General features: G+C 42.8%; 5 protein-coding genes and 2 long non-coding RNA genes across 19 annotated transcripts; 3 read left to right on the top strand and 4 right to left on the bottom strand.

Annotated features, from left to right (window-relative positions):
* Positions 1 to 174,310: 174,310 nt before the first annotated feature.
* Positions 174,311 to 450,799, bottom strand: FAM107B (family with sequence similarity 107 member B). Its single transcript, XM_033209559.1, is given in 6 exon segments — positions 174,311 to 177,084; positions 177,660 to 177,810; positions 186,738 to 186,921; positions 331,994 to 332,051; positions 450,387 to 450,769; positions 450,772 to 450,799. Coding segments are annotated over 6 exon segments (921 nt in total). The 3' UTR covers positions 174,311 to 176,967.
* On the bottom strand, positions 294,226 to 297,851 carry LOC117082661. The gene is made up of 3 exons (XR_004436723.1): positions 297,728 to 297,851; positions 296,912 to 297,059; positions 294,226 to 294,282 (listed from the first exon to the last, which is right to left on the bottom strand). It is a non-coding gene; the product is annotated as an uncharacterized LOC117082661 (long non-coding RNA).
* Positions 450,800 to 492,224: 41,425 nt separating the features above from the next.
* On the bottom strand, positions 492,225 to 510,504 carry CDNF (cerebral dopamine neurotrophic factor). The gene is made up of 4 exons (XM_033209891.1): positions 510,254 to 510,504; positions 500,576 to 500,703; positions 498,472 to 498,613; positions 492,225 to 493,115 (listed from the first exon to the last, which is right to left on the bottom strand). The coding sequence occupies exons 1-4, from the start codon at positions 510,366 to 510,368 to the stop codon at positions 492,937 to 492,939; spliced, it is 564 nt and encodes a 187-aa protein (XP_033065782.1). The 5' UTR covers positions 510,369 to 510,504; the 3' UTR covers positions 492,225 to 492,936.
* Positions 510,505 to 510,683: 179 nt separating this feature from the next.
* On the top strand, positions 510,684 to 542,555 carry HSPA14 (heat shock protein family A (Hsp70) member 14). Of its 2 annotated transcripts, XM_033209888.1 has the most exons (15): positions 510,684 to 510,877; positions 512,290 to 512,370; positions 512,448 to 512,530; positions 520,881 to 520,929; positions 521,059 to 521,164; positions 521,977 to 522,067; positions 523,465 to 523,569; positions 524,627 to 524,788; positions 526,360 to 526,515; positions 528,074 to 528,176; positions 535,988 to 536,200; positions 536,645 to 536,818; positions 539,458 to 539,528; positions 540,410 to 540,476; positions 542,433 to 542,555. In XM_033209888.1, the coding sequence occupies exons 1-15, from the start codon at positions 510,821 to 510,823 to the stop codon at positions 542,460 to 542,462; spliced, it is 1,548 nt and encodes a 515-aa protein (XP_033065779.1). In that variant the 5' UTR covers positions 510,684 to 510,820; the 3' UTR covers positions 542,463 to 542,555. The 2 variants fall into 2 exon arrangements, with proteins under 2 accessions (XP_033065779.1, XP_033065780.1); XM_033209889.1 differs by lacking the exon at positions 542,433 to 542,555 and having other exon boundaries at positions 540,410 to 540,721.
* LOC117082839 lies at positions 510,738 to 520,898 on the top strand. 3 transcript variants are annotated; one of them, XR_004436794.1, is made up of 5 exons: positions 510,738 to 510,877; positions 512,290 to 512,370; positions 512,448 to 512,530; positions 515,755 to 516,732; positions 520,881 to 520,898. XR_004436794.1 is itself a non-coding variant. In XM_033209890.1 (4 exons), the coding sequence occupies exons 3-4, from the start codon at positions 514,671 to 514,673 to the stop codon at positions 516,276 to 516,278; spliced, it is 1,086 nt and encodes a 361-aa protein (XP_033065781.1). In that variant the 5' UTR covers positions 512,314 to 512,370; positions 512,448 to 512,530; positions 514,520 to 514,670; the 3' UTR covers positions 516,279 to 517,692. The 3 variants fall into 3 exon arrangements, 1 of the variants encoding a protein (XP_033065781.1); XR_004436793.1 differs by lacking the exon at positions 510,738 to 510,877 and adding an exon at positions 514,520 to 515,232 and having other exon boundaries at positions 512,314 to 512,370; positions 520,881 to 520,896; XM_033209890.1 differs by lacking the exons at positions 510,738 to 510,877; positions 520,881 to 520,898 and adding an exon at positions 514,520 to 515,232 and having other exon boundaries at positions 512,314 to 512,370; positions 515,755 to 517,692.
* Positions 542,556 to 547,871: 5,316 nt separating the features above from the next.
* SUV39H2 (suppressor of variegation 3-9 homolog 2) lies at positions 547,872 to 573,506 on the top strand. Of its 10 annotated transcripts, none has more exons than XM_033209578.1 (6): positions 547,873 to 548,029; positions 550,583 to 550,728; positions 565,505 to 566,176; positions 568,512 to 568,658; positions 570,095 to 570,224; positions 571,609 to 573,506. In XM_033209578.1, the coding sequence occupies exons 1-6, from the start codon at positions 547,999 to 548,001 to the stop codon at positions 571,713 to 571,715; spliced, it is 1,233 nt and encodes a 410-aa protein (XP_033065469.1). In that variant the 5' UTR covers positions 547,873 to 547,998; the 3' UTR covers positions 571,716 to 573,506. The 10 variants fall into 10 exon arrangements, with proteins under 10 accessions (XP_033065468.1, XP_033065469.1, XP_033065473.1 ...); XM_033209583.1 differs by having other exon boundaries at positions 547,976 to 548,070; XM_033209576.1 differs by lacking the exon at positions 547,873 to 548,029 and adding an exon at positions 548,216 to 548,601.
* LOC117082674 lies at positions 560,462 to 568,223 on the bottom strand. The gene is made up of 2 exons (XR_004436728.1): positions 568,169 to 568,223; positions 560,462 to 563,131 (listed from the first exon to the last, which is right to left on the bottom strand). It is a non-coding gene; the product is annotated as an uncharacterized LOC117082674 (long non-coding RNA).
* Positions 573,507 to 576,716: the final 3,210 nt, after the last annotated feature.

Here is a 576,716-nt window from a genome sequence, read left to right as displayed (position 1 = left end):
GCTCAATAAATAATTGTACTGACTGAAAGCACACCGATGTTTTCATCGGGTTGTGGATGAGCTGCTCTGAAATATCTAAATTCACAGTGATTTCTATCTGTGATATTAAGTAGACCTTTTTATATATTGATGAAGAATATTTTTATGCCTAATTTTCATGAGTGAGGTTAGGAATAGGTGCCGAATTTCACTAAACAATCAACAGGCAGATGTCATTTTATGTACCATGGCATCCTACAGAGGGGTAAATAGGTCACTAAAGAGCTTCTTCCTTCACTCATTACATAAAGTGTGTCTCCAGGGATATACCTAAAAATACTGGATGTATTATTCAGCTGGGCTTATTTCCTTCTCATGGTTACAGGCCAACAGTTGATACACCAGAGAGCAAGAAGAGGACATTCTAATGATTTAGCCAACATGAAAATTAAGCAAGATGAGAAGATGCCTTGCTGACATGTTTCCAGTTGACCCCTATGGACATGTTCCATCTATTCGTGTCTATAGCATTGATGAATGGTTGTGTCTGGATTCACTGATGGAAGTTCTAATTATCAACAACGACTTTTACGCAGACAATGTTTCGTTGTCATATTATATAGCCTAGAGTTGTCATCTCTTTCAACCTCTTTGATGACCTGATTGTTTCACTAACATTTGGAAGTTTCTCCATTCCCTATCTTCTTACAAATAATAAGCACACAGGTAAGAAAAGTAAAAGGTAAAATTATTCATTTGGGTTTTAATTCTAACATGTATCTGTGATTCTAGCATGGAGAACATACAAATATTTTAGTAAATAAATTACATTAACATTTGTCTTTCAGTGGTAAAAGTCTGCGGTTTACTATAAGATTCTGAAGACTTAGAATTTTTGTATTATTTTTATACTTTCAATATTCAAAAGCCAATTGAAATTTTAACCATCAGAAATTCAAATATTTTGCGAATTTTAGGTAGTTTGGATTCATTTCATGTCAATACAGTCTTTCACTATCCAAAGTTAACATTATGACCATAATTTGTTTCAAGTTAAAGCTGTGTTCACAATAGGTAGCCTGCAAACAAACTTCTTTATCATCTTTTAAGTATCCAATGGAAATTTGCCATTTAAAGAAAGGTTAAGCCTGGCAAACACTACCTCAGCTGGGTGTGATCAAGGTCAAACCAAAGCAATAAGTCACATTGGCATTACATAGCTTTAATACAATGTGATGAAAATGGCACTCCACCTCTGTGATCTTCCTCCCCAGAACCCACAACCTCAGTCTAAGAATGAAAAGAGCATCAGGCAAATCCCAGTTGAGGGACATTCTACAAAACACTGGGCAGTATTCCTCAAAGCTGCCAAGGTCATCAAACACAAAGAAAGCCTGAGAAAGTGTCACAGCCAAGAGGAAACTAAGGAGACACGACGACTAAATGTAAGAAGGTATCCTGGACAGGACCCCAGAACAGAAAAAAGACATTAGGAAAAGAGTATGGACTTCAGTTAATAATTACACATTAATATTGCTTCATTAATTGTGATGACCATTCCTGAAGCTGTAAGACATTAAATATAAAGGAAACTATATGTAGAGTACATGGGAGCTCTCTATACCATCTTTGTAATTTTTCTGTAAATTTAACATTGCTCTAAAATAAAAAGCTTATTTAAAAAACTAGAGTTGGTAGGCTGGGCGCAGTGGCTCATGCCTGTAATCCCAGCACTTTGGGAGGCTGAGACCTCATGAGGTCAGGAGATCGAGACCATCCTGGCTAACATGATGAAACCCCGTCTCTACTAAAAAATACAAAAAGTTAGCCAGGCTTGGTGGCGGGCTCCTGTAGTCCCAGCTACTCAGGAGGCTGAGGCAGGAGAATGGTGTGAACTCGGGAGGTGGAGCTTGCAGTGAACTGAGACGGCACCACTGCACTCCAGCCTGGGTGACAGAGTGAGACTCTGTCTCAAAACAAAAAACAAAAAACAAAAAAAACTAGAGTTGTTAACACGGCTGAAATTTGGCCAACGTTTTTAATTATTCTGGTGATTGGTTTTCATAACTGATGATGAAAATAGTTTGAAACCTGTATGTGAATATTTGAATATGACATCTTATAGGTAAATAAAAATACTCATTTCAGGTAAATGACAATATGCATTCAGGTGACTTTTCCTTCAATTTTGTAGGGATTTCGCGGTAATCTTTGGCTTGAATTAGCTAGATGATTGTCTCAATATTCCATGCTGCTTATATTTTGAAAATAATCTATCTTTATAAAAACTTGAACAAAGAGACAGTAAATCAAAAAAAGTAAGAGAGCAACATTGGTTTTAACTGACAAGTGGAATAAATAAAGAACAGATATGAATCCTACTCAAACGAAAAACGAACGCTATGATAAATATTTTTGAAAACTGATAATCTCCTTTATAACATATACAACCACTGGATTTTTTTCTCTTCATAAATACTGACTTTTGTGCACTATGTTTATTTAAGGCAATTGTATCTCTACAAACAGAAAACTGTGAAGTATATCCACTGGTATCAAACCAAAAATCACCATAGAAAGCAGGGGTCACCAGCCAAATCATCACAAAGATCAGAGAGCTCTGGGCCTATTTACTGACCAGAAACAGAGCACCAGCCAGAAGGAAAATGTCCTGCACCTGAGAATTGATGATAAATCCATCTTCATCCCACAGGAGCTAATGCAGTTGGGCCCAATCAGAGCAACAAGCTGAACACACATGACCTTATACATGAAGTCAGCCTTTTTCCTCATCACCCTAGCTAGTGTCAAGGCAGAAAGGTCAAGCAAAGACCTGGGAGCAAAGAAATTTTGGGGTGTCAATCTCAGCATTGCTATGAACTTGAGAGAACAAATTCTCAAACTGTGACTCTTCATAACTATCCTGCAGGGTGTATAGAACCTCAAGGAACATTGTTATTTGTCTGTTTTCGCGCCGCTGATAAAGACATACCCAAGACCAGACAATTTACAAAAGAAAGAGACTGAATGGACTTACAGCTCCATGTGGCTGGAGAGGCTTCGCAATCACAGTGGAAGGTGAAAGGCACGTCTCACATGGTGGCAGACAAGAGAAGAGGGCTTGTGCAGGGAAACTCCCCCTTATAAAACCATCAGATCTCGTGAGACTTATTCACTATCATGAGAACCGCATGGGAAAGACTTGCCCGCATGATTCAATTACCTCCCACTGGGCCCCTCCCACAACATCTGGGAATTCAAGATGAGACTTGGGTGAAGACGTAACCAAACCATAATAAGCATCAATACCACACTCCCTAGCAAGTTGTTTTAATATAAAAGACAATTCAGGGGAAGGAACAAACCTTGGGAGTTATTTCCAGAGGTCTAGCTTCTATGACTATGAGCAAATTCATCACTGACTTGCTATGTTTTAAAGCATTTTTATATTTTCAATGTGTACAATATTGACTGGGATTGGAGGCTCATGCCTGCAATCTCAGCACTTTGAGAGTCCAAGGCAGGTGGATCACTTGAGCCCAGGAGTTCAAGATAAGCCTGGTAAACATAGTGAGACCATGTCTATACCAAAAATAAAATTAGCCAGATGTGGTGGTGCACAGTTGGTTCCAGCTACTTGGGGGCCTGAGGTGGGAGATCACTGGTTTGTGAGTTCCAGGCTGCAGTGAGCTGTAATCGTGCCATTGCACTCAAGTTTGGGCAAAAGAGTGAGATCCTGTCTCGAAATATATGTGTGTGTGTACACATATATGTATATGATGTGTGTGCATACACCCATATACATGTACACATATACACATATATGTACATACACATATACATATATACACACATATATACACACAATATTTACTAATGTAAAAAAGAATAATATTAGCATTTCATAGGGATATCCTAAATGTGATATTTCTACTAAAGTCCTCAGGAAGACATTTACTTACAAATATTAAAAATATTGAAGGAGAAACTGTCAATAAATCCACCATATGCGATATAGGAAAATTTTCCATTCCAGATTATTTTTAAACACAGAAGCATCCAAGTCACATGGTTTAAATACTGAGGGTTTTGGGGATAGGGTGGGAATTAACCTAAAAATATAAATAATCCAAGAGAAAAAAAGTGTGTAACATAGCTTTCCCCATTCTCTCCTAAATATTATGACACTATCTCATGAAATAGTTGCCATAAGTGTTTTATTTCCACTTTTGTCACTTGTACTTTCATCTCCATTACTTCTCATCTTAGTAAGGATTTCTTCCAGGGCTGCCCATGGGCAGGCCTAGTGTTAGCATAGAATTTAAATGTTGTGTTTCTGCTTGAGAAATAGTCTAACCAGCCGCTGGCAGCCAGCACCTCACTCCATCTCTTAGTTTTCAAGACGAGGGGCCTAGGAGACCTTGAGCCTGTCCCAAGGCAAGAACAAAAGAGAGTTGAAGAAATAACTGCTAGAATAAGGGCTAAAACAGAATTTATTACAGAATGGCCAAAGATAAATCCTCCCTCTCCCCTCATTAGGTTTCCCAAAAGAAAACACAAATGCAGCCTAATTAGACCCTGAAAAAAAAAAAAAAAAGCAGAGAATGCTTGACATAAAATAATTAATGCCAAACGCCACAAAGGTCAATGACTTAGATGGTAACATTCAGGTTCCTCCATTGGTTTACTGTGAAACAGTCTTAACCACATGGTTATGTTAAATATTCATGTTCCTATAAACCATGTGTTAATATACAACAAGAGAAAATACACAAATGCTGGAAGTTCTACTTTAATTACCAGGGTTTTGCCCATTTAGTTTATAGCTGCTGTTGGGGATATGTATTGAGTACGTGGATAGAATGCGATTAAGATAAAGACTAATTTTACATAATATCTAAGTACTCCTCTCATTTTTCCACCAAAGTGGCCAAACACATCTCATTATGTCCCAATTATCTGCTTATAAAGGCTCTATAAAGGCTTTCCCAGGCTCATACACTTGCTAAACAGTTTTATAAACAAGATTAGCCCTCCTTTTAGAATCTGCAAAGTGACAGCTTCTCCAAGTCTCAAAAGTCCATTCCAAGAACTTCATTTCCATACTGGGTCATGCAACTGCTTCTTCCCAGGAACACTATGGTTATTCTGTATGGGAGAGAGCTGAAGAACTCGGGGCAGGGGCCACTGCCTGTCAGGGGGTGTGCTGGCTCCTTGCCCAGGACAAATCCTTTGTGACAGCCTCTAATGGGAGGCAGGAGGCAGGGCTGCCAGCAGGGAGATGCATCCACAATGGTTTCCTGCATTTAAACTTTGGAAAAACAGGGGACTAATAGCCTCTATCAGAAAGGGGAAAAAAAGGATGCTGAGTCCTCAGTCCTGGCCAGGAGTGTGGAAATTCGAGCAGCACCCCTTTTGCTGCCGCAGCAACCACTACTATGCATCTGACCCCTTCCTTCTAGCCTCAGTTTCCAAATCCAATACCTTACCCCAAATATAGAAACAAACACTGGCCCAAAGGCCTAGAATTTAAAACCCACTGATGTCCTGGTAGACATTTGGCAATAAATTATTATTAGAAATGCAATGTAATGGATTTTTAAAAATTTGTTCCATTCCCCTCCACTTTTTTTGTATGGGCTCCTGCACCTACAGGGTAATTTTAAGAGCATATGCGGTAGACAGAAGATGAAATTAGTTGGAATATCTGTAAATGGGATTGGATTAAATGCACTAAAATGAAGCTGTCTGTGAGGTTGCTCAGCTTTCTCAAGCTTGCAGCTGGTCAGTCCATTGATGTCTTAGATGGCGTATTAGTCAGGGTTCTCTAGAGGGACAGAACTAATAGGACAGATGTATATACATAAAGGGGAATTTATTAGGGAATATTGACGCATATGATTGCAAAGTGAGCTCCCACAATAGGTCATCTGCAAGCTGAGGAGCAAGGAAGCTAGTCCAAGTCCTAAAACTTCAAAGTAGGGAAGCCAACAGTGCAGACTTCAGTCTGTGGTCAAAGGGCCACAAGTTCCAAAGTTGAAGAATTCGGAGTCTGATGTTCAAGGGCAGGAAGCATCCAGCACAGGAGAAAGATGGAGGCTGGAAGACTCACCCAGCCCAGTTTTTCCACGTTCCTCTGTCTGCTTTTATCCTGGCCACACTGGCAGCTGGTTAGATGGTGGCCACTGAGATTGAAGGTGGACCTGCCTCTCCCAGTCCACTGACTCAAATGTTAATCTCCTTTGGCAACACCCTGACAGACACTTTGCATCCTTCAATCCAATCAAGTTGACACTCGATATTAACCATCACAGATGGGGAGAATGAGTCTAAGAGGAAGGGCAACAGGGTGTCCTCAAGGTAAATTCAAAAAGGTCCTTAAAGAAAGAAAGAGGGCCCCTAGAGCAAGAGAGGCAGTGGAGCAAACTGCCAGTTGAACAAATTAGACTGCCTGCTTGTACCCCACTTCTGGACTCTGACACTCAAAACACAGAAGTTCCCCCAAAAAAATCTGAGTAGGTCTGCTTTAAAACACCAGGGCGTGTGCTTACAACCGGCTGATATTCCATTTGTGATTTGGTAAATAGGGTGTGATAATTGGTTTTCTATGTCAACTTGACTGGCCTAAGGGATGCCCAGATAGCTGGTAAAACATTAATTCTGGGTGTTTCTGGAAGAGATCAGCATTTGACTCAGGAGGCTGAGCAGAGATCCACCGTCACCAAGGAGGGTAGGCATTATCTAATCTGTTGAGGGTCAGAACACAGCAAAAAAATTGAAGGAGAGGCAAGTTCTCTCTACTTGACCTGGGACTTCCCCTGGACATCTGAGCTTCCGATTCTCAGACATTAGTGAAGTGGTGTCATGGTCTAGAGTAATACCCAAGTTTCGTTGTCTGGTCCCAAGGAAATTGAGTAGGTGTACACAAGAATTGGGTTTAGGAGTGGAGGTTTAATAAGCAAAAGAAAGAGAAGGGAAAACAGCTCTCTCTCTTTCAAGAGAGAAGGGCACCCAAGCGGAACTTCCAGGCCACCCCAGGGTGCACTGGATTTTATAGACTGGCTTCAGGAGGCAGTGTCTGATTTACATAGGACCCACACATTGGCTGGAGCTTCCCCAAGCTCCCTCCTTCACCTCTTACATCACCTAGCCTATGTTGCTGTGCATAGTTACTTATTAACCTGCCTGTGGAGGCCGGGCGCGGTGGCTCAAGCCTGTAATCCCAGCACTTTGGGAGGCCGAGACGGGCGGATCACGAGGTCAGGAGATCGAGACCATCCTGGCTAACACAGTGAAACCCCGTCTCTACTAAAAATACAAAAAACCAGCCGGGCGAGGTGGCGGCGCCTATAGTCCCAGCTACTCGGGAGGCTGAGGCAGGAGAATGGCGGGAACCCGGGAGGCGGAGCTTGCAGTGAGCTGAGATCCGGCCACTGCACTCCAGTCCGGGCGACAGAGCGAGACTCCGCTTCAAAAAAAAAAAAAAAAAAAAAAAAAAAAAAAAAAAAAATACAAAAAAAAACTAGTCGGGCGACGTGGCGGGCGCCTGTAGTCCCAGCTACTCGGGAGGCTGAGGCAGGAGAATGGCGTGAACCCGGGAGGCGGAGCTTGCAGTGAGCTGAGGTCCAGCCACTGCACTCCAGCCTGGGCAGCAGAGCGAGACTCCGTCTCAAAAAAAAAAAAAAAAAAAACCTGCCTGTGGAGCCCACCACTTTGCATATGCTTTAGCAGAATCAAGCTTTCTGTATCTTTATATTCCTTCAGTGCCCTGAAGATGTTGATTTCAACAAAGGTTTGCCAAGTTAACAAACACGTGCATAAAATGGACAGACACTACTTGGGAAGTTGAGGCGGGAGGATCACTGGACTCCAGGAGTTCAAGGCTACAGTGAGCTAGGATCATACCTCTGCACTCCAGCCTGAGTGACAGAGCGAGATCTGTCTCTTAAAAAACAAAAGGACAGACAATGCATAACCCAAAAGAATGAAAAGAATGATCTTTAATGGGATTTCAATTTCAATGACACCTGAGTGCTGTAAAGAAGGACTTTTTATTTGTTTGAACATAGAAGTATTTTCTTGTGGATCTCATCAGTTTCTGCAGACATGCATAAATTTTTAACATTCTTTGAAAGGGACTTGAGGGACATAAACAACAAAAATACTGAAATCACTCTTTGCTTTCTGGGGTATAAAACATAAACAGAACTGATTTTCTCTGTTCTTCTTTTATGTTGAAATTTGACATTTTATGATCCATAATCACAAATCACAGTACAGTGTAATTTGTCTTATTCTACCACTAACTTGAATTGCCAGCAATGCAAGAAATTTCCCAACCATCCGGCCTACCAGAATAATTATAAACTTTTATGACATGGCCGGGTGCAGTGGCTCACACTTGTAATCCCAGCACTTTGGGAGGCTGAGGCGGGCAGATCACAAGGTCAGGAGATCGAGACCATCCTGGCTAACACGGTGAAACCCCATCTCTACTAAAAAAAAAAAAAAAAAAAAAAAATACAAAAATATTAGCCAGGCCTGGTGGCACATGCCTGTAGTCCAGCTACTCGGGAGGCTGAGGCAGGAGATGGCGTGAACCCGGGAGGCGGAGCTTGCAGTGAGCTGAGGTCCAGCCACTGCACTCAGCCTGGGCAGCAGAGCGAGACTCCGTCTCAAAAAAAAAAAAAAAAAAACCTGCCTGTGGAGCCCACCACTTTGCATATGCTTAGCAGAATCAAGCTTTCTGTATCTTTATATTCCCTTCAGTGCCCTGAAGATGTTGATTTCAACAAAGGTTTGCCAAGTTAACAAACACGTGCATAAAATGGACAGACACTACTTGGGAAGTTGAGGCGGGAGGATCACTGGACTCCAGGAGTTCAAGGCTACAGTGAGCTAGGATCATACCTCTGCACTCCAGCCTGAGTGACAGAGCGAGATCCTGTCTCTTAAAAAACAAAAGGACAGACAATGCATAACCCAAAAGAATGAAAAGAATGATCTTAATGGGATTTCAATTTCAATGACACCTGAGTGCTGTAAAGAAGGACTTTTTATTTGTTTGAACATAGAAGTATTTTCTTGTGGATCTCATCAGTTTCTGCAGACATGCATAAATTTTTAACATTCTTTGAAAGGGACTTAGGGACATAAACAACAAAAATACTGAAATCACTCTTTGCTTTCTGGGGTATAAAACATAAACAGAACTGATTTTCTCTGTTCTTCTTTTATGTTGAAATTTGACATTTTATGATCCATAATCACAAATCACAGTACAGTGTAATTTGTCTTATTCTACCACTAACTTGAATTGCCAGCAATGCAAGAAATTTCCCAACCATCCGGCCTACCAGAATAATTATAAACTTTTATGACATGGCCGGGTGCAGTGGCTCACACTTGTAATCCCAGCACTTTGGGAGGCTGAGGCGGGCAGATCACAAGGTCAGGAGATCGAGACCATCCTGGCTAACACGGTGAAACCCCATCTCTACTAAAAAAAAAAAAAAAAAAAAAAAAATACAAAAATATTAGCCAGGCCTGGTGGCACATGCCTGTAGTCCCAGCTACTTTGGAGGCTGAGGCAAGAGAATGGTGTGAACCCGGGAGGTGGAGCTTACAGTGAGCCGAGATGGCGCCACTGTACTCCAGCCTGGGTGACAGAGCGAGACTCCATCTCGAAATAAATAAATAAATACATAAATAATAAAAAATAAAATAAAAAACTTTTATGACAGAAAATTCTTTCTAGATCAACTTGTCCCTTCATGATTGCTTCGTCAATAGATAGTCTTAATCTGTTACCATTACATTGTTATAGATGACTTCATATCCTTATTCTAAAAAAAAAAAATAGAGAAAATTATTCCTGTTTGTCCAAAACTTTATAAATGCAAATTGGCACATTAAGTACAGAGATTTTTTATTTTCTTGAGAAGGCTCCTTCTGCTTTACATACACATGGGATCTCATTCATAATTAGGTTTTAGCACATGAACAAATTTTCTCCTTATGTAAACAAAGTTAACAGATGATAGATAGATCAGACAGGTAGAGGAACAAACACACATGTGTGGAAGAGAGCATTAACATGAATTTTGATTCAGTGTATATTCATTATATCAAGGCAAAATTCCAATCAATCTAGGAAAATGCCTTACAGGTGGTAAGATATAACTTAGGCATGAAAAAAATGGAAGGCAAAAGGCTGACCAGATGGAAGTTATCCAGGCAAAAAGAAAGGCTTTCTTGAAGGGTCAAGGAGGGAAGAGTGATGAGCTCTGAAGCCAGGTGAGTGAGTGATGACACGGGTACCACGAGGGAAAGCAAGCCAAACAGTTTTAGTCTTAATCATTTTAACTCAATTATGTTTATTAAAATCATTAAAGATTCATGCCAGTAGGTAATGATTCAATTACTATAGACATTATGTCATTCATTTTGCTAGCACTTTCAGTAGAAACAATGTTTATATATCATGACATATGTGCAATTATGGACAAATATAATTTATTCACATACAAAAAATCCTTATAGCTTAGTAGTAAATTATATTCATGATTTAGCTATCATAATCATGAATGTAACCGTACACACACACACACACACACACACACAGAGAAAGACAGGAGAGGACTGTGGGGAGATCCCACAGACACCCATGTGGGTAGGTTGAGATCCCTTCTGTCAAAAGATACAGAAAGTCATGTTACAGGTAATTCATAAGAAATTGACTATGTTTTGGTTTTGTTTGGTTGGATTCCTATACTGAAGTTTCCTCACAACAGCATGATGTATTTTCCCAACACTTCACCCTTTAAGAAGACAGTCCAAAGCCTTTGAGCCTTAGAAATCAGGACTTATCTTGTCTGAAAGGAATGAACAGATTCTGTTTTCAAAAGTGTAGGCTACCCAGGGGAGAGAAGAGACTTGCTGAAAAAGAGGAGAGCTCTGAGAATTGGAAGACGGGAAACTGGCCCAGCCCAGGAGATGGTAGGAATTCCTCAAGACACAGAGGAGGGAAAGGGGTAGTGCAGTCCACAAGTGCTAGGGACTTGCCCTCTGTCTCCACAAGACTGCCTGGAGATGGGATGGCAAGGGGGCTGGACCCTAAACCCAAAGCACTATGAGCTGCAGCAAGGGTCCCCTATTGCCTGGTCCAGGCAAGATCTCAGTGAGGAGATTCCTGCAACCAGTGCAGCTGTCTAGAGATCAGGACAGCAAGGGCTCCACGTGCCAGATACAGCCATGGCAACACTGGTGTACCTGTCAGGGTGCTTTGACTGTAAGCAAATAATGCTGGCCACCAAAAGAGGGTAAATAAGGAGTATTTCACAGAATCAAGGAGAAAACTGGCCTCAGAAAAAGAAATAATAAGAGCAGTTCAGGAGATCTAGATAACCGGCCATCTCCACTCTCCTGGGGACTCCACTGTGACAATGCATTGGGTTCCACCCGTTTTCTGTCCAGATGTCAAGAACACAGCTCCAGTTCAAACTCCCAGAAAACTGAGCATGATTGGCTTGGCTGGGTTGGTCACCCACCTATTGGTCCAGTAGGGCAGGAGATTTAATCGACAATCTCACTGAGCTATATACAACTGCGGAGGACTTATTTCCCAAATGAACACGAGGAGCTGCTGGCTAAAGGAAGGGAGCATGCTGGCAAAAATGAAACCAATTTTTCCCATACTCACACAAGATCCAGGATTTTTATATAACCCATTGTCAAATAGGAGAGCCTCCTGAGGATAGCTATTTGTGATCTATGATAATATTGGCACCCTGAGCCAGTTTTATCCTGATTTCATAAAACAATGAGGCATTTCTTGTGCTTGGGCATAGTGGGGAAAATTCATTCCTACTGTAGCTGCTAGTGATGTTTGTTTCTTCACATCCACTTTCTACCCTTCATTGATACCCAGAGGCTGACCTGTGGGGCATACACACAGGTTCCCTGGTCCTCTGTTTTCTGACTCGGTTGGCGTCTTTAGGGGAGGTAACAGCTTCATCTTATTGAAGAGGACTTCAGTGCCTCTTGTTGGTATCCCTAACCTCCCCCCCCCACCACCCCACTTTATAAAAAGTCCCTCTGGGAGTTTAACTTGGTCGTACTCCCTTACTACAAAACCCTAGTGCAGTAGCCTCCCTTGAATAGTCCTTTCCAGATTGAACAGGTGTCATGAAAAGTTTTAAGAGTTACGGCACCTGCGATTTGGACAGATCAGATTCATCGCTGGATTCCCAGCCCACTCTTCCAGAACCCCAAATATGCACCTTCGAAGACTTTGGTGAACTCCTGGCCAATTGACTGGAAATCCGTTTTTGAGTCCGACTGCTGAGCCAGTACTCTCGATGGCAGCCCACTGAAGTACAAGAGTCCCATCATAAAACACCTGACAGCTCACACTATTCACCAAATATCCTCTACTATCAAGTCCCAACAGATGGGCTGCCTGATCCGTAATGAATGAACCACAATTGAATGAGAAAATGGACTTACATTGTTCAAAGTAAAGAAGACTGTCTCTTCTTGAATGAGAAGGAGGACTGGGGATGAAAAAAGACTATCTTTTTGACCTAACTCTAGTCAGGCTCCTCTAAGCCCTCAGGGACCCTGAACTGGGACTCTGTCCTTGTCCTGTTTTGTCCAGGTTTAGCAAGAATCCTGCTGTATTTGTTTAGCAAAAATCTCCATAGTTGATATCTGATCAATTGCTCAGCCCCCACCCTCAATATTGGATCACACTGGCCCGTCTTCAGCAAGAATCCTGTTGAGTGGATTTAGGAAGAATCCCCTATTCTTGACTGACCCCATCCTGCTCCTTGGCTGGAAATATCCAGTTGTCCTTGACATATTTGGAGTTGAGTTTGATTTTCTACCTACTACAAAATGTCATTGTAGTAGACCCTCTTGACTTGAATAAAATCTTCCTTGCCATCTTAAAAATAAGTAAGTCCTTTTGATTAACACTCTGTAATTACTCCATCGGAGTATTCCACCTATTTCTTGCCAGGACCCTGACTGATACAGTAAAGAGCAAATTCAGGTCGAGTCATCAGAAAACTAACGACCAGTGTGACTCAACCAATCACACCCTGTTGTCCAAGTATATGCCCCTCCCTCCTTCTCCCAAGATTAAATATGATCTGGGCAGCTATGAATCTGTGTTTAGCAAACAGCTCAGGAAGGCCAGGGAGCAGCTTTCACTGCAGCTTGTCCTCAGGAGAGCCTGGAGCCAAGAGTCACAGGAGTCCCTAAAACTCCCCAGTTCCTTACATCAAAGCAATGAAAATGCAGGGTGAGCTCAGCTCACCTGACACCCCAAAAAGAGCAAGATGGCTGCTGGGTTTGGGCACCACTGCACCTTCATGCTCTTCCCCACCACATCACATGGGGCCAACGCTAGAGCCCACTCTCACCCCCCTGGCTGCCAAGGGCTATGTCAGGGCCACCTTGGAAGGTTTGTGCCCAGTTGCAATAGTGGAAGAGGGTGGTGAGGCCACACACATTACCTATGTGAGAGTCTGTGCTATTGCCAATTAGCAGCATATGTTGTTGACCCTCTTTCAAAGTATGCAACGGTCAGTGGCATCAGGAGAGAGAAGGTGGAGCCAATCAGAGGTAGATTCAGACGCAGAATATCATGCAGTGTTATTGTTAGACAGCACTGCAGCCTGTCCCAGGAATAGAACCGTGAGAACAAAAGCCATCGTAGAGGGATGTGGTGCTTAGAGGTTTAAAAAATCGCCTTTTCCCTCTAATATACTGGGAAGACAGATGCAACAGCTGTCTGGTAGCTTCTCCCACAGGTTGGAAAAAATAGCTGCTATAAATTGCCACAGCCTTTTAAGTCAGAGCTCTAATGTAACCTTTATAGCCTTCACAAAGAAAAGAGCATGAAAGAGTTAAATCTCAAACTCCAAAACTGCTAAACAAAGAGAGAGAGAGGCAGAACTTAACAGTATGCCAAAAGTAGAAACTACGGAGAACTCTAAAGAAATGAGGGTGTCTAAATTCGCCTGGAGGGTTTTCTCCTCTAGACAAAGGCCAGGGCAGGAGAGAAATGTCCTTCCACCTCTGGCAGATGCTAAGGCTGGCAGACTTGACATCCAATCCTGCTTCTCTGTGTGCCTTGCTCTGTTGCAGAGACTCAAATGTCAAAAACGACTTCATTCCTCAGACTCCCCTGCATCTAGAGTCCTGCATGTGATGTAGGTTCAACCAGTTCAGTGCATCCATGACAGACATAAACGCAGTGCTAGTTACAAGGAGAGATGGGAGGTGGGCAGCACCCACGGTGCTGGCTCAGACCATGGCAGAGGCAGGATGGCTCTACAGTCAGGAGTTTCCCGGATTGTGGTTATCCTGTGGCAGAAGCAGCGATGTCTTCAGTCTCCCAGGATTTACATGTATGTGGAAGGGTGGGGCATGGTGGGTAGTGTATCAGGCTCAGGTGCAGAAAACAAACTTTTCTAACTAGTTTCAGCAGAAAGAGATTTGACATCAGATTATAAGTGGCTCACAAAAAATATTCGGGAGGAGCAGAGGAGCAAATCCCAGGTCGAGTTGTCAGGACATTTTCCTGAGTCATGAAACCACACATTGTGATAAATGACATGGAAAATATAGCACGGGACCTAAAGAGAAATAAGAGACAAGAAAAGACCCAAGAGCTCCACCTCACATAGTCCTTGCATTGGTTTCTCATGGTTGCAGTAATGAAGTACTACAGACAGCAGTTTAAAAAAAAACAGGTATGTGGCCGGGCGCGGTGGCTCACGCCTGCAATCCCAGCACTTTGGGAGGCCGAGGCGGGCGGATCACGAGCTCAGGAGATTGAGACCATCCTGGCTAACACGGTGAAACCCTGTCTCTACTAAAAATATTAAAAAATTAGTCAGGCATGGTGGCACGTGCCTGTAGTCTCAGCTATTCAGGAGACTGAGGGAAGAGAATCGCTTGAACCCGGGAGGGAGAGGTTGCAGTGAGCTGAGATCATGCCGCTACACTCCAGCCTGGGCAACAGAGCGAGACTCTGTCTCAAAAAAAAAAAAAAAAAATACAAAAAATTAGCTGGGTGTGGTGGTGCTTGCCTGTAATACCAGCTGCTGCAGAAGCTGAGGCAGGAGAATTGCTTGAACCTGGGAGGCAGAGGATGCGGTGAGCTGAGATTGTGCCACTGCACTCCAGCCTGGGTGACAGAGTAAGATTCCATTAAAAACAAACAAACAAACAAAACAGCTGGGCACAGTGGCTCACGCCTATAATCCCAGCACTTTGGGAGGCTGAGGTGGGAGGATTACAAGGTCAGGAGATCGAGACTATCCTGGCCAACATGGTGAAACCCCGTCTGTACTAAAAATATGAAAATTAGCCAGGCGTGGTGGCATGTGCCTGTAATCCCAGTTATTCAGGAGGCTGAGGCGGGAGAATCACTTGAATCCGGGAGGCGGAGGTTGCAGTGAGCCAAGATCGCACCACTGCACTCCAGCCCAGGCAACAGAGACTCCATTCCACCCAATCCCCCCCCCCCAAAAAAATTAATGTCACAAAAGATAAAGAAAGGTTATGGAAATGTCCTGTTGATAGACGGAAGGAGGCTTGACAATACCTTACCCTAGAGCAGCTGCTATACTGGAGGGAGAACGCGTAAGTTATAAACAATATTTTGGGATAATTAAGACTGTTGAAATACCAGTGATAGAACAGACACAATACTGGGTTAATGTTAAATTTACTGAGGTTAATTATACCATTTTGTAGAGAATCTGTTTATTCTTAGCAAACACACACTGTAGCATTTGAGGATAAACAACCATGATATATGCAATCTACTCCCAGATGATTCAGGAAAAAATAATATTAGGAATATAGAAAAACAGAGAAAGTGATTAAAAAAAAACAAAAAAAGCACGTGCAAAGAAAATGTCAACAAACAACAGTGAATCTGAGTCAAGTATATACAGGTGTTCCCTTTACTTTTCCTTGCATCTGTTCTTCAAGTTTGAGTTTCCAAATAAAAGATTTTTTAAGTTCCAATTGAGTTCAGCAAACAAATACGCACAGAGAACTTACTATGCACCAAGCCTTGTGGACACAAGTGTGACAAAGACCTGACCTCTGTCTTTTAGGAGCCCTGGTCTAGTGTAGAAGGAGGAACAGCCCCTAAATTAGGACAATTTGTTGCATTCATTTCCTCCAGGACTAAAATTTCTTTTGGACCCATAGGAATGAATAATTACCTCTCCCACTTTATGAACTCCTTCCGCTCACTGGTCTAACTGCCCATCCAGTGATTCTTCAGCACTTTATTCTTTGTGACAACAAAATATCCCATATGCCACCATCCCATGTACACCACACAGCCTGGGCTCTGCACAAAGGGGCCAAGTATGGAGTGCTGGTTTGAGATCCACAGTCCATATACCCTCTGTTGCCTCTTTCCCTTCTAGGCTACCTGAAAACCAGAACTGAAAGCCATAGGGGAGAAGTGATTCACCCTAGAGTGTCACGGGCCTCCAGAGGCTGAGTTGCCTACAGGAAAGCCGGTCTGCCCCAGGAAGGCTGACCACCTCATTTGGGTCACTGGGCTAGTTTTTTGGCAGAACTTTGCTTGCCCTCAAATTCTAATTGCAAAAGAACTGCTTTGAGCTCCCACTCAAGTCATCTGCATCCACGAGAGGAGCCACCCTTCTGGGCCAAACTAATTGGATTTGTCTTTATTGCAGTCATTATTAAGGGCTATTGGAAGCTACATAAGTCAACATGTTCCAACTTGCTATATCCACCTCCAGCTCAGAGCAGGTGTTTCAAAAAGCAACTGTCTGAAATTATGCGCAATGAATGAATGAATCCTTTCTCTCTGCAACACAGTTGCTGTGGACTAAGGCAGTGAGTGATAGGACCAGACTTACAACCTGAAATACACGATTTTCAAAAAAAAAAAAAAACTTTTAAAATGGGATTCACCATAACCATGCTGTTGGCACTGAGCTTCCCATTGCGATTCAAGTTGTACTTTACTTTTCAAACAGCATGCTTATTCTGAAAGGAGAGTCTGACCTATTTTACAGGAGAGGTGGGCCACTGCACCAGCTACCTTGCTTGTAGTCAGGTTCGAAGCCATCTGGATCTCATGGGGTTTCATCAATACTGGCACAACAGTATCTTACTTCTTTTTTTTTTTTTCTGAAGAATTTCACTTTCTGTACCACCTGCATTTGGTACAATACACTGTGACTCTCCACTAAAATGTCAAACTATTTCAGACTCCTATTTATTCACTGTCTTAGTCCATTTTGTGCCGGTATTACAGAATACCTGAAACTGGGTAATTTATAGAGAACAGAGATTGATTTATTTCCTACAGTCCTGGAGTCTCGTCAAGGGGCTGGCATCTGGTAAGAACCTTCTTGCTACATCAACTCATGGCAGAAGGTGGAAGGGCAAGAGGGCACATATGCCCAAGAAAATGTGTGTACACACAAGACAGTGGGAGAGAGAAAGAGAGACAGACAACTAGAGAGAGGAAAAGGGGGCCAAGCTCATCCTTTTATCAGGAACGCATTCCCATGATCTACTATGACAACGGCATTAATCCATCATAAGTGCAGAGCCCTCATGACCTAATCCCCTCTTAAAAGTCCCACCTCTCAATGCCATTGCATTGAGGATTAAGTTTCCAACACATAAACTTTGGGAACTCCATACAAACCATAGGTGCTCCCACCCAATCTTGGCTCTTCGATGTCAAGGTATGTTGGTTGTGAAGGGAATATAAATGCACTCATAGTATGAACACAGGAAAACATGTCTCTCTTTTCAATCCAAGTCTTACTGGAATTGTGTCAAGCTTCTTGTGGTCAGAGATGAGGACTTCTTATTAATTTGTCATTCTTCTGCTCCCAGAAGCCCAAATAACAGTGAAATGTTAAGAACCTAGACAGCTTCCAAGAAATGCCCACTGACTGTCTTGCTCTCAGCAATGGCTGGTTTCTCTGCTGGTCTTCAGCTGGGTCCCACCCAGTTTGGGAGATGCCAGAAGCATGGCTGCAGAAAAGCAATCTCCCTCCACAGTGACTGTCACACTGCTGCTGCTGTCACCATTTATATTTGTATCACCACCATCACGGCTGGGGAGCTGACATGCCAGATGATGTTAGAGCACTTCACAAACATGCCCCATTTACACCTTCGGGTATGCAGACACATTCCCAAACATTTTTTAATCTCAGTATGAAAACCTGAAGATTTTCCTTCATAGAAATTAAAACTCACAATTTTTTAAACAGTTACTTATTCATTTAACATAACAAAACCTTACATTATCCAAATAACTATAATTTTTAATCCAAGCACACTTCAGTGAAAAGGGTGGCATGGTTTTACATTTTTGCAAAAACTCTTAAACGTCTGGCTGAAAAGAAAACAGCTGGCATTCTCATATCTGCTTCCACATTCAATCAGTTGAGTTATCGCACATCATGTAGCCTCTGGAAAATTCCACCATACGCTTGTGGGAGAATGAGAATGACGAGAATGACAAAGGAAAATATGCCTTGTATGATTGTCCAGAATAGTTCTGGCCTTTCAGATCTCCTAAGAATAGCCAGTATAGGGTGGTAGTTATGACTAAAGCACAGTGGTTGATTTCTGGCTCCGATATCTCACTGCCCTGGCTCGAAATGTACCATTCACTAGCTATGTACCTCTTCCTGTCTGCCTCAGTTTCTCCATTCATTCTTTCAATCAGAAAATGTGTATTGAGCACCCATTGTGGGTCCCATCTAGTTCTAGGTGCTGGGAATATACCATTGAGTGTTTCTGTCTCTGCAAAATTCCTGTGTTGAGGTTTCAACTCCCAATGTAATGGTATTTGGAGCTGGGCCTTTGAGAGATATTTAGGTCATGAAGGTAGAGCCCTCACAAATGGGATTAGTCCCTTAAAAATTGGACTTCAGAGAGCGTTCTTGCTGTCCTTCCACCAAGTGAAGATACAGGAAGATGATCAACTGCCCTCTCCAGAACCCAACCATGCTGGCACCCTGATCTTAGACTTCCAGTCTCTAGAACCATGAAAAATAAATCCACCCAGTCTACAGTACTTTATTATAGCAGCCTAAATGGGCTACAGCACTGAGCAAAGCAGACAGCCCTTGTTCTGAGGGAGCTGATATTCTAGAGGAGTGATAACAAAAGTTCCTAAATCATGGCAAAGACTCACCAGGGAGTTCACCTAAAGTGCTTTCTATATAATCATGCTAGCTATCATGACTATACCTATTTTATAGATGAAGAAATTCAGACAGAGAAGTTAAACAACATGTCCAGGGTCACAGCAATACAAAGCGACAGCCAGGATTTGAACCCAAGTCTTAGCCACAAGACCTACTACCGGTTTCCAGTCCCTGATCCTCTTGGCTTTCATGAGGTGCAAATGTGAGGACAAGACAATGTGGCTAAGGAAGGATGATCTTTGCAAGAGCACCCTCATAGAATGGCAGATGGCTGGCGCCTTCTCGAACGAAACTAAGAGAACATGACGAATGCATCAATGTTACATTGTAAGATCCACTCTCCCCCAAAAGCTGCGATGCACCCAAATCTTAGGATACTCAAACTGCAAAAGATCTTAGACATAATCACACCGCATCCAAATGTAACAGATGAGTCAGAGGAGGCTCCAACCAAGATACTTTCAAACAATTAGATGTGCAGGCTTTCCACGTATTTGCTTTTCCCGCAAAACCCAGTAGCTACTCAAGGGGCTACCAAGATCCCAGCTGGGGCTACAGAAGCTAAGGCAGGGCCCAGCAGACAGCATGCATCTCACAGTCTGACGTCATAACAGATTGGAAGCCCCTACCTCTCTGTAGCAGCCAAGGTTGGCCCCTCGTGCTCTCTTAAAACATTCTCACCCTCCCTTCTGGTAGCTTCCCTCCCACCTTTCTGCTCTTTCTTTTCAACGTCCTCTTCATGGACACTTACATGAAGTATTCATGTGTCATTTTAAAGTTTTTCATAGAGACAGGGCCTCACTCTGTCACCCAGGCTGGAGCGCAGTGCTTTAATCACTGCTCACTGCAACCTTGACCTCCCAGGTTCAAGTGATCCTTACACCTCAGCCTCCTGAGCAGCTGGGACTATAAGTGGCACATGCCACCATGCCTGGCTAATGTTTTTATTTTTTGTAGAGAGAGGATCTCACTATGTTTCCCAAACTGATCTCAAACTCCTGGGCTCAAATCATCCTCCTGCCTCTGTCTCCAAAAATGCTAGTATTACAGGCACGAGCCACTGTGCCCGGCCCACACAGAGCTTTCACATTATATCTGATGACTCCAAGTCTCTCTCTGCAGCCTCAACCTCTCCATGCGCTTGAGGTTTGAGTAGTCAACAGGTGACACATATTTCCCCTTGGGTGCCCCACAGGCATCTGGTGATAGCCAAGGTCCCTCATAAATCACTCAGGTGTCAAGGCCAGAGAAATGTCACCTCCTCAATATCATTCAAATCTGTCCAGATGCCTGAAACTACCCTCCAGTTTGGGGCTTCTCCGCTCACATGAACTATCATGATTGCCTTCTAACTGCACCCCCTGACCAATCGCTCTTTGTTGTATGAACACCTAACAACAGCCTCCTATATGCCAGGCATGAGGCTCAGGGCACAAAAGTATCTAATCTTGTCTCCTTTAAATTCACCATTCACACCGTAAGCAGAGGTTTCTGGTCTCAGCCCTTTTCTACTTAGGGAGTACAGGAAACCGGCTCGGTGTGTGGGTTGTCGATACAGACCTGGGTCAGCATTCTGCTTGTTCTATTTGCCACCTGTATAACTTGGAGAACGTTGGTTTCTTGGTACTTTGGTTTTCTCCCTTGTAAAATGGAGAACAGTAATTCCTAACTATAAGGTTATTTCCAAAATTCAGTAGGTCTGTGAAGCATCCAGTGCACTGGATAGCACATAGCAAGTTCTCATTAAGCGGTAATTACTGATGACTATGTAAAGCGCTTACAGAGCGTGCCAACATCAACAGAAAGTCTTTGGTGTGCCCCACAGTGGCATCCAAGGCTGCTGCTGCTGTGCTCTGAGCCTCAGTGCCTCGCTCCCATCCCCTGTTAATCGTAGTTCCCGCTCAACTCCACGGCACTGCCTCGGCAGTCTCTCCTCCTGGAACACGCTCACCTCTTCTTTGTCATCCATTGGCTGTCTCCCAGGAAGCCTCCTCCAATGCCCCAGGTGGGCCAGACGCTGCTCCCTGGCAATGTTGAGCCTGCACACGAGGTACAGCTTCAACAAACGAGGTCAAAGACAAAAGGCCAGCACACCTAAGCTTTCACGTTGCTACACAGCTGCTGCCCAGGCCCATTGTGTGCCCCCATCCTAGCCACTCTGGGCTTCTTTTCCCCACGAGGTCTATTCAGCTGGAGTGGGCTGGATACTGGGAGGAAGAGGACTGCCCTGGTAACAATTCTGGCGCCCTGGTAGGCAAATGCCTAGTGCCCCACGGCTCCCGAGGACATGACCACCTGCTGCCAGCCAGGGCTGCTCCAGTGTCACCTCTACCTGTCTCCTCATGGGAATGACAGTCTCCACAGAACAGCGTACAGGCTGATATATGTCTGGGTTGCCATTGCCTAGTGCTCCAGGGCTCATCATTAAGTCATCAAAGCTTTCTCTGCCAAAACTCATATACCTAAATGCTGAAATATTTTCTGCTTTAACAACTCCAGTAAACAGCTGATTTTCCCCAGAGTGGACATTCAGCCAATAATATGCCCCACAGCCTAGCTGATCAGCTGTCCCGGGGCACACTGTCACCTGCAGAGGCCCACGTTCACAACCAGGGTTGCTGCCAACAATCACTACCATCGCCATCTATACCTCTCCACTAATGGCTCTATCCAGTCACTGCTTGTCACCCTGAATTTGCCTGTTCGCTTTCCACTGACACACCATTCTACAGGAGGGGCCAAGATGAGGAGGGTGTTTAATGCATCTTTATACCCCCAGCGCCAAGCCCAGCCTGGCACATCGCAGCACCAGGTGAAACGCTGAGTTCTCTGCAGATTGGCCCAGTTCTCCTCCCGACCTCAGGAAGCAGAGAGTTGGCTATAGAGATTCCAGAGGCAGATTAGGAAATGCCACTCAGAGCTGAGGGGGTCAGATGGAGCTGCCAATTACCCCAGCTTCTCTTCTGATACTTTCTAAAGACAGAAGACCCTGCTAGAGAGGCCGACAGCCACCTCCGGTCAAAGGAGTCTTCAGGAGGTACCATTCACACAGCCAGACTATGGACTGAACGGACCTGGCACCGTATCACTAATCCTAAATAGAAATAAAAGCCATCATCTGGCTGGCACGGTGGCTCACGCCTGTAATCCCAGTACTTTGGGAGACCAAGGTGGGAAGATCGCTTGAGGTCAGGAGTTCAAGACCAGCCTGGCAAACATGGTGAAATCCCATCTCTACTAAAACCACAAATAAATTAGCCAGGTATGGTAGTGTGCGCCTGTAATCCCAGCAACTCAGGAGGCTGAGGCAGGAGAACTGCCTGAACTGGAGACATGGAGGTTGCAGTGAGCTGAGATCGCGCCACTGCACTCCAGCCTGGGCAACAGAGCAAGATTCCATCTCAAAAAAAAGAAAGAAAAGCCATCATCTGTCACTGAACATCCTGTATCCCATCCAATTTAAATAATACTGGCTCCAGGCTTGTTGGCGTACTCCATTTGAATAGCTCAGCCTACTATTTTAGTTGTAGATAGAGATATCTGCTGTTTTCAAATTAGCCTCCAGCACTCATCATTAAGTCATCAAGTCTTTCCCTGCCAAAACTCATATGCCCAAATGCTGAAATATTTCCTGTTTTATTATCTCCACTAAACAGCTGATGTTCCCCAGAGTCAACGTTCAGCTGATGATGTGCCCCATGGCCTAGCTGATCCGCTGTCCCAGGGCGCACTGTCACCTGCAGAGGCCCACGTTCCCACCTATGTCAACAACTGCTGTTCCCTATGGGCAATCTGCATCTGGCAAAAGAATACTTGGGGAGAGTGTAATAGACACGTTGTTTGCTGTTCACTTGGCCTTTGCTGTAACACAGCAGGGAGGAAAGGCTTTGGCTCCAGAAATCCCAGGGTTCAACTCCCAGCCCTATTATTTACCATCTGTGTGACCTCAGGCAAGTTGCTTAACCTCTCTGAACTTGTTTTCTCTTCTGCAAAACCTGGGCTAATCATACCCACTTCACCGAGTTTGGGGTGTGAATACTGAAGGAGTTAATATGTACTAAGTGCTTGGTGTCTAATCAGCCTTAGATAAATGCCAGCTCCCTTTCCACTCCTTTCTCTTTCCACTAGAGTGGTATTCATCGGTGTTTCATGTTTCATGAACAAATGAGAAGATTAGAACTGGAAGAAAACTTACCTGAGTTTCTGGTGTTAGCTGCTCAGTTTACAGGTGATAAAGACGAGGCCTAAAGACCAAATCCCTCCTAAAAAACATAAGAACTTGTGGCTGTGCAAACTCTCCCCTTCTTTCCTGCCTAAATTGTCACCTTGCTCCTCAGTAGGGTTGAAAACTCTTCACATCCGCCAGAAAGAAGCTCTGCTTGAGGCTTCAGCACTGACACAGTTGCAAAAGCTGTGGACTGCACAATTAAGGAACTGCATTCACACAATGACGGGAATGGTATCCCCAAATTTTGAACCACAGATCCTCGGATGTCCTACAAAGCAAGGGACACCTCTTCTCCTCTGAGATGGAGCCAACCAAAGGCATAGCACCTCACACCTGGTTGCTGGTGTGGAGTTTGTAGAGCTCAAGAGGGCTAACTGAGACCTTGGCCTCAGAGAACGAAGTGGAAACTCTGGTTTCTGACAGCTCCTCAGCTTGGAAAAGGGACCAGATTATAAATACTCAGGTGGTACACAGTCCCGAAAACTCTGTGGGGGCTATGGCACTCTACGTCAGGAATGGCCCCAATTTGCTCCCACCTCCTGGCATCCATGCCTGCAGCTGTCCCCTCCCACGCTGACTCTGGGCTTGGCCTGTGACTTTCTTGGGTTGATAGGACAGTGGACAAACGTGATGGAAGTGGGGACTTGAAGAGCACTTGCAACTCACAGCTTGCCCTGTCTTGGCACTCTTGGACTCTGCAGCCAGCGCATCAGCTGGCCCCAGCCAGGCTGCTAGAGGACAAAGGGCCCTGTGGAAAGGGCCTCCAGCCATCCAGCATCCAAGATAAGGCCCTGACAAGCCAGCCCTCCCCATCTGGCCTCCAACTGACCAGACACACGAGCCAGCCCAGCTGAGATCTGCAGAGCCCAGCCAAGACCAGAATTGCCCAGCCATGCCCAGCCCAAATTGCCAATGTACAAAATGACTAAGTGTTCAGCGGGTTTGTTACACAGCAAAGACAAACTGATAGAGGCTTTGCAGGGGAGTCTTGAGATTCATAAAAGAAGAAAGAAAGAAACGATAGGACCCATAATCTATTTGCATAGAAAGACTGTGTGCACAGGAAGAAACACATGGATTAAAGCTAACAGTCGAATGAGGGCTAAGTACCCAGAGAAGCCCTCATGGAGGAGAAACCATAGTTGTCCTTGAAGGATGCCACTTATTCCCTCCAGCACACATTTATCACTTTTTTTTTTTTTTTTTTTTTTGAGACTGAGTCTTGCTCAATTGCCAGGCTAGAGTGCAGTGGCGTGATCTCAGCCCACTGCAGCCTCTGAGTCCATGGTTCAAGCGATTCTCCTGCCTCAGCCTCCCCAGCAGCTGGGATTACAGGCATGCACCACCACACCCAGCTAATTTTTGTATGTTTAGTAGAGACGGAGTTTCACCACGTTGGCCAGGATGGTCTCAATCTCCTGACCTCATGATCCACTCACCTCAGCTTCCCAAAGTGCTGGGATGATCATGTTTATCACATAGTACTGGGCGCTATGCCGAGCGCCTACCTCAGGTACAGCACCTCACCTGCAGTCTCATGTCCTATGTGAGGGCGCGGTTGTCATGCGCATGTGCAGACGAGGTTCTTGCCCAAATTCACACAGAAACAAAGTGGCAGTCCAGGAATTTGAATCCAGACTGTCTCACTCCACAACTCAACATCTTTATTACATCGTTTTGCCAAGTTCAGGGGTAACTGATGCAATATCCAACATGTATCTTCTGTTAGAGTCGTTCTTGAGCCCTGCACGTTAGCTCTGAGACATATCCACATGGAGCAGCCATACAATTCCATACTGAAATATTTTATTCTCACCTCATTCTTTTTCTTTTTTTTTTTTTTTTTTTTTTTTTTTGAGATAGGGTCTCACTCTGTCACCCAGGCTGGAGTGCAGTGGCGGCGCGATTCACAGCTCACTGCAGCCTCAACTTCCCCAGTCTCAGGCAATCCTCTCACCCTCAGCCTCCTGAGTAGCTGGGACTACAGGTGCACAGCACCTTGCCTAGCTAATTTTTTTTTTTTTTTGGTAGAGATGGGGTTTCACCATGTTGTCCAGGCTGGTCTCAAACTCCTAGGCTCAAGCAGTCTGCCCATCTCAGCCTCCCAAAGTGCTGGGATTACAGGTATGAGCCGCTGCACCAGGCCTCATTTCATTTTTTTTTTTTTAACCTAAGAGAGTAAATGACTAAAGTGACAATTTTCCACATTTATTGTACCAATCTTGGGTGGAGGTAACTTGGTGTCTGATGATGATGGCAACCAGTGGAGAAAGGACCTTGCTGGCTCTCCACTAATGCTTGACATCCAGTGGGGTCAGATAGGAAGGGAGTAGATTGTAACAGAAACACAAGGGGTAAGGCCAAACATTCCAACGGCTGCCTATTACCAGGTAGATGAAACCAGGAAAAGGGAATAACACCAAGATCTTGCCTTTATAAATCTCGCAATAACCAACACCATCTTTTCACATGTATTATGTTTAATCTGGGAATGTCAGTAGATCTGGTTCTACTTAAATTTATGTTTTGTGGGAGTTACAATTTCACTTGTTTGTATGTATAAATAGAGAGGAAATTACTTACAAGGTTCTGGGCAGGGATTATTATGATGTTGATAAGACCGTGTTAGCATTCTCAAAATGCTAACTGTGCTTAGAAATTCTCAAAAATGGAAGACACATATAGACCCTACATTGAACAGTAGTTAATATTTATTGCACGGTTACTAAGCACCAGACACTGTGTTCATTGCTTTCCATGCTCTATATCAGTTGATACTCTCAACAAGGCTGTGAAGAAAGGGCTATTAGTGTTTCCATTTTAAGGATGAGGAAATTGAGACTTATCAGGAATAACTAATTTATCTGAGGTCACACAGCTGGTAAGTGAAAGAGACAAAATTCAATCCTGGCAATTTGGTATTAGAGCCCTTGCTTTGAGCCACTCTGCCATTCTGTCTCAATTTAAACCCATGATATCAAGCTCAAAGGAGATGACTTTTCAGGGATTCAAAATATATGTAACAAACAGAAAGAATAAGATATTCACTCAAAAACATTGTACAGACCAAAAATATTTATGGACAAACTCAAGATTCCTAGCTTGAGATAGAGCTATTAAAGGAAAGTTGGATAAACTAGAAACATAACCCTAAGCCACTTAGGATAATAAATAGGGGAAATTCAAAATACAGGCTAGTTAGTATTTAATTTAACTGCCAAGAACAAAAGAACCCTCGTTGTGACTTACAGTAGGTAAGAAATTTATTTCTCTCTTATGTAAACGTAGGCACTTAGGTCTTATTGCTCTTCCCACCTCTACAAGTGTCTTTGATCTGGTTCAAGAGGGCTGCTGTAGCTCCAGCCATTATATCTGTATTCCAGCTAGCAGGAGAGGGGAAAGGAAGAGACAGACACACCCTCTCCCTGAAGGATGCTTCCTGAAAACTGTACACATCATTTCCATTTACAGCCCATTGGCCAGGATTTCATCACATGGGCCACACCCATTTGCAAGGGAGGCAGAGATATGTGGCTTTTATTCTAAGAGGCCATATACAGAGCAAAACAGAGAGATTGGGTAGAGAGAATGGATATTGGTAGCACAATGAGCAGCATGTCACAGACTAACAAGACTTTACAGTCAGGTTACTTCTCTTCTGTCTTTGAAAACGTCAACACCCATCCCCTCCATTTCAACCATGTTTAACTACTTGCATTTACCTAAGCACACTAGACCCTGCTCACACTAGGGGCCTTTTCTCTCTGCCTGGTTGAGCTTCTCTGCCTCCTTTCTCTTCTCCAGCTTCTTCCCTCCTACCTCTTTGACAAGCCCCATTCTCCTGTGGATTGCTCTGATGACCCTCTTCTCCCCTTTCCCCAGCAGCTGCCTCTTCTCTGAGATTCACAGCCTCTGTGCTTCCCTCTTATGTGGCTCTCAATACATCATCACCAGCTGCTATGGTTGGAATGAGTCCCCCAAAATTCATGTGTTGGGAACTTAATCTCCAATGCAACAGTGTTGGAACATGGGGCCTTTGTGGAGGTGTTTAGGTCATGAGGGCTCTGCTTTCATGAATGGATTAATGCCACTACAAAAAAAAAGCCCAATATTTATTGCACAGTTACTCAACACCAGACCCTGTGCTAATTGCTTTCCATGCACTATATCAGTTGATACTCTCAAAAGGCTGTGAAGAAAGGGCTATTAGAGGGGAAACAGAAGGAACTCATCCTTCTTGTCCTTCCACCTTCCACCATGTGAGGACATAGTGCTCCTGTCCTCCAAAGGATCCAGCGACAAGATGTCATCTTAAAAACAGAGACTGGACCCTTACCAGACACCAAACATGCTGTTGCCTTGATCTTGGAATTCCCAGCCTCCAGAACCGTGAGAAATAGATTTCTATTCTTAGTAAATTACCTAGTCTCAGGTTTTCTGTGATAGTGGCAAAAAAATGAACTAACACACCAATGATTTGCTCACTGGTCTCCTCCACTAGGCTGCAAGCACATTTGGGTAGGTCCTGGGTCTCTATCTCTCCCTCTGCAGCCCCTTCTCAGCTCCTACCTAACACAGGGAGGTGCTGAAAAATTCCCTGATTCTCAAAACTCTTTTCACCACTGTCAGAAGGCAAGCTGTGATCATTGAGGTCTAGACATAGTTGAGTACGTCTTTCCATTTTGTAAAATAAAAAAAAAAGTGCTGGGAGAATACATTCACATGACTAATACCAAAACTCTAATAAATGAATACACAGAGGGCCTTGCACCCATGTTTTCATCCACTCCATTTCTGTTTCCCAAAGGAACTATTTTTATTAGTTTTTTTTTTACCTTCCAGTGTTTCTTTATACATATGCAAGCAAATATGAATATATGCATATTTTCCTCTATTTCTGCTTCTTGCTTTTTTCCCACTGAACATATCCTAGCAATCTTACTACGTCAGTAAAAAGAGACTGTTCCGATGCCTTTTTCCAGGGGCGTAGTTTGCCGTTTCGCAAATGGGGCCACTGATTTTCTTAACTAGTCCTTTGTCATTACCAACAATGATGCAGATGACATCCCATATGTATGAAAGTGAATCTGTAAAATAAACTCTGAAAGTGGGATTTCTGCATGAAAGTGTAAACAACTTTGTCATTTGGGTAGCTATTGTGGCATGGCATTCCTAAACTTAAAAAAAGAAAAATGAAAAAAGTACTAAATCCGAAGAAAGTTCTTTGGTGAGCATTGGAAAAATAATTTTCTCTAAGGTAATAGGCCATGAGATAGGGAAAATTACCTCGTTGTCATTGGGATGTTTTCTCACATCCACAGCAGGTTAGAGTGGGCACCAGGTATGAGAAATCACTCTGGCTTTGCTCCTTTCTACAAACACAGGGCATCTCGACCCAGTGATTTCCTTGGCATTTATGAAATGGCCATTTCTACCCGGGGTTTGTGCTGCTACAAAGCTTGTAATGGATCTAGAGGCAAAATGACAAATTTTCCACATTGGGGCACTTTCCTGGAAGCATGCAATTCAGGTTCACGTCCCACTCTGGGAGCTTTGGAAACACTGCAACATATCAAATTGCTGGGCCATCTGTGGTTTCCTGTTCACGGGCAGGGAGAGGGGACAGACAGAAGCTGCCTCTCTGAATCTCAGCAAATGTGCTGGGCTGAGGCCACAGACCAGGGCTCCAGGACCCTTCTGTGCCCAACAGATGCCATTTGTGAGTTCAGAGCTTCTGCCACCTGTCTGAACAGGCACCAAAACCAGCAGCTGAAACGTCCTCCTTTCCACAAAAGCCAGTGCTTATATATTTAGCAGTTTATCCATAGTCACACCGAAACTAGAGCTGTGAAGGACTAGAAAGAGCTAAGGAGAGTCAGTGCCTCCAACCTGCTGCAAACAAGCCTGAAGCACCATCGTCCCTCTGCATGAGGCAGTGAGGTCCCTGCAAGTCACGGCTGCTGCATGAGTGCACACAGGGTGGAGAGGTAGTCTGGCCCATGACCCAGGGCCTGGTACAGCAGGGTGAGTAGTGGGTGACCCCTCCCATGGACTTGCAGGTGGTTCTGGAGTCAGATGCATCTTAAGGAGGCAGAGCAATTTGGGGCAAAATAGGGAATAGACAAAGTTATGAAGATGGCAGCACTTCTTGGCTTCGGGTCCTTGAGTCCGAATCCTCCTTTGCATGTTTCCCTTTGCTGCATCCTCACTGTCATTGTCACCTGAATTATGGCCACAGGCTCCCCGCTGACCCTACCATTTTCCCGCACCCTTCCTGCGCCATCCTAAACCCAGTGGCTACAGTAATAAACAGTCTCAGTTTAATCTATGTGGATACTCTGCTCAAAGCCTGTAACAGCCCCTGTTCCATTCAGAGCATGGTCTGACCTCCCTGGGCCCTCTGGCCTCCTCCGCTGTCACTCTCCCTAGGCCCTGCGCCCCCACCACGCCAGCCCTTCGCTGCTCCTCCATCGCTGCTCCTCCGTCACCGTCAGAGACCCATCTCCGGGTTTCTGCGCTCCCTGTGCCTGGGACTGGGACAACTCCCAGCCTTCTAATCACACAGCTCTCCTCTTTCAGGTCTTCGCCTCTCCCTGGCCATCTGCACTTTCCTGTCCATGTGCTGGAATAGTGACAGACAGAAGCTGCCTTTCTGGACCTCCGCAAATGTGCTGGGGCAAGGCCATGGACTAGGGCACCAGGATCCTTCTGTGCTCCCAACAGATGCCTTTCATGAGCTCAGTGTCTCTGCCACCTGTCTGAGCAGGCACCTAAATTAGTAGCTCAAACCGCCTCCACCACACAAAAGCCAGTCTGTGCATTCTGTTCAGACAGCGGCTCTTTCCCGACCATCCTTCTTTAAAAAGACACCACTAATCCCCCTCTCATTGGAAACCTTTACCTCCCTCTGTTTTTTCTCCAAAATTCTCAGCACAATCTACATAAACTGTTCATTTTATATATTTATGTCTTTATCATCCCCTCCCCACGCTATACTAGAAGGTCCGTGGGGGCACGGACTAGCATCTGTTTTGATTACCACCATATCCCCCACATCTAAAGCAGTGCCAGGGCACACAGTAGGCCCCTGAATATCTGCTGAATGAATGAACACAGAAATGAGGAAGGTATTTCCTGCAAGCAACCTCATCTCAATCGTCACAGAAGAAGCTGTCGCTGTCTAGAGACCCACGCACAAGAAGGTGCTATCACTGCCCCACTCCCGTCCGTCCCTGCTACCACCAAGGGTGCCTTGCCATTGCTGCATTTTAAATGAGAAAAACCAGTATCTAACATGAAGGGAAGGAGCTCTATCGTGGATGTTTTAGGCCGGGGTGGGTGGGGGAGATCATTTTGAGCAGAGAACTTTCCTGGGTGTCCAGGGGCCCACCTCCGTCATCTGCCCCAGCCTCTGGCAGTAACAGTGTGAAAGCTCTCACAGGCTCTGTTGCGTGCCAGCATAGAGGTCATGGAGCTGCATCACAAACCTGGAGGTAAACTTGTCGCCTGGGTGTGACCAGAGCACCTGGCCACTACAGCTCAACTGGTGACAAATAAATAGCACGCCATTGTTCCTCTTCCACCAAAGCCATGCTTTCCTGGTTAGTTTGTATTTGACATCAAGGCCAAATGACAATTTTTTTTTTTTTTTTTTTTTTTTTTTTTGAGACGGAGTTTCGCTCTGTCGCCCAGGCTGGAGTGCAGTGGCCGGATCTCAGCTCACTGCAAGCTCCGCCTCCCGGGTTTACGCCATTCTCCTGCCTCAGCCTCCCGAGTAGCTGGGACTACAGGCGCCCGCCACCTCGCCCGGCTAGTTTTTTGTATTTTTTAGTAGAGACGGGGTTTCACCGTGTTAGCCAGGATGGTCTCGATCTCCTGACCTCGTGATCCACCCGTCTCGGCCTCCCAAAGTGCTGGGATTACAGGCTTGAGCCACCGCGCCCGGCCCTTTTTTTTTTTTTCAAACTGGGTCTCACTCTGTCACCCAGGCTGGAATGCAGTGGCGCAACCTCAGCTCACTGCAGCCTTGACTTTCCCTGCTCACACGATCCTCCCACTTCAACCTCCCAAGTAGCTGGGGCTACAGGCGCATTCCACCACGCCATCTAATTCTTGTAATTTTTTTTTTTTTTTGGTAGCAATAGGGTTTCACCATGTTGCCCAGGCTGATCGCAAACTCCTGGGCTCAAGCAATCTGCCGGCCTCAGCTTTCCAAAGTTCTGGGATTACAGGTGTGAGCCATGCAGCCTTGGCCTCAACAGTCATTTTCAAATTATTTAACTTCTCTAGTGACCTACTGGTTGATCCTTTTATTTGATCATGCTTTTTCATATAAATATATATATGAAATATTTATGTATGCATACATATATTATATAATACATATTAATATATGTATATATGTATGTTATATAATATACATATGCACAGATATGTATGTATATATAGATGGTCTATATTTCTATATACACACATATACACGTATATAGAGTCTATATGTACACACTTTATTAGATACTTTTGACGGTAACCACTATGTGGTCTTTCTAGAAAGTGATAGGCTATAGAGTAATAAACTGTCTCTCTAGTCTTAGGTATAATTTATCGGCAGGGCATGTTGTCATAGTAAAAGGAAGACAGTAAGAAGATGACAATGGCCGTGAGCACTACTGTGAGGCCACACGGTGGTGCTGGTAAAGGAAGTCCCAATAAGCAGTTCAGGGTCTGCAGGTGGAGCACGACAAGCCGGGACTGCAGGTCCTGAGTCCTCATGACTTCCTCCCATGGTAGCTGTGAGGCTTAGGGAGGTCATGCCGCTCTCCGAGCACCCAAATTCTTGGCTGGTAATACTAGTGTTATGCTAGAGGCAGTCTGATGTCTTTCAAAATGCACAGGTCTCATCAGGACCAAAGCAGATGATCTCTCAGGCAATGTAGGAACTTGGAAAGAGGCAATTAAAAGACGGCATATGTAACAAACCTGCACATTGTGCGCATGTGTCCTAGAACATAAAGTATAATAAAAATCAATCAATCAATCAATCAAGACAACTCTAAGGCAGGGTGCGGTGGCTCACACCTGTAATCCCAGCACTTTGGGGGGCCAAGGCAGGTGGATCGCCTGAGGTCAGGAGTTGGAGATGAGCCTGACCAACATGGTAAAACCCCATTTCTACTAAACATGCAAAAAAAAACCAAAAAATAGCCAGGCATGGTGGTAGGCATCTGTAATCCCAGCTACTACGGAAGCTGAGGCAGGAGACTCACTTGAACCAGGAGGTGGAGGTTGCAGTAGCTGAGATCGTGCCACTGCACTCCAGCCTGGGCAACAGAGTGAGACTCCATCTCATAAATAAATAAATAATAACTCTACGAACCCTGATGGTACTCCAAATCAAAGTTCCTGAAGCCTGGAACACCAGAGCTTCCATATAAGCTTTCCATGGTTTGAACCAAATTAATAGTCAGATCTGAAGTGTCATTTAGATGAACCTGGCAGCAGCTCTCTGGGAACCCCCTCTGAAGTCAGATTCCATTGTCTGCTCTGAAACTTCTTTCAAGAAAGGAAATTGACAGTAAAACCCCCTATCCACTTCCTGATGATATAGACAAACTAGCCAGGCTCAGGTTTTACTGCAGTCATTGCTATTGAATCATTTACATCTTCTCAGTGGCCCAGGGAGATTAGAGTGCCATCATTAATTTGAAATGTAATGAAAGTTCTAGATTGAGCCATTTCCTGCATTCTTAAAACAAGGAATGTCTATATCTAACCTTCTACTTCCCAAGGTCGACATCACCAACTCTCTCTGGGTTATGTCCAGTGATCAGTCTCCGTCCCCCTCCTCTTCCTAGTGACCTATCCTTTGTCACTTGCATCTGCTCCCATCATTATAGAGTTTGAGAACCACAGCCCTTCCCTCTTTGGGCTTCTGTCATCAGCGAGGCCCTGGCTGTCCCACCAAGTATTTCCCTAGAGGTCATTCTTGAAACCACCTTTGCAAAGTTATGACTGAGACAGTGAAAGACATATAACAAATGACTCCATCTTCCTTCTAACCTCCAAGCTGTCCTTGTTCATTCCTGGGTGTAGGCTGAACTAACTTTGGGAGAAACTTTATAACTTATAGTTTAAAACAAAGATGATAGCAGTCCTTTCCCAAAGCAGACCTCCTTCTTGCCTGCAGACTAGATTGCCTTTGTAGGACTAACATTAGCCACAAGATTAGAAATTATGGTTTAGGAGTCATGCAGCTGGAGGTACAAGATTTAACCCTCCATAAACTGCTCCTAAGGATCAGTGCTCGAGATATTTTGCAGACCCCGCACTTGAGAGATCAGCTGGCACCACCTAGATCAATAAACTGGCTCATCTGATCTTGTGGTCCCCACCCAGGAACTGACTCAGCACAAGAAAACAGTTCCAACTCCATATGATTTCATCTCTGACCAGTCAGCACTCCTTCTGGCTCACTGGTTTCTCCCCATCCACCAAGTTATCCTTAAAAACTCTGCTCCCCAGATGCTCAAGGAAATTGATTTGAGTAATAATAAAACTACAGTCAGTCTCCTGCACAGCTGGCTCTGCATGAATTGCTCTTTCTCTACTGCAGCTCCCCTGTCTTGATGAACCAGCTCTGAACCCACTGGGCAGTTACATTCTTGGCTGCTTGCATGGGCTTTCTTGGGATTTCATTTCCTTCTTCCTCTCCAACTCTGCCACGAGCCTGAGCCTGGGCTTTCGAAATTGCCTCCTAACTGGTCTTCCTGCCTCTGGTACCTCATCTACATACATCTAGAATGATCTTCCTGTAGGACAAATGGGATCACTTCAATCAACTTAGTTCACTTTAATGCTTATTGAGCAAGGTCTGGTGGATACAAAAAGGAGAACCAGAGTGGCTGTGGTGGCTCATGCATGTAATCCCAGCACTTTGGGAGGCCAAGGTGGATAGATCACGTGAGGTCGGGAGTTTGAGACCAGCCTGACCAGCATGGAGAAACCCTGTCTCTACTAAAAATACAAAATTAGCCAGGTATGGTGGCACATCCCTGTAATCCCTGCTACTCAGGAGGCTGAGAGAGAAGAATCACTTGAATCCAGGAGGAAGAGGTTGTGGTGAGCCAAGATCGTGCCATTGCACTCCAGCCTGGACAACAACAGCGAAATTCCGTCTCAAAAAAAAAAAAAACATGAAAGGTTGGGGAGGGGAACCAGAGACATCCCTATTGTGATGGTTAATTTGAGAGTCAACCTGATTGGACTGAAGGATACAAAGTATTGTTCCTGGGTGTGTCTGAGAGGGTGTTGCCAAAGGAGGTTCATATTTGAGTCAGGGGCTGGGAAACGCAGACCCACCCTCAATCCAGGTGGGCACCATCTAATCAGCCGCCAGCACAGCTAGGATACAAGCAGGCAGAGGAATGTAGAAGGTCTAGACTGGCTGAGGCTTCCAGACTTCATCTTTCTCCCGTGCTGGATGCTTCCTGCCCTCGAATATTGAACTCCAAGTTCTTCAGCTTTTGGACTCTTGGGCTTACACCAGTGGTTTGCCAGGGGTTCTCGGGCCTTTGGCCACAGACTGAAGGCTGCACTGTCGGCTTCCCTACTTTTGAGATTTTGGGACTCGGACTGGCTTCCTTGCTCCTCAGCTTGCAGATGGCCTACGGTGAGACTTCACCTTGTGATCGTGTGAGTCAATACTCCTCAATAAACTCTCTTTCGTATATGCATTTATACTATTAGTCCTGTCCCTCTAGAGAATCCTAATACACCTGTCTTCAAAAAAAGCAGATCTAGAAGTTTGATGACTCCCCACAATTGCAGACTCTTCGTTCTGCAAACATGCTCTTTCACCGGCTGCCCCTGCTTGTTTCTCCAGCTTGTTTCCAGTCATTTTCTCATGTGCATTCTCCACTCTAGCCATGCCTGCTACCCGGACCACTGGAGTATTCCGAACTTCTTCCCGCTCGCTTTCTGTGTTTCCTTAACGTCTCAATCCAAACTTCTTCTCCTGGCTGCATTGAATTCTTAGTCTGGAATAAGCTACATTCCTTCTCTGATGTACAGTTGTCCTGGACAAAATGCTATTAAAGTTTTTTTTTTAATTTGCTTTAATTTTGCATTTTACTTAAATTGTTTATTTTCTTGCCTGTCTCTCCCACTAGGTTATGCTGTTATAGGGCATGTCAATGTCAGAGGCATTTTAACAAGAGCAACTTCATCTTGAATAGGGGCTGGGTAAGGTAAGGCTGAGACCTGCTGGTCTGCATTCCCAGGCGTTAGGCATTCTAAGTCACAGAATGAGATAGGAGGTCAGCACAAGATACAGGTCATAAAAACCTTGCTAATAAAACAGGTTGCAGTAAAGAAGTAAACCAATCCCACCAAAACCAAGATGGCAACAAGAGTGACCTGGTCATCCTCACTGCTCATTATATGCTAATTATAATGCATTAGCATACTAAAAGACACTCCCACCAGCTCCATGACAGTTTACAGACACCATGGCAACAGTGAGGAAGTTCCCCTATCTAGTCTTAAAAGGGGAGGAAACCTCAGCTCTAGAAATTGCCCATGCCTTTCTGGAAAACTCATGAATAATCCACCCCCTGTTTAGCATAACATCAAGAAATAACTATAAGTGTCCTCAGTCCAGCAGCCCAAGCTGCTGCTCTGCCTATGGAGTAGCCATTTCTAACTCTTTACTTTGTTAACTTGTTTTCACTTTACTTTAAGGACTCGCTCCAAATTCTTTCTTGCACCAGATCCAAGAACCCTCTCTTGGGGTCTGGATTAGGACCCCTTTCCAGTAACATTAATATTTTATTCATTTTCTACCCATAGCCTTGCACAGTGTCTGGCACAAGTAGGCAATCAATAAAACTTTTGTTCAATAAATAAGAACTCTGTGACATGAGCTCATTATTTGTTCCCTTGTGTAGATGAGGTAGACCCGCAGCCAGGTTTGACTTCTTGCACTGTTACCAAGCAATCGAAGGGCTCATTTCCTGACGTGCATAGAAGCCAGTACCACAGCACCAGCTTTTGAGAAAAGAAAAGCTTTATTGGAAGTTGACTAGAAAAGAGACCAAAGGAAATGCTCAAATCTGTCTCCCTGAGCTTGGGGCTGTGGGGTTTTATAAGCATAGGGTAATAAGGCAAGATCTGATGGGGTCTTGCAATGACATGATGCTGGGAGGCATGATCTGATTGGATCCTGCCATGGAGTGACACCAGAGCTCAATCTGATTGGATCTTGGATCCTGTCATGTGGTGTCCGCTTCTGAATTCAGTCCTGCTCCTCTGCCAAAGCACTTAGGTTCCGCCTGTGGGTGGATGCTTGGTCCATAGGCACATGCACAGGGTATGTGACCTTGAACCTGGGGGCAGCCCATGGCAACTGAAAAACAACTGGCAACTTTGTTACATAAAAGCCGAGGCAGATTGGTCTGGTACAGTTACAGCATTACTTAAAGCATGTGTCCAAGCATGCACGGTTCTGGGTCCCTGTTCAGTGACAGATGACACTATCATTCCAGCAGCCCCTTCATTTCCTTCCTCCTGTGTCTTCCCAATAAAAGACACTGTGTATTCATTCTAGGCCCATCCATCAATTCTAATGCAAGTTAATCTTCTCATTGCAGTGTGATCTTAATTCTAAGAAAAGCATCTGTATTCTACATACAAACAGGCCCCCCACCTGCTCCGCACCTGCAAAAACTATCCCAATGTCATCACAGGTATCAGAGGAGGTGGGCTTTGCCCTGAGCATAGCACAAAGAACCTCTTCTATCATCTCCCCAGCCTCCATCTCCTCCTTCCCACAAGTCCTTGAACCCAAGTCCAGCCAGGTCCCTGGCCACCACTTTACCCGCAGAAGATGAGCGTGACACCAGCCACCAGGTCCCAATTTAGAAGGAGAAAGGAAAGGAGTGGAACTGCTCTGCATACAAAAGTAGGGCACATTTGAGATTCCTTTGTGGAGAGAAACAAGAAGCAGAAAAATGGGGGAGAGGAGGAGAGCTGAGAGAAGGTCACAGGGAGGAGAGAGAAGCTTGAGAGAATTGTGGTAGGTAAGACATGGACGATGAACAATTGGGAATGATGCAGGAAACGCTTTTGAAAGACAGTCATCTTGCTCTCCCAGCCTTATGCCCTAGTTAGCGCTGTACTCGAATTCCATGCCCTGCCTGCAAACACTCCAGCAAGGGGAGCAATGCAGCAGCCCAACGCTAGTGCTCCTTATGGGGATGAGCAGACACTGGGACCACCGCTTGGCAACCTTGGCAGGGAAGGAAGACAGCGGCCCCAGGAGCAAGGGCCAGGAGCAGCTGTATTCTGTAAACCTGTACAAAACTGCCTTTATGGTTGAACAAGAAGGCCTTGAGAAACCGTATTCTCAAAAATTACAGACCTCCTGACAGTTTACTCTTCAAAATCCTATCAGTAAGAAGGGAAGATCCCATTCCTGCCTGAAAGATCTGGGGTCTCTTTGACACAGAGAAGCAGCCTAGACTTCCAAGGCAGGTGCAGTGCTTCAGATAAGGGGTTTGGGGGCACAACATTCTACATTTCTCTTAACCCTGTAGTTTCCAAGGAAACGGAACCCTGAGTCAGCTTCCCAGCTCAGCCTGATGTTAATTACACACAGCCCTACTTTGCACTCATCAAAACCCTGCTTCATTTGAATTTTAGCTAAATCCCATCATTTCCCCAAATCCTAAAATAACCTCCTGCTTGCTTTGTTTGAAAAGGTCCTCTATGGCTTTCTGGGGGCACTTGCCCTTTTTGCAACATGGTATTAATAATAAACTTTGGCTGGGTACAGTGGTTCACACCTGTAATCCCAGCATTTTGGGAGGCGGAGGTGGGTGGATCACCTGAGATCAGGAGTTTGAGACCAGCCTGGCAGACATGGTGAAACCCCATCTCTACTAAAAAAATAAAATAAAATAAATTAGCTGGGCGTGGTGGTGCACACCTGTAATTCGAGCTACTCGGAAGGCTGATGCATGGGAATCACTTGAACCTGGGAGGCAGAGGTTTCAGTAAGCCAAGGTCGCACTGCTGCACTCCAGCCTGGGCGACAGAGCGAGATTCCATCTTAATAATAATACTAATAAATTTCGTTCTGGAAAGGGCATGTTTACTTCTGGTCTCTATGATTTCAGATGGGCCAGGGAATGTCTGTCATCCCTGAACTTGTGAGACACTGTGGAAGGTGAGACACGATCCCCTAAACTGTAAGAGTTAGAGATCTCTGTGCAATGTGGAGATTTGAAAAATATTAATAATGCAAAGGCGTGTAGCACAGTAGGAAAGTGGGAAACAACCAGGAGTTTCGGAGTGAGAAAGTCCCAGGTAAAATTCCAGCTCCCTGACTTACTAGTGGGGTGTTACCCAACCTGTCTACGCTTCTGTCATCTTTATCCTGGGCTGTTGCCAGGATTCGATGAGATAATGTGTGTTAAATGCCTTTCACTGTGCCTGTCACATATTAACCACTCCACGTTGTTAATTATTACTATTTGTAAAATATGAATGGAGATGAATAAGGAATGGAAAGAATTGTGAAAACATTAAGAGACAAACATCAGTTTTGCTGATGTTGTAGGACTGAGTGATTTTCTTTTGTATCCTACAATATTGCTTTCCTTTCCTCCTTGTATTTCCTTTTTCTTCTGGGCATGCAGCAAGACCACAAGCCTGCTGCTTCTCCCAGTTTCCCTGTCTTGGGTAAATGGCAACTCCATTCTTCCAGGTCCTCAGGTGAAATAACCTGGAGTCAACCTTGATCCCTTATCTCCTGCCTCCCATCCAAAATATGGTAAACGCTGTTGGCTCTTCCTTCAACATATCTCCAAAATTCTACCCCCTGTCACCACCTTCAATGCTACATCCTCAAACCAAGCTTCACCTTGGTTATTGAAACTGCAGCCTAATGAGGCTTCTCGATTCCACTATTACTGCGTTATGTTCACCCTCCACTCAGCAGCAGGAGGATCCTTCCAATATGTAAACACCCTTCTAGGCTTAGTATCCTCTAGTGACTCCCACTAAATCCTTACAATAGTTTATGAGGTCTTACACAATCTGGCCCTGATCACCTGTCTGAACTTATTTCTCCCATCTCCTCTTTTTTATGATCCTACACCAGCCATACCTGCCTCTTGGCTATTCCGGAAATGCCAGAATTCTCTCGCCTCAGGGCTTTTGCATCTGCTTGCTGTTCTCTCTGCCTGGAGCACTCTTCCTCCAGATTTCCACGTGGCTTCTTCCCTCACTTGCTTCAAGCCTATGCTCAAGTATCCCCTTGTTGGAGATAATTCCCTGACCACTATGCATGAACGCATGCGCACACACACACACATATACACACACAGAGTAATTCCCCCCATAGCATCCATCGGCCAAGGACATACAACACATTTACTTTTCTCTCTGTTTCTTTCTTATCCCTGCCACCAGAAAAAAAAGGTTCCACTTGATCAGGAACTTACTCTGTTTGGTTCACTGCTTTGTATCCAGCACATGAAACAGAGTGGCATGAAGTAGATGTTCAATTAAGATATATTTAATGAACTGAATGAAGTCACACGTTTTGAGGAGTGCTAATTCTCATGCACCCCTGAGTAAGAGAAACAATCTCATGTTTCCTTTTGATCACATGAAAGAAACAACAGAAAAACAATAAGTGGTTTCCCCAGCTGTAACAGTGCCAGGGACTGATCACCTGCTGCTTCTGTTTAGAAAAGCAGTGGCATTTGAAGAATTCTTGGAGGTTATGAGCTCACTGTCTGTATTCTGACACATACACCCCCACACACCCTTGCACACTGCAGTACAGAAGGAAACCCTACAGAGAGAGGTAGGCAGTCTATGTCCAGGCTGTAGTAACAGTGGCTGCAATCACTGCTATGTTACAGATCCTAAATTAGCTTGTTTCATGATCCCACAGAGTGACACTGATTGTTTTCACGCAGTGTTTCTCAAAGAGTGGGCCAGAGCAGCAGCAGCAGCACCTGGGAACTTGCTGGAAATTTGAATTCTTCAACCCACCCCAGACTCACTGAATAGAAGCTTTGGAGGGTTCAGCCCAGCGTTCTGTGTTTTAATGGGCCCTTTGGGTATCCTGATGCAGTGAAGTTTGAGAACTTCTGCTTCAGTGGACAAACAAGAATGTCTAGGAGGAAGAAAAAGTATCCAAAAAACTGACAAAAATTTTTAAATGCCATGTTAAGGCTGGGTGCAGTGGCTCATGCCTGTAATCCCAGTACTTTGGGAGGTGGAGGCAAGAGGATTGCCTGAGCCCAGGAGTTTGAGACCAGCCTAGGCAACATAGGGAGAGTCTATCTCTACAAAACAATTAAAATGTTAGCCAGGCATGGTGGCATGTGCCTGTAGTCCCAGCTACTTGGGAGGCTGAGGTGGGAGGATCACTTGAGACCAGGAGATGGAGGCTGCAGCGAGTCGTGATCCTGTCACAACACTCTAGTCTAGGTAACAGAGCAAGACCCTGTCTCCAAAAATAAAAATAAAAAATAAAAAGGCCATGTTAATCCTAATCCTGAGTTCCAGCTTTACTTATCCAGCTGTATGAAACTGAAATAAGAACATCAGGGTGAGGGAACTGGCTCTCTCGGGAGAGGGGAAATCCTATTTCTTCTTCATCACTGACCACTTGCTTCAATCTGGCTATTCCTGTCAGGCTGGCGTGAAATGAATTAGCAATGTCACTAGCTTCCCAAGGAGCAGGTGTCTCCGCCATGCCTCTGGCAACCAGCATCACGACTTTCACTAATTGCTCTGCCCTTTTCAGGCCCTTTGAGGATCACAGGGACTAAGTGGGCCCTGGAGATGGAGTGACCCTTTATCTGCTCCGACCTGCCTTTAATCCCAACCACATGCCCCCAGCCCAGTGGAGCCCCAGAGCACGGGAGATACGGGGCACCACAGTAGCAATGTAGAAGCATGAGTCATTGCTGAAGCTTGTGGGAGGAAAACTAGAATTCAGGCCTTCTGCTCTAATTACACTTGATTTTTGCCCATTGTGAACAAGGACTCTTATGGTTGATGGTATCCTCAGCATCTACCCACTCTGCTGCGGGATCCAGTAGCTGGTATTGCTGGAGAAATTCACACAGAAGGGGAATCACTTCTTCTTAAAATGAAAATTTGGGCCAGGCGCAGTGTCTCATGCCTGTAATGACGGCATTTTGGGAGGCCAAGGCGGGCAGATCATGAGGTCAGGAGATCGAGACCATCCTGGCTAATATGGTGAAACCCCATCTCTGCTAAAAATAAAAAAAATTAGCCAGGGCCGGGCGCGGTGGCTCAAGCCTGTAATCCCAGCACTTTGGGAGGCCGAGACGGGCGGATCACGAGGTCAGGAGATCGAGACCATCCTGGCTAACACGGTGAAACCCCGTCTCTACTAAAAAATACAAAAAACTAGCCGGGCGAGGTGGCGGGCGCCTGTAGTCCCAGCTACTCGGGAGGCTGAGGCAGGAGAAGAATGGCATGAACCCGGGAGGCGGAGCTTGCAGTGAGCTGAGATCCGGCCACAGTACTCCAGCCCGGGCGACAGAGCGAGACTCCACCTCAAAAAAAAAAAAAATTAGCCAGGTGTGGTGGCAGGCACCTGTAGTCTTGTGAGGCTGAGGCAGGAAAATGGTGTGAACCCGGGAGGCAGAGCTTGCAGTGAGCTGAGATTGCAGCACTGCACTCCAGCCTGGGTGACAGAGTGAGACTCCGTCTCAAAAAAAAAAAAAAAAAAAAAATACAAAATACAAAAATTAGCCGGGTATGGTAATGCACATCTGTAATTCCAGCCACTGGGGAGGCTGAGACATAAGAATTGTTTGAACCCAGGAGGCAGAAGTTGCAGTGAACCAAGACAGTGCCACTGTACTCTAGCATGAGCAAAAGAGTGAGACTCTGTCTCAAAAAAAAAAAAAAGAAAGAAAGAAAGAAAACAAACTTAGTTCATGTCACTCCTCTGTTTGAATGACATCTACATTGATTGACAATGCCTTTCCATTGAACTCAGAATAAAATCTCAAACCCCTTAATAACAACAACCACAAAATTTTAAATTATGGGCAAAAGACTTGAATAGACATTTCTCCCAAGAAGACACACAATTACCCATTAAGCACATGGAGAGAGGCTCAATATCACTAACCATTAGAGAAATGCAAATCAAAACGACAATGAGATGGGACTTCACATCCACTGGGATGCTATACACACACATTCAGAATATTATGAGTGTTGGCAAAGATATGGAGAAGTTGGAAGACTTGTGAAAAGCTAGTGGAAATGTAAAATGGTGCAGTCACTGTGAAAAACTGCATAGCAGCTCCTCAAAAACCAAAACATAGAATTACCATAGGATCCAGCAATTCCATTCCTGGATATAGTCTTAAATTGAAAGCAAGGACTCAAACAGGTATTTGTACACCCATGTTCATTGCAGCATTATTCACAATAGCCAAGAGGTGGAAACAACTAAAATGTCTATCAGTGGATGAATCAACAAAATGTCATATAGCCACACAATGGAGTATTATTCAGCCTAAAAAAGAAAAGAAATTCTAACACATGCTACAACAGGGATGCATGTTGAAGACATTACGCTAAGTGAAATAAGCCAGACATAAAAGGACAAATATTGTATGATTCCTCTTTTGAGGTTCGTAGAGTAGCCAAATTCAGAGAAACAGAAAGTAGAATAGAGGTTACCAGGGGCTGCAGGGAGAGAGGAATGGGGAGCTGGTGTTTTAATGGGTACAGAGTTGCAGTATGAGATGATGAAAAAGTTACAGAGATAGACAGTGGTGATGGTTGCACTATAATGTGAATGTACTTAGTGCCACTTAAACATAATTAAGATGGTAACTTTGGTATTACGTATATTTTTCAACAACAAGACATTTTCAAATCCCAAACCCTTCTCCTATATGGCCTCTTCTCGTTTGTCCACCGCTCTCTGACATTTCTTGATCTCTTGCGTCTGTGCTTCCGATGTCCTGTTTTCACTTCAGTTCCTCAAAAAAGCCACACTTGTCCTCAACTGTGGCTTGCACGTATCACGTCCTCTGTGGGGAACAGTTTGCACGTATCACGTCCTCTGTGAGGAACATTTTTTCTCTCTATTCTTTACAGTGATAAATCCTTTTAATCCTTTGTATGTGTGGCAGGGACTAGCTAGATGCTCACACCAAGATGTCTCCTCTGCCACCTGGGCATGCCTATCTCCCAGGGCATACCTGTTCTTCCTGGGCTACACCTGACTTACCAGCCTCCCTTGCAGTTAGGTGTGTCAAGTGATGGTGAGAAAGAAAATCACCAGCATCACTTGCAGGCTTTCTACCCGCTCTGGAGAAAGCCCTGATGCAGAAGAACATGGAGCTTATGGAAGGGAAGTATTAAAAACTGAAGAGCCACAGATAGGTGGGGCCAGGGTCCCTGAATCACCACACAGAAGAGAGACACCTGCTGATCAAGCCATGTTCATTTTGGATTGTATGTGGGTGGGAAGAAAACCACTTGTCTTTGAGCCATGATACATTTGAGAGTGTTTCTATTATGCTTAAAACAGCTAGTCTTACTATAATATGAACCCCAAACAGGGGCCTTCTCTGTCCACCAATGTCAAATATCTTACCCCTGTCCAGCATTCTTTGCCCCATTATGTTGTTTCTTGTCCTAGTTTCAGAGTTTGTAACTTGTTTATTCATTTTAATACATTGATTTTGAGATGTTTTCCCCTCTAGATGGCAACCTTCTTTGATACACAAACTGTATATCTTGTTTGACACTGTATTTCCCTAACATGCCTAACACGAGCTCAATAAACGTTTATTGCATGAAGGAATCAAGATCTGCATTTCAGTCTGGTCGCCAGTGGTGCTTGTCCATTCTGTTAGACTCTCCGACTCTCCTCTGCACTCCTGCCATTTCATATAATGTGCCTTTAGTCACAGTTCCTTCATTGATGGCCTCAGAGCTATTTGAAACCTGTGCACACTCTGGTTACACCTTTTAACACAGTATTTGGTGATTCTGCAATGAATGCCGAATGCTGGTCTGTCCCCCACAGACTGACTCTCTCTAAGGTGTATTGGCATTCCTAGTGTCTAACAGGTAGTAGGCTGGCAAATGAATCGATGAGCTGGTGAATTAATGAATTTGTCTGAAGAAGTTGAGACTGATCCTATCTCAATTCAGAGGCAGAGCACAGAATGCAGTATCGTCAGAGACTGACATGTTCCTCGTCTAGACAAGTGCTGTGAGTCCTGCACACAGTCTGGTTGGGAAAGAGCCCTGGCTGGACTGCAGAAGCTGTGAACTCAGAGCCTGCCCTGTGCCCAGCTCACTGTGCACTCTGGCAAGCCATTCTCTTTCCCTGACTCAATTATCTTATCCATAAAACGTGGGATTTGGGCTAAACAATGCCGAAACTGTGTTAACCTTACAGTGACATTATTTAAACCCAGGCAGCCAAACAGAAATTAGAGAACAATGCTTTATATCTGTGTTGTCTAATTCAGAAGCCACGAATCACATGTGGCTACCTAGCACTTGAAATGTGGCCCATCCAAATTCAGATGTGTTGTAAGTACAAAATGCACACTGGATTTCAGAGACTTAGTATAAAAAATGTACATTTCTCATTAATAATTTTTTTACTGATTTCATGTTGAAATAATATTTTGGACATATTAGGTTAAATGAAACACTTTATTAGTCATTTTGCCTATTTCTGTTTACTTTTCTTCAATGTGACTACTAGAAATTTTAAAATTACACATGTGAGTTGCATTTTGGACAGCACCACTCTATGCCATTATTAGTACTGAAATTTAGCTACATACTTCAGACTATAATGCATAAATCATTGATTCTAATTCCTTTCCTGAGTTATCCAAACTCATTGTCAAATGAATCCAAAAAAGGTTTACTAAAGTTGATCTAGCTACAATGAAACCACTATGAATGGATGCCCACGTAGACATTATTTTCATAACCACTGGGTTTTAGGTTAAAAGTATTTCCAAGAAAGAAAACAATTCCAACATTGGAAAATGATAAGGCTAAAAAAACTCAGTAGAGACCAGAAAGACATAAAAAGAAAGGGGCCAGGCGCGGTGGCTCACGCCTGTAATCCCAGCACTTTGGAAGGCCAAGGCAAGCGGATCACAAGTCAGGAGATGGAGACCATCCTGACCAACATGGTGAAACTCTGTCTCTACTAAAAATACAAAAATTATCTGGGCATGGTGGTGCATGCCTGTAATCCCAGCTACTTGGGAGGCTGAGGCAGGAGAATCACTTGAACCAGGAAGACGGAGGTTGCAGTGAGCTGAGATTGCACCTCTGTACTCCAGCACTCCAGTCTGGCAACAGAGCGAGACTCTGTCTCAAAAAAAAAAAAAAAAAAAAAGAGGGAGGATATCTTTTCTATCACAGATACTGGGTAGCCCTACATGCTCCTCTAAGCCTCAGATAGAATATCTGTGCTATGGGGAAAGCAAAAAGCATATATTTTCTTTGTTTCGTTCATTTTGTTGTTTTAAATTTTGTTTATTTTTTTGAGATGGAGTCTCAGTCTGTCACCCAGGCTGGAATGCAGTGGAGGTATCTTGGCTCACTGCCACCTCTACCTCCCACGTTCAAGTGATTCTCGTGCCTCAGCCTCCTGAGTAGCTGGGATTACAGGAGCCTGCCAGCAGGCCTGGCTAATTTTTCCATTTTTAGTAGAGATAAGATTTCACCATGTTGGCCAGGCTGGTCTCAAACTACTGACCTCAAGTGATCCACCTGCCTCGGCTGTGGAGGAAAAATATTAGATTTGAACTCAATCGAACATGAACACAAACAATGGTCACCGCGTCCCGGAACAGGTTCTTATGAGCCCCTGGGGGCTTTCATCCAGCGCTGCTTCAGAAAAATCTCTATTTCAATCTGTTTCTACATATTAGTTATTGAAAAACAATAGACACTCACAAGAGTAAGCTGACCTCTTTGTGTTCCTTGAGCCCAGTCATGAAGAGCCCTGGTGACTGGACCTCACGCCAAACAACTCGCTACAAAAGACCTGGGGTCCCAGACTGGGCCGAAGCTTCATGAGCCCTCTCCCGATCTGTGCACAGGTGAGTGGCCAACGCTGGAGCCCGGGCCGTTGCTTCCCGGTCTGCTGGTGAATCCTCCATAGTCTGGTGAGTGCAAATATCTTTTCCCTTCTCCCCTTCCCGTTGCAATTTGCTTATTATATCATTTGCTTATTATATCATTTGTTTATTATATCGTTTGCTTATTATATCTGCATTGCCATTTACATGGATAAAGGTTGTTCACCCTTAAAGGTATTGTATGTGTGTCTTCTCTCGTGTGTTTCCCACACAGAGCATCGGCCTCCCAAAGTACTGGGATTACAGGCATGAGTCACTGCTCCCGGCCTGTTTCATTCATTTCAGAAATGACCAAATTGTAAGCTGAGATGGAGGTTGGGGTCTGGTAGATTTGTAGAAAGGAGAAAGAGTGATAAGAAGTGTGGGTAAAAATAAGTGTCCATATGAGAAGTGAGAAATTTGAGGGAAGCAGAGAGAAACCAGGGAGAGAAACCAGGAGAGAGACCACAGAGATCGCTTGCAGGGTCAGCAGCATCAACATCACTTGGGAGCTTGATGGAAATGCAGATTCTGGGGCCCATCCCAAAGGGTTAATGTGGTGGCACTCAGCTGCTATCCAGGACTTTTTCCTGTTCATGGAGTCTTGGAAAAATACTCCTCTAGGGCTGGGGTTTCCAAGGTGTAGATCTCAAAGCTTTTCTTGAGAAATCCTGAAAGAAGCCAGTTATCATCCACACCTCTACATCAACGTCCCACCCTCCATAGGTCACCTGGAATTATTAGACTGGTGCAAACGTAATTGTGGCTTTTGCATTGTTGGTTATCTTATACATCATTTTAATGGGCATTCCTTGCTTTATGTTTTCTGGCTAATGACTTATTACTTGCTGTTTATTTTATGTTTATTTTAGACTATGGAAATGATGTTAGACAAAAAGCAAATTCAAGTGCTTTTCTTATCCGAGTTCAAAATGGGTCGTAAGCAGCGGCAACAACTTGCGACATCAACAATGCATTTGGCCCATGGTACTAACAAACATACAGTGCAGTGGTGGTTCAAGAAGTTTTGCAAAGAAGACGAGAGCCTTGAAGATGAGGAGTGTAGTGGCTGGCCATCGGAAGTTGACAAAGACCAACGGAGAGCAATCGTGGAAGCTGATCCTCTTACAACTACATGAGAAGTTGCTGATAACTCAATGACAACAATTCCACAGTCATTCAGCATTTGAAGCAAACTGGAAAGGTGAAAAAGCTCAGGAAGTGGGTGCCTCAGGAGCTGAGCAAAAATCAAACAAGTCATTGTTTCAAAGTGTCATCTTTTCTTATTCTACGCAACAACAAGGAGACATTTCTTGATCAGATTGTGACAGGCAAGAAAAGTGGATCTTATATGACAACCAGTGACAAGCAGCTCAGTGGTTGAGCCAAGAAGAAGCTGCAGGCCAGGCGCGGTGGCTCAAGCCTGTAATCCCAGCACTTTGGGAGGCCGAGACGGGCAGATCACGAGGTCAGGAGATCAAGACCATCCTGGCTAACACGGTGAAACCCCGTCTCTACTAAAAAGTACAAAAAACTAGCCGGGTGAGGTGGCGGGCGCCTGTAGTCCCAGCTACTCGGGAGGCTGAGGCAGGAGAATGGCGTGAACCCAGGAGGCGGAGCTTGCAGTGAGCTGAGATCCGGCCACTGCACTCCAGCTTGGGCGACAGAGCGAGACTCCGTCTCAAAAAAAAAAAAAAAAAAAAAAGAAGAAGCTGCAAAGCACTTCCCAAAGCCAAGCTGGCACCAAAAAAAGGTCCTGGCCACTGCTGTTTGGTGGTCTACTGCTGACCTGATCCACTACAGCTTTCTGAGTCCCAGTGAAACCATTATATCTGAGAAGGATGCTCAGCAAATCAATGAGATGCACAGAAAACCACAATGCCTGCAGCCAGCATCAGTCAGCAGAAATGGCCCAATTCTTCCCCAGGACAACGCCCGACCACAGGGCCTACAACCAATGCTTCAAAAGTTGAACCAATTGGACTACAAAGTTTTGCCCCATCTGCCATATTCACGTGACCTCTCACCCACCAACTACCACCTCTTCAGGCACCTTGACAACTTTCTGCAGGGAAAACGCTTCCACAACCAGCAGAATGCAGAAAATGCTTTCCAAGAGTTCATCAAATCCCAAAGCATGGAATAAACAAACTTATTTTTCATTGGCAAAAATTTGTTGAATGTAATGGTCCCTATTTTTATTAATAAAGATGTTTGTGAACCTAGTTATAATGATTTAAAATTCATGGTTCAAAACCACGATTACCTTTCCACCAACATGGGGGGACGGTCCTCTACTTTGGCCTCATGGCCTTATTGTCAGCAAAGTGTTCCTCCCACCAAACTACGCATCCTACTCCCTCACCAGCAACTTCACCACCCTTGTAGAAAAGGTTCATCTGCAGAATTATGAATCTGGTACTTTCCAAATGAATTACACAGACACTGGAAACAGATTAGGAGAGAACTCATCTCTAGATGTTTTGTGGTTCCTTGATTTCAATGATCAAAGCACTGAAACAGAAAGGAATAACCACACCCAGGCAAATTTGTTTTGAAAAGCCACAAGAGTAGTTGTTGTTGTTGTTGTTGTTGTTGCTGCCTTAATTCTCAATCATGCCCTTAATGAAAGTAGAATCTAAACATAAGGGAGGAATAACGCCTTTAGGCTGAAAGTCACCTCCTCCAGGAAGCCCTCCATCTCAATCAGTTTCCCAGTTTTAATCTTTCTTTTGTATTTTTAGTTGAGACGGGGTTTCATCCGTGTTAGCCAGGATAGTCTTGATCTCCTGACCTCGTGATCTGCCTGCCTTTGGCCTCCCAAAGTGCTGGGATTACAGGCGTGAGCCCCTGCGCCCGGCCCTTAATCTTTCATTACACCTTCCTTTATAACACTTATTGCAACTGGAAAATATGTGTATACATATAGTTGTTAGCATAATTTCAGTTCTTTCACTCAACCGTATGGTCTGTGGAGGCAAAAACCTTTTCTGTCTTTTTCACCTCTGTATCCTTGGGACCTGCCAGCGTGCGGGTGCCTATTGGACACTTAGGAAATATTTGCTGGAGGGATAAGTGTCCAAGAATTACTTTGTAATTATGAAATAACGGAGACTCTGTACTTCCATTTCTTTCTGAAAAGAAAACTGGGTCTGTAGAAGGGTTGTGGCCAAGAGCAGCAAACAGGCCAACAAAGTGGTCAGGACCCTGAGAGCTTTGGGCTCATTTTGTCCATGACAGCTCTCAACATGGCTCAAAAAGCCCGAGGGCCAGCACTCACCTGGTATGAAAGGGAAGGAAAGTGATTCTGAGGGACGAAACCTTCTAGATGTGGCTAACCCATAACCAACAAGGAGATGAGAAAATACTATAGAAGTTGAATTTAAAAAAAAAAATGGCTGGTGTTTATAGTGAGATTTTCCAAAGACAAATCTCACTATAAACACCGGCCATTTTTTTTTTTTAATTCCTGAACTAGGTCTAACCTGGATCAATTCCTAAATGTGTCTCTTAAGTATTTATTTGATCTCGTTTCCACAGTTGAGTGGACAACTCTTGCCCATCACTCTTCCTTCTACACAGTGTTGCTAATGATTCCTCCTACTCCACTTCTTCTAGAACCTTCTCAAGAGATGATGCCAGAGGAGGGGGCCTAAGAAGACACATGGCAGGAAGTCCCCAGCGAACCATTTATCTATTTTCTCCACAGATCTACAATCCCAAATTGTTCAGTTGGAAACACTAGTAGGTTACGTCGCTTGCCCTAAATAAGCTTTGCAGAAATGAACAGATGGAGGAAAATTTCAAAGCAGCATGTGGGCGTTTCAGGCCCAAATCCCATTAACAGATAACAGGATTTATAACAGCAGTTCCCACGCAAAGCTTTGGAAATTTTGAATTTGTGTGTAATAGATTGGGCTCCCTCTCCCCTAAATTATCGTTCCCACGCAAAGCTTTGGAAATTTTGAATTTGTGTGTAATAGATTGGGCTCCCTCTCCCCTAAATTATCTGCACGTTGTACCTGCATCTGGGCCAAGCCCCTTTCTCCAAGCTAAGGCACCCACATTGTCAGCTAAGAAGTATGTGTGGTGGCTGGGCGTGGTGGCTCACGCCTGTAATCCCAGCACTTTGGGAGGCTGAGGCAGGCTGATCACTTGAGGTCAGGAGTTCGAGACCAGCCTGACCAACACGGTGAAACCCCATCTCTACTAAAAATACAAAAATTAGCCAGGTGTGGTGGTGAACATCTGCAATCCTAGCTACTCAGGAGGCTGAGGCAGGAGAATCACTTGAACCTGGGAGGTGGAGGTTGCAGTGAACTGAGATTGTGCAACTTTACTCTAGCCTGGGCAACAGAGTGAGATTCTGCCTCTTACAAAAAAAAAATTAAAAAAAAAAAAAAGTATGTGTATTGCGAATAGCAGGAATGGGGCACAGGCCCATAGGTGAGCAGCACCAAGTGGTCTTGCTTATATTGCTTCTTAATTATCTCCTTCTTCTGCAGAAGAGTTGCGACAAGTTCTGGAGGGGTGGTGGCAGGGTTGTGGCAATCTGGAATTTTGTTTCAAAGGAAAGACAACTAGAAGATTGGTTGCTGTCAGGAACCCAAAGCACATGACTGCCAAAACAAGAGCAAGAGCACCTAGACCCAAGTTAATGTCAGCATATTGGGGTGCACCTCCTGGTACTATCACAAAGGTATTGACACAGTGACTGAAACACGGGGATCCCTCAGAAGCAGCCTGGAAAGAATTTCTCATAGCTACTCAGAAGCAGATGTAAGAAACCCCAAGTATTCCTCAATGGGATGGGGAAGATTTGTGGGCTGAACTCCCAGAGGGAGCTGTTGACTGGATGCCATTGCTAGTGAGATCCGTAGTTGCTTTATGTTGCCCTTGAGTCTGATAGGGGCGTGAAAACCCGAATTACCCTATTAGGACTAGAGTAGAAAGGAAGGTTCTTAATAAGGTCATTGACTACCCTGAAACTGTTTTAATACTTAAAGCTAAAAATCCATAAACAGCAGTGGCTCAAGGTTGAAGAAAGTCTGTAAGTATTGCCCCCTCCAGCAACCGACCTGGGTGCAGGTCTCTTGTTTTCATGCATGTCCCATTGAATCACTGTCCTCCAGAAATGCAGGGACACATGAAACAGCTTTATGACCAATTCAAGTGGCCACAGAATACAGTATCAGTGAGTTGGGGTCCCAGGCACATCTTATAACCTAGTCAAAATAGCATCCACACTATACACTGATATGCAAATACTTCCAACCTATTTCTGCTTTGACTTCTGCAAGGAAGCCTTTCTGACTTCCCTGGCTCCCTCTTAAATGTGCCCATGACATCCAGTTCTTCTTTACTGCATTTCCCCTGCCTGTCATTAGGCATTTAATGAGTTTCCGTTACATGCTTAATATCTGTCTTTTTTGCTAGACTGTGAGAGTGGAAAACATGTCTATTTGCCTCACCATTTTAATCCCAGAGCTTAGAAAGTATATGTTAACTAACTCCCCACTAATGGCCTAGAATAGTTCAGGCATTATTTAATAAACAAAGAACTGAGTGAATAAATGACTGAATCGGTTCATCAACAGCATTCAATAAGGTGGGGGGGATTTTACAATTTTACAACATTCCTTCAAGTAGGGGAGCATACTGCATGAAGAGGAATAACACCAAGCGCTAGTCATATACCATAAGATCAAAATCACTATTAAGAGGACTTGGTTGGGCTGAATGGGGACATTGACCTTCAAAAGATTCAATGAGAATTCTTGGTTGAAGGAGATAAGCCAAAACCTCAACTTCAATGCTTGTCAAATGCATATTTCTCCAATCTGGTATATTTTCAGCTGCCCAGGCAAGCAAGGAGTATCTTGATATATTTGCTTTGCTAAACCGGATTCCCTAAGAAAATTATGATATCATTTATAGCGACGATCACTTGTGGGTAAGCGGATAGGCATTATTGGAGAACTCAGAGTGTACACTCAAAATCACGTACATGACACTGAATCCTAGAGGAGTCTTCGCTCACTTTACCCGCTTCTCTTGAACATGTACATGTACACTATTGACTAGACTATATTTACGCCAACAATCTAGAACATGGTAGCCCTAAGTGTGTCAGGTGATTCTAGAGAATGCCCTATATTCATTACATAACTTTGGCTGCCTACTTTTATTTATGTAAAATAAAGCAGACTCCTAGTTGAATACAGATGGACGAATGGCCCACCGCATATATTACTCTTATTGAGTTCAGTGAGGCTTCTGTGTCTGATTTAAGAGGGACTATATGCATTTTCTCAGTCCTTCACATCTGATCAACAGCAGTCATAAGACCAGGCATCAAAGTCCTGGGTTTTGGAAGTATAGCACGCTCATGAAAGCTGAAGAACGAAGGTTGGCAGACCTCATTTTAGACTATGTGAGCTTTCTGGTTGTGATGGTTAATTTTTTGTGTCAACTTGACTGGGCTAAGGGGTACCCAGATAGCTGGTAAAGTTATTATTATTTCTGCATGTGTGTTTTCGGAAGAGGTTAACATTTGAATTGGGCAGGCTGAGCAAAGATCACCTCACCAATGTGACAAGCATCCTCCAATCTACTGAGGCCAGAAGAGAATTTTAAAAATGGAGGAAGGACAAATTTGCTTTTTTTTTTTTTTTTTTTTTTTTTTTTTTTTAAGAGGTGAGGCCTTGCTTCGTTACCCAGGCAGGCTGGTCTGGAATCACTGGCCTCAAGTGTTCCTCCTGCCTCAGCTTCCCAAAGTGCTGGGATTACAAGTGTGAGCCACTGTGCCAAGTCACCTCTTCTCGAGCTGAATGACACATGCATCTTCTCTTGCCTGCACACATTAGAGCTCCTGGTTCTTGGGCCTTTGGACTCTGAGATATAATGTGAGTGGCCTCCCAATTTCTTAGGTCTTTGGACTCAGACTGACAGTTGCACCATTGACTGCCCTGGTTCTCAAGTCTTCAGACTCGGTCTGAATCACCCCATTGTCTCCTCCAGGTGTTCAGTTTGAAGACGCCGTATTGTGGGACTTTGTGGCCTCCATTATTATGTGAAGGAACTCCCATAATCAATCAATCAGTCCATCAATCTCCTTCTCCCCTGCCCCTTTTCCCCACACCCAAAAGTGTCTTCCTTTGGCGGAAGGTTGTTGTACAATTGTATTCTATTGATCACCAAATATGAGTACTGCTTAATTTAACTTTTCCTTTTTTTTTTTTTTTTTTTTTGAGGTTAGGAAGTGCTTAGTCCTGCACTTTGAGTTTTTGTGTTTGTTTTTTCTGAGATGGAGTCTCACTATGTTGTCCAGGCTGGAGTGCAGCAGTGAGATCTCAGCTCACCGCAACCTCTGCCTCCCAGGTTCAAGCCATTCTTATGCCTCAGCCTCCTGAATAGCTGGGATTACAGGCATGTGTCACCACACCTGGATAAGTTTTGTATTTTTAGCAGAAATAAAGTTTCACCATGTTGGCCAGGCTGGCCTCAAACTCCTGACCTCAAGTGATCTACCCACCTTTGCCTCCCAAAGTGTTAGGATCAGAGCATGAGCTACTGCACCCAACCACTTTGAGTTCTTGAACTCGTTTTACAAACAAAGTTTACTTCGAGATTTGATCCTATCAAAGCCATTATTACCTTGTTTTTTCTAGTTTTTACTAAGACTATCACAATATGATTCTAACTTTATCATTTTTTATTTTTACAGGGGTCAACCAATCTTAATTTGGGATAATAAAGGAAACACAGGAATATTTATACTCCAAGGGCTATAGGACTATTTATGGCTCTTATTTTTAATATAGGTACAATATTGTATTTTTAATGACTTAACCCTCTTAGCATGACTTTGTGGAAAGCTCTTGTATTTTCAAATGGTGTCATGAGAGCTGAGACAAGGGACCATGGACTATGAAATGCTTTGTTGGAGCGGGAGGAGTAGGGAGAGGGAGAATATATAAAAATGTATTAGGCTATGCATTTAACATGCAGGAAAAGTTCTATAAGACAGGCCTCTGGACCTTACTCAATGCACTGCTGTGCTGTAAGTTACAAGCTGGGTTGTTCCCTGTCTTTCTCTATGAGAGCAGAATTCTAAGCATGCCTTTGTTCCTATCACTAATAGGTTGGTGCCATTACTTCTAGTGGCAAAAACTGCAATTACTTTTGCACGAATCTAATATCATCTACGATGTCTTGATTTTCCATCATTCTGTTCCTTAACAGTGCCAGGCCTAGGAAAATGGGTACAGTGATCCCCCCTTTCTTTACTCTCCTCTTTCTGACAGCCCCTCTCCTGATTTATCCCACCACTCAGTTGTTCAGTGCCTTATTCTTTCACTTTTTTTTTCTTTTTTTTATTTGAGACTGAGTCTCGCTCTGTCGCCTAGGCTGGAGTGCAATGGCATGATCTCGGCTCACTGCAACCTCTGCCTCCTGGGTTCAAGCAATTCTCCCTATCTCAGCCTCCCTAGTAGCTGCGTTTTTGGGTACCTGTCATCACGCCTGGCTAATTTTTGTATTTTCAGTAGTGTTGGAGTTTTACTGTGTTGGCCAGGCTGGTCTCGAACTCCTGACCTCAGGTGATCCACCCACCTCGGCCTCCCAAAGTGCTGGGATTACAGGCATGTACCCAGCCCTTTCTTTCACTTTTTGAGCTCTCCAACAAAATCTAACCTCAGGAAGTGACCTGATAAACTCATGCACATTTAGGCATTCATGTCCAAAAAGAGACAAATTGGCGATCCCTTCCAGGAAAACTTGGCTTGCCAATAAAACACGCTTAAGTCAGAAGAATTATTTTCTGTTGGCAAAACTTCAGGACTCATTGACCTGGTGGCCATGAGTGGAATCACACTTCAGGAAGCCCCATATTCTACCACCTTTCTGTTGCATGCCTGGTATCCATTTCCCCCACCACTCCAGGTCAGTTGTATTAGTTGTTTCTGCTTTGAAATTCCCTCTCTTGATCCACAGCACACCAACTTCTGGTATCATAAGAAGAATAGGGTGTAAAACTCAGCTCCAAACATTTCTTGGACTCTAATTACAGTACAATCAGTCCCAGAACTGAGGGTATCCAGGGTCCATCTAATTCCAGAAAGGAGTTAAAGGTATGGGTCTGGGGGGAATTGTGACTGTTAAAAGCAAAGCATCAAAAGCTCACAAAACGTGATTGTCATCTTAAAGGTTAGGGACCAAATAAATGAAGACATCTCATGGGGTGTTGTAATCCCCAGCAATATGACAGTGGTAAAAAAAAAAAAAAAAAATGGCAACTACTAACCACATGCAGCGTGGTTTAAATCTGACTCATCTGCTAGGCATCCCATCCTAATCAAAAGCTATTCAGGGGCTGGAAGGCAACCGCCAAGCTCCAGCAGCAACGTGCCAGGGCCCACAGCTGCACGGCTGAAAATGTCATGCCAGGGGTTGGCTGCCTCCCTTGCCCTGAGGACTGCATCCCGCCAGCTGAGTGGGGGCTGGCAGAGCTGCCCAGCCAGCTGTGTCTCGTGTTGCAGTTGTCCATGGGCTTCACCTTCCTTTTTCCTTGAACCGTGGAGTTTGGGGGAAAAAAATCTGCGAAGTCAAACAATGAAGAGGCCAGGGAACTGAACACCATTTCCTGCCCAAACCAAATAACGTCCTCTCCTGCAGGGACTCTAGCAAATCTTGTGGTTCATTTTTCTCAAGGTGTGCAACTTTTCTCTATCTACGGCATGAAATCAAGGTTGCTTTGTTTATGAGTACTTGGAAGCAGGTACTATAAGGAAGAGAAAATCAGTAGTGAAACAAAGGGAGTATATTTAATGTTTAAAATTTTCAAGCAAACCATCTTTGAGGACCATTGCATTCCGTAACAACATGGGAATTCAAAGTGGCCCCTAGCCTGTACATGTGTACAATTTCATAATTAGGAAAGGGGGTTTCTGAAGAAAGCATCAATGATGTAGTGAGCACCTAAGCATGCCCAAGAGACCAGTGCAGGTCTTACATCTGTAAACAGAGACTTGGGGTACCCTGAGATTTACTCAAAATCACAGAGTTAATCACTTATATCACTAGGTTTATAACCTAGGTTCTCTTACTCTCTTTTCAGGATTTTCTACCATATCATGTTGGCTTTTCCAATGATTTTTAGATCTGGCAAAAAGGAAAAGAAATACAAAAACAAACAAACAAACAAAAAAAATCTAACGCATAGTATTACATAAAACGTGCCTCGTGGTCTCAGAAAGACATACTTCACTTGTTCTCACTTATTTGTGGAAGCTAAAAATTAAAACAGTTGAACTCACGGAGATAGAGAGAATGATGGTTACCAGCGGCTGAGGTGGTTAGTGAGGTGGTGGGGTAGTAGGTGGAGCATGGTTAATAGGTACAAATAAATAGTTAGAAATAATGAGTAATATCTAGTATTTGATAGAACAATAGGGTAACTATAGTCAATAAGAATTTAATTGTACTTTTTTTTTTTTTGAGACGGAGTCTCGCTCTATTGACAAGATGGAGTGCAGTGGTGCAGTCTCAGCTCACTGAAACCTCTGCCTCCTGGGTTCAAGTGATTCTCGTACCTCAACCTCCTGAGTAGCTGGGACTACAGGTGCCTGCCTCCATGCCTGGCTCATTTTTTTGTATTTTTAGTAAAGACAGGGTTTCACCATGTTGGCCAGGATGGTCTTGATCTCGTGACCCTGTGATCCACCCACCTCAGCCTCCCAAAGTGCTGGGATAACAGGCATCAGCCACCACACCCAGCCAATTGTACATTTTTAAATAGCTGAAAGAGTATAATTGAATTGTTTGTAATACAAAGGATAAATGCCTGAGGATCTCCATTTACCCTGGTGTGATTTTTATGCATTGTATGACTGTACCCAAATATCTCAGGTATAACAGAAACATATACACTATGTACCCACAAAATTAAAAGTAAAAATATTGAAAAATAAAATATGCTCCATGAACAGTATGGTTAATAAAAGCCAAAGGAAGTCACTAGAAAACAAAAAGTTGGTGAAAGCCTAAAATGGTGGGAGATGAATTTAAAGAGGATATAGGACATAACTTGTAGCTTGAGAATGTACGAACTAAGTAGAGTGGGCGAGAAGAAGTAGATTATTCAAGTATATAAGAATATGATTACAGTGGTTTTGAGGGGGAAAGAAATGGTTTGGGTCATTCTGGCTGTAAAGGACAACTTGTAGGAGAATAATGTGAGAAAGCTAACAGGAAGTCAGATAACAGAGGCTAAGAATGTAGATTTCACCTTGTAGAAAATGGGAAGTCACAAAGAGTTTTGTATGGGAGAAATGCATAGCAACTTTCTAGTAGGGAGTGGATACTCATGTCCATAATTCCAGCACTTTGGGAGGCCAAGGCAGGAGGATCACTTGAGCCCAGAAGTTTGAGAATAGCCTGGGCAACATAGTGAGATCCCAACTCTACAAAAATCAGTTGGCGTGGTAGCACATGCCTATAGTCCTAACTACTTCGAAGGCTGAGATGGGAGGATCGCTTCTGCTGGGAAAGTTGAAATCCATTGAAAGCTTCATTCTTCTGCTCTAGAAACTCCATGATTCTATGGCCTATAAAACAAAATTGGGTAGAGAAAAGAACTAGAGGTGTGGCTAGCACCTGGACATTCCCTCCTTAAATGTAGCACAAGGTGATGAGGTTGTGAGCTAAGGTGGAGATGGTAGAAAGGAAAGGAAGGGATGAGTGACAAAGTGCATTGAGAAAGGACAGTCATCAGGGTTTGGTAAGGCTAAACATGGATCATATCCATCAGTTGGCGTGGTTGATATTAATATTGCCCTCATTCCAGTCTCTGCCTTGCCACTAATTATCTAGTGTGACTTTAAGAAAAGGTTTTATCAGTCATCAGTGATCATTGATATTCATGCCTTTTTAAAATTCCATTAAATTTCCTAGGAGCAACATTTCTTCACCCACAACATCTTCACTTAGCTAAACATGAAATTGTCTTGGTTGAAATGAGAAAATTAAACTTATCATTAATAACTATTAGCATCCATATTTGGAGGCGCTCTATTACATTTCACAATCTAATCAATTGCTATCTTCCTCTCTTCAGTCCATCAGCGTCTCCTGGTCCCTCCTTTCTCACCAGCCTCAACTCCATGGCTGATCACCTGAGCTTCTCTGCAGTCTTGCACACAATTCTCTTGCACCCAGTTCCCCCTGTCCACTTACCTACCAAGCCCTCATTCTTACATTAGTACTACGTTCTGCCTTCTCTGCTTCTGAACACAAAAGAAACCTCATAACAGGGAATATTGCTTAGTGTGTCTACAGAGTCCTAGTCTACATCTGAAAAGGATTCTTACTCTTTTATTCACTGCCGGCCAGCACACTTTTCCATCAACGACAATTCCAAATTATCTCTCTCCCACTAACAAACTTGACAATGTCCACTACTATCCTCCTCCTGAAACTGTCCATTTCCATTTCTGTGATGCAGCCTCTCCTAGTTCTGCCAGACTCTTCTCTCCTTCATCTATGGCTCCTCTGTCTGCACTAGCTCCAAATGTTGGTGTTTCGTCCTCAACTCTTTACCCTTGTCTTGAAAAAGCTCATAATCCCATTGTTTTAAATACCACTAATATATTGTATTGGGTAGAACAGTGTCCCCTCCCAAAAATCTGTGTCCTTCCTGGAGCCTCAGAACGTGAACTGATTCATAAATGGGGTCTCTCTAGGTATAATTCATCATGGTGAGGTCATGTGGAATAGGATGGGCCCTAAACAAGTATGACTAGAGTCTCCATGAGAGGAGGAGAGACACAGGGACAGACATGGGGAGAACGCCTTGTGAAGACAGCGGCAGAGATGGGAGTGACAGGTCCACAAGCCAATGGACTCCAGGAATTGTGAGCAGCCATCAGAAGCCAGGATGGAAACATGGAGCAGATTCTCCCTAGAGCTTCCAGTAGGAACCAACCCTGATGACACCTTGATTTCAGACATCTGGCCTCCAGAAACAGTGAGAGAATGAATTTCTGTTGTTTTAAGTCACCCAGTCTATGGTTCTCCGTAATAGCAGCCACTGGAAACCAATACACGTGCTGATGACTTGCAAATAGATACCACCAGCTTTGCCTCCTCCCCAAGCCCTAAACTCATGTTTCCAAGTCCTGTTTCCACCTGGCCTCTCTTCCTAGACTTCCTGACTGTCAACCACAGCAGAAATCATGCTCTTCCCTTCAAATTCCGCTCCTCCCTGTACTTACCACCACTCTTCTATGCCGGAGATATAGAAGGCATTTTTCGGTCTCTCCCTCTCTCTCACAATACCCAGTAACTAAGTCCAGGTCTTGATCCTCTGTTGACTGAGTTTCTGCAAAATCTTCCTTCACTGATCTCCTGCTCGACTTCTACCCTCCAGTCTCTCCTACACAGCCAAGAGTGTGTCTTCTAGAAGACAAATCTCCCTATAAATGCTTAAAATACTTACAAACACTAAAAGGTTTTCTATCCATTAAAAGCCATGCTCTATGCTTAGCATGGTGTACAGGGCTCCCAGAATCTTCCCTGTCTAGCTCTGTGGACTCATCACACATTCCCTCCTCCCTCTCCACGCTCGGAAAATCCTGTGTTGCCTCCAGGACCCCACATTTGTTGATTGCCCCTGTGCCTGTGCTCCTGTGGCCAGTCTTCTTTTCCTCTTCCTATCGCCTCCTTCCATGTGTGACCTGACTCTTTTTTCAGATCTGACTCGCTGTCACCTCCCTCGGGAAGCCTGTCCTGATACACCACTCACCCTCTCTTTCCCTGAACCCCAACCCTAAGCACACTGCATGCTTCCTCTCTGCACTTGTAATCCTTTGAGAATAGCTCAAGTTTTGTGCTCACCATATTGTATTGTAATCTTTTTTATATTTTACTTTAAGTAAAATAAGAAATGTACTTAACTTCTGGGATACGTGTGCAGTACATGCAGGTTTGTTATGTAGGTATACATGTGCCACGTTGGTTTGCTGCACCTATCAACCGATCATGCATTAGGTATTTGTCCTAATGCTCTCCCTGCCCTTGCCCTCCACCCTCAACAGGCCCTGGTGTGTGAGATTCCCGTCCCTGTATTCATGTGTTCTCATTTTTCAACTCCCACTTATGAGTGAGAACATGCAGTGTTTGGTTTTCTGTTCCTGTATTAGTTTGCTGAGAATGATGGTTTCTAGCTTCATCCATGTCCCTGCAAAGGACATGAACTTATTCTTTTCATGGCTGCGTAGTATTCCATGGTGTATATGTGCCACATTTTCTTTATCCAGTCTGCCATTGATGGGCATTTGGGTTGGTTTCAAGTCTTTGATTGACATATGTGTTCTTCCCTAGACTACTGGCTTTATCAGGACAGGACAAATATCCTGGCATGTAGTATATGGTAGCACCAGGGACACCAGAGGCTCTTGATCAGTGTTTGTTGAATGAGTGAATGAATGGAGAATGAATGAATGAGGGTCTACCTTCTTTACCAGTCACAATCCATGTTTCTTTATGATCAGTTGAATGATAACTCCAGTCTCATTTCTCTATTTCTACCACTGGTTCCCCTCTCAGTACCAGAGAATATGGCCGCGTAGGACAAAGTTCAACCAAAGCCAGATCAATGGCTTTAATTCCTTCTACTCCTTCTACTTTTGTTCGATTTCCAACACCCACCTCTCATCTCCATAATGACCAGCTGAGATGTGTTAAACGGTGGCCCCGAGAAAGGTTTGTCCATGCCTTGGAACTGTGAATGTGACCTCATTTGGAAAAAACATCTTTGCAGATATAACTAAGTGAAGGACCGCAGGATAAGATCAGAGATGAAATCCTGCATTATCTGGGTGGGTCCTAAATCTAGTGATAAGTGTCCTCATAAGAGAGACACAGGGGACAGACACACGGAGAAGTGGGGAAGGCCATGTGGAGATAGGGGCAGAGGGTGAGGTGATGAGGGAAAAAGGCAGGAAGCTGGAGGAGGCAAAGAACCATCCTCCTCTTGACACTTTGGAGGGAGCACGGCCCAGGTGATACCTTGACTTTGGACTTCTTGCCTCCCAAGCTGTGCAAGAATAGATATCTATGGTTGAAACCCACCAATTTGGGGGTAATTTGTTACAACAGGCCTAAAAGATAAATACCCTGCTCTCTTAGAACTGCATGTCATTGCCTGCAAGAGACCACCACTAAGGATCCAGGTAATCCCTGAATGTCTCTATTCCTGGAAAAACTATTCTGAGCAAACACTGGGTCAATAATAAAAATAGGTCATTTTTACTAGTACAGCAACAAAAATAGTTTAGGTGTACTGAGCTCCTACCAAGTGCCAGGTAGAGTCCTAATCATTTCACATCTAGTAACTCATTTAATCCTCCTGACAACCCTAAGAGAGAGTTACTGTTATTATCTCCATTTTTCAAACAAGCAAACTGAGCTCGGAGTGGTTTTCTCACTTTCCCAGGCTCTCACAGAAATGAGCAGCAGGTACCACTCAGCCACGTCTTTGTGTAAAGCACAGTGAAGTGCAGAAGAGTGAGTACCCGCTCTGAGCCTGAGGGCCTGGTGCTAGCTCCAGATGTCCTTGGGCAGGTTGCCTGACCTCTCTGAGCTGGACTGAAGCTCTGGCTCATCTCCCCAGTTCTGACATTCTGGAGTCTCTCAAATCTGTCCTAGCTCTAAACTGTCATGATTTGCAAACCAGGTTTGTCCTATTCACAGTGATTGTCTTTTACATTTGCACAGCGCTCTCCTGCCAGTATCTAGACACCTGGTCTGCTTTGCCATTCAGTCAGGGAAAATAACCAGAAGTACAACAGAATCAGCAGATTCCCCGAGCCATACTGAGGGGTGGTGAGGAATGTGCCTCATATTTTAAAATGTCCTCTTCCTCCTGCAGCCAGGCCTCACTGACGAAGCAGGCCCCAGGGCTGCCAGGGAACCAACCTGCCTCTCGTTTTTATATTTAAATTTAATTTAACCGTAGTGTTACCCTACATGTCAACAGTTCAGGACAAATTGATGGATTCCAGCTTAACTATTTAGCTGTGCCAGTGGTAATGTGTGCAACCACGCATTAAATTAAAAATGACACTTGGAAATATGTATATCCTGGACCTCAGTTCTGTGCACCAAATAGGAAAAAGATTTAAAATGCTGTCTAGTGGAGGATTACCACTGAAGAAGCATGAATGTCATTACCGCAGGCTGCACAGAACACATTTGCAAAGCTCCTTTTAAAAGCTCTCTGATGGTAGCAACCTGGTTATCTGGCTGGATAAACATGACATTTCCTTTCCATAATAGAAACCTCAGTTGCTGCCAAAGCAAAGATGTTGTCAGGGTCCTCAATCTCCTCACACCCACCTTGATTCCTGGGCACCCTTGCTCAGCTTATGTGTCACCCATGCCAGCTGTCCTCTCCTACCAAGACGACAGTCCTACCCTTCACACAGATGTTCATGAACTTATCCACAGACAAATCACTAGAAAATTATAATCATTATCATTTATTATGTACCTCCTATGTGCCAGCCATATTGCCAGACACTTCTTACAGTATCTCATTTAACAGTCCTATGAAGTCACTGTTATTACTTCATTTTGGCATATACAGAAATTGACGCTCACAGAGGAAGTATGTTTTTCAAGATCGCACAGTGATGAAGGGCAGAGCCACGGCCTGTCTAATTCCAAAGCTTGGTCTCTTTAACCACAGGTAGCAGTGCTACTGGAACCATCCCTCCTAAAAATGCCCAGTTAACTGAGTTTCTGTTCATATTCTGCATTCATCCATGAAATCAAATGAGCCTAAGGTTCATCCTAGGTAAGAACTGCAAACTAAATGCCTTTGCTTAGAATTCTCCTACTCCCCTTGCTGTGTGCTATCCCTCTGCAGGCAGGCAAGTCCCTCTACTACGAACTCCTTATGGGCAGGGATCAGGCTTATTTATCTCATATACCCAACACTCTGCCCCGTGCCCAGCCTAGAGCAGGTACACATGGGCATTTGTCCAGGTGCAGCAAACTGGGTGCTGGGAACAAGATGGGAGAAAAGATGTAGGGTGCCAGTGAGGTCCAGGAAGAGCATGGGGAGAGGACGTGCCCACTGGAGAAATGCAGTCGTCAGGAATGTAATGGTGGGAGAGGAAAAGCTCATCACCCTCGTTCTCACGCTAACAGAAAGGCATTTTCCCCAGGAGTCAAGCCATCGTTATCATGCAAATAGCAGACTTCAAATTCTTTCATCTTCCTGAAATGAAACTTCAGATCATTTGACTCTGAATCACAAGAGAAAGCCTAACAGCAAATTTTCTCCACACTAAGTACAAATTTGGGTAAATAAGAAAGCAGAACGGAATGCAGGGAAAGAAGATAAAGACAAATGATCTAAAACCAAACTGCGGTCGTCTGGCGGGTGATTGCACAGCCTGGCACTGTCTTTCTGTTTCTCCACGTAGACAGGCACTACCATCGTGACCGCAAAATGCAAATCAACCTTATTGTTTCATAAAAAAGTCCAATCATATAACCCAATTAAGTCCACTGTTCCTGAAACAATTGGATCTTCTAGGAAATGAACACAGATCAAGTTGAAGACATTTTCCTATTCACCCAACTCCAGTTCTGCTCATTTGTCTCCTGTTTTCCATGCTCTATCCCACTTCCATCTCCTAATGATAGGCTAGCAATTTCTTTTCTAAAAAGAGCCTCAATGGCCACCCAGTTTTGCATTTATTCAGCACATTCCCCACTGAGAAATGTCCATTAGCAGGAGTTTTACCATGACCTAACCTTGCAGAGTTCTGGGTCGAGTTGGCACGGGCTGGGGAGAGGATGGGAGCAGGAGGCAGCTGAAATTAACCTGATTTCAGCAGTTGGCTCCTGAGTGTGCTTGCGTCTGTTGTCTTAATGGACTGGAAGAGATGCCAGGTTGTCTGCCAGAACCTACCGTCAAGGTCAAGGGACACAGGCAGGCAGCCGGAGGGAGCCTGCAGCCTGGGCGCTTGGCGGCAGCTACTCTTGGACGGTCACCTCGCACTGCCAGGTTGGTCTACCTGGAAACCTTCGGTTTCTCCTGTTGTTGTTGTTTTGAGACAGAGTCTCACTTTGTCACCCAGGTCAGAGTGCAATGGCGTAATCTCGGCCCACTTCAACCTCCACTTCCAGGGTTCAAGTTATTCTCATGCCTCAGCCTCCTCAGTAGCTGTTTTATTATTTTCTAAAACACAACAAGCTATTATTTGCTGAGTACAAACTGCCTTCCAAGCTGTATGGTAAACAGCTTGAATAGCCTAGTTACTGTCCCCACATCACAGATGAGAACACTGAAGTAAACAGAGGCCATGGACTCGGGCCAGAAGACGCCTTACAGAGTTGGAAGCGGGGAACAGGGCTGAAATTCAAACCCAGGCCATTTGGTTCCACATTCTATCCTTGCCAGTTTCTGTAAGGGGACGGGTTCTACCCCTAGGAACCAGATAAAGTGATGGCATCTCTAGAGAGGAATGTGCTTTTCTGAGGCTCATTCTGCTCTATTTCCATCCTTTTCCAATATTAAAATCCCTTTGTGCTTTTTCTTTTTTCTTATTTTGTATTTTTCTTTGAGATGGAGTCTCGCTCTGTTGCCCAGGCTGGAGTGCAATGACGCAATCTTAGCTCACTGCAACCTCCACTTCCCGGGTTCAAGTGACTCTCCTGCCTCAGCCTCCCGAGTAGCTGGGATTACAGGTACCCACCACCATGCCCGGCTAATTTTTGTATTTTTAGTAGAGACGGGGTTTCTGCCATGTTGGCCAGGCTGGTCTTGAACTCCTGACCCCAGGTGATCTGCCTGTCTCAGCCTCCCAAAGGCTAGGATGACAGACATGAGCCACCGCGCCCAGCCTCCTTTGTGCTTTTCAAAACAGTATCATGATAATCACTATACCTTCAGTCCACATTGAATAAGGCAAGAGGCTACTGTGAATTTAATGATGTTTGTAAACAAATGTGTATCTTATTCACGACAATCAAATCCACAAACATTTCATACGTGGGTAAGTCATGTTATCCAGGCAATGCACACACCTCAAAGCACATGGGCGTTCTTGGATTCCATGAATCAATTTAGAAATCCACAGCCAGCATTGATTTCTGACTCTGCTCCCTGTCTCATGGGTGGGTGCCCAAATTAGATGATGTAAAGACCGATAAGAATTCCTGCTTAAAAATAACAGCACACCAATGATAACAAAAGAAATACATCTGAATGCTTCAATAAAGCGGGAATCTAAGGAGATATTGAACTTACTGTCAATGTTCTTTTATTCTTAGGGTCTGACATGAACTCAGCCTGCAGAAGGATTAAAGGTTGTTCGCCTAGGAAAGGAATGATCCTTGTAAAGGGAGCTTCCAGAGCCTTGAAGAAAGAGCCTGATTGAAATGAATTTCTTGTCACATGAGGACAAAATGTCCAGGACTGCCCACTCACTGCCTGGGGTCTCACCAGGGTTGTGTGTTGTATTATTGTATTTTGCCAGAATGCCAGGGTCTTATCTCTCCTGTTTGCTTATGCTACCACACAGCAAAAAAACACAACCAGGCAATCTGTCCCTTCCTTTGGATCTGATCAGCCATGGATCAGCTCTAACAAATAAAGCAAGGGAACTTCTTTCAAATTGCTATTTACTCTCTCAATGGAGTTGTCAGAGGCATGTGAACCAGAGCAACTCCATCTTGAATAGGAGCTGAGCAAAATGAGGCTGAAATCTACTGGGCTGCATTCCCAGACAGTTAAGTCGTTTTAAGTCACAGGAGGAGTTAGGTGGTCGGCACAAGATACAGGTCATAAAGACCTTGCTGATCAAATAGGTTGCAGTAAAGAAGCCAGATCAAATCTACCAAAACCAAGACGGCGATGAGAGTGACCTCTGGTTGTCCTCTCGGCTACATTCCCACCGGCACCAAGACATTTTACAGATGCCATGGCAACGTCAGAAGTTACCCCATGTGGTCTAAAAAGGGGAGGCATGAATAATCCACCCGTTGTTTAGCATATAATCCAGAAAGCAGCATAAAAATGGGCAAATAGTGGGCTGTTCTGTCTATGGAGTAGCCACTCTTTAATCCTTTCCTTTCCTAATAAACTTGCTTTCACTTTATGGACTCACCCTAAATTTTTTTCTTGTACAAGATCCAAGAAACCTCTCATGGGGTCTGGATCAGGACCGCTTTTCTGTAACAGTGACCTAACTTTCTGAGTTTCTAGGTCTCAGATGGCTGCAGGAAAACTAGGCAATCTACCATCACAATGCTGCCTGACCACAAAGACAAAACAAGATCTGGTGTCCTTACCACTATCAAATAGTTTCACTTCTCTTACTCTTAAGATGAATTTTGAATAATTCCTGGCATCAAAGGAATAACCACCCTCCCAGAATTACAGGGAGGCTCTCAATGCTGGCTGTGTGTTTATTCTGAAATCAATATGGGAAAGACAATTCATTCTGAATGTATTGGATTAGAGGCCTAGACTTTAAATCCATATCACTGCCATTGCCATTTATCCCAGGCAGAGGAAGCTAGCAAAGGATGACTTGTGTGTATGGTGTGAGAGGTGTCCCTGTGGAATCCCATCGATTCTTGCATCTCTGGTTGGATAGGGTTTACTCCACAGGGCCTGACACTCTAGTTCACACATCACAGTGCTCACTCGAACAACTTTTTCTGAGGTGTAGGCATCTAGGAGAGAATTTCTGACTCCAGCCCGTCTCACCTCCATTTCTTACTCAGCCAAAGTGCAACTCAGATTCTGAGCTCTGCCTCAGCCAGGGAACCAGAGTCCCCATCAATTTGTGATTTGCCAAGGAATTCATTTGCAACAGGAACTGAAAGACCATGGTACAGTAGGACCAGGGGAAGGACATTGATTCTTGTTGATTCTTAAGTGGGGTTTTGTGGTTTTTATCTTTCAACAGATGGGGTCTTGCTCTGTTGGCCAGGCTGGAGCACAGCAGCATGATCATAGCCTACCACAGTCTCAAATTCCTGGACTCATGTAATCTTCCCACCTCAGTCTCCCAAGTAGCTGGGATTATGGTGCATGCCACCATGCCCAGCTAATTTTTAATTTTTTTAATTTTCTGTAGAGAAGAGGTTGAATGAAGCGGTCTGTGTTGCTCAGGCTGGTCTTGAATTCCTGGGCTCAAGTGATCCTCCTGCCTCAGCTTCCTAAATTGCTGGGACTATAGGCGTGAACCACTGTGCTCAGCTTCCAAAGGGGTTTTATAACAGCCTTGACTTGCCCATCTTCAAAATTATCTGTGAGGCGAATCACATTTTGATTGCATTTTTTCACTTAGGAAGGTCTGACATAGGGATCTTAAGCTGTGTGAGGTCAAAGAAGTCAGTCAGCAAAGCCATACGACTGGCATTCCATTACTCACCTTTTCTACGAACATCACTGGGGCACAAGGAAAAGACTTGTCATCAGGCCCCTAAATTGAATGAACAAAGAAATTGACACGAAACCAAAAGGGTTTTCAGAAAGCAAGGAAAGCAGTGGCTCACATCTGTAATCCCAGCACTTTGAGAGACTAAGGCAGGTGGATCACTTGAAGTCAGGAGTTCGAGAACAGCCTGGCCAATGTGGTGAAACCTCGTTCTCTACTAAAAATACAAAAAGTATCCAGGTGTGGTGGTGATCGCCTGTAATCCCAGGCACTTCAGGAGGCTGAGGCAGGAGAGTTGCTTGAACCCAAGAGGCAGAGGTTGGAGTGAGCTGAGATCTTGCTACTGCACTCCAGCCTGGGTGACAGAGTGAGGCTCTATCTGAGGAAAGAAAAAGAAAAAGAAGTTGGAGAGGAAGAGAAAGAGAGAGACAGAGAAGAAAAGAAAAGGGAAGAAAACAAAGAAGGAAGGAAGGGAGGAAGGGAGGAAAGGAGGAAGGGAGGAAAGAGAGGAAAGGGAGGAAGGGAGGGGGGAGGAAGGGAGGGGGGAGGAAGGGAGGAAGGGAGGAGGGGAGGAAGGGGAGGAAGGGAGGAAAGGAGGAAGGGAGGAAGGGAGGAAGGGAGGAAGGGGAGGAAGGGAGGAAGGGAGGAAAGAGAGGAAAGGGAGGAAGGGAGGAAGGGAGGAAGGGAGGAAGGGAGGAAGGGGAGTTTGTAGTGGTAGGTATCACACTGTGGTTTTAATTTGCATCTTACTCGTAATGAATGATGTTGCATGACTTTTCATGTGCTAGTTTGCCATCTGTATATCTTCTTTGGTGAAGTGTCTGTTCAACTCTTCTGTGAAGGGAAGGGAGGGGAGGGAAGGGAAGGGAAGGAAGGAAGGGAAAAAAGCGAGAAAGGGAGGAAGGGAGGAAGGGAGGAAGGGAGGAGGGGAGGAAGGGGAGGAAGGGAGGAGGGGAGGAGGGGAGGAAGGGGAGGAAGGGAGGAGGGGAGGAAGGGGGAGGAAGGGGAGGAAAGGGAGGAAGGGAAGCAAGGGGAGGAAAGGGAGGAAAGGGAGGAAAGAGAGGAAAGGGAGGAAAGGGAGGAAAGGGAGGAAGGGGAGTTTGTAGTGGTAGGTATCACACTGTGGTTTTAATTTGCATCTTACTCGTAATGAATGATGTTGCATGACTTTTCATGTGCTAGTTTGCCATCTGTATATCTTCTTTGGTGAAGTGTCTGTTCAACTCTTCTGTGAAGGGAAGGGAGGGGAAGGGAAGGGAAGGGAAGGGAAAAAAAGCGAGAAAGGGAGGAAGGGAGGAAGGGAGGAAGGGAGGAGGGGAGGAGGGGAGGAGGGGAGGAGGGGAGGAGGGGAGGAAGGGAGGAGGGGAGGAAGGGAGGAAGGGAGGAAGGGAGGAGGGGAGGAAGGGAGGAAGGGAGGAGGGGAGGAGGGGAGGAAGGGAGGAAGGGAGGGGGGAGGAAGGAAGGAGAAAGGGACATAAAGAGAGAAAGAAAAGAAAAGGAAGGAAGGAAGGGAGGAAAAGGGAAGGGAAAGGAAGGGAAAGGAAGGGAGGAAAGGGCTCAGAACATAGGTGAGCCTGACTTTGGATATTGGATATGAGATCCTAGCTGTCAGCACGTGGTCAACTGTGCAACCACCTAAGTATCAGTTTCCTTGGCTGTCAATGGGATTAAATAGCAGTCACATTATATAGGTGTTATGAGGATTAGTGAAGATAACATATGTAAAGCTTGGAACAAACAGGTTTTTGTCCTCCAACATGGATTTAGCTCAGGGTGGAGTTAGTCTCACACACATTGCTTTACAGTCCTTATATAACCCTGAGCCTCACTGTGTGGTTGTGGATCAGGGTCACAGCAAAAGAAAAAAAATCCAGATGGAAATTTCAATCACAGCTTCTCACTCAAATGTTTAAGGCAGGTCAGAAACTACATCCATGTTACTGGTATTAAGATCTCCTCTCCTGGCTGGGTGCAGTGGCTCATGCTTGTAATCCCAGGACTCTGGGAGGCTGAGGCGGGTGGATCACCTGAGGTCAGGAGTTCGAGACCAGCCTGACCAACATGGTGAAACCCTGTCTCTACCAAATATACAAAAAAAAAAAAAATTATCTGGGTGTGGCTTCCTGGCACGTGCCTGTAATCCCAGCTACTCAGGAGGCTGAGGCTGGAGAATCACTTGAACCCAGGAGGCGGAGGTTGCAATGAGCCAAGATAGCTCCACTGCATTCCAGCCTGGATGACAGAGCAAGACTCTGTCTCCAAAAAAAAAAAAAAAAGATATCCTTTCCTTTCTATTTATCTGGTCCCGCCATCTCTCAATCTCCTGGGATTTGTTCTTCTATTGCTCAAATCAAATGCCTCATCCACTCCATCCTGATCGCATCTCTGCCCCCAGTTCCTTTGCTTCTCCATGCAACACGCTACATACACCTTAGCACATTGCCTCAACTCTACCTCCAAGAAATATATATTTATTTATATTTTTACAAGAATCTGATCATGTAGTATATTCCTTTTTTCTTCCAATAAAGCAGGGTTGGAGATGATGCCAAGACAAAGGGAATTAGGGAGCTGTGAATTCCCACACATAAATAATTTTTATACCATATCATAGAATTAAAACACAAGGTTCTTTATTTCCTCAAGTAGTATCTTGGTATATATAGTTTTGAAATTTCCCACGAGTTTAAATAAAACATTTTATATGGTCCATAAATTGTGATATTAGCCCGTGGATGGCATGGGAAATGCTATAATTTTTTCCTGGCCAAAAAAAATTATTACTAGCATCATTGCCAACTCAGTACATTTTATAACCCTCTGTGGATTTTTTTTCATTCCAATACTTATTTATATTTTAACAGTCATTTGACCAAAGACTCCGTTTTTTATAAACTTAACTGAAAACATATTTTTCACTCTTGACATAGCCACATTGAATTCTAAAGTGGAGCCTATTTCCACACACTACTGTAAAATGAGAATATTTACTATTCAATATACTTACTTTGTAGGGAACAAGCTTGAAGACTAAGAAAGTCATAGGAAATTTAGATTTGTTCATTATAAATGCTAATTGATGGGACAGATGACAATAGACCGTCTTTGGTGTGTCTAAGTAACATAGAAGAAATAGCTCAATAAAAACCAACACCCTACCACTATTTTTAAATTATGAAACTAAATGGAAGAAATGCCTTGATCTGAATTTCCTGGAGCCCAGTCACTCTGATTTGGCTTCTTGATCCTTCTGTTTCAGGGTGTGGGTCATTTCCTAGATTTCTGCCCTCACATCACCCCTGTGAATGCTGGCCAGCCCGTGACTCACCCTGACTGTGGCCTTCAATCTGTCTGACCTTCAATGGGTGACTGTCTTCTTTGTTAGCCTCTTTAGTTCTTGTCCTTTCCAATGGCCCCTACCTCCTGCCCTTGTTACTATGAGAATTAAGCTAAAATGGAGGCTAAAAGCGAAGATAAAACACTAGTTACTGCTTCACCTAGAACTCTTTGCTTATATCACCAGAGACTTAGAGGAGAGGTGCCCAGGCAGAAAACCCATTCATCTGAACACCTGTGACAAGAAACAAGAAAGTGGCTGCTTGTGATGAAGACAAAGATCACACCAAGTTGGGGAATATGTCACTGCCAAAATTTCTGGCATCTACCAGGAGGATGGAGTTGTCCAAATTAAAAATCAGAACAATTGAAAATGGAAAGCCTCAATCTTGGGCTTTACCCCAACTTTGCCCTTGACTTGTGGCGTAACTTTACAGGGAACACCTTATCCCTCACTGAATTAGATTGGTAAGTCCTAGTGCACTGTGTTATTCTCATTTATAGTTGGTAAATGAGAAGTCCCAATGCATTGTATTATTCTCATTTCTTTTCCCATCATTTGGCCAAAAATGGTACAACCATCCCACCTTCAGTAGGAAGACTGTTAGAAGTGACTAGAAATCAGGACAGCCTCCTGACTAGCAATAGTAATTACATGAAGCAGAATCACACAGTCACTAATTGGTGTCACTGGAAATAAAACCATGAAAACCGACCACCACCCATGAGTCTGTCTGAGTCATGGCACTATGGACAATTCCATATTCTTGTTTACTTGAATTTTTCTAATTTTTTTTCTACAGAAACCTATGTGACTTGATTAGTAAGAAAACTGTAAATAATTCTATGATAGTTTTTGTTCCTTATTTTTTGGATGAATTTGTGATTTTTTAATCACTCTTCTATTCTAAACCATATACTATTTTATGTAAAGTAGTAACATCGTTGTTCCAACTATGGATAGATGACCTGTGAAGGGCTACTTAATCTTCAGAAATCCAGTAGGTGTGTTACCGTGTAACTCAGAAATACAATTATGATTTTTAATAAGAGTCTTTGGAGGGCCTTCTTGTTTGCTACAATTAAAGGCTTGTGTTGTGTAAGTTCCATTTATGGCAATGATTCTCCCTTGTCAGCAATTCAGGCGTCAAGCAGGGAGCTGAGATGTAATGGTTTCCTTCAGATTTCTCCTAAATGACCTGATTTACTCAAAGAATGAAAATATCTGAGAATCCTTCCTTTTCCATTGAAAAGCTTTCAGTTAGAAGGTTTTTAAAAAAATAATTTCATTGTTTAAAAAATCATCATTGTAATTAAAACAAATATTTACAAATCAAAAGGAGTCTACGATGAGACAGTTGTCTTAGATTTTATTAGACAATGTACACATTGACCCAAAAGTATCACCACAAATCAAATTTTATAGTGACAATGAACTGAAAAAGCTGCTGACCTTACTGCTGTTGACCTTACTACAGATTTCTGTGAGTTTTAGCTGTAACATGCAGATTTAGAGGACTATGTGCAACTCTGCTCACAACAGCCAAGACGTGGAAACAGCTAAGCGTCAGTTTATGCGCGTGCACACACACACACAGAATATTATTCAGCCTTTAAAAAGAAGGAAATCCTCTCATTTGCAACAACCTGGATGGCCCTGGAAGATATTATACTAAGTGAAATAAGCCAGGCACAGAAAGACAAATACTGCATGACCTCACTTATACGTGGAATTTTAAAAAGTGAAACTTGTAGAAGAAGAGAGCAGATTGGTGGTTACCAGCAGCTCAGGATTTGGAAAATGGGGAGAAGTTGGTCAAAGGACACAACATTTCTATTCTAAGAAGAAGAAGTTTTGGATACCTAAGGTACAGTATGCTGACTATGGTTCATAATACCGGGTTGTATACTTGAGATTTGTTCAAACAGAAGATCTTAAATGTTCCAGAAAGAAAGAAAGAAAGAAGAAAGGGAGGGAAGGAAGGCAGGAAGATCTGTTACTTGATAGCACAACATGGTGACTATAGTCAGTAATAACTGGTGCATTTTTAAATAACTAAAAGAGTATAACTAGATTGCTTATAACACAAAGGTTATTGCTTGAGGGGACAGATTCCCCATTTACCCTGATGTGATTATTACACATTGTGTGCGCCTGTATCAATGTATCTCAACTACCTCATCAACATATGTATCTACTATGTACCCACAAAAATAAAAATTACAAATTGAAAGAATGAAAAAGAAAAAAAGAAAAGAGAAAGAGAAAAAGAAAGAGAGAGAGAAAGGAAGAGAGAGAGAGAGAGAAAGGAAGGAAGGAAGGAAGACTATGTTAGGTGATGGATAAGTTAATTAGCTGGTTTGTGGTAACCATTTCACAATGTATATGTATATGAAATCATCACATTGTACATCTTGAATATATACAATTTTTGTCATTTATACCTTAGTCAAGCTAGGAAACAGATTAGGGCACTGTGGAAGCTGCTGCCCGCCTAAGACTCTGCACTGGGGATCATAACAACACAGCAGATTCTCAATTAATATCTTCAATAGGTTCTTGGAAACTACAACTTTAAGCAAAATGATGTAAAATGAAACCAATTTTTTTCCTCTATCAACAAAACAATGTTGAAGGAAACAGCATTATTCCAGGACCAGCCATACACCGTTTGACTTCAAGTCACAGTTTCAAAGAATCTACCGAGAATGTTAAATGAGGACCTATTGTACACATCTCACAGGGTCACAGGGAGGATTAATTGCAAAATTATACACATAAGAGCCTAGAAAAATGATCGCTATGCCCTACAAACGCTATATGAGTAATAGTCACTGTCCTCTTGGGATCACAAAGCTCTGTGAATCTATGTCCTCATATCCTCAACATCCTCTTCTCACCCTCCCAGCTCAGGCTTAAACCCTAGAAATATGTGTTACAGTGAAGCCGGATAACTCCAACCTCAGAATTCTGTGGCCTTAGGCTTACTCATCCATCCTAAAATCTGTTAGGGTAATCTGGTCCAAGTTTGAACCACAGTCTTATTGCTTTATATTGCAAGCCTAGTATATCTGTAAAATGAGCAGTCCCTGGCCTGCAAGAGTGCTTTAAGGCTCCAAGTCAATTTGTGTAAGGATAATAGTGTAAAATTTGGTACATCACTGGCGCTCCATGCATGGTAGATAATAGCATTTTTTGTTTGTTTGTTTGTTTTTGTTTGTTTTGAGAAGGAGCCTCACTCTCTTACCAGGTTGGAGTGCAGTGGCACGATCTCAGCTCTCTACAACCTCCGCCTCTCGGGTTCAAGTGATTCTTCTGCCTCAGCCTCCCAAGTAGGGACTATAGGCACACATCACCACGCCCAGTTAAACACCCAGTTAATTTTTGTGTTTTTAGTAGAGGCAGGGTTTCATCATGTTGGCCAAGATGGTCTCGATTTCTTGACCTTGTGATCTGCCCACCTTGGCCTCCCAAAGTGCTGGAATTACAGGCATAAGCCAACGTGCCTAGCCAATAATAGCATTGTTATTACGATTTCTAAAAGCTAAAGAAGGCACTGAGTTAATTGGGGGTTCTTTTGTTTCCAGGATTTCCTGCCCTTGATATAGCCACGGAGAGAAAGTGAGAAAAGGGCTCTGAAAACCTTCCAGTTCTTCCCTAGAGGAAATAGCCAGCAAGGATGTCAGAGGTGTCTGAACCAAAGCAATTCCATCTTGAATAGGAGCTGGGTAAAACAAGGCTCGAACCTACTGGGCTGCATTCCCAGGTGTTTAAGGCATTCTAAGTCACGGGATAAGATAGGAGGTCAGCACAAAATACAGGTCATAAAGACCTTGCTGATCAAACAGGTTGCAGTAAGGAAGCCAGCCCAAATCCACCAAAACCAAGATGGTGACAAGAGTGACCTCTGGTCATCCTCACCACTACACTCCCACCAGCGCCATGACAGTTTACAAATGCCATGACAATGTCAAGAAGTTACCCTATATGGCCTAAAAAGAGAGGAATGAATCATCTACGCCTTGTTTAGCATATCATCAAAAAATAACCATAAAAATGGGCAACCAGCAGCCCCCAGGGCTGCTCGGTCTGTGGAGTAGCCATTCTTTTATTTCTCTACTTTCTTAATAAACTTGCTTTCACTTTACTCTGTCAACTTGCCCTGAATTCCTTCTTGTGTAAGATCCAAGAAGCCTCTCTTGGGGTCTGGATGGGGACCCCTTTCCAGTAAGAAGGACTCCCCACAGAAACAGCTAACACTGTAGGAATGTGAGGCATATATGGTGATGTCAGCTCTCTTGTCTGAGTCCTGGCAGGTTGAGAGACAGGAATGCCCCTGGGGAAGGAGCAACTCGCTACATGTGACCTTTTCACTGTAGTGGGGGAATTGAGACAAATCCCAGTTAGAGGCTGTGATGTGTGTATTACTATGCATTCCCAGATCTCAAAGCTACCACTACAAGCTAAATCCCAGACTTGGAGTCTAGCAAAATCAACTGTACCCACTGAGGTGCCCCTGGGAAGTTACTTTATATGCAATGGTCAGCCTACTTTGTCTCGGCTTCATCGGACTTAATTATTTGATTTACGAATGGTCAATGTTATTGACCATCCAGCCGCCCATAAACTCTTCCACTTAATAAAACAGTGGCCTATTAGCCCACACGTTCAATAAACAAGCATCGAAGGGAAGCAGAATCCATGGGGACAGCCAACAAGAGGCAGCCAGGCTCTCCTGGCTCTGTAAGGAACCTCCCAAAGAGGGTAAGATTTCACTTTAAATCTGTAGATGCCTTGTTGGATTTTTCATAAAGTAATTACTGGAGTCACTGAACCATAACTTAGTTCTTCTAAATAGCGGTGAATATTTGAAAGCTTCAGGGACACTGCTGGAAACTTTACCAAGTATACACATACCTAGGTAAGAAGAGCCTATTCATCCCATAGACGACACAGCATCCCAGCCATACTCCAAATATGATACATGTCAACAAAAAGAGTCAAACTCTATAAAATATTTGAAGAGATTTATTCTGAGCCAAAAATGAGTGACCATGGCCCATGACACAGTCCCCAGGAGGTCCTGAGAACATGCTCCCAAGGTGGTTGGGGTGCAGCTGGGCTTTATACATTTTAGGGAGGCATGAGAGATCAAAGACTTCTGAGAAATACACTGGTTTGGTCAAGAAAGGCTGGACAATTCAAAGTGGGAAGCTTCCAGGTTATAGGTAAATTTAAACATTTCCTGGTTGACAATTGGTTAAGTTTGTCTAAAGACCTGGGATCAATAGAAAGGAAATGTTCGAGTTAAGATAAAAGATTGTGGAGGTTCTTTTGAAGTCTCATAGTGGCTGCCCTTAGAGAAAAAACAAGACAAATGTTTTCCTTTCAGACCTTCAAAAGGTGGTAGACACTCAGTTAATCTCTTCAGGATTGGGAGGGCCTGCAAAAAAAAGATCTAGCTGTGTTAACAGAGATTCTTTACAGATGCAAATTTCTCCCCACAAAGGACGGCTTCGCAGGGCCATTTCAAAATATGGCAAAGAAACATGTTTTGGGGTAAAATATTTTGATTTTCTTCTGTGTCATATATTGTTATGCCAGAGTCAGATTGGAAAGTAAATCAATGATACATACAAAACACACCTGATGAGAATTTATGGTTTGTAGGGCATGACTCCCCAGACCCCTCAGATAATTGGGCAAGATAAGAAAAAAATCAGAGCTTAGTTCTCACAAAACAATTAATTAATTCCTGTGCTGCTGCATTTGCTATTCCCATTAAAAAGAACATGGTTGGAAGGGACGCCTTTTGCAAGGCAATAATATTCAGTCCATAGTAAGGAAACTAGGGGTTAAGATGGTCACCCCATTATGAGCACAAGGTCTCTGTGTGTCTACTTTCTTTCAAGATTTGCTGGATCTCACGTCTGACAAAAAGATACAACCCTGGACCATCATCATTCCTTTAGTCTGGCAGGTTTTTGCATGCTCATCCCTTTCACTATAATCGAACTGTTACCTAGGAGTTCTCATTTTGAGCACATACGGCCAAGATCAGAGTTTAATACTTGTCTCTTGCTGTCTCTAAACAGATTGTGAGTTCGGTCTTGCAATATAAGAGCACATTAAGAATTCCAAGACACTTACATTCCTCACTGCACTGGAAGTGATGCTTGAGACTTGCTTTACAAATCCTACAACAGGCAAGCAGAAATCCCATTCTACGTCACTCTGCACATGGTTCTGAAGAAAGCTCTCTACAAATGGCACCCTGAGAATGTTAGAGGTGTGTGAACCAGAGCGACTCCATCTTGAATAGGGGCTGGGTAAAACAAAGCTGAGACCTACTGGGCTACGTTACCAGATGGTTAAGGCCTTCTAAGTCACAGGATGAGAGAGGAGGTTAGCACAAGATACAGGTCATAAAGACCTTGCTAATAAAACAGGTTGCAGTAAAGAAGCCAGCCCAAATCCACCAAAACCAAGATGGTGATGAGAGTGATTTCTGGTTGTTCTAACTGCTACACTCCCACCAGCGCTGCCATGCCAGTTTACAGATGACATAGTAATGTCAGGAAGTTACCCTAGATGATCTAATAAGGAAAGACATGAATAGCATATAATCAAGAAATAACCATAAAAACGGGCAACCAGCAGCCCTCAAGGCTACTCTGTCTATGGAGTAGCCATTCTTTTATTCCTTTACTTTCCTAATAAACTTCCTTTCACTTTAATCTATGAATTTGCTCTGAATTCTTTCTAGCACGAGATCCAAGAACCTTCTCTTGGGGTCTGGATTGGGACCCCTTTCCAGTAACAAAAGCATTCTATTAAACTATGTTAACCACCCATGTCGGTAAGTACTAGCTTTATTCCTTAATTTATTCAAATCTCTCATTTAAGCCCCTGTGTCAACACAGGTACATATGAGGGTTGGAAGAATCTGGAAGGAAACAGTTATTAGCAAACAAATCCTGGAGTGGGCCAGGCCATGGTTGCTCCAGAGTTTGTGTGGCCCCAACCCAGGGCTGAACTGATCTTTAAATGTTATAATCACCTAGGAGAATTTGATGATCTGTAAGACATCATATAGACATATAAGAGACATATAAGACATACAAGAGAACTGAGGACTTCTGAGAATGTTTTTTTCCATTTTGCTAAATATTTTTAAAATAAGTTTATTATTTATGAATTCAATACTCTTGGGTCAATAATATTCACTGTTTGCCATGGATTATCATTTAAACACATAAATAACTTGTACCTTAATTTGGTTTGCCTGGTATTGCATAGTTGTTATTCATGGAAAAACTGAGAAAAAATTACAACGCATGCCCACTCAAATGTAAAACTTTTGTAACAAGGAGAGGAAGTGGAAGCCATCTTATGGATTTGTGAATGGCGACATCTATATACTTCCATGTTATGAAAAGAAAGATTATTAAAATTGCTAGAAAGTATATTTTTATATTTAGCTATGCAACTCTTCAATTTATTAAAACATAAATGAAATCTCAGGCAACTGGAAGGTTGCTGCATTTCACTTTTGAAAGAAAAAGGCAAATGAAAACAAAGCAATCTTATGTCAAGGATTGGTATTATAACACTTATTGTAACATCCAGAAGTATAGGTAGATAATACACTCTGCATACATGGAACTGCCAGCTATATAAGATGGTCTTCAAATATTAAATAATGACTGACACAGACCCTTTCAGATTCCCAGGAGTTCCATTAATTTGTTGACACCCTGTCAGAGCATTAATTAGTCAAGGTATCGATACCAATGAATGCCATCAGTACATGTGTGCCTCAGGTATGACCCGCCGAGCTCTACAGATCAATCTGGAAAGGAATAATTCTGCATGTATTTCGTTCAATAGATGCCATACGCTATCATCAAAAGCTGTGGAAGAAGATGTTTGTCTATAGCCAATAAAAATCAATCAACCAAAAGGCAGAAATTCATCAATGTATATAAAGTAGGTGAAATTGTAATAAAGAACCAGATACTTACGTAAGTCTCATGGTATTGCCCAACAAATTACTTATTCACTCCAAAAGGAGCAATGATAACTTTATAATGGAGAGAGCTGGTAGACATCATCTTAACCATGTGAGCAAAGCTACAGTCACCAATACTGGGACAAACAGACACATCCTCCCTATTACGATGCACAAAGAAGGACACAATATCCACGTGTTCTCTTCCTACCAAAAATACAGAACCTAAATCTACTTAAGAGGATATATCAGACAAGACAAATAGGCATTCCACAAAATAAATGGCCTCTACTTTTCAAAAATGTCAAGATCAAGATGAAGACAGGCTGAAAAACAGTTCTAGATTAAAGGAAAACAGGCTGTGACAAGCAAAGACAATATGTGGTCTTGGATCAGATCATGGACTGAAGAAAAACATGCCTATAAAGAACATTATTGTCACCACTGGAAAAATTGAGTATGGTTGGATTGTGGATTAAGTAATAGTACTGTATTGTGTCAATGTTAAATTTCCTGATTTTTTTTATCATGATAGCATGATTGTATAAGAGAACATTCATGTTTTATAAAAAATATATACTGAAGTATTTAGTGATAAAGAGGCATGATATCTCCAGTTATCTCATATAACTCAGAAAAAAATTAAATGCATATGCACATAAGTATGTATGTGTGAGCATACACAGACACATACACACATAGAGTAGGCTAAAATGTAAACAATTGGTGATTCTGGGTAAAGGGTATCCAGGAGTTCCTTGTACCAATCTTAACACTTTTCTGTAAGCTTAAAATGTTATTAAAATAATATCAAGAAAAAATCATTCCTGGAAAAATTTAATCCACAAATATTTATTTGTATCACAGTGTGTCAGCTGGGTAGAATTTTATAATTTCTCTAGTCTGCTCTATCTCTTTCAAAGGATACTGGCTGCCATCTTACTATATTTGGACATAATCACTTGAGTTGCTACTCTTAGCCAAGTCAATGAGGGTATAGCCTTGAAAGGGTGCTTTGCTTGGAGGTCTCATCAAAAACCTCAAGAAACATGAAGAAGTAAACAGTTTACTGGGAGGGAAGGACCAATAACTATTCCAGAAAGGTTATAGAACATGAAACATTTTGTTGTTTGAATTGTATGTCCTATTTCAATACATTTGAAAAATTCCCTCCAAAAAAATGCAGCACATGTTTTAATAATGTGCATCCATGAGCTGCCATCACATCATCATTGATTTAAAAAATCAGACTAGTTTAAAGCAAGATAGTTCAATGGTAGCATTAATTTTTTTCAGATATGTATATTTTTGCAGATGCAAACAGAGAGAAATGCTTTTCCCAGCGTCAACAAGAGCAAAGCTAAAGTTCTCACCTTCAGATTTGTCCACTCCTTTATTCAGTGAGCATGTTATGATCATCTGCTGCAGGCTCAGCAGACAGGGAAAAAAAAATCACACCAGGAAAAAATTATTCAAGCCCTTCTACGTGCCACTACTTGGCCTGGAACATCCAGTAAATGGTTCTCAAAAAGGCATGTGAAATCCACACGCACAGATCAAACTCTTGATTGATTCCCACAGCCTTCTCCCAAACCTGCTCCTCCTTCTGTCTTTCCCATCTCAGAAAATGGTGACTTCATTTTTCTAGTTGTTTAGGCCCCAAACTCTGCAGTCTTCCCTCCATTCTTTATCACACACCCAGCATCTATTTTGAGAGCAAATTGTCCATTCTACCTTCAACATATGTCCCAAATCTGACCATTTCTTACCACCCCTACTTCTAACTCTCAGAACTAAGCACCATTCAATCTTACCTGGATTATCAAAATCACCTCTGCCTGGTCTCCCAGCTGTGACCGTCCACCCCACGCCTTTGCTCACACAGAGGCTAGAAAGATTTGTTTTCAACGGGAGGTCAGTGCATTAGTGCGCTAGGGATGCCCTCACAAAGTACTACAGTCTGGGTGGCTTAAACAACAGAAATTTATTTTCTCACAGCTCTGGAGGCTGGAAGTCCAACATCAAGGTGTTGACAAAGTTGATTCCATTCTGAAGTTTCTCTGCCTGGGTGTGTAGATGGCCACCTTCTCCCTGAGTCTTCACCTGATGTTTCCTCTGTGTGTGCATACCTATGTATCCTAATCTCCTCCTATTACAAGGACACCAGTCTTATCGGATTACAGTCCACCCATAGGACTCTATTTTACCTAAATTACCCCTTTAAATGCTGTATCTCCAAATATAGTCACATTCCAAAGTACTGGGGGATAGGACCTCAGCATATAAACTTTGGGGAGATACAGTTAACTCTATAATAGACCACACACTTCTCTTGACAGCTTTCAGTGGTTCCTCTTAACACTCAGAAAAAAAGCCAAAGTTCCTAGAGTGACCTACTAGGTCCAACCTAATCTAATCTCCAAGACCACTCTGACCTGTATCCCATTACTCTCCCCCTTGCTCCCACAACTCCATCTACGCTTGTCTCTTTACTTTCCCAAAATTGTGTGATGCACGTCCCAGGCCAAGGTTTTTGCACTGCTGGCTCCTTTTGCCCGGATCCCTCTTTTTCCTAGATATTCACATGATTTCGACTTCATTTTCTCTTGGTCTCAGCACATATTATGGTAAGGCTCTCTCCAGTCACTCTCTATATAAGAGCAAACAAGCCCCAATGCTTCTGAGACAGCCAGGTGGGAAGGGTTCCCTGGCAGAATCTCTGACCAACCTGCGTCCTGGGGTGGAGCCTTTGGAAGTTCTTTTGCAGCGGGAGGAGCTCGACCCCTCCTCTTCCTGGGTGGTACCTGGAATTCAGTCTATGAGGCAGGAAATGCATTAGCAGGACTCTGGCTTTGTGGAGCGTCCATGTTTCCCTTCGTTCCCTTTTTGCCCAATAAATTCCATTTTTTTCTCACCCTTCAAAGCATCTGCAAGCCTAATCTTTCATGGCCATGTGACAAGAACCCAGCTCTTAACTGAACTAAGGAAAAAGTCATAACACTCCCTACCCGTTTCCTAGTATATACTTTTCCATGGCACTTAACACCATCTGACATTATATACATTTGCTCATTTACTTCCTTATAATCTCCTTTCCCTACTCAAATGAAATTTTCTTATGGCCGAAAAATCGGTCTATTTTGCTGACCACTTTATCCCCAGCACTTAGAACTCTGCTTGGCTCAGAGTAGGCACTTGGTCAACATTTATTATGAAACTAAATCAATGTGTTTATTTGATTGGCTTGAACTCCAGGCTTTGGGATAAATACAAAAATAAGTAGCATATTTCTGCCTTCAAGTAGAGGAGGTTTTTTTTGTCCCAAGTATTAGTTACCATGGTTTTCTCCTTTTAAAGAAATGCCAAGAAATATTGGAGAAAAACAAAATTTTCTTTAGTTCTGCAAGGTGACCAAAGAATATTTTCTAGGCTATTAATTCCCTCAAGATATGGAACAAGTTCTATGACAGCATGTACTTCTTTCTTTAAGAAAACTTTTTAGCCAGGTGCGGTGGCTCATGCCTGTAATCCCAGCACTTTGAGAGGCCAAGGTGGGTGGATCACCTGAGGCCAGGAGTTCAAGACCAACCTGACCAACATGGAGAAATCCCATCTCTACTAAAAATACAAAATTAGACAGGCATGGTGGCACACGCCTATAATCCCAGCTACTTGGGAGGCTGAGGCAGGAGAATCACTTGAACCTGGGAGGTAGAGGTTGCAGTGAGCCAAGATCACACCACTGCACTCCAGCCTGGGCAACAAGCGAAACTCCATCTCAAAAAAAAAAAAAAAAAAAAAACCAACAACAACAAAAACTTTTTAAACATAATATTTAAGTTTTTTTTAAAATAAAGTACACATATACATAGAGTCAAATAATTTCACAATGTTGTTACTACAACAGCAGTCCCTTACCACCCTCCCCACACCATCTATGTAGCGTCTCAGAGGCAGCCATTTTGAACTCCTTCAGCTGATTGGCATTGACCGCATTTCATTAACTCAACAATGCCTGTAATTCTATGACGCAACAAATGCTGCCAGTTAAACTATGGTACACCATGAGTTGAGACATATCCTGATTATGGAGATGTTGAAATGTTAAAAAAAAAAAAAAATGTGTCTCAGAATTGATGAAACGTGGTATTTTCATTTCTTCAAATAACAGACAGCACGTACTTCTTTATTATAAAGTTTGTGAGCCATAGAGAAGACATTTTAAAAACAATTATGCCTGGTAAGTGGTATAATTCTCCCTCTCGACAGAACTAAATCGACCACAAAGTATGTCACTGCTCTGAGGGTATTTTTAGGTCTCCTTTTTTAGACTATAAATATACACAACTCAAATGGCCTCCGCCCACTCCTGTTAATTCTGCCTGGATAATTTCTATTTACACCACTGGTTCCAAAGTTTTCATCTCTCAAAAGAGACCTCTGTGGGCCCAGAGGGAATAGATTGAAAGACCCTAATAGGTTATATCACTTCATTTAATGGTATTTAGTGACAGCAAGGACTGAAAGCCTGAATTGGAAAGGAAACCCTTAATTCTACCCCTAATTATCATGATTAAGTAGATGCTCTGACATTTGATTTTCTTCTTTTACTTGGAACTCTTGCTGTCTTTCACCATCCACAGTCAGCGAGCTCGAAAGGCTTTCTGCTGTAATGAGCTGAACTCTTGGCCTGACAAAAGCCATTCTCTCAGCCACACATTCTACTTGCAGCCAAAGGAATCCAGGCAGGATTCCCCCCAGCACATCAGGCCACTGAAGCCCCTCCACCCCCAGCTTTGGCCCAGCATGTTTCCACTACAATGAAGCCTCTTACTTGCATATCTGCATAGCTAACTCCATTCTCAAGACCCAGCTCGAGCATCACCTTCAAAGTCTTCTTTCTTTTTGACTCCTTTTATCTGTGAGTTGCTACTTTCCCGAGGTTCCTATACCACTTAGCTAATACCTAAATATTAGTGTTGATTGCTCTATTAGTCAGTTTAGGTTTTGCTACAGTAAGAATCAACACTCCAAATCTTAATTATTGTGTAAACAAAGGCTTGTTTCTATTTCAAGTGAAGCCGGCTCAGGTAATGGTGATCCTCTGGGACACCATCCTCCATGCAGACACTGAGATTCAGCCTGGTAAGTTGTAGCCTGGACCAATGGGAATGTGGGGCCCATTCACTCAGAACAGCAGCGGAGGAGAGTGCTGGCCTAGAATTTACACCGTCACTTCCATGCACAGTTCATTGGCCAGAAATAGTCACTTTGGTCGTGCCTAACTGCAAGGGGAAATCTGCGCTCAGGAAATAGCTTAAGATATGAGTGAGCATTACAAATCTGACTATAACGAATTTCAATGTACCCAGTCAAAGGCAGTGTCTCTGAAGAGAGGGTGTGAGCATCTTAATCAGTGGAATATGGCTATATTCATCTCACTGCTGTATCCCTGGTTCCAGAAACAATGCCTTGAACTGAAAACATAGCCAGTAAATATTGCATGGATGAATTAATGGTTTAGGCTAATTGAGATCAGCTGCCTGGGACTGACGGAGAGCTTAGCTTCTCCAAAAGTATATGGCTGCCCAATAACAGAAAGAAATCAAGGTTTGTTGGAAAAATAAAGCAGATAAAATTGCTGCTGAGGAAGTACTGGTGTTGGCTGCAGCACTTCAGAGACCTGTTGACTGAGTGAAGGGATGGATCAGTGGATGGGTGGATGGGGGCTGTGGGGGATGGTAGATACATTATTTCCCTGTCCCTATTGCCACTGTTCCTGCTTTTGCACAGACCACCATCATTATCACTTGATTATTAAAATGGCTCTACATGCATATCAACGTCTACCACTGTTTTTCTCCTTCTCAATATACTGTCTACATTGATGTGAAAATCCCTCCTAAAACTCAGATTGAATCATGGCATCAGCCTCTTTTCTTTTAAAAAGTTATCCCATAATTTAAAAAAAAACCCAAATCCTTCATATGATATTCAAGACCTTTCACAATTTGATTAGAAGTGTGTGCACCTCTACCTTCCTCCACCTACATGGTCTTTCCACACACACCCAATTAGCTTTAGCGACACTGTACAATTAAAGAGCGTGTGTCTCCTCACTTGTGGTCCCCTGCTTAGTCTTTCCTTTTTGTTTCTATCAGACATCTAGGTCAACTACTGCTTCCTCCCTGAAGCCTTCCTAGAACTCTTCAGACAGAATTTATCACTCCCTTTTGTAGTTCTCCAATTATACTTACTGTATACTTCTGAAAAAAAACCACAAAAAACAAACAAACAAAAAACCTCTTCACTTAGAATAATCTGCTTTGTATTTGTATTTAAACTATTAGAGCTGGGAAAAGGATTCTCTAGGTTTGCGTATGTATCTGTTGTATTGTGGTTTTGTCAGAGGCATTTGAACCAGAGCAACTCCATCTCGAATCGGGGCCGGGTAAAATGAGGCTGAGACCTGCTGGGCTGCATTCCCAGATGGTTAAGGCATTCTAAGTTACAGGATGAGTTAGGAAGTCAGCACAAGATACAGGTCATAAAGACCTTGCTGATAAAAACAGGTATCAGTAAAGCAGCTGGCCAAAACCTGCCAAAACCAAGATGGCCAGAAGAGTGTCCTCTGGTCGTCCTCACTGCTACACTCCCACCAGCGCCATGACAGTTTACAAATGCCATGGCAACATCAAGAAGTCACACTATATGGTCTAGAAAGGAGAGGCATGAATAATCCACCCCTTGTTTAGTATATAATCAAGAAATAACTTTAAAAATGGGCAACCAGCGCCTTGGGGCTGCTCTGCCTATGCAGTAGCCGTTCTTTTGTTCCTTTGTTTTCCTAATTAGCTTGCTTTCACTTTACTCTCTGGACTTGCCCTGAATTATTTCTAGCATGAGATCCAAGAACCCTCTCTTGGGGTCTGGATCCAGACCTCTTTCCTGTAACAGTTTATTGAGACCGACAGCCATATTTGACTCTCTTGGTTAGAATAATGCATTGCATATTATAAGCAGTCATTCATGCTTTCATTCAACAAATGCTATAGAGTGCCAAATACGTGCCAGACTATGACAAGACCATTAACATTCATAGAAATGAATTAAATCCTAAGTAGACTTTCTTTCACCCAGAGCCCTTTATCATTTTCACAGAGTACATAGTGCCAAGTGATGGTTAATTCATTCATTAAGCTGGTTTCCAATTTAGTGTGAACTTCATTATCTTGTCCAAATGCCTATAGCACTCTTGATACACAGTCTTAGAACAAAACAGAGACCCTCACTGTGAAATACTTCCCAGATAATATCTCATATTCATTTCCCAAGAGATTAGGTTGCCACTCTCTGAATTTTATGGAACTTTTTATTGGCCCACCTGACCTTTTGGAGACATACTTGTATTGGTGACAAGATGCAGAAGCTGGGCAACCTGTGTTTATTGCTGCTTATATCCCATTACTCAACACGAAATGTTTGTGATGTTTGAAAGATGATCCTTAATATTTTCAATGCTCACATAAAACTGTTCTTGTGTACACTGGGGCTTCCTTTTACTTCTTTGTAAGGCACTGATAGAGAAAAATGTAAATGTTTTCAAACAGCTCCTATTTTCTTCACAGAGCAGAGGTTGGACATCAAAATGAACACTGCATTTCCTTTCTATGGTTTTAATAGCACAGAGCTAACACTCCACAGTAAGCCATCATTCCTATTTCAGATCCAGCCCCCTGAACTCCCATTAAAGCTAATGGAGACAATTATGTCCACAAACCAAAGAGAAAAGAAACCCCTTCATTTGTAAATTAGCCCAATTCCAGTAGATTTTCTATGTCAAACCAGGAAAGAATAACATGAAAACATGTCAGTCATGAGTCCTTCTATTGAATTGTCTGAAATAAGTGTTGATCTGGGAAGCTTACCATTGATTCTCTCTCAGAAGAAAAAGAACAGCAAACTCCAGCAGCGACTTGGGACACGGGTCTGCAAGCTCTCCCTATTTTCTTCCTAAATCTTTCTGGTAATGCTAAATGGCCAGTTTGGTGATTGCTTTTGCTGCCCCCATAAATTCTTGTAGACCAAGTCCCACTTTCCAGAAGCCATTCCTTATGGAGATAGATTGGCTTTCTATCCTTTATGCCCATTGTTTATTAAAATGAATGAGAGTAGACATCTCTTTAAGATGGTAAAATACTGAAAGGTACTTTTCTCCTTTCTATGAATGGCATCTAAGAACAACTGCATCTAAGTTTGGTTCTCATTTAAGAAAGTCGTATGTTGACCTCCTATGATAGGACTGAAATCTCCAAAAGCACGGGCCCAGAGGAGTATTTGGAATTTACAGTTATCTTAGGAATTTCTTCCTTTCTGGGGGAAGACACTCAGCAAGCATCCTATTGTCATTGAGATGTGGGGACTGCAGAGAAGCTTCGGACACAACAGCCAAGATTCACCTCCTACTTCTCCCTTAGGAGAAAACCTGTGTATTTCAAAAATGAAATGAAGTGTGGAGACTTATTTCCACCTACAGAAGCTGTCATCCATGCAGCATTCCCCTGTGACATTCCATCTTCATCTTCTTGCAACCTTCTTTGACTATTCTCCTCTTGCACCACAGTCACTAATAATATAACTCACAACAAGAACATGCATTCTTTTCAGTCTGGGCACTTTGCCTTCACCAGGGACATGCTGCTCCTGGTTAATAATTGCACTATAGCTAAGGCTGCTTGGTCCTGACAGCCAGAGATCCCAGCAGGTTAAGAGAGGAACAGTTACCTTCCCTTGTTCTCATTAATTCTGTCTACATTCAAAGTCAAAAAAATTATTTCAAAAAAAGTCAAAAAAATTATTTCAAAAAAAGACTTCAAAAAAATTATTTCAAACCCAATATTAAAGCTATAGAAAGAAAATATACATGGATATTTACAAGATATTTTACAAAGATACACGATTAGGACAAAATTGAAGGAAATTAAGACTTTCAAAATGTTAAAAAGGATGGTTGCAGCATTATTGACAATAATGAGAAATTATTTCTGCTGTATTCACTACTGAGTAGCCAGGGCCTGTGTAGTTTATTATAGAGCAATCATTAAATACTTGTTAAGTTGATGAATGGTAAATAAGTTATTAGACTTTCCTAGTTTAAAACTTCAATTCCTTTTAGACCAGAAATATAATTATCCAGTGATGCTACCTGTCAGAACTGAACAATACCTGCAGGTATTGGGTAGAGTAGGGACAACTCCATGGGATACTGCAGGTATTGATGTGGGTGGTGGTTGCATGAAAACACACACAAACACACACACACACACTCACTCATGTACTCATCCAGATGAACATTTATGATTAGTGCATTTTATCTATTTTATTGTTTCTATGATATCCTCAATTTTTAAGAAAGTAGATAGCTATGGTATGATGCTTCTAATCTATGCAAAAATCTGTTTTGTTCTCCACTGAAAAGGCTCTTTCTCTACTTTTGCTTTTTGGGGATCCTTTATTCCTGGGTCTATTTGTCTGATATTTGATCAGTATATAGCTATTGGCCCTATTTTCCATTAGCTCTTTCTTAAATGACTTATAGTGACAGATAACTGTCTGAATTCATTTTGCTTTTCTGAAAAACAAAACCCACAAAACTTGAAACCATAAAAGAAAAACCTAAAAAAAAAAAAACAAATACACAAATTGTCAAACACATTTGGGCACACTAGAATACGATTTTACAAAAATAATGGAAAGTTGATCACTATTCACCGTTCTTAGAATCCTAAGACTTCTAATTAAGGAAGCACCAAAAATAACATGGAAACTACCTCTCTAGTTTGCAATGATTGGGCCTCTCTTGCCAAGCAACTTTCTACTCCACTTAGAGAGCACCTAACAACTTCAGATCACAGTCACCAGTGAATGTGCTATTATGAATGGAGACCCCCTTACCATGTGACTTTGAACTGGCCCTATAGCCCCTTTATCCAGGCTTCAATCTCCCCAAAACACAAATGGCTGCAATTAGATCTAAGGTCAATGCTATCTTTCTCTGTTTCAATAAAAGATGAGTTTTAGTTATATTAGCAGTATTTCTGAAGGCTTCAATTTGATTGAATAACTAGATATTGCACCACTATTTACAACAGCCAAAATATGGAATACAATCCAAGTGCCCATCAATGGATGAACAAGATGAATAAAACGTGGAATACTGTTCAGCCATAAAAAAAATGAAATCCTGCCATTTGCCGCAGCATGGATGAAACTGGAGGTCATTAAGTGAAATGAGCCACGCACAGATAGACAAATATCCCATGTTCTCACTCAGCAGTGGGAGCAAAAAAGTGGATTTCATCAATATACAAAGTAGATTGGTGGTTACCAGAGGCGAGGAAGGGGTGGGGAAAGGAGATGATGAAGAGAAGTTGGTTAATAGGTACAAGTACATCATTGGGTAGAAGAAATAAGACCTAAGGTTAGATAGATCAGTATGGTGACTATAGTTTACAATATGCTATTATATATTTCTAAATAGCTGGAAGATAAGAATTCAAATAGTTGGCTGGGCACGGTAGCTCATGCCTGTAATCCCAGCACTTTGGGAGGCCGAGGCAGGCGAATCATGAGGTCAGGAGATCGAGACCATCCTGGCTACCACGGTGAAACCCCGTCTCTACTAAAAATACAAAAAATTAGCAGGGCATGGTGGCGGGTGCCTGTAGTCCCAGCTATTTGGGAGGCTGAGGCAGGAGAATGGCATGAACCCGGGAGGTGGAGCTTGCAGTGAGCCGAGATCACACCACTGCACTCCAGCCTTGGCGACAAAGTGAGACTCTGTCTCAAAAAAAAAAAAAAAAAAAAAAGAATTCAAATAGTTCTAGCATGAAGAAAAGACAAATATTTGAGGTGACAGGTATCCCAGGTACACTGATCTGATCCTTACAAATTATATGAATGTATTAAATTATCACATGAAATTATATACATCTTCTATGCATCGGTTTATAAAAAGAATAATTATAATTTATTTTCTTTCACTGTCTACACAAAAATAATTTAGGTTTTATTTCCCAAGTCAACAATGCAAATGATTGCTGTCTCATGTAAGAAAGGTTTAACAAATACTACTTAGAGGCAAGGAATCTGATTCTTTGTTACATGGCACCAAACTAAGTATACTTCACTATCTCTCCATAAATATTAATTAATGACTTTGTAGTTATTAAAATTATTATTTTCAGTGCCCCAGAGTTAACACACTACTACTAAGTAAGCAACTCATCTCCATTTTAGAAGTCTGGACTATCTTTAGAATTTTCCTAGAGTTTATAATCAGACCACCCTTGATATTATAAGTATTAATATTTTGACCAAACTGGGTGAAAACCAGGAAAAGTCAAAAATAAAGGTTAAAACTCAGCTTTGTACTTGTTCTAGGAACATAAAAGGCCAGAAATGAATAAGGCACATCACATTAAGCTTCTCTGCACTTCTGTACTAATCTGCTGGCAGGATTAGTTTGGTTGTTTAAAAGGAATAATGAGCTCAACATATTGTCTTAACCTTAAGCTGGAATTTCTTAGTATTGATTTAGTGTCACCATGAACTAAGTGGACTTGTGCTGCTAAGCTGAAGATATCTATTATTTCTTCATCATCACCATCCCTTGTTCAAGAATCTGCCTCACCCACAGCTCAGAAGGGGCAACCCTAGCTATGACAGCTGCTAGCATTGGGGAAGGTGGCACCCAATCTAAACCAGACCATGAGATCCTCCCACACAGGAATTTGAAAGTGAGACACAAACTGTGAATTCATCAGATGGTGTTGAATTGAAAGCAGGGCCACATAAAGTCAGGTGCCACTTGGCATGTAAAAACCCAACACAAGGTAAAGTCATGGTGATCAGGAACCAGGAAGCTGGCTGAGAAAGCCAGTAACTGAGTGGGAAATATCACAGATCATAGTGTAAAGATTTACCTCAAAAAGAACAGGTTAGAGATAACGCATACCTTATGGTGTCCTGGTCACGGTGATACACTGCTATATTCCTGGCCATTGGGTTTGTGTGTGTGTTAGTACATTTAAAAGTGACACGTAATAATTTTATGTATTTATGGAATATAATGTGATGTATCAATGCATATCTGCATTGCATAGTGAATGCTACTGAGTTTTAAAAGATTACCTGTAGTCTTAATCTCCACTTAGCTGTGTCATTATAAAAGTGATAAATATGAGTATTTATAGCCTCATCCTGTCTCTCACACTCATTCACATTCACGTTTACACACACTCATATAATTGGTACATATAGCCAGTACAGAATTAAAGAAGGCAGAATGATTAGACTTGATGTGTATTAGAAAAGAACACTACTCAAGATGGGAGCCTACGCTGGAGAAATATACCCAGGACAGACTGTTTGGGGAGAAGTTTGAGATCTTTTGACAGAATAAAATAAGACTAAAGGCAGTTAGGATAATGAATGAGACATTAGAAAAGAGTTTTAAAAGTTTTTACCATTTGTTTCAATGGAATTCTTTTTTGGAACTCTTCAGGTTGTTTTGGTAAAGATTTTATTTTCCAAAGTCTTCTTAGGAAACCGTCTTGCGTTTCTTTCTTAATGAGAGCATGTGCTGAGACTGGACAGAAGGCGACCCAGTGTTATTTGGGTTATGGCAAACCCCAATCTCTTTCAGAGATGAGTGTTTCTCAACAGAATTCTAATAGCATTTTTGATGGGACAATTCTTCATTGTGTAGGACCATCCATTAGCTTGCAGAACGTTAGCATCACTAGCCCCTGGGCACTAAATGACAGAGCACTTCTCAGTCACTGTGACACCCAAACACATTCTGCACCCATTTCCACATGCCCCCAGGGTAGGAGAATACTGCCTGTGGTGGAACACCACTGATCCAGACGTTAATAAATTGGTTTCCATTCATTGCAATGAAACAATTCCTGATGAACACAGTGGCTCATAAATAAGGATATCAGAATCATTTTAATTCTTCCCTAAAGCACTCAACTCAAAGATACATGGGATCCTAGATAGCAAACATGATGCTATTTGCTTCATGATGCACAAGGATTGCAAACGCAGCATAAGGTATTATCTTCCTAGTCTAACACAAAATTCTGAAACTGAAAGTGGGCAATGACAACTAATGTCAATGGGAAGAGAGCAGAGTAGGCCTTTCCCAAAACAAACATGGCGGACACCAAGGAGAAAATGGGTCTCAGCCTGGAGATGAGGCTAAGAAAGTTCATGACCTCAGAAAGACAAAATTAGAGTAAATCCATATGCTATTGTTTAGATGTTTGTCCCATCAAAATTTGTGCAGAAATTTGATCCCCGGTCTTGGAGGGAGGGGCCTAATGGGAAGTGCTTGGGTCATAGGGATGGATTCCTTATGAATAGATTAATGCCTTCCCTCTAGGGGACACTCATTTCTGCAACAACTGGTTATTATAAACAGCCTGGTGCCTCTCTCTCTCTCTCTTGCTTCCTCTCTCACTATGTGATATCTGCACACGTTGGCTCCCCTTCCCCTTCCACCACAAGTGGTGACAGCCTGAGGATCTCACTAGAAGCAGATGCTGGGACCATGCTTCCTGTAGAGCCTGCAGGACCAGGAGCCAGATAAACCCCTTCTCTTTATGAATTACCCAGCTGCAGGTATTTCCTTATAGCAACAAAAAATGGACTAAAACAACATACTTTTGTATCAAATCCCGTAGTACTGAGGCTAAAAGCATGAATGGAAGTTAACAATTTGAGCACACCTTGTACTAGGCACTAGTTAGAAAATGCTACCATTCTTAGACAAATAAAGGCAAGTACTGCTTCATAAGATGAGGTTCTTAAAAACTGTAGTTCAGCAAAAGTGCATTTTAAAAATAAGATTTGTGCACTTGTTTCTCCCTCTACCCTCTAGAGTGTTCTTCTCCAAGATAATCAATCACATGAGCCACTTGCCCACCATTTTCATGGCGGTGTGAAAATATCAGCTTCTCAGTGAGGTCACCTGACCATCCAGTTTGAAACAGCAAACCTCCACTCTGAGCTCATCACTGTCTGTTTCTCTTCTATGTTCTTTTCCACAGTTCTTCTCACCATTCAATATATTGTGCATTCGCTTTTTTTTTTTTTTTTTAATCTAGGTGGAAGGCAGTCCCTTCACTGGATATAAAGAATTTTTTAAAATCTAGGTTGAAGGCAGTATCCCTTCATTGTGATGGAAGGAATTTAAAACTTCCTAGTTGGGAAGACAAATGAAAAGGCTAGTAATGAGGTTAAAGTCAAGGCTGTAAAAGAAACCTACCACCACGACCACATAAATGGCAAAATAATGTGTGTGTGTTGCCTCAGACACCACAGTGACTATCTTTGTATGAAGTATAAAGCAGATCAATTCAGACAAAAATGAAAATGTACCAGAAAAAAAATAATTTGGACCCTGTTGAAAAATGAAATCTATTTCAAAAGCTTCAATCCTCTCTTTACTGCATTTGTCTGTAAGTGACTATGAATTTAAGAAGTTGTGTTTCGTTGTTAATTGCAATATTTTTCAAAGCTATTATTCTCTAGGTCTGGAGACCACACTTGACCTAGGCTTGGTGGTCTGCTACAGAGGGAGATTTCTTTTTTGAAGGTTTTTTATTTTTATTTTTTTTTTGTTTGGGGTTGAGGGGAATGAGGGCAAAGGGGGATTAAAATAGGTGGCAAATCATAGCTTTCATCCTTAGTGAAAAGTCATGGCTTCTAGAAATGTCTACTATCTGATAGTCATTCGACAAATGTCTGTTAAGCACCCATATATGCCAGGCACTGTTCTAGACCCTTGGGATACATCAACAATCAAAACAGAGAAGCAGCCGGTCCTCCTGCAGCTTCCTTTCTGAGAAAATTCTAAAATATGACTTTAGATGCTCTTCGATTATTTGACCTATCTATTTTTGTTTAGCAGAAAATTTTGTGACAGTATTGAGGGTTAGGAAAGAGTTTTCAGGCCAGGTGCGGTGGCTCACACCTGTAATCCCAGCACTTCGGGAGACTGAAGCGGGGAGATTACCTGAGGTCAGGAGTTCAAGACCAGCCTGGCCAACATGGCAAAACCCTATTTGTACTAAAAATACAAAAAAAAAAAAAAAATTAGCCAGGAGTGGTGGTGCATGCCTGTGATCCCAACTACTTGGGAGGCTGAGGCAGGAGAATCGCTTGAACCCAGGAAGTGGAGGTTGCAGTGAGCAGAAATCAGGCCATTGCACTCTAGCCTGGGCAACAGCAAGACTCTGTCTCAGAAAACAAAAAAAAAGAAAGAAAGAAAAGAAAAGAGTTTTCAAAAATTTTCTGGGGCTCCCTTAGAAACCATCACTAAAAATTTCATCTTTGCTTCTGCTTACGGCATTGAAAGCTGTTTGTTCATATCAGAAATACATATGCAGAGTTTTCTGTGGTAAAGAATTGTGCTAAGAAGCAGGAGGGGATATAAACATATGTAAGACACGTCTGTCAACTTACCCTTTGATGGGTTCCACCCATACCACGGTTTCAAAGGAAAATACTATCATCTCTGTGTTGCAATGTCCAGGCAACATCATTCTGCTCATGGTACCTCCAGTAAATACAGAACAGAGCTGGGACTCTACCTTTCACTCAGTTAAAGCCCCTTGTGGTTCAAATGTTTATACCACAAAAACCAACAAAGGAACCAAAGGCCAAACAGGAGTGGATGGGGCAGAAGGGTCTTCCAGTCCTGGGTCTGAGGATCAATGTTCTAAAGGGATAAAAAGCCACTCAATGTCACCAGAGGCAGAAACAGGATGCACGCTGCCTGTCATCTGATGATCAGAGACCATACATGATTCTCTCTGTTCAGATCCATCGCTGAGGTTTTTATGACAGAAGGCTATCTTAAAGGATTGCTTTATCTCGATTTGCACACACTGCAAGTCAACCAGAGTTAGAGGGAGCTGCCATGTTTGTGCTGGAAGTGGTAGAGCTGGGCTGCAGGCAGGTGGAGATGGGGGAGGTAGGAGAGCAGATGTCTATCGATTTGATGTTTTAGCTAATTGACCTACAGTTTGGGACTCAGGATGTGGTCAAGTGTTGTCAAGGCATGTTCAGCCACAAGACCACATTTTGAATCCCAAACCACATTCTACAACCTTTTTCACGTATTTGGTGTAATCCTCCATTTTCTATTTTTAAGTTTGACAAAAAGGAGTCAAGAAAATATAAATGCATTTTGAGAGCTTTTTAGACCTCCAAGGGTCTTGAAGAATAATATTTTGAGGAGTTAGGTACAAATAATTCAGAAACATATGGATAGAATTTACTTCTATATATCCGAATTTAACACAAAGTAAGGAGAAATATTAGGCTCTACTCTGCTTGGTAGGGGTCCAGCATTTGCAAGAAGGGCAGCCACATGAACCATTCTGGGCTGCTTCCTGTCCTGCCTTTGTACGCATCTCTCTCCTCTCTCTTCTTCTCTTCCTTTCAAGTTGCCTGAACAGGTACTAGACTTCAGGTATATCGTAAGGAATAACAGCCGGTAGCTTAAGGGACCCCAACATCCATTTCCCGGCAAGCATCAAGATTCCCCAGAGATGCTATCATGTTCAGCAAATATGCACCAACAGCACAAATCCATGCTGTGCTCTCAGCCACATCGACACAGGCTTTTCTAGCATTCCACCCAATTCCAGCTTTCCGCTTGTCTGAGAAATGGATGGCGGTTGGGGTGTGACAGGAGTGGCTTCATAACTTGAGGAACTCAGTTCAAAATGAAAATGTGGGCCCCGTGTCCAATAAGTATTAAGAATGTTAGGAGGGCAACAGCAGAGCGCTCCAAGAAGGCTGGGGAGTTTGGCCCAGGAAGCCGGCACTGCCTGGTGATGCCTTAAAGGATTTTTTCCCCTTTAACATTTCTTGTTTCTTTCTTTCTTTCTTTCTCTTTCAAATCTATTTCAAAAGCTTCAATCTTCTCCTTACTGCATTTGTCTATAAGTGACTATGAATTTAAGAAGTTGTGTTTCATTGTTAATTGCAATATTTTTCAAAGCTATTATTCTGTAGGTGTGGGGACCACACTTGACCTAGGTTTGTGGTCTTTCTCTCTTTCTCTCTCTTTCTTTCTCTTTCTTTTATTTTGAGATGGAGTCTCACTCTGTTGCCCAGGCTGGAGTGCAGTGGTGCAATTTCAACTCACTGCAACCTCTGCCTCCCTGGTTCAAGTGATTCTCCTGCCTCAGTGGCCTGAGTAGCTGGGATTACAGGCGTCTGCCACCACCACCTGGCTAATTTTTGTATTTTTAGTAGAAACAGGGTTTCACCATGTTACTTACGCTGGTCTTCAACTCCTGACCTCAAGTGATCCTCCCGCCTCGGCCTCCCAGAGTACTGGAATTACAGGCGTGAGCCACCGCACCCAGCCTCCCTTTAACATTTCTTTTGGCAAATAAAAACAAGATGATGGCAGAATAATAAAAGTAAACACAGATTTAAAATGTAGTATGGCCCGAGACTGTAATGGAAGGATTTGGATTTCCCAAGCACTGCTAACTAAAATCAAGAGACGGGACCAGATATCAGCAAACATTTCAAAAGGAATCACCATATGGTGAAAAGAGCTGAAGCTGTAGACGGAACCAGCTGAGTTCTAATTAGCAAAGAGGTAAGCAACTCAGAAGACTGGTGAGGCTACAGTTCTTGAGGCCATTGTGCTCTTTCTTTTTTTTTTTTTTTTTTTTCCAATAGAGACTCTAAGGAAAGCCATTAATGCAAAGAAAGGAATTATCTTTAAACCTGATGGTGCTGTGTTGCATTAGGTTGATACAAAAGTAATTGCAGTTTTTGCTATTAAAAGTAATAATAATATGGCCTGTAGCCCCAGCACTTTGGGAGGCCAAGGTGGGCCGATCACCTAAGGTCAGGAGTTTGAGACCAATCTCATGCTTGACTATGAGCCAGGATTGTGCCACTGCACTCCAGCCTGGGTGACAGAGTGAGACTCCATCTCAAAAAAAAAAAAAAAAAAAAAGGGTTATAATAATAACACCAAGGAAAGTTTTAAAAGAAATATTGAATCACTTCTGGGATGTTTAATATGTAGGCAAGTCTTTGTTTTTGCAATTTTTTATTTTTTACTTTTCTGAGACAAAGTCTTATTCTGTCACCCAGGCTGGAGCACAGCGGCCTTATCTCAGTTCACTGCAACCTCCACCTCCTGGGTTCAAGTGATTCTCCTGCCTCAGTCTCCCAAGTAGCTGGGATTACAGGCGTGCACCACCACCATGCCTGGCTTTTTTTTTTTTTTTTGTATTTTTAGTAGAGACGGGTTTCACCATGTTGGCCAGGCTGGTCTCTAACTCTTGGCCTCAAGTGATCCATCGGCCTCAGCCTCCCAAAGTGCTGAGATTACAGACATGAGCCACCACGCCTGAATGCTTTTGCAATTTTTTATGTTACCATATGCTTTACTCAATGTTGCCTCAATAGAGATCTCTACTTCTTCCCTCACAGTTGCCAGAGATGAATAAATGTGCAAAGCAACAACTCCTGCACTCTGAAGTCAACCTTACAACAACCTCTTTCAAGATGAGTCTTGAGAATGAGATCACTGAATCTAAATGTAGGTATTGCCCATAACATATGTTTCTAGAAATTTTGTACATGGCCTGCTCTTATGTATTTATTTTTAAAAGAAGTATTTTTTCTGTTGATAAAAATTTGAGCGATGATATAGAAGTATGTGGAGCACAAAACTGAAATCCCTTGGTTATTTCCATCCCTTTTGTGAGAAGCCTGTTAATATCCTTTGAAATTCTTCTACAAGCTTTGTCATATTATATTATAAAGAGCACTTTATAAGTTCAGTATTTTTTACAGTTTCTCATTCATCTTTTTTTTGTTTGCCCGTGGGGTCAATGAAGACTTGCTTTTAGAAAAAACAGGGAGACCAAAACAGTGTGGGTCACATTCTTTTCACAGAGTTCACTCTCATTTTTTAAAAAGAATTGATTCTATTTTTTAGCTGGTCAGCATAAAGTGCTTTATTAAGCATTCACTTGTACCATGTACTTTATCTTATTTATTTAAGATGGATGAATCTGTTCCATGCACACATTTAAAAATTATCAAAAAAGCAACACCCAGTGCTTCATCTATTACAGACAATAAGTGTTAATTCAATAAACAAACTAGAGATTCTTCAGTATGCCGAAGACTTAGCTTTAGATGAACTATTAATTTAATTGCATTCAGCAAACATCTATTAAGCATCTGCTGGTGATACCTTTACTGAGCAAGCTACTTCCTGTAGATCGAAGGATGAGCAGGACTAGGTTCTGACCCGGGGCACGTCTGCTCCATCTGACTTCTTATAAGTGGTAAAATGCACAAATACTACAGGCTACACGAAGTATTACGACGAAAGAAGTCTTTCCTGGCAAAGTGGACCACGTGACTTAATAAGTCTTTCATTTCAAATCTATGTCATCTCATAAATAGTAGAGCAATGTGTGACAACACAAAGACTTTACTCCCTTCGTAGAGCCCACTAGGGGGCACTTCCCAGAAGACTGGAAAGTATTTTTCAAACAACAGAACTCACGCTTCTCAGATTGAGTTAGCACAGGGCATCTGAGGACACATTTATTTTCCCTGACTTTCTCTTCTGGAGCTTTTTCAATTCCTTGCAAATTTTCAAGATTTGGTAGTTGGTGACTGATGCCAGAGCAAGAGCAATGAATCAGGCGGGTGTGACGGCAAGGACCGCTGGGACAGTCTACGGAGACAAATCATCCTAAGCAAGCCAAGCTGAGGAAAGTGAGTTTGTATATAAATTCCTACGGAGCCGGGCACAGTGGCTCACACCTGTAATCCCAGCACTTTGGGAGACCGAGGTGGGTGGATCGCTTGAGGTCAGGGGTTCGGGAATTCCTGCAGAGAAAAAAATGAAATTGGAAAGAAAAGTTCTGTCTGAGCTGATCCTCATTTCTTTATATTTTAATAAGTCGAGGTGACACGAATGGAAGAGACTTCCTTTCTCACCACTGAATCTATTGTATTTGAAGGTTTGTTTGCACAGCTGGAAATATGCATGGCTGTATGTGTGCATGTGTGTATCTGTCTTCAGGAAAGGGTGATGATGAGAAGTTAGGGTGAGAGAGGCGGCACCACACGGTCCTGTGGAAGCAAGGTAGAAGAGATGGGGATGTCCACAGGAAGCCAGGCTGCAGATTGCTTCACCCCTAGGTACTACTCTTTCCTGCTCAAGCTGTCTGAGGCCTCCTTTGGCCTTGCCTTTGCTGTGCTGGGCAGGGCAGCCCCGGGGCAGACACTGGTCTGGGGAGGATTGAGTAGAGTGAATGGAGCAGAAGTCACTTGACTCTACTCCTTCTTCCCAGGTATTCCCCCATTTTTCCTCAGGCCACTGAAGCCTCCTGACTACCTAGATTTAACCAGACACATATCATCAACCTTACCCTTCCATTAAGCACCAGCCTTCCCCAGACTACCTCTAAGACACTTCCAGATACTATAGGTTAATGCAAAGGTAATTGCGGCTCTTGCCATTGAAAGTAATGGCACCTTTACACCAACCTAATAGAGAAGCCAGCTTAGGCTAGTGTCATCAAAAACGGAAGAAAGGAGAATTTATTAGAAGACTACAGGTGTGGCCGGGCACAGTGGCTCACGCCTGTAATCCCAGCACTTTGGGAGGCCGAGGCGGGCGGATCACGAGGTCAGGAGATTGAGACTATCCTGGCTAACATAGTGAAACCCCGTCTCTACTAAATGTACAAAAAATTAGCTGGGCATGGTGGCGGGTGCCTGTAGTCCCAGCTACTCAGGAGGCTGAGGCAGGAGAATGGCGTGAACCCGGGAAGTGGGTTTTGAGACTCCGTCTCAAAAAAGAAAAAAAAAAAAAAGAAGACTGCAGGTGTATCTCATGGGACAGGAATGTATTCACTCATTCATTCACTCACAAAAATAAGTACTCAGTAACTAATACGTGCCAGGTAGAGAGACAGATGCTGTGGATTCATTAGTGAAAGAGACAGACATGCTCTCTGCTTCTACCTTGGTAAAGAGACAGACAGTAAACAAATCATCATACAAATATGCATATCATTATAAATTGTGTTGCGTGCTCTGGGGAAAAGCCATAGGATGTCTTAGAAAATATAACAGGGGGACCTAACTCAGGTGTAGATTGTTGGTTCAGGGAAGACTTTGCTGAGGAGTGGTAGGTGGCTTCAGGGATGAATTCTGCCAAGCAATTAAGAGAGCAATTTTACCGCCAGGTGTGGTGGTTCATGCCTGTAATCCCAGCACTTTGGGAGGCCAAGGCAGGCAGATCACTTGAGATTAGGAATTCAAGACCACCCAGCCCAACATGGCAAAACTCCATCTCTACTATAAAATACAAAAATTAGCCAGGCGTGGTGGTGCATGCCTGTAGTCCCAGGCACTCAGGAGGCTGAGGCAGGAGAATTGCTTGAACCAGGGAGGTGAAGATTTCAGTGAGAATCGCTTGAACCTGGGAGAAGGAGATTGAGATAGCACCACTGCACTCCAGCCTGGGTGACAGAGCGAGACTCTGTCTCAAAAAAAAAAAAAAAAAAAGAAGAAGAAAAACAAAACAAAAAACAGAAATTGCACCAGTTCTACATACACACTTTGAGAAAATAGGAGATCACTTCTCAACTAGTTTTATGAGGTCAGCATTACCATGATACCAAAACTATGTAAAACATTACAAGACAAGACAAGTAGAGAGCTCATGAACATATGTGGTAGGTAGAATAAACGTCCCCGCCCCCCCCCCCCACAATATGTCTGCATTCTAATTGGCGGAACCTGTAAATGTTACCTTACACCTTATATTGCAGATGCGAGTAAAGTAAGGATTTTGAGGTGGGTTATCCAGTTACAACTGATGAAACCACAACAGTTCTTATAAGAGGGGAGCAGGAGGAGTTGGAATTAGAAGATAAGGCAATGTGATGGCAAAAGCAGAGATTAGAGGGACATGCTTTGAGGATGGAGGAAGGGGCCACAAGACTTGAAAAAGTAAAGGAAATATTCTCCCCTGAGCTCCAGAAGAACCAGCCTGGTCAATACTTTGACTTTATCCCACTGAAATGGCATTTGGACTTCTGACCTCCAGAACTATATGAGAAAAAAAATTGTTTTGTTTCAAGCCACTCAATGCACTATGCTAACTTGTTACAGGAGCAGCAGAAAAGCAATGCAGTACAATTGTATGAGTCTGTAACAACATTTTAGCCAATGATGTCAAGCAATTTATAAAAATTATAATATATCATCAATAAGTGAGGTTTCCTCAAGAATTAAAGATTGGTTTAACATTTTTGAAAAACAAAATCAATGTAATTGACTATATTAACAAATTTATAAAGAAAAGCTTTTTGATCATCTCAAATAGATACAGAATAAGCATTTGACAAAATTTAGCACCTGTTCATGGGAAGAAAACAAACCTCTGCCAAATGGGAAAAGAAGGAGATCTCTTCACCTTAATAAAATACATCTACTAAAAATCTACAGCTAACATTATAGCTCATTATAAAAGAAGGAATGTGTTTTAGAAATAACATAAGAATGTCTATTCTCACCACTTCTGTTCAATATTGTACCTAGCCAGAGTAACAAAACAAGAAAAAAAATCAATAGAATTGAAGGAAAGAAAGCTCTTCTTTTCAAAAATGGTACGATCTAATTCTAAAAAATCATTTTTAAAGAAGGCTACTAGAACAAATAAGGGAGTTTATAGCAATGCCACAAGATACAAGATCAACATAGAAAAATTCATTGCGCTTCTATATAGTAGCAATAAAGAATTGAAAATTGGGAAGTGAATTATACTAACATCTGAAACATTCTGCTGAGAAAAAAAAAGAAAACATAAATAAATGGAGAGATGTATCATTCCATGGATGGAAAGACAATATGGTCATAATCCTAGCAGGTATTTTTGGTTGAAATTTTCAAGCTAATTCTGAAAGTTACATGGAAATGTGGAGATCTACTATAGCTAAAATAACTTTGAAAAGAAAAAAATGTGGGAGGGCTTAATATGATTTCAAAACTTACTATAAGACTCTGATAATTAAATTTTCTGTTCATTCAAAGAGCATATATGTATTTATCAATAAAACAATAGAAATAGACCCATGCATATATGATCAATTAATTTTCAACAAAGAAACTGAAGTCATTCAATGGGGAAAAGATGTCCTTTTCAACAAACGGAGCTCAAACAATTGGATATTCATATGAGGAAAAAATGAATGTCAACCTCATACCCTATTACAAAATAATTCAAGATGGATCTCATATATATACACACACACATATATGTATGAGATATACATGTATGTATATATACATATATTATATATAGTATATGACATCATAAATATATATTAATATATATAATATGTCTTACATATAGAAATACATATTATATATATTCCATATATATATATATCAGAGCACAGAAACATAAACTTTCAAAGGGAAATTTGATAATTTGATTTGATAAATCAAAAGATTTTATTTTGTCCTTGGAAAACATTGTTGGAAAATAAGGGCCAGGTGCAGTAGCTCATGCCTGTAATCCCAGCACACTAGAAAGCCAAGATGGGAGGATCCCTTGAGGTCAGGAGTTTGAGATCAGCCTGGGCAATACAGTGAGATCATGTCTCTACAGAAAAACTTTAAAAAGAAAAAATTATTCAGTTTCTGCACCAGAGGGCAAAAAAAGAGAGAGGGAAAAGAAAAAAAGAAAAAAATAACCAAGCATGGTGGTGCATGCCTACAGTCCGAGCTACTCAGGAGACTGAGGTGAGAGGATTTCTTGAGCCCAGGAAGCCAAGGCTGTAGTGAGCTGTGATTGCACTGCTGCACTCCAGCCTGGGGTGACAGAGAAAAACCCTGTCTCTAAAATAAATACAAATAGGCAAGTCATGTATTTTGAGAAAATATTTACAAAACATATATGGGATTAAAGACTTTTAGCAGAATATATATGAATATTTACAATTTATTAAGAAAAAAGAAAAGCAACTGGTAAAAACCCAAATGGCAAAAGATGTAAACAAACACCTTACAACTATAAGAATGGCCAGCACAGCCTATGAAAAATATTCAACATTAGCAGCCATCAAGAAAATGCAAATTAAAACTGTAAAAAGATACAACATACCACTAGAATCACAAAAATTGAAAAGATAGAAAATACTTTTATTGGCGAGGATGAAAAGAAACTGGATTCCTCATTCTTTGCTATACATTACATAACTGCTTTGTAGAACATGTTAACAATTTTTTTTTCTTTGAGATGGAGTCTTGTTTTGTTGCCCAGGCTGGAGTACAGTGGCACCATCTCGGCTCACTGCGACTTCCAACTTCAAGTGATTCTCCTGCCTCAGCCTCCCAAGTAGCTGGGATTACAGGTACGTACCACCATGCCCAGCTAATTTTTGTATTTTTAGTAGAGATAGGGTTTCACTGTGTTGGCCAGGATGGTCTCAATCTCCCGACCTTGTGATCCACCTGCCTCGGCCTCCCAAAGTGCTAGAATTATAGGCGTGAGCCACCGCGCCTGGCCTGTTGACAATTTTTAAAGTTAAATATATTCTTATTTTATAATCAGAAATTCCCCCTTGTTCTAGCAGCCTTTTAAAATTCTAAAATCTGATTTTTTAGAATTAGATCATGCCATTTTGTGAAAAGAAGAGCTTTCTTTCTTTTTCCCCAATTGTATTTCTTTTTTTTCTTGTTTTATTACCCTGGCTAGATACAATATTGAATAGAGGTGGTAAGAATAGACATTCTTTTGTTATTTCTAAAACACATTCCGTCTTTTATAATGAGCTATAAGTGAATGGATTTTATTATATGTAAATTATGGCTCCAAAAAGCTGATTATTTATGTATAAATATGTGTGTGTGTGTATGTGTGTGTGTAAAGAACACATACCAAATAAAGCAAAAGGATATACATTAGATACTTAGGGAAGATTGCCTACTGGAAACAGAGGAACATTGTATTGAGAAATGGAAGTAAAAGGACAAAAGAGATAAGAAGACATTTTCCTAGAAATGAAAACACAAATGAGTAATAGCTGAGGATGAAGAGATATTCAGTTTCAATCGTGAGACACAATATGCTAACACCACAACATGAGAGAGACAAAACTTTTTAAAATTAAAAAAAATACTAAGTGTTGGTGAGGTTGTGGCTTAAGGGGAGCTCTTAAACACTAAATTTACCTAAAATTGATGCTATATGGCCACATAAAGTTGTAGATGCACATCTTCATGACTCTGCAATTCCACTCTCAGAGAACACAATCAAGAAAATCTTGCACTAGAGTGCCAGGGAGCATGCTCAAGAATATTCATGACCACATTATTTAAAATGCCAAAAAAAAAAAAAAAAAAAAAAAAACCACACACACACACAATACAGCCACAACCAGAATGAAAACAGGTAAACATATGGCCCAATAAGTCTATGGACAGAACAATTAAAAGTCACTAATTACAATTACATACACTAATAGATTTTATTAAGAATACATTTCTGAAACATGATTTTTGTTTTGTTTTGTTTTGTTTTGAGACGGAGTCTTGCTCTGTCACCCAGGCTGGAGTGCAGTGGTGCAATCTCGGCTCTCTGCAAGCTCCACCTCTAGGGTTTAAGCAATTCTCCTGCCTCAGCCTCCCGAGTAGCTGGGACTACAGGTGCAAACCACCACAACCGGCTAATTTATGTATTTTTAGTAGAGACGGGGTTTCATTATATTGGCTAGGATGGTCTGGATCTCTTGACCTTGTGATCCACCCACCTCAGCCTCCCAAAGTGCTGGGATTACAGATGTGACCCACTGCACCTGACCAAAACATGAAAATTTTTTTAAGTCACAGAATAAGAGCAGTATACTATGAATATAAGCATCAAAAATACACAAAAACTAAACTAAGGATTTATACTTATATATTAAAACTATATTAAAAAGCAAGGGAATGATGAGCACAAAAATTAGAATATGGTTTTTCTCTGGGGATAAAGGAAGAGAGTATGAACATAAAGTACTAGCAATATTCTTAAACTGAATAGTAAGTATATGACTGTCAATCATTCTTCATACCTTAAATATAAATATATAATATAAATCTTTTTAACACACAAATTAGGTCATAATCATTTTAAAATTAAGAAAGAAAAATGCAAAAAATGAAGAAATAAATAGCCAGGGAATTTAGGTACATGCATCAAAAATTTTACTTCTGTGAAAAATATACCAGCAAACGTTGTGTTATAAAGTGACAAGGGGCTTGGGGGCTTTTTCTGGGCACTACTTTTAATTTCTTATTGTATCAACCTTTGCTTTAGGGCTACTGGCCACAGTCAAGAAGAAAGCCCAGTATTTCCCCTTGTGGACATTTTATTTTAATCAAAGTATATATTTTAGGCCTTCTTACAAGAGCGGACACGGTTTGGGCACCCCTTTGGGTTGGAAAGGCAGTTCATTTCTCAGTGGTAAACAAATTTGTCAGGCAATCTGGCAGCACAAAATGTCAACGTGCCCGTGTGGAAAGGAAGAGGGAGAGAGGAGGCTGCTGCAATATTTATTCCATGATGCCGTTTAATTATTGATATGTGGGAGACCCAGATGTACACGGGCTTTTTAAAAATAATGTGACTGTGCTAGAGAAAAATGTGTTTTTGGAGCTAGGCTATTACTATGCAGAAATCAGCCATTTAGAAGCGTCTTGCTTCTTTCTTCCAAAAACTAAACACTGTTTTGTCCGTTGTTACTGTAACTGTGAGAAAGAAGAAATGAGTATATAATAACTTGTTAATAAAATTATTCTGAATACATAGACAGCTAGGCAAGCTGTTAACTATTGTTACCCTTCTTCCCCAGATAAAATACAGGAGGCAGTAATAAGGAATTGATTTGCCACAGGTTAGACTTTGAACTGGGGTTAGAAAATCACATTGACCTCCCACCTAATCAGAGGCTGATTCCATAGGACAGTGGGTTTTTAACTGTTTTAACCATAAAACTCGTTGCACAATAAAGTCTCACAAATTGTTAACTAATAAAACGATTAGAAGTTGAATAACTCTGCCCTGAACATAAGGATCTGGGGACAGTCAGCTCAGCCCCTTGCCTGGCAAGGGGGTAAAGATGGCCACATCTACAGCCCTGGCAGCCCGAAGACCACTCCTGACCTTGAAGCTACCGAAGGTCAGAAGGAGGGAGCCAGGAGCTTTCCAAGTAATCAGTCTGGACCCCAAATGGTGCAGTCTTTTGTTGGCCCCCAAAAGGAAGTCACTTTCTCCAAGGCCAGTTGGCAATGCCCAGGTGGCTGAGTCAGGGAGAGTCAAGGGTCCTCAGCAGCTAGAACAGCACCTGCCACCCAGTAGGCACTCAGGGACCATCTATCGTGAATAAGCAAATGAAACAGGGCATACACATTGAAGGAACAATGTTGGCTGACTCCATCACGCATTATGGCATCCGAGCCCGAGGCCCTCTTGTGCCAGTCTGTCCTGTTACTGCTGAAAGAAGGAACATCAGAACTCGATGCCCCAGCCGTCTCTCTCACACTGTGGTGTTGAAGCAGGTGTCCTGCATTTGTCCCCACCGTGGTCTGCTGCAAGCGACACCTTCAGAGAGGTTCGAGGCCACCACAGCAGCAGGGTCTGGCTGGGCAAGCCCCTGCCCACAGCCATCCTCAACAGGTCCCTGGTCCCTGTGCTTGGGCCATGGTGCCATGTTGCAGGTGCTCCTGAGGGCCCTCTCTGACAGCCACCCTCCCTGCCCTTCCCCGTGAGGACAGTGGAGATGCTCACTGTCTTGTATCGCCATTTGTCACCCACTTTCTCCTGTGCATTTGGCTTTTAGTGACAGGTCTAGAAGCAAGACAGGGAAGGGGATCAGGGAGGCCTGGGGTTCCCTACTGGGCTTCCCGTTCTCTGCAAAGGAAATAGGATGTGAGCTGAGCACAGAATGGGGATGTGCGACAGAAGCTGGCTTTAAAGCTACGAACAGTTAGCTACAAAGAAATCCAGTCGCAGCCAGGGCGGGAGAGGGGAAGGACAGTGAGAGAAAGCAGCACCTGCAAGGAGGGAGGAGAAGGAGGGAGGAAGAAAGGAGAGGGGAGGAGCAGGAAGGGCAGGGGAGGCGGCTTTCTCCTTTTGATGGCTGAGAGCCCTCTGGGCGGTGGTGCAAATGCTGGGATGTGAAAGGATCATGACACCAGCTTTTAACTCAGCCCCAGCTGTGGGAGCTGCCTCGCTCAGGAAGTCCATGTTTCTCTTCTGCCTTTAAACTCTCCACATTTGTTGGTTACCTTCACCTTCCATCCTGACATGCCACCTCCAACATGCACATACACATGCATATACATAAAATCACACACACATACACACGTGCACGCAATAGATACATGCACACGTATACCCATGTGGGCACATATACACCCATGTGGGCACATATACACCCATGTGGGCACATATACACCCATATACATACAGAACCACATATACACACATGCACACAATAGACACAAGCACACACATACACATGTGGGCACACATTCAACCATGTACACTACACATACACATGTACACACAATACATGCATGCACATGTGGGCACCCATAAAACCATGTACACACACCACACATACACATATGCACACAAGACACATGCACATTCATAGACATGTGGGCACACATACAACCACATACACAACCACACATACACACACAGACAAGATACACATGCACATACAAGTGTTCACACACACAATTACATGCAACCACACATACACATGTGCACACAATACACATGTACATGCATGCACACACCTACACACATGCACACACATAAACATGCACACCGTTGCATACAACATACTCATGCATGCATGCACATGCATACACACGTGCACACTCATACATGTGCGCACACAATATACACATATAAATGCATGAGCACACACATAAACACACAAATACATACACACACTTGTACACAATATACACATGTACATGCATGCACAAGCAAATACAAATATGTACACGCACATGCACACACAGGTAAAACATGTGAATGCACGTTCATGCACAGATACACACACACACATAACACATGCACAGTACACACACATGCAGACATACATGAATACACACACATTTACATCCACATATACATAGGCACAAACACATACATATACACACACCATGACATTTAATGATCAAATGGTCACACTTCACTCCAGTAAAGGAATAGAAAAGAAAGTCGAATTCAGAGGTGTTTCTGGATTTGACATTCTGACCACGTGAACAGAAACCGGTCCCTCTGATTCAGCTGAGGCCTCCCTGGAAGAGCTGTGTGGAAATTCTTCAGAAAGGAATGAGACTTTCCACTCTCCAGCAAGCAGAGCCACTCTCCTGCCTGGCAGGACGAGCGGTGCTTCTCCCTCAGTCAGGGCTGGCCCCGCCCACTATGCAGAAGGATCACAGAGGTCCTCAGGCTCTGCTGGCACTGTCAGGGTCACAAGTCAAGGGCCTGTCAAAGTCTGTTCCTTGAATGCCTTTCCAGGCTGAGAGAGGGCAGCTGGCAGGGTCCCAGGCCAGCCTGGCATTTAAAAATACAGTCCACTTTTGGTTATCTGCAGTACTTATGGTCTACAAAGTCACCGCAACTGCTGAATTAGTAAAGAATGAATCCCTGCTTCTAGACCAGGCATGCAGATGCTGCATGTTGACCACTTGCAATTCTAAAGGAAACTGATGCCAGGGGATGCTGCCCGAGGCCTCACAGGGAGTTGGTGGCTCTGCTGGGACAAACACGAGGCCCCTGGCTTCCAGCTCAGGTACCTCTACTCTACTGAGTTACTTTCTGTGTCATGAGGCGAGAGGAAAATGAACTTCAAATCAAGGCACTGAGTTCCCCTATCTGGGCTCTGCCGCATCCTCTGCTGGGTGACTTTGACAAAGCCTTTGCTTTGTAAATCACTCATCTATGAAAGGTCAAAGTTTCAGGCTGGGGCCTCCTGGGAAAGATGGCCACAGTGACTTCAGAATCAGTGGAAGTCCTCCCGCCACTATGTTTGCCAATGAGCTGGAGAGGCAACCTGAAGAGGAGGCACCCGTGTGTCCAGGACTTTCCAAATTACTCCCACTATGAATGAAGGTCCACGTCTAGAGAGCCTCCCTCTGTTTTTGCCTCCTTCACAATAGAGATGCTCTTTGGATATACACAGCCAACAAGCATATGGAAAAAATGTTCAACATCACTGATCATTAGAGAAATACAAACCAAAACCACAATAAGACACCATCTCACACCAGTCAGAATGGCAATTATCAAAAAGTCAAAAAATAACAGATGTTGGGAAGGTTGTGGAGAAAGGACAGTCTCTTCAATAAATGATGCTGGGAAAACTGGATATTCACGTACAGAAGAATGAAAGTAAATCCCTATCTCTCAACATATACAAGCATCAAATCAAAATGGACTAATGACTTAAATGCAAGACCAAAAACTACAAAATGACTAGAAGAAAACAGAAGAAAAAGCTTTTTGACTTCAGCCTTGGCAATAATTTTTTTGGATATGGCACCAAAAACACTGGCAACAAAAGTACAAATAGAGAACTGAGGCTACATCAAATGAGAAAACTTCTACACGGCAAAGGAAACTATCAACAGAGTGAAAAGGCAACCTAGAGAATGGGAGAGAATATTTGCAAACCACATATCTGATAAGGGGTTGATATGGTCTGGCTGTATCCCCATCAAAATCTTCACGTGAATTGCATCTCCCCAAATTCCCACGTTATGAGAGGGACTCACGGGGAGGTAACTGAATCATAACGGCCGGCATTTCCTGTGCTATTCTTGTGAGAGTGGATAAGTCTCACGAGATCTGATGGGTTTATCAGAGGTTTCTGCTTTTGCCTCCTCGCCTCCTCTTTCTCTCTTGCTGCCACCATGTTAAGAAGTGCCCTCTGCCTTCGGCCATGATTCTGAGGCCTCCCCATCCATGTGGAACTGTAAGTCCAAATAAACCTCTTTTTCTTCCCAGTCTCAGGTGTGTCTTTATCAGCATTGTGAAAACAGATTAATATAGGGTTAATATTTAAAATATAAGACTCCCTGGAAGAGCTGCATGGAAATTCTTACACAACTCAGTTGCAAAAATTTCTCATACAACTCAATGGCAAAACAAAACCAAAAACCAAAAAACCCTACAAATAGCCAAATGAAAAAACGCATGAAGTTCCTCTAAAAACTAAAAAACGAGTTACCATATGATCCAGCAATCCCACTACTAAGTACACCCCCAAAAGAAAGGAAATCAATATATAAAAGAGATCTCTGCACTCCCACGTTTGTTGCAGCTCTGTGGACCATCACCAAGATTTGGAAGCAACTGTTATTGATTCATCTATTAACCATGAATAAATAAACTCTACACAATGGAGTACTATTCAACCATAAAAAAGAAGAATGAGATTCAGTCATTTGCAACAACATGAACGGAACCAGAGGTCATCATGTTAAGTGAAATAGGCCTGGCACAGAAAGACAAACATCACATGTTCTCACTTATTTGTGGAATTTAAAAATCAAAACAACTGAACACATGGAGCTAGAGAGTAGAAGGATGGTTACCAGGGGCTGGGAAGGGTAACGAGGATGGGGGAGGTGGGGATGGTTAAGGGTACAAAAAAAATAGAATCAATAAGACCTGTTGTTTGATAGCACAACAGGGTAACTACAGTCAATAATAAGTTAATTGTACATTTTATTAAAATAACTAAGAGCATAATTGGATTGTCTGTAATAAACAAAGGATAAATGCTTGAGGGAATGAATGCCTACCCTCCATGACATGATTCTTATGCACTGAATGCCTGTATCAAAACGTCTCACACACCCCATAAATATATACTCGTACTATGCAGCCACAAAAATTAAAGATTAGAACTTTTTAAAAACGCCCATCAATGATAGACTGGTTAAAGAAAATGTAGCACATATACATTGTGGAATACTATGCAGCCATAAAAATTAATGAATTCACGTCCTTTGCAAGGACACAGATGAAGCTGGAAACCATCATTCTCAGCAAACTAACACAGGAACAGAAAACCAAATATCACATGTTCTCACTCCTAAGTGGGAGCTGAACAGTGAGAACACATGGACATGGAGGGGAACAACACACAGCGGGGGTGGGGGTGGGGCAAGGCGAGGGGGAGCATGAGGACAAATACCTAATACATGCAGGGCTTAAAACCTAGATGACAGGTCGATGGGTGCAGCAAACCACTATGGCATATGTATACCTACGTATCAAACCTGCATGTTCTGCACATGTATCCCAGAACTTAAAGTAAAATAAAATTTTTTTAAAAAAGAAGAAAAGTGGGAAAAAAAAATGAGTAAAAGACCAGACATTTCTGAAAAGGAGGAAAATAAATGGCCAAGAGAGTAGCTTCATTTTTGCAAGGGCTTCTTCCTTCTCACAGATAACAGATTACCTCTTCCATTTCGGAGGTGCAGCTGAAAGAGAAGTAAGGACGTCCTTCTTTCGTGGGCTGGGATCCAGTGACTGTTCATGGAAACACGTGGGTGGCAGATAGGCGCCACTGCAGAGCACAGAGGGGCCAATGCACCCCAGTCCCACAAGGAGAGAGCAGACTGCAGCCATTAGCTGGCCAAGGACCTGGGGGCGTGATTGTGACAAATCATCCCACGAGATTCACTCGAAAAATACTTCCTTAAGTTTCCAATCCACAGGTGTTTAACGAAGGAGTCCTTGTTTCACGCCCGACCCCGTGCCTGGCCTATCATGGGCAGGTGACAACCATTTGTTAAATAAGCATAATAAAAGATAGGAATTCTGTCACCAGCTTTCCTGAGAAACAGTAGCCTTGGGAAATGTATGGTCATTAGCTCCAAACTGAATCCCAAAGGAGAGTGGATGCATCCAAGGATAAAGCCACAGTTGATTTGAAAACTCCCTGTCTGGGTCTGAAATCCCACCCCTCCCTACTTAGGATGCTGTAAATGTCTCAGCTCGATAAGCAGCAGCTGGGGAGAGGGGAACCTGGAAGCCCTAACCCACCTGTGCCTGGAAGGTAAGCTACCCAAAGGATACTTGCTTTTAAAATTACATTTTAATCCTCCTTGCATAGTTAATTGAGAGCCAATTATTTCTCTGTCCAGAGGAGTGAATGCATTCTCTGAAACCCTACAGAGGAAAAGTGTTCATGTCATGCCCTTTCATTTCCAACAAAAGATAATTTGCACATGCTCTTTCCACAGGAGCATGTTATTTCAACTAAAATCAGCTTCCTTTAAAAATATCAAAACAGGAAAATGAAAGGAAAAAATTAATGAGACATTCAGGAAAAAAAAAAAACCATCACCCAGAAAATGTACCAATCCATGTCAAAATGACCATATCCATGCAAACTCTCCACAGAGGACCATTACCGTATTCCCCTCGCCCATCACTCTTACGTCTTAGAAGACTTAATAAAAATCACTCATCAGACGCTCGTAGTAATCACCACGGGCTGAGTTTACATCCACATTTGAGTCTCAGATGGGAAACAGTCCTGTAAGCCTACAGCGGCATGTTGGTTTATTTATGGCGCCGGGCTTCTTAATGGAATGGATTATTTCCTTGGCGTGACTATGATCAGCTGCCTCTGGCACCGCATTTATTCAGTCCACACAGCCTGACTAGGAAAGAGACTCTCCTAGAGACTACATTTCCTCCCCGCTTCAATATCCGAATTATTAAAAGAAAATTGCTGACTTTGTGGGTGTAAAGAGTTGGCTTAAGTGAAAAATGAATATGGGATATCAAAAGTCAGCTTTCATGAAACTATAACACGAAAGCAAAATGACATCCTTTCTCCCTGCTGCAGAAGGCAAAAAGTAAGAATCGGCACATCAGCATCCTCAGAGCAAGACGTAACTCTAATGCTGCCACCGACATGGTGAGACGGGTTTGCCCCTTTCAAAGCCTTCTGCAGCTCCACTTCCAAAACCTGGCCCAAGCCGCCATCTCTCTCACCTGGGCTGCTAGACAGGCCTTTCACGAACCTCCCCTCCCCTGCAGGCCAGAGCTAGTAAGGTGCTCACCTCACATGCAAAATATAAAAGGTTTCAAAACCACTCTGCAATCAAGGTAAATAATATTTTAATGCAATAGGTTTTTTTTAAATCTAAGCACAAATATATCCATGATACACAAAACAAAAATTTTACGTAAAGACAGACACAACAGTGCCATGCCAAGTTACAATGTCTCCAGAGGCTAAAGGAAAACTGTGCACATCTATATACAGGATTTTTTTTTTTTTTTGAGACAGTGTCTTGCTGTGTCCCCCAGGCTGGAGTACAGTGGCATGATCTCAGCTCACTGCAACCTCCACCTCCCAGGTTCAAGCAATTCTCCCACCTTATCATTCCAAGTAGCTGGAATTACAGGCTTGCGCCACCACACCTGGCTAATTTTAGTATTTTTAGTGGAGATGGGGTTTTGGCCAGGCTGGTCTTGAACTCCTGGTCTCAGGTAATTCACCTCCCTTGGCCTCCCAAAGTGCTGGATTACAGGCGTGAATCACTGTGCCCACCCTATATACAGGTTTTTAACATATATTTTAAAAGTTTTTTTATAACATTAAAAATAGTTCAAAATATTGAAACAATTGAACAGTCAATGTATTAAAAATCACAATGTTATTTTAAGTGTGAATATTTTATTGATACCCCCAAAAGAATTTGCTATAATTTTACTTTCCTGGATATAATGAAAGCAAACACATTAATAATATACTCAAAATCTACTTCTTTGCTTATCTTCTTTTTAATTGAAAGTTGTAAGTTGTAATGCAGAATACCAAGTAATTGAAAGTGTGTTTGATGGATGTTAAACTTGAGAAGAGAAATGGATACTGTACCTGAGTATTTTGATGTAATTACATGAGTTTTAATACACCTACTTTCCCATTTCCCCAAATTGTTCAATTACTTTAATGTTCTAAAAAATAATAACCATTAAAAAATATATAAAAACAAGTATAACAGGGCACCCATCTTCCTTCGTGTGTCAGGCCTCAGTGTGACTCAGTACAGCACTGTCAGATCTTGTTTTTATTTAAAATTTTGATATTTGGCTCATCAGGAATTTTTTATTGTATTAATGTTATTTCTAAAATTTTGCATTAAAATATTATCAATGTTGATGACCCATCTTTTTGCGTTGCCTTGAGTTTTTCAGCAGCTTTATCCTGATTCTGGCCTTCCTCCCACTCTGACTCTACTCGCTAAAGTGCAGAAGATGGGTTCTCTCCGGACTAAATAAGCTCGCAGCAATCCTGCACTTAAAACCCTCCAGGGGTGTCCTGTGCACTTGCAATGCAATCCAGACTTAGGGTCCTGGTAAGTAAGTCCTGTGTGAGCCAGCTCCTGGCTCTCTCTCCAACTCCATTTCTTCTCTCTCACTGTAGTCCAGACACACAACTTCCAGTTCTCTGCCTCCACTCCTGGGAGACTTCTGCCTCAGTTCCATGGCTGGCTCCTTCTCATCCTTTTAATCCCACTATAAACATCCCCTTCCACAGAGACCTCCTGCACCCACCTTGTCTACAGTTAAGCCCCTGTGGTTGAGAGAGGAGACCACTCCTCATATTGTCTTATACTTGATTTCTTGTTTGCTGAAAAGGTATAAGTTAAAAGAATAGGCAGAAGTGAAATTCACAGTCCGACAGCCCAGTGCCACATTTCAGACCTGGTCGTTAAAAGTCAACCCCCTGCCCTCACCGCTTGTGGTATCTGTAGATTCTAGACATTGTTGAGGAAGCATTGTGAAACTAACTCCCTGTTCTGTTCTGTTTCGTTCTGATTTCTGGTGCATGCAGCCCCCAGTCACGTACCCCTCACTTGCTCAATTGATCACAACCCCCACTTCATGCAGCCCCTTTAAATTTGTGAGCCCTTAAAAGGGACAGGAATGACTTATTCAGGAAGCTCGGGTTCTAGCACACGAGTCTGCTGATGCTCCAGGCTGAATAAAGCTCTTTCCTTCCTCAATCCGGTATCTGAAGGATTTTGTCTACAACTCCTCCTGCCACATGATGATTATTAACTTTGTACATCAACGTGGCTAAGCTGTGGCACCCAGGTTTCAGTCACATGCCAGTCAAGATGTTGCTATGAAGGTATTTTTTAGATGTGAAGAATACAATCAGTGAACCTTGAGTAAAGCAGAAAAATCACCCTGTAAATGTGGGTGGGCCTCGTCTAATCAGCTGAAGACCTTCTAACAAAGTCTGAGTTTTCCAGAAAAACAATAAATTCTGCCACAAGACTGTAGCATCCAATCCTGCCTGAGTTTCTGCTGGTCTGCCCTGCAGATTTTGGACTTGCTAGTTCCCAGAGTCATATAACCCCATTCCTTAAAATAAGTCACTCTCTCTTCCTCTCCCACCTCTCCCTCTTTATTTTAACCTTCTTTGTTCCTTCACAGAACCTAAAAGTAATGCCATTAAATGTAATGGCAAAAACTACAATTACTTTTGCACCAACCTAATACATAGGATGTAGTTCAGGTATTCAGTGGTTTTAGCTGGGGGGTGTGGGTTAGTTTCATGGCTGTTTTAATGTTGTATATCTGTGGCACTGTTACCTGGGTTGCCTCAGAGGCCAGCATTTTCCATGCTTCTGAGCCAGGTTCTGTGCCAGGAGCTGGGGTTCAGAGATGGACAGGACAAACACAGTTTCTGGCTAGTATCTTCTCCAGCCAGCAGTCACACAGAGCCCATCGAAACACTATTGGGTCCCATTGTTCCCTTGCCCTGACACCCTCCAATGGTGTTTCCCTTTGGAGCAGTAAGACTCAAATTCCTTACAACGGCCCTCAAGGCACCACACTCTACCATCTGTGATTTGGTTTGATTGTGTCCCCACCCAAATCTCATCTTGAATTGTAGCTCCCACAATTCCCATGTGTCGTGGGAGGGTCCCTGTGGGAGGCAATTGAATCACAGGGGTGGGTCTTTCCTGTGCTGTTCTCATGATAGTAAGTCTCATGAGATCTGATGGTTGTATATGGGGAAGTTTCCCTGCAAATGCTCTCTCTGTCTTTGCCTGCTGCCATCCATGTAAGATGTGAGTTGCTCCTCCTTGTCTCCCACCAGAATTGTGAAGCCTCCCCAGCCATATGGAACTGTAAGTCCATTAAATCTCTTTTCTTCCCTGTATTGGGTATGTCTTTACCGGCAGCATGAAAACAGACTAATACCATCTGACTCCCTTAAGCTTGTCCTCTCCCTCCCCTCATCTTGCTCCAAGCCTACCAGCTACCCTTCAGGACCTCTCCAAGCATGCCCCTGCCTCAGGCCTCACCTGGAACACTCTCCCTGCTGACACACCTGCACTGCCTTCCTCACTTCCACCCAGTCTTTGTTCATATGTGGCTGTATCAGAGAGCTCTTCCCTAACCACCCATACAAAATGCCAATCCGCCATTGCTCCCTCTCTCCATAAGCCTACCATGTATTTAAAGAGCATTGACCACCTTCCTTCACATGCATCTTTTTGGCCAGTCTCTCCTACTTAAAGCTAAATTCCATGAAGTGGGGAGTGGTTTGCCTATTTCTGCATCTCCAGCATGCAGCTCTGTGCCTGACACATTGTAGGTGCTCAGTGGATGTTTGTTGAATGAAGAAAGGAAAATTGGTCCCAGTACCTGGTGTGAGGCTGTGCCTGACTTCCAGACAGATAGTGGAAGCTGGGGAGTAGATAGAAGATGACATTGGCAGTGTACCTGTCCTGGGAACAGATTATACTTAGGTCAACTAACAATTAGAGAACAAGATGCAAACCACCAAGACATGGAAGCAGTACTGAAGTCCCAGGCCTGGATGCAGAGGAACAGGCACTGAGGCAGCACTGGAAAACCTCCCCAGTGGTCTCTATTTCCATCACCGTGTCATTAAGGCTGGCTCCACCCTGCACAGTGTACCCCACGCTGAAAACTACCCCCCAGTCTGGCACACAGGCAAGCAAGCACTCGCCAGTCCACACAGGGAGCAAAGTGTGGGCTGGAGCAATATAATCCTTCAAACCTCCTCTTACCACACTTCCCCAGTCATGGCTAAGCCTCTCCATCCACGCTCTATACTCTCATGTTTCACTTGGTCATTTCTAGCTGAATATATATCATCTTTAAAAAAAAGAAAAATATGCAATTGCACTTTTTTTTTGAGGCAGGTTCTGGCTCTGTTGCCCAGGCTGGAGTGCAGTGGTTCTATTATAGCTCACTATATTCTTGAACTCCTGGGCTCAAGCAATCCTCCTGTCTCAGTCTCCCAAGTAGCTGAGACTACAGGTGCACACCATTATATTAAGCCAATTTTTTATTTTTATTTTTGTAGAGATGGGGCCTCCCTGTTTCCCAGGCTGGTCTCAAACTTCTGGCCTCAAGTGATCCTCATTCCTCAATTTTCCAAAGCCCTGGGATTACAGGCATGCGCCACTGCATCCAGCCCCACTCTAACTTTTATTTTCTTCCTTTCATTTCCATTGACGTTTTTGTCAACCTGATATTTTATCAAACACAAGTGAAAAAAGAAGTCAGGCTAGATAGCCTAAATTCAAATACAGTTCTGCCCTCTAGGGCCCTAACATTTGGGAATTCATGGCTAAGATATCACCAGTGTGGTTTTCTGGGACTTGCTCTGTGCTGCCCCCAGGAACAAAAAGCAACAATGAAACTTGAGCTCCCATGGTTCCTTGACAGAGCACGTCTCCGTCAGTGTGAAGGTCAGACTTGGCTGGTGTACAGGAAAATAAAGCAGTGGTATTTTAAGGATCTGAAACAAATCAGAACTGAGATCAGCCAGGGTTGTAACTGGCTTTGGTGATTTGGACTTCACCCTTTCTGCTTTGTGTTATCTTAGGTTATTACCTGCTATTCTTCCCTTAATAAATATGAGACCAGAGAAGAACTCAGCCAGAATTTTTCTCCACCACTTAAAGCAGATCTGGCAAAGACAGATGCATCAAGATACTGCCATCGAGAATTGCATGGCACTGGGGTTGATTTTAAGGCATAAAATAAATAAAAGTTGAAGGCCGGGCATGGTGGCTCACGCCTGTACTCCCAGCACTTTGGGAGGCTGAGGTGGATGAATAACCTCAGATCAGGAGTTCGAGACCAGCCTGGCCAACATGCCAAAACCCCATCTCTACTAAAACTACAAAAACGAGCCGGGTGTGGTGGTGGGCGTCTGTAATCCCAGCTACTCAGGAGGCTGAGGCAGGAGAATTGCTTGAACCCAGGAGGTGGAGGTTGCAGTGAGCCAAGGTCACGCAATTGCACTCCAGCCTGGGCAACAAGAGTGAAACTCTGTCTCAAAAAAAAAAGAAAAAGAAAAAAGAGACAAACAAATAAAAGGTTAAAGACTATGAGTGGTTCAAGAAGTAGCAACATCAGCAGAAAGGAATTTTGTGTTTGTTAAAGCAACATAAGAGATGAAAGGAAGGAGCAGTGGATCATGTCATTACTTTAGACACACACCTGCAATAAAACTCTGAACAGTTGGATCAGTGGTCACCTGATGAAATCCAGTTTCAAGCAAGTGGTAGAAACAGATCCAGAGTTCAGTGGGTTAGGAGGAAATGGGTGTTCAGAAATCGAGAGGAGTACCCACAGGTTTGTTGCCTCTAGATAGGATATAAAAGCTCACGTTGGATCAACACACCTCCTAAAGTGACTGGGGGAAAATAGATATGTCAAAATATCACTTATTTTTAAAAGACCTTGGATTTCTGTGGATGCAAAGAGGTCTAAAGAAACTAAATGTTGGGCCCTTCCTGGGTGACCAGAGACCAGCAGCTACTTTCCTCCGTGGGGCATCTGCTAAGTCTAGAAATAGGCAGATAGAGGATCCGGCAGGCCAGAGTTAAAAACTTTGTTGGCAAATGGAGAAAACAGAGGAGCTCTGCATAGCCCCCAGGAAGTGGAAAGATCGATTGGAATCTGTAGGAAAGCTAATTCTCTCCACTCACTGTTCTCCCCCATGGGATGTTTTGTGGATTACACAGCAGCAGCAATCGTAGCTGCGTGTTAGGGTGTGAACTAGGCTAGAAAACAAAAAGATCTCCACAGCTTCACTGTGCCTAGATGAGAATCCTGCTAAAGGAAAGGACCTGGAATTCAAACAGCATATACTCCACTCAAGATGTTTGGGAAACAGACTCAGAGGTAAATTAAATCTAGCTAAAGCTGCAACCCAGTCCTGACCCAGTTCAGTTCTTAGATAGACTTCACAGAAAAAAGAATCAATACACTTGAAGAAGACAGGTCAACAGAAATTGTCAGAAGTAAAACACAGAGATGAGACCAAAAACATGAAAGAGATAGAAAGGAGTAAGAGAGACGTGTGGGATTAACATCAACAGGTCTAAGATACGTGTAATTGGCATCCCAGAAGGAGCGAGACAATAGGAAATAATAAATGCTGAAAGAGGTAATGGCTTAGAAGTTTCCCAAACTGGTGAAATACATAAGGCAACAGATTCAAGAAGCTCAGATGATCCCAACCAAGATAAATACAAAGAAAACCATATCAAAGCACACTGTAGTCAAACTGATGAAAGCCAGTGATAAAAAGACAGAACGCGTCGATTCATTGTTTTAAAAGTGTATTATTGAAAGGAAAGTGAAGCAAAGGGGTGGAGTTTATTTAAAAACATTGTTTTAGTTTTTTCTTTAAGACAGGGGAAATACTGAGTGGGTATATAAGCAAAGGGAAAGAAGAAAGTAGAAGAGGAAATACTTAAGCAGTATGGTATGGAAGTTAGGATCTGTGGGGTTGGAGTGTTGTATTAGTCTGTTTGCAAACTGCTAATAAAGACATACCTGAGACTGGGTAATCTATAAAGAAAAATAGGCTTGATGGACTCACAGCTTCAAGTGGCTGGGGAGACCTCACAATCATGGCAGCAGGCAAAGGGGGAGCAAAGTCATGTCTCACGTGGCAGCAGGCAAGAGAGAGAACATGTGCAGAGGAACGCTCCTTTATAAAACTATCAGATCTCATGGGACTTACTCACTATCTTGAGAACAGCACGGGAAAGACCTGCCCTCATGATTCAATTACTTCCTACCAGGTCCCTCCCATGACACGTGAGAATTATGGGAGCTACAATTTGAGATTTGGGTGGAGACACAGCCAATGTCTCCACCCAAAGTGGGTATGAATCTCTACTCTGACTTATCACTAACTATGTAACCCTAGGCAGATAACACCAACTCTAACAATCTGTTTTATTAATTTTAAATGGGGCTGGTGATGATAGTAACTACGTCTTACGGGTGTTGTGATGCTTAATTTAAATAATTCATATATTGTGATTGTAGAGCATCTAGTTCATAGAAGGTATATCAGTCCGTTCTCACGCTGCTATAAAGAAATATCTGAGACTGGGTAATTTATAAAGAAAAGAGGTCTAATTGGCTCATGGTTCTGCAGGCTGTGCAGGAAGCATAACAGCTTCTGCTTCTGGGGAGGCCTCAGAAAACTTACAACTATGGTGGAAGGTGAAGGGGAAGCAGGCACATCTTACATGGCCAAAGCAGGAGCAAAAGAGAAAGGGATGGGGGAGGTACTGCCTACTTTTAAACAACCAGATCTTGCCATAACTCACTCACTATTAGAAGAATGGCACAATGAAGATGGTGCTAAACCATTCAAGAAGCATCCACCCCCATGATCAAATCAGTTCCTGCTACACCCCACCTCCAACACTGGGGATTACAATTTGACATGAGATTTGGGTGGAAACACAGATCCAAACCATGTCAGAAGGTATTCAGTAAGTGTTAGCCAGTAGTGCTGCTAGTAAAAGTAGCACTTACCTAAGTACAAGTTGGCAAGCTGCAGGAGAGGAGAAGGGGAAGCATTAACAAAGGAAGGTCTTAAAGGAGGCAGTAAAAGATAGAGGAATACCATGGATGAAGAAACCAATCTTAAAAAGGTACTAATATTAACACAAAATCATGGCAAACGAAGTAATTCAGACCAACTTTCTCAATGAAGACACCTAGAAAATCTGAACAAAATATGAAACTCTTTGCAACAGAGAGACGAGCAAGATAGTGAAGAATTTACTGGGCAAGGATATACAGAGATCAGGGGAAGTCAGCTGGTAATTAGGCCTGATTTCCCCTAAAAGTGTTCGCCGATTTCTAAAGCCAGCTAAGAGACTGACTACTGCTTCTGACAGAGCAATAGGTTTAGAGTCCAGAGTTAAGAAGGGGGAAGTCCTGTGAATGCTCCTTTCTTTGAGAGTGGACATTAAAGTGCTGCATCCTAGGAGTAAAGTAATGGGAGACATATCTAGATACTGCCACTTGGCTGAACAATTTTTTTTTGTTTTGAAATGTAATTTCACTCTTGTTGCCCAGGTTGAAGTGCAATGGTGTGATCTCGGCTCACCGCAACCTCCACCTTCCAGGTTCAAGCGATTCTCCTGCCTCAGCCTCCTGAGTAGCTGGGATTACAGGCATGCACTACCATGTCTGGCTAATTTTTTTCTATTTTTAGTAGAGGCGTGGTTTCTCCATGTTGGTCAGGCTGGTCTGGAACTCCCAACTTCAGGTGATCTGCCTGCCTCCGCCTGCCAAAGTGGGCTGAATGACCTTAATCCCTAAAATTGTTACTGAGGAAATCTCTGATGGTTAGTGCCACCCATACTACTGGCAGAGGAAAATAAAATCATCCTAGGCCTCATATTATGTCTACAATTTTTTTTTTTTTTTTGAGACAGAGTTTCACTCTTGTCGCCCAGGCTGGAGTGCAATGGCCCAATCTCAGCTCACTGCAACCTCCGCTTCCCGGGGTCAAGTGATTTTCCTACCTCAGCCTCTCAAGTAGCTGGGATTACAGGTGCACACCACCATGCCCAGCTAATTTTTGTATTTTTATTAGTGACAGTGTTTCACCATGTTGGCCAGAATGGTCTCAATCTCTTGATCTTGTGATCCAACCTCCTCAGCCTCTCAAAGTGCTTGGATTGCAGGTGTGAGTCACGGTGCCCAGCCTACAAATGATTCTGTAAATGCACAATCAAAAATAACCAGCGCACGTGAATATATAAGGCAACATAATGAAAATGAGCAGAAATAACAGTCAAGAGAAACAGACCTGCAGGATTCCAGATATTGTATTACGAAACACAGACTTTGTGGTTACCAGGCTCAAGGAGATCAACCAAATTGAGAATTTCAACAGAAAACTTGAAAACAAGAAAATGAAGTAACTGTCAACCATAATGAAAGTATGCATCAATAATTAATGTGAGATAGATAGAGATATTTTTAAACAGGCAAAAGCAGAGAATTTATCACTGGCAACTTTCTCTACAAGAAACACAAAGACAAAATCTTTTTCAGACCGGAGGCCCACTGAAAATGGAAAGTATTTAGGCAAATACTAATAACTTTTTTTTGAGACAGGGTCTTGCTCTGTTGCCCAGGCTAGAGTGCAGTGGCACCATCACAGCTCACTGTAGCCTCAACTCCTGGGTTCAATTGATCCTCCTACCTCAGCCTCCTGAGTAGCTGGGACTAGAGGCACAAAAAACCACACTCAGCTAATTTTTGTATTTTTTCATAGAAACAGGGTTTTGCCACGTTACCCAGGCCAGTCTTGAACTCCTGGGCTCAAGCGATCCACCTACCTCAGCCTCCCAAAGGGCGGGGATTACAGACGTAAACCACTGCCTACAGCCATGAAAAAGTTTTGACTACTTAAAACAAAAGAAAAGGTGTTGTAGTACGTAAGATAGAGAATTCAAATACTCAGAAATGGATGGAACATGAGTTGGAAAGTGGTTAAACTTAGAAAAGTGCTATAAGGACCTTGCATTATACAAAAAGAGCTGAAAGTAGCAGTTGTAAATTAGACTTTGAAAAGTCAGGGGTTATGATGTAAAATTGAAGAAAACAATTGAAAGTACGATTTTTTTAAAAGTCAGCATTTAGGCCAGGCGCAGTGGCTCACGCCTGTAATCCCAGCACTTTGGGAGGCCGAGGCGGGTAGATCATTGCAAGTCAGGAGTTCGAGAACAGCCTGGCCAACATGGTGAAACTCCGTCTCTACTAAAAATACAAAAAAAAATTAGCTGGGCATGGTGGTGCACATCTGTAAACCCAGCTACTCAGGAGGCTGAGGCAGGAGAATTGCTCGAACCTGGGAGGTGAAAGTTGCAGTGAGCCAAGATCATGCCACTGCACTCCAGCCTGGGTGACAGAGTGAGACTCTATCTCAAAAATTAATAGTAATAAAACAAAAATAAGTAAAACTAAAATGAACCTCCAAATAATATTTAGTGACATTGAGGAAACGCTATGGTAATAACAGTAAGTGAAAAGGGCCAGAAATAAACATTGTTAGGAGAGTATCACCAAACTGAGTTTTTAAAGTCCACATTCACAGAGAAGACATCTTATAAACAAAATGTAACTGTCATGCCTGGGGAGAAAATTACAAGTGATTTTTATTTTCTTCTCCTTATTTTTACTGATTTTGTATCAAAGTGTATATCACTTTATAATCAGAAAAAAGTTCTTAGCAATAAACCGATTGTTTTTCTTTAAAAGTAAAAGAAATTATGATACCTCTTTCTCTTAGACAAAAGAAAACTCAGGATGTGTGAAAATAGATCTTTCCCATGTTGTTTTTTTATGTCTCTTTGAATAAATGAGGATATCTGCTATACAGTTTTTACCCAACTAGCTCTACTTATGTCTATGTATAGCCACACGATTTAGCACATTCATTGATTCAAAGTCTCAAATCCCTTTTCTTTCTACTTTTTTTTTTTTCTTATACATGAACACAGGAAAAATAAAATATGTACTGGGACATTGGGATTCTGGGTGCTTTAAAAAAAATCCCTGTTACTGCTATTATAACATGGTTCATGTGATTTTTTTTTTTAAGCTTGGCTTGGTTTAGCCGGCTCCATGGTAACTTCTGGAAAGGTTAAGTGCAGTCTTCCCTAACCACCTATCAATCATCCTCCCGGAGTGAGATCTTGGAGCTTGGAAGCATTACTCATGATGACCAGCCATCTGTGACCTGGACTGATGTCCTTCATGGCTTATGAAAGCCAATGGTGTGACATGAAGTCATCCTGGAAGAAGACAGAGGGAGTGCTGAAGTCCTGGAACAATGCCCAAACTCTAGAAGGAAATAGGCATCCGTTTAGTTTGATGCTAATGTCTTCTCCATTTTCAATCTGTTTTGAGTTTATTTCCAGGGAGGGCTACTGAGGATTATAAGAAAGATACCCTGGCATGGCTCATGGTTTTTAGACTTCCTGGATTTTTTCCCCTCAATTTCCCTATTGATGTTTATTTTTTAAAGGGCTGTTTGTTGATGTTAGATACATAAATGAAGTTAATTAAAAAGCAACATAAAAATCAGGATGCCAGACAGGTAGTCTGCGCTCACATTTCCTCAGAATTCCCTGCAGGAACATTACATTTGTGATAGATCAGAGTGGCTTTTCCTAAGAACAGACAGCACTCCTAACAGAGCTAGTGGGAGAGGAGGGGACGTGGGGGTCAGCTCTCTACTGGGCAGGCCGAGCAACACAGCCAGGACCAACGTCTCACCGGAGCCAGCCCAGGAGTAAGTGCCACAACACCTCTGTGTCCAGGCAGCTCATTTCTTCACCTTCCAAGAAGGGATTCCTAGGTCACTATGAAAACCTTTGCCTAAGGACTATGCATCTTTCATTAAAAATAAAAAGTCAGCGCAAGTCCCAGCTTGAGCTTCCGCCGGTATTTGTACAGGGGACTAAGGCGTTTCCTGGGAGAGAATCATTCTGGGGGAGAAGGAGCGAGCATGGAACATAGGGGCTGTAAGTGGAGCATATGGACTCCTCTTTGGGTCTGAGAGCGAGAGAGAAGGAAGGCTACAAGTGAACGCAGAAAGGCTGTTTCATTAAAATACTTATAGGAGGCCAACACTTTGGGAGGCCGATGCAGGTGGATCATCTGAGGTCAGGAGTTCGAGACCAGCCTGGCCAACATGGTGAAACCCCATCTCTGCTAAAAATACAAAAATTAGCCGGGCATGGTGGCAGGCGCCTGTAATCCCAGCTACTTGGGAGGCTGAGGCAGGAGAATTGCTGGAACCCGGGAGGCAGAGGTTGCAGTGAGCCAAGATTGCACCCTTACACTCCAGCTTAAGTAACAGCAAAACTCCATCTCAAAAAAAAAAAAAAAAAGGAATGTCATGTCATGGTAGGACTTCATGGTGCATGTGTCACAGGTTGCATACCTATACACACACAGACACACACAAACACACACGTGTACCTGTGCACGCTCCCGGCATAGAGCAACACACAAAGAAGTGTTGGTTCTCCTTCATCCTGTCCCAGACCACCACACACTATTGGCACCAGGAGGGCCCAGTGAATGAGGAGCAATGCCCAGAGGAAGATGTGAAGGTACCTGTGGAAGACCATAGGGCCCAGCAAAAGATAGGGGGACATTAAATGTGCCCAGGGGGACCCCACATGCTCACTGCAGGGACAGCACGCGAAGGAGCCACTTACTCAAGGGCAAGGAAGTCTCCCCAGTCTCCGGGAGATTCTGAGAGGCACTGAAATGGAGGTCACTGGGGTGAACAGAGGGGCAAGGGGGCATTGGTAAGAGACAATAAAATTTGAGTTACGACTCATAATGTGACCCCATTAGACGCACAGGCTGGCGAAGCACAGGGAAATGCAGGCTCCAAGAATGTCTGAGACTGTAATTATCAGCCCATTTATTTTCACTGGTGACAGGGGCAGAAGCTCAGTAATTGGAGGAGAGCTGTGCAGACGCTCAGACAAATTGTGTTCCCTTCTAGTCCATATTTTACAGAGATCGCGTACAACCACCTGAACTCTGGAACAGACCATGGCTCGTTACTGTTGACAAGTTGTGCCAGAAAACACGCATCGCCAAGTGATTCATCACTGCTTCTATCCAGATCGTAAATCTTTATTTTCCGAAAGCCGTGCTTTGGATTCGGGGCAGAATGCAGTGTTGATTCTCTTTGGTAGGCAGTCGGAAGAATCATCTCCTGATGCCTTTTCTTACGGATTTTATCGGCTCTCTGGGAACCATTCTACTCTCTGGCTTGTGACTCGTTTTGCACTCAACGAAAAAATTTTAAAATAGAGTTTCAGTAAAGGTAGAAGGGGTTTTCATAAGTTAGTGTTCAAATACCTTTGGGGTGATTGTGTTGGCTTAACCCCCATTAAACTGTAGTTCATTGGTTCATCTATAATACAGAATTATAAATTGTGCCTAAACCGAAAATAAACTTTCTAAAATTGCTAAGGTGTGAAATTATTCTTTTTAAAATCTTACTTTTTAAAGAAATGATGTTAAGATTATAAACAAAAAGCATGAAGGGACTGGTTTATCACTCACCAGGTACCAGACCCTTTATAGAAATACAACAAGCCTCATTTCATCCTCCCGCAAACCCTGCCAAATGGTCATTGTTAGAGTGCCAGGACACTTTTCTCCATCGCAGGAGACCTCTGGGATCCTGGGGTAATTTAAAGGTTAACATGGATCTGGCTCCAAGGGTTCCAAGAAGATTTTGTTGATGTGATGTCAGCTAGGCATCATGGGAACCATACCACAGATATCTACATCCCTGGGGAAATTCTGGTCAAGGATTGTCCATGAAAAGCAAACCGTACTCACATTTCAAAATGCTCTCATGGTTTTAGCCCTACCCCATATGAGCAGCCCATATCTGCGTAGAAGAGGGTTGAAGAACACAATTAGGGAGATGGAGGATACATGAGCTTTCTTCCAGAACCTTCCCTCAACCCAGAGACATTGCTCCTGGAAGAGGCCTTCTATTTTCCTGCAAGAGTTCCTGTCACCTGGCCACACTCAGGTAGACATTTGGTACTTAGGACCCTCCTTTACTTTCCAAATCAGGCGACGCAGAGATCCTTCGTGTCATTTATTGGGAACATAAAGGCAAAATACTCAAAGACAGAGTGTATTGTAGGTTACCATGAAGGGTGTCTGTTTTAAAGATAAGAAAATGCAGGTGTCCAGGCAGCAACAGGGAAGAAATACTAAGGAAAGTTGCTCCTCCTCCAATGTTACTTCCTCTACTGAAGTGATGGACAATGAACAGTATTCCCCCAATTCAGATGTGATTCAAGCAGTGATTCCCCCAATTCAGATGCGATACCCCAACTCACATACCCTCAAGGTTACGCCCATCTTATTTTAAAGAGAGGAAAACTGACCAGGGAAGTCAAGTAATGATACAGGAGGTAGAAAGAAATTATTTAGGCAGCTAGTGAGTGCAAAGGAGTCCTCCGGAGAGCTTCTTTTATAATGAAAGGCAGCCCCCAGAATTGTTTCTTTTCTGAAAAAAAGCAGCCTAAAAAATTTAGCTACAAACATAAATAAGAAAGCTAGAAGCTTGCATGGGGGAAAGCTGGCAGCTGCACCAATGGAAAAGGGCCACCTGGGAGCCAGGCATGTCCATCACGGAGACTCCACCTTCCCTTTTTTTTGTTGCCACATGTACAGTAACAGAGAAATGGGCAACATGGCACAGCTCAGGCAGAGAACCCACCTGCAAAATAGAAGACTAGAGTGAGGGCTACCAGAAATTCACACCCTATGCAAATGGCACACCTGGTCTAGCCCGTTTTTCATGCCCTATGTAAATCAGACACCTCCTCCTCACCAGATCATCTATATAACCCCCTGCATTTCACCGTGGATCTGGCAACCCATTTTTTCAGTAACCCTCTCTGCTGCAGAGGACTAATCTCTTTCTTTTGACTATCAAACTTCTGCTCTCAACCTCACTCTTTGTGTGTCCCCGTCCTTGTTCTCCGTGACCATACGACAATGAACCTCGGGTGTGTCTGCAAACAACCAGGCCATTTCAGTAATTTGTTCCACATCACACAGCAACAAATGGGGAGGCCAGGATTTGAAGCCAGGTTTGACAGCAAGACTCGTGATCTGTGTACTGTGCTGCATTGTGTCCGTGGAGGTAGCCAACGTGACTCTGTGGCTGATGATGAGCTCAACAGATGCCATAACTGTCCTGAATTTGCTTAATACTTCACTTATGCACTTACAGCTGCATGAGTGACAATGGGCTCCAAACTCAGCCCAGAAGTCCAATGGACAGAAGAATACATATCCTGCATTTTAAAATTCGTACATTAAAAACCCTGTACCACTTCGAAAAAAATCTAGCAAAACAAGGGAAAAAGAATAACTAAACCATGGAGACTCCCGGCAAGCACCTCCTGACCCAAGGATTGAAGTCCACATCATCAATAACGCCCTGTGGATGCCACGTGCCCTGGTGAGATGGGAACAGAACAAAACTTCACCTCCACAGTCTTCCTCCCAAAGAAGATCCACAACCCCAGTCTAATGAGAAAAACATCAGACAAACTCAAACTAAGGGACCTTCTGCAGATAACTGACCGATACTCATCAAAACTACACAGGTCATAAACAACACGGAAAGACTAAGAAATCATCCCAGGCAAGAAGAAACTAAGGAATTAGAACAACTGAGCACATTTCAGGGGTGCTAGGTTGGGCCCTGGATCAGGAAAGGACAGTAAAGGCAAAAAACAGGTGAAATCCAAATAAAGCCTGGAACTGAGTTGGCAGTAACAAACCCACGTGGATCTCCTGTCTTTGAAAAACGTACCACAGTCATGTAAGATAGCACTGGAGGAAAGCAAAAACAGGTGAGGGATATATGGAAATGCTCTACACTGACTTTGCAACTTGACTGTAAATCTAAAATTACTCTAAAATAAAAAGGATATTTTTGTTTTTGTTTTTTTGAGGCAGAGTCTCTCCCTGTCGTCCAGGCTGGAGTACAATGGTGCGATCTCAGCTCACTGCAACCTCCACCTTCCAGGTTCAAGCGAGTCTCCTGCCTCAGCCTCCTAAGAAGCTGGGATTATAGGTGCCTGCCACCATGCCCAGCTAATTTTTTGTATCTTTAGTAGAGATAGGGTTTCACCATGTTGGCCGAGCTGGTCTCCAACCCTTGACCTCGTGATCCACCCACTTTGGCCTCCCAAAGTGCTGGGATTATAGGCGTGAGCCACCGTGCCCGGCCTAAAAGGATATTTTTAAAAAATAAAATGGCAATAAAAACTCTTGCTCTTTAAAAAAATTGAATGAATTTTCTCTCTCACAAAACAAAACAAAAAACCTTCATTCACAAACACACACAAACACAGTCATACCCCACATAATGTTTGGTCAGCAACAGACCATCTACAGGACTATATGACCGTGATCCCATAAGATTATTATATGGGATTTTTCCTGTGCCTTTTCTATGTTTAGATATGATGTGTTTAGATACACAGATACTTCCCATTGTTCTACAGATGCCTACAGTATTCAGTACAGTCACATGCTGTGTGGGTGTGCAGCCCGGGAACAATAGGCTATTATTCCATCTAGCCTAGGTGTGCAGTAGGCTGTACATCTGGATTTGGGTAAGTACGGTCAGTCCTTGTGACGTTCACACAATGAAGAAATCGCTTAATGATGCTTTTCTCAGAACATATCCTGTGGTTAAAACAATGCATGACTATAATTGTAAATTATGTACCACCAAGTGGCTGATTAAATGAGTGGGAACCTTGGGTCAAGACAGACTTTTTGTTAAGGGAATCTCTCACCTCCCTGTTGCACTGGGATACGTGTCTGGCAGAAGGAAGGTTGCAATAGAGGGGGAGAGCATGGCAGCCTGGGCCAGAGGGACCCTAGCAGAAAGAGAGTCAAGTTCAAGAAGATAGAAGATAGCAGCTGCAGTGGGAAGGACAAACAGAGGAAAAATTTGGCTGCAGAGGGAAAACAGCTGCATCCTGGAACAGCATGTCCCCTGACCCTCACACCACACACACACACACCACTCCTCACCCTCAAGCCAGCAGCCAAGCCCTGCCAATTTTAACTCTAAACCCCTTCTCAGGTCCTTCCCTTCTCCCCATTGCCGTGACTGCTGCCCTCATTCAGCCTTCATGGGATCTCCTGAACTCTTGCAAGAGTCTCCCTACAGAGTCCGCTGCCCCTGGGCTCTCCTTCCAGCCCCTCCACTCAAACCCAGAGCAATATATAGAAAAGCAAAACCGACCATTTCATGTCTCTTCTAAAAGTGCCTCAGTGGCTCCTGTCCTCAGACACCCTTCGCTGTCCATAGCCGGGCTCTGGGTCCTCTGCAGGCTGGACATGACCCCCTCTCCCTCCAGAACCCTAGCAGCCTGTCCTCTCCTAGACAGCCACATCCTGCTACCTAAACTCTTCCCCAGGGCAGCTAGATCTTCCCTGCATTCTTTGCCCACCTGACTCTACCCAGCCCTAGGGATCTGGTCCATAGAACCTTCCCTTGATTCCCCTCCTGTCCACCAGGGCCCTTGAGTAATCTGTTGAAACCCTCTGTTTCTCGGTCTGTCTCCTCCACTCCTGGACCCTGAGTTCTCCTAAAACAGAAATCATTCATACATCCCTGGCACCCAGCACCATGCCTGGCCTGGCATGGTTATCCCAGAAAACTTGGCTGAACTGACTTGAAGCAGGTGGAGAAGTACTGAGAAATAGGACATCCCGGAGCCAGTCACGAGGAACGAGATTTGTGGCACCTGGTGAGAATCATCCAGAAAAGGCGGCAAAGCCAAAAAAGGAGTGGAGAAGATGGTGGTAGATTCTGGAACAGAAATGACTCGATAAACCAAGCAAGAGAAGACAAGGGCTGTGGCTAAGGGTGTGAGGAAGATGAGAAAGGGGATGATATGAGCAGGTGACCCCATGCCAGGCTGATACCATGTCACAAGCCTCCATGGACTTTTTTGTTTTTTTGAAAAAGAACTGTTGTAAAATATATGTAACATAAAATGTAACATTTTAGCCATTTTTAAGCGCACAGTGAGTGACCTGACATATATTCACATGGCCATGCTTTGGTAAAGCTAACAGAAATACCGGGAAAATGACAGAAAAAAACAAATATGTACAAAAATGAACTCACATTTTTAAATGTTAAGTTTGCCTGGGTGCAGTGGCTCATGCCTCTAATCTCAGCACTTTGGGAGGCCAAGGTGGGCGGATCTCTTGAGGCCAGGAGTTCAAGATCAGCCTGGCCAACATAGTGAAATCCTGTCTCTACTAAAAATACAAATATTAGCTGGGTGTGGTGGCTCACGCCTGTGATCCCAGCTACTAGGGAAACTGAGGCAGGAGATTCGCTTGAACTCGGGAGGCGGAGCTTGCAATAAGCCAAGATTGTGCCACTGCACTCCAGCCTGGGCAACAACAGAGCATGACTCTGTCTCTAAATAAATAAATAATAAATAAATAAATAAATAAATAAAAATATTAAGTTCGACAGATCTAAAGTACCCTGTCCAACTCCAAATGATATTTCTGAGCTCATCTCACCCTGATAATACACATCGGCAGGGCCCTGCGGGAGCGCCTCTGTTCTAACTTCCCTGTTCCCCTGCCCCCGCCCCACTGGGGTAGATGCTGCTTTAAGGGTCTTGGTCTGTGTTTCTTATTGTAATCCCTCTTCCAAAACCAGGAACCCCTGAAGGTGAGAACTTGTCCCTGGAGGTGGAGAGACGGCCCGTGGAGGCGTGTGAGCTGAGAACTCCTCAGGTCCTCACCATTCTGTAAGCCGAGTGGCTTGGAATTAGCACCAGGCACAAACCTGTCCCCTTTTGGGCTTGTGTGTCAGGCTCATGTTCTCCCCTGGGGTAGCCAGCCTCCAAGGTGGCCCTCAAGGGTCCTGACCTCCCCATATTCACACGCTTACTATGTCACTCCCATACTGAATCACTGCTGGCCCTGTTCGACCCATAGGATAAAGAGGGAGAGGCCAGGCACGGTGGCTCACACCTGTAATCCCAGCACTTTTGGAAGATGAGATGGGCAGATTACCTGAGGTCAGGAGTTCGAGACCAGCCTGGCCAACATGGCGAAACCCTGTCTCTACTAAAAATACAAAAATTAGCCGGGCATGGTGGCTCGTGCCTGTAATCCCAGCTACTAAGGAGGCTGAGGCAGGAGAATCGCTTGAACTCGGGAGGTGGAGGTTGTGGTGAGTTGAGATCACACTACCGCACTCCAGTCTGGGCGACAGAGTAAGACTCCGTCTCAAAACATAAATAATAATAATAATAATAATAATAACATAAAGGAGGATGGACAATGATGAGTCCTAAGGCTGGGCACCAAAAGTCTTGCAGCTTCTGCCCAAGTTTCTTGAACCCCTGACCCCACACGTTAAGAGGTCTGGTTGCCCCAAAGCAGCCAACACTGGAGACTGAACCCACAAAGACCACAGAGTGAGAGACAGCAAGAGACAGGGAGAGAGTGAGCATGAGAGCAAGGGTAGCAGGTGCAGTCCCAGCTGGTCCAGCCTCCAGCTGTTCTAATCATTGCAGCTGTGGTCCCAGCTACTGTGGAGCAAAAATGAGTCATCCCTGCTGACCTCTGTCAAAATTGTAGACTCATGACTTTGATGGTCAAAATTGTGTCCTCTCAAAAAATGTGTATGCTGAAGTCCCAACCCACACTACCTCAGGATGTGACTGTACAGGGCTGTTAAACAGGAAATTAAGTTAAATGCAGGTCATTAGGGTGTGTCCTAATTCAATAGGACTGGTGGTCCTTATAACAGTAGGAGATTGGGACATAGGTACCGAGGGAAGACCACAGGGAGACACAAGGAGGAGGCAGCTATCCACAGGCCAAGGAGAGAGGCCTCAGGAGAAATCCACCCTGCCAACACCTTGACCTCAGACTTCCAGCCTCGGGAACTATAGGAAAATTAATCCCTGTTGTTTAAGCCAGGGGTCCCCAACCCCAGGCCACAGACTAGAACCGGTCCATGGCCTGTTAGGAACCTGGCCGCGCAGCAGGAGGTGAGCGAGTGAATCGTCATCTGTACTTACAGCTGCTCCCCATCGCTGGCATTGCTGCTTGAGCTCAGCCTCCTATCAGATCAGCGGTAGCAATAGATTCTCATAGGAGAATGAACCCTACTGTGAACTGTGCATGTGAGGGATCTCGGCTGCATCCTCCTTATGAGAATCTAATGCCTGAAGATCTGTCACTGTCTCCCATCACCCCCAGATGGGACCATCTAGTTCCAAGAAAACAAGCTCAGGGTTCCAACTGATTCTGCATTACGGTGAGTTGTAGAATTGTTTCATTAGATATTATAATTTAATAATAATAGAAATAAAGTGCACAATAAATGTAATATGCTTGAATCATCCTGAAACCACCGCACCCCCCTACCCCCGCCATTGATAGAAAAATTGTCTTCCATGAAACCAGTCCTTGGTGCCAAAAAGGTTGGACACCCTGGTTTAAGCCACCCAGTCTGTGATACTTTCTTACAGCAGCCTGAGCAAACTAATGCAATGACAATAGACGAATATTGTTGTTTCAAGCCACTAGAGTTTTAGGGTAATTTGCTACACAGCAATGTATAACCAGCATAACCCAATCTCCCAGAAATGTATATTTTAAAATTACTGGCATAAAAGAGGTTCCACAACTTCCATAGAAATGTATTTCATATAGGGCCGGGCGCGGTGGCTCAAGCCTGTAATCCCAGCACTTTGGGAGGCCGAGACGGGCGGATCACGAGGTCAGGAGATCGAGACCATCCTGGCTAACACGGTGAAACCCCGTCTCTACTAAAAATACAAAAAAATTAGCCGGGCGAGGTTGCGGCACCTATAGTCCCAGCTACTTGGGAGGCTGAGGCAGGAGAATGGCGTGAACCCGGGAGGCGGAGCTTGCAGTGAGCTGAGATCCGGCCACTGCACTCCAGCCTGGGCGACAGAGCGAAACTCCGTCTCAAAAAAAAAAAAAAAAAAAAAGAAATGTATTTCATATAGAAAAGTGATCGTAATATTTTGAAACTTCCTTTCTTCTTCCTGACACTTCATTGTTATTTTGCTCTGTCTCACTGAGGAAAGAATATGAGGGGGTGGGCTTTGCAGGCCCCTGCAGACCAAACACACACCACAGCCCAGAAGAAAGGGAAGCCGAGACAGAAAACCCTGCCCGCAAGATTCCAGCCTCCCAGGCTGCTATAAAAATGGAGAAGTTAATTGCCGGGCTATAAAAATGCAATGACTATTAGGTCTCTCAATGTGCGAACATCTATTAGCATCATGACAACTGCAGAATTAGGTGAAACAAATGTACTTCCCAGCCTTCCAGCCGAAACACTGTTAAAGGTTAATTGGATTTCATTTCAAACTCTGTGCACCTCCTGGGAGTTTGCACGGGTTCATAGCAAAACAGGGTGCAGGATGGTGAGAGAGTTCCGTTCCCCCGAGGTCCAGAATCGCACATTGTCTATCCCTAAATTGACAAGAATGCCACTGTCAGATGTTGAGCTTTTTTCCCCCCAGAGTTTCAAGCCACTAGCGATGAACAGGTGTTCCTGCTCCTCCACTGGAACATCGACAAAGACCTCTGAGCTGCGTCTCTTTGTAGAGAAAAGAAAAGCAGTAAGGAGTCAGCTACGGAATTTCCGGAGTCATTTCACTGCTGTGGGTGGGTCCAGCGTTGCCAATAACATGTGAAATGCATTAATTTCCTCCCAATTTGTGGTTATGTCACAGCCAGCTAAAAAGACTCTGTCAAAACCTCAAGTAGAATTCCAGGGCGGCAAACTAACATGGCCGTGATCTGATGTACGGCTTTTAAACTGAGGGGTCACCAATTTCTACCATTCCCAACACGAAGACGTGCCTGGGGCAGCACTCCAAACCCCTTTTTCCTTTGGGCTCCCCACACTCCTAGCAAGGAGGAAATGTGGCCGTCGTCATTCAGCCTCATGATTGTAAAACCCACTCAAAAAGCTCTCAGTGAGGGTCCCAAAATGTGTGTGATGTCATCTCCTTCTCTGTGTAATTCGCTTTGGAATGAGCTGGGGCACCTGTAAGGAATGTTGAATTGCACTGATAACTTGTACAGTTGTAAGCCACTTCCAAACTAGGTTCAAACTCTCTATGAGAAGACAGGGCCAGGTGCAGTGGCTCACGCTTGTAATCCCAGCGCTTTGGGAGGCTAAGGTGGGAGGATCACTTGAGCTAAGGAGTTCAAGACCAGCCTGGGAAACATAGTGACGCCCTATCTCTACAAAAAATTAAAAACTCAGCTCGGTGTGGTGGCATGGGGCATGTGTCTGTAGTCCCAGCTACTTGGGAGGCTGAGATGGGAGGATTGCTTGGCCTGGGCAACAGAGTGAGATGCTTTATTAGAAAAAAAGAAAAACAAAAACGAAAAAAGAAGATAGCACTTGTTGACCAAGCATCTGGTCCTCACATTTTCTTCGGTACACGCAGTTTTTTCCAAGTGCAAAGCCACAGGATTTGGCAAAAATCCTAAAGGATGTAGCCACTGGATGTGAGAAAAGAAACTTTGGTTGGGTTAGTCAGGGGATATCCTTGTCCTGAGTTTGAGAAGGCTCTAACCCAAGGAGCTCCGGAAAGGAAACTGGAAGACAAAGGAAGTGAGAATGGAGACTTTGGGAACACCCAGTACTGCCCTTAAACCTGGGTAGCCAGGGCCCTACCCTCAGCCCTTAACTGCCCCTTCTCCCCGCCGAGGCAGTCCTCATGGAGAGAGGGGTTCCAAGGCCAAGGGAATACCCCAATCTCCAAGCTCGTGCCTCTGCTTGTAGCCCCTGGATTTCTCTGATTAAATTGTCTGGTGGTCCTCCCCAGGGCTGCCACTGCCCTCATCTCCGTTCTGTGGTCTGCAGAGTGGCCCGAGCTATCTAAGCGCACCACGGATGAAGAGTACCCAGGGGTGGGTGTGTGCAGGGGAAGTGTGATGTGGATGGGGGAGAGACAGGCCATGTTCTGAGCTCTGCCATGCCTCTTCCAGGAGTTCACCATCGAGGAAGCCTTTAACCACAAGGAGGCCATGGGAGAACCTGCCCCATTTCTCTCCCCTTCTTCCCTACTGCATCACCTGCAGGACAACAGGCTGAAACGTCATGTTCTCATTTCATCCTTCTAGTCTTTATTGTCTAACACAAGTGAAAAGTTCCGCATCTCATTTTGAAAGCAAACTTTACCCTTCTCCTGCGTCCCTGGACTGATTTCTTTTCTTACGAGTCATCGACCCTCGGTGGAAGCATAGCACACCCCGCCAGGGGCTCTCGTCTCTTGTCCTGGCTAGTTGTGTGTGAATAATGAAAGTGCTTCATGGCTGGGAGGAGCCTGTCCCCGGAGGGATGAAGCCAGACCTGCATAAGTCACAGCTGAGCCACAGCAACTCGAGTAACTGGAGTTTCTATTCCCATATCCCTCATAACCTTCGGAGGGACAGGGCGACTCCATGACTCGCTCATATTCTGTAGATATTGCAGAGTAAAACTAGTAACCCAACCCAGATTGCTTCCCAGATGGGAATAAGAGAAAAAGATTTGAATAAAATCGCATGGCTAAATCAAGAACCAGATCGAAATAGAATAACATTAAACTGGAACTAGGATTCGGGAGAAGAAAATAGTATTTTTCATATGTCTGTGCCAGAGCCTCAGCAGGGCAGGCTTGAGGTATGAGATTTAATTTGCAAAGCCACAAAGAATCTGCTAGTTCAAATTTCCTCTAGTCCTCACTTTTTGTTCCAAGTCAGAAGCCACCAAAGCTGGCAGCCATCCCCAGGCAGGTCCACTGGATGCTATGGAGAGAGGGGCCTCTAGTGTTCAGATACTTTTCTATCATCTAGCAGCACAATCTGCTTTGGTCATTTTCTATTTATCTGTGATTTTTACAATACTGTTCCTCTGAGAAAAACCTCTATTTAAATGTCTAAAACGAGCGGTTTTCTTTCACTTCTGAGAAAACTTTAAGAAATACAGGAATGGCAACATATAGGCTGTAACAAGATTAAGGAAAGTCTTAAGTAACCAAAAAATATGTGTGAAGGGCGTGTTAGCGTACGCCTGTAGTCCCAGCTACTCAGGAGCCTGAGGCAGGCCGATCACTTGAGGAGGAGAGTTCGAGGCTCAAATGAGCTGTGATCACACCACTGCACTCCACTCTGGGTGAAAGACCCCATCTCAAATAAATAAATAAATAAATAAATAAATAAATAAATAAATAAAAAGAGGTGGGGAGCCTATTAAATCTTCACCCCTGGAATAGGTGCTGTATTAGTCTGTTTTCACACTGCTATAAACATACTATCCAAGACTGGATAATTCATAAAGGAAAGAGGTTTAATTGACTCTCAGTTCCACATGGCTGAGGAGGCCTCAGGAATCTTACAATCATGGCAGAAGCTGAAGGAGAAGCAAGCACCTTCTTTACATGGAGGCAGGAGAGAGAAGTGCAAGCAGAGAAATATCAGACACTTTTAAAAAAAAATCAGATCTTGGCCAGGTGCGGTGGCTCATGCCTGTAATCCCAGCACTTTTGGAGGTTGAGGTGGGCAGATCGCTTGAGATGAGGAGTTCAAGACCAGCCTGGCCAACAGGGTGAAACCCTGTCTCTACTAAAAATACAAATAATAATAATAATGATAATAGCTGGGTGTGATGGTGCATATCTGTAGTCCCAGCTACTCAGGAGACTGAGGCAGGAGAATCATTTGAACCCAGAGGCAGAGGTTACAGTGAGCCAAGATCGCACCACTGCACTCTAGCCTGGCAACAGAGCAAGGCTTCATCTCAAAAAACAAAAACAAAAAGCCATCAGATCTCATGAGAACTCACTCACTATCATGAGGCCTGACCTCTGCAAGCTCTACTGTAACTGACGCATCCCATCTGACCAGAGTCCAGCTAAGGAGACTGGGGTCCCTCTTGAAGGCAAATGAGAACCATGGAACTAGGGGGGACCAAGACCGGATGTCCTTAGGATCCCCCATGGGGAGATCAAGAGACATTTTCTTCAGGACTTTGGAGGACAAGACAGGAAGTAAGGTGATAAGATTTTCATTTTTTAAATACTAACAGGTGATTGGATGAAAGATGGACTGAAGGGGCACAGTAGACTTCTCTGCATAATTGCAATCACACACCACGGAGAGACTCTTGAATTCGATTTGGGGGAACTCTATCAGCCAGAAAAGACCTGGAGTATTGTTTTGGTTATCATTCTTCCCATTACTCTCTAGAATTAATGGTAATAGTATTAACCATCAAATCACAAATATTTATTGTGCATGTAGAATATGCAAGGCCTGGTTCTAAGAGACTTACATGGAAACCCTTAGGAAAGAGACTCCCCATTTAACGATCAAGAAATCAAAGCCCCCAGAAGCTAGGTAATTAGCCAGAGTTCATGCAGCTACCCAGTAGGGGATCTCGGATTTTTCAGACCCTCAAGCCCACTTTTTTAACCCTATATTATCTTCCATTTTCTTACTATTAATCAGGGCCCCTTGGTGATGATGAACACTCTTGCTAGAATGCAGGCCACTGTGTTGTCTAAGAGATTATGCTACTGGGCACGGGGCCCGAGGAAAAGTCAGGTGATATCTTTGTTGCCAACATGTTCAATGAAATCTGGAAAGTGTTCAGTGTTAACCAGACAGTGTTATCTGTCTCATAATATGTTGAGCACGAATCAGAAGAACATAAAAAGACAACTTCCCAGCACTTTGGGAGGCCGAGGCGGGCGGAGCACGAGGTCAGGAGATTGAGACCATCCTGGCTCACACAGTGAAACCCCGTCTCTACCGAAAATACAAAAAATTAGCCGGGTGTGGTGGTGGGCGCCTATAGTCCCAGCTACTCGGGAGGCTGAGGCAGGAGAATGGCGTGAACCCGGGAGGTAGAGCTTGCAGTGAGCCGAGATGGTGCCACTGCACTCCAGCCTGGGCCACAGAGTGAGACTCCACCCCCCCAAAAAAAAAAAGACAACTTCAAGGCCAAATGGAGGCAAAACTTACAAGATCCCTCCTACCCTCCCTGATTATCCTATCAGTGATGCTCTTCGTGATCAGAACATCTGGTTTGGGTGTCAGCAGGAGGCGCTAAACCAGGGGGGGAATAATGAAAGGGTCAAAGAGAAAAGGGATTGTTCTTCAACAGAGCTTTCATGAGAAGTTCCCTTTGAGCTAGTCTTCAGCCATATCCATAATCTGCTCCAACATGGCAGCTGGTGTGAGGAGTTCTGTAAAACATCCTAGTCATTCTGGAAGCCAGGGAAGTCTCTGGCTTCTTGACAATAACTCAGAACTCTGAATTACTCATGGAAAAAGGAGGAATTCTGGGAGTAGCAAGCAGAACATTCATTAAGTCTGCCCGTGGGTAACAGCTTCGCTTTAGAATTGGAAGCCTCTCAAAGTCCTGAAATGCTCCTCAAGAGCTGACAATGTCCAGGGCAGTTGGGGCAACACCAAAGCACTTTGCGGCCGTTCGGCAGAAGTCAAATGGCAAAGCAAGAACAGATTCTTGCCCTGCTTACTAAGTATTCTAGATAGAAGACCTTGTAGTGAGACCTGTGAGCACAGTTCTATTGCTGTGACATTCTGTTACTTCCCAACAAAACAAGTTCTTCTCTCCCTTTTTTTTTTTCCTCCTCTCTGTCTTTTCTGTTACCTCATTCCTTCCTCACAAGCTTCTTTTCTGGGGGAGTCCAGGGGCCTTATGCATCTTCCCTGGAGGAATTCCAGTACCAGTAGTACCAGCATGCTGATCACCCGCAAGGCTAGCAAGATGATTAACCCTTGGCGTTGCCCAAATGCTGTTTCAGAAGGTCAGCCTTCGTGTGCTGGTGTGTTCAGCCTGCCTTGGAACCTTCTTTCCCACTGTAACACTCCTTGGTACTTAAATTCTCTGTGGAGCAATTCTTTCCACCTTGAGCAGTTCGTTTCTACTTGAATAGGCAGCTGGAGGTAGTCAAAGCAGAGCTGAAATGGTCATTTACTGTTGTAGAGCTCCCTTCATCCATACACTTACCATTCACCACACTGGAAAATAACAGAATGGCAAGGAGTGATTGCTGGTATTAATAGAATCATGTCAGCCGAGGACAGACCCAACCAAACACAGCCATCGGAAACTATTGTATCGCCTTATTATCTCTGGAGGATTGTCCAGCTGGTTGATCGGAGCAATGTGCTCAAAAACAAAAGCCTGTACTCAGAGAGGCACTGCAGACAGCAAGAAGCCTGACCACTGACCGCAGGGCTTTGCCTTCTGACATGCTGACATCTCCAATTTTTTTTTTTTTTTTTTTTTGAGACAGAGTCTCACTCTACTGCCCAGGCTGGGGTGCAATGTCATGATCTCAGATCACTGCAACCTCCGCCTCCCAGGTTCAAAGGATTCTCATGCCTCAGCCTCCCAAGTAGCTAGGATTACAGGTGTGCCCCACCATGCCCAGTTTTTTTTCGTTTTTTTTTTTTTTTTAGTTATTTAATTTTTTTCTTCTGAGGCAGAGTGGCATGATCTTGGCTTACCATCATCTCTGCCTCCTGGGTTCAAGCAAGTCTCCTGCCTCAGCCTCCTGAGTAGCTGGGATTACAGGCATGCACCACACAATACACGGCTGATTTTTGTGTTTTTTTTTTTTTTTTTTTTTTTGAGGCGGAGTCTCGCTCTGTCGCCCGGACTGGAGTGCAGTGGCCAGATCTCAGCTCACTGCAAGCTCCGCCTCCTGGGTTTCCGCCATTCTCCTGCCTCAGCCTCCCAAGTAGCTGGGACTACAGGCGCCCGCCACCTCGCCCGGCTAGTTTTTGTATTTTTAGTAGAGACGGGGTTTCACCGTATTAGCCAGGATGGTCTCTGTATTTTTAATAGAGACGGCGTTTCACCATCTTAACCAGGCTGGTCTCTAACTCCTGACCTCAAGTGATCTGCCTGCCTCAGCCTCCCAAAGTGCTGGGAATACAGGTGTAAGCCACCATGCTCGACCCATCTCCAGGTTTTTTAGAGGGCTGATTTGTTAACTAGAAGGTTGATTGAGTGCCATGCGATAAAATGCAAGGTATTTTTAATTCAGTCATGAACATCTATTAAAATTACAAGAAAGTTGTTTTGTGAATCCAGCACTAAAGAAGGGGAAGGGAAGAATGTAGTTAACTCAGCTTAACTAGTTACCCATCTCAGCGATCACAGATGATAAATGAAAAGGGAATCAAGTTCATACATTCAGCAAATTTTTTAAAGAGACAGAGTCTTGCTCTGTTGCTCAGGCTGGAGTGCAGTGGTGTGATCACAGCTCACAGCAGCCTCAACTTCTAGCCTCAAGCGATCCTCCCACCTCAGGCTCCAAGTAGCTACAACTACAGGTGCATGCCACCACACCCAGACAACTTTTATTTTTTTACTTTTTGTAGAGACAGAGCCTCACTATGTTGCTCAGGCTGGTCTCAAACTGCTGGGCTCAAGCATTGGCCTCCCAAAGCCCTGGGATTATAGGCATGAGCCACCATGCCCAGCCACATTCAGCAAATATTGATTGAGGGCTTCTGCATGCCAAATGTTGTTCTAGGCGCTGAGGAGAAAGAAGTTACCAAACAAAGCCCTGCCTGCCCTCTTGGAGTTTATTGACATTGAGGGGAAAGACAAAAAGAAAATATATAAATATATAATACAATGTCAAGGAGTGACAAGTGCCAAGAAAAAAAATAATAAAGCAAGGAAAGTAAGCGTGGGTAATGGTGGGAAGATGAGACACAGGAATGGTCCCTCTCAGGAGGGGACATGTGAGCAGAGACCTGAGTGAGGCGAGGAGATGAGCTGTGTGAGTACTTGGGGGAGGAGCCAGCCCTGCAGTGGGAAGGGTGGTGCAAAGGCCCTGGGGCAGCACGCTTGGCATGCTCAAAGGAATGGGCTTGGTTTCTTAACAAACATATGGTAGCAGACATGGTGCAGCCAGAAGAGTGCTTTACCCTCCAAGTAATGAGAGTGCACATATTGTAATGAGGCTGCCGCTTTTGGAATCCCCCTTTTAGAATCAACCTTAAATTGCTATTCACATCTCCCTCTTCCCCAACTCCCACTCAAATAACCAAAGATCATAAAAAGAAACAAAAATAAATAGTGCTGGGAAATAGCAGAGAAGGCCGTCAGCAGGCCAGAAACTTTGAGAAAATGTTGGATAGTGTGAGGTAGATGGGATCAAATTGACAGAAAAATTGATCAGGGCTGACTGACCAGTAATTCAGAGTCGGCCAGGGAGGCTTGCTGAGAAACGAAAGAACTTCCCCGACAGAGTCCTGAGGAACCCCCAACTCAGCTCTGACTGGAGGTCAGAGTGAGCTGAAGACACATTTAGAAAGGGATCAACAGGAAAAACGTCTCTAATTGCACAGGTGGCCAGCCCATGTCCTCGGCTGCAGGAGGGGTGGAGGTAAAAGGTCATGTCCTAATGTCGATGGTGGGTGGGGAAGTAAGAGAAGGTGGTACCCTGGCTAGCCTGTGTGTGCCACCGCAAAGGGAAAAGAGAACATGATTTGTAACAGTTTAGCATCTGTGTTCACTCGGTGAACCTTGATTACATGAATTGGGTCACTCTTGTCATGCCCAACTAAAAAAGAGTTGAGAAGCCAGGGCGTGGGGAATGCACTCTTGACACATAACATAAAGGGTTGCTCCAAGAATGTCATTCTCTGCAGGCTCAGCTGCTGAAACTGCCTGCTGGGTCCTATTAAAACCAGTTGTTTCCAATGGCTACGAAACAACCTGCTGGGACTCTGAAACTAGTTTTACCTGCTGCCACCACTTGCCAATCAGAAAGTTCCAGCTACCCAAAACTTTACTAGACCCAGTGAACGTCCTTGAAGGACAATACATGACATCTCTCTCTTTAAAAAAAAAGAAAAAAAAAATATATATATATATACACACACACACATATATATACACATATATACACATATATACATATATATATATAAAACCTCTAACCTTCTCTTAGTTCTTTGGGCATACCAAAGACCACCTGGTCTATATGTATGCCCCAAATTTCAATCTTTGCTTCTCCAATAAAATGTCTTAAATGTGGAGATTCATCTCTATATATTTTATTTGACTTTGACCATTTCTTCCCTATTTCCTACCCCTAACCACATCCAGAAGATCTCAAGTAGATAGATGGGATGGGGATGAAACAGGTTTTGTCATCTTCCTGAGTCTGCCATCCAGGGAGCAGCCCACTGCCCTCCAAACTGCGTTGGGAAAAAGGGAGCTTGTCCCCAAAGGAATCCCTGCCCGCACCCTAAGCACACGAACATCAGCCGCCAGTCTGTCCCCAGGCCACCTGCTCCCACAGGAAGGCACACGCAGCCTTCTCCTGCGCCCTCAGCAGACCCAGAACCACCCTGTCATTCAGTAGGAGAATCTGTCTTTGTCCTGGTAGCTTTAATGGTGCCAACTCCTTTTATGTTTTCTATTTGTATTTTCTTCGTGTGTTTCTTTTCCTTTCCTAACATATATGGGGTTCATTACATTTTTCATTGTTCTTTCCCATATTCACTGTGAAGTTCTATATCCTATTTCTACTCTACTAGAATTTTACAACATGTTTAGCTAACTCAATTCAACAATATATTTTTGCATCATTAATAATTAAATAATATGTATAACTCCCCTTTCAACAAGTCTAACAAGATGAAGTGTTAGCAACCTTTTGTATCCCCTCCTTTTAATGGCTCCTTGAATTTAATTCCAAAATTATAATTATTATTACGGGGCTTGTTTTATTTTGCATTGTATACCTTTTTTATGTTCTAGTAGACTTTATGCTTTTTAGCAGTTTTAGGAACACAGTAAAATTGAGCAGAAAGTACAGAAAATTCCCATATACCCCCATCCCCACATATACACAGCTTTCTTCATCATCAACATCCTGCACCAAAATGGTACATTTGTTATCATCAATGAACTTACGTTAACACATCATTATCATCCACAGTCCATAGACTACATTGGGGATCACTCTTGACGTTGTACATTCTATGACTTTTGATAAATGTGTAATGACATATATCTACCCTTATAGCATCGTACAAAATAGTTTCACTGCCCGCAAATCTTCTATGTTCCACCTGTTTATCCTTCCTTTCCCCCAACCCCTGGCAACCACGGATCTATTTACTGTCTTCTATAGTTTTGCCTTTTCCTGAATGTCATATAGTTGGAATCACACAGTATATATGTAGATTTTCAAACTGGCTTTTCCACTTAGTAATACACATTGGAGTTCCACCATGCCTTTGTGGGCTTGATAGCACCTTTGCTTTTCAACACTGAATAACATCCCACTGACTGGACATAACACAGTGTATCCATTCCTCTATGGAAGAACATCGTGGTTGCTTGCAAACTTTGTCAATGATGAAGAAAGCTGCCAGAAACATCTGTGCATTGGTTTTTGTGCGGACAGAAGCTTTCAATTCCTTTGGGTAAATACCAAGGAGCAGGAATCCTGGGTCATATGGTAAGAGTATGTTTCATTTTGTAAGAAACTGCCACACTGTCTTCCTAAGTGGTGGTGCCGTTTTTGCATTCCTCCAGCATGAAGGAGAATTGCCGTTGTTCCACATTGTCACCAGCATTTGCTGTTAGTGTTTTGGATTCTGGCCATTTTAATAGGTGTGTAATCGCATTTCATTTTTTGAGTTGACAGTTCCCTAATGACATATACTGCTTATTCTTTCAAATTTTTTTTAAATGTGTTAAACCTCGCAAACTATATTATCAACAACATTTAAATGTATTCATGGTTTTATTGCTTACTATATAACATAGCATTTATTTCCCTGTTAAAAGTTTGTTCCTTTATTCCACAAACATCGACTGAGTGTCTGGTGTGTGCCCTGCATGAAAATCTACAGTTACAAACTGAAAAAACCTCTGTCTTCATGGGGATTTCCTCCCCATAAAAGCTTTAAATTATTTAGTGTTTGGCTAAAGTATACCCTTACGTAATTTGTTTGTGGAATTTTTTTGTTTGGTTGGTTGTTGCTGCTGTTCTTCCTGAAACACTCTATTTTAGAAGGAAGCATGGCTCATCCCCTGGACACCTCTAGGTCTTCGCTCAAACATCACCTTCTCAGTGAGCACTTCCATGGCCACACCATTTAAAATTGCATCCTCCTCCCCACAGTGCTCCCTGTTTCACCTCCTCCATAGTATTTCTAACACACAACACATCACATTTCTTATAAGACATCAATTTTGACGCACACTATTACATTTCATGTCAACAAAAGAGAAGGGCTGCCAACTGAGTCACGGCCTTGACATTAGGTCACACGGATGCAGGGCAGCTGAGCCCCACCATGGAGCTTAGCCCACAAGGCTTCTTGGCTTTGCCCAGGAAAGAATTCAAGGGCAAGCCAAACGTAAAAGAAAACAGTTTTAGTGTTACAGCTCTATGACTGCCCCTGAAGAGCAGGGCTACCCAGCAGGCAGAGAGTAGCAGCTCAGGGCAGGGCAATTTTGCAGTCATATTTATACCCACATTTAGCTGCATGCAGATTAAGGAGTGGTTTATGCGGGAGAGGGGTAATAGCTTTTGGATCATTGGGTGCCATGGAAAGGGGCAGTAACTCCTGAGTGTTGCCATGGCAACAGTAAATTGACCTGGCACACCAGTGGGTGGGTCTGATTGAAAGCTGCATTCACTCTGGCCCTGCTTCAGCTAGTCCTCAATCTGATCCTAGTGTCTGAGCTCCACCTCTGGAGGTGAGTCCTGCCTCTTACCTCAACACCTCACCAATTTTTTTACTAATTTGGAGATTTTAAGAGACTTCTCCTGCCTTGAAAATCTTTGCTTGTGATAGGCAGTCCTTTTGCAAATATAGCTCAGTAATAAGACATGGCACAGCTTCAACCTCTTGCGGGTATCTTCTTTTCTTACGCTGTCAAAACATGACTGGTTGTCTACAAGGAAACACAGAATTGTGGTCACTCTCCCAAAGATGTATATTTGCTTTTGGGTTTCCATGCCTCTCCATGTACATAACAACTTTTTGTTTCAATGCCAGATCATCATGGAATCTTTCTGAAGACATTTGAATGGCAAACTAAATCCTTTACACATACTACCAACAAAGAGCCAACTGACTTGAAGCAGGAATACTATGAGCAGCTTTTCTCAGGTTTGCACCTTCAGGACAAATGGCAATTCCTTAAAGGCAGCTGCCTGGCCAGCAGCAATGGTAAGATGCCAGCAATTATAGAATGCACCGCAGTTTCAGAGTGGCTCATGTGAAACATCTTGCTTCCAAGAATCAACAAAATATAGTAACGTACTCACTTTGTCTATTATCTAGCTGCCCTCTGTGATGACGACAGTAAACCTGGTGTATCTGCTGATACCTCACCAGTGCCTATAACAGGATTTGGCCTACAGTACCGAGAACTGGAGAATGACCACAATTCCATGTTTTCTGATAAACAGCCAGTCATGTTTTAACACTGGAAGAAAAGAAGAGACCTCCAACCAAGTGAAAGAGAAGGAGGAAAGGAAGGAAGAAAGGAAGGAAGGAAGGAAGGAAGAAGGAAGGAAGGAAGGGAAGGGGAAGGGGAGAAGGGGAAGGGGAAGGGGAAGGGAAGGGAAGTGAAGGGAGGGAGGAAGGAGGGAGGGAGCGAGGGAGGGAGGGAGCGAGGGAGGGAGGGAGGGAGGGAGTGAGGGAGGGAGGGAGGGAGCGAGGGAGGGAGGGAGGGAGGAAGGGAAATGTTTACTACGTATACACAGTAAGAAGTCCACTCGCTGATGCAATTGGATCTTGGTGTTCCTGCTTCACCTTTTGATGAATAGGGTCTAACTTGAATACACTTAAATGTTAAGTCTCTGCCGGGCGCGGTGGCTCAAGCCTGTAATCCCAGCACTTTGGGAGGCCGAGACGGGCAGATCACGAGGTCAGGAGATCGAGACCATCCTGGCTAACACGGTGAAACCCCGTCTCTACTAAAAAAAAAAAAAAACAAAAACTAGCCGGGTGTGGTGGCGGGCGCCTGTAGTCCCAGCTACACGGGAGGCTGAGGCAGGAGAATCGCCTGAACCCAGGAGGTGGAGCTTGCAGTGAGTGGAGATCGCGCCACTGCACCCCAGCCTGGGCGACAGAGCGAGACTCCGTCTCAAAAAAAAATGTTAAGTCTCCACCCCAAAGTGAACATGGAATACATGTAACATGCATGTTTGCTTATCATGCATGTGCCCTCGCTCTGTGATAATGCTTAGCTTTTCCTGTAATCTATTGAATATATATACTTGACCAACCCATTCGACATAAATTCCTGTTTCACTTTTTCCAAGTACTTGTCTTTGGGTTGATAATGCTATTTTTCAGTCTAATATGCTATTTCCACTGAATAGCATATTAGGTTGTGCTTCCCAACCAGTCAAGATGGCCATCGTGCAGGCTATAACCCTTTATAATAAATAAGGTCTCCTTTCCAAATGTATAGATTGGGTGATTTTTAAGTTGACAGTATGCATTTGAGTGTTTATTAAGCGAATGCACAGATGAGACAAGATCTTACACCTGCTCTGTTTAGCTAGAAAGCCACAATCTCCTACTGCCTCTGTGGCACATGGCATTTCTCTTAAGATTGGAAGACAATTGTATGTCATAGTCATGCTGCTTTGCTCCCTGACCCTTTGGCTGGCTGGAAGCCTCTTTTCCAGTAAAAGAGGGAACAGTGGCCTGACACATGTCATCCAAAAGATGATTGATAATTTTCTAGGCTACTATGGGGTTTTTAGCAATTCTTGGACAATCAAGTGTGAGGGCCACAGAAGCTTCAACCACAACACTCGTGTCTTTATAAATCAAGACAAGAGCAGAAGAAGGAATTAAAAGACAAAGGAAAAGGAAAGAGAGAATGAAGGAAGAAAGGAAAGGAAGGGAAGGGAAGGAATAGTTGCTACCTACACACAGTAAGAAGTCCACTTGCTGATGCAATTGGATATTGGACTGATGGGTTTGTGAGGTAGCAAAGATGTTGATTCTCAGGGCACTTCAATGTTTCAGAAGCCAAGGAAGTTCTCGCAACCCAGGAAGAGCTGCAACCCTCATCAGGAAAAATGATCCAGGCTCTTAGCCTCCTGTGCTTCCGAGGCGTATATCTAAGCCTGCCTGCCCCAAATGGTATGCCTGGAGTGTAGAAAGACAGGCTTCAGAATTATTCCATTTAATGAACAGCTAAACAAAAACGAAAAAGGAAAAAATATGTTCCTCACTGATTGCACATTGCTTTAAATCCTTGTTCTTGTGGTTTTATTTTAAGGCAACCTGTGGTTGGGAAACACAAGGAGTGTCTTCCATGAACAGATACTGTTTTTTTTCTATACCTGTGACACAAAAATTTGTTTCTACAGCCATCATGGGAGGTGCTCCTAGTACCTCCTTCAGATCTAATGCAGGTGTTTGAAGCCTAGTGATGCAAGACATTTCTTTTAATTACCTTTACAGCTGTCCAAACTCACCTATTATATAGTATGTACATTTCACTTTAATAATGATATGTTTGATGTGCTATTTCATGTTAATTAACATAACTCAGTTTTTCATTTCAGATGCCAACACAATCTTGAGTCTTTAAGGTCTTAATCTCAACCAACTCAAGCCTAAGATTATTTATGACTTTATTGCTTTGTGCCTTCATTACTTTTTCCACTCAAAATTCACAAATTAGCAAGCTAAATAAAAAGTCTCTTCATTCAGGAATTCTGAAAGTGTGGTTGGGCCAAACCGATAATCAAAGCCTGGACACTTGCTCTCACATTTGTCTCATTCAACAAGATTCAGTGAGTCCCTGCTAGAGGCTATGGCTGAGTACCATGCCAGGCACTGGAGCTGCAAAATGCATGAGGCATGACCCGTGTCTTGGGAGGGAGGAAGGACTTAAATGATAAAGTCTTTAATTTAAATGAATTTAAATTTTTCTTACTCAATGTTTATCATTTTCCTCACATGATGCACTTTTCAAAGAACACATTCTTTCCATTAAAACAATAATAAAATCCTTTACATGGAAAGCTGATTGGACTAGGACACGGCTGCATGGATTCTATCTCACCAAATGGTCCAAAGGCCTTTCTCCCAAATTTCTGGCAGGAGCATCCTAAAGCACCATCTCCAAGAACAAAGGACATTCCAACTTTCAATGGGCACACTCCAACATCTCCTAGCTCTCCAAAGCAGAAACATAGTTTAAACATTTAAATCAGATGTGAGAAGAGAGCTTAGGGCCAAAAGAAATTAGCACTGATCAAGTGAACGTGGAAAGTAATTTGATATGCATGGGTTCTCCTCCACTTCAACCCCATTTGTTTAGCTTTTATGGGAATGCGGTTTTTCAAGGGAATTCCAAATGGGAATTTCCTATAAGGAGACATTTGTGGTCTCTTAGCCTCACACTAGGTACAAGAAGATGAAGACGAGGGTGTCTTGGGTTTGCATTGACAAACATGGTAATGCCAATAAACCTTCTACAGATTTATTACAACTATTGCCAGTGATACTGATCTTTAAAACTCATAGGTAAAGCAAATCTCATCTAAATCCTTTTGCTGCAATATTCTTGCATCTAATTGTCTTACCCTTGTCCCTTGGAACTATAAAACTGTATTTACTTCACTATGTATTGGCATTCATTAGAGCCCATGGAGAACACTGGCTGATCACCAGGATGCCATTATAGAGTAGAGGGAAAGGCATCTCTCTGAGATGAAAGTAGAGATCCTTTCTTCAAGACCATCCTCTTGTGAAAACCCCCTGGTTGGCTTCTTTGAACTAGCCCCTGGCTTCCTTCTCTTTTCCAGATGTTTCAGTCTCTATTTCCTTGATGACCAATGTTTTACTTCCTACTTATAACACGAATCATAGGGTTTGCTAGTCACTGAATGAGAAGTCAGAGAGATCCAAAGCATGAGAAGGCTTAATGTACTGTTGCTGACCAAAGAGAGGCCGCTAGGATCAGGGAATGACCACACACACACACACGCACGCACACAAGCACACACACACACACACCACACATGCACACATACATAGAAACTGACGGCAAATCAATGAAATAGAGACCTCAGTCCTACACCCACAAGGAACTAAATCCTGCCAATGAGCTAAATGAGCTCGGAATGAATTTGTCCACAAAGCTTCAGATAAAAGCCCAGCCCAGTCCAGCTAACATCTTGACTTAGGCTTTGTGAGAGCTTAAGCAGAGAAGCCAGTTAAGCCCATCTAGACTTCTGACCTATAGGATTGTAAGATAAAAACTGAGTGATATTTTAAGTTGCTGAATTTGTGGTGATTTGTTACAGGGCAATAGAGATTAACACAATATTGGCCAGGCGCAGTGGCTCAGACCTGTAATCCCAGCACTTTAGGAGGCCAAGGCAGGTGGATCACTTGAGGTCAGGAGTTCAAGACCAGCCTGGCCAACATGGCGAAACGTCATCTCTACTAAAAATACAAAAATTAGCCAGATGGTGGTGGGCTCCTGTAATCCCACCTACTAGGGAGGTTGAGGCATGAGAATTGCTTAACCCAGGAGGCAGACGTTGCAGTGAGCCAAGGTCACGCCACTGCACTCCAACTTGGGCAACAGAGCAATACTCCATCTCAAAAAAAAAAAAAAAAAAGAAAAGAAAAAGAAAAGAAAGAAAAAGAAAAGAAAAGAAAAAAGAAATTGACACAGCATCCATACAAGTGAAATTCTTAGGTCATAGCATGTGTACATGCTCAACATTGTAAAGTAGTACCAATTGTTTTCCAAAGTATTATAGCAACATTTACTCCCACCCCCAGTTTACAATAGTTCTAGTTGTTCATATTCTTGTCAACACATAATATTGTCAGTTGTTTAAAATTTTCAAATCTGGTGTATGTGTAATGGTATTGACTATAGCTTTAATATGCATTTTTATGATTACTAATGAGACCGACCATTTATTTCTTAATATATTTTGTAGCCATTGAGTTTTCCTTCTTCTGTGCAATATTTGTTCACATCTTTTAACACAGTTTTTATTGGGTTCTTTTCTCTTATGCATTGATAAGATTTCTTTAAATATGCTACGTATGTGTCCTTCGTCAATTATTACTTCACAAATATCATCTTACAATTTTTATCTAGAGAAATATTTTGCTATTTCAAAGTCATGAAAATGTTCTTTTATAAATGTGTTATACTTTTGCTTTCATATTTAGGTTTTTTAATCCATCTGGAATTGAATGTTGAGGATGGGTTGTGGTAGGATCCAATTCTATTTTTTTCCAGTTGGCTAACCCATTGTTTTTGCAACATTTATTCAAATATCAGTTCTTTTCCCTCTCATCTGCAACCTCAACTGTGTTTATGTCCAGTGACAATATCTGTGTAGATCTGGTTTTTGAACCCCATTTTGTGCCGTTGTTCTATTTTTTAAAATTTCTGCATCCATACTACACAATCTTAATTATTATATTTTTATACCGTATCTTGATAGCTTATAGGCCTAGCCTTCCTAGGCTGGTTTCTTTTCTTTGGCTGTACTTGGTCCTTTATGTTTCCACATAAGTTTAAAATCTGCTTATAAAGTTACAAACACACACACACACAAACACTTTTGGGATTGCTTTGAGTGTATAAGTCAATTTGGAGATAATATGTTCTAATCCATGAACATAGTATGTTTGTCCATTTATTTAGGACTTATTTCATATTGGTCAATAAAGAATTTTAAAAGGCTTATAATTTTTAGAACCTTTGTGCTATTTTTACATATAAAGTAAATTAAAACATTTTCTAATGCACAGAAAAGCAACAACAGAATGGAGAAACCTTCTAGGACTTATGAAACCTTTTCCTTATCTTTTTATAAGGAAACTTTATATATCTACTTCTGTTAACTCATTTAACAGTATTTTAAAAATTATTTTTATTTTATATATTTAAGGTGTACAACATAGTTTGATATACATATTCATAGTGAAAGGACTATTTACAGGCAAGACAATTATCTTATTCATCACCTTCCATTGTTACTCTGTGTGTGAGAGAGAAAGAAAGAGTACCTAAAGTCTACTCTCTTGGCAAATGTTCAGTATACCACACAGTATTATTAACTACATCCTCATTCTTCATGTTAGTTCTCTAGTTCTAGACATATTCATTCCACCAAACTGCAAATTTGTAGCCTTGGACCTACTTCTCCCCAATTTCTTTTCCTCTGTACCCCTAATAACCACTATTAGACTCTTAGACTCTCTGTTTCTATTTATTTGACTTTTAAAATGCTTTTTAGTGCTATTCTGGTATCTTTTTTAAATTCATAAACTTTATTTTTTTAGAGTGGTTTTAGATTCACAGCAAAAGAAAAGGCATCTCTTTCATTTCATTTTCCAAATATTTGTTGCCAGTATACACAAAGACAATAGATTTTCTGATATTGGTATTATATCCATAATCCTGATAAACTTTTTATTAAATCTAATAAGTTTTATATAAATTTGTTTCCATTTCCCATACATACATCATGACATCTACAAATAATAACAATTTTGTTTCTTTACAATCCTTATACTTTTATTTTTCTTGCCCTAGTGTACTTTCCAAGACCTCCATTATGATGACTATTAGAGATCTTGGCCAGGCACGGTGGCTTAAGCCTGTAATCCCAGCACTTTGGGAGGCCAAGGTGGGAGGATTGCTTGAGCTCAGGAGTTCAAGACCAGTCTAGGCAACATGGGGAAACCCCATCTCTACAAAAAAGACAAAATTAGCCAGGTGTGATGGTGCACGCCTGGTTGTCCCAGCAACTCTGGAGACTGAGGTGGGAGGATTGCTTGAGCCCAGAGGTTGCAGTGAGCCAAGATCACACCACTGCACTCCATCCTGGGCAACAGAGTGAGACCCATTCTCAAAAAGAAAGAAAGAAAGAAAGAAGAAAGAAAGAAAGAAAGAAAGAAAGAAGAAAGAAAGAAAGAAGGAAGGAAGGAAGGAAGGAAGGAAGGAAGGAAGGAAGGAAGGAAGGAAGGAGAAAGAAAGAAAGAAAGAAAGAAAGAAAGAAAGAAAGAAAGAAAGAAAGAGAAAGAAAGAAAAAGAAAGAAAGAAAAAGAAAAGAAAAAAGATTGTTAGGACGCTTCCATCATTATTCATCTAAAAAGAAATTTCACCTTTTCACCATTAAGAATGACATCTGTGGCAGAATTTATGTTTTGTTTTGTTTATTTTTAGGTATAGTTATGTTAAGGGAATTATCTTAGTTTGAGAAGGATTTTATTAAAAATCATATGTGATATTGAATTTTATTAAATATTTGTCTATATCTATTGAAATAATCACATAATTTTTCTCCCTTTATCAAATACTTTAGAAAATTACATTAACTGATGCTCACAGTTACGCTAGCCTTGCATTCCTGGAATACACAAACTTGGTTATGATCATCCCTTTGAGATGTTGCTGGATTTGGTTTGCCAATATATTGCCTAGAATTTTTGCATCTGTGATCCTAAGTGTTGTCGGCCAGTAATTTTCCTGTCTCCTACTATCCTTGGTAGGTTTTGGTATCAAGATTTTGGAAGCCTCAAATTGAGGTGAGGAGTGTTTCCTCTCTTGCTGTACTCAAGAATAGTTTGTGTAAAACTGGAATTATTTTTTCTGGATTATCTGGTAGAACCTGCCATTGAAACTATCTTTGCCTAGACTTTTAAGATTGTTTTTGACTACTGTTCAACCTCTTTGAAGCATATATTATGTTTTTAAATTTTGGATTTGTAATGTTATATTTACTCTCTGACTACAAATTATCTCATATAAAAAATTTTTCACTAGCAACTAAAAGAATGCCACAGGAGGGCCTTAAGCTTGAAGCTTTTGAGTGTAGAATTTTTGTTCAGGAGAATCAGAAGAGCAATGAGCTAGCTCTGTCCAGAAACGAAAGCAGGTGGTGACCAAAAAAAGGACGAAGGCAGAGAACAAGGAAGATAGTCTCCAATGTTATTGATTGTATAAATCTCAATTCATTACCCCAAAGAAAAAAACATTTCATGCTCCACCTACCTAACTCATCTACCAAAAAGAGAGAATCGGCCATCACTAGGCTCTTCTTTTTAACTTACCTCTGGGCAACATAATACCCCTTTGTTCTCTGCATTTATTTGATTTTAAATTGCATGAGCAATTTATATTAATATTTCTCTATAGCACTCACAGATTTCTGCTGGGTTAGTCCAGGTCCAATTTAAGGCATGGAAACTGATTTCCAGAATCAATTAAGTGGCTCCAAGGAATGAGGGGGCGGAGCCAAGATGTGAATCTGAGAATCCTAGGATTGGGAGAGACCTCAGAAATCATTCGGTGGCTGTTTTGTACCATTGAGAAGGCCAATAGGGAACAGCCAGTGAGGGACAGAGCCCCCGGCAGAATCAAGGGTTTGACTGCTAGGCCAGGTTCTGTTACCCGGAGAGATTTGCCTCCAGTAGGCGTCACTTCACTGATGCGTTTTAAAGGTCTTTAAGGAGAGAAATGCTTGCTTTTGTGCAAAGTGTGTGTAGTGGTAGTTCCAAATCTCTCAGTCAATAACAGGAACATTCTCCCATATAGTGACCCTTGGTTGAAAAGGCAAGTTCAACCATTGTGGAAGACAGTGCGATGAGTCCTCAAAGATTTAGAACCAGAAATACCATTTGACCCAGCAGTCCCATTACTGGGCATATACCCAAAGGAATATAAATCATTCTATTATAAAGACACGTGCACATGTATGTTCCTTGCAGCACTATTCACAGTAGCAAAGACATAGAATCAACCCAAATGCCCATCCATGATGGACTAGATAAAGAAAACGTGGTACATATACACCATGGAATACTATGTAGCCATAAAAAGGAATGAGATCATGTCTTTTGCAGGGACACGGATGAAGCTGGAAGCCATTATCCTCAGCAAACTAATGCAGGAACAGAAAACCAAACACCACTTGTTTTCACTTATAAGTGGGAACTGAACAATGAAAACACACGGACAGTGAGGGGAACAACACACACGGGCCTGTCGGGGGAGGCTGGGGAGGGGAGAGCATTTGGAAAAATAGCTAATGCATGCTGGGCTTAATACCTAGATGATGGGTTGATAGGTGCAGCAAACCAGCGTGGCATATGTTTACCTATGTAACTACACATCCTGCACATGTATCCCAGAACTTAAAATTAAATTAAATTAGAAAGAAAAGGTAGAAGCATTATTAGTTAGCAGAGAAAGTGGCCTAAAATCACAAAGAAGAAAACACTTGAGCATAAATGAATCCTTCATCCTCTAAATCGGTTTACATTTTATGAAGAACTTTTCAAAGGATCTGCTGGCTCATGTTTCTCTGATGTTTTATAGTTTACAGAGCACTTTCTCTTGTGCTGTTTCATTTACTACGATTCAACAAACCTTTATTTAGTTCAGACGGCTGCAGATGTTTACCAAGGCCCTTGCCATGTGCACAGGGAGACAAATATGTATACAACCTCTATCGTGCATGACAAGCATGACACCTTTGAACGAGGCTTCCGGCGTTGGCAGTGGGAAAACAGTTGTATCACGTGGGTGCCAGGAGCAGTCTCGTGAGCAGGATGCTTGAGTCAGCTCATCTGCAATTGGTGAGATTTCACCAGGAGGCCATGAAAAGGCCGACCCACCAGATATCAAGGGAGGGAAGGTGCAGCATTGCCAGGGAGGAAGCAGCACATGGCAGTGTGGCCAAGTGGGCAAGGGCACGGGCTCCGTGGTCAGAGACCTGGGTTTCAGTTCCAAGCTGCTATGTACTAGCTGTGTGACCTTAGATATATTCCTTTACTTCTCTCTGCCTCAGTTTCCCTGTAGATAAATGGGGGAGGGTAATAACACAATATCACTCTTAAGATGAATGTGCAAATTGATATATAAAGCCCTGAGCAAAATACCTGGCACGTGGTAAAAGTTACCTGTTGTTGTATCAGAAAACCATAAGTAGCTTGAGGAAGCTGGCTGGTGTGATTGGTACTGTAGCTTCCGTGATAGAGCAAATTGAACCTTATGATATTGACAAGCAGGAAGGTCTCTCTGCAAGTGGTAAGAGGCTCAGATTTGTGTTTTAGGAAAGAACTGGCCTATTATGAAAGGAGAGCGATTGGAAGCAAGGAATGGAGGAGGTAGGACTTCTATCAGTCACTGTGAGAAATGGCTCCACGCTTTGTCCATTGTGTGTGTGTGTTCATGCATGTGCACGTGTGTGTGTGGGTGTGTGATCTCTATTTTCCTCCATAGAATGCCATCTCCCCCATGGCGGGAGCCCTGGCTTCCTTACTTACCCAGGGCTCCTGTGCCTGGTACCCTTGTGCTGGATGAATGAATGTGTGAAACTGCAATCCTCGCGATGCTTGACCATGGGCAGGAACGGGATGGCGAGTCCGTTTTACACATGAGGAAAACCACATCAGGACGCTCCGTGACTTCCCCACTGCCCTCACAGTAAGAGGCAGCACTGGGCCTAGAAAACGGGACGTTTTACTCTTGGTGTCTGAACCTCTCATATCAAACTGAGAGGTGTGATAATAACGCTTACTGCTCAGGATTTGAACTAGGTCACCTTAGACCAAGAACAGAATATTAGAACTCAATAAATCAACAAACGAATTATAATAATTGTTTTTATAGAGATGGAATGGAGTCTCACTATGTTTTCCAGGCTGGTCTCAAACTCCTGGGCTCAAGCCATCCTCCCACCTCAGCCTCCCAAAGTGCTCGAATTACAGGGGTGAGCCACCACGCTTAGCTAACTTTTTAAACTTTTTGTAGAGATAGGAAGGGAGTGGAGGGGTCTTGCTATGCTCTCCAGTCTGGTCTCGAACTTCTGGCCTCAAGCAACCCTCCCGCCTTAGCCTCCCAAAGTGCTGGGATTACAGGCATGAGTCGCTGCGCCCAGCCTGTGAACTGCGATTCTGATTTTAAAAACGAAGACGTTCTGCTGGTGCACACTAGATGGCAGCAACGTGCATCATGTTAAGGATAGTGAAAGTAGCGGCCGCACCCCTTGGGAGGGTCTGGATAGCCCTGGCCCTGGGCTAGGGCTGGGTTTTATTATTTCATGTAAGCTTCCCAGCCTCTCAGTATTGCAGATACTTAGCAGAAAGGATTAAGTCCCAAGTTGCCGAAGCCTAACGTCACCAACCTGGCTATGGCCAAGAGCAGGCAAGGAAAGCTTTCCCTTCCTCTCAGTAGGCCAGTCATTGACTGTCCTGCCCAGTCATAGAAGAAGCCGCTTAGGGGAAGCCTTGATTCCCAGAAATGGCTGAATTAGGGGTTCTTGCTGCAGGGACAAAGGCGTCCTCCGGGCCTTAGAATGGGCCGAGAAAGCCCTACCATCTGCCTTCCTGGCCGGCGAGGCACCTTGACTTGGGCTGGGCTGGGCCAGCTCTGGACACACTGGTGATAAGCCACACCTGCCAGTGCCCAGCTCCCTCTTTCCAGGCCCTGTCATTTAATGGCAAATATTTATTGAGGACCTACTATGCACCAGGCCTTATGTCCCAGCCTCTAACGCCACATGCTTCACCCCCACACTGTCTCCTATACAGGAGACATCCTCCCGTCCCAGGCTCCTCAGGGCTCCTGACTGGTTTCCCCATGCCTGACAGCTCATGCCTGGTCCCACTTCTCCCTTACCAAGCCAAAGGGGGTTGTCCCAGCTGTACCCAGTGCTTGAGGATGCATTAAGGTAGAAAAGGGTAAATGCATTGCCTTTCTCCAGACAACAGCATGTTGACATTTTACCACTACACAGTGGTTGGGACTTAAAAGGTTAATGCGGGGCTGGGCACAGTGGCTTATGCCTGTAATCCCAGCACTTTGGGAGGCCAAGGCAGGTGGATCACCTGAGGTCAGGAGTTTGAGACCAGCCTGGCCAACATGGTGAAACCCCATCTCTACTAGAAACACAAAAATTAGCCAGGCATGGTGGTGCATGCCTGTAATCCCAGCTACTTGGGAGGCTGAGGCAGGAGAATCGCTTGAACCTGGGAGGCAGAAGTTGCAGTGAGCTAAGATGGCACCATTGCACTCCAGTCTGGGTAACAAGAGTGAAATTTCATCTCAAAAAAAAAAAAAGGTTAACACAGTAGGATTTTAGAAGAGGCGTTTGAGGGCAGCTGGACATTATGGCTTCAAATCATACCATGTGGTGAGGGGCTGTACCTAGGATGGCCCTGGTCCTGCACGTTCGGTGTGTGAACAACACTGCAGCCACTCTGCCCCACACCAGAGCCTGTGACTGAGCCTGGACTTCCTGAACCTCATAAACACAATATGTAGATAACAAATTAAACAAAAGAACAGCAAAGATCATAATCACTAATGTTTACTAAGTACATGAATCTCCTCTAGCACTTTTTTTTTCCCCCAACAGGAAGTCTCCTTCTAACACCCAGGCTGGAGTGCAGTGGTGCGATCGTGGCTCACTGCAGCCTCAACTTCCTGGGCTCAAGCAATCCTCCCACCTCAACCTCTCAAGTGGCTGGAACTACAGGCTGGTGCCACCATATCTGGCTAAATTTTTTTAATTTTTATAGAGACAGGGTCTCACTATGTTGCCCAGGCTGATCTGGAACTCCTGGCCTCAAGTGAGCCTCTCATCTCGGCCTCCCAAAGTGCTGAGATTATAGGCATAAGCCACTATACCTACCCTACTCCTTTAACTCTTACAACAACTCAATGAGGCAAACAAAATCATTATGCCCATTTTATTTTATTTTTTATTTTTTGATACGGAGTCTTGCCCTGTTGTCCAGGCAGGAGTGCAATGGTGCAATATTGGCTCACTGCAACCTCTGCCCCCTGGGTTCAAGTGATTCCTCTCAGGCTCCTGAGTAGCTGGGATTACAGGCTCACAACATTATGCCTGGCTACTTGTTGTATTTTTAGTAGAGACGGGGTTCACCATGTTGGCCAGGCTGGCTTCGAACTCCTGACCTCAAGTGATCCACCTGCCTCGGCCTCCCAAAGTACTGGGATTACAGGTGTGAGCCACCGCGCCTGGCCAGTTACGCCCATTTTACAGATGAGGAAACTGGGGCCAAAGAATTTATTTTCCCAGAACCACAAAGTTAGAAAGTGGTGGGACTATGATTCAAATCCAAGTCCTGATTCCCGAGCCTGTGCTCCTTATTCTATTGCCCACTCAATTTTCCCCCAAAATCCAAGCCAACATCCAATATGAATTCCATCTGACCTTGTTATCAAAGCAGCCCCCTCCGCTACCCCCCCGTCACACACACACAGTCATTCCACTGAAGGAGACCAGCCCCAGATGCCTCCTGGCTTCTTGCTGTCAGCAGTAAGAATTAGTCCAACAGCTGGAGAAAGGAAGCCACCAATAACTGAGAGTTGGCTATTGCCTTCATTATCTGCATTTTGCTCTTGTACAAAGCAACGTGTGTGTGTGGAGCCTCTAAGTATGTCTACACGGTGACATAGACAAGACCATGGTAGTTGTTTGTGACAACTGGATCTGACCTTCCCTGGAACTCAGGAAAATGTAAATTGCTCTTTCGTGGCCCCAACAGCACTTTTTTGTACCTACTTTGGACAAAGTCACCATACAAAGAGGATCCTTGTATGCTGGGAATGCTTACTTACCTATGCGGCCTCCCAAGAATCAGCCCATGGGTGGAGACTCTGCCCTACTCACTTTTTATTCTCATGCCGACTAGCACAAGGCAGGTACTCAATGTGTGTCAGTTGACACAAAATAAAGTGAGCATGTCCTAGGGAGGTGAGACAATGGGAAACGGTGGGTCTCCTCTTGACTTTCATCACCCTTGCTACCTGGGGTGCCCGTTCCTCCACCTCACTTCCCTGGGGTCTCCCAGTCTGTCTTGCCTCATTGCTCTGTCCCAGGGAGAGAGAGGTGACAATGTCCCAGAGCCAAAGGCATCCTGTGCAAAATCAGATAGGAGGAAAGTACATACAGTGCTACCCAAAGAGCCAGCACAGCCTGGAGGAATATGATGCTTTGGGGAGGTACCCAAGGATCCTGTATAGGAAACATAAGCCATGATGGAAAATAAAGTAATACAAGCAGTAACCTCCAAGACAGAAAATTGATTCATTAGTGCCTCTAGGTTGCGTGACTGTGGAAAATAACTCTCCTGGCTGAATAACCAGTTATGATCAGCAGTTAAGACCTCTCTTTTGTTTTACTTTGTAAGAAGAAGAGAAGAAAGAGAGGAGGGAAGAGAGGGAGGGCAAGTCAATGAGTTGTGTTGAGAATGAGAGGAGAGATTTATCTTTAAGACTAATAGCTTGTCAATGAGAGTCTATAAATAGCCTGCCTTTGAGATCAGCCAAGTCCCTATTATATATTAAATTCCCTTGCCTGAAAAATAAATTGTGGAAGAGAAAGGGAAATTATTTACATTCCATTTTATGGGAATCAGACTTGTCCGTGATATTCCTGTCTGTCTAGTGGTTTCCACTTGGCTGGATTTATTGGCATGACTTGCCTTGTGGGTTCACTGTCACTGGGCTCCTGCCTCTTTAGGGGGCTGAAAGTCTTTGTGGATCCTGCAACAGTATGAGAGAGGGCTCTTCCATGCAGACCCACCACTGTGTCCACAGAGAGAACCCAGGGGCATCGTTCTGAGATTGCAGGGTGGCGTCTTCCAGCACATAGGTAAGTAACAAGCTTTGTGGCAAATTTGCAATGCAAAATAACCACTTACCAGCTGCCAGAGTAGATACATTTTACTTTTAAAGTGTTGTGTGTACCCTTAAATATTTGTAATGCCTAACTAGAGTTGCTTTGAATTTGTTGAAAGGATTCAAGCCTTGATTTATTTATTATTTTTTGGCTGTGGAAAGAAAATGGTCTCCAAGTCCCCTTCAGCAGGAAGTCAATACCCCAGAGTTAATACTCCCTTTCTTTGAGGGAGCAATATTTCTCAAGAAAAGAAAAAAAATATTTTTCAGCAAATCTTGACCATAAAATTCATCTGCTCAAGGCTTTACGTCAATTCAATGATCATGGGCAATTTATGAACCAATGAAGTCAGCCAGCTGGGGGGCAAATCAGGATGGAATAAACTTATGCATTATTTTTGTATTTGTTCAAAGTAAAAATAACTTTTGGTGTTAAAATATCAGGTTCAACATAGAACTTTCTTCTCTGCTCTTATTTTCCACCATTCAAGACTGCAAACAATATGCTTTGAAAGAAAGAATGACTTTTCGAAAAATTGACTTTTACAAGGCATACAATCTAAAGAAAAGCAGAGTGGAATATAGATAAGTTCAAGTTATCTCCCTGCATGTTTTATGGGAGGTAAATTATTGATTTTGTCTTATATTTTTGTTCAAGCCACTTGTCTATCAAGTGCCCTTATACATCATCCTTTGAGAGAATACAATAGATCCTCCTAGACCAAGCTTCAAACATTGGAATTTTGATAGAGATTGCATCGAATCTGTAGGTTGCTTTGGATAGTATGGACATTTTAACAATATTAATTATTCTAATCCATGAACATAGGATATCTTTCCATTTATTTGTGCCTTTTTCATTTCTTTCATCATTGCTCCATAAATTTCAGTGTACATATCTTTCACCTCCTTGGTTAAATTTATTCCTAAGTATCTTCTCTTTTTTTGTAGCTATTGTAGATGGGATTATTCCCTTGATTTCTTTTTCAGATAGTTCACTATTAGTGTATAGAAATGCTACTGATTGTTGTGTGTTGATTTTGTATCATGCAACTTTACCGAGTTTGTTTATTAGCTGTAACAGTTTTTTGGTAAAATCTGTAAGATTTTCTATATATAAGATCGTTTTCTCACCAATGATTATTTATCTTACTTTTTACTTCTTCCTTTTGTCTCATAACTCTGGCAAAGACTTCCAATACTATGTTGCATATGGCAAGAAGTCGGCATCTTTGTCTTATTGCAGATCTTAGAGAAAAGGCTTTCCATTTTTTACTGTTGCACAAAATGTTAGGTGTGAGCTTCTCATATATGGCCTTTATATTATTGAGGTACATTCCTTCTGTACCTAGTTTGGTAAGAGTTTTTCTTTCTTTCTTTTTCAAATTACTACTTCTTGCAAACACAGCTACTCCATAGGCAACATGCACAGAGTAGCTGGTATGCTTTTTTTTTTTTATCATGAAAGAACGTTGAATTTTGTCAAATGCTTTTTTGTTATTCAGTGAAATGGTCATATAATTTTTGTCTTCCATTCTGTTAATTTGATATGTCCCATTTATTGGTTTGTGTATGTTGAACCCCTTCTGCATGCCAATGATAAATCCTACTTGATTATAGTGGATGATCCTTTTAATGTGGTGTTTAATTCCATTTGCTAACATTTTATGGAGCATTTTTGCATCTATGTTCATCAAGAATAGTGGCCTGTAATTTTCTTTTCTTGTAATGTCTTTTTTTGGCTTTGATATCAAGGTAATGCTGGCCTTGTAAAAAGACTTAAGAAGTGTTTCCTCCTCTTCAACTATCAGAAAGAGTTTGAGAAAAGTCAGTAATAGTTCTTTTTTAAATGTCTGATAAAATTCAGCAGTGAATCCATCAGGTCTTGAGCTTTTTATTTTTTTTTTAAGAGAGAGGGTCTCACTCTGTCACCCTGGCTGGAGTACAGTGGCATGGTCATAGTTCACTGCAGCCTCGAACTCCTGAGCTCAAATGTTTTTACTGTCTCAGCCTCCCAAGTAACCAGGACAGCCACCAATTACCCTTATTGGGAAGGGGTCTCATTATGTTCCAGAGGCTGGTGTTGAACTTGCTCAGCCTCCCAAAGTGCTGGGATTACAGGAGTGAGCCACCATGCCCGACCCTGTGCTTTTCTTTGATGAGAGAGTTGTGTCTTTTTTGTTTTTTGTTTTTTGCTTTTTTCTTACTGATTCGATGTCCTTACTCATTACTGGTCTCTTCAGACTGTCTACTTCTCTATGATTCAATCTTGATAGGTTATATGTGTCTAGGAATTTATCCACTGCTTCTAGGTTATACAATTAAAATTCCACTCTTTTTAATCTATCTTCTTTTTGGCTAAGAATAATTTTTAATCTGTCTTCTTTTTGACTATGAATAATATTTTAGACCTCTTGATTTTTATCACTAGCTCTTTTCCCAGCTCACTTCAGTAGAATCACATATGACAACAGGTAAAAAGCAGTAGAGTCACCTTGAGAGGCAGCTGCTGCCCAACATTCTATTAAAAAGAACATACAGGTTCATTCTGTATACAGTAAATTTGTGCTGAAGCTCTTAATGTCTTTAAGACATTATCATGGTGGTGGCATAGAGGACAATAGTAGAATACAGTGATTAAAAGCATAAACTTTGATATTAGTCAAACTGGGTTTGAGTCCTGGTTCTGCCGTATATTGACCATGTGAATTCTGGGAGGTTCACTCATTGATTCAACAAATGTTTGTTGAGTGCCTACTGTATGCCAAGTCCTAAATGGAGAATACTGCAGTGAACAAGGCAGATATTATACCCAACTTCATAGCTCATATACATTAGAGAGACATTAATTAATTGCACAAGGATTAATTTACCTAATGTTACAAAGAAGAAGTAAAACTGTGTTATGAGATTGATTTGACCTGCTCTGCACAGTTCAGAAAGTTTCCCTAAGGAAGTTGGGAATCGAAGGGTCCAACATGAATTAACTGAGCACAAAGGCGAGAATGAGAACTTTGAGGAAAGGCAGTTGGTAGGTGGGAAAGCCCTGGAGCAGAGAGGAGGCCAGAAACTCTGGAGCAAGGAGAACAAAGGCAGAGGTACAAGAGGAGCTGGTGATGCAAGCAGGGACCAGAGCATGATGGGCCTGGAGGCCATGTTAAGGATTTTGGTCTTTGCCCTAAAATCAATGGGAAGTCTTCAAGCAATGGAGAAACACAGTCAGATTTGCCTTTGCTAAAGATCATTTAGTCTTCTTTGGAGAGCACAGAGCAGATTGAGGCAAAAGTGAGAAGAAGAACCACTGGGAAGCTGCTGTTCAAATATGGGTAGTGAGACTGCAGAGGAGTAGAGAAATTGACTGGATATTTATGAGGTAGAGTGGAAAGAACTCCATTGGATATGGAGGGTGAGACTGGGTCATAGATGACTCCCAGATTTCCAAATTACAGGACTGGATGGAGAGTGGTGCCACTTACGAAGACTGGGACTGTGGATGAGAGTGACATTTTGGAGAAGAAGGCCTTCAGTTCAGTTACAGTAGTCTCCCTTAATATGTGATTTCACTTTCCATGGCTTGACTGTTACCCATAGTCAACCACGGTTCGAAAATATTCAATGGAAAATTCCAGAAATAAACAATTCATAAGTTTTTAATCGCAGAGCATTCAGAGCAGGTGTGATGAAATCTCACACCATCCCACCCAGCATGGGAACCTTCCCTTTGTCCAGGATATCCACGATGTTTACACTGCTGGTCCATGAGTCACTCGGTAGCCGTCTTGGTTATCAGATGGAAGAAACATAATATATAAAGGGTTTGAGACTATCCGTGATTTCAGGCACCCACTGGGAGTCTTGGAATTTACCCCCAAGGAGAAGCAGGGACCACTATATTCAACTTTGGTGACCTTCAGTTCCTTCTCCTCTACAGTAGAGGTGACAGTAGTGTTGCCCCCATAGGAATATGGTGAGAATTCCATCAGGTCCCGATTGTTAAGCACTGAGCATGGTGCCTGGCACATGGAGAGCGGCAATGGCTGGAGACTCATGTTCTGCTCATCAGCCGTTAGGTGCAGAGGCACCCGTTCTCATAGCTCCCTGCCCCTCTCTTTGTACCTCTCACTACAGTTGTCATTTTTACATGCATTTCTGTGATTCTTTGAATAATATTTGTCTCCTCACTCCATTTTAAGCTCCAAAAAGGCAGGGGCTGATATGATTTTGCTTAGCATTATATTCCCAGCGCTGGGCATTGTGATGAAAATGGACAAACACACAGCCTGAGCAGGAAACACATGCTTCCCCAGAGCCCCATTCATTCCTGCAACCAGGTACCCGCAGCATGTGCACGGGGACAGCCTGCCATTTGATTGTTATTGATTACGCCACAGCAAACCACACGGGTCTTCAGACTTCAATGCTAGGACGCAAATCAAAACTCACCTGTAGCCTAACCTCAAGCACCTCAGGAAGTTCTTTGGAAATAAACCACAGGTGTTTCCTAGCAACACTGCTAGCGGTTGTGCATCGGGGAGGCAGTAGGCTTATTTGCCCTTCCCACTTCCTGCTCTCCCTCTCCCCAGTGTCCTATTACTGCTACTCACAAAAACCTGGCTTTTCAAACTGTTCAGTTGTATTTTTTTTGAAGAACAGTCTGGGAAGCAGAGAGGAAGATCAAGAAGAAACAACATTTACATTTAATTTAAAACATCATTTGAACCATTAATTTCCACGGCTTCCCTCGGAGAACATTCATACGAACATCTATCTAGCAATAAAACCATTTGATTTCATGTGTGTATTTTCTTAATTTGCTCCTATAGTTCTTATCTTCGAAGTATTCATGTGGCATTTTATTTCATGTCTGTTATTATTTATTACATCTTATGCAATGTCTTATCTCTGAACAGGATTACAAACGCCTCCAGGACTGGAACTAGCTCCTAGCGAGATATCTTGTCAACATATTCAGTAAGCACGTGTGCCCAATTGATCTGACTGCTTATCTCTGAGAAACACTGAAGTCACTGAGGAAGGAAAAGGGAATGGAAAGAGAGCAAACTCCAGCAAGTTCCCCTAGAGAGCAAAGCACCAACTCACTGAATTAAAGCCACATTGCAGCAGCTAGAATATTCCCTTCATGCATGTGGCTTTGCACCGTGAACTTTTTCTTCGTTGAACTTACAGGCTGGCTATCAGCTCTAACGGAGGCTCCTACAAATCCTGATTCTGGTTCATAGCCTGTGGTGTAAGGTATTTTCCTCCTGGGTGGTATGATTTTTTTCTTTTTGAGACGGAGTCCTGCTCTGTCACCAAGGCTGGAGTACAATAGCGCTATCTCAGCTCACTGCAACCTCTGCCGCCTGGGTTCAAGCGATTCTCTTTCCTCAGCCTCCAGAAGTAGCTAGGATTACAGGCACGCGCCATCATGCCCTGCTAATTTTTGTATTTTTAGTAGACAGGGTTTCCCCATATTGGCCAGGCTGGTCTTGAACTCCTGACCTCAAATGATCCGCCCACCTCAGCCTCCCAAAGTGCTGGGATTACAGGCGTGAGTCACTGTGCCCAGCCTCACAGTAAATGTTTTTAATCATGCTGCTTTCACTGTTTGTTGGCACCTGGCTAACACAGGTGCCGTTATTTCCTGGAATCTCTTAAATGAGTAAATAACCACGGACAACCAACCAAGGAGGTCCCCATGAGATTGCACCTCAAGCTTCAATCCTGAAGTCACAACAGGGGAGGCTGCAGCCGCTACTCTCTGCTGCCAATTCTACCCTTAGCCAACCTCTGTGACGGCTTCTATTAGGCCTCATAAATTAAATTCAAAGAGTCAGCATTTCTCCAGGGCTTGGCTAGCTCCTTTCCTAAGCGTCTATCTCAAGTATTCAACCAGAAGGAGCGGAAAGAGTAATAAATCGACTCTTAGTAATACGATGAAGGCCCCACCTGGTATCAAGGGAGAAGGGAAAGAGAATTCCATCGTCATCCAAGAAAGAACATCTGCCAAGAAGACCTTCACTGGCCAAGCTGGAGCTCCCCCAACGCCCTGCGCACACCAAGTAGCAGTATTTCATTACAGAGCTCCCGATTCCTCACTTCCAAGTCACTCAGACCCGGGCCAATGAAAACAATAGCAGGAAAACCAGAGGACTGTAACTACAGTCACTGAAGTCCCAGGAGCAGCAGAAAACTCTAAAGGGCAATGCTATTTTCATGGCCAAGTCTACACCCCTCGGGTCACTTATGAGGAGCCCCAGCTCAGGTCTTTGTTCCACCCTTACGAGGTTGGCAAAAGGTCGAAACATTTCTCAGTGCTGCTCTGGAGTCAGAGCTTCTATCTTTTCGCTAGGCCTGCTTTTCCTTTGATGATTTCAACTCTAGGTCTGCATGTTTGGGGACATTGAAACTGCTCTTGTGGGTGTTCACTGTACACGCCAGTTATTATGAAATTAACAGTGTTGCCGGGTGCGGTGGCTCAAGCCTGTAATCCCAGCACTTTGGGAGGCCGAGACGGGCGGATCACGAGGTCAGGAGTTCGAGACCATCCTGGCTAACACGGTGAAACCCCGTCTCTACTAAAAAAAAAAAAAATACAAAAACTAGCCGGGCGAGGTGGCGGGCGCCTGTAGTCCCAGCTACTCCGGAGGCTGAGGCAGGAGAATGGCGTGAACCCGGGAGGCGGAGTTTGCAGTGAGCTGAGATCTCGCCACTGCACTCCCGCCTGGGCGACAGAGCGAGACTCCATCTAAAAAAAAACAAAAAAGAAAGAAAGAGATTAACAGTGTTAACAGTGTTTAGATTTTAAGGGATCGTTTTGTATTAAGCAGACTCATTTTCTAAGCTTTGCTTTTATGCCGTTTTAAACACTAGTGAATCAAGGATTCATTCTGATTGTATGCAATTTTAAATACACACTAATATTGGTCAGGCGCGGTGGCTCACACCTGCAATCCCAGCACTTTGGGAGGCTGAGAAGGGTGAATTGCTTGAGCCCAGGAGTTTGAGACCAGCCTGGGCAAGATAGTGAGAGCCCATCTCCACAAAAAATAGAAAAATGAGCCAGGTGTAGTGAGGTAGGAGGATCACCTGAGCCTGGGAGGTTGAGGCTGCAGTGAGCTGTGATCGACTCATTGCCTGGGTGACAGTGAGAACCTGTCTTGGGGAAAAAAAAGATCACAAATATACAGATTACATACAGAAGCCGCTCTATTTCTGGTCTTAAATTCCTTCCCTCCCCTAGAAGTAGCCACTGTTAACATGTTAGGTAAACTTCCAGTCCTATTTGCAAGCATCTGTATAGATGAATGGATATGAATACTTAAAAAACTTTTTCATATACATGAGATCATATGCCTATTGTTCTGCAGCTTGCTTTTTTGTTGTTCATAATAAAAATTTTATTTCAGGTCAATCCAAACAGAAAACCAAAAACATCCGTCCATAAATGTTTTCAGGTTTCTTCAGGGAGAAAAATGAAACTGTTATAAGAGAAATATTATTTTCTCTTTCAGTTTATAGGCTATTTGGGTCAATACTTATTTTCAGGAATTTTAGTTTATAATTTTTTAATTTTTAATTATTTTGGATACAAAATAGTTGTACATATTCATGGGGTATAGCTTCAAAGCCTTATTTATGTATATGTATAATAATATATTATTTTAAAAGCTGCATTATAGTACATAAAGAGAATGGGAATGTACTACACTTAATCTAGCAAACTACTAGATAAGCAGGTGGTTTGCAAGATAAATTATGACAAATGCTGTAAATATTTCTTTTTTTCGTTTTCAGAGACAAAATATGTTTGCCCAACAAATGTTTGCTCTATGTTGCCCAGGCTGGTCTGGAACTCCTGGGCTCAAGTGATCCTCCTACCCTGGCCTTCAGAGTAGCTATGACTACAGGTGCACACCACCGCACCTGGCTGCAAATGTCTTTGAAGAACAATCTCTATGCACATAAATATTTCTTAAGGTCACATTCCTAGATGTGCAATCGGTGTGTCAAAAGATACATGCATTTTTAAAAGTTTTATTGTTTCAGAGATTTATCCGTGTTGTAGCATTTATTGATACTTTGTTCCTTTTTATGGCTGAATAATATTCTACTGTGTGGCCATACCACATTTGCTTGTCCATTTATTAATTCACGGACCTTTGAGGTTCTTCCACACTTTATTATGAATAAATCTTGCTATAAACATTTGTGTGCAAGACTCTGTGTGTAGGTGTATGTTTTCATTTCTCTTGGGTAAATACTTAGGAGCGGAATTGCTGGGTCATATGATAAATGTATGTTTAACTCCTTAAGAAACTGTCAAACTTTTCCAAAGTACCTACGCCATTTTACATTTTCACCAGCAATGAAACAAGGGATTCAATTTCTCCACATCCTAGTCAACACTTGTTATTGTATACCTTTTTTGTTATATCCATTCTAGAATGTGTGAAAATATGTTTTTAAATTGGCTTTACTAATTTGCACTTCCCCTGATGTTGTATATATAATACCTGCTTCTCTACATCCTCACCAACCATAGCCATTATCAGTCTTTTAAATTTTTGCCTTGTGAATATTTGTGTAAAGTTACCTCACTGTTGTTTTAGTTTGCATTTTCCTGATAGTAGTGAGCATCTCTTCCTATGTTGATGGACCATTTTTATTCTATCTTCTGTGAATTGCCCTGTTCATATACTTTTTTTTTCTTTTTTTTACTGGATTGACATTTATAGATATTCTGTATGTAATCCAGGTATTGCTGTATATGTAATATGCCTTAGTCTGTGACACTTAACCTTTCTTATATCTTTTTTGTACAAAAGCATTTAATTTTCTCTAGTTAAATCTGTCAGTTTTCTTCATTATAGATTTTGGGCTAAATGTTATGCTTAGGAAAGCCTCCTGCAACCCTAGGATTATAGAAATATTCCCTTATATTTTCTTCTAATAATTCTACAGTTTTATTTTTATGCTGAACACTAATAAATTTGGAAATTATTCTTACATAGAGGAATATATATTTGTTTGGTTCCAATTGCCCCAAAACTTTTCACTGAATTGTTTATCCTTTCCTAACTGATCTGAAATAAAATAAAATCCCACCTCAATCATTGTAAATTTTGACATGCAAATCAGTCATTTTCTGGACTTCATATGCCACTCCATTGATCAGTCTGTCTTCTCTGAGCCAATATTGAACCAGTTAAATTACTATTGCTTGAAGGTGTGCTTTGGTATCTGGTCTGGTAAATCCCCATTCATAACTCTTATCTGTCAAGAAAATATCTCAACTAATCTTTGCAAGTGTAATGAAAATATTTCTGGATTAACAAGATCTTGTAAGAAAAATAAGGTAGAACCACATAAAGGGTCGAAATGGAAAAACAAGAATGTGAAAGAATGTGAAATTATTTCACTTGAGGCCAGGAGTTCAAGACCAGCCCGAGCTGTAACAGAGTGAGATCCTGTCTCTACAAAAAAACTAAAAAAAAAAAAAAAAATCAGCCAGGCATGGTGGCGCTTGCCTGTAGTCCCAGCTATTTGGGAAGCTGAGGTGGAAGGATTGCTTGAGCCAGGGAGGTCAAGGCTGCAGTGAGCCAAGATCGCGTCACTGCAGGTCCAGCCTGGGTGACAGAATTCTGAGACTCTGTCTCAAAAAAGTGAAATTGTCATCAGTGGTCACATATAATAAATAGAAATAAAAGAGTCCGGCCAGGCGCGGTGGCTCAAGCCTGTAATCCCAGCACTTTGGGAGGCCGAGGCGGGCAGATCACGAGGTCAGGAGATCGAGACCCTCCTGGCTAACACGGTGAAACCCCGTCTCTACTAAAAAAAATACAAAAAACTAGCCGGGCGAGGTGGCGGCGCCTGTAGTCCCAGCTACTCGGGAGGCTGAGGCAGGAGAATGGCGTGAACCCGGAAGGCAGAGCTTGCAGTGAGCTGAGATCCGGCCACTGCACTCCAGCCTGGGCCACAGAGCGAGACTCCATCTCAAAAAAAAAAAAAAAAAAAAAAAAAGAAATAAAAGAGTCCACGTAGTCATATATGATCATAAACAGAAGAGGATCCAGCAGTTGTGTCAAAGATAATAAACAGCCAAATATCCCAGGGACAAGCGTTCACCACACAGACTTGATGATTCTCACTAGACAAAATCTTGAAATGATCCTAGTTCTATGAGATATTCATAAGGCATATGTAAGTTTTCAATTACACTGATGGACAAGATCAATAGATCGTAAAGGCAAGACAATGAGTAGGTCAGGCTGACTACGCAAAATGAAAGCATCCATTTCTGGGAAGGACACCAAGTTTCCAAAATGAAAGAAGAAATGGCAAGATATTAAAAATTCCAAGACAAAGCAAGGAAGAATCAATTATAACAAAGGACTTTGTCCAGGGCCCCTGGTCCATGACTGCAGCAGCTTCGACTGTGCTGCCAGGCCCTCTGTCCGAAGAATCAGTCAAGAACCCAGATCTTGCTCCTTCAATTAGCCTGAGGGGTAGCTGTTTCCTTTTAATCTTGGTAAAATTACTGCAAGCCCAGAAAGGAGAGTATAACTGAATATCTAGGAGAATATGAAAATAAATATGGTCACAGTAGTAGGAAAGTGTTTTTAAAAGTATAAAACTAATGGACAAATGGCCAGGCATGGTGGCTCACGCCTGTAATCCCAACACTTCGGGAGGCCAAGGTAGGAGGATCACTTGAGGCCAGGAGTTCCAGACCAGTCTGGGCAACATAGTGAGACCTTGTCTCTACAAGAAAATAATGAGCAGGCATGGTGGCATGCACCTGTAGTTCCAGCTACTTAGAAGGCTGAGGCGAGAGGAGAGCTTGACCCAGGCAATCAAGGCTGTAGTGAGCTATGGTCGCACCATTGCACTCCAGCCTGGGTAACAGAGAGACTCTATCTCAAAAACAATAATAATGGACATAAAGCTTGATTGTTTAAAATGGGTATATGTAAGCTATTTTTAAAATGTGCTAACCACTGTGTTCAAGTATAGTTGATATATTGTTTAAGGAGTTTACAAGGTTTCAAACAATCATGTATACTCGATCTATAGCTGCACTTTAGGCTGTTTCAGGCGATTGAATTAATTTAATTCACAATACATGTTTACATGCTCAAGAAAAATTGCTGTTTGTTTTCTTTCTCCCTTCCTTCCTACTTCAGTCAAAAAGCCACTAGGCAGTGCCTGGGAGGTGAAAGCAGCTGAGGAAGGTCAGGGGATTGAGAAAATAAATAAATGAGTGGAGGAGAGTGGAAGCCAAGGTTGTCACTGTCGGAGGAGTGACAAATTCGGAAAGGGGGAAAAGAACATGCCACCAGGTTGGGATTGGAGGTATCAATGTGATCTCATGATTTTTTTTTTTTTTTGAGATGGAGTCTCACTCTGTTCAGCCCAGGCTGGAGTGCAGTGGCGTGATCTCGGCTCACCACAATCTCCGCCTCCCAGGTTAAAGTGATTCTCCTGCCTCAGCCTCCCGAGTAGCAGGGACTATAGGCACGCGCTACCACGCCTGGCTAATTTTTATATTTTTAGTAGAGACAGGGTTTCACCATGTTGGTCAGGTTGGTCTTGAACTCCTGACCTAAGCAATCCACCCACCTTGGCCTCCCAGAGTGCTGGGATTATAGGCATGAGCCACCATCCCTGGCCCGACCTCATGATATTCTATAAATACAGATATAAAAATAAACATCAATGCAAATGTGTGCATACATATTTACACTTAGACACACAGGCACACATATAGTTTGAGGGTTTCTAGGAGTAGCAGGACTGCAGTAGCAATGAACACACTTTTAACAAATGAGTGAGTGCCCTTTGTGCCACGGCGAGTGGTAATTATCATCTTGCCAGAAAATCTAGGAGCAAGTGGGAAGACATTCAAAGGATCCCCAATTGATCATCAGACTACGTTTTCTCATGAGACAAAACAAAGTAGAAACTGTGATTGTTAGGCTAGCTCATAAAGATTGTGTTTATCCAAAGACCCTGGAAGTAAAATACTTCATTTCTTATACTAGGAAATGTATGCCGGGTAGTATTATTTTAAAACTTCTTTTAGCTGTCCTATAGTATTTTAAATCTTACTAAACACTTTAATTGCCCTGTCTTGTTGCAAATATTACCACTACTGTAAAACACACACACACACACACACACACGGGGGGGGGGGGGGGGGGGGGGGGGGGGGTGCAGAGAGAGAGAGAGAGAGAAGAGAAAGAGATTGGGGAAGTGGTCAAATGCATTGACAGCCTTAACACAGTCACCTGAGCAAACTGCCTAGTTATTCCAAGGATGCAGCTACTCCTCAAATGATTTTTGGATCTATCTTCTGTACTGGCTTTAGAGTTCATGGTACAACCTTAGAGATAGTAAATTTTTACTCTCCTGAGTAGATATAGTATTTTAAAAGAGTCCAAAGACACTAGAAGTTAGGTGCTCAAACTGAGTAATTTGTAGTTGAAAAATAAAGGCATACTTATAAAGAGACTTGAACCTCCAAAGTATTTTAACCAGTAGTATAATGCAATCAGGTGTATACCTTTCCAAAGTAACTTCTTTGAGGAATAACATTAATATAGTTGAATAAGCAAAAAAAACTCATAATCACACTTCAGACATGCCATGTGTACTGGGGTCAAACACACTAAACATTGGCCCTTCCCAAAACCTGTCTCCCACTGTCCTACAAGCTATCTAAAATACAGAATACTTTGAGCTGAGGACTGCCGGCTGCTGCTGGAGGGCCATAGGTCTACTGCAATGTGTAATTTACAGTGCCATAAATACCTGAGATGACTCTGTTTGATATGATGAACTGTCAGCTTGACTGCCACAAGGCACTAGGACATAAGTGATTTGGGGGTAAGCTTGTCAAGAAGGACCAGTCATCAAAAGGGAGACCCTGGAACCAACTCTCACCTTTGAACTGAACCCAACCCCGTTCTGCTCCAGACGCCCACTTTACACAGATCAGACAAACATGGTTGCATGGTCCAAGCATGTGGTGATTTTTATTAAGAATAACTTTGGTTCTAAGAATTCCACCCTCAATTCTTTAATACTTTCCGTTAAAAACAATTGTACAAGAGCAAATACAAAAAATATTAAATTATGAAAACCAATCCATTAAGGCTCCCTTTATATATATTATATACACTCAAACAAGTCAAGATTTTTCAGAGTAGAAGAATAAAGTCGACTGTTATAGCTTAGAAAGCAATGCTACTACTATGAGACTAAAAAACATTGAACTAGTTTAAGAAAACCACGCTGTGGAAAAATGGAGCCATTTGTGTCAAAAAGTGGCTCAAAGCACAAAACTACTCGGATGTTCAAGCGTCCTAGGGGTTTGGGCTGCACGGTATTAAGGGGAGAGAGGAGACTGACAGCCTGTTTGAATCAGGCTTGTGAGCCCAGGTCATCTGACAACTTCAAAGAGCTTCTCTGCCTATACATTCCACTGTTTAGCATAAAACACCACTTTACGCTATTTACAAGTCTCCTTGTGGCCAGATTTTGTACTACTAATTACAAATAATTCTGCAGATTTGAGTGAGATTAGGAAGGAAATGCTTTCTTAATTAACTTTTTTTTCCCCCCCGCAGTGAAGAATGAATTCTAGTTAAGCTCTAGGAACAGAATTGGGCCTTCTAAAGGAGCCTATCAGGGCCCTTGTGAATACGATCAAGTGGCAGAACTGCTTCGAGAATACAGATTTCAAGATCTGACATCTAGTTAGATAACAAGATAGGAGCCAGTCCCGAATCTTCATTTTGCAAACAGCATCACTAGTCCACAGACACAAAGAAAGAATTCCAGTCAATGTGCAATCAGAAATGGGCTTTTCCAGATCATCAGTCACCACACTTTCTTCTCTCAAAAGGAAGAATGATGGAAAAAAATAGTTACCATTCCATTCTTCAAAACCAAATTACTATAGAGCAACAATTCTTCTTAAGCATTTCTCACTTTATTCAAATAATACTTGCTGATGAGATAGATAATCCATTTCAGGTATAATCAACTAACATGTTTCTCTAACTAGCAGTATATTATCATTGCATTTACTTTTGTTCCCATTCAGATTGAATATGGGCCTAATTGTCAACTGCTAACACTAAAGCATTCCCATAGAAAGCTAATTTCTACTATGCTAATTAAGGATTCAAAAGCTCTGGATCCAGCTTTCTATGAGTCTTCAAAGAAAGTATGAGAAGTCTGCACAATGCAGAAATGACTGGCTGAACTGTCTCTATGGAGAGCGTACTAAATCCTCAAAAATTCTTCCATATCACCCAGGCAAAAGGTACCGATGCCCACACCAGCAGTTTTAAAACTAATTTTGCGTGAGAATGCTGCTGCTGTCTATAACTCGGCCCCTCTCTGAGGAGCGTGGTGCTAGCTAGAATGAGGGCACTCAGCAGCCCCTCCCTTCCCGTCCGCTGTTCCTGAGAGATGCAATATAGTAGTCATCAACATCATCCTTATCAACAGCATCATCACTCAAACAGTGGTGAAAGCCTTTCTTCACAAGAAAAAACAAAGATAAAGAAATATACGAGCATGAATCAGACATTTTCAAAGCTTGGATTCTAATGACACTCATTATCATTAGACATTCAAATGCTATACATCTTCTGATGAAGCCTCCTTAAGAGCAACCTACACTTATTTCACATCAGAATGCCTAGTGAAATCCTCACTGCCCAGCCGGTCACCGGAACCTTCCCCACACTCCTCTTGGAGAAACGAAAAGATGTGCTGGCTTCTACGTCTGATACTGAAGCTGGGTTCTATGGACTAGTTCCACTCTCTAAAGGACTGGAAGGTTATTCCATCTAAAAGAACTAGATCAGCAAGACATTTAAAAACAAAACTGAACAAAAATCCTCCTAGTAATCAAAGCAATTAACAAACAGACAGGATGTACCTTCTTGGAACTGGAATGTCACTATGTAGCCTACTATTATTACACAGAGAACCAAAAGAAATGAAAATAAAATCAAGATGGGTGTTTACAGGCTTTTAAACCTTCTCACCCTATTTCTAAATTTAGTGCCAACAAGGGTAGCGGCTGTGCTTGACATTCACGTTCCTTCTCTGGTGTTAACCGCAATATGGGTGAAAGTATAAATTAAACAAGAAAATTCTGGGTCCTCAAAATAAAATTTACAGTGGGCGAACAGATTAAATGCATTTCTATGTGATCGCAATTATCTAACAGATAACAAAAAGAGGAATTAAAAGTATTTTTTTTTCAGCTTTTAAAAGAAAAAAGGCTTTGGGTCCCACTAAACTTGGAATGGAAGAAAAACCAAGTCGTGCAACTCTCAAGAACTGATTGCAGTGTCCTCTTCCTTTTTCCTGTTCTCACTTTTTTGCTTGTGGGTTCTGTTAAGTCTCTGAACACAGGCCCATCATGCTAACTTATGTGCGGGGCACTGCCCTTCATTTGGCGAATAGGAACTGCATCCGTCACAGGCAAGGCATCCGCCCAGATCGTAGGAAAATCACACCAAATCCTACTGCAAGTCAAAATTCTCTGCTGGCTGGAACATTCTCCAGGGGCTTTTGCCCTGAGACTGAGGAGGCCCCCACGGACAGCTCCGTGGGGGGACACACGAGGTCTTGCTGCAGCCTCGGCCTAGGACTCCTGGGCTTGGGTGACTTCTTGGCCTGTTCTCCTGAGATTGCCTTTCACCTTCACGAACTCAGGGGCATTTTCTTGCTCTTCTTGCAATTTCTGCTTCTCAAGTTCAAGCTAAATGACATTCAGAAAAGGAAAAATTATTTACAAACCAAGCAGCCTTTCAAAATACTCCTCTCTCTTTGCCTAGTCCCTGATAACTTTACTTCCCCATGGAAGAAAGTCTCTCCTGGTCCCCCACTTTTAAAAACATGGATGGACAGAGTCTGGGTAATTGTGCCCAGGAACACAAGCTACTTGGTTGTCACTGCAAACAGGACTACGAGATGACAAGAATGGAAAAGACAGGGCTAAGGAAACACATCCTGACGTCAGCGCGCAGCTGCTCTGGAGTCCTCGTGAGGGCGAATTTCATTAAATGACCCCAGCACCCTGTGTGAATTCAGTGCCATGTCCCTGTTTTGCTTTTGCCTCTGGAATCTGTTTTAGGTCCTCAGTAGGATTCTCGTCCCTGCCTTGAACATATCTGACCCCATTTGCTGACATTTGTCTCCAATATTTCTTTCATAGTATAAATGTATACACGGACACGTCTGGTAAATTCTGCCTGCTCCAACACTCCAACATTCCTCAAGATAAAAAAAAAAAAAAAAAAAAAAAAAAGACAGCTTCCAGTCAATCCCCCTTACCTGCTCCAACTTCTGCTGCCGTTTTAATAGCTCTATTTCCAAGTCAGATTTCTTCTTCTGGGCTTCTTCTTCCTTCTGTTTTATTACTTGGTCTCGTTTTCTTTTTTCCATCACCTTCTGCAATTCTGGTTTGTTCTGAGGAGCAAGACCCCTGCAAAAAAAGTATCAACAAAAATTTTAAAAAGTTCATCTAATGGCTACATCGTTTTATGAACAGAAATTTAACTTACAATATCAACCATGGAAAGGAGGTCTACAGAATTAGCATGATACCTACTAGGCTACAATAGGCAACATGGTGATCTAAGAAATTCACCAGCACAAAAGAAAGGCAACAGGAGATCTCCAGAGAGTACATAAAATCCATTCATTCAATAAAAATGTATTGGCCACCTGCTGTGTGCAAGACGGTAGGCTACGCAAAGAAGGGCAGTGAGGGTGGGGGTGCTCGTACGATGACTGTGATGGGTGCCCATGACGGAGACGGAGATGCTCAGGAAATCAGGGCGTTCTGCATGGAGAGGAGGCTTCCCAAACTCTAGCCCCTGACTTTTTTTTTTTTTTTTTTCTGAGACAGAGTCTTGCTCTGTCGCCCAGGCTGGAGTGCAGTGGCACGCGATCTAGGCTCAATGCAACCTCCGCCTCCTAGGTTCAAGCAATTCTCCTGTCTCAGCTTCTGGAGTAGCTGGGATTACGGGCGTGCACCACCACGCCCAGCTAATTTTTGTATTTTTAGTAGAGACGGGGTTTCACCATGTTGGTCAGGTTGGTCTCGAACTCCTGACCTCGGGATCCACTCACCTTGGCCTCCCAACGTGCTGGGATTACAGGCGTGAGCCACCGTGCCTGGCCTCTGGCCCCTGATCTTATGCACTAAATGCAGCCTCAAGACCAGCTAGCACAGACATTTAGACAGTAAAATGGCCCTCGAAACCTTCCCACTCTTCATTTTTCAGATCTGAAAGTGGGTTCTTGTACATCTAAAGGCATGTCCAAGGTTATATCACTACTGAAGGATATGGCCGTGCAGAACCTGAATCCCCTAACTCTCAGTCCAGTGCGCCTCCACTGAACCCTTTCAGATGTGCTGTTGATTCTTTACAATGAAAGCAAGTCAGCCTTCAGGGAAGTTCTACATTTCTGAGAGATAAATTAGGCAACCATCTCTCCAAATGGGGAGAAACAAGCCAAACAGGCCATGAACTAGCCACCCTCCATCTGAAATATTTGAGAGAAGTCCAGGGAAAGACACGTCTTAGCATTTTCTCCGGTACGATCTCTGTCTAACTGTTAGCTTAAGATTTGCCTTTTCTCTTTCCTTAGGATTTCTCCTATGGCTTTCCAGAATACTGGATTATCCAGCCCACCTTTCTTCTTATTGTCTTCCTTAGTCACTTATCTTAGCCGGTCTCTGCCAACTCATAAGTAATCTCAACTTGATGTTAAAATTTACCAAGACAATTTAAAATCAAAATAGGACCAACCACCGAACAGGAAAAGCACTAACAATTTCAGGCAGCACAGGGTATAGGTAACAGTGCACACACACTCATGCTATGCACACAGGCACGTAGCAGAATAGTAATTCATGCTTTTCTGAACTGTAGGCAACGAGCACTGCTGACTCTGTCCTGGACTCCAGGATGGGCCTGACCACCTCCCACACATCTCCTGGTCTGGCTGCTGGTGACTGCTAATCTGTAGACTAGGGACAAGGTTGTTCTTTAAACAACTCCTATCAACTACTGTGACTCACCAACTAGGAGTCATCTGACCAACTGTTAAATAACAATTTCCAATATATGTGCTCTGGCCAAAGAAATTCAACAGCATACTCACCTTGATCCCTTTCAAGTCCACACAATCACATCTGTAAACCAATCCTCAATTGTATACTTCCTCGTTCATCTAGAATTTCTAAAACTTCTGGCACTCTCCTATCTAGATGCTTTTAAAAATCACAATAAAAACTTAATTCAAAGTTGTTCTTTAGAGTAAAAATCAGTATATTGCATCTTTTTTTTTTTTTTTTTTTTTTTTTGAGGCGGAGTCTCGCTCTGTCGCCCAGACTGGAGTGCAGTGGCGCAATCTCGGCTCACTGCGAGCTCCGCCTGCGGGGTTCACGCCATTCTCCTGCCTCAGCCTCCCAAGTAGCTGGGACTACAGGCGCCCGCCACCTCGCCCGGCTAGTTTTTGTATTTTTAGTAGAGACGGGGTTTCACTGTGTTAGCCAGGATGATCTCGATCTCCTGACCTCGTGATCCGCCCGTCTCGGCCTCCCAAAGTGCTGGGATTACAGGCTTGAGCCACCGCGCCCGGCCTTTTTTTTTTTTTTTCTGAGACAGGGTCTCTCTGTTGCCCAGGCTAGAGTGCAGTAGCATGATCTCAGCTCACTGAAACCTCTGCCTCCTGAGCTCCAGCGATCCTCCCACCTCAGCCTCCTGAGCAGCTGGGGCCACAGGCACATGCCATCACGCCCAGTTTTTTTTTTGTTGTTTTTTGTTTTCCTTTTTGAGATGGAGTTTTGCTCCTGTCACCCAGGCTGGAGTGCAATGGCACAATCTCAGCTCACTGCAACCTCCTCTTCCCAGGTTCAAGCGATTCTACTCCCTAAGCCTCCCGAGGAGCTGGGATTACAGGCGCCCACCACCACGCCCAGATAACTTTTTGTATTTTGGGGAGAGATGGGGTTCACCATGTTGGCCAGGCTGGTCTCGAACTCCTGAGCTCAAGTCATCTACCTGCCTTGGCCTCCCAAAGTGGTGGGATTACAGGCGTGAGCGACCACACCCAGCTAGTATAGTCCATCTTTAATGACAGAGGACACACAGTCAAAATAATATATATCTCCAATTTCCTAATTTTTATTAGCAGAAGTTTCCGTTAAAAAAAATCTAGGCCGGGCGCGGTGGCTCAAGCCTGTAATCCCAGCACTTTGGGAGGCCGAGACGGGCGGATCACGAGGTCAGGAGATCGAGACCATCCTGGCTAATACGGTGAAACCCCGTCTCTACTACAAAATACAAAAAACTAGCCGGGCGAGGTGGCGGGCGCCTGTAGTCCCAGCTACTCGGGAGGCTGAGGCAGGAGAATGGCGTGAACCCGGGAGGCGGAGCTTGCAGTGAGCTGAGATCCGGCCACTGCACTCCAGCCCGGGCGACAGAGCGAGACTCCGTCTCCAAAAAAAAAAAAAAAAAAATCTGGCCAAATTTCCAGTGAAACAAAAGAGGCAGGTGACTTTTGTGCTTTAATTATGGTTTGCTTCATACTTACCAAGACTGAACAACAGGGTAAAAAATATGGACAGATTAAATCTTTAATCAGCACAATATAAGTTGCTTAAGAGTACACTGTTCAAAATAAAGGTGCTATTAACCACAGGAAAAACTGTTTTTAAGTAATCTGAATAAAGATTTACTCAGTTTCATGACTACTAAAAAGTCTTGATATAACACTATAGACAGAATTAAGGGATTTAAATTTTAGGATTAAGAATTTAGCTATCTGAATAATTTAAATTTCAAACAATTTTCTTTCCCTACATTTCACTGGCAAAATTAACTTCAACTATTATGAAATTCTCCTGGATTATGCAAAAGCTGCTGAACATTTGATGTATGACACAATTGGCTGACACTCTATTGCAACCTATGAATGGGTTTAACTATTATACAGTATTCATTTTCCTTTCAAAGATTTTACACAATAGTGACAGTAAGATAAAATATGTAGTAACAAAAAATTCAGGAAAATGGTGCTTATATGATAAATATTCTCTACTTACAGCAGTCTAGAAGTCATACAAATTTAGTTAATATTTTATCACAGTGGATTACTTAACTTTCTGTGCTGAATGGAAAAAGTCGAGCATTGTCCATGTAAGTCTCTGAGTCTAAGTGGAGCAGAGACAGTGTTGACAGACAGAAATGAGTTTCTCCAACTTTCATAGTTAACTACAATACCATCCCTGGCGTAAGAACAGTTGGTTCTCTTTAATCAATTCTGACATACACAGCTAACAAATACTTTCAACCCCTTTATGACAGTATCACCCAAAAGCAACAGTAATTTCCAAGTTGGCTTCTTGGTCAGGAAGCTACCTGTGACTACTAAAGCAGGCAAAGCCAATTTTAAAACTTATAAAATTAGTAAGTGCTCTTTGCAGAAAAAGAAAGGTAATGTACCCATATGTTAAATAAGAAAGCAAAAGCACATCCAAACCCTCTCCTTTAAACAAATCAGAGGAGTTTCACTCCATTGCAAATGTTCTATGTGAACAGTGGCCCCAAAATTATACAAAGGAGAGGCCCTGTACCCATCAACCCTACCCATTCCTGCACCCAGAGAGAACTGTTACCGACAGTTCGGTCTACGTTCCTCCACACTTTCTATACCTACAGAAACATGCCACAATTCTGCCACGCCCCTATTGACAGACATCTATTTGGTTTCCAATTGTTCACTATTAAAAACAATGAGGCACTGAGCCTCTGTGGACATTTATAGCTGCAAGCTTCTACAAGTAGTTCTGTTGGCTAGATTCATAGAAGCGGAATTGCTGGCTAAGCACCTGCACATTGCCTATGTTGATGAGCACTGCCAAAGTGCCCTACAAAAAGCCTGCAATGATTTATATTCCCACCACCAGAGTATGAAACAACTTTGAAAGGTACATTTCACATAAACCACTAAATACATTCAAGGGCAGATGGGGCGAGTCCACACTCATTCCACATCTACCTGAACTCTGTACCTATGTATTAATAACTGAAGTCATTTCGTTAACTGGGAGAGCATTCAGCCAGAGGAAAGGTCTGGGGCTCAGACCATCACAGAACAATATCTGCCCACTTAGCCAAACATCTCCCGGCCTAATTATTTTTCTTGGGGTACAGGGAAAAGCTGACTTGAATTTCAGCCCTTGTTCTTTTTTTTTCGAGGGGGCAGACTCTCGCTCTGTTGCCCATGCTGGAGTGCAATGACATGACCTCGGCTCACTGCAACCTCTGCTTTCTGGGTTCAAGCTATTCTCCTGCCTCAGCCTCCCGAGTAGCTGGGACTACAGGTGCGTGCCACCACGCCAAGCTAATATTTTGGTATTTTTAGTAGAGACAGGGTTTCGCCATGTTGGCCAGGCTGCTCTCAAACTCCTCACCTCAGGTGATCCGCCCGCCTTGGCCTCCCAGAGTGCTGGAATTACAGGCGTGAGCCACCGCGTCAGGCCTGCATTCAGCCCTTGTTCTTTAATCTTGTAATCTTCTGGTTTGGCCTGCCTCATTTACATTTCTGGTTCAGTCATTTTTACCTGCATGGATTCGAACACAAATACTTGTATCCTTTATCTCTAGAACTGCCCCTATCTTTTTCCATGCTGTACAGCAGCAAGTATTGAGGAACTATTTATCTAGAAAACCATGCCAAAAGAATGTCAGCTAAAAACCACGAACAAGAAGCCACTGACTTACAAATATACAAGCCAAGGAACCAATTTTAGGGATATGTTTAAGTAACTGACCTATTTATTCCAAAAAGTAATTTTTGTAGAGTACAGAATCTCTCTCTCTCTAAATAATATAAGAAATATTCTTAATTTTTTTTTTTCTTTAAGACAGAGCCTTGCTCTGTTGCCCCGGCTGGAGTGCAGTGGCACCATCTCGGCTCACTGCAAGCTCCGCCTCCCGGGTTCACACCATTCTCCTGCCTCAGCCTCCCAAGTAGCTGGGACTACAGGCTCCCGCCACCACGTCCAGCTAATCTTTTGTATTTTTAGTAGAGATGGGGTTTCACCGTGTTAGCCAGGATAGTCTCGATCTCCTGACCTCGTGATCTGCCCGCCTCGCCCTCCCAAAGTGCTGGGATTACAGGCGTGAGCCACCGTGCCTGGCCCTTCTTAATTGTTTTTTTAAGGATCCCTTCAATAGTAATCTTTTCACCTAAAAAAAAAAAAAAAAAAGTCTTTTGAAAGCTGCCTTTTCATACCACTGAGAACACCTATGGAAACTGAGAACCTGACGCAGGGTTTTAACAGTCAGACTTAGAGGCTTCAAGACTTTAACCTGAAACTGAGCTGGGTCCCAAAGACGGTAAATAGAAGAGTAGGATTATACACTAGAAAGAGCGTAGGTTTCACAGTTAGAAGGCCTGTGGGTGCTTGTTCTCTAAAGCAGTGACTTGGCCTTTAATATATAATCTCTAAAATGTAACTGGAAAACCTGTGAGAACTGCTATAGAGCTTTGAGCTAAATTTGTAGCTACGCGTAGCAAAGATATAGTCTCCACATAAACTTGTTTTATTTCCAAACACTATTTCAAAAAACTATTACGTGATCTTAAGATGATTCCTTAAACCAGTTACCCTGAGATTACTCAAATGAGTGAGGGTAATCTGAAGATAACGCACACTGGGTTATTAGAAAGAGCACTGGATGAGACAAAATGTAGGAAGACTTGTTATCAACTTCAGAAAAGTAAACAGATTTTCATTACAATACTACGCAATAATCAAGACTGGTTATTCCTTAACCAAACATACATCGTATTGATGTGACGTATCCTATAGTTCGGCACTAAAATTTAGAAATAAAAACCCCAGTCTCTAAAAAGTATACAAAATAAAAGATGAATAAAAGGAAAGAAATGAGAAATTATCAGTCTAAAACCAGTGTATTTCTAACAAGTTTGGTATGACCTTGAAAACTCTTAAGAGATGACATACATTCATTTGATTTTGAAATCTGCCTTTTCTTTTTCTTTTTCTTCTTCTTTTTTTAATGTATTTCCAACCAGACCAAAATCCTTCAAAGAAACGGGAGAAAAAGCAATAGGAAATTCTAGATGTTGCCACATAGGAAGTGGAAGATAGATGTGACTAAGTGATCACTTACTAAGTTAAGTATTTTCATACAAGCTATTCTTTCAGTTTTTTTGTTTCTTTGTTTTTGGAGACAGAGTCTTGCTTTATCACCCAGGCTGGAATGCAGTGGCGTGATCTCGGCTCACTGCAACCTCCACCTCCCATGTTCAAGCAATTCTCAGCCTCTTGAGTAGCTGGGATTGCAGGCATGTGGCACCACACCCGGCTAATTTTTGTATTTTTACTAGAGACAGGGTTTCACTAGGTTGGCCAGGCTGGTCTTGAAATCCTGACCTCAGGGGATCCACCCGCCTTGGCTTCCCAAAGTGATGGGATTATAGGCGTGAGCCACGTTGCCTAGCCTACTTTAATTTTTATAAGAAAGATATTACTATCTCCCACTTTACAGCTGAAGAAACAGATCTCAAGAGGGGATACCTTGGCTAAGATCCTACGAAAGGTGAAGTTAAGTCCTACCATTTCTCTCTGACCTCAAAGCCCACGTCCTCTCTACACCATAATACTTCAGGGAAACCCAGCATTGTCTCAGATCAGTTGAGCTGGGCAAACAAGGAGAAGAAAGAACAGGCCAAAGACAGCATGGAAGAAGCCCTTTCTCTAAAAAATGTGGAAATAGACTCAACTGCACAAATCTGTAGGTTTTACAGCAATATGACCCAAACTACTAAATACATTTTTGCAGAATAATTTGTAGCCTATAATTTAGAGAACACTTATTCTGCAAATGTTTGTTTTACTCTGACCTTTATTCTGAGTTGGAGCCCTTTCTTAGGTTTTTCTAGAAGAAAAAGTTTGAGCTAAAATGTTTCTTAGAGAACAGCTAAGTCCCCTACCTTATACTTTATAAATAAGGGAACTGAGGCCAAAGAGGTGAAGATAATCTGAAAATCTATGAGTGACAACTGTTATTCTGTTTCAGAGCCTACTAAACTGACGATCTTTCCACCAAAATGAAGACATGATTTCCCAGGCAGGACAGGATGGCTTCCAAATTCTGTGGTCTATTTTAGGAACTTGATAGTCTCATTTTGCTTTGGCCATAATAACACCAAATTCATATATTCTTCCTTCTATTGTGTGACAAAGGCAGACGGAAGCTAAAAACTTCTCTGCATTCAATTTAATATACATTAATCCGACAGCTTCCTAATAATAATGCTGGGGATAAAACAGGAGTAAGCCACATTCCCACACTCTAGAGGGAGAAATGTATTTACAAATACCTCCTGGGATAGACAGGAGTCATTAGTTCTACCTGGAGTGCAGTCAGGAAAGAGAATTGCCATAAAAATGCCCCCTTTATCCTCTTTAAAACATTTTTTTAACTAGGCCTCCCTGCAATAAATTACTCTAATGCTAAACTTGATCTGCATATCTTTCAGTTCAATGGGAGACCTTTCACCAGGTACTTAGCAAAGAGTGGGCAAATAAGCCATCGATAGTCCTACGAGATCTGAAAATAATCCTAAATGAAGCTTCCTAGTTCTTAAACTGAAAAAGTAGCCTTGCATTCTCAGTTCTCCTAGTCTCCTATCCTGCCCAAATTACTTAAAAAGCAGACAGAGTACACCAGCCCAACATCCAAAATGATTTATGGCACAGATGGAGTTTGCAAAGTAGATAGAAGGTAAATGTTTTCCTGTCCTCCAAAATAACAATCAAGACTATGATAATAATCATTTAAAATGCTACTCAAAAACAAACAAAAACATGAGTGTCCTATCTATTAAGTCTAATATGGTTCTAGAGACTTCTCCCTGCTACTGACAAATGCTGGAGTAGGCACCAATTACATGATTCCTACACCTCCCTCAGTGTAAGGAGAAAATTCAGAGATTTTAAATTTAAGAATATATTTCTCTTCTACTTAGGACATTCTCTTATATCCTTAATCCAGCCTCTTCCATCCAAATTTGGAAACAGGCATCCATTTCAGAAGGGAACCCGGGACTGCAGGAGTCTGGAAGCACTGCCGGCCACCGCAGTGACGGGCACCTGCAGGGGACCTGCCTCATGGAGGGATAACCCAGTTCTAGGATGTGAGAAGGAATAAGAAAGCCTTAACAAAGGGCAAGAAATCAAAGAATCTTTGAAGCCTCTGTAAATACAATTAATATCATTATCTTAATATCTTAATAAAATTGAATACCATTATCTAAAAAGTCCTCTTAAAAAAAAAAACTATGCTCAAGAAACCATTTTACCTTTTTTGATTCATAAGAAGTTCTCTGTGAAGATCTTGATGGTTCCGGGAGGTTTTGACCGGATTGATCAGTTTCTGAGGCCTAATGAGTTCAGGATTGTCATCTTCTATGTAGTCTGGCTCGGCCATGATGCTTCTTGTAATGAGATATGAGTCCTTAGGGTCGATATCCTCAGGTGGGCCGCCTGAAAGAGAAAGACGAGAAATACTCATTTGCAGTTTTTGCTAAGGCTTCTCCCACACATGAAGAGGCCCACAGAGCTGTGCTCAGTATGCCAACACGTGCCATCCTCCTGGGTCCACTCTGAGGTATCACTGATATATCTTCTAAAGCGCTTGGAATGTAACTGGGGTGGGGCAGGGAAGAGAATGGTGGCCTGGTCTCATCTTGCCCATGACTAAGGCCAGGGAGCCCTGTGGCCTGACTTCTATCTCTGCCACTGCCACACCTTGAGTTCCAGTCACAAAGAATGCTTCCTGCCACCCTGTCTCCGTATCAACTTCAGAACAAGCACTTGAGTATGTCAGAAAAAAGCAAGTTCAAATGAAAATTCGAACACTGGCCTACAATGGCTGCAGTTGGACACGTGTGTCAGAAAAGCAGGGCCTATAAACTCAAGCTGGCCTCTTGCCTGTTGAACTGGAGTTTGTTAAATATTTCACTGACGGTTATTGGTTATAAACCTGTTTATCAAACACAGAACACAGACAGGATGGAATCAGTCACCCTCCACCAGATTCTAAGATGCCTAACCTTTCTCCTAGCCACTCAGCTGCATATTTACCTTATCTTATGCACAGCATCACTGAGGCCAATCACACAGGACTGAAACTGCTGTTTCACTGCCTGCTTCTCCCACCTCTATGTCACATGTATTCCCCTGTTACAAAACACAATGCCGGGAAAGGTAGCTCATGCCTGTAATCCCAGCACTTTGGGAGGCTGATGTGGGAAGATCCCTGAGGCCAGGAGCTCAAAACCAGCCTGAGCAATACTGCAAGATCCCATATGTTTGAAAAAAGCTTTAAATGCCCTGGGCATAGTGGTACATGCCTGTAGTCTCAGCTACTCAGGGGGCTCAGGTGGGAGGATCACTTGAACCTAAGAGTTGAGAGGCTGCAGTGGGCTATGATTGTACCACTGCACTCCAGCCTGGGTGACAGAGCAAGAGCAAGACCTCATATCTCTAAAAGAAAAAAAAAAAAAAGAGGCTGGGCACAGTGGCTCATGTCTGTAACCCCAGCACTTTGGGAGGCGAAGGTGGGTGGATCACTTGAGGCCAGGGGTTTGAGACCAGCCTGGCCAATACGGTGAAACCCTGTCTCTACTAAAAGTACAAAAATTAGCCAGGCACGGTGGTGCACACGGGTAGTCCCAGCTACTTGGGAGGCTGAAGCAGGAGAATCGCTTGAACCTGGGAGGCAGAGGTTGCAGTGAGCCAAGATCTCGCCATTGCACTCCAGCCTGGGCAACACAGCCAGACTGTCTCAAACCAAACAAAACAGAAAAGGAAAGGGAATGAAATGTATATGTATAGCCCCTCACATAACTTACTTTGGGACCCATTCCCCGTCTACACTGAGTCTGTGTTCCCAGGCTTATGTAAGTCCTCAAACCTGGCTCTGAATAAATCTAACTGCGATTTCTCTAAGTTTTAGTGCTTGTTGTTTCACTTGATGGTCAACAGGCACTGGACCCAGGTCCTTTATTGCTAATTCTTCAGCCTCAGCAAATCAATCTACACTACAAACATATCAATGCAGACCCTGCGCCAGTGGAAGAGGCTTCCAGTGTTTAGCACGGTGCTCGCTGGCCTGTGACACTGGTCACTGGCTCCTTCCTTAAGCACCTTGTGGGCTTCATCCTGCTCGTATCCTACCAGGCCCTTCCTCAAATGTCACCTTCTCAGAGAGGCCTGACCTCCTAGCCGCCCTGCTGAAAAATATGACCCGGCCCCCAGCACCTCCCATGTTCCGTCCACCAAACCACAGCAACATCTTTACAAAGTGAATGTGAAAATAAAGAGAATGAAAATCCAAAGGCTAAGTCAACTGAAAAATCATGTAGCTGCAACGTTTGTTTAAATATCTTAAATATCACCGCATGATTAAGGCTCAAAATTATCAAACAATAAGGCATATATAATAAATTACACCAAACATTCCTCAGACACTATCTGCATTGATCTTTTAACAACAAGAACGCCTGCAACCTGAACTGAATTGAGAATTACAAACCTCGCAGAGGGTGACTCAGGGAACCCATCCCAGCCAGCCTGATTTCAACACACTGTCCCATGGAAAAACGTGCTCCTCGGCGAAATCCTAAATGCACTACATACACCTCTGTGCAGCCACAAGTGTCTGAAAATATCAACCGCAGTTTCATTCTAGTTAATCATAGACAAGAAGGCTACACACTTCCAGAAGAGGCTATGTCTGCCCTTCACCATGCATAATCTCTATGATGCCAAACCCAAACAGACAACTGCCTCTGACCTTGACCTCGTTATTACAGTTGGGGAGTAGCTGGAGGGAATGTGACAGAAGAGCCGGCCAGCGATCAGCAGTGGGAAGAGCGCATGCAAAGGCCACAGGGTAGGAGGGTGCTGGGGGGGGCGGGGGGATGAGAAACAGCAAAGCAGCCAGGGTGGCTGCATGGGAGGGAGGGATGGTGAGGATGTAGAGTGTGGGAACTTGAACGCCAGTGCTGGTATTCTGGTCTTCACCCTGAGAGCCATGGGGAGCCATTCCCAGGTTCTGAGCAGAGTAATGACAGTATCTGACTCATGAGTTAAAAGATGACTCCAGCTCCCAGGTTTAGAACGGGCTGCAGGCAGGCAGGCAGGAGTCAGCGTGGCAGCTGCAAGGGTCATCCAGGCACAGGTAGGCGGAGAGCCTGATTCAAGATGTATTTTAAAGGTAAAGTCTCTGGGACTTCCTGAAGGACTGGACATGAGGCGTGAAAAGCACAGAGGAATCAAGGATGACTCAGAGGTTTCTGACCTGAGCAACCAGAAGGCTCAAGTTGCCATGACAGGAGGCTGAAAGAGCAAGCGGATCTGGGACGCGTCGAGTCTGAGATGTCTGATCGACATGGAAGAGGTGACAGCGAGAGGGCAAGTACAGCCATCGCTCAAGCCCGGGTGACTTGCTCTCCTTTACCTGACTGACTGGCCCTCCGTGGCCTCAGGCTTTGCCTGCCCTCCGCTTTCCATCCCCTCTTCCTGTCCCGCGCTCCCACTGCTCCCTCAACTAGAGACAGCACAAGATGCCCACTCCCAGCCTTTCCTGGAGGTCAGCACTCAGGTGCAAACATGCCGTGGGCCTCGTTGCCAGGAAGGAGGTTGAGCTTCCAGTGTGTAGAAATGACTTTAGTTCTGAATCTAAGAAACAGGCCCAACGTGGGACTTTCTTCTGACTTCTCTTTAGACTTAGTTGCTTGGAAGTCCTTCTTCTCCATAGCACCAGTGGGGTGAGGGGCACCCGACCCTGTCTCCTATTAGAGCGACACAGGCGCTGGCAGCTGGTGCAGGAGGGGAGGGCTGCGGGTGACGTTTTAGACACTTGCGGCTGCACAGAGGTGTGTGTAGTGCATTTAGGATTTCAGCCCAGGAACACGTCTTTCCGTGGGACAGTGTGCTCAAGTACACGTACGTGCTGTCGACACAGGCGCAAACATCTTCCTTCTTTTCCATCCGTTTGTCCTTCTTCACTGGAGCTGGGAAAGGGAGTGCACAGGAGCGTCTCAGTCTGAGTTAAGCATGGAGACCTTAAGCCTGTCCTCAGAACAGGTGGCGGGTCCCTGCAGCTCCTCATGCACAGGTCACAGTGGGGTCTTGGAAATGGTCATTTAGTAACAAGGGGGTGAACGGGCCGGGAGCAACCCCCTCCTTGAGTCTCTGCACTCAGGGCAGTGGTGCTGGGAGAACCATGTGGGATCTGGGTTCCAGCTGCTTCTCAGTAACACCCCGTCCTGGACCTTTGACTAGCACATGGCAATAATCATCACAGTGACCTTCTTCAAAGCTCTCTTCCTTCTGCTAGCCATCTTGCTCACTGCTACCAACGCTGGAAAACACAACTCTGGTATAAGGGAACTCTTGCATCTCACAAATCCTATCTTCCAATCAAGCGGAAACCAGCACTCTTGCTCCCCACATCCTCGCACCCCGCCTTCCTCCACTAGCGTGCTCACAGCAGCCCTGCTCCCTCTGAAGGCATGTTGAGCCTTTTCCTACCGCAGCCCCGCACCTCCACAGAGCCCAACGCACACATCCAGCAAATCCAAATAAACGCCACACCTGCCCGGACACCTTCCCAAATTCCAAGGGATGCTCTTTGTTCCCTCTTCCTAGTATTCGTCCACCACCCCCTTTGTATTACAGCAATGTGGATGTAAATCTCATCCTCTCTTCGCTGCAAAGAGCATGTCTGCTTTATGTTCCTGTTCCTCTGACCCCCTGGACTTGTTCAGTAAGTATTACCTAAATGAAGTAACAAAGGCCTGGGCTAACGACAGAGGGTGGCCCTGAGCCATGTGGATTCCACCGCCACAAGGTACAGTGCAGAAAGCGGGCTGAGCGGCCAGGTACATTTCCTCACTGGCCATCACGGAATCCAGGAGCCCGAGAGTAAAGACGCGGCAGAAATGTCTAGAGGTAAAAGTACTTTGCAGGCAAATATTATTGACATGAAACATCGTTTCTAGAAATAAACACAAAGATAATCTTGTCACAGTCTCTTCACTGGTCAAGTAACGTACTCATTTTTTTTTTTTTTTTTTAATGTATCAAGTCAATTAAGGAAAACCAGGACCAGCTCAGTGAACGAGAAATAAAACTGGTTTGAGATCCTGGACAAAGTTTAACTTCCCTGACCCCCAGTTCTATGTGTAAAATGAATGTTGTAAAAATTGAGTAAAATGTGTACGCAAGGGCTCTCTCTAATCCCTGGCACAAACATGAGAACTCAATAGAAGGTATTATAACCCCAACTGTGTGACGAGCAACATTTCATACTTTATTTAGAGACCTGGAAATCTCTGTATAAGAAACTCTACTTCTCTGGGGCTTCGATTTCTTCAAAAATGTTACTTCAGTTGAATGACCCGCAGACTTTCTCACTGATAACGTTCAATGGTTCTTGAACCCATTCATGCCACTAACATAAGAAGCTTCTGCAAAGTCTAAAAAGGTCTGTCTATCACACTGCCAAGGTGCTGCATGAAGTTCTGAATGGCTCCCGTCGTTCAGAGTAGGGCAGGAAACAGGCAGGCCTGATGACAAGGGCCTCTCATGTTGTTCTGAACGGAGGGGACTCACCTACAGATTTTTAAGCTATTGAATAATAAAAGAGAATTGTACTTCAGACAGATACACTATGCACTGAAAAATGCTGCCTGATGAGAATTCTACCTTTAATTTCCACTAAGCAGCACATGGAAGTCATTATTTGACTCTACTATCCCAGAGAATTGGGAAATCCCATGCTTACAGATGGATTTTGAGTCCTTGCTTTTCACGTTTTTCCCTTTCTAAAGTTCACTCTGGGCCCAGCTCTCTGGCTATCCCGGGTACTTCTGCTGCCTGCTTTCCAGAGGTGAATTACCATTCCCTCGGAAAAGTTTCACAACTGGGCCGATAAAAAAAACGCAGATCGCGGCTGGCTTGCCCCAGCAGACTGCTCTGGCTCCATATCTGCATATTTCTACATCAAACAGATAAAATAAATTCAAAACCTAATCCTATAAGATTTAAAAATCAGAACTTAGCGATTATGCTAACTTTCATGTTTACCTAAATATTTAAGACCTAATTCTATCTAGAAGCACCAACACTTGGTTCCTTTCTAAAACAATCTCTTGGCACATGGTAATGTGCACAGTTTACAGGTGTCTACCACCAACCACAATGAAGCAAACTTTTGAACTGCCATAACTTCTGGAAAGTTGAAAGTAATTCCAAGATATTTTTAGAGAATCTGTTTTCTAAGCTGTCTCTAAGATTCTGGCAACCCCTGGCAATACCCTGAGAAACCCAAGTTACGTAAGGTGGAGGCGGCAAACTCCGGGCCAGGTCAGCCTGAAAAGGGAAAGACACCGCTCGGATCTAAAGCCTCCCGCTCAGCACCCACAGTTCCCAGACAGGCAGGAGTCTGAGTTCCAGTAAGAATTTTTACCAAAGTGCAGTTGGTTTCATCACAAACTCATTTGCCTGGCCCTAGGGCAAACCTAAAAATTTCCATCTTAGACCAGGAGACAGTGGCATCACCTGGTACTCAAAGGTAACAGACAAGTGCCCCGGGGATTTCTGTGGCCGCCAACCTGGTGCACCCAGGCTCAGAAACGACGTCCCACCAGAGTCTTATGCGCAAGTGCAGACATGTTATTGTTTCATCTCTGCCAAGGCCCACGACAGCTGTAGGACAGTCCCCTGTGGCTTCCCAGGATGGTCATTTAAAACAATGACAAACTCAACAAGTTTGCTGCCAATGCTGTTGTACAAATGCCAAACAGTGAGGCTCTTGGGAAAGTATCACATTCATTTTCTCATCAGTTTTTTCAAATGCATTTTTACAAATAAGGCACATATTTTATATTTAGAAAATGGCGGAGGAGGGAGTGAGTAGAGTACTACGGAAGGCAAGAAATATCCGACAGACATCTGCCTACAGCAACCAGAAGCTGGCCCAAGTGAGGTGGGAACGACCAGTAGATGGCGACAGCTCCTCAACTAATGAGGTGTCCAGAGCCAGAATGGCAGGTCCGCTTTCCTTAGGACAGCCAGAGTGGGGCAGCCATGCCCGCTCTGCCCTCCTGCACTGTAGTCAAAGCACACCCCAAAAGCAGTTGGCCATTCTGAGAGATGCGGTGAAAGGAATCCATCTTGGAGTTGGTGTCCATGTCACCTGGGAGTATATGTAAGCTTCCCCCGTCACTTGGTCCTCATATGGCCCACGAGGTCGGGGTCGTGACTCCCCAGTCTCCAAATGAAGCTGACAGCTTCAAGAGCATGGGTTAGAGTGGGGCTCTCTGCATCTGCATTCTAGCTTCCTCACTTGCTCTAAGTGTGATCTTGGGTAAAACAGCAACAATGAGAAAGGACTGACAGATCTCACAGGGCTGCTATGAAGAGTAAATAAGAAATGCACCCACCGGTCCGCGGTGGCTCACACCTGTAATCCCAGCAATTTGGGAGGCTGAGGTGGGCGGATCATGAGGTCCAGAGATGGAGACCATCCTGGCCAACATGGTGAAACCCTCTACTAAAAATACAAAAATGAGTTGGGTGTGGTGGCGTGTTCCTGTAATACCAGCTACTTGGGAGGCTAAGGCAGGAGAATCACTTGAACCCGGGAGGCGGAGGTTGTAGTGGACTGAGATTGAACCACCGCACTCCAGCCTGGAGACAGAGCGAGACTTTGCCTCAAAAAAAAAAAAAAAAGAAAAGAAAAGAAAAAGAAATGCACCAAACACAATGTCTACAACACAGTAAGACTTCAACAGATGTCACCTGCTATTAGTGCTGTCACTGGCAACGAATAAAAATAAATTAGTAACAATAACGCTGTCATTTGCTGCCCAAGGCTACCCAGATTTGACCTTGAGTCTGTATAATTCCAAAAGCAAGCTCTTAGGCACTCCATGGGCTGGGATGACGATGGAGGAACCAGGTTTGAGTTTAACAGAATGATTTCCTATCTCTCAACAGGACGTTGGAAGCTTTCTAATATCACAGCTTTACGATCCCAAACAGAAAACATCTTGCAATGGATGACATTAAAGTTAGATGGGAGGCAGGAAAGACAAATTTCATTAAAACATATTAATATAAATGTTTTTTATAAGAATGTTTATGGCGGTGCCATTCATAATAGTCCCAAACTGGAGGCAACTCAAATGTTCACTAACAGTAGGATGGGTACGTAAACAGCGGTGTGCTGATACAGTGGAATACTACGTAGCAATGAGAATGAACCAACAATTCTGCAAGCGAAGCACAGCTGAATCTCACAAATACAATGTTGAGCAGACAAAGCCAGATGCAGAAGAGTATATACTGCATGCGTCCATGTACAGAACGTTCAAAACCAGGCAAAACCAACCTTTGATGTCAGGTGTCAGGATAATGGTTATTTTGGGAGTGAACAGATGGCAGTACAAATGAGGCTTCCAGCGTCTGGAGAAGATTGTTTCTGGATTATACAGATTCTGGTGACACAGGTGTGGTCCCTCTGAAAATTCACCCTCCATCAGTACACTTTTTTGGTGCATGCCTCCCTCTGCACGTGTAAGAGTACATGTTCAACAGCTATTAAAATTACTATTCAGAAGTCACTTGGTAGCTGCTGCATTATGACAATTCTGTCATTTCATCCATCTTAAACCGTGCACAACCCATGGGAAGTTATACAGCATAATGGAAAAAAGCATCAGGCTTGAAGACCATCCATCTTGAATGAGAACCCCTTGCTAGGTCACTCATCAATTATGTGATTTTATAAAATTATTTAACTTGAGTCTTGATTTCCTCAACTGGAAATCAGAGCTAGTACACTTGCATGTGCAGAGTTGATCTTAGCATTCTCAAAAACTCATGGAAAACATCTACCATCCACAGTACTTGCCCACATGACAGAAGCTCAACAAAGTGGGCAAACAGTCCCAACAAACTAATTCATTACTCCAACTCTCCGTTAATGTTCCATCAACACGAAAGTGAATGACCATATACTGCAAGTACACTAGTTTAGACAAAGAATAACGAGGAACCCAGTCTTGGCCTCTATTCATTTTTCCAATGTGGACAGGGAAGGATGACAGAGAGGGGACAGGGAGGGAGAAAATGTTGTGGAAGAAAGACAATGACTGGAGCAGGATCTCACAGAGGCTTGTGCCAAAGTTGGGTAACCCAAGACCCAGCTGCTATCTGTCAGAAGAAAGTGAGGCTGATGGTCAACCAATGACAGTTTGGGTTGCTTTCCATGGAAACTAGCAATTACTCCTGCAACTGAATTTCTTCGGCCTTACACCTCCCCGAAGTCTCAATCTTGGCTAAAAAGAGGCATTTTCTATATTGTCCAAATATATCACGATCAAAGCCAAAGTTAAAAAAAAAAGCAGCTCTTGCATAATCTAGTTTTGCCAGGAAATTGGATATTCAAACAAACTTAGAAAAGACTGAAGACAAAATATAGAGAGAAAATGAAAACAAAAACAAAAATACTCTAGGGTGTGAGAACAAGAAGTCTCTTGATAGAAGAAAACTAATAGAAAATAAATAAAGAGTCATTAATTCCTAGCTCAGGGGAGGAGGTAAAAATGGTTTAAGGGGTGAATAAAATCGTCCAAGAGCCCACAGCCAATTATAACAGCCCCTTGTCTCGGCAAGAGGCTGATCCTTGGTGACTTTTTTCACTCAGTTGAAAGTCCTAGGACTGCAGATAAGACACAAAGCCGACACCCTCACTTCCTCTACTCCTGTGCAGATTCCAGAATTCTCTGGTAGACTGCAGAACTACCCTCATCCTGTGAGGAGTACATGGTGGGAGGGAGGAATGTCCCCTAGACTCAGCCAACAGCAGCACATCTATGGGAGAAACGAGAAGGGCGACCAGACGTCTGCCATCTTCACCGTGTGGAGGTGACACACAGTCGGAGCCTGCTCTGCTCTGCAGCTCTGGGAGCCCCAGCCTAGTCAGTCCCATCTGAAGCCCCAAAGCACAGAATGTTTATCAACCAAACAGGTGCATTTTGGCTTATTCCCGGGACAATGGCTGGGCCTGAGAACTATTCTAGAGAAATTTCCCCGAGAAGGGCCTTGGCTAATGTTCCCCAGACCAACTGCTACCCAGGCGCTGGCAGCGTCACTTGGCCTGTCAGGTGTTATTTCCCGTAAGAAGTGCCTGTGCCTCTGGCCCTCAAGGTCTGCCCCCAAGGGCTGTGATCAGTGGTCAGTAACAGAAAACAAGTGTCATTCTTCAAATATTCACAGCAATAGCATGTTACTATCCGCATGACAGTCCACACCCGGGGGGCTTTCCTCAGGTCATCCAGGGCTCCCTCCTTTGGTGACACTCTCCTGGGCCTCTCCTGGGTCTGGGGCCGGTGTCCATCTCCTTGCTGATGCAAAGGCAGCCCCTAGACCACCCTCCCCCTGTCCTCTCCCACCTTTCTGCCCACACTTCCTCTTCTCTCCCTTTAACGCCACCAGCAGCCCAGGCAGATGGCCACAGCCCTGTCCTCTTCTCTCGGTCATGACTCTGGAGACCCCACACACCTTTACCCCTTCTGCTACATGAACTGTTTCTGAAGTGTGTGTGAAGATCGTTCCTGTCTTCCCGAGCTCTGGCTCTGAAATACCAACTTCGTACTGGAATGTTCGCCTCAGAACAACAGACATCGGGTTGAGCTCCATCTTACCATTTACTGAAGGCCTCCCGGGTGCCAGACACTGCCCAGGTGCTGGAAAGGACACTCAGAGGACAGAGCCGACCCCACCCCACAGGGCCTACGCTGCAGCGGAAGTCATCCCAGGCAAATTTGAGTTGGAGCTATTGTTTCTCAAAAGCAACAGAGACGACAGCACACACACCATTCTTCCGCTGAGAAACAATCCCTCGCAGCCTTCCCTTAACTTCCTCATTTCTCCAAAAGGTTCTATCTCACAGGTTCAACCCTAAGTACAGAATCCATCATCAGTTCCCTTCCACAAATGCATCTGAAAATCATCCCCTATCACCAGCCGCTCATCCTTCATCCTGGGAATGATGCACTTGGCTTCTCCATGGCCTCCATCCCCCCGGCTGCCTTTCCCTCTAATCCAGCTGCATCCTCAGTCAAATCTAATGAGCTAACTCATTTCATCAGATCAGGGCCACCGAGCCGAGCATCAGTGGTCACCTCAGGAGAGGATGCTAAACTGCTTGGCCTTCTGTGGCCCCTTCTCGATAGCAGAGTCCTCAACTACCTTTTCAAGTGTGTGGTTCTTAACTCTCTGGCACCAACTCCAGTCAGCCAGTACACACCAAGCCCGTGCATGTTCCCATCTCCACCCCACTCCCGATTTCCTCCTGGGCAGAAATCTGGTCCCGCTGGCCAGTCAAACTCCAGGCACCTTGCAAAGACCAGCTCACAGCCTGCCTCCCCCAGTCTTCCCGGGGCCTCTCCTTCGGAGACATCTCCTCCTGTTTGAACTGCTGTGGAAGACCTGCACTGGACGCCCCTTGCCCCAGGCACTTCCCTACCCGGTGAGCTAATTTCCCACGTGTTTCCACATTGTCTCCCCTTGAAGGACACAGAAGGGAATCTCTGCAGAAGGGAAAAGACCTCTGAGTGACTTCCATCCTCTCCCCTCTGCTCTGGCACGATGGCTTGTACATAGGCCACACAAAGTAGCAGTGGCCTCACAGTGACTAGCAGACACACAAGAGTTAGGAGAAAGCTGGAGCTGCCAACTCGTTGTGCCTCTGGCTCACCTCCAGAGGCTCGCAAACCTCTGGTCTTACCCCCTATGTTGCCTTCCCCAGCCCTGAGCTGTATGTCATACTGTGTGCACCTTATTAAAATTTACTGAATGGGTTGGGCAGGGTGGCTTATGCCTGTAATCCCAGCACTTTGAGAGGCTGAAGCGCGCGGATCACGTAAGGTCAGGAGTTTGAGAATAGCCTGGCCAACATGGTGAAACCCTGTCTCTACTTTAAAAAATAAACATATATACAAAAATGAGCCAGGGATGGTGGCGCATACCTGTAGTTCCAGCTACTTAGGAGGCTGAGCACGAGAATCGCTTGAACCCAGGAGGCAGAGGCGGCAGTGAGCCGAGATCACACCACTGCCCTCCAGCCTGGGCAATACAGCGAGACTTCATCTCAAAAAAAAAAGTATTGAGTGAACAGGATAACATGGGCGGCTTAGAGTATCCACATGTAGGAACTTAACCCACCAAGTCTTCCCTGGCTCCCACTCAGTGTTTTCCCTTTACATTCCTGCAGGACTCCGTTAATACCTCTCCTAGGATACTAAACTCTGCTTCCATTAAAATTAAATTTGAAGTTGTCTTCTTTCTCACGTGAAGCCCATAAAAGGAAGGCCTGACTCGCACTCATTTCTTAACCTCGCAAACATTTCAGTCACATGGTGGGCTGCCGAAATTGACCAGGTAACGCTCACTTTACATTTAGAAGGGCAGACATCAGATTTCCAAAGGGACCCAAAAACAGTAGGGGAGGTCAACCGATGCCTTGAACAAATTCTGTGTCTTCATTTGATCTCAAAAGAGCTCAGAACTAGTAAGACATACAATCTTAACACACACCAGTACAGAGAACCAAATACTCATTTCTCTAACCAACAGACAAGACATGCTTCCCCTTGAATAAGATGGCTCAAAAAAAATCTCACTAAAAGTCCGTAACACTAATTGCTGTGTATGAATAGTGAGTCTTTTGCCAAAGAAAGAGAACTTAAGACTTTTGTCTGGTGGGAAATAGATATATTAGTACACTGGCTTGTATAACTATTCCCATGAAATAATTAGTAGTTCATTAACATGCAGCACATCAATCTGCAAAAACTTCTAAGCAACTGAAATCCTGCCAATTAATGGTTTCTTTAGTAAGTGATTGCCTTAAACTCATTGGCCTTAAAATTGATAAATTACACTTATCAAACAACATTTGATAGATGACTATTAAGTGATTTGGAGTTTCTCTCTCCTATGTAAAGTAGCTTGATGAAATCTGAAATTCAAGGACTCCTGATTTTACCACTGAAGCATGTTCTGTGGTCTAACACTGTCACCCAGTGTAAAAGGCACAGTTTGGTGTTCAGGGGAGCTGTTGCTTTTTAAAAGAAATAACCGTCATACGTGTTTCTTTACTAAAAGGAAAATAAAAAAAACACTTTTTGAATTGCAAGAAGAAAACCAGTATGTAAATTCTAAAAAACATGACCGGCACAGAAGAGAGCAGCCCGTCACCCAAGGCCACTCTGAAGCCTTTGGAGACCACTCAGGAAGGAGCATGCAGTCCTGAGCTTTGGAGACCACTCAGGAAGGAGCATGCAGTCCTGAGCTTTGGAGACCACTCAGGAAGGAGCATGCAGTCCTGAGCTCAGGAGAGGCGCGGTGGTGTAGCACCCGTGACTCAGAGCGGTGCAGGAGGAGCTGAAATTAGTCCATTCCCCAGGCCAAACGAGACACCACAGGCCACCCTCGCTCTCAGCTGCACTGTGTCCTTCCTGCTTTGCCCATCTGCCATGCAGCCACGATTATCTAAAGTTCAGCTCTTTCAGAAAAAAAAAAAGCAACCAATTCTGTTCCAAGGTTCACTATCTGATCCTAAAAACTTAAAACAAACAAACAAAAAAACCAAAGAACTCTCATATGGTGAAGCTTAACTGAAATAATAAATTATTTAGCTTCCTTATCTGCAAAAAGAGAAGGCTGTGCCAGATGACCCTTGCGATCCCTTGTTAGTGAAATGTTCTGATAATAGAGAAGAGTTTGGCTTATCTGCTGGTCTCCACCACACAGGCTTATAACCAAGAGGCCTACAGCTCTTGTCCCACCCTGAGGGTCTGACTGACCTGTGGAGGCCACACCCTGGCCTCCATTCACTCACCCCCGTTCCCAAGAACCAATGACTTCTCTACATGAAGCCTACTTTGAGTAAGTTTCTAGGTACGCATGTTGAATTACCCAAGCTGCACCCACCCTCACTCCAAGTCCCCCGAGGAGAGACTTAACTGCTTGGCCCAGGATTACAGAGGCCCACACGGGAAGGTAGAGTGGAGCAGATGTTATTTAACCACAAGTCTGTATCCTGGGGCTCCCACAGTCAAGAAACACATTTTTTAAAAATCAAGACCCTTGAACTAGCAGCAGTAGTCACCCATATCATATATGATAAACAAAAGTGAGCCAATGTTTATTCTTCTTTGCCTAAAATCACCTATACCAACACCTATACATTACAGCCATCATTCACATTAATTCAAGTCTGAATCCCAGAAACTCTCCTGAAATCAAGCCACAGTTCAGCCCTATTCTTCCTCCCTAGTTTTTCCTGACATACCTTTGCTTACCCTATAAATCCACGGATATTCTTCTTGCCTACTCCCACCAAAGCCCAAATACACATGAAAAAAGTTAATGATGAAGTTTTTCTTATTCCCTTACATTTAGAAAATCAGCATCTACTCTCATAGACCACTTGTAAGAAGCCAAATTTCTGCTACTCTCTTTCTAAAGAATTTGTTGGCAATGTGCAGCAAAAGGCCTTCCCATGAAACACCCTTGAACGTGGTTACTTCCACTTTTAGGAATTTACCCTAAAGAGATCAACAGAGATGTAGACAAGTGTACACAGAATAGTATTTATTCCGGCATGGTCTATGACAGTGGAAAAAATGGAAGCCATTTAAATATCTAATAACGGAATACAATGCAGCTTAAAATCATTCCTTATTAAAATAAATAATGAAAGGGAAAATATTCACAAGGCACTAAATAGGAGAAAAACATCAGGTTCCCAACAGTATGCCCTTTACTTTGGAAAATACATGCCTACGTGTGTGTCTGTGTGTACAAAGGTACGGCACGGTGATCCTCAAAGTGTCATCCCAGGGCCCGAGGCATCGGCACCACCATGGAATCAGTTAAATGCAAATACCTGAGATGCAGTGAATCAGGGTCTCTGGGGGGTGGGCCCGGCAACCTGTGTTTTCATCATGTTTGCTAAGTGTCATATAACCTTTGCGGTAGGCATTAAATTTATTCCGTTGTACGGAAAGGAAAATTAAGGCCCAGCGAGGCCAGGTGACTTGCCTAAATCTACAAAGCTAATCCAGTGGCAGCATCACGCAGCCAGCTCCAGAGTCCACACTCTGAGCCGCTTTGCTACAGCGCCTCTCTATATTAACTCTCCTATTTGGACGTGTGCTCTGTGCTCTTTCTGCTAAATTAATGGCAGGATGCATCCCACTGTTGTCTGATCATCTTCATAGCAGTTTAGCGCTTCTGTTACAAAGCTATTGATCTGGGAGTTGGGGGTGTCTTGGGCACTATCACTAACATCCCCATTAACATACTTCTTGATGAAATACCTGGTTGACATCTTTGAAGGCTAAAAAAAGATATTTAGATCTAAGTGTACGTTAAATACCAGCACACATAAGCAAAAACTTGAATGCCATCAGCGACGGCATGCAGCATGATACTGACTAAACACACGAGGCACTTGTTGCCTGCTGGAGTGGAGCAGCCATGCGGCAATCCCATGCACAGCTTCTAAACCACCTGGCCACCATCTTTGAAATTATACAAGTTTTCATGGACTTCTTTTCCTTTTTTGGTGTTTGCATGATTTCAAAACTTGCATGTAACAGAATCCTTATTTACATTATGTTATTTTACAGTCACAACATTAAAATTGGTAAAATAAAGTTATCACACTTAATTCCTAAACTGCAAGTTCCTGAAGAAAGAGGCCTCCCTGGGAACTTTTCTCCTATGTTATTTTCTGAGGAGAAAACACGTCGGTCATTCATCTCAGGAAACTACAAACAGGATGGACTGAGAAGATGGTTGATTTCGGCCTAATCATTCATGAGAGGAAGGAAACTACACAGACCACGAAAAGCTTCCTGCTGGGCTAGCTTTCAAAGCCCTCAAACACTCCTGTCTTCAAAAGCTGAAAAATAATCCCGTGATATTTATCACCTGGCCCAACTGGCCAAACAAAACTAATACTTTCTTTTTTTTTTTTTTTGAGATGGAGTCTTGCTCTGTCGCCCAGGCTGGAGTGCAGTGGCACGATCTCGGCTCACTGCAAGCTCTCCCTCCCGGGTTTACGCCATTTTCCCACCTCAGCCGCCCAAGTAGCTGGGACTACAGGTGCCCGCCACCACGGCCAGCTAATTTTTTTTGTATTTTTAATGGAGATGGGGTTTCACCGTGTTAGCCAGGATGGTCTTGATCTCCTGACCTCATGATCCGCCCATCTCGGCCTCCCAAAGTGCTGGGATTACAGGCGTGAGCCACTGCACCCGGCCACAAACTAGTACTTTCAAAAGAAGAGACTATCTGCAAACAGACTTAATGACAGAAACTGTAGAAGGAACACAGAGACCATGTGTTCAACTTCCTCATTATGACAGAAGAGGAAACTGAGGCCCAGAGATGAAATGACTAAGTTAAGAGAGTGACCGGCCCCAGCAGAAGCTAAATGAAGCCAACTTCCGTATAACTACACGTTGTGTTCCTGGTGGTTTTTGGCTGATGAAATTAGACACTGTCTGAAGTAACTAGTAACGTACAGCAGAGTAGAAAGTACCTTAAATAAAAGGTCCACACAGTGGCAAAGCTCGGACTAGGACCAAGATCGGAGTCCGGTCCACTCTTCACTACCCAACACTGCCTCTCACTTCTGACTGCTTTGCAAATTTTCTAAATGGATTGCTCATATCTTCTACTGAATTGTGGGTGTTTTGGCACTGTGAGTAACACTACCATTAACGTTACCTCTGGATCAGTAGCTGGATGGCATCTCTGAAGACTATAAAACATGTTTCAACTATAAGTACACTTTAATAACAGCTCGACAGTTTTATCTGCTTCTATAGCCGATCAGTTTTAAGACAGTACAAAGTCATCATGATGATTTTTAAAGCTTCTCAAGCTAGGAGAAAACTACTGCCTTTTTTAAAATTTGCAGTATTACCACTGAGCAGCCACAATGTTTAAAAACCAGTGACTGCTCAGATACAGTTATTTAGACATCCTCTAAGTCTCTACTTCCCACTGCATCTTGCTCCTATTAAAACCTACTATTCCTCAAGCATCAGCATTCCAAATGAAATTAAGTAAGTTGGTGAACAAATTAAATTCAACCCTACCAACCACCAAAGTAAAGACCAATCTAATTGACAGCTCGACCCCAATATTCCCATCAGAACATAAGGAAGGCTCAAAAAATGACACAGATGGGCTCACACTACCAAAATAAACCAGATGCCCCGTCTTCTCACCAACATGTATGATTGCAAATGCTTTACTGCACGGCCACTCTAACTCTACTTAAATCTCCTACGTCCTAGATAAAAATTGTTGGGATACCCAATCACTGAATTGTTCCTACCTCCTGGCCACATCCAACCCAGATCTGACCCTAATTTCCCTAATGCCACCTTCAAACCACCCAGTCCAACCACAACCCCAAGTCTGCCTTTCCAAAATAATCCCAGGGTTCTTCTGGGTACACCGGCCCCAGCAGAAGCTAAATGAAGCCAACTTCTGTATAACTACACGTTGTGTTCCTGGTGGTTTTTGGCTGATGAAATTAGACACTGTCTGAAGTAACTAGTAACGTACAGCAGAGTAGAAAGAACCTTAAATAAAAGGTCCACAAACCTGAATCCTGACTTCACTCTCTGGGTTTGTTTCCTTACTGGTAAAATGACAGCCAGTCATCCTATCATTTTATAAGTTTTTCCATCTGAAATCTCCATATACTGGCCAAATTGTAGCTCAAATAGGTTTGTTTCTATGGAAGAGTATGTTCTAACTTCCAACCACTCACTCACTACAGGTTGAGCATCCCTTATCCGAAACACCAGAAGTGTTTCAGATTTCAAAGCTTTTCCGATTTTAGAACATTTGCAAATGTTTGGAATATTTCTGAGTATCTACACTCTGAAATGCTCCAGTGAGCATTTCCTCTGAGCATGTCAGTGCTCAAAAACTTTTGAATTTTGGGGGATTTCAGATTTCAGATTTGGGATGTTCAGCCTGTATTTCACTTTTGAAATACTGAATTAGTTAAGTGTTTGTCTGGAAAACTTCATTTTTCACTCTTAAAAAGAAAAAAGAGACCTAAATGCCAGAAACAACGGTAACAATGATGTGTTTTTTCTGTAGGCTTAAAATGTTCCATAATTAAAAGAATTTAAGTTGGCTCTTATTTGATTTCTGCTTCTGCAATGAAAACTGAGCATGAGGACTGAGACACATCTCTGTCTGGGTCTTTGGAGGATTATCTGTCTCTAACCAAACCCTAGAGAACAGCTATTTCCATGGCCCAGGTCCTTTCAATTCAAATCTGTTTTCCTACGTCCCTCTCTTGAGGCCACCTCCTGGGCTTTCTGTGAACAACCAATAGGCAGGTTTCTTACGGAGAAAAGCAAGAAAGGAGTAAAGCAACAGCTGTCAGCAAGACCAGGACCCAGAGTGCTCTCTGGTTGACTGAACCTGGTTGGCTTCACCGGTCGCTATGTCTCCTAGGGGGGAGCACAAGACGGGCCTGAAGATCAAGGGGGGAGCAAGACGTGGTCCAGGAGCTCCCAGCCTGGAGAAGACAGCAGACGCGACAGACCCACCCAAGGGTCAACAACTCTGAACACAGACACCCTGGGGGTCCAGGGGGAGGCACAGGGAGGCCTCAGGGACCAGATGCTCTTCCGAGAGCACCTCCTGCCAGTTCCAGGGGAGGCACATGTGCCCTCGTAGACAGTTCCGTAAGGATGCGTGGGACGCAGGTAACAACACCTAGCTGCAAGTAGCTGGAAGCGCAGGGCTCCTCTGCAGCTCACATGAGAATGCTGGAGTTGGCCCAGGGCTGCTTCACCACTTGCAGGTGGCAGGAGGGACCTGGGCCCTTCTAGCCCTGCCTCAGCTGCCCCAGGCACACATGGGAATAAGGGAAGGCAGGGACAGCCCCTGAGGAGGGCTCTCTCCAGCTGGAAGGTAAGGCACTCCCAGAAGCCTCTGGGGCCTTCCTCCATCGCCTCATTGGCCAGAACAGTGTCACATGACCACTCCAGCCGCAAAGGGTGCCAGGAAAACGCAAATTGGCATTGAGCAGGGAAGAGGGGATGGCAATGGCTGTCAGGTGGCCAATCAAGCCTGCTCTACACGTACACATGCACACACGCGCGCGCGCACACACACAGAGTTACCGACTGAATGCTGAGTCCCCCCTTAAATACCTATGTTGAAGCCCTAACCCCCAAAGTGACAGTATTTGGAGGTGAGACCTTTGGAAAGTAATTAGGTTTAGATGAGATCATGAGGCTGCAGTCCACATAAGGAAACGGGATCAGTGTCCTTATAAGAGGAAAAGAGACCAGAGCTCCTTCTTTCTCAGTCTCTCTCCCTGTACTCACCAGCCCCAATGCCACGTGAGGGCACAATGAGAAGATGGCTGTCTGCAAGCCAGGAACCCAATCTGCTGGCACCTTGATCTGGGACTTCTAGCCTCCACAAGTGTGAGGAAATAAACATCTATTGTTTAAGCCACCCAATCTATGGCATCTGTTATGGCAGCCTAAAGAGACTAAGACACATACGAAATTCAACCGCCTTCAGCGGCAGGCCATCCTCCTGACGAGGGGCTCGCCGGGCCACTTAGTTAACTACTCTGGATCCCAGCTCCAAGCTGAAAGGGAAACAAGAGCAATGGGAGTTTCTTAGAACTGCTAAGTACTCGCAGCATCTATAATGAAAGCTGCAATAAGCAACAAAGATGAGAGAAGTTTAGACCTTCTGGCCTCAGCTTTTCCATTTATGTAAAGCCTCCCTTTTAAACTAATGGAGATTTGGCAAAAGTTTAATGTAAATACATTTGTAGTGAGTGTGGGCACTGGAATAAGGGAGTAAACTACACTGCCCCTGAACTTTCCTGATTCAACTCTGCACATTAATTCAACTCCCTCTGGAGGCTTGTGGTTCTAAGACGCCAGGCCTTGCCATTTTCCCACAGGCTGCCTTGCAGAGTCACGCGTAAACAAAAGCAAGTATGGACAGTAACAGACACAGGAAAACTTAAAAGTGGAATGGGAAAACGACTGCATCCTGCAAGTGAGCATCCTACTTGGCAAACAAAGAACACAGAATGATGAAAGCCTAAAAGCAAAGAACTCACTGGTAAATACCCAGACATCGGGTACCGCTGCATAACAACTTTTTTCTTATGGGAATGGAAAGGAGGCTGTTTTAGAAAATATTCAACATTTCAAAAATTCATGTAATTCTAGAGTTAAAAGAGGCCTTGGAGAAATATCACTTCATTTTAGTGATGAGGAACAGAGACATCAGTCATAATCCAGATTCTAGAGAAGTGAAGTGATCCAATTCACCTTGACTCCAACAGGATGCTTTTAAGGATCATTTAAGACTACTGCAGTAATCTCATGTCTACTTTGTAGTTTCCATCCTCAAGTCAATTCTCTCTCTGTCTCTCTCAAAACAAAGTCTTAATAGTCACTCCTTCTCCTACTACACAAGTCTGTGAGAACAACCACCACCTCCCACTGAGTCTACAGCTCTAGTCCTTGGCTGTCGGTATGAGGACTTTTGCCCCAAGAACCAGCACATCCTCCATCAAGTTACTCACTCTGGCAATTCATTGCATTGCAATCAAGTCTGTTACTACCTAATAACTCTATGGTCAAGGAATGTTTGCCCAAAGTCTCAACGCATCATCAAGGGATTTAAATCCTGTAACAGCAGTAATGACTCAGGGAAAGAACAGAATAGAGTGGTATGGTAACCCTCAAGTACAAAGTCCACATGAAATGGAGAACTCTGCTCCTTTCCCTGAAGTTGCCCAAGTTGTCATGCTTTTTCTTTTGTTGTAACAGGATTTTTTACCCAAGAACCCAGCATCCCATCAGCTTTGACTTCACTCACAGCTCTTATCACAAAAGCCAGAACTCTTTTAACAGTACCTTTTTTAAGTTCACGTAAATAGGAGCTACTGGTTACTTTAACTAAATGAAAAGGACAAGGACAAAGGACACGTCAACATACTTATAACGAAAACTTGTCTTTTACTGACAGCTGGTTATAAAGGAAATCATTCATCACTTCTAGAGGAACAATTGTAAAATAATCATCTAACAAGAAACTACAGATCATCATAGCTAACTACTTCCTTTATGCCTTAAAAAAATTAATCTGAACAGCTTAATTACAGTAGAATAGTGTTACCTCCTTAAACAGATTGAGTGCTTAAAATGTAGCACAAAGGCCATGAAAAATGAGACAATTCTTTTAAAAGTTTTCGGAGGCAACTCAGAGTTGAAAGAACAAAATCTAAAAGTAATTCTCTACATTTTGGTTTATAGTGTTTTGTTTGTTTGGTTGTTGTTGTTGTTTTTTGAGATGGAGTTTGGCTCACTGCAACCTCCGCCTCCCAAGTTTAAGCGATTCTCCTGCCTCAGTCTCCTGAGTAGCTGGGACTACAGGTGCCCACCATGCCCAGCTAATTTTTGTATTTTTAGTAGAGATGCGGTTTCACCATGTTGGCCAGGCTGATCTTAAACTCCTGACCTCAGGTGATCTGCCCGCCTTGGCCCCCCAAAGTGCTGGGATTACAGGTGTGTGCCACCTCACCCGGGTGAAGATCTTACAAATGTCAAACTGGGTAAGATTTCAAGTATTTGTGGGTATACTTTATCCAAGATTTTAAAATTCAGTTTATAGTAGAAAGTACATAAACATAATGGTACATGGGACATGTTAATTAGGAAGGACACTATTTTCCTTTTTTTTTTTTTTAAGGACACTATTTTCCTAATTTCATCTATGAATCTTTAGAATTGAAGACATAAACCTTATATTCCACTTACAAAATGTATTAGCTCTGGAAAAAAAAATCTCTGTATTACCATTACTATAAATTGTTATACCTGATAACAACATATTATCACCAATGTTAAGGAATCTTTTTCTCCTTCTATAGCTTAATTCACGGAAAGGCCAGTCTCAACAGTCCCTATTTGTACCTTTCTGGCTTTATCAAATTCTCCCCAATTCTCCCCCAAAAAGGGTTCAGAGCCTTTTTGATGGCCTGTGACACTAGTTTTTCATATTTCAACCCCGCAGTGGTTGGACTGTGCCTCCTGTCTACTTTTGCCACACATTTAGCCTCTCTGAGACCTACCTTCTGTGACATACACTGTAGTTCTATTGTAAAGGATCGCAAACTATTTCATTTATTGTAGAGAAAAGAAAAATGACAGCCTTAGAGAAACAAAACATTTTTAATTTGAAAAGGACAGTCTGTGTGGTCACATCTACTCTGTGTAACTGCCTGTGATAACTGGCTTGGCTACGTGTGACTCTCCCACCTAGAAATGAGGCTTGGGAAGATCTTAGTGGAACCACAGAAGGAAGGAGGATGATGCAAAACATTGCCACCGTGATGACCAAAGTCCTAAACCCTAAAAAGGGTCATGGTGAATCCACTCAGTGGTGATGGAAATACAGCTAAGAAAGACTCAGTTATAAGCACTTTCCTTCTCTGCACAGACTTGCTCTAAAGAACTCTGATCAACTTTCTAAAATATCTCACATCACAGGCTTTCAAATTTTTCTGTCTGTAACCCAATTTATTTATATACGGTGACCCAAGAACCACACACACCCAACAACGAGAAAAAAATGAAGTCAAGGTTTCCAGGAGAAATACACAGCCTTTACAACATGCTGTATACTCTGATAAGTTCATTATTTCAGCCAGGCGTGGTAGCTCATGCCTGTAATTCCAGCACTTTGGGAGGCCAAGGCGGGTGGATCACTTGAGGCCAGGACTCGAGACCAGCCTGGGCAACATAGCGAAACCCCATTTCTACTAAAAACACACAAATTAGCCAGGCGCACACTCATAATCCCAGCTACTCAGGAGGCTGAGGCCCGAGAAAAGCTTGAACCCGGGAGATGGAGGGGTTGCAGTGAGCCAAAATCTCACCACTGTACACTAGCCTGGGTGACAGAGTAAGACTCTATTTAAAAAAAAAAAAAAAGTCACTATTTCACTTTGTTGTAATGCTTGTTGTGACCCACTAAACTAATTTTATGACCCACTAATGGACTGCCTAGCAGCTTGGAAAATCCTGCCCTAATTCACTTACTTAAACTTGTCACAATAATTTGGCAGCTCTCTTAGGACTAGTGAAAGCACACGAAAACGTCCAACAGAAATGTACACTGGATGAGCTGCGCTAATACCACCTGTCATGATCCCTTTCAAATGGGACACATTTAAACAGTTTTATCTGGGTTAATATTACTGATAGTAAGACATCATCTTCTCTTCCACCTAATCCTTAAACTACACTTCTCCAATTGTTAAAAAATAATCTCAAATCTTTTTACCTGTGTGTGAATGAGGGAGGGAATAGAAATTAAAGATGACTTCAATAATTGTATCTGTTCACAGTTAAGTTTTTCCCCTACATCATGATGAAAGCTGAGGAATAAAGATGACCAAGACAGTAAATTGCCCCACACTTAATAAAATACTTCATAAAGCAGTTCCAACAGTTTCTCTATCCACAAATAAAATGAAATTAGCTTCAACTGCATTTTCCTTTAAAAAAAAAAATAGTGAAAATCAGTAACAAGTTTCTTAATGCCAAAGCAATCCTTCTATCTATATAATTTTCTAAGAAACTGAACAAAATTGCACACCCTTAGCTCACATTAACAATGGGAAGAAGGAAGTTCTCTGGTCCCTCGTACCAGGAAGCAGTCAAGGGCCATTTAACCCCACCACGCAGGAAACTGGGCAAAAACAGTAGAGAAGACACTAAGAACTGAGGTACTTTTCATCCCGACCAAAAGAGATGATACAACAGTAATAGCATGACTTGTAGAAGGAGCCCAAGCTTTAGAGTCTGAGAAACTCAGTCCAGCTCTGCCACGTATCAGCTGGCCTTAGTTCAGCAGCAAAAACAATGAAAATAATTACTCAACTAATATTAGCTTTGAGCTGGGTAGTCCTAACTGCCATTATCTCAGTGAATTTTTACAACACTCTGAGGCAGGATCTGAGGGCCAGAGAGGCTAAGAAACTTGCCCAAATTCATACAATTAATAACAATTAATAATGGGAGGGACAGGCTTCAAACACGGGCTGACTCATTTTAAAGTTGTTGAGGGGATTCAGGTAGCTTTCTGAGCCTGTTTTTCCTTGTCTTTGCCCTTCCAGGCTTGCTGCATGGATTGACGCCACTGGCCCACCCTAAGAGGCTCACTGCCACACATATGTCATATATAATTAATGTATGGTAGATATGGACTCACCTCATCACAGGTATCTCAGGTAAGCTGGCCTCGCCTGTTCAGAGAGTTAGAAATGGGCTTTTACTTTATCTCCTTTTCCTCTACCCTCCCACTGCCTTACCCTACAAACACACCTCCCCCACAAATACTTTCCACTCACCTTATGGCAGGAGGACCTAGTTCACAGCACTGCAGGCATGAGAAACATGACACCCATCATGAGTATGTCTACCAAAGGAAGGGAGGCGGGTGCTAGCATTGCTCAGACAGGGCAAAGGTGCAGGCAATTCAAAGCCAAGACAATGACAGAGAGCCACAAGGGCCGGGACTCAGACTAGACAGGAGGAATGTGCTGGGAACGCCATTAGATTCAACGTATTGACCCAACAAGGTCTTTGCCACCCAACAGAAGGGAGGCAGAAAAGGGATGAAGGCTGGTACGGCTGGTGTGAAATGGATTGGACCCGTTGTGACTCGGGGATCTGGCATAAATGAGAGGGTCAGGGTCTCAAACATGCCAGGAGTTCTGCTTAAGGCAATAAACAGTCTCACAGTGGAGTGTGGCATTGCATAAACACTGGTTTTGGAAACAGGAAGTACCAGTACCAAGCAGCCAATAAGTTTCAACAGAACTTTTCAAAACAGGGTTACACTGTCCCTTTCTTTCCTGTGTATGGTAGATGACAAATGCTATCCCCTCCAATCCTCTACCAAAAAAGTGGGTCAACAGAAGCAGTGATGGGCGGTCAATGAAGTTAACCGAAGTATATCAACCAAAAGCTCATTTAACCAAGTAGATGAAAAATATGCCAATCACCTGATGACTGAATCAGGCATTGTTTAAAGCAAGTATGTAACAACTGTGAGTATGCAAGCTCCTGTGGTCTAACAGGTTACCTGTAAATGTCAGACCAAAATTGTTAGTTGTCATAGCAACAGTACACAACACTGTCTGCTCAGATTAGTCATAAGCAGTTGCGCTCTTTGTTTTACATTATAAGTATACAACTAATTATTATAAAAACTATCTTCCAAGTATTAAGAAATTCACTACTTTCTCAAACCAGAGGGATTTATAACCAAAGTCATAATCTTGACTTGGAGAAAAGCACCCATAAGCCTAAATGATATAAGCTGAATTTATAAATGTTTGGGAAACAGGACATTGTTATTATAAAGTTGTTTAATAATTTGAAGACATATTTTTTTTACCTCAAGGAAAAAACACTGATTATAAAACTGACTACCGGATTAAATAATATTATCTAACAAAAGCAGACTTACAAAGACATCCATTATTTTAATTAAGTAGTGATGACATTATGAACTTGGAATCATACTTCCACTGACGTCATTTAATGCCTAATTATAAAACAAAGTATTCTAAACATTTTACTTCTGTCTTTAATCTAGTTTTATTTTGCTCACCCTTATTTTTTTAAATAAGTTGTTCCCACCCCATTAGCAAGAAATAAATCTTGTTTTCTCTTAAAATGTTCACTTCAGAGATAAAAAGATTCGATTCAGTGACTTGGAAAAATTGCGCATTATTTGTTTCCTCACTGCATCTGCTGCTGAACCATTTTCTCTACAATTAAACATCATGGCTTTATCCAAGAACACAGGTCTATCTAAACGTCAGAAACGCCAGGCCCAATCCTTGCTCTGCCACCCAGGAGGCTCGGTGCCTTCAGAAAGCAAGTCGCCCCCTCAGCATCAAAGTGTCCTCACCTGAGCCCCGGCCTAGGCCATCAGAGGTCTCACTAATCAGGACAGGCCAATGCTAAACTTGCAGACATCTTTCTCTCTCTCTTTCACACACACACACACACACACACACACACACACACACTGGGCAGTGCAATCAGGCCACATGTGACAGGCCTTTCAAATCCACACACCCCACCCCAAAAAGGGGAAACAGGAGAAATCTGATTTTACCTGGCTGCAAGTGCAACGTCAAATAACAAGGTGAGCCCTAGGACACCTCTGATCCATAGGAATCCACATTAAAGCTTGTGCACTGCTGCCTGGGGCCCTCAGGACTTGCAGGTGACTAGGCACAGAGAGAACACAGACCAAGCACATTCCCTTCTCAATACTCAATATACAAAAACAGCACTATTTGACTAACAATGATTAGCTTAAAGTGACTTTCCAGAGCCCTCGCCCTTCCTGTCATCAGAATTGATTGGAAGGCCAGTAATTTGATACCGGAAATTTACAATTGATAAAGTCATCGATGGTGACTCCTCCCAAATGCATAGAAGATCTGGAAATGCTGATCTCAGAGTTTCTGGACTGTTCAGGGCTTGACCAGGACTCTCTGGTTGAAAAAGGAAATATGCCAGTCAGCACTCAGCATGCCAGATAGCAGCCCAGGCCAAAATACTCACATTTGACAGCCCCGACCTCACGAGAGCTCAGCTCCGGACAAAACGAAGCTGTGCACAACGTTTAGACTTGACTGACACCTACTGTGTGCCCCGTGCTACTGCCCCTCACTCGAGATCTCCCTGGCCCACCTGGGCCACAGGCCACACCTGGCTTCACAAGCCATCCTGCAATGGAACAGCAAGGAAAGATTTAGAAGGCCACCTCAGCAAGTGCCACTTCTCAAAGATACCTAGATAGTTTTGTGGCTAAAATAAATATAGTATCCAAGTTTTCGTTATTGAATAGAAAAGGTTCAAAGCAGGAAATGTGCACTATGAATGGACTTTCTCCCCATGGGATTGTCAGGGCCTTTCAATAGCTTCTCCAATACCCCGGCAGCGGCCCTCGCCCCCCACCTGATCTGACCTGGGCCTGCTTCTCATGCCTCATGCCAGTGTCTCCACCACCTTGCTCCCTGCGCCTCAGCCACACAAGCCTGCCTTCATTCCTGGAACACACCAAACTCTTCCTGGGCTGCATGTCTTGGTGCACACAATGTCCCCACCCGGGGCACGCGAACCTCCCAAGCCAGCCCCCTTCCCACACCTCTCCCGACCCCTGGCTCTTCCTCACCTTCTCCGTCTGTATTTCAACATCATCTTCCCGGCTCACCAATCCAACACGGGTCCCTCCGTGGTCAATCTCTGTCCTGTTTGTTTCCCAGCTCTCACCATCTGTAATTGTTTCATTTATTGCCAGCCCCATGTGTGTTTTGGATCTTCTCCCCTCTAGACATTTAGCTACCTGGGGGCCAGGGCCATTTCTGGTTTGTACCTCACTGGATCTTCAGGGCTAGGAATACTAAATGTTCAATTATCATCTGTTAAAGTGATGAAATACCTCAATCAATTGTGCGTGGAGAAAAGATGCAGTCTATAAACATTTGTGTTTGTACTAAACTGGTCACGGTGTGAAAACAGCTGCTCACTGGTATTGGGCACAATTATTCATTTCTAGCCCCTATTTCTCCCTACTAAGTACCCAACCAGGTTGGGTCTGTGCTCTACTGTCATCTCTTGATTAAATGGGATTCTCTGTTATTTAACTGTTTAAAACTGATAATAGAAATTATATCAACAATGATGGTTTGGTTCCCAGGTAATCCACAAAAATACAACTGCTACTACTGGTTAACTTTCGAAGTGCTTACTGCATCCCAGGCACTGCTTTAAACACTCATACTTCATCTCAACCTTCACAACAGTTCTACGAAGGAGGTATTATTATCCTTATTGATGGAGGAATAGCTGAGGTCCAGGGGGATTAGCAGCCTGCCCACGGTGATGCCACTGGAGGGGCCTAGCCAGGACCCAGCCAGGTCCCAGCCGGGTCCACCTGATGCCAGAGTGCCAGCTCTTACGATAGTTCATCCCTTGCTAATGGAGCCCACAGGCTAGAAGGCAGGAGAGATGAGGTAAAGCTGTCTCTTCCTGATTTGGAGTAAGGTAAACCACTTTTAAAAATGTTTTTAGAAAAAGACTGAATTCGTCTTTTGAGCCCCTCTCTGTGAGTCCAGGTAATTCCCTCCTAACTCCTCAAGCTTGCCCTCTCTGTTCCTCAGTGTCCTCTTGCTTCCCTGGACCACCCCATTAAATGCACCACTAGGCTTGGGCATTCATGACACAGCCCATAATCACCTGCCTCCCCTACCAATGTGTGTGTGTGCATACACTCACACACACACACACATGCGCACACACTCACACACATACCCGCGCACGCGCACACACAGACTCTTTCAAAAGCTACAATTTGCTCCCTCTAGCTTTCAGAAGACACAGCGTAAACAAGTCACCTAATTAAAAAGGAAAATAATTCCTTGACCTTTCTAGAGATGCTAAAATGCATAACTTTTAAAAGGTAACTTATTCACAAAGCACCGTTTGAATTATTACACAGCCAAATGAATGACCAAAATTGGACGGCAATTTCCAGAAGCGTCCGGAAAGAGAGTTGTGTGGAAAAGTCATCTGGCTACTGCTCACCTGATCTTGATTTTTTTTTTTTTTAACTGTATGTCTTCTCCATTTCTGAACCCAGTGTAAGGTGATCCTGATTGTGCCTCTGGAGAACGCAGGAAGGACTGGAAAACTGGGGTTGGGTGGCGAGTTGAGCAGGGAGCTTGCTAAGTGTGTGGAGCTAGAGACCACCTATAGTTTGTGGCTGGATTTTTAAAACACAACACCTTAATATGTTCTGCCAGGTGTAGTGAAAATGTGCCTGATGAGCTTGAATTCTTATTTGCTTCCGAAAGCTCTATGTGAAGGCAAGCCCAAATTAGGAGATGAAAACACAGAAGAAAAAAAAAAAACAACTTCAACTGCTGAGTTGTGTGGGTCCAACAAAGAGTAACAGAATTATGCATCCTTCAAAGCCAAGCTGGCTTTGCTGATTTCCATGTGAACCAGCTGGCCTAAGCTGACCTCCATTTCCCTTCCAACGCAGCCCAGCTGTGGCTTTCAACCCCGGCTCACACATCAAAATCACCTGTGAAACTTCAAAAAAAAAAAAAAAACTGGTGTCTAGCTCCAGCACAGGGAGCAGAGAAGGAGAATCGATCAAGATGAGCCATAAGTACAACATGGCCTGTGCCACAACACAACCATGTCCAGAGGGCAGGCTGGGGAGAACTGCAAGAACCATTTGGTGGACCCGACTCTTCTCCCCCCCTCCAGGACCAAGCGTGTGAGCCAGCCACCCACCCGCGCAGCCAGCTTTCATGAGCGCAGCTTTGCCAGCACTGAGGTCTGAGTACCAGGGACACGGTGATGAACGGTCCTGGCAGACCTGCCAAAGAGCTTCCATTCTAATGGAAACCATACCAGGGAGATTTAAATCCCCCTGTTCTCCTAAAAAAAAAAAAAAAAAAAAAAAAGGAGGGGAAACTGAAAAGGATCCCCTAAGCAATTTCAGCACAGAACTTCAGTCCTATAAGCCTGCGGCTTCTCACTCAGTTCTCAGAGGACTTTTCTGTGTAGTATTGGATTAAAGGAACTGTAAGAGCCTTCTCTAAATGTGGAGAGAATCATACTAGTATAAACCTCAACCTCCTCCTCCTAATTCTTTCCATTTTCATACAATCTCTGAATTAACAAATGCACAACCCTTGCTTCCCCAATCTCATTGCAACCTGCGTGCCAGGCACTCTACAACCCATTGTTCTACTCACTAGCCCGATCCAGACCACCAAACAGTTTTAGTCCAGTGGCCCTTATGTACCCCACACTCTCAGCCTGAGTGACCACCGTGCTCTAAGACCAACGGTTTGTCCCATCTGCATTCTGGATGGTTTATTTATTTATTTATTTATTGCCTTTTCTTTCTTTCCCAATTGGAACAAGCGCCCATCAAAGGCTTAGGAGATAATAAAAGATGTACAAGAACAACTCCAAGATCTCTTTGAAGAGTCTTTCATCTTTCTGTAAAAACTAAACCAAGATACACAACGTATGAGTGTCACCTAATATCACATGCTAATTCAGAAGCAAGCTATACGAACCAATAGGAAACACAGAGCTGTCAGAGCGGGAAGGCCCCAGAGGCTCCAGTCAGCGATGACACCACAGGGTATTCAAGGAGCACCGATGGCCTGCAGGTGGCAGAAACAATGGAGGAACCAGCCTGAGTCAAGGAGGACTCACTAGGTAAGGGCGGGAAATGGGGCTGAAGAGGTGGAATGAGTGGTCAATGGAAAGATCGGGAGTCAGGTGTGGCTCACCTGCCACAGGGGCCTCAGCAAGAGACAGGTATGGGGACACTGTTTTAGGCACATGGATTAAAATCACAGCTGCCATCAACATCGATTCAGCCTGTGTAAATGGCGCGCCAGTTTATTCTCCACAAGATCTTAATCGGGGTGGCTCCTACCACCTCCATTCCTATCATCAAAATGGTTCAAAGGATGCCAAAGTCCCCATGTTTACACATTAGAAATTCAAAATTGCTTCCTGACAACCTTCCTGGGGTTTTCATGTCCCTGTTTCTCCCCCTACGGAGCAGATGACTGTTCTGGGAGACAGCTGGCGGCAATGAGTATAAACAGCCAACAGTGTGGCCATCCCGTTGTAATTTTGTTCCCTACACATCTGTCAACTGGGTGTCAGGTACAGGGTGTGCCACTGGGTCAAGCTATACAATGATACCAGCCATCATTCTCTGTCTTTAGAAGGGAGCAGGACACCTGGAGAGTAAATGCCATCTTGTGTAGAGTCACCCACAAGAGGGAATCTGGTGAATTCATCCTCCCATTACTTCATCAAGTATTTAGTCTGTGTCTGTTCAGTGTAAGGCACTGTTCACAACAACACGGGCCTAGCAGCAAAGCACACAAAGCCGCTGCCCTCTTGGAGCCTGCATTCAGGCGCAGGCAGCCAACTGACAAACCGAGGCAAATACAGTATCAGGCCATGCAAAGTGCCATGCGGGGAATACAGGTAAGGCAACGGCGTGGCAGAGGCTGCAGCATTGTGGATCTTCATGAAACACCATATGCTGAGAAGACAGCCGACACCTGAAGGAAGTGAGGGACGGAGCCAAAGGCTACCAAGGGGAAGAGCTTCGGGCAGACTGAGCAGCAAACACAGAGGCCTGGGGCAGGTAGGAACAGTGAAGAGGGCTGACCAGGAAAGTGGCAGGGAGGCGGCATGGTCAGGAACCGGGTTATGGTAAGGCTTCCTGCCCTCAAAACCACAGGGGGGCAAGGGCGAGAGGCCCCGCAGTTTGTGGTCAGGGCAATACAATAATAATAATAACACTCCTCATTCCTTATTTAAATCTGCAAACCTTTCCTAGTCCAGTCTAATACATAAAAGAAAGAAATAAACGTAAATAGTGGTTTCAACAATAAAAAAGAATAAACCACTAAGTATATTTAGAGTGTATTTTCTTTTTTTTTTTTTTTTGAGACAGAGTCTCGCTCTGTCGCCCAGGCTGGAGTGCAGTGGCATGACCTTGGCTTACTGCAACCTCCGCCTCCTGGGTTCAAGAACTCTCCTCCCTCAGTCTCTCCAGTAGCTGGGACTACAGGCATGTGCCATCACACCCAGCTCATTTTTTGTATTTTTAGTAGAGACGGGGTTGCACCATGTTGGCCAGGCTGGTCTCAAACTCCTGACCTCAAGCGATCCACCTGCCTTGGCCTCCTAAAGTGGTAGGATTACAGGCGTGAGCCACCATGCCCGGCCTTAGAGTGCATTTTCTACTCCAAAAAGTTCACCTCATACTTACTGATTCGAACATTTTCAAATGTAATGATGATATTAACCAGTAGGGATGCTCTCAAATATAATATCCTCAATTGTTTTAAGCAGAGGACAGAATGGTCTTTTAATCTAAAACAATATTAGAATATGTAATTAAGTAGTTTTCCATCACACTCTACATTTCAAAGTGTAGTGATGCACCTTCCTAAACAGTCTTGGGAGAGATTCTAAACCCTGAGAGTCACTGACACATTTAACTAAAGCCACAGAACTATACATTCAGCTGGAAAAGTCAAAGTGATAACGTCTTCAAGCTTCACTACAAGTGGTAGAGGCAGAGTTGCTAATTTCCTGCTTTGTGGGTGCTTTGCAGCTTCTGTAGACATCTTAATAACCAATTATATCATAAGAAATGTAAGACAAAGAAATACAAACATGATGAAATCCTCTACTTGCAGGAAAACAGAAGATCATCAAATTTGGAGTCCTGTCCACAGAAGACAAAAGTCTGGACGTAGCAATCCTTTACGACAATATCACGTCAGCCACATTACTAGCTGCAAACATCCTTTCTAAGTCCAGGAGTAAGCAGGGAACTAATCCCCAGAGGTGAGCTGCCCTTTGCATTTTTGAAGCCACTTGAACTTCCAGGCATAAAACTGTGACACTCACACCATTGGCAAACAGTTTAGACATAATAACTCAGAAGTTGATTGCATGCTAATTTCCATGTTATTTCTCAACCATGAGAGTAGCTCTGTTATCCCTGTAGGACAAGATATCCTTTGGCCATTTCACTTAGGTAAGAAACAGAGCTTGCCTGAGCTATAACAGAAATGAGAAAAAGCAAATTATGTGTCTGCTATATGTGAAAGTTTAATTTATGCAACTTTTTTGAACAAGTCAAAGCTTCTCTATTCAATCGATGAATTGCTACTGAAATAAAGCGGAAAAACTGCGAAGCTTAAAACAGCCACAGAAAGGTTACAATAGTCTGTTAAATAAATAAAAACTTGAGGAGGAAAACAGATCTTTGTTACCAAACTGGAAATGCTGGGGTTTTACACATAGAAGGCAACCTACAGATGAGGGAAACAGTTTAAACAGACATTTCTCTCATAACAAAAAAATACTTATTTTTTTTTCTTCTGATTTTAAAAGCAATGTGTTGATCACACAAAATTTGGAAAATAAAGAAAAGTATAAAGAAAATTTCCCCCATGAATGCATCATTTAAAATATTTGTATTTTGATACATTTCCATTCAATTAATACAAATACACATCTTTTCATTTTTTAGCAAAATTGGGATATTAAATAGACAGTTTATTACGTTTGTAAGCATTTCACCTGTAATAACTTTTTCAATATATGGTTGCAAAATCTGCCATTACATGAATGTATTATAGCTGACTTAACTATTCCTCTATTGTCCTATTCAAAATACAAGATAGACAAATTAATTTTAATGTAACAGAATAGGAAAGATCATTGCTATGGCTTCAGAATACTGTAACTAACCTTTCAGACACTACCACTTGTCAGGTTTTGGTGTGATATCAAGGAAGAATGTCCGTAATTATTTGAAAAGGTTATTTCAATTCTGTGACCTTTCCCAATGATGTAACTGAGTGAAACTAGATTTTCTGCATATATAACCCCTAAAACAACCTATCCCGACAGATGGATTACAGAAGCAGATATGAGAACCCAGCTATTTTCTATCAAAGCTGGTTATGAAACAGATTCACAAAAATGGAAAATAATGTCGCTCTTCTCACTAAATTTTTTTTTGGTTTTCACTTTTAAAAATCACTAAAGAGATATAAATAAATAAAACAATGTCAAACATTCATCTCATACCTTTTTTGTTTTAGGAAGGTTATTCTTCATTATAAATGGCCTTTTTATTAGTATGTAACAGGTTTATTATTATGTTTGTTATTTTTAAATTTTCTCAGTTTTAAAATTTTAAAATTTCTGTTTTAATTTGTTAAATATCTTATAAATATTTATAAATATTTTTTAATATTTATAAATTAATATTTATATTAATATATATTTAATATATATAAATTATAAAAAATAATTATAAATATTTTTTAAATATTTAAAAATTTCTCAGTTTTAATTTTTAACATAGTAAAATATCAATAGACAGAAACAAAAAAAAGTTCTTTAAGATTCCCGAATACTTTTTAAAACAGTGTAAAGAGGTCCTGAGGTCAAAAAGATTGAGACCCAGTAGGTAACAGAATAAAGAGTTTAACAGATAAATAAATCCACTGACATTGTGTTTGCTTGTTACTGACTTCTGCTTAAAAAGAGACTGCTCCAAGACGTTGAGCAGATCAGCGGCAGCTTCCTTGGGTAGAATTCTTCCTCTTCCAGCCACATTTAGTCTCTGAATAATGAGGCCCCCAAATACTTGATCCATTTCACCATTCTATATCAAAATACTTTTTAAAGCAGACACTGCAGGCTTGTGAGGAAACAGCGCCCCCAAGAATCGGAGATGCAGATCTCTCGCCACGACTACCTCACCACTTATTTGTTCAAAAAAGAAAAAAAGTAAGATAAAATATTATCAAACTATTTTTGCTGTGGTAAGGGCAAACTGATTCAGATAGCAGTATACGAAATACATTTATCTCCATGGTTAATCATCACCTATTTTTACTTCCTCCCACCCGAGTTGCACAAGTTAATTCTGTGAATTCTATAGGGCAAATGGCACCAGTTTCCTTCCACCTGTTAGTGCCCAGATCTCAACAGATACAAGAAAACACCCATTTATTTCATGTTACAAGTTTACTTTCTAATCAGTAACAATCCAACTGAAAGGCCCAAAACTATTATAACTGTACAGATATTTCTAATATCTCAAGAACAAGAATCCTACTATACCATTGTCCTATTCTTCCATATATAGTATTTTCTACACTTTCGTCCTAAAACAACAAAATGGTCACACTTGAAAACCTGGGCTGGGCTGGGCTGGGCATGGTGGCTCACGTCTGTAATCCCAGCTACTTGGAAGTCTGAGGTGGGAGGATCACTTGAGCCCAAGAGTTCAAGACCAGCCTGGGCAACACAGCAAGACCCTGTCTCTAAAAAAATCAATTTAATTCTTTTAAAAATTGGGCTGAAAATTAAAACAAACTCTTTCATTAAAACACACATTTATTGAGTGTATAGCATGTGCCAGGCATATGTCTTGACACCGAGGATAAAGCAGTAGAACTCTCTGCCTCATGGACTTACTTATCACAGCTTATTTTCTACTGGGGGAAGCAGGCATTTGACAAAAGAGTAGCAATGAAGTGTGCTGGGTTTTAACAGAGGAAGCCGAGGTCACCGTGAGAACAGACCACGGAAGTCCAGGGAGAGCATGTGATGAAATGCAGTCCAAGGGAGAGCCCTCGACGGGCACAGGCACGTGGGCTTGGAGCACAAGATGGGCCAGAAGAAAGATGGGGCTCAAGCCTGGGGTTAGGGCACAGATACAAACCCAGACTCCCTGGGTAATGAGTGAGGCCAAGTGCTGAAATAGAGGACACTGAGGAAGAACCAGGTCAATGGATCAGAGAAAACAAGGCAATCTGTTAGAGACTCACTGCATTTTAGATACCTGCAAAGCATGCAAGCCTATGAAGGATGCCCTGACGTAGGTGCTTGAGCTCACAAGTTAGGTAAGGGCTGGATATGTAGATGTGAGAGCCAAAATCCTACAACAAACGAAGCGGCTGAAACTGCTGATATTCCTCAGCAGGGTGGCAAAAGTGTCCTCAAAATACCCAAATATAAAGGGGTGGGGAGAGGAAGAGGAGGCTGCAAAGGAAGCTGAAGGGGATAATCGAGAGGGAGAAGGAAACCCAGGGGAGGGCGTCTCAGGCACTTGGAGGGCAGGGAGATGTTTCACAGACGAGGACGCGCTCCACAGTGGTAAATCCCAGCTAGCAAAGGCTGCTGAGAGGCCAAGCAGGACACAACCGAAGGGCCCTGCGGAACTCGCAGCAGGGCGGACATAAGGCCTCTCTGCAGCGCTGGCTTCGTGGGCATGGGACCTTCACAGCCCCTATGCCCGAGGGGCCCCATGCTTCATTTAGTGCTTTGCTGCTACCATCTTGAAATTCTTAATTTTTGAACAAAGAACCCTGTATTTTCACTTTGCACTGGACCCAGAAAATTTTGCAGCCAATCTTGACCCTCTGGTATCAGTTTCACTAAAGTAGCAGAGATAAAAAACAGAATCTAGTGGATTGAGGAGTGAAAAGGAAATGAAAAAATAAGTAGGTAGCAGAGTGACTTTAAGGTGATCCCACATTCCTCTCCTCCTACTGTTCACTTCTCACCTGCTTCTAACAACAGAAGATGGCAAAGGTGATGAGATGTCACTCCTGTGATGCCATCACGCTGCAATCTTCCACCCTTGCCAGATGTAAGGAAGGACCCATGTGGCATGGAACTGCAGGTGGCCCATGTCCCACAACTGCAGGGAAATGAATTCTGCCCATGACCTGAGGGAGCCTGGAAACACTCTTCCTCAGGTGAGCCTGAGGAGACCACAGACCTGGCGCCCACATGGACAGGAGCCTGGTGAGAGCCTGAAGCACAGAGACCAGCCAGGCTGTGCCCGGGCTCCTGACCCACGGAACTGGTGAGGGAACCAACACAGGTTGTTCATGATACTGAGTGTGCAATCATTTGCTATGTAGCAGTAGGTAACAGTACAAGGCAGAAAGTAGAACATGCTCTCAAAACATTTAATCAAGAGAAGGGGAGAGAAAGTGGTCGCAGAAAGAGAAGAGTTCCATCAAGGGCTTGGGTTCTGTTTTTGTCTTAAGATAGGAGAGACCTGAGCACTTGTAAATGCTAACGAGAAGGAAATACCAGGAGAGAGGTTTAAACTGGAGGTTGGAGAGAATGGTGGTGCAGAAATGGATTTCTAGAGAACAGGATTCCTCTTTCACTACAAACAGAAAAATGAGAAAAGTACAGGTCCAGGAGCAGGCGGATTTGCAAAAGGGGCAGTGGGAAAGTCAGAGAATGGCCTTCGCACAACTGTCCCGTGAACTGTGGAAAGATCATCTGCTGCGAGTGAAATGAGAGGAGGAGCGATGGGCTGAGTATGAACCTAGAGATTTAAGAAATGTGGAGGAGGTTGGAAAAGTCATTATGGAGAGGAAGAGGGTTGAGGAGGAAAATTTGATTTCCAGGCAGTGTTGAGGCCCTGGTGAGGCAGAGATCAGGATCACAGAGATGCAACTGTGTAACTTTCTCTGGCAGAACTCAGAAGTCCAGGGACAGGCATCGGTGGGCCGCCCAATCCTTTAGGACACTGAAGGAAGGGATTCCAGTGTGTTGACAAGCACATGGCTGAAATGCTGGAATTCAAAAGCAGAGGCAAAGTCCAGCAGGAGCAGAGGGGTTGGAAAGGGACATGGAATGGGAAAAATCTGATGTTCTTATGGTAATCTGTCAGCGGAGCTGAAGGACAGAAGCTTCTGGTGAGTAGGATCTCTGGATTTCAGCTCAGAAGCGGTTTCTGGTACTAACAGTGCCTTTCTAGGGTAACCTCCTCCTCCTAGTTTGAGCAGTGAAAGTCCTGTGTCCTATGAAACTCCTTAGTCCTCAGACTGAACACCCCATCCCATAAAGCTGCAGCCGCCACTCCATTCTCAAGCAAATCAGGCTGCTGGTCACTCAGCTCCAGCCGCCACTCCATTCTCAGGCAAATCAGGCTGCTGGTCACTCAGCTCCAGCCGCCACTCCATTCTCAGGCAAATCAGGCTGCTGGTCACTCAGCTCCAGCCGCCACTCCATTCTCAGGCAAATCAGGCTGCTGGTCACTCAGCTCCAGCTGCCACGGTGTCCCCGGGGAGCTTTAACAAATACTGGCCTGACTGCAAGCCAGGGGCCAAAACTTTCAATGAACGAAAGAGGAGTTATGACCAGGAAATGCTAGAACTGAGGGTAGAGGATGGAATACGACTGAGACAAGGCTTAAAGAAGCAGGGAGGGGAAGGGTCATGACCCAAAAGTGGCCATAAGGGCAGGAACCTGAGTCCTGCCTCCAGATCCCATGGCACACACCGGGTGGGGAAGGTGCACTCCCATTCCCAAGGGAGCTGAGGCAGCAGTGAACTTGGAGAGCAGTTCTCAGACCAGGAGGTGAAGATACTGGGGGAGGAGGAGGCTGGCTGATGATCCCAGGGTTAGACCAGGAGATGAAGATACTCGGGTAGGAGGAGGCTGGCTGATCTCAGGGTGAGACCAGGAGGTGAAGATACTGGGGGAGGAGAAGGCTGGCTGATGATCCCAGGGTTAGACCAGGAGGTGAAGATACTGGAAGCAGAGGCTGGCTGATCTCAGGGTTAGATCAGGAGGTGAAGATACTGGGGGAGGAGGAGGCTGGCTGATCTCAGGGTGAGACCAGGAGGTGAAGATACTCAGGTAGGAGGAGGCTGGCTGATCTCAGGGTTAGACCAGAAGGTGAAGATACTGGGGGAGGAGGAGGCTGGCTGATCCCCGGGTTAGACCAGGAGGTGAAGATACTGAGGAAGGAGGCAGCAGGGGAGCTGGCTGATTCCAAGGCAGGAGCGCAGCACTTGGTGGAAGAGGCTGGAAGGAAGGGAGGTGGGGTGGGGTCGAAGGTGGAGGCAAAGAGCAGTCCCAGGAGCCTGGAAGGAGCAGGAGGGGCAGGGCATGAGGGTGGGATCCTAAATCCCAGAATCATCGGCAACATAATAAACGGCAACTCCGGGGGAGCTGGCGTCTGACAATGTCCATGGGACACAGTGCATAGGTGGATTTTAACACACTGAGATTGCTATTTGGTACAATGACATGTTTATCTGAAGAAATGAAGTTAGGAATTTTCTGAGCTACAGAATGAATTTTTTGGTTCTCATCGAAAAGTTCGTTGCTCTTGGAACTCAATTCTCAGAGGTTTGTTTCATGAATCATCATCCTCGTTCTGATGTTTATTCAAATCTTTGCCCACCCTCGAGTCTCCTTAAATTCCTCATATTCCACAAATGATGTGTGTTTGTTATCTGAATGCAGAAAACCCTCATGGGTTTGCAGATATAACTGCCAATAACCGATATAGAAATAGAGAGTGCAGAAAACATTTCTTGACAATAAAATCAGAAGGAAGATTCGAGTTATCCTATCCCCATGGAAGGAAGGGGAGGGTACATGTTGTGTTGTGGTGAGCTGCAGTTTGCATTGTGCACGTGTGTATGTGTGCATGCATGCATGCATGCACACATGTGTTACGTTAAGATCATAACATCTGGTGATCTAAGTCCTCAGGAAGCTAGACAGACTCAACATATTGTTCCAGCAAAAACTTTAGCATCATTTAGAAAAAAATATAGCAGAAAAAAATCCCTCAACTCAAGAACAACACAGGTACTTCTGTTCAGTGTACCCTTCCTCTAAAGTTCTGGGGAAGATGGAAATAGGCCAGGACTGGAGGTGTGGAGCCCCCAGACAGTCAGCTCACAGGTCAGCAGCAGTGACAGGTACTCCAGACTTGAGACCTTGAGGGAAACCAAGGTTCCTCTGTCTCTTCTCTGACATAATCAAGTTCTTTCTTCCCTTCTTCCTCCTCAATGCAAGACGGTGCTTCCCCAAACAAGATATGGGACTCTCGCGCCTACTGAGACGGGCAGAGAGCCTCACAGGTGTCCACAGTTTCAAGAACCTTGCCCAGCCTCAGCCAACAACCAACCAGGCAGGCTGGGCGAGCCCAGGGGTTCCCGGAAACCAGAAACTAGGGCGGAAACACCCAGCAACTCAGACCCTTTTCTAAAACAGAGCTACCAATAAACATACATTTATAAATCACTGTCATGAGCCATAGAAAGGGAATGCTTTTATAAATTAAAGCACCCAAATGTTAAGCCAATATTACTTTGGATAGCATTTATCATTGCTACAGAAAAAAAATTGTATATAAATAAATGTGAATGCATACAAGGTAAATAAGTGTCCTATGTTAATATAAGGGTAGCCCATATTTTTTCTGAAATGAAATGACATTGAAAACGCACCTACCAAAAAAATGTGGGGTGGGTGGGTGTGGGGGTGTGTGTGTGTGTGTGTGTGTGTGTGTGTGTGAATGACCTGTTTGTCTAGGTCAACATTAGATTTTTACCCAATATTTTTACCCAGTCTGTGTACACCAAGGCCCAGCAGGGCAGGGTGGTTACACAGTGTATGTAGCAAGACAAGCCATAGCCACTGTGAGAATGACTGCCCAAGAGGAAGGCAAGCGTCTAAATCTCCTTAGACAGGTACCGACAGTGACTGGAAATGCTATTTCCACAGTGGTCACTCAAGACATTCTCTCCCTAATCCTAACCAAGGAACAAGAAGCAAATTAAAGGGCTGGGTACAGTGGCTGATGCCTGTAACTCTAGCACTTTGGGAGGCCAAGGTGGGCAGATCGCTTGAGGTCAGGAGTTCAAGACCAGCCTGGCTAACATGGTGAAACCTCATCTCTACTAAAAATACAACAATTAGCTAGGCGTGGTGGTGGGTTCCTACAATCCCAGCTATTTGGGAGGCTGAGGCAGGAGAATCACTTGAACCTGGGAGGCAGAGGTTGCAGTGGGCTAAGATCGTGCCACTGCACTCCAGTCTGGATGACAGAGTGAGGCTCCATCTCAAAAAAAAAAAAGAAAAAAGAAGTAAATTAAACTCAGCACATATCAGTGTTTTGTTGTGGTCACGTGTTCATTTATATATATATACATATATCCACAACTACAAGGGAGGAGGTGCAGGCAATGAGCAGAAGGCTTTCAAATCAAGAGCTATTTTGCTAAAATCAAATACGTCTCAGCTCAGGCTGCTATAACAAGCTGTCATAGGCTGGGGGCCTTAAACAACACTTGTCTATTTCTCATAATTCTAGAGGCTGGGAAGTGCAGGATCAAGGTGCTGGCAGATCAGGTGTCTGGTGAGGGCTCCCTTCCTGACTGGCACACAGTCACCTTCTGGCTGTGTCCTCACATGGTAGACAGCAGAGAGAGTAAGAAAAAAGCTCTCCTGTCTCTTCTCCTGGAAGCACTAATCCCACTCTCAGGGGCTCCGCCCTCATGACCTAATCAGTTCCCCAAGGCCCCTCCTCCTAAAACCATAAGGGGTTCAAATTTCAACATATGCATTTTGGGGGCGACACACACATTCAGACCATAACCAGTACTTCAAATATATTGATCAGGCCTACAATCTTCACTAGATAGTCAAACTTTACTGGAAATAGATATCTTCAGAGAAAATGCATAATTATCAGGATCCTAGACACTTAATAGACCATGGATAAAATCCTGCAGATAAAAGTTAGTGAATCCAAAAAGATTTCTTGAAAAGCTAAGTAAAGGGTGACTCATCCAGAGTTTGACAGACACGGTTGGCATCTGAAGAAATTTTAGAAAAAAAAAAAAAAATAGTTCACAACTGCATAAGACACACAGCCTATTCCAAAGCTCTCTTCCTGGCAAAGACACAATGTTCAAGACCGCTCACTACAACAACAGATAATTTTTATTTAGTCTCATATAGGTCGGCTGTTCTGTTAACAAGTCTAAGTTCACACAACATTTTCTAGAGAAGGACTACATTATTCAACAGCCCCAGAAAGGTCCCAGTGTTTATTCTCACCTCAGATATCTATTTTCTTGTTTATGTTTCAATCATGAGCATTTAAGGTGGTGAAAAATCATCATTTAGCAAGAGAAGAGTTAGCCCAGGAAGTCATCCCCATCCCTGTCACCCATCAAGGCCTAAGTGACAAACGGTTACAGAGACTGACCTAACCTCACCTCGGTAGATATCGGCAGGCTCCTCAAGTCCAAGGTAGCAAATAAAAAGATTGCAGTAAGAATGTACCTTCTGACTGTGGTAGTTCCTTAGAGCGGTGAAGAAGAGCACCCAAAACAAGAATTAACCATCCCCTAAAGAGCTCTCTTTCTGGATATATCAAAAGAGCCACAGTTCAAGTTCAAAGAGAAACACTCTAGCAACTTCTGAAAGCAGGAACTGTGTGCAACTGAATGACCTCATCCGGCACAGAAGCCAGAGCAAACAATGAAAAACAAACCGTACCGACTCTGGTACCAGTTACTGACCTTCCAGGCCAAGGGATCGTGCTGGCGGCACTGGTAAAATGTACTTGTACGTAAAAAATCGGCTCCTCTGCTTTAAGCAAATGTGCACGCAAGACCTCTCCAGCCCTACCATCCCCATTCCGACACTCACACAACCTGACTGCAGGAAGCATGCGTGAGTCAACCTCCAACTGGAGGAGGCCAAGGTCTCGCACTTCTTAGAGCATCAACACAACACCTACAGCACGGAGGCCTCAGACTAATGAGAACGGCCCTCCTGAGGCTGGGATTCACGGCATCATAGCCCACTTGATAAAACGTGCTGAGAATTTTCTGCAAGGAAGGGCTGTGTTTAATACAGCAGAAGACAGGTGCAGTGGTGTGCACCTGGGGTCCCAGCTATTCCAGAGGATCACTTGCACCCAGGATTTTGAGGCTGTAGTGCACTATGATCACATCTATGAATAGCCACTGCATTCCAACCTGGGTGACAGAGAGACAACGTCTCTTTAAATATATATATATATATATATATATATATATATATATATATATATCTTTATATATTTATATATTAGAGTGGGTGTATATATGCATATATACACACATATGCATGTATACATGTATGTATATGTATATATGTGTATGTGTACATACACATATGTGTATATATACATATATACACATATATACATATATATTAGAGTGGAAAAAAATTACCAGCAGAAGGGACTTGAGTTCCAGTCCCAATTCTGCCCAACTATATCTGCATGACCTCCGGGCTGAAGGATCATCCCCTCAAAAACAAGGAGTTTCCTTCCAGTTCTAGATTGTTATTACTAAATTATTAGGAAATAGCAAATATATTTCAAAGCAATAAGTATGGAATTACCATTGCAGAGGCACATACAGATGCCCATTTCGTGACATCTGGCCCACAAGTACATTTCAACTCCTGCACCAAGCCCAGTGCATGGCAGACACCAGCTACATCCCAGTGCCGCAGCCCTGCTCAGTCAGTGCACTGTGGAAAGAAACAGGCTCAGTGGAAAGCTCTGAAAACTGCTATGGTTTGACTCTGTCCCCCAAAGTTCAATGCAACAGTGATGAGGCCATGAGGGCTCCACTCATGAATGGATTAATGCTGTTATCGTGGAAGTGGCTTATAAAATGGAAGAGTTCGGCCCCCTTCCTCTCTTGCCCTTCCACCTTCCACCATGGGATGATGCAGCAAGAAGGCCCTTGCCAGATGCAGGCCCTCAACCTTGGACTTCCCAGCCTCCAGAACTATAAGAAACACATTTTTGGCTGGGTGTGGTGGTTCACGCCTATAATCCCAGCACTTTGGGAGGCCAAGGCAGGAGGATCACTTGAGGTCAGGAATTCAAGACCAGCCTAGACAAACAACATGGTGAAACCCCATCTCTATTAAAAATACAAAAAAAAAAAAAAAAAATTAGGATGGCATGGTGGAATATGCCTGTAGTCCTGGCTACTCGGGAGGTAGAGGCAGGAGAATCACGTGGACCCCAGAGGCAGAGGTTGCAGTAGGCCAAGATCACACCACTGTGCTCCAGCCTGGGCAACTCCATCTCAAAATAAATAAACAAGTAAATAAGTTCCTTGTCTTTGTCTGTGGTATTCCATTACAGCAGCACAGAACAGACTACAACAGTGTCTATAAACAACACTGTTTGACTCACACTTGATTCACTTGGATTCCTTCCAAATGATCATTGAGGAAGGAAGGAGGAAGGAAGGAGGGAAGGAGGGAAGGAGGGAAGGAGGGAAGGAGGGAAGGAGGGAGGGAAGGAAGGAAGGAAGGAAGGAGGGAGGGAGGGAGGGAGGGAGGGAAGGAGGGAAGGAGGGAAGGAAGGAGGGAGGGAGGGAGGGAGGGAAGGAAGAGGGAGGGAGGGAGGAGGGAGGGAAGGAGGGAGGGAGGGAGGGAGGAAGGAAGGAAGGAGGAGGGAGGGAGGGAGGGAGGGAGGGAGGGAAGGAAGGAAGGAAGGAGGGAGGGAGGGAAGGAGGAAGGAAGGAAGGAGGGAAGGAGGGAGGGAGGGAGGAGGGAGGGAGGGAAGGAGGGAGGGAGGAGGAGGGAGGGAGGGGGAGGGAGGGAAGGAGGGAGGGAAGGAGGGGGGAGGGAGGGAGGGAGGGAGGGAGGGAGGGAGGGAGGAAGGAAGGAAGGAAGGAGGAGGGAGGGAGGGAGGGAGGGAGGGAGGGAAGGAAGGAAGGAAGGAGGGAGGGAGGGAGGGAGGGAAGGAGGGAAGGAGGGAGGGAAGGAGGGAAGGAGGGAAGGAGGGAAGGAGGGAGGGAAGGAAGGAAGGAAGGAAGGAAGAAGGAAGGAAGGAAGGAAGGAAGGAAGAAAGGAAGAAAGGAAGGAAGGAGGGAGGGAGGGAAGGAGGGAAGGAGGGAAGGAGGGAAGGAAGGAAGGAAACTAGGGCCCAGGAGTTCATCTGCTCTTTCTGCTCCTTCTCTCATTATCCATCCTTCCCATGACACAGGAAATACTTTGGTGCTCTCAACATGAAATGCCACAAGACCACGCTAGATACTTAGGGGTTCAGCCGCCCCTGCTTATAAAAAAATGCAAAATATCAGTCCAGTAAGAACAGGATCTGGTTCAATACACAAACACTACGGAATATGCATGCCACCCTCAGAAAAAATATCGAATTAGTATTTAATAAATAGATAACAAGGTGGTATTTCCTCAGGCATCCTGACGCAGTTATTCCCAACTGAATCTGTAAGAGTGAACTGTTACTCTTTACGTTCTGAACCCCGAGACTTCACAGTATGTATGCATGGTAGATATCATTTATCCAATATATCAAAGCTGAACCCTGGTTTTGTTGTTTTAACCTACATATTGTTAAGAAGGATCTTCTGCAGGACATTTTGCAGACCGGTACAAAAGCGTCCTGGGCAAACAGCATTTGGAAACCACGGCCCTCACCTACATTTGCAGAGTTCCTGCCAACTAGGAGTTTCCGCTGTCACCCAAGTCTCAGAACAAAGCCGTTGTAGCTGATCACAACTCTCCACCTCTCGGCAGCCAATCAGACTAGCAGGCCAGACATACTGTTTTTATCCAATGGACCACAACTGGCCAAGAGAGGAGAGACTGAGAAAAGGTTTGGCACGCAGACCTCTCACAGATTATTAGTATATTTTAGTCAACTCCTAGAAAAAGAATTATGAAATTATACTGTTAGTATGAAGGGTAGGAAATAAAATTACTTGATTTTTAATAACATTACATCACACTTTTCCCCAAAGCATCTCCACCCCCGACACAAGTCATATATGGCCCTATAAATTCTGTATGAAGATGGTGAAATCTCTTCCTAATTCGTGTATAATGGGCCACAGCTAGCAGATAACAGGATGATTGAATCCAGGCCTGTTTATTCCAAAAATCATATTACTCTAGGCTACAGTGCGCCCCATTGGAGAACACACCAGGAAAAGAAATATGACCTCCTTTATTAACAGTCTTTCATACTGACCTTTAATGAGAACACTGACTTTGCTGACCGGTGAGAAAGCAGCTCATAAAACTAAGTTATCTGTATGAATCAATAATAAGCACTAAAGGCGCTGAGCTTCCTGCACTGAATAAAGCAGGTGGCATATTTTTTAGAATTTCTAGTTTAAGTAGCTTGTACTTCCCTGTATTAGGGATCACATGCTAAAGAAATTTTTTTTTCTTTTTTTGAGATAGAGTCTCGCTCTGTCGCCCGGGCTGGAGTGTAGTGGTGCGCTCTTGGTTGACTGCAGCCTCCACCTCCCAGGTTCAAGCGATTCTCCTGCCTCAGCCTCCTGAGTAACTAGGATTACAAGCTCGTGCCACGACACCAGCTAATTTCTGTATTTTTAGTAGAGAAGGCATTTCACCATGTTGGCCAGGCTGGTCTCGAACTCCTGACTTCAAGTGATCTGCCCACCTCAACCTCTGAGAGTGCTGAGATTACAGGTGTGAGCCACTGTGCCCGGCCAAGAAGCTTTTCAATGGAGAGCAATACGAACACAGCCAAGAAAAAGCACTGTGTGATGGCCTGGACACCAAGGGAACACCATACATGTCACAAACGAGCTTACGCAGGCACAGGGGCCCAGGGAAATCTAACATCTAAAGGATCTTTAGGGTACGGCTTCCAAACTTTTCTGACAGCCACTGACAACCGGAAAAAAACATTTTACATCATGATGCAGACAGACACATGTGTGCACGGGCTCATAAAACAATACGAATACCTCATATGGGCACACATTTCCTAATCAACTTTATGTTTTAAAATGCGGGCTGTCACCCTCAGTATAAAAACACTGAGTCAGATCCAGCAAGGGATAAATGAATAAGCAATGTGGTCTATCCATACAAGACAGGTATTAGGCATTTTTCAGCCTTAAAAAGGAAGGAAATTGTCACACACGCTACCACATGGACAAATCTTGAAGACATCACGCTAAGTGAAATAAGCCAGTCACAAAAAGACAAGTACTTTATGATTCCATTTATATGAGCTCCCTGGAAGAGTCAAACTCACAGAAAGTAGAATGCTGCTTCCCAGGGGCTGGGAAGAGAAGGGAATGGGAAGGAATTGTATTATGGGTACCAAGTTTTGGTTTGGGATGATGAAAAAGTTCTAGAGATGGATGGTGGAGATGGCTGCACAACAATGTGGTTAAAATTGTTTACCTTGTTATGCATATTTCACCACGATTTTTTAAAATGCCACTAAAGTTGGCCAGGCGCAGTGGCTCACAACTGTAACCCCAGCACTTTGGGAGGCCGAGGCGGGCAGATCGCGAGGTCAAGAGTTCGAGACCAGCCTGGCAAACATGGTGAAACCCCATCTCTACTAAAAATACAAAAATTAGCTGGGTGTGGTTGTGGGCGCCTGTAATCCCAGCTACTCGAAGGCTGAGGCAAGCAAATCGTTTGAACCCGGGAGGCGGAGGTTGCAGTGAACAGAGATCACACGCCATTGCACTTCAGCCTGGGCGACAGTGCGAGACTACGTCTCAAAAACAACCACCACCACAAAAAGCCACTGAGTTAGAAAGCAGTGAACAATGGGAAAACGCTCACAAAATTATGGCTTTCTGTCCTATGTGATGTTGGTAAAACTATCACAATTGGAAAGAAACATTTACGGTAGTATTCTGTGGCATTAGAATCCTAACAGTGCAAATACATCTTTGTACTTTATTTTTTTTCTATCTATAAAACAGGAACAAAGATATTTACCACAAAATGAAAGAAGATCGCAATGCTCAAAAACTATTTTGTTAGAAAAGTTGAGAATACCATGAAAACCTAGTAAGAACAGAAATGATCAGATCCCTGAATAGAGAAGGGGTATTTTATTAGATTAAATCTTCCCAGAGTATTTGGGATCAGCAATGTGCCTCTATTAAACACGATGAGAAAACAGAAACACTGATTTCAAGCAGACCGGAAAAAAATATATAATAATGCATGACTTTTTTTGATCAATAATTGTTTCTTCATGTTGTCAACGTATGCTTACAAGGAAGTTTCTCTATTCAAACACTTGCATTCACTGACAGAACACTGCGTATGATGAAACCTTACAGAAAACATGCAAATGCCTTTTATGGTTGGATATGCCTCCTTGCCTCACAGGGCCCAACTGAGAAAATATTCTAATTGCATATTCTCAACGTGTAACTTACAAAGGTGTTTCTCTGTCAAATCCTTCCATTCCCTGACAGAAAACAGTTTATGATACATCTTAAAGAAAGCATGCTCACATTTGCATTTTATTGCTGAATTTTTCTGCTTGGCCTCATGGGGCCCAATGAAGAAAGAATCATGTTCTAATAACGTATTCTCCACGTGTGCTTACAAAGGTGTTTCTCTGTCAAACTCCTCCATTCACAGGAAGAAAACAGCTTCACATGAATCTTTACAAAAGCGAGCTTATGTTTGCCTTTTATAGCTACATATGTAAACCTGCATAGTACAAAGAAATAAAAAAAGAAACGTGCTAGTTTTCAAAATTGTTTCTTTTTAAAAACTGGATTTCCAAAGGTATACAGATCAATATCATAGTGTTAGCCCCTGATTTTCAGGTTGAGATCCTAGGATTTCAGCTCCCAAGATGGCAGGAGAGGCCTTGCTGTCTAACGCTAATCTCAGCTCATTTCCAAGTGCCAAGCCTTGAAACTCAGAACTGCAAATCTCTGCTTATAACGTAACAACACAGGTCCACATTAATAACCATGATGAAGCAGACCCAATGTTTTTAACCCCCAACGTGAACAAAAGTATTTATTTATAATCTAGTTTTCTGTGCGTTCTCCAATACTGAAGTCGTTCCCCTTTAAAATAAACATTTTTGGACAGTTAATATTTCTTTAACTGTAGTCAGCCAGGAAATACATTGAATTACATGAAGTTTATTATTAAAGGTGGTATGGCTAATGCCACCTAAAAATGGCTCCCTTCCCCCAGTTCTTCCCAACGGAACTTAGTCCTAAAGCTGACACCATTTTCATGTTTAAATAAGGGCTTCACGGGCTCTCAAGCTTTACATCCAGAGCCAGTATGTGCAGGTACAAAGCTTTCTTTCCATTTGGAAAAGTTCATTAAATGAAATGGTAATGGCTCCGCTTTCAAGCAGAATGAGCAACGACGCTAACATTTCTGTTCATTGCAAGCAGGTTCCAGTCTCCCTAATGATAGGGAAGTTGCCTGAGGGCGAATATCCTGCACTTATCTGCGCCCTGGATGCTGGATCCTTCACGTGGAGCTGAACAAACATGAGCTGAATTAATACATTCCACAAACTTAATCCAGTCTCACTCATCTGTCTTCACTCTGCCAAACTTCTTTGAGTAATTTCCTCAACGTTAGAAATACCGTGAAGAAAAGTCTAGAATAAACAAGTTGCTTCCCTATCACGAATGCACATTTCCCTTGGAGATTCTGAAATAACACCACTGGCTTATAAATACGACAAGTCTTCACTGGGGGAAGAAAAGAAACCCATCAGACTTGCCGAGAGAGGGGATCTTGCCAAATTGCTCACTTTCTGGTCCTGTTTATAGAGTGAGCGATAGCAGTCTTCATTTGCGACATATTTTATGGAGTCCAGAAGCAGCTACTGGTCATTCAGAAGGCAAGAAGACCTCATCAACTGCACCCTCGGTCACAAGAAAGAATTATTTACTCGGGAATTCCTGTTCGGCAAAAGAAAAACAGAAGTATTTAAGAAGAGATTAGAACAAGGAAGAATGGGGCAGAATAGTATGCTTATCATGCCTGGCAAATCATTGTTGGGAACAATGACAATCAAATTCTAATCTAAAGAATGCTGCAAGTTAGCTCACCTGCGGTTTATCACTACCCCAAGTACTGATTACTCAATCAGAGTCTCCAAAAAGTACAGCACGTTTTCGTTCAAACGCAGACTAAAAATGGCAGCCTTGTTCACATTTCACTGTAAGACTTTACCAAAATTATAATGAAGAAAAAAAAAAGCTACACTCCTTTTCTATTAATATATACAAGCTTCTCAGGAAGATCCCCGGTGACAAACACCTAGAAAAAACCCATTCGTTGTAAGAAGCACTCAGCTCAAGTCCATAAATTGATTTTCTAAGATATTATCTTAATTTGCTTCTGAAATAATCACCAATTTGACATACCAATTGTGAAAATTAATTTCTTAAAATGTTAGCTTATCCAAAGAAGGGTCAGCCAGCTAAGCATAATTTGGAAGCACCCATACCAACGAGTAGAATTCCTTGAACAGAGGAAGGCACTGAGTCTGTGAATGAAAACAAACTGAACTCCTTTGGAAACAGCAATGCTGAAGAAACCGTATTTCAATCTTCAGAAGCCAGTTACCTGGTTGCTGTAAAGCAGTGCATATTTAAAGCCTCTATTGCAAAGTTAACGAAAATCTCACAATTAGAATAAACAGAGGAAACCAGTGAGAAGGTCATCTCAAAACGGTTCCTACCTCTCTACCCAGCTGGCAACTTCCCTAAAACTGCAACCCTGGGCTTTATCAAGCAAAGAAATGGAAATTCTACTTAAGTAAATCCAGAAATTTCCGTTTGTTGCATTACCCAAGTAAAAGCACACAAGAGCAACAGAATTTCAAAACCAAGTTGGTTACTCAATACCCCACATTAGGAGATAAGAAGAGGATAAAACTGTTCTGTCATTCACTAGCTCCTTCCAAAGAAGATTTGGAGTGTGTTAAAAGTCATACATGTCTCACGCCTGTAATCCCAGCATTTGGGAGGCTGAGGTGGACAGATCACTTGAGATCAGGAGTTCGAGACCGGACTGGCCAATATGGTGAAACCCCGTCTCTACTAAAAATACAAAAATTAGCCAGGCATGATGGCAGGCACCTGTACTCCAGGCTACCTGGGAGGCTGAGGCTGGAGAATCGCTTGAACCCGGGAAGCCGAGGTTGCAGTGAGCTGGGATCACGCCACTGCACTCCAGCACAGGCATTATAGCAAGACTCCGTCTTAAAAAAAAAAAAAAAAAAAAAAAAGTCATACATCCAACTAGGTAAATAAAATAGTATTAGAAAGCCAGGCCAGGTGCGGTGGCTCACACCTGTAATACCAGCACTTTGGGAGGCCAAGATGGGCGGATCACAAGGTCAGGAGATCAAGACCATCCTGGCTAATACGGTGAAACCCCATCTCTACTGAAAATACAAAAAAAATTAGCCAGGCATGGTGGTGGATGCCTGTAATCCCAGCTACTTGAGAGGCTGAGGCAGGAGAATGGCATGAACCCGGGAGGTGGAGCTTGCAGTGAGCCGAGATTGTGTGCCACTGCACTCCAGCCTGAGTGACAGAGCAAGAATCCGTCTGGGAAAAAAAAAAAAAGTCAAGGCCACCCTACAAAAGAAACAGCAAGTGTTGTAACACAAGGGCTAATAGAATTTCCAGATCTCTGTATTATGGTTTTGAGCTTCCTGGGGGCCAGGACCAAAAGTAAAAACTTACATACTATACATTCTTAGAAAAAAAAATAAGTATCCATTTTCTCAAGGAAAAGAAAAAAAATCATGACATGATTGTCTAAAAGAAGTTTTCCACATGGAATGTTACACAAGGAACAACGCACTACAGCATGGATAGAAGCCTTTATTCATTCATGCCAAATAAAAGCACACTGAACACATGGCTGTTTTTTATTTAAAAAAAAAAAAAAAAAAACTGTTGAGGGCCAAAGGCACAGGATTATGCCTCGCCTTTAATTCACTAGTCTTTAAATCATTTTAATTCACTGAAAGAAAATGCTAGCGGAATCCTCACACTTGGCCTCCCAGGATCCTAACTTCATACCAAGATGGAACTTAATGTATTCAGCAGAATATTCTTCCCAGAGATCATTTCCTTCTGTTGGCTTATTGAGAGCACAGTGATTAAAAAATTAAAATCTCCAGAACTCTTACTCTGTTGCTTTGGTAAGTTCAATAAGCAGTCTCACCAGGCTGAATGCACCTGAAGTTACAGCAAATCAGAGCAAGAACTAAAGTAAATCTGCTGCTGGAAACAGCAAGTACAAAACCCAAAGCCTATGGAATGTAGGTTCTAGCTGCCGGGCCTGGGGAGGAGGAGAACAGGCAATTTGTAAATGGGCACGCACAGATCTGTAATTGGTCTGGTGCAGTGCTCGGAAGAAAAATAACAGAGCTGAGTAAGAGAGCGCCGCGGGTCAGACGCCGCATTTATAAAGGGTGGCCTGGAGGCCTCTGTAGTGCATCTGGTGCAAGCTTTCCAGAGAGGCGTCCGGAGAAACCAAGAGGCCCTGGGCAAGCACGTAAGACGCTGCTCAGGGAAAATAGCAAAGAAGCCAATGTGGCTGCGGCAGGGTGCCAGGAGGGAAGCGACTGGAACCCGGGTCAGGCTCAGCTTCAGATGCATTCCACGATTCAAGAAGCAGTTGATTCAAGTCTCAGAGTTCCAGTCCACCAAATGCAGTGGAAAAATCAACTGGCCTAAAAGACGTTCATTCGGAGCCATCCCTGTCACAGCCTCATCCAGCCATCAGGATGTTCACAGCAGACATCTAACTCTGGCTGCCATCACCAGCAGGTGTCCACACCAGGGGCAGTTTTAAAATTAATGCTCAGCCAGGCGTGGTGGCTCACACTTGTACTCCCAGTTCTTTGGGAGGTCAAGGCAGGATGACTGTTTGAGGTCAAGCGTTGGAGAACAGCCTGGGCACCAGAGCAAGACCTCATTTCTACAAAAACATAGTAAAACTCAGGTGAGCATGGTGGTGCACACCCACAGCCCCAGCTACTCAGGAGGCTGGGGTGGGAGGATCACTTGAGTCCAAGAGTCCAGGGCTGCAGTGAACTGTGGTCACATTACTGTACTCCAGCCTGGGTGACAGAGCAAGACCATGTCTCAAAAAAATAAATATAAATAAAATCAATGCCCATTTATCATAAGGAGACAAGCTGTACAGAATTTGGTATTATTTAAAATTGCATAGGATGCTTGCCCAAGTTGACAGTTTCAACTCTGGCATATTGTTGACACATTCTTTGCGACAAAAGTTAACACTCCCAGTTATGGCACATTAGAATAAAACCCTGTCTTCAACCATAGAGAATATCAGCAGCAGCCTGTTTGCCATGGGTTACCAAAGGGATACAAGGTTGCTAGGATAACTTCAATTTCAAATACCCTGCTTTGCTATCCCCGTAAATGCACATTTAGTTTTCAAACAATCTACTCTAATCCCAATTTCATAATAAACTGTGACCACACCTCTAGGAGATAAATAATGGTCCTTCTAAAAACAGTACCAGAGCATGGAAGTATAAGTTACTGCAACCACATATCCACGTTTTTGGTTTGTTTTGGGTTTTTTGTTTGTTTGTTTGAGATGGAATCTCGCTCTGTCGTCCAGGCTGGAGTACAGTGGCGCAATCTCGGTTCACTACAACTTCCACCTCCTGAGTTCAAGCAATCCTCCTGCCTCAGCCTCCTGAGTAGCTGGGACTACAGGTGCCCGCCACCACACTCGGCTAATTTTTTGTATTTTTAGTAGAGACGGGGTTTCACCATGTTAGCCAGGATGGTCTTGATGTCCTGACCTGTGATCCGCTCCCCTCGGCCTCCCAAAGTGCTGGGATTACAGGAGTGAGCCACCGTGCCCGGCCTACCCACATTTTAACACTGTACTGAGTACTATTCCATGAAGCCACACTACTCATGCACCAACTTTATTACTGTACAACTCTATGAAGAAGGCACTATTATTTTACTGATAAGATGAAACTCGCCAGGCGTGGTGGCTTACGCCTATAATCCCAGCATTTTGGGAGGCCAAGGCAGGTGAATCACCTGAGGTCAGGAGTTTGAGATCAGCCTGACCAACATGGTAAAACCCCATCTCTACTAAATATACAAAAATTAGCCAGGCGTAGTAGCACATGCCTATAATCCCAGCTACTTGGGAGGCTAAGGCAGGAGAATTGCTTGAACCCAGTGGGACGGAGGTTGCAGTGAGCGGAGATCGCATCACTGCACTCCAGCCTGGGTAAAAGAGCAAGACTTTGTCTGAAAAGGAGGGGAGGGGAGGAGAGGAGAGGGGAGAGGAGGGGAGGGGAGAGGAGGGGAGGGGAGAGAGGAGAGGAGAGGAGAGGGGAGGAGAGGAGAGGAGAGGAGGCCAAAACTCAAGCAGGTGATTCCCTTGCCTAAGAGCACAAAGCTGGTAAATGGCAGACCTGGAAGGTGGGCCCAGCAGTCTCAATTCCAGAGCCTGACAAATCACACTATTACTATTTCTCCATTTAAAGAAACCAGAAAGAGAAAAATTCTTCATCTGGCAGAAGTTACCTGGGGAGACAGAAGAGGACATATCCCTTTTGCTTGGCTAATAGGACAGCCTGTGTCTTATTTAAGAGGCAGGGCACTGGTGGGGTAGAGTCGGAGATGAAGATACTGCAGGGAAAGTAGCTGCTGCTGCTTCTTAGTGACAGAAGACATGAAGCGCAGGACCGCAGCACAGACCACAGAACTCTGAAAACAGGATCCGAGCTCACCTTAGCGGGAAGTCACCACCCACCCACCTCCGCCCTTCTAGAGCTGAGTATTCTTTCACGTGTGGAAGTCACAAGCATGTGGCATGGCTCTCCATTTTTAATTTTTTTAAAAAGGGGTAATGGAAGTTGTGGCCAGACACATCACCCTACCCCAGTCCTAAAGATAGGGTGGGTGGGGCTGGAGGAAGAAGAAGAGGCTGGGCCTAACTAACCTGGGCACGTCCTTGCCAACATCTGCTGCCAGGAAGGAGGGGGGAAAGTTGACAGTGGAAGGAAGCTACAGGGAAAAAGGAAAAGAAACTACCGCACGAGGCCACAAGTTTGTCCACTCACCGGAAGAATCTTCCGTACGCGAACACTGTTGGGCACTCTCCTAGACCCAACACCACCCCTCAGGATCCAGGGCTGGGACACAATACAAAGAATAAAATGACACTCTCCCCGAAAGGGACTCGTGGTCACCGTTGGTCATGGGAGTGTTTCATGGCAGGTCTTAGGAAAGAGGATTTTGAGTTCAGGAAGTGTGGGACTAAAATGATACCAACACAGAAATAAACGTTGCCTTTTCAGCAGGAGTGCCTAGCTGCTCCAGCGGATCCAGATGCTGAGACATACTGGGTCCGAAACAAAGACTGACAGAGGGGCCAAGCAAGCCAGGCCCTCCTGATGCCCAGCCCGGCCCACCTAAATAAGCAGCAACACTCCGGGTCTGATCTGGGTAGCTCGTTGGTGTCTCAGCTGAGCAGCAGCCATGACTCAGGAATAAGCACGTACTACCTGTAGGACCCTCAGGAGACACAAAGATGAGGATGCCAGGGTCTCTGCCCTCAGAGCTGCCAACCAGATATGGAAAAGCGCAGTGTATAACCAAGTGAGCAGGCGAAAACACAAAGGTGGAAAAGGACTTCCCAGGTCCAGCTGCCGACGAGAATCACGCTTCCGTACCCCACGGCCCTTGGCACCCGGAGTCTTTCACTCCATTTCACCATAAACGAAAAAGTTGCAAAACAAGACAACAGCCTGTAAGATGCTGGGATCCAAATAAAATAGTTGGTGCAGAAATTCAAGGAAGTGCATTAACTCTTCCCAAAAGGGATGGAGAAACCATGCCAAAAGAAAACCAGGAACACACATGCAGTGCTCTCCCCACAACTATAAACAGCTCCATGATACGGACCCTGTGAGGCAGGAGAACAGGGGCTGAAGGCAGGGAACCTAAGGCTGATTCACACTGACTTCCTAAAATTAAATCAAAAGGAAAACCTCAACTTTCCATGCCCTAGTAACAAAAGGACCAGAGGCTACCCCCTTTGCAACCCCCACCTTTTCTGCATGGCAGGTGAAAAACTGAAAGGATCTCTGCTTGGTCCCCTCTTCCATTCAGTCAGACTGGTCATAGGCCAAGTCTTCATTTGCATAGGAGTATAACTTCGGAACTTCACTTCAGCCTCTAATTGGTTGCTTTGCGCAACCAATCAGATGTTGCCATAGGGTGTAACTCTGTGACTTTGCTTCAGCCTCTGATCGGTCCCCTCCTGCAACCAATCAGACCGATAGTGGGCCATTAGTTCATTTACACAGGGTGTACATCAAGTAACCAACAGGAAACCTCTAGACGGTATTTAAATCCCAGATAATTCTGTAACTGGGCTCTTAAGCCCGGATGCCCAGCCTGCTCCCACCCTGTGGAGCGTACTTTTGTTTTCAATAAATCTCTGCTTTTGTTGCTTCATTCTTTCCTTTGTTTGTGAGTTTTGTCCAATTCTTTAAAATGCCAAGAACCTGGACACCCTCCACGAGAAACACCTGGACCTCACCTCAGCCACCTCCACTCCCGCATGTCCCATCTTCCCCGCAGTCAACTAAGAATCAGCCTTTCTCAGCCCCTGTCAATCAGGCCGATGAGGAGAAGGCGGAGCATCCTCTCCTTCCTCTCCTTCCTCTCTTCCTCTCCTTCCTCTCCTTCCTCTCTTCCTCTCCTTCCTCTCCTTCCTCTCTTCTCTCCTTCCTCTCCTTCCTCTCCTCCTCTCTTCCTCTCCTTCCTCTCTTCCTCTCCTTCCTCTCCTTCCTCTCTTCCTCTCCTTCCTCTCCTTCCTCTCTTCCTCTCCTTCCTCTCCTTCCTCTCCTTCTCTCTTCCTCTCTTCCTCTCCTTCGTCTCCTTCCTCTCCTTCCTCTCCTTCCTCTCTTCCTCTCCTTCTCTCCTTCCTCTCTTCCTCTCCTTCCTCTCCTTCCTCTCTTCCTCTCCTTCCTCTCCTTCCTCTCTTCCTCTCCTTCCTCTCTTCCTCTCCTTCCTCTCTTCCTCTCTTCCTCTCCTTCCTCTCCTTCCTCTCTTCCTCTCCTTCCTCTCCTTCCTCTCCTTCCTCTCTTCCTCTCTTCCTCTCCTTCGTCTCCTTCCTCTCCTTCCTCTCCTTCCTCTTCCTCTCCTTCCTCTCCTTCCTCTCTTCCTCTCCTCCTCTCTTCCTCTCCTTCCTCTCTTCCTCTCCTTCCTCTTCCCTCTCTCACCAGTCCCTGCCACCAAGCCTTTAGGTGAAGCCAGCCACGTACCCTGGGTGGGCCCAGGAAAAGCAAGTCCAGTCTCTCGAACATTCCAGCCAATGACAGAGGTACAATTACAGATGCTGCGTGTGCAGCTGCCCTGAGGTTTACAGGATTAGCTGATCGATGACAAAACAGACAACCGTCTAAAACACACACTGGGAGAAAAGAGCTCTGGAAAGTGTGGCACGGAATGTTCTTTGGAGTTCAAATAACAAGTACACAAAGAGAGGCAGCCAAGCTCCACCCACGAGACAGGTAAACCATGGACTCACCACAGAACCTTGTGCTGGTCAAATCTTTGGTCAGGATCTTCACTCATACACATAACAAATACTTCTCTGCAACCAAGTACTCCTAAGTAGGGTGACCATATTACTTGTCAACCACAGTAGTCATTGCTGAGTGTGGAGGAAGCCTGTTAGTAATGACACCTGGACCAGGCTCCTCCCAAACCAAACAGGAGATGTGCTCTCCCTGCATAAAAGGCACCCTCAGGGGGTTCTCCTGCTACGACCTGCTGACCCTGGATCCCTCTTGCTTGGGTGTGCAGGGGTGACCCCAGCCAGCAACCAGCTCCTGCATAAACAGGAACCCAGCAAGCAATAAAACAGCTGGGCAAGAGCACTGACTCTGCATCACTGTCAACTCCTGGTCACTGGTGACCTCCTGACCCGAATCCCTCATGTGCTAGTTCAACTCCTGACCTACAGCCTCACTCTCACTTTCACAACTCACATCCTCCTTATCCTCCTCCATCACCACTGAAAACCTACCTTCTCTACAGAATATTTCTTTGCTTTTAAGAATCCTACCTGTAGCAAAGAATGTCTCTGTGGTAGACTTAAAAATAAAAGAAAAAAAATACGAGGTGAGAATCCTGCCTGCCCATAGACTGGAGGCCTCTGCTCATCTTGGCCATGGCTATGGCTATAGACTGAATGTTCCTCCCCCGCCATAAATTCGTATTATTTAAGCCCTAATCCCAATGTGATAATATTTGGAAGTGGGGCTTTGGGGAAGTAATTAAGTCATAAAAGTGGAGCCCTCATGAACGGGATCAGTGCCCTTAGAAGAAGAGACACCAGACAGATAGATGCTCTCCCTCTCCACCATGTAGGGATACAGCAAAAAGGTAGCCTTCTGCAAAACAGGAAGGGAGCCCTCACCAGACACCAAATCTGCCAGCACCTTTGATCTTGGAGTTCCCAACCTCCAAAACTGTGAGAAATAAATGCTGTTAAAGCCACCCAGTCTGTGGTATTTGTGACAGCAGTCCAAACGGATGAAGACAGCCATCCATACCTCTGAGCCCAGGGTTGCTCCTCCACTCTCCAATTAGACCCCAGAGCTCCAGTTTGGACCCTCTACCCCCACCAGGTTCCTAACCTATCTCTGTATTCTACCACTGCTTATCAAAGTAGGTTATACTTCAGCTGGAGAAGACCCAAGAGGATGATACAGGTGACACATTCACCCCAATCCTGGGACAAACTCTCTCTCATTGAGTCCCATGAGAATTGAAAAGCCTCTCCCATCAGGTGAGAGTGTAAACAACCACGTATGACATCACATCACAACACCAACTTGGGGGAGCAGACACTAACCTTTGTTCACACCTGTGTACAGGTACTGCACCAGGTGCTTTGCCTGGTGCAGTCACACTGCAGAGATGAGAAAACGTGAACTCACCAAGGTAAAAGCACTTACAACATGCTGCCTAGGTCTATCTAGCACAAAGTTCATCGTCCTTTGAATGCGCCAGTGTTGGAACTAATAAATAACATACGTCTGAAAAAAGCGTGAGGATAATGGCAGTTTAAGACACAATGCTGGAACTCATGTATTTATTCTCATGTATTTATGCACAGAAATATATTCTCATATATTTATTTAGAAAGAACTCCCACATTTATCCAATCACAGGAAGTTGCTTAGCCCTAGAAGTCAAAATGTGGACAACAGATACAGTCGACAAAGACAGTCCTCATACATTTAAATGAATGCCTAGGCTTATGTTCATAGTATGAACAACTATTTTTCATGGTTAATGTTTTTAAGACTTTCCATTAGTATAGGAATTTGTCTTACACAAACACGCCCCAAAAAAGACAGTTTTTTTAGGATTACATATTCTAAACATTATCTTTTTTTCTACTATAAAAACGTCACCACAACCCTAGTAACTAGGAAGTTTTGCTTCCTATCCTTGTTTTTATTCTTCTGTGGTGGCAAGTGCCAGCATGTGGGGTAGGCAGCGTGAGGCAAGGTGGGTGACAGCAAAGGACACTGTTCAATTCGAAGCTATGGGAGGAGAGAGCTCTAGTCCTAGACTTGCACCAAGGAGCTTTGAGCTCTGAGTAATTCAGCAGCCCTGGGCTGTCGTTTCATCTATAAAATAAGAGGGCTAGGTGAGCTCCACAGCCTCGTCCTGCATTCAATCCTATGATAATTGCTGAAAACTTCAGCATGGACCAATTACTAGTGTGACACACTTGAGAGAAATGGTGGGATGTGTATTTAAAGAAGACTATCTAATGACTCACCCATGAGTAAAAAGTAATTTACCTCCATTTTAAAATCCATATTAATTGGCGTGACATTAGTAGAGAGAGTGCCTAACGTCTGACAGCTATTCTGAAGAGGATATAAATAGGTGGTTTTTGAAACTAGTCAGCCATGTGCGATGGTCCACCAAGAAGCACATGCAGGCAACATGCTCCAGGCTGTGCGTGCAAGCTGTTCTGTTTCCAGTACAAATGGAGAAAAGGGGAAAAAAGCAGTCCTGGTACATTCAGTCACCACATATTTCAGCTGTAAGTATGAAACAGGAAGCTCACAAAGAATTGTAATTTAGAAGCATTTAAAACAAAACAAACAAACCTACTCCAGGCACAAAAACCAGATAGCTGCAAAGCCAACTGTGGTATTTTATGACAAATTGTTTAAAGTCACCAGTGGGTCAGAGTACAAACCACGCCCACATGAAAGTCTCCCTGGACGTTCCCAGGATCTACCCATTCTCCTTCCCTGTGAGCCGGCTTCACACAGGTAAGTGGGTCCCATAAGCTCCCGGAGGCACCCACATCCAGCTCTTTGTGGTCAGCGCAAACAGAGAAAAAGACCGTTGACCAACCATCCCGAGAAACAAGAGGCTGACGCTCAGAAAATCAACACCAAACACCCTCCCATGCCACAGGGTGACTTCTCACCTCCACTTCTCCCCGCCCATCACCCCACACATGCTATCTCCCAAAAACACATCTGATCTTTATGAAATCTCAGCTGCAGGGCTGCCCAGGATGTGACTGAAGGGGAGTGAAAGGGGGAAGAAGAGAATGAGGGCTCCAAACCCATCCCAAGTCGATTCCTCCATGAAGTTTCCAAGAATTTAAAGAATAAGTGGTGAAACAGGGTGCAGTGACTCACGCCTGTAATCCCAGCACTGTGGGATGCCAAGACAGGCAGATCACTTGAGGTCAGGAGTTCGAGACCAGCCTGGTCAATATGGTGAAACCCCATTCCTACTAAAAATACAAAAATTAGCCAGGCGTGGTGGTGCATGCCTGTGGTCCCAGCTACTTGGGAGGCTGAGGCAGGAGAATCACTTGAGCCCGGGAGGCAGAGGTTGCAGTGAGCCGAGATAACACCACTGCACTCCAGCCTGGGTGACACATCAAGACTGTCTCAAAAAAAAAGAAAAAAAAAAGAGTAAGTGGTGACTTTTTAAAAGAATGGTCAAGGGAATTATTTTTAAAGCTGTGGGTTGGCACAGGACATTCATCAAAAGAAAGAAACTATCAGTTCAAACTTACCCAGACATCTTTTAAGAGTCCTGAACCACCTACAATCTGAAAGCTTTTTCAAATACTAATAAGCCAGGCACAATTACCAATTATTAAAATAACAGTTATTATAGCTAGTGATTTCCATTGACCATATCTGCAATAATTAGAGCTGGTAGGTTTTTAAAACCGTAGATTTTAAGAGTATATGGAAAGTCCTTGAAAGGCAAGGTTTACGGGCTGTTAGGAATAAGGCATTCCTTTAACATGAAATAATGAATTTTAAACAGTAATAATAATAAAAAGGGAGAAATGAATGAATGAACGAATGAATCAGAAGGCAGTATCACAGAGTAAGAGCACATTCTCAGGGGATGAGGGGCAAGGGAAGGGGAAGCATTAGGACAAATACCAAATGTATGTGGGACTTAAAACCTAGATGACAGGTTGACGGGTGCAGCAAACCACCGTGGCACATGTATACTTATGTAACAATCCCGCATGTTCTGCACATGTAGCCCAGAACATAAAGTAAAATTTAAAAATTTTTAAAAATTTTTTAAAAAGAGTGCATTCTCTGTAGTGAATATGTCTCAGTCCTGGTGATCTTGGGCAAGATACTCAATGTCTCTATGCCTCAACATCCTCCTCAGAAAATGAAGCCAATTACAGTCCTAAATCACAGGGTTGTCGTGAGGATCCAAAAATGATGCATGTAAAAAGCATTTAACATGTTCAAAAGAAACACTTACGTACTAATGGTCCTTATTCCAGGATGAGTTTTGGTTCCAACTCTACAAATCATTAGCTATGTGGTCTTGGGCAAGCGATTTAACACATCTAAGCATTGGTTTATTCACCAAAAATGAAGAGTCTTGATTAGATGACCTCTTAATTTCTATGGCTTCTCCAAGCTCAAGACCTCTCTGACAACAGAAGCATCATTTATGATTTCAAACTCTTTCAGGTTTCTAGTTTTCACAACTTTCTTTTACGACTTATTGGTCACAGCCATGATTTATATGAAACCAAGTGTTTGGTCAACAGCACGACTCCTCAAATGAGACTGTGACTGTGCGAATCCTAGAACCTACTTTATAATGATCCTTTTAACAATCTGGTTTCAAACAACACATTGCAGCAAAAGACAGGCTTACCCATGATAGTTACAATCAATCTACTTCCATTCTGGTGGCCTTCCGATATGGAAGTTGTCCCAGAATCAAACTGCAGGTGTAGTATGTCACCGTGCAGCCTGGTGCTGGTGGACCATATATAAATTAAATTCATTCGCTATGATCATGCTCCTTTCAAAGGAACTCTCAATTTCTTCCTAACGGAAACAATGCAAGCACCTACCCTCTCCAAACACTCTTAACAATGAAGTTGAGCGTTGCCATTAAAAGATCCATTTCTCAGCTGGGCACAGTGGCTCATGCCTGTAATCCCAGCACTTTGGGAGGCTGAGGCGGGCAGATCACCCAAGGTCAGAAGTTCGAGACCAGCCTGACCAACATGAAGAAACCCTGTCTCTACTAAAAAAATACAAAATTAGCCAGGTGTGGTAGCACGCGCCTATAGTCCCAGCTACTCGAGAGGCTGAGGCAAGAGAATCACTTGAACCCAGGAGGTGGAGGTTGCAGTGAGCCGAGATCGCGCCACTGCACTCCAGCCTGGGCGACAGAGACTCCATCTCAAAAACAAACAAACAAACAAAAAAAAAACCCACTCCATTTCATCTGTATGTTTGCAGAAGAAAACACAAAACTATTTCAGGCGTATTATTCTTCTCTAGTTATTTTATTTTACACTCATCACTGACTGATCTTTTATAAGAAAAGACTAAGCATGAATGTCTCCTTACAAGTCAGAACATTTTAAATGATGATTGAAAAAGATACTCTCGATCATGGTCTGCACCATCACAGGGAATTCCATCTCCTAAACCTAGGTCATTCTCTCCTAACTTAGGTGAACAGGCACCCAAATTATGTGAACAAGAGAGTTAGCACATATGCACAGAATGTAATATTGCTGCCACTTAAGACTTAAATAACAAAACTAACCTGACACGGTAACATCCATAGAAGACCGTGCAAACGGTAATTAGCTTTAATAACAGGAGGCGCACACAGTGACTGCAAGAACCAAGCCAATCTTTGCTTTTTTCTGTTAATTCTTTAGATGCCCCTAAGCTGTATCAATGTCGTCAGTTTTCCCTGACACCCTGGTCAGTTTAAATCTCATCTCACGCTCACTGCCATCTCATTAAGAGAGAAGAATCAACAATCTGTAATGAAATAATGAATTCCAACAACAGTCCTCGATGAATGCCAGCGGCATTGGGAGAAAGATCGATGAGGAAAGGGTCAAGCTGCCACCCACCACAGGACCCCAACGCTCAGTTTTAGAATCACTACACGTGAGACAGTCAGACCTTTTCCCAAGCTGATGCAGCGTTAAGCCAGATGATACCACCCACAAATTAATCCTGCCAAAAACCCTGCACATGAATCTGATCAAGCTTTCATGATAACTTCCAGTGTATACAAATACAGGGACTAGCGGGATGAGTTTAAAAGAAAACCAGCACCCAAATCCAGAATGTGGAACATTCTACTGAACAAGTGACCGGATTCTTTCAACAAGTCAACAGCATGGGGCGAAGGGGTGGGGGCCGAAGAACTGTTCTACATGTCTATAGCTTTAAAAGGCATAACCATCAAATGCACTGGACAGACCGTTCAAATCCTGGTCCTAAAGAAAAGCCATTTTTAAGTGAATAAAGGATGAAATCAAGGCTGGGGAGGTGGGAAGTTCAACAGATCCCTGGGCCTCCCCCATCCCTCGCCACCTGATTTCCCAAACTGCATGTCCAGCCACCCTCAGTTGAAAGGCCAGGGCCCAGCACAGAAACTAGGCTACAAATAGCTGGGCCACACCCAGCTCAGGACCAGGAAACCCTCACGTAAGATGATTCAGGTTTAGCAAAGGGAGAGGCAGTTCCTGGGGCTATTAGAGAGGAAATGGACAGGTTCCTTTGCTGGAAATTTTTGCCAGCAGGTTCATAGCAACCCTGAGGCTTCATGTGAAAGCCATTCACATAAAAAGCATAAAATCACAGGTCTGCCCAGAGTCATTTTATCACGTGAATCAAAACAAGGCACCTCTGAAGCGAAAGGGGAGAAAATCAGACAGCACCCAAGGGATGCCTGAGATTTCGCATCCTTAACAGTGTCTGCTCCAGCATTTCTGCCCGGAGGTTTTGTGGTTTGGCTTTGCTTTTCGTGTATCTTTTAAAAAATACATAATTGAGGCATAACTTGCATACAGTGCATGCGTTACACGTACAGCCCAATTTTTACTCTCTGCAATTTCAATTTTACTGGGATCGGTTTTGCAAGATAGTATCTCCTCTCCTCAAGGCACGTGCCAGTCAGCAGCGATTCTGGAATGGAAAAAGAAACAGGTGAGGGGCCTGCTTCTAACTCCTGCGCCCTGCACACTGGTAGCCTGGGCAGCTGACAGGCACCGTCCAGCCAGGACACAGACTAAAGCTGAACAGAGTCCCTCGGCAATGGAAGATAACAGCTTCTTCACTGCACCATTCCAGTACCTACCTCTGCCCACAAATGCTACTTTCCCCAAGGCTTCTAGCTCAAGTCGTGAGGATTTCTAACTGGCCACTGCACTGCCTGGAATTGCCCAACAAATATGGAACAATGGTCGACCTCTTTCACTCATTTCAAAGGCCTACCATTGTACAGGTTAACCTTCTTTTAAAAAATGGCAGACTTCCCTCGGGTCCTAATCATATAAAGAGATTAACAAAGATTTGAGGCCGGGCGCGGTGGCTCAAGCCTGTAATCCCAGTACTTTGGGAGGCCGAGACGGGTGGATCACGAGGTCAGGAGATCGAGACCATCCTGGCTAACACAGTGAAACCCCGTCTCTACTAAAAATACAAAAACTAGCCGGGCGAGGTGGCGGGCGCCTGTAGTCCCAGCTACTCGGGAGGCTGAGGCAGGAGAATGGCGTAAACCCGGGAGGCGGAGCTTGCAGTGAGCTGAGATCCGGCCACTGCACTCCAGTCCGGGAGACAGAGCGAGACTCCGCCTCAAAAAAAAAAAAAAACAAAGATTTGAACGAAGTTTTTTTAAATTAAAATTTAATATTATTAATTCTTAATTTTTATTCTTAAAACTAGGTAGTCTAACATAAAAAGCTTCTTTGTTTGCTACTTTGAACTAGTAAAACTGTAATTACAAATCCTTAAAAGTGAAAAACGTACTAAATGTGAAAAATTAGTTTAACGACACCGTAATTCCATTTGAGAAAGTTTAGGAAGACGTGACACCAGTAAAAACTGTGCTACCAGAAACCAGGGGTAGAACCCAGTGTAACATTAATTCTTATTCCAAAAAGTTTACTGCTAGCCGGGCGCAGTGGCACTCTGGGAGGCCAGTGGGTGGATCACTTGAGGCCAAGAGTTTGAGACCAGCCTGGCCAACATGGTGAAACCCCATGCCTACTAAAAATAAAAATTATCAAACAAAAAAAAATTAGTCAGGTACAATGGTAGGCACCTGTAATCCCAGCTACTCAGGAGGCTGAGGCAGGCGAATTGCTTGAACCGGGAAAGTGGGGATTGCACTGAACTGAGATCACACCACTGCACTCCAGCCCCGGCAACAAGAGTGAAACCTGTCTCAAAAAAAAAAAAAAAAAAATTACAGCTTATCATGGCTAAAATTATGTAACCAGCTCTTACCAAGCTACAGTGTGTGTGAAGTGTTTAAAATCTTTTCCAAAATTTCAGAATTCTTGGTATATACAAAGAACTCTGCAATACAAAACTACAAAATCTTCCAATATAGACTGTATGTGGCAGGAAAAAAAAATACTGTTTAAATATAGAATTGTTTGAGAACAAAATATACTAATATATAATACAATTAGATAAACATCTTGAAAAATGCATGATGCCTAATTAAATTCCATCCATTAATAGGGTAACAGCCTTGGGGCACTTTGTACAAAAATGGCATTTCTGGTAAACACAACATTCAAAATGACTCAAACACACAGGCTCTGCCTGATGACATAATTATGTGTTTTTAATTTGGCGCCATCCTGACACTGCGCCTAAGAAAACTACTTCACAAATGGATCACTTTAGGACACTGTCATCTCCATACGGTAATGCCAAAATAAAAATTCAGTACAAATATTCTCCTTAAAACCACAATTTTCAGCCAGGCACGGTGGCTCACACCCGTACTTGGGGAGGCCAACGCAAGAGGAATGCTTGAGGCCAGGAGTTCAAGACCAACCAGGAAACAGAGCAAGACTTCATCTCTACAAAAAATAAAATTTAAAAATTAGAGTGGGTGAAGCACTCTGCAGTCCTAGCTACTCAGGAGGCTGAGGTGGGAAGATCCCTTGAGCCCAGCAGTTCAACGCTGCAGTGAGCTATGGTGGCGCCGCTGCACTCCAGCCTGCATGGCAGAGCAAGACCCTGCCAAAAACAAAAACAAAAACAAAAAAACTGGCAAATGTGGCAAATGCATTCTTCAAATGGAATCCCAATCTCTCTGTGAGGCTACGAAGACACAAGCCTGAAACACATGGTGAAGGGAGTGTGAAGGAGCAGTAAAGACGCAGCTCCATGAGGAGAAGGCCCAAGTCTGATCCCAGCTCTTAAAACCCTGAGCAAGTTTTTAACTTCCCTATGCTTCGGCTTCCTCACTTGTAAATCACTGGTCACGGCACCTCTCATGGAATTTCATTGGTTGGTGCCTCTAAAACTGATTTCTAGAAATCGGAGAAAATAATGGTCATAACGGTGCCTGGCATATAACAAATGCTCAGGAAATGCCAGCCCGTTATTTTTATTCTCATCTTAAAGCACATCTCAGTGGACGTTTTTCTCATCAGCACAGAGTACCTCTTAGGACAGATGACAAACACCAAGAAGGTTCCTTAAAAGCAGATGTCTTAGGCAATAATGGATGGACCTCAGAAACACGATGCTACATGAACAAAACCAGACACAAGAGGCCACACTGTGATTCTACCTGTGCAAAGGCAAAACGCTAGAGACAGAGAAAAGATCACTGATTAACTAAGTCTGAGGGTGGGAGGGGGAACTGACTGCAAAGTCTAAAAACTGGAGTGGGGGGAGGCTGCCCACCCTTACAAATTTACTAAACACTACAGAACTGTGCACGTATAATGGGTGAACTGTACGGAATATAAATTATACCGCAATAAAGCTATACTAAAAACAAAACAGATGCATCTCCCAAGCGTTTCTGCAGGTACCTTCATATCAATCTGCCAATGAGAGTAAATGAAGATATTTACAGAGTACAGCAAAAATGATTGAAAACGCAAGGCTTGGGGATAGTTCAGACTTGGATCCTAATCCTGGCTCAGCTTCTTCCTAGGGCAAAATTTTTTTTTTTTTTTGAGAGGGAGTCTTGTTCTGTCACCCAAGCTGGAGTGCAGTGGTTCGAGCTCAGCTCACTGCAACCTCTGACTCCTGAGTTAGAGCGATTTTCCTGCGTCAGCCTCCCAAGTAGCTGGGACCACAGGCAGGCGCCACCACGCCCGGCTAATTTTTGTAATTTTAGTAGAGACTTGTTGGCCAGGTCCTAGGGCAACCTTTTTACTTCTCTCCCCCTTGGTTTCCACATCTGTAAAATGGGAATAAAACAACACGAAGTCCAGAGGCTGATGTCAGCATCATAAAGCTCATCCTCCACCAGTCTCCCCGTATCAATCAATGGCACCATCTTTCACCCAAAGGGCGAAGCCAAAAGAGCAGGTATCACTCGCAATGCCTTTCTCTCTCGTATCAACTCCAATCCATCTCACCAGCAGCACCCCGGTCTCCCTGCTTCCATTGCTGGTCCTCTGCAGTCTCCATGGCCCTCCACAGCCACAGGGACACACTTACAAAATACAAGGTCCATCTCCTGTACGCTCTGCTCAGAACTCTCCTGTGGCTTCCTCATCAGCCACATCCTCACTGTGGCCTGCCAGGCCTCCCGGGACCCCACTGCACAGCTCTCTTCCTGCCCCGCCCGCTGGCGGCTCCCACACAGGCCCTCTTACCCTTCCTTCCACAGCAAGTTCCTGCCAGCCACTGAGCTGACATTTGCACTCGTTTCTGTGAGGCTCATCCCCTTGCTGACTCACTCAGATCTCAAATTCTCCTCCTTGGAGGGGCCTTATCCTAATAAAAACACAACCTGCTCTCCCACCAGACTTCAGCCCCGTGACCTGACTTAGTTTTCTTTACAGCACTGACCACGGCAATCACCTCATCCACGTATCTATTTGTCTTCTGTCATGCCCTGGCATATAAACCCCACGCAGGCAGGGAGTCTGTCTGTCCCACCCACCATCCTAGCCAGAGCACGGAACGGTGCCTGGCATATGGCAGCATTCATTAAATAGTTGCTGAATGAATGAAGAAATGTCATAAAGCACTTGACACCATGCCTGGCCACAGATGAGGTGATCAAGAACCGTTCATCGATAATAATAATATTACCAGTATTATTACTGCATTTCACAGGTAAGAATATGGGAGCCCCAAGAGGGCAACTGACTCACTCAGGTCAAACTCTACATCTGATGTCTATGACTTCTATGACGTCTCCCACTCCATGGGCACAGAGTAACAGAATTCACCCACCGCGGCAGGAACCTGAAAGATGATGTAGCTGATTCTCTCGCATACCCCAGGCCCTGCCTCCTCTCACCTTCTAAGAGTCACCTATCCTGAGAGGTGGCCCACAGGCTGTTCCAATTCCAGAGCATTCCCTAGAAGGACAAGCAGGCATAAAGAATGCAGGCTTCTATCTCACCCTAAGACAACTCTAAGAGGTTAAGTGTGTGTGACTATTTCCAGAAGACAACACTGGGAAACAGAAAAAATGACATGCTCAAAAGTCATATACTCATTCATGGCAAGCTCAGGCTTCAGATTCTAAAAACGTTTAAAGTCTAGGCCTCTCTCTTTCCAAAATACTACAATTGCCCTGCACATCCACTAAAAAAAGAAAAAATGAGGAAGAACTCTGACCAGTTTTACATGTTTCAAATAGCATCAAGTTACAAGGGAAAGAATATTATAAAGCCCCCTCCACATAGGCATACGCACAAATGGCATTCTCAACCTCCTCCAGGACACGGGAATTTTAATACATCTCCATTAAACACTCACAAACCACTTGTGAGTATTTATACTGCCGGATTTCATAATGAGACTGTACAATTTTTTGTAAACTCATTAGCTCTCACCAGGCCCAGATACCTTAAAACTTGGAAAAAGCATGAGTTTTTACTTTGACGAAGTATGCTCTGTCTCATATATTAATAAGGGCACAGAAAAACTTATACCACAGTATGACAGCCCTCTTTCCTATACACTTTATTATGACACTTTAGGAACAATGCCAAAACTCATGTCCAAGAATAGAATAAAACAGGCTATGAAAACCCGGTTATCTTTAAAACTCTCCTGAAGGCATGAAGAGATACTGAGGAGCAGGTGGGGACAAGGGACAAAGCTCCCATCCTCCCTCCCAAGTGTCCCTGTGTCCGCATCTGGACATCACTGCTGGCTACGTTACTAACACTCTGAGTTGAGGCCAGGCACGGTGGCTCACACCTGTAATCCCAGTACTTTGGGAGACTGAGGCAGGTGGATTATTTGAGGTCAGGAGTTCAAGACCAGCCTGGCCAACATGGTGAAGCCCCATGTCTACTAAAAATACAAAAATTAGCTGGGCATGTTGGTGCATTCCTGTAGACCCAGCTACCTGGGAGGCAGAGGCAGGAGAATTGCTTGAACCCAGGAGGCAGCGGTTGCAGTGAGCCGAGATGGTGCCACTGCACTCCAGCCTGGGCGACAGAGTGAGACTCCATCTCAAAAAAATAAAAAATAAAAATAAAAAACTCTGAGTTGAAATGTCTGTGTAAGTCGTTAGCCCGTTTTTGAGTTGGGTTCTTTGTTTTTTTACTGCTGATTTGTGGGAATCCCTTATACTTTTTAGTTATTAACCCCTTATCGGATACACAGTTTGCCAACATTTTTCCCTATTCCACAGGTTGCCTTTTTACTCCATTGACTGTTTCCTTTGCTGTGCAGAAGCTTTTTAGTTCGATGCAGTCTCGTTTAGTTTTGGTTTTGTTGCCTGTGCTTCTAGTGTCGCACTCATGCAACTACTGCTAAGACCAGTGTCCTGAACGTGTTCACCTATGTTTTCTTCCGGGAGTTTGTGGAACCAACTTAACCATCCAGGACAGATGAATGGGTAAAGACACATGGTAACGTGCCTACAATGGAATACCAGGCAGCCTTAGAAAAGCAGGAGTTCCGCCACAAGCGCCAGCATGCAGGCACCTGGAGGGCTAATTGAAGGAGGCCAGGCACAGAAGGACAAACACCATGTGACTCCTCTCAGCTGAGGCGTCTAAATAGCTAAATTCAAAGACTTGAAGAGTGGAATGGTGGTTGTCAGGGACTGCAGTGGGGGAAAATGGGGAGTTACCAATCAATGAGCACAAGGTTTCAGTTCAGCAAGAGGAATAAGCTTTAGAGAGTTCCCCTACAACACCACACCTGCAGTCTGCAATAAAACATCGTACGCTTAAAAATCTCTTAAGAGAGTAGATCTTGGCCGGGCGCGGTGGCTCACGCCTGTAATCCCAGCACTTTGGGAGGCCGAGGCAGGCGGATCACAAGGTGAGGAGATCGAGACCATCCTGGCTAACACGGTGAAACCCCGTCTCTACTAAAAATACAAAGAATTAGCTGGGCGAGGCGGCGGATGCCTATAGTCCCAGCTACTCGGGAGGCTGAGGCAGGAGAATGGCGCGAACCCGGGAGGCGGAGCTTGCAGTGAGCGGAGATCGCACCACTGCACTCCAGCCTGGGCGACAGAGCGAGACTCGGTCTCAAAAGAATAAATAAGAGGGTAGATCTTATGTTAAGTGCTCTTATCACAGTAACAATTTTGCAAAGAACATTTTTTTAAAGACCGTGGGCACTGGCATAACAGCATAAACACCCCTTATTTGCCAAATCTCAGGGACCACATGTCCACACGATGCATGGGAGGTGCATATAACCCAGGGAGCCTCACAGATGAGAACACTAGAGCTTAAAGGGGTTACGGGACTTGCTGGAGGTCACAGAGCTGGGGCCTGGATCCTCATCCTGACAGGCCGGGCTCACAGCTCCAAATCTTTCCTCTACACCACATTAAGCACCTTGCTCCGTTCAGCAACTTCACTCCTCTGGCTCAGGGCTGTGGCCAGGCGGGGCTGTCACCTGGAAATTTTCCAGCATAATTCAAGTGAGCAATGACAACAGAAAGGAAAGCAGAGAATGTGGAAGGAAAACCCTCTAACTGAATGCACCTAAACCTGCCATGGGGGGAAGAGCCAGTCTGCAACCTGCATTTTTTCTATCTTGTTTCTGCGGGAGACTTGACAGCACATACATAACCTGAGGGTTGCTGGGGCTCAGCGTCCCCCCCACTTCAAGACTTCTAAGTCTCCTGACTGCTAAGGACTTCAGCAGCCCCACCAGGAAGAGCCCTGCTCAACAGCCCAGAGGGCCCCTGCCCTCTCACAGCCTCTAAGGGGGTGCTCTTCTTACACCCCAGTCTCTCTGCCATTGCAGGAACCCCAAGACTTTGCTGTGTGGAGGAAACATGACTGTCACCAAACCATGTGACTTACACACACACCCCCAATACCACTACAGACCATGGGGCCTGTTTTAGGACTATTAACGTGTGCTTAACTCACATCCTTGGTAGGTTAGGCCTGGGGGCTCATGCCTATAATCTCAGCACTTCGGGAGACCAAGGTAGGAGGATCATTTGAGCCCAGGAGTTTGAGATCAACTGGGGCAACATAGTGAGACCCCATCTCTACATTTTTTTTTAAAAAAAGATATGCTTAACTCACATCTTTGGTAAGACATCTTTGATCAGGGAACATAAAAGAATGTAGAATCTGCAGCTGAATAATGATTCTTATCTCCACAGAACATACAAACTCAACACAACTCACTCCTCACAGGGAAGCCCTTCTTCAGCTTTCTCAGTGCCAGCATGTACCCTGCTATGGGATCACTGCTATTCCTTGTTCTACAAAAAAAAAACTCTTTTCCATCACATACATCTCGTGAATCTCAGAACTCAATTTTACTCTTTAAATATTTTTAACGCTGAAAGATTTATTTTCACTAAAAAAAAAGTCAGTCCCTAAGTCAAGAGTTCACCTGGTGTCAAAGCAAGATTCCCTCCTTTTTCTGCATCTCTCTCCGCATTTTCCTTCCTACAGCTCATCTGAGTCCGAATAATGTTCTTAAGTAAGTCTTCTCACTCGTTCCCCACAAAACCCTCTGATCTTTTCATTAGCAACAAAACCTCTGGTGGGCACAGCTGTAGTCGGGTGTCCCTTGCGTGGCACAAGTCCTCACTCCTGGAATCCAGGCCAGCTCAGGACACCACATCCCACCACAACTGGCTTCCCGGGGCTACTGGTCATAAAGTTTACCTTCAGCAAGGACACTGGGACAGAACCCTACGTTTTCCCGATCCACCTCACAAACGACAAAGCGTCTGAACCCCTCAGCCAAATTCCAGACAGAACTGAACAGTCCACCTCATCTGTTCAGCTAAGCCCCTACCGGCAGGCTCTGAACTGATGAGCACTGGACAAATCCCCATGCAGCTCCATGGCCCGCTGTACCCACCTACCCTGACATTTCCACGGTCAGACACCCAACCCCCACCTTCACTGGCAATGCTATCATTCTTTCTGAGCTACCTTAATTCACCAAGCACTGCTTTCCCTTCCCAGCTCTTACCTGTAATTAAACAACTTTTGTGTAATTTTGTGTAATTCTTTTTTATCTATACGTGTTTTTTAGCGACAGGCTCTCACTCTGTCGCCCAGGCTGGAGTGTACTGGCATGATCACAGCTCACTGCAGCCTCGAACTCCTGGGCTCAAGTGATCTTCCTGCCTAAGCCTCCAGCATAGCTGGGACTACAGGCATGTACCACCACTCCCAGCTAATTTTTAAAAATTTGTTGTAGAGATGGGGGTCACTATGTTGCCCAGCCTGGTCTCAAACTCCTGGTCACAAGCAATCCGCCTGCCTCAGTCTCCCGAGCAGCTTCCACCACAGAAGCGCACTGCTACACCCAGCTAATTTTTTTTTTTTTTTGAGACAGAGTCTCTGTCACTCAGACTGGAGTGCAGTGGCGCAATCACGGCTCACTGCAAGCTCTGCCTCCCAGATTCACGCCATTCTCCTGCCTCAGCCTCCCGAGTAGCTGGGATTACAGACGCCTGCCACCACGCCCGGCTAATTTTTTTGTATTTTTAGTAGAGATGGGGTTTCACCATGTTAGCCAGGATGGTCTCGATCTCCCGACCTCGTGATCCGCACGCCTCGGATTACAGGTGTGACTAGCTAATTTTTTGTAGAGATGAAGGTCACTATGTTGCCCAGGCTGGTCTCAAACTCCTGGCCTCAAGCAGTCTTCCTGCTTCAGCCTCCCAAAGCACTGGGATTACAGGCACGAGCCACTGTACCCAGCCCAGTCTTTAAGTATCTTCCTCACCTACCTTGTAGTCTCGTTAACAGTAGTAAACCCAGTGCCTGGCGCATGATGGGCACTAAATGTCTGGTGAATGGAGAGTAAATGACAAGCAAAGCCTCCCTCATCAACCTTAAAATAGCCCCTTGTCCATGAACCATGACTAAATGGCAATCTAAACCAGCTTGCCAAATAATCTTATTTCTTTCACTGATGGGGTACTGCAATCAGTGATACGAGATAGGTAAGACTGTCCATTCCTCTTCAGCAAGTTTCCTAAGTACTTAGGGTGAGGGAAAGTTCAGATGGATCAGGCCCAGCCCTTCTTGAACTAGAAAGGAAAAGGAGAGAAAAATGGTTTGCTTCAAGAAGGAAAAGCAAAAATAGGCCATGATTAGACAAGGGAACTATACAAGGAAATGCAGCAAGGTCTCATGAGGTCATCCCAAGGCCACACTTGACCCCATGATGCACACAGAGAGCATCCCACTCCACGGCAGCTTTCCCACCCCCCAGTGTGCCCAACGCACAGTGGCACCCATAGCCACCTTCTCTAGGCTGAAAGAAGAGCAATGACTCCCAGAGATAGCTGGGGACTTCTACAAATGCCCAAAATCTAGATCTCACCCAAACTCCCAACTCATTTCCTCAAAACGCTTGCACACAGAATTCTGGAGGGAAGGGGCAGAAGTTAGGAATAACATTAAACTATATTCCTCATCTACTGTGTTTCCTCTTTCCGTCAGGAGATAAGTCTTCTACCCCTCCACCATTCCCAAAGAAAATCAGTAAAACTCTTTTCCTCCTTTACTTGTGACATTTTAAACAATTAAGAGTCAAAGGAAAGACTGAATGAATGAATGAATGACGGCGTCCATCCTCCCACATCAGGAACAAGATTTCACATGTCAATTTCTCAGACGCATAAACCAAGTCCATTTTTAACCATCCAAGGAAGGGGATCTCTAGTCCCCTGGGGTTGGGGATTGTGACATTTCCTATTGGAGCTTCGTTTGACTTTTGCAGACAGAAAGGCATCCCGACTCCTGAAGGAATGCTGATCGTTAGAGCAGACTACATGCATGACTCATTCACTCACAGGCCACTACTACACCACAACACTCAGCGTGCGTGCAGATTAAAGCGCCCCAAGTGTTAGGAACTGCAACAAAAATGCACCTGAGTGTACAAAGCCACGACTTCCTTCTTGTAAATTCTTCTAACTTCAAAATGTATTGCATCATCCTAATGATCAGCCTACTTCTAAATGGTTGTCTCAAAGACCTCTTTTTATTTTGCATATTAGAGAATTCAAAAGTCCAAAAATGTTGCAAGAGGAAAATAAAAGTACGTAATGACAAAAGCGTCCAGTGGCCAAATCTGTGGCTAAAGAACGATTTTATTTTAAAAGAACATACACACTCAACACAACTCACAACTCTCAGGAAAACCCTTATTTTACTTTCTCAGCGCAAGGTCTTTAAGAAACCAGCATGCACCCAGTTGCACAATCACTGCTATTCCTTGTTCCACAAACAAGGATTCCTTTCCATCACATATTTCTCACGAATCTCAGAACACAATGTTACTTTTTAAATATTTTTAAAGCTGAAAGATTTCATTTAAAGACAAAAGTCAATCCCAAATGACTCCTGAATTCAAAAATACAGTCCATAAAACTTTGTCAGCCCATTCTTCCAAATAAAGTGGAAATCTACATTGTTTTTCCTGTATCTTTCTTCTCCCTTCTGTACAGGTGGTTATTTGCAAACCTATAAGAAAATATATTTCAAAACAACTTGTCTGTATTAATCTTGGATGTAAGTGGCATACCAATATTGTAGAATTATCATGATTAAATATATTTTAGGCTGATGTGGCTGGTCAGTAATGCTCTCATTTACCACCCCACCTCTCTCCCTCCCTCTCTCTCTCCCTCTCTATCACACTCACACACACACACACTTTTTGGCTGCCAAGTTATAAATTAAGCAAAGATGCCTTCATCCTTAGGGTGTGTTTGGGTGGTGAGCACGAGTGGTTTTCTTCTATATTTTTTCAGTTTTTTAATTAATATATAAAATTTTCTCATGAAAAGTTTAACCTGGAAACCAGTGGCGCTAAGAAATCTTCTCTGGACAGGTAGCCCAGACACCATTTCAACTTAAAGCCACTTGGACAGAATTTCCAAAGTGATGTTAGGAAAACGTGGCTGGAGGAGAAAATCGATGTACTTGATAGCAACGAATCTCAAGTTTAAGAATGTGAAGTCGAACAGGCCTCATTCCGTTTTTCTTTATGTCCCCTCAAAATCGCTCCCATCCTATCAAGTAACTTTGCTCCGCTGTCATTGCCTGAAATCTTTGGGAGGGAGGAAGGAAGAAGGCTTGGTACCTTGCAGCAGAGAATGAAACCTGCAGTTCACCCTCTCAACCTAATTCCTCTTGGAGATTTCACAAGTGGTGACCACCACCCCCTACACAACACTAACACTTCGCCATACGCATCAGTGCCGCCTCCAAGGGACCTAAAGCTGCCTGGGTGAAATTATGGAACCCAAATTGTATTAGGACTCCTTGTGTGTGTCACACCACCCCACACGCTGGGTTCACTGGAACAGTGGAGAAAGAGAAGAGGCAAAAGAGGAAAAGTTACTTGCAGACTGCAGTCAGTGTCACGGCCACCTTCGGCGCGGGGCAAACCTCCCCGGCTCCGGCTTTGTCTGCGGGGCGGGGGCTGGCGTCAGGGCGCGACCCGGTTCACGCCGGGCGCCGCGGGCGGAGAGGCGCCGAGGGCAGGCACCCCGCGCCGGGTAGGGCTCCCCGGCGGCAATGCCGAGGAGGCAACAATGAGCCGGGCGGCCGCTGGGCCCCTTCCCCGCAGCGGTCCCCGCCTCCACGGCGCCCCTCGCCCGGCCCCGCCGCGTGCCGGCCCTGAGCCTCGGGACCTCCAGGGCGCCGCACTGGGTGACCCGCGGTCCCCGCAAGCCCCCCGCCCTCCGGCGCTCGGGGACCCCCCACCCGCCCGGCCGCCCGCCAAGAGGGTCCTCGGGGCCGGGGTCGGGCCGGGCCGCCGCCCGCCTCCCCGAGCCCCTTGTCTTTGTGTGCAAAGTAAGTGCGGGAGGCGAACCTACCTCGGCGCGCACAAAGACGCGCGGCTCCCTCCCGGCTCGCTCCGGGCACGCACGGCGGCGCCCAGCGGCCCGACTGCTCCGCGGCGGCCCGAGGCGGCGCGAGGGCGGCTCCGGCGGCAGCGGCCCGACCCGCAAGCCAGTCCGGCTCAGGGCGGCTGTCGCTCCCCGCGGCCCCGCGCGTCCGAATTAAGCGGCGGGGCGGGGCGGGCAAGGCCACACCCCCGATGCGCCCCGCCCCCGGCAGCCCCGCCCCCGCCTTCCTTCCACCGCTCGCGCGCGTCGGGCGGAGATCCAGAAAGGCCGGGCATCCGCACCGGCAGGGGCGCCAGCGCTTGGCCTCGGGGACTCGGTGGGAGCCAGGGCTGGAGGGGAAGCGCGGCGGCCCCGGGCGACCGGGAAAGTGGGGAGGCGGCCGCGTAGGTCACAGCCAGAAGCGCCAGGGCACTCAGTCTCCTGTTTTCTCACTCCCTGGTTCCGTCGCTCTCTCCCTCTGCGTCTCTCTCTCTGTCACATTCTCTCTTCTTTTTCTCTCTCTCTCCCTTAATCTCTTTCTCTCTCATTGTCTCTCTTTCTTTCTCTCCTTCTCTTTCTCTCATTCTTTCTCTCTCCCCGTCTCATTCTTTCATTCTCTCTCTCTCTCTCCCTCTGTCCCCACCCCCCGTCTCTCTCTCTTACTCTCTCACACACACAGGTACCCAAGAGCATCTGGCTCCTGGGTGTCCGGGCTCCGTCTCCCCGGCAAGCCTGCGATGCTTAGAGGCCGTCCCCACAGAAATCCTGCCAGTTCCTCTTGGAAGAAAACGCAGATGGAACCAGGGAGGAAACGGAGACATTCGTTGTAATTGTACAAATTTACCGTCAAGCCAGGACCCAAAACCCAGTGACCTGGGGATTCACCCATTTTCCTCCCCTCCCGTCATCAAAGGGTAATTGGAAATTTAAATATGCAAGAAAGAAAGGGTTTATTCTGCCTCTTATCTGCTCTCTGATCTCCTTTTCTTCAGCTCTTTTACAAGTGCTTCTCTGACCAACCCTAAGGCTCTGAGATTACCATCTACTTGAATCACAGCAGGTACAAAATCAGGGACTGAAACAGTATCTGTTTCAGCGGAGCAAAAAGACAACAGGTTCGTGGATTTTAGATCAAAAGCTTTTTCATTGTCTTGGCAACAGATAACTAAGGGCTTATTTATGGGGAAATTTTTCTGACTAAGACAGTTTGGGTCATAGTCATACAGAAAAGTCACATCAGTTATGGATTGTGGTAAACAAATTACTTATTCCAAAGATATCTATCACACACCATGCTCTAAACCATAGCCTGCCAACCATGGAAGGGTCTGGCCATCCGTGGTTCCCTGGAACCCACTGAGGGCTAGAATCACTGCCAGAGAACTTAAAGAAACTCCTTCCCAGCTCAGGAAGTTGAATTCCATGAACTTTATACATGGTGTTTCCTATGATTCTTCCTTCTCTCCCGTCCTTGAGTTGTGTTTCTGTTCTTGACAATGGCTCCACCAGTCACCAGACTAAAACCTAGGATCCAGCCTAAACTGTCTCCCTCCCTCCCCACATTGGCATCAACTCCAAGGCCTGTGCAACGTGTGCAATTCCTGGCTGTCTCCCTCCCCCTCCGCTGGCACTGCCACTGTTGCCTTTGGGCTCAGTCACAATATGGTGGCAGGGACTTCCTAACTGGCCCCAGCCTGTGATCTAACACATGGTTTTCCTCTCAACTTTCTGGGGTGCGAGTGAACTTTCCAGGTGCAAGATGTTCAGTTTCCTCCTCTGCTTGAAACACTTTAGTGGGTGCCTGCTTCCTGCTACATGATCAAGTCCGAGCTCCCCAGCAAACATCCAAGACTCCCCTCAGCCAGTGTGCCGTATTTGCTCAGTGGCCCTGCTCTGTGATGAAGACTGGATGAAATAATGAATATACGGCCTTGTCATGCTCTTCCACGGGCTTCCCCTCTGCCTAGCAGAACTTCACCCATCCCCAAGAGCTACTCTCCTCTCTGAGAATCAACCTTCTCTGGAAAACCTTTCCTGACCTGCTCAGGCTAGATGGATCTTTTCTGACCCTTCCATACCTGGCATGGTATTGCCATTATTGCACTGTATTATAAATATGTACCTCTGTGAGCCCAGAGTTTGTGCTTGACATATATACATATCTTTATGTCCACTTGCCTAATGTAATACCTGGCATATGGGAAGTGTTATGAACTAAACTGTGTACCACGTACCCCTATAATTCATATGTTGAAGCCCTAACCCCCAATGTGACTGTATTTGGAGACAGGACCTATAGGGAGGTAATTAAGGTTAAACAGGGTCATAAGGGTGTGACCTTAAGCTCATAGGTCTCGTGGCCTTATATAAGGAGGGAGAGACACCAGATCCCTCCTTCCTTCTCTCTTCCTCTCTCCCTCCCTCCTTCCCTCTATCCCTTTCCCCACTCTCTCTTTCTCTGCACAAACACAGAGAAGAGGCCACATGGACACACAATGAGAAGGCCGCCAACTACAAGCCAGAAAGATAGACTTCACCAGAAACCAGCCCTGCTGCCATCTCGATCTTGGACTTCCAGCCTTCAGAACTGCGGGAAAATGAAATGTCTTGTTTAAGCCACTCAGTCTGGGGTATTCTGTCATGGCAGCCCCATCAGATGAATAGGAGAAGCGTGCATTGGATTCAAGATTCTAACCAAAGATTCACTGGATTCGAGATTCTAAACCCCAACCCAGCAGTGAGCCTGACTTCTCCATACAAAGTAGCCTGGATGAACATCTGTGATGCAAGGCCAGGCAGAGTGTCTGAATGTGATAAGTGACCACGGTCTTTTCCCTACCCCATGAGAGAAATAGAAACAAAGTCTCCTTCCATACTCCAGGGTATAAATGCCTACAGGCTCAAAGTCACCATGCTACCTTTTGTACCAGGTACCATAATTTCTTTTAAACCAGAAACAGATAAGAACAAATATTTACTTTGAATTTATTAATTCAAATAAAAGACAGGAGGCCAATATCAATATGTTAAAACTGCTCTTTTGGGCTGAATAGCTCACATCCCTAGGGAATCTTAGCGGGGTTTTAATACAGGTAAGATCAAGTATCCAATTTGGTTTGGGGCCCCTGGAGCCACTGTGGGTGGATCCCAGGAAATAAAAGCTACAGGTTATGAGCTATGGTGATATTTCCATTTGTATCCATACCATCCACCACAGTGTCTGCAACATATCACTCTGTGTGTGATAGATGTTCGTTGAATGAATAAGCCTAGTACTTCCCAGGGTTATACCAGGCAATACCAGACCCTCAGCCTGAGTCTGATATACTGTAGATTTCACATTCTGAATGTAGACAGGACTCTGGAAAAAGTAAGGGGAACTAGTGGCCTAAATAGCCTGCGGGTTGTGTTTAAGATTTTGTTATGGGGCTGACACAGTTTATCAGGTGGCTTAGATGGTCGTTACTGATTTGCTTTCAATACAAATACTGATTTCCCTCACAATACAAAGGGAACACTCCACTGAATGGTTTCTGAGTCATTTAACCCATCACTGGTGATAGATTCTCTGATCTTGCATTACTGGAAAACATACATAATAATTTTCCATTTCAGAGCAGCAACCTACGGGGTCACCGTAGACTCTGCTATGACCTCATCCTTTAGCTTGGACATCTGGGGACCTTGTAAATTCATCCCAAAGGAAAATTGAAGAAAGCAGAAATGAATATTTGGGGACATAAAATGATACAAAGCAAATCAATTTGGAATAAGACGTGTTGCTTTTTTATCTTCTACTTGGGTCATTTTCCTCATGCATAATCTTAAAATTGTTACTTTACACCCAAATCACCATGCTGAAGAGCTCCAAAGAGATGAGAAAAACTTAACAATGCCCTAGAGGAGGGAAATGTGTCTTGACATGTATAATCTTTTGTATCTTAAATTTTGCACTGTGTACGTGGACATTTGAATCGTAATCCATTCAAAAAGAAATAAAATCTTAATTTTAAAATCCTATTTTTAAGCCACGCTCTCTCATTCTGTGTCAGTTATCTACGACTGTATAACACATCACCTCAAAACTTCAGTGGCTTAAAATAAGAGCACATGATTTGCTCACAATACTGTGGGTTGGCAGTTTGGACAAGGCTCAGCTGGGATATCTTATTTCTGCCCCATGTGGCATTAGCTTGGCTCTGTCATGCGTTTGCAGTCAACTGGGAGGTTAGCCAGGGACTGGCTTGCCCTGAGTGGCCTCAAAGTCCAGAAGTTGATAGCAGCTGTCAGCTCTGGCATCTCAAATCCCCTTGTGTGGCCTCTCAGCAGGCTAGATAGGACTTCCTCACAGAGCAGCCCGGTCCAGGAGGGAGAAAGAGGAAGTGGTAAGGCCCCTGGAGCTGTAGTGTTATAGGTCTAGAAGAACGATAGAATTCTGCTACATTCTACCATTAAAAATGTCACAATGTCAGCCCAAATCTGAGGTTTGGGGAAACAAGCCCCCCTTGATGGTAGAAGCAGTAGTCATGTTGCAACAGGGCTTGAGTGTGGTACTGGGAGAGGAGGAATTCTTTTGGCCATCCTTGCAGATAATCTTCCTCTAAATCAGACATGAGGAACTACAGAATGGAGGGCAAAGTAACAGGTGCTAACAATAGTCTCAAGGGAAATCTTTCCGATGATAAGACAAAAACACTTTACCATTCAACACAAAACCCACAAGGACAGATTCGGTACATTTGTATTGGCCTCATGGCCTCAATTGATAGGTCAAAGAAAATAGTTAATTTCTGCTTATTTGTTTTTGGTTTAAATAAGAAAAAGATGGGGGAAAGAAAGAAGAACAAAGGCTTTGGGACTGTAATGCAACTAAGGTGGATTGGGTTCTAAATCAGTGTTTTAGGTATCTATTGCTGCATAACATCTTACCATAGACTTAGTGGCTTATAACACCCATATATTAACTCATCCCTTTTTCAGTCCAGAAATGCCATGACTGAGGTCTATGCTGAAGGCCTTCCAAAGCCAAAATCAAGATCTTGGCAGGGCTCATAGGTCATCTTATCTGGAGCTCAAGGTCCTCTTCTAAGGTCATTCAGATTGCTGACAGAATTCAGTTCTTTGTGGCTATAGGACTGAGGACCCAGTTTCTTTGCTGGCTGTCAGCTGAGAGCTACTCTCAGCTGCTAAAGGCTAAAGGCTGCCCAGAAACCTCATTATGTGGCCCTCCCCATCTTCCAGTGAACAGTGTCTCAACAAATCCTTCTATGCTTCCAATCTCTGACTCGACCATCTTCAGATTTAAAGTACTCATGTGATTAGGTCGGGCACACCCAGATCATCTTCCTATCTGGACAGGCAACTGACTCGAGACCTTCCTTACATCTGCAAAATCCCTTCATAGCAATACCTAGATCATGACTGAATAACTGGAGAAGATGTGTGTATACCAGAGGCCAGGAATTGTGGAGGCTATCTTAGAATTCTGTGATAGATGGAAGGATAGGCAAACACATGCTCTTTAATATAAACATAGAATGTGAGGGCAGGCAGAAGGTGGAAGCCTTGGAGAGGTATCACATGCAGAGCTCAGCAGTAAACCAGGAACCAGGCCTAAGAAGGAATTCTTATTGAGTAATAACCGAGCTCCCACATGATTCAATGGTTACCAAGTCTTCATTGAACCCTGATGACCTGAATACTGAAAAAAATCGGGAAAGGAAAACAAAGTTAAGAATATGGCACCTAGGACGTGCGCAGTGGCTCATGCCTGTAATCCCAACACTTTGGGAGGCCGAGGCGGGCGGATCACGAGGTCAGGAGATCGAGACCATCCTGGCTAACACGGTGAAACCCCGTCTCTACTAAAAAGTACAAAAAACTAGCCGGGCGAGGTGGCGGGCGCCTGTAGTCCCAGCTACTCGGGAGGCTGAGGCAGGAGAATGGCGTGAACCCGGGAGGCAGAGCTTGCAGTGAACCAAGGTCATGCCACTGCACTCCAACCTGGGTGACAGAGCGAGACTCCATCCCCCCCCCCCAAAAAAGAACATGGCATCCTAATTTTATCATTTAAATAGCATAATCATGTAAATATAACAGAATTTCCTTTATTTTGCTTAACTAGTTTGCACAATTGTTGTATGACATTCATGTAATGTTCCATAACCCAGGAAGGTAATGCTTTTCAATAAAGAGACTTAGAGAACTCATTTGTGGAAAATTTTTGTGAAAAGCTGTGTGGTTTGCCAAGCAAATATAGCACATGCGTACCTTTTCAAATTAATAGTACTTAGGAGGGATCAAAATGATATGCCCAAATCTGAAAGAATATGCTAGAAACCAGATGATAAGCTGTTTCATTAAAAGAGCCTCTGTATATGAGCATTTGTGAGCACAGGAATGGAATGACTTCATTAAATATGCTAATAGCACCAACAGTAAAGATAAGTATTGTCCCCTGCAGTAGTTAGCCGCTACAAAAGCACTTTGCAAGCTCCAAAACAGAGCCGTATTTCATGATGTAACTGAGTACTTTGCCAATTCTAGAGAGTTTACAAATTCAGGAGAGTTTTATTTTCCAAACACTTAATGTATGCATTGCCTAAAATACTAAATTTCGTTTTTAAGGACCTCTTGCTTTCCGTGGTTCACAATTTTAAAAACAAAGGTACCCTATGAAATGGAGGTTCTGACTTGTAACTGGACATCACGAAGAATCAAGAGAAACAGCTGTTACTCACATAAACGACTCCTGAACGATGCAAAGATCTGCATTTTACGTTTTTTTTTTTCTTTCCATGAATCCAAAACCAGAATAAAGGATTTCCTGAGAGTCTTCCTGTGTATTAAAACTAAGATCTTTAAATAGCAAAGAGACAGGGAACAAAATCCTCAAGTGCTCATCCTGTCAAAAATATTAAGATATCTTCATGATAGATACTAATGAGTAAACAAGCCATCTCTGCAATTAAGCAATATGAAGATAATTTCTATAAATTTCCTGATTCAAATAACTAACATATAATACGAATGGCCAAATTTCTGTGAACATGCTACAATTTACTCCAACTTCTTTTTCTTCTTTCTGATATTCACTCTAGATACACACATTTCCATTAGCAGAAAGTATCCCTTGGAATGCTTATATTATTAATAACTAGTTGAATGCCAGTTATATATATATATATATATTATATATATATATATATATATTCACCTAACTTCTATTAATTGCAATAAAATCAGTTTATGGAAGAATGGAAGGAAGGCTAGGCTAGGACTAAAGAGATATGCCTGGTGACCTTGGATAAGAAACTTATCCAAAGCTTCAGCCTCCTCTGGTCTTAACGGTAAATGAATTCATAGCTATTTCTGTAGTCCAGAAATGGCATGGCTGCATTCTCTGCGGAAGGCCTCCGAAGATCAAAATCGAGATCTTGGCAGGGATCACAGTTCATCTCGTCTGGAGCTCAAGGTCCTCTTCTAAGCTCATTCATTTATAAATATATATAAAAATATATATGTATGTATTTTTCCTTGCTAGTTATTAGCTGGGAGTCACCACTCTCCGCCACTAAATACATACATTTATATATTTATATCCTCATACATATAAAACATTTTTATGTCCTTATATATGTGTATGTATGCATGTGTGTGTATGTGTACGAGTATAAATATATATACATGTTTTATATATAAGTCCTTATTTCTACAAAAAGTTCCAGCTTTAGTTGGGTTGCTGTCCAGGTTTGGCTGGAAGAGAGGGCTGTGTGATCCACTCCAACCTTAGAAGTAAAGTTCAAACTGCAGCTAATGTTGAATCGTGCCAGAGAAGGTTTGCTTATTAACTCTGCTTAGAGAAGTGTGTGACCCACACATTTGAACTGCTAATGATTACTGGACTTTTAAAACTGCTGTTCAAGTAATAACATTCTTCTATTTGTTCCACCAAATTTAAACTAAAATTCTAACTAATGTTAGTGTTTGCTGGATAACGTTAATTGAATAAAAATTTGAACTTCCTAAGGAAAAAGAGACAATGAATGCGTGATGGAAGGACAGAATCCTTCTTGGGCAGCTGAGGGCAGTTTCTGGAGAGGTTTTGCAAGTCTCCTTGTTCCTCTCTCAGTTGCCATCAGCACTCAAAACAACCTGCCCTGTCCTTCCTTACTTACCCTGTCCAAGATTCTAGCTTGTTCTGGTGGCCTCCTTTTTCTAAGTCCACAGCTGACACACATTGCAGGAAACTGTACTTTGACATGCACCTGCTTTTCTCAGCTCATTTCTCTCTGCAACAATTGCTTCAGCCATTTGCTATCATTTGTATCATTTCATACACAAATAATTACAAGGACAAAAGAAAGAAATACAAAGATATGACAGAACTGTCCTTGTCTTTGACAGACCAAAGAAAATAACAGACCTTTGTCCAAAATGATAAGTGACAGACAGGCTGAGAGACAACAAGTAAAAAAAGATTGGGAATAAAAATGGAGACATAATTGTAGATACCCCAAAACTAAAAACAGCATACAAAAACACCATGAGCAACTTTGTCTGGAAATGTGGATGAAATAAAAATTCCGAGAAAAATACAAGTGACTCAGGATGAAATAGGAAAACTTTCTTTTTTAAATTTTATTTATTTATTTGAGACAGAGTCTCACTCTGTCACTCAGGCTAGAGTGCAGTGGTGCAATCTCAGTTCAGTGCAACCTCCACCTCCCAGGTTCAAGCAATTCTCCTGCCTCAGCCCCCAAGTAGCTAGGATTACAAGTGTGCACCACCATGGCTGGCTAATTTTTATATGTTTAGGAGAGACGGGGTTTCACCCTGTTGGCTAGGCTGGTCTCAAACTCCTGACCTCAAGTGATCTGCCTGCCTGGGCCTCCCAAAGTGCTGGGATTACACGTGTGAGCCACCGCACCGAGCCCATAAACTTTCAATGAATTGACTTGGCAATTAAAATGTTATCATAGAACAGGAGGAACCTAGTGGTATGGAAATTGATTTGAAGAATGATTTGCTCATGACCATTCTTAGCTTGATTGGAGAGATTCATAATCTTTTAAAAGACAGTTTATCCATATAACTAATGAAAAGCAGAACTTCTCTTTTTACTCGGAACTTCCTTATTTACCCCTCTGCCCCCTTATTAACCCTGACAGTTTTTTTCACTGCACAAACTTCAAGATAATCTTAATTTCCTCACTTAAGCCCCCATCTACTTTGGTGACAAAACCAAGACATTGCTTTGTCTATCATTTCCCTCAAATCTACATTTTTCTCTCCATCTCTATCAAATTCTGCCTGGCCCACAGACACACAACCGTCGGAGCGCATATCCACTAATACTGCTCTCCTTCTGTCTGCCCCACACAGGTATACACTATGACTCAAGTCATCGCACAAGCAGGCCACATCAGCTAGGCTAATCTAGTAAAACAAATTATACAACACTTTCCCCTCAAAGTCAGACCACTGGCTTTTCTTTTATTAAAATTCAAAGTCAGCCGGGGGCGGTGGCTCATACCTGTAATCCCAGCACTTCGGGAGGCCGAGGTGGGCAGATCACTTGAGGTCAGGAGCTCGAGACCAGCCTGGGCAACATGGTGAAAACCTGTCTCTACTAAAAATACAAAAATTAGCCAGGCATGGTGGTGGGCGCCTGTAGTCCCAGCTACTTGGGAGGCTGATACAGAAGAATTACTGGAACGTGGGAGGCAGAGGTTGCAGTGAGCCGAGAGCACACCACTGCACTCCAGCCTGGGCAACAGAGTGAGACTCCATCTCAATCAATCAATAAATAAATCAATAAATAAAACTTGAAGTCACTTCTTTCTTTTCCCCCTAACAGCCGTTGTCCTGTGAGGGTCACAGATCACATGAGGTCCTGTGGGCTCTTAGAGGCTCTGAGCATGATCAGAAGCCATCAGTGTGCGTGATACTGAAAGCCCGGAGCCTGTGTTCATCACCAAGGGAGAAATTGAGGCCTGTGCCCAGGGCGCCCTGGCATTTGGTGGTCAGGGAGCTGCCGGGAACTGGCAAAAGAGATAGAGAAGGAGCCGGGTGCGGTGGCTCACACCTGTAATCCCAGCACTTTGGAAGGCTGAGGCAGGTGGATCACCTGAGGTCAGGAGTTCAAGATCAGCCTGACCAACATGGCAAAATCCAGTCTCTACTAAAAATACAAAAATTAGCCAGGTGTGGTCCCCATGCCTGTAATCCCAGCTACCCGGGAGACTGAGACAGGAGAATTGCTTGAACCCAGGAGGCAGAGGTTGCAGTGAGCCAAGATCATGCCATTGCACTCCAGCCTGGGTGACACAGCAAGCGAGACTCTGTCTCAAAAAAAAAAAAAAAAAAAAGAGAGAGAACGAATGGCCAGTGAAAGCGAATGGGACCCACAGGAGCTATGAACGAAACCCGGAGACCAAGTGAGACCAGGGTTTCAAGCAGGAGAGGATGTGATGGGCACCTTTGTCAAACACTGCTACCAGGCTGCATGAGACAGGGACTGTTAACAAACTCAAGAATCACTCGGGGAGCGGTGGGGATAAAGACCTGGCTAGAGTGGCTGCAAGACATAATGGGAAAAGAGCAATTGGAGGCAGCTATTATAGGCAGCTTTGTCAATGGTAGTAGACAAAGGGGAATCCAGGGCCAAGAAAGGTTTTGTTTCATTGTTTTGCTTGTTTCTAAAAATGGCAGAAACGGCTGGGCGTGCTGGCTCATGCCTGTAATCCTAGCATGTTGGGAGGCTAAGGCAGGTGGATCACTTGAGGTCAGGAGTTCAAGACCAGCCTGGCCAATATAATGAAAACCCATCTCTACTAAAAATACAAAAATTATTTTTTGTATTTTTTTGGGCATGGTGGCATGTGCCTGTAGTCCCAGCTACTTGGGAGGCTGAAGCAGGAGGATTGCTTGAACCGGGGAGGTGAAGGTTGCAGCGAGCTGAGATTGCACCACTGCACTCCAGCCTGAGTGACAGAGTGAGGCACCACCTCAAAAAAAAAAAAAAAAAAAAAGACAGAAACGAATAATTATCCGTAAGCTGATAGGAATGATCTTGTAGGGAGAGAATTAATGGATATATTTTGGTCTTCTGGACATTAAGCCTAGGCCTTGCTGAAGTGAACTCTCTACTCTAGTCATTTTTCCTATGAGGCATAAACACACACTTCCACCTCCCAATCTTCATTCATGATGCTCCCTCTAGCAGACACGCTCTTCCTCCCGTTAGCAGATCCAAGTTTTGCCCATGCATTAAGCTTCTGTTCAAACCTTAGGTCTGCCATGAGGCCTCCCTTAACTTTTGTAACCTAAACCAACTGCTTCTTTAATTTTTTAATAGCACTTAATATTTATAAATTACTTATTAAGTATCTCTGTGTGGAAAGGAGTGAGCTAGATTTGGGAACAGAATAAGTTAAATAAAAAGCACCATTCTATACTTGAGAAGCTAACAAACTTCTTTTTCCTTTTCTTTTTTTTTTTCTCTGAGATGGAGTCTCGCTCTGTCGCCCAGGCTGGAGTGCAGTGGTGCAATCTCGACTCACTGCCAGTTCCGCCTCCCGGGTTCACGCCATTCTCCTGCCTCAGCCTCCCGAGTAGCTGGGACTACAGGCGCCCACCACCACGCCCTGCTAACTTTTTTGTATTTTTAGTAGAGATGGGGTTTCACCATGTTAGCCAGGATGGTCTTGATCTCCTGACCTCACGATCTACCCGCCTCGGCCTCCCAAAGTGCTGGGATTACAGGCTTGAGCCACCACGCCCAGCCACAAACTTCTTATTGTAATAATTTTTTTGTATGTGTTCCCTAATTACCTTCTCAACCTTGAAGGCAGGCAGGAATCAATGTTATCTTTTTTTAGTGCTTAGCACAACAAGAACTTCATAATCAGAGCTAGATAGATATTTATCAAATTAAATTAAAAATAAGTATAATGGAATTACTTCGGCATCATTATATTACTTCCCAATTGTATAAAATAATCACAAAAACTTCCCTTAATAGTTTATTCCTTCAAACATTTTATAACAATTATTTTAAAACTTTCTAAAGGAGGTTAGATATTTCCCTGCTGTGTTAAATAAAGAGCCTTAAGGACAGTGGTTTTTTAAAAACAATAATAATATTGACCTGCTTGTGGATGGCAAAACTGAGTATCTTTATTGAAAATTTTGATAAAGCTGAACTACAAGGGCATGTTGCACATTTGTTGGAACGACTATTCTTAAAACTCAGCTTTATACATAGGAAAAAAAGCTGATTAGCAGTTCTACAGAGCTACTGGAAACTTGAGCTTCAAAAGTACTACAGAAATGAAAAGACAAAGGACATTGTTTTTACTGAGATTTCTATAATTCTCACTCCTCTCCTGATGACACAAAATAAGCCCAGGGGACTATTAATGAGGTTGAAAATGAATATGCATGAGCTGGAATCACATCAAGAAGCTGATAAAAGGTATTGTTCCATTGCCTAGGTCAGCCTGATATAAAAAAATGGAAAGACCCAGTGGGTATATTATTGGCAAGTTTGTGGCAGACTTTCTTCTAGGCATATTGGAGAACACAAAACTTTACTGAATAAGAACAGCAATAATGAAAGGTACACTCGAGAGAGTAAGGAGGCTGGGCTCGGTGGCTCACGCCTGTAATCCCAGCCTTCTGTGGGAGGCCAAGGCAAGCAGATCTATTGAGCCCAGGAGGTGGAGACCAGCCTGGGCAACATGGGGAAACCCTGTCTCTGTACAAAAATTAGCTGGGTGTGATGGCACATATCTGTGGTCCCAGCTACTTGGGAGGCTGAGGTGGGAGGATGCCTTGAGCCCTGGGAGGTCGAGGCTACAGTAAGCCATGATTGTACCACTGTACTCCAGCCTGGGTGACAGAGGGAGACCCTCTCTCAAAAAGAAAAAAAAAAAAGAGAGAGAGAGTAAGGAAAGTAAAAATAAAAATAAGGCAGGCAGGTGGGTGAATAAGAGAAGGATAAGGAAGAGAAGAAAAAGAAGAGGAGGAATAGGAGAAAAGAGTAGAAAGAGAACCGAGAGGAAAAACTAATCACAGACAAGAATGCGGCAGGAGTGAAGAAAAGGAAATAAAGAGACTGGAAGGGAAAAGGAAATTAACCGACTTGGGATATTTTCAGGTTTTTTTGAAGGTCACGCCCCGGTTTTCACTGTGAATTAAAGACTCAGGAAACAGCCTTTCCTGTTGAGACCTGTGTGTAATTCCTGCTGTGCACCTTGCTAGTGATTGTTGCACATCTAGATAAAAGCATCTGCAAAGAGAAGGGGCTTGCACCTCAAGGTGGGGGGCCTTACTGCTTTAAATCCCTGGGGAGGATACATGTCTCTCAAGCTTGCAACAGGAAGTGAGGGAGAGCCCAGGTCTTGCTCACGACGAGTCAAGCCACTCAGGAGACATCGTGTTTTCAAAAATGGGCTAAACTGAATATGATTTAACACAAAATTGTACATTCTGGCATCTGAAGCTTAAGATACCCTAATTTCACAATTGATGACTGCCTAGGAGTGAAACATGGAAGCGGCTGTCTATGAGCAGAGACGAAAGTGGAACGGTGTGCTCAGAGCTTGAACCCATGTAAACCAAGAGCAAGCTGTCCTGGTAGGGAAGAAGGGACACCGCCGCATCTAGGAAGGTGCTGTCCGGTCGGGAGTAAAGAACAAAGAACTAGGCCGGGCGCGGTGGCTCAAGCCTGTAATCCCAGCACTTTGGGAGGCCGAGACGGGCGGATCACGAGGTCAGGAGATCGAGACCATCCTGGCTAACACGGTGAAACCCCGTCTCTACTAAAAAATACAAAAAAAAACTAGCCGGGCGAGGTGGCGGCGCCTGTAGTCCCAGCTATTCGGGAGGCTGAGGCAGGAGAATGGCGTAAACCCGGGAGGTGGAGCTTGCAGTGAGCTGAGATCCGGCCACTGCACTCCAGCCTGGGCGACAGAGCGAGACTCCGTCTCAAAAAATAAAAAATAAAAAAAAACCAAGAACAAAGAACTAGAGACAGATTCAGGTAGACGCCAAAAAAAAAAAAAATAGCCTGAGACAGGCCCATGACCCAGAGTTGGGGGCCTAATTACTGTGGTGGTACACACCTGTTATCTCAGCTACTTGGGAGGCTGAGACAGGAGAATTGCTTGAAGCTGGGAGGTGGGGTTTACAGGTGTGGAGCACCACACCCAGCCTCTTGAAGTGAAATTTATACACAGTAAGATTTACTCTTTTTAGTGTACAGATCTATGAATTTTGACTCATGTAATACAGTTGTGTAACCACCTCCACAATTATCATAGGGAATATTTCACCACCCAAAAAGGTTGACTCATGTCCCCTTGTGGTGGATTCCTCCTGCCCACCCACAGTCCCTGCGATTTTTGCTCCATAGTTCTCCCTTTTCCAGAATGCAACCTACAGGGTATTATACAGTTTACAGTCTCCTTCGGGGCTGCTTTCACTTCACACAATGCTTCTTAGATTTCTCTGTGTTCTCAGGTCTATCGGTAATTCGTACTTTTTATTTCCAAGTGGTATTCCATTGTATTGTTTATCTCTGTTTATCCATTTACAGTTGATGAACATTTGGCTTGTTTGTAGTTTGGGGTGAGTGTGAATAAAACCACTATACACGTCTCACACAGGTCTGTGTGAGAACATATGTTTTCATTTCTCTCGGGTGAAAACCTAGGAGTAGGACTGTTGGGTTGTATGGTGTTCTAGGTTGGATTCTGTCCCCTGCCCCCGTGCCCACCAAAAAGATGTTGAGTCCTAATCCCCAGTACCTTATTTGGAAATAAGTCATTGCGGGCCGGGCTCAGTGGCTCATGCCTGTAATTCTAGCACTTTGGGAGGCCAAGGCAGCCGGATCACTTGAGGCCAACAGTTTGAGACCAGCCTGACCAACAGAGCAAAATCCCATCTCCACTAAAAATACAAACATCAGCCGGGCATGGTGGTGTGAACCTGTTATCCCAGCTACACAGGAAGTTGAGACAGGAGAGTTGCTTGAACCCGGGAGACAGAGGTTGCAGTGAGCTGACATTATGCCACTGCCTACCAGCCTGGGCGACAGAGTGAGATTGTGTCTCAAAAAAAAAAAAAAAAAAGTCACTGAAGATGATGTAATTAAGATGAGGTCATATTGGAGTAGGGTGGCCCTTGATCTGACTGGTAGGTATCATACGAAGAGGAGAAGAGACACAGAAACAGACATGCAAGAAGAAGATGGCCTTGTAACAACAAGGACAGAGATTGGAGTGATGCATCAATAAGATAAACGGTGCCAAGGATTGTCAGCAAGCACCAGAGGTTAGAAGATGTGAGGAAGGAAACTCTCCTATAAGCTGCAGAAAGAGCATTGCCTGCAGACCCCTTCATCTGACACTTGTAGCCACCAGAAGTGGGAGACATACATTGCTGTTGTTTTAAGCCACTCACTTTGCAATACTTGTTACAGCAACCCTAGGAAAGTAAGGCAGTACGGTCAGTGTATATTTCACTTAAGGGGCACGTTTCCCCAAAGTGCCCGTACTTACATTCCCACCAGCAGTGCATGAGAGTCCCGCTCGCACTATGATCCATCAGCACACGACACTAGCAGCGTTCTTCATTTTAGCCATTCTAATAGGTGAATAGTGGTTTTAATTTTTATCTTTCTAATGGCTTATTATGTTGAGCACCTTTTCTTTTTTTTTTTTTTTTTTTGAGACGGAGTCTCGCTCTGTCACCCAGACTGGACTGCAGTGGCGCGATCTCAGCTCACTGCAAGCTCCACCTCCCGGGTTCACGCCATTCTCCTGCCTCAGCCTCCCGAGTAGCTGGGACTACAGGCGCCCGCCACCTCGCCCGGCTAGTTTTCTGTTATTTTTTTTAGTAGAGACGGGGTTTCACCGTGTTAGCCAGGATGGTCTCGATCTCCTGACCTCGTGATCCGCCCGTCTCGGCCTCCCAAAGTGCTGGGATTACAGGCTTGAGCCACTGCGCCCGGCGAGCACCTTTTCATGTGCTATTTGCCATCCATGTGTCTTCCTTAGTGAAGCGTCTGTTCCAGTCTTTTATCCAGTTTTTATTGGTTGTGTGTGTTTTCTTAATAAGTTGTAAGAGTTCTTTTACAGGTGTGTGTTTTCTAAATATTTTCTCCCCGTCTATGACTTCTCTCTTTATTTCCTTAACAATGTCTTTTGAAGAAGAAAAAACTTTAAATTTGAAGGCTTATTTATCCATGTTTTCTTTTATGATTTGTGTTTGTGTCCTAGCAAAAAAACAAACAAAAAAACCTTTGCTCAAGCTAAACACTCAATTAATTTATCTTATATTTTCTTTCAGAAGTTTTATAGTTTTTGCTTTTACATTTAGGTCTATGATGTATTTCAAATGAATATTTTCATATAGTGCTAGGCAATGGAGTAAAGGCTGAATTTCTTTTTTTTTTCATTAGTATATAGATGTTCCATTGTTCTGTTTGTTGAAAGGACTATGTTTTATACATTGATGAACTTGGTAGCTTTGTTGCAAATCAATTGTGTCAATGTCTATCTATTCCTTTTTTTTTTTTTTTGAGACGGAGTCTCGCTCTATTGCCAGGGTGGAGTGCAGTGGCATGACCTTGGCTCATTGCAACCTCCGCCTCCCAGGTTCAAGCCATTCTCCTGCCTCAGCCTCCTAAGTAGCTGGGACTACAGGCGCACGCCACCACGCCCAGCTAATTTTTGTATTTTTAATAGAGACAGGATTTCACCATGTTGGCCAGGATGGTCTTGATTTCCTGACCTCATGATCTGCCCACCTCGGCCTCCCAGAGTGCTGGGATTACAGGCATGAGCCACCGCATCTGGCCTATTTCTGGATTTTCTATCCTGTTCCATGTCTCTATATATCTAACCTTTCATCACTACCACCCTCTCTTATTTATATTGCTTTATAGCAACTCTAAAAATCAGGTTTTGTGAGTTATCTAACTTTGTTTTTCTCCAAAATTATTTTGGTTGTACTAGGCCCTTTGCTTTCAAATACATTTTAGAATAACATTGATATTTTTCAAAATGCTTACTGTATTTTTTTTATTATATACTTTACGTTCTGGGATACATGTGCAGAACGTGCAGGTTTGTTACATAGGTATACACGTACCATGGTGGTTGCTGCATCCATCAACCCGTCCTCTACATTAGGTATTTCTCCTAATGCTATCCCTCCCCCAGCCCCCTATCCCCGACAGGCCCCAGTGTGTGATGTTCCCCTCCCTGTGTCCATGTGTTCTCATTGTTCAACTCCCATCTATGAGTGAGAACATGCAGTGTTTAACTGATATCTTAATATATAGTCTTCTGATATGTGAACATAGTATGTCTCTCCATTTATTTAGGTCTTCTTCGATTTCCTTATCAGTATTTGGTAATTTCTAGCATACAAACCTTACATATATTTTGTTAAAGTCATCCCTAAGTGTTTCTCTGTTTTGATGTTATTGTAAATTATACATTTTTAGAATTTCAATTTCCAATTATTTATTGCTTATATGTAAAAATACAGTTGATCCCACAGATTGACCTTGTATCTTATGAACTTGACAAACTCACATATTATAGTTCTTAGTCATTTTTAAAATAGTTCTTTGGGATTTTTAATGTAGATAATCATGTCTTTTGTAATAAAGACCATTTTATTTCTTAGGTTCTCTGTTTTTTTAAATTTGGCATTCTTTTCAGGGAATTCCAGGGGAAGAGGCACGTCCACAGCCAGTGAAGAGAAGGAGATTTGGTTTCACATTTCGGTATTTTGAAGGCAACATTAAACTGCTGTTTATATTACGTAGACACATTTCTAAATTTTTATGTCAAACTGTGCCCCTGTTATTTGTGTTCTGTGACTGACTCCTACTGCAGACTCTTTGATTCTAGATCTTAAGTGTTCAAACTATAATGTTCCCTTTGGATAAAATATTTCCTCCTGTGGTCCACTTTTTAAAACGTACATGAAATGGGACATTTTGTGGCTACCCATAAGCCAATGCCACAGGGCAAGGAAAAATTAAAACAAGACATTTGATTAAAGAGTGAAGACAAGGAATTAAAGAATATAAAAGATAAAAAGGAAACTAATTCTTACCTTAGTCAGGCTGCAATTCTATTCAAAGAAACAGGATACATGGCCTTGAGAACTCCCATAGGTTCCCAGACGAGAAGCATCTGTTGATTTGAAGTTGGGGAACAGAGGAAGGAGCATAAACAAGATTGGAAACAGGATTTGGATTTTTTGAGGCCTTCCCAGCCAATATCGGGTGGCAGCAGCCCCATTCCACAGCTCGCTTGTTAGCTGCTGAAAGCGGAGTATGACTCTTGGAGAGCAAAAAGAAAGGGAAGGAAAAATTCTTTAGGGTGAAAAAAGATGTACAAAAGTACCTTGCAGTTAAGAGAGGGTCTGCCACGCCAACAAACACTAACAATAAAATACATTCAAGTTGCTCTCTGATTCCAGGTCTTTTCCCTTCCAACTAATCACATGCATCTTAAATATCCCTAAAAAATGACCCCTTATACCAACAAAGCTTTTCCACAGTCTCTCCATGAAGTAACATGCCTGGCTTTTCATCTTGGCTTTTCCATCAACACATTTAATAAAGTCCATCTTTCAACTTTCATTCAATAAACATCTATGCATCCAACTGGGGCCAGGCAGTATGTCAGGACCTAAGAATATGGAGATGAAAAATGAGGTCACTGCCCTCAGCAGACTTACAGCCTCGTGGAGGAGACAGACATTGGAACAAACATAATACAATAAATGCTGTGATGGACAAGCACCTGGGAGCCAGAGATTCTTTTTTTTTTTTTTTTTTTTGAGATGGAGTCTCGCTTTATTGCCCAGATTGGAGTGCAGTGGCATGATCTCAGCTCACTGCAACCTCTGCCTCCCGGGTTCAGAGATTCTCCTGCCTCAGCCTCCTGAGTAGCTGAGACCATAGGTGTGCACTACCATGCCCAGCTAATTTTTGTATTTTTAGTAGAGACAGGGTTTCACTATGTTGGCCAGGTGGTCTTGAACTCCTGACCTTGCGATCCACCTGCCTCAGCTTCCCAAAGTGCTGGGATTACAGGCATGAGATTCTTAAACCAGGTCAGAGAGAGAAAGTCAGAAAGCTTCCTGGAGAAGGCATCTAAGCAACACATTAAAGCTTCTGTACACTAGAAACCCTCTTATTGGCTATTTTCATTCAAGTACAGGGTCAGTTAATCAGAACAGGAAATTATAGAAACATAATGTATGCCTTAAACACTTAATTTAACATAAACATATGCTGAGCATTTGTGTCCCAATTTATTTGACTGTAGACTCAACATTTTCCTTTAACCAAAAATCTTCTAATTGGAGTTCCCGTAGAAATCACAGGGATTTCTTTCCTGTAGAAATCACACTCCTAATGCATTCATTAACTACACAATTTCTAGTTTGCCTCTTCAAAGGGGAGCAGGAATGTGGAGAGAATTGCAAAGCAACCTGAGTAAAGCATTCTTCTTGACTGATACTAGTTTGTCCATCTGATACAATTCTCTTACCCACACCTAACTTGACAGCATTTTGTTTTAAGCTGCTCATGTTCATTCTTTTCAAAGCATTTGACTTGATTTTGATCATCACAACCCTCTTTCTTTTGGTGTTCATGTTTTGTTGATTTAATGTTTAATTATGTAACAGTATTAAAATAACCAGCAGAACAAGTTTGAGGCAAACACACCTTATTCTTCTTAAGCAAACAACTCAATCAGTAGCCACAGAAGTAGGTGGAGAACAGCTTATCACCTGCAGGAGTCCAGCAGGCCACAGGATGCATCCTGTGCATCTTACATCGGGAATTTAGGTGACAGTTCATCCCAACTGTGGCTAAGTAGAGATCTGTTAAAACATCTACTACCGAAAAGGCACAGACATTCAAAGGAGGCTGACCAACACAGAGAGCTGAGATGGGCACAAAGGAAGTACACATATTCAGAGGAGGAGTCGGGAGAGCTCAGGCTTCAAGCTAATTAGCTCACAGTTGGGCCCGCACGGTGGCTCATGCCTGTAATCCCAGCATTTCGGGAGGCCGAGGCAGGCGGATCACATGAGGCCAGGGGTTTGACACCAACCTGGCCAACATGGTGAAACTCCATCTCTATTAAAAATATAAAAATTAGCTGGGCATGGTAGTGTACGTCTGTAATCCCAGCTACTCAGGAGGCTGTGGCACGAGAATTGCTTGAACCTGGGAGGGAGAGGTCACAGTGAGCTGAGATCGCCCCACTGCCCTCCAGTCTGGGGGACAGAGACTCTGTCTTAAATAAATAAGTAAATCGCTCACATTTGGGTTTTGTATCTTAAAGGCATATAAAACAACTCATTTTCCTTAATTTTTCTGTCACTCTATGAGAATGTCAAACTCATCTTTCTCAACATCAACGCTGAACACTGGTGAAGACACCACTATTTCAATGAACATGCCAACATTTTTACAAAGCCTTCTTCAGAAGAATGGCGCATCACAATATATCAGTTGCTCGTGTCATCAACAACCACGGTACTGACTCCTAAAGAGTTCCTAGCAAACACAAAACATGGAGAGGCAGGTGAGGGAAGCTGGTGCCCAATTCACGAAACCCACAGAGGATCGTTGAAAAACCACTAGAGGCTTTGAAAGAGATCTATTAACTATACAAACAGTGGAGTGGCTATGAGGACAATGAATAAAACCATGAAACCCATCAGAAGATGTGAGAAGTGTGGAAGCTGTCCCAAGGCTGGTGGGAAAAGCTGGAGAAGAAATGACCAAGACAGTTTCCACTGGACCATGGCTTTGTCTATCCTGCCCCATCTCGAAATCAAAAGAACTAGGGGGAGTCTCAGCACTTTTGGGAGGCTGAGGCGGGTGGATCACTTGAGGTCACGAGTTGGAGACTGGCATGGCCAAAATGGTGAAACCCCATCTCTGCTAAAAATACAAAAATACTCCAGGTGTGTGCACCTGTAATCCTAGCTAGTCAGGAGGCCGAGGTAGGAGAATTGCTTGAACCCAGGGGGAGGATGTTGCAATATGCAGAGATTGTGCCGGTGCATGCCAGCCTGGATGACAGAGCAAGACTCTGTTTCAAAAAAAAAAAAAAAAAAAAAAAAGACTGGAGGGTCAATTCCCAAAGAATTTGACGTCTGAGTCAGTTTTCGTACTTGAGCATAACAAGCTGCACTCATGACAAATGTCATAAAATAACTGAAGCAGCTGGCAAACATAAGAAAAGAAAAACAGAGCAGGTGGAGCTGTTAAATCAATGATACAGAGGTCTGAGAAACAGAAAGCACCTACATAAGGAAGTTCATTTCTCTTGATCAGTAAACATTCAAGGGTAAGAAACTCAGGTAATCCACTGATCTAGGTGGATGACAACAGGTTTGTTGATCAGAATGCCACGTGTGGCTGGGCGTGGTGGCTCACACCTGTAATCCCAACACTTTGGGAGGCTGAGGCAAGTGGATCATTTGCAGTCAGGAGTTTGAGACCAGCCTGGCCAATATGGTGAAACCCTGTCTCTACTAAAAATACAAAAATTAGCTGGGGTGGTGGCATGCACCTGTAATTCCAGCTACTTGGGAGGCTGAGGCAGGAGAATCGTTCAGTAATCTGCTGAATAATCAAGCCTTCCTCCGTTTACCTGGGGAAACAGAGGTTGCAGTGAGCCAAGATGGCACCACAGCACTCCAGCATGGGTAACAGAGTAAGACTGACTCATTAAAAAAAAAAAAGAAAAAGAAAAGGAATGTCGTGTATGTGTGTGTGCGTGTGTGTGTGTGTGTGTGTATCCCTCCCAGCCCTGGGAATTTTTCAACCTGCCATGAAATCTCTGTTTTGTCTCAAAGTCATCCTTCCTTTCTTCTTATTTGACTCTCTGATGACGCCTCATCTAGTCCCAAACACATCCCCAGAACAGTGAGCAGAGCTTGCCCCTTGCTCTGAGAAAAAGCCTTTGTAACTGCTCCAGCCGGGGCCTGACAGCCATGAGTACAACTGTCCTGGCAGCTCTGCAGGGAGCTCATAAGAACAGGGAAACAGGAGGGACCAGCTCTGCCTGGCAGCTGTGACATGGTGTGCCAAAATAGGCATTAATGTCGCGTGCAGGAGAAACAGGCGGACGGGACAGAAGGATTTATCTCTTGTTAGAACTGAGCTGTGTTTTACAATCCAGATCAAATTTCTTCATCACTTTTACGGTGAAATTCTCACGGTTTCAGAGTCCAGTGCTATTGCTTAGAAGGAAAAAAAAAAGTGGCACAGAAGGATAATTGAATTAACTAAATATTCAAGAGTGCTTTGGCCCAGACAGATCCAGTACAACACAACACGCAAAACCATCCGACCTCCATGCAGCTGCTCATGGAAAAAAAAAAAAAGCTGATTTCAACAGGGCTGCTGAATAATCAAGGATTGAAAGGAGAAGTCGTAATGGAATCTGATCTGTTGCCTACATTGTTAGAGAACATACAGCTTTGTACATTAAAGCAAAGCACATCCTCCTCCCTCATTAGAGCCAAGGGGAGGCTTGGGACACGGTACCCCCCAGTACACTTGGGACTCTTTTAAGACCGTGGTTGTTTTGAAGCTGGCAAAGCAGAGAAGAGAAAAGCCATCTTCTCTTATGGTGATGATTTTATTTACTCTGTTGAAGGCTGGTCACTGCTGGTCACTGCCAGCCCCTGGGTCGCCTGGGATTTACAGAGGACCCTCTTCATATAGCATGAGTCCACTGAGATCGCTCCCTTCTTCTCTGTCTTCAATATACGATTCATTACATAAACAATAAAAACAATGCTGGTCTATATTTGAAGGGAATTTTACAGTTTTCAGTCGGACTGTGCAATTGTCTAAAAGCTGGAAATCTTGGAATTTAGGTGCATGAGCGCATAGTCTCTCACAATACTTCTGCCATTTGGTTTCTCATTTGGGCTGTTAGTTATCACAGGACCTGACTTTCACGGAAACAAACTGCAGAACTTGAGATGGCTCATTTTATAGTATTAGTTGTGTTGTGCTGCTTGGTTCCTTTAAGAGACTCCGTGTATCTCAGCAAAGCTCTTTGGCCGTGCATAAAAAGTACTACGGAGCACATCATCGATGGCCTCTGATTTAATGTTTTATCTGCATCCACATGATCTATTTGTGCCTCCTTCTATCTTTTGGACGTGTGGATTTAAATCCTCATTTAGTATCCTGATTTGCTTCTGCACCAAATGGCTATGTTCCCTCTTCTCATCAACATCTCTTCCTTCTCCGGACGCTCTTAATTAGATATGACCATAACCTGAAGGTGCGCTTCAAACAGGATATTTACAAGACAGACACTGGTGGACCTAGTTCCTGCCAGGCACCAATTACCACAGGGCAATTTAGGTAAATTACCAAGGTTTGAACAGCAGTCTAAATTGTGGCCATAAGATTAAAAAGGAAAATTTCCTAAATGGATGTTATTAATTCTTAAAGTATTGCAATCTGATTCTACCAAAACATACTTTCATCTCAGTCCTAATTTCCTCCATCCCAAGCTGTTTAATGTTATATTCAGAATATTATCATTAGAATGACTTTAGAAACCGACCATAGGGATAAACAGGCAGGAGAAGATCTGCGGAATCTAAAGGATGTCATGGAAATACCTGTTAAAATCATACAAATATCTGTTAAAATAGCAGCTCTGCTAGATAGGAAGATAGAATGTAAAAAGAATACAGAGGTGAGGCTGGGTGCAATGGCTCACGCCTGTCATGCCAACACTTTGGGATGCCAAAGTAGGAGGATCACTTGAGGCCAGGAGTTTGAGACCAGCCTGGGCAACATAACAACACCCCATCTCTACAAAGAAATTTTTTTTTTTTTTTTTTTTGAGACGGAGTCTCGCTCTGTCGCCCAGGCTGGAGTGCAGCGGCTGGATCTTAGCTCACTGCAAGCTCCGCCTCCTGAATTCACGCCATTCTCCTGCCTCAGCCTCCTGAGTAGCTGGGACTACAGGCGCCCGCCACCTCGCCCGGCTAGTTTTTTGTATTTTTAGTAGAGACGGAGTTTCACCGTGTTAGCCAGGATGGTCTCGATCTCCTGACCTCGTGATCCACCCGTCTCGGCCTCCCAAAGTGCTGGGATTACAGGCTTGAGCCACCGCGCCCGGCCTACAAAGAAATTTTTAAAATTAGCCATGGTTCAGCACACCCGTAGTTCCAGCTCCTTGGAAGGCTGAGGCAGGTGGATGGCTTGAGCCCAGGAGTTCAAGGGTGCAGTGAGCTAGGATCACATATCTGCATCCTCACCTGGAGGACAAAGTGAAATCCCCAGGTTTTTTCTTTCTCTATAAAAAAGAAAAAAAAATCAGAGTAGAAAGAAGCATTTAACAGATTGGTTGAATCCAGTGAGGGAGTGGCACAAAGAGGGAGATCAGAATTGGGGTTTGGAAGGAAGGTCACAGGATATAATTTGCCTTAACCGGAAGATATAATTGAGAGTAACTACAAAGGGTAAGTGAATTCAAGGGCTTAGGGTTTGGAGTCCACGGTTGGTATAAGCTACAATTATTATAAAAAAGTCAATACAGCAGTCTATTTGTGAGAAAAGTTATGCTGGAGGTCCATAGCTCTGTCTTTTTGTTTGTTTGTTTGCTTGTTTGTTTTGCTGGGGGTTTTTTGTTTTTTGTTTTTGAGATGGAGTTTCGCTCTTGTTGCCCAGGCTGGAGTGCAGTGGCGCGATCTCAGCTCACTGCAACCTCCCCCTCCTGGGTTCAAGTGATTCTCCTGCCTCAGTTTCCTGAGTAGCTGGGATTACAGGTGCCCATGACCATGCCTGGCTATTTTTTTGTATTTTTTAGCAGAGATGGGGTTTCACCATGTTGGCCAGGCTAGTCTCAAACTCCTGACCTCAAGTGATCCACCTGCCTTGATCTCCCAAAGTGTTGGGATTACAGGCATGAGCCACCACACCTGGCCCATAGCTCTGTCTTTCCTAACCAAATGGGTCTTCCCAGTTTATGTGCTACTTAGTCTCTGAGAAGGTAACACCAATGTACTAGGAATGGAAACCCCAACTCCCTTGGGGAAGTATTTGTAAACTTCTTAGAAAGATAAGTGAAATGAATGTGGGATAGTGTAATTGGTTTTTTGGTGAGTAAAATCCAAGTCAATTCTAAAGATGATTAACTAAATCAAACTCACAGTATTATTTGTGTGTTACTATAGGGAATAGTTTTGTGCATGCCTTATATTTTAAATGTTTGTATTGTATAAAATAATTTGGGAACTGTGTATGATGGCTTACACCTGTAATCCCAGCACTTTGGGAGGCTGAGGTAGGAGGATAGCTTGATCCCAGGAGTTTGAGACCAGCCTGGCAATATAGCAAGACCCCATCTCTTTTTTTTTTTTTTTTTTTTTTTTTTTTTTTTTTTTTTTTGAGGCGGAGTCTTGCTCTGTCGCCCGGACTGGAGTGCAGTGGCCGGATCTCAGCTCACTGCAAGCTCCGCCTCCCGGGTTTACGCCATTCTCCTGCCTCAGCCTCCCGAGTAGCTGGGACTACAGGCGTCCGCCACCTCGCCCGGCTAGTTTTGTATTTTTAGTAGAGACGGGGTTTCACCGTGTTAGCCAGGATGGTCTCGATCTCCTGACCTCGTGATCCGCCCGTCTCGGCCTCCCAAAGTGCTGGGATTACAGGCTTGAGCCACCGCGCCCGGCCTAAGACCCCATCTCTATAAAACAAAACACAATAAAATAATTTGGAATGACTAATAGATTTAGACTCATGGTTCTAAGTTGACACAATAAAATCAAATTTGTAAACAGTACTGGAAAAACGTAGGGGAATTAAAGTTTACATAAATGTTTATGAATATATTACATATATATGTTAGCTTTATATTACCAGTCTCAGGGAAGTTGTATTAAAAACTTGAAGGATTTAGAAAGAAAACTAAATATATAAAGTTTATAAATATGAATGCAATTTAAGATGTTTAAAGGAGTTTAAGTTTCTAAGTGGAACCAAATATTAACCAAGGATATAAAAATAATTTTCAAAACTTATTATTATTATATATGGCAAAATATATACATTTAAGAAAAAATAATGGTTTTTACATTTACTTTTTAAAATCAGGTATTAATACTAAAAAAAACCACGTGAATGACAAAAGTGCAAACACACTTTCACCTTAACATACATGAAAATGGATATATCTTCTTTGATGTCACACAACAAATGAACAATATTTATCACATGCAACTTTGATAGAGCTTTGTCTCCTTCCACAGGATGCTGTGTATACGTAGGAGTTTCCTTCACTGAAGAATTTCCTGTTATCCGCACTTAAATCTCAGGGCAAGAATCAAGACTTTTAAGAAAACATGTGGTCGGGCACAGTGGCTCATGCCTGTAGTCTCAGCACTTTCGGAGGCCAATGCATGCCAGCCTGGGTGACAGAGCAAGACACTGTCTCAAAAAAAAAAGAAAAAGAAGAAAGAAAAAGAAAAAAGAAAACATGCAAAATGTATATTTCTCTTGCTCACTTCAGCAGCTTCACCTAAAGTAAGCACTTTATGTCCCATATACAACGTTAGGACATGCTTATGCAATTCACTATGCCTTGCTTCTCTCCTGATGCTAAAAAAAAGAGAAAAGATGGAAATAGAATTGCAGAAAAATAGCTGAATAGCAATATTTACCAAAGTGATCATTAGCAAAACATAGAATTGCCTACAAATGCCCACTGCTCCCGAAGACTCCCAACAAACAAGAAAATAAATGCACTTAGGCAGAGTTGCATTTTACATATATAAGTTATATATTTCTTAGGGAATATAAGTTATATATTTCTTAGTTTCCGTTTCAAAACTATGTTTTGAAGTTAATTCTCTTTAAAAGCAGTCAGTTCTGTGTTTTTTAAAAAAATAACATTGGGCTGGCCCATGCCTATAATCCCAGCACTTTAGGAGGCTGAGCCCAGGAGTTCAAGACCAGTCTGGGCAACATAGTGAGACCTCGCCTCTAAAATAAAAATACCCCTAAAATTACCCAAGCATGATGGCATTAGCCTGTAGTCCCAGCTACTTGGGAGGCTAAGGCAGGAGGATTCCTTGAGCCCAGGAGGTTGAGGCTGTGGTGAGCCATGATTGTGCCACTGCACTCCAGCCTGGGTGACAGAGGGAGACCCCGTCTCAATAATAATAATAACAGACAAAAATTTTAAAATAAAATAAAGTAAAGCATCAGTAAAGCACCTTCAAATGCTATTGTCTGAATTCTATGAATATAAAGGGATCTACTCTGTTTGAAATGGTTTACCTAATGGACTTTTATTATTTTACATTTATTGAGAGCCAGCGAAACAATGAATGAAAAGCAAACAGAAAGGCATGAATTTGTCATCTAAACCCTGCCTCTCTTTCTGTTGTACTGATCATTACAAAAACCTTTCTATTGGGATAAACAGACTCTTTTCTCACTGGGACAGTTTGTAATTATCTCACATCTTTTTTCTCACAGATGAGACTCAGTGCATATTCCCTGGCTGGGTCTGGGCAGCATCCCATCATCCCTTCAATAGAACTACATCACAGTCCCCTTCCTAGTTTGCTCTTCCAGGATTTCTTTCGTGAACTGCCACCAGAACATCTCCTTCTAGCCAACATCCATATAAAGTACCATGTCAGGACAAGATTCGTCTTGGTTTACTGGGCTAATCTTGTCTCTCCTTTTATATTGGGTTACCTGTTTATATGGAAAAGATGAACCAGTGTGTAAATTCTACAGCACAACTTTTAGAATCCATCTATTTTTAGAGATAGATTACTTTTCTGGAATTTGGCAGAAATTCCTTAAAAACAGATCAGAATTGACTGTGACCATTTGATCATTTTCCTGATTGATTTACAAGAAGTCTACCACCATGCCCCATCCCAAACCTAGCCCTGCAATTCAAGGAGACTTCCAGGGGAAAAGTGAGCACTACTAAAAATGATCCCTCTTTTTTCCTTCTCCAACCTCCTGGGCCCCCACTCCAGCTACTTCATCAGCAGCCCTGATTCTGCCCTTTGGCTCCCCAGTGAATTGCACCCCTCCTAACCCCCTGCCATGAGCATTTCTCAGTAATGCTGGGCTGGCTACCCAGGTTGTGAGGTCCAGTGCAACATGGAAATCTGTGGCCCTTTGTCACCAAATGATTAGACATTTCCAGAGGGTGACAGCAGAGCATTAAGCCAAGTGACGGCCTTTGTAAGGTAGGTTTTGCCATGCGACTACACAGGTTGTAGCCCATGAAAAATAGTGCAGGTTCCTGAGCCATTAGGACCATTGGAATCCTCTGATAAAATTAAGAAATCTGGCTGGGTGCAGGTGGCTCACACCTGTAATCCCAGCACTTTGGGAGGCCAAGGCAGGCGGATCACCTGAGGTCAGGACTTCAACCAGCCTGGCCAACACTGACGAAACCCTGTCTCTACTAAAACTACAAAAATTAGCCGGGCATGGTGGTGTGCACCTATAATCCCAGCTATTTGGGAGGCTGAGGCAAGAGAATCCCTTGAACCCAGAAGGCAGAGGTTTCAGTGAGCTGACATTGTGTCACTGCACTCCAGACTCCATCCTGGGTGACAGAGCGAGACTCCGTCTCAAAAAAAAAAAAAAAAAAAAAAAAAAACAGAATTCAGAAATCTGCATCTAAGAATTATTACGTAAAAAAACCCAAAAGAAAGTTTTTCTCAGGGAAAGAGTGAGTACAAAGAAAGGCTGGGAGAGAAAAGATAGTGTCCGAAGTAGGGAAAGGAAGGGAGAGACACAAGATATCACAAAGTGATTGAAGGTCCTCACTAGTAGACTACAGAGACAGGTGGCGCAGGGCAAGAAATGTCAACTAGGGAGGGGGTTCAGAGATGAAGCTGGAGACCCATCTGCAGGAATGAGCAATGATTTAAAATCATACAGCTGGAGGCTGGGCACAGTGGCTCACACCTATAATCCCAGCACTTCGGGAAGCCAAGGTGGGCAGATCACTTGAGGTCAGGAGTTCGAGACCAGCCTGGCCAACATAGTGAAACTCCGTCTCTACAAAAAATACAAAAATTAGCTGGGCGTGGTGGTGCATGCCTCTAATCCCAGCTACTCAGGAGGCTGAGGCAGGAGAATCGCTTGAATCCAGGAGGCAGAGGTTGCAGTGAGCCAAGATTGTGCCCTCCAACCTGGGTGATAGAGACTCTGTCTCAAAAAAATAAAAAATAAAAAAAAATCATACAGCTGGTCAAAAGCACCTCACTGAGTGATGGCCCCCTTGGAGGGATCATGTGTAATTTACCTAAGTCCTTGATTGTGAAACTACTGGAAAAGAGAATCTACATAATTCCTTAAGAGAAGCAATACATATACACATAGACTCCTGGTTTTCAAATACTACTATACAAGATATAATTGATGTTAAAACTATTCTGCAGAAACTTAATCAACCTAATACTGTGGAAGGTGTTCCAAGATCTTCTAGTACCTTTGAATAACCAGTAGGAATTTAATGATGGATAAAATCATTTCATTGATTCATTCCTACATTAACTTAATTACATTTATAAAATATATTTATTTATTGATGAATGAAAGCATAATATACCAGCTAATCTATAATCCACAGAATACTAAATTAGCTTTCATTAGATAAACTAAATTAAATCATATTCAGTAGGGGTCTAACAAATTTTTGTTGAGCCAGTCAATAAAATGTAAACAAATCCCTTATTAATCCTCAAATCTCAGAAGGATAATTTTCCAATCTGCAACCTGATAACTTTTTTTCATAAGGCAGCTAGAGAAGATATTGATCCAACAGCCACCTGGTTTTCAAAATTAATCTCATATTTCTTTTGCTTCCCATAGAGCAAGAAATTTCAAATGTTTCTTTTTCTGGTCAATCATTACATCATTTTGTGGAGCATAAATAGGACTTAGGGAAGAGATAAAACAAGTTGTAATGACCAAGCCTCAACTCACATGCTCTAAAGCAAAGGGACACGGTAACATTTCATGCAGGCTTTCCATGGTGCTATAAAGTGGACTGTGATGTTTTGCCCCTAATTGAGTTATGCTTTTAAGACACTGTTATTGATTTTTTTTTTTTTTTTTTGAGACGGAGTCTCCCTCTGTCGCCCAGGCTGGAGTGCTGTGGCTGGATCTCAGCTCACTGCAAGCTCCACCTCCCGGGTTCCCGCCATTCTCCTGCCTCAGCCTCCCGAGTAGCTGGGACTACAGGCGCCCGCCACCTCGCCCGGCTAGTTTTTTGTATTTTTTAGTAGAGACGGGGTTTCATTTTTAAAATGATATGAAATCACTTTTAAGATCTCAGGCCAGGAGCAGTGGCTCACACCTGTAATCCCAGCACCTTGGGAAGCCGAGGCGGGCGGATCACGAGGTCAGGAGATTGAGACCATCCCGGCCAACACAGTGAAACCCCGTCTCTACTAAAAATACAAAAAATATTAGCTGGGCGTGGTGGCAAGTGCCTGTAGTCCCAGCTACTCAGGAGGCTGAGGCAGGAGAATTGCTTGAACCCAGGAGGTGGAGGTTGCAGTGAGCCAAGAGTGTGCCACTGCACTCCAGCCTGGACCACAGAGCAAGACTCTGTCTCAAAATAAATAAATAAATAAAAAATTTCAAAATATATGCTTGGTGTCCAAATTTTGGAAAACAGGCAGGCAAAGCTGGGTTTGTTCACACGGAAATAGGTTTTCAAGAGGATGGGAGTAAATAGAGGGAAAGTTGATGAAATTCTGCTTCCAGTAATGATGAAATTAACTCTCCCACAGAAAACAACTGCCAGCTTAAAAAAAACAAAACAAAACAAAACAAACAAACAAAAATAAAACCCAAACCAACTATCCGAGTGACCAAAAGCAGGCAGAAACTGGAGCAGGGAGGGTCTACATTTGGGAAGAGGATGGCATTAGCTGAGTTTCCCATTTTTGCAGCTTTTAGCCTAAAGTCAGATGATGCCATCAGCGTGGGGGTGCAGAGTTAGGCAGGGTGTGTGTCTAACACTTGGATAGAAACCTCAGTCTTGGCGGGGTGCGGTGGCTCACGCCTATAATACAGCACTTTGGGAGGCCGAGGCAGGCAGATCACTTGAGGTCAGGAGTTCGAGACCAGCCTGGCCAACATGGTGAAACCCCGTCTCTACTAAAATACAAAAATTAGCCAGGCATGGTAGTGCACACCTGTAATCCCAGCTACTCGGCAGGCTGAGGTGGGAGAATCACTTGAAAATGGGAGGCGGAGGCTGCAGTGAGCTGAGATTGCGCCACTGCGATCCAGCCTGGGCAACAGAGAGAGAACCTGTCTCAAAAAAAAAAGAAAAGAAAAAAAAAAGGAAGGAAGGAAGGAAGGGAGGGAGGGAGGGAGGGAAGGAGGGAGGGATGGATAAAGAAAGGAACAAACCTCAATCTTCTTGGCCTGAAGAACTAGGGTGGGGCTCAGTCAGGGACCATGGCAGCTGGAAAAGGAAGAGGAGAAATATGCAGAAGAAGAACTGGAGCAAGAAACCAGGAAGCCCTAAATTCTCTGCAGGAACTCTGCCCAAATGCTTAGCTGACCCCTAAACTTTGCTTGCAACCATTAGATTTCAAGCAGCCCACCTAAGGCTAAAAGACCTAAATGGAGATTTTAGCTATTGTTCATTACTTATTAAAACAACAATGAAAAAAATCAATCCCCTCTGCCAGTGACCCTCCAGTGTGTGATTAGGATATGGCAGGGATATCCCTTTTTTCACTATAAGAGACAGCCCCACACCACGGAGTTCTACTCTATTCAAAATGTCAGTTGCACACATCCTTAGTTCTGCTCTAAGAAGAGGTTTCAAATCGCCCTGGTTGGAACTTGGAATGTGTTTTTCTTACTTTTTTTTTTTTTTTTTGAGACACAGTCTCGTTCTGTTCCCTGGCTGGAGTACAATGGCGTGATCTCAGCTCACTGAAACCTCCACCTCCTGGGTTTAAGCAATTCTCCTGCCTCAGCCTCCTGAGTAGCTTGGATTACAGGTGCCTGCCACCATGCCTGGCTAATTTTTGTATTTTTATTAGAGACGGGGTTTCACTATGTTGGCCAGGATGGTCTCGAACTCCTGACCTCAAGTGATCCGCCCGCCTCGGCCTCCCACAGTGTTAGGATTACAGGCGTGAGCCACCATGCCCGGCCGGAATGTGTTTTCCACTGAAACACTGTGATAAATGATAGCTCGTGTGCAGTCAGGTGCACGATGAACTCAGTAGTCTTTACACCAATCTAGAAATAATACCATAACTTATTTTATTGCTTCTATGAGAAAATGTGTTCCAAGTTTCATACAACACACTTTGAAATTCCTGGAGCACAACTACTTCTTCAATGCTCCTTTGGCTTCAAAACTAGCTACCTTCACCAGTTAATCCCCATACACAATAGTAATACACTATGCCCAATCAGAATAGGGTGGATAAGCACTCAGGATTTTGCCATAGTGTGTCTCTTTTAAAAAGGAGTTAAAAGAAAGAGAGAGAGAGAGAAAAAAAAAGCCAATGACAATTCCAGGAGTGTGTGACAGAGAGAGAGCAAGTGAGAGAAAGAGAGAGAGAAATGTCTGCTTCTTCGTGCCCATATAACTAAATATAAACATTCTGCCTATCCTCTACATACCTCTAACTCCTTTTGGGGGTTATAGTATATGAACTATTTAGTAACTCAAGGTAATGGTGTTACATTTTAGAATAAGAACCAAGGAATCAGATTTCAGTAGAAAAGCAAAGTATTGAACACTATAGATCTTGTGTGTCCAAATATCTCTTTTTCTGAGGACACCAGTAATATTGGATTACGGTCCACTCTAACAGCCTGATTTTAACCTCATCTCTTCTCTAAAGGTCCATCTCCAAACACAGTTACATGGTGAAGTACTGGGGTTTGGGCTCAACACGTGAATTTTAGGGGCAGTGGGGGAGTGGGTATGAAGAGAAATCAGCCCATAATGCGTATTGCTCTCTACTGAGTCAAGTTCTTGGAGGTTGAATCCTGCTGCTATAGCCTTGAACTCCAACTCATTATGGCTCGGCTCCTTGCAGGGTTTATAATTTGGAATTGCGTGAGTGGATGGCCCATGCCGCTTTATCTGCGGGTATCCTTCCAAAGGATTGTGGGCATATTTTCCAAAGAGGTTGTGCATTTGTTTTTGCCAGATGTCCTGGAGGATTTACTGATCTAGGATGTTTTGTATGTTCATTTTTCAACTTAGGAAGTCATTGTACTCTACAGGTAAACTTAAATCTCAAACCCATGCATTGCATAACCTGTGATCATGAATTCTCAGGGCAGACTTTTTTCCTCCTGAGCGTGCATGCCGAGACAGACAAGCTGTATCGCTGTCTCCCTTTTAACAAGGGTGTCATTCCTCAAGATCTTGGTTTCACGAGGGTCTTATTTCTAACACCATGCCTCTCCTAGCACCCAGGCCTTTCCCTGTGGCAGTCTAATTTTTGGGGTGGCCTCCACGATCCCTACCTCCTGGTGTTCATGCCCTTGAGTAATACTCTCCTCTTGAGTGTAGGCAGGACCTGTAACTTGGCTCTAACCAATAGAATATGAGACCAGCCGCAGTGACTCACGCCTGTAATCCCAGCACTTTAGGAGGTTGAGGCAGGTGGATTACTTGAGCCCAGGAATTCGAGACCAGCCTGGGCAGTATGGCCAAACCTATCCCTACAAAAAATACAAAAATTAGCCAGGTGTGGTGACTAACTTTTTGTGGTGCCTGTAGTCCCAGCTACTTAGGACGCTGAGGTCAGAGGATGGCTTTAGCCTGTGAGGCTGAGGCTGCAATGAGCTGTGATCATGCTACTGCACTCCAGTCTGAGCAACAGAGCAAGACCCTGTCTCAAAACAAACAAACAAAAAAAGACGGCAAGAGTGACAGGATGGACATGATTCCAAGATGATTTTACTCATCTTGCTGGAGCCTCTCACTCCCTTCCTGGCTTTGACAAAGCAAGCTGACATGTTGGGGTGGTGTATATTAGGATGCCCATGTGGCACTAAGGGTGGCCTCCTGGCTGACAACCAGGAAAAAAAAAAACAGAAGCTTTCGATCTTACCTACACCTGTGAAGAACTGAATTCTGCCAACAAGAGTGGATTCTTCTCCAGTGGAGACCTCAGCCTAGCAGACACCTTGACTGCAGTCATTTGAGACCCCAAGCAGACAACCTAGTTGTGCCATGCTTAGCCTCTTGACTCATAGAAACTGGAACATCATAAATACATGTTGTATTTTTTGTCACTAAGTTTGTGGTAATATGTTACATAGCCAAAGATAACTAATATACTCTCCCAATTCAGATGGTCACCAAACCCAAGGCCAAAGATCGCTAAGACCTGCCTCAAGAGCAGTGATAATAGTAATTTATAAAATTATTACTCTGGTTTTCAGTTTCGTCTTTGTTTTTGGTCCCTGGGAATTTCTATTATTTTCTTTAACAATTAGCTGTGGATTTACAAAAATCTTACATTTTGTACGGCCTAGTTAGATTTTTTTTTCTGCTGTAAGCTGGATAAGTTTCATATTACAAAGTCCTCCATATTGCTAGAAATGGTAGAACGCCTTAAAGGTTTCCAGTCAAAGTAGAAGCATTATGCTCTCTTCTCTTTGAATGAATTTTCTGTTCTCCAGAAAATCCACCTACTCCCAATGTTGGCATGTAGCCTTTAAGTTTGAGACTCAACTTTATCTCAAATGCTAACTTTTTCTCAAAATGCCAATCCACATTTTTAGCTGCCTCTTAGAAATAGTTTTCTTTTGGAGGTCTTATCTTGACATTAAGCACCTTACTTTCCAAAATCCCTGCTACCTATTTTTGCTTGCCTTTCAGAGGGATTTTTCCTAATCATTTCCCAGTGTTCACCTTCACTCACCCCTTATCCAGTTAGTGACCAAGAGCTCTTTCTTCTTCCTTACAATTCTTCTCACATCAGCTTCTCCTTTTGCCATGCTGCAGCCAATATCCCCCTAGTTTAGGCTCTCACCGTCTCATGTTCACATGTTGCACTACTTTCTTTTCAGTGCCCTTCCTTTTGCATTCTCATTTCCTCAACTTTGCTCACGTGGTTACTTCCTTCTAGAGTGTTCTCTGTCTACCAACATTTCACCTACTTTGTTTGTCCAGGCACAGTGGCTCACACCTGTAATTTTAGCACTTTGGGAGGCTGAGGTGGGAGGATTGCTTGAGTCCAGGATTTCGAGACCAGTCTGAGTAACATAGTGAGACCCCATCTCTACAAAAAATTAAAAAATTTGCCAGGCATAGTGTCATACCCCACCTGTAGTCCAAGCTATTTGGGGGGCTGAGGTGGGAGGATTGAGCCTGAGAGGTCAAGGATGCAGTGAGCAGTGATGGCACCACTGCACTCCAGCCTGGGTGACAGAACAACACCCTGTCCCCAAAAATAGTAATAATAATAATAATAATTATAATTATAATAGTACCTATCTTTAAACATCCAGCTCAAAGACAACTTCCTCCAGGCAGCTTTCTCTGACTAACAAAGCCAAAGACAGCTCTTTCTCCTCTGAACTCAAACAAGACCAGCAACCTTAGGGTTAGGTAGCACCATGCTTTACATCTTTGTGTCTGTTCTGGGTACAGTGCTTTCCATATAGCAAGTGTTAAATCCCTTTTAAAAGATTGTGATTCAGATTTGAAAAGCTGCCTGATTTTTGGTTCAGCAAATGTGGGACTAGCCAGGAAATCTAGTATAAAGAAGTGATATGGGGCTGGGAATCATGAAATAAGCAAAAATTAACAGATTTCTCTTTCCTCTCAAGACTGCCTCCAAGATCCACCAGACCCTGGATTTGAGTTCAATCCCGTTCCTTCACTTCCCTTATCATTCTAATTCCAGCCTTGCTGCAAACCTGAGGGCTTCCTTATTATGGTATTGTCCAGCTTAAAACACCTCTAATGGCTTCCATGGAGCATAGACTGCCCCCATCTTGGAGCCCTCCATGACCTCACTTACTCTTCCAGCCTCATCTCCCACCTTGCTTTCCCTTTCTCCTATACTCCAGCCACACTCAGCACAGTCATCTGAATCTAAGCATAACTTGCACCTTCCTCCTTCAGCTAACACTGCTGCTACTACCTGGAGTGACCTTCTTTCTTTGTCTAACAAAGGCTTATCTTAACTTTAAGACTCAGATGAAATTGTTTCCTCCATGAAATTCACCCTAACTGCCACCCCTTCCTTCTTCATATGCTGATGCTGATCTTGTCCATAGCGACATCTCTCAGAGATCCCATCTGTATCTGTTAATAATACAGAGCTTGGTCATGGTAATCCATACTCATCATTGAATAATTTCTATGAGCTGGGCATTGTTACAGATATTTTGCATTTAGTAATTCATTTAACCCTCACAACCAGCCTTTGAGATGAGGACTATAGATGAAGGAACAGAGCAATTAGATATCTTGCTCAAGGCCACAAGGCATATGTGATGGAACCAGAATTTGAACCCAGGGCTTCTGAATACAGAGCCTGAACCATTAACCACACGCTATGCTGCCTCTCAGTGAGTGCCAGTGAAATGAATGGGTGCACAAATGAATGATTTTTCTAGAATGGTAGAAGGTGATCAGCTGTTCTTTCCCTATGCCTCCATTGATCACTTTAGCATATCCAAAGTAAACACTCTTTGGATCCACATCTCTTGAGGAAGGTTCTCATCTGCTTGAGTTCTCTTGGAAACCAAGCAGAGAACTGGTCAACTCTGGACCAAAAGAGCTCTGAGATGAGCCCAAGGTGACCTAGCTGAGTGGCAAATACTGGATAATAAAGAGGTGCTTTCCTACAAGTGAAATAAAACCAATGGATTTTCTTCTTGTCTGCTGGATTCCCTAGGATATCACCTTGCATAAATCCTAGTTAATATCACAGAATTTGAAAACTGGAATGATAGATGGTACATCTCAACCCCTTAATTTAATGATAAGGAAACTGAGGCTCAGATCAGCAAAATAGTCAAACTGTTCATGGTCACACAGCTAGTTAATGATTCCTGGGCTAGCATCCAGAAGAGACAGAACACTCCCAAAGGATATTGGCACATTCCTTTTCTTCAAGGGGACTGCCCAGTTCTCACCTTTTCTCCTTTTTTTAAAGAAAAAAATCTGCTTTAAAGGAGTTTTAATCTAGATTTAATTGTTTCCCCCTTAACCTAGCACAATTATCTATGGTTTCCACTTCCAAATTGGCTTGGACTCAAAGGATTTATGGTGGCTCTATAATGTCCTGCTAGGTGAATGTTCTTTTGTCTCACACATGAAGAGATTACTTTGCTTTTCTTCCTAGCAGCTTTAGCAGAAGGGGAAAATGTGCTTTCACCAAATGTGTGTGCTTAAATAATGTAATTGATCATCAACAAAGCCCTACCAGCTTCTGTAGTTTCTTCTTAGGTAGATATGATAACTAAGCTGGTAATTTCCATTTCTAACAGCTACAATTTCCAAGCTACATATTAAGTACCAATTTTGACAGATAAATAGATAAAATGCATTTTGGGGTCCTCTGGCACATGAGACTTCTGATTAATTTGAGCCAACATTGGTTTGCTGCACTGAGCTCTGTACTTGGATTAGACAACTATTAGAATAGATGCAAAACCAAGTTAGGCTAGTTTCAAATGACTGGCTCTCTTAGCTCAGGCTGCCATAACAAAATCCTATAGTCTGGGTGACTAAAACAACAGAAATTCATTTTCTCAGAGTTCTAGAGGCTGGAAGTGCAAGATCTCGGTGCCAGTATGGTCAGGTTATGGTGAGGACTCACTTCTTGGCTTGTAGATGGCCACCTTCTTGTTGTGTTCTCACATGACAAAGAGAGAAAGAGAGAGAGAGGAAGCTCACTGATGTCTCTTCTTCTAAGGGTACTACTCACATCACCCAACATCATCACCTCATCTGAACCTAATTGGGAATCTTTTAAATCTCCCAAATGCCCTATCTCCAAATACTATCACATTGAGGATTAGGGCTTCAACATATGAATTTGTGATATGGCTAGAGGGAGACATAATTCAGTTTATAGCATTATATCCCTGGCTCCCCAAATTCGTATCCTTCTTGTATGCAAAATATATTCATTTCATCTCAACAGCTCCAAGAGTTTTAACTTGTTCCAGCACCAACTGTAATGTCTAAAGTCCAAAGTCTCTTTTAAATATCTTCTAAATCAGATATGAGTGGAATTTGAGGTACAATTTATCGTGAAGCAAAATTCCTCTCCAGGTGTGAACTTGTGGAACCAGACAAATTACACACTGCCAAAATACAACATTGGGACAGGCATAAGATAAATGTTCCCATTCCAAAGGGAGAACTCAGAAGAAAGAAAGGGGTGACAGATAGCAAGTCCAAAACCTAGCAAGGCAAATCCCATTAGATCTTAAGGCTCAGAAATTATCCTCCTTGGCTCAATGTCCCATCTTCCAGGCTCACTGGGGTGGCAGCATCACCCCAATGGCTCCAGGCAGGGATCCTGCTCCTGTGGTTCTTGCAGATCCTGGGTCTTGTCAGAATGTTGTGTCCCCAAGGCTCCACTGGATGGTCCTCTTGCAAAGATTCAGGTACGGGCTTTCCGGTGGTTGAAACCAAGGCCCTGGCCCCGAGGAGCTCTGAATCAACTTCAGCATCATTTTTTTCTCTTCTGGGAGAATAGTGTATGTTCCAAGCAGCTCTACATTCTCATCTAGTGAAATCCAAGAATTCCAATAGCCTTCCTTCATTTTGTTATGTCTCCATCCCCTTCAGTTCAAACTGGCAGTGTTTCTGCTCATATAACCCTATAAACACTATCAAGTGATAGTTTGGCCGTGACCTTGGTGTGTTTTTTTTTGCAATATGGATAGATGAAGTATTTCCCAAGTCTGCAAGTTCTTGTTTTATTTGGCTTAATAATTCCTTCTTCAATTAATGTTTCTTTCCCACATTTCCCTATAAGCAATCAGGAGGAACCAAGTCACTCCTTCAACGCTTTGCTTAGAAAGCTCCTCAGCTAAATATCCAATTCTATCACTCACGCATTCTGTCTTTCACAAAACACTAGAACACAGTTCACACAAATTCTTTGTTACTTTATGAAAAGAATCATCTTTCCTCCAATTTCCAGTAACACAATCCTCATTTCTGAGACCTTGCCAGAATTGCCCTTAATGTTCATATTTTTAGTGTGCACCCCCAAATTCTTCCAGCCTCTACCCATTACCCAATTCCAAAACCATTTCCACATTTTTAAGTATTCGTTACAGCAGCACTCCACTACTTGGGTCCAAACTTGGGTATTAGGTTTCTCCAGAGGAACAGAACTGATTGGAGATAGGTAGGTAGATAGGTAGGTAGATAGTTTTTTAAAAAGGAATTAGCTCATGTGATTATGGAGGATGAGAATTCCCAAGATCTACAATTAGTGAGCTGGAGACTCAGTGTAGCTGATGGCATAATTTCAGTTCAAAAGCTGGCAGGCTTAAAACCCAAGAAGAACCAATGTTAGTCTAAGTCTGAACGCTAGAAAAGACAAGCATCCCAGCTCAAGCAGTCAGGCAGAAGGAATCCCCTCTTACTTAGCCTTTTTGCTTTATTCAGGTCTTCAGTCAAAGACCCGTATTAGGGAGGTCAGTCTTGTTTTTGTTTTTTTGTTTGTATGTTTTTTGGTTTTTTGTTTTTTTTTTTTTTGAAACAGTCTCACTCTGTCACCCAGCCTGGAGTGCAGTAATGTGATCTCGGTTCACTGCAGTCTACGCCTCCTGGGTTCAAGTGATTCTTGTGCCTCAGCCTCCCGAGTAGATGGGACTACAGGCACATGCCACCATAGTGGGATGATTTTTGTATTTTTAGTAGAGACAGGGTTTTACCATGGTGGCCACGCTGGTCTTGAACTCCTGACCTCAAGTGATCTGCCTGCCTCGGCCTCCCAAAGTGCTGGGATTACAGGCGTGAGCCACTGCGCCCGGCTGTCAGTCTGTTTTATGCAGCAAACTAACTCAAACGTTAATCTCATCCAGAAACATCCTCACTGACACACCCAGAATAATGTCTGACCAAATGTCTTGGCACCCCAAGGCCCACTCAAGTTACACATAAAACTAATCATGCACAGACCTGCAGGTACATGATTTTAGTACTCCACAACAACTGCAGGCTTTTAGGAAACAATTCCTCAAGAAGGCAATTTCAACAACATCACTTTGGGCAAAAACATAAGAAAACAGCTGTCCAAGAATTTTTATAGCTGCTATTGTATTACTTACTTAGAAATTGCCTAGTGATACCAGTAATGAGAAGGAGAGATCAAGAGTAAGAATGAAGGATATTTCCTCTGTGTCTTTGTATTCTTATTCTCTCTCACTCTGTATACGTAATCCTGTTATTGCAGTAAGATAGTAGAATCGTGGGGGAAGAGTCTAACATTTATTGAAAATTTATGATGATACAATAACAATGATGATGGCTAACATTTATCAAACACTTACTACGTTCCAGGCACTCTTCTCATTTAATTCTCTAACCCTTTACTATATCCGGTGTTGTATATTCCATTACATTGTGTTATCTTCACACCTAGCTGATGAGGTAGGTCATTTATCTATTTCTATCTATTTTACAGATAAAGACATTTCCCAAAATCAAACAACAAACCAGAGGTTGAGCTGGGATTTACATCCAGCACAGCCCATGTTGTTCTTTCATGTGTATGCTGCCTGCCCTGCTAAGACACATTACACCATGTACATTCGTACACTAACAGAAATAAATAATACAGATATGTCTGATGTTCTCCTCTGCACTGGAACTCGGAAAATGTGAAAATCTCATCTTGGTTTTGCTTCTCATTTGCCATATGACATTAACATATCACTTAATTTCTCTATGACTCAATTTCTTTACCCATAAAGTGAAAATTCTATCTGTCCCATCTATGTCAAGGCATTTTAATGACAGTTCTAAACAAAATGATCGTGAAAGCATTATGAAGAATGCTATACAAATGCAGGTATTGGTATGAGTGTGCTTACTACAAAACACAAAAACCTTCCTTCTTTTTGTGCATCAGACAGGAGAGGTCTTTCCTAGACGCTTCCTCTGTCCCATCATCTTTATGGCCAGCTATGCAAAGCAGGAAATAAATTGCCTCCTAATTATAAGAATGGATATACAAAGCATGTCTGGTCTAGTAGGCACTCAATAAATATTAATTTCCTTACTTTGTGTGAATGGGCATAGGAGTCAAAGCCTGGTGCCTACCTGCTCACCAAATGTCACGGGGAATCCATTTCCAGGATTCTAAAAACAATAATCAGCCATTATCTTTCTTGTGCGTCATTTGATTCAAAATGTAAAATACTGAGTGTGGTGGGGAGAGGGAACTATGCCTAAGGAACCACTTAGTTACAACAGGGCCCCAGCCTTGTGATTCAGGACTGCTGGAGAAACGTGGTTCTTTTCATGGGCAGGACCTGACTGTCCTTTCTGCCCAACGGTGCAAATCACTTATTTGGCTACAAAAAGCTCCTTTATCGCCTGTCTCGCATTCTCCACTTCATAAATCTTCCAGAGGTGTCAGCTGCACAGAAGGCAGTGGCTATTTTAGTAAGTCTGAAATGATCCCCAAGGGCTTGTCACCTGTATACACCAAGAACGGCTTTTAGGTTTCCGCTTCCCATTCGTCTAAGCAAGCCTGAAAAAGAACACGCCGTGGCTGTCTGATTTAGATGGTCCTTTCGCGCCCCCACACCTCCATTCATTTATAACTCGTTCTTTCTGGTTCACCGTGACCGTGATTGTAACTGAGCACAGGACACTGGAGAGACTTCTCAGCTTGTAGGGGGATGTGGCTGCTAAAGGGAGAAACTTGCTCCCAGAGGGCTTGGCTACTGAGACGTATGTTTCTTCCTTTCTCATTTACAAGTGGAAGATAATGCCTGGGAGGAAAATGAGACAAACAGTGGCAATTCCAATTTCCCCTAAGATAGCGTTTATTATTTTTTTACTATTCCCAGCTCCCAGATAAATTTTCTCCCTGATTTCTGTTACACGTCACTTTGGCTGACACATGTCAAGCTCTTAACATTGATTAAAAATAACCCATTGGGTGGAAATGAATATCATGACACAGAGGGGATTTTACTGCTTTGTTATTTTAATGAACGGAAAGGTTAACAATAAGAATCGGACTAATAGTGTTGGAAACAAGCCCTCGATTTATCTGCAGAACAGACACAACCTTCTCGGCTCTCCTCCCTCCTCTCCAGTTGGTCACTCTGCAAGGTGGGTCGCCCTCAAACTCCACCACTCCCTCTCGGGGAAGAGGGAATTAAACAAATTGCCTGTAATGCATGGCTTACCTTTCTTCAGGCTGTGATCTTGCTTGACAGTCGTTAGTTACATGTGTACACATCTTATCCACTTTTTAAAATTTTTTTTATTTCAATAGCTTTATAGGTGCAAGTGGTTTTTGGTGACATGGATGAATTATATAGTGGTGGAGTCTGGGCTTTCAGTGTACCTGTCACCTGAATAGTGTACATTGTACCTAATAGGGAAGTTTTTATCCCTCAGCCCCCTCCACCCTCCCTCCTCCTGAGTCTCCAATGTCCACTGTGCCACTCTGTATGCCCATCACTTAGCTTCCGTTTAGGAGTGAGAACATGCAGTATTTGGTTTTCCATTCCTGAGTTACTTCACTTAGGATACTGGTCTCCAGCTCCAATAACGTTGCTGCAAAATAAATTTTATTCTTTTTTATAGCTGAGGGGTATTCCATAGTATATATATGCCACATTTTCTTTATCCACTCCTTGCTTGATGGGCACTTAGGTTGATCACATGTCTTTGCAGTTGTGAATTGTGCTGCGATACACAGATGAGTGCAAGGTGTTGCTGTAGTGACTTCTTTTCCTTTGGGTGGGTACCCAGCAGTCCCACTGCTGGGTAGATCTGGGTAGATCAAGTGGTAGATCTACTCTTAGTTCCTTGAGAGCTCTCCATACTGTTTTTCATAGAGGTTGTACTGATTGACATTCCATTTTCTCCTCTTTGAAATGGAGATCTTCCTAAGATGGGCCATTCATGTTTTTCCCACAAGACATAACAGAATGTCTTCCACATAGTAGACACTCAATTACAATTACAAATATTTGTTGGTTGAATGAATGAAGGAAAGAAAATATTTTAAAAGTTACAGACGAGAAGAATTCTGGGAGCTGTTAGGCTCAATTACAATTTAGTCATTATAATTACTGTCATTCATCACCACAGTCTGGCCAGATTTTCAGTGCTACAAATTGATACTAGCCAACTGGTAGACAGAGACGTATAAGCATCTCCTATAAAATTGCTAATTCAGGCCAGGTGCGGTGGCTCACGCCTGTAAATCCCAGCACTTTGGGAGGCCAAGGTGGGCGGATCACTTGAGGTCAGGAGTTCAAGACCAGCCTGACCAACATGGTGAAACCCCATCTCTACTAAAAAAAAGTGCAAAAAAATTAGCCAGGCATGGTGGTGGGTGCCTGTGATCCCAGGTACTCGGGAGGCTGGGGCAGGAAGAATCACTTGAACCTGGGAGGCAGAGGTTGCAGAGGAGCTGAGATCACACAACTGCATTCCAACCTGGGTGACAAAGTTAGACTCCGTCTCAAAGAAAAAAAAAAGATTGCTAATTCAAACAGTAATATGGATTGCTGTTTGAAAATGAAACCAAGGCATTTGCAGTCAACAATTCTGGACTCATCTCAGAGTTATATACCATGGTCTGTACCAATGACCAATGCCCTCAGTAAGGGCTGTCTCTAGACCCCAAGGCAATGTGGGAAACACCCTCTAATATTGCTCCAACCAACTCATATATTCATATATGTATTGGGATGCTGACATAGTTAAGGAAGGCAGAATTTGTTAAGTCTGCGGAAAAACTGAAAGAATGGAGCGAGAATCCATTTTTAGCGGAAAAAAAAAAAGGCGATATAAAACATTTTCTTAAGAGGTTTAGCATATTTGAAAAGATGTGCATAAAAGAAAGTATTCTTTTACTAATTCAATTAAAATGATCTCAGTCACTTCGGTATTTTCCATTTCTGGTCAGATCTAGACAACAAAGAAGGAAGTGTGATCTGAGGTAATTATGGTCTAACCAGGAGCAAAATAGGCCCCAGGCCTCACAAGGAAGCTTGACCGAAAGAGGAACAGAGCCCTTTGACTTAGTAAAACTGAACTGCTGGGGTCGAACTGACCGGCCCTAATTCGGAGCAGGTGCAATCACTCTGGCCATTTGCTGACAGGCAGCATGGACAAGGGGAAACAAAAAGCCCGGAGAAGTACTGAGTGCTAAGAGGCTTTCAGAGGCGCCTGTTGCTAGGGAACCACTTCCTCTGTGTTCATACCCAGCAAACTCAAGCTATTCAGATATCATTGGAATAATCTCTCTCAGGCTCCAAGGGGAAAAGAAATAGCTCTCAAAGCTCAGACGTCATGGTAACACTGGGAAAAGCCCAGCTTTTCCAGCAGACACCAAAGAGCCAATGATACCAGGAGAAAACCAGAAATGAATGGGCATCTTGTGTTTTATTGAGACACAGAAGACAGGCATCTTCTGTCTGACCCCACCCAGGTGCGTTGGTGGCAAATAGTGACACACCTACAACCCACATGCAATTTTATTATCAGTTCTTTGAGAATGAGATGCTGTTCTTTTCATCTTCAGAACCCATGTCATCTAGCCCAGTGCTTTCCACACCATTCTCCAAGTTGGTGGAATTCAGCTTCTTCATTCCACAAATATTTATCGAGGACTTAGTTCTATGTGCACTGCATGGATGCTATGATAGAGATTAAAAAAGACACAGAGACCATGCACCCAAAGAAGCTTCCTGATCTCAGAAACACAAATGAGGATGAGGTTTGTCTACAAATAATGGTAACACAAATAACGGCAGTATAAACAACATGGTAGGTTTCATTTGTAAACCAAATAAAAAATTCTAAGCCCCACGACCAACTGAATGAACCCCTCCTCTCGGCCAAGGGCATTCTAAAATAAGCCTGAAACACCAGTTCAGGCCATGATGGGAATGCACGATCAGACATGCCTCAGTTTACATTGCTCTCGTTGGAATTCAGGCACAGCTGGCTAGCATTAGCGTTAAAACAGAGACCGTAAGACTGACCAAACAGACTCTGTGTGGCAATAAGATAACAACCTGACAGACAGCAGGACCTGAAAGAAATAAAAACATTTTATCCCAAAATATATTTCTTTGATACATTTTGAAATGGCACTGCAAAGCTGTCTCTTGTGAGGAAAACCTATATTTTACAGAGAATCCTCTTCCCTTTCCAGGTCTTTTTTCTGATCTAGGAGAGAATTAACTAAGAGTCTGGCACCTTTTAAAGTCTGTTAAGAAACATTTACCATCTAGTCTCTCTGAAGCCTGCTATCTGGAGGCTTCATCTACATAATAAGAATCTTAGTCTCCACAGTTCCTTATCTTAACCCAGACACTCCCTTCTATTGATTCCACATCTTCAGATAATAACTTAATACTTTCAACCACTTGCCAAGCAGAAAATCTTTGCATCCACCTGTGACCCGGAAACCCGCCTACTTCGAGTTGTCCCACCTTTTCCAGACTGAACCAATGTACATCTTACATGTATTAATTTATGTCTTATGGTTCCTTAAAATGTTTAAAACCAAGCTGTAGTCTGATCACCTGGGCACATGTTCTTAGGATCTCCTGGGGCTGTGTCACGGGCCATGGTCATTCATATTTGGCTCAGAATACATCTCTTCAAATTTTTTAATGGAGTTTGATTCTTTTCATTGGCACATTGTTTGACTGTTACACATAATGAGGGCCAGTGGGTAGGCAGTGAAGGGTTAGTATTGCTGCTCTTTGGTCATCAGAGGTGCAGGCATCTCCTGTGCATTTCCTCCAGTATCCTTAACACATGATTTCATCTCTTGGGTCAACACCTAGTCCAAGGTGGCTGCCATAATATCCTGTCGATGTTCCAGACAGCAAGAAGGAGAAAGGACACACTCTCTGGAAGACGCTTTCCAGGAGCCCCACTGTTGTCACTGCTACATTCGAAGTCTTCCCAGCAAAAGCATGAAAGCCTCTTCACCTGCATTATTGTTTTGGGTTGTAAAATCGTTCTTATTTGTATACCGTTTTTTATTTTTTATTTTTTTCATTAGGAAGGTTGTAGAAGCTCATTACAGAAAGTTTGGAAAATAAATGAATTCATTCTTAACTCTGATTTTTTCTTTTTTTTGCCATGGAGTCTTGCACTGTCACCCAGGCTGGAGTACAGGAATGCAGGGCACAATGATCTCCCTCCCGGGTTCAAGCAATTCTCCCACCTCAGCTTCCCTAGTAGCTGGGATTACAGGTACCCACCACCACGCCCGGCTCATTTTTGTATTTTTAGTAGAGATGGGGTTTGGGGTTTCACCATGTTGGCCAGGCTGGTCTCGAACTCCTGACCTGAGGTAATTCTCCCGCCCCGGCCTCCCAAAGTGCTGGGATTACAGGCATGAGCCACCACGCCCGGCCTCTCGATACTTATTTAAGAGTAACAAATACTTATTGCATACGCATTGTGAGCGTTCTGGTTTAGTTCCTCCATTCCCTAAAACTATGCATCAGTTGTTGTGTTCTGTACTTACAGGTATGGTAAATAATTTTATATCCTACTTCTTTCTACACAGCATTAAACCATTAGCTTTTTTCTATTTTGTTGTATCACTAAATTTCAAGAAGTCATACATGCTCACAGTAAAAGTGAAAATAATATTTTTTAAAAACTCAACCATATTCCCTTGCTCTTACCCTTACGATGCACTCTACTCCAATTTTAGAATAAGTTCAGTATTAAGTGTGAAGGATAGTGAAGGAAACTTCTAACGTCTGAGCTACATCCCAGAGCTCCCCAGTAGGATAAAACTCCAGCCACCAAAAGTGATTCTGTCCCTAATAAGCAATGCTTTATTGGCCTCTTTATAGTACTGATACTTCCTGAGACAACCTCCACATTAAGCAAGCCGTACTAGAATCCCTGGCTCAGGATCTACTTCTGGGGGAACCAAATCAAGACACTTGACAACTTCAGCGAGTGTATCATTGGCCAGCCCCATCTATAAGGGAGGCTGGAAAATGTCATTTTAGAGCTTGGGCCGTAACTGCATCTGGCAATATTAGGGTTCTCTGGCTAAAGTATATGAATACTGGATAAATATCTGGCCATCTCCGCCATGTGAGATAAGATATATCCACACATGGCTTGGGGCAGTGGCTTACGTCTATAATCCAGCAGTATATGAATATTGGATAAATATCTGGCCATCTCCGCCATGTGAGATAAGATATATCCACACATGGCTTGGGGCAGTGGCTTACGTCTATAATCCCAGCTATATGAATATTGGAATAAATATCTGGCCATCTCCGCCATGTGAGATAAGATATCCCACATGGCTTGGGGCAGTGGCTTACGTCTATAATCCCAGCAGTATATGAATATTGGATAAATATCTGGCCATCTCCGCCATGTGAGATAAGATATATCCACACATGGCTTGGGGCAGTGGCTTACGTCTATAATCCCAGCAGTATATGAATATTGGATAAATATCTGGCCATCTCCGCCATGTGAGATAAGATATATCCACACATGGCTTGGGGCAGTGGCTTACGTCTATAATCCCAGCAGTATATGAATATGGATAAGGATAAATATCTGGCCATCTCCGCCATGTGAGATAAGATATATCCACACATGGCTTGGGGCAGTGGCTCACGTCTATAATCCCAGCAGTATATGAATATTGGATAAATATCTGGCCATCTCCGCCATGTGAGATAAGATATATCCACATGGCTTGGGGCAGTGGCTTACGTCTATAATCCCAGCAGTATATGAATATTGGATAAATATCTGGCCATCTCCGCCATGTGAGATAAGATATATCCACACATGTTGGGGCAGTGGCTCACGTCTATAATCCCAGCAGTATATGAATATTGGATAAATATCTGGCCATCTCCGCCATGTGAGATAAGATATATCCACACATGGCTTGGGGCAGTGGCTCACGTCTATAATCCCAGCAGTATATGAATATGGATAAATATCTGGCCATCTCCGCCATGTGAGATAAGATATATCCACACATGGCTTGGGGCAGTGGCTCACGTCTATAATCCCAGCAGTATATGAATATTGGATAAGGATAAATATCTGGCCATCCCGCCATGTGAGATAGATATATCCACACATGGCTTGGGGCAGTGGCTTACGTCTATAATCCCAGCAGTATATGAATATTGGATAAATATCTGGCCATCTCCGCCATGTGAGATAAGATATATCCACACATGGCTTGGGGCAGTGGCTTACGTCTATAATCCCAGCAGTATATGAATATTGGATAAGGATAAATATCTGGCCATCTCTGCCATGTGAGATAAGATATATCCACACATGGCTTGGGGCAGTGGCTTACGTCTATAATCCCAGCAGTATATGAATATTGGATAAATATCTGGCCATCTCCGCCATGTGAGATAAGATATCCACACATGGCTTGGGGCAGTGGCTTACGTCTATAATCCCAGCAGTATATGAATATTGGATAAATATCTGGCCATCTCCGCCATGTGAGATAATATATCCACACATGGCTTGGGGCAGTGGCTTACGTCTATAATCCCAGCAGTATATGAATATTGGATAAATATCTGGCCATCTCCGCCATGTGAGATAAGATATATCCACACATGGCTTGGGGCAGTGGCTTACGTCTATAATCCCAGCAGTATATGAATATTGGATAAATATCTGGCCATCTCCGCCATGTGAGATAAGATATATCCACACATGGCTTGGGGCAGTGGCTTACGTCTATAATCCCAGCTATATGAATATTGATAAATATCTGGCCATCTCCGCCATGTGAGATAAGATATATCACACATGGCTTGGGGCAGTGGCTTACGTCTAATCCCAGCAGTATATGAATATTGGATAAGGATAAATATCTGGCCATCTCCGCCATGTGAGATAAGATATATCCACACATGGCTTGGGGCAGTGGCTTACGTCTATAATCCCAGCAGTATATGAATATTGGATAAGGATAAATATCTGGCCATCTCCGCCATGTGAGATAAGATATATCCACACATGGCTTGGGGCAGTGGCTTACGTCTATAATCCCAGCAGTATATGAATATTGGATAAATATCTGGCCATCTCCGCCATGTGAGATAAGATTATCCACACATGGCTTGGGGCAGTGGCTTACGTCTATAATCCCAGCAGTATATGAATATTGGATAAATATGGCCATCTCCGCCATGTGAGATAAGATATATCCACACATGGCTTGGGGCAGTGGCTTACGTCTATAATCCCAGCAGTATATGAATATTGGATAAGGATAAATATCTGGCCATCTCCGCCATGTGAGATAAGATATATCCACACATGGCTTGGGGCAGTGGCTTACGTCTATAATCCCAGCAGTATATGAATATTGGATAAATATCTGGCCATCTCCGCCATGTGAGATAAGATATATCCACACATGGCTTGGGGCAGTGGCTTACGTCTATAATCCCAGCAGTATATGAATATTGGAATAAATATCTGGCCATCTCCGCCATGTGAGATAAGATATATCCACACATGGCTTGGGGCAGTGGCTTACGTCTATAATCCCAGCAGTATATGAATATGGATAAATATCTGGCCATCTCCGCCATGTGAGATAAGATATATCCACACATGGCTGGGGCAGTGGCTTACGTCTATAATCCCAGCAGTATATGAATATTGGATAAATATCTGGCCATCTCTGCCATGTGAGATAAGATATATCCACACATGGCTTGGGGCAGTGGCTCACGTCTATAATCCCAGCAGTATATGAATATTGGATAAATATCTGGCCATCTCCGCCATGTGAGATAAGATATATCCACACATGGCTTGGGGCAGTGGCTCACGTCTATAATCCCAGCAGTATATGAATATTGGATAAATATCTGGCCATCTCCGCCATGTGAGATAAGATATATCCACACATGGCTTGGGGCAGTGGCTTACGTCTATAATCCCAGCAGTATATGAATATTGGATAAATATCTGGCCATCTCCGCCATGTGAGATAAGATATATCCACACATGGCTTGGGGCAGTGGCTCACGTCTATAATCCCAGCAGTATATGAATATTGGATAAAATCTGGCCATCTCCGCCATGTGAGATAAGATATATCCACACATGGCTTGGGGCAGTGGCTCACGTCTATAATCCCAGCAGTATATGAATATTGGATAAATATCTGGCCATCTCCGCCATGTGAGATAAGATATATCCACACATGGCTTGGGGCAGTGGCTCACGTCTATAATCCCAGCAGTATATGAATATTGGATAAGGATAAATATCTGGCCATCTCCGCCATGTGAGATAAATATATCCACACATGGCTTGGGGCAGTGGCTTACGTCTATAATCCCAGCAGTATATGAATATTGGATAAATATCTGGCCATCTCCGCCATGTGAGATAAGATATATCCACACATGGCTTGGGGCAGTGGCTTACGTCTATAATCCCAGCAGTATATGAATATTGGATAAGGATAAATATCTGGCCATCTCTGCCATGTGAGATAAGATATATCCACACATGGCTTGGGGCAGTGGCTTACGTCTATAATCCCAGCAGTATATGAATATTGGATAAATATCTGGCCATCTCCGCCATGTGAGATAAGATATATCCACACATGGCTTGGGGCAGTGGCTTACGTCTATAATCCCAGCAGTATATGAATATTGGATAAATATCTGGCCATCTCCGCCATGTGAGATAAGATATATCCACACATGGCTTGGGGCAGTGGCTTACGTCTATAATCCCAGCAGTATATGAATATTGGATAAATATCTGGCCATCTCCGCCATGTGAGATAAGATATATCCACACATGGCTTGGGGCAGTGGCTTACGTCTAAATCCCAGCAGTATATGAATATTGGATAAATATCTGGCCATCTCCGCCATGTGAGATAAGATATATCCACACATGGCTTGGGGCAGTGGCTTACGTCTATAATCCCAGCAGTATATGAATATTGGATAAATATCTGGCCATCTCCGCCATGTGAGATAAGATATATCCACACATGGCTTGGGGCAGTGGCTTACGTCTATAATCCCAGCAGTATATGAATATTGGATAAATATCTGGCCATCTCCGCCATGTGAGATAAGATATATCCACACATGGCTTGGGGCAGTGGCTTACGTCTATAATCCCAGCAGTATATGAATATTGGATAAGGATAAATATCTGGCCATCTCTGCCATGTGAGATAAGATATATCCACACATGGCTTGGGGCAGTGGCTTACGTCTATAATCCCAGCAGTATATGAATATTGGATAAGGATAAATATCTGGCCATCTCCGCCATGTGAGATAAGATATATCCACACATGGCTTGGGGCAGTGGCTTACGTCTATAATCCCAGCAGTATATGAATATTGGATAATATCTGGCCATCTCCGCCATGTGAGATAAGATATATCCACACATGGCTTGGGGCAGGCTTACGTCTATAATCCCAGCAGTATATGAATATTGGATAAATATCTGGCCATCTCCGCCATGTGAGATAAGATATATCCACACATGGCTTGGGGCAGTGGCTTACGTCTATAATCCCAGCAGTATATGAATATTGGATAAGGATAAATATCTGGCCATCTCCGCCATGTGAGATAAGATATATCCACACATGGCTTGGGGCAGTGGCTTACGTCTATAATCCCAGCAGTATATGAATATTGGATAAATATCTGGCCATCTCCGCCATGTGAGATAAGATATATCCACACATGGCTTGGGGCAGTGGCTTACGTCTATAATCCCAGCAGTATATGAATATTGGATAAATATCTGGCCATCTCCGCCATGTGAGATAAGATATATCCACACATGGCTTGGGGCAGTGGCTTACGTCTATAATCCCAGCAGTATATGAATATGGATAAGGATAAATATCTGGCCATCTCCGCCATGTGAGATAAGATATATCCACACATGGCTTGGGGCAGTGGCTTACGTCTATAATCCCAGCAGTATATGAATATTGGATAAATATCTGGCCATCTCTGCCATGTGAGATAAGATATATCCACACATGGCTTGGGCAGTGGCTCACGTCTATAATCCCAGCAGTATATGAATATTGGATAAATATCTGGCCATCTCTGCCATGTGAGATAAGATATATCCACACATGGCTTGGGGCAGTGGCTCATGTCTATAATCCCAGCACTTTGGGAGGCCGAGGAGGGCAGATCACCTGAGGTCAGCAGTTCGAGACCAGCCTGACCAATATGGAGAAACCCTGTCTCTACTAAAAATATAAAACTAAAAATACAAAATTAGCCGGGCGTGGTGGTGCGTGCCTGTAATCCCAGCTACTCGGGAGGCTGAGGCAAAATTGCTTGAACCCGGGAAGTGGAGGTTGCAGTGAGCCGAGATTGTGCCATTGCACTCCAGCCTGTGCAACAAGAATGAAACTTCATCTCAAAAAAACAAAACAAAACAGATAGATCCACACATAACCATAAATTATGAGCCATAAGAAGGGGACTGGAGAGATTACTTTTTTCATAGGTACTTATCGACTTCCTTGAGACTGTAGAATTTGACTTGTACCCTCACGTCTAGGTGGGATTTTAATAGGTGAATAGATATTCTGATAGTGGCGTGTAGGGTTTATAAGAACAGGTAAAGCCTGGACACAGAAAGACAAGTTAGGAGATAATGAAAACGGCTTGGGTGTAAGAGAATAATAACCCAAACCAGAGTGTGATACCAAGACTGGAAAATTTGGAATAGGTATGAGAAATACAGCAAATGAACTCAATAAGATTCATACAGAGGTGAAGTGGAAAGAAGGAATCCAACGTGACCTTGAAGCTTGAAGCCAGGGTGGATGGTAGCACCATAAACAGAAGTTGTACAGTCAGAGAGAAGGGCCAAGTTCAAGAGATGTTTGTTGTCTTTGATTCTACCAGACTTAATATTTTGATGGAGTGAAGTCAGATTTAAAACATAGATATTCAACTTCAAATGTTAAAAAAAAAAAAAAAAGCAGTGACTCTCATTTCTATACTTCATCTCAATCAAAGAATGACTTTCTATGCACAGGGAAAATTCCTGGAGCTCACCCTCCCGCAGAGCTCCTTCCTGACAGAAATCAGGGGGATTAGGCTTTCTAAAGAACACCGGATCCCAGATCCCTGCTGATAAACTCACTAAGTCAGAAAGATACAAAATCAACACTCTCGCTGTAGAGAGAAATTCTCATCTCTGTCCAGATACATATTGGTTTTCGCAGAGTTGTGGAAATGACGAAAAGTATAGGGGTTTGGACTCAACCAGGCCTGGACTGAGTCCTGGCTCCAGCTCTTTCTTGCCATGTGACCTTGGTTAAATTAACTTTTAAAGCTTGAGTTTTCTTATCTGCAAAGGGGAGAAAATATAGCACTACTTTCTAGGGCTGTTAAGAGGATTAAGTAAAAAATCCATGTAAAGCACTTAGCACGGCACGTTATGCATTGCAAGAACACTACTTAGAAAATGTTAGCTATTGTTATTGCCATGGTATCAAGGGTAACGTGGATACCAGAGGTTTTGTGTTCAGTTGTGAGAAAAGACCAATTAAGATAATACGGCCCTGAATGTGCTAAAATCAAATATGGCAGCTGGACCAGATTAACTCAGGACACCACCAGTGGATTAGAATTGGTAGGAAGCGGAGAAAGTTAGAGTCACCTGAAGGAGTTAATGCAATTATCCATCTTCTTTAAGACTTTTCAGGTTGTTGGGAGAAACCACATACTGTGAGCACACTTGGAGCACGGCAGTTGTGAAACGAATTTAGGCACAGAAAACAATGTGATGCATCGACTTCTAGAACATGGCCATCAGGGTGCGGCTTCATAACTGGCCTTGGCTGAACACAAAACCAAGAAGAGAAAACTCTCAATCCCTGGGTAGAGGGAAGGCTCCATAAATGCTTAATGAATACATGGACAAATTAAACTTGTGACCAAATGGACCATTGCCACGGTATTTACAATTAAGGCCAAATACTAGAATCAGGCCTTTGCAACATGTGCCCTGACGTTTTGAGTCTTAGAACTGTTCTGTTTCCATGGCTCAGAAAAAGCCAAGGAAAGTTTGTTCCTTTTATCATTTTCTCCTTGGAGAGGAAAGCTGAAAATTTCCATGATTACTATGCACACTGGAGTCATGCTTGATCAAAGACTAACTAAAAGGTGCCAGGCACACAGCCAGGCAGGCAAATGTTCTCAAAGGCAATTTCACATCACCAGCCTTGCTGAGCAAGAGCAGAAGCTGTTCTTCACTCCAGCCTCTCAGGAGCACACAGCGGCCTCTCAGTCCGCCTTTCAAGGAAGAGCCCTGAGAGAAAAGCCCATGGTTCTGGAACTTTTCCTGAGACCTCCAAACACCTGTGCCATCATGGTGCAAGCCAGAACAGTTATTTCTAGCTGTGCAGCCACAGCCATCTGTGTGGTTCCATTTCCTGGTGGCAATCTTCAGAGTTGCAAAATATTTTGTAATTATTCATTACTGAAATTACAAAAAGCCCCTAAATAGTATAGTATTAGCTGCTTATACACAGTAAAATGTAACTGCAGGAAACTTCAAGGAATCGTGTCAAGATCACTGGGTGAGGTTAACGCCCACAAGCTTGATGCTAGTGTTTTCTCCTGTTTCCATAGCAATGACCCCACACGCTCTTACCTGCTCCTCAGACCACAGCCAAAGAAGAGATTTCTGACAACCAAGCAAAAACACAACACTGTCCACACAACTGTAAATATGCAAGGAAGAGTTTCTTCTTGCCTGAAAACTGTAAGGTTTATTATTTGTTTGTGTTTCTTCCTTTTATCTCATATTTCTTCTAACGTCATAAGCCTGGCATTTAAACCCCAAATGCCTGCAGGGGCCAGGCAGGATAGGGAGGTACCAGCTAAAAAGGCAACTCTGGTTGTTTTTTTTTTTTTTTTCACTGCTTAGGAATGCAGGCCTGGTTTGGCTAGTTCTTACAATTTCTTAAGAGAAATTGGAACCTAGTTTTTTACATGAAATTTTCCAGTTTTTAAACATTGGCAACCAATTTTCAAAAAATTTGCAAGTCACAAAAACACATCTACAGCTGAGTTTGCTCTGGTTGTAATATCAGTCATAAGCAGTTGAAATCACCTTTAAGGTCTTCAGAATTACTTCCTATTTTCTGAATATCTGTGTGGAATATAGGCTGCATATTAACCCTAATTATTAATTATAGCTATGTATTAATTCATTAATGAAAGCCATAATTCATTTGAGAAAGGTCTTTATTAACATACTGCTGCTGCATTTGATTATCTCTTGCTCTCATCATTAATCTGTGGTGAAGGATAAGAAACCAGAGGTGATCTTAGCTAGTTTCCTTTAAGACTCTTTTCTTAGCTGTTGTTTTTTTAAGGCTCAAAACAAAATATCTGATTATGTATTCTATTTCACACAGAACCAAACAGCAGTTAATCCAAATGTTTTGGCCCACATTGGGTAATTCAAAAATAAATGATTTTATGATTTAAATCCATTCTTACGCTCAAATAAGCACGTTCAAGTTGAGCTGAACTACGGCAGTAACTAAGTAGGTATGCTTTACCATAGCCAACTTCAATGTGAAAAAATCCCCTTCCCTTTCACTAATCATTAAGTGCCCCTCAATGGATGCATAGGATAGAACACTGTGTTCAGAAAAGGTCAGAAAACTGTGTTCAGAAAAGGAATTTTAAGAAGCTTGAGAATGCTACCATTTTGACCAGTCAGTGGGGTAGCATCTTAGTCCATTTTACATTGCTATAAAGAAATACCTGAGGCTGGGTAATTCATGAAGGAAAGAGGTTTATTTGACTCGTGGTTCTGCAGACTACACAAGCATGGCACCAGCATCTGAGGCAAAAGGGGAGCTGGCATGTGCAGACATTACATGTTGAGAGAGGATGCAAGAGAGAAAAGGAGGTGACAGATTCTTCAACAATCAGATCCCATGGGACCTAAGGGTGAGAGCTCCCTCAATCCATCAAGACTGACACTAAGCCATTCATGAAGAAGGATCTGCACTTATGACCAAAACACTTCCCTTTAGTCCCCACCTCCAACACTGGGGATCAAATTTCAACATGAGATTTGGAGGGGACAAATATCCAAACCATAGCAGGTAGTAAGTAGTCAAAGAAGATAGTTTGCATTTAGTGTTTTAATTATTTTTGATAGGTTTTCTTTTTTTTTTTTCTGCTATCTCAGTCAGGCTCACAAATGTTGTTTTGTTTTGTTTTGCTTTGTTTTGTTTTTAGACGGAGTCTTTCTCTGTCACCCAGGCTGGAATGCAGTGGCACAATCTTGGCTCACTGCAACCTCCGCCTCCCGGATTCAAGTGATTCTCCTGCCTCAGCCTCCCGAGGACCTGGCACAAATGTTTTAAAATATGTTATGGTTGCATTCAATACGGTGATTGTGCCAAGGGACCCTCTCTTAGTTCAGGTTCCCTTAGAAGCAGACCCTGAGGCACGGATTCAGGGGGAAGCAGTTCATATGTGAAGGGAACAGGAGGAGAGGTGGGGAGCCGAGACAGGGGAGGGAAAGTAGCCGCCACAGGATTTATGCAGCTGCTACTCCTGTAGGGGCTGGGACTTAACCCTCCTGGGGATCCCTGGGAGCCAGCTCCACCGCTACCTACCCGAGGGCAAGTGAGCTGCGGTATTTATTCACAAAGTCTGATCAGGGATTGGGTGACAGTTATTCCTCAGGGGATTGAGGCAGGTTCTGGGGTAAGAGGAAGCCTTTACGGAAAGGCATGCAGGTGCCAGAAGTGGGGTCACAGGCACTGAAGTGAAGGGCAAGGGGAGAGGGGCTGGGTGCTGAGTGTCGGCCATGCACTCCAACTCCATCAGCTCCTCCTCCCCATCCTTGATATAAACAATTGATATTTTCTCATCTTCCATAAAGTGCTGTGCAGGAACGACTTCAGGACAAGTCCTTTAATGTCTTTTCCACCTGTTCTGGCCCCTGTGCTCCTCCTAGATACAAATTCTGGAGCAGCAACTGATTTACCAGGAAACACTGAGGAGTAGAGCAAGGTATGGTGGCTCCTACACCACCCTGAACCAGAGTGTGGGGCATGCGGGGCCATAAAGAGGCTGACTTCACAGGGAACTTCCAGGGTCAAAATTTCACTTCATTTAAAGGTTTTCAGGAAAACATGGGTAAAAAGCAAAAACAATGCCAACAACAACCATCTTTGAGATTTGAAAACTTTGGATTTTCTCTCTTGGGAGTCTTTGTGACCATCGGTTGAAATTTCTGGATGACAATTTCCACCTTCCACGTCATCAGAATGGAAGGAGAGGTGCACTCCAAGGAGACAGGTGATTGGACATTCGGGTCCCTGGCATGCAATATACAAGTTCATCTTTTTATTCCTATGTGGGGGAAGGAAGTAAGAGTAAGAAGTGGGTAGAGAGATTCCTTCAGGATGGAAACATTTAAAGACCATCACTTTACTTCTGATTTTGGATGTTAATGTCACCTTCAGAATTCCTCCTCCTCTAAGGAATTTTTACAAAGGGCCAACATTAAATTTTAAACCAACAAATATTAAAAGAAAGTGAAAGAGTGTAGAAACGCATCTTGTGGCACACACAAAAAATTAGGCAATTCTGCTGCAATTTGTGCACACTGAAAATTTCATTCCTGGTAACCAGTAACTGGTTCACCTTGCAACCTGGGTAAACTTCTGGAAAGTTCCATGCCTCCATTCCCACTGTGTTATGAAGACATAGGATTGAATGGAGAAGAATAAGTAATACTAAAGAGACTACTGAGGTGTCCCATGGGTGGGTGGGCACAATGTCAAGGCTGAACAGCTTGCTGCACAGGTGCAGCTCAGCTCCCCTTTAAGGCACATGTGCCCAGTCCATCAACAACACATCAGGCTTACTTTGAATACAGAGGACTAAATCAAACCCTCATTTTATGTATTTTTGTATTTTCTCATTTATGAACAATAAATGGTCTGTTAAATTTTCTAAACAGAAAAATCTGGAAGCAATTTGCTCTCTGCCCATGTAGAGAGGAGAAAGCACAGATTGCTCTCCAGTGACTCTGAGGAGGATGAATGCCAGGGTTTTCAAACCCTGGGTGGTAACACCACTTGACAGATTCGGCCTAGGAGGGTGCTGAGTACTTGGAAATCCTATCTCATTAGCCTGACACCTTCTCAAGGCAAAATGGCAGAGGACTGGACTCAGATTGGTACATCTTGAATAGGCAGGCCAGAAAGTCTCCCTTCACTTCAGACCCGGAGCATACCATTGCTGGCCTTACCCTCCCAAAGACAGACACCTCCAGCCCCCAATCCCCACCCCACCCCTGGTCACCCGAGAAACATCTCCTTGGATTCTAGGGCAATTTCGACAGACTTAACGGGTGGAAAAAAATCTAGAACCTAGATGGAAAACCAACCAACTTTCTCCCACTTACACTTAATAATGCAAGATCTGTAAGTGCATTCTAGAAACATTTTCTTTTCGTTAATATATATTACAGCCCATGGCCACTTGTTCACTGGTGTTTTAAGTTCTTGGAACAGGGAACATATCACTTGCACGTCTATGTTCCTCTAATAAACCTCCAGCGACAAGCATGTTGCCACCTTCACTTTTTTTTCTTTTTTTTTTTGAGTCTGGTCTCACTCTGTCGCCCAGTCTGGAGTGCAGTGGCACAATCCCAGCTCACTGCAGTCTTGGCAGCCCAGACTCAAGAGATCCTCCCACCTTAGCCTCCCAAGTAGCTGAGACTGCAGCCACACACCACCACACCTGGCTAATATTTTCTCTTTTTTTGTAGGTTGGGGTTTTGTTATGTCGCTCAAGCTGGTCTCCAACTCCTGGGCTCAAGGGATCCACCCACTTTGGCCCCCGAAAGTGCTGGGATTACAGGCGTGAACCACTGCACTCGCTTAACCTTCATTTCTTGAGAATAATTTATACGACAGTGAAAATCCAATTACTATTATTCGAAATAGAGACAAAATGATAAGACTCTTTAGACTAAAATGCAAGCTATGATAGTTGAGTCCCATAAAAGAGTTTAGAGACCAGGTCTTCACTGAAAGTCATCATCTACAACCCTCAGGAGCATTTCCCCTAAGAAAAGTCTTCCTGTGACCCCACAGACTGTCCTAGGGTTAAGGGAACAGAAAGAAAGTAAACCCAGGACAAAGGAAGCACATTTAGCATCTTGAAGGCAAGACCCATGTCTGACTCATCTTTGACTCTCTGTGGATCAGCATGGTTTGCTTTATATGTGTTAAGTACCCAAATAAACAACAGTTTTTATATCAAAGTCACGTTGTAAACCAGACTCAATCATTCATTCACACATGCATACTTTAGCCAAACAACCATTATTTTTCAGTTCCTACATAGTCCAAGCATTGTGCAAGGAGCTGGGGGCAGAAAACAAAGAGAAAAAGATGTAACATCCAGTTTCTGATTCATCTGCTTCACTTGATCTTAGCCAAAGGCCAAGAAGTGATTGATGCATCTACTTGCTTCAGCAAGATTGAAAAGAGCAAGTATTCATTCCCCATTTAATAAATATTCATTGAGTGCCTCCTATATGTCAGGCTCCATCCTAGGCATTCATTATATTTGCAGCAGGACACAAAATGGTCAAACATCCCTGCCTTCATGATGCTTACCTTACAGAAGGGGAAGATAGACAAAAAGCAAGTGAATTATATAATATGTAGATAGTGACAAGTGGTTTCAAAAACCAAAACACACAAGGAAGTAAGACTTGAAGGAAAGGTTGCAGTTTTGCAGAAAGAGGTCAAGGAAGCTCTCATTGAAAACAAAGACCCGACAGAAGGAGCTGTGCCGACCAAAAAGTCCCATAAAGAGTTTGGGGACAAGGTGTTCACTGAAAGTCATCTACTACCCCCAGTAGCATTTTCCGTAATAAAAGGCCTCCCATGAACCCTCAAACTGTCTACCTTGGCCAGGCGCGGTGGCTCACACCTGTAATCCTAGCACTTTGGGAGGCTGAGGTGGGTGGATCACCTAAGGTCAGGAGTTAGAGACCAGCCTCACCAACATGGCAAAACCTTGTCTCTACTGAAAATACAAAAATTAGCTGGGCATGGTGGCACGCACCTGTAGTCCCACCTACTCTGGAGGCTGAGGCAGGTGACTTGCTGCAGGGGAAGGGGCAGAGGTTGCAGTGAACTGAGATTGCCCCACTTCACTCCAGCCTAGGTGAAAGAAAGAAACTCCGTCTCAAAAACAAAACAAAACTAAACAAAACAAACAAACAAAAAAACTGTCTGCACTAAGGTTAAGGGAATGGAAAGAAAGCAAACTCAGGATAAGTTTCCCTTCTTTTTTTTCTCACCTTCCTATCTCAATGGTTTTCTGTTCATCTGTGGCCAAAGACTCAGAAAAATCTGTATGGAAGATAAACAACTCTTGTACAAAATTAGAGAGGTGTGTGACTGAGATAAATAGTGGGTTCTGGTGGAAACTGCACTGTTGACTGTTCTCCCACTACATGAAAGTAAAAGCAGACACTTTGTCTGAATTGTCAGAAAATGGGTCTCATTTTGTCACCTCCTGAGATGCCCAGCAAGGAGATCTGAACTCCAAGTGTCATGGACCTTCCTGCAGAGGGGCTGGCCTCGTGTGCACAGCAACAAGGAACTGCTCAGTGGAACCCCAGTCTCACTTCCCCATAGAAATTACAAAAATACCTATTTTTTTCCTCATTGCATCCATTTTTAGGTAAAGAATTTTAACTGTTTGGGGTTCGTTACTTCACACTTAAGAAATCTACAAACCACAGGAAATGAAACTTGACTAAATGCAGATGACACAGACAGCCAACTCTGAAACTGTACTGGGCTCCCCTCAGTTCTAGATGACCTTTAGCAAAAAGAAGGTGTTCTGATGAAACCATTTGTAACCAACTGCCTCCAACTTACAGGATTCTCCCCTCATGTGACCAAGCAGTGTCATCTTTGAGGCCCTGGCAGCACAGGTTGAGTGAAACCTAAAAGAGAATAAGGATTCCACAAGGTCTTCTGGAATGGTGCACAAATTGGAAAGTTGTTTCAGCATTCAAAAAGACTTGGCCTGTTTCTAAAGCAATGCATGGTTTAAAAGGAATGGCAAATTGAAGCCAACATTTTTCAAACACATTTCACTTAAAAAAAATGGCCACTAGAAAGAATGCAACGTGTTTTCAAAAAGAATTCTATCAAGAAAGCATGGTTGGCCCATTCATCCATCTCCCTGCCCACAAAGGAATGAATGAATGAAGACAAGATGTGCCACCTCTGAAAGACTGTTAATCTCCCTCTCTCTATAAAAGTGGTACTATGTGATTTCTACTCATTTGATTACAAATAAAATTAGTAAGTGAAGGATCCGTAGTTTCTGTATGTCACCTATAAACCCGAGTCTTTGTGCTAAAATTGTTCAAATGTTCAATTGAATCTTATCCAATACCAATGCCTTTGCATATTGCATGTGGTATACATGCATGGTGCTTAGCTTGTTCTGAGAGCCATTTGGAGGAATAAGAAGAGAGTAAATGTAGCCTCATTCTAGAACTTTATTTCTAGAATGAAAAGGCAGAGCAACCCATAGAAGACTCTAGAAAAGAAGCACATACCATGGAAAGGCAAAAAGGAAAGAGATGCTACCCAGGTCATGTGGTTTGGATTTGTGTCCTTCCCCAAATCTCATGTCAAATTGTAACCCCCAATGTTGGAGGAGGGGCCTGGCAGGAGGTGACTGGATCATGAGTGGATTTTCCCCTGTTCTTGTGATAGTGAGTTCTCACTAGATCTGGTTGTTTAAAAGTATGTAGCACCTTCCTCTTCACCCTCTTCCTCCTTCTCCAGCCATGTAGGACCTGCCTACTTCCCCTTCACCTTCTGCCATGATTGTAAGTTTCCCAAGGCCTCCCCACCCATGTTTCCTGTACAGCCTGCAGAACTGTGTTCCAATTAAACCTCTTTTCTTTAAAAATTATCCCGTCTCAGGTAGTTCTTTACAGCAATGCAAGAAAGGACCAATTCACCAGAGAAGTGTGATGGTTGATTCTCTGTGTCAAATTGACTGGGCTAAGGGGTGCCCAGATTAAATGTTATTTCTTTTTTTTTTTTTTTTTTTTTTTTTTGAGACGGAGTCTTGCTCTGTCCCCCGGGCTGGAGTGCAGTGGCCGGATCTCGGCTCACTGCAAGCTCTGCCTCCCGGGTTTACGCCATTCTCCTGCCTCAGCCTCCGGAGTAGCTGGGACTACAGGCGCCCGCCACCTCGCCCGGCTAGTTTTTTTTTTTTTGTATTTTTAGTAGAGACGGGGTTTCACCGTGTTAGCCAGGATGGTCTCGATCTCCTGACCTCGTGATCCACCCGTCTCGGCCTCCCAAAGTGCTGGGATTACAGGCTTGAGCCACCGCACCCGGCCTAAATGTTATTTCTGGATGTGTCCACGACAGTGTATCCAGATGAGATGAACATCTAAATCAGCAAAGTCAGTGAAGCTGATCACCCTCCCCAGTGTAGGTGGGCATTACCCAATCTGTGGAGGGTCTGAATAGAACAAAAGGGGAAAGGGGAAGGAATTCACTCCTTCTGCTTTCTGTGTGACTGCTTGAGCTGGGACATCAGTCTTCTCTGCCCTTGTTCTGGAACTGACACCATTGGCTCTCCTGGTTCTCGGGCCTTTGGACTTGGACTAGAATTTCACCACTTGGGCTCTTGGATCTACAGTCTGTAGAGGGCATATCGTGGGACTTCTCAGCCTCCAAAATCATGTGAGCCAATTCCTCATAATAAATCTCCTTCTATATCTATGTCCCAGTGGTTCTGTTTCTCTGGAGAACTCTGACTAGTTCAGGAAGAGAGTGATTTTGGTTTTGCAGCTGCTGAGAAGTGAGGCACAAGCCCAGGTGAGAAAAGGTAAACCAGTGACTGTCCCTGTCCTCAGCAACTTCAAATAACTGGCTCACCCTCAGAGAGTCATGTAGTGAGGCTTCAAATTGTGTCTTCTCGCTGACATGCAGTTCTCTCTATCTGTGGCATTGTGGCCTTTCCCTCGTCACTATTAGTAAAGGATCTTTGTTTTAGTCTCTATTATCAGAACAGCATCCTGACCACATCATAGGAACTCTTAAGTATGGAAAACTTTCCTCTGCAGGGTCTCCACCCAACGTATCATCATTACCTCATTCTTCCTTCTCCCTACGTGGAGTTATAAACATAGCCCAGGTTCAGTTTTTTTATATGTTCTTTATTTTTGCATTGATATTATATAGAAGGGATTGCAAAGCATCTTTAAAAATGGCACCTTCGCATAAAGGACCTCACCTCACTTTTAAACAGACATAATCCCTGCTTTTGGGGAGCACACAGTCTAACGGAGTCTTTACTGACTGCTCCCATCATTTAGGGCCTTCTATGCTCAGGTGAAGGAAATGACCAGCCAAGCTGTGTAATTGCTGCTGGAGGCAATTCTCCCTACATCTGACCTCTGACCTGCCTGGGTTGTTTTTGTTTGTTTGTTTGTTTTGTTTTGTTTTTGAGACAGGGTCTCACTCTGTCACCCAGGCTGCAGTGCAGTGGCACAATCATGGCTCATTGCAGCTTCGACCACCTGGGCTCCCCAGTAGCTGGGACCACAGGTATGTGCCACCACGCACAGCTAATTTTTTAAATTTTTTTGTAGAGACTGGGTCTCGCCATGATGATCTCTGTCCTTCTTTTTTTTTTTTTCTGAGATGGAGTCTCGCTCTGTCACCCAGGCTGGAGTGCAGTGGCCGGATCTCAGCTCACTGCAAGCTCCGCCTCCCGGGTTTACGCCATTCTCCTGCCTCAACCTCCCGAGTAGCTGGGACTACAGGCGCCCGCCACCTCGCCCGGCTAGTTTTTTTTTTTTTTGTATTTTTTAGTAGAGACGGGGTTTCACCGTGTTAGCCAGGATGGTCTCGATCTCCTGACTTTGTGATCCGCCCATCTCGGCCTCCCAAAGTGCTGGGATTACAGGCTTGAGCCACCGCGCCCGGCCTCTCTTTCCTTCTTTACCTGTTTGTTGATGTTTAAAATCCCTTTCATTACCACACATCTTTTCATTCCATAAGTAGATCTGAGGCTGAAAGAGGGGACACAGTGCACCAAGGTATATGTGCTTGAGTGCATGCCATTCTGATGATACAGAAACTGGGAAGCGAAGGTGTAGAGGAAGGAACCCCACTGTGATGGTTAATATTGAGTGTCAACTTGATTGGATTGAAGGATGCAAAGTATTGTTTCCGGGTGTGTTGGTGAGAGGATTGCCAATGGAGATTAACGTTTGAGTCAGTGGATTAGGAGAGGCAGACCCACCCTCAGTCTGGGTGGGTACCATCTAGTCAGCTGCCAGCATGGCTAGAATAAAAGCAGGAAGAAGAAAGTGGAAAGAACAGATTTGCTGAGTCTTCTAGTCTTCATCTTTCTCCCGTGCTGGATGCTTCCTGCCCTTGAACATTAGACTCCAAGTTCTTCAGCTTTTGGACTCTTGGGCTTACACCAGTGGTTTGCCAGAGGCTCCCAGGCCTTTGGCCACAGACTGAAGGCTGTACTGTCAGCTTCCCTACTTTTGCGATTTTGAGTTCAGACTGGCTTCCTTGCCCCTCAGCTTGCAGAAGGTCTATTGTGGGACTTCTCCTTGTGATCATGTCAGTCAATACTCCTTAATAAATTCCCCCTTCATGTATGCATCTATCCTATTAGTTCTGTCCCTCTAGAGAACTCTGACTAATACACTCACTGAAGAGGCTTGGAACATAGAAAGGGCAGGTGTGATAAGAAGGTAAACTTCATCTCCCTGCAGAACCTGCTCAGCACTTCTCTTGCTGAAATGGGGCACCCATTGACAATTCATCAAATTAAAAGGAACTTCCTACAAATGGGCTTATGTATCCATGAAGCTAGTATATCCACAAAGTGACGAGGAAATGCAATCTGATTCCGGGAAAGGCATTAAGGTTCCATCTTTCAATCAGCTACTAAGAAAGGTCTCCAATGTATGCACACACAATTATCTGAGGGCAGAAGACAGTAACGATGGTGGTAAAGACAGAGCACACTCCTAACTGGTCTGTCATTGTCATGTGGGTGGCTCCTACAAGTATTAATACAAATTATAGACCTCAGGATGAAGTGTTAGATGCCCAAGACTTAGATCATCGGTCACAAAATAATAATAATAATAAAAACAAATGAACTGAATTCCAAGTAGGTATCACTTGGAATTCAATTTACAGTATTTGGGTTTTGCTTTATAAACACCCTGGCTTACATGTCTCCCTTCACACATGAATTTCATCTCTATCCTTCAAGGCCCAGCTCTTATGGTGCATTCTCTTGAAAAACTTCCTGGATTCCTCCAGCTGCGTTTCTTTCACCTCCTTAGTGCTCCCTGGCTCCCGGCCCATGTCTTTGTTTCAGCATATATTGTAGTCCACCTTTTGTCCTAGCTCTCTGTGTTCATGTTTGAAAGGCTCCATTTGACTAAAGCTCTGTGAAGGCAAGACTTTCACAGTACCCTGCTTTCTCTAAAACTTACATTTTACTATTTAAAGGCTGCCATTTCTCTATAACTCACATTTTATTTGTCTAATGGCTATATTTCTCACTTTCCATACATTTCAGGAAGTTGGAGTCATGTCTGTTGTATTCACCACACTAAATACAGTCATGTACCATGTAACAATGTTTTGGTTAACAGCAAACCACATATATAACAGTGGACCCATACGATTATACTACTGTATTTTTTACCGTACCTCTTTTATGGTGAGATATGTTTAGATACACAAATACCACTGTGTCATAATTGCCTATAATATCCAGTGTAATAACATGCTGTACAGGTTTATAGCCTAGAAGCAGTAGGCAACACCATATAGCCTCAGTGTGTTGTAGGCTATACCGTCTAGGTTTGCGTAAGTGCCCTCTATGATGGTCACACAATGACAAAATTGCCTAGTGACACATTTCTCAGAATGTATCCTCCTCCTCATTCTCAGATTCATGGCTACATAGCATAATTCCTATTACAATATCTAGCACATAGACATTCAATAAAAGTTTTTTGAGTGAATATAGCATATGTTCATACTTTTCAAATAATTTAGCAGACACAACTTATACCTAATAGGATTTTAAAGAATGGTTAATCAATATGGGAGATCTGGATAGAATCCTAGAACTAGAAACACATGTACACCCAAAGCAAGATGCAATGCAAATACACACATTTAGGAATAAATCCTGAATAAAGAGGAAGAGGAGCTCTATAGCATGCCCCAAAGTCAGTGGACCCAAGCATTTTAAAGAAATCATGAGGAACTGCATCTTCTGCTTGAAATTTCCACTTAGACAACAGCATTGTTAGATGTTTTTGAAGAAAGTAAAGTAATAAGCCTTTTATTCTTGTGTCAATAATCTAAAACCATACCAGTTGATCACAGAGAAATCGGGATTACAAATGTCTACATACACTTCATTTGTTCTTTTCTGCAGAATTATTTTCAGGGAGATGTCCAGCTTCACATGCATTTGCTGAAGGAAATCCTTACCACTTTGCTGAATCTCTAGTAACACCCACTGAGGGCCTAAGGAGCTGGGAACCCTAGCAGAATTTTCAGAATGGGATGTCTAATTTCTCACCCTGAGGTGTCATAAAAGAACTCAGTAAAGTCACCTCATTTCTTAGACAGTCTTTAGTGAGTAGTGATGCCCTCCCACCATGTGTGAACAAATGTTCACAAAATGTAGTAGGCACTATGCCAAGAGAGCAAATAAAAGCATTTATAACAGCAGCTGGGAAATTCAAAGCCTTTGAGTTGGCCGAATTTGCATTGATGCAGCCAAGACCATCCTCCCAGCCTTCTTCTCTAGCTGAGAAGTGAAACCAGGGCAAATGTGCAAAAGTGGTACTCAGAGTCATTTTCAAAGGTATGATATGTAAACCACACCACTGCCCCTACTATGCCCCTATTACGACAGCAGGCTTTCAAACTCCAATCTTCATTACAAGTATCACCAACCCCAAGGGGCCTTCTTTGATCCTGCTTCCCAATGCAAATTGAATTGCTCCTTCCTCGGTGCTCCCAGCAGCACTTTGATTATATAGATATTTTCACATTATTTATCATACTACAAATATAATTTGTTGTCTTGAGGGCAAGTGCCACGTCGTATTTTTTTTTATAACCCAGAAATTTAAAATAGGCATGGTGTTGGCCTACGCCAAACCTACCCCACCTATACCCCTACTACAGACAGGAAGAGAGTGCCTTGCTCATAATGGACATCAGGGGGTCACTTAACAAAAATTTACTGAATTACTACTATGTGCCAGGCACTGTCCAAGGTACTAGGGATACCACTAAACAAGACTGTTAATGTCCTTGTTCTCTAAGAGACAATATTGCAATAAACCACAGATTAACAGAAAGATTATTTTGGATCGTGTATTAGGCCATTCTCATTCTGCTATAAAGGACTGCAAGAGACTGGGTAATTTATAAAGAAAAGAGGTTGAATTGACTCACAGTTCCGCAGGCCTAAGGAGGCATCAGGAAACTTACAATCATGGCGGAAGCGGAAGCAAACACGTCCTTCTTCATATGACGGTAGCAAGGAGAAATACAGAGTGAAGGGGGAGCAGCCCCTTATAAGGCCATCAGATCTCGTGAGAACTCACTATCATGAGAACAGCATGAGGGTAACTGCCCCCATGATTAAATTACCTCCCACTGTGTTCCTCCCACAACACATGGGGATTATGGGAACTGCAATCCAAGGTGAGATTTGGGTGGGGACACAGAGCCAAACCATATCAGATTAGAATAAGCATCATGAAAAAAAGTGTGTAATGGGATGAAGAGAGACTTGGAAGAATGCCAAGATGGTTGGGAAAGTTTTCTCTGGGACAGGATGTTTGAACTGAGCCATCTGTACAAGGATCTGCAAGGGGAGAGTGTTCCAGGAAGAGGCACTAAATTAAAGCAATGTTGGTAATTGATGGGGGTACAGGGAACTTGGGAGGGGATGGGTGTAGAGGGAAAGGGTGGAGTTGATTAACTGCTCATTCTGTCTCCTTCATCTATACCAGAGTAGGGTGCTACTTTTCCTCTCACTTTGCATACTCTTTTCATTACCACTTCCAATTTCTTAATTCTTTTCCCTAATTTCCATTAAATTACAAGAACATGAGCCTTTGCCAGCAGCAAACACATCTGGAGCCATCTTCTAACACCGAATCACATAAAACACCAAACTAAAACTAAAAGCCGTTGGTAAATAGAGGCTGAGAGTATTAAGATTTAGTTTTCATTATTATTAGGTCCATTCAGCTAATGTTTATTTTATGACGATTACATCTCATTATCATTACAGATCTTAGTCATAAACCAAGTTATAAATTCACTCGTCATTTATTTCTTTCCACATTAGCTCCTAGGAAGTCCTATTGTGGCATAAATCACTTTAGCAAAGCTGTGTACTTGACCACTGACAAACATAAAAATCCCCCAACAAACTTATCTAAATAATGTTTCCCAAGAAAATCATAAATATTTCAGTAAATAACGATACTTCTTAGTTTAGCATTACTGAATTTGAAATTTTTTCATCATTATCATCATCTACTTCTTTGCAAGTGTTTGTTCATCAAGAACTGTAATCAATAAAAGAAAGAAGACAAAGAAGAGAATGAGCTACTTTCTGCATCACAACCAGATTGTCCAGATGTCGTGCCTGGAATACATCACATGTGACATTTCTAGTCATGTTTCCAGTCACTTGGAACATACAGGTTTTCCTTTGCAATCTGCAAAGCTTTAGGATGCTCCAAACACTTCTGTCAGCAACAGCAGCCTGGAAAAGGAATCATACAGAATGTACTCTACCTGATGTCATCTTCTGCTCGAGCTCGAGGCACTTAGGTTCTTCTTGAAATTCTTCTTCCTAAGCGCCCACAGAACAGAAAAGCAGGGAGAAAGTAAAAATTCATTAATGTAAGGCAATATTTTTTACAAGCCTGCTAATTAATATGAGATCAACACCTGAAAAACTTAAACCATGCCTTAAAGAACTGAGGTTTTGGACAAGCTACTACAAATCAACAATAAATGCCAAGTAGAGTAACTACAGGAGCGTTGGGCGTCACAACTCCAGGGTGCTATTCACATGGTAGTGTCTATGCATGTTGTCCCTGGAGTGGTACAACCCAGGGGCCCACTGTGACTAATACATTTGAAGGCACCTGAGACTTAGAAATGATGGTGACGGTTTTCTGTTTGTTTGTTTGTTTGTTTTTTGAGGTGGAGTCTCGCTCTGTCGCCAAACTGGAGTGCAGTGGCGCGATCTCGGCTCACTGCAACCTCCAACTCCCTGGTTCAAGTGATTCTCCTGCCTCAGCCTTCTGAATAGCTAGGATTACAGGCACACACCACCACGTCTGGCTATTTTTTTTTTTTTTTTTTTTGTATTTTTAGTAGAGATGGGGTTTCACCATGTTGGCCAGCATGGTCTCGATCTCCTGACCTCATGATCTGCCTGCCTTGGCCTCCCAAAGTGCTAGGGTTGCAGGCCAGGTTTTTCATAAAATAGAAATGCCACCAGCATGGCTGAACAAAGAGAATTAAGTTTTGTTTTTCATTGTTCAAGAAACTGATTTCATGTACTTCTGAAGTTCCATCATTATTCACAGTTATATTTTTATCTCTAAGAAGGTAGGTGTACACATTCTTCTCTGAGTCCCAGTATGATATTCTTTAATGACAATGGTTGTCACTGCTTTAACACTGATAACAGTAGACCCCATTAGAAATGAGGGAGATAAATTCAGAGGAATATCTAAATAATCCTTTTCTTATTTTGCTTGCAAGATGACTTTATGCCAAATAATTTACTTGCTTTTCTGTTCATTAAACAAATATTTGTTGAGTGTCTGCTACGGGCTATTTCTGTGGGATCTTAACCTTTAGGCAGGATACCTTCTAACATCCCTTGAATTATACTGCAGGAAGTTACCTACTCAGCTTCCTTCCTAGCCTGGCAGGAAGGCTACGTGCTTACTTTGTTCTTTCTAAGAATTTAGCCCAATAGAATATACGCTAGACCATAGTAAAGTATATGGGTGTAGGGTTCCATAAATAAAAACTGGGGCTATTCTATAACCAGAGTGAAAAAAATGGAATTCAAAAACTGACATTATTCATTATAGGAATACTCTCTCAAATTTGTTCTAAGTTTGCCAGTTCTCAGTAATATCTCATCTGGATTAGAACTCACCAGACGCTAGAGCTCAGTTAGTAAGATAAAGAAAGGTCCAGGCCAGGTACGGTGGCTCACGCCTGTAATCCTAGCACTTTGGGAGGCTGAGGCAGGCAGATTGCCTGAGCTCAGGAGTTCAAGACCAGCCTGGGCCACATGGCGAAACCCTATCTCTACAAAAAATACAAAAAAAATTAGCCAGGTGTGGTTTTGCCTGCCTGTAATCCCAGCTACTCAGGAGGCTGTGGCAGGAGAATCACTTGAGCCTGGGAGGTGGAGGTTGCAGTGAGCTGAGATTGCACCACTGTACTCCAGCCTGGGCGACAGGACGACAGAGTGAGACTCTGTCAAAAAAAAAAGAAAAGAAAAGGAAGAAAGAAATGTCCTATTCAAAGGAAAACAGTATATCAAAGGGATATCTGCACTCCCATATTTATTTGAGCACTATTCACAAAAATCAACCTGAGCATCCATCACCAGATAAATGGATACATAAAGAAAATACGGTAAATATACACAACGGAATACTACTGGCCACAAAAAAAGAATGAAACTCTGTCATTTGCAGCAACAGGGATGAAACTGGAAGTCATTAAATGAAATAAGCCAGGCCTGGAAAGATAAATATCTGTTTGTCTTTCTCATATGTTCTTATTCTTGTTGCATGTTCTTACTCATATGTGGGAACTAAAAACGTTGATCTCATGGAAATAGAGAGTAGAATGATAATTACCAGAGTCAGGGAAGGATGTGGTGTGGGGAATGAAGAGAAGTTGGTTAATGGTTACAAACATACAGCTAGACAGAAGCAATACATTCTAATGTTCATAGCAGAGCAGGGTGACTACAGTTAACAACAATGTATTGCATATTTCAAAGTAGCTAGAAGAGAGAACTTGAAATGCTCCCAATACATGGAAATCATAAATACTTGCATAACGGATATCCTAAATGCCTTGACTTGATCATCATACATTTTATGCATATAACAAAATATCACGAGTGCCCCATAAATATGTAAAATATTATGTATCAATAAACATGTTTTTAAAAAGAAATGTCTTTCTTAATTCACAAAAACTGGTTTCATTAAATTGCTGTAAGTATCAACTTAGAAGTGAATTGATTTCACCGTGTTGGGAACAAATGTTTTTCCAGAGATCAAGAATCATCTCCAAATTTTCATCATCAGAGACCATTTCCAAAAATGTATACTACTCTTAAAACCCATGGAATAGTATTGGCATAAGCAATTTGAGTGAATAAGGCTTCAGTTCAATTATCTCAAATGTATGTGTTATAAGAAATTTTAATGAAAATTGCCTCCAAAATTACATATTTGAAGGGGGTATGAATTAATAGTAGTATACCAAAGAATATGTAAATAACAGAAAAGCCCCATCACACAGCAAATAAATGCAGTAAGTCATTTCTTATTTCACAAGACCCGACCGAACAGTGTATAATGAACCACGAGGAGTTATTTTATAATACAGCCACAGGCGAAGTCTCTTGAGAGACCAAAATAATCCAAATAAAGTCATTTTCAAGATGAAAAGACTCTCCCCTTTGAGCCAATAAGACTGTTTACTTTTTTATTGCTCTGAATTCCAGAACTGTGAAATAACCTAGCCCTTTAGCTCTTCTCCAAACATATTTATTACTCCATCTTAAATAGCCCCTCCCCAAGGTTTCCCTTTGACTAGTGAGAGTTGCAAAGTCCCGCAACAATCTGCAGAGGGAAGGATGTTGGAAATGCTCTTGGTTGGAGAGCTCTCAGCACAGAATAAACAAGCATCTGTCCTCAGTAGTATAAACTATGTTCTATTTAGAGAAAAGAAGCTGAGCTCCTTCAATTCTTGTGTCTCTTTTCTTCAGCACAAGAGTCTGCAGTTTGCTGAAGGCATTCGTAGTGTCTTCTTCCCAGCAAAGCTCGAATAAAATGACAACAGTGCAACTGTAGTAGACATCTGTTGATTTTGCTGCCTGGTACTCACTCACTCACTACCTACTAAGTGCATCCCGATTTCCTCCTTAAAGCCATCTCATCCCATCTCATCCCACTCTTAAGGAACTGTGGTTTTCTGTGCTCCAGGAAACGGACTCCTTCCCCACCACCCAACTCCAGGGGTGGAACATGTGACCCAGGCCTGTGCCCATCAGTCTGTTGCATTTCCCTCTGATTGGTAGAGTGATCGTGTTCCAGGACTGTTCCTTAGTTCAGCTAAAGACAGAGTTCTTTGTCCCATGGCCATGAAAATTAAGGCTTGCAGACAATTTGAAAAAGCTCACCAACAATTTGAATGGTGAGTAAGACAGGGTTTTATTGGGTGAAAAGGAAGAAAAGGGGGAAACAGGGACTCTTGCTAGGTCAGAGTCTGGCTATAGCCCTTCCTGATGGAATCCCAGGTTACACCTAGAAGACGAGGGGCCAGGCTCCTCCCTGATGCAAATGGCAGGAAATTCCCGAGGCTCCACCCCAAGTGGGCAGGCTGGTTAGAGGTTTTCTGGGGGCCCCCTCTCATCTCGCTGTCTGAATGTGACCCACTCAGGGTTCATGAGACCTAATGAGATTTTTCTCTGGACTTCTGGGAAAATGACTCCTGTTCTTACCCACTGGCCCTGAAACCAGAGACGGGGGTTGCAGCTGCTGCTGTAGCCACCACCTCCTTATGACTTGCAGCTGAAACTGAAGCCCACGCAAAGGAAGTCGGAGCCAAGAGATGCTCCAGTGCTTTCTTCTGTTGATATCAACTAAGCCCCAAATTCAGCCAGGCCTGAAGCAAGATTAACCCTGGACTTTTCTGCAAAATCCAGCTAATACACTCCCTTTTATTTAAAAAAAAAAAAAAAAAAAAACCTTTGTTTTTTATTCAAACTGATTCCTATCAGGTTTTCTGTCACTTCTAAAAGAGCGAGTCCTAACTGATACACCAGTGTAAGAACCCTAGCTCTGGGAAACCGGGAGTCAGGTGTGGTGATCATTAGTTCTGTACCTCCCCTGCCATCATGAGTTATTGTTGTTGTTGTTGTTGTTGTTGTTTTGAGACGGAGTCTTGCTTTGTCGCCCAGCAATGGCGTGATCTTGGCTCACTACAGCCTCCACCTTCCAGGTTCAAGTGATTCTCCTGCCTCAGCCTCCTGAGTAGCTGGGATTACAGGCACCTGCCACCACACCCAGCTAAGTTTTGTATTTTAGCGGAGATGGAGTTTCACCATGTTGGTCAGGCTAGTCTCAAACTCCTGACCTCAGATGATCCACCCGCCTAGGCCTCCCAAACTGCTGGGATTACAGGCATGCGCCACCATGCCCAGCCCCATCATGAGTTTTACATGCTAATCAAATCAAATGTGACCATGATGATGTACCAAGAAGGTACTATTAAAATTTGTCAAACAAATGGACTTTTCATTTACAGTCATGTGTTGTCACTTAACAACATGAATATGTCCTGAGAAATTCATCACTAGGTGATTTCATCATTGTGAGAGCACCATAGATTGTCCTTACACACACCTAGGTGGCATAGGCTACTCACACCTGGGACAAATGGATTCGCCTCTTGTTCCTAGGCTGCAAACCTGTCCAACACGTTAATGCACCAAATACTGTAAGCAATGGTAACACGATGGTAAGTATTTGTGTTTCTAAACATAGAAAAGTACAGTAAAAAGACAGTTTATAACGTGATGGGACCTCCGTTCTATATGGGTCTGTTGCTGACTGAAACAGGGTTTTATGGCTCATGACTGTATATCCCTCGAGGACTAATCCCAAGATGCCTCATTGAAAGGGCATGTGAAACCACACTAAGTTTACACTTAGGGAGTTCAAGGTAAGATTTTGGTAGAAATTAGTTTCTTTTCCAAAGATTCACCTGATTGAATATTAGTAGAAATAAAGAAAGAAGGAAGGACAAAAAAAAAAAAAAAAAACCAACAGCTTAAAAACACAAACCAAATACTTTCACCGACATACATCAAGTCATTTTCCTTTGGCTTCATCGTTGGCAACACTGGGAGTTAACATTTCACTCTAGGGCAGCAAGTTTAGAAACAAAAAGGTAGTTTGTTGGAGACAGAAATAGAATTCCTTACCAAGAATTAAAGAGACTTTGTTCCATTCTTTTAAATTGACACATAATAATTATACATATTTATGGATACATGTGATATTTCAATACAGATATACAGGTGAAATGACCAAAGCAGGGTAATTAGCCTATCCGTCACCTCAAACATTTATCATTTCTTTGTGTTGGGAAGATTCAATATCTGTTCTTCTATTTGAAAACAGACAATAAATTATTGTTAACTAGAGTCACCCTGCAGTGCTACAGTGCTATAGAACACTAAAACCTATTCCTTCTATCTGGCTGTAATTTTATAATCATTAACCAACCTCTCCCTAGTCCTCCTTCTCCCTACCCTTCCCAGCCACTGTTCTCTCTATTTCCATGATACCAACGTTTTCAGCTCTCACATATGAGTCAGAACATGTGGTATTTGTCTTTCCGTGTCTGGCTTATTTCACTTAATATCGTGTCCTCCAGGCTCATCTGTGTTGCTGTGAATGACAGGATTTTATTCTTTTTTTCAATGTCTGAATAGTATTCTATTGTATAAGTGCCACATTTTCTTTCTTCATTTATCTGCTGATGGACGCTCAGGTTCATTCCATACCTTTGCTATTGTGAATAGTGCTGCAATAAACACGGGCGTGTAGACATCTCTTTGACATGCTGATCTCCTTCCCTTTGGCTGCATACCCAGCAGTGGGATTGCTGGATCATATGGTCATTCTATTTTTAGTTTTTGGAGAAAACTTCATACTGTTTTTCATAACGGCTGTACTGTAGGAGTTTCCCTTTCTCCGTATCCTTTCCGGCATTTGTTATTTTTTTTATCTCCTTGATAATCGCCATCTGAACTGGGGTGAGAGGATATCTCCTTTGGTTTTGATTTGCATTTCCCTGATGATTAGTGATGTTGAGCATTTTTTTGTATACTTGGCTAGTTGTACGTCTTCTTTTGAGAAATGTCTATTCCAATCTTTCGCCCGTTTTTTAATCAGATTGTTTGTTTTTGTTTTTTGTTTTGTTTGTTTGTTGTTGGGTTATTTGCATCCCAAGTGTGTCCAGGAAAAGAGAGCATACACATGCAGAAGAATAAAAGTAGACCCCTATCTCTCACCAGACAAAAAAATCAACTCAAAATGCCTCAAAGGCTTAAACGTACAAAGCTATGAAACTAGCAGAAGAAGACATACGGAAAACACTTCAGCACATTGGTCTAGGCAAAAGTTTTATGGATAATACCTCAAAAACAGTCAACAAAAGCAAAAACAGACAAATGAGATTATATCAGACTCCAAAGCTCCCGCACATCAAAGGAAGCAATCAACAGAATGAAGCAACAACCTGCAGTCTGGGAGAAAATAGTTGCAAACTATTCATCTGACAAGGGATTAACATCCAGAATACACAGGGGATGTGTTTTTCAAACCCCTTCTCAGCACTGCTCCCTGGGGATGGAGTCCTTCAAGTTGCTTATGCACCCTTTATAATGTCAAACCACTTTTTTTCCCCTCTGCAGTCTAGAGAGACATGTGTTTGCCAGTCCTATCCTCTCCCTGCACTAGGAGATTTAAGATGCAGTTCCTTAGGTGGATGTTATAAGGGCTGGAGCACTTAGCGTGAGTACAAACTCCTCCCAGACTGATGACAGGTTAATAATTGTCTCATTAACTCCCCAAGCAAGTTAATTAGAAGCCAGGCCACCAGGTAGCAGCTACAGGTATGTTTTGGAAATTCCTTCCAAGTGGAAACAGAGTTGTTCGTTTTGTTTTGTTGAGACAAGGTCTCACTCTCGCTCTGTTGCCCAGGATGGAGTGCAGTAGTACAATCTTTACCCACTGCAGCTTCGACTTCCCGGGCTCAGGTGATCCTCCCACCTCAGCCTCCTGAGAAGCTGGGGCTACAGGCACGCACCACCACAGCTGGCTAATTTTTATAATTGTTTTTTGTAGAGACAGAGTTTTGCCATGTTGTACTCCCAAAGTGCTGGGATGACAGGCATGAGCCATTGTGCTTGGCCACACGTGTTTTTAAGCCCCTTCTCTGCACTGATTTAAGCCCCTTCTCTGCGCTGATCACAGTTGTATAAAGTCTCTGAAGATACTTGCATGCCCATATCAAACTGCTAGATTTTTTTCCTACACATGTATATCTAATCCCCTCTGTTCTTGCGGTTGGTGCATTAAGTGTTACACTGTGGGGAAACAGGATTGGGGCCCTTCATGCAGGGCTCAGACCATCCTCTCCACAGGAATAAGCTGGGTGATGGGAACTTCTTTCCCAATTTTATGGCACAGTGGTCAGGGTGCATACTGTGCCCGAGTATTCCCCAGTTTTCCTGTCTATCTGATATCAACATTTTCTCAGTTGTCTGGTGGGTAGGTGTCTCTCAACTGGCCTCCGACTTTCCGAGAAAATGGATCTGTGGGTAGATGCTTATTTGGTGCATCTATACATGGAGGGAGGTCAGTAGCTTTCTGTCCCATTATATTCCTGATGTCACCCAAGGCCTGGTTCCATTTGTCTCCACCTGTCTCAACAAACCTATGACTGATTAATGGCCTCAACTTTCTTCATTTGGAAAATGGGTCCCAAATGAAACCCAACCCTTTCCGAGACAATTGCATTTTAATTTTAAATAAATGTTTCCCTATCATGAAACATCGAAAGCATTTTCAGATTCTTTCTGAAGGAACCATATAACAAAGAAAACATCTTCCAGTGTTTTCTTTCTTTTTATTTTTTCTCATTTCAAATAATTCTGGATAAGAGTCTCAAGGGTAGGATTCTGTTTCAAAGGACATGGGTGTCTTTGAGGCTCTTCATGTAGATTCAAAATTACCCCCAAAAATGTTTCAGCAAGTTTATGTGTTAAAGTGTAGCCATCCCATTACAGCTTCTCCACAGCCTGGTGCAGTGAACCACGCCTGAAATCCCAGCACCTTGGGAGGCCAAGGCAGGTGGATCGCTTGAGCCCAGGAGTTCAAGACCAGCCTAGGCAACATAGTGCAAGCCTGTCTCTGCAAATAATAGAAAAATTAGCCAGATGTGGTGGTGCACACCTGTAGTCCCAGCTACTTGGGAGGCTGAAGTGCGAGGATCACTTGAGCCTGGGGAGGTCAAGGCTTCAATGAGCCAAGATCATGCCACTGCACTCCAGTCTGGGTGACAGAGCAAGACTCTGTCTCAGAAACAAAAACAAAAACAAAAACACTTCGGGAGGCCGAGGCAGGTGGATCACGAGGTCAGGAGATCGAGACCATCCTGGTTAATATGGTGAAACCCTGTCTCTACTAAAAATACAAAGAATTAGCCGGGCGTAGTGGCGGGCGCCTGTAATCCCAGCTGCTGGGAAGACTGAGGCAGGAGAATGGCAGGAACCCGGGAGGCGGAGCTGGCAGTGAGCCGAGATCGTGCCACTGCACTCTAGCCTGGGCGACGGAGCGAGACTCCATCTCCAAAACAAAACAAAACAAAACAAAAACAAAAATACTTATCTAGCAGCAGCATCTAATTCCACATTTTGATGGCTATGAAGAGTCTCTTATTGGAGGTCATTATAGAACCCAATATCCAACACCCACCATACTCTAGTACCAACAGTCTTCCATACCGCATTGCATTGCTACTAACAAAAATGTGTTTAATTTTCCATGGAATCTCTTATATAAGCCATCTGTAATCCACTAAATTACATATTCTTCCAGAGCAAAAACTACTTTCCTTTTCAACCTTCATTCAGAGTCTACACTCTCTCTTAACAGGTGTGTATTAAACAATTGTTAAATGAATTCACTTGTTTACCCACTTTATATCTTCCTTTCATGCCCAACCTAGTAACACATCCTACAATGAAAATTCAAACATTGTTGCTTCTAGTAACACAGATAAGTCAGAAATGCCTCCAAGAAAGCTTTCTGAAGCAGCCCTACCTCCATCTCAAGCTCTACCCCATTCTATCTTTAGAGTATTATATTAGCTAAAATGACTTGAGTGCTTGCAGAGTGTCGGAGAGACTGCACTGTATGTGTGCACTTAATCCTTAACAACCCTCTGTGCAGGGAATCTTATGAATTCTTGGAGGAGTTGAGTAATTCACCCTATAGTGGATGCTGTGATGTGGCACCTGAAAAAGTTGTTCTCTGTAATATTTATTCTCAAAGCTGCAAGGAACGCTGTTGATAGATAGCTCTCAGCTGTCAGCCTCCCGAGTGATTGCTGCAGGGTAGCCAGCATCCACTGACTTGGTTGAGATGAAAGCAGAGAGGCCTGGCCCCCTCACTCCAACTCAGGACAACTCTTAACAGCTCTCCTTTCTCCAGAGCTCTCTGTGAGGTTGGCTGAGGCCTTCATCAAGACTTGATTGCAGCCCAGTGCCTCCCTCTGCCCAATCTTGCCCCTTTCCCTTCTCTTTCCATCCACAAGGGTTGATCCCAGGAGCAATCCCTAATCAACAATATACCTGCTACTCTCCATTTCCCAGTGGGCTTTCCAGGAACTCATCAACACAGCCAAAGTCATACTTCTCAAAAACAACAAAAAGGAGATTCAAACCCAGGTCTACCCAGCTCTCAAACCGGTGATATAAACCACTACACTAAACTCTCTCCCTAATCCTAATGCCTCTCTCTTGTTAAAGCTACAGACACCTGAACCCCACACCCAGAGATTCTGATATGGTTAGTATGGGGTGGTCAGTGACTAACCATCTTAACTTGCTCAGGACTGCGGGGTTCCCCAGGAGGCAGGACTTTCAGAGCTAAAACCAGGAAAGTCTTGGGAAAACGGAGGCAAGTTGGTCACCCTCATTGGGGTATGTCCCTGGTATCTGTAAGTTCAACAAGCTCTTTGGATGCTTCCGGTGCACTCTAAAGCTTTAAACAAGTGGTGTACTGATAAAACGAAGTCCTAATGATGGGCGAGTGTTGTTAAATGACCACCATCAAACTCTATTCTGTGTTAGGCACTGTGTTTACAGGGCAATCTGTTTACTAGATATTATCATCCCCATTTTACAGATGAGGAAAGTGAGGTCAGAGAAATCATGGAACTTGCCCAAGGCCACACAAGCGAGTACCTGGTGGAACCTGAGGACAAGCCTAGGTGGTCTGGAGTCTGTGCTGACAAACCCTACCCCATGCTGAATTCAAAATGACTTACTCTCTCTACATTTCCTCCTCTGGAGGTGGAGAGAATAATATCTCTGCCCACAGGTGGTTGTTGTTAGGGTAAAATAAGGTAACATACATAAAGCACCTCCTTTGCACCTCCCAGAGTGAATACATATTATGTTCCCTTCCTTTCTTCCTCGGTAGGATGGCAGGTATGTGTTTTCTGTCCACTGGACACTAAGAAGAGGATTAGAGCTGTTTTCTGATCGTGTACAGAACTGTCAGCAAAACTGACCCAAGGCAAAACTCACTTTAAGTCACTACACATTGACCGAGAAACTTACATGTTCATGACATTCCACTAGGAAACGTGGGGGATGCTGCAGTGAATAAACCTAATCCTGGACCTCCAGGAACTCATCCACAAAGAGAAGAGATGGATTACATGGATCTCAGCCTTCCTGGGAAAAGAAAAATCCTAACGCTAACAAATAGCTTCCTCTCCTCTCCTCTCTCTGTTTGCCTCCCTTTTCTTCTCCTGTCTTCCTCATGAAGTGGGCGGAACATGCAGGATAAATAGGAAAAAGAACTTCAACATGAGAACCTGAGAGAAAGAGAGTTTGACTAGCATGTTGGAAAGAGAGAAGGTGACAGAAATAACATCAGCTCTTCTGTGTCCTCAGCCTTCATTTTCTGGGTGAGTCCCTGGTGAACACAAGCATCTCCAGGCCTCAGCACACAGAACAGCTTAGGTGGCGGACACATCCAGTCAATTGTAAAACATGCTGAGTGATTCTCATGTTAAGAAATTCACACAGCAGATATAACTATTGTGAAAAGTGCCAAGAACTCCAGAGTAAGTGAGAAGAGAGAGAAGTAAAGCCTGCTGGCATCCCACAGGGGTGCTGGAAAGGATATGGGCCTTGGAGTTAGAGAGACCCACGTTCAAATCCCAGTGCTGCCATGCAGGAACTGTGTGAGCTTCAGTTTCCTCATCAAAAAGTCAAGGTAATTTATTTTCCTTTTTTTTTTTTGGAGACAGGGTCTCACTGTATTGCCCAGGCTGGAGTGCAGTGATGTGATCATAGCTCATTGCAGCCTTGACCTGCTGGGCTCAAGCGATCCTCCTACCCCAGCCCACCTAGTATGTGGGACTACAAGCACACACTACCAAGCCTGGTTAATATTTTTACTTTTTTGTAGAAACAGGGTCTCACTATGTTGTCCAGGCTGGGCTTGAACTCCTGGCCTCAAGCAATCATTTTGCCTTGGCCTCCCAAAGTGCTGGGATTACAGGCATGAGCCACTGGACCAGACAAAAAAAAAAGTTGAGGTAATACTTAATGTCCTTGCAGGATTTCTGTGAAGATGAAATGAGGTGATGGATGTAAAACTACTTCCCTAGTCACTGTCATTGTGAGATAGCGGGATTATCATCTGCGTGACCCCCCCCTTCTGGTAAAAGTTGCTACCCCTTGTACATAAGGCTGAACCTAGGCAAGATGACAAAACCTAATTGAAGCTAGGGTGTTGTGATGGTTACTACTGAGTGTCAACTTGAAGGGGCTGATGGATGTAAAGCATTGTTCCTGGGTGTGTTTGTGAGGGTGTTGCCAAAGGAGATTAACATTTGAGTCAGTGGACTGGGAAAGGCAGACCCACCCTCAATCTGGTGGGCACCATCTAATTAGCTGACAGCACGGCCAGAATAAAAGCAGGCAGAGGAACGAGGAAAGACTAGACTGGTTCAGTCTTCTGGCCTCCATCTTTCTCCTGTGCCGGAGGCTTCCTGCCCTCGAACATCAGACTCCAAGTTCTTTAGCTTTGGGAGTCTGACTGGCTTCCTTGCTCCTCAGCCTGCAGACGGCCTATTGTGGGACCTCACCTTGTGATCGTGTGAGTCAATACTCCTTAATAAACTCTGCTTTATATGTTCAGCAATCCTATTAGTTCTGTCCCTCTAGCGAACCCTGACTAATACAGATTTTGGTATCAGGAGTGGCTGTAATACAGGTGGCTTGGCTGGGACTCTTCAACTGGGCTGGTGGAAGTCTTATATTCTTGAGTTCCTAGAATAGAAACCTGAGCTAGCAACAGTCACATCCCATGAGAAAGTTATTAAGAGAATGAACCCAGGACCTAATGAAGAGATCAGACAAAAGCCAGAGAGAGGCCAGATGTGGTGGCTCATGCCTGTAATTCTAGCACTTTGGGAGGCTGAGGCGGGCTGATCACCTGAGGTCAGGAGTTCGAGACCAGCCAGGCCAACATGGCAAAATCCCATCTCTACTAAAAACACAAAAATTAGCCAGGCATGGTGGCACATGCCTGCAATCCCAGTTACTTGGGATGCTAAGACAGGAGAATCCCGTGAACCCAGGAGGCAGAGGTTGCAATGAACTGAAATCCTGCCACTGCACTCCAGCCTGGGCAACAGAGCAAGACTCTGTCTCAAAAAAAAAAATGCAGAGAGGGAACCTGAGGAAATGGTGGCCCTGCCTCCTGCAAGGATTCCTCATCTGTGATTGTTCATTGTTCATTGTTTTTTTCTCATTCTTCTGCCAAATTCCCACTAACTTCCTCCAGCTCAAGGAATGCTCTTCAGGTAACTGTAGACATGAGGGAGTAAAAAAAGGTGGAAGGTGTCACTCCTGTTTTAGCATGGAGTTCCTATCTCCAGAGCTTTCTGTGAGGTTGGCTGAAGCCTTCATCAATACTTCATTGTAGCCTAGTGTCTCCCTCTGCCCAATCCTGCCCCTTTCTCTTCTCTTTCCATCCACAGTGGTTGATCTCAGGAGCATTCTGTAATCAATGTTATACCTTAGCACCCCACTCCAGATATTGCTGGGTCCGTGAAGTGTATTTCCCGGGAGCAAACACTGCAACTCACTCAGCCATGCAGAATCAGGGAGACTCTGGGGTCCTGACTGGAGGTTTGCCACCTTCACTGTGTGGAATGCTAGGTGATTTTCTCTATCGCTTCTTATAGGAACCCTAAGTAGCTACAGCAAAAGAGAGAGTGGTTCACGTGCTTGCAGAGCTGTATTTCTCAAAGTCTGGTGTGTGTTCAAATCACCTGGAGAATGTGGAAGAAATGCAGAGGACCTGGCCCTACCCCTCTTCAGCAAGCCTGGGCCTCTGGCTTCTGTGTTAGTTATCCGGGTGACGCTAGTAACACACTGAAGTTTGAGAGTCGCCGTCGCAAAGGAGGCGGGTATAGTCTGATGCTCAGACAGTATCATCAGGACCCTCTCTTTTTCTCAATGTCTCCACCTGTCCATTGCTGTCTGCGTGTCATTCCATAGGGTCCTTCTTCATTACATGGTCAAGGCCACTAAAGGCTCTGGGTCACATCCTTTCAGCTCATTTCAAAGGCAGATAAGGAGCCTCTCAGTTCCTACATCCATATACAGGGTTTCAGGGAAAGACTGACTGGTCCATCTTGGGTCACATACTTGCCCCTCGTCACATGCTCACGACTGTCACCGCACCCAGGGGACTGAGGGGGACTATAATTCTCCAGACTTGTATCACTGCCCATTCCAAGAACCACTGGAGGGAGGAAGTGGGGGCTATGATTAGAAACCTCCCAGAACCTCATGGAATGGGGAAGTCAGAGCTCCTTGATGTAAAGAAGGCCGTGTCCCAAAGCAGAGGAGCAAGGGATGCTGGATACAATGCTGTTCCAAATACACTCATTGCAACAGCTGGCGCCCAAGTAGACTGAATTCTAATCACAGCCGTAAGACTAGTAGCTTTCACAAGGGAGAGGTATTGGTAGTAGGGGAGAGCTTAGTGTAGTGGTTGATATCAAGGGTTTGAGAGCCAAGTGGGGGCACCTACACACTAGTCAAAACAAATATGTTTCAATATTTTAACAGCCCATATTTTCTCACAGATGCACACCTGTTGAATATTTTCAGCCCGGAGTATCCTCTTAATAACCTTACTTCCAGAACATAGGTATGTATACTGTAGGATGTTGGAGTTACGCAAAGTCTCTTTCTGGAGCACTTGTTTTATTCAAATATTTGGGAAGGAAAACATCATTTGTATATTAAAACAAACCTGACTACATTGCCGAACAGTGTGCAGAACAGACACAAATATTTAGGATGAACATAAAATGTCACGAAAGCTTGGACTGGGTGTGGTGGCTCACACCTGTAATCCCAGAACTTTGGGAGGCCGAGGTGCGTGGATCACCTGAGGTCAGGAGTTCAAGACCAGCCTTGCCAACATAGTGAAACCTCACCTCTACTAAAAATACAAAAATTAGCTGGGCATGGTGGCGCATGCCTCTAGTCCCAGCTACTCAGGAGGCTGAGACAAGAGGATCACTTGAACCAGGGAAGTAGAGGTTGCAGTGAACTGAGATCACACCACTGCACTCCAGCTCGGGCGACAGAGTGAAACTCCAACTCAAAATAAATAAATAAAACTATGCCGCCATAAAAAAGGGTGAGCTCATGTCCTTTGCAGGGACATGGGTGAAGCTGGAAACCATCATTCTCAGCAAACTAACCTAAGAACAGAAAACCAAGCACCGCATGTTCTCACTCATAGATGGGAGTTGAACAATGAGAACACATGGACACAGGGAGGGGAACATCACAGACCAGGGCCTGTCCGCGGCTCGGGAGCTAGGGGAGGGACAGCATTAGGAGAAATACCTAATGTAGATGATGGGCTGATGGGTGCAGCAACCACCATGGCACGTGTATACCTATGTCACAAAACTGCATGTTCTGCACATGCACCCCAAAACTTAAAGTATAATAATAATAAAAGAAAATAAATAAATACATAAAAATAAAAATAATGTCAAGGAAGCTCAAACGTGGAATCCCTGACATAAGGGATCCCCCTGCAGCAAAGACCACAAAGCATTGTCCGAGAAACTGCCATATAGACAACGTTTGCGTCCCCATTACAAATGTGGGACTGGCAGGGTGAAGACGTTGTCTAAAGGTGCAAAGCGTACCTTTAAGTGGAGCAGGAATCCACACTATCCGCCTGGCTCAGAGCACCTGTGCTCTCAGCAATATCGTGCTGCCTTCCTGAACTCTAGCCCCTCGCTGGTCTTGCTGGTGTTATTTTGATTTTTGGGAAATCTAATCTTCAGTGGAAAGAAAAGTTATTGAATAGCTCTCCTTAGTGAAAGAACTCACTGAGCAGAACTTTGAGGTAAGGAAGAGGGTAGGTGGGACATTTCTGTAATGGAATGAGTGATTGTTCCACACCATTAGGGAAGGCCTTTGCAAAGACAAACTTGTGTGTTTTGAGGTTTAGAGAGCCAAAGGCCAAGAAAGCCGCAGGAACAAAACAACATTCATCGCATGGTGGAAATTTCAGAACCAGTTGCATAGGAAAGTTTGACACACTCTTCTGACTGCAATTCAACCTGCTGGTCCAAAGTTCAAAGTTGTACAATAATTGCAAAAAGATTTGCATCCAAGTAAACACTTATCAAACTACTGGAAGATGGAGGGGTAAGACTGGTTGTCTATACTGATGAGCTGAGAATTATTAGAAATATCATATGGAGATAGGGTTACAGATCATGAGTGAGTGCCAAGAGAATCATGACTCTCCAGCTACTTAGAGCATCTAATTTTCCTCTACAAGTCCTCTATAAATACTTGTCGAATGAATGCATAAATAAGTGAATACATCATAATTTTTTAAAGAAAAATGTTTCTCTCAAAAATTATTTTTCATATAACTGAAGCTCCCAGAAGTTACACATGCATGTCCCCTGGTCTTAAGCACTACAAGGCACTGTTATATATCTCTGGAAAACAATGCACAGTTAAAGAGAGATGTGTGTCTTAGTCCATTTGGGCTGCTACAATGAAATACTATACACTACCTGTCTTATAAAGATCAGCCATTTATTTCTTACAGCTCTAGAGGCTGTAAAGTCCCAGATCAAGGCAGTGTTAGACTTAGTGTCTGATGAGGGTGCACTTCCTTGTTCATAGGCGGTGCCTTCTCAGCTGTGTCCTCATAAGCTGGAAGGGGCTCCCTGGGGTTTCTTTTAAAATGGCAACAATGGCCAGACACAGTGGCTCACACCTAGTAATCCCAGTGCTTTAGGAGGCTGAGGCAGGTGGATCGCCTGAGGTCAGGAGTTCAAGACCAACCTGGTCAACATGGTGAAACCCTGTCTCTACTAAAATAAAAAATTAGCTGGGTGTGGTGGTGCACGCCTGTAGTCCCAGCTACTCGGGAGGCTGAGGCAGAAGAATCACTTGAACCTGGGAGGCAGAGGTTTCAGTGAGCCAAGATCGTGCCACAGCACTCCAGCCTGGGCAACAGAGCGAGACTCCATCTCAGAAAAAAAAAAAACATAAATACATAAATAAAATAAAATGGCAACAATTCCATTCATGAAGGTGTCACCTTCATGACCTAATCACTTCCCAAAGGCCCTACCCTCCTAATATCCTAATATGTTAGGATTTCAGCATAGGAATTTCAGAGGGACACAACCATTCAGACAACAGCATTGTGCCAAAAGTATCTCATAAATACATTGTGAATGAGAGAATGAGGGGTTTTGTTCAAAACCAAGGCATACTTTTTTATTCTATCTCTTTATGGTTTCACAAAATTAGTAATACCTCATATCTACCTAGTACCGCTCCATTTATAAGGCAATATTTAATAGATGATTTCCTTTGACTTCTTCAGTGACTTTTTTCTTTTCTTTTGAGACAAAACCTCACTATGTCACCCAGGCTGGAGTGCAGGGGAGCGATCTTGGCTCACTGCAGCCTCAACCTCCTGGGCTCAAGTGATCCTCTCATCTCAACCTTCCAGTCAGCTGGGACTGCAGGCACGCACTGCTATGCCTGGCTAATTTTTAAATTATTTTACATTATTTGTAGACATGGGGTCTCCCTATCAATGCCCAGGCTGGTCTCTAACTCCTGGGCTCAAGTGAATCTTCCAAAGTGCTGAGATTATAGGTATTAGCCATCATGCCCAGCCAATAACAACATTTTTTTTTTTTTTTTTTTTTTTTGAGACAGGATCTTGCTCTGTCCCCTGGGCTGGAGTGCAGTGGTGTGATCAGAGCTCACTGCAACCTCCAACTCCTGGGCTCAAGCCATCCTCCAACCCCACCCTCCTGAGCAGGTACGACTGCAGGTGTGCACCATCATGCCCAGCTAATTTTTAAATTTTTGGTAGAGACAAGGTCTCACTATGTTGCCCACACTGATCTCAAACTCCTGGACCCAAGCAATCCTCCCACCTAGGCCTCCCTCCAAAAGTGCTGGGATTAGTGTGAGCCACTGCACCTGGTCTTGATAACTTTTTATGGTGGACAGAACAGGTGTCCCCTAGTTTTCACAGGAAGAATTTAATCCCCACAGCCACACAACTGTAAAGAAAGGCAAGTTAGGGCACCCTGCTTGTGAGCCATTAAGGGAGTGCAGCCTGGTAGCTCCCTATTGGCTCCTGTCACTTCCGTAAAGTTCAGACAAGAGTCTTAGAAAGTAGGAAAGGAGGAGAGGTGCTGCCAGAAGCCTCAGACTGCCTCTGATGAACACATCCTTGGAGCGTTTGTAAGAATCCTGGAGGTTACTTCTTAGTTTGGGTTTTGCATTTGATTAATCTCCCTCTCTATCAGTCTGTTCTCACACTGCTGATAAAGACATACCCAAGACTGGGTGATGTATAAAGGAAAGAGGTTTAATGGACTCACAGTTCTACATGGTTAGGGAGGCCTCACGATCATGGCAGAAGTCAAAAAAGAAGCGAAGACAAGTCTTGTCTTAAATGGCAGCAGGCAAGAGGGAACTTGTGCAGGGGAACTCCCATTTATAAAACCATCAGATCCTGTGAGACCTGTTCATTACCACGAGAACGGTCTAGGGGACCCCGCCTCTCCGATTCCATTATCTCCACCTAGCCCTGCCCTTGACATGTGGGGATTATTACAACTCAAGGTGAGATCTGGGGCAGGGCTCAGTGGCTCAAGCCTGTGGCTCACGCCTGTAATCCCAGCACTTTGGGAGGCCGAGGTGGGCAGATCACTCGAGGTCAGGAGTTCGAGACCAGCCTGGCCAACATGGTGAAACCCCTTCTCTACTACAAATACAAAAATTAGCCAGGTGTGTTGGTTGGCACCTGTAGTCCCAGCTACTTAGGAGGCTGAGGCAGGAGAATCGCTTGAACCCAGGAGGCAGAGGTTGCAGTGAGCTGAGATTGCACCACTGGACTCCAGCCTAGGCGACACAGCAAGACTCTGTCCGTCTCAAAAAAAAAAAAAAAAAAAAGTGTGGTGGCAAGGTGAGATTTGCGTGGGGACACAGCCAAACCGTATCACCTTCTCAGAAGGCATTCTAAGCTTCTAAGCCCTGGTATTTGTGAAAGCTGGAACTATGTCTATGAGCAGAAGTCTCAGCCCTAGACAGTAACACTCAGCAACGCTTCTGGCTTCCTGTCGAACCTTTCAGAACGAATGGAAACTCAGTAGCGAATTTTTTGGTAAACCTGCATTTTTCTAGTCCTTGCTGAAGTGAAGCTGTAAGTTTAGACTCCAGGCCTGGCAACCCAACCTCTTTTCCTGAGGCTTGAGTCAGCACAAAGCACTATGCATAAGTGCCCAAGTGAACTTAAAATATGGTCTGAATTCATCCTGGGAAGAAATGCTAAACTGAAGCTGTTCAATGTCAATTAAAGAACTGAAGAGAGAGGGGCAGGGGGAGCCAATGGCCTGTTCTCCAGCCCACTCCTGGGCCCCACCAATGCACAGGGCCCTTGCTATGTGTGATGTTAATGCAACTTTTAAAGCAATATTATTTTTGAATATAATTGTACAAGCTCATTTAATTACAGTCACCTAATGTAACTCGTTGCTTTTCAGGAATTTCAGGAAACGTTATGCTGAAAAAGGGTGGCGAAGCCTCAGAGAGACGAAACGATTTCCTTGGTTCAGTAAATAGCTCTTGTCTTTCAGTCTGTCCCCAGCCCAACAATTGTTCTCTAAATAATGTGCTTCCTACTATTCCTTGTTAACCTCATTCTAGAAAGGCAATGCCATCTAATGGAAAACAAGAGTCAGGAGATCCATGTTCCAGGACAACATAATTATGTGAACCTGACCAAATCCACACTTCCCTGGGCTTCATTTTCTGCTTAACCAAATGGAGAGAACAACAGCTCTTTGCAACCTCATGGTCAAATAAACCTACAGATCAAATAAGGGAGGAAGCCTGAAAAGCATTCTGAGCTCTTTAGAATAACAGGAGGTTCAACACTCTCCTTATTTGGAAAGAGATCATCATAAAGGTCAGTATGTATCTTTAGAATTTTCTCAATAGAACCCAGGCACTTGTGTGCAAATAAAAAAACCCACACAATGCTTGGAATTCTGTCACTTTGTACGCAGTGATCACTGAGCAAATATTTGTCGTTTGTGGAGTGACCTCACCCTACAGAGCATTTCGAGTCCTAATGGAGAACCCAGGAAAATACAGCAACGGAAGGACAGGTGTTGGGAGGGGGCAGTGGGAGGGCTGGGGAGAGGCAGCTTGTAATGAAAAGTGCGCCGATGAGTATTTTCTTCTATTTCCATTCCATTTCTGCCTCTAAATGTTTCTCTGCCCAATTCTTATTCCTGAATAGAGCCTGATAGAACCACTTCTAGACAATAAAGACTGGGGTAGTCCCTGCACACACACACAAGCGTGCATGCACAACCACACACACACACACACAAATGCACTGTGACGGTGCTGCCAAAGGAGATTAACATTTGAGTCAGTGGGCTGGGAAAGGCAGACCCATCCTCAGTCTGGGTGAGCACTATCTAACCAGCTGCCAGCACAGCTAGAATAAAGTTGGGAGAAGCTGACTTGCTGAGTCTTCCAGCCTTCGTTTCTCTCCCGTGCTGGATGCCTCCTGCCCTTGAACATCAGATTCCAAGTTCTTCAGCTTTTGGACTCTTGGGCTTACACCAGTGGCTTGCCAGGGGCTCTCGGGCCTTTGGCCACAGACTGAAGGCTGCACTGTCGGCTTCCCTACCCTTGAGGTTTTGGGACTCGGACTGGCTTCCTTGCTCCTCAGTTTGCAGATGGCCTATTGTGGGACTTCACCTTGTGATCGTGTGAGTCAATACTCCTCAATACACTCCCTTTCATATGTCCATCTATCCTATTAGTTCCGTCCCTCTAGAGAACCCTGACTAATACACACACACGCACGTACACACATAAACACACATACACACAACCGACCCAAAGGGAACCAAACCACAAACAATAAACTCGTTGAAAAGATTTTCAGTTGTTCAGCCTTCCCAAACCTCCTGTCAGTGCCCTGGTCCTCACAACAAGACGTACACCATTGGTTTTCGTGCCTCTTTTGTCAGAGTTTCCAGAAAGGGGAGAGACGTTACCTAGAATTTGAGTGTCAATTTAAATGGTGCTCAAGGTTTCTTCACAAGGCGTTAGTAAACAGTTTCCATTTTCCAGACATCGTTCCACAGTCTGACCACCCTCTCCACCCACACCTTCCTGCTGCTTTGCCGCTTCCCACAGCTGCTGCTAACACAACCCAGATGTCCAAATCCATCAATGCCCTTTGACCTCTTTCTGTGGGTCTGAACATGCCTACTACTCTAAGAGAGAAAACATGTATTTGTTGGGACAAGGGGTCGATTCTGGGCTAGAAAACCAAGGGAGGACTTTATTGTAATCTAAGGGCAAGCCTTCTTTCATTTCATGGGAAACATTTCATTTCATTTATTCAACAAACACTGACTCCGCATCTACTATGTGCATGTCACTGGGCTAGTGTTGGAAATACGAGGACCAACACATGGGACCTTGTCCTCAAGAAGCTCCTGGTGACCAGGTGCGGTGGCTCACACTTGTAACAGTGGACAGATTGCCTGAGCTCAGGAGTTCGAGACCAGCCTGGGCCACGTAGCAAAACCACATCTCTACAAAAACTAGCCGGGCTTGATAGTATGCACCTGAAGTCCCAGCTCCTCCAGAGGCTGAGATGGGAGGATTGCTTAAACCCAGGAGGTCGAGGCTGCAGAGAGCCGAGATCGCACCACTGCACTTTAGCCTGGGCAACAGAATAAGACCCTATCTCAAAAAAAAAAAAAGAATAAATTTTTTTAAAAAAAAGAAGCTCTAGAGAAGGAAAGCAATCATTGCAAACTGGGAAATGCTACGGTAGAGTTTACAGCAATGCACTTAGGAGTCCTGAGGAGGGAGGAAGGACACCTCCTGGCCTGACGGTAATGACAGGTGAGTACGAGAAAGGCTTCTCAGGGAAGAGGACACATGCCAGGAAGGTGGAGGTGGTGGCATTCAGGTAGGGAACCACTTAAGGGAATAAAGAGTCTGACAATATTTTTCACTTTTAATTTTTGTTTAAAAAAGATACCTTGGCTGGGCGCAGTGGCCCATACCTGTAATCCTAGCACTTTGGGAGGCTGAGGCAGGAGGATCATTTGAACCCAGAAGTTTGAGACAAGCCTGGGCAATATAGCAAGAGCCCATCTCTATGCAAAAAATTTTTAATTAGCTGGGTGTGGTAGTGCATTCCTATAATCCCAGCTACTCAGGAAGCTGAGGCAGGAGGATTACTTGAGCCTGGAGAGGTCGAGGCTGCAGTGAGCTGAGCTGGCACCACAGTACTCCAGTCTGGGTGACACTCTGCCTCAAAGAAAGAAATAAAAAGAAAAAAAGAAGAAAGAAGGACAAAAGGAAGGAAGGAAGAAAGGAAGGAAGGAAGGAGGGACGGAAGGAAAGAAGGAAGGAAGAAAGCAAGAAAGGAAGGAAGGAGGGAGGGAGGGAGGGAGGAGGGAGACACCTGGCATCTCAGAGACAGCACATGTGTCTGATATCTTCTGTGTGACCCATCCTTCTCCCCCTGCCTATTGATTGATCACATCAATGGGTAATGGGTTCCCTTGCCCTCTGGCTTCTCACTGGGTTCAGTCGAAGGAGATCACTAGCAGATCTAAGTGAGGGAGGAGAGTGAGGTCAAGATACTTACTCTACTGGCTCTCACCTTCAGGTCACTGAAGGTCAAGGCTCCCTTCAAGGCAGTCTTTCCTGTGAAAGACTCTGCTTCTGGTTCCTGTTTCTGCTTCCTCCCCTCAGCCTTCTGGATGTAGGAGTTGTCACAGCTTTTCTGCCATTACTAGTATCCCTGGTGGCTGCTCTACATCTCACCCACACTTTCATAACTAGCCCCTTTATTTATTTATTCTCATTTTTATTTATTTATTTATTTTACATTTTATTTATTTATTTATTTTTTGAGACAGACTCTCACTCTGTCGCCCAGGCTGGAGTGCAGTGGCGTGATCTGGGCTCACTGCAAGCTCCACCTCCCGCGTTCACGCCATTCTCCTGCCTCAGCCTCCCGAGTAGCTGGAACTACAGTTGTGTACCACCATGCCCGGCTAATATTTTGTATTTTCAGTAGAGACAGGGTTTCACCTTGTTAACCAGGATGGTCTCGAATTCCTGACCTCATGATCTGCCCACCTCTGCCTCCCAAAGTGCTGGGATTACCGGCGTGAACGACCATGCCCGGCCCACTAGCCTCTTTATCAAGCTCTCCTTGCGTTATTCTAATTTGAGGGCCATCTCTTTCCTGCTGGAACCTTGACTGATATAACAAATAGATCCGGGAGAACAGGAGGCAAAAACTACATATATGCTATGATGGTAGTGATGATGTCTGATTGATCCATTCATTATTTCATGGGCATTTGTTGATTGATTGATTGATGGTTAACAAAGTGAAAAGCACAATGGGTAAGAAAACCATACTTCCTGGGTTGTATGATACACTGTTCGTGACAACACTCCTTGTTATGATCAGGCTTATTTTATTTTTAGAGACAAGGTCTAGCTTCCATCACCCAGGCTGGAGTACAGTGGTACAGTTCACTGCAGCCTTGACCTCCTGGGTTCAAGTGATCCTCTCACCTCAGCCTCCCAGAGTGCTGGCATTACAGGCATGAGCCCCTGTACTCAGCCCTAAGCTATGTACTTTAATTTGGGGTTCAGAAAATATGATCTCAGTAGCTGTGGGTAAGGGAAGAATGAGAAACATGGGATCTGTACTCTCAGACTGCACAGGTTAGCTCAGTGCTGCAGAGTCCATGTCTCTAAAAGAAAAGAGCAAATGGAGAAAGTCTAAGACACAATCAAGTGCCAGTTCTGTGCTCTTCAGGTTACTCTGCAGGCCAAGCTCCCTCGCCCTGCTGAGTGGTAAGGCTGCTGCTTCAGAATCGAAACTTCCATAATCACAAAGGCCCAGTATGAGCCAGGCAGTGAGCTGAAAGCTTTTCACACAATATGGAATTTATCTTTATGACAACCCTATAAAACAGGCCTTATCTTCCTCATTCAACAGAAGGGAAAGTGGAGGCTTAAAACATTAAACTTGGCTGAGTATAGGCTCATGCCTATAATCCTAGCCTTTTGGAAGGCTAAGGCGGGAGGATCACTTGAGGTCAGAAGTTCGAGACCAACCTGGCCAACACGGTGAAACCCCATCTCTACTAAAAATACAAAAAATTAGCCAGGCATGGTGGCGGGTGGCTGTGATCCCAGCTACTCAGGAGGCTGAGGTAGGAGAATCGCTTGAACCTGGGAAGCGGAGGTTGCAGTGAGCTGAGATTGTGCCACTGCGCTCCAGCCTGAGCTACAGAGTGAGATGCTGTCTCTCTCTCTATCTCACACACACACACACACACACACACACACACACACACACAAAAGTAGGCAGCATCTGCACTTGCATCTGCATCTGGAGCGAAGACCACATGTTCCCACCTATACCACTGCATCATCTCTCCTCGGAATTGACAACCCTTGGCCAAGACCAAAGGGTGTTTAGTGAAGAAGAGACAGTTGTAGGTTTGGAGACAAGCACTACCCTGCAATTGTGGTTTCATCTCTGTTATTCCATCCACACAGTAAGAAGCAGGCTGGGAGGGCAATCGAGGGGAGCCCCCCTTGGATTCTGCATGGTACAGTCAGACATCCACCCACAATTTGCTCTGGGTGGAAAGAAGGGAGAAGGGACAAGCAAAACAAGGTGTACCCCTGGGGCACACCAAAGATGCACTCCCATGGCGGCTCTGCTCCCTTGGAATCATCTGGTCATTATCGCTTTATTGGAGACTGCAGTATTCGTAGGAGGGGTACTAAACCCATTTGGAGTTTGAGGCTGTTGTACCTGTGACTGGGGCTGAGGGTGGGATGACTTAATCATACGCTTCCTTTAGGGACAAGGGCAGACAACCTAGCCACACAGGAGGGTTTTTATGAGTGGCAAGCAATATAAATGGCTGTAAATTTAAAGTACCCCATAAATTCTGTAGAATTCATATTTAAGAACCGTTGATGCCCTCATAAAAAGCTACCTTACTCTCCCCCTCTGCCAAACATCCCCATATGTCATGGTTTATGCCTGTTGTCTCAGCATGACTAGTAATGGTGTCCCCGCGTACGCTCAGCAGTGTCGAATTGGGTGATAAATTATCACTCTTCCTTTGCTGGATGCAATTGGTCAACAAAGAAAGGTGGGCGAGGCAGTGGGCTCTGAGCTTCAAATAGCCCAAGTGTGGTTGCAGAATGAATGTTGCCTTGCTGCATGGGCCTGGGTTATTCAATTATCCTCTCTGATTCTTTATGTGCCAAGTGAGAATAAGATATGTGCCCAATGACTTTTACGAGCCATAATAAATAGAGGTGGTTCATAGAGTTATAGATCTTTTAGCTAGAAACAACCTCAAGAGATCATTCAGGGTACCGGGCTATGACGAGCCATGCAGAAATCGCAGGGATGCGGTCAGCCTTCACTAGGGTCCTCTCTTACCATTTTGGAGAAGCCTACCAAGTCAACCCAGCCATGGTAAACATCACAGAGAGCTGATGACTTGGCGACTTCCGTCTTCTATCAAGTGGAATTCTAACTTTCAATTAGTCTACATCTGTGTGTGTTTTTTAAATATAACTTGTATTGTATATATTTAAGGTATACGGCTGGGCAGGTTGGCTCATGCCTGTAGTCCCAGCACTTTGGGAGGCTGAGGCAGGTGGATCACCTGAGGTCAGGAGTTCAAGACCAGCCTGGCTAACATGGGGAAGGGAAACTCCATCTCTACTAAAAATATATAAAAATTAGCCGGGCATGGTGGTGGGTGCCTGTAATCCCAGCTACTCGGGAGGCTGAGGTAGGAGAATTGCTTGAACCCAGGAGACGGAGGTTGCAGTGAGCCGACATGGTGCCACTACACTCCAGCCTCGGCAACGGAGTGAGAATCCGTCTCAAAAAAAAAAAAAAAAGTGTACTACAGGACATTATGGGATACATATGGATAGTAAAATGGTTATTATAGTGAAGCAAATTAATACACCCATTATCTCACATACTTACTCTCTTGTTTAATTTTGTGTGGCAAGAGCAGCTAAAAGCTACTCGTCTAGCAGGAAGGGCAAATAGAGTACAATTTTTTTTTAGTGACAGTCTTCATGTTGTAGGTAACATTCCGAGACATGGGTATCCTACGTATTGTTTTACTTTGTATCCACTGACCTCCACGTCCCCATGTCTTCTCCCCACCTGCCCTTCCCACCCCTGGTAACCACTGTTTTATTCTCTACCTCTGTATGAAGTGTTTGACTTTTTTTCCACATGTAAGTGACCACGTAATATTGTAAACAGTATTTGATTTTCCACATGTAAATGAGATAAGTGAGATGATGTGTCTATATACAGTATTTGTTGTTTTTTTTTAGATTCCACATGAAATTCGATCATGCAATATTTTTCTTTCTGAGTCTAGCCTAGTCCACTTAGCATATTGTCCTCCAAGTTCATCTGTGTTGTGGTAAAGGGCTGGGTCTTCTTTTTTAAGGCTGAATGATATTCCACTGTATGTATATACCACAGTTTCCTTATCCATTCATGCACTGATGGACACTCCGGTTGTTTCCATATCTTAGCTGGTAGGAATAATGCTGCAGTGAACCTGAGAGTAAAGATATCTTCATGAGGTGGTGATTCCCTTTCCTTTGGATATATGCCCAACAGAGGGATTGCTAGGGCATATAGTAGTTCTATTTTTAATTTCTTTAAGACTTCCATATTGTTTTCCATAATGGCTGCACCAACCTACATTCCCTTCCACAGTACATAAGCGTTCCCTTTTCTCTGCACTGTCACCGATATTTGCTATGTTTTGACTTCTGTTTGAGACGGAGTTTTGCTCTTGTTGCCCAGGCTGGAGTGCAATGGCTCGATCTTGGCTTACAGCAACCTCTGCCTCTTGGGTTCAAGCGATTCTCCTGCCTCAGCCTCCCGAGTAGCTGGGATTGCAGGCATGCACCACCACACCTGGCTAATTTTGTACTTTTAGTAGAGATGGAGTTTCTCCATGTTGGTCAAGGCTGGTCTCAAACTCCTGACCTCAGGTGATCTGCTCGCCTCAGCCTCCCAAAGTGCTGGGATTACAGGCGCAGGACACTGTATTTTGAATTTTTGATAATAGCCATCTTAATGGACATGAGGTAAAATTTCGTAGTGGTTTTCATTTGCATTTTCCTGGTGACTAATGACACTGAGCACCTTTTCATATTAATGTTGGCTATTTCTTTGGAGAAATGTCTATGCAGGTCTTTTGACCAATTTTTAAATGTTTATTTATTTTTCTCTTATTGAGTTATATGAGATCTTTACAAATTGTAGATATTAACCCCTTATCAGAGATATATTTTGTATATTTTTCCCAATTTATAGGTGGCTGTTCCACTTTGATGATGGTTTCCTTTGCTGTGTAGAAGCTTTTTAGTTTGATATAGTCTCGCTTATTTATTTTCAATTTTATGGCCAAGTTTTTGATGTAATATGCAAAATGTCATTACCAAGGCCAATGTCTAGGAACTTTTTCCCTGGTTTCCCTTTTCAGAAATTTTGCAGTTCCAGGTCTTATGTTTAGGTCTTTTGTCCCTTTTGAGTTGATTTTTGTGTATGTTGTAAGATAAGGGTACAATTTCATTATTTTGCATGTGGGAATCCAGTTTTTCCAGCTCCATTTATTGAAGAGACTCTCCTTTCCCCATGTGTTCTCTTGGTGCCCTTGTTGAAAATTAGTTCACCATATATGTTTGGATTTATATCTGGGCTTTCTATTCTGTTCTACTGGTCTATGTGTCTATTTTTATGCCAGTACCATGTTGTTTACATAGCTTTTTAACACAATTTCAAATCAGGAAGTGTTATGCCTCCAGTTCTTTCTGAAGACAGCTTTGGCTATTTGGGTTCATCTGTGGTTCCATATGGATTTTAGACTTTTTTTTTCCTATTTTTGTGAAGAATGACACTGGGATTTTGATAGGGATTGCATTGAATCTGTATGTTCCTTTGGGTTATAGGGGCATTTTAACACTATTCATTCTTCCAATCCATGAGCAGGAGAGATTTTTCCATTTATTTGACTCCTCCTCAATTTCTTTCACTAATGTTTTATAATTTTCAGTGTACAAATCTTTCACCTTGTTGGTTAAGATTATTCCTAAGTGCTTTCTTGATGTTATCATAGAAGGGATTGTTTTCTTAATTTATTTTTTAGCTAGGTTGTTATTTATAGAAATGCTACTGGTTTTTGTGTGTTGATTTTGAATCCTTCAACTTTAGCGAATTCACTTACTAGTTTTAACATTTTTGTGTGTGTGTGGAATCTTTGGGGTTTTCTACATATGGGATCACATCATGTGCAAATAGAGATAATTTCACTTTTTCTCTTCTAATTCAGATGACTTTTCTTTCTTCTTCTGTGATTGCTCTTGCTGGTGCTTCCAGTACTGTGTCTAATAGAAGAGGTGAGAGTGGGCATCCTTGTCTTGTACCATACCTTAGTGAAAAACCTTTTAGTTGTTCCCCATTTATTATAACGTTAAGGTTTTTTCTAAATGGCCTTCCTTATATTGAGGAACTTTCATTCTATACCTAAACTGTTTCTATCAAGAAAGAATGTTGAGCATTGCTGAATGTTTTTCTGCATCAATTGAGGTAACCATGTGGCTTTTAATCTCGCATTGTTAATGTGATGTATCAAATGGATTGATTTGCATACGTTAAAACCAGGCTTGCACACCAGGAATAAATTCCACTTGGTCACAATGTAAAATCTTTTTGATGAGTTCTTGGATTCCATTTGTTAATATTTTATTTAGGATTTTTGCATCAATGTTCATCAGAGATACTGACCTGTGGTTTTCTTTTCTTGTGATGTCTTTGCCTGGCTTAGGTACCAAGCATCCTAGCCTCATAAAATGTGTTTGAAAGTATTCTGTCTAGCTCTATTTTCTGGAGGGAGGTGGCAGGGGGCGGGGGCGGTAAAGAATTTAAGAAGTGGCTGGGCTCGGTGGCTCACGCCTGTAATCCCAGCACTTTTGGGAGGCCGAGACAGGCAGATCACGAGGTCAGGAGATGAGACCATCCTGGCTAACACGGTGAAACCCCGTCTCCACCAAAACTACAAAAAATTAGCCGGGCCTGGTGGCGGGCGCTTGTAGTCCCAGCTACTTGGGAGGCTGAGGCAGGAGAATGGCTTGAACCCGGGAGGCGGAGCTTGTAGTGAGCTGAGATCACGCCACTGCACGCCAGCCTGGGAGACAGGGAGATTCTGTCTCCAAAAAAATAAAGAAAGAAATAATTTAAGAAGTATTAGTAGAAATTCTTCCTTAAATGTTGGTAGGATTCAGTGATGAAATCATCTGGTCCTGGGATTTTCTTTGTCGGGAGATTTCAATTTTACTTCTTCAGTGTTTGCATGTGTTTACGTAACAAAATGTCCAGGATCTCAGTCCCTTGTTAACAAATCTCAGAAAGGTGTCTATCTCAAACTCAGCAGATGCTTCTGAATGTGGATTGTGCCTGTCTACTGCTCAGTCTGACTTTGCAGAGAAGGGTGGGATGAGGGAGCAGACCTCATCCTGTAGGCTGTGCCCAGGGACACTGTGGTTCAATTTCAGTGATTTGCTCCTTTAGCATCTCTGAAAAGTGTCAAAGGTCTGCTCCTCTCTGTTCTGTTCACTGTGGCCCTGAATCAACTGTGTCCCCAACCCCCACTACTACCCAACCAGGACTAACAACTTTATTCAGATGATGTCTGATACATTCACAGTCTAGAGAGAGAAAAAAAATGGGGAGGCACAGGGAGAAAGGTCATCAGAGTGCACGCTCTTTGGCTCAAAGCTTGGACAGGGAGCCAGTTCTGTGCTTGGGCCTCTGGCTGAGGTTATGGAGTGCAAGGATGTAAAAATCTCAGCCCCTCAAAGAGGAGCTGGAAAAGGCTGCCTCATTGCCTCTGCCGCTTCATCAGCTCACGGCCAACTCTTCTTTCCTCCACTCCTCCTCTCCTGAGAACCCCCTACTCAGCCTTCTCCCAACCTAACCGGGTCTGCAAAATAGCAGCAGAACAGTTCCTTCAGATTTTCCATGGCCCGGAATCCGGAATCATTTTCAGAGCAAGTACCATGTGTTTTTGAAATAATGCAGGGCTCTGCATTTATGTAATTGGAAAGTTTGCCATGCTAGCCCAGGAATTAATCATAGGCCAAATTCAGATTTGGCTGCAAACAATGTGTAAACTACTATGTTCCAGAATCTGTTTTTCTTCCTCTTACAATAGCCTTGAAGGAACAGGGATGAGAGAAATAGAAACAGACATTTTCTAAAGACATTACTTCTAGGACAGATACAAAGGTGCTCTTGAAAGCTGTTTTATTCCTCTGCAAAATGCATTCATTGTCTGGTGGTCAGGCCTATGCAGCTGCTGTCGCGTTGTGCACATGGAGCTCCTGATGTCGATCTCCAAGGGACTCTACCTAGACTGTTTCTACAGTGTTGTACCTTTATTGCTGTGAAACCACTTGCCACACAGTGACCCAGCCCCAACTCAACTTCTGTTCTTGAAATACAGATACCATGGGATGGACACAGTGGCTCGGGCTTGTAATTGCAGCACTTTCGGAGGCCAAGGCAGGTGGATCACTTGAGGTCAGGAGTTTGAGACCAGCCTGGTCAGCATGGCAAAACCCCATCTCTATTAAAAATACAAAAATTAGCTGGGCTAGGTGGTGTGTGCCTGTACTCCCAGCTACTCAGGAAGGTGAGGCACGACCATCGTTTGAACCCAGCAGGTGGAGGTTGCAATGAGCCGAGATCGTGCCACTTCACTCCAGCCTGGGCAACAGAGCGAGACTCTGTCTCAAAAAAAAAAAAAAGAAAAAAAGAAATACCAACAAACATCAAGATTTAAAATAATGTATGCTCAGAGTAATTTTTATATGCATGAAAACAAATCATTCATGCAGTAGTACTCCTAAGCCAACTTAAATCATGGTGGCTTTGCTAGAAGAGAGGTTGAAATCTACTGAGGTCCGTTTCCTGTGTCTTTCTAACTCTGTGATCAAAGGCCCAACTGAAAGAGTGATTTGAGCAAAAGGAGAAAGAAGTGACACTGGCAGGGGTGAACAAAGCTCTGCTAATCCGGGAGGATTATCTGTATATCTGTGTCCTGGAGACTTTTGGAAACCATTTGTTAACTTTTAAACCTAATTCTCCAAATATTTACTGTTTATACTTAATATGTGCATTGCACGTCATCATTTGATGATCACATTTCATGTATATTGTCTCACGTGAGTCATATAGCAGCCCCTTGAGAAACAGTCTGTCATACTCATTTCATATGTGGACATGCCAGGGCTCAAAAACACATGTGCCTTGACCAAGGTCCTACAGCTGTGACTCAGCTCCAGACCTGCCTGACATTCAGTCTGGCATTCATTTTACTGTATCCCTGCTGACTCAGGGTTACCTTATGCAAAACAGATGTCGGCTTTCAGGGAATGACAAATTAGAAAGCATTGGCCTGCTCTCTTTGAGGCAGAGACTTAAGCACAAATAACTTGTTTGGGGTTGGTGCAAAAGTAATCGCAGTATTTGCCGTTGAAAGTAATGGCAAAACCCACAATTACTTTTCACCAGCTTAATAATAGGCAGTAGGTAGAATTACCAGAAATGAGGCATAAGCACATGCCACGTGCTGTGGGGGTTCTCCACATCTCTTTCAGAGGTGACAAAAATCTTGAGAACACCATAGGTCTGAGTTGGAGCATGGAAAGTGGGTACCCTGTGAGCAAGCAGAGGTAGGGGCAGCGGGTACACTGAAAACGAAAAGACAGAGGGAGCAAAGGCAAGGAAAGTCTGGCACTTGATATGAAGTGACAGGTTCTGGTTGTAGAGAAGGAATTTGTGGAGCAGGGAGAAACAGTCTGGACCGTGCTGTATTAGTCAGGGTTCCCCCAGAGAAATAGAACAAAGAAGCTATAGAGATATAGATATTTTGATGGGTTGATATATTTATACAGATGTAGAGAAAGAAATTTCTTATGACGTATTGGCTCACACAATTATGGAGGCTGAGAAGTCCCACCATCTGTCATCTGAAAGTTGGAGACCCAAGAAAGCTGGTGGTGTATTCCCAGTGCAAGCCCCAAGGAATAAGAACCAGAGGGCCGATGGTGTAACTCTCGGTCCAAGCCCAAAGGCGGGAGAACTGGGAATACTGATGCTCAGGGCAGGTGAAAGTGGATGGCTCAGATCAAGCAGAGAGAACAAATTTGCCCTTCCTCTGCCATTTTCTTCTGTCAAGCCCTCAGTGAACTGGAGGGTGCCTGCCCACATCAGCAAGGGATAGCTACTTTACTCAGTCCACCAACTCAAATGCCAATCTCTTCCAGAACACCCTCACAGACACACCCAGAAATCATGCTTTACCAGCTATCTGGGCACCACTTAGCCCAGTCAAGCTGACACAGAAAATTCACCATCACACACATTGTACAGTGTTTGCCTATCATGGTAAGGATTTTCATGTAATTTTCAAGGCAGCAGGAAGCCTGCAATGGAGCAAAAGGATTGTCCATCCTGAAGGTTAGTCTGGCGACAGAGTGCAGACTGGGTTGGCCTGTGGAGCGCCAGTGAGTGCAGGCGATAGTGAAGAGTCCATCTTTAGTTATTATTATTATTATTATTATTTTTGAGATGGACTCTCGCTCTGTTGCCCAGGCTAGAGTGCAGTGGCGCGATCTCAGCTCACTGCAACCTCCACCTCCCAGGTTCAAGCGATTCTCCTGCCTCAGCTTCCTGAGTAGCTGGGATTACAGGTGTGTGCTACCACACCCAGCTAATTTTCATATTTTTAGCCGAGACCAGATTTCACCATGTTGACCAGGCTGGTCTCAAACTCCTGACCTCAAGTGATTTACCTGCCTCGGCCTCCCAAAGTGCTAGGATTACAGGTGTGAGCCACTGCGCCAGGCCAAGTGTCCCTTTTTAAAAAGCAGCACTGACAACTGTGATGCAGGGAGAGCGGCAGACTAAATGGGGACAAGCAAAAGCCGGGAGAGAGTCAGCAAAGCACTGAGAGAAAACCTCTGGGTAGGAGAACTATTCTTTGAATATGAGCTATTTCTTTGGGCAATTTGTAGAGCTCCAGGAAATCGTTGACACCATGAACAGCCATATGGAAGTAAACCTTAAGGGTATTTCAGTGCTTGCATCGAATTTAACACAGGGATAGTTATTAGTGACAATATCAGAAGAGATCCAATAAAAAGATGAATGTCCTGATGCAGAAATGACCATGAGAATGAGGGGTGGGGTGGGAGTTTGGAAGCCCAGCCTGTGCCCTGCCTTCATCCTGAGCTCAATCCACGACGTAGAATCTGCCGCAACCCCCTCTGCATCCATTATCTGCCATAAACAACAGTGACACTTCTTTTCCCCAGATGTTGAAACAGACTAAATAACCATTTTCTGCTGGCGACTCTGACAGCTGAAGTTACTTGAAATCACACCAGCTCTGGATAAACTACAGGCCCAGCTGGTCACTTGGATGCTGATGGCAAGAGGCAAAAAAAAAAAAAAAAAAAGGCATTAGTGTGAGTGCAAAAGTCGAGCTATGCTCACTCATGACCTGGGGCACACACACACATCATACCTTGCCCTACACGTGGGCCCTGGGGTTCTGTAATCAAGCAAGAGCTTCCTCTTGGTGCCAGGACGAGGACCAGAAGTGAAACCTAGTCATATTTTCCTTGGAAAATACTCTCTCCACCACTGCTTTTTTTATGGAAGCATTGCAGGCCTCTGATTTTAAGCCACTTCCATTAAGACGTTCTTTAATGTCCTAATTTCACCTTATGTTCCCTGACATTGACAGGGACAAGGTGAATCTCATTTAATTCCTTCTAATACATTTATTTTTTAAAAGCTTAGTGCCAGGCAAAAACCCTTCATTTTATTATTTATTTCTTATTTTAAATTTTATTTATTTATTTGTTTTTTGAGACAGTCTCTCGCTCTGTCACCCAGACTGGAGTGCAGTGGTGCGATCTCGGCTCACTGCAACCTCCACCTCCCAGGTTCAAGCGATTCTCTAGCCTCAGCCTCCTGAGAAGCTGGGATCACAGGCATGTGCCACCACGCCCAGCTAATTTTTATATTTTTAGTAGAGATGGGGTTTCACCATGTTGGCCAGGCTGGTCTTGAAACCCTGACCTCAGGTGATCCTCGTGCCTCAGCCTCCCAAAGGGCTGGGATCACAGGCATGAGCCACCATGCCCGGCCAAAACCCCTTCATATTAAATAGTCCTCACAGCTCCAAGAATATTGACCTATCTCTCAATGAATCATCCCAAGGGAACTAAAAGGAATGCCAGAGTCACCTCCCGCCATCATCTTGTGTTACGCATCAGGAAACAGAAACAGACGCCAGAAAGAATGCAATGACTGGCCCTAGGCAAATAGTCTTTTTTTTGTTTCCCAACAAAAAGCATGATGGACATAGGCATTGTATGATATCAGACATGTAACCTTTGGAAACACTGGCCTGTTGTAAAACTCATCCCTCTGCTGGCCTGTGAAAACAGCAGGGGAGTCCCTGGAACCTGGAGCAGGGCTGGAGAGATTAAGGAATAGTTCAGCACACTCGAATTTACTCCTTGGTCGACAAAGTCTAATCAAACAATTGTCACAACAAGAGCAGTGTGCGAAAACAAACTTTCAGAGGTTCAGAATTCCTGCTGCAGCAATAGCTGCCCACCCAAAAAAACATACTGCGGAAATGAAAATTCTTATATTTCTTCTTTTCAGATGAAGAACAGGGAATATACTGATAAGTAAATACAAAAATGACAACAATTAATTTTTTCCACAAACACAGTGCATTTCATGCAATATTCGAAATGAACAAAGACACGCACATAGCTTGCTTATGCTCATCCACAATATTTTATGTATTTGGAATATATGTACATGGATATCCTAGGGCGCCATCTCGTACTCAGCATTTTTCCTAAGACAAATGAAGTTAAATTAACCTTTTGTTGGAATGTTGTTGCTCCTTTGCATAAAGTTTTTGATTCAATAATCGTGTATCTTTATTTATTTTATGTTTATTTTATTTTATTTTATGTTATGTTATGTTTTTGAGACAGAGTCTCACTTTATTCCCAGGCTGAAGTGCAATAGCATGATCTTGGCTCACTCAGCTTCCTGGGTTCAAGCGATTCTCCTGCCTTAGCCTCCTGAGTAGCTGGGATTATAGGCACACAGTACCACACCCAAATAATTTTTTGTACTTTTAGTAGAGATGGGGTTTCACCATGTTGGCCAGGCTATTCTCAAACTCCTGACCTCAAGTGATCCACCCACCTGGACCTCCCAAAGTGTTGGGATTACAGGCATGAGCTGCCGCACCCGGCCAAAGTGTATTTTTTTTTTTTTTTTTTTTTTGAGACGGAGTCTCGCTGTGCCGCCCAGGCTGGAGTGCAGTGGCCGGATCTCAGCTCACTGCAAGCTCCGCCTCCCGGTTTACGCCATTCTCCTGCCTCAGCCTCCCGAGTAGCTGGGACTACAGGCGCCCGCCACCTCGCCCGGCTAGTTTTTTGCATTTTTTAGTAGAGACGGGGTTTCACCGTGTTAGCCAGGATGGTCTCGATCTCCTGACCTTGTGATCCGCCCGTCTTGGCCTCCCAGAGTGCTGGGATTACAGGCTTGAGCCACCGCGCCCGGCCCAAAGTGTATTATTTTTAAAATTTAGTAGAAAGCCATGCATTTGGTGCTTTGCAACAGGAAGATGAGCTCTCCCATAGCAGAATAAGTTTTGGGTTGACAGAGCACAGTGAAGTCCACCCCAAAACATGGCTCCCTCGTAAAATGAAAATTTTGCCCTTAGAGATCAACGGACGCCGGAAGAGACTTCTCCCCATCTACAGAAAGACCAGACAGACTCACCAAGAATTGTTTTTCCTTCCTCTCCCTGTTATCTCATTATCTATTGCAGTAAAAAAGACCAAGAATGTCACCAGACCTGACTGACCCTATTACAAAATCATGTTTATCTCTCAGGCTTATTCAGTTTCCATAAAGAACTATTTACAAGTTAATCTTTATTCCCCCATCCATTCATTCTCCCAGGTAATCATTTATTGCCCCTCAACCAAAGTACCTATATTCCCCATCTCTCCCTCCCCTCTGAGGTAAGGCAATAAAGGCACTTGGGCCCCAGTGGGATATGGGATCATCAGTGTGGCTCTCCCCAAGTGCGTGCTAATGAATTTGCCTTTTCTCCTAATCATCAGCCTTTGTCAGTTGATTTTTCAATGAACTCTCCAAGGGCAAAGGGGAAGATTTCACAAGATTTCCCCTTGCTCCTACAAAGTCTTCCTACGTTTGTTTCCTTTTCCTTTTCCTTTTTTTTTTTTTTCCCTGCGATAGAGTCTCTCTCTGTCCCCCAGGCGGGAGGGCAGTGGCGTGACCTCGTGATCCCGGCTCACTGCCACCTCCACCTCCAGGTTCAAGCATTTCTGGTGCCTCAGCCTCCAAGTAGCTGTGATTACAGGCATACGTCATCACCCCTAGCTAATTTTTGTATTTTTAGTAGAAACGGGGTTTCACCATGTTGGCCAGGCTGGTCTTGAACTCCTGGCCTCAAGTGATCCACCTGCCTTGGCTTCCCAAAGTGCTGGGATTACAGGCATGAGCCACTACGCCCAGCCCAGGTCTTTTTAAATTTGAAAATCACACAAAATAAAAACTAATCTTTTAAGAGTGACACTGACTCATTTTAAGTCTTCTTTGAATTATAATGAAATCTGGTATCCAATTCTGCTTTAGCAGTCAGGAAAAGCTTCCAGTTTTCACACTTACATCAGGACTTGATGTCAAGTTTGGTTTGAAAGTCTTTTTTTTTTTTTTCAGAAACGCCGTCTCGATTTTTTTAAGGTTGCCATTTATGAGCAGCTGATCATAATAGACTGCAATTTCTATTTATCCCCAGGTTCTGCAGCCACTGAAGTGCTTGAGTAGACAACCAGGCATGATGATTTTAAAACAAACATTTTTAAAGGGGGAGAGGAAAAGAAAGAGAAAAATGCTAAAGTGTTTGGACGGAAAACTGGGTTCTCCTCCCAGTGGGTATTAAGTGAATCTTGTGGGTTTTGCACAAACCTTTTGAGAGAAACAGCCATCATGGTTCCCGTTCTACAGATGGTAGGAACCGCCTTCTATGCTCTGACAGTACATCCAGGTGGTCTACTTGCACATCTTTGAAGAATGTTAAATGCCCTTAGAGATTTTAAGGCTTAGGAGGAGAAATCCAATCACTCTATTTTCTCCTAAATTTGTAAATTATCAAAGAGGCTAATTGTAAAGGTTTAGGTAAATTGCTCTGTGTGTGTGTGTGTGTGTGTGTGTGTGTGTGTGTGTAGTATGTATAAAATAAATACAATAAATGAGTCATCCAAAAACACAGGAACAAGTTTTAACTAATAGCCAACAAAATGCTAAGTATCATAGAAGAATCCAATAACTAATGGCTTCCAACTGTTTACCCCAAAAATATTGTGTGGTTGTAGCCTATCTTCAAAAAGGTGGGTCTACCCAGGGACAGGTCTCTGACAAAATCTACAAATTATAGAGGGGACTCCTGGTCAAGACTGGGCAGCCTTCAAAGTTCAAGATGGTTAAAAATTAAACTAATTTTTTTTTTTGAGATGGAGTCTCGCTCTGTCACCCAGGCTGGAGTACAGTGGCATGATCTTGGCTCACTGCAACCTCTGCCTCCGGGGTTCAAGTGATTCTCCTGCCTCAGCCTCCCGAGTAGCTGGGATTACAGGCACCTGCCACCACACCTGGTTAATTTTTTGTATTTTTAGTAGAGACGGCGTTTCACCTTGTTAGCTGGGATGGTCTCGATCTCCTGACCTCGTGATCCACCCTGCCTTGGCCTCTCAGAGTGTTGGGATTATAGAGTGAGCCATCGTGCCTGGCCTAAACTGAATATTTAATTGAATCTCAGGTGAAATCAAAATAGTATAACACAATGAGATAAAATATTTGTAAATAATATATCTGATATGAGATTAATATACAGAATATATAGAGAATGCCTTCAACTCGATAAGAACAAAACAAACAATCCAATTTAAAATAGGTAAAGGGGCCAGGCACAGTGGCTGGCGCCTGTAATCCCAGAACTTTGGGAGGCCAAGGCGGGTGGATCATTTCAGATCAGAAGTTTGGGACCAGCCTGGCCAACATGATGAAACCCCATCTCTACTAAAAACAAAAAAATTAACTGAGCATAGTGGTAGGCACCTGTAATCCCAGTTATTTGGGAGGCTAAGACAGGAGAATCGCTTGAACCCGGGAGGCAGAGCTCGCCGTGAGCCAAGATGGCGCCACTACACTCCAGCCTGGGCAATGGAGTGACACCCTGTCTCAAAAAAAAAAAAAAAAAAAAAAGACAAAGGACTTGAATAAACATTTCTCCAGAGAAGATACACAAACGCCGGTAAGCTCATGGATTGCTGCTCTGCATCACTAATCATTAGGGAAATATAAATCACAACCACAATGAGATACAACTTTCACATCCATTAGAATGACCACTATTTTAAAAAAAAGAAAAAAGAAAATAATAAGCAGTGGTGAGAATGTAGAGAAACTGGAACCCTTGTACACTGCTGGGGGAACTGTAATGGTGCAGGTGCTACAGAAAACAGTACTCATTCCTAAAAAATAATTACACGTAGAACTACCCTAGGAGTCAGCAATTAGACTTCTGCATATTTACCCGAAAGAATTAAAAGCGGAGTCTAGAATGGACGGTTGCACACCCATGCTCCCAGCAGCATTATCCACAATAGCCAAAGGTGTGAACAACCCAAATCTTCCCTGATAGAAACATGAATAAACAAAGTGTGGTCTAACCGTATGATGGAATGTGATTCAGCTTGAAAAAGGAAGGGAATTCTGACACACAGCGCAACATGACTGGATCTTTAAGATATTATAATCAAAGAAATAAGCTAGCCACAGAAAGACAAACACCATACATGATTCCACTCCTACAAGGTCCTAGACTAGTCAAATGCACAGCGAGAACAAGCAGAAGGGTGGTTGCCAAGGGCTGGGGGGAGAAGAGAATGGGGAGTTGTTTAGTGGGTACAGAGGTTCAGTTTTTTGCAAGATAAAAGAGTTCTGCAGATGGAGGGGGGTGATGACTGGACAACAGTGTAAATGCATTTGATGCCACTTGTGATCTGAGAGGCCAAAACAGATGTCCTTTTGTCAACTAAGAGAAACTCTAAGGTTAAGGAAACATGTTACCTACGGATCAAGGGTTCAGGACCCAACTGCAGAGCAAACTTCTAAATTCCTACGGTGACAAGAAAAACTGCACTCTTGCTAAACTCCTATACAGTAGGAGCTATCAGGCAACTTAACAGACCCTTCCTCACTCTGATTTACAACCCAGACCACTACAACTCTGTTGGACAGATGATTGGCCTGATGAACTTTCTTTCCTGATAAGCAACTGCAGCCCTTAAGCCAGTTTCAGCAGCTCATGTGCACAAACTGTCTTTGTGTCCTATACTTCACCTTTTGATATATACCATCTTGTTTTATTTTATTTTAAGAGACAGGGGCTCACTCTGTCACCCAGGTGGGAGTACAGTGGTACAATCATAACTCATTGCAGCTCAAACTCCAAATTTTTTTTTGTTTGTTTGTTTTCAGACAGCTTACGTGTCCCTCTTGCCTCTGTTTCCCAAGTGGCCGGCACTACAGGAACACACCACCACACCTGACTAATTTTAATTTTTTTTGTAGGGATAAGGTCCCACTCTGTTGCCCAGGCTGGTCTTGAACTCTTGGCCTCAAGTGATCCTCCCACCTTAGCCTCCCAAAGTGCTGGGATATCTCCCTCATTTTAATGCTAAAACTTCACCCCAAAGTGAACTGGAATGTATGTTACATGTATGTTTACCTATTGCATATGTGCTCGACCTCATCCTTATAAATATGTATAGCTTTTCTCCAAATCTGCTGAATATGTATGACTATTGTGTAATATAGACATTGTAAGGCCGACCTGCCCTTCCCCTCTTCAGAGTGAGCAGCTTCAGTCCATGCTGGAGACTATCTTTTCTTTGTTTGCAAATTGATATTGCCAATAAAACTGTCCCTTCTACCCTTCAGCCATCGTGGTGGTCTTTTGGATGACACACCAAACTATACACTTAAAAAATGGTGGCCGGGTGCCGTGTCTCAAGCCTGTAATCCCAGCACTTTGGGAGGCCAAGGCGGGTGAATCATGAGGTCAAGAGATTGAGACCATCCTGGCTAACATAGTGAAACCCCGTCTCTACTAAAAATGCAAAAATTAGCGGGGCGAGGTGGCGGGCACCTGTAGTCCCAGCTACTCAGGAGGCTGAGGCAGGAGAATGGCGTAAACCCGGGAGGCAGAGCTTGCAGTGAGTCAAGATCACGCCACTGCACTCCAGCCTGGGCGACAGAGCAAGAGTCTGTCTCAAAACAAAACAAAACAACAACAACAAAACAAAAATATGGTTACGGTGGTAAATTTCATGTTATGTGTATGTTATCACCACCCCAACAAAAGAAAATTGAAGAAAGATGATTTTCAGTGGTCTAGTTCTGATTCAATCAGTGCCACCTCCTAAGTGAGTTCAGGGGTTGTCATAACCTTCTTTCAACTACCCACCAATTGCACTCCCACAGTGAAATTCTCAAAGACACAGAGACTGTATCATCGCTCTAGCAGCTCAGAGAATTTGTGTTCCCAGGTACCTCAGTTCTAATAGGAACTGAGGCACCAGGACAAAAAGAATAAGGATCACCCAGCGGGATGCCCCAAGACAGACGAGAGGTGAATCCGTGACTGCAGAGAAAAAGGCCCTTCTCCCACTTTGTGATCTCTGTGGGTATTTATTGCAACTCACAGGGCATGCTGGTCTCACGGGACAGATTCTCCACTCTCTGCTGAAAGCTGTGACGTCTGGGATAGATTAACGAACCACATGGCCACCCTCAGTGGGAGGGCCCAAGTATGTATTCTCATTTTCTTTTGCATTCTTCATTCTGTTAAAATCGCTTTGCTTTTCCCATCTATAAACATGGCTCCCAAATCCCACTTCATCATACTAGTAAAATGTGCATATGTCTTGGAATTTTTTTTAAGTAATTTAAAAGGAAGCCATGAATCTTTCATGTCTCCTTGTGAAGGAGACACCAAGCTTATGAGGCAAAAAAAGAAAAATACAAATTCAGACCAGGCTGTGGAAGGCACAGCACATGTTAAAATAGCTATGACTGGTCCTCCCTTCAGCCCCAAACTATCCTAACAATTATGTCCAACCCAGTGCTCTGTCTCCACCCTATCCTTTCCATTTCCAGCCCTGTCCATTTTCTTCACCTTAGGGGGACTGTCTTTTTTTGTTGCTGTTGAGATATGGTCTCACTCTGTCGCCCAGGCTAGAGTGAAGTGGCACAATCTCGGCTCACTGAAAACTCCACCTCCCAGGTTCAAGAGATTCTCCTTTCTCAGCCTCCCCCGTAGCTGGGATTACAGGTGCACGGCACCACATCTGGCTAATTTTTTTTATTATTATTTTTAGTAGAGATGGGGTTTTGCCATGTTAGCCAGGCTGGTCTCAAACTCCTGACCTTAGGTGATCCGCCTGCTGGGGCCTCTCTAACTGCTGAGATTACAGGCATGAGCCACCGCACCTGGCCCACCTTAGAAGGACTGAACCCCAGATCACCCTGACCAGTTCCCTTTCTCATGACTTTGTGTGCATTTCGGACAGTCACCTGCAGTGAAGACATGACAGTGTATTTCCTACTCAAGATCCAGGGAAATGAGTTTCCCAGGGAAATGCCTGGAGACCAGTGGTAAAGCAAACGTGCAGCCAGGCCATATTTACTCTTTAATTTGAACATTAGATCTCAACCCAGCAGTATGTTTGAAGAATAAAAAATTGATAAGTTGGACTTCATTAAAATTAAAAATTTCCGATCTGCAAAAGTCACCATTAAGAGAATGAAAAGACAAGACTGGGGGAAAATATTTGCAGAGCACATAGCTGATAAAAGATTGGTACCCCAAATACCCAAAGAAAGAATGTTTCAACCACAACAATAAGAAAACTAACAACCCAACTTAAAAATGAGCAAAAGATCTGAACAGACACTTCATCAAAGAAAATATACAGATGGAAAATAAGCATACAAAAAGATGCTCTGTATAGATGTCATTAGGGAATTGCAAATTAAAACAATGAGATACCACTACATATCTACTAGAAAGGCTGAATTCCAAGACACTGATAACAAGTGCTGGCCAGGATGTGGAGCAGCGGGAACTCTCATTCATTACTGGTGAAATGCAAAATGGTGCAGCCACTTTGGAAGACAGTTTGGTAGCTTCTCACAAAGCTAAACATACTCTTACCACATGATTCGCAATTGCACTCCTAGGTATTTACCCATAATGACTGGAAACGTATGTCCACACAGAGAAACCTGCACAGGTATGTTTATAGAAGTTTTATTCACAATGGCCTGTATTAGCCTGTTTTCACGCTGCCGATAAAGACATACTTGAGACTGGGCAATTTACAAAAGAAAGACATTTAATGAACTTACAGTTCCACGTGGCTGGGTAAGCCTCACAATCATGGCAGAAGGGAAGGAGGAGCAAGTCACGTCTTACATGGATGGCAGCAGGCAAAGAGAGACAGCTTGTGTAGGGAACCTCCAGTTTTTATAACCATCGGGTCTGTGAGACTTACTCACTATCACAAGAACAGCATGGGAAAGACCTGCCCCATGATTCAATTACCTCCCACGAGGTTCTTGCCACGACATGTGGCAACTGTGAGAGTTACAATTCAAGATGAGATTTGGGTGGGGACACAGCCAAACCATTTCATCACTAAAATTTAGAAGCAACCAAGATGTCCTTCAATAGGTGAATGGCAAAATAAACTGTGGTACATCCAGACAATGGGATATTATTCAGTGATAAAAAGAAGTGCACAATCAAACTGTGAAAAGACATGGAGAAACATTAAATGCATATTGCTAAGTGAAATAAGCCAATCTGAAAAGACTATATACTATATGATTCCAAACATATGACATTCTGGAAAATGCAAAACTACAGAGACAGTATAAAGATAGGAGTAGCCTGGGATATAGGGGGGAGGTGAGAGGAAAGAATAAAACAGAGTATAGGAGATTTTCAGGACAGTGAAAGTATTCTGTATGATACTGTAATAGTAGATACATATCATTAGACATTTGTCCAAACCCACTGAATGTACAGCACGAAGAGTGACCCTAATGTAAACAGTAAAGCTTAGTTTCTAATAATGTATCTGTATTGACTCAGTAATTACTTCAAATGTATCACACTAATATCAGATGTTAATAACAGGAAACTAGGAGGACAGGTAGATAGGAACTCTCTACTTTCTGCTAGATTTTCTTGTAAACCTAAAACTACTAAAAAATAATAGTCTATTAATTTAAAAATATAACATAGACCCCATTTCTACAAAAAATGAAAAACAATAAAACAGCCAAGCTGAGGCAGGAGGATTGCTTGAGCCCAGGAGGTTGAGGCTATAGTGAGCTACGATTGCACCACTACACTGCAGCATGGGATAAAAAAAAAATACATATTTTTTTGCCTGTCTCTAAAAATACACACACACATGCAAATGTTTAAAAATACTAATGCTTAGGCCCCACCCCAGAGATTCTGATTTACAGTTATTTATTGCATCATGACATTTTGGGCAATAATGGACACCATTCACAACAGTGGTCCTGTAAGAGTATAATCAAGCTGAAACATTCCTATACCCTGGTGACATCCTGATGATCCTAACCCTATGTCGGCCTAGGCTAATAATGGGTGTGCTTGTTTCTTCGCTTTTAACAAAAAAAGTTCAAAAAGTAAAAAACAAAAAATTTTTAAAAAGAAACAAGATTATAGAGTATGGATATAAAGAAAGAAAAAATATTTTTACAGAGTTGAACAATGTGTTTGTATTTTAATCTAAGTGTTGTTATAAAACAGTAAAAAAGTTGAAAAAGTAAAAGGTTTATAGGGTAAACAATTTACAGTAAACTCAGGTTAATTTATTATTAAAGAAATAATCTTTTTTTTTTTGAGATGGAGTCTTGCTGTGTCGCCCAGACTAGAGTACAGTGGTGAGATCTCAGCTCACTGCAACCTCTGCCTCGCAGGTTCAAGCGATTCTCCTGCCTCAGCCTCCAGAGTAGCTGGAACTACAGGAGTACCACCACGTCTGGTTAATTTTTGTATTTTTTTTAGTAGAGATGGGGTTTCACCACATCGGCCAGGCTGGTCTCAAACTCCTGATGTTGGCCTCCCAACACTTGGCCTCCCAAAGTGCTGGGATTACAGGCATGAGCCACCGTGCCCGGCCATAAAATTTTCTTAATAAACATTGTAGTCTAAGTGTACAGCATTTATAAAGGCTACAGTGGTACACAGCAATGTCCTGGGCCTTCAGATTCACTCACTACTTACTCATTGACTCACCCAGGGCAACTTCCAGTCCTGCAAGCTCCATTCATGGTGAGTGCCTGGACAGGTGTGTCATTTTTTATTTCATATTGTATTTTTACTATACCTTTTCTTATGTTTAGATACACAAATACTTACCATTGTGTTACAGTTGCCTACAGTCTTCGGTACAGTCACATGCTACACAGGTAGCCTAGGAACAATAGGCTATACCACCTAGCCTAGGTGCGTAGTAGGCTAGACCACCTATGTGTGTGTAAACACACTCCTATGATGTTCATGTAATGATGAAATTGCCTAATGAGGCATTTCTGAAAATGTATCCCTGTTTTTTTTTTAATTTTTTATTTTTGAGACAGAGTCTCGCTCTGTTGCGCAGGCCGGGGTGCAGTGGTGCGATCTCGGCTCACTGCAACCTCCTCCCAGGTTCAAGTGATTCTCCTGCCTCAGCCTCCTGAGTAGCTGGGATCACAGGCGCCTGCCACCACTCCCAGCTAATGTTTATATTTTTGGTAGGGACAGGGTTTCACCATGTTGGCCAGGCTGCTCTCAAACTCCTGACCTCAAGTGATCGGCCGGCCTTGGTCTCCCAAAGTGCTGGGATTACAGGTGTGAGCCACCGCGCCCGGCCTCAAGATGTATCCCTGTTGTTAAATGATGCAAGACTTTAATGAGTGTGCAGTGCTGCATGTCGGTTTCCCTGTAGTAGTCTAAGGCTTAAACTGACAGGTTCTTGCCAAAGAGCAAGACATCCCCGGAGGTTACAAAGTCAAGAAGACAGGACTTTCAACCCTAACCAGTCAGCATCACTTAAAAACACACAGATTTACTGATAGGTTTTGAAGTACAAAAGTTAGGATATTCAATTTTCCATGATGTGATTATTACACATTACAGGCCTGTACCAAAATATCTTATGTATCCCATAAATATACACATCTACTTTATACCCACAAAGATTAAAAAATAAAAAAATATTTAAAAACAAGTTGGGGCCGGGTGCGGTGGCTCAAACCTGTAATCCCAACACTTTGGGAAGCTGAGGAGGGTGGATCATTTGAGGTTAGCAGTTCAAGACCAGCCTGGCCAACATGGTGAAACGCTGTCTCTACTAAAAATACAAAAAAAATTAGCCAGCTATGGTGATAGGCGCTTGTAATCCCAGCTACTCGGGAGGCTGAGACAAGAGAATCGCTTGAACCCGGCAGGCAGAGGTTGCAGTGAGCCAAGGTTGTGCCACTGTACTCCAGCCTGGGGGACAGAGTGAGATTCCAGTCCCCTGCCCTGACTTCCACCAAAAAAAAAAAAAAAAAAGAAGAAGAAGTTGGGATAAATGAATAGAAGCCAAGAGCTTTGATGCAGTAAGTCTAAGCCTTAATGACTTACAAACCATTGCTGGGAAAAGGTTTAAAAAAACAACATGGTCAGAAGTTCAGATGAGAAGTGTTGTTGCTTTTTATTTCTTTGTTTCTTAAATTTCCTTTTCTTAGAACTACCCAGGAAGGGCCTTGTTTTAGAACACGAGTTCAAAATTCACATTTGCCTTGGGCTCTAGTTTCTAGCAATTTTCTTGATGGTGACTGAGATTAAAGTGTGCCCACTTTTCACTTTAGGGCTTCTTAGTTCCTTCCTGGACCCTCTTCCTACATTTCTGCTGCAGCCCAGGCCTTAGTTCCTGAGCCCTCCGGGTGACCCTGCTCCTCCCCTCCCCTCTCTCAGGACTGAACTCCCTGATACGATTTGCTCTACTCTACAGGTTTAGAATCACACCCAAATCCTCCCTCTCTCTGGCTAATCAGATTAAGTAAACCACATTGTTGTAATGGAGGATAATGGGTGATTATGTTACCTCCCTCAACAACGGACAATATGCATCAAAATCCTCCATATTGTTCATCAACCTTGACCCAGTAATTCCATAAATGCCAGCAAAGCTTTATCTAGAATGTTCATATTACAGCATGGATAATGTTACATAGAAAGCATTCTGAAAATAGTTCACAAGTAACTACACCTCAAACACAAAGTTCCCTGTAACCATTCACCATTGTGGCCCAAGACTCAAGGAGAGGGAATGTCATCAAGACATAGAGGAATCTGTGACCCAGGGACAGTCTTTGAGCAGGAAGAATTGGCATGAATCTCTTGCCATTTCTGGAAGTGGGAGAAAGAGCAGAAAACTGAGCTGAGGAAGAAATAGTCACTGGTGTTCTCTTTTCCCTATTCTGCACCGAAATTCTGGAACAGACAGAGTTAAGTTAATTGAGAGCAAGGAAAACATCAGGGTTCATGATTTCCTAGCTTGTCAGCTCCTGCAAACATCCAGAAGAAAATCCTGATTTGATGTCATCTGAAGCACAGCCACATGTCAACCTTGAAAAAAAAGACTTATGTACATGGATGTTCATTGCAGCACTATTCACAATAGCAAAGACATGAAATAAGCCTAAATGCCCATCAAGAGTAGACTGGATTAGGAAAGTGTGGTACATATACACCATGGGTACTATGCAGCCATAATAAAGAATAAGGTCATGTTCTTTGCAGCAACCTGGATGGAGCTGGAGGTCATTATTCTAGGTAAATTAACACAGAAATAGAAAACCAAATACTGCATGTTCTTACTTATAAGTCAGAGCTAAACACTGAGAACACATGGACAGAAAGAAGGCAGAAAGAGATACTGGGGCCTGCTTGAGGGTGGAGGGTGGGAGGAGGGTGAGGATAAAAAAAACTACCTATCGGGTACTAGACTTATTACCTAAGATGACAGAGTAGTCTGGACACCAGAGTTCTGTGACACACAATTCACCTGCATAACAAACCTGTCTATATACCCCTGAGCCTAAAATGAAAGTTAAAAAAAAAATCTAGGAGAAGGTTCTTATTTAGCCTCCTCCAACCTAGGGATGGAGTAGCATTGCTGGTAGGAGAGGGCTGGCCATGTTCCTGGACCCCCAGGCCGTGTTCCTGGACCCCCACAGCCTCTGTTAGCTCAGGGACTTTACAAGTCTCCCTGTGTCTTGGTGTGGGCACAGAGGATTGGTGGACTGGCAGAGGCCTTGGCTCACGACACAGAGGCGACGGTGTGCCAGGACTTGAAAATAAGATGCAAATGGTTGGAACCATGACATTCAGTAGCAGGAGTCATCAACAGGCTCAAAAGGCCCTAAGATGCTGCCACACCTCAGTAGACAGCAGGCCCGAGACAAATCCAGACCTGCTCCCTTCATTAGCAGACAACGAGGATAAAGATGGCAGCACACCTACCCGCAGACTTTAATCAACACCACCACCCCATTATAAGTCCAGACTCAATCTTAGGGAGGAGCTGAGGGAGGGAGACGAAACCTGAACGACTGAGCATTCGTCCAAAGAAACTGCCCTGAAAGGGATGCCCTCACCTGGAAAACACTGAAAGAATTTTTATTTTCTTCTCAAAATAGTGACAGGCCAGAGAAGAAAGATTAGATCAGTGATGGAAGACAAATTATATTTTTTGGTTCATCTTAGTAGTGTTGCATTAATTTTTATACCCACTACACTTACATATATGTAGCCAGGTTTATCCTCAAGGCAGGAGACTAGAGGATCCTTCTTCACAGACCTCCAAGTATTAATATTTGGATGTTGACATAAGAAGTAGGTGGTCCACCCACAGTCCTGTAGTAAAGTCACTAATGGGCAAACTCCAGGCCACACAAAGAGAGTCTCCAACCCCCTTTCTTCCAAATATAAATGGACAAGTAGGGATCAGCCAATACTCAAGGACAACTTCCAACACAAGACAGAAAAGGAAACAAGTAACTCAGAACATCAGAGAATACAAAGAGGGAGGGAAATATCAAAGACTCATTGGTATCTTCAGGGAGGAAGGAGAAGATCCCTCAAACAAGGATAGATGATGTGAAAATAAATAAATAAATAAAAATTGGAAAAAAAAACTTCAGAGCTCAAGAAAGAACCTTTCTTTGGAAATTAAAAATATGATCGCCGAAATTAAAAGAGGCTGGAAGATATAGAATCAAAGGAATCTATTAGGATATAAAACAAAAAGACACAAAAAGATTAGTAAGATAGAAAAACAGAAGAAAATTAGATCAACTTAGGAGTTTGTATTAGTTATCTACCATTATATAGTAGATTACCGCAAAACGCAGTAGCTGTGATGGTTAATTTTTTGGGTCAAGTTGACTAGGCTAAGAGATGCCCAGATAGTTGGTGAAACATGATTTCTGGGCATGTCTGTGAGGACATCTCTGGAAGAGATTAGCATATTAATTAGGAGACCAAGTAAAGAAGACCTGTCCTGCCCAGCATAGGTGAGCACCACCCAATCTGTTGAGGGTCTGAATAGAACAGAAAGGTGGAGGAAGGGGGAAATCACTCGCTCTTCTCGAGCTGGGACATCCATCTTCTCCCGCCCTTGGACATCAGCACCCCTTGTTCCCCAGCCTTTGTACTCCAGGATGGACACCACTAAGGCCTCCCAACCTCCTGGTGGTTCTCAAGCCCTTGGCTTTGGAATAGGGGTTATACCCCTGGCTTCTACGATTCCCAGGCCTTTGGACTCTGACCAAATCATACCATCTTTCCTGGTTCTCCAGCCTGCAGGTGCAAATTGTGGGATTTCTTGGCGTCCACAATCATGTGAGCCAATTTCCATAATAAATCCCCCCTTATAAATCTACATTTACATAGACAAAGGAGTCTCCAGAGAAATAGATATATAGAATATATACTTCTATAGATATTCCTGATGAGACTGGCATCCAGGGTAAGTAAAAGCCCTGTTTTTACTATCCACCCTTCCATAGAAGAAGAGCATCTCTATTTATAATCTACCTGGCTTTTGTGAAATATATCTATTTCTTTGGAGAGCCCTAACATATTGGCTTAAAACAACCATAAACATTTATTGGGTCACTCAGCACTTAGTTGGGTGGTTCTAGCTCTTGGGGCCTATCCTGAGGTTGTGGCCAAGATGTTGGCCAGGACCACGGTCACCTGAAGGCTCCACTGGGTTGTGGGATCCATTTCTTTTTTTTTTATTTTAATATAGTTTTATGATTAAATATTAATATTTTAATATTAGTTATTAAAATAAGTATTTAAAAATCCCATCCCAACATTAGGACAATATATTACAAATAATGTTTTAAAATTGGTATGTACTGCCTTAAAGTTTTCTGTTATTCCATGAAGTTATTTCAATTAATTTTAGAATTGCATAAAGGTCACATAAAAAGTGGCCAATTATCTTATATTGGTGTTTTTGTTTCTTTCATAATATATATATATTTTTTATTATTATACTTTAAGTTCTAGGGTACATGTGCACAATGTGCAGGTTTGTTCTTATGTATACTTGTGCCATGTTGGTGTGCTGCACCCATCAACTCGTCAGCACTCATCAACTCATCATTTACATCAGGTATAACTCCCAATGCAATTCCCTCCCCACTCCCCGCTCCCCATAATAGGCCCCGGTGTGTAATGTTCCCCTTCCAGAGTCCAAGTGTTCTCATTGTTCAGTTCCCACCTATGAGTGAGAACATGCGGTGTTTGGTTTTCTGTTCTTGTGATAGTTTGCTGAGAATGATGGTTTCCAGCTGCATCCATGTCCCTACAAAGGACACAAACTCATCCATTTTTATGGCTGCATAGTATTCCATGGAGTATATGTGCCACATTTTCTGAATCCAGTCTGTCACTGATGGACATTTGGGTTGATTCCAAGTCTTTGCTATTGTGAATAGTGCTGCAATGAACATACATGTGCATGTGTCTTTATAGCAGCATGATTTATAATCCTTTGGGTATATACCCAGTAATGGGATGGCTGGGTCATATGGTACTTCTAGTTCGAGATCCTTGAGGAATTGCCATACTGTTTTCCATAATGGTTGAACTAGTTTACAGTCCCACCAACAGTGTAAAAGTGTTCCTATTTCTCCACATCCTCTCCAGCACCTGTTGTTTCCTGACTTTTTAATGATTGCCATTCTAACTGGTGTGAGATGGTATCTCACTGTGGTTTTGATTTACATTTCTCTGATGGCCAGTGATGACGAGCATTTTTTCATGTGTCTGTTGGCTGTATGCATGTCTTCTTTTGAGAAATGTCTATTCATATCCTTTGCCCACTTTTTGATGGGGTTGTTTTTTTCTTGTAAATTTGTTTGAGTTCTTTATAGGTTCTGGATATTAGCCCTTTGTCAGATGAGTAGATTGCAAAACTTTTCTCCCATTCTGTAGGTTGCCTCTTCACTCTGATGGTAGTTTCTTTTGCTGTGCAGAAGCTCTTTAGTTTAATTAGATCTCATTTGTCAGTTTTGGCTTTTGTTGCCATTGCTTTTGGTGTTTTAGACATGAAGTCCTTGCCCATGCCTATGTCCTGAATGGTATTGCCTAGGTTTTCTTCTAGGGTTTTTATGGTATTAGGGCTAACATTCAAGTCTCTAGTCCATCTTGAATTAATTTTCATATAAGGAATAAGGAAAGGATCCAGTTTCAGCTTTCTACTTATGGCTAGGCAATTTTCCCAGCACCATTTATTAAATAGGGAATCCTTTCCCCATTTCTTGTTTTTCTCAGGTTTGTCAAAGATCAGATGGCTGTAGATGTGTGGTATTATTTCTGAGGACTCTGTTCTGTTCCATTGGTCTATATCTTTGTTTTGGTACCAGTACCATGCTGTTTTGGTTACTGTAGCCTTGTAGTATAGTTTGAAGTCAGGTAGCGTGATGCCTCCAGCTTTGTTCTTTTGACTTAGGATTGTCTTGGCAATGTGGGCTCTTTTTTGGTTCCATATGAACTTTAAAGCAGTTTTTTCCAATTCTGTGAAGAAAGTCATTGGTAGCTTGATGGGGATGGCATTGAATCTATAAATTACCTTGGGCAGTATGGCCATTTTCACGATATTGATTCTTCCTATCCATGAGCATGGTATGTTCTTCCATTTGTTTGTGTCCTCTTTTATTTCACTGAGCAGTGGTTTGTATTTCTCCTTGAAGAGGTCCTTTACATCCCTTGTAAGTTGTATTCCTAGGTATTTGATTCTCTTTGAAGCAATTGTGAATGGAAGTTCATTCATGATTTAGCTCTCTGTTTGTCTGTTACTGGTGTATAAGAATGTTTGTGATTTTTGCACATTAAGTTTGTATCCTGAGACTTTGCTGAAGTTGCTTATCAGCTTAAGGAGATTTTGGGCTGAGATGATGGGGTTTTCTAAATATACAATCATGTCATCTGCAAATAGGGACAATTTGACTTCTTCTTTTCCTAACTGAATATCCTTTATTTCTTTCTCTTGCCTGATTGCCCTAGCCAGAACTTCCAACACTATGTTGAATAGGAGTGGTGTGGGATCCATTTCTAAGAGGACTCCCTCACAGGGCACCTCCTCACTGGCTGTTCGCAGGAGGCCCAGTCCCTTGCCATGTGGGCCTCTCCACAGAGCTGCTTGAGTGTCTTCATGATATGGCAGCTGGCTTCCCCCAGAGCAAATAACCCAAGAGAGGGTGCAAGGAGAAGGTCGTCATGCTTTTCAGAAGTAACACACTGATACTTCCATCACAGGCTACTTGTGAGAAGTGAGTTCCTACGTCTGGCTCATAGAGAGCGAGCTGGACAAAAGTAACAGTAAGGAAATGGCCACCATGGTGCCAAGGAGTGGTGGGGTAGGCTGGGGAGATTACTTGATCTGATATCAAGTGATCACGGGTTTGAATCTTGGCTCCTCCTCAAGCACATTATTTAACCTCTCCTGTTTCCACATCTGTTTAAAATGGGGATGATATTGTCACTGTGCAGAGACTTGTTGAGAGTCAACTATTTAAAATGACTTGTGCCAGGCACAGTGGCGCATGCCTGTAATCCCAGAACTTTGGGAGGCCAAGATGGGTTGATCACCTGAAGTCAGGAGTTCGAGACCAACTTGGCCAACATGGTGAAACCCCGTCTCTACTAAAAATGCAAAAATAATCTGGGCACGGTGGCAAGCACCTGTAATCCCAGTTACTTGGGAGGCTGAGGCAGGAGAATCTCTGTAACCCAGGAGGCAGAGGTTGCAGTGAGCCAAGATAGCACCACTGCACTCCAGCCTGGGGGACACAGTGAGACTCTGCCTCAAAAATTAAAATTAAAAGTTAAAGTGACTTGTTCATGGCAAGCACCCAACAAAGCAGAGTTATTAATATTGAGATGCCTTGGGTAAGCTAGCAAGCATGTGGTTTGTTCTGAAGACCTGGCTTAGGCCCAAACAAAAGCTCAGAAAACCCAGCCAAAGCCCCTCTGTATCAGTCAGGGTTCTCTAGAGGACATAATCAATCAGACCTGTGTGTGTGTAAAAGGGAGTGTACTAGGGAGAACTGGCTCACGGGATTGCAAGGTGAGGTCTCCCAATAGGACATCAGCAAGCTGGGGAAAGAGAGAAGCCAGTAGCATGGCTCAGTCCAGGTCTGAGAGCCTCAAAACCAGGGAAGTGGACAGTGCAGCCCTAAGCCTGAGAGCCTCTCGGAGGCCACTGGAGCGAGACCCAGAGTCCAAAGGCTGAAGAACCTGGAGTCTGATGTCCAAGGGCAAGAGGAGGAGAAGCAAACATCCGGGCCCAGGAAAAGAGAGAGAACGCAAGAGACTCAGCAAGCTTCTTCTCCCCAATCATCCACCTGCTTTGTTCTAGCCACACTGCCAGCCGATTGGATGGTGTCCACAGACCTCAAGGGTAGGTCTGCCTCTCCCAGTCCACAGACTCAAACGTCAGTCTCCTCTGGCAACCCCCTCCCAGACACACCCAAGAGCAATGCTTCACCAGCCATCTAGGCATTCCTGAATCTAATCAAGTTGACACCTAATATTAACCACCACACCCTCTCAACTGTCTCAGAAACAGACAGCTGAACAACTGGAATGCACCACTGTATCTTTTTTTTAATAATGATGGAGATTCTGCTTACAGCCCAGAGAAATCTTCTGGAATATGGGTTTTATGAATTTGGAGGAAACTTTTTAGCTAACAAAAGGTCATGTTTTGGTTCTTGGTTCCTGGGAGGTCCAGGAGAAGAAATATATTTGAATCTCACCCGGATTGGTGGCTCACGCCTGTAATCCCAGCACTTTGGGAGGCCAAGGCGGGCAGATCACTTGAGGTCAGGAGTTTGAGAGCAGCCTGGCCAACATGGTGAAACCCTGTCTCTACTAAAAATACAAAAATTAGCTGAATGTGGTGGCACACACCTGCAGTCCCAGCTACTCCAGAGGCTGAGGCAGGAGAATAGTTGAAACCTGGGAGGTGGAGGTTGCAGTGAGCCAAGATCGCATCACTGCACTCCAACCTTGGCAATTCAGCCTGGGCAACAGAGTGAGACTCGAAAAGAAAAGAAAAAAAAGAAAAGAAAAGAAAAGAAAAGAAAAGAAAAGGAAAGGAAAGGAAGAGAGAAAGAAAGAAGAAGGAAGGAAGGAAGAAGGAAGGAAGGAAGGAAGGAAGGAAGGAAAGAAAAGAAGGAAGGAAGGAAGGAAGAAAGGAAGGAAGGAAGGAAGGAAGGAAGGAAGGAAGGAAGAAGGAAGGAAGGAAGGAAGGAAGGAAGGAAGGAAGGAAGGAAATTTGAATGTCCAACCTCACAGCAGAGTCAATAACAGCATGAAATAGGTGAGCAGTAGGAAGAATGTATCAACCAACTGAAGATGAGACCATCTTCCAGATGAGGCTGGCATCCAAGAGTAACTGGAAGTCTAATTGGTTTTCCCTCCACTCTTCTGTAGAAGAAATGTATCTCTATAATCTGTCTGGCCTTTGTGAAATAGGTTATGCAAGACATGGAGAGGTAGTACAGCCTTTTGTGGCAATGCTGGTTCTGTTCATTGCGGTTGATGAACAATATTATTAGGAATGCTAATTTGGCTTCGAGTGTGCCTCTTCACGGTGCACAGTCATGATCGTTTTTGACCCTCAACGACCTTGAGAGGTGGGAAGAGTCTAAATTTTTATTCCCATTTCTATAGATGGGGAAACAAGATATTCAAAGAGATGATAGGACAGTTCTGAGATTTTACTGGTGCAGAACTAAGACTAGAGTTCGGGCCTTCTCCGTGTCTAGGGCTGCTCCTATTATCAGCCCATCAAACGCACTTAGCTAGTGATAGGAGGATCTGTGCCTTCCCAGTCAGACAGGGCTTGAGCCGTCAGACGATGGGCTTAAAATCTGAGGCTCACTGATTTTCAGTTCACTGGACTAAGCCTGCCTACATAACACACACTCAGGCCTGGGCTCAGGAGTCAGAGTTCCAGCCAGGAACGCATTCTCTCCTGGTCCTATTTTCTTGCCTCTAAAATAAGAATCCTGACCTAGTTCACTGGCCTGTCCTCAGAGAAGAGATAAACATTTTTAAATTAAACTAGAAATGGGTTTGTAAGTGTCCTAATACAGCATAATTAATACTTTGCCTTTAATGATTTTTTTTTCATCTTGAGAATCAAAATGAAATCCATTCATGTTCTTTCAACGAACATAAATATTTCACGGAGAGTAAAAGACACAAATGGGTTAGCCATTTGTTCCAGGGAACACACGCCAGTCATTTGCCAACTTGCTCTCAGCCTCATCCTGTTCCTCCCATAGCAGACATTTCCCATGCTCCCTTGCGTACTGCCTTCCTGCCAGGTAAGGCCAATGGGAGGCACTAGGGGATTCGAGGGGGAGACAAAGGAAAAGCCAGGGTATCTATGGTCCTCTCTCTCTCTCTGCTTCAGGCAGCACTCCCAACAGTGGCTGTCTCCGCTGTGGTTCCTCCTCCTGCCAGGTGGCCTTGGCTCCTGGGCTCCGCTCACACCATCTCTGTCTTCTGTCTCTCTCACCGAAAGGGTGGGAGCTGCTTCCCGCTGTTACTGATCTCTAGGTTGGCTTACCATGGCCTGTAGGCTGTTCAGCTCTTCTTATGCCTTTGTCTCCAGTTCTTTGTGTTAGATTCTGTCTGTTAAATGCCATGGTGTGGGCTCTTTTCCTCACTGAGCCCTGACGGATTGGGTACCCCACAGAGAAAATGTGTTGGGGGAATGCCTTCTCCTAGAAGGAAAGAGATCTGGGTCTAAATTGGGCCACTTTCTCCAACCAGTTGGTGACCTCAGGCAAGTCACAACCTCTTTGGGCTTCGGTTTCCTTTTCTGCGAAATGAAAGAGCTGCACTAGATGATTCCTGCCATCCATTTCGTAGTTATCAAGTAGGTAGATGATTCCCTGATGGTGCCAGAACCCCTTCCAACTTGTACTCCTGTTCCCAGTAAAAAGATATATGCTTTTTGGTAATTTTTTTTTTCCTTTGAGAAGGAATCTCACTCTGTTGCCCAGGCTGGAGTGCAGTGGCACGATCTGGGCTCACTGCAACCTCCACCTCCTGCATTCAAGTGATTCTCCTGCCTCAGGCTCCTGAGTAGCTGGAATTACAGGCATGCATCATCACACCTGGCTAATTTCTGCATTTTTTAGTAGAGACAGGTTTTACCATGTTGGCCAGGCTGGTCTCGAACTCCTGACTTCAGGTTATCCACTTGCTTCAGCCTTCCAAAGTGCTGGGATTACAGGTGTGAGCCACCACGCCTGGCCTATTTTTGGTATTTTTAAAGTAAATTTTAAAAGTTGTAGGGCTTTATCAGCTCCAATTCATCAATCAGTTGAAGGGTTATTTTTGAAATATAAGAAAATTTTAATGAACAGAATGGTTCCCTCAAAATTCTACCAGACATCATTGTCTTAAATTCTAGAAGTTCCCAGGCAAGCATTTGAAGAACGAAAGTAATCCAGAGGACCTAGAATTCACTTAAAAATGCTGCTTTTATCACATTTCCCCTCCCTGTAGAATATCTAATAATTTTAAAGCAACATACTTAAAAAAATTTTTTTTTATACTTTAATTTATAGGGTACATGTGTACAATGTGCAGGTTTGTCACATAGGTACACATGTGCCATGTTGGTGTACTGCCTCCATCAACTCATCATTTACATTAGGTATTTCTCCTAATGCTATCCCTCCCCCAGACCCCTACCCCCGGACAGGCCCCAGTGTGTGATGTTCCCCTCCTTATGTCCAAGTGATCTCATTGTTCAGTTCCCACCTATGAGTGAGAACATGCAGTGTTTGGTTTTCTGTCCTTACGATAGTTTGCTGAGAATGGTGGTTTCCAGCTGCATCCATGTCCCTGCAAAGGACATGAACTTATCCTTTTTTATGGCTGCGTAGTATTCCATGGTGTATATGTGCCACATTTTCTTAATCCAATCTATCATTGATGAACATTTGGGTTGATTCCAAGTCTTTGCTATTGTGAATAGTGCCGCAATAAACATACGTGTGCATGTGTCTTTATAGTAGCATGATTTATAATCCCTTGGGTATATACCCAGTAATGGGATCACTGAGTCAAATGGTATTTCTAGTTCTAGATCCCTGAGGAATCGCCACACTGTCTTCCACAATGGTTGAACTAATTTACACTCTCACCAATGTGTAAAAGTGTTCTATTTCTCCACATCCTCTCCAGCACCTGTTGTTTCCTGATTTTTTAATGATTGCCATTCTAACTGGTGTGAGATGGTATCTCATTGTGGTTTTGATTTGCATTTCTCTGATGGCGAGTGATGATGAGCATTTTTTCATGTGTCTGTTGGCTGCATAAATGTCTTCTTTTTAGAAGTGTCTGTTCATATCCTTTGCCCACTTTTTGATGGGGTTGTTTCATTTTTTTTCTTGTAAATTTGTTTAAGTTCTTTATAGATTCTGGATATTAGCCCTTTGTCAGATGAGTAGATTGCAGAATTTTTCTCCCATTCTGTAGGTTGCCTGTTCACTCTGATGGTAGTTTCTTTTGCTGTACAGAAGCTCTTAGTTTAATTAGATCCCATTTGTCTATTTTGGCTTTTGTTGCCATCGCTTTTGGTGTTTTAGTCATGAAGTCCTTGCCCATGCCTATGTCCTGAATGGTATTGCCTAGGTTTTCATCTAGGGTTTTAATGGTTTTAGGTCTAACATTTAAGTCTTTAATCCATCTTGAATTAATGTTTGTATAAGGTGTAAGGAAATGATCCAGTTTCAGCTTTCTACATATGGCTAGCCAGTTTTCCCAGCACCATTTATTAAATAGGAAATCTAAAGGAACATACTTTTCTATGGATTTATTTTCTAAGTATACAATTCGATGATTTATTAGTGTAGTCACAAAATTGTTCAAACATCACTACTAATTCCAGAATATTTTCATTACTCTAAAAAGAAATCTCACACCTACTAGCAGTCATTCCCCATTCCTTCCTCCCACCCAATCCCTAACAAATATTCGATTTTCTATCCCTATAGATTTGCCAATTTCGTACATTTTATAAAAATGAAATCACATGATATGTGGCATTTGTGACTGATTTCTTTCACTTAGCATGTTTTCAAGGTTGTTACCTATTGTAGCCTATATCTGTACTTCATCCCTTTTCACTGCCAAGTAATATTCCATTGTATAGACATATTCCATGCTGCTCATCCATTTATCAGTTGATGGCTATTAGGATGTTCTCTGCATCCTTGTCAACATTTGTTATTTATCTGTCTTTTATTTATTATAGCCATTCTAATGGGTGTAAAGTTGTACTCTCTGCTGTTTTGATTTGCATTTCCCTAATGACTAATATTGAGAATCTTTTCATGTAATTCTTGGCCATTTGTATGTCTTCTTTGGATAAATATCCAGTCAAATCCTTTGCCCATTTTTAAATTGGTCTTTTTATTGTCAAGTTGCAAGAGTTCTTTATATATTCTAGATATGTCTCTTATCAGATATATACTTTGCAAATATTTTCTCTTATCCTATAGGTTGTCTTTTTAATTTCTTGATGGAGCCTTTTGAAGCACAAAAGTTTTTAATTTTGATAAAGTCCAATTAATCTATTTTTTATTTTATTGCTTATCTTTTGGGTGTCATATCTTAGAAACCATTGCCTAATCCAAGGTCATGAAGATTTACTCCTATGTTTTACTCTAAGATTGTATTGCCTTAGCTCTCATTTTAGATCTTTGATATATTTGGGGGTTAATTTTTGTATATAGTGTGAGGCAGGGGTCCAACGGCCTTCTTTTACATGTGTCTTACATTTAGGTCTTATATTTGTGTCTTATATTTAGGTCTTCTTTGGCATGTGTCTTTTTTTCTTAAGAAATTGATGTTTATTTTCCATCAACCTTGTGTCCATGTTGCTTGAGAGTCAGTGCAAGAACAGCTTAAGACCATTCAGTGGTTGCTCCTAACCATTCAGTGGCCTAAGCAGTGGGAGCTGCAGATCAGTCTTCTGTAGTGGGCCGATTACTCCAGTCTTTAGTAGGGAACTGCTGAATAGGCACAGAGGGCATCTGCACACCCTCAGATGAGTCTGCAACCTCAGGTTGAGTAGCAGTGAACTCAGGAGTTGGAGCAGTCCATTCGCCCTGAAATTCCTCCTTGCACAGCCTTTTCAGCAGTAGTCTGCTCTTCTTTTTTAATTTCTTCGGGATTTCTGTACAAGTAGAGATCAGGCATGACCTCCCATGGGTGTTTGCAGGAAATGGTGCCATGCATGCGCAAAACTTCTCAGGCCAGCATCCACCACATCAAACCCACTGTGTGAGCTTCCTTACTGTTGCATGGGATGGCAATGTCCACATAGCGCAGAGGGGAATCTGTGTGACACAGAGCAATGATGGGAAGGTTAACATAAGATTCCTCTGCGAGAGGCTGGTGGTCAGCTCTGGGGTCAGTAACCACAAGAAGCCATGGCTCCCAGAAGTCTGCCTGGATCTGGTTAGCGAAGGCTCCAGGAGTGAAGCGGCCAGCAATTAGAGTGGCTCCAGTGGCAGCAGCAAACGTCAGCAGGGCCCCCTGGCCAGTATACCTGGAGGACATGACACTGACATCAGCAGGGTTTTCAATGGCAACAATGGCACGAGCTGCCAACAGAAGCTTCTCCCAGGTCCTCTTCAGATTTAGGATGTAGATGCCATCACTTTTCCTTTTCTAGATGTACTGTTCCATGTGAAAGTCAAGATTAGTGCCATCTAAGTGGGTTCCTGCTCCAAGGAACTTAAGGGCATCCTCCTCCTTCATTTGCAGGATATCAAGGGCTTCAGACACTGTGAAAATTTCCCTTTAAGTTATGATGGGAATCCAGAACAATGCCAAATGGACTCTTCTGTGGGTAGCGCGGAAAGGCTGCATGTGTTTTCTATGTGTCTTATATTTAGCTCTAATATTGGTGTCTTATATTTAGGTCTTCTTTTGCAAATGTCTTACATTTAGCTCTTATATTTAGGTCTTTGATACATTTGGGGGTAATTTTTGTACATAGTGTGAAGTAGGGGCCCAATGGCCTTCTTTTGTATGTGTCTATCCAGTTGTTCCAACATTATTTGTTGAAATCACTATTATTTCTCCATTGAACTTTGTTGGAATCCTTGTCAAAATTCAATTGACCATAAGCATAATGGTTTATTTCTAAACTCTTAATTCTATTCCATTGAATAGACTAGAAAACAGTGCCCACGCTATTTTGATGACTGTAGCTTTGTAGAAAATTTTGCAGATAACCCACGTGGTCAAATGGCCCATCCACTAATGTGGTACCGAACCCCAGTTCACTGTGAACCTTATGAATTAACTCCAGTAATTGTCTGGAGCAGGTGGTCACATTTTTATTTTTAGGAGGAGAGCATTCCCTAGGATGAGAAGCTTAGACCAAAACCTTCCCAGAAGAAAAAAAAAAATCAACACTGAAACACCTTCACACAAGTTCCCAGGAACCCACTAAAGTGAGGACAGGAAATAACGGAAGCTCATCCACACTGAAGAGTGCACAAGTTCCCAGGAACCCACTAAAGTGAGGACAGGAAATGACGGAAGCTCATCCACACTGAAGAGTGAAGATGTCCCCAGGCCCCATACCTAGGTCTTAAAGCACTGGACTCCAGTGTCTTCTCTACCAGGGTCACTGACTGTGAGGAAATGACGCAGGGACATCTCTAGAGTTCATTTGAGAATGAAGGCTCAAAAGTAAACATTTGCAGAACCATCCATAAGGCGCCCATAACTTCAAAAGGCTGCAAGGAAACAACATTGCTTCGAATGTAATGTAAATGAAATAGAAACATATGATTTAGATTTCCACAAAAACAAACCCAGCTCCACAGGGAGAAGAGAAACAGCACCTGAGGACGAGATGCCTTTGGGTAGGGCTTTGTGTTTGCAGATCCACAAGGCTGCAGGAAAAGCTGAGACTCTCAGACCGTCAGCACCCTCCCCTCTCCCTACAGAGCCAGGCTTGTGGGGGCTGGCTTATGGAGCTTGACTGAGTTTTCTAGAAGCTAGAAACTCTACTTGCAACTAGAGACACTTAGGGTTCCCTTATAGAGAATGGGTAGGAGAAGAAAAGGGAAGGGAATGGAGAAAGAGATTGAGATGTCTCCTCAAAGGCAAGGTTTGTAAACCACAGAATATCTTTAACTCTGGATTTCATGTTCAATCAAAGTGCCTGTCTTAGTTGGTTTGGACTGCTATATCAAATACACTGTAGGCTGAGTGGCTTAAACAGCAAACTTATTTCTTAGAGTGCTGGAAGCTGGGAAGTCCAAGATTAAGGCTCTGGCAGATCCAGTGTCTAGTCAAGACCCCCTTCCTGGTTTGCACATGGCTGTGTTCTGGTTGTATCCTCACACGGTAGGGGGAGAAAGAGAAAGGGAGACAGAGAGAGAGAGAGAGAGACAGACAGAGAGAGAGAGAGAAAGGGAAAGCTCTCTAGTAACTCTTCTTGTAAGTGTCTGGTGTCTCTAATCCAATTATGGGGTTTCTACCTTCATGATCTTATCTAAACCTAATTATCTTCCAAAGTCCCCACCTCCTAATTTCATCATATTAAAGGTTAAGGCTTCAACATATGAATTTCTAGGGAGCAAAAGCAGTCGAATCCTTTTTTTTTTTTTTTTTTTTTTTTTTTTTAGAAACAGAGTATTGCTCTGTCCCCCAGGCTGGAGTGCAGTGGCACTATCTCGGCTCACTGCAACCTTCACTTTCCAGGTTCAAGCAATTCTCCTGCCTCAGCCTCCCGAGTAGCTGGGATTACAGGCATATACCACTACACCCAGCTAATTTTTTCTTTTTCTTTTTGAAATGGAGTTTTGCTCTTGTTGCCAAGGCTGGAGTGCAATGGTGTGATCTCAGCCCACTGCAACCTCCGCCTCCTGGGTTCAAGCGATGCTCCTGCCTCAGCCTCCCAAGTAGCTGGGATTACAGGCTTCCATCACCACACCTGGCTAATTTTGTATTTTTAGTAGAGACAGGGTTTTGCCATGTTGGCCAGGCTGGTCTTGAACTCCTGACCTCAAGTGATCCACCCGCCTCGGCCTCCCAAATTGCTGGGATTATAGACGTGAGCCACCGTGCCTGGCCAAAAGCAGTCAAATCTGGGGAAAATGAACACATAAGAATCTATGTGGGAAGCATCTCCTGTTACAATCAGGGACAATGGTGTTTGTGTGCCTGCCTCAGAGCCGAGCAGAACAAGTGCAGCAGGACAGGACATGTGCGCCAGGCTTGAGAAAAGAAAGCACCAAAGCCATAGCACAGTGCAGCATGGAGCCAGACTTGAAAGACAGTCACGCATTTGTCAGGTTCCCCAAGACTAAAATTTTGGGGTAATATTCCAAGATAAAGAACCATAATCTCATGCTTCCCCCTGGAAACCGCGTCTAGCCACATGGCAGCTAGAAATCTATACAGCCAAATTTCTGCAAATGGCTTGATCCTACGCAGGAAGTATCGCCCAAAAGTACCAGGGTAGATTAAATGATTTTTCCATATTTCCCAAATTATCAGCTACATTTTTGTGCCTTCCCCGCTAAAGAGTCCTTTAAACCAGAGGTCCCCAATCTTTTTGGCATCAGGGACCAGTTTCATGGAGGACAATATTTCCACAGACCAAGGTGTGGGGATGGTTTTAGGATGATTCAAGTTCATTATATTTATTGTGCATTTTATTTCTATTATTATTACTTTGTAACATCTAATGACATAATTATGCAACTCAACATAATGTAGAATCAGTGGGAACCCTGAGCTAGTTTTCCTGCAAATAGATGGTCCCATTTGGGGGTGATGGGAGACAGTGACAGATCATCAGGCATTAGATTCTCATAAGGAGCAAACAACCTAGATCCCTCACATGTGCAGTTCACAATAGGGTTCAAGCTTCTGTGAGAATCTAATGTCACACTGATCTGACAGGAGGTGGAGCTCAGGCGGTAATGCAAGTAATGGGAAGCAGCTGTAAATACAAATGAAGCTATGCTCACTCACCACTGCTCACCTCCTGCTGTGGCCCAGTTCCTAACAGGCCACAGACCAGTACCGGTCCATGGCCCAGGAGCTGGGGACCGCTGCTTTAAACTCCGACTTTTCCCTAATCTTCAAAAACAGATGTGTATTGTTTTAGAAAAAGCACCATCATGCTTGAGTTTTTGTCACACTGCCTGAACCACATCTCTTAGATCTTAACCATTACAATGTTTTCCAGCCTGGATTTGCAACTGTCAGCAGCTACATGTCTGTGCCATGGGGCATCTTCTAGAGCCAAGGAAGATGATATCCTGGAACTCCACAGGCTGGAAGTGACAAGCAATTAACACCTCCCAGGAGCAGCCCTCAACTGACAACTCTTGGGAATTGGTGTATAAATACCCCAGCTCCCTCACCCTGCAGTGGGACAATTCTGAGGCATATGTTTTACATTCTTCTTAGAGGTTCCCTATGGTATTAAGCTCCAGTTGTCCACTGTGGCAGCTGACTTAATAACAGACTTCCCTTCCTTGAATCACTTCCCCACTCTCCCGCTGGGGCTTCTCGGGAAACCCACACTAAAACAAGACCTCAAGATGCTTCACTAAATTTCCATTCTTTAATAGCCCACGTCACTTCCTAATTTTAAGTAAGAAACTTTAGAAAGTGATTTCAGGGAATTTAAAGTAAATAGAAAAGTTCTACGCAGATGGAAAAAATATAAAAAATACATCCTAACAGCAAATTCTTACATCCCAAACAAAGGAAAAGGGACTGAGCTAAGTATGCCAGTGATCAGTAACCCTATCACCATATTCTCTCCTCTTCTCTCTCTCTCTCCCTCTGTCTCTTGTTCACTGCCGCCCTCCTCCCCCTCACATATTTACGGAGTAAGGAAGCCTCTTGAATAACCTAAAAAGTAAAAAGAAATGTCCGCCCAACACAATGTTTGTGAGCTTGTGGATGGTCTGAGACCTGGGCTCAAAGCCATGGCTTGGATCATTACTTGCATTTTTAATATCAACTGCATTTGCATAATTTTTTTTGTTAAGGTTTTTCCATTGATCTAAACTTACTCCAATCCATCAACTCTCTTGAAAAATAGCCAGCAGTGATCTTTCTCCCATTGTGATTATTTCTTTCTTTGGTATAAGGGGTATGTGTGTGTGTGCTTTTTTTTTTAATCATCAGCAGTAGAAATTACAATTTTTGAAAATAAAGCCAGTGACAGATATAAAGACAGAAGACACGAAATCAAAGTCAAGGGGAAAGGAAAGAAGAACTAGCCCCAGGGTGTCCATTCCAAGTGGCTGCAGAAGTCAAGCTGGACTAGCAGGGGTAATTTTTGTGGGTTATCCGTCACTGAAGGCCTCAAGAAATACATCCTTCTCTTTGTCAACAGCTTCCCCACCCTAATATCTCCTTATAGATGAGAATAGTGGGTTGGGAGGTCATATTGATTCCCTCTTACCACATGGTGATTTATTTGCAAAACTGCTTGCAAAGCACTCAGCTGGGCGAGGGACACACGTGCTTCCAGTGTCCAGTCATCAGCAAAACACTACATACATTCGCTTCCAGCCACCTCTGAACACTTTCAAGTCATAATCTTATTCAGCCTCTCTGGCTTATGAGATAAAGAGTATGTGGGCATTCATTCCGGGTAGATTTTTGTCTTTAATTTTTGACAAGAGTAGACTTTGGATTCAGGCCTGATGGGGAAATGGCAGAATGTTCTTCCCTATTAATCTGCCTCATAATGAATAGTAAGTAAAATACAAGCCAGGCACTTTACATCATTGTTCAATTCTCAACTCTTCAAGTTAGATAGATATATGTGTAGTTTTTTTGTTTGTTTGTTGTTTGTTTGTTTGTTTGTTTGTTTGTTTGTTTTAAATAGGGTCTTGCTCTTTGGCCCAGGCTGGAGTACAGTGGTGCATTCATAACTCAATGCAGCCTTGACCTTCTAGGCTCAAGCAATCGTCCCACCTCACCCTCCCAAGGAGCTAGGACCACAGGTGTGCATCGTCATACCTGCTTATTTTTTTTTATTTTCATTTTTGTAGAGATGAGATTTCAGTTTGTTGTCCAGGCTGATTTCAAACTCCTGACCTCAAGCAATCCTCCTGCCTTGACCTCCCAAAGCACTGGCATTACAAATGCAAGCTACCACACCTGATCAAGTTAAATATTTTTATCCCCATTTTATGGAAAAGAAAAATGAGGTCCAGAAAGGATATGTAAGCTTCCCAAGGTCATTGCTGTATGCAACTGACATTAATTAAACCTTTGCTATGTGCCAAGCCTGGTCCTCGGCAGTGAGAATGCTAATACAAATCAGCCAGGGTCCCTGCCCTCAAGGAGTAGTGTGATGAGTGTGGGGCACATAGACATGAAGCAGATAAAGAGAGGATCAACACAGTGGCATGGGAAGTAAAAAGAGTCATAGGATCAGGGAAGCTTCACTTTAGACCAGTGGTTCACAATCTTGGGTGCTCCAGAATCATCTGAGGAGCTTAAAAATCCCATTTGAGCCAGCAATCCCATTACTGGGTATATACCCAAAAGATTATAAATCATTCTACTATAAAGACACATACACACGTATGTTTATTGAAGCACTATTTACAATAGCAAAGACTTGGAACCAACCCAAATGCCCATCAATGATAGACTGGATAAAGAAAATGTGGCACAGATACACCATGGAATACTATGCAGCCATAAAAAAGAATGAGTTCATGTCCTTTGCAGGGACATAAATGAAGCTGGAAATCATCATTCTCAGCAAACTAACACAGGAACAGAAAACTAAACACCACATGTTCTCACTCATAAGTGAGAGTTGAACAATGAGAACACATGGACACAGGGAGGGGAATATCACAGACTGAGGCCTGTTGGGGGGTTGGGGGCAAAGGGAAGGAGAGCATTAGGACAAATACTTAATGTATGCAGGGCTTAAAACCTAAATGACGGGTTGATAGGTGTAGCAAACCACCATGGCACATGTATAAATATGTAACAAACCTGCATGTTCTGCAAATGTATCCCAGAAATTTAAGTAAAATAAATTTTTTAAAAAATCTCTGAGATCTGGTTTCATATCCAGAGATAGGAATTGGTCTGAGATGTGACACGGGCATCGGAATGTTTTTAAGTTCTCCCAGGTGAGTTTAATGTGAAACCAAAGGCGAGAACCACTGATCTATGGTGAAGGTGCCCTGACCCAACTCTTGCCTGAGATGGTACTCTTGGGCTGGGATTTAAAGGCTAGAATTGGATTTGTAGGCAGATAAAGGCATCAGGGCAATTCACACAGGAGCAAGAGCATTATGAAGCCCAGGGAGGGAAGGTAGAGAATATGATGTGTTTGGGGAACCAGCGGAGCTGAGAGAATGCAGAGATGAGGTTGGGGGATGAATGGAAACCTGACTGACCAGGTGGTGTGTTGAAGATTTGTAGAGTCCTTGAAGGATTTTCACCAATGGCATGATCTTGTTCGTGTTTACAAAGATTTTTCTGGCAACAGTGCAGGAATGGATTATAGGTGAGAAAGCACATTGTGCAGAGGTTACTGCAGTAGACGAGGCGAAAAATTATGTGACCTAGATCTACGGTGACCAGCCTCCCCAGTTTGCCCAGGAATGTTCTTATTTTAGCACTGAAAGTCCTATGTACTGGGTAAGTCCTCAGTTCCGGGCAAACCAAGACAGTTGGTCACCCACCTAGACCACACCAGTAGCAGCATGGAGAATGGACAGATTTTAGAGATGCAGGGAGCAGAGCTGACTTTAGGGGTTAGGGAGTGAAGGCAGAAGATCAAAGCTGACTACCTGGTTTCTGGCTTGAGCAACTGGTAGAGGGGTGCTGTCATCATGACTGGAATCCGGGAGAGGGTTCAGTGGGCACAGGCGGATATTACAGGCTTTGTTTTGAACCTATTCACTTCAGTGTATCTTAAACAAAATCCAAAATTTGGATAATGGTACCCAAATATCCAACAATCCATTGGTCCATTTATTGAGCACCTAGCTGTCAATACTAAAAAGGTGTCAGGTACTAAAAAAATAAGACAGAAAAGGTGCTTGCCCTGTGGAGCTCTCAGTCCAGTGAGGGAGCGGGATTAAATCAATGACTTTAAGGCCAGGCGCGGTGGCTCATGCCTTTAATCCCAGCAGTTTGGGAGGCTGAGGCAGATGGATCGCCTGAGGTCAGGAGTTTGAGACCAGCCTGGCCAACATGGTGAAACCCTGTCTTTACTAAAAATACAAAAATTAGCCAGATGTGGTGGTGTGTGCCTGTAATCTCAGCTACTTGGGAGGCTGAGGCAGGGGAATTGCTTGAACCCAGGAGACGGAGGTTGCAGTGAGCCGAGATTATGCCACTGCACTCCAGCCTGGGCAACAGGGCTAGACTCCATCTCAAAAAATCAATCAATCAATCAATGAGTTTACAAGAAGCTTTTTAAATCTCTCAATGCATGCACAGTCATGTCCTGCATAAAGATGCTTGGATCAACAACAGACCTCATATACGACAGTGGTCCCATAGGAGTATAATACTGTATTTTTACTGTACCTTTTCTATGTTTAGATACACAAATGTCATTGTGTTACAGCTGCCTCCAGTATTCAGCACCATCATATGCTGTACAGGTTTGCAGTCTAGGTACAACAGGCTACAGCATCTAGCCCAGGTGTGCACTGGGCTACACCATCTAGGTTTATGTGAATATACTCTATGATGTTCACACAATGACAAAAGCACCTAACCATGCATTTTTTGGAACAGATCCCCATTGTTAAGCAGTGCAGAATGGCACTTCTCTGCTTTCACCATTTGTCCTCCTGTAATGCTACTGTTTCTAAGATGACCGAACATCTGCTTCCCCTGGAAAAGTAACAATTTCCACCTGTGGTCCCAATGTAATTATTAATAACAACACTTTGCACTCTTGGAAGTGCCCCAGTTTCTATCGTGAAGTAGATAACGACCTAACTGCTCTCTATACCACCTCAATCACACTACTGATGCTCTGCATTCATTTTCTTACAACAGCTATCTCTCTGCACAGACATCATCGTTCAGCTGGTATCGACTAATTCCAAACCCGCAAGCAAGCATGAGGACACGAAGCAGACCTATTTCTCCACTCTATAAACCAGTCTCTCCCAAAGATCAGCAATTAATCAACTTGTCAGGGAGGCAGTGCCGTGTGGTGGGAAAATATTGATTGGTCCAGGAGTTCCAAGAGCTGTTTTTAATGGTGGCTTGGCCATTTACTAGATGCCATTTCATTTCCTGGCTCCCCAGTAAGTAGTCTTATGTTCAAATGGAAATAACTATATCTGCCTGGACTATTTTAGAGGGCCGTTTTGAGAAGCAAATGTATGTAAAAGTATTTCTAAACTGTGAACTGCTATATCAATGTAAGGTATTCTAAATATGAAACTAGAAGACACTTGATATTCTATATTGTAATTGACATAGTTAATCCACAATAGAATTCTTGCTGATGGAAACATAGAATGTCTGAGTGCAAAGTACAAATATTTAGAAGGCATGTATAATAATAATATCACATAATTAACAGTATTAATAACATTGTTAAATATATAACAAAATAATATATTCTATAGAATACATTATAGTGCATCTAATAATTATATATTGTATCTTATATATTATATCTAATATATATTTTATCTAGCATATTATATCTAATATATATTATCTAATATATAATATGTTCTAATATATTATATCTAATATATATTATATAGTACATCTAATATATTATATCTAATATATATTATCTAATATATATTATATAGTACATCTAATATATATTATATCTAATATATATTATATAGTACATCTGATATATATTATATCTTATATATAAGATAGATATTACATCTAATATATATTATATCATATATAAGATATATATCATATATAAGATATATATTATATCTAATATATTGTGTATTATATATCTATATATTATAGAATATATAATTATATCTAATAATTATTAGATACTATGTAGTCTATAGAACACATTATACATAATAATATATAGCATATTTTGTATATGATAAAATATTAGGTATTCAGAAACCAAATACATTATTCAAACTGCACATAGCATTTGAACTTTCTTGGCTGTCACTATAACTTGTGTCATGGAAAAGAATGTAAGCTGTAGTACACGCAATCAACCTTACCTGCCTTTTCAAAATCAAACAGCCCCCGAGTTGATCTAATGTACCTGATTCAATTTTGCATCAACAGAGATCACATTTTATTTCAATTTTGTTAGCCACATGCAAAGATCACTGAGATCTTTTGTTAACAAAATGCGATCAAGTTTCATACTAACTGACTAAAATGATGTTAAGTAGAAATGATATCCAGCAAGATAGGCTTGTTTTACCCATGATGTTAAACTAGTTCCTAAACGCAGGGTAGAGTGACACCAGTCTGTCTGTCTCAACCAGGAAATTATACTGGCAAATGATATATCATGGGGCTCTTAAATATTAGAATAAATACCCTTAGCACTGGAGAAAGGTCGTCCAAAATAATGATAAGGTAAACTGTGGCTAATTCAGTTCCTATTGTCTCCCTTATTTCTCTCACAAGCCTGAGAAGCAGGTTTTATCATTTCCATTTAACAAGGAGAAATTGGCAGCTCAAAGAGACTGTGCAACTTGCTGAAGATTAGACAGTGAGTAAATAGCCAAGACTCCAGTCCAAGTCTGTCTGATTCCAGACCCCATATACTTCTCAGCAAACCACACTGCCTCTCCACATTTTCTCTCTGAAGAGGTTTTTAATTTGGCCATATTAACTGCATAAACGCTTTGGAAGTATTTTCAATGAATGTCCTTGAAAAGAGTTTCTGGGCACCTGGTATTTAGAGAGGACTTTGGGAGGAGAATGGGTACCAAACCAACGTGTTCAACCCTTGAGCCACTGAGTTAATAAGTGGGCTGCTAAATGCACCTACATCAACTTGGGACTAGATTTGTTTAAGCTCACACATTTGGACTTCCTTTAAAAAAAAAATACCACTTCTTGTTCTGAAAACAATGCCAATCAATTTGTAATGAGATTACAATGTTTCGATAACAAGGGAAATAAATGTCCTGCCACACACTGAATCAAAGATCCATTGCATCACGGCTTAATAAGCTACTGGGGGAAAGGTACATGGTTTCCATGATAATGAGTAGCACACTCATCCACACCAGAACTGTCCTGCACCAACTGCAGCCCAATTATATTTCCCTTACATTGGCCTATCCTGACCTATAGGGAGTTGGAAACATCTACTAAATCAAGCTTGTCCAACCTGCAGCCCACAGGCCACGCCGCGGCTTTGAAGGTGGCCCAATACAAATTCATAAACTTTCCTAAACATAATGAAATCTTTTTGCGAGGTTTATTTTTTTTTTTTTTAGTTCATCAGCTATAGTTAGTGTTAGTGTATTTTATGTGTGGCCCAAGATAATTCTTCTTCTTCCAATGTGGCCCAGGGAAGCCAAAAGACTGGACACCTTTGAATTGTACCAGTGATTACTAAGAATGAGCAGGACCCATGCTACAGAACCTAGGACACGTCTCCATTGCTCACGTGGAGTGACAATTTGGGTCTATAAATGTTCCATTGATCTTGGCATTACTTTACAGCTTTGTGCTTTTAAATTGTTCATTTGTCAAATACCTTGGTAGGGAAATGCAGTGGACACAGTTGTATAAATCACTTGAAGAAAACAAATTGATACACGCAGTCTCCTCCCCGGGCACATAGAAGCCCAACTGTTCCAGCAGAATCTGCCAAGTCAGCAGAGTGAGTCTCAAGCCAGCCTGCATTGACTGCCACACTTGCAGGTGTCCAGCAAGATGTCATCCACCTGCTGTCTCCAGGCTTCTCTTGCAAAAGTAGGTTATAGTTTGGTGTTCATTCTGAGGTCCTGTCCATTCTGGCAGATAAAATAGGTAGAATGTATTCCTCAAGAGCCCATGGCCTTTTGTGATAGGATACATCAAGCATGTCCAACCCATGGCCCTACACCACATGTGGCCCAGGACAGCTTTCAAGGCAGCCCAACACAAATTCATAAACTTTCTTAAAACATTACAAGATTGTTTGCCTTTTTTTTTTTTTTAGCCCATCAGCTATCATTCATGTTAGTAAATTTTATGTGTGGCCCAAGACAATTCTTCTCTCAACGTGGCCCCGAGAAGCCAAAAGATTTGATAGCCGTGGTAGACACTCATCTGTTGGAGGTATTTGGGGGTGGCCTTTGCTGAAAGCCAACTGGGGCCTCCAAGATAATTCTTCAGGATGTCTGTCTGCCCAGTAGAGGAGATGGCACTTTGGTTTCAGGTTCATTTTGCTTAAATGCATCATTAACAGATAAGCAAGAACATTTGGGGCAAAAGATAGTGTGCTTTAGAATGACTCTAGGAAAAATTCTCCAGTTACAAGGGAATAAAGCATTGGACTGCACTGTTCAGTCCAATGAAAGAGAAAACTCCTTTTCATAGAATTTAAAGCAAAGGGTAGCTGCAGTTCTGTCAGTCCTCTCTGAGCCAGGGCATACACTGGAAAGCCTTTCATAGTCAATTCCCAGGGATCTGTGATTGTCCAGCTTTACTAAGTGGGGTCTACAGTCCATCTCTAGGAAATGTAGCCATGGTCACACCTAAGATTTGGGGTTAGCATGACTACACTTCCTAATGACATTACTACATTTCTACCTTACTAAAATGTCCCAAAGGGCTATTATACATCCATTATGTTTTATTATTACAAGAAACCTAAGAGGAAGGTAGGGAATGATTATAGGTTAAGTGCAATAAAATATCATGAAAGGTTTTATCTATGGTGCCTGGGAAAAGGGAAAAAGAAGAAGGGAAGAGAGTGTGTCTGCAGTTTCTTCCTTCTGGTGGGTTCTTGGTCTTGCTGATTTCAAGAATGAGGCTGCGGACCTCACGGTGAGTGTTACAGCTCTTAAAGATGGTACCTCTGGAGTTGTTTGTTCCTCCCGGTGGATTTGTGGCCTTGCTGACTTCAGGAATGAAGCTGCAGACCCTCTCAGTTAGTGTTACACCTCTCAAAGATGGCGCCGATCCAAAGAGTGAGTAGCAGCAAGATTTATTGTGAAGAGCAAAAGAACAAAGCTTCCACAGTGTGGAAGGGGACTGGAGTGGGTTGCCGCTGCTAGCTTGGGTGGCCAGTTTTTATTCCCTTATTTGGCCGGCCCATGTCCTGCTGATTGGTCCATTTTACAGAGTGCTGATTGGTGCATTTACAATCCTCTAGCTAGACAGAAAAGTTCTCCAAGTCCCCATCCCACCTAGAAGCCCAGCTGGCTTCACCTCTCAGGAGCAGATAAAAAAGATAGAAGTCCTCAAAGACAGCAATCCCCCTGTGTGGCAAAGCTTCTAAAACAGGATGTACCTCCAGAATATATTACAGTAGCCAGCCTTAAACTGGACAAGCTGAAAGGGAACTGAGAGATCTCCAGTTTGTTCTCTAGTTTTCAAGGCACAAGTTCATAGACAGGAAGTGATTAGACCAAAGTCACATGTCAGAAGAGAGGCAGAACTGAAGAAAAACACAGGTAGAATCCAAAATTCATATTCTACTGCATTGCTTATGAAAGTTAAAAGACACGATATGTTAACATCAACTTGTCAGCCTATTTATAGCAGACCTCTGGTGATTTGAGTAGTTCGCCCCAATCTAAGGGACGAGCCAAACTGTTTGGGATGGCTTTCTTATAGACTCACAATTAAGACTCTATCCTTGATGTACTTTTCATCCTATTGCACTGAAGTGAATACTACTTTATATAAGAACAGTAAGTCCATTACCAAAAAATAAAAACAAGAAAAAACACATTGTCACTCAGTCTCCTTCACTGGTCCTATAAATCAATGCTATTTTCTGAGTCCAAGATCCATGAAAAACCTTCACTAAGCATACACATCATCAATCATTAACTGATCATTTCCAAAAAGTTACTTTAATTCTGGCCAGGGGTAAAGATGCCTGGGATTTACGTCCAATCACAAGCATGCAATGTTATTTCAGCACATTCAATGCTAGAATTTTGAAGGGTCATCTAAAAATAGATTCTCAATGACTGCAATGTGAAATCGTGCCCACAGAACAGCAGTTGAATGCTGTGGTTTAGAGCTGTAGAGAGGCCCACTGAAGCCCTGATCATGTTGTCTCCCAGCACTCAGATAGGAAGCCGACACCAGGCAGCCTTGCTGGCAGTCTGGGGAAAGGCCACACACAGACCTCACTGCCTGAGGAAGGGGAGAGTATGAAGCCTTGAGAGCCCAGAGACAGACGAGGAAAAGGGAAGGAGAAAGGAAGGAAGCAAAACCAAGGGAGGTAAGAGGATTTCTCGGAGCACCGTGAGGCCAGAGATCTTGTCAGGGCTCTGAGAAAAAGCAGAGAGACTCCATCATCTCTGCCTCACAGTAGGCTCTTTTTTTGGGCTTGTAGGGCTTCTCTTTTGTTCATATATTACAGAGGGGGAGTTAGGATGATATGGGGAGAAAAGGGAAGTGAGAGAGAAAGAGAGGAGCGGAGAGGGGAGAAGAAGGGAAAAAAGCATCTCCTCTCTATAGAAAAAACATTTGAGGCCAGGCAGAGTGACTCCTGGGAGCACTTCGGGAGGTCGAGGTGGGCGGATTACCTGAGCTCAGGAGTTGGGGACCAGCCTGGGCAACACAGTGAGGCCCCGTGTCTACTGAAAATACAAAAAATTAGCCGGACGTGGTGGCAGGCCCCTGTAATCCTGGCTACTTGGGAGGCTGAGGCAGAAGAATTGCTTGAACCTGGGAGGTGGAGGTTGCAGTGAGCCGAGATCATGCCACACTCCAGCCTGGGCGACAGAGAGACTCGGCCTCCAAAACAAACAAACAAACAAAAAAGCATTTTATTTTCACAGGGAAATGCCGTAAGAAAAACTTATCTTCCCCAACCAAGAGGTTCCCCTGAAAACGTTTCCCAGGCTGCCCCAGCCCATGCAGTGCTGTGCTCTCTCTCTCTCTCTCAATCTCTCTACTTCGTTGGCTAAACTTGGACCAGCCACCAGCATTGTGCCTCAGTTCATTCTTTTTTCCATCTGAAAATGCAGTTTATCCCCCTGACTGGTGACGATGTTATAAAATGTCCTGAACATCTTGGAACAACATGTATTCATGAATAAAAGCTCGGTCTCTAGGCGTTTCATTCCACTGACACTGCAGCCGCTAATGCCACCACTGTAGAGTATTTCCCATGTGCCAGCACTGTGAGGACCAATTTACACACATGGTCTCGCTGGAATTTACTATATTTACACGTACAAATGTGCAGCAGGCAGGGAGGGGAGGAAGATTTCCCCATTCTGCAGCAAAGGAAGCTTGAATTCCGAAAAGCTAAGTGACTTGCCCAACATCCCAAAGGTAATAAATGACTGGATTGGAACCCAAATCCACATGTGACACCAGGGTGCAGGTTACCTTAGTCTTAAATGAGATAAGATGTAGCTATCAGAACAGCAAATCTGTTAGGAGTGGGAGTTAGGGAAAAGATAAGGTGTGGTTCAGAGAAAACGAGGCACTATCCAGGTCACCACTGAGCTCACCCACTTATCTAGAGAATCAGTTATTGACTAGAAAGTGGTGAAACTGATAGCTGTCTTGAGGTGCAGGCCAGGCTTCCTCCTGACCTCAGCCTAAGCCCTGAACCTCCTTAGGGCTCTTTAAATCTTAGCTCTAAAATGAGATGGTCTCTCGGGATCCTTTCAACTCCAAAAGATTCCCTTAGGATTCCCAGCAGTAACCTATTTCTGGGCATCCTGAAGCGTGTCACACACCACCTGAAAAAGGAGGTTAGAGCAGTGAATGCAAAATGAGGTCAGCAGCACCTGTGGGACTGCCTATAGGCCTCGGGAAGGTAAGGTATCTGCACATTACCCCTAACACATGGATTGGGCCCTTTGGGTTGGTGTGCTACGTTTCCATTGATTATATTGTAACACTAGTTGCCGTCTGTTCTGGACATTGTTGCTGTATAACAAGCAACCCCAAAACCAGCAGTTTAAGGCAATGAATTTATTTTGCTCTCAATTTTGTGGGTCAGGAATTTGGAAAGGACTCAGCTGGGCTGTCTGACTCCCATGCCTGTGCATCAGCTGGGATGGCTTGGGTTGAACGGGAGCCTTTCACCATGGCTTCCTCCTCCACATACCTGGAGCCTTGTGGTTTACACTTTTCCCAGCTTGGTGGTCTCAGGATATTCATACTTGTAACATGGCAAGTGGTTTTTAAAAGATGAAGGTAAAAGCTGCCAGTCCTCTTAAAGGGTAGGTCCAGAAGTAGAACAACGTTCATCGTACACACCCCAATGTGTAAAGCGATCACAGGGTGGCCCAGATTCAAAGAGAGGAGAAGCAGCCTCCACCTCTCAATGACAGGAGTGCTAACCTGCCATGGCATCCTACCTTGGGATCTGACCAGAAAGGGCCCAGCCAACTGCTGAGTTTGGAGAAATTGGAACGATCCAGAAATGGGAAATTGAACTGATACATAGAACTATCCCCACTCAATGAGTACGGCAGGCGCTGGGGACAGACTCCACAGTTGCAGTTGGAGGACAAGGTATTTTTACTTGCCAGGCATCCATGATCCGTCCAGCTTTCTTCTGAAAACAGCACCTTGGAGAAACTTACTGCCTCAGCTATCAGTCTATGGGTTGGGTAGAGGACTAGTTTTACCCTTGGAATGTGTGACTTGGGCCTGACCAGTCATCATGACTGCCTGGCATATAATAGGTGTTCATGATGAATGAATGAATGAATGAGTGAGTGAGTGAATGAATAAATGGAAAATATTTCATTTCCCAGACAACAAGGATTGTTTTAGGGATAGATACATAATTCAAGTCCTACAACTTGTGCTAGAAAGAGGTATTCTCTTTATGCTGAACTTGGAGTTGTGGGCGTGTATTCCTAGAGCCAGTGAGAGACACCATGAAGTGAATCCCTGCAGGAGACTGGAGCTGGCCCAGGGGAAAGAAAAGCCAAGAGACAGAAAGAGCAAGACAGAGAGCCCTGATGACACTGTTTGGCATCCAGCTATGTCTAGTTGGTCTATCCCCTGGATTATTCACTTGAATGGATGAAATTTATGCACTGACAACATCAAATGGTGGAGAAGATATGGAGCAACAGGAATGTTCATTCACTGCTTGTGGGAATGCAAAATGGTACAGGTACTTTGAAAGACAGTGTGGCAATTTCTTTTTTTTTTTTTTTTTTTTTGAGATGGAGTCTCGCTCTGTTGCCCAGGCTGGAGTGCAGTGGCCGGATCTCAGCTCACTGCAAGCTCTGCCTCCCGGGTTTACGCCATTCTCCTGCCTCAGTCTCCCGAGTAGCTGGGACTACAGACGCCCGCCACCTCCCCTGGCTAGTTTTTTGTATTTTTTAGTAGAGATGGGTTTTTACCATGTTAGCCAGGATGGCAATTTCTTACAAAGCTAAACATAGGCTTACCATATGATCCAGAAATTGTGGTCCTTGATATTTACCCCAATGAGTTGAGAACTTGAATTCACACAAATACCTACATGTGAATGTTTATAGGAGCAATATGCATGTTCACCAAAACTTGGAACCAACCAAGATGTCCTTCAATAGATGAATGAACAAACACACATGTGGAACATCCAGACAATGGCCTATTATTTAGGTATAAACAGAAATGAGCTATCAAGGCACAAAAAGACATGGAGGAACCCTAAATGCATATTGCTAAGTGAAAAACCAGTCTGAAAAGGATACATACTATATGATTCCAACTTTACGACATGTTGGAAAATGCAAAACTACAGACAATAAAATGATCAGTGGTGGCCATTGGGGTTGGGGGGAAGGAGGCATAGGTGGAGAACAGAGATTTTAGGGCAGTGAAACTATCCTATATGATACTGTCATGGTAGAAAAGTGACTTTATGCATTTTTCAAAACCCATACAACTACACAACACAAAGAGCTAACCCTAATGTGTATATGGGCTTTAGTTAATAATAATGAACCAATATTGTTTCATCACTTGTAATCAATGTACCACATCAACAAAAGATGTTAAAAATAGGAAAAACTGTGCATGGGGAGGGGACAGTAAGAGGGGATTATGGAGGCACTCTGTACCTCCCTTCAATTTTCCCATAAACCCAAAACTGCTTTAAAAGACAAAGTCTATTTTTAAAAGGAGCTAGACAGAGTCCTGATGATATCATTTGTTTTGCAGCTGTGCCTAAAAATAGTCTAGCCCCTGGACTATTCAACTGCAAGTCAATACATCCTCTTTTTAGCTTAAGCAAGTGTGGGTTCATTTTCTGTCACTTGTGATAAAAATGTTCTGTTTAGTGTTAAAAGTAAATCCTGTTTGGCGGCCAGGAAACAATGTGTGAAAACTGCAACAGGACCTGATTGGGCCCTGAGAACAGTCAACAGGTGACATTAGGATTTTCCAACAAGCAGACAGCACTGGGATGGGACTCCCCCTGGCTTTGGGAGTCAGAGGAGTGGCTGGCAAGATGACAGCCAGAATCAGGTTGCCAGGTGAGAGTTTGGGAGCAGGAACCTGGGCTAGAGAAAGAGGAATGAAAAGAGCGAGGCAGGAGCTGAGATATTGAGCAGATTGTCTTGACAATCTGCTCAGGAAACAGGTAAAACCAGAAAGAAGTAAGGCTTGGAGTGTCAGACTAGTGATGCCTAAAGCCAGGCACCTGGAGGAAGAGGGAGACTGAGCCTGCGAGGGGGCTTGTTTGCCCCACATGAGAGCAAGAAGAGAGGAGGGCAAGAGAGGAGCCCCGTGTTTTAGGCCACAGAGAGCATCCACTAAGGTCACTGCACCAGCCTACAAAGAAGTCTTTGAGGGAAAGCAGCACTGAGTGGAGAAAGGTGTGAATCCCTGCATCTCCAGGAGGGATGGAGGATACCCTCTGCCCAGTCACACTGACCCCAGATCTGAACCCCAAGGAGAGTCTGTTTTAAATACATTTCTTGAAAACCCACCAGTTCCTTCAAATCCAGTCACCAGCACTGTTATTTTCTTCTCATGTTACATGTGACAAAATGGTGTTACTCTTCCCCTCCTTCTTTCCATGCGTAACTCCCCAACTTTCTGAATAAATTTTGCCCGTGAATTAACAATTCTATCTCTTGGCTTTTCTTATCCCTGGGCCAGCTCCAGTCCCCTGCAGGGATTCACTTCACGATGTCTCTCATTGAACTAGGAATACATGCCCACAACTCCAAGTTTAGCATAAACTAACAAGTGCTACAGAATTACCTGCAGGTAATATTTTCACAGGTGTTTGGGGATTTTTGTTTGTTTGTTTTTGTTTTGTTTTGTTTTGTTTTGTTTTGTTTTGAGAAAGGGTCTTGCTCTGTGGCCCAGACTGGAGTGCAGTGGCACAATCATGACCCAACTCACTGCAGCCTCAAACTTCTGGGCTCAGTCCTCCCACCTTGGCCACCTGAGTAGCTGGGACTACAGGTGCATGCCACCACACCCAGCTCATTTTTATTTATTATTATTTTTTTTTTTGTAGAGGCAAGGGTCTCACAATGTTGCCCAGGCTGGTGGTGAACTTCTGGTCCCAATCAATCTTGCCTCTGCCTCCCAAAGTGCTGGGATTACAGGTGTGAACCACCATGCCCGACTCAGTGTGTGTTTTGACATCAGATGATGCTGACAAAGTACGTTATTAATGCTGCTTGCAATGGGCTTACTGAGATCAGCAATCACTGTCTGTTTGTTCACTGATGAACTAAAAGCAGTGTCTGGGATAGGGTAGCCACTCAGTAAATATTCGTGACATGCCGGATGAGCTATTTCTCTTTTCCTCCTTGGCTGAGATGAAGGAAGAGAAAGATAAGAATGACAGTGGCTTGCATGCATTCAAAGACCAGCATCTGCCTGGCAAGAAGATGCTGGAGAGGTAGTAACGGCCATATTTCATATTTTAGCAATGCCACTGTGGATTCAGTATCTCCCCTTAGCTCCTGCCCTATCTCGTTTCTTCTTTTTCATAATCAAGCTTCCTAAAGAATATTCTACATCTCTTAACTCCACTATTTGACTTTCCTTCCCTCCTTTACTCACTGTAATCCTCCTGACCACCACTCCACTGAGACAACCCTCACAAAGGTCACTAATGACGTCTTTCCACCAAGATCAAATGCACACATTTTAATTTCTGTGTTTCTTGATCTTCCTACTTCCTCTTTCTTAAAGTTCTCTCTTCTGTCGGCTTTCACTCTTCTGGCTTTCTTCCCACCTCTGTTAGTTTGACCCTTCTCAGTTCCTTCACTGACTCCCTTTACTCTGTTTTTGTTGGTGGTTTTATGTGTTTTTTTTTGTTGTTGTTGTTGTTGTTGCTGCTGTTTTTGCTTTGTTTTGTTTTGTTTTTTAAGGTGGAGTTTTGCTCTTTTTGCCCAGAGTGGAGTGCAATGGCGTGATCTTGGCTCACCGCAACCTCCACCTCCCAGGTTCAAGGGATTCTCCTGCCTCAGCCTCAGGCATGTGCCACCACACCCGGCTAATTTTGTATTTTTAGTAGAGACAGGGTTTCTTCATGTTGGTCAGGCCGGTCTCGAACTCCCGACCTCAGGTGGTCTGCCAACCTCGGCCTCCCAAAGTGTTGGGATTACAGGTGTGAGCCACTGCGCCTGGTCTACTCTGATCTTTAAATGCTAATGACCCATGCCCAGGTGGTCTCCTTTGACCTCCTCCCTCTGCTTATTCTACAGTTGCCCTAACACTCCCTAACCAGCCACATTCATGACTCCAAGGGTGACCAAGATGTTGAGTCTCCAACCCCTATCTCCAGCTTAGACCACTTTCCTCAGATTCAGATCTGCATGTCCCTCTGGCCACCAGCTATCTCCATTCCAATGCCTCACAGGCATCTCAAATTCGCTGTTTCCAAAACCAAACATATCCTCTCTCCTCCAAATCTATGATGTCATTTTCCACATAACTGCCCCAGCCATTAAGCTAGAAGTCATCTGTAACTTCTCTCCCTCTCGTAAATCTCTCATTTAATTAGTTATCAGGTGCCACACTATCTTCCACAATAGTTGAACTAATTTACATTCCCATCAACAGTGTAAAAGCATTCCTATTTCTCCACAGCCTTGCCAGCATCTGTTGTTTCTTGACTTTTTAACAAAAGAGAGACTATCTAACGCCATTCTCACTGGCATTAGATGGTCTCTCATTGTGGTTTTGATTTACATTTCTCTAATGATCAGTGATGTTGAGCTTTTTTTCATATGTTTGTTGGCTGCATGTATGTCTTCTTTTAAGACGTGTCTGTTCATGTCCTTTGCCCACATTTTAATGGGTTTTCTTGTACATTTGTTTAAGTTCCTTGTAGATTCTGGATATTATACGTTTGTCAGATGGATAGATTGCAAAATTTTTCTCCCATTCTGCAAGTTGTCTGTTCACTCTGATGATAGTTTCTTTTGCTGTGCAAAAGCTCTTTAGTTTAATTAGATCCCATTTGTTAATTTTCGCTTTCATTGCCATTGTTTTTGATGTTTTCATCATGAAATCTTTGCCTGTGCCTATGTCCTAAATGGTATTGCCTACATTTTCTTCTAGGGTTTTCATAGTTGTGGGTTTTACATTTAAGTCTTTAATCTATCTTCAGTTAATGTTTGAATAAGGTATAAGGAAGGGATCCAGTTTCAATTTTCTGCATATGGCTAACCAGTTCTCCCAGCACCATTTATTAAATAGGAAATCATTTCCCCATTGCTTGTTTTTGTCAGATTGGTTGAAAATCAGATGGTTGTAGATGTGTGGTCTTATTTTTTTTTTTTTTTTTTTTTTTTTTTTTTTCTTTTTTTTTTTATTATACTTTAAGTTCTAGGGTACATGTGCATAACGTTTATATCATGTATAACTCCCCAATGCAATCCTCCTCCTCCCCCTCCCCATGATAGGCCCCAGTGTGTGATGTTCCCCTTCCCGAGTCCAAGTGATCTCATTGTTCAGTTCCCACCTATGAGTGAGAACATGCGGTGTTTGGTTTTCTCTTCTTGTGATAGTTTGCTAAGAATGATGGTTTCCAGCTGCATCCATGTCCCTACAAAGGACGCAAACTCATCCTTTTTGATGGCTGCATAGTATTCCATGGTGTATATGTGCCACATTTTCTTAATCCAGTCTGTCACAGATGGACATTGGGTTGATTCCAAGTCTTTGCTATTGTGAATAGTGCCGCAATAAACATACGTGTGCATGTGTCTTTGTAGTAGAGTAATTTATAATCCTTGGGTATATACCCAGTAGTGGGATGGCTGGGTCATATGGTACATCTAGTTCTAGATCCTTGAGGAATCGCCATACTGTTTTCCATAATGGTTGAACTAGTTTACAATCCCACCAACAGTGTAAAGTGTTCCTATTTCTCCACATCCTCTCCAACATCTATTGTTTCCTGACTTCTTAATGATTGCCATTCTAACTGGTGTGAGATGGTATCTCATTGTGGTTTTGATTTGCATTTCTCTGATGGCGAGTGATGACGAGCATTTTTTCATGTGTCTGTGGCTGTATGGATGTCTTCTTTTGAGAAATGTCTGTTCATATCCTTTGCCCACTTTTTGATGGGGTTGTTTTTTCTTGTATATTTGTTTGAGTTCTTTGTAGATTCTGGATATTAGCCCTTTGTCAGATGAGTAGGTTGCAAAAATTTTCTCCCATTCTGTAGGTTGCCTGTTCACTCTGATGGTAGTTTCTTTTGCTGTGCAAAAGCTCTTTAGTTTAATGAGATCCCATTTGTCAATTTTGGCTTTTGCTGCCGTTGCTTTTGGTGTTTTAGACATGAAGTCCTTGCCCATGCCTATGTCCTGAATGGTACTACCTAGATTTTCTTCTAGGGTTTTTATGGTATTAGGTCTAACATTTAAGTCTCTAATCCATCTTGAATTAATTTTCGTATAAGGGGTAAGGAAAGGATCCAGTTTCAGTTTTCTACTTGTGGCTAGCCAATTTTCCCAGCACCATTATTAAATAGGAATCCTTTCCCCATTTCTTGTTTTTGTCAGGTTTGTCAAAGATCAGATGGCTGTAGATGTGTGGTATTATTTCTGAGGACTCTGTTCTGTTCACTGGTCTATTTCTCTGTGGTGGTACCAGTACCATGCTGTTTTGGTTACTGTAGCCTTGTAGTATAGTTTGAAGTCAGGTAGCGTGACGCCTCCAGCTTTGTTTTGACCTAGGTGTCTTGGCAATGCGGGCTTTTTTTGGTTCCATATGAACTTTAAAGCAGTTTTTCCAATTCTGTGAAGAAACTCATTGGTAGCTTGATGGGGATGGCATTGAATCTATAAATCACCTTGGGCAGTATGGCCATTTTCACGATATTGATTCTTCCTATCCATGAGCATGGTATGTTCTTCCATTTGTTTGTGTCCTCTTTGATTTCACTGAGCAGTGGTTTGTAGTTCTCCTTGAAGAGGTCCTTTACATCCCTGTAAGCTGGATTCCTAGGTATTTTATTCTCTTTGAAGCAATTGTGAATGGAAGTTCATTCCTGACTTGGCTCTCTGCTTGTCTGTTACTGGTGTATAAGAATGCTTGTGATTTTTGCACATTAATTTTGTATCCTGAGACTTTGCTGAAGTTGCTTATCAGCTTAAGGAGATTTTGGGCTGAGACGATGGGTTTTCTAAATATACAATCATGTCATCTGCAAACAGGGACAATTTGACTTCTTCTTTTCCTAACTGGATACCCTTGATTTCTTTCTCTTGCCTGATTGCCCTAGCCAGAACTTCCAACACTATGTTGAATAGGAGTGGTGAGAGAGGGCATCCCTGTCTTGTGCCAGTTTTCAAAGGGAATTTTTCCAGTTTTTGCCCATTCAGTATGATATTAGCTGGGGTTTGTCGTAAATAGCTCTTATTATTTTGAGGTACGTTCCATCAATACCGAATTTATTGAGCGTTTTTAGCATAAAGGGCTGTTGAATTTTGTCAAAAGCCTTTTCTGCATCTATTGAGATAATCATGTGGTTCTTGTCTTTGGTTCTGTTTATATGCTGGATTACGTTGATTGATTTGCGAATGTTGAACCAGCCTTGCATCCCAGGATGAGCCCACTTGATCATGGTGGATAAGCTTTTTGATGTGCTGCTGAATCCGGTTTGCCAGTATTTTATTGAGAATTTTGCATCGATGTTCATCAGGGATATTGGTCTAAAATTCTCTTTTTTTGTTGTGTCTCTGCCAGGCTTTGGTATCAGGATGATGTTGGCCTCATAAAATGAGTTAGGGAGGATTCCCTCTTTTTCTATTGATTGGAATAGTTTCAGAAGGAATGGTACCAGCTCCTCCTTGTACCTCTGGTAGAATTCAGCTGTGAATCCATCTGGTCCTGGACTTTTTTTGGTGGGTAGGCTATTAATTGTTGCCTCAATTTCAGAGCCTGTATTGGTCTATTCAGGGATTCAACTTCTTCCTGGTTCAGTCTTGGGAGAGTGTAAGTGTCCAGGAAATTATCCATTTCTTCTAGATTTTCTAGTCGATTTGCGTAGAGGCATTTATAGTATTCTCTGATGGTTGTTTGTATTTCTGTGGGGTCGGTGGTGATATCCCCTTTATCATTTTTTATTGCGTCTATTTGATTCCTCTCTCTTTTCTTCTTTATTAGTCTTGCTAGCGGTCTGTCAATTTTGTTGATCTTTTCAAAAAACCAACTCCTGGATTCATTGATTTTTGGAGGGTTTTTTGTGACTCTATCTCTTCAGTCTGCTCTGATCTTAGTTATTTCTTGCCTTCTGCTAGCTTTTGAATGTGTTTGCTCTTGCCTCTCTAGTTCTTTTAATTGTGATGTTAAGTGTCAATTTTGATGTTTTCTTTCTTCTGCTTCTCTTGTGGGCATTTAGTGCTATAAATTTCCCTCTACACACTGCTTTAAATGTGTCCCAGAGATTCTGGTATGTTGTATCTTTGTTCTCATTGGTTTCAAAGAACATCTTTATTTCTGCTTTCATTTCGTTATGTACCCAGTAGTCATTCAGGAGCAGGTTATTCAGTTCCATGTAGTTGAGCGGTTTTGATTGAGTTTCTTAGTCCTGAGTTCTAGTTGATTGCACTGTGGTCTGAGAGACAGTTTGTTATAATTTCTGTTCTTGTACATTTGCTGAGGAGTGCTTTACTTCCAATTATGTGGTCAATTTTGGAATAAGTGCGATGTGGTGCTGAGAAGAATGTATATTCTGTTGATTTGGTGGAGAGTTCTATAGATGTCTATTAGGTCCGCTTGGTGCAGAGATGAGTTCAATTCCTGGATATCCTTGTTAACTTTCTGTCTCGTTGATCTGTCTAATGTTGACAGTGGAGTGTGAAATCTCCCATTATTTTGTATGGGAGTCTAAGTCTCTTTGTAGGTCTCTAAGGACTTGCTTTATGAATGGGTGCTCCTGTATTGGGTGCATATATATTAGGAGAGTTAGCTCTTCCTGTTGAATTGATCCCTTTACCATTATGTAATGGCCTTCTTTGTCTCTTTTGATCTTTGATGGTTTAAAGTCTGTTTTATCAGAGACTAGGATTGCAACCCCTGCTTTTTTTTGTTCTCCATTTGCTTGGTAGATCTTTCTCCATCCCTTTATTTTGAGCCTATGTATGTCTCTGCCTGTGAGATGGGTCTCCTGAATACCGCAGATGATGGGTCTTGACTCTTTATCCAGTTTGCCAGTCTGTGTCTTTTAATTGGAGCATTTAGTCATTTACATTTAAGGTAATATTGTTTATGTGAACTTGATCCTGTCATTATGATATTAACTGGTTATTTTGCTCATTAGTTGATGCAGTTTCTTCCTAGCCTCGATGGTCTTTACATTTTGGCATGTTTTTGCAATGGCTGGTACCGGTTGTTCCTTTCCATGTTTAGGGCTTCCTTCAGGGTCTCTTGTAAGGCAGGCCTGGTGGTGACAAAATCTCTAAGCATTTGCTTATCTGTAAAGGATTTTATTTCTCCTTCACTGATGAAACTTAGTTTGGCTGGATATGAAATTCTGGGTTGAAAATTCTTTTCTTTAAGAATGTTGAATATTGGCCCCCACTCTCTTCTGGCTTGTAGAGTTTCTGCCGAGAGATCTGTTAGTCTGATGGGCTTCCCTTTGTGGGTAACCCGACCTTTCTCTCTGGCTGCCCTTAAGATTTTTTCCTTCATTTCAACTTTGGTGAATCTGGCAATTATGTGTCTTGGAGTTGCTCTTCTGGAGGAGTATCTTTGTGGCGTTCTCTGTATTTCCTGAATTTGAATGTTGGCCTGCCCTACTAGGTTGGGGAAGTTCTCCTGGATGATATCCTGAAGAGTGTTTTCCAACTTGGTTCCATTTCCCCCTCACTTTCAGGCACCCCAATCAGACGTAGATTTGGTCTTTTTACATAATCCCATACTTCTTGCAGGCTTTGTTCATTTCTTTTTTCTTCTTTTTTCTTTTGTTTCTCTTCTCGCTTCATTTCATTCATTTGATCCTCAATCGCTGATACTCTTTCTTCCAGTTGATCGAGTCGGTTACTGAAGCTTGTGCATTTGTCACGTATTTCTCGTGTCATGGTTTTCATCTCTGTCATTTCGTTTATGATCTTCTCTGCATTAATTAGTCTAGCTGTCAATTCTTCCACTTTTTTTTCAAGATTTTTAGTTTCTTTGCGCTGGGTACGTAATTCCTCCTTTAGCTCTGAGAAGTTTGATGGACTGAAGCCTTCTTCTCTCATCTCGTCAAAGTCATTCTCTGACCAGCTTTGATCCGTTGCTGGCGATGGGCTGCGCTCCTTTGCAGGGGGAGATGCGCTCTTATTTTTTGAATTTCCAGCTTTTCTGCCCTGCTTTTTCCCCATCTTTGTGGTTTTATCTGTCTCTGGTCTTTGATGATGGTGACGTACTGATGGGGTTTTGGTATAGGTGTCCTTCCTGTTTGATAGTTTTCCGTCTGACAGTCAGAAGGACTGTCTGTTGGTCTGTTGGAGATTGCTTGAGGTCCACTCCAGACCCTGTTTGCCTGGGTATCAGCAGCAGAGGTTGTCAAAGATAGAATATTGCTGAGCAGCGAGTGTACCTGTCTGATTCTTCCTTTGGAAGTTTCCTCTCAGGGATGACTCCACCCTGTGAGGTGTGGGGTGTCAGACTGCCCTAGTGGGGGATGTCTCCCAGCTAGGCTACTCAGGGGTCAGGGACCCACCTGAGCAGGCAGTCTGTCCGTTCTCAGATCTCAACCTCCGCGTTGGGAGATCCACGGCTCTCCCCAAAGCTGTCAGACAGAGTCGTTCGCCTCTGCACCGCCCCCGCTGCTTTCCCTATTGGACCTCAGCTGTGGGCTGTCCCCAGAGGTGGAGTCTACAGAGACAGGCAGGTTCCTTGAGCTGCTGTGAGCTCCACCCAGTTCGAGCTTCCCAGCGGCTTTGTTTACCTACTTAAGCCTCAGCAATGGCGGGCGCCCCTCCCCCAGCCTCGCTGCTGCCTCGCGGATAGATCGCCGCAGACGGCTGTGTTAGCAGTGAGGGAGGCTCCGTGGGCGTGGGACCCTCCCGGCCAGGTGTGGGATATATTCTCCTGGTGTGCCTGTTTCCTTAAAGCGCAGTATTGGGGTGGGAGTTACGCGATTTTCCAGGTGTTATGTGTCTCAGTTCCCCTGGCTAGGAAAACGGATTTCCTTCCCCTTGCGCTTCCAGGTGAGGCGATGCCTCGCCCTGCTTCAGCTCACGCTGGTCAGGCTGCAGCAGCTGACCAGCACCGATTGTCCGGCACTCCCTAGAGAGATGACCCCAGTACCTCAGTTGAAAATGCAGAAATCACCGGTCTTCTGTGTTACTCGCGCTGGGAGTTGGAGACTGGAGCTGTTCCTATTCGGCCATCTTGCTCCGCCCCCGTTGTGTGGTCTTATTTCTGAGATCTCTACTCTGTTCCATTGGTCCATGTGTCTGTTTTTGTACCAGTACCATGACGTTTTGGTTACTGTAGCCTTGTAGTATAATTTGAAGTCAGGTAGCATGATGCCTCCAGCTTTGTTCTTTTTACTTTCAATTGTCTTGGCTATATGGGCTCTTTTTCGGTTGCATATTAATTTTAAAGTATTTTTTTCTAATTCTGTGAAGAATGTCAATGGTAGTTTAATGAGAATAACACTGAATCTATAAATTACTTTGGGCAGTATGGTCATTTTCACAATATTGATTCTTCCTATCCATGAATATGGAGTGTTTTTCCATTTGTTTGTGTTTGCTATGATTTCTTTGAGCAATGGTTTGTAGTTCTCCTTGAAGAGGTCCTTTCCTTGTTAGCTGTATTCCTAGGTATGTCATTCTTTTTGTAGCAATTGTGAATGGGAGTTCATTCATGATTTGGCTCTCTGCTTGACTATTGTTGGTGTATGGGAAAGCTTGTGATTTTTGCACATTGATTTTGTATCCTGAGACGTCAATGAAGTTGTTTATCAGCTTAAGGGGCATTTGGGTTGAGATGATGGGGTTTTCTAGATATAGGATCATGTCATCTGCAAACAGAGACAGTTTGACTTCCTCTATTCCTACTTTAATGCATTTATTTCCTTCTCTAGCCTAATTGCCCTGACCAGAACTTCCAATACTATGTTGAATAGGATGGTGAGAGAGGAGATCATTGTCTTGGGCCAGTTTTCAAGTGGACTGCTTCCAGCTTTTGCCCATAACATTGGCTGTGGGTGTCATAAATGGCTCTTAGTGTCTTGAGGCATGCCCCATCAATACTAGTTTATTGAGAGTTTTTAATATGAAGAGATGTTGACTTTTTTTGAAGGCCTTTTCTGTGCCTATTGAGATAATCATGTGGTTTTTGTCTTTAGTTCTGTTTTTGTGATGAATTACATTTATTGATTTGTGTATGTTGAACCAGCCTTGAGTCCCAGGGATGAAGCCAACTTGATTGTGGTAGTTAAGCTTTTTGATGTGTTGCTGGATTTGGTTTGCCAGTATTTTATTGAGAAGTTTTGCATAGATATTCACCAGGCATATTGGTCTGAAGTTTTCAATTCTTTGGAATTGTTTCAGGAGAAACGGTACCAGCTCTTCTTTGTACCTCTGGTAGAATTCAGCTGTGAATCTGTCTGGTCCTGGGTTGTTTTTGTTTGTTTGTTTTTTGCTTTTGTTTGCTTTGTTTTTGTTTTTGTTTTTGGTTGGTAGGCTATTTATTATTGCCTCAATTTCAGAACTTGTTATTGGTCTATTCAGGGATTTGCCTTCTTCCTGGTTAAGTCTTGGGAGGATGTATATGCCCAGGAATTTATCAATTTCTTCTAGATTTTCCAGTTCATTTGCATAGAGGTGTTTATAGTATTCTCTGATGGTTGTTCACATTTCTGTGGGGTCGGTGGTGATATCCCCTTTATCATTTTTTATTGTGTCTGTTTGATTCTTCTCTCTTTTCTTTGTTAGTCTAGTTAGTGGTCTATTTTATTATTTTTTTCAAAAAAACAGCTCCTGGATTTACTAACTTTTTGAAGGGTTTTTCAAGTCTCTATCTACTTCAGTTCCACTCTGATCTTGATTATTTCTTGTCTTTTGCTAGTTTTGGGGTTTGTTTGCTCTTAGTTCTCTAGTTCTTTCGGTTGTGATGTTACGATGTCAGTTTGAGATCTTTCTAGCTTTTTGATGTGGGCATTTAGTGCTATAAATTTCCCTCTTAACACTACTTTAGCTGCATCCCAGAGATTCTGGTATGTTGTCTCTTTGTTCTTACTGGTTTCAAAGAACTTCTTGATTTCTGCCTTAATTTCATTATTTACCCAGGAGTCATTCAGGAGCAAGTTGTTCAATTTCCATGTAGTTGTGTGGTTTTGAGTGAGTTTCTTAATCATGAGTTCTAATTTGTTTGCTCTTTGGTCTAAGAGACTGTTTGTTATGATTGCAATTCTTTTGCATTTGGTGAGGAGTGTTTTATTTCCAATTATGTGGTTAATTTTAGAGGGAGTGCCATGTGTCACTGGGAAGAATGTATATTCTGTTCCTTTTGAGTGGAGAGTTCTGTAAATATATATCAAATCCACTTAATCCAGAGCTGAGTTCAGGTTCTGAATATCCTTGTTAATTTTCTGTCTCAATGATCTGTCTAATATTGACTGTGGGGTGTTAAAGTCTCCTATTATTATTGTGTAGGAGTCTGAGTCTCTTTGTAGGTCACTAAGAACTTGTTTTATGAATCTGGATGCTCCTATATTGAGTGCAAATATATTTAGGATAGTTAGCTCTTCTTGTTGAGTTGATTCCTTTACCACCATTATGAATGCCTTTCTTTGTCTTTTTTGATCTTTGTTAGTTTAAAGTCTGTTTTGCCAGAAACTAGAACTGTAGCCCTGCTTCTTTCTGGTTTTCATTTGCTTGGTAAAATTTCCTCCATCCCTTTATTTTGAGGCTGTATCTTTGCATGTGAGATAGGTCTCTTGAATCAGCACACTGATGGGTTTTGACTCTTTAGCCAGCTTGCCACTCTGTGTCTTTTAATTGGGGCATTTAGCCCACTTACAATTAAGGTTAATATTGTATGTGTGGATTTGACCCTGTCGTCATCATGCTAGCTGGTTATTTTGCAGACTTGTTGAGTAGTTGCTTCATAGAGTCACTGTTATTTGTATTTCAGTATGTTTTTGCAGTGGTTAGTAATAGTTTTTCCTTTCCATATTTAGTGCTTCCTTCAGGAGCTCTTGCAAGGCAGGCCTGGTGGTGATGTATTTCCTCAACATTTACTTGTCTGAAAACGATTTTATTTCTCCTTTGCTTATGAAGCTTAGCCAGATATAAAATTCTGGGTTGGAAATTCTTTGCTTTAAGAATGTTGAATATTGGGACCCAAGGTCTTCTGACTTGTCGGGTTTCTACTGAGAAGTCCACTGGGTTTCCCTTTGTAGGTGACCTGACCTTTCTCTCTGACTGTCCTTAACATTTTTTCTTTCATTTCAACCTTGGAGAATCTGATGACTGTGTGTCTTAGGGTTGATCTTCTCATGGAGTATCTTACTGGGGTTCTCTGAATTTCCTGAATTTGAATGTTGACCTGTCTTGTCAGGTTGGGGAAGTTCTGTATGATATCCTGAAGTATGTTTTCCAACTTGGTTCTATTCTCCTGTCTCTTTCAAGTACCCCCAATCAGTCGTAGGTTCAGTCTTTTTACATAATCCTATCATTATTGGAGGTGTTCTTCATTCCTTTTAATTCTTTTTTCTCTAATTGTGTCTGCCTGTCTTATTTCAGCAAGATAGCATTTAAGCTCTGAAATTCTTTCTTCCACTTGATCAGTTTGGCTACTGATACTTGTGGTTGCATTGTGATGGTCTTGTATTGCATTTCTCAGCTCCATCAGGTCATTTATGTTACTCTCTAAACTGGTTATTCTGGTTAACAGTTCCTGTCATGTTTTATCTTGGTTCTTAGCTTCTTTGCATTAGGTTAGAACATGCTCCTTTAGCTCAGCGAAGTTCATTATTACCCACCTTCTGAAGCTGACTTCTGTCAATTCGTACATCTCTGCCTCTGCCCAATTCTGTGCTCTTGCTGGAGATGTGTTGTGATCATTTGGAGAAGAGGCATTCTCATTTTTGAGTTTTCAGCATTTTTATTGCTCCTTTCTCATCTTTGTGAGTTTGTCTAGCTTCGGTCTTTGAGGCTGCTGGCCTTTGGATGGAGTTTTATAAGGATTTTTTTGTTGATGCTGTTGTTGTTGTTGCTTTCTGTTTGTTTTTCTTTTACTATTCAGGCCCCTCTTCCATATGTGGCTGTGGCTTGCTGGGGGTCCACTCCAGACCCTATGCATCTGGGTCCCTCTCACACCTGGAGGTGTCAGCAGTGGAGGCTGCAGAACCACAAAGATGGCTGCCTGCTCCTTCCTCTGGGATCTCTGTCCCAGAGAGGCACCAACCTGATGCCAGCAGGAACACTCCTGTATAAGGTATCTGGCAACCCCTGTTTGTGGGGGGCAGGTCTCACCCAGTCAGGAGGCACAGGATCTGAGACCCAATTAATGAAGCACTCTGGCTGCCTCTTGGTGGAGGGGGTGCACTGTACTCCAATGATTCTTCATATTCTTCAGAATAAAATCCAAACTTCTCAGCAAGCCATGCAAAGCTCTTATGATCTGTCTCTGCCTGTCCCTCTGTTCCTAGCCCCACCAAGTTCCTTGCAACCACATGCAGCCACAGTGAAGTTCTTCTTCCTGAAACACACTCATTCTCCTTTGCCCTGCCAATTCCCAATTATCCTTCAAGATTCAATTCATGTGTTGCCTCCTCTGATGAGGTGACTCAGTGCATACTTCCATCAAAGCACTTACTATACCATTCTTATTTTATTTACTTATCTATTTTCCCAACTGTGGCTACTTAAGAAGGTCATTTTCTTCTATCTCTATATTTTCAGAAGTAATCACAGTGCCTGGCTTGTAATAAGTGCTCAAAAATGTATGTTGAATGAATGAGTGAATGTCGTCAAGCTGGGAAGCAGCACACAGGGGTCAAGGTCAGTTCTAATAGAGGGTAGTGCACATCTGTCATTCTTTTTGGCCACCTAGTATCTGAACTTTCCTTCTATGTCTATGGAATTCCTCACTTTGAGTTTCAGGAGGAAGCAGAGCCTACCTCCCACTCTAGATGCTGATGATATCAGTCTTTCGTGTATCTGTGGCATTGGCTCTGACCTGACTTCCCACAATCCCAGATATGTCCCCTCCCCAAGACTGAATGGGAAGGTAGCAGCTTAAAGTAGAGGAACTGGAAACAGTGGCCACTAAGCAAATTTGCATTCCTGGCCCGACAACAGTGGTCTGGTGTTGCCAGCTAGCAAAATCAGAGAACCAGGCTGCAGCCTCTGAGGTCAAAGTCGCAGCAGAGCTGTCACCAGGTTGGGTCTGCAGCAGTCTGGGGTATGGGTCCCAGGACGTCAGCCCAGAGTCTAATTCTCCAATGTCCCGGTGACTCCATTTCTATTGCTTGCAACTACAAACCCTGACTGATACCGAGAGGTTTTGAAGGTACAGCTTGTCACCAAGATGTAGCACAATGAAAACCAGGTAAAATTCCAGGGCCCTCAAAGCCTGAGCAACCCTCAGAGGGACCATGTGGCCTCCTTGCTCAAGCACCCACTGGCCTGGATTTTACCCCCTTTTTCCTCAAAGCAGGGTGTAAGAATAGATCTGATTATACCTTTGGGATCTAGAGTAACTTTCCTTTAAAATAAGAAAAAGCCAGAATGCTAGTCGTAGAGCCCAAGCCTCTGTGTTCTCTGGTGTGCTGAGTTCAGCACCAGAAGAGAAAATCCAAGGGCTGCAAGAGGTTGGAGTTTAGTGCCAGCCACCCTTTCCGAAAGGGATGAATTGCCAAGGTGGAAAGGCTATGTTTGTAAGCCAGGAAACAATGCCACTTAGAAGAAACAAAAACCCAGACTGTGTGATCTGCCAGACTCTTAAAAGCCAGTTTGTCTGAGGACCCAGGGCCTGAGTGAGACTCTGAGGGTTGGCTGCTGGGTGGAAGGCTGTGCCCTCCATGTGCCCTAATGCACTGTCAGCTCAGCGCCACCAGTGAGGTCTTCCTTCCCCTTCCCCCTCTCAATCAATCTGGCAGTGCCTCATCCCTTCGTCCTGGTGAAAATCTACTCAGCACATCAAAGCTAGACTGTGAGTTCATCCATTTACTAAAACACATACTTCATTATATAATAATTTCCCCTGGCCCTAGCACTCTTTCTCCCTGGTCAAATGAATCATGTAACAGCCTTACTAGAACAAAGTCATGACCAAAGTTCACATCCCAGCCACAGTGAGGCCTTCACAGAGATGGGAACCAAGCCAGCAGCCGAGGAGCTGCTTATTCCAAATCCCTCTATCTGGACCATGTCTCCCCATTGCCCTCTTCCATTCCAGAGAGCAGGGGCACCAAGAGCCCACGCATCCCAATCATATCCTCCCTACCGTCCCACTGAGGTCCCTGCAATTGCCAACATCCACGTCTTTTAAGAAAAGGTACAGTTCCAAAACCACATTATGCCAACACAAATGTGTTATGGAGGGGTCACGAGAGCCACTGGCACATCCACAGAGAATTCCTGAGAGAATGAAAGCTAAGGTCAGAAACAGGTAAGGAAAGAAAGGCCTCATCCCATCTAGAAATGCCAGGAAGTCTGTCATGCACGAGGCCCCTCAGAGGCCATCCTGAAGAGCCAGGGCGTGGGGCCTAAGGCACCTAGAAACTCCGGGAGTTGGAAGCGAACAGCTCCAGTGAGGAGGGCACCCGGGAAAAACCACCTGGGGCCAGAAAAACACGCTGGAAGCAAAGTCAGGATGAAAACCCATTGGTAGCATCCTCAAGGCTTTCTTCTGGAAGAAGAATTGCTCTCACCCACAGGCGTCTCCTAAAGGTATCCCCCGAGACAACTGCCTGTGGTCAAAGCCAAGACTTGGGGCATGGGGTATCTTTGGAAACCAGGGGAGCTGCATCATAATGGAAAGACATAAACATGGAACTCCCTGGAAAAGCATTGTTTTAAAGCACTGCAAGCCGTGCATGGTGGCTCAAGCCTGTAATCCTAGCACTTTGAGAGAGCAATGTGGGTGGATCACTTGAGGTCAGGAGTTCGAGACCAGCCTGGCCAACATGGTGAAACCATGTTTCTACTAAAAATACAAAAATTAGCTGGGCGGGATGGTGCACACCTGTAATCCCAGCTACTCGGGAGGCAGGAGAATCGCTTGAACCTGGGAAGTGGGGGTTGCAGTGAGCTGAGATCATGCCACTGCACTCCAGCCTGAGCAACAGAGTGAGACTCTGTCTCAAATAAAATAAAATAAAATAATAGCACTGCAAAGCTATCAAAGGCAACACCATTCTAGTCTCGGTTGGATGTGTGGCTCATGCCTGTAACCCTGGCACTCTGGGAGGCTGAGATGGGAGAATTGCTTGAGCCTAGGAGTTTGAGACCAGCCTCAGTAACATAGGGAGATGCTGTCTCTACAAAAAATTTTAAAAATTACCTGGGTGGGCTGGGAGTGGTGGCTCATGCCTGTAATCCCGGCATTTTGGGAGGCTGAGGTGGGCAGATCATCTGAGGTCAGGAGTTCAAGACCAGCTTAGCCAACATGGCAAAACCTTGTCTCTACTAAAAATACAAAAATTAGTTAGGCGTGGTGGCAGGTGCCTGTAATCCCAGCTACTCGGGAGGCTGAGGCAGGAAAATTACTTGAACCCAAGAGACAGACATTGCAGTGAGCTGAGATCGCCCCACTATACTCTAGCTTGAGTGACAAAGAGAGACTCAAAGAAAAAGAAAATATCTGGGTGATGTGGCTCACATCTGCAGTCTGCAGGAGGCTGAGTCAGGAGGATGGAGTCAACCTGGCCTTTGAAAGTCTATAGTCTTGTAGTCGGGGGAATGGAGTCAACCTGGTGCTCTAATGGCACCACTGGAGCACAGTGGCACAATTATAGCTCACTCCGGGTTCCTTGAGCCCAGGAGTTTAAGGCTGCAGTGAGCTGTAATTGCACCACTGTACTCCAGCCTGAGTGACAGAGCAAGATTTGTCTCTATTAAAAAGTAAAGAAATGAAAAACATTCAGATCTATGACAAGTACAAACCTAGCATGCTACTTTTATTGATATTGTACAGGGGACATCACAGAGCCGTAGAACCTCCAATCTAGCCCTTAGACCCAGGCAACCAGGGACTTCTCCCACAGTGCTTAGTTAGAGAGAACCCTACTCAGAGTCCTCAGGGCCAGCAGACACACCCACCCTGCACCTGTGCCTCTTCTAAACCATGCCCCAGACACTTGGGGCCCAGGAATTTCCTGACCAAACCACTCCATGTGGGGCCTTCCTCCTCAGGTGGGCCTCAGGCTCCTGGTGGACCTCACGGCAAGGGTGCCTGCTTCTAGAGGGGAAGTCAAGGATGGCTTTTCGGAGAGGGACGGGACAGAGTGGGAACCTGCAGGCTGTGGGGTGCATGGGCAGATGCTGGACACCCCTCAGGGCGCCATGAGGAATCAGGGGTGGGCACGATGGGGGAGCTTGGCCTCGGGCTTTTTCACTCTTGCTCCAGTTCTGCAAACATCAGGAGCAGACCTGCCCAAGGCATGGTTTCCATGGTGGCACATCTGGGAGAGGCCTGGCCCCATGTGCTGTTGACGCCCACTAGATAATGAGGAGGAAGAGCATGGGCCCCAGCTGGGCAGACGGGCTCTGCACATCTGCTGCTTCCCTTCCTCATTAGGGTCCCAGGGGAGAGGCGGAATCCAGACACAAAGACCCCGCCTCAGCCTCCCCAAGGAGGATGCACCAGTACAGACCCTTACACATGAGTTTCCAATGCAACTCTCTTTGTTATTAAAACGAGAGGGCATTTGGGGAATATGTTTGATATTTGTGCAATTTCGGATATACAGCCCTTGTCTTGCCGGGAGCTAAGTGTGCTCAGACCATACAGCGTGGTCTGTGCTTGCTTTTGTGAGCTGAACAGTCCAGCTGGGAAATCACCACTGACAAGGGGAGTCTGAAAACCTGAGCTGAGAAGCACTGGGCAGAGCTCCCAGGAAAGACAGGTTGAATGGAGTGAACTTATATGGAATTTTTTTTTTCTTAGAGACAGGGTCCAGCTCTGTCATCCAGAGTGCAGTGGTGTGATCAGAGCTCATTACAACCTTTACCTCCTGGGCTCAAGCCATTCTCTGACTTGGCTTCCCAAAGTGATGGAAATTACAGGCGTGAGCCACTACTCCCGGCCTCCTTATACGGAAATCATTTGAAAAAAAGTGTGAAGAGTCCTGGGATTCCTAGAGAGATCTATCACCCCTGCACAGCTGATTCTAGAGATGACTCTGAGCTCTGTCTGCCTGATCTACGGCCCTGAGAGCTGCAGGGCCAAGAGCATGAGAAAGTCCCAGGCTGCTGAGAGAAGGTTGTAATGCACCTAGATGAAGCCCAGGCCTGGGCTTCCACTTCCACCTCCAAAGGAAGTAAAGGGCTGGGAACAAGACCGGTGAGTTTCCCAAATGGCTGGGAAGACAAGAAGGTTGCAAAACAAATGAAGGGAATCAGAAAAGAGGTTTAATCCACGGCACCTCCCTTGCTCTGGGTTTCCCATGTTTTTGAAATACCCCCTGGTTTCCCTATTGTGATATTTACTGGGCCAGGGAGGACTTTTTTTCCATATCAGACTGATGTCACTCCCAGCCTGTTGGTTTCTCCATATCCCATCTGCTGAGCCAGCAGACTCCCACAGGGAGCCTGAGCCATGGGCTCTGGCCAGAGAGACAGGCAATCCATCCTTCCTATTTGTGCTCAGCCTGGAAAGTGATGCCTGGAAAAAGGGACTAAACCAATCTCCCTGACTTCAGGGCTTCTCCCCTTTTGCTCCTTGCTCACCTCTTCGTGGTGTGATCATTTCTGAGCCTCCCTCCCAGGGAAGAAGGATAGAGTGCCTGGAAGGGATCCAGCTTTGCAGTTTCTCGATCCTGTATACCGAGAGGTTTCCCTCTCCCATTCTACCAGAAAAACATTCAGACGAGAGTTTTGCTTCCTTTCTAGGACCTAGTCCAGATACAAAGACATGTAGGTTCTAATAAACCTTAGTTGTGAATAAGAAGAGTTTCAGTATAGGACGCAAACTGTCAATTCTGATGTAAGTAAACCATGCTGTGAAGTTTAATCGCACCGTGTATGGGGGAACTTTGTGTGGGTGAGAATCTGTTGGCGACTATAAGATAAATGCATCACTCATAAAAGCTGGCCGGGTGTGGTGGTTCACAACTGTAATCCCAGCACTTTGGGAGATGGAGCCAGGTGGCTTGCTTGAGTCACAGGAGTTCAAGACCAGCCTGGGCAATGTGGCGAGACCCCATCTCTACAAAAAATATAAAAATTAGCCAGGTGTGGTGGCACATGCCTGTGGTCCCAGCTACTTTGGAGGCTGAGGCCAGAGGACTGCCTTAGCCAAGGAGGTTGAGGCTGCAGTGAGCTGTGATCATGCCACTGTACTCCAGCCTGGGCAACGCAGCAAGACCCTGTCTCAAAAAAAACAAAATGACTCATAAAAGCTCAGCCATTCAAATAGCACATTGTATAAGAGAAATGCCAAGACTGGGTACTTTTTATCCACTAAGTGTAATTTTAATAAAGTATCAGCGTTCCCAAAGTACAAAGCTGGCCCTGTAAAGTTTCTATCTCAAAAGTTATTTATGGCATTATCAAAAAGATGGTAAAAAGAGTAATCACAGATGTCCGTGTGTAGACACACATAGGCACAAACACAATACACACACACATGCAGGCATAGCACACACACATGTTCACACCTGCACACAAAGGTATACACTCAGAAACATACATACATATCAACACACACATAGAAAGTTTTTATGACCACCCTTTCCCCAACCACCCAAGCTCTGCCACTGGTTCCTAACCAGGATAGCAATGGCGACAAGGAGTGATGGATGGGAGCATAAAACCCTGTTACATCAAAGCCATGAAGATTCGATTAAAAACCAAGTTCTCCCTTCCTATCCCGACACCTTCTTCATGGGCAGGTCTTCCTCGAACTTGCTGATGCTCAGGTGAAATTCACAATATACAGGAAGAACTTCTAGATTTTACCAGACAGCACCATTGTAGTTACTTGATGCTTAGTTAACTCCAAAGTGAAATTGAGCTCATCTTTTTCAGATGTCCTCGGATCCATTATGTTTGCTGTGTGTAGATGGGTGGGAAGAAAATGAGGGGAAAGGAATGAAATAAAAGGGTAAATGTTTCCATGACTGACGTTTGTTTACTTCAACGTTTTACTTCACATCTGTTCTTCCGTGAGAATGATAAATGTTACTGTTTCTCAAAGAAGAGAAGAAAATATGCTTAACGTTTCCATTTCAGTAACCAGAGAAGGTATTTTATGATCTGTTTCCTCAAATTTCAACATCTTCCCCCCACCCATATAAAATATAGCAAATACAATGGCTAAAAAAAAAATCATCTTGAATCCAACTAACGAATTTTTTTTATCACAGATGAAAAAAATTTTTTTTTCTTTTTTTTGAGACAAAGTCTTGCTGTCACCCAGGCTGGAGTGCAGCGGCACCATCTCAGCTCACTGCTACTCCCGCCTCCTGCATTGGGGAGATTCTCCCCGCTCAGCCTCCCTAGTAGCTGGGATTACAGGCATGTGCCACCATGCCCGGCTAATTTTTGTATTGGTGGTAGAGACAGGGTTTTGCCATGTTGGCCAGACTGGTCTCAAACTCCTGACCTCAAATGATCTATCCACCTCGGCCTCCCGAAATGCTGGGATTACAAGTGTGAGCCACCATGCCGGGCCACCAGTGAAAATTCTTAAAGGGAAAATGAATCCAATTAATTTGTGAAATGCATCTGCAGGGGTCATTGAGCCTCTTCTGAGTCCACGGTGCCCCGTCCTGCTGAATGGCAATGTGCGATGGGAGAGATTTTGTCACTCCCAGCTCCAGAGGCGAGATCTGACTTGATTAATCCAAGCAGAGTGGTCTTATCCCTTAAACACGAGGACAGTAGAAGAAAGTCCACACGTTTTTCTTTCTTTTTTTTTTTTTTTTTTTTTTTTGAGACGGAGTCTCGCTCTGTTGCCCAGGCTGGAGTGCAGTGGCCGGATCTCAGCTCACTGCAAGCTCTGCCTCCCGGGTTTACGCCATTCTCCTGCCTCAGCCTCCCGAGTAGCTGGGACTACAGGCGCCCGCCACCTCGCCCGGCTAGTTTTTTGTATTTTTAGTAGAGACGGGGTTTCACCGTGTTAGCCAGGATGGTCTCGATCTCCTGACCTCGTGATCCACCCGTCTCGGCCTCCCAAAGTGCTGGGATTACAGGCTTGAGCCACCGCGCCCGGCCCGTCCACACGTTTTTCTACGGTTGGAAAAGAAATGTGCCCTCTCCCTGCTAATCTCTCTCCTCCAGCTGAACGAGGATGTGATGATCCAAAACCCTAAGAACTACTGGCAGCCACGTGGCCATCACGAGGGGAGTCAGCTTCTAAAAGAAGCTGACATCATGAAAAGCAGAGGCCACGTGGAAGGAGCCGATCTTCAGTGCCATCTTTGAGCCACTGTATCAAGCCACTGTGATGGCTGCCCTGACTTGGGCCTTTTCAGTAACAAAAGGTGTACTTTTCTTAGTCGTTTCAGCTGTGGTTTCTGCCAATAAGATGCAAATGCACCTTCAAAGGTATAGCAGGTCCGTTATGTTTCTGCAACCATATGGACAATTTTATTTTTCTTATTGCAATCCATGACATACTGCATCCTTAGTGCAATCCACTACATCCATTACATTCACACACTCTTTCCTTTTAAAATTACTGAGTCAAAGTAATTTGGGGAAAAAGAAAAATGGTTCTTAACACCAAGCTTCGATTTGATTTGTAACTACATAACTGAGGTCATCTCTGTTTACCAGGGCCAGAAATTGAGTCAAGAGCTGCTGTAATGGCAGTTTAATTTATCTGACAATATTTTCACTGCCAGAGAAAAGCATATATTAGATGAATAGAAACTTAAAGACCAACCATTTGAGCCAAGTCACAAACATGTTGGTTTCATGACTTGACACCTCCATGGAGTAGTTAACACCAACCATGGTCTAAATGAAACTTAAAATAATTCAGTGGTCCTGGAGAAATCTATTTTGAGCATGAACAAGTCCCATTAGGTAGCAGACTAGGGTTGGGTTCAGGAGAGTAGAACTACCCGCCATAGAATCAAAAGTAAGATCCCCAACCTGAGGTCAGGAGTTCAAGACCAACCTGGCCAACATGGTGAAACCCCATCTCTACAAAAATACAAAAATTAGCTGGGCATGCTGGCAGGTGCCTGTAATCCCAGCTACTCAGGAGGCTGAGGTGGGAGAACTGGAGGCAGAGGTTGCATGAGACTCTGTCTCAAAAAAAAAAAAAGAAAAGAAAAGAAAGTAAGATCTCCCAAGCAAAGGCTCTGTAGCCACCATGCTACATCATCAGCCTCAATTTAATCTTACCAGTCAATTCCCTTGTAATTATTCTCTCTAGAAATCCCACCATCGATTCCTTTTTCTCCCATCCTTCTCCAGAGAACATCTTTTCACTCACTGAAATGAAACTCAGCATAAAAATCCATAATCACAAGGTGTTTATATCTTTAAGATAATGAGGAAGGTATTCAGGATACTGAATTATCTTGAAAGGCTCCAAATTTTAGAGATAAATGAGACATCATTGCCTTAGAAACTTCTTATCTGCACCCCATCCCCAAATTTTCAAAAGAGTAAATTTCACTCTGAAAGTTTAAGAGATGAGATCAATATCCATTTAGCACGTGGGTGGGGGACTAAAGCTCAGGTTTTTCTGACTCCAAAACCCAATAAATATTCGCTACTATATATTTGTTTATGTTTCTGACTGTCCCGCTAGACTGTGAAAAATTTAAGGGCAGGGGCTCGTTTTTTTCTTTTTATCTATATGATTGGCACCTAGAGCAGGCCCTAGCACATAGGAAGTGCTTAATAAATGTTTATTGAACAAATTAAAGGATGGATCAATACAATAAAAATCAGGGGGAACTTTATGGTATAGTGCCTTCATATAATCTTCTCACTTAATCTTTGTTTAATATTGTGAATATTTTTGTGGCCCATTCATTATTCTAGAAATTTATGAAAATATTAATAAATTAATTCTTTTCATCAAACTCTTCATCATAGTTAGTCTTGGGTGTCAACTTGGCTAGGACACAGTACCTAGGTATTTAATCAAACACGAATCCAGGAGTAGCTGTGAAAGCATTTTGTAGATATGGTTAACATCTACAATCAGTTGACTTTAAATAAAGCCTTGATCATTTGGGTGGGCCTCATCCAATCAATCAATGGGTTTAAGAGGAAAGATTGGGGTTTCCCAACACAAAAGGATTCTGCCTCAAGACTGCAGCATCCGGCGAGGTTGTGGAGAAAAGGGCACACGTCTCCACTGACGGTGGGCGTGTAGATTGGTTCAGCCATTGTGGAAGACAGTGTGGTGATTCTTCAAAGACCTAATGACAAAAATACCATTTAACCCAGCAATCCCATTACTGGGTATACACCCAAAGGAATACAAATCTTTCTACCATAAAGACACACATGCGTATGTTTATTGCAACACTGCTCACAATAGCAAAGACATGAAATCAACATAAATGCCCATCAATGATAGACTAGATAAAGAAAATGTGGTATATATGCACCATGGATTATTATGCAGCCATAAAAGGAAACGAGATCATGTCACATGCAGGGACATGGAGGGAGCTGGAGGCCATTATTCTTAACAAACTAACACAAGAACAGAAAACCAAATATTGCATGTTCTCACTTATAAGTGGGAGCTAAATGATGAGAACACACAGACACACAGAGGGGAACAACACACACTGGGGCTTTTTGGAGGGTGGAGGAGGGAGAGGATCAGGAAAAATCGTTAATGGGTACTAGGCTTAATACCTAGGTGATAAAATAATCTCTACAACAAACCGCCATGACACAAGTTTACCTACGTAACATCAAACCTGCTTCTGTAACCCTAAACTTAAAAGTTAAAATAAATAAATAATAAAACATTTTTTAAAACCAATGAAACAAAAACCATACAAGTTCCTCTAGGAATTTTGTTTAATGCATCCTATGTACCTAATATAGTCAATGTTTCTTAGCAAATAATAGATTCACAATAAATATTTTTGCTGACTGAAAAAAAAAAAAAAAAGACAGGAAAGATTGCAGTGTCCAATCCTGCCTGAGTTTCCAGGCTGCTAACCTGTCCTGTGAATGCTGGACTTGCCGGTCCCTATAATTGTATGTATCAACTCCTTAAAATTTATCTCTCTCTCTCTCTCTCCCTCTCTCTCTGTTCTCTGTTCTTTCTCTCTCTCTCTCTCAGTTCTGTTTCTTGAAAGAACCTTGGCTAATAAACTATTCAGTGAGCCAGATGGAGCGAATCCAAAATTTCTCTGCAGAAAGTTGAGAGATTGAGAGGGTAGCCTGTGCGATGCAAGAAACCACTGCCTGATGACTTCTACAGGAAGCTGGAGAGGTGTGAATGAGACCTCAAAGCTGCAGTGTCACATGGTGAAGCCCAAGCAGGAAATCTGTAGCAGCTAAAGAAAAGACATTACCTTTGAGGATTTCTCAAAGCAGGCAGAGTCTTTTTCTCATAATGTCCAAGGTCAAGGAAAACCAAGATCTCTCGTGGAAATCATTTGGTTGGAATCCGTTCTAGAGAAGGAAGGATAAAACCCTCTAACATTTTTCTTCTTCATTTTCTTCACAAAACCATCTGGTTGGTTTTTTTGTTGTTTTGTTGTTTTGTTTTGTTTTGTTTTGTTCTTGGAGGGACAAGTCACGGAGCTTGAAGATAAGTTTTGAAAGATCTCCAGTTACTCACCAAGTATATAATTATGCTTTAGAGACAAATATTTGAAGGATGCCACTGATTCTCTTTGCAAGATGGGAGGGGAAATAAGTCTACGTGCAGCACGCATAAGCAGAGTAATTTTTGTTTTAAGTTTCCAAGGAGATTTGACAAAGGCATAACTTACAGATTGTGAACGAGTCATTTAAAAATGCTGAATACGTCATGGAAACTTCCTTTTCCCTTCCTACTTTGCTCTGCCCCTGATGTGACAAAGGAATGGCCAGGAATCCTTCACACCTGGTAGTGGGAACCGTTTTCCTTATGGAACTTAGAAAATTGTGAGGATAATGGAAGCCATTGCATGATGCTGACTAGGATTTTTCATTGCCTATTTCACAGAAATACTGCCAGACAGTTCTCAGAGTGCGGCTTTCACAAATCCTCAGTCTCCATGAGGTAGCTCGGTGGCTCCCAATTCTGGATGCATGTTAGAATCACTAGAGGGAGCTTTTTAAAAATATAGGTGCCATAGTTCCATCTCTGAACAATTAACTACCAAGTTCTGGGGTGTTTGCATTAGTATTAGTAACCTTTTAAAAACTCCCCCAAGTGATTCTAAGCATCCAAGAGCAGGGCAGGGCCTGAGAGCCTCTGCACAGGGTGGGAGGAGAGCATGGCACAGGCAGCCCTAGATGCTCAGCCTGCCTCCCCGTCTGGAGTGAACACCAAGAGGCCGGCCCCTGAGAAATCCAGGAGTGTGAAATGTTCATCTTAAGTTAAAAGTGTGAGGCCATGAGTGCTGGCATACCTGCAATCCCAGGACTTTGGGAGGCTAGGGCAAGAGGTTCACTTGAGGTCAGCAGTTGCAGGCTAAAGTGAGCTAGGATCACCACTGTACTCCAGCCTGGGCAACAGAGCAAGACCCTCTCTCAAAAAAAAAAAAAAAAAGCTGGGTGCCGTAGCTCATGCCTGTAATCCCAGCACTTTGGGAGGCCGAGGCAGGCGGATCACCTGAGGTCGGGAGTTTGAGCCCAGCCTGACCAACAGGGAGAAACCCCATCTCTACTAAAAATACAAAATTAGCCAGTCGTGGTGGTGCACGCCTTTAATCCCAGCCTCTCGAGAGAATGAGGCAGGAAATCGCTTGAACCTGGGAGGCGGAGGTTGTGATGAGCCGAGATGGCGCCATGGCACTCCAGCCTGGGCAACAAGAGTGAATCTCAGTCTCAAAAAAAAAAAGCAGCAAAGGTCTGGGCTGCTGACATACATTCCCAGGTAGGTGAAAGAATATAGAACAAACAGTGCCAGCAGACTGATTTTTTTTTTTAATCTTTGTTCTTTAAGCATTTACATTTCAACACTGTCTGCCCATACAGCCACTATTCTGGCCCCTTCTCTGCCATTCTTTCCTGACAGCATTCCCAACACCAGTTTCTGGTCTGGTGCTTACCTCAGTTGACGCACTTAGTAAATGACACTGCCGTGTATTTGTTTCTGTGTCTCGCCATGTGCATTTGTTTCTCCCACTAGACTATGAAGAACTTGAGGACGCGGGCAATGTCCTTTCGTCTTTTTATCTATTAAGATCAGCACCTAGAACAATGCCTGGCACCTAGAGGGCATTTAGTGAATGTCTAATGAATGTTTATTGAATAAATTAAAGGATAAACCAATAAAATCAAAATCGAGGAGACGTTTATGGTATAGAGCCTTCTTTTCTTTTTTTTTCTTTTTCTTTGTTTTAGATGGAGTCTCACCTCTGTTGCCCAGGTTGCAGTGCAGTGGTGCGATCTCGGTTCACTGCAACCTCCACCTCCCAGATAGAAGTGATTCTTGTGTCTCAGCCTCCCGAGTGTCTGGGACTACAGGCACCCACCAGCACGCCCGGCTAACTTTTGTATTTTTAGCAGAGCCAGGGTTTCACCATGTTGGCCGGGCTGGTCTCAAACTCCTGACCTCAGGCGATCCACCTGCCTCGGCTGCCCTAAGTGCTGGGATTACAGGCGTGAGGCACCGTGCCTAGCCGAGCCTTCATCTTTCTTATTATTTCACCTTTGTTTAGCATTGCTAATATTATTGTGATCCATTCATTATTCTAGAAATTGACAGAAACAATCTAAGGCCATGTGGGAGAATAGGGTCCAAGATAATTTTTTTCCCTTGAAGAAGGAACTGTGTATTATTCAGATTTGAAACAAAGTACTCAGAAAATTATATTTTCAAGTGAACTCTGCTAGAGAGTTTCCTTTCGACTGTCCTCTTTACCCATTTCCTGGCCCCTCACTGAAATTTCTTGCACGGCAGAGAACTAACCTTTGGATGTGCCAGTTTTCCTGCTTGCAAAATAAGGATAATCACTTTTATGACTGTAGTAGTATATTAGAAAGAGCAATTGCCTGTACATAACTTTAAGCATTACAGGAGAAAATATAGAATACTAATAACATAAATAATGATACCACTGAATCAGGAACAGAAGAAAACAGAGATGCATTGACCTTATTATTCTCTGTGACATTAATAGCACATGGAGAAGCATATAAATAATATTGGTCACAATAATGAGACATCTAACTATATTAAGCATATTACCAAGAAGAGATTGGTGTTTTTTCACAATTCTAGCTTTACGATGCTTTTGGTTGAGGTTTCTTCTGATATGCAGAGAACTCAATATCTAAAAGATGTTTATCTGATTTAAGTATGAAGGATGTAATCTTGCACTTAATGAGTTACTTTCTAAATTGGAGAGCAAAGCCAAAGACATGTATTATAGTTCCAGATGGGCAGATCACTTGAGGTCAGGAGTTCGAGGGCAGCCTGGTCAACAGGGTAAAACCCCGTCTCTACTAAAACTATGGAAATTAGCTGGGCATGGCGGCACACGCCTGTAAATTCCAGCCACTTGGGAGGCTGAGGCAAGAGAATCGCTTGAACCCTGGAGGTGAAGGTTTCAGTGAGCCGAGACAGTGTCACTGCACTCCAGCCTGGGCGACAGAGTGAGACTCCGTCTCAAAAAAGAAAGAAAGAAAGAAGAAAGAAAGAAAAAGACATATAGTTAGGGGGTGTTTCATGAGAAAAAAAGTAATTTAATTTAATCAGGAACACATAATTTCAAATAAAATCTTTATCAGGTTATTTCTTTTGTGCTTACTCAGTAATTAGTATGAAGTCTAACTTTAAAGTGTTAAAGTCTTCATTCATTTCTTAGGGCAACTAACTTTGATGGGGGCCTAATATGTGCTGAAGATGCTATGAAGAATCAAACATTGGTTTTGCCTTTGAGTTGCTTGTTGTTAGGCAAGAAGCCAGACAAACCAGCATGTGCAATATAAGATAATAAATGCTAAAATGGCAGTTAATATTAATCTCATTTCTTTGGTTTATTGTTAAAAGTACTCATACAGTTATACACACTTTTTCTCTACATTGGGGCTTTTTATAAGTGAGATAATACATCTGCATAGTATTTAGTTTGAGTAAGATTTTCTGGGTTTTGCCACTAAAAGCATGCTAAGTAATACAAGGAGGAAGTTTAGGAAGGGAGATAGCTCTTTTTTCTTTTTTTTCTTTTTGCGACAGAGTCTCGCTCTGTCACCCAGGCTGCAGTGCAGTGGTATGATCTCAGCTCACTGCAACCTCCGCCTCCCAGATTTAAGCGATTCTCCCACCTTCCTCCCAAGTAGCTGGGAGCACAGATGTGCTCCACCACACCTGGCCAATTTTTGTATTTTTAGTAGAGAGGGGTTTCACCATGTTGGCCAGGCTGGTCTTGAACTCCTGGCCTCAAGTGATCCGCCCATCTCAGCTTCCCAATGTGCTGGGATTACAGGCATCGGCCATCACACCCGGCCGATGGCTCATTTTTGAGCACATTGAGTTTGAGATAGCTGTGAGGCCATCTAGAGACTTCCCAGGGGTAGTTAGGTCTATCCTTGGAAAACACAAACTTTTAACAGTTTTGGACTATTTTAAAATACTGTAGGGTGAATGCTCTGAGTATCTCTACCCTAAGGACAGGCAGTTGGGCCTGGAGTGGTTCCATGGCATCATTGAAGACCCAGGTTCTTTCTTGTATTCTGCCTAGATTTTTTTTTTTTTTTTTTTTTTTTTTGTGACGGAGTTCCGCTCTGTCTCCCAGGCTGGAGTGCAGTGGCACGATCTCAGCTCATGCCACTTCATCCCTAGATTGTTTGTTTTTCTTTGCAGGCTCCTGCTCTCATGCTCACAGGATGGTGACAGCAGCATTGAGCATCCCCTCCTCACCCAATGATGACCAAAAGCCAAATTCACGCACCTTCTTCCTTATTTTTCTGCTCGAAAGCAAAGTCAGTTTTGGCGTCTACACTCCCAGATGGTTAGTTAGTGACTGAAGAACCCTAATCGGGAACCTGCACCCAGAGGGAGCCACAGCAAGTGTTTCACAGGAGGCTGGTGGAATCTGAACCGGAGGGTTTGTAAATTAGCATAAGAGACCTGGGACGCCATTTTTTCACCTGTGAGAAGAACGGAATTCAAGAGACGTAACTGACTGGCATCTTTGCCTTTGCAAAATGAAGTATAAGAGGTCGAGGCGGGCAGATCACCTGAGGCTGGGAGTTCGAGACCAGCCTTGCCAGCATGGTGAAACCCTGTCTCTACTCAAAAGTACAAAAATTAGCCGGGCGTGGTGGCACACACCTGTAATCCCAGCTACTCGAGAGGCTGAGGCAGGAGAATCGCTTGAACATGGGAGGCAGAGGTTGCAGTGGGCCAAGATCGTGCCACTGCACTCCAGCCTGGGAGACAGAGCAAAACTCCGTCACAAAAAAAAAAAAAAAAAGAAAGAAAGAAAGAATAAAAAAGAACGTGACACATTCAAATGTCCAAGTTCTCTACAGAAGCATCGTGGATCTTGAACCTCATTTGGTCCTTTACCCCCATTTGATTAGAAGCCTTGATGGTTTTGCCATTCGAATATTGTTGTATTCCTATATGTTAATTTATTCATGCAACAAGCTACTATTTAAAAGCACAGAGGCCAGACTTGGTGGCTCATGCCTATAATCCCAGCACTTTGGGAGGCCGAGGGAGGTGGATCCCCTGAGATCAGGAGTTCAAGACCAGCCTGGCCAATGTGGTGAAACGCCATCTCTACTAATAATACAAAACTTAGCTGGGTATGGTGGCAGTCACCCGTAATCCCAGCTACTCGGGAGGCTGAGGCAGGAGAATAGCTGGAACCCAGAAGGCAGAGGTTGCAGTGAGCCGAGATGGCACTACTGCACTCCAACCTGGGCAACAGAGCAAGACTCTGTCTCAAAATAAATAAATAAATAGATAGATAGATAGATAGATAGATAATGAAAGGACAGAATCTGGTGACTTTCTTCAGTATACAGGATTAGGAAATAGGACTCTTTTTTGCCTGCTTGCCAGCAGATGTTTGCACTTGTGGCAGAATTTACATGAGACATTCTCTATTGCAATGTATCACCAGGGAGCAAAGCTACAAGAAGGCAGACATGTAGCCCCCAGGTGCCTCTAATTGTTAGAGGCTACCAATATTTGCTTCACGGTTTTGAATGGTGAAAATACCTCAGGCCCATTTGCAACATCACTGCACCAAGTCACTTCTCCCTATAGAGATGCAAGCCTTACGCAGCCAGGTCAGAAGGGTTCCGGCAGAAACTCGGTCAAAAGGGCTATCTTTCCTCAAGACAGCATTTCTGGAACCCTCAGAAAAGACCTGGGGATGAGAGCCATCTGGGAGATCCATCACCTCCCCAAGTACCAGGATCTAAGCCACTGGTCTCCTTGTTCCATTACTGTCTCAAGTCTGTCCCCACCTGAAATGTTCAGCTGGGTCAAAAAGGAAAAACTTCCAGATAGAGAGGAATTATCACTGTTTGAGGGTGTACACATTGCTGCCCCGTTCAAGAGCCTCCTTAGACAGAGTTCCACTCTTTATTTGGCCTCTGAGTCTATGATTTTCTTGCACCACTATTCACAGTCAGGAGCGTGGTCAGGAATTCCTGGTGGCCTGCAGCTTCCCATCTCTACTGCTGCCTTTCTTCCCACCTTGAGTTGGTATACCAGAAAGCAGATGGGTGAGAGTGGTTTTACAAAAGGGGTCATTTTGAATTAACTCTAGGCGTTCATATAAAGAGTTTGCACTTTTACACGATCATGCATTGTTTTATATCAAAAATTCCTTCAGTTTTAAAAGTCAGCTTCTCATTTGCAAATAGCCCTGCACTAATTATAATTAATAAGTTATGTGAGGCACATCTTACTACCTTTTTTGTTGAGATTTCTCATTTTAAGTTACGGACTGTGCAGGTAACTCATTTGGCGGGAAGTTTCTCCTTTATGATGAGCAATCAGATCTTGCCTACGTGCTTCGGTTCCAACAGTTGCCTCAGTTGTCATTTTCCATTTAACTGAACATGAAACACACACAAACCAGCTTTTCAGAACAAGATCATAAACACCTCCCACAGCATTTTGATGTCCTTTGTGGAGGATTCCCCTTCCTCTAACTGCCTAAAATTTCCAACCTCCGACCTCCCCTGGTGCAGAATTACAAAACCAAGTGTCAACCTCATACTGGAAAAAGTGTTAACTTGATGAACCATATTTTCTTTGGAAAGGAGGAACTGCAAGTGGAAAACTAAAGGCAGTTCAGATCAGGTTAACCATGTCTGTAGCTGGAAAAAGAAATCTCTAATTTCCCATAATTGATATGGCACATCCATTCAACCAGCCTCTGGGGTTCCTGGACTGTAAGGCATTTTAAAGTTTCCAACATACCCAGTGAGAGGAATCGTGAAATTACTATTTTTTAACTGATGCACAACTGCAAGTTATTTCATCAAGAGACTGGAAATTTCAGCTATACACACATCGGTATTTTAGAAAAATGGGTCTTGCCAATAAATCGAAATCTCCGCAGTGACTCTTTGGGTAGGCACCCTAGGCCATTGCTGATGAACAACGTCAACCCTGAACTTGCATTTTCTACCTGTGAAAATTGAGGGCAAAGGGACAACCAGGTCATAGGCAGAGTGGTAGATTTTTCTCTGACGAGCTGGAAATAAGTGCTGCTCAAAGATACGGGTCGGTCTCTTCCCTTTGACTCTCTCTCCCCCAACATATCAATTCCTACTTACAGAATATGCCCTATTCCTAACTGAATTGTAAATGCAATAGTAACCTCACTTGAAAATGGTGCTTTAAAATCTGGTTAAATTATTCCCTTATCTTTTACGTCTTAGCTTGGAATATAAGTCGATGCCTTTCATCTCTGAATTGTCTGAAAACTTTGCATGCTTGCCGCTCTCTGCAGTCTTTTATGCAGAGTTGCCAATAGCCAAATCTGCACCACGTTAATTTTTATAGTTTATGAGAGCTATTCATTTATTGCATTCTAAGAGAAGCCAAGAAGCTGCCTCTCTCTTTTCTGGTTGGGATGCAACTGAATATCCAGATTGGAAAATTCCTGACTGGGTATATCATGCACGATCATGCCACTGTGTTTAACATCTTTTGAAAGTAGAAACCTGGCATAAGAAATGATCAGGGCTTAAATGGAATGGAATGGGATTCTCACTAGGTCATTCAAATATCTTTTGTGTTTGAGAAGGGAGGGACAGTTAGTAATTTTGCTCAGCAGATTAAAAAGGAACTAGAAAATTAATGTTTGATTGCAATAATCTATTATTTACCATATATTTTAAAATGTTGATGTCAAATAATATGTTTAACAGAGACCTTCACTGATAAAGCATTTGTTTTGGTGGGTAGGCTAAAATTATCTCATCTTCTGTTCAGGCTCACAGGGAAAGGTAGGGAAGGTTTCATTCTAAAGAAATGCAGGAAAAATGGTTTGTACCAGAAAATGGAAATATAGCCCAGCAAAGCTGTTCCCAGTAATGCTATGAGATAAGGGGGATGCAGAGTGCAGGTGGGATGAGGGGTGATGGGTGATGACCCATGAGTTTTTAATAGGCTTCCAAGCAGCACTGACATCTACAGATGGTACCCCCAAGTCTTGGCTTCCAAACAACTTCAAGACATTGAAATAAGAATCAATATATTGAATATCAGTTACATATAGAAGTGAACAAGAATTCCAAGAGCTTTTCTGTTAATAGATATCCGAGGAGTCTCTCAAACACCCAACTTCAATTAAGATGGCTTCAGGAGAACATGGTTTGAATCTGCTTCTAACCAAGGGACTGAAACTGAATTAATGAAATGATCCTAGGTATTAGAAAAGACTGTGCCAAGAAAAAAGGAAGGATGAGCATGGAGCCTAGACAAGGAGAGCAAAGGAAAGGTTACTTAGTTCTTTGCCGCATGAGTCCTGCACAGCCCACAGAAGTTGTGTCTGGCCTGTTGATCTGAATTTCCCAGGCTGCTTGGAGGGTCATCGTTAGAGTGGAAATGGATTAGATGCTTAGTAGCCTCACTGAGTTTTAGTTTCCCTATCAGGTAGAACAAGAGGAGGTGAGTTCAGAGTAGTACTTTGTATTGGGTTTGGGGCCACTGTAGGGATTTGATTTTTACTCTAAGGGAAATAGGGAGCCTTTGGAGGATTTTGAGCAGAAGAGTGAGTGGGATTATCAGGAACCAATATTGTAAGAGGACTAGCAGAATCAAATGAGCTAGTACTCATTTGATGATCAACGAGTGGTACTTGTAATTGCAATAGCTCAGTGATGCTATCAAAGTAGCCCCTGTTCACCAAGACTGATTCAGGAAGATGTAGAAAATCTGAATAGACCTATAACTGGTATGGAGATTGGATCCATAATCAAACACTGTACGACAACAACAGAAACACTTGGATCATGTGGTTTCACCAGTGAATTCTACCAAACATGTAAAGAATCTTTCTCAAACTCCTCCAAAGAACTGAAGAGGAGGGAACACTTCCTAATTCATTCTATAAAGTCAGCACTAACCTGATACCAAAGTTAGACAAAGATACTACAAGAAAAGAAAACTGCAGAACAATATCCCTGATATATATATATATATATAGAAAGAGAGAGAAAGAGAGAGACTCCCTCTGTTGCCCAGGCTGGAGTACAGTGGCACAATCTCAGCTCACTGCAACCTCTGCCTCCTGGGTTCAAGTGATTCTCCTGCCTCAGCCTCCTGAGTAGCTGGGATTATAGCCCCTCTACCACACTCAGCTGATTTTTTTGTATTTTTAGGAGAGACAGGGTTTCACCGTGTGGCCAGGCTGGTCTCGAACTCCTGACCTCATGTGATCCACCCACCTCAGCCTCCCAAAGTTCTGGGATTATAGGCATGAACCACTGCACCCGGCCCCTGATGAGCATCAATAGAAAGATCCTCAACAAAATACTAGCAAACAGAAATCTGCAGCATATTAAAAAGATTACACCATGACTAAGTGGGAATTGTTCCTGGAATACAATGATGGTCAACATAGAAAAATCAATCAATGTAACATACCACCTTGACAGAATGAAGGAAAGAAAACACATGATCATCTCAATTGATGCAAAAAAAAAATTAACAAAATTCGACACCCTTTTGTAATAAAAAAAAATACACAAAAAGTTAGGAATAGAAGGAAACTACCTCAACACAATAAAGTTCATATAAGAAAAACCCACCACTAGCCTCGTATTTAGTGGTGAAAGACTGAATGAAAGCTTTTACTCTGAAATCAGGAACAAAACAAGGATGCTTACTTTGCCACTTCCATTCAATGCAGTATTGTAAGTTTCCACCAGGGCAATTAAGCAAGAAAAAGAAATAAAAGGGATCCAAATTGGAAAAGAAGAAGTAAAATTATCTATTTGTTGATGACATGATCTTATGTGTAGAAAACAAAAAATGTATAGAACTAATAAATAAATTCAGCAAAATTGTAAGATAACAAAAAACAGTTGCGTTTCTATACACTAACAGTGAACACTCAGAAAAGGAAATTAAACAATTTTATTTACAATAGCATCAAAAAGAATAAAATATGTAGGAATTAGCTTAACCTAGGAGGCAAAAGAAGTGTGCATTGAAAACTATAAAATGTTGCTGAAAGAAATCAAAGAAGACATAAATATAATAAATGGAAAAATATCCCGTGTTCATGGATTAGAAAATGTAAGACGTCAATACTGCTCAAAGATACCTATATATGTAATGCAACCCCTATCAAAATCCCAATATTGTTTTTTGCAGAAATAGAAAAATTCATCCTAAAATTTATATAGAATCTCAAGATACCCCAAATGATCAAAACAATCTTGAAATGGGAGAACAACATCGGAAGTCTCACACTTTGAGATTTCAAAGTTCACTACAAAACTACAGTAATCAAAACAGTATGGTACTGGCACAGACATATAGACCAATGGAACAGAATGAAAGCTCAGAAATAAATCCTCACATATATGGTCAAATGATTTCAACAAGGGTGCCAAGATCATTCAATGGGGAAAAGACAGTGTTTTCAACAAACAGTGATGAGAAATTTGGATATCTACATGCAAAAGAATGATGGTTGCTCCACGATGTGAGTATACTTAATGCCACAGAATTATATACTTTAAAACAGTTACAATGGTAAAATGTATATTATGTGTATTTTATCACAATAAAATCAATCACTCTCCTTCCTCTAAGTCCATGCTTTCCAACAAATTTTTGGTTATCATTTCTCTTCACTTGTGATTTTCCAATGGGGAGAATCATGGCTCAGTCAGCGCAACCTTGCCCATTAGTTCTCAAAGCTTACAACTAAATGAGCATTCTGACTTATGCATCAGATTCTTGTAAACTGTGTCTCATCTCACCTTCCTGCTGTCCCTGTTAGGTATATTACCATGGCCTTGATGCCTCAACCTTCCTGACTCTAATCCATCCTACACCTACTCATGGATTTGCCCCTGCTAAGTGAAGAGTAACTACAGATGTTGTCTCCGTTGTGTGTTATTGGTTCTATTCTAATACACAGTGCTTGCCTTGAGCCCCTGTGTCCCATGTGTCACTAAAACAGGAAGATAAAATCAAATGGACCCTGCTGTATCCAGCAACATAGGGAGTCTCTATTCTCTTGGAGCAAGCTGAGTGACAAAGTTGTGTTTAGAGACAGCAGTGCTGAGGCTCAGACCCCAGAAATCAGCAACCACCAGAGCCTATGAATCTTCAGGCCACTGCTGGGGTGCTAGGATGGCTTGGTTACCACTTCTCTGCCCAGTTGCTAAACCAGCCTGTTACAAAAATCAATGCAGTTGTCAATTCCAAGATGGGCCCTGTTTCCCCTCACTTTTGTACAATTGACGTTTTTGTTGTTGTTGGTTTTTTTTTCTTTCATTCTTTCTTTTTAGATGGAGTCTCATTCTGTCACCCAGGCTGTATTGTAGTGCTGCAATCTCGGCTCACTGCAACCTCAGCCTCCCGGGTTCAAGTGATTCTTGTGCCTCAGTCTCCCAAGTAGCTGGGATTACAGGCACCTGCCACCACAATCAGCTAATTTTTTATATTTTTAGTAGAGACGGAGTTTCACTATGTTGGCCAGGCTGGTCTTGAACTCCTGACCTTGTGATTCACCCCCTCAGCCTCCCAAAGTGTTGATATTACAGGCGTGAGCCACTGTGCCCAACCGCAATTGACTATTTAAAAACCCCGCAAAATGATTTCCCAAACTACAATTACTATCTCTTCCTATGTGAGGCTGGCTACTCCCAGTTCAAGTACAAACTAGATGGAACTTACAACTGCTATAGGAAGACATTCTCAAACTACCAAACTACTCTGAAACTTTTAGTTGCTTAGTGTGTGAACGTTCCCTTTCTAACACTGCATACATCACTGGGAGAGACAGGAGTGAAATTGCACCATTCAACTGGGCTAGGTGCAGTGTCAAGTTGGATTCGCAATTAGAACAGAATAAGATCGAAGGCCCTATATTCCAGTCTCCCCTGTCTTCTTCCCAAGGCTGAGCATGGAGCCCCTTCCTGTGTTTGTATTCCATCCGGTGCTGAGCCATAAGCCCTCGCATACTGCATTGATTCTGCCTGTTTACCCAATGGAATTTCCCACTAGAATGTCAGCAGCCTCAGAGATTGAGTCACAATCATCTGTGTTTCCCCAGGGCTAATGCTATCCTCACATTGAGGAAGACCACAACAACTACTGGCTAAAAAAATAAACAGCAGGCCAGGCGTAGTGGCTTACACTTGTAATCCCAGCACTTCAGGAGGCCGAGGCGGGTTGATCACGAGATCAGGAGTTCGAGATCAGGCTGGCCAACACAGTGAAACCCCATCTCTACTAAAAATACAAAAGTTAGCCAGGTGTGGTGGTGGGCGCCTGTAATCTCAGCTACTTGGGAGGCTGAGGCAAGAGAATTGCTTTAACCCAGGAGGCAGAGTTTGCAGTGAGCCAAGATCGCACCACTACACTCCAGTCTGGGTGACAGACAAGACTCTGTCTCAAAAATATAAAAATTAAAATTAAATAAAATAAACAGCAGTACTGCCAAATTGCATTGAGTCTACAATTCCACCAATGATAGGACACTTCAACTACAAGACTACTAAAAAAGGGAAAAGTTATCATTAAAAGGTACTAGCAATTATAAGACACATTCCCATTTGAGGGTTGTTATCATTTTGGTTTCAAGTCTGGAACAGAAAAGATACGAATACAAAAAGGTTGAAGACTGATCAATAGCATTTCTTCAACACAGACACGTGCGCCGATCATTACACCAAACAAAAATGTTTCCTATTTGCTGAGTTTGTTCAGCTTCATTACCTCAAGCTTTTTCTCTTGAACCAGACATTGTTTCCAATGTAAATGAGCCACCCTTCTGTGTGAACATCAGGTAACTAAAGATAGAGAGAGGGGCTTGTCCCCATTTCTTACCTATTTTGTCTGAGGCTGAACTGAAAAAAAAAAGGATTATTTGTGGCCTCTACCGAGGCAGCTTAAATAATGAGGATCAGAACATCCAAAAGGGAAATATTTTTGCTGCCAGGCAAGATTGTAATAAAAGCATCTCATTCATCATCTGCTAAGGGAAAACATGCCATTGCAAAATCACTTGGTAATGAAAAATCTGGGCAGTTCTAAGCCACTTTAATCAGAAGATCTCAAAGCAATCCCCCACACTGTCAACAGCAAAGCTTTGTCACTAGCAGGATGCAAAATGGACGTCTTCTGTGGTGTTATACACCATGAAGCTATGGTAGAAAAGGGTAAAGCAAATGAATAAAAACAAATAATAATTATTATTGAATATCATTAAAAGGAGTTGGTTATTGGCTACAAAAGTATAGTTAGAAGAAATAAATTCGAGTATTCAATAGTACAGTGGAGAAATTATAGTTAACAATAATTTATTATGTATTTCAAAATAGCTAGAAGACAGGAATTGTAATGTTCCCAACACAGGGAAAAGGTAAGTGTTTGAGGTGGTAGATATCCCAGTTACCCTGATTTGATTACACATTTATACATGTATCAAAATATCACATGTACCCCCAAAAAATACAACTGTGATATATCAACTAAAATAACAACAAATAAAAATAAATTAAAAACAATATCGATATCTACATATAAATATATGGAATTAATTTATTTATTTTTGTAGAGATAAACCTTTGTTATGTTGCCCAGGCTTGTCTCATAATTCTGGTCCCAAGTGATCTTCCCGCCTTGGTTTTCCAAAACCCTGGGTGACAGGCATGAGCCACTATGCCCAGCCATATGTATGATATTTAAATGTGATTGCATATCAAGTGAGATCATCTTTGATATTTGATCTTAAATCCTCAAACATTACACATTTAATTAGTAGTAGAAACACATTAAAATTCAGAGGATGGACTTTGGAGTCAAACAGAACTGGGTTCTAGTCCTGTCTCTGCCATGTCCTCTCTTTGTGGCCTTGGACAAATTTCTTCCCCTCACTAAGCATCAATGCCCTCCTCTGTAAAATGCACTGGCCGGGCATGGTGGCTCACACCTGTAATCCCAACACTTTGGGAGGCCGGGGATGGGGGAGAATCACAAAGTCAGAAGATCAAGACCATCCTAACTAACACAGTGACGTCCTGTCTCTACTAAAACTACGAAAAATTAGCCGGGCGTGGTGGCACGCGCCTGTAATCCCAGCTACTCAGGAGGCTGAGGCAGAAAAATCTCTTGAAGCTGGGTGGCGGAGGCTGCAGTGTGCCAAGATCGTGTCACTACACTCCAGCCTGGGAGACAGAGCAAGACTCCATCTCAAAAAAAAAATATATATATATATATATGCACCTCACTGTCACCAGGCTTAGCTGAGATACTCCGGGTAAAGCACTTAGAATAATGGCTAGCAAACTCCAAGTGCTCTGCACAGCTTAGCTCTTGGTGTTTGAACTAGAATAGATGCCCATTTGCCCACAGCATGCCTTCTTCCTGCACCTCCTGGCACTTGACTTCAGTGTTTGCATGCCATCACTACTCCCTGTCTGGTCTCACTCCCTTCCCTGCCTGGTTTGGACCCCACAGTCAACTGCTGCGTGTCTTGCCTCATGGAGCCTCTCCCACTTTATCTCCCTGTTGTTCCTGTCTGGATTGTTACAAGGTCCTCTCTGCTCCAGCCTTCCCAGCTGTAATCTGTCCTAGGCTGTAGACTACCCGTGGCTTTGCTCCTGCAAAGTGGACACTAAATGTGGATGTGGCCCCATTTTGTGTTATTGGTTCTATTTGAATTCACACACTTATCTTGAGCCCCTGAGTCCCATATGCGACTAAAACAGAAAGATAAAGTCAAAGTAACCCTTCGTTCTTGCTGCTGTCTTCAGTAATACAGAGTGGTTCTGCATTGCTGGAATCTCTGCTCAACAGAAAGTCTTCCAGTTCATTAAAACTGTAAGTCATTAGTTCCATAAATAGCCAACAAATATCAACTTGGCCTTGAATTCTAATCAGCTACCTACAACACTACCAAAAATACCTTAATCTGGCTGTGGTTATACACCGAACATTTTGGTTTTTGTTGGCTGGTTTTTGGGTTTTGGTTTAGTGGTGCTAGAAAAAACATTGTAGTCTTTGCCGTAACAGAGGATTTGGTAAAACTCTCTGTGCAATTTCAGGATGCAGACAACAGGCCCAAGTTTCCATCGTTTCATATAAACTTGCAGGGTGTCAAATGAAACTATTTTTTAAGTGATGTTTTAACCGTATCTTTGCTGGTTGGCTGTGTTCAACCCTTTAGAGTGCACCCTTTAGAAAACCTTTCTTCTACACTGCATCTCCAAACTGGGATTACCAGGAACTTTGAAATAATTGTGCAGCTCCATCTAATCAGAATACTCAACAATTAATATTCACTGGTGCCAAAAATGGAAAGAAAATAAGTAAATTACTCTTAAGAGCAGTGGCACCTTTTTTTTTTTTTTCAAAAAACTTCCTCCTCCTGCCTTCAACTCTCAGAAGATTATCACAAAAACATCCACATTATGAATAGTTTTATAGGTCAGTTCCCTTCCGTACCACTAGGCATACACTGATGATCATTTCCAAATTTTCCCACACTGCTTTGCTATCATGTGATTTATTTTAAGCAGAGGCAGTTTTGTGAATTCCCTAGCCAAACTTTTTAGATTGTGGATTTTCATATAAATAAATTTACAGGCCGGCTGGGGGGAAACAGAAAAAGCAAAAGAATGCTTTTGTCAACTATCTTACTCCTAATCTTTTATTGAGTGAGCCATCGTTGGCTCCAGGGCACTCTAGCTCGTTAATTCAAGGTCAATTTCAGTCATTGCCATGGCTCCAGTGCTTATTATCATCGCCTCATGCACATCTTTTGAGAATTTACACGACTTTAACACACTTCTTCGCACTAGTGAGAACACCCGCAATGCCTTATTCAGCAAGAAGGTTAAACGAGTTTGCTGAAGCATTCGCCAAACGATCCCAACGCTCCTCCAGCTCCATCCCATCTCTAACCGCACAGCGAACACTCACTCACCTTGGGTGTGTCAATAATTGATGGTCTGGGGATGGAAGCCTGAAACACCACTGCTTCACAGTCCGCCCCATCATCCAGGGACCCAGGCACATCCTCAGGCGTCTCCGCAGGCTGGACTGCAGTGAGGTGACTTGAATTCCGATTGGCACTGCCCTTGCCCTCTGCACGGGTGCTCGAATCTCGCCTTTTCTCTGGAGCTCCCTCTTCTGCGCTTGGGTGACTTGGCTGTCTGCCTGGTTTGGCCACAGGCTGCACACGGATGGTGGAATGAGTATCAGCCACGCTGGACTGGTTGAAGGAAGCACTCTCCCTCGTTTTCCCAAAACAAGCGAGCAGAGCTGAGCACGGAAAGGGATGCATGCTTCTAGAGGGAGGCTTCAGTTTTTGGTGAATCTTGCTTTCCACGTGGACATGACTTGCAGTGAAACATTGCAAAGTTCAAATGGGGCCAGGAAATTGTCCAGGGGTCCACATCACCTCCACTTTCCTTATAAGAACGCTTTCCAATTGCCCGAAGAGAAGAACTTGCTAGGGGTTGCCCCTAAAAAGAAGTTGAGATGGCAAGGCCACCTTCCCTGAGAGTCACTTAGCAGCTGGGGCCCCTTTGAAATCGTCCATCCTGGGCAATTTCGCGCTCTTCCTTCTGTGATGTTGTCAGTGGCTAAAGAAAGCTGTTGGGGAGGCATGTGAGTGGCTCGGGTTACAGTTCCTAGGCAGGGCAGACGCTTCAGGGTAGGGTAGTGCCAAGTCAGTAGACAATTGCTTCAGGTTACCTAGGAGGCATAAAGAGAATGTAGCCTGATAGCATCTGCCATAATAGCATCAGCCTGTGTATCAATAACATCATAACAGCAGCAAAACCTTCTTTGGTTACCCCCCTTCAAATATTTATTCCCCCAAACAAAACAGAAATGACCCAGTTGTCCATCACAAATGAAGACCCCTGGAAGGGCCACGACCCTAGCAGCTGTTTCATTATTAAAACAGGAGGTAGACTCAGTCTTTCACCTGGACAGATCCATGTTTGTGGTGTGATGTGTTTTCTGAATCTTTCTGGGCTTTTTGGATCTTTCCGGAATCTTCTCCCCACCCCCAAAACAAGCTTCCTGGTTTCAGGATCCATATTGCCTTTTCTGGTAACTATACATGGGTCTTTGGTTATTTGATTTTTCTTTTTTTTTTTTTTTTACTAGTTAGGCTAAGTTCTTGATTAATTTTCAACAACACCAAAAAGAAAAAAAGAACCTCACATTAACAGTTTTCCTTATGTATTATGTTATCATGTGTGGAGGTATTAGGTACATGTGAAGTATTCTACCTGTGTGGTATATATCACCTACTTTCAGAAAGTAACTCCCTTTTGAACTTAGATCTCCTATTTCTCGACACATTAATATGTGAATGGTGAAAAAATAATAAATTATAAACATATTCTAAGACAATTCAGAACCAAGATTTTTCCTTAGCCACCCATCTGCTAGGAATGTTATAGAAATGTAATACTGTAATGCTTTTACCATGAATAGTGATTTTTGGGTCAAGATTTCAGGGCATGTTACCCACTCTTAATTAATTTGTTTGCTCTCTCTTTTAATTTAATGTCAAGATGTGCTCTTCAGCCCAGACACGTGGTAGTTGTTATATTATGGCACTATTTTACAGAGGCAGAAATGAATTCTTCGAAATTTCAGGTGACTATGGCAAGTTTATGCCGCTAAGAAGGCCTTGTTTGAAGCCCAAGATCCCTGTTCTCCTATCAGGCCTCTGAGTCGCATTCTATCTGACAATCATCTTATAGATGTAACAGTCATACTGGAAATACTGTTCTAAATGGACAGTCATATTCATAACTAAAAAGGCAGATATGGCTTAAGAAAGAGTAGACATGGCATCAAACGCACATTGTATTTTAGTCTCGACTGAAAGTTAGAAATAGAATATAGAAAGCTGCCGTTTATTTAGAGGTTACCATGTGGCAGGCCCCATGCTATCCAAGCTGTTCCAGGCTTCCCAGGGTTGCAAGCTCATTCTTTTATCGTTGTCTCCCAAGTGCAAGCAGTCCAAATCCCCCACCCACAAGAAATCAGGGAGTCCAGGCTTCTACCAGTGTCCCCCCAACAAGTATTCCTGGGGACCCCTCAGAACTACACTTTGTCTCCCATTTGCCTTGGTTGCTACAGTCCACTAGGGTAGGGTCATGGCATGCTGTGCCCCTCCGAGCACACATATAGTAAATCGGGGCTGTGATGGTGCACAAGACATTTTTGAAGGCTTGGAGTTAACAGGAAGGGATTTAAGAAAAGAAAAATCCACTCTTAACACCTGGTTTCATTCACTCATTCATTTAGTCATTCAATTATGTGCCAAACCCCTTTGGAACTGAGAGTCAGCAGTTCACAGTGTAGCTTGTGAGGGGCCGCATTCAGGAGACCGCTGAGTAAGAAAGCTCAGAGCTCCCTTCTAGGTCTGCGGAGGCCCTGGGCTTGCATCCCTGCTCTGAGGACCACCTCTCCTCCTGCAATGAGTGTGCTCAGTGAACTCATCGGAGTTCCAGCACCAGCCCACTGAGAACAGTAGACTTTCTGATTAGTGTGTTGCTAAGTCTGACCTAGAATAACACTCAGTAACAGGCCGTGTTTATTGAGTGTTTGGTATCAGACATGAATCTCAGCAAATTAACTCATTTAATCCTCACAACCCTAGGAGAAAGGTGATATTATCATTCCAATTTTTACTCATTAGAAAACCAAGACACAGAAACTTAAGTAACTTGCCCAAGGTCACAGCACTGCTTAAGGAAATGAGAAAAGGTGATGAGTCCAGCAACCTGGCCCCAGAGCTCACACTTTTCTCAGTATGAAATCCTGCTTTCCAAATACACACATGCACGTGCACGCACACAGACACACACTCCAAAGAGGAAATTTCCAGTGACCTTGATCTAACACTCTACCTCTGAGAATTTATTCTGTAATGACGATCGTTAAAAAATCAGGAAACAACAGATGCTGGTGAGGATGTGGAGAAATAGGAATGCTTTTACACTGTTGGTGGAAGTGTAAATTAGTTCAACCTTTGTGGAAGACAGTGTGGTGATTCCTCAAGGATCTAGAACTAGAAATACCATTTGACCCAGCCATCCCACTACTGGGTATATACCCAAAGGATCATAAATCATGCTACTATAAAGACACATGCACATGTATGTTTACTGTGGCACTATTCACAATAGCAAAGACTTGGAACCAACCCAGATGTGCACCAATAATAGACTGGATAAAGAAAATGTGGCACATATACATCATGGAATACTATGCAGCCAGAAAAAAGGACGAGTTCATGTGCTTTGCAGGGACATGAATGAAGCTGGAAACCATCATTCTCAGCAAAATATTACAAGGACAGAAAATCAAACACTGCATGTTCTCACTCATAATTGGGAGTTGAACAATGAGAACACTTGGACACAGGGAGGGGACCATCACACACTGGGGCCTGTAGGGGGTGGGAGGCTGGGGGAGGGATAGTATTGGGAGAAATCCCTAATGTAAATGATGAGTTGATGGGTGCAGCACACCAACATGGCACATGTATACCTATGTGACAAACCTGCACATTGTGCACATGTACCCTAGAACTTAAAGTATAATAATTTTAAAAAAAGAATTTATTCCATAGATATACTTGTGCATAAAGGTATGTCCCAGAATGTTCACAGCACCAGAGTCTGTAATCACAAAATTAATTGTTAATCAATAGAAGACAAGTTCATATATAAAAAAAATCCGGCTGGGTGTGATGGTTCACTCCTGTAATCCCAACACTTTGGGAGGCCTAGGTGGGAGGGTCCTTTGAGGCCAAGAGTTCAAGGCCCATGTGGGCAACATAGTGAGCCCCCGTCTCTACAAAAAAAAAAAAAAAAAAGTTGTAAAAATCAGCTGGGCATGGTGGTGAGTGACTTAAGTCCCAGCTACTTGAGAGGCTGAAGTGGGAGCATCGCTTGAGCCCAGAAGGTGGAGGTTGCAGGGAACCGAGATTGCCCCACCGCACTCCAGAGCCTGGGCGGCAGAGTGAGACCCTGTCTTAAAAATAAAAGATTTTTAAAATGCAAAGAGATCACAAAGCATCACAAGGCATTTGAGAAGAACCGTTACCGGAAAGGGGTCCTGATCCAGACCCCAAAGGAGGGTTCTTGGATCTTGCACAAGAGTTCAGGGCGAGTCCACAGGGAAAAGTGAAGGCAAGTTTATTAAAAATGCAGAGGGTTGAAAGAGTGGCTGCTCCATAGGCAGAGTAGAGTGCTCCCAAAAGCAAGAGGAAGAACCACCTTAGGTGCAATACTTATTTACGTTACATATAAACCCAAAATCATAAGGGAGATGTACTCTGCTACAAGGGCTTATGACAAAGAGCTGTTAATCTTGGTGTAATTACTGTCTTCTGCAAGTATCTGCATTATTATTTCTAAAGAAAAACTTATTCTTAAACCAAGAATGCTTTTGTTCTTAAGATATCGGAACATCAGGACACTTCCTGGGTCTGTTATTTCCCAGCTCTGTTAAGTCCTGAATCTCTTCAGTGAACATTATTAACTTGTTCCCTTAACTGTAAATATCCTGTAGACTAAGAATGCCTCACCTCCTGGGAATGCAGCCCAGCAGGTCTCAGTCTCATTTTACCCAGTCATCTTCCAACCAAAGTGACACCATCTTGAATAGGGGCTGAGTAAAATGAGGCTGAGACCTGCTGGGCTGCAGTCCCACTCCATCTTGAACAGTACTGCCTATGACAGAACTGCAATATAAATGACAACACCCAAGGTAAACAAAAGAAAAGATCCTAGCCAGGAAGAAAGAGGGAATGGCAGTTGGACAGGCAACGGGGTCTGTCACTCAGAGGATGGTGCAGGTGTACAGTAAGTCACAGTGCAGATTGATTCTGAGCAAAGATCCTTGGGGAGTGTAAGAGGGAAAGAATCTTAGCAACTTGATACCAGGAACATTCTTGTTGAGTGCCACATGACAGGGATCCTAAAGAATTTTAAAACATTAACTCACTCTGCCCTAAAAAACTATTTACATAGCTGTAATCATATAAATGCTGTCCAATTTTCTCAACTTTCAGAAGGAATATACAAGCCAACAGTTGCATAAGATGGCTCTCAAAAACAATTCGGCCCCCTGACGGATTGTGTTTGGCTCATGACATTTTTTTAAAATGTCTGCACAGCTATTAGGCCACAGGAACCATTCTTCTCTGTGTCTCTTACTAGGTCAGTTCCCAAATTTCTGCAAACAGGACCCTGACGGCACTAGAGTTTAATGCTTTGGGTGGGTAATTTATTATGTTGGGGTACCCGGCATTCTCTCCCTTTTCTTTTGGTAACAGCATCTCGATTTCCTCTTTGGAAACCCGTTCAGTGCTTTAGGTGAGGCTTTAGGCCTGGTTCCAGGGGAGGAACCTGAGATCAGGCTCAGCTAATCAGCCTGCCCTTAGTCCCTGTTCAGGGACTGGAATGAGAACACATGGTTCCAATCAGAATAAATCCCAAAACAGGCTGGGCACAGTGGCTTACACCTGTAATCCCAGCACTTTGGGAGGCCGAGGCTGGCAGATCATGAGGTCAGGAGTTTGAGACCAGCCTGATCAACATGGTGAAACCCCCGTCTCTGCTAAAAATACAAAAGTTAGCCGGGCATGGTGGCGCATGCCTGTAGTCCCAGCTACTCAAGAGGCTGAAGCGGGAGAATCATTTGAACCATGGAGGCAGAGGTTGCAGTGAGCCGAGACCCTCCATTGCACTCCAGCCTGGGTAGAGAGTGAGACTTGGTCTCAAAAAAAATAAAAATAAAAATAAATATTAAAAAAAATTCCAAACCAGAACTACTTGGAAGAAACTTTCTCTTCTTCCCACTGGATTTACTGGACTTAAATCTGAGAAAGGGAAGGTAAAAGCAGCTGCCAGTATCTTTCCTCCTTGGGGGACACTCACCCAGCCTGCAGCCAACGCAAAGCAGAATGTAAGAGCTGGAGAAACAGAACCTGAGTCCTGATAACACTTTTGAATGAATCTTTACCTGAGGCTGAATCTATCCCTGCATATTGCTGCTTGTGTTGTAAAGTAAATGCGTTTCTTTTCCTGCTTCACCGGCTTCAGGTTGAGTTTTCTGTCGCTTTCTGCTAAATGAGTGCTAATCAATATATCATTCAGGTGTACGAGCGAATCATGGAAACCTTCACCACGGTTGCAGAAGAGAATGAAAATTTTATCAACTTGACAGTGGCAAAATAAAGGGAAAGCTGAAAGATTTTGAAAGATAAGAAGGTTGTTGTGGAGGGGGTGATATGAGCAAAGGGAAGGTTGAGTTTGCTAATATTCCTGTATTTCAAAGTCAAATGATGCTTCCTATGGTTGACACAAAAAGCAATTGAGTTTTAAGTATGGTATTTGAGGTTGCAGAGGTGACAAGGAAAGGAGCTGGAAATAAAGATGGAACAGTATTGGGAGGAGATGGGGTGCAGTAAGTAGCTAAAAGCTCATCTATCTTATTAGAAAATCAATAGATAATGTCTAAAGTTGACAGATAAATAAATAGAGGCATAGGCATATTAGTTAGTGGGAGAGATATCCATCTAGCATAGCCAAATATCAATAAATAATATTTTAAGTCAATAAATTAAGAAACAGAAATATAAACATATTATTTATATTATGATGCTATCTATCAAAGGAAAAAAAAACTAAAGACAAACAGTTATAAGAGGTTGCCTTTAAGGAAGAAGAATGGAAATGAGGCAGAAGACGATTCCTTCTATTATAAACTCTTAGGTATGTTTCATAGTTAAATCATATAGAAGTATTACTTAATATACTTTTTTTAATTTAAAAGGAATAAAGTCAATTTACATGGGGCCATATGAAAAATTGCCAGGAAATGCTTTGAATGACAAAAGCAAATCAAATAGTTAAGCACATGTGGATATCTAAAAATACATCCATATAAATAGATACATGTATATGCTTACCTTTATATAGAAAACGTCAGGCGAATGCTCAAGAAGCCTTCTGCCTCTGGAGAGGGGACACTAAAGGTCTGATTTGGGAGGAAGATACTTTTCATGGTATACCCTGTTGTACTGTTTGAATTTTTTTAACCATGTGCAAATACTAACTTTTCTATTGGAAAAAAATAGCATGGAAACATCCCAAGGTGGCAAGGCACCAACATGCTCAGTTCCAGGTGAGGTTTCAGATGAAAATCAAGCGTGTGGCACCAATGATCTCTCCAAAGGGGAGACCAGCAGAGCGGATCCCAGCCATTCAGTGTCATCATCAGGATGCCTTAAGATTTGTCATTTTCCATAGAGAACGCACTGACACTGCGGCCCCTGTCTTCAAACACCATTGATTGAGAACTCACTGCAGAGCAGGCTCTGAGTCAGGTGCTACTTCGAGTGAAATAAGCCAGGATCCTGCTCTCTCAGAGCCCAAAGGCCATAGAGCACGTGAGTGAGTGCGGTGAGTGCAGTGAGGAAATCCGCTGGCTCCTGGAAATAAGAGAATGACCCAAGTCAGGAAGGCTGGCTGACCTTGCATCCCTTTGTTTCCTGAGTCTCACTTTCCCTGTGGGGGTCCCACTCATCGCTCCCCTGCCACAGTGGCCTCAGGAGGCACTGCCCTCTGCCTTAAAAATCCAGCCCAAGAAAAGGGTCCCTTCTCCTGCACAGTTCAGCAGGTAATCATCTTTGGTGCATGACCAGACTTTGCTGATTACAAAAGGGAATTATGCCTCTCTAAAAAAACGTTTTCTTTTTGATTGTTTGCTGGGTAACATCATTGTCAGTGCCCCAAAGCCCCCAGGTTATCGTTGCAGGGTCTTCCAGGGCTTCCCGTCTGCCGAGTTCCTGTCCAGCATGTGGGTGGCATGGACCATCTTACCCCTGTCAAGCCCATCTAGATGGACCAGGCACAGTGGCTCATGCCTGTAATTCCAGCACTTTGGGAGGCCAAGGCAGGTGGATCACAAGGTCAGGAGATCAGTACCATCCTGGCTAACACAGTGAAACCCCATGTCTACCAAAAATACAAAAAAAAAAAATTAGCCAGCTGTGGTGGCATACGCCTGTAGTCCCAGCTACTCGGGAGGCTGAGGCAGGAGAATCACTTGAACCCAGGGGGCGGAGCTTGCAGTGAGCCAAGATCGCGCTATTACACTCCAGCCTGGGCAACAGAGCGAGACTCCGTCTCAAAAAAAAAAAAAAAAGCCCATCTAGATTCCTTAGAATCTAGGCTTAAGAGATAAGGCCCTGGGTTCCCTTGCTCTCCTAAGAGCCACTTTGCTAGTCATTTCCTGCCTCAAGATGATTAATGCTGAGAACATCCTATGGCCTAAGGGAAGACCTCCCTTTGTTCCCAGGCCTTAGCCTTAGTACCAGCAGGATAGCATGCATAACGAAATTCAGGAGTCCCACATCAGTCCCTGAAAGTAACAGGAAGCATCATTGCTTTCTCAGTGTGGAGGAAGGAAGGTCACCTAACCAAGACAGGAGGGGCAGAGGAAGGGGCAGGAAACAGATCTGGGGTATAAGACCCAGAAACACAGCAGTGGTTGCAGATAAGGCCAGGATCAGTGCCATTGTCTGATTTCACATCCTCCCCCTTCCCCCATATTTACATTCATGCACTGCATAACAATGTTTCGGTCAACAAGGGCCTGCATACACTGCAATGGTCCCATAAGATAATAATACTGTATTTTTACTGTTGCTTTTCTAGATGTAGATACACAACTACTTACCTGTGCTAAAATTGCCTGCAGTATTCAGTATAGTCACATGCTGTCCAGGTTTGTAGCCTAGGAACGATAAGCTATACCCTCTACCCCAGGTGTGCCATGGACTCTACCATCCAGGTGATATTTGTACAGTGAAATCGCCTAATTTTACGTCTGTCAGAATGTATCCCTGTCGTTAATAAACACATGACTGTATTTTTAAATCAAAGTGAGCTTAAAATGGGGATTCACTTCCATTTTTTTGGTAAGAATTTTTTTTTTTTTTTTTTTTTTTGAGATGGAATCTGGCTCTGTCACCCAGGCTGGAGTGCAGTGGCACGATCTTGACTCACTGCAACCTCCGCCTCCCGGGTTCAAGCGATTCCCCTGCCTCAGCCTCCCAAGTAGGTGGAATTACAGGCACCCGCCACCATGCCTGGCTAATTTTTGCATTTTTAGTAGAGACAGGGTTTCAACATGTTGACCAGACTGGTCTCGAACTCCTGACCTCAGGTGATCTACCCACCTCGGCCTCCCAAAATGTTGGGATTACAGGCGTGAGTCACCACAACCAGCCTTTGGAAAGAATTTCTCAAACATTTCTGAGGTCAGTGAAAATGTCCTAATTTGTTGTAAAACTAGATTCGACTGTCATCAGACTTGCCTGGAAGCAAGATTGCCCTGCCTTCACAATCTGGAATTCTCTTTACTCCTCTTTTTAATCCTGACACTGAATTCTCAGCTTATTATAAAATTATCTTCCTTCAGGAAAAGAAATCAAAAGCTTTTCTGCTTTCTACCCAAAAGTGCCGCTGAAATGAAAAGGGCTGATAAATCAGGTAGCCTGAGAAAAACACACCTTTCCTGTTTGATGCACAGCAATACCCCAAGTTCCAGGACTCTATTGACATCATTATCACTTTTTTTTTTTTTTTTTTTTTGAATCTTGCTTTGTTGCCCAGGCTGGAGTGCAATAGCGCAATTTTGGCTCACTGCAAACTCCACCTCCCAGGTTCAAGCAATTCTCCTGCCTCAGCCTCCTGAGTAGCTGGGATTACAGGTGCCCACCATCAGGTCCAGCTAATTCTTGTATTTTTATTAGAGATGGGGTTTCACCATGTTGACCAGGCTGGTTTTGAACTCCTGACTTCAAATGGTCTGCCTGCCTCAGCCTCCCAAAGTGCTGGGATTACAGGTGTGAGTCATCATGCCCGGCCATAGACATCATCATCATTTCTACTAATACTTCAGAGGAAATACTGATCAAGTTCCTATTTAGCTTCCTTCAATGGACCCTTGTCCTTTGGGTGGATTCAGGGACCCCCATATATGCCCACTCCCACTCCTGTCACTATTCTTCTTGGCCCACAACCTGCATTCAGGGGGGTGTTCAGTCCCCTGGGGTGGCCGGAAGAACAGGCAGCCGAAGTCAAGGCCAGCCCCGGAGAGTTAATAAAGGCAGCTAGAATTCTATCCTTGGGAAGGTAGCTAGGCCATCTCATTGCACAATCAGTGTGATGTCTTATCTGCAGATAGTGTCCAGCTATCTACAAATTTTTGCCCCAGTCGTTTCAGAGTGAAAAAGCATCTGCCTTAAGCCACATGCCCTGTATCTTTTCTCAATAGCTGCCCCTTGGCAATATATGTCCCATAATTACATCCCACCTATCCTAGGACTTCCAGCCCATTGCACTCTTCATACTCCCAAGGCCAAGTGTGCTGATCATCCTTGCCTTCCTATGTGACACGCTATGGGCAGGTGGTAATGAAGGAATGAAGAGAGCAGGTCCCATGGCAAGTTGACCACATATGAAAAATCTTCATACTGTATTAATTTTTAAAAGTAGATTATAAAAGTATAAAAGTATTAATATATATTAAAAGTATAAAAGTAGATTATAAAGCGTTATATATGATCTCATTTGTTAAAGAAAGAGCCATTAAATTTTAAAGAAAAAGTGAATGTGATCCCCAATATGGTTCAAAGCACCAATCCAAGTTCTAAATGACTCAAGTGTAGTAAGATAATTCCACTAAAATAACAGTGAAATCATTTAAAAGGTTTAAAATGATAATGACAATGAGGGCAGAAGAAGAGGCAATAGATGACAAGAGACATAAATGGAAACTGGAAAAGGAGCTATAACAAACTTAGCTGAATGCAACCTGTGCATCTGTAAAGAATACTAGATGAAAAGCACATTGCTGAACCCCACATACTCTCCCACTCTTACTGTTTCCCAGAGCCTTAGAAATCGGAAGCACCAGGTGATCTGGAGGTCTGGGGGCACGGGTGATTATTTGAAAATTTGCCAAAATAACAGTTAGACACTGCTATGGTTAGAATGTTTGTGGATCTTGTTAGGTGCATATATGTTCACGATGATTATGTCTTCTTGCCCTTTCTATTCTTTTTGACAGTATATAAGATGAATCTTATATTGTTGAGTATTAAAATGGCTTCCCGAGTTAAAAGCATGATGTCTTTGGTTACTCGCACTACATACATTTGAGGTGGTATGTACTTCTTTTTTGTTTTGTTTTGTTGTTGAAATAGGGTCTCAGTTGGTCACCCAGGCTGGAGTGCAGTGGCGTAATGACAGCTCACTGCAGCCTTGGCCTCTTGGGCTTAGGTGGTCCTCTCACAGCCTCCCAAGTAGCTAGGACTACAGGCACATGCCACCATGCCTGGTTATTTTTTGTGTATATATATATATATATATATATTTTTTTTTTTTTTTTTTGTAGAGATGGGGTTTCACCATATTGCCCAGGCTGAACTCCTGGGTTCAAGTTATCTACCTGCCTTGGTCTCTCAAAGTACTGGGATTACAGGCATGGGTAAATACTATGGTTTCCCAATACCGTTTTTCAATAAAAGAAAACAGAGCCCTTTGGAGAAGTAGTTGGGGCAAAGAAATCACAGGATGAGCCTGGAGGCACACTGTGGTGCCAGAAAGTAAGGAAGTGCTGAGAAAAAAAGAACAGGAATAGAACCATGTCAAAATCCAACCCGAAAGAATCCCAGTGACCAAAGCTGGAACAAATTAAACAACAAAACAAAATTTTTGAAGTATAATAATATAGAATTGACCAAGTGCAGAGGCTCACACCTGCAATTCTAGCACTTTGGGAGGCCAGGGCGGGTGGATCACTTGAGGCCAGGAGTTTGAGACCAGCCTGGCCAACATGGTGAAACCCCATCGCTACTAAAAATACAAAAATTAGCCAGGCATGGTGGTGGGTGCCTGCAGTCCCAGCTACTTGGGAGGCTGAGACAGGGGGGATCACTTGAGCCCAGGAGGCAGAGGTTGCAGTGGGCCAAGATCACGCCACTGCACTCTAGCCTAGGTGACAGAGTGAGACCTTGTCTCAAAAAATAATAATAATAATAACATAGAATTATAATCCAAAGAATGAAATCAATATTCGTAAGACCATATTGATTTAAATAAATACAAGAGGAGAAGGAGACAGCCCTTTATTATAGAAGAATATAAATTAATAAAGATAGAAATAAGGAAACTAGAAAATCACCATTAGAATACCACATGGACTAAGGAAAATTACTATGGAAGAAAGAATTATAATTCCCCAAAGGAAAGGACTGTCCTTTATAACATTTATGTTTTCCCAAGGCAATATATTTTTGTTATTGTGTCAGTTGGGGTCTAAGTGTCAGGTGGGGTCTCAGCAGGCAGCAAATGGTACCTTCACAGTATTATATTAAAGAGAACTTAATAAGGGACTATGTACAGAAAGGTGGGCAGGATTAAGGGAATCCACAAAGGAAGGCAAAACATTCCAACTTGTGGGTCTGAAAGGTCAAGGTGAGGGAACCTGGAACCCAGAAAGAGCTGGAGCTCTAGAAGCTGGAGCTCATTGGCCTCTAACAGAAGCAGATGAGGTGCATTGACGAGAAATGAACCCACTGCCAAAATTTCAGCAATACAAGCAGGGAATGGGAAAAATAAGTACCCCACCTCTCTCCCCCTGCCACCTGATCTGTTGATACCTCTCATTGGTCAAACCCAAGAAAAAGAGACAGAGGAACCCACTGATACAGTCCACAGAGTTCAGCCTCTGGGATACAGAGCAGGGCGAGAAGCATAGGGAATGATTTCAGAGCGACAAATGGAAAATACGTTCACATGAATCAGGGGAAATAACCATGAATTTTAATTTTATGTATAGTGCTTATGTAAATCAGAGAAAAAAATTAATTTTAATTCCTGTCACATAGGAAAAAAATTTGACTTGGTGAAACCCACAATTGTCCTGATTGTCTTTATATTTCACTTTTGGGACAGCAGCATTTGAAAAAAAAACTATTGCAAGGATATATTTTTAAACCATATTATTTCCTAGGTTTTTTCCTGCACATCAACCATACTGCACAATGAGAATTAATACTGGCATAGGCATGGATGATTACAGAATTCTCTGCAGCTAAGAGCAAATTATGCTGCATCTACTTCATTCATGCAGGAAATGGACTAAAAACACATTAAACATTTTGACAATGAAGATCGGAATAGAACAGCTTTTTGTATTTACTCTCAGTAACCAAAAATAAATTAAAACTTAGAACAATTTCTTGAGCAGTAATTTTTTTTTTGTTTTGTTTAGTTTTAGACACAGGGTCTTGCTCTATCACCCAGGCTGGAGTGCAGTGAAGCAATCATAGCTCAGCGCATGATTGAACCCCTGGACTGAAGCGATCCTCCCGCCACAACCTCTCAAAGTGCTGGGATTCCAGGTGTGGGCCAATGCACTCAGCTGAGCAGAAGTTTACTATCTTTATTATATCAAGTTATCCTCACCCTTTATCTCCTGATACTATCCCCATTTACTATCCCCAGCATCCTCTGATCCTGATAGGGTAGCTGAAAAAGAAAGTCATTTGTAGAGGAAACTGAAGCAATGGCTGACTTCATACCCTATGAACAGTAGCAAGCTAAATGCAGAAGGGAATAAAAAATGTTTTTGAGATTCCTCAATAGATTGCCATCTGCTGGCTGATCACATTTCTGTATAAGCTTGTTTCTCTGACTATGCTTCTGAATGATAAAACAAGTGTGTTTGGGGTCATGAGGATGCATTTCAAAGAGGAGCGGGCTCTAAGTCAGAAGTCTCATATACTAGCCCCAACCCTGTCACCATGGAGCGGTGGGACCTTGGACAAATCATGGCTCTCTCTTGGCTTCCATTTCTTCCGATGGAAGATAAAAGTCCAGGGCTACACTCCTGCTCTTGGGCCACTCTGGGAGAGTTTCTCTGTCAGATATCAGTGAGTGAACGTATATTATTAAATAACCTGTCATTAACAAAATGATATCCAAATATTTGGTCTGCAAACACTGCCCTCAGTTGCTGTGATCCGTGAGAAACTTGAGGAATTTGGATGTGTGTGGATCATCAGATGCTTAAGAAAGGATTCAGAGTGACCAACGGACCATGCTGTGCATGGAGGACCAAGGAAGGGTGCATTGTCAAGGATGGTTCTCAGTTTGTTCAGAAGCTTCCCCACTTGGAAGCTTTGCCTTCAGAGGTTCCTATTTCCCTTGCCTAGGAAGAGTCTGCCAACTGCTCTGTCAGCTTCCCTAAGACCAGTTCATTCCACCTTCAAGATTTGAGCCCAGAGTGCAGCAACAGAAGCCCTCTTGCTTCTTTACCTCTCAATAGCCTTGGCTTTCTCTCCCTTCGCTTACTAACTAACTAATTAATCATACTAACCAGAAGCATATTTAGGGGCCTTTAAGACTCAAGCAGCCTTGGGCCAGCTAACAGACACAGGCTGTCAGTGGATACAACCAGCACCTATTCGATTTTCTCCCAGTTCCCATTCCTGTGTTCAAACACCCTTTCATTCACTGCCTTCCCAAACGTGATTTTCTCTGCATATTGGAGGATGATTATATCAGTTTCCTAACCATCAGTTATGTTGGTTATGATAGCAAAAGAAAGAGAACTCAAAACAAAATGGTTTCAGCACAATAAGGAATTTGTTGGCTCACCTGAGGGAGTGTAAAACCAACTTTGGGCAAGGTTATAGACGGGGCTGATGGATTTTCCAGATTTTAGAGGCATGAACACTGCCACCAAATCTCCTAAGAGAAATGTTTATTTCATATAGCTCTGAAGGGTTAAGCTTCTTGGAACAGGTGACATCTAAATGGAATCCTGAAAGATGAGTAGGATAAATTGTATGAGAAAAGAGGGAATTGGGGGGCAGAAGTATATGAGTCTGTTCTCACACTGTGGATAATGACATGCCCGAGACTGGGTAATTTACAAAGAAAAGAGGTTTAAGGAATTCACAGTTCCACGTGGTTGGGGAGGCCTCACAAACATGGCAGAAAGCAAAAGGCACGTCTTACATGGCAGGTAGATGCATGGGTGGCTAGTCCTGAGGAACTGCTTTTCTCACACACTTCCCAGTTGACTGCTGATATAGGGTTTACCAAATCCTAGACTGCAACAAGTAGAATATTTTTAAATTGCTATAATCGAAGGAATAGTAATAAACGAGAGGCTTCGGTCTGTGTCAAACAAGAATCTCCAGGCAATGAGTCGAAATCAATTACATGAGTTCAAACACAAAAAAAGAAGAGACTGATGAGTAACTGTATGCATCCAAACTGTGACTGGTTTTTAAAATATGATTTTATTAAGTTACAGTTCGGCTGGGCACAGCGGCTCGCACCTGTAATCCCAGCACTTTGTGAGGCCGAGTTAGAAAGATTGCTCAGGAGTTCGAGACCAGGAAAAGATAGGAAAATCCTATCTTTACCAAAAGAAAAAAAAAAATTGCCAGGAGTGGTAGTGTGTGCCTGTAGTCCCAGCTACTCTAGGAGGCTGGGGCAGGAGGATTGCTTGAGCCCAGGAGGTCAAGGCTGCAGTGAGCCAAGATTGTGCCTGCACTCCATCCTAGGCGACAGAGTAAGACCCTGTCTGGAAAAAATTAAAAATAAATACAATTTACATCCAACTAAAAATTTCCAATTTGAAGTGCTTGTTTTGAGTTGTGATAAATGATGGAAATCACATCACCACCACCCCAACGAGATACAAAATGTTATCATCACCACCAAAACTTCCTTCATGCCTCTTGTCAGCTAATCTCCTAATCCCATGCCTTGACTCTTGACAATCACTGATCTTTCGGTAGCTATAGTCTTGACTTTTCTACAATTCCATATCAATGGAATCATGTAATGTATAGTCTTTTGTGCCTAACTTATCATTTAGCTTTTGAGATTCGTCATGTTGTTTAATTGATCAGTGGCTTTCTTTCTTTTTATTGGTCAGTAGGATTCCATTGTTGAGGTACACTACAATTTGCTTACTTGTTCACCAGATAATAGTATTGTAGTTGTTTTTCCTCATGGATATCTAATTCTTCTAACATCATTTGTTGGAAAGATTATTCTTTCTCCTTTGAATTCTGTTGGCATTTTTGTGAAAAATCAATTCACCACACGGTTTAAGCCTCTTTCTGGACCCATCTCTGTTCCGTTGATCTGTATGTCTAAATTTATGCCAATACCACACTGTCTTGATAACTGTAGCTTTAAAATAAGTCTTGAAATGAGGTAGTGATGAGAGTCCTCCCGCTTTGTTCTTTATTTTCAACATTATTTTGTCCACTCTAGGTCCTTTACGATTACATGTACATGTACAATCAGCTTGTCAATTTCTACCAAAAACATTCTTCCAGGATTTTGATTGGAATTTGTTTTGTAATTATTTTATGAGATGGTCAGTCACAAGAGGAGAGCCAGGCAAAGTTCAGCAAAACAATGTTTATTACGTTCACAGGTCCTAGAGACAGAAGGCTATACGTGGCCACTTGGGAAAGACACCAGAGTGATCAGGCGCAAAAGACAGGAGCCAGGGGAAAGTTGAGGCCACTGCTGTGACTAGGGCTTCCCCAGGAAAGGCAAGACAGGGCACAATGCACTGTTTAGGGTTGGCTAGTTTGAAGAATTTGAGCAGCTTTGGGCTGTAGGAGTGGTCTCTAGCTGCCTGGTCCCTGGACCCCGGATGATCAAGGTAGAGGAATATTGTTTCCTGAGTATATGGTCTAAATAAAAGAAGTGTGGCTCTGGGTTAATTAGTTTGCATATCAAAAATGTGCTCCTCGCTGGGTGTGGTGGCTCACACCCATCATCCCAGCATTTTGGGAAGCCAAGGTGAGCGGATCACTTGAGGCCAGGAGTTTGAGACCAGACTGGCCAACATGGTGAGACCCTGTTTGTACTAAAAATACAAAAAATTAACCTGCATGGTGGTGTACATCTCTAATCCCAGCTACTCAGGAGGCTGATGAGGCATAAGAATTGCTTGAACCCAGGAGGCAGAGGTTGTAGTGAGCCAAGATCATGCCACTGCACTCCAGCCTGAGTGACAGAGCAAGACTCTGTCTCAAAAAAAAAAAAAAAAGTGCTGCTAGCTGGGCCTTTTGATATTTTTTAAGAATTGGCTGATTGACTGGCCCTGAGGGAGTCAGTCTTTCCCTTGCCTGAATCTTTTGTTAAAGATGGTATGACATCATAATATACAGAAAAATTTAAAATATTTATGGTACAGAATTTCACTGAATCTGTAGATGGACTTGGGGAGTTTAGTAGGCTAGCTAAATAATGGCCCCAAAATCTCATATCTTTATCCCTGGAATCTCTAAATGTGACCTTCTGTGGCAAATACTTTGCAGATATGATTATGTTACAGATCCTGAGATGGGGAGATTATCCTGCATTATCCAAGTGGGCCCTAAAGGCAACTACACGTATTTTTGCAACAGGGAGGCAAAACTTTCACCAAAACCTTTCACCTGTACTGTCCTGTCTTCTCAAACATGTGACTCTCTCAGCCAGGCGTGGTGGCTCACGCCTGTAATCCCAGCACTTTGGGAAGCCGAGGCGGGTGGATCACCTGAGGTCCGGAGTTCAAGACCAGCCCGACCAACATAGAGAAACCCCGTCTCTACTAAAAATAGAAAATTAGCTAAGCATGGTGGTGCATGCCTGTAATCCAAGCTACTCAGGAGGCTGAGGCAGGAGAAATCGCTTGAACCTGGGAGGTAGAGGTTGCGGTGAGCTGAGATCACGTCATTGCACTCTAGCCTGGGCAACAAGAGGGAAACTCCTTCTCAAAAAAACAAACAAACAAAAAAATGTGACTCTGTCAATTATCTGCTCACTGCTGATACATCTCCTTCTCTTCACTTATTCTCTACAGCCATTTTCTATCACCATTTAAAACTGCTTGTCATCCCCAAGAATGAATAAACTCAGAATCTTACTCTTTTATTTTCTTAGTAGTAATGCACCTTTTTCTAAATTTTTCTCAGATATCCAGGACTTAAATATATCTTCATGTTTGAAAATGATGAAGTGCTCCATTGGTTTAGCCTTTTTGGATCTTGGTCCACATCTCAATCAGGTTACCTATTTACCTTTACTCACACATTAACAGACCTAGTTTCAGATGTTACCCATTATGACCAAGGTCATAAGGAAGTCTATGCACTTGAAACTATCATCAAGAGAGGAAAGGAAAATATAATCAAAGGAAGGCTAGCAAATCCCAACTTTCATACTCCAAATATGCAAATAAACTCTTTAGCAAATAGTGTGAATAAAAATCAATAACTATTCACTCTATTTTCTGTTCCTAAAATATTAAAATTAACCTAATTTTAAATATATATTTTTAGAGACTGATTATGTGTTTATTTATTTTCATTTTTACATTCAATATGACCATCATCCAAACCAGGAAGAGAGCCCTTACCAGACACCAGATCTGCCCGCACCGTGATCTTGGACCACCAGCCTCCAGAACTATGAAAACTAAATGTTTCTCGTTAAGTCACCCAGTCAATAGTGTTCTTTTACAGCTGCCCGAACTAAGACAGGACATGAAGAGAAAGTTCTGAAATATCTGAAGCCAAGGCATTTCAGACATGGAATAAGTTATCAAAGTTCCCTTAAATTGTGTCTACTCCTTTGTGATGTCATGTTGCTTAAGACGATAACAGGATGACAGCTCAAAATAAAACCATGAACACCCCCCACCCAACTGTAATAGTAACTTAATTTTTTTTTTTTTTTTGAAATGGAGTCTCACTCCATCACTCACGCTGGAATGCAGTGGTAAAATTTCAGTTTACTGAAACCTCTGCCTTCTGGGTTCAAGTGATTCTCCTGCCTCAGCCTCCCAAGTAGCTGGGACTATGGGTGCATGCCACCACGCCTGGCTGATTTTTGCATTTTTGGTAGAGACGGGGTTTCACCATGTTGGCCAGGCTGGTCTCGAACTCCTGACTTCAGGTGATCCACCCACCCTGGCCTCCCAAAGTGCTGGGATTACAGGCTTGAACCACCACACCTGGCCCCACTTTCTTAAAGTATTAGATATTTCTAGTATATTTAAAATTAATTTATTACATACTTAATCATATACAGTCTTGGAAAATGGATATTAAAAATGTTAAAGGCTGAGCCCAGTGGCTCATGCCTGTAATCCCAACACTTTGGGAGGCCAAGGTGGGTAGATCACTTAAGCCCAGGAGTTCAAGACCAATCTGGGGAACATGGCAAAACCCTGTCTCTACAAAAAAATACAAAAACTTAGCCAGGCATGGTGGCATGCACCTGTGGTCCCAGCTACTCAGGAGGCTGAGGTGGGAGGATCGCTTGAACCTGAGAGGTCAAGGCTGCACAGAGCTGAGATCACACCACTGCACTCCAGCCTGGGCAACAGAGTGAGACCTTGTCTCAAAAAAACCTAGAATTCCACCATCCTAGGACTAACATGATTTCTAGTCTATAACAGAGAGTACTATAGATACGATTCAGTAATCGTATTTTCCTTGCATATTATGGTGTATTTTATGCTGCCACAAGGTCCTCAAATCACTGTGTTCAGTGGCTGCCTGGTGTGTGTTGTACAGCTACTCTCTGCTTTTCACTAGAATAGAGAAAGAATTTTCATGGGTACAGCCTTTTCCCATACGAGAAAGAGAATCTTTATGATTCCCCTTTTCTCTGTATTTTAGATTATTCCAACAAGATATTAGCGCAAAGAAGATAAAACTTTTCAAGTTTCTTAAAATTGCCAAATCTTCTCCTGAAAGAGTAAATCTTATCTCACATAAACAGTAGTCACTGGACTTACCAGATAAGAAAGAAGCAGTAAGTAGAAGGTTGCAATACAAGAGTCCATTAGCCAATAGTGCTTTTTTTAAAATGTGACACAAATTCCAGGTTTTTGTGGATTGGAATTTTGTTAAAATGTCCGTATAACCCAAAGCAATCTACAGACTCAGTACAATCCCCATCAAAATCCCACAGGCATTTTTTTTAATAGAAAAACAAATTCTAAAATTTATCTGGAACTACAACATATCCCAATATTGCAGAATAAAACAAAGCTGGAAGTATCATCCTTTCTACAAAATGTAATACCAAGATGTGGTAATTGAAACACCATGATACTGGCATAAAGATAGACACATAGGCCAGGCGTGGTGGCTCATGCCTGTAATCCTAGCACTTTGGGAGGCTGAGGCGGACGGATCACCCGAGATCAGGAGTTTGAGACCAGCCTGATCAATATGGTGAAACCCTGTCTCTACTAAAAATACAAAAATTAGCCAGGTGTGGTGGCGGGCACCTGTAGTCCCAGCTACTCAGGAGACTGAGACAGGAGAATTGCTTGAACCCAGGAGGCAGAGGTTGCAGTGAGCCGAGATTGTGCCACCGTACTCCAGCCTGGACACCAGAGCAAGATTCCGTCTCAAAAAAAAAAAAAAAAAAAGAGATAGACACTAGACATGTAGACCAATAGAATAGAATAGAGAGCCCAGAAATAAGCCCACCCATCTCTGGTCAACTGATCTTCAACAAGGGTGCCATGAATACACAATGGGAAATTGACAGTCTCTTCCACAAATGGTATTGGGAAAAACCAAATATCCAGAAGCAAAAGAATGAAAATGGACTCATGCCACACATGAAAATCAGTTCAAAATGTTTTAAACATTTAAATGTAAGACCTGAAACTGTAAAACTCCTGGAAGAAAACATAGGAGGAAAGCTTCTTGACATTGATCTTAGCAATGATTTCTTGGATGTGATACCAAAATCACAGGGAACAAAAGCAAAAATATACATGTGGGATTATGTCAAACTAAAATGTTTCTGCACAGCAAAGGAAACAATCAACGAAATAAGAAGGCAACCCACAGAATGGGAAATATATTTGCAAACCATCTATGTGATAAGGGGTTAATATCTAAAAAATATAAAGAACTCCTACAACTCAATCTCAAAAAAAAAAAAATTTAATAAGAAAAGGATTTAAATAGACACTTCCCCAAAGAAGACAGATGCATGGTCAACAGGTATATGAAAACTTGTTCTACATAACTAATCCTCAGGCAAATGCAAATCAAAACCACAATGAGATATCACTTTACACCTGTTAGGATGGCTGTTGTAAAAAAGACAAAAGACAAGTGTTGTCAATGATGCAGAGAAAAGGGAACCCTCACACACTCTTGGGAATGTAAAATGGCGCAGCTACTATTTAAAAAGTTGGTGGTTCCTCAAAAATTAAAAATAGAACTACCATATGATCCTGTAATCCCATTTCTGGGTATATAAACAAAAGAACTGAAATCAGGATGTTGAAGAGATCTCCGCACTTCTGTGTTCACTGAAGCATTAGTCACAAACGCCAAGATATGGAAACAACATAAATGTCCATCATTGAATGAATGGGCAAAGCCGATGTGGTATATATATACAATGGGAAATTACTCAGCTTTTTAAAAGAAGGAAATCCTGCCAGATGTGACAACATGGGCAAACCTGGAGGACATTATGTTTAGTGAAATGAGCCAGTCACAGAAGGACAAATACTCTGTGATTCCACTTACATGGGTGTATTTAAAAGATTATCACAGAAGCAGAGAGTAGAAAAGTGGTTGCTGGAGACTGGGGAGAGAGAGAAACGGAGAATCATCGTTTAGTGGGTATAATATTTCAGTTATATATTTTATTTAAAACAAAACATTTATTAGGTTTTTAATTCCGAGAGATTAAAAAGGAAAAATAAACAAGCAAATTTGGCTCATCATTTACATGCTCAGATTACTGTTGTCAACATGTTTTAATGAAAGCAATAGAGGTACTCAGAAAATGGAACTGCATAGGGAACAAGGCCATAGAAAAGGTAAAAACCTCCATATTCTGCGATCTTTCTCCCTGAAGCTATTTTCAGCTCAAATTTTAGTTCAAAATATAAAATCTATCATTCCTGTGAGGCAAAGGGGAGAATTTGAAGCTCACAGAAGAATATAAAGCAAAGGGCTTCTTGCCTACATTTTAGAAAATAATATGTCTTTAGATAAGACATTATTATCCCATAGTATAAAAATTGTGGCCGGGCACAGTGGGCCATGCCTATAATCCTAGCACCTTTGGAGGCCTAGACGGGAAGATTGCTTCAGACCAGGAGTTCGAGACCAGCCTGGGCAATATAGTGAGACCCTGCCTCTACACCAAAAAAAAAAAAATTAGCTGGAAGTGATGTCTACTTGGGGAGGCTGAGGTGAGAGGATCCCTTGAGCCTGGGAAGTCAAGGCTGTAGTGAGCTATGGTCAAGCCACCGCACTCCAGCCTCTCACAACAAAGCAAGACCCTATCTAAAAAAAAGAAGAAAAGAAAGAGAGAGAGAAATTGGAAGTAAAGAGCTAGAGACAATTCTTTCAAGATATGTTGCTATTAAGGAGAGCAGAGATACGGGGGTAGTAGTGGGGTTTTGGGGAGGTTTGGGATTTGGGTTTTGTGGGAAATAATACAGCATATTTGGTGTTAATGGGAATGTCCACATGAAGGAAGGAAATCAAGGATAGAGGAGAGAGAAGGAGGCAGGAATAATGTCCTAGAGGCAGTGAGAAGGAATGAGCATAAACTGATCATTATCTAACAGGAGACAGAGTCAAATCTGAGGGACCAATGGCAAGGAGGTTGGTAGGTTTTGTGGGGAAAGTGGGAGATGTTTTCTCATAATCAATTCTATTTTCTCAATTGGACTAAAGGTCATCAGCTGAGAGGGAGGACCAGGGGAAGGTGTCATCAGGAAAGAGCAGAAGACATGAAGTGGTCTCTTCTGAGTACAGAAGAGTTGATTGACTAGATAAATGATGTAAGTCTACCAGAGGTATTGAGGGCTCCTGGAGGTTGATAGCCTCTGGTTAATATGGAACAGTCTACGTGCTTTTCTCCAGACATGTTCAGCTGCTCAGAGGCAGGGACAGAGCAGGCTAGAGGTAGTTTTCATCAGAGTTTGCCAGGAGAATACCAGGCAGGAGCAAAGAATTTGAGATTTATGCAAAGCAGTGATTATAGCATTGCAAATCTTGGTGAGAAGGTAAGTAAGGAAATGGTGTGGGGTGGAGAGAGGTGACAGATTTAAATAAAAGAAATGAGCCACATCTAAATGCTTGTCATAGGACAAAAATCAGAAAACTCTGCAAAGGTGCTGAGATGAAACTTGGTTTTAGTTCCGCCTTGGGCACTTTCCAGATCTCCTTTGGTGGCCTCCACTCCATGTAGGCATTAACCCTGATCCAACATCAACTAATACACAGCAAGACAGTCACAGACAAAGCCCAAGGGACATTTGTGGGGTTTTTTATCTCGTATTAATTTTTTTAGAGACATGGTCTTACTGTGTCTCCCAGGCTGGCATGCAGTGATGGGACCATAGCCCACTGCAGCCTCTAACTTTCAGGCTCAAGTGACCCTCTCACCTCAGCCTCCTGAGCAGCTGGGACCACAGGCATGCATCACTACACCTGGGTCTCATCTGTGTTTTCATCAGACACTTTATTTTTGATGAATAAAACCTTCCACACACAAAGATCTTAACTCTCTGAAAGTGAAATTTCAAATCGTTAACAGGCACTAAAGACCAAATTTTGGGCAACACCTACCACATATTAACATGTATATTAAATGAATGAACCTATGAAGATGACGGTACCTGGACTAGTGAGTCCCAATGGACATGCGTGATAGGAACATCTGTGCATCCTCAGCGGAAATTTTCAGAGATGCAAAGTAACTTTGAAATTGGATGCGTATCCTTACATTGCTTGTGGGGTGAAAATGCTAAGAAAAAGCAGCTAACTTTTACATATCACCCCCTCACCACCACCACCAAGCTTTTTCTCCTCAGGCACTCATACGTGTTTTGTAATCTTTGAGAATACTGATAATATTTACAAAATGATCAAGCATGTAGTCAATGGACCAGGTGACAAGCTGGGTCAACAACAAAGAAAGGGTAGAGGGATGGTATGTCCGTGAGTTAATGATTGTACGTCTCCTAGAGCTGAGATCTCCCACCCAGAGGTCACACCTACATTCCCCCACATCCTCTGCATCTATTCTAGAGCCACGTTTGCCAAAGAAGCTTCAATGAGTAGCACTGGAATAGCAAACGTTTGCACTGCTGTTTCCCTTGGGGTCTGGGTCCCAGCTAGCTTCCACGGTAAACGATTAGTTATGATCAAAGACAGAGGAAATCTGCTTCCTGGCCTTCTGCACCTGGGAAGGAAGAAGGGCCTCCTGTGAGGGAGGAGTTGCAGACAGAAGTGCCCACCAGGAGGAGTGCATGGTGCATCATCCACACGGTGCACACATGGACCTAGCCTGCCTGCCAGCTATGTTGTGGGGATGTTGTACGGCTGGAACCAGCCAGCGAGAGGCTCAGGAGAGGCAGGCAATGGCATCCAGAGGAAATCTGGTCCTTACTTTGCACGGAAACAGAAGAGAGTGGGAACTCAACAGGATTAAGGATTTATAGCTGATAGGCATAGTAACAAGACTGAAAGAATCTATTCCAAAATGTAAGCAGCTGTTATCTTTACATGAGGGGACTGCCAGAGATGCCTATTATCTTATTTTTGCTTATCTGGGTTTTCTTTTTCTTTTAATTAAAAAACAATATTTTTTTAGAGACAGAGTCTTGCTCTGTCGCACAGACTGGGGTACAGTGGCGTGATCACAGCTCACTGCAAGCTTGAACTCCTGGACTGAAACAATCCTCCTGGCACAAGCCACCCTGCCTGGCCAATTTTATTATTTTTTTAATTTTTTGTAAAGACAGGTTACCGCTATGCTACCCAGGCTGGTCTCAAACTCCTGGCCTCAAATGATCCTTCCACCTGGGCCTGGCAAAGCACTGGGATTACAAGCATGGATTACTAGTGGGCTTTCTACAGTGAATATGTATTATTTTTTTAAAGGGATTGTAGAGGGGAGCGGGAAGTATTATTTAAATATTTCCCACTTCATGCACTGAAGAACATTAGCTTTTGATCTTCACATAATTCTCTAAGGTAGGGAAGCTCACATGACCATTCTGAGTTTGCAAACAAAGCAAATGAGGCCCCAGATGTACATTACTCTGCAGTGTGTGAGAGTTATCCCAAGTGGATTGATGTCTAGGCAATCCCCTTTAATACTTTCCTCCCCAGCCGCTGGTGCAGCCACACACTGCCTGAAGCCTCTTCCATGCTCTCGCTGAAAGTTGCTGCTCATTGTAAATGGATACTTGTCTGGAGAGGGCAGAATCCTTCATTCTGAGACTCAGGATCTATGCCCCAATCAGCAAGAAGCAGCAGGATGACCTGACCTCTCCCTGCTATGGCCTCTCTTTGAAGAGAGGTATCTTAGTGACTAAAGGAGGTTACCTAGCTTGTCCAGGGTTGCACGACTAGCAAGTGGCACAGCTATCATGTTAACTTGACATTCTGACTGCAGACACCTCACACTCCACCACATTGTTTTGAGTGAATCTTTGCTATTTTACTGATGGGGGTTTGTCAAGTGGCAGTGCCAGCTGCCACTTAACCACAGGTAAAACTCCCTTCGGTAAAATAGTCAAGAAGCGTTGGCTCTTGACCTACACTGGCCAAAAAGCATCAGAAGCTCTGGGGCTAAGACAACCACAATGAATGTGGGAGATTGGTTGCATCCCAAAGAATGAATCAAGTACATTGAGGATAATGGCAGCCAGGTTTCTCACTGTTGAAGGGAGGTACAGATATGGAGAAGGGAAGACTAGAATAAATTATGTGATGTTGGACTGTTATTGGAGTCAATGGTGTGAATGCAGCATTTCCAAAATATGTAGATATGGATAATATATGCATGGGTGTGTATGTGTTTATATAGTTGTGCCCACCCAGAGGGTCTGGATCAATGACACCCTTGTAGCACTGACCACCTTTAATGCCTAATATTGGTTTCTAAATACCATTCTCAACTAAAAGAAATGAGGACTCCTTGAGGGGATGGCTGACTCCACGGCTAGGGCAGGGAAAATACAAGATAAGCTTGGAATTTCTTGTGGCAGGAAACTGTTCAAGAATGATGAGCACCATGCAAAGTCACAGACGTCAGCTTGAAAGGCTGTCACTGGCCAAATCTGGGTCAGTCTGATCTTCAAAGTAAAGAATGCTAGTAATTATGCTGAACTATAATTTATTCAATAAAATAGGAATCTATGACTTCCTACTGATTTAAATAAATAATAAGGGAATGCTGTGCCTTATAGTAGAAATGCCAACTAATAATTGTAGAAGGTGTGGCAGCGTTATGTAATTCATCAACCATCTTAATAATTGGTTCCAGTAAGAAGCATCTGTGGGTGCCCAAATTAATGAATGGAGGTTTAATAAACAACCAGATATTTATACAGTCTGAAACTGTCTCCCCACAAAACACTTATTAACATCTTAGTGGATACTTATCAACTCTTACCAATACTTAATACTTATTAAAATCCCTTCACAAAATACTTATTAACTTTCCTGTGGAAGAAACCTGACAGACATCATCTTAACCAAATGATAAAGGTTAACATTACCAGTAATAGGTTAAATGGACATCGTGTGCTGCTTTTCTTTTCTTTTCTTTTCTTTTTTGAGATGGAGTTTTGCTCTTTCACCCAGGCTAGAGTTCAGTGGCCATGATCTCCACCTCCTGCAACCTCTGCCTTCCGGTTTCAAGCGATTCTCCTGCCTCAGCCTCCTGAGTAGCTGAGATTACAGGTGCACGCACCACCACGCCCAGCTAATTTTTGTATTTTTAGTAGAGATGGGGTTTCACCACGTTGGCCAGGTTGGTCTCCAACTCCTGACCTTGGGATCCACCTGCCTTGGCCTCCCAAAGTGCTAGGGTTACAGGCATGAGACACCGTGCCTGGCCCATCGTGTGCCTTTTGATAACATGCGCTGGGAAGGACACACCATCGTTTCTGTGATAGTCCTGCAATACACCTGAATCTAATCATGACAAAATGTCAGACAACCTCAAATCGAGAACATTCTTCAGAGTAACTGACCTGTGCTTCAAAAATGTCAAAGCCACAAAAGACAGACTGAATAACTTTTCCAGACTGACAATGCCTAAAGATACATGCTAACTACATGCAATGCATGACCCTGCATTGGATCTTGAACCTCAAAGACTATTATTAGGATAATCAGTGAAATTTGGCTGGGGGTGGTGGCTCACACCTGTAACCCTAGCACTTTGAGAGGCCGAGGTGGGAGGATCACTTGAGCCCAGGAGTTTAAGACCAGCCTGGGCAACACAGTGAGACTCTATCGCTGTGAAAATAAAAATAAAAATTTTAATTAAAATTGTTTTTTAAATTAGTGAAATTTGAGTAGGCATCCGTGGATTAGGAGATCTTATTGTATCAAAGTTAATTTCCTGATTTTGATAGGTGTCTGGTAGCTTTGCAGGGAGTGTCCTTGTTTTAAGAAAATACACACTGAGATATTTAGAGTTAATGGAGCATCATGTTTTTTGAAACATTTTCTCAAACGGTTGAGGAAAGAAAATGTATACATAGAAAAAGAGCTTGGAAATTGAGGGACTAATAATGATTGGTGAATCTGGGGGAGGGTATACAGGACTTCTATGTGCTGTTCTTGAAATTGTAAATATTGTATAAGTTTAAAATGATTTTAAATAAAAGTTACTCAAGGCTGGGTGTGGTGGCTCACACCTGTAATCCCAGTACTTTGCGAGGCCGAGGTGGGAAGACTGCTTGCATCCAGGAGTCCCAGACCAGACTGGGCAACATAACGAGACCCCACCTCTACCAAAAAACAAAAAATTAGCCAGGCATGGTGGCATGCCCCTGTAGTCCCAGTTACTTGGGAGTTTAAGATGTGAGGATCACTTGAGCCCAAGAGGTTGAGGCTGCAGTGAGCCATGATCATGACTCTGCACTCAGCCTAGGTGACAGAGCGAGACCTCGTCTCAAAAAAAAAAAAATTATACGTGTGTATATATATATATATATAGACACATAAATCATCATTTCTTGGCCTTTTGGATAAGGTCAAGTGTAGCAAAAATATTAAATCATTAATTCATCATTCTTAGAGGTGTAAAAAAAATCCATTAACTGCAATGATTAGTAAAAGCACTTAAGTGGCCTTTTGTTTTTTCAAGATGGTATTTACTCATGAAGGCCTACGTTTAATTAAGGCATTAAATAGGCTTTTAACCAAAGCACATCCATAGATACCCATTGATTTTTCCAAGCAATGTACTGCACGTTTTCTCTGCCTCCAGAAGAGAGGTATATAACTTAGGGTGTGTATCAATAAGTATAGGTTAGAGGAAAATAAGTGATACTACTGCACACACATGAAAAGAAAATCAACGCTTACATTTTCTAACCATTTAAACAAGTGAAAAAGAACTCTTCAAAATAGAATAGATTATCACATTTAATGTATTATATTCGTGCCTAATAGAAAAAGGAAGATAGACGGGAAAATGACTAATAGTCAAACTAGTTTAAAAAAAAAAAAAAGTACAACTTGGCCAGGTGCAGTGGCTCAGGCCTGTAATCCCAGTACTTTGCGAGGCCGAGGCGGGTTGATCACCTGAGGTCAGGAGTTTGAGATCAGGCTGGCCAACATGTTAAAAACCCATCTCTAGTAAAAATACTAAAATTAGCCGGGTATGGCAGCAGTTGCCTGTAATTCCAGCTACTCAGGAGGCTGAGATGGGAGAATCGCTTGAACCCAGGAGGCAGAGGTTGCAGTGAGTCAAGATCATGCCATTGCACTCCAGCCTGGGCGACAAGAGTGAAACTCTGTCTGGAAAAAAATTAAAAAATTAAAAAAGCACAACTCACAAAATGCTTTACTTTAGGTTACTGAGTTGCAAGCGTTTTAATAGGCGGTCTAGAGACATATCCTTATGAGTCAATGTCTCAGGTGTTTCCAGAGAACTGATTTACGTGGCTGCAGTAAAAAGGTCCATGAAGACACTCGTTACTCTTTGTGTTGCTGGACAAAACAGGTGACCTAAATTGTCCTGGATCTCACATGATGTAATAACATCGTGGAGATGTGAAAAATTAAAGGATGCTCAGAAATGCTGAGTCACCCCAAATAAAAGAGATGCCCCTTCACTGATCACAGCTGCCATTCCAGAACATATTATGTTCACTACTTAATATTTTGGGGGGTACAAGTGGCTTTGTGTTACACGGGTGAATTGGATAGTGGTGAAGTCTGGGATTTTAGTGCACTCGTCATCTGAATAGCGTACATTGTACCCAATAAGTGATTTTTTTCATCCCTCTCCCACCCTTTCCCGTGAGTCTCCAGTGTCCACTATACCACTCTGTATGCCCCTGGAGACTCACACCTTAGCTCCCACTTCTAAGTCAGAACATGAGGTATTTGGTTTTCCTTGCTGAGTTACTTCACTGAGACTAAAGGCCTCTGGTTCCATCCAAGTTGCTACAAAAGACATTATTTTGTTCTTTTTACGGCTGCAATCATATTCCAGTGTGTGTATGTGTGTGTGTATCTCATTTTATTTTTTTGCTCATTAGTTGTTGGACACTCATGTTGATCCAGTATCTTTGCGGTTTTTTTTTTTTTTTTTTTTTTTTTTTTTGAGACGGAGTCTCGCTCTGCCGCCCAGGCTGGAGTGCAGTGGCCAGATCTCAGCTCACTGCAAGCTCCGCCTCCCGGGTTCACACCATCCTCCTGCCTCAGCCTCCGGAGTAGCTGGGACTACAGGCGCCGCCACCTCGCCCGGCTAGTTTTTTGTATTTTTTTGTAGAGACGGGGTTTCACTGTGTTAGCCAGGATGGTCTCGATCTCCTGACCTCGTGATCCGCCCGTCTCGGCCTCCCAAAGTGCTGGGATTACAGGCGTGAGCCATCGCGCCCGGTCTGCAATTGTTAATTGTTCTGTGATAAACATCCGAGTACAGGTGTCTTTTTTACATAGAGACTTCTTTTCCTTTGGGTATATACCCAGTATTGGGATGCTGGATTAAATGGCAGATCTACTTTCAGTTCTTTGAGAAATCTCCATACTATCTTCCATAGAGGTTCTGCTAATTTACATTCCTACCGACAGTGTGTAAGTGTTCCCTTTTCACCACATACATACCAACATACATTGTTTTTTGACTTTTTGATAATGATCGTTCTGGCTAGGGTAAGGTAATATTTCATTGTGGTTTTAACTTACTATATTTTACTATTTATTTAATTCCAATCACCTTAGGTCATTTATATTTAACTGTTTCTTGCAATCCCTTTAAGAACTCAAAGGCATGAAGTGTGACAGTGTCTGCTTCCCAAAGATCACTTTAAAGTCCCAGCTGCAAATCACCCAAGTGTCATCCCTGAATTTCTCAGTCTAAAAGTTACAAAAATTCAAGTCAAGAGACTTGAATTCATTTCCTGGCCTCGGTGGGCATATTGCTAAAAATGTCACCTCTGTCTCACTTCATCAGCTATGAAATGTGCCAATGCTCATCTTTGCCTTCACGTAGAGTGCCGTGAGAATCAATGGGGTCTTTAAAATAAAAGTACCACTCAGATTCAACTCACATTACTGAGGTGTCTGCTGCATGCTAGGTACTCTGTTATGTATGTTACTTACATTTTTCCATTTGGTCCTCACAATAACCCTATTAGGTAGACATCATTAACTACATTCTAAGATGAAACACCAAGAAAGTTGAAACACCAGAAAAGTTGAAGAACTCTTCACCGCAGTTAGCGCAACTACCCACAGGCAAACCTAGGATTCAAATTCCAATTCAGTGCTCTTTCCACCTCATTATTTCCACTTCCATCTTTGTATATTCAGGATACTATTGCAGTAATAAGATTTTCCAACAGAATGAACCTTTAGGGGCTGGGCGCAGTGGCTCACACTTGTAATCCCAACACTTTGGGAGGCCGAGTCAGGCAGATCACTTGAGGTCAGGTGTTCAAGACCAGCCTGGCCAACCTGGCCAAACTCTGTCTCTACAAAAAATACAAAAATTAGCCAGGTGTGATGGTGCATGCCTGTAATCCCAGCTACTCAGGAGGCTGAGGCAGGAGAATCGCTTGAACTTGCAAGGCAGAGATTGCAGTGAGCCAAGATCACACCACTGCACTCCAGCCTGGGTGACAGAGTAAGACCCTGTCTCAAAAAAAAAAAAAAAAAAGAACCTTCAGGAAATTACCAACAAACTCTTAGATAAAACAGACTACAGAGGTCATGAGGTCATGTTCAAAGTCTGGGTCTAAACCAGACTTTTGAGCTCTTACTGCTCAAGGTGAAGGTGCTGTGACACTATGAACTTTCAGGAGAGGCAAAATCATGTAAATATCTGGCAAGGATATAAGTCTGGATTCCTTTCTGTAAGCAACAAGGAACCTCCTATTCATTTAGGATTATGGAAGAATGGAGATTTATAAATAAATATTTAGCTGACAGGGGAAGACGTTTAGAAGTGAGGGGAACATCTGAATTTCTGGGATACACACACATATTCTTAGATGTTATCTAGCAGGTGAGCAAGTTTACTGCCTGCTAGAAATTGCCCAGCCCAAGGTCCCTCAGAATGTATTTATAGCTGCTTCATCGCGAAGGAGCCAACATTTGATCCGTTCTTTCCAAAATAGGTCTTAAAAGATTCAAAAGGAAAAAAAGCTAGAGCTCTGTCAACAACATCTTCTGCAGTCAATTGTAAACACCGCAGGTAGAGACTTATCAGACAGTTGGTTGCAAAGTCTGAAAAAGGTAGTCTTTCTGAGTCTGATGAGAAAGGAGTCCTGAGGGTGGGGGCTGCAGAAAAGAGACACAGCTGCTCATTTCAGCTTCTTGGCGCCCACGACCTGAAGAGGAAAAACCACAGCTGACACACCTGTGTGGGGGAAGACGCCAACAGGATGAGCACACTTCCTGGGTGAGTAGTTCATGCTTACCCTACTCCATGCTCCAGGAAGGGAAGTGGCCCAAAGAAAGAAGCGAGGCACCTTGAGTCCTGGTTTCTGAGGCCCCAGGTGCTTTCCAACGATTTTTTTTTTTTTTCAAGACAGAATCTCGCTCTGTCACCCAGGCTGGAGTGCAGTGGTGTGATCTCCGGTCACTGCAACCTCTGCCTCCCGAGTTCAAGCAATTTTCCTGCCTCAGCCTCCCGAGTAGCTACAGGCGCGCACCACCATACCTGGCTAATTTTTATATCTTTATTAGAGACGGGGTTTCACCATGTTGGGCAGGCTGGTCTCAAACTCCTGACCTCATGATCCACTCGCCTCAGCCTCCCAAAGTGCTGGGATTACAGGCGTGAGCCACCTCACCTGGCCTCCAACTTGTACAAGTCTATGGAACGATGGGAGGTAGAGGTTTTGTAAAAGATCCCGAAGTCTCAATTAGTGAGAACACCCAGACTGGTGTCACTACAACCTCTCATTCAAAATCCTGAAATCTAGAAAACTCTGAAAAATCAAAACTTCTTTTATGTAACTAAATAAGTGACCTGAATTCTTCTGGTGACAGAAGCTGATCTGGACTCATGGGAGGGTGTTGCAGGGCGCTGCCCCAACCTCACGGAGGGGAGGGAGGGTGTGTGGTATGGGCATATGCCCCATATTCCCTTTCTACAATATGAAAAATTATGAAGTCCAAGAACATGTAGCTTCAAGGATTATGGTAATCGGACTGTGGGCCCATCTTCCATCTTCATGTGCTCTTTTTCTTTCTTCTTTGGTTTTTCCCTCCAACCCCTCCCCCCGACTCTTCGCCCTCACTCCACCCAGGCTGGAGTGCAGTGGTGCAATCTTGGCTCACTGCAACCTCTGCCTCCTGGGTTCAAGAGATTCTCCTGCCTCAGCCCCCTGAATAGCTGTGATTACAGGTGCCCACTACCATGCCTGGCTAATTTTTGTATTTTAGTAGACATGAGGTTTCACCATGTTGGCCAGGCTGGTCTCAAACTCCTGACTTCAGGTGATCTGCCCACCTCGGCCTCCCAAAGTGCTGGGATCACAGGCGTGAGCCACTGTGGTGGCCATTCTTTGGTTCTAAATATGGTTAATCCATCCATTACTCAGCACAGACAACCAATTCACGGTATCTTAATAAGCAGGTATATGTTCACAGAAAATGCACCACTTACCAGACCACGTATGTAAGCTTGCAAGGTCAACCATCAAACCTTGGGAGAGCAAGACCACAGAGTTTGAGCTTCATATACCAAGTCACCGCCAGGACAGTGGTTCTCAAACTTGACTTCACACTGAATCACCTGAGAAGCCTTCACAAAACACTGAAACCTGGGACTCTCTCGCCCCTCCCAATCACCACACACAAATGGAAGTCATTGGTCTGGGGAGCAGCCTGGCCTTTGACACATTTAAACATTCCCCAAGTGCCTCTGATACACAGCCCAGGTTGAGAGCCACTGGGACAGGAGGTAAAAAATCAACATTTAAAGTTGTGCTTTCAAACACATCCATTTCACTCACAATGAACTCCCTGACCTCTGCCGATAACCACAACTACAATTTTAGTTTGTTCATCTCACACAGCCCACTGGGGGGAGTTGGAAATACAGCCCCAGGTCTGCCTGCTCAATCCCAAGTCTCAGAACTTTTGCCAGTGAAAAACACACCCAAAACAAACTGTCAACACATAATACCTGCTACTTATTTCTTTTTCTGTTGATCTTTGTTTTGTGTTACCAGAAAATAATTATTATCATGGGAAGAATCACTTGATGCACTTCAATTGTAATTTTAATCTCTTGTTGATACTACGACCTTAAGATTTCCATATTAAAACAAAATGGGGAAAAAACTAAAATAAATGATAGAGACTAATCGAAAGTTTCTAAATTCATAATGATGGCGCAGCCAAGAGGATTTCCCTTTTGCTGTTCTACTTTAAACACACAGTGGAAGAATGGCTACCTGACAATCATTTATTTTGGATGAGACTCAAAATCAAAAGGCACATCCATCTGCTTAGAAATGACACTGATCAAGAGGTGTTCAAACTCATTGATACGGCCTTTGGATCATAAAATGCTCTTCTGTTTAGGGATCCACTCATTAAATATTTTCTTGTGCTATATGCCAAGTTCATTTGGTCCAAATTTAACACTTTTTTATAGTGGAATGTGTATTACAGATTATCCACACCCAAATGAAAAACTACAACTTTTAGATTGTGCTCCAAATGTTATATCTGGGTCTGCCATGTTTATTTCAGAGCTTAAGTAAAGGGTCTTCTGCTTGGAATTTTCAAAATTTAGACTAGAACTGGAATAATGCCTGTCCCAGACCGCTACTGTTGAGGCAGGAGAGTAAGGTCTGGAGGCAGGGAACCTAAGGTCGATTCATGCTGACTTCCTAGAACTAGATCAAAAGGAAAACTCCAACTTTCCACATCTCAGTAACAAAAGGACCAGAGGCTACTCTCTCTGCAACTCCCCTACCCGTTTCTGGGTGGCAGATGAAAAATTGAAAGTACCTCTGATTGGTTGCTCCCCACAACCAATCAGACATTTGCAGAGGAGTGTAACTTTGTAACTTCACTTCAGCCTCTGATTGATTTCTTTCCGCAACCAATCAGACTGATTTGCAGGACAAGACTTAATTTGCATAGGAGTGTAACTTTGTAACTTCACTTCAGCCTCTGATTAGTTGCTTTCTGCAACCAATCAGACTGATCATGGGCCACTACTCCATTTGCATGGGGTATACACCAACTGGCCAATGGAAAACCTCTAGAGGGTATTTGGAGCCCAGAATATCCTGTAACTGGGCCCCTTTAGCCGCTTGCTGTAGCTGCTCCCACCCTGTGGAGCGTACTTTCATTTTCAATAAATCTCTGCTTTTGTTGCTTCATTCTTTCCTTGCTTTGTTGTGCATTTTGTCCAATTCTTTGTTCAAAACGCCAAGAACCTGGACAGCTTGCAGTCCAAAGACCCTCCACTGGTAACACTGTTTAGATGAAAGGTTTCTGTTCTTTGGTTTTGTTTTGTTTGAAATAGGGTCTCGCTCTGTCACCTAGGCTGGAGTGCAGTGGCGCGATCACAACTCACTGTAGCTTTGATTTCCTGGGCTCAAGTGATCCTCCCTCTTCAGCCTCCCTTGTAGCTAGGACCACAGGTGTGCACCACAATGCACTCCCAGGTAATTTTTTATTTTTTGTAGAGATGGGGTCTCACTATGTCGCCCAGGCTGATCTTAAACTCCTGGGCTCAAGCAATCCTCCCACCTCAACCTCCCAAAGTGCTGGGATTATAGGCGTGAGCTACCACACCTGGGCTGGATGAAAGTTTTTAGCCTAGAGTTTTGACACTTTTGTTGGAATGTTCGACTTCTAAATATTGTATGCTTATGGATTTGGGGAGAAAATACAGATAAAAAATGCATATACACACAAACACATGCACAGCACAGTGAGAGGAGTAGTGATTAAAAATTAAAAAGGAAAAATAGTAACTACTTATCATCAAATCAAAAAAGAGGGAAATGCGTAACTACCTACATCTATGGAAGATGCAAATAGCAAGGAGGAGCAAGAGTTATTGAAGGTATCATAACCAGGAATCATCACTAAGATGCAGAGTTAGGAAAAATTTATGCTGTATGGCAAAGATGGTTTGTGGCCATAGACTATTTCCTCCTTCTTCCTCAGTAACCAAAAAAAAAAAGTGTCTATGTGTATATTCATATATATACATATATGAATATATTATATATTATATATTGTATTATATATAATTAATATATTATATAATAATCAATATATTATATAATAATATATTGTTATATAATTATGTATTAATATGTTATTAATATAATATATAATTAATATATAATTTGTGTTAATATAATATAATAATTAATGTAATTTTATAGTATATTGTATATTATATATTATAAATATATATTATATATTATAATTATATATTATATGTTATAAATATATATTATATGTTATATATAAATGTATATATTATATATACACACATATGTTCATATATATATTCATCATATATAGATGATTTTATTTGGGTAGCAATGAAGCCTACCAAAAGATATTATTTCCTGAACTCCTTTGCAGCCAAGTTGGACATGTGATTAAGTCCTGGTCAGTGATTGAACCTAGCAAACCCATTACTGGGTAGACCAAAGGAATATAAATCATTCTATCATAAAGATACATGCAGCCAGGCACAGTGGTTCACGCCTGTAATCCCAGCTCTTTGAGAGGCTGAGGCAGGCGAATCACTTGAGGTCAGGAGTTCAAGACCCAGTCTGGTCAACATGGTGAAACCCCGTCTCTACTAAAAATATAAAAGTTAGCCAGGCTTGGTGGTGCGTGCCTGTAATCCCAGCTACTCGGGAGGCTGAGGTACAAGAATCACTTGAACCTGGGAGGCAGAGGTTGCAGTGAGCTGAGAGCATGCCACTTCACTCCAGCTTGGGCGACAGAGTGAGACTGTCTAAAAAAAAAAAAAAAAGATGCATGCATGTGTATGTTCGTTATAGCACTTTTCACAATAGCAAAGACACGGAATCAACCTAAATGCCTATCAGTGGTAGACTGGATAAAGAAAATATGGTACATATACATCATGGAATACTACACAGTCATAAAAAAGAACAAGATCTTGTCTTTTGAAGGAACATGAATGGAGCTAGCTGGAGGCCATTATTCTTAGCAAACTAATACAAGAACAGAAAACCAAATACTACATGTTCTTACTTATAAGTGAGAGCTAAATAATGAGAACACATGGACACATAGATGGGGACGACAGACACGGGGCCCTATTGGAGGGTGGAGACTAGGAGGAGGGAGAGGATCAGGAAAAGTAACTAATGAGTGCTAGGCTTAATACCTGAGTGACGAAAGAATCTGTACGACAAACCCTCATGACACAAGTTTACCTATATAACAAACCTGCACATGTACTCCCGAACCTAAAGTTAAAAAATAAAAAAATTTTTAAAAATATTTTTAATAAAAAAGCTCTGGTCAATGGTATATAAGCACAGTGTTACATGGGACGTGAGGGTGGGAGTGGAGGCAGATAGAAGGAGGGAGGCTCCCTTAAAGAAGTGAGCTCAGGGCTGAGTGCAGTAGCTCACGCCTGTAATCCCAGCACTTTGGGAGGCCAAGGTGGGTGGATCAACTGAGGTCAGGAGTTCAAGACCAGCCTGGCCAACATGGTGAAACCCCATCTCTACTAAAAATACAAAAAAATTTGCCCAGTGTGGTGGCAGGTGCCTGTAATCCCAGCTACTCGGTAGGATGAGGCACAAGAACTGCTGAACCGGGGAGGCAGAGGTTGTAGTGAGCCAAGATTAGGCCAGCACTCCAGCCTGGGCAACAGAGTGAGACTCTGTCTCAAAAGAAAAAAAAAAAAAAAAGATGTAGCCAGGCACGGTGGCTCACGCCTGTAATCCCAGCCCTTTGGGAGGCAGAGGCGGGAGGATCACGAGGTCAGGAGATCGAGACCATCCTGGCCAACATGGTGAAACCCCATCTCTAGTAAAAATACAAAAATTAGCTGGATGTGGTGATGCATGCTTATAATCCCAGCTACTCGGAAGACTGAGGCAGGAGGATCGCTTGAACCCGGGAGGCGGAGATTGCAGTGAGCAGAGATTATGCCATTGCACTCCAGCCTGGGCCACAGAGCCAGACTCCATCTCAAAAAAAAAAAAAGAAAAGAAAAGAAAAAGGGGGCTCAGATTAGAGGCAAGTTCTTTCATGCCTTCTCCCTTCTGAAATAGCAAATTACAGCATCCAACTAGGCCCATGGGTTAGAAATGAAACCCACCACCAGGATGGGAAGCAAAAAGTTCAAGCTGAGTCCCTAATAACTTTGTGGAACTGCCATATTTACCCTGGACTGGCTACTTCTGGACTTCTTTTATGTGGGAGAATAAACTCTTGTACACTTTTTTGTTTCATTTTGTTGTTGTTGCTGTTATTGTTACATTCAACTCTATTAAAAACATAACTGATCAAGACTGGTGTGAAAGTCATGAGAATCAGAATGGAGTCACAAATGTTAAGAAAACCCTGAAAACAGAGCTGGGGGAGGCCATGAAAAGAGGGTTCTCAGGCTTGTAGGCCTGATAACGTAAACAATCACAAAAGACTCGAAAAATCATAATCTTCCACAAAAGCCATCACAACTTCACACAAGAAAATTCTTTTGCAAGGGCATCAGCCCGGAGACTATCTGTCCAAACTCAGACTAGCACCACCTTTATGATTGATCTTTGTGGTCTAGAAAAATTATTTCAAAACAATTATGCAATCCTCCTCTTTTTTTTTTTGAGATAGATAGAGTCTCACTCCATCACCCAGGCTGGAGTGGAGTGGCATGATCTCGGCTCACTGCAACCTCCATCTCACAGGTTCAAGCGATTCTTCTGCCTCAGCCTCCCCCAGTAGCTAAGATTACCAACAGGCCCAGCTAATTTTTTTGTGTTTTTAGTAGATACGGGGTTTCACCATGCTAGCCGGGCTGGTCTTGAACCCTTGACCTCAGGTGATCCACCCGCCTCAGCCTCCCAAAGTGCTGGGATTACAGGTGTGAGCCACTGCACCCAGCCCCTCATTTTTACTTTTAAAAACCTTTGTCTTCCTTTACCTCCCTTGAGTACGCATAGTTTACTAAGGCTTGCATATTCCCATTGCAATGCTCTATCCCCAAATAAACATCTCTTTTTAGAGAGACTTTCTCTGTTTACTATTTAGGTTGATACTGACAAAGGGAAAAAGTATGTATCAATTGCAGGATCCTGGACCTAGGCCTTTGCTACTCAAAGCATGGTCCTGGAAGGGTAGTGTCGCCATCACTTGGTAGCTCACTAGAAATGCAGAATCTCAGGCCCACCCCAGACCCACTGAATCAGAACCCCTACTTTAACAAGACTGCCTCTATGCCCAGTTTTTGTTTGTTTGTTTGCACTCTTCAGCTATTTATTTTTTATTTCAATAGCTTTTGAGGTACAAGTGGTTTTTGATTACATAGATGAATTGTATGGTGGTGAAGTTTGAGATTTTGGCTCACCTGTCACCCAGGTAGCATACATTGTACCCAATATGTAGTTTTATATCCTTCACTTTCCTCCCACCCTCCCTGCTTCTGAATCACCAATGTCCATTATACCACTCTTTATGTCTCTGCTTACCCTATAGCTTAGCTCCCACTTGTAAGTGAAAACATACTGGTTTGTACATACAGGTTTAGTCTTCCATTCCTGAGTGACTTCAGTTAGAATAATGTCCTCCGGTTCCCTCCAAGTTGCTGCAAAAGACATGATTTTGTTCTTTTTGATGGCTGAGTAGTATTCCATGCTGTATTATGTTTATGTTATGCCTGATAACATAAATACATTTTCTTTATTCACTTAGCAGTTGATGGACACTTAGGTTGATTCCATATCTCTGCAATTGTGGACTGTGCTGTGATAAACACCATATGTGCAGTTTGAGAAGCACTGATGTAAATTCTCTTTAAAAAAAAACAAAAAAACAAACAGGCTAGACTGGGCACAGTGGCTCATGCCTATAATCCCAGCACTTTGGGAGGATGAGGTGGGTGGATCGCTTGAGGTCAGGAGTTTGAGACCACCCTGGACAACATGGTGAGACCCTATCTTTACTAAAAATACAAAAATTAGCCAGGTGTGGTGGTGCACGCCTGTAATCCCAGCTACTGGGGAGGCTGAAGAGGAGAATCACTTGCACCCTGGAGGCAAAGTTTGCAGTGAACTGAGAGCACCACTGCATACCAGCCTGGGTGACAGAGTGAGACTCTGTCCAAAACAAAACAAAAAACAAAAAAACACCAGACTAAACACCATGGATATAAATGACTGGCTGAGCACTGTTTCTATTACCTCAATTTGTATCCTGAAAAAAAGACATAGAAATGCGACCTGATTTTGAGGTCAGACACCAAACATAATATTTTCAAACTACACATTTCTTGATAGGTTCAAAATGCAAAAATAAAAACAAATATAAAGGTTATAAGCAGTTTAAAAAAGAAAACTCTGCAGAGGCCAGTCGTGGTGGTTTATGCCTATAATCCCAGCACTTTGGGAGGCTGAGGCGGGTGGATCACTTGAGGCCAGGAGTTCAAAACCAGCCTGGCCAACATGGCAAAACCCCATCTCTACTAAAAATACAAAAAAATTAGCCGGGCATAGTGGTGGGCACCTGTAATCCCAGCTACTCGGGAGGGTGAGGCAGGAGAATCACTTGAACCCAGGAGGCTGAGTTTGCAGTGAGCTAAGATTGTGCCACTGCACTCCAGCCTGGGCAACAGAGCAAGACTCTGTCTCAAAGAAACAAAAACAACCAACAACTAACTTTGGTTTTTTTGAAGATAAAATTCAAAATAAAGTAGATGTTTTACACATGATAATGAAGCTGCCAAAATTCAGAAACAATAATGACTTTAACCATTCTTTACATCACAGCTTTCTTATTCTCACTTTTCAGTTACATCATATATATATTTCCCTGGGAACCACTAACTCTCTGACCTCTCAGCTGCCCAGCTGAAAATTCATTTACCTCTGCAGCATTTAGAATTAAAAATTATGCTTTCGGTGTATATTTTCAGTCTGAAAATTTCTCCTCCACTCCCTGAAAACAATCCCAGCTAGTAAATGCAATTCTTTGAATGAACAAGGTGGGCTTTTTTGTTTGTTTTTTCATAATTTCTGGCAGGGTCTTGCTGTATTGCCCAGGCTGAAGTGCAGTGGCAGGAATACAAGCTCACTGTAGACTCCACCTCTTGGGCTCAAGCAGTCCTCCCACCTCAGCTTCCCCAGTAGCTGGGACTACAGGTACACACTATCTTTTTTTTTTTTTTTTTTTTTGAGACGGAGTCTGGCTCTGTCGCCCAGGCTGGAGTGCTGTGGCCGGATCTCAGCTCACTGCAAGCTCCGCCTCCCGGGTTCCCGCCATTCTCCTGCCTCAGCCTCCCGAGTAGCTGGGACTACAGGCGCCGCCACCTCGCCCGGCTAGTTTTTGTATTTTTAGTAGAGACGGGGTTTCACCATGTTAGCCAGGATGGTCTCGATCTCCTGACCTCGTGATCCGCCCGTCTCGGCCTCCCAAAGTGCTGGGATTACAGGCGTGAGCCACCGCGCCGGGCCAGGTACACACTATCATGAGCAGCTAATTTTAAATTTTTTGGTGGAGACGGAGCCTCTGTTGCCCAGGCTGATCTCTAACTCCTAGGCTCCACCGATCCTCCCGCCTTGACCCCCCAAGGTGCTGGGATTACAGGTGTGAGCCACTGTGCCTGGCAAACAAGGTGTATTGAATTAATTAATTTTAGTTAATTTCCATATAATTTTTCTACAGCAGTTTTTAAAGATATTATGTACATACAATAAAATGCCCAGATCTTAATTTTTCTGCCAGAGGACAATCTTATTTACCCATGTAATCCACATGCCAATCAAGATATAGGACATTCCCATCACTCCAGAAAGTTCCAAGGAAATGTTTTTTCAGTATTCCCCAGCTCTACCTGCCACACAGAGGCAGCCACTCCTACTGTGGGTTTCTTATTCTTATGTGGCCAGAAAATGAAACCAAAAACGATTTTACAACTGCAAACTGATAAAATAGCATTAAGAATGGTAACGTTCCAAGTTGTCTATGAGTGTTTTTAATATGCTTTAATCTTCTATCAAAAACTTGTCTGATATGTGACTGTAAGGAGTGAAAAAGACCTTAAGCTTGGTTCAATTAATATAATTGCCAAACACTGGCTATACTTAGAGGGGTTCTTGATCTCTCTATTTTCTTCAAGTAGGTTTAAGTGGGTTTTCTTCCAATGGGAAAAACCAGTACTCCTGCCTGACCATTTCTGATACCAAAGAGAGCTACAATGTAGAGTGGAAACAGAACATTTACTTTAGAAAAACTTTTGATTCTGTATTTGGGATTGAAGTTGTGCATTAACTAAGCTGACTGTTGTGTCTTTTGCTGTAGTCCAACATATTTTAAAATTGCATCCAGAGAGGAGTCTCTGAACGCCGCCTTCTTTCTTGGAATCAATTTACTCCATCAATTTGTCAGTAGGTCACTTTTAAGAGACAGGCAATGAAAACTGACGTAGTCCTTCCAAGAAACTTATGAGAAAGGAACTTTTAGCTTTTGGTACATTGCAAATATAAGTTATCAGTAGTATTAGTTTTACTCATAAACCCAGGTAACAAAATTCTGCGGAATAATACCAACACAAAAAGCATGAGACCAAATATGATGTATTTCCCAGTTACCCTTAATCAACATGTCCATATACTAGAGGGTCATTTTTCTCTCTAATTACAAGTCACAAATGTGCTGGCGTTGGAGATCAGAGCTCTGTTTTGGGGTGTGTGGCTGCATACTTGGGGGCCAGTTCTTGGATCAGATTCACATAGTCAGTTTTTTCCGCACAGGCCCTGCACTCCTCCCCCCAGCTATGCAGGATCTGCTTCAGCTCTGCCACTCTCATCTTCCGCAGGTCAACTGATGCCAAGTCCAGTGTTTTTTCTAGATGACAAAAAGGAAAAAAGCCAATTACAAAACAAATGGAAAAAGAAATCCCTATGAATCACTTCAAAAGGCATATAGTTTGCTTATCCCGTGCTGACTACCCTATGATCCAAGGTGGGCAACGATTCCAGTTTCCATGGAAACCAAGACACACCCAGAGGAAAATGCGGTACAGCGGCCCTCTCTATTAGTGGGTTCTGCATCTGCAGACTCAACCAACCACAGATCAAAAATATTCTAAACAAATTAAAGATAACACTACAACAATTAAAAAATACAAACAGGGCTGGGCACGGGGGCTCACGCCTGTAATCCCAGCACTTTGGGAGGCCGAGGCAGGTGGATCACCTGAGGTCAGGAGTTCGAGACCAGCCTGGCCAACACGGTGAAAACCCATCTCTACTAAAAAAAATAAAAAATAAGTGAGCATGGTGCTGGCGTGCCTGTAATCCCAGCTACTTGGGAGGCTGAGGCAGGAGAATTTCTGGAACTTGGGAGATTGAGGTTGCAGTGAGCGGAGATCACACCACGGCACTCCAGCCTGGGAGACAGATTGAGACTCTGTCTCGAAGAAAAAAAAAAAAAACAAATAATACAGTAATACAGTATAACAACTATTTACAATGATATGGGTTGGATTTGTGTCCCCACCCAAATCTCATGTGGAATTGTAATCCCCACTGTTGGAGAAGGGGCTGTTGAGAGGTGACTGGATCATGGGGGTGGACTTCACCCTAGCTTTTCTCATGATAGTGAGTTCTCACGGGATCTGTTTGTTTCAAAGTGTAGCACCTCCCCCTTTGCGCTCTTCCTCCTGCTGCAGTCATCTAAGACATGCCTCTTCCTCTTTGCCTTCTGCCATGATTGTAAGTTTCCTGAGGCCTCCCCAGCCATGCTTCTTGTATAGCCTGTGTAGCCGTGAGCCAATTAAACCTCTTTTCTTTATAAATTACCCAGTCTTAGATAGTTCTTTTTCTTTTTTTTTTTTAATTTTTTTTCTTTTTTTTGAGACGGAGTCTTGCTCAGCCTGGAGTGCAGTGGCGCAATCTCTGCTCACCACAACCACCATCTCCAAGGTACAAGCGATTCTCCTGTCTCAGCCTCCCAAGTAGCTGGGATTACAGGCACCCGCCATCATGCTCGGCTAATTTTTGTATTTTAGTAGAGACAGGGTTTCACCATGTTGGCCAAGCTGGTCTTGAACTCCTCACCTTAGCTGATCTGCCCGCCTCGGCCTCCCAAAGTGCTAGGATTACAGGTGTGAGCCACCGTGCCTGACCGATAGTTCTTTACAGCAATGCGGAAACAGACTAATACAAATAGCATTTTCATTGTATTAAGTATTATAAGTAATCTAGAGATGATTTAGAGTATACAGGAGAGAAGATGTGCATAGGTTATACGCAAATACTTAAGCATCAGGATTTTAGTGTCCGAGTAGGGTCCCAGAACCCCTCCTGCACAGGTAGTGAAGGACAATGGCGTATACAAAGTTATTGGGATAATTTGTGTTTTTAATTTGACTTTCTTTCCGAGAGATTATATTTGCTTCAAAACTAAGGGCCTATGTAGTTCCACAATGTTTACTACCATTTGGAGCATTCTCAAGCTCAGTATTCCTAAAACAAATAGCACTGTATCCAAATTGCTACTGTTAAGGTAACAAGAAGGAAACTCATAAGAGCCAATCAGTTACTTTGGGATGGCCTTGGTTTGTGGCCAACTTGAAAGCCATAGATTGTAATTAACCAGCAAAAAGTTATGGTTCACTTTTTCTAGGAAGATGTATCTTTGGCAAAGCAAATGAGCATATACACATGACAAAGCACTATTGGGTTTTAAATAAAAATGGAAAGAAATGCAAACACGTGAATAAAATCAGGAATATTCTCGCTGAACCTTAATTGTTTGGGATCTCTGTTTTGAAACTCACCTGATGCCCAGCCCCTACTGGGATTAGGTTGCTCAATTATTACAGCACATAAAGCCCTTTTGTGTTATTCCCACTTCTCCAATGCTAGTGCTTTGGTGCCAGCCAACCTGGCTTCTAAAATTCTTGCCAATGATGCTTGTCACTAACATCTAATCTCCTCTAGCAGGACTACTATTTTCCTGTTTATAGATTGTGTGCGGAAAATATCAAGAACTCAGTTACTTCTCAATTGCTGAAAAGATTGAGAAAAAGTCTAAATAGAAAAAAAAATAAGCTCATCTGTAATATACCAATAATTATAATTTTCCTATCAGAAAGAGGTACTTTTCCTCTTTCAAAAGAAAGTCTAGATGGGTGTGATGGCACACACCTGTAATCCCAGCAACTCAGGAGGCTGAGGCAGGACAATCTCTTGAACCCAGGAAGTTGAGGTTGCAGTAAGCAGAGATCACTGCACTCCAGCCTGGGTGACACAGCGAGACTGTCAAAAAAAAAAAAAAAAAAAGGTGTTTTTTGCCCCTCCCCACTTGTCCGGTGTTCACTTTGACCATGAATACAACATTAAGTTTATTTATTAAACAATTAGTGGCAGCCTAGAATTTTTTCAGCCTTACTTCTCTTGAAAGTTCTTTCTCTTTTTTACCTCTGCATAGTAGAACACAACATTTAAAAACATTAAAAACCTAATATTTGTCAAATTATTTGTCAAAACTTTCCAGTAACTCTGTTCTAATTTAAAAGTTTGATGTTAAAAGACTTTTGTATTTGGAGGGTCAGCTATATACTGTGCTCCAGAGAACCCTTACATTTTTATAATAATTCCCTATCCTTTTTAAACACAAAGCAAGCAAATGAAAACATTCTTTTCAGGTCAAAAACCAAATGGCACCTTCCTAATTGAAAACATACGCCAACTCCACACTTGTCTTGCTTGTTAATTTCACGTCTGATTTGATAGAAAACTTTTTAAAGTAGAAACTTGTATAGCCCAAGTTATTAATCTTCCACAGCACAAAGGTCCCTGTTTAATCTTATCTTTCCTGCTCACAATAGCTGGGGAGGATAATTAAGAACTATTAGTCTATTCAAGATAAGAGACTGAAGGAGAAAAATACTTTTTTTTTTGTAAATGTCAGTAGTTTCTTTGAGTTTTTCTATAGAACTTGGTATCTGGCATTAACTTTAAAAAGAGGAAAACCTCTGGGATGCCCCCAAACTCCAAAGGGCCACACAAAGATTAGAACTAGTTCACAGCTCCCCAAGGGCCTCTAGTGGCCAGCATCGCCAAAACATTAGGTAGTCATTTCTTCTCAATAATATCTGATTTGTTTTTCCATTGTTTAAGGAGCCTTGTAAGATTCCTTGGATATAGGAGAAATTATTCATAATAAAATTGTTGAATTAAAAAAATCAGAAGAGGTTTGTGATATTGGCTTTTATTTATTTTTATTTTATCTATTTATTTTTTAGATGGGGTTTCACTCTGTCACTCAGGCTGGAGTGCGATGAAAAAATCACAGTTCACCAGAGCCTTGACCTCCCAGGCTCAGATCCTCCCACTTCAACCTCCTGAATAGTTAGGACTACAGGCACTCAACACCACACCTGGCTAATTTTTGTATTTTTGTAGAGATGGGGTTTCACCATGTTGCCCAGGTTGGTCTTGAACTCCTGGGCTCTAAAGATCTGCCTGCCTTGGCCTCCCAAAGTGCTGAGGTTACAAGTGTGAGCTGTCGCATCCGGCCAGGTTTGTGAATATTGTTTATACGGACTCAGTGATTTCTGCCCCTATTTCATGGCTTGGAAGCCAATAAAAAAGGGATGCCTACTCTAATAACTACCCTGGAAGTTAGGATTTGTGCTTTGCAAGTTGAGAAGTAGGTTGCCTTTAGTAACTTTCAACAGTAAACCTACTTACACCTAGTTATGTGGGTATAGGTACATAGGACTATTACACGGCTGTGTTGGAAAATAAGACTAAAATAACTTAGAGATGGATGTTAATTACTTAGGTAGTTGACAGTACTACATTGGATATGTAATGTATGTAAAACAATGACTTAAACAAAAGGAATGGAGTGGGATTTCAGGTGTCATGGATAGGCTGAGGAAGGAATTCCCCATCCTTTTATGACACCCACTCAATCTACCTAAATGTCTAGCCCAGATACAAATCATGGTAAAAGAATAGATCTATCCATGTGAAATGTATGGGGCCAAGGATAACGTTTTAAAATAGGACATCTCCTGGCCGGGCATGGTGGCTTACACCTGTAATCCCAGCACGTTGAGAGACCAACGCAGGTGGATCACCTGAGGTCAGGAGTTCAAGATCAGCCTGGCCAATATGGCGAAACCTCGTCTCTAATAAAAATACAAAAATTAGCCAGGCATGGTGGTGCGTGCCTGTAATCCCAGCTACTTGGGAGGCTGAGCAGGAGAATCGCTTGAACCCGCGAGACAGGGGTTGCAGTGAGCCAAGATCCCATCACTGCACTCCAGCCCGGTGACAAAGTGAGACTTCGTCTCAAAACAACAACAACAACAACAAAAACATAGGACATCTCCTTCCTTGCCTTGCTGTTTGTTTTGGGCACCCTCTGATAAGCTATTTCACCAGGCAAAACCTGATTTGATGTGAATAACCAATTTCTTATCATTTAAAGCTGGCAGAACGGGAGCTCTGCCTAGGAAGGAAGTCATAGTCATCTTTACATCTTCAAAGTCCTTGTCTCATCTTTGAATAGGTACCAATTTTGTTTTAATAGATTACCATGATCTAAATCACCAGGAGGGAGTAGCTGCTCTCTTCATATGTTGAGATTTTCCTTGACATACATATCTGGCATTGTCTTCGTGTGTTAGGAGTTTAAACTCTGTGATTTTGGTGGCAATTTTTTTTTTTTTTTTTTGAGACGGAGTCTTGCTCTATCACCCAGGCTGGAGTGCAGTGGCAGGATCTCGGCTCACTGCAACCTCCACCTCCCAGGTTCAAGTGATTCTCCTCCTTCAGCCTCCCAAGTAGGTGGGACTACAGGCGCCTGCCACCACGCCCAGCTAATTTTTTTTGTATTTTTTTAGTAGAGACAGGGTTTCACTATATTGACCAGGATGGTCTTGAACTCCTGACCTTGCGATCCACTCGTCTTGGCCTCCCAAAGTGCTGGGATTAAAGGCCTGAGCCACCGCGCCCAGCCTCGTTGGCAATTTTAACCTAATGCTAATTATGCCTGTACTATTTATTTGTCTTCCCGCAACAAAACTCAAATGGCCATAGGTACCATTCATCAGCCCAGCAACTTATGGATGAGTGGTGAATTCCTTTCCTTTTAACACTGAATTTTTAGAAGGCATGGCCCCAAGGTTAGAGGTTTGGGAATCCATTGGACCTACTGGGAAAAACATGGGGCTATGTGATACCATATTTCAGCTCACAGATCTGGCTATCCAACTTCTTCAACTTCTCACAAATCTTCATTGCAGGCATATGCACGCTCATTGGGCGTGTGACTTCACTTAGGATCTTCGTGGCTGCGTCTTTTGTGGCTCCTAGATAATAGCACTTAAGGAAAATGAAGAGAATTGAGTGTTCCAGACAATGAAGACAGCAAGGAATACAGTATCAAGAAGTAAGAAAGAGGTAGGCTGGGCACGGTGGCTCATGCCCATAATCCCAGCACTTTGGGAGGTTGAGGTGGGCAGATCATTTGAGGTCAGGAGTTCGAGACCTGCCTGGCCAACATGGTGAAACCCCATCTCTATTAAAACTACAAAAATTAGCCAGGCATGCTCGCTTGAACCAAGGAGGCGGAGGTTGCAGTGAGCCGAGATCGTGTCAGGGCGCTCCAGCCTGGGCGACAGTGAGACTCCATCTCAAAAAAAAAAAAAAAAAAAAGAACAAGAAGGAGAAGAAGAAAAAGAAAGAGGTTAACCTCGTTTTCCTGGTTGAGCTATTACATTTTAACCCCTGCTGACTAAGCCACCAGGAAACAAGTGACTCCATTCTCGTGATCATCCTAATTAGACGTGCCCTACAATCACATGGTATTCAAAGACTAATGAGCTGACACTAAGTATTTTCTCTGTGCCAGGTGCTGCTCTCAGTGCTTTAAAGGTATTAACTTATTTATGCCTCACAACAATCCTGTGAATTAAGTACTATTATTTTCTGTATTTTATACCCAAGCCAACTGAAGTCCCCCCCATCTAGCAACAGAAGAGACAAAACTACAAAACCCAGCACATGGCTCTAGAGTCCACCCTTTTCCCATCAGCAATTCTGACATTCAAGTTCCCTGACTTCAGAATTTTACATTTAAAAATATAAACGTTGGCTGGGCACAGTGGCTCACACCTGTAATCCAAGTACTTTGGGAGGCCAAGGCGAGTGGATTGCTCGAGCTCAGGACTTTGAGATCAGCCTGGGCTACAATGTCAAACCCCGTCTCTACAAAAAAAAAAAAAAAAAATCCCAAAATTAACTGGACATGGTGGCATGTGCCTTAGTCCCAGATACTTGGGAGACTGAGGTAGAAGGATCACTTGAGCCTGGGAGGTTGAAGCTCCAGTGAGCAAAGATCACGGGGACTCCAGCCTGGGCAACAGAGGGAGACCCTGTCTGAAAAAAATATAGATCGATACAGATAAACGGCATGAGCTTTACAATATGTCCATGGTGAGCAGTCAACATGCAGATGTAACTGACAATCTGACAATTTTAGGCAAAAAGGAATTGGCCCCAAATTGTCTTTAGTGATATAAAACAGTATCTTGAAACAAGCCATATGTGTATACCCAGGAAACACCATATTAATGCCATTAGAAGAAAATATAAATACTTCATTAATTACATACAAATAATAATGTAAAATATTTTGATAAGTTTGACTAATTGTCTTGGTAAGAAACGGAAAACCCACCCACTCTTACGATGGTAAATTCTTATTAGGAATTCAGTTTCATAATTTCATTTAAGAAAACATAGAATTGGGCTGGGCATGGTTGCTCACACTTGTAATCCCAGCACTTTGGGAGGCTGAGGCGGGCAGATCACCTAAGGTCAGGAGTTCAAGACCACCCTGGCCAACATGGTGAAACTCTGTCTCTACTAAAAATAAACAATTAGCAGGGTGTGGTGGTGCACACCTGTAATCCTAGCTACTCGGGAGGCTGAGGCACAAGAATGCTTTCAACCCAGGAGGCAGAGGTTGCAGTGAGCTGAGACTGCAACACTGCACCCCAGCCTGGGCAAGACAGCAAGACTCTCTCTCAAAAAAAAGAAAAAAGAAAACATAGAATTGGTTGCCTGTGGTAGACTCAGAAAGTAAAGTAACACTGGAAATATTCTGGATGAAAACACGCAGAACTACATGTCACTGGAAGATGGATTTCTGCTTGCTGCGTGCTCTAAGATGGACATGCTTGAGGCAAACATATAAGTAGGATGACATCATGTCTAAGAAATGAAACTATTAGCAGTTTTCTTCAAGCACATGGGGAAAGTGAAAGGTGAAATTAACCATACCAGGCGGTTTTCTTTTCCTTTGGTATCCAAGCAAAAGCTGATCAATTCCTTCTCTATTGTGTCCAGTGAAAAGTGAACTCCTCTGTCTATCAATGACTTGTAGAATCGGTTCAAGAATTCTTTACATACTGGAAGGAACAAATAAATATGTCTGCATGCACAACTTAACCACTACCACACCTATGCATATGACCCACTAACCACATTAAAAAGTCCATATGGGGCCAGGCATGGTGGCTCACGCCTGTAATCCCAGCACTGTGAAAGGCTGAGGTGGGCAGATCACAAGGTCAGGAGATCAAGACCATCCCAGCCAACATGGTGAAACCTCATCTCTACTAAAATACAAAAAAATTAGCCAGGCATGGTGGCACACGCCTGTAGTCCCAGCTACTCAGGAGGGTGAGGCAGGAGAATCACTTGAACCCAGGAGGTGGAGGTTGCAGTGAGCCGAGATCTTACCACTGCACTCCAGCCTGGCAACAGAGCAAGACTCCGTCTCACAGAAAAAAAAAAAAAAAGTCCATATGAGTCAATGCTTCATGACAGTGGATTCCAATGCTAAGTAAGAATGATTTGGGGGCCAGGCATGGTGGCTCACACCTGTAATCCCAGCACTTTGGGAGGCAGAAGCAGAAAGATCACTTGAGCCCAAGAGTTTGAAGTCAGTCTGGACAACATAGTGAGACCCTGTCTCTACTACAAATATATATATATATATATGCCAGGCATGGTGATGCATGCCTCTAGTCTGAGCTACTCAAAAGGCTGAGGTGGGAGGGTCACTTAAGCCTGGCAGATGGAGGCTGCAGTGAGCTATGATCAAGTCACTGCACTCCAGCCTGGGTGACAAAGCGAGACCCCCTGTCTCAAGAAAATAAAAAATATAAATAAAAAGAATGATTTCAGGCCTGTTGCTATTAGTTTAGTATTGGGCCGAAATGCAGTGGACACGTATCAGTTTATTAAATCAATCAATCATTGGAACCAAGTTCTACCTAAAATAATAACTTTTCCACAAAATTTGGCTAACCCTAAAAGAAAATATACCCATCTATAGGCTACCATTTTGGCACAGCATAATTGTAAGCACAGAGAAAAACCTGAATAAGAATCTTGAATGAAACCCCTTGGTGATCTGCATAAGTCTTTATCTCCATCATTATGAGCCTAAAGTGAAACCAGGCTGGGCACGGTGGATCACGCCTATAATCCCAACGCTTTGGGAGGCCAAGGCGAGAGGATCTCTTGAGGCCAGGAGTTTGAGACCAGCCTGGGCAACACAGTGAGACTCTGTCTCTGCACAGGCTGTGGTCCCAGCTACTGAGGAGGCTAAAATGGGAGGCTTGTTAGGTCATTTCTTCTAGTTCCTTATTTCTTGAAGATATTTTCAAGCTTGTTTTTTATATCTTCAAACACACTAAACATAATTATTTTATGATCTGTGTCTGAAAATTTCAGTATCTGAAGTCTTCAGAGATTTTTTTTAAGACGAAGTCTTACTCTGTCACCCAGGCTGAAGTGCAATGCCGCAATCTCTACTCTGCAACCTCTGCCTCCCTGGCTCAAGTGATTCTCCTGCCTCAGCCCCTTGAGTAGCTGGGATTAAAGGTACCTGCCACCATGACTGGCTAATTTTTATATTTTCAGTAGATAAAAGGTTTCACCATGTTGGCCAGGCTGGTCTCAAACTCCTGACCTCAAGTGATCCGCCCGTCTCGGCCTCCCAAAGTGCTGGGATTATAGGCGTGAGCCACTGCATCAGGCCCAGAGTACGTTTCTGTTTGTTGTTTCCACAGGTTCTTGTTCCTGGTGCCTTGTTTCTTTGTGTGCTTGCTTATCTTGCACCACATGATACTCATACCCCTCAAATCTTATTTGTGAAGATTGTTTGAAGCCTGAGATGAATGAGCATTATTTCCAGTAAGGATTTGTGTTTGTATTTCTCAGGGCCTAAGGGTAACTAGCCAGGTGCTGCTTTAAACTAAATATATAGCTTGAAGTTTTGGGGCCCCTGATGTGAACTTTGGCTGCAAATACAAGTGAGGGATGTTTTGTTGTTATCACCTCTCAGAGATATATATTTTTTCTTTTTTCTACTTTGCTCAGTGTCAAGGTAAATTTCCTTATAGTCCCCTATGGGTAGGGATGGGTTAGGTTTATGTTCTATGTTTCTTTAAACATAAAAAAACCTAACTTCTATGCCTGATTATTCCAATACCTGAAGTCATTGCAGGGGTGTGCCTCTTCTGTTTTTTTGTCCCAGCTGGCTATCACTTATTGTGCCCTTCTTCCCTAGGGGTTCGAGCCTTTTCTAAGAGAGAGCTCTATTTCTTAGAACTTTAACTGTATGAATTCTTTGAGGTCTAGGTTGAATGTGAGTTCCTGTAAGAAAGACTCACATTTGCTGGCTGGGTGCAGTGGCTTATGCCTGCAATCCCAGCACTTTGGGAGGCTGAGGCGAGTGGATCACCTGAGGTCAGAGGTTTGAGACCAGCCTGGCCAATATGGTGAAACCTGTCTCTACTAAAAACACAAAAATTAGCCAGGAGTGGTGGCGGGCACCTGTAATCCCAGCTACTTGGAAGGCTGAGGCAGGAGAAATGCTTGAACCCAGAGCGGAGGTTTCAGTGAGCCGAGATCATACCATTGCACTCCAGTCTGGGTGACAAGAGTGAAACTCCATCTCAAAAAACAAAACAAAACCAAGAACAAGACTCACATTTGCTGATGCCTGAGGGTATGAAAATCACTTTCAACTAAATGATCAGTTCAAGATGTTTCAGATCATCCTAGCAGTGTGATGGGGCCTTCGGCCCCTACCTATGGGCATGAGCTTCTAATTACGAGTTACCAAGTAAGAGTTTTGTTTTTCCTTTTACTCAGGAAAAAAGTTCAAGTTAAACCATTTCTTTTAGTCTCTAAAGATGGAAATAGGTTGTAGTTATTTTCAGTTCACCCTTTATAATGAAGGGCTAGTTCTTTGGGGCCCTGAATTCATTGGGAGAGGATCTGCTCTCACACTCCTAACTTGGAAATGCCTGGGACTTGTGTTCATTTAGCCAAAACCATGAAAACTTTAGTTCAGATCACCTGGCTAACAAATGATTCAAGGTAAAGCCAGCTTCGGTGCCCCCTTCAACCCACTGGACTCCCACTTCTACTCTGTAGTTGGCTTCTGGGTATGCCTTCCCAACTCATACTTAACAATATTTTCACATTTTTTATTTTCAGCTGTTTCTAGATGACTGGCCAATCATGTCATCTTTTAGAGTTTAAAGTCATATATATATATATATATATATTTTTTTAATTTTATTATTTATTTTTTTCCAAGACAGAGTCTCACTCTGTTGCCTAGGCTAGAGTGCAGTGATGCGATCTCAGCTCACTCAGCAACCTCCACCTTCTGGGGTTCAAGCAATTCTCCTGTCTCAGCCTCCTGAGTAGCTGGAACTACTGGCGTGTGCCACCACACCTGGCTAATTTTTTGTATTTTTAGTAGAGACGGGGTTTCACCGTGTTAGCCAGGATGCTCTCGATCTCCTCACCTCGTGATCTGCCCACCTTGGCCTCCCAAAGTGCTGGGATTACAGGCATGAGCCACTGTGCCCAGCCCATATATTTTTATTTCTAATGTTATCAACATGAACAGAATACTAAATGTAATAGCCGGTCATTCATGTTTTTAACAAATATTAAGCGACTAGTAAGTGCAAAACAGTGTTCTAGGTTCCTGAGATTCAGTAATGAAGAAAACAAAGTCCTTGCCCTTGAGCGTTACATCTGATAGAAGAAATAAAGGTATAGGTAGCAAAGAATAAACATAAACATGGTAAGGAGGATGGAGGGTGACAAAGTAATAATATGATTCTTAATGGGTTGGTTAGGAAAGGTCTCTTAGGTAAAGTCATATTCAAGCAGACACCTGAAGGAAGTGGAAGAACAATTTCAGTGGATGACTTGAGAAAGAACTCCACAGGCAGAAGGGACAGCAAGTACCAAGGCTCAAATGCAGGAGTGTCCTTGGTGGCTTCAAGGAACAGCCAGAGGGCCAGTGTGGCTAAAGTAGAGGGAGGAAGAGGGAGGTGTGTAGCAAATGAGATCAAATAGGCAGCAGCATGCCGGGGCATCCAGGGTCTTTCAAGCATGGTGAGGTCTCTGGATGTCGCTCTGAGAAGGGAAGCCGTTTAAGGTTTTGAGTAGAGAAGAGCTATGGTCTGACATGATTCATAAAGGATGTCTCTGAAGGCTGTCTAAAGAAAGGACTACAAGGAAGCAGAAAAGAAAGCAGGGAGACCAGCTGACCAGTTTAGAGGTTCTCAAAATAGTTGCATCTCTTAGACCAGGGTAATAGCTATAGCAGTCAGGAAAAGTGGTGACACTCTGGACCTATCTTGAAGGAAGAGCCAAAATAATTCACTAATGAACCAGATGCAACATGTCAGAGTTGGGGGGTGAGAGAGAGAGTAATCAAAGATAATCCCAATAATTTTGGCCAAGAAATTGGAACCGTGGAGTTGCCATTTGCTGAAATGAGGAAGACTGCAGGAGAAGCAAGTTTATGGTGACAAGCAGGAATCTAATTTTTTTTTTTTTTTTTTTGAGACAGAATCTTGCTCTGTCGCCCAGGCTGGAGTGCAGTGGCATGATCTTGGCTCACTGCAAGCTCCAACTCCCAGATTGAAGTGATTCTTGTGCCTCAGCCTCCTGAGTAGCTGGGATTACAGGTGCGTGTCAACACACCTAGCTAATTTTTGTATTTTTAGTAGAGATGGGGTTTCGTTATGTTGGCCAGGCTGGTCTCTAACTCCTAACCTTAGGTGATCCGCCTGCCTCAGCCTCCCAAAGTGCTGGATTACAGGTGTGAACCACCACGCCTGGCCAGAATCCAGTCTTGACATACGAAGTTCAAGATGCTTCCAGACATCTGTGATGGTTAATTTTATGCAGCAATGATGAAATTAACACTTAAATTGATGAACTCTGAGTAAGGCAGATTGGCCTCCATAATGTAGGTGGGCCTTACCCAACTAGTTGAGGGCCTGACTAGAACGAAATAGACCAGCCTCCCCGACAGAGAGGGAATTCTCCAGCAGACTCCCTTTAGACTTCATTCGTACCACAGGCTCTCCTGGGTCTCCAGCCTGCTTGCCCACACTGCTGATTTTGGACTTCTCAGCCTTCATAATCTTGTGAGTCAACTCCTTATAATAAATCCCTTTTTATATAGATAGATATTATAGATATTAAGAAGATATAGAGATATAGATTATGTGTTCTGTTCGGTCCTATTGGTTTTATTTCTCTGGAGAACCTTGACTAATATAACATCCAACTGGAAACAGGGAGAAGGCAGCTAGATAGAGAAATCTGAAGATCAGGTATAAGCTCTAGGATGAATATATAAATCTGGAAGCCATCAACATTTAAATGGCGTTTTTAAGATGAGAACACAAAGTAAGGAGAGATGGAAAAGAGACACAGTCCTGGGTCTCAGCCTTGTGAAATCCCAATGTTTAGCAACTGGGAGGATGGAAAACAACCAGAAAAAGACTGAAAGGAGCAGGCAGTGAAGTAGGCTAAGAACAAAGAGTGAGTGTTATTCCAAAAGGCAAGTGAGCACAGTGTTAAAAGGAATGTGTAATGGGCCTGCTGTGTTAAATGTGAAAAATGAGATCCCTCTCAACATGTATTTTGCTGAGTTTAATTAGCAAATATATTCAGTATGCAAAGAAGAAACCCGCTGTAATGATCAATGCTACAAGTCACCAGAAACTGTCATTAGGCTAGGCACGGGGGTTCACGCTTGTAATCCCAGCACTTTAGGAGGCCAAGGCTGGCGGATCACTTGAGCTCAGGGGTTCAAAACCAGCCTGAGCAACACAGTGAAACCTCATCTCTATTAAAAATATAAAAAATTAGCTGGGCGTAGTGGTAAGCACCTGTAGTCCAGCTCCTCAGGAGGCTGAGGAGGGAGGATCACTTGAGCCCGGGAGACAGAGGTTGCAGTGAGCTGAGACTGTGCCACTACACTCCTACACTCCAACCTGGGCGACAGAGTTAGACTCTGTCTCAAAAAAAAAAAAAAAAAGAAGAAGAAAAAGAAAAAGAAGCTATCATCAAAGTCTCCTAGTAACCTCTAATTCTTTTCTCATACAAAAGAAACCCCCAGTATTCCAGTGCCTCATTGCTCTTAAGTATTTCCCACAATATACCTTCATGATTTCTATACCTCAACTATCATTCTGCCAATGTATCATCTAGCTGATGAAAGTTAGCAATACTAACTTGTCCTTTTCAAGATGTACATTTGACTCAGTAAGGTACCCAAAATTTTATCACAGCATATATGCATACATTTCTTCAACAAACTGAGCACCTACCATATGCCATGCAGTATGGTAGCTGCTGGAAATGATGTGGTGAGAGACACTGCCTTGACTTTCAGAGGAGACCAAAACAATATGAGAAGTGTGTTAGATACTGTGGGAAAACAAAAGAGCGGCACCTGGAGGAAACTGGGAAACCGCTGAGTACTAAATAGTATTAAATACTAATTTAATAGTATTTAATTTAATAGTATTAAATACTAATTAGTACTAAATAAGGACTTAATTTAGTATTAGTACTAATAAGGACTTATTTAGTATTAGTACTGAATAAGGAAATAATACGATAGCCCTGCCAGGGGACTAGATGGGAGGGAGACAGGCAGCAGCAGAATGCTGTTTTGACAATACGGAGGGAAAACTGGTGAAGGTCTGCAAGGAAGTCCTGGACTTGGGTAAGGAGAAAGGAGCAGGGCCAGTCAGGAGGTACAATCAACAATGCAGTGATTGGTTTGCTGTAAGGGATAAGGGAGAAAGAGAAGTCTAGAATCTAAGCTAGTTGACCAAGTAGTTGGCCCATGCTGTCACCATAAGCATGACAGTAACAGGTTTAGTGGAGTGAGAAGGGAAGGAGATGATGACTTGGTTTTTTTGACTGTGTGAATGTTGAGGTATACCATATCTAAGAGGGCATGTTCACTGGTCAGTTGGACGCAAGGTCTGGGACTCTAGAAAGGTCAGTGGATATAAGTTTAGAGATTTATTAGACTGGAGGTAGGTTGCTTTGGGTTGCCAAGAAGAGTGTGTAGACTGAGAAGAGAGAAGAGCAGAGGGCAGAACCCTGGAAAATTCTAAGCCATGGCTAGAGGATCAGAAGCCCACAAAGACACACTGGACAAGTGGGCACAGAGCCACGAAGGAAAAAAGCAGTCTCGTGACCATGAAGAGAAGATAGTTCCTGAAAGGAAAGATGCCAGTTGTGTCACACGCCACAAAGAAGTCAAGGTAAGAAAGGAAACTCATTTTCTGGACTTACATGAAGAGAATAACCTTGCCATAAATGCCCTAACAAATGAGTAACTTCTTAAGTTTTCTAGGATGTCTTTATTGCTAAAATAACCTCAGATAGCCGTCATTCTTTTATTTACATTGTGGTTTTATGTTTATTAAAGATAGTTCTATAAGTGAATCTATAATTATTTTAAAATAAAAAGTTGTTTAAAATAGTCCCATAATATAATCCTTTAAAAGAGACTTGGAAATATTTACGTTTTTCCAGTAAACCTCACATTAGCTAACGTAGGATTCACAAACTTGAATCTCTACAGGGACCAGGCAAGGAAAAAGAAGAGTTAAGCAATTTGAATTGGGGGCGGAGTGGGGGTGGCAAACAACTCAAAACCCACGTCCTTTCTAAAAAGAGCAGCCAATAGCCAATTCTACTATATTGCCATAAGGGCCAATCCTGCCAGGTCATCTGGTTTTTTGAGAAAAGCCAGAAATATGAATTTTTACATAAAATTTCCCAATTTTAAAATGTACCCAGCGAATTTAATTTTTTTCAAAATATTTTATAAATGTAACAAAATATATCAATAGGTCTGAGACGGCTCATGAATCATTTAGTTTTTTTACCTTCACTCTAGAGTATATATAATATGGCATTTTAATCTTATACATTGAGAAGAAATTAAGTTGTAAATAAGAAAGGAAGCTGAGGAGGGAGGATCACTCATAAGCAGTAATACAGCTGGATGCAGAATCTAGTTCTTTTAGTCACCACACTGTTATGTCTTTCCTCTGCGATTATACGGCTTCTTTACCTAACAAATGAAACATGTACACAGGTTAGCAGACATGCAAGTTAATAATCACAGCATGCTGTAATAAATTTAGGACAGACAGCATCAGTTTTCCACTTAATTAATCCAGATGCTGTCTCTACTGAAATGTTTGTAAGTGGGAGCTCCAGATGAGTCATCAAATCAATTGTCTTTGCCTCACAAATTCTGCTTTAAAAGTATAGAACACAATTATAGCACAGTTTTGAGCAAAATTATAACTTAGCTAAATAAATATCTTTATATCAAATAACATCATGTAGATATTTTAAATTTCTGGAGAAAAGTTTAATTATTGCAGAGCTGATAGAAAGCTGGGCTCCAATTATTAAGACTTTAAGGACTGGCCGCTGTGGCTCACGCCTGTAATCCCAGCACTCTGGGAGGCTGAGACGGGCCAATCACCTGAGGCCAGGAGTTCAAGACCAGTCTGGCCAACATGGTGAAACTCCATCTCTACGAAAAATATAAAAATTAGTTGGGCGTGGTGGTGGTGCCTGTAGTACCAGCTACTCGGGAGGGTGAGGCAGGAGAATCGCTGGAACATGATGGTGGAGGCTGTAGTGAGCCAAGATTGTGCCACTGTACTCCAGCCTGGGTGACACAGTGAGACTCTGTCTCAAACAAAAACAAAAACAAAAACAAAAAACAAAAACATAACTTTAGTACGACTATATCCATCCATTCACTCAACATATATGATGAACCTACAATTTCCTGTTCTCTAGGGATATATTTTCCAGCTCAGGGCATATACATTTAAACTAATCATTTTCAGTAAAACATGGAGTGAGCGCTGCAGGAGTACAGAAGGAAGGGGCTAGCATAGCCACTTAACTTCTTTGCCTTTGCTAACAGATCTCTAGAGTATGCTGATTTTGCAAAAACCAAACTCTCAGAGCTAGGGGACTTGGTGGGACACAGACTCATGTATTCTGACTGCAAGTTCACAGGTGAGATACCGTGAACAAAAAGGAATCACTTTCGTATTCCTCTTTCCCAAGGAGTCAGTGTACTCCTTTGCCAAGCAACTTTCACCTATAGAGTCCTAACAAATATTAGCTATGTTTTCTGATTTAAGTCACTCAACTCAATGCCATGTTTTGTTTTCCTTTTGGGAGTCACCAACTAGCTTGGACTTGAAAGACGTCTTCTGTGCAAGGGGAAGCAAATCTTACTGGTTGGAAGCAGCAGAATCAATCTGGCGCCAGGATCATCTGAATCTAGCAATCTTTGCACAAACTCTAATCCAAATACAAACCCACCAGCTTTTACTGCTGAAGTTTAATATTCACAGCAAAACCACAACGTGACCTCACGTTGCCACTGGGCCCGGCTTGAGCTTTTGCTCGAGCTGGGTTTGGGCTATCTAAAACGAGGGACAGGGCCTGCATTTCCTGGGTGAAATTAGTTATTTATAGCCAGGGCCAGGAGAAGCCAAAGCCTACAGCAGTTGCGCTGCAGCGCGGGGCCGCCGCCATGCAAGCAGGTCTCATACCGCTCACCTTCACAGTCGGCCCCCGGTCGCCCCCCAGCCTCCTGGCCCTGCGCCAGCACCGGGTGTGAGACCCAAAGCCCGGCGCAAAAGGCCACCACGGCAACTGGGCTCGCGCACCACATGCTGGGACAGCAGCTTCAATCGCCTCCGCCACCCGCACCCACCGCCCACCGAACTGCCGAAGCGAGCTGAGTACGAGGTTGGAAAGAATCTGCCGGTAGTTGCCAGGACAAATGACGCAACTGAACTGAGAGTTTCCATTGGCGCTCACGGAAGGGACAGGAAGGGGGCGGAGCGTAAAAGCCTTTTCCCGGCCCTCCCTGGTTGCGCGTGCGCACTGTGCAGTTCCGCAGAGCGCAGAGACACGCGCTGTAGCTAGTCGCGTACTGCGCGTGAAGAAAGGCAGAACCTTCACGCTGATTGGCGGCGACGCGGGAGGCTGTCGCGCCGGACCGGACGCAGGGGGCGGGCGGGAACGTGAAGCTCCGCGGTGCCTGATGGGGTCGTTGGGCGGCCGGTAGCTGTTGCTGTTGGGGGACCCCCTCATTCCTACCGCCGCCGTCCCTGCTGCCTCATGGCGGCCATCGGAGTTCACCTGGGCTGCACCTCAGCCTGTGTGGCCGTCTATAAGGTGAGGGGCTGCGGAGCTGGGCCAGGGCTTCATGACGGCCACGCGGTTCTCTGGTGCGGGCTCATCCACAGGCTTGAGAGCGGCGTGTCGCCGGCCTAGGGATGTCGTGGAGTAGCGTTGCCACGAGGACACTCCGGGGCGAAGGGCCGGGCGGGCCAGGCGTAGCCCCTGGCGACTCCTTCAGAAAGTCCTCTGCTCCGTGGCGAAGGCTCGCGGCGACTTAGACGCGCGGGGTTCCAGGGGCGTCATGGCGGCGGGATGCCCAGAGGGGTCCCGGGGACGACGGAGCTGCAGGGTGCCCGGGGGATCTCGGAGAGGGCGGGGCCGCTGGGTGTCCGGCGGGGGGGGGGATCCCGGGGACGTCCTGGCCTCTGAATGCCGGAAGGGTCCCGCTGACGTCAGGGCCTCAGGATTCCCTTGGGTGGGAGGTTCTCGGAAAGTCGTGGCCGCGAGGTACTTGGAGGCGGTGGTCTTTGGGACAGCAGGGCCGCAGGATGCGCCGAGCGGGGCCCCAGCGTCTGGGTCCCGGAGGGGCGGGGAGGCTGCTGTCGAGTTGGAGCTGATGGCCCTGCAATGCTGGCTGGCTGCGAAGCCCGTTGATGGTGCGTGCTCTGCAGAGGTGGCCTGTCTGGAGTGAGCTTGACAGGACTTGTGGCCTTTCTCTCCTCAGTGGGGAGGCAGAAGGAACGATAATCATGAACTCCGTTGCCACTAGTCCCGCGTTTAAATGTCAAATAACTTGTTAGGAAAAGCCAAAGGGAATAATGCTACTTCATTTGTAGAAATGGGAAGAAAGGGGCCCAGCGCAGTGGCTTACGCCTGTAATCCCAGCACTTTGGGAAGCCGAGGCAGGCGGATCACGTGAGGTCAGGAGTTCGAGACCAGTCTGGCCCACATGGTGAAACCCCGCCTCTACTAAAAATACAAAAAAAATTATCCGGGCTCGCCTGTAATCCCCGCTGCTCAGGAGGCTGAGGCATGAGAATCGCTTGAATCCGGAAGGCGGAGATTGCAGTGAGCCGAGATCCGCCACTGTAGTGTGCACGCCAGCCTGGGCCACAGAGCAAGACTCCGTCTCCAAAAAAAAAAAAAAAGAAAGAAAGAAAGAAATGGTAATGGTAAGAAAGAAGTAGGAAAGGTAATGTAATAATAGGCTTCGTTTTGTGTGTAGAAAGGTTGTTATTACTTTTGATTCAATTGTTGACTTTGCAGAGCAGATTGAAAACATGAGGCAGTTCTTCATGGAATTATAGGCCTTCTATGAAAACGAGGAAATTAGATGGTAATTAAATGTGCAAGTTTAAAATATTGAGAGAGCAGTTTTTCTTTCCACACAGATGGCAAAGTAACACTGGTGCACACATGTCTGAATACATCTGATGAGACTATGTATTTCGTGTTTTTTTCTCTAGGATGGCCGGGCTGGTGTGGTTGCAAATGATGCTGGTGACCGAGTTACTCCAGCTGTTGTTGCTTACTCAGAAAATGAAGAGGTACTAGTCCCCTCATTTTTGTACTTGTGAAATAATTTAAAATTACATGCATTGTAATATATATATATTTTTTTCAGATTGTTGGATTGGCAGCAAAACAAAGTAGAATAAGAAATATTTCAAATACAGTCATGAAAGTAAAGCAGATCCTGGGCAGAAGGTACGGAATCAAATGATACTTTTAAATATAGTAATAGAAACATGTTCATAAATTCTAAGCATAATGTGAAACTAGAAACAGCATAGTTTGTTTCTTCATTTTATGACTGAGTACCCCCAGTAGGCTGTGTCTTTTGATTATTAGTGTTGGATCTTCTCCAGTATGGGATTCACTAAGATGTTAGTTTCTTGCTGACAGGTCTGTTAGTATTGATAAATGCTAACATTCATTTAATTTTGGTAATTTGTGTCAGAGATGGTAATTTGGATTGTTCACATTTTTAGATTTTTTTTAACTGAGAGGATTTCAAAGATTTTGTGGGAATTTGAAGACTTTTTGATAATGTGGTTGAATTTTGCTGAATCTATTACAGTTGCTCATAGTCGATGTAGACACTATTGATTTTCTTCCTCAGGACCTTTTGTGACACTTTCTGGGAACTAACTTTTCCATTGGACTTACAAATTTAATCATTAGAGTAACAGCTAAATTAACATCTTATGTAAGAATCAGATTAATCATCTGTTGTAACTTTAATTAGAAGATTAAAAGAGGCTTGCTTCCCCAGACTTCTGTCTCCTGAAATTATAGATTGCTGTAATAATTAGGGGTTTTCATTTTCACTACTGTAGTGATACTTGATAGAGTGTTTTTAAATTTTCAAAGTGCTTTCACATCTATTATTTTATTTAATCCTCTCAACATCCTTGTAAAATTGTCGAGGCAAATACTATCATTCCCCATTTATAGATGAGAAAATCAAGGTACAAAGAAATTGTGGCCTTATGTTAGGGGGTAAACTGGATAAGACTGCAGATCAGGTCTCCTCACCCTCTGCCCCAGGTTCTTTTCTTTCAACTTTGTTTAGTGAGAATGTAAGTAAAAATGTCCTTGTGTTGATTTAGAATTTGGATATTATACATTAAATTTATACAGGTATCTCTTACCTGTTTATCTTATTTTGTATCTCTTACCTGTGTTCAATTAAATTGAACTTGATATTAATCTTTTTCCTTAGGATATTTATGCACTAAGCCAAAAACTATAGTTGTTTGGAGATAATTCAATATTTGGTGACAATAAACATATCTCTATATCCTTTTACCTGTTGACAAAGTACTGAGCATATTAAATACAAGTTGGTATCAAATATTTTCAAATCATAAAGTGTAGAAAAAAGAATCGTAGATGGGTCTTGAAGCCTGAATCACTGAGCAGCCAACAATATATTTGTTTGTTTTTTTAAATTAAACTTTTTATTTAGAGAGAATTGTAGTTTCCTATGCTGCTGTGTAAGAAATAATACAGAAATGTCAAGCACATTACTGGATTCACCACTTCTCCCCTTGGTTACATCTTGCAAAACTATAGTACAGTGTCACAACCAAGATACTTACATTGATACAGTCCAGATACAGTACATTTCCATAGATCTCTCCCCTGGTAGCCAACAATATGTTACTGTTTGTTTTATGCTGCTGTTTGGGGGCAGATGGTTACAGTAATTATGTGGCTTTCTTCTGCCATGTTGTACAAAAAAGCTCTGTATTAGCAGAGCAACTTAAACTCACTTTTCTGGCTCATAGTGACAGTCAGATGGGTAACACAGAGCCACAGTGTGCTATAATTAGTGAAGACTGAGCATCTTTCAGATTGCTATACCATGGTCATGCTTGGTCTCCTTTAGAGTTAGCTGCCTCGTGGTCCAGGTGATTTTCCCTCCCAGCCCATCTGCTCACCAGACAAGGGTGATTTTTACAGATCCATTGTGGTACCAACTCTCAGCCACGAAAGCATTTGGCCCTTTTGTTACCAAGCCATTATAGGTCCTTGGTGCCGTGTCTACCCTGGGTGAACTCCTGAAGTTGGGCTGTCTCAGTCTTGGCCTCATGCCTGTTTATGACCTACTCACAGGTAGCACCACTTAACTTGCTGCCAAAATTATCCTCACACCCTTCCTGTAACTCTCATTCCCCTGTGGCCTTCCAGCCAGAAATACGGTCCTTGGACCTGGCTTCTCAGCAATTATCCCTGAGAGGGAAGATCCTGGAGATATCCTGAGAGCACACAGAGCTTCCCCACACCTTCAGACTTGCACCTTGCTGTCCAGAAGCTGCCCAGCCCTCCTTTCCAACCCACAATGGCCAGTGCCAGTAGCAGTGCGGGCATCCGGTGGTCCAGACAGGAGACACGAACTCTTCTCTCCATACTAGGCGAGGCGGAGTATATTCAGCGCCTCCAGACTGTGCATCACAATGCAGATGTCTATCAGGCTGTGTCTAAGCGAATGCAGCAGGAGGGCTTCCGCCGCACCGAACGTCAGTGCCGTTCCAAGTTTAAAGTTCTGAAGGCATTATATTTAAAGGCCTATGTTGCCCATGCCACAAGTATGGGTGAGCCACCACACTGTCCATTTTATGATACTTTGGATCAGCTTCTCCGAAATCAGATAGTGACTGACCCAGACAACTTAATGGAGGATGCTGCTTGGGCCAAGCACTGTGATCAGAATTTAGTGGCCTCTGACGCCCCAGGGGAAGAGGGAACCGGCATTCTAAAATCAAAAAGGACTCAGGCAGCTGATCATCAGCCTATGTTGAAAACAGTTAAGGAATCAGATGAGGATTGTCAGCTAAGAATCAGTGACCGGATACAAGAAACCAGTGACCTCGAGGACTCCTGGGATGAATCCTCGGGTGCAGGTAACTCCCAAGCATGTGAAGGATTCGGGTCCCAGAATCACATGGCTCTCAACAGCTGTGTCTGTTTGGATAGTGTCCTCTTCAGCATAGTTCCTGTTTCTGCCTCATTCTGCCCCATGCACCTTTTTAAAAACCTAATAGTAAGCTAAAGGGTTCCAGGTTTTCAAAAGCTATTCCCATAGCAACATAAGGTATTAGAACTCTTTAAACCTAGAAGAAGTGCTCTCTAGAACCAAACTAGTTCTGGCATTATTAATAATGGGTAGTTAGGAATGTGTAGTTCTAGAGTGGGTTGGATAGCTATGTACAAAGGGGTTCAGGATGTCAAGGGAGAAGTTTTAGAGGTGAAATTAAACAGGTCACAATGTCCAGATTAAGGAAATGGATTCTTCCCAGTCCCTGGTGGAAAGAGACTTTCCAGGAACAACCATAGTTTTATAATTTGTCTCAGCTCTGCTGCTGGCTCCAAGCATTCCCTTAGCAGGAATGTTCTCTTTGCAACATTGTTGCTTTGTTTTTCAGGGTGCTCTCAAGGGACCCCCAGCTACAGCAGCTCCCACAGCCTTTTCAGAGGTGCAGTTGCTCCCTGTCAGAGCAGCCCCATGGCCAGACTGGGTGTGTCTGGGGAGCCCAGCCCCTGCACCAGCACCAGCCACAGCACTCCTGGGGTAGCCTCCACACCGCAGACTCCAGTCTCCTCTTCGAGAGCTGGTTTTGTTTCTGGTGGGGATAGGCCCTTGACCAGTGAGCCCCCTCCAAGGTGGGCAAGGCGAAGAAGGCGGTCAGTGGCCAGGACTATTGCAGCCGAGTTGGCAGAAAACAGGCGATTGGCACGAGAACTCTCAAAGCGGGAGGAAGAAAAACTGGACAGGCTGATTGCTATTGGTGAGGAGGCCAGTGCTCAGCAAGACACTGCCAATGAGCTCCGCAGGGATGCTGTCATCGCAGTCAGACGTTTGGCAACAGCAGTGGAAGAGGCAACTGGTGCTTTTCAGCTAGGCCTTGAAAAATTGCTTCAGAAGTTGATTTCGAATACCAAAAGCTAGGAACCAATTACAAAAGGCTCTGTTTCCTAAACTGGTAGAAGTCTAGTTTCCAAATCTGCCTTCTGAATCCCTGGCTTCTTTTCTATGTCCTCAGAAAAAAACGTGGATGAACCATTAATATCCAGATAATACAAATATAATTGCTAATTCATTTTCCCAAGATCCTCCACCAAATGGAAGACCTTTCAGAAATGCCAGGGGTGGCCTAATAGAAAACAATGGAGCCATGTTCTAGAGAGCTGGTTCATCGTAGCTTAGTCACGGATGTGAAGCATTTTACTTTACCTCTCTCCAGCAGTTTCCTCATCTGTAAAATGGGGATCAATAATAACTCTTGCCCTGCCTACCTCACAGGGTTGTTGTGAGGATCACATGGTTCATAGATGTGAAAGAGTTTAAAAGTTTAAAAGCACTGTACACATTTAAGTTATTAATGCATATGGCCTTGGCTGAGGTAAGGCACATTAGTTTACAAGATACAGGAGTATAAATGTATACTGTGACTTCATTGCTTGAATATTTCCTTTGCTGGTCTAACTTGACTGCTTCATGGAGTTTGAAAGCTTAATTTTTAAAATCCTTATGTGGCTCGTTAGACTAGTATAAACACAACCTGTATTTGTACCTTAATCTCTTACGTTTCCACTGCTGTGTCTCTGACATATCTACTAGTAAGCACTCTTGTCAAACTGTCTTTCTAGCCTTCATTTTACTGGTTCTTAGTCCCTTATCAATATAAGGAAATAAAAAGTGCCAGGGAGCCACCATAGTGTGTTATGGTTTATATCGATAATCTTCAATATAAAATATTGGCCATTTTATAAAATATTAAATGTATGTAAATTCTTTGCATTTCATATTATTTGGGTCCCTTGATATGCCTAAATTACATCTTGAAGTTTCGGTTGCCATTGGAACACTGTGGAAACAATTCAGATTATATCAGTTTCCAATCTGCTTTTTAGCTGATTTCATTCTTTTCTGTTATTTTTTTGTCTAGTATGTTATACAGGGCAAGCCCTAGAAAACTTTCCTTTTGAGGAGCTTTCCAAGATTCCTTTTTCTCAGATGTTGTAGACAGAAGTTTATGTAGTTAATGGCATCTGCTGGAAGAAAACAGCTTTGTTTCCCCTTTAACTTGGGGAACAGTAGAGGATGGTGTGGATAAAGATTGCCTGCAATAGATGACTCCTTTTAAGCACTAGCCCTGAACAGATGAGCCTCCTCCCAACCCCAGACACACACTTTGGGAGAGATGAAGGTGATAAGCCACACTTCCGATTTACTCTAGAAGGGAAGACATTAATCTCTGTCATTAAACTAACTTAAAGCTTTTAGTGGTTTACTTAATACTTTTAGGAATACAAATAGGAATCTTTGGGATTTAAAAAGTTTTCCCATAATCTAGAAGTTGGAAAAAAAGAAAAAGAGTGGGAATGTTGGGGGAGGTTTTATTTTCTATTTTGCAGCCTCGAGTGCTTAGCTGAATGCTGGAAATGCACATGGGTGGAGAAATGGTCAGAGCAGCAGTGGAAACGTACCCAGAACCATGAGTAGACAGCAGGCAAGCCGCTCTGCTAAGCCAGGGGTGGAGGTGTGAGGCAGCTGGTGTGGTAGAATATGCTGGAATCTAGTTAGAATTCCTGGATTCGAATCCTGTCACAGTTTGTTTCATCAGACAAATCACTTGCCCTTTTCTATTATTATTATTTTTTATGTTTTTGAGACAGTCTCACTGTTTTGCCCAGGCTGGAGTGCAGTGGTGCAATCTTGGCTCTATGCAACCTCTGCCTCCCAGGTTCAAGCGATTCTCCTGCCTCAGACTCCCAAGTAGCCGGGATTACAGGCATGAGCCACCGTGCCCAGCTAACTCATGCCTCAATTTCTTCATCTCCAGATTGAGGGATTTGTACTAGATTTTTTTTTTTCCTCGTACCTTTCAGCTCTAAAAAATTTTGAAATAGCATAATAAAAGGCAAAAAGAAAATGAAATTGTAATTGTAATATTTTCTGTCACAGCAGCATATGTATATTTGAAATACTGGTAACAATTGTAAGGTAGCATTCTCTGGTATTAATATTTATTAATATGCTTATGAACTTCTAAGCACCACACCAGACATACAGACTCTTTGCTTTAAAAGAGCATATATTTAAGGCATTGAAATGGATACAGCTATATTCATTGTCTCAATTGTCTTAGGCTATTATATGGAAAGATACATGTCAATTATAGGTAGGTAGGTAGATTTGTTGAAAAAACGGAAGTACTTGACGGAGAGTTAGGCCTGTATTCTATAAATCTATTAATGGTAGCAAAGTGCATAACACAGGGATTTCTTTGAGATGAAAGGAGTGCTGAGGAAGAGAAGTGGAATTAATATTTGCATGTAGTATTGTGAAATTCAATGGGTAAAGTAACCCTAATGTGGGAATAAAAGTCAAGGGAAAGGTTTTGAATAAGTACACAGGAAAATAGGTTAAAATTATTGAGGGGAGGAAAACTGCAATACAGGGAGACAGTGTGCAAGAAAGCAAGCCAGGAATCTGCCTATGTGGTAGACCCAACCATTACTACCTGAACCCCCTTAGAAAAGCCTTTCCAGCATTCCATAACTCAGGTTCCTCGTTTATAGAGTGGGAAACTCATAATTGTCCTACCTACCTCACAGGGGTGTTGTGAGGATCAAAGGAACAGATGAATGTAAGAGCACTTTCAGATGTGTAAGGCACTGTCATGTAACAAGTGGGGGAAAGACTCTGGAGCACATTAGTGCTGGTGTGTGCCAAGCCTGTGGGCTGTTGACCATAAGGGATATTTAAGAAGGAGGAGGAAGAGAAGATGGCATTGCTAATAAAGGTTGTGAGACACAACCATAGGATTAACTGCCTCCTCAAGTCCATCGTGTAAATAAGGTGCTACGTATACCAACTTCCCACCACCTTTGTTTTTCTGTTCAGTAATCCTGGTATGGACAAATAAAGATTTCACTTGTATGTAGTTACGGATCAGTCCACTACTTTGTGATGATGTCTGTGGTTCTTTGTTGCCTCCATTCTCTGCTTTGCTTTCTCCTCTGCTAAGTGTCTTGCCCGTCTGCGGCCCTTGGAGCTATATGTGCTTTCTGTCTTCAGAGGACAGCGGCCCTCTTTATATGGCAGTTGAGAAATAATTTTCCATTTCTAAGAGTTCTACAAATTCTGTAAAATATCTTTCCTGGCAAATTATCTTGTCTGGGTGGTAGACAGCCTACACATAACTGTATACATTTTTCTGGTTGACTTAAATTCTAAAGAAAACAGAACTAGAAAGTGTCATGCTGAAATTCTAATATTGGTGCAGAACCAACCATGAGCACACTTTATCTTTTTTTTCTACTCCTATGGTGTTTGGCATATAGTTAATATTAAATACTGAGTGTAGGAAAAGGAAGAAGCAAAGAATTTAATGGAAAGAATACTAAACTTTGTATTGAAGGTCTGGGTGCCAGCCAGTTACGCCATTAATTAGCTGTGTGACTTTGGGCAAGCTAGTTAGTTATCTCCTGTCCTATTGATATTTTAGGTGATAGAGAAGTATGAGGAACCTGAAAGTATTCCAGAGTCCGAAGCCAGATTAGTCCATTTTAAACCCCTTTTGTCTGCCTCTTAACAAGTTAAGGTCTCCAGATGCTCTGTAACCCTTCAGCAATTAGCCACTATTAATTTTCAACTTCTCTTATTAAACAAATAGAAGTCACAGCTCCTTGGAATAAGGGTTTAATGGAAGGATACTAGTCTATTTTATCTTAATTTCCAGATGACATTAAGCCAAGAATCAGAGATTTCTATCCCTACTCAAGGGACAGAAGTACTGTGATCATTTACAAGATGAGTGGGAGGCAGCCTGGTAAAGTATGAATAATAGCAGTCTGATAGAGAAGACCTGGGCTCATGTACTGACTCTGCCCCTTGTTATCTTATAAGTTATTGCCCCTCTCTGAAGCTCTTTTTCTCTAAAATAATACCTGCCAAACACACCCGACTTAGGTGTCGTGAAGATAAATTGAGATAATGAAAACATTTTGTAGTCTGCATAAGTTGCTTAAATCTGTTTATATATGCATATCTATAGTACTCTGCACCTTTCTATAAACAACATTCATAGTTTGCTCAACCTTTTGGTGTCTGGAGTTGGTGTGTGTTCAGAAACCAAGCAACAAAAGATGGTCTTAGCTACTTTGTTTTGCCCTTAGTTTGCAACTTTCTCATCTCAGTGGTTAGGTCTTCAGAATCACAGGTGTGAAACTATGATATAAAATCATGGATATTATGAAAAGTCACCTCAAAATATATAGCATCTATTAATAGCAAGGCCAGAACACGAAAGCTATTTATTTTCAAATGCAAAGATCAGTACTTTAGTAGAATTACTATAACCCTTATAAATACTCCATTTCTATCTTCTGTAATATTTGAAGACTTAGTATTAAGCAGCTTAATAACTTTGTTAATATTTTAATATTTGTTCAGTGATATTGAGAACTATAGTCTTCTTTAAACTTTATATATCTACAATACTGATTTTAATACTTAGCTATCTTTATCTTTCTTTATGGACAGCTCCAATGATCCGCAAGCTCAGAAGTACATCACGGAAAGTAAATGTTTAGTGAGTATGGTTCTATTATTGCTTCCCTGTTACACAAGGGTAATTACCAAGGTCATAACATGTAGTGTTGATTTGAAACTTTGCATTTTTATTAAAATTTATTTAGCATAATTATACTTTATTTTATAGGTCATTGAAAAAAATGGGAAATTACGATATGAAATAGATACTGGAGAAGAAACAAGATTTGTTAACCCAGAAGATGTTGTCAGACTGATATTTAGTAAAATGAAAGGTATTTAGCAAAAGATATCTAATAGTTACCTTTAATGATCTTTTGAAAGTTGACCTTAAAAAAAACAGTTAGAGGTATTTTTAGATCCTGGGAGAAGCAGACTGATTGAACAGGTAAGTAAGGACATATAAACTGTAGACCTGGTTGGGGCACTAATTGACTATGTGCCCTTGATGATTTGCCTTCCCTGACTTTGATTTCCCTATAAGTCATATAAATGGATTAGGCCAAATAAGAGTTCAAAACCTATTTAGTGGCCGAGTAAGCTTGGTGAATAGGGGCACTTCAAGATTGACAGTATTCTGTGAACAATAATTTAGGCAGATTAATAGGTCTGATTTTATCAGCAGTTCAGAGAAAGGCTCTGAGCCGAGTGATATTCTGTCGAACAATCTGGGAAGTTCTGGAATAGATTGTTTATAAGGCTCCCTTCAGTCCTGTAATGATGTTAAGAACTTGGGGGATGGAAGGCCGTCTTTAAATGTAGAGAACTAACATTATGACATTGTGTCTTCACACATATGCGTTAGGAGCTTATTCTCCATGGAGTCAGTCTAATTTAGAAGATGGTTGATACTGAAGCCTAAGAGCCAGGCTCTTTGGAAAGCTGCTTCTGTGTCCAAAAGATATCACCAAAACCACCAGAAGCGCTGGATGATTTAAGAGCGCAGAGAAGAAAATTGACATGGGGGGCAAAGCAAGTGAATTGGGAAATATGTTTAGTGAGATCTTTGTCATAAATGAATAAACTTCAGAAAGTATCACTTGTCATTTTTTTCTGTCATCAGAATTTTATATTTTTTAATATGCAGAAACGGCACATTCTGTATTGGGCTCAGATGCAAATGATGTAGTTATTACTGTCCCATTTGATTTTGGAGAAAAGCAAAAAAATGCTCTTGGGTAAGTATATGGGGTTTATCTTACTGGCTTAATGAAAGGAAATACAAAATCACTATATAGTAAAAGGTAACATTATATTTGAAAGTACCTTAGGCAATAAAATTGTATTTGTAAATAATTTAGTAAGGTAATGATCATTAATATATATTTTTTTTGATGAAATGCCAAGAGTCTGGGTTTGGTGGCTCACGCCTGTAATCCCAACATTTTGGGAGACTGAGCAGGAGCGGACCACCTGAGGTCAGGAGTTCGATACCCACCTGGCCAACATGGCAAAACCCTGTCTCTATTAAAATATGAAAATTAGCTGGGCGTGGTGGTGCCGCCTTTAATCCCAGCTATTCGGGAGGCTGAAGCGTAAGAATCGCCTGAACCTGGGAAGTGGAGGTTGCATTGAGCCAAAGTCACGCCACTTCACTCCAGATTGGGTGACCGCGAGACTTTGTCTCAAAACCAAAAAAGAAATGCCAAGAGAACATAAAATTAAATATGGTGTACCCTCAGCTGTTTTGATCAGAAACGTTTTAAATTACCTGGTTAAATTGACATTTATGAATCTCTTTGCCTAGTTTTCTGTAATTAAGGTTTATGTGGGAATTACATGTGCAGTTTTAGAAAACGTTTGTGATTATTTCTTCACCTTAGATCTTAATCTAAACAAAAAAGTTATCGTTTTTACAGGTCATTATGCAAATGTATCGGTATGCTTTTATGCCTTTGCTATGCAGGATAGAGTTTCATACAAGGTTCTGGGCGTTGAAGTTGCCTCTGAGGCAGAGAATTGCCTTATTTACTTTTAAAAACTGAACACTAGATTAAAGAAATTGGAAAATTTCAAGTGTTTTATAAATTTGTCTTTCTACAGTTTTTGCATAGGCATTTTTTCTTTCAATAAATGTGTATTGATTACTGTTTACGCCACACTGTATTGAAGGTTGAGTAAATAGAGATAAATAGGACATGGTTTCTGATGTCACAGAATTAACAAGATAATTATGATAAAGTGTGGCAAGTAGTTTGAATGGGGAAGTTCTGGATAGCATGAAGACAGGACACCTGTCCTAGACTCTGAGAGCCCCAAAAGACTCTCGTCTTTTGAACTTTTTTTTTTTTTAACATGGACATTTTTGAGAGCTTTATTTCTCTTACTCAGTATATGTGCTTTTTGCTTGCTTTGTCAAGAATACGGGCTCTGAACATTACAATTTTAAACAAAGTGATCTCTTATAGTGATTCATTTCTTGTTTTCTATATTCTTGCTTCTAAAGATCATTTTACTTCATGTTCTACTTATGAAATCTTAGTAGCTTTTGTATAGAATCGTTAGGAGAGCATTTCTAAAAATGTAGAATTGAACATGTGATAAATTAAATTCATTGAAAGCAAATTGTTCACAGAGAAGCAGCTAGAGCTGCTGGATTTAATGTTTTGCGATTAATCCACGAACCGTCTGCAGCTCTTCTTGCTTATGGAATTGGACAAGACTCCCCTAATGGAAAAAGGTAAAGGTCATATTTGAAGTTTTAAGTTTTTTGAGTGCAGAAAACATTTTAGATTATAGCGATTATATCAGTAAAGATTATTATGTAACGCAGTGGTTCCCAACTTTTCTGGATGGAAAAACAGACTCTTTCCTACTTTTTCAAGTAGTTGAGAAAGATGTCCTAGGAAAGCACAGGAAAAACATAATGGGAGAGAAGATTGAGCTTTTATGTCCTTGTCGCATTGCCCTCATTTTGTCCCTTTTTTGAGGGAAGAGTTGGAAATTCTGGGCCTGGCCAGTTTCCAACTTAAGCTACCACACTGCTGATTTTTGTGCCAATTCCAGTTATTAGACATGTTTGCAAATAATAGATACTGTTATATACATTTGACAGGGCAGGAGATGGGAAATTTAACATGAGGTTTGAGACTTCTTTTAATGGTGAAATACTAGAACATACTTATCCCTAATATAGCTGTCAATATGTCTTAATAGAATAGATAGTCGTTCAACTTTAGAGAAGTTAATTAAGATACCGTGTTAATTTTACGTAATTGTTTCACCTCATTATTCGGCTCTCCCAGTTAAGTAAATAAATATGTGTACACCATGAGGAAATTATTTTTAGAAAAATGTGAGAATATCAAATTATGAGTTTTAATACATGGGGAATCGGGAATTAGCTCCTAATTTTGCATATGTAATATACCTACAGAACATGCAATTGCAGTAGTAACTTGCATAATATTAACACATAGAATTTCTATGTTCAGTTCTCTTAAAATACACTATAATCACAAATCTCTTGATTTACTTCGAAAAATTCGTGTTTTGAACTCCTTACTCAGAAGAATACAGTTGTATCCACATGACTAAGTAAAAAAGAACTTTGATTTGGATACAGAACGTCTCGAATCTAGGCCTGATTTGTCAGTTAGTGACTATAGACAACTTAGTTATTCATCTGAGATTTTCCGTTTCCTCATTTGTAATTTAAAGGGATTAAACTAAGTGACTTCTGATATCCAACTTAGTTTTCAAATGTCATTCCCTGATAACTTTATCTTCTCTTGAAGCAATATTTTGGTGTTTAAGCTTGGAGGAACATCCTTATCTCTCAGCGTCATGGAAGTTAACAGTGGAATATATCGGGTTCTTTCAACAAACACTGATGATAACATCGGTGGTGCACATTTCACAGAAACCTTAGCACAGTATCTAGCTTCTGAGTTCCAGAGGTGAGTATTAATGGCCTGAATAATACCTTCTGATTGAGGTTTTCCTTCAGATATTTTATTTTTTTTCCTAATTTAAGTTATCCTGCTGCAAAGCAGGATGTAGTTTTTTTCATTGCTTGGAAACTGGATATTTTCCTATCTAGAGTTATAATGTCCTGTCCAGGCAATTCAAAGAAGCAGAGGCCAGGCTGCCTAGAGCAGTGTGCTTGGAGTTTTCACTTAGTATAAAGAGACCATCAGATACTGAACTGTATGAACTTGGATTTTAATTCTTCATATGGTGCTCTTCTGTCTGGATAAAGGAGTGTATAGGCACTGAGGCTTCATTGCCTTCTGAACAGTTTTTAAAAGTTTGGCTCTGGTGAAGATTGCATTACATTATCTTCATATTCCAGTAAGTTATTGTCTTACGGAGTATTTATCTTAATTACTCATCTGCTGCTAGGAATATTTCAGTCTTGTTACTGGATATAATTACTCCAAAATTCTAACCCTTTTCGATGTTACAAAAGTCAAATATGTAAAGGTTATACTTTGGGTATTGCTGCTCTAAAAAAAAAAAAGTTATTGAAATGGTATTTTAGCCAGTTTGACCTAATTGGTTGAAGAAGTTTTGAAAAAGTCATAATGTCTCACTTGTTTGATAAAGATCTATACTGCTTTTTGTTATAAAATAGATGTTGTTTAAACAAAGTCATTCATCACTACTTAGTAAGTAGTTTTAAAAATGAACTCATACTGGAGATAGTGGAATGTAATTTTACCTATTTTGTTGTATGTGTCAAATTTATGTGAAGAAACACTTGTAGGGTTTTTTTTTCTTTTTATTGCTTGACAAATAATTTTATGCCATTAAACAGTGATTGTGCTGTGATTATAAAGGGTAAAATAGGAGACTTTGACGCAGTTACATAAATCTCCTTTAACCTCTGTGCCTCACCTGGAAAAGGGTGATATCTACTTTCTTCAGAGTACAGCCTATTATTACAATTACACAATGCAGCAGTTCATGGTTATGTAATATAGCAATTCAGGGTGTTAAGGAAATTGGTACTTCATTTTTCTTGAGGTGACCCCTTTAATTGCACAGAGTGTTTTAGGAAAGTTTAGAGGGATTAGAAGAGAAATACTGAAATCTGGAATAAAATATTGTTTCACTAATTTATTATTTTATTTATTTATTTATTTTGAGACAGAGTTTTGCTCTTGTCATCCAGTTTGGAGTGCAGTGGTGCAATCTCGGCTCACTACAATCTCCGCTTCCCAGGTTCAAGCGATTCTTCTGCCTCAGCCTCCCAAGTAGCTGGGACTACAGGCGTGCACACCCAGCTAATTTTGTATTTTTAGTAGAGATGAGGTTTCGCCATGTTGACCCTGGTTGGTCTTGAACTCCTGACCTCAGGTGATCTACCCGCCTGAGCCTCCCAAAGTTGGGATTACAGGCGTGAGCCACCGCACCTGGCCTGATTCACTAATTTATTATTGTTTTAATAAGGATTATCCAAATTTTAGTTACAATATTGTAAATGGCCCAGTAATTTTAAACCTCAAAGGCTATGTTTTTAATTTAGATCCTTCAAACACGATGTGAAAGGAAATGCGCGAGCCATGATGAAATTGATGAACAGTGCTGAAGTAGCGAAACATTCTTTGTCAACCTTGGGAAGTGCCAACTGTTTTCTTGATTCATTATATGAAGGTCAAGATTTTGATTGCAATGTGTCCAGGTAAAACTGAAGTTCAAAAAACTTTTAAAAAAAATTCCAAGAACATGTTTGTTTAGGTATAATTTTCTTATTTTGGGTTTTTGTTTGTTTGAGATTTATCAACCATCTATAATATCTTTACTTTTGGGGTCCAGTTTTTGTCAGACTAAATAGCTGTTACCCGAGTAATTACATCAGTTGTGATTGCTTGCCCTGTTATTTTATGGCTACAATTAGGAGTGTGTGAAGGCACCCTAGAACCTTCAACCTAGATCCTACAAGTGATAAAGTACGAAGGGAGGAAGTGCTGTAGTCTTTGTGTTGCATATTTGCTAATAATAATGATACAGCCTATTCAGATCCCTCAACAACATAATAGCTGACTTGGAAGCATAGTGAAAATTTCCAAGTCTGCAGGATCTTATTTTTTTTTAGGATTCTAGTGACTGTATTTGGTTAAATTCTCTTTTCATCTGTTTAGTTTAGCTTCTTCATTTTCCCCAGGCCTTCATGAAGACTCTAGATCTGCACTGCCCAATAAGAGAGCCACTAGCCACCTGTGGCTGCTTAAATTTAACTTAATTAGGATAACATTAAAAATGCAGTTCCTCAGTAGCACTCGCTGCAGTTCAAATGTTCAGTAGTCATGTGGCTAGTGATTGGCAGAAAGGTCTGTTGGACAGCTATGCTCCAGATCTTTGAAGAAAGAGTTCAGGCTACAACTCAAAAGATAGAAAAGGCATTGCATTGAATTAGAATCTCTTTTTGGATAGAGTATGTGTATTTTCCTCGTTCCAGAATTCCTTAGGATTAAGTTTGTCCATGTCCTTGGTATATATCTGCTTTATTAATCAGTAATTAAGAAGGAAATGAAATTTATAATTTTTCATTAGGGAAATTTTTCCTTTATCACAAAGATTTCAACCATAAAAGTATGCTTTACTATCTATAAGGATTATAGATATTAATAGAGAGATAACATTAATTTTTAAGCCATTCATCTGCATTTAAGAAGTTCTGTATGAAGATTAGGGAGTACATTTTTCATGACTATAAATTTTTCTGAAAACTTTGTTACCTGCCAGCATTCAAGTTTCTCAGGGAGTACAGAGGGACTAAACTTATGTACAACATGGTCTCAAACTGTCAAGGAAAATCATTAGAAATAATTTTTAAAGTTTTAACATATAAAAATGACAGAAACTTTCAAATGATGGTTTGATTAGGTTCAATAGGTTTATTGTTGGGAATGCTATATGCTGGGTATGTGTTTTTCGATTTTTTATTTTTTGGAAGCTTATAAGTAGACCATAAGCAAGGTGGGCTTTCACTTGAATTTGATTTTATCTTCATACATATGTAGGTGAATGACCTAGACCCTCCTCTCTCCATGATATTGCACCACTCTTACCTAATACCTTATTCTGATGGAAAACCTGTCATTCAGAGAACTATCATATTAAGTTTTGGCATTACTCTTCACAAGAAAAGGAAAAGTGATATTTGTTTGATTGTACTGAGCCCTGTTTTGTCTTTCTCTTGTTTCTGTGTCTGTGTGTTTCTGTGTGTGTGTGTACAGAGCAAGATTTGAACTTCTTTGTTCTCCACTTTTTAATAAGTGTATAGAAGCAATCAGAGGACTCTTAGATCAAAGTGGATTTACAGCAGATGATATCAACAAGGTAATGCTTTTACATTTTTCTTAGTTATTTTAGGTATAGTTTCAGACTTGGAATTTAGGAAATAGCTCTTGGTACTGAAAGAATATTTTTATGCATTTAAGTATTAGATTGTGTTAATGAATAAGGAAAAATTGATGAAATCTTGATTAATGGCTCTGGTGAACTCATTTTTATATATTCAGTTTCCTAGCAAAACAGAATAATTCCTTTCCAGTGTATTTTTTATATGTAAGCATAGACAGAGAGATATTTGAATACTTACTATGTGCCAGGCACTGTTTCCAAGAGTTCTACACATATTAATGTGTTGAATACTCACAATAACTCTGAAGTAGGCACTATTATTTATCCCCAAGGTAAGCACTATTATTTATCCTAGTTTTGTAAGTGAAGGCACCAAGGTACAGAGATTAAGTAGCTTCCTGAAGATCACATGGTAAGTAGTAGAGCCAGGATTTAACCCAGTATCGTTCCTGTGTCTACTCATAACTAGTATACCAGGCTGCTTCCCGCTCCTTGCTTAGGAACATATTTTTAGACTTTCTAAAAAATTCAAATGTTTAGTATTTTCTTTTTTTCCCAAAATTATTTCTCTTCTTTGAACATACTCTTTTTATCCATTTAAAACGAGCCAGGTGCAGTGGCTCAAGCCTGTAATGCCAACACTTTGGGAGGCCAAGGAGGGAGAATTGCTTGAGCCCAAGAGTTCAAGACTAGCCTTGGCTGTTTCATAGTGAGACCCTGTCTCTACAAAAAAAAAAATTAGCTGGGCATGGTGGTGGGCGTCTGTGGTCTCAGCTTCTTGGGAGGCTGAGGTGAGGAGATCACTTGGGCTCAGGGGGTCAAGGCTGCAGTGAGCCGTGATTCCTACCACTGCACCCCAGCCTGGAGACAGAGCAAGACCCCATCTCAAAAATAAAATAAAAATAAAATGTATATGATTTTTTAAATTTTCATTATTGAAGAAGTAAGTATTCATGTAAGAAAATTCAGAAAATACCAAAAAGCAGCTGTATTTCTAACTCGTGTAACTTGTATGCATAGATGTGTTTGCTAGCTATAGTTTTGTGAATTTTTTAAATAACAGTTCTAATTCCGTATGTACAGTTTTGAATTTTGCCTAATTTATGTAATATAACCAATTCTCCCCCCCCATATTACTGTAGTCTTTATAAACACAATTTGGAATAGATTGCTAATGTCCTAAAAAAGGAAATGCACTGTAAATTTTTCACTGTGGTCCTGTTGTAGACACCTGGGTTTGGGTTTTTTCCTCCCCTGTAAGAGAATGATGCCTGTCTTTATACAGAGGCGTTTATCATATTTAGGATTATTCCTTAGAGTAGATTCCCAAAGTAAAATACTAGGTCAAGAATAAAAATAGCTTAAGACTATTTTTACCTCAAATTACTTTCCAAAAGAATTGAATTAACTAATATTCCCATCAGCAATATATAACAGTATACATTTTACTATAGCCTTGTCGACATTGAGTTATAGCATTTAAAGATAAATTTCCAATCGACTGTTGAAAACAGATCTTTTCACTTTATATTTCATTGGCTACTAGAGGATTTTCTTTTTTCTTTTTTTTTTTTTTTGAAATGGAGTCTCGCTCTGTCGCCCAGGCTGGAGTGCAGTGGTGTGATATCTGCTCACTGCAAGCTCCACCTCCTGGGTTCATGCCATTCTCCTGCCTCAGTCTCCCAAGTAGCTGGGACTGCAGGCACCAGCCACCATGCCTGGCTAATTTTTTGTATTTTTAGTAGAGACGGGGTTTCACCATGTTAGCCAGGATGGTCTCGATCTCCTCACCTCATGATCTACCTGCCTTGGCCTCCCAAAGTGCTGGAATTACAGGCGTGAGCCACCGCACCCAGTCAGAGGATTTTTCTTAAATGTTTATTTAATTTTGTGTCTCCTTGGTGTAAATTTTTATCTCATATTATTTGCCTATTTAATCATTTAAATCTTTTTTTTAAAACTTGTGCAAATACTTTACATAACTGGAATATTAGCTATCATGTACAGCAATCTTTCTTTGAGGCATTTACTTTGCTGTTTAGTTTTGGTCCTGCTAGGGAGCAGTGTGTTTGACTTACTCTTGATCTTTGACTCTGTTTCCTGCAGCTGCTTTGCTTGGATGTATGGCAAATATAAAATATACTTTTCTTTTAACTTGTCTATAGTTTGACAGTTTTATGTTTTTAGTTTTTTTAATGTCTGCTATGTGGTGACAAATTTTTTTGCAGTTTAGTTCAATAAGTATATATATGTGTGTGTGTATATATGTATATATTTTAACACAATGTGGCATTGTGTTAAAATTGATCTTTTTTCAACAGTCAAATTGTGTTTAACACATTGTGTTAAAATTTTGCCAGGTGGCCGGGCGCGGTCGCTCAAGCCCGTAATCCCAGCACTTTGGGAGGCCGAGATGGGTGGATCACGAGGTCAGGAGACCGAGACCATCCTGGCTAATACGGTGAAACCCCGTCTCTACTAAAAAATACAAAAAACTAGCCGGGCGTGGTGGTGAGCGCCTGTAGTCCCAGCTGCTCGGGAGGCTGAGGCAGGAGAATGGCGTGAACCCGGGAGGCGGAGCTTGCAGTGAGCCCAGATCCGGCCACTGCACTCCAGCCTGGGCGACAGAGTGAGACTCCGTCTCAAAAAAAAAAAAAAAAAAAAATTGCCAGGTGTTTGAAGACTGGGAGGCAAGTCATATGATGTTAGTAAAGTCATATGATGTTAGTGGTGGAAGGTGCAGGGCTTGGAGACAGACCCACCTAAACATGAAGCCTCATGGTTCTAATAGTTCTAGACTGGGCAAAATTCTTCATTTCCTGAGCCTTACTTTCTCTTCTTATAAGAGTGATAATATTTACCTTACAAGTAAGTATTGTAAGTATAACTTACTCTATAGGGTTGCTACAAGGGTTAAATGAAATGTCTGTGGCACAGCCTGTTACATATCGTGACAAATAAGCATCAGTTCCCTTTCTTACTCAATTGGTCACGAAGCCCCGTCATTTCATTATCTCTCATAGTCCAATTCTCAGTCGCTTGAGTTGAGGCGGAATAGTTTTAGGTTTGAAAATGTTGGTAGAGATTCCCTCTCCAGATGTTTCTAAGACACAGGCTTTTGAGAACTTAATAATATGAAATTGTCTTGTTAGTGTGTTGACCTTGGTACAGTAAGAAAACAACCCTCAACGCTCAGCGGTTTTCTGCAACACTTAGGTTACAGGTGGGCAGCTGCAGGGGGCTGCAGGTCCGCTCCTGGGGCTCTTTTCCACTTCCTATTCTAGGACCCAGACTACAGGAGCAGCTGCCTGGGCCTCAGATTAGATAGGTGCATGTCAGTGCGTACACATTCAGTGTCACCGTGGGTATGACAGTGAGGCAGAGAAATATACCCCACCTACCAAGTTGTGGGAGTGAGTCGGATGGGTAATCCTCTTACGGGGAATGGGGAGTGAATGATAGGGATTTACATGTATTAAAACATTTAATCCTCACACAAGCTCCAGGAGGTAGGCACTTTTATCTCCATTTTCAGATGAGGAAACTAAGAGGTTTCCAGAGATGTGAAGTAATATGCCCCGCAGTCATGAGGCTGGCACTTACATGGTGAGGCGAGGACCGGAACTCAGGCTGCCTGTCTCCATCACCCGTGCTCTTCTTGCTTGTGACCATTGCCTTCTCATTTTAGTACCTGGGGGTCTAGTATGAGGAGAGTTTGGCTTTTTTTGGAAGAAATTCTCTTATCTTTTGCTTGAGGGGACAGGTTTCTGGTCTGAGAGCAGAGAGCTTCAGGGTTCCTACTCTTGAATGTGCAGACTTTTCCCTTCTTCCCTCTTTTCAGCACCATGCCCCACTCCGGTTCCTGCTGTATGTTTGTATCTAAGTTCTATCACTGTGTGTTGATGACCTCCCTCCCTGATGTGGGAGAAGGTGCAGGTGGCCACCTGTTTAGGTGAGGGGAGCAGCTGGCAGTGGAGGCGGGTGCAGCCACTCCACATGGCTCCGAGGCTCAGGCCTGTAACCCCAGCGCATTGGGAGGCCAAGGCGGGCGGATCACGAGGTCAAGAGATCGAGACCATTCTGGCCAACATGGTGAAACCACGTCTCTACTAAAAATACACAAATTAGCTGGGCGTGGTGGTGCATCCCAACTACTTGGGAGGCTGAGCCAGGAGAATCGCTTGAACCCGGGAGGCGGAAGTTGCAGTGAGCAGAGGTTGCGCCACTGCACTCCAGCCTGGCGACAGAGAAAAGAAAATGAAATAGATTTTTTTTTTTCTTTTTTGAGACAGAGTCTCACTCTGTCACCCAGGATGGAGTGCAGTGGTGCGATCTCGGCTCACTGCAAGCTCTGCTTGCCATTCTCCTGCCTCAGCCTCCGCAGTAGCTGGGACTACAGGCACCCACCGCCACGCCCGGCCAACTTTTTTGTATTTTTAGTAGAGACGGAGTGTCACCGTGTTAGCCAGGGTGGTCTCGATCTCCTGACCTCGTGATCCGCCCGCCTTGGCCTCTCAAAGTGCTGGGATTACAGACGTGAGCCACCGGACCTGGCCCCAATAAATATATTTTATCATATTGAGAAAGCTTTTTTTTTTTTTTTTGAGACGGAGTCTCTGTCGCCCAGGCTGGAGTGTAGTGGCGCCATGTTGGCTCACTGCAAGCTCCGCTTCCCAGGTTCAGCCATTTTCCTGCCTCAGGCTCCCGAGTAGCTGGGACTACAGACGCCCGCCACCACTCCTGGCTAATTTTTTTGTATTTTTAGTAGAGACGAGGTTTCACTGTGTTAGCCAGGATGCTCTCCATCTCCTGACCTCGTGATCCACCCACCTTGGCCTCTCAAAGTGCTGGGATTACAGGCGTGAGCCACCGCACCCGGCCTTCTTTCCTTTTTCTTTCTTGAGAGGTTCTCACTCTGTCATCTGTCATCCAGGCTGGAGTGTAGTGGCACAATTGTGGCTCACTGCAGCCTCAAACTCCCAGGCTCAGGTGATCCTCCCACCTCAGCCTCCCAAGTAGCTGGGACCACAGGCGCATGCCACCACACCCACTTGGGTAATTTTTGTATTTTTTGTGGAGATGGAGTTTCACCATGTTGCCCAGGCTAGTCTTGAACTCCTAGGCTCAAGAGATCCGCCCACCTCGGCCTCCCAAAGTGCTGGGATTACAGGTGTGAACCACTGCGCTTGGCCTTTTCTATTTTTAAAGGAGTTTTAATATGAAGTGGGTGTTGTATTTTTACATGTGTGTTTTTGAACACCAGTGAGATGATCTTATGGGGTTTTTAAAATATTTATCTTAAAGCTATATAATGAATTAATAATTTCCTAATATGGAACTATCATTGTATACCTGGGATATACCTTACTTGGTTATGAGGAGGTATTCTTTTTTTATTTTTCTGCAATAATATATAATTTTTATATTATTTATGCTAACTGAGCATGAAAGGTTAGATGGACCATTTCAGGCTTTTGTACCTGACCTATATCATCTGAACAAACTGACCCCTTTGAACATAAACACTGAAAAGGGGAGCAGTCCTAGTTTTTGGTGGCACTGGTTTAAAGGAGTACCTTAGCTGCTTGGCTCCAGCTCATCCTCTCATCTCTGGGTGAGAAGCTGTCAGTGGCCTCTTCAGGACCACTGATTATCAGTAGGTCCCAAGTCGTCTGTATGGGGAATCAGAGGCATCATCTGAACAAGGTGTCTATCATAAACTGAGTATAACAATCCTGTCCCCTAACCCAGGCTTAGTCCTTTTCTGATGTTGCTTCTTTCCACCTCCCTTCTTGTGTCCACAGAGCATGACTTGCTCTTAATAACCTCTTCTAAGGTTGTGACATTATAAGCAGAGGCAGCTGTGTCTGCTGCTTCTCCCTGCTCCTCTTCTTTTTTGCCTTCTCTGCCTCTCTCACTCTTACCCTCTTTAACAACTCCTGAGATGCATTCAAAGAAATAGGGAGTTTAATCCATTTTGACTCAGGTGCTTGAACTTACTTAGAAGGCCTTAGAAATGAGATACCTCAGGAAGTAATGAAGGTTAATTGGAGTTACAGGGGTGGGCCCTGATCCAATAGAATTATTGTTGTCATGAGAAGAAAGCTGGCTCTGACCACCCTCCCTCCCCCTTCCACCAAAATGTACCAAAAAAGAGGTCGTGTGAGGACACGGTGGCATGGTGGCCACCTACAGGCCATGAAAAGAGACCTCAGAATGGTCTACATTGCTGGCACCTTTATCTTGGATTTCCCAAAACAAAGTTGGCTGGGTGTCGTGGCACATCCCTGTAGTCCCAGCTGCTCGGGAGACTGAAGCAGGAGGATCACTGGAGCATCGCTGGAGCCCAGGAACGTGGGGCTGCAGTGAGCTATGACTGTACCACTGCAACTCCAGCCCGGGTGACAAGGCAAGACTCTGTCTCCAAAAAAAAAAAGTCAATATTTTCCAAGGTTGGTTGTTTTGTTTGTTTTCTTGCATAGCACCACTTACTATTTATTAATAAAACTTTTTTGATGTTGAATATGAGATATTTGAAAAGGCATATTCTGCATTTTTGTTCTGGTATTTACCTGGGATCATAAAATTTAGAGAAGATTGCTCTTTTTACTTACTCCAAACTGATCTTTTCAAGATCTTTGCCAAGGAAAACCTACTTAAAAAAAAAAAAAAATCCTTCAGCTGATGTTCCTCATGCTCACACCTGGAGATTAATAGGGTCTCCCTCATTACTTCATACTGAATGTGAAAGAGCTCTAGCTTTCTTCAGTTGGTCCTCTGCCTCAGTGAGCAGTGAGATCATCCGTAAAGACTGTGAAATAGGAAGTGGCTGTGATTTCCCTTCTTAGGTTATATATTGATTCAATACTCTGAATGCTCATGGAATCGTGAGTGTTCATTGGATGAATCAACGAGCAACTTAAGGGATTTATCATTTAAAGAAGCAATTTTATATGAAGTTCTTCAGACAAAAGATTTAATCAGATGGTATCAGCCATTGAAAATGCAGTTGTATAAAACAGCTCTTTTTCCTCAAGAAACTTAACATTCTTCTATGGTAAAGGCAAAGAAGTTTATGGCACAGTTTTCACTAAGAGAGAATAGCAATATTTGTCACAAAAATTCTTTAAAATTCAAACTTTAAAAAAGAACGGGCCGGGCGCGGCGGCTCACGCCTGTCACCCCAGCACTGTGGGAGGCCGAGGCGGGCGGATCACGAGGTCAGGAGATTGAGACCCTCCTGGCGAACACGGTGAAACCCCGTCTCTACTAAAAATACAAAAAACCAGCCGGGCGAGGTGGCGGCGCCTATAGTCCCAGCTACTCGGGAGGCTGAGGCCGGAGAATGGCGTGAACCCGGGAGGCGGAGCTTGCAGTGAGCTGAGATCCGGCCACTGCACTCCAGCCCGGGCGACAGAGCGAGACTCCGTCTCAAAAAAAAAGAAAACTTAGTACAAAATATTGATATATTTTGTATTCAAGTGACTATTTGTGGTTAAGCCTCTTTTGCACAGTATTATGAACCACATATGTAGCTCTACTGTATTTTGTAATGGTGAGATTTCCTCATTTTAAATTTTGTTGTGAGTAAAGAATATGTTAAATATCTATAATATGTTAAATATATATGTTTATGTATTTATAGGTTAAATATAACATGTTAATAGATAGGCTTTTTTTGTATTTTATCTTTACACACAATGAAGATGACTCAGTCTATGACACTTAATTTTGAGACACTGCATTCTTCTAAAAGTAAACAACTGAAAATTATTTTTATTCTCTAGGTTGTCCTTTGCGGAGGGTCTTCTCGAATCCCAAAGCTACAGCAACTGATTAAAGATCTTTTCCCAGCTGTTGAGCTTCTCAATTCTATCCCTCCTGATGAAGTGATCCCTATTGGTGCAGCTATAGAAGCAGGAATTCTTATTGGGAAAGAAAACCTGTTGCTGGAAGACTCTCTTATGATAGAGTGTTCAGCCAGAGATATTTTAGTTAAGGTATGTTTAGCTTTTCTATACTAGTCAAAGTATGTTTAGCTTTTCTATACTTTCCTTAAAAATAGTAAATTAATTGCCGTTAAGTTTTTATATATACCATGATGTTACAATAAAACCCTGTATACTGGCAGAGGTTTTAAATTTAGGTCTATAATCCTACTTTTAAGGAATGTCTTATATTCTTTTAGTTAATATTTCTCTAACCTGTTAGTTTTTTAGAAAAATAAAAGGTATAATATTAATCATAAGTTAATATAGATAGAGGTATGTTTCAATATATTTTTAAATACAGTGGAGTGGGATTTAGGATTATTTCTGTTTTCTTCTCTTTGCCTAGTGTCCTGATTATCAATAAGGAATATATATCTCATTTATAATGGGAAGATTTTTTTCAATTGTAAAGATAAATACCAAAGAGTATGCACCTTGTTTCCTGCTAACTAGGGTGTGGACGAATCAGGAGCCAGTAGATTCACAGTGCTGTTTCCATCAGGGACTCCTTTGCCAGCTCGAAGACAACACACATTGCAAGCTCCTGGAAGCATATCTTCAGTGTGCCTTGAACTCTATGAGTCTGATGGGAAGAACTCTGCCAAAGAGGAAACCAAGTTTGCACAGGTGAATACATCAAGTTAGACACATTAAACTGTTCAACTTTGCTTTCTGGATTAGATTTCAGTTCAATCTTAATACAAAATGTATATATATAAAGGACACCAGATACATTTTTATGAAGGATTTTATGAAGGCTCATTTCTGAAAATGAACTTGTGTACACTCATTTTTGAAAGAGGGAAGAAATAGGCAGTTTTAATTTGAAAGAGTTCTGGGTATTTAGACTGCTTCTTTGTTGTGTTCTTGGCCTCCCTTAGTAGTTAGGTAAGTGGAAGGGGAGAATTTTATTTTTTGGTTCATGCTAAATGCACATTATTGTATGCATTTTATAGATGATTAAGAAGTTGACCTGTGATAGCAAATAACCTTTATTTTCTTGGTCAAGCTAGGGTTTCTCCTCAAGTTGGTTTCATTTCTGAGCCCATGGCATGGTCTTCCCATTGTGCCATGCTGCCTCTGAGACAAGATAGGTTTGCTTTTTTAAAATACCACATGCATATCTCATACTATATGACCGTCTGTATGCTTTACGAAGAGTGAGGTAGAGCCATGTTATTTACTTAGAAACATGTCTGAGAAATGCAGTTGCATTAAAACACACACACACACACAGACTACAGCACAGTATTTGTATTACGATGCCATTTGTGTCTAAATAAAAAGTCTGGGAGCATGAGTGTGTGTGAGGAGGTGGTGTTTGAGTAGGGGTGCATTTTCAGATACCCATGCATTTATACAGAAAATATATATAGGTACTTAAACCATATTCCAGAAACTTCACAGTAGGTAAATAAGTTTGAAGGTACCAAGAGGGTTTTTTTGACTTCTGACACTTTATACTGAATTTTTTACAAACAGCACAGGACATGAGCATGAATTACTTTTATAGTAAAAATTAAATATAGGTAACAAAAAAGAATGTACTTTTTTTTTTTTTTTTTTTTTTGAGACGGAATCTCACTCTGTTGCCCAGGCTGGAGTGCAGTGGCACGATCTCGGCTCACTCTCATTGCAAGCTCCGCCTCCCAGGTTCACGCCATTCTCCTGCCTCAGCCTCCCGAGTAGCCGGGACTACAGGCACCCGCCACCTCGCCTGGCTAATTTTTTGTATTCTTAGTAGAGACGGGGTTTTACTGTGTTAGCCAGGATGGTCTCAATCGCCTGACCTCGTGATTCGCCCACCTCGGCCTTCCAAAGCAGTATTGTTTTTTAAAAAATATATGCACATTCAGAGAAGTCCAGAATGCCTAGCTTTTTTGAGAAGACAGGGTGTTTATTAGTGATGAGATACCGTGTGTGTGTGTGTGTGTGTAAAGAGATACATATCTTGAGCTCACGTATTTTATTTTTTTTTTTGAGACAGCAGCTTGCTCTGTCACCCAGGCCAGAGTGCAGTGACATGATTTCAGCTCACTGCAACCTCCACCCCATGGGTTCAAGTGATTCTCCTGCCTCAGCCTTCTGAGTAGCTGGGACTACAGGCGTGCACCACCACGCCTGGCTAATATTTGTAGTTTTAGTAGAGACAGTTTCACTATGTTGACCAGGCTGGTTTCGAACTCCTGACCTAAGGTGATCCGCCTGCCTTAGCCTCCCAAACTGCTGGGATTACAGGCATGAGCCACCATGCCTGGCCACATATTTATTTTCTAATTCCAACAAAAGAGTAATGAAAACACACACATGCATAACATGCCTGGGCTGCACCTCAGGCTTACCAACTTGGAATCTATTGGTAAAGTTTGAAAAGCGCTTCCACATAAATTGGTTTGTGTGTGTCTAAGAACCTTCCTATGCACCAGGTTTTTGAACTCAGATGGCAGTCCTAGTATTTCCTTCGCTCTTCTCTCACACTTCCATTACCTTTTTCTTCACATCCTCTCCGAGACTCCACAGCTGCTGCTACCATATCCTCACTTAAAGATGCCAGGAGGAGAGTTATCCACGTAACACTGAATTTGGAAGAGAATCTTTCAGAGTTCCCATCTGTTCTAACCTTATTTTACAAATGAGTAAAACAAGGTACTTAGTATAACTAAGGTTATTAAACTTGAGCTTGGCAAAGCCTAAAGTCACGGCAGAATTCCATATCTGGTTTCTTGATATACCATTCTTTAGGAAACTGAGGAATTTTATAGTAAATTCATTACCATCTCTTGCTTACAGATATAATCTTAGTTGTACAAAAGAGTTTGCCATGTTTTTAAGTAGGTGGTTTTCCAAGCGTATTTAAAATGCTTGATATTTTTTTTTAAAGTATATATAGAAAGGTTGCCAAATTATAATTTGCATGTTACTGGGAATGGCTTACTTACCAAAAAAGAAAAGTAGCCTTTATTTTCTGAGACTAATAGTACATCTTAGAAAAACTCATTTTAATCTAGGACATGACATTTAGAAGGGACAAATGCATTAGTTATCTTATGGGCCCTCCTTCTGGGGGAGACATTTCAGCTTAACAAAGCTTCACTCCTATTCCTATTCTCTGAATTCTGATTCAGTGGTAGGAGAATTGAAAACTGCCCTATTTTAAAAAGGGTTGTTTCAGTGGTAAATAAGCTTTGGTCCATTGAAATAACTGATACATCAGTTCATTTATGTCAAAATGCTGAATTCTCTTCATATTGTTTTTGCATAAACAGGTTGTACTCCAGGATTTAGATAAAAAAGAAAATGGATTACGTGATATATTAGCTGTTCTTACTATGAAAAGGTAAAAAATTAAACTTCTGTTGTTAAGAAAATTCAATGTGATACTTGACCATTTTTTGATTTTATTGGTTTTTTCACTCATTGTAATTCTAGAAAAAACAGTTAAAACCTACAGAGGTTTTTATCAGTGAATTACATTTTTTGCCCCCCAAATTACTATATTTTATAAAGAAAAGTATATCTCAAGTCATTTCCATCTTGAATTATTTTAGAAATTCTTTATTTTGGCTATCTTCGACCTAAGAAACTGAAATGTGCTCAGTTGAGATGTAATTTGCCAATTTCTAGTCTAATTTGCTAAAGTTTATGTAACTGTTACTATTTGCCCTATGAAAGGGCAAGTTTGTTTCTTTATTGCTAAATTTTCTAAGAAATTTAGAAAATTTAAATGCAAAATTTTTCTAAGAAAAATAATTTACGAATTAAATTCAGCTATTGCCATTTTCCTAACCACTATGTATTACAAGTAAATCCTTTCCAAATTAAACTTAAAAGACAACTTACTCCATAAACCATACATGGCAAGAATATAGAATTCATCAGGGTGAGTTTGCCTTGACCTAGTCTTGAAAATAGCATGCTGCATCTGGAGCTTATATAAAGTCTTAAACTTAAGGTGTTTGTCATCATGGGTTTTCAAGAAATATAACTATGATCTTAGTGGTCTGGAAGGAAGTTCCTAAGAATAACTAGCTAAATATAACATATGATACTTACTAAATTTACAGACACTGAGATTGTGTGTATTCTTTACATTAATACCCTTCTTTTGAAAAGTAAAATTAACCCTTGTTTACTGAAAGCCCTCAAGTAACTTGTTACAGACTTTATGTTTTTGTAACATGAGCTTATGAAATGTTCTTTATTTTTTTGTCTGTTTAGGGATGGATCTTTACATGTGACATGCACAGATCAAGAAACTGGAAAATGTGAAGCAATCTCTATTGAGGTAGCATCTTAGTGTTATAGAGAAATCAAGAATTTTTGTAAACAAGAATATCAACATTTGGTTTTGTGTATAAGTGGCGTTTGTATTAAAATACTTTTTCAATGAACTGTATAAACTATGTTTTATTAAACTACAATATATCAGTAAGTGTTGCAACCCTTCTTTGTTTTTGATGTACAATAACCTTATTACTGGGAAATATACGGAAGTTTTTTTATCATGAAGCTGTTTATTAAACTGAGTTGGTTGAAAGAATTTTCTATGACATTTAATTTTAAAAGGTCTTCTATTGATTCTTGTTAGATAACCAGAACAATTAAAAGTCATTGACATTAATTGAAAAAACTTGCATTGCAGGACCATATACAAAGTAAGATGCCTTTTTTTGTTTGTTTTTGTTTTTAGAGACAGGATTTTGCGCTGTCACCCAGGCTCAAGTGCAGTGGTGGGATCATATCTCACAGCAGCCTCGAACTGCTGGGCTCAAGCAGTCTTCCTGCCTTAGCCTCCCATGTAGCTGGGACTACAGATGTGCACCATCACACCTGGCAAATTTTTTTTTGTTCTGTTTTGTTTTTTTGGAGAGATGGGTCTTGCTATGTTGCCCAGGATGGTCTCAAACTGCTGGTCTCAAGTGAGCCTCCCGCCTGAGCCCTCCAAAGTGCTGGGATTACAGGCATAAGCCACAGCCATTTTTTAAGTAAACTGGTAAACTCAACTACTAGGAGAGGAGGGGCTTTTACTTTTTACAGTTTTGTTTAGTTTATTTCTTTTCCTCCAACAAACATGTTTTTCTTTTGAAATTAAAAGATCTCTTTAGGGTGGGGCACAGTGGCTCACACCTGTAATTCCAACACTTTGGGAGGCAGACAGGTGATCACTTGAGGCCAGGAGTTCCAGACCAGCCTGGCCAACGTGGTGATACCCCATCTCTACTAAAAATACAAAAAATTATTTGGGTATGGTGGTGTGCACCTGTAGTCCCAGCAACTCCGGAGGCTGAATCCCTTGAACCCAGGAGGCAGAGGTTGCAGTGAGCCAAAATCATGCCACTGCACTCCAGCTTGGGCGACAGAGTGAGACTCCATCTCAAAAAGAGAGGAAAAAAAGAGAAAAAGAGAGAGAGAGGAAAAAAAAAAACCTCTTTCATTTGAAGAGAAGGCTAGCCACATTCTGTTTACCAGAGAATATTCACTAGAGCCCTGAGATCCTCGTTGGGTTCCAATGAAAACTTATTCATGTTGACTGCTATGGAGTTAGTTGGTAGTACTCTTCTAAAAGTTTTTAAAGATCCAGAAACAAAACTTAAATTTTTTCATCATTATTTTACATCAAATTATTGACAGAACCATGAAGAGAATTCAGATATGATTTTAAGTCCACAGAGTCTTTAAATACAGAAGCAGCTTTAAAGGTGTACTCTTTGTCCTAAGTTATTAGTTATTTCTTAGGATCTTTTTCCAAAGTTATAGAAGATTTGAAATAAAAGCGATTTTGCTGTAAGCAATTCAGTGGCTTCAGAACATAGGAAAACACCAACTGAACTAGTTCTACTGCTAAGTCTACATGCTTTCAATTACGCTTTGAAAAACTGTTTTAGGATCTTATTTTGTGGTTATTGTTAGCTTTTAAAATAGATGTAGGATGCCAAACTATGTCCAGTGATTCAGATCTATCTCACCCCTGTTTTCGTAGATAAAATTTTATTAGAACACAGTCACACTCTAATTGTATATGTGCTGGCTGTGGCGGTTTTCAGATTACAGTGGCAGAGATGAATAGTTGCACAAAGGCTGTATAGCCCACAAAGCTTAAAATATTTACTGTCTGGCCTTCTGTATAAAAAATTTGACCCCTGAAGTAGATTATTGAAACTTACAGAATAAAATAACTTATTCTAAAGTTTTCTTCCATATTTATTTAATGCTTTACTTACTTGGCTCCTTTCCCCACTAGATGATTAAGCATTGTGAGAGCAGAGACTGAGTCTTAATCACCATTTGGCCTCGGCCCCTACAACAGTACGTGAGCATAGTGGGTGTTCATAAGTGCTTATCAAATAAATGAATTACATGGAAGAAAAAATAATGTCATCTTTGTATGCTACAGGACAATGGCCAGTGAGTACATCTTTTGTATATTTTATGGTTTGTTTAGAAACATAAGGAAGGAAAGGAATAGCACTGCTGACCTTATTGGTCAGCTTTGCATGTTTGTTTGGTTGTTTTCCCCTAGACTTACCAAATTTGAAATTGTCATCAATAAGTCCTCTACTGCCTAATGAAATTCTTACACATTTTTTCGTACCCTCAGGTGACAAGTTTTTTCCTTGTGAATTTTTGAAAGATTTGCTGACAAATTTTTCTAGTTTTTTTTTTATTTTTCAAGGTGAAAATAGCTTTAATTTTTTTCTGTTTATAAGAATGATACATAGTGAATATAAAATTCAAATTCCAAAAGAAAAAATATGTAAAACATTCTTTATTCTACCATCCAGAATAGTAACTGTAAAGATTTTTGGTGAGTACCTTGATAATCTTTTCATGTACTTCCCAGTTATCTTTGTTATGTCATATGTGTGTCATAGCAAAGATAATTAGGAAGTACATGAGATACATGAAATTTAAATATATTCATGAAATGCAAATATATTTCATGAAATTTAAATATGTATATAAATAATGTGGGAAAGTAGTCAAGTAAGTGAAGTATTACATCAATATGGAAGAAAAGTTTTGAAGAAGTCATTTTATTTTAGAAGTTTCAATAATCTACTTCAGGGGTCAAATTTTTTTATATAAAAGGCCAGATAGTAAATATATACATATTTAAACTTAAACACTTTTACCACCAAAAGGCTATGTCAAATTATAGTTTTGCCTATTTACATCTGACATTGTCTGAAGAACAGAGCCAAATATAAAAATAGGAAGAAATACCTGATGTGAAAGTCTCGGAACGTGTCTTAGTTTGGACTGCTATAATAAAGTACCATAGTCTGGGGGTGGCTTGTAAACATCAGAAATGTATCACAGTTCTGGAGGCTGGAAGTCAGATCAGGTGCTGGACCAGGCTGGAAGCGTGGCTGGGTTCTGATGAGGGCTCCCTTTTGGGTTGCCAGCTATCCTTATAACCTCACACGAAGGATAGAGGGCGAGAGAGCTCTGAAGGGTCCCTTTTGTAAGGGTTCTAATCCCATGCATGCAGGCTCCACCTTCATGATCTAATCACCTCCCAAAGGCCCTGCCTCCCAATACCATCATCACCTTGGGGGTGAGGATTTCAACACTGGAATTTTTCAGAGATGCAAACGTTCAGTCCTTAACAGGAGGCCACAAAATATTCATCACAAACTGAAAGCTTTTATATGTATAAGAATTCTTAAAAGTACCAGAGCATAAAAGTTCTATGGGAAAAATCATGATATCTAAAATGATAATGAGTGACCATGTAATATAATACTGTTATTTGCTTTAATTCATTATCTCATTTTAAAATTTTGATCTCATCACAATTCCATAAATAGTTGTACTATGTAGAGAGTAATATGGCATATGTTATTTCTGTTTTCCAGATAATAGATTCAGAGCAGTTAAGTAAGTTATCCAAGGTCTCACAGTAAATAAATGGTGGATTTCGAACTAACATTCAGATGTTTACTTTGTAAACTTAATTTTTCTTGATTGCTTACTATTCTGAGTACATTACATGCATTATCTCATTTAAATTCACATTCTTAATCTAGTGTTCATTTTACGATTCTTTGCCTCTCGGAAGAGAACGTTTATTTCAGTAGAAGAGGAGACACTCCAGAAATCATGTGGTTTTTGTGAAAAAAATACTGGGAAAGGGTCATGCCTCTCTCCTTTTCCCTTGAGGACCCTGGTATGTATCTCTCAGTGGCTTTTTATTCCTCTCTCCATTTATAGCCAGGATTTACCAAGACCCTCAAATATTTCAGTCCCAGGACCCCTTTACAGTCTTAAAAATAACATGTGGAGAACCCAGAGAGTTTTTGCTTGTTGCATATACATAAAATGTAGTTATATAACTATATAAGTAGTTACCATATGGAAATTAAAACCAATTTTAAAAATTATTTCTAAGTAACAAAAAAGTTAATATGAATAACATTTTTATGAGAAATAACTTTTCTAAGACAAAAATTTAGTGGCAAGGGTGATATCTGGGGTTTTATTTTTTGTTTTTTGTCTTGAGACAGGGTCTTGCTGCCTTGCCCAGCCTGGAATGTAGTGGTTTGATCATAGCTTACTATAGCCTCAAACTCCTGGGCTCAAGCGATCCTCCCATCTCAGCTTCCTGAGTAGCTGCCCAGCTAATTTTTTATTAGGGTTGCCCTGGCTGGTCTCAAGCAGTTCTCCTGCCTCAGCCTCCCAAAGTGCTAACATTATACGTGCGAGACACTCTGCCTAGCCAAAAGCAGTATTTTGTATTTTTTCAAGTCTCTTTAATGTCTGGCTTAATAGAAGATAGCTATGTTCTGGTTCTGCTTCTTCGTTCAACGTGTTGCAATATTCAAATTGTGTAACCTCTGGAAAATTCCACTGTGTACGCATGAGCAAAGGCAGGCAAAGAACATGTTGGTCTGAAAATAGTTCTGTGCTCATGAACCCTCTAAAGGCTCTTGGGGTCCCCATTACCTTACTTGGAGAATTCCTGCTCTAGATAGTAAACATGGTGCTGAATGTTGAACAGACAGGACCTCATCTATGTGCTGGAATGGATGGGATTCAAGACGAGAAACAAAGGAAACACTGGATTTACAAAATGGTGCGATACATTCATTACTTAAGTTTTTACTGAAACTAATCAAGACCAAAGAACAAAAACTAGACAAGATAATTGCAAATTTTGATAAGTGCTTTTTAAGGATTCAAAGTAGGGCTAACGAATTAGGTAACATGCGAGGCCTCTGTCAATAGGTGGCATTTAAGCTGAGCTGAGACCCAAGTGATCTGAAGGTAGCCATGTAAGGAGGGGAAGGAGCCTGTCCTCTGAACCGGAAAGTAATTTACAGCTGCCTTCAGTGATATGCTTTATCCGTTGCTCCTCTCACCGGGAAGTCAGTTCCATGAGGACTGGGTCTTTTGTCTTTCTCATCTGCTGCTATATTCCCAGCACCTATCGGGTGCCTGGCACATAGGAGATGCACAGTAAAAGATTTCTGGGTGAGTGGGGCCGAGGAAACGCCTGGAGAATAATGAGTAAAGGGGAGTGGCACACAAAGTGAGGTTAGAGACAGGATTCCAATCACTGGAGGTCCTGCAGGCCATCTGGAGGTTTGAGTTTTATTCTGAATGTGCTGGGAAGTACTTAAAGTGGGGTGAAAGGCGTGTTCCTCTTTATGTTTTAGGGTCAGTTTTTCAGCTGCCTAGAAAATGAATTGAATGGGAGCAGTGGTGGAAGTGAAAACAGTTCAGCTGTTGTAGGACTTCAGTCGAGCAATGATGGCCTGGACTAAGGTCCAGAACTGTATTTTTCTGGATATGTTCAATTGGAGATGTTTGTGCAACACCTAAGGGCATATGTCCATTAGGCACTGTGGATATTCTAGCCTGGAATTCAGGGGAGAGGCCAGGGTTGGAGACAAAAAGTTAGGAATCTTGTGTCAAGATGCAATTTAAATCCATAGGAATCGGGGCAGTCACATAGGGAGAGGGCGGAAGAGAAATGCAGTCCCTGGGCTACAGTCCCTTCCCTGAGGAAACCAGGCTGGACTGAGGAAAAGGAGCCAAAAAGGGATTCAAGAATGACCAGTGAGTAGCGAAGGCCGCTCCTTGGTGGGCTCTGAAAACATACAGGAAAGGCAATGAGTGCTTGGGGTCGGTTAGGACGGGAGGCTGTATCTTAAAGGGCCTGAAGGGGCCTGAAGGCATAATCCTAGATAGACTACGCCTTAAAGGGCCTGGATGCTCTTCAGGTGATAGGGTTGGATAGGGGCCTTTTATTCCTTATATCAAGGTAGTGAGATGCTCATCGTAGAAAATGATTAAATATGTAAAAACGAGAAGTTAAAATCACTTCGAAAAGGCTCTATTTCGTTATTTTCCTATACATTTTTTCATAGTTAAAACTATATTTCAGGCCGGGCGCGGTGGCTCAAGCCTGTAATCCCAGCACTTTGGGAGGCCGAGACGGGCGGATCACGAGGTCAGGAGATCGAGACCATCGTGGCTAACACGGTGAAACCCCCGTCCCTATTAAAAATACAAAAACTAGCCGGGCGAGGTGGCGGGCGCCTGTGGTCCCAGCTACTCGGGAGGCTGAGGCAGGAGAATGGCGTGAACCCGGGAGGCGGAGCTTGCAGTGAGCTGAGATCCGGCCACTGCACTCCAGTCCGGGCGACAGAGCAAGACTCCGCCTCAAAAAAAAAAAATATATATATATATATATTTCAGGGGGATTTGTTTTGTTTTTGCTTAACACTAAAAGCTTCATGAACATCTTTTTAAGACGGCTAGACAGTATTTCATAATGGAATCAAACCAGTCCTTTAATGGTCTGCGTTTAAGTCCTTAGTAGACATCAAATGGCTTTCTGCCAGTTTTCGTTATTTGCTCTAAGATTTCTGCTTTAGGTTGTTTAAAACAGTCATATGGATGCCGCGTCAAGAATGGCTGGGGGGAGAGGGGTGGAGACCAGGTGGGAGGCCCCTGGAGTCGCCCTGCAGCCTCCTTACCAACATGTCCTCTTCCTCCCGGCCCCTACCCGTCAGCAGGCCGAGCTCAGGAGCTTGTCAGCAACACGGGAGGGGGTCTCGGGTCTCCTTACAGACTTACCCAGTCCCAATTTACATTAAAGTTGAGCCCAGGAGGTCGAGACTGCAGTGAGCGGTAATCGCGCCACTGCACTTCTGCTTGGTGACAAAGTGAGACCCCGTCTCTTTTCCAAGTCCGCACCTCCCCCCCACGACGATTAAGTGTGAGAAGCACTGATGGAGACCGGCGGTTTCAGCTGTGCCGCACATTAGGATCAGCTGGGAGCTGGGCAGCACAGGCCATACCGCACACCCACCAGTCGGAATCCCGGCCACTGCACCAAGCCAGCGGAACCTCTCCAGCCAAGCCCATGTGCAGCCGCTTCCGAGGCCCGGTGCTCCAGGGAAGTGGGGTCGGGGGGAGCCTAACCATGGCCCGAGGGCTGCGGTGGCTGCGGAACCGGACCCGAAAGGCAGCGTCCCTGGCCGATGTCCTCCCGAGTGAGTGCGCCAAACGGGCTGGCGCAGGGAATGGGCGCCGGACATCGCAGAGGATCTCAGAGCACGCACGCTCGCTCCGCCCCGCTCCTCGCCTTTGGGGCCCGGCCTAGCCTTGGGGCGCAGGCGCGCTGACCGCCGCGGCGGGGGTTCGGCCGCCAGTGACGTCAGGACGCCGTGCGGGTTCCATCCCGCCCCCCCGCAAGCCCCGGCCCCCAAGTCCCGCGCGGGCCGGCCAGGGGCGGGGCGTCGGGCCAGCTGAGCTATCCCGTCAGACCGCGCCAGTTTGAATGAAAGCTCCACAAGATGGCGGCGGTCGGGGCCGAGGCGCGAGGAGGTGAGGCTGGAGCGCGGCCCCCTCGCCCTCCCCGTTCCCAGGCAAGCTCCCAAGGCCCGGGCGGCGGGGCCGTCCCGCGGGCCAGCCAGACGGCGACGTGGCGGTTCCCCGGCCGCCGCGCCCCCGACTCCGGGACATACGCTGCGGGTGCCTACCCTCCCCCAGGCCGCTGACCCGCCTCCCTGCCCGGCCGGCTCCCGCCGCGGAGGTGGGCACCGCGCGAGCCCTGGGCGCTTCGGCTGCGGAGCGTGGCCTCTCCGCCCGCTTGGCCCGGCCCCCTCGGCGTCTCCCGTGGTGGCTTCGGGGGTCTGGGCCGCTCCCCGGCGGTCCCCGGCTGGAGGTCCCGGGGGCCCGGCTGCGACTGGCTCCTTTGTGGTGGTTCGAGCGCGGCGTGCGCCCGGGCCTTTGAAGTGGGAGGCGGGAAGCGACGCCCGCCGGCGTGAACATGACCTTAATATCAGAGGGGGAGAGGAAATCGGGGCGCCTGTGTGCTCAGGGGATAACCGAGGAACCCCCCCCACAAGGCGGACACGCTAGGAGGTTGAGTGCCTCGTTGGAGAATCGCCCAGAAAGTGGGTATTTGAGGTTGCAGCCTCTGGCTTACGGTAACTCTTCCACCCACCGGGAGCTTGGCGTTATTTCTGTGGACGCTGGGGAATTGGGCACCGAGCGCGCGTGGGTGTGGGCGTCGGGGGGTGTTGGTATCGCGCACGCTTTGAGAGCCTGGAACTTTTCCGTGCGTTCTGGAATGTAAAGGTGTTTTCAAGCTCGCCTCCTCTCCGCTTGGTTATGACCTCATTATCCCCGAGTTTTTCTTCCTTGGAGAATGTCAGGGGTTACTGTGAACTAAGCTAGCGGAAGGTGTTTGTGGTGGTCATGAACTATTTAATTTTGTCAGTGAAATATTTTTCTACATTACTGGAGACTGTTGAGAGATTATCGGTTTTTTTTTTTTTAACCACGTGTTTGCAGTTTTTCATGTTCACTTTTTTTTTTTAATTCTCAAAGAGCATTTCCTTTGCGGGTTGTGTTTTGAATCCTCAACTAGATAAAAATGTTTAGGAAAAGCACACAAACACACCTTGGGTAGATACTCAAGAGGAACCTCCTTTATACGTGATCCCCTTAATGAGGTCAACTTAACACAAAACGTTCTCTAGTTTTTTTAGATGGAAGGGACTTACGGGGTCATTTCTCTCCCATCACTGTCCTGCCCCCAAACGACCACTCCAAAGCAGTCGGCCTCTTCCCCCACGTTTTCTGGAGGAAAATACCTTTCTCTTGACTGCTTTAGGATGGAGCCGTTTGCAGCCAGTGAGATGGTGGAAATTATGCTTAAGGGTTTCTGACAAGTCTCTGTGTGAGGTGGGGAGGATGAGGAAAGGTGCAGGAAAAGTTACTGCCGCTAACAAGTGTCCTCCCTTTCCTGAAATTACCTCAAAACACAAAAGGTGATCGCAACTACCTTGGAGAGCTACCAAGTAAAGCTTGAGTTTACTGATAGATTTTGTTTGGTAACACCAGTTTTCTCCGTTTTTTTCCAGTGAATGTGACAGCCAGACAGATTGAGACCTCACTAAAGTCACATAGCTCGGTGGCTGAGCGATGGGTAGGGCAGAGGACTTTTGATCCTGTCTAGTGCTTACCATGACACTAGCCCTAACACCAAGTTTGTTCCATTTTCCTAAACGTGTTTGTTAATTTACACTTTAAATTCAGTGTGGTAACATGCTACTTACAGAAATTTGAGGGTGAAATTTTCTGGAACACAATTAGTTTCTGGCTTCTGGAGGGCTGATAAGTATGCCTAATTTTCTTTGAGTTTAGTACGTGGCTTATGTAAATTGAACACCGTTTTAAAAGTTTGGCTTTAAAAACAGTACAGTCAATAAGTATTACAAAATATCGATATACTCTCCAGTTTTTTAATAACTCGAGTTTATTCACCTTGGTGATAATATATTGCAGTATGGGTAAAATAATAAGTGGAATTAAAGCTTCATGCAACATTTCAAAGAGGAAACTAACATATGAGTTTGTAACGTAGAAATATATTTTAATTAGATTTCAGTTCGTTTTGTCCAGTTAAAAATAATGAAAGTTATGTGTTAACGAATTATAATGTTGTTTTAAAGTATATTTTAGATGTTTTTAAGAATAAGTGTCCTAGAGATTTACATTTTATTAAAATAGTGATTATAGTCTATGTAGAATACAGTGAAAGTAAGAAACACTACCTCTGTTGACCTGCATCTGCATATAATCTTAAAAAAGCTTACAGACATGAAACATTTTCAAGTGACTTAATAGAAATCAACTGATGTCAGTTAAACATAGTGGAGTAGAAATCCATGAGAAAATCCAAGAACACCAATTTAACGAAATAGTTCCTTAATGTTTAACTTTTTCTTGAAGACACATAATTGGTTTCTTGTCATAGGAATTTTTAGTCTAAAATTGCCAGTTGAAAGGTGGGGAATAGAGGTTTTTTCTCTTTTTTATTTTAATTGAATAGCTATTTCATTAGTAAAGAATTCTATTTTCTTATTGTAGCTTGGTGTGTGCCTTGCCTAGTTTCACTTGATACTCTTCAGGAATTATGTAGAAAAGAAAAGCTCACATGTAAATCGATTGGAATCACCAAAAGGAATCTAAACAATTATGAGGTGGAATACTTGTGTGACTACAAGGTAGTAAAGGTAAGGCAAATATCTAGCTCCTTACAAGAGACCTAATCAGACTTCAGTATTTCATATTTCTGTAACAAAAAAAGAACCTTAAAAGTAAGAAAAGCTCTTCTTAATGTTTAAAAAATTCTAAGCCATAATAAATTTATGTGTCCTATCATCTGTGTTGCCAAATAGCATTAAGAGGATTTTGAAGCTTACAATGTTCTTGCATTAGAATATTTTAGTGCTCGTATCACTCTACATCCAACTCTTGATTATCTCTGTGTGGGTTACCAGAGCAAATGCTTGATCTCCAGTTGTCTTTCGTTTTGTTCCTGGATCATATTTCCCCACTATCACCTGAAATGAACCTACCGTTTCAAACCAATTTTAGTGTTATCGAATCTCAAGAACATCACCATTTGCATTTCCTGCCATCCTATCAAACTCCAGATTTAGTCAGGTTCTAGGTTATAACAGAATGGCCTTGATTGCAAAGTCATTTCCAGCTTTTGTTTAGTGCCTTAGAACTTAAGCAAACTCATTTCACTTCTCTAAGCCTTCCTTTATTGCTCTTAAAAAATGGCAGAGTTGTTCTCTAAAGATATTTTGACCTAAGTTTATATTTTTGAGTAATTCATCTGTCTATAGCCTACCTCTCTTTCCAAGAACTGTTTTGGTCATTAATCTACCAATTCTATTGATAAGTGAATCGGGAATCCTGTTTAAGTCTTTGTTTTCCTCCTCCATCTTCTATATTGCATCGGTCACTAAATCCCATTCTTTCAAGTTCCTTTAGTATCACTGCCTTCCCCGCTCAGTGGGATCTTATGCTCGTGCATTTCACCGGCACTCTCAGCATCCTTCAGCCCCTGAAACAGCCCCAGTCATCTGCCATCTCAGTTTACAAGCTATGGACTGACCAATCCAGCTGAGAATATTATACAATCATGCATATCAGCCCCATTATAACATTTCTGTTCTCACACTGCTCAGTTCTACCTGACGAGCTTTTAATCTTGCTTGCTTTTCCCATTCTTGTCAGCAGGTTTTCCAGCTTGTGTTACTTTTCTGGGTTTCTTACTCTACCCATTTCTCATTTTCTGCTGAAGACCTCCTACCTCAATGAAAAATAGGATCCTTCATGTGTAAACTCTCAACTTAGCTTCACCACCAGCTGTTCACTTATTCTTACTTCCAGAGGTGTCACCATTTTTCTTTTTTCTTCCTATCTACCCCCTCTAGGACTTTTTTTTGTTTGTTTTGTTTAAAGACCTGGAGTCTCGCTCTTGTCGCCCAAGCTGGAGTGCAGTGGCGTGATCTCGGCTCACTGCAACCTCCACCTCCTGGGTTCCAGCAATTCTCCTGTCTCAGCCTCCTGAGTAGCTGGGACCACAGGTACTTGCCACCTTGGCCGGCTAATTTTTGTACTTTTTAGTAGAGATGGGGTTTCATCATGTTGACCAGGCTGGTCTCAAACTCCTGACCTCATGATTTGCCCGCCTTGGCCTTCCAAAGTGCTGGTATTACAGGTGTGAGCCACTGCACCCTGCCGGATTTTATTTCCTTCTCTGGTGTCTTGTTTATATCAGCTCTCTTTTTTTACTGATATATCTCAGTCAGTAAACATATTCAGATCTTCCCTAACCTTCAAAGAATCTTCTTTGGCCTTGCCTCTCCACTCATGCAAGTGTTTTATGTCTTTTTCTACTACTGCATGTCCCATTGACTTTTTTAACAGCTTTGTTGAGATATAATTCACATGTTGTTATACAACTCACCTATTTAAAGTGTACAATTCAAATTTTTTAAACCGGGCACAGTGATTCATGCCTGTAATCCTAGCACTTTGGGAGGCCAAGGCAGTTAGATCACTCGAGGTCAGGAGTTCGAAACCAGCCTGGCCAACATAGTAAAACCCTGTCTCTACCAAAAATACAAAAATTAGCCAGGTATGGTGGCGGGCCCCTGTAATCCCAGCTACTCAGGAGGCTGAGGCAGGAGAATTGCTTGAACTCCAGAGGTGGAGGTTGCAGTGAGTTGAGATCGTGCCACTGCACTCCAGCGTGGGCAACAGAGCGAGACTCAGTCTCAAAAAAAAAAAAAACCACAAATTTTCTAGTATACTTTAGGAGTCAGTTTTAGAACACTTTTCATTATCCCAAAAAGAAACACTAAACCCCTTAGCTACCACCCCTTACCCCAGATTTCCTCAATTACCCTTCTACCTCCAGCCCTAGGCAACCACTACATCTGTCTGTCCATTTGCGTATTTGGACATTTCATATAAAAGGAATCGTACCATGTGTGGTCCTTTGTGATTGGCCCCTTTCACTCAGCATGTTTTCAAGGTTCATCCATGTTGTAAAATATATCAGTACTTCATTCCGTCTTATTGCCAAATAATATTTCATTGTATGGATATAGCACATGTAATTTATTCATCACTTCGTGAATGAAGTTGAATCTGAGTTGTTTCCATTTTGGGACCATTATAAATAATGCTGTTATGAACATTCGTCTACAGGGTTCTGTGTGGACATAAGTTTTCATGGTTCTTGGGTATATACCAAGGAGTAGAATTGCTGGGTCATATGGTGACTCTGTGTTTAACTGTTTGAGGAACTGCCAGACTCTTTTCCAAAGCACTGCATTTTACGTTTCCACCAGCAGTGTATGAGAGTTTCAGTTCTTCACATCCTGGCGAATACATGATGTTATCTGACTTTTTCATGATAGTTGTCCTAGTGGGTTTGAAGTGGTATCTCATTGTGATTTTGATTTGTATTTCTCTGACTAATGATACTGAGCATCTTCTCTTGTGCTTATTGGCCATTTGTATATCTTTGGAGAAATGTCTGTTCAGATCCTTTGTGCATTTTAAAAAGTGGATTGTCTGTTTATTCTTGTAATCATTCTTCATATAGTCTGGATACAAATCTCTTATTAGTATGTGATTTGCAAAACTTTTCTCCCATTCTATGAGGTGTCTGTCCACTTCCCATTAGCTTTTTAACCCACCTTATTCTGATTTTTGCCCCTCAGTAACCTTTTAGATGTCAGATTTGAAGACCTTGCATCTTATCCAACTTTTCCCCATTTAACACTGTTGGCTACCTTTTCCTCTTTGAAACTCTCATCTTTGGAGAGATTGTCTAGGTTTAAAATTTGCCTCTTTTACAAGTTGTGTGATCTTCAGCAAGTTACTTAGCCTTTCTTTCATTTTCTTCATCTTTGAAACAAGGATCGTTATTGTACCATTCTCACAGGGTGTTACTAGCATTAAATGAGTTAATATAGATAGAATGCGTGGAACAAAGGCCGGCATAGTAATTATACTATATGAGCGCTTACTGTGATTATTGTTACCTCTATTCATACTTCTTTTCCACCTGTTCTTCTTACTGTTCTTTATGAACCTTCTTTACTATCTCTTATCCCTCCCTCTGAAACATTGATAGTCTTCAAGGCTCTGTTCTTGGCCCTCTTCTCACCTTGTAGTTGCTCTGTAGGCAGCCTCTTTCCCAGTGGTTTCTACTTGTATGTGTTTGGCTCATCATTCAATCTTTCTGAGGCCTTGAACCCTTTCTGGGCTTCATTTCGAACTGGTATCCAAGTTCATATTCAAAACTGCACCTGTTTTCCTCCTTCATACCTGCGTTTTGCACTAGTGTTCCCTATCTTGGTTAACGGAAACAATTCTCCCACTTACCTAACCTAGTGATTGCATATATCTTTAATTCTTCATTTCTTTTTACCCTCTAAATCTAATGGGTTATCATATTATGTTATCTCTGTCTCTTTGTCCTTTCCTGTTCATTCCTGCTGTACTTTCACAGAGAGAATTAGTAATAGTTACTTACGGGTCTGTGCTTACATTAAGAGAGCTACCAAGATTCTTGTACAGAATCCTGAGTTTTGTAGTTCAGTTTCAGATCATTTTTGCTATTTAGTTTCTCCTTAGTCTTTCTCATCAGTTCATCCCTTTTCTTGCTTCGGAATAAGTGACTTTCCTTTGCTCGCTTATGTCCTCAGTACCCCACATACATCCCCCGTTTCTTCTGCCTGGCATAGATATTGAATCTCTAAGCCAGCATTAGTTCAGCATACCTCTGCGTTTTTTCTTCTCTTTCTCTTTTTCTTTTACAAATTCAGAGTAGGTGAAGGATCTTACGACCTTGTCCTTTTCTTGTGTGGCCACCTCCACTTAGCTCATGAAAGACACTGCTTTAGACCTTTTCATGGTTCCCTGTTTACCAGTCTCATCGGAGACACGTTAGCATAGGACCAAGGGTTTTTGTCATCTGGCCACCTGCCACCTTTCCAGCCTCATCTCCTGTCATCTATCCTATTTTCTGAAATGGGAATATTTATAGATTATTTCATTTAGCTAAGATGTACTGAGCATCTGTTATGAGCTAGGTACTGTTCTAAGCATTGGAAACATAGCTCAAAAACAGACACAGCTTGCATTCTAATGCCTTGAACATATCATGCACTTTTGTGTCCCCTTTCCTCATCTAATTCCCTCTTCAGAATACTACCATTTCTCTTCCCTGCTTCGCAAAATCCTACATAGCCTGCACAGTTCAGTGCAAAGGTCACCACCGACTGTAGAACCACCTGCCGTTCCTCACCTCCAGCAAAATTAGTTGATTTATGTTCAGGATTTACAAAGCACCATTTCTTGCCATTATTCTAGAACTTGTAACACTTTATGGTCTTGTTTGTATCAGATCTTCCCTGCTAAATCATCCACCATTTGAGGGCCAGGACTGTCTCATTGTAGTCCCGGTACAGAATGGGTGTTTGGTCCGTGGTCATTGAATTGAATTGTCTTTTGCTTCAGTCATGTTTCTAGGGCGTACATTCACTATTAGACTAGGCCTTCCTGGCTTCATGCTTAGATGATAGCAGTATTCTGTTGACTCGTGTCTCCTGTTTGTTTTTCTCGTAGACTTACTCAACAAATATTTGAGTTTCTTCTGTGTGCCAGGCACTGTTTTAGGCACTGGGAATCGAAAGATTGATAAGAAACTCCCTCACTATAAAGAACTCACAGCCTAGTGAGAAAGTTTGACAAATAGCCCGTTGCAGTGTAGATGTATAAAAAGTGCTGTGGCACACATCATTACAAGATCTGTGGGAGGTGCACCTTGGATAGGTCACAGAAAGCTTCCCAGAAGTGATGTCCAATTGGAGCCTGTCCAAAGGTGAGCATTGTAATTGACTGTGGCTTCTGTCTGGAGAATGAGGTGATAGTAGATGGACGTGGGAAAGAATGAGAGGTGGGTGAAGGATTTTTCAGCCATCCTAAGGCAATGGGGAGTTAGTTGGCAGGTTCTAAAGGCAGTGACACATCAGGTTTGTAATTGAGAGAATTTTCTGTCTGCAAAAAAGAAAGGGGATTGATAGGGAAGGGGATAACACGTGCACGGCTGCATGTTCTGAATGGCTTTCATAGTAACCAGGCCAGAAACAGTGGTGCTTGGACTAAAGTATTAATGATGTCAAGGAAAAGTAGGTGCGCGGTTCTTCTGTTCTTTTTAAAAAAATAAGGATGTAAAATGTATGTCTGTGGCTTGTGGTCACAGGGTTGGGTGGGGGTATGGCAGTGAGGGTGCCAGGTCTAGGGAAAATACAGGTTTCTGACTTGGGCAGTGGTGTAGGCAATGTTACTGTTCCCCAGGAATACAGGAGTAGGAACTAGATTGGGCTTGGGGACACATTTCTGGTGGGTTTAAGTTCTACTTAAAATGTACTCAACTTTCTTGAGTACTTTCAAAATATACTTTCTTGAGGACATTTTAAGTGGAACTTAAACCAACTGGAAGTGGGGCTCAAATCAATAGTGAGATCTAACTAGAAACATAGATCCTAAAGTAATTGGCAAAAAGATAGAGAGGAAAGCCTTGGGAGTGGATACAGTTTCCTATTCATGAACTCAGCCAGTATTTACTGGCCATCTACCATGTCCTGCACTAGGAATTGGGAATCTGAGGAATGAGTGATATGAGGGTATGGTCCCTGATACTTTGGAGTTTATTGTTCAGTGAGGGTAGAAATACCTTAAATACAGTTGGACAAAGTACTTATTGTAGTTGAGGTAAGTGTTGATATGACAGAAGGATCTCAGTTATCCTGGAGAGACTGGCCAGGTATCCCTGAGGAACTGATGTTTCAACTTAGTACTAAAGGAAGAAAGGGATACGTGGGAGGGATTTCGAGGCAGAAGACAGCCTGACTTCAAGGAGTAGAAAGAGGGCCTTCAAGGAATAGAGGATGTGAGTGGAACAGAGCAAGTAGGAGGGAGCGCGATGAGGCTGGCCGTGTGGGCAGGCCCCAGAGAGTGCTGCTCCTCCTAGGCTGAGGACAGGATTTTGGACTTCCTCTTAAGGGCGTAGAGAACCATTTAGTAGTTTTAAAAAGGGGAGCGGTGTGCTGAGATATATGTGTTGAAAACATGACTCTGGCTGTTGTGCCCTGAATGGGTTGAGGGTGGCAAGAGGCGATTGCAGTGGCCCAAGCAAAGCAAATATGAACAGAGAACAAGGACTGAGGATGAGCTGTGAGGAGTAGGTGGGGACACTTGTAGGAAGGACTGTCAGAGACTGAGACACACTGGCAAGAGAGGTAGTCAGAAAATGGGAAGAGTTGGCCGGGCACAGTGGCTCACGCCTGAATTCCCAGCACTTTGGGAGGCCGAGGCAGGCGGATCATGAGGTCAGGAGATTGAGACCATCCTGGCCAACATGGTGAAACCCTCTCTCTACTAAAAATATAAAAATTAGCTTGGTGTGGTGGTGCTTGCCTGTAATCCCAGCTGCTCGGGAAGCTGAGGCACGAGAATCACTTGAACCCAGGAGGTGGAGGTTGCAGTGAGCCGAGTTCGTACCACTGCACTCCAACCTGGTGACAGAGCAAGACTCGGTCTCAAAAAAAAAAAAGAAAATGGGAAGAGTAAATCATGGGAACCAGAGGAAAAGATGATGTCAGCAGGAGAGTATTAAACAGTGGGTCAAAGAACTGGAAAGAATCCACTGGATTTAGTAATGGAGGGTCACTCATTCCCTTAGAGCACCTCTGAGAAGAGCCAAAGGAATGAATTAAAGAATGAACCAGACCGGATGCGGTGGCTCACGCCTGTAATCCCAGCACTTTGGGAGGCTGAGGCAGGTGGATCACCTGAGGTCTAGAGTTTGATTCAGCCTGACCAAGATGGAGAAACCCTGTCTGTACTAAAATTACAAAATTAGCTGGGCGTGGTGGTGCATGTCTGTAATCTCAGCTACTCGCAAGGCTGAGGCAGGAGAATCACTTTAATCTGGGAGGTGGAGGTTGCAGTGAGCTGGGATCGCGCCATTGCACTCCAGCCTGGCTACAAGAGTGAAACTCCATCTCAAAAAAAAAAAAAAAAAAAAATTAACTGGAGGTAAGAAAGTAGAGTTAAGTAGTATGGACAATTCTTCCATGAATTGTAGCTTTCAAGAAAACGAGAGGGCTACATGGGTATAAGGGTGTTTATAATTTTTTTCAAGTTTTTTTGAAAAGACCATTGTGATAGTACTTTTTTTTTTTAATTTTGAGGAGATATTATGCATGTAGTTTTAAAAGTGAATGTTATAAAAGTTCAGATACTGACATCTACGCCATGACCTAGTTTCAGTCTCTCACTCTTAGTAACTTAATACGTCTTTTAGAAATTCCCTACATATACAAGCATTTATATCTCAGAGGAGGTTTAGTTTTATTTTGCTTTTTAAAAATGGAGCCTGTTTAAATGCTAGTGAGAACCAGCAGAGAGATACTGAAGAGACCACAAGAATTGACCAAGGAAGTGCGTCTCTCTTTTCATGTCTGCATCCACCTTCTCTCTAGCTCCATGGCCATGGAAGGCTGGAAGTTAAGGCAGTTAATGCCTGGTGGTTTCCATTTTCCCTTTGCATTAGGAACAGAGGTCATACATCACTGAAAATAACACAGGATGTAGGGATGGGAGGTTGAACAAAGTGGAGGAGGTCTGAAATAGCCAACTTGAGAAATGTAAAGAATTCTGTGGGGGGAGGCAAAAGGGTTGTTACTATTATAAATTCATGTCAAGGGTCAAGTTGAACTTAAAGGGTGTTAATTATAGTAGTATTTAGTCTCAATGCAAGGCGATTTTTCTACAGCATTATTGTTGCTACGTCACCCCTTCACACAGAATAATTTCTGACAAAACTACGAGTATGTAAGATAGTTCAGTGAAGAACAAGATCCTCTGTACACATTGATGGACATGCACATAGCTTAGTAAGCTAAGCAATAAATATTGCCTATAGCTTTGGTTTCTTAAAGTATACAGGTACTTTTGTGTTTCGAGAACCACCCCTATGCGGCATGGCAGAAAATAATACGAGTCCACATCTGACAGTAGGTTGATATTCCTAAAACACTGATTGAACCTAGAGTGGTAAAGAACTAGAATAACATAGAAATCGTTGGCCGGGCGCGGTGGCTCAAGCCTGTAATCCCAGCACTTTGGGAGGCCGAGATGGGCGGATCACAAGGTCAGGAGATTGAGACCATCCTGGCTAACATGGTGAAACCCCGTCTCTACTAAAAAATACAAAAAACTAGCCGGGCGAGGTGGCGGGCGCTTGTAGTCCCAGCTACTTGGGAGGCTGAGGCAGGAGAATGGCGTAAACCCGGGAGGCGGAGCTTGCAATGAGCTGAGATCCGGCCACTGCACTCCAGCCTGGGCGACAGAGCCAGACTCCGTCTCAAAAAAAAAAAAAAAAGAAAGAAATCGTTATACTACAACCTGTATTTGAGAGATCAGGAAAACAGAGCTCTAAGAAAATACTTTAACAATGTCATGTGGCTCACTTTTTTCAATTCTGTGTCTCTAACCCGGCTATCACAATTCCTACTCTTACTGGCATGAAAATTCAGTGATTTTCCATGACTATGATAGTTCTCAGACTATGCTCCCGTGGAACCGTGTGTTTTCATAATCAAATTCCAGTTATTTATTTAGAGACAGAGTCTCACTCTGTTGTCCAAGCTGGAATGGAGTAGTGGCTGTTCTTGGCTCACTGCAGCCTTGACATCCCAGGCTCAAGTGATCCTCCCATCTCGGCCTCCTGAGCAGCTAAAACCACAGGCAATGTGCCACCACATGCTGCTAATTTATAGAGACAAGGTCTCACTATATTGTCCAGGCTGGTCTCCAACTCCTGGGCTCAAGCAGTCCTCCTGCCTCAGCCTCCCAAAGTGAACCACTGTGCCCAGACAGATTCAGGTTATTTTAACACTGATACTGAATATGATGATGATTTCAAAATTGGTAGAAAAAATTAGCTAGTAGAAAGACACATTTTTTTGTTCTTTGTCTTCCCATATGTTTTTTTTAAAGTTTTGGTGTTTGCTGCCACTTGTTGGCTATAGACAGCAGGTGACAAATATTGAGAAACCATGAATTGCTACCTCCAAGTTTATCAGCTTGTATTTCCTTTAAGAATTTATACAGTTAGTGTTGTGATTTGTATATTGCATACCCTTTGGTACTCATATTTTTTTGTTATACATTCAGAAACATTTAGTCACAGCCTAAAATACGGTGGGCAGTTGTGCTCATTTGGGGGCTATAAAGAATAAGATTCCATCCCTTCCCGCAAATACCTTAGAGTTTAAATTGGAAATTGGAACAAAAAGGAGTTGGTGGTGATCAGTTCTTGGGTATGAGGGACAGGAAAGACTTCATAGAAGAGGTGATATTTACGCTGTTTTAAAAGATGAGACAAGCATTCATTGGGCCAATGGGAAAGGCCCTCCTAATTAGGGAGAAGTTTGTGAACAAAGCAGCAGAGGCATCAAAAGGCCTGGCATGTTGTTCATTGTGGCTAGTGTGTGTTGTGTGAATGGGGCCATCATGGAAGACGGAGCCAGAGAGGCATCAGGAAACAGTTCCAGAGTGACTTGCTTTCTGAAAAGAGGAACTTTGAACTTTATTCCCTAGGCAGGGTGGAAACCATTAACAGTTTTTAAGCAAAAACAACAATAGCTGCTTCTGTGGATTTTTTTATTTTTATAAAAAATCTCTATAGTAAAGAAGGATAGAGTGTTTGAAGCTGTAAGTCTGGAATAGGGAAACCAGTTGGAAGATTAATGTAAGAATGCAGGCAAGAATTGAGGGCCTGGAGTGACTAACGCTATAGAAATAGAGATCGACAGGAAGAAGTCCATCTCTAAAGAAACTTGGTGATGATTGGATTGAGGAGAAGGCGGCATTGAGATAACCTGGTTTCTGGCTTGTGTGAGTAGGTGGACAGGTAAGATTCGCTATGATGAGGAATACAGAAATAATCTGATGTGGAAGGACAGTGGTGAGTTCTGTGTGGTTAGGTTGCTTTAAGAAGCATCCGGTAGGCTATTGGTTATATTGGGCTGCAGATAAAACTTGGCGAGTCATCAGCATATAATTAATAGTTAAAACCATGGGGTGATAAGGTTGTCCAAAGAGATCGTTTATAGTAGGAATTCTCTAAACCTGGAATCTAAATATCCTGAAATTACCCAAAATATTTTATATGTGGTTTTTGTTAGAGAAAGGTCCATTGCTTTCCTCTGATTCTCCAAAGGGATAAACATGTTCATTTGAAAAGGGGTGCCAGACAGGGTCCTGAGTGTCTCCATTGTGTAAGTGATGGGCAGGGGAAGCAGTCTCAGCAAGGAAAATACAGAGGAGCAAGAAGGAAATCTGAGAAATGATTAGGTGGTGGCTGTTGCCTTAGAGAGGTCAAATGAGAGGGGGTTGAAGAGTCCATGGGTTTGGCAATTAATAGATTTGTAAAATTGTTCCTAACTAACAAGATGGAGTTAAATGTACTTCATGAAGCTCCCTCAGAGGCACCATGGTTTCTGAGAACTATAAGAACCACTGGCCTACAGTAAAGTTCAAGTGTCTCAGCCAAGTAAGTGTTATGGTTGTCTAAAATTTGCTCTTGCCTTACCATTACAAGTTTTAGCTTGTTTCAACATTCCGAACCTTAAAGCTAGACAGATCCATCTCTTCACTATTTTTTGGATACTTCATGCAAATCTTAGCTTCCAGCTTTTGCCCATGTTTTTCATCTTCCCTGCCATGTTCCCTACTCAGTCACTGCTCTCACTCCTTCAGAGTGTAGTGTGTACTGCTTTCTGTCTTCCCTTTTCTTACTGTCTGAGCTGTATTGATTTCCCTCTATATTCTGGTGATAATGTCTTACGTTGCTACTTATTTCACGTTATTGCTGCCTTTTCCCTGTGAGATTTTACTCCTAAAGGCTAGTAATATATTTCCCCATACCCCCTAGTGACAAAACTTTCATATACTTATTATAGATACTAAAATATTGGAATGGCTAACTGACACCAAAGATAGTTGGGGGAAATGTCTTTTATTTGTTTTGGAGACGGGATCTCGCACTGTCACTCGGGCTGGGCTGGAGTGCAGTGGTGTGATCTTGGCTCACTGCAACCTCCGCCTCCCAGGTTCAAGCAATTCTCCTGCCTCAGCCTCCCAAGTAGCTGGGATTACAGGCGCCTGCCCGCCACCATGCCCAGCTAATTTTTTGTATTTTTAGTAGAAGTAGGGTTTCTCCATGTTGGCCAGGCTGTTCTCGAACTCCTGACCTCGTGATTCACCTGCCTTGGCTGGGTAATGTGATTAAGAAAAAATTCATATTGATGTATTCCAAATTACATAGGAGTGATTTATGGATCATTTTGCCACTGGGATTCCATTTCTATAGGTAATCAAGAGTTGATTACATGTCAGAATAAGATATTGATATATAAGCTTATGAACTTTTTGGCCTTTATTTGGCATTTTAGCTTATTGAATTTGTTTCTGAAAGTGGTTTTCTGTGTAAAATTATTTTTCAAAGTGGAAATATCTTAATAAAATATGCTTATAAAATATGTCTACCAAGTTGACACAGAATCTTACTAATATTTCTATACTAGTCTGCTATAAGTATTCATGTTTTATAAGCATATTTCCTGTTCATAAATTCAAGTAGGTACCAATGTGATTAGCATGCAAAACTTGTTCATTTAAAATGCAAGTGATTCATGTAAGATTAAATACAATTAAGTATTTTGGAAATAACGTCAGTGGCCAGTGTTTTTAATGTTCCTAGATGATTTAACCATTGACTTAAAGCCACCATTTCTGTTTCTTTCATTGTTTGCTGGGAACATTTGGCATAACCCGGGCTATGGTAGGAAAAACTGTAGCCAAAAAAAGAAAAAGAGGACTAGGGTTGCATTGCTTTATTCTAGCATCTGAAAAATTTAAAATGTTTAGAATTAAGGGGAGTAGAAAAGTTAGATGCTGCCAGTTGGATCTCGTATCTACTACAGTGTGAACAGATACCCGCCAACAGCAGTCCTGAATTGTAGCGGTCACCTGAAAGGAGGAAGAAATCCTTAGACCTTAATGGGGCTCAATTTGACAAATACTAAAATGTACATCGAAGCTTTTTTTTTTCCTGGAACCATAATATGTATTTCCACAGAATGCAGTTTTTGTACATATCTGCACACTATTTAATCACATTTTTTAAGAGAAAAAAACTTTTGACCAATTTTCAAAAGAAAGCAAAGTTCTTTTAATTCACAAGGATTACTGCTTGTTGAATAGAATATAATGAAACAAAACATTAAGATGCAGATAGTGGGGATAAAATAAGCACACTCCTGGATGGGCACCTGGTTCCTGCACAGCTGCCTCATGGTGTACCTAGCCCAATTTGTGCCTCAGCAACATGGCAGATATCACATGGCTTAGACCTTTCGATTAATGCATTATAACTGTTAAAACAACTGTCATGGACATCTGTACTTTATATAAAAACTTTCTTAAAATTCTCAGGGAAAAGCAGTTATCTCAACAAGATTTTTCAGTATCTATGGCTTAAAATGATAGTGTAACTGTCCAATGCAGTTTAATCCCCTTTTTATTTCAGAAGACATTTTATGATCTAATGTTACCCCTTGGGCATGTGGCTATATATTATTCCAGAAGAAAAAAAAAAATTACTGAGACCACTTCAAAATTTATTAGACACACTTAAGTATGTTTTTTATCTTTTATTTTTTACTTTTTTTTTTTTTTTTTTTTTAACATGGAGTCTCGCTCTGCCCAGGCTGGAGTGCAGTGGCTCACTCACAGTCTTGGCTCACTGCAACCTCCTACTCCTGGGTTCAAGCGATTCTCCTGCCTCAGCCTCCCAAGTAGCTGGGATTCAGGTGCCTGCCACCACACCCGGCTAATTTTTTGTATTTTTAGTAGAGAGGGTTTTGCCATGTTGGCCAGGCTGGTCTCGAACTCCTGGCCTCAAGTGATTCACCCGCCTCGGCCTCCCAAAGTGCTGGGATTACAGGCATGAGCCACTGCGTCAAGCCTTAACTGCCTTTTTAAAAAGAAACTTAAACATGACATTTCCTTCCTTTAAGGGACGAAAACATAGTCACAGGAGTGAAAAGACAAGATACCGTGGTGCCTTGTTGCCAAAAAGGCATCGTGGCCAACAACAGTCTGAGGGATAAATTAGAATAATTGCTATTAGGTGGCTTAAGTGCCTGCTACCTAATCCAGTCATGGGTGAGTCTAAATCAGCATTCTCTAGAAGAGAGCTGTCCAATAGAAATGTAATGCAAGCTGCAGACGCCATTCAGCATCTACTAACCACATTGAACAAAGTGAAAAGAAACAGCTAAAATTGCTTTCAAGAATATATTTGATCCAATATATCCAAAATATTTCAACCTGTAATCAAGATTTTTTTTTAAGTTGAGATACTTAATGTTCTTTTTTTTTTTTTTTTTTTGTATAATACTAAGTCTTTAAAATTCAGTGTGGTTTTTTTTTGCTTTGTGTTTTGTTTGTTTGTTTGAGACTGAATCTCACACTCTGTTGCCCAGGCTGGAGTGCAGTGGTGCAATCTCGGCTCACTACAACCTCTGCCTCGCAGGTTCAAGCGATTCTCGTGCCTCAGCCTTCCTAGTACTGGGATAACAGGCACGCACCACCACACTCAGCTAATTTTTGTGTTTTTAGTAAAGATGGGGTTTTCCCATGTTGCCCAGGCTGGTCTCGAACTCCTGGGCTCAAGCGATCATCCACCTTGGCCTCCCAAAGTGCTAGGATTATAGGCATGAGCCACCGTGCCCAGCCTTAGTGTGTATTATATTTTAAGCATATCTCAATTCGTATTGGCCACATTTCAAGTTTTCAGTAGCTACATGTGGCTAGTTATCACTGTATTGGACAGTTCATCTCTAGAACATCTAGAGAACGTGTGCCCATGATGTTGAGAAATGAGTTCCCTCGTGTCTGGTGTATGATATTAAGTTATGGACATTAAGAATGCCTGAATCTATTGCTGGCCAAGTAAGCCACTAACCTAGGTCATAAAGAGTTAGCTTTGGGACCATCTATTTCCATGATCAAAATAAATACATCTGGGTTTAACCTAAATCACCATTTAGTAACATAGTCATAAGTTTCAGTACCTTCATCTTTTTCCAGGTAAAACTCTATAGCCTCTTATCAAACATGTTATGCCACATCTAAATTCCATATTTTATGTAATATAAGGAAAAATATTTTTATTTGTATGATTTATACTTCATGTGTTAGGAACCTGTGACTACATGTTCTGAACTGTTAGTAATAAAAATGGTAATGGATACCTTACTCTTTAAGATTTTTAATTATTTTCGGTAAAACTGGGAAATAGCCATCTGATTTGCATTTTATTTTCTTTTGTATTTTAAGGATATGGAATATTATCTTGTAAAATGGAAAGGATGGCCAGATTCTACAAATACTTGGGAACCTTTGCAAAATCTGAAGTGCCCGTTACTGCTTCAGCAATTCTCTAATGACAAGCATAATTATTTATCTCAGGTAAAGAAAGGCAAAGCAATAACTCCGAAAAACAATAACAAAACTTTGAAACCTGCCATCGCTGAGTACATTGTGAAGAAGGCTAAACAAAGGATAGCTCTGCAGAGATGGCAAGATGAACTCAACAGAAGGAAGAATCATAAAGGAATGATATTTGTTGAAAATACTGTTGATTTAGAGGGCCCACCTTCAGACTTCTATTACATTAACGAATACAAACCAGCTCCTGGAATCAGCTTAGTCAATGAAGCTACCTTTGGTTGTTCGTGCACAGATTGCTTCTTTCAAAAATGTTGTCCTGCTGAAGCTGGAGTTCTTTTGGCTTATAATAAAAACCAACAAATTAAAATCCCACCTGGCACTCCCATCTATGAATGCAACTCAAGGTGTCAATGTGGACCTGATTGTCCCAATAGGATTGTACAAAAAGGCACACAGTATTCGCTTTGCATTTTTCGAACTAGCAATGGACGTGGCTGGGGTGTAAAAACCCTTGTGAAGATTAAAAGAATGAGTTTTGTCATGGAATATGTTGGAGAGGTATGTATAATTTGCCACGTAGTAAATGATGGGCATGTAAGGTTTATACTTTTGGAAAATTACCTTTTTATCTCTGTAACAGATACTTGGTACATTTTGAAATTTTCATTTGCAGATATGTAGAAATTCATTTTCTGATTTAGGAGAAGAGTTCACTGGCATGTTTAGAAATAAAAAACTTTTATGTGAACAAAACAATATGTTAAATCGATATAGTCATCTTTCAACAAATACACATTCCTAGTAGTCAAACATAGCGTTTGTAAAATTTAAAATATGACAAATGTTTTTATCCAAAAGTCCTAAGAAGAAACTCAGATGTAACACATGCTGCTTTGAAACTTGAAAGTTTTAATTTACTTCATCTATTTGACCAAATATGGTTAAATGTAGTTGGCAGAACTCTATTTTGGATCAAGATGAAAGATACTATATTTGTAAGTATTGTAAAATATACACAAGCATTTGTTGCATGCGTAAGAAAATTAGGCTCTGTGCATCTGTAACTTACTTTTGAACTGTGAAGACCATTCTCAAAACTACCATACAAATACTAGCAAATTTATTTTTATACAAATCATATATCTATGTGTATATATATATGAATGTAAAAAGTATTTGCCATGTGTCACATACTGTTCTAAGCACCTGATGTATTAATTCACTAATCCTCTCCAAAACACGGTGAGGTAGTACTATTTCTTTTTTGTTTTTTCTTTTTTTTTTTTTTTTTGAGAGGTAGTATTGTTATGTCCATTATTATAGAGAAATTGAGCACCTTGCCCGAGGTCACACAGGTCACATAGTAATAAGAACCAAGATTCAGAGCTCCAAAATCAGTCGTCTTCACCATGGCACCACACTGCTTCAAACTGAAGGGTAGGTTGAGCTGTGACTAGAACGACACGAGCATGGCTACATATCTGGAGTTATCAACTCTGGATTTTTTAGTTGGAATTGGGTCACCTATAATTATCTGTATTCATCTAGAATTCTGAAACTAAATTAGGTGTCTGTTTTGATTCTTTTTTTTTTTTTTTTTTTTTTTGAGACGGAGTCTCGCTCTGTCGCCCAGGCTGGAGTGCAGTGGCCGGATCTCAGCTCACTGCAAGCTCCGCCTCCCGGGTTTACGCCATTCTCTCGCCTCAGCCTCCCGAGTAGCTGGGACTACAGGCGCCCGCCATCTCGCCCGGCTAATTTTTTGTATTTTTTTAGTAGAGACGGGGTTTCACCGTGTTAGCCAGGATGGTCTCGATCTCCTGACCTCGTGATCCGCCCGTCTCGGCCTCCCAAAGTGCTGGGATTACAGTGTTTTGATTCTTATACTTTTAGACAGTGGTAGGTTATTATAAATTATTCAGTATACAAGATCTTACATAATCAAATTATTCTTTTGGTTAACCAAAATTTTTTAAGTTGCATTCTTAATGAGTGCAGCAGCCAAATTTGGTTAGTAACATAAAGCACTTTAGACACTTTCAGTTTCTTAAGCTGAGCGTGTCATAAAACTGTGTTCTTAAGAGCTGAACGGTGGATGACAATCTTAGACTTACAGAATTGCATGAAAATAACGTATTCTACAAAAACGAAACCTTCCATTCCAAAGTTAACATAGCTTCTCCCCTGTATTTTTAACATTTTCCATTTGTAACTGCATATAGATAAGTTACAGGAAAAATGTGTCTGGATCATAATTTAGAGCATATACTTGCAGATTTACTCTTGAACATTCAATTTTGTCCTGTAGAGAGCTATGGTTGTATAGCTTTTTGAACATCCTGATTATAATGAAAGTAATACAGTGTTTCAACTTACTGCTCGAATCCTGTTTAAAAAGTCATAAATCAACTGGATACAGTTAATCCCAGCACTTTGGGAGGTCAAGGCTGGAGGCTTACTTAAGCCCAGGAGTTCCAGACCAGTGTAGGCAACATAGTGAGACCCCACATCTCTACAAAAACTAAATCATTAGTTGGGCATGGTGGTATGTACCTGTGATCCAGCTATTCAGGAGGCTGAGGCAGGAAGATCACTTGATCCCAGGAGTTCAAGGATGCAGGGAGTCATGATGGCACCACTGCATTGTAGCCTGAGTGACAAAGTGAGACCCTGTTTTAAAAAAAAAAAAAAAGTCATCAATCTTTTGCATTATCATTTTTCTTCCTCTCATTTTCCCACCTCTTTCCATCTGACTCTTAGTGTGAATGTTTGCTTTGATGACACTCGAATTTCTTACTTTTTAAATATTTGTAGGTATTTGCATATTAGTAGACATGTAGATGAATGCTTCTTTGGTTCAGTAGCTACGTAATATACTATAGTTTTTTCTGTTTAGGTAATCACAAGTGAAGAAGCTGAAAGACGGGGACAGTTCTATGACAACAAGGGAATCACATATCTCTTTGATCTGGACTATGAATCTGATGAATTCACAGTGGATGCGGCTCGATACGGCAATGTGTCTCATTTTGTGAATCACAGCGTAAGAAGACATACGTAAACTTTAGACGCGACTAACAATTCAACCTAGTACTAGTTTCCATAGCTAAAAAATAATTCTCTTTAAACTACATATGCTTTTAACATTTCCAAAATACGTATTTTATAATGAGGGCAACTTCTGTTAAGTTATGGTATTATTGCTGTATTAGGAAAATTAAACATTGAGGTGCCTACTGAGTATTACTAGCATGTATTTTGCAAGAGTCTTTACATATGTTCATTTAAACTTTCTAGTAACTTTGTGTAGGATAGGTATTATTTTCATATTACAATGAGCAGAGCAATTAAGAGGTAAAGTGTCCAAGAATTACACAGAACTGTGTCTTAATGGAAGTTAACACAACTAAATTTTAGGATGTACAAACTAAGGTAAATGTATTTTCTTAAAATGTAAACATGTTAACTTTTTATAAAATTTAAAGATTTGTAGAGTATTTATGTAGGGCTATTTTTCTAAATTATAAATTAGTATTTTTCCTTACCTTTTAATGTCTGAAAACACTTAGAATACAGCCGGAACTTAACTGCAGAATTCTGGACTCTATAAAAACTATTTCCAAAAATTAGGGAAGTTAATAATTTTGGATTACCTACTAAGTACTAAGTGGATAACATTAGGCTTGTTAGGTTAACATTATCTTCATTTTGTAGATAATAAGGATAGTGTGTCTCACAAAGTTATATAGCTGAACATATAAAGGAAGTAGACCATGTTAAACTTTTGATGGATTTCATAGTAAGAAATTAGTGTATGATTAGCAGAGATCTTCTGGTCCCTTGTCTGTTGATTAACATTGAAGAATTTTTTTCTTAATGATAAATTCGAGATAGTCTCAAAATAGAGATATTCTATCCAAAGACCATTACACAGTTTTGATTTCTTAGTATGACTCACTACATCTTTTTTCTTGCATATTCCATAAGTTACTGTCGTATTCTCAAAACATTGAAGAGTTTGGATCAAAAGTTTAAGCAGTGAAACTCCATACAGTGTAACATTTGATTTCTGTAGTGCAGATTTGATTTTTTAAACAGTTATTCTAGTTCTTTAAAGTATATGCCTTACTGAAATAGTTACAGGTGAAATAATAATGTAATCTGGGATTTGCATTGAAATTCTCCAGGAAAAAAAGACACTTGGGACTAGATGACTAAGATTGGCAAGCATGTTACTAATTGTTGAAGCTGCATAGTGGATACATAGGGATTTCTTATTTTCTCTATTTTATACTTGTCTGAAATTTTTATAAGGGAAAACAATCTTTTTAAATGTGCATGCCTCAAAGACCTCTAAGCAATAAGCAACTTAATTTCCAGTGGAACTTAAAGCTCTTGGAAAGTAAACATTTTATATGGCATGTAGAAGGGCTTGTTCACACCGTTTTTACTTAAATGGGTTCTAATGTTCCTTTTTAGTGTGACCCAAATCTTCAGGTGTTCAATGTTTTCATTGATAACCTCGATACTCGTCTTCCCCGAATAGCATTGTTTTCCACGAGGACGATCAATGCTGGAGAAGAACTGACTTTTGATTATCAAATGAAAGGTATGCTTTTCAAGTACAGTTTAATTGGTGTCAGTTTCAATGTGCAGAATCAAATCCGACTAGGAAGAGGCCTTAGATATCCGAACCAAACTAATACTAAAGATGAAAAGTTGAAGCACTAAGTTTGTCATCCCAAGGTCCAAAGCTAATCCGACAGCTAATACTACAACCCAGGTCTGCCTGACCTTCAGCTGAGGAATGGTTCTACGTCGTGTTTTCTCAGAACTTCCATTTTGGAAACTGATTTATTTATTGTAGAATCTTTCCTTAATACTGTACTACTTGTATTTTTTTTTTTTTAATTGTGGGCTAAGCATGGTGGCTCCTGCCTATAATCCCACCGCATTAGGCTTGAGCCCAGGAATTCAAGACCAGCCTGGGTAACATGGCGAAACCCTGTCTCTACAAAATATGAAAAAACTAGCCGGGTGTGGTGGCATGTGCCTGTAGTCCCAGCTACTCGGGAGGCTGAGGTGATCTCACAGAAGGAGAATCAGAACTAGTCTCAGGCTTTAATATTGAGTATGCTGCAGGCCCATTCGCCCTTTTCTTCATAGCCGAATACATAAACATTATTATAATAAATGCCCTAACAACTACAATTTTCCTAGGAACACTATATCCCATCCATTCACCAGAATTATTCACAACATGCTTTATTACCAAAACACTCCTCTTAACCTCCCTATTCCTATGAATTCGAGCCACCTATCCTCGATTCTGTGCTGAGGTGGGAGGATGGCTTAAGACAGGGAGGTTGAAGCTACAGTTGAGATGTGAATAGCACCACTGTACTCCAGCCTGGACAACAGAGACTCTGTCTGGAAAAAAATATATATATATAAGCCTACAGTTTTGAATTTTTACTAAGAGATGTATATTCAAAAGATTCAAAATATGATTTAAATCACATACAGATTTCTTCTACTCCTACTCGAACCTGGCTTTTAAAAAGAACATTTAATTCTATTTGCTTTATTGTGACAATATAAATGTTTTCTTTCCTTTAAGAATGACAGCCTTTACATATTGTCATTGCTTAACCTCTTACATACTGTGTGAAATGTGTATTAGATATTCCCAGTAAGTTTCATCATTTCAGAAATCCTTTCTCACAAACATGGGCTAATAACAAACTTTACCTATTATTAACCCGCACCATCCTTTCAAGACAATTCATTATGATTTGAATCTGAATATTAACATTTATTTGTAAATATTTCAAAGGGAACTAACTACATTTCCTTGGGAGTTAACTTACTCTAAGGGTCTTGACCATGTAAGTACCCTCTAACACTGATAATAAAGCTAATATAATAGAAAATTTGAAATTTATTCTAAATTGTCTTAACTCTCTCCTGTATTTCTTTTTCTGTGTCTTCAGGTTCTGGAGATATATCTTCAGATTCTATTGACCACAGCCCAGCCAAAAAGAGGGTCAGAACAGTATGTAAATGTGGAGCTGTGACTTGCAGAGGTTACCTCAACTGAACTTTTTCAGGAAATAGAGCTGATGATTATAATTTTTTCCCCAATGTTAACATTTTTAAAAATACATATTTGGGACTCCTATTATCAAGATTGTACCTATGTTAATTTACAATTCATGTTTCAAGACATTTGCCAAATGCCTCTGAAGAGAGGGTCACTGGGTCTCATAGATTGATTTGAAGTCTACATATCTATAGTGCTTAGAGACCAAACTAATGGAAGGGAGACTATTTACAGCTTAGTATATATGTACTTAAGTCTATGTGAACAGAGAAATGCCTCCCGTAGTGTTTGAAAGTGTTAAGCTGATAATGTAATTAACAATTGCTGAGAGATGAAACATTCAGCTTGCCATACACCTCAAATTCGGAGAAACAGTTAATTTGGGCAAATCTACCAGTTCTGTTTTTGCTACTCTGTTGTTATTCCTGTTTAATATTCACTGTACTTGTATTTGAGACAAATAGGTGATACTGAATTTTATACTGTTTTCTACTTTTTCATTAAAACATTGGCATCTCGATATAGAAATTTAAGGTATAAAATTAAATGTAAAAATTAATTTCAGCTTCATTTCATATTTTGAAGCAATCTAGACTGTTGCGATGAGTGTATGTCTGAACCTGTAATTCTTAAAAGACATCTTAATCTTCTAGAAGAAAAATCTCTGAAGAGCTCTCTCTAGAAGTCCAGAATGGCTGGCCATTATGCTTCTTTGAAAGGACAGGATAATGGGACCAGGATGGTTTTTTGGAGTACCAAGCAAGGGGAATGGAGCACTTTAAGGGCGCCTCTTAGTAACATGAATTGGAAATTTGTGTCGAGTACCTCTGGTCTAAACAGTCTAAACAGTAAAACAAGCTGCCTGGAGAGCACCTGTACCTAATGATACTGTAATGTACATTAACATTACAGCCTCTCAATTTCAGGCAGGTGTAACAGTTCCTTTCCACCAGATTTAATTATTTTTATATTTCCAGCAGGTTCTTCTTAAAAAGTAATCTATATTTTTGAACTGATATTTGTTTTATACATGAATTTTTTTTAGATGTGATAAAGCTAAACTTGGCCAAAGTGTGTGCCTGAATTATTAGACCTTTTTATTAGTCAACCTACGAAGACTAAAATAGAATATATTAGTTTGTAAGGGGGTGGGAGGGTTCCAGCATAGTATCAAATCTCAATCAGGAAAAACTATGTTTTCATGTCTGATTCTGAGATTTCTCATCGTGTTGTTGAAAATGATAAATGCAGCAAATCTAGCTTTCAGTATTCCTAATTTTACCTAAGCTCATTGCTCCAGGCTTTAATTACCTAAAATAAGCTTGGGTAAAATTGAACCAACTTCAGGAATGCAGCACTTCTTAATCTTTAGCTCTTTCTTGGGAGAAGCTAGACTTTATTCATTATATTGCTATGACAAGTTCACTCTTTCATAATATATAGGATAAATTGTTTACATGTTTGGACCCTCAGAATCTGTTAACGAAAATTGCAGAATGGGGGCCCAACCGTGCGTGGTGGCTCACACCTGTGATCCCAGCACTTTGGGAAGCTGAGGTAGGAGGATCACCTGAGGTCAGGAGTTCAAGACCAACCTGGCCATCATGGTGAAACCCTGTCTCTACTGAAAATACAAAAATTAGCCGGGCGTGGTGGCACACGCCTGTAGTCCCAACTACTCAGGAGGCTGAGGCAGGAGAATCACTTGAACCCAGGAGGCAGAGGTTGCAGTAAGCCAAGATCACACCACTGCACTTCAGCCTGGGTGACACAGTGAGACTCCGTCTCAAAAAAAAAAAAAAAAAAAAAAAATTTTTTTTTTTTTTTGCAGAATGTGTCAAGACAAAATACTTTCTTAATGGCATTTGTGTTTTATGAAAAATCAGTCACATAGTGTCAGTGTTAAGAAAGGGTCGCAGGTTTACACGTTGCCCCCAGTGGCCATACTTTGAATTGTGATTCTCACGGGTTTAAAGATGTGATTTTTAAAAAATCAGTGTTTTACCATTTAGTTATTTGATCTTGTCCACTTTTTTGTGTTTAACAAAAGTGTAAAACTGGAAAGCAAAGAAAAAAAGACTATTTTCAGTAAACATGTAGTTTTGTTTTGTCTTTATTAGTAGAATGTAATGGGCCTTTGGGATCTTAAGTACTACTTATGTTACCTTTTTTATTCAGATGCTGAACTTAAGCAGTGAAATAATAGAAACTAAAGGATGTTATTAAGGGGTTTAACTATTTTAAGTCAACATTTAGCTATTCATCATATTGGTATCCTGAAGACGTCAGAATTTTTCAGTGTAAGACAACTATCAAAGGTAATCCAGTGTAAAACATAAATCCACTGTACATATTATATTGATACCATCATTTTCAGGATCTACATAAGAGGATTGTGATACATAATTAATAATCTCAGGGTTTTTTCTCCCATATCTAAAATGTAGACAATACTTGTTTCTCTTTTAGTTCATCAATTTCTCTTAGCAAAATAAATTAGGTTGGGCATTTAATGTTCTATTTACCATGGCTTAGCTTTGTTTCTGTTTTACAGTCATTTACAGTAAGACTATAAAAGGGGCAGAAAAATACTGATGTATTCCTCACTACGTGCTAACAAGATTAACCAAAAATTTATATTCAATTCCTTGAAATGTTACTTTCCTTTTAAGATAGCTTATCATGGTTCATGGATTTGATGCTACACTTGATCTTGGCCAAAAGGCCAAGGAGTTATAGTTCATGCATTTGAATATTAAAGGACAATTTGACATTTCGCTAGCATAATGTGAATGAATACTTCAGAAGTTTTTGAGCATTATCACTCACCAGGTGCGCAAACATTACTATGGTAAGTACTGCCTGGAAATGCAAAGGAATTTTGGAACTCAGAGCTGATACTCGTTAACCAAGTCTTTTATGCCTTTTATATGTATTCATGTGCTTCTAATGAACCTATCAGGTTGGTGTAAGGTAACAAACTTAGACTGGTAAGATAATGTCAACATGCCAAGATCACCCAGTGAACTTTTTAAAGTATTTAATCTCCAGATTCAGGCAGTCTTTTAAAGAAATTAGTTTATACACTTTAAACATTTAAGTCCTGGAACTCCTCTCCGATAAATGTAGCTGACTGCTGAGTGTCTTCTGTGATATATCTTGGCATTTTGAAACGTCATGTTTCAGCTGGACACGGAGCTCACACCTGTAATCCCAGCACTTTGGGAGGCTGAGGCGGGTGGATCACCAGAGGTCAGGAGTTCAAGACCAATCTGACCAATATGGTGAAACCCTGTCTACTGAAAATACAAAAATTAGCCAGGTGTGGTGGCACGCATCTGTAATCCCTGCTACTTGGGAGGCTGAGGCAGGAAAATCACTTGAACCTGGGAGGCGGAGGTTGCAGTGAGCTGAGAGATAGGGCCACTGCACTCCAGCCTGAGTGACAGAGCGAGACTCCATCTCAAAAAATAAAAACTTCATGTTTCCTCTTATAATTTATGATTCTTGAAGTAAAAACCAAGTAGCTGCTACAATTAACCCTGCCCATGTTTATACTCTTTTGGAGAGACATCAGAATATAGCAGTTAAGAGCATGGTCTCTGAAGCCAAACTGCCTGTGTTTGAATTCTGTCTGTGCCTCATAGCTGTGTGAACTAACCTCTGTGCCTTTGTCTCCTCATTTGTACATGGGGATTCGAAATGTATCTACCTCAAAGGGTGATTGTGAAAATTAAAGGAGTTCATATATAGTCTGTAAAAAACTTAAGAGCATGATTAGAGTGAACACCAAATATAGTTTCTGGTAATCACTGTTTCTTGATCACGTCTCTTGTAGTTGTCTTAGCCCTTAGCCCAATTCATTCAGCCAGCATTTATAATGGCAGACTCTCACATAAAACAAACCTAACAGTATGTAATCTTAATGTGATTATAAAATACCAGGAATATACTCAGAGGAATGTTTATAGGCATTTTTTGAACACCCACTTTGGATCACGAGGTACATTGTTAAAACTAAGTTTTAGTTACCAGCGAATATATACAAATGTGTATAGTTAAGTCAATACTCTGAGTCTTGTTACCCTAATTAGTCTGGTGGATCCAATACTTTTTGGTCTGATTGCCATGCAGCATCATGATAATGCCTATCCAGTATTAGTTTAACTGGTCTGCAAATTGTTTTAAGTGATGTCTCTGCTTTTGCTTCCATAATCTGTGAAATGTCAGAATAACAAAGTGTTCATGAATATTTGTTAAAACTTGTTAAAAATCCTCATACGTAACATAAAAGCCTAACACATTGATGGATTTTGAGAATGAATAACACAGAGTTTATTTTTCTGTAGACGGGGTCTTGCTTTGTTGCCCAGGCTGGGCACAATCTGTGCTGCCACCTAAGGCTTTCAAATAGCTAGGACTACAGGTGCATACCACTATGCCTGGCTAACATTTTGTAGAGACAGGGTCTCCCTGTGTTGCCCAGGCTGGACTCAAAACCCTGAGCTCAAGCGATTGTCCCGAGCCTCCCAAAGTACTGGGATTGCAGGTATGAGTTACTGTGCCTGGCTGCCATTTAATTCTTGAGCATTTTCTTTTACATCCTAATTGTCTACTTCTAATTTTGCCACCATATTCACATCAAGGTTAAGTGATTTAACATCTTTGGGGATAAATAAGGTGCTGATTTCGTCTACAGTCATCAGTTTATCGTAATAGATCCAAGTTTGTCAATTTAAATCAAGCATGTTTATGAGCAAAGATATGATCTATCATGCTGAATGTTCCACGTGTACTTCAGGAGGTATATTCTGCTGTTCTGGGGTGGAGTGTTCTATAAATGTCAATTTAATCCAGTCAGCTTGATTTTCAGTTCTATATTCTTACTGATTAATGTGTATATAGTTCTAAGGAGGGATGTTAATCCCTAACTGTAATTGTGCATTAATTTGTCTCTTTTCAGCTGTTTTAAAAAGCTTCATAAATTTTTGGAGCTGT

The sequence above is a fragment of the Trachypithecus francoisi genome, unplaced genomic scaffold, assembly GCF_009764315.1.
Source record: "Trachypithecus francoisi isolate TF-2019V2 unplaced genomic scaffold, Tfra_2.0 Lachesis_group9, whole genome shotgun sequence".
Classification (NCBI taxonomy): domain Eukaryota; kingdom Metazoa; phylum Chordata; class Mammalia; order Primates; family Cercopithecidae; genus Trachypithecus; species Trachypithecus francoisi.
This window is presented reverse-complemented; position numbering and strand designations above follow the sequence as displayed.

Bases quoted from the DNA above. Each gene is read 5' to 3' on its own strand.
- HSPA14 (XM_033209888.1), top strand. From the start codon at position 510,821: ATGGCGGCCATCGGAGTTCACCTGGGCTGCACCTCAGCCTGTGTGGCC. The intron at 522,068-523,464 runs GTAAGTATATGG...AATTGTTCACAG, and splicing joins AAGCAAAAAAATGCTCTTGG to AGAAGCAGCTAGAGCTGCTG. The intron at 528,177-535,987 runs GTAATGCTTTTA...TTTATTCTCTAG, and splicing joins CAGCAGATGATATCAACAAG to GTTGTCCTTTGCGGAGGGTC.
- SUV39H2 (XM_033209575.1), top strand. From the start codon at position 548,475: ATGACCTTAATATCAGAGGGGGAGAGGAAATCGGGGCGCCTGTGTGCT. The intron at 550,729-565,504 runs GTAAGGCAAATA...TTGTATTTTAAG, and splicing joins GTGACTACAAGGTAGTAAAG to GATATGGAATATTATCTTGT. The intron at 566,177-568,511 runs GTATGTATAATT...TTTTCTGTTTAG, and splicing joins TCATGGAATATGTTGGAGAG to GTAATCACAAGTGAAGAAGC.
- CDNF (XM_033209891.1), bottom strand. From the start codon at position 510,368: ATGTGGTGCGCGAGCCCAGTTGCCGTGGTGGCCTTTTGCGCCGGGCTT. The intron at 498,614-500,575 runs GTATGGTTAATT...ATTTTCCTTAAG, and splicing joins AAGGAAAAGAAAACCGCCTG to TGCTATTATCTAGGAGCCAC. The intron at 493,116-498,471 runs GTATCACATAGC...TTTGTCATCTAG, and splicing joins GATCTGTGAGCTGAAATATG to AAAAAACACTGGACTTGGCA.
- LOC117082839 (XM_033209890.1), top strand. From the start codon at position 514,671: ATGGCCAGTGCCAGTAGCAGTGCGGGCATCCGGTGGTCCAGACAGGAG. The intron at 515,233-515,754 runs GTAACTCCCAAG...TTTGTTTTTCAG, and splicing joins GGATGAATCCTCGGGTGCAG to GGTGCTCTCAAGGGACCCCC.